Source organism: Rhinolophus ferrumequinum, chromosome 14, assembly GCF_004115265.2.
Source record: "Rhinolophus ferrumequinum isolate MPI-CBG mRhiFer1 chromosome 14, mRhiFer1_v1.p, whole genome shotgun sequence".
Lineage (NCBI taxonomy): Eukaryota > Metazoa > Chordata > Mammalia > Chiroptera > Rhinolophidae > Rhinolophus > Rhinolophus ferrumequinum.
The window spans coordinates 23,204,712-23,781,427 of NC_046297.1; the positions used below are offsets into that span (position 1 = coordinate 23,204,712).

Here is a 576,716-nt window from a genome sequence, read left to right on the forward strand (position 1 = left end):
GCACATAAGCAGATATCAACAGGATGGAAAAATAATAAATTTAATGTTCTGTTGATGTGTTTTTAAAGCCTAGTTGACACTGCTTGTCTTCACCATTATTTTTACCTGATGAAATGTGTTGGTCCTTTCTCTCTACAGAGAATTCTTTGACCAGGTCCCTGTGTGTCTGATAAGATAGAACCCACAGCTACAGTCAAAGTTCATTCATGTTTTATATGTTCTTTTTCTATGTAAAAAGACTCTAAGACCTGGTAAGGCCTCCCAGCTGATATCAAATGTACTTGTCTCCCACATGCAGGATACAATCTACAACAGAGCATGGAAAAAAGTGGACACATTAACAGACTGTGGAGACTTAATTCTATTAACAGATTCAATTATTGGAATATCATACTATGTAACACATTTAATAACTTGTTACAACTAGACCTCATTTGATCCTCAAAATTGCCCTGGAAACAAATATTATTAAGCCCATCTTCCAAATGAGGAAAGTGGGGCTCAGTTATCAATAGGATAATTAATATTTACACCCTGACCAGTCTGACATCCCTATCTTACCAGCAGTCACCCTGTATGTCTGTTGTAGCTTGTATAAAGTTACAGTTCACATCAGTAGTTGATTGTATCTGATTAGAATTACTTTAATGTAATTATTGATTTAGTGATTGGCTAGCCTTTAAAAACATATATTAAACTAGCAAGAGAAGAGAAAAAGAAGGTTCATAGTTTGCCATGTACTTTTGTGACCAGAATGCTCTAGAATCATGCAACTTGCAGTTGGGTGTGGTATTGAATATTTGTGGGGAAGAATAACTAACCAGCGTGCTACTATTAACTATTATTAGAAAACTGCTTCTAGTTTCAAACTAGAGGACTTAGGTTGGTTAATATTTGCAAAGCTGAGTATAACTACATAATATTATTTTGAGCTGTTTGAATTAAATTCTACTAAATTTTTTTCATAAAATTGAGACATAAAATGTGACTCACCAAAAAATGTCACCTGCTCCAGGACACAAGCAATGAAAACATAAAGGGGATGAAATAAGTGAATCATTGAACTCAAAAAAAAAAGATTGCTGTGTCCATTATCCATGGAGTCAAACACCAGGAGTTCAGCCCAAGGCCTCTGGCTGTCTGCATGATGCTGACGGATAATACATCTATTTGCTGCTTTTTTTTTGTACTTGTACCATTAAACATTATTGGTTTATGTGATATTTTAAAAGAAGCTGAGGAGAGTACGGTGGTTGTTATTGTTGCTATAGTTGTTGTTGCTTATAGACAGATTGTAGAAACTTGTTGAGGAGATATATTTAACTATTTTATCCAATTAAGGCCTTTTTTTAAAAATTAAAAGCTCCGAGAAAGCTAATTTGTTAGACATTAAGCGGTTCACAAGATTTAAGTTTCTTACCAATGCAACAAGCCATCTGGACACTTTGAATCTTATATTGCAGGAAAGAATCCAAGGCAAAGCTGAACTGTTATTACAGACAGTCCAGGTCTTCAGACATAAACTGCATACACATGTTGAGCAGAAAACCACTCGAGGCCGCCTTTGTTTCCCCTTTACAAGAATGCTCTGATGCAATCCTGGATTTTGAAAAATTGCAGAGCTGGTTAGCAGAGATGACATCACAACTTCCAGGAAGATTCATTGATTTTTGTAAATGGTTCAACTGCTTTTGCTACCTCTAGAGCACAAGACTCCAAATGTCTCTGAACTATCATTCTTCACCCTGCTAGAGGCTCAATGTCAACATGTCTATCTAGAAAGAAAGGGTTTCCAGGAGAGTATGGGTCCATTAATTCTAGATGTTTCCTAAATGATCTGGCAATGTGGCAAAGACTGGATAAATTTGAGTGACAATTAACTCCAATAAAGTATTCTCCTTTTAGTAAGTCTTTGGTGATATAAATTTGGAGTCACATATGAAATATATTTAAAACCCTCCCTAACACTGCAATTTCAAGACCAGGAATTCTAATAGTGTCACTTAAGTTTCAATGACTACTTTTAGGATTATACTGTTCACTTTTGTGCAAAAATTATCAAACACTTTAGAGTCTGCTTTTATAATTTTTCTAATAATCCATATATTGAATAACAGGCTACTCTTAATTATACAATTATGATTAAAAAAACATTTATATGTATTATATACAGTTGGGTCTCTCTCCTTTTTAGCCCATTATTAAAAAAAAAAAAAAAAAAAAAAAAGCTTGAGCATCTCTAGGATACAGAAAGCTTCATCTTGCTCCATCTTGCCTACGGTAATCCCACTGTGGTTAAAACTAACAGTGATGTAAATGATGTTGGATCTGTTGACAGTTTCTGGGTATGGGCTGGGATCATGTCTCATGAAGCCGAAGAATGGAAACACAGATCCACGAGAGGCAGAGTCTTAAAAAGAGGATAGTTTTTCTGGAAGCAAAGGGTCAGAGCTCCCGAGCAGGAGGGGGTCCCGAATGGGACTGTCCAGTTACTGAGGCAAAAGTTCTTACTTTTACACTGTCATGTGGGGTGACAGTCAGGGTCTCTTCTGAGGTCTCTGGTCCCACTCCCCGCAAAAGAAAGCAGGATATGGTGAAGCCAAAAAGGAAACCCCGCGGAGCCATAGGTAGGGGAGTCATACCACTATAGTCTCACTGGTGGCTGGGTTGGAGACACAGGAGGTAGGAGCCACGTGATCCACAACCCACCGTCTACTTGTCTCTGCCAATAAGCCTCACTTGCTAACTGCAATCTGCCTGTGCAATATGCAACTCACACTCTGCCATGCAACGCCACGCCACGCCAGGACTCCACACCACCACGCTACACCACTACACCACTCCGCCACACCTTGCTAGTTTAGCCACGGCAGTTATATCAGTAGCTAATGGCTAACCGGTAACAGCCGATGGCCAACTAGTCACAGCTGATGACCATCTACTACCCGAGCCAGCACCTTTCTATGTGAGGCCGAGAGCCTGGGAACTGCTCTCTGGGACTCTGTCCCCACATATACCTTCCCTTGCCTGCTTGGGGAAGAGGGCTGGAGACTTCTGATTGAATTCATCTATCAGGTTTGTCCTGTTTGCCATCCTGAAGGGATTAACGAAATAACCCATTCCTATCTATCAGATCTGCTCCTTTGTCCAAGTCAAAAGGGATTTGAGATTATCTCTCAAACTTAAGGCGTATTCTCATGTCTCTGTCCTGGAGTGAAGAAGACATTCCAGGACCTGGAGTTTCAGGATATGGCTGCTTTTTGTTTATTCCATCAGGGACCTCCCTATTTCCCTAGTAATCATACTAACTAACCTGTCTCAGTAATATACTAACCTGTCTCAACATTGATCATAAGTCTTTAGAAAATATGTCCTCAGAATTCCCATCCTCAATAAACCAGTTTAATTTAGGCTACCCAGTATGTATCTTTGCACTTTGAGTTACAAAAGTGTTTGCAATCAAGAGTAAAGCTGAAAGTAAAACAAATGCAAACCGTCTGCACTCAAAAGGGGAAAAGTTATTGAAGCCTCTGATTGTCAGCCAACAGTGTCATTAGCTATGCCCAAAGAGAGATGTACCTGTTCTTATGACAAGATCAAGAATTCAAAAATGAACTATGTTATGGATACTACAATTATCACTATTGTTTTCAAATTTAAGAGCAATTTTACATACACTATCTCATTTCGGTCTTGCCATATATCCAGAGAGGTGGACCATATTATTCACATTTTATAGAGGAAAATATCAGACTTGGAGAGAAAATATGATATACCTAAGGCCAACAAGTTATAGAGATGAAATCAAAATATCATTCTTCTTACCATTATTTTGGCGAGTTTGAGGAACAATACATAACTTCCTAAGAAAGAATGAGGTGGCTGTTTGTTCATTGCTTCACTCTTCTTAGCCGTTCTACTCTGGTTATAGAGGAGACTGGACCAGTACATACTGAGAGAGGATTTCTGGAGCTCATGTAGTATCAGGAAAATCCTAACTAAAGAACAGATAGCTTTATTTCTGATTGGAAATTATATGCTTTGTGACTAGGAGTTTCATCACTGAAAAGCCTTAAAACTGTTTTGGAAATTTAAGGAGAAAATATAAAAATAACAAAGTAGCTTTTATAATAGAGACTGAGAATAGAAAAAGTGACTTTGCAAACATGTTCATGGATATAAATGGTGTAATGAAGACTGGAAAGATTTTCAAAGACTGGATGCTTTTCATTCTGTCCCATGAATGTGATGTTTATTTAAATGCAAACATGGCTTCATGGGAGCCATACATTCTTCTCCCGGTTAATTAGCATGCCTTCAACAGAACCATTAAGCTCCATGTTTTTCACAGCATTAGACTCAACTCTCAACCTATGTCACAATATCACAGCGGATCTTTCAGAAAAAAAGATATTTGAAATGTCTTGGTTTAGGAAGATAATGAATCTTGTAAATCATACTACTCATCATGGAGAACATCTTGCACCCTAACAATCATCTCTGGGCTTGCAGTTCTTATTAATAAAAATTATTTTGAATAACCATTTCTTCACAGATGTAGTTTCCCCTCTTTCACAAAAGGACCTTGTCACACATATTGCATACAAACATTGACAAATACCTGGAAGCCATTTAAAAGAATGTGTTGTAATCAATTGCTTGAATTGCTGTCAAAATGACTTTTTATTTAACTGGTCTTCCCAAAATTATGGTTTTCACTTACATTGTAATTTTCATGGCACAGATGTACAACAAAGGAATATTTGCAGCCAAACTTCCCACCTACTCACTAAATAAGATCTTCTTAAACAGATTTTTAATGCTTTACTATTTTAGTTAAATTCATTAGAGTTTTAGCCTCTAGCTAGTTGTTATTTCATTACTTTTCTACATTTTTCCTCCTTACTATTCAGAATACTTCAAACTTTTATTTCATAATTGAGCTTCCAAAAATTTTTATCCAATTTACCCCTTCTACTAATCTCTACTGTTTTAGGGCTGTATTCTATTTTATCATGCCAGCGATTTACTCTCCATTTGAGTTGACACTGTTGTGTTCTTCGTGACATAATTATCATCCTCCAGTGAAAAGCCATGGTATGCTGACTGCTTCCAGTTTTCTTCAGAAAGGATTGGTTTAATTGCCATAAAATCTTTATTGATAAAGGCCACAAAAAAGACTAGTGACAATGCAGCATATGTAGTCAATTCTTTCTAACTAGGATGTTTTCCATGAAACATCAACTTCTCAATGTTGCACCCTACTGTTCTGATTATTGCATAGTATTTAAAAATTGATAAAATTTTGCAAGTCATTCAGGAAGTAAAACTTCAAATTAAAAAACATGATCACTTTGAGAATACTAATGTTTTGGCAAGATCATGTATAAACAAGTATGAAATGTATCTCTTTTCCTCATAAATCTTTACCAAAGAGAAGAATGGAATTATATTTCTAAGTGGCCAGTAAGTTACCTATCAAAATACAAATGCGAAGTAAATACAACACCAGGAAGCCAAAAGTAAATTAAGTGATCAGGGTTGGCTGAACTCTTTCCCTCTAAAGGAGGATTCAGGGGTACAGAACTGGAGTAGGCACTTCTGACCAGACAGGTATGAGGCTGGAGAAATCAAATCATGTTTTCTGTCCATTCTGTTTCGTGAAATTCTCAGGCTTCATACTTTTTATATGACAAAGAGACCATGAAATGACCTACAGCCATTTATGAGAGTCTTAGCACCCTGTAGGAGAAACTTATTTTATTCCCAATTACTCTCTGGCGTCTGAATGGGCATGGGTGTGGGACATAACTGAGAAAGCAAGTTTTGCAGTAACAACTGGACAAGAGAAGCTTCTATCTGATACACCACTCTGGGTCTCAGTTTTTTCTAAAATATTAGACTTAGTTTAAAGATATCCACAATTCAAAGATGAAGATAGTTGGAAAAGGGGCACCTATCTGTTCTGATTAGTTCTAATTGCTAGTCACCTAGTATTGACATATTTATGGGATCCTACTGTGTTCCAGACACTTGTGTAGACTCTGAGGATTCTGTTGAAAACAGAACTATATTACTGCTCTTCTGGAGTCCATGTCATAGTGGCTGAGAGAGCCAATAAACAAATAAAAAAGTAAATATGTATGATCTCCGAGGATGTTAAGTTCTACAAAGAATATATAGCAGGGTAATGGGATAAGAAGTGAACTTGAGTGGAGGACGGGAGGAACAGGATAAAGTGGCCAGTGGATCCCTCTGTGTGTAGGCAGCATAGAAATTATATCAGATGGATGAGAAGGCAGCAGCCATGGGAAGATCTTGGGGTACAGTTCCAAATGGATGATGCGAAGATCCTGAAGCAGGGCCAAATAAATGTTATGGTGCCAACCATCTGCTCTATAAAATAGTCCATCAAATGTGTTTCAAGTTAACACACACACACAATCCTGTTAAGTTTTAATTTTAAAATCCACAGAAGACACAGAAACTGCCTGAATCCAAAGTACACCAATTCCCTTCTTACTAACAGCTTCTTACTTTCTGTTGGATTTCTGCAGTTTAATATGCAAAGAACAATTCTTTGTGAATTCCAAGAAGCACCTTGTCTTAAGCTGACTGATGAAAGGGGGAGGATATTGTTTCTTCCTCTTAAACCATAAACAACCTGTGTTCTCTTACAATCTTGAGCTTCTGCAGAATCTTCAGCTGTCTTAATTTGTACAATCCATCTCTGCTTGATAGGTATAAATGTTGTTGCATGTCAAGAGCTTCCAGACATAATAATTTATTATCCTTCTAATTTAAAAGGACTTACACACTTGAAAAAATTTTGAAGATGAGATATGTCACATCAAAAATTTAAATGGACTCCATGTTAAGTTTTCAAGTTAAAAATGTAATTTATAAAAATTTAAGTATTTAATATGAAAGCTTTTAAATTTCTAATTGTGCAAAATCATTCAAAGCTCAATTTTTTTACAAAGCATGCATAACAAGAGTGCCAAAAATGAGCTAGCTACTGTATACTAAACAGAAAAGGCTTCTATAAGACCTAAAAATCTAATGGTAATAATGTTTGCAAATATGAACCTATATCACTGGTAAAATATTCTGGATAAAATTATCCTTACATTCAATAGTTTTGGTTGCTTTTTGTGAAGGGTACACTTTGAGAAATAGCATAGATTAAGCATTAAGTAGATGAAAGTTTGAATAAAATATTCTATTTTTACTCAAAGGCAGAGAAAAGGATACAGATGTGACACAGATAAAGAAAGATGCTCTAAGGAAACTATGTAATATAGATTTTTCCTCGCTTTTTCTCATGTGAGTATATTTCAATCATCTAGGTAAGGCACATAAGTGCAAAAACCTCTAGTGCTTCCATGTCTGTCATATGGTAAGTACTTGGGAAATATTTACAGAATTAGTGGAGGGTGGGAGGAAGATGTTCCATATATAGTGCATGGATTTGAAACTATATATTGAGATTAAAAAGATCCAGTAACACTCTTTACCCTCATAGATTCCAAATAAATTGAGAAAAAGACAGGTATCTTATGGGAATCAAAATATGAACTTTTTACTTGGTAAGATTGAAAGTACAACAAGCCTTAGCTCTGTTGCCAGCATGAGATATAAACCTGCGACCCACCCATGGGCCCCTGGTCCACAATACAGATCTTCTTGAGCCAGCTGGGTAGATAAATGATTACTGCCTGGCTCTCATTGCTGAGCCATGAGAGCAGGTACTGATGGAGTTAAGACTAGAGTTGTTTCTACAAGGCATGTTCTAGGCAAGGTCCTTATATTCCACCCTAGATGGAAGGCAGCAAAAGAATTTAGCCAATGTGTGAGCTGAAAGGTAAGCCAGACCTGCCTAGCAGGGAGCAGGGAATGTCATTCTCTTACTATATTACCCCAACTGGGTATATCCATCCTACTCACATAGGAAAGACTAAGTAAAGAATAAATAATTGAAACGTGGTCTCACGGACACTCTAAGCCTAGGGATATGTTTACTCACACTACTAACTATGTTACCAAGGAGTCCTTTTTATCTTATCTTCATTAAAAAAAAAAAAAAAAAATTGAGGGTGGAGGAAGAGAAGAGTATTTTCCCTTTTAAGCTCACAAGAAACCCAGAAGTAGAGAGATAAGTACTTTGGGAAAATTACTCCTATATAAAATATACTTTAAAATGACTTAATCTACTGAAAACAACAACAAGAACAACAACAACAACGCAGGAATGTTTGAATAGACACACCACCAAAGAAAAGATATAGATGAGAAAAAAAAAAAAAACACCTGAAAAGATGTTTAATATCATTAATCATTAAAGAAATGAAAATTAAAACCTGATTAGATAGCACTATGCACACAAGAATGACTAAAATTTAAACATTGACAGTGAGGGGAAGGGATCCAAGATGGCAGAGTAGATAAACACTGTACTTGCTCCTCCCATGACCACGTTAAAATTACAACTAAATTATAGAACAAGCAACCAGGAGAACCATCTGCAGTCTAGCTGAACAGAAGTCCTATAATTAAAGATATAAAGAAGAAACATCAAAACTTATTGGAGGGTCAGAGATAGAGAATGGGCCTGCCACCCACCTGTGTGGTGGTTAAGAAGTGTGAGGGATATCTCAGCTGTGAAGGTCCCCCCAAAATGAGTGAGGGACCGCAGCCCCACACTGGGCTCCCCAGCTAAGAGTACTGGTGCTGAGAAGAAAAGCCCCCACAATATCTGGCTGTAAAAAGTTGGGGGAGTCCAGCAGTCCAGATGAGACGAAAGGCTGTGGAAAACCCGGATATTCTCCTAAAGGGCCCACACAGATTCACTCATTCACAGGCACTCATGTTGGCCTCTGGAGGTGTCAGAGACATACAGGAAGAGAATGAATTGTGTGGCTCTAGGGAGAGGACTAGAGGGACAGCTGCCATTTTCCCTGTAGGATCTTCCTCCCATGCAGCCAGCAGGTGGGGTCATCTTTCCTGTGTAGAGCCCTCCCCCAAGTGGCCAAATTTGAGTCTTCATTGGCCTGATGAGCTCCACTCAATCCATCCTGGTGACTCCCTGGGACCTCACCTTCCCAACTCACACAACACTAGAGGCACTTTCTCAGCAATCAGCCAGGCCCACTCACAGTGCAATCTTTCTTGCATAACTCTTAGGGGTTTGTGGGCCCCAGTGGGCAGCAGCTGGCCTTGGTATGCTCTGAGACTTATGCTGAGTAACTCTAGGCTCAGCTCTGGCACCAAACTAGAATCTACACAACCCATCCCACCCTGGTGATGCCCTGAGACCTCCACCTCACCCAACTCAGGTATCACATGAGGCTCTATTAGCACCTGAGTCTTATAGGAGATAGAAGGCGGCAACAGGCCTTGGGGTACCCTGGGTTTTTGTGGAGATACCCCAGGCTCAGTACTGGTGGCAACTGTCCTTGGTTTGCAGCATGACTTTCCTACAAGCCTCCAAGTCCAGCACATAGAGCAATCACCTGTGAATTGCTTTGTATCTCCTACCAGGGAGTCCCTGGCTGGTCACAGGCAGTGGGTGACCACAGCCTGCACCAGAGCCCTCCCAGGAGGCCACAGAACCAATATATCTGGAGGTCAGCTTCAGATTACTGCAGAGCAGGATGGACCTAATTAGCCCCACAAATGGCACACCCAAAAGGCAGTCTTAGCACGGACCAGAGCCCATTAGGTTGAATCCTGATCAATGCGGTAATCGCACTGCACTGCAGCCTTTAAATGTGGATGTGGCCAAACCACAAAGCCAGTTAGACTGAGGGTCAATCCCATCCACTGACGTGCTAACAGCAATCAAGGCTAAACCACAACAGGAAGGCACACAAAACACACACAAGGGACACTCCTGGAGCACTGAGCACAGGTGACTAAAAAGACTGCTCCACTGGGATCCACAGGGCATGTACTGCATAAGGCCATCTGGCCAAGTCTGTGAGACTTAGCAGATCTACCTAATACATGGGAAAAAACAGAGAGGCGGGTAAAAATGAGGAAACAAAGAAATATGTCCCAAAAGAAAGAACAGGAGAAACCTCCTGAAAAAGAACTAAATGAAATGGAGGCAAGCAACTTACCAAACACAGAGTTCAAAACAATGTTTATAAAAATGCTCAAGGAACTTAGTGAGAACTTCAACAAAGTGACACAAGCATAAAAAATCAACAACACAGAAATCATTAAAAAGAACCAGTCAGAAATGAAGAATAACTGAAATGAAGAATACACTAGAAAAAAACACTAGTAGACTGGATGAAGCAAAAGAATGAATTAGCGATTTGGAAGACAAGGTAGCAGAAAACACACAATCAGGACTGTGAAAAGAAAAAAGAATCAAATAAAATCGAGGATAGTTTAAGAGACCTTGGGGATAACATCAAGAATAAAATCATTTGCATCATAGAGGTACCAGAAGGATAAGAGAGAATGCAAAGGATTGAAAAATGACTTTAAGAAATAATGAATGAAAACTTTCCTAACCTGGTGAAGGCAATAGACATATAAGTCTAGGAAGGGCAGAGACTTCCAAACAAGATAAATCCAAACAGGCCCACACCAAAATATGTTATAATTATAATGGCAAAGGTAAAAGACAAAGAGATTCTAAAAGCTGCAATACAAAGGCAACTAGTTACTTACAAGGGAGCTCCCTTAAGATTGCCAACTGATTTCTCAGCAGAAACTTTGTAGGCCACAGTGGATTGGCATGAAATATTTAAAGTGATGAAAAGCCAGCACCTACAACCAAGATTACTCTACCCGACAAGGCTATCATTTAATATTGAAGGAGAGATACAAAACTCCCAGACAAGAAAAAAACTAAAGGAGTTTATCACCACCAAATCAATATTACAAGAAATGTTAAAAGGACTTCTTTAAGAAGAAGAAGGGGGGAAATGTACAAACAAACAAAAGGAGATAAAAAATGTGAATAATAAAATGGCAAGAACTATGTAATGATGAATAATCAGTTTAAATGTAAATGATTTAAATGCTCCAATCAAAAGACATAAGGTAGCTGCATGGATAAGAAAGTAAGATCTTTACATATGCTGTCTACAAGAGACCCAATTCTGATCAAAAGACACATATAGACAGAAAGTAAAGGAATGGAAAAAGATATTTCATGTGAACTAAAATGAAAAAAAAAAGCTGGGGTAACAATATTTCTATCAGAAAAATAGACTTTAAAACATAGGCTATAAAAAGAGACAAAAAGGGACATCATATAACTTAAGGGATCAATCCAACAAGAGAATATAACCCTTGTAAACATTCATGCACCCAACATGGGAGGACCTAAATATATGTTGTCTGAAAATTAAGTTTTCAAACTAATCCTAGAAAAAGTGCTACATACCTCATTGCTGAACATCACTGCAGTCACCTTCGGAGTAATCCCCTTGGGAAGCTGTGCACTGATGCCAGTGCCTAGTCCAACCTTCAAAGGAATTTTGGAACTCTAATTGTCCAACCTTCATATAAAGCAAATATTGACCGACATAAAAGGAGACATCAACAGTAGTACAAGAATAGTAGGGGACTTTAACATGCCACTGACATCAATGGACAGATCTTCCAGACAGAAAGTCAATAAGAAAACAGTGGCCTTAAATGACACACTAGACTGGATGGACTTATTTGATATTTTTAGAGCATTTTATCCTAAAGCAGTAGATATACATTCTTTTCAAGTGCACATAGAACATTTTCCAAGATAGACACATGTTAGTCCACAAAACAAGTCTCAATAAATTTAAGAAGATTGAAATCATATCAAGCTCTTCTCTGACCACAGTGAAATCAATGAAATCAATGACAAGAAAACAAAACACACACACAAACAGATGGAGGCTAAATAACATGTTACTAAATATTGAATGCGTTAAGAATGAGATCAGGGAAGAAATCAAAAGATACCTTGAGACAAACAGAATTGAAAACACTGTGACCCAAAATCTATGGGACATAGTAAACGCAGTCCTAAGAGGGAAATTCATAGCAATACAAGCATACCTCAAGAAAAAAAGAAAAATTTCAAATAAACAATGTAAACTTACACTTAAAGGAACTAGAAAAAGAATAGCAAACAAAGCCCAGAGTGAGTAGAAGAAAGGAAATACTAAAGATAAGAGTAGACATAAGTGGAATGGAGTCTGAAAACAATACAAAAGCTCAATGTAACCAAGAGTTATTTCTTTGAAAAGATAAACAAAATTGATAAAACTTTAGGCTCATCAAGAAAAAAAGAGGGGATGAACCAGATTAAAAAAAAAAAAATCAGAAATGAAAGAAGAGTAGTAACTACTGACATCAGAAAAATTCAAAGGATTATAAGAAAATGTTATGAATAATTATATGCCAACAAATTGGACAGTTTGGAAGAAATGGATAAATTCCTAGAGGCATACAATCTTCCAGGCTGAGTCAAGAAGAAACAGAAAATATGAACCGACTGACTACTATAATGAAATCAAATCAGTTATCAAAAAAGTCTCAACAAACTAAAGTCCAGTACTGGTTGTCTTCATGGTAAATTTTATCAAAAATTCAAAGAATGTTTATCCTTCTCAAACTATTCCAAAAATTTCAAGAGGAGGGAAAGTTTCCAAGCTCATTTTACATGGCTACCATTACCCTGATTCCAAAGCCAGGCAAAGACATTACAAAAAAAGAAAATTTAGGCCTGATGAACATAGATGCAACAACCCTCAATAAAATGTTACAAAACCGAATTTAATTATATATTAAAAATATCATACACTATGATCAAATGGGATTTATTCCTGGGAAGCATGGTTGGTTCAATTAATGTGATACACCACATAAACAACATGAAAGATAAAAATCTTATGATCATATCAATAGATGAATAAAAAACATTTTACAAATTCCAGCCTCCTTTATAATAAAAACTCTCAGCAAACTGGGAATAGAACATAACATAATAATTGCCATATATGATAAATCCACAGCTAACATCATACTCAGTGGGGAAGCTAAAAGCATTCCCCTTAAGATCAGGAACAAGACAAGGATGCCCACTTTCACTACTTTTATTCAGCATACCATTGCAAGTCCTAGCCATAGCAATCAGAAAGAAAAAAAAATTAAGGCATCCAAACTGGAAGAGAATTAAAACTGTCATTATATGCGGATGACATGATACTATATACAGAGAACCCTAAAGATTCCACCAAAAAACTTTAGAACTGATAAATTAATTCAATAAAATATCAGGATATAAAATTAATATTCAGAAATTAGTTGCATTTTTATACACCAAAAATGAATTGTGAGAGAAATAAATTAAGAAAACAATTCTATTTACAATTGCGTTAAAAAAAAATATCTAGCAATAATTTTAACCAAGGAGGTAAAACACCTGTACTTGGAAAACTGTGACACTGAAAAATGAAATTAAAGAAGATACAAATAAATGGAAGCATATACCATGCCCATGGAAAGGAAGAGTTAACATAATTAAAATGCCCATATCTACCCAAAGCAATATATAGAATCAGTGCAATTCCTACAAAAACTACAATGGCATTTTTCACAGAACTAGAATAAATAATACTAAAATTTATAAGGAGCCATTAAAAACCCCGAACAGTTGCTTCAGTCTTGAGAAAGAAGAAAAAAGTTGGAGATATCACACTACCTGATATCAAACTATACTACAAGGCTATAGTAATCAAAGCAGCATGGTGCCAGCATAAAAACAGACACATAGATCAATGGAATTGAATAGAGAGCCCAGAAATAAAGCCACATCTGTATGATCATTTAATCTATAACAAAGAAGGCAAGAACATACAGTGGGGTAAAGAGAGTCTATTCAATAAATGGTGTTGGGAAAACTGGACAGACATTTGCAAAAAAAAATAAAATCGGACCACCTTCTTACACCATATACAATAATAAACTCACAATGGATTAAGAACTTAAATGTAAGACCCGAAACTATAAAACTCATAGAAGAAACTGTAGGCACTAAACTTTCAGACATTATCCTTAGTAATATTTTTACTGATTTATCTCCTCTGGTAAGGGAAACTGAAAAAAAGTAAACAATGGGACTACATCAAACTAAAAAGCGTTCACACAGCAAAGGAAACCATTAACAAAATGAAAAGACATCCTACTGCATGGGAGAAGATATTCACCAATAATTCATCTGATAAGGATTTAATATCCAAAAATCTATAAAAAACTCATACAACTCAACAACAAAAAAATAAACAATCCAATTAACAAATGGGCAGAAGACCTGAATAGACATTTTTCTAAAAAGGACATACAGCTGGCCAATAGACATTTGAAAAGATGCTTAATGTCACTAATCAGAGAAATACAAATTAAAACCACAATGAGATGCTACTTCACATCTGTCAGAATGGCTATCACCAATAAATCAACAAACAAGTATTGTCCAGGATGTGGAGAAAAGGGAACCCTCATACACTGTTGGTGGAATTGCAAATTGGTGCAGCCACTATGGAAAACGGTTTGGAGATTCCTCAAAAAATTAAAATTATAACTACCTTAGACCCGGCAATTCCACTTCTAGGTATTTATCTGAAGAAATGAAAAACACCAATTTAAAAGGATGTAGGCACCTTTATATTCATTGCAGCACTATTTACAATAGCCAAGATATGGAAGCAACCTAGGTGCCCATCAATAGACGACTGGATAAAGATGTGGTACATATATGCAATGGAATATTACTCAGCCATAAAAAAAGAATCAAATCTTAACATTTATGACAACATGGATAGACCTAGAGGGTATTGTGCTAAGTGAAGTAAGTCAGACTGAGAAAAACAAATACCATATGATCTCACATATATGTGGAATCTAAAGAACAAAATAAGCAAACAAACAAAACAGAAAGAGTCATAGACACAGAGAACAAAATGATGCTTGCCAGAGGGGATATGGTTGGGGAGCCAGGTGAAAAAGGTGAAGGGATTACAAACTATAAATTGGTAGTTAGAAAATAGTCATGGGGATGTGAAATACATCATAGAGAATATAGTCAATAATGCTGCAGCAAATATTATAGTACCAGGGAAGTACTAGACTAATTGGAGTCATCATGAATAAAGTATATAAGTGTCTAACCACTATGCTGTACAATTGAAACTAATATAAAATAATATTGAATGTCAACTGTAACTGAACAAATAATTAAAATAAAGTAAAAATGCTAAATAAAATGCCAAAAAAAAAATCCACACACAAATAACAAAAAGCCTATCTGTACCACGTGTTGGTGAGAAGGTGGAGTAGCTTGAACTCTCATACTCCAGTGGGAAATGGGACAGCCAGATTTGAAAACAGTTTAGCAGTTTCTTGTTATATATTCATTGTCATATGAGCAAGCAATCCCTCCCCTAGACATATACCCAAAAGAAATGAGAACAGATGCCATACAAAGACTTATGCATGGATGTTTATAGCAGCTTTATAAATAATAGTCTCAAACTGAAAACAACTCAAATGCCCATCAACTGGTAGATGGATAAACAAACAAATTATGATACATCTATATAACGGAATAACATTTAACAATAAAAATAAAAAACTATGATACATGCAACAATCTGAATGAAATTCAAAAGCATTATGCTAGGTAAGAGAAACCAAGTACAAAAGACTTTATATGGTATGATTTCATTTGTAAGATGTCCACATAATGGAAAAAATATAGGGACAGAAACACGCATAGATCAGTGTTTGTCAGGAGTTTGAAGTTAGGAGAGGAAAGTGACTCTAAAGTGACATAAGGAACTTTGGAGATAATAGAGTATTCTATATATCAGTTGTGGTGGTATTTACATGACTAGATACATTTGTCAAAATCCATCAAATTGTACACCCAAAAAGGGTAAATTTAGAAAAGATAGTCTTTTCAACAAATGGTACATAAAATTAATCTAAATACAAACCTTACACCCTATACAAAAACTAACTCAAAATGGAGCATAGACCTAAATTTAAGTGCAAAACTATAAAACTCCTAGATGGTAACATAAGAGGAAAGCTAGACGCTTTGGGCTTGATAATGACTTTTTAAATACAACACCATAGGTATGACCCATGAAAGAATTTAATTTTGTTAAAATTAAAAATTTCTGCTCTATGAAAGACAATGTCAACAGTATGACAAGAAAAGACACAGACTGTGAGAAAAAAATTGCAAAATTCATATCTGAAATTGGGATTGTTATCCATACTATACAAGAAAACAGACAAACAAACAAACAAACAAAATACAACAACGAGAAAACAAGCAACCCAATTAAAAACTGACCTAACAGACACCTCACCAGAGAAAATATACAGATGGTAAATGAGTGTATTGAAAGATGTTATACATCATCTGTCATTAAGGAAATGTAGAGAAAAACAACAAGATACCACTACACAACTATTGGAATGAACAAAATCCAAAACACTGATAACATCAAAGCTGGTGAGGATGTGGAGCAACAGGAGCTCTCATTCACTGATGATGGGAATGCAAAATGGCACAGCCACTTTGGAAGACAGGTTAGCAGTTTTTTGGTTTTTTTACAAAATGAAACATACTCTTACCATATGATCCAGCAACTGTGCTCCTTGGTATTTACCAAATGAGTTTTAACTTTTGTCCGTGCAGAACTCTGCACACAGATTTATTCATAATTGCCAAAATTTGGAAACAATCAAGATTTCTTTCAGCAGATGAATGGATAAATAAACTGTGGTACATCTAGATAATAGAATAGTACTCAGTCCTAAAAAGAAGTGAACTATCGAGTCATGAAAAGATATGAAAGAATCTTAAATACCTGTCAGTAAGTAAAGAAGCCCATCTGAAAAGGCTACATATTGTGTGATTCCAACTATCTGACATTCTGGAAAAGATGAAACTATGGAGACAGTAAAAAGCTCCAGTGTTTGCCAGAGGCTGGTTAGGGAGTAAAAAGGAAAAAAGTAGATGGAGCTCAGAGGATTTTCAAGACAGTAAAACTATTTTGTATGATACCATAATGAGGGATATATGTTATTATATATTTGTCCAAATCCACAGAATTTACAAAACTGAGAGTGAACCCTAATGTAAACTATGGACTTTGGGTGATAATGACGTGTCAATATGGATTTGATTGTAACAAATGTACCACTCTGGCTGGGGATGGTGATAATGGAGGAGGCTGTGGGGAAGATGGGATATTGGGGTACATGCTCTGTACTGCTCTAAAAAATAAAGTCTATTTTTTAAATGTGAATTTTATGTAATTAATGAAATTAATTACACCTTAATAAGTCTGACTTTAAAAAATTACATTTTAATAAATCTGACGTTTAAAAAAATGAGTCTTCACTGTCTGAGACAGCATTGTTAAAACCAACCAAGCCATATTTTAAAATGGACTGGAATTTTTTCAAGCTGACTGAAAAGAATACGTCATCCTCATCAGATGAGACACTAGAGCTTGTTGGTTATAAGGACAGAAGACACAGTACAGTAAGTCAGAAGTGAGTTTACAAAAACAAACAAGCAAACAGACATTATCATTTTATATCTCAAGTCTTAGCTAAAACCAGAGTACTTATTTTGATAAATTCAGGGAAAATAGTCTACATATTACTACAAATAGTAAAATGATTTGGAGTTCATAAGTTTTGAAGTAATTTTTTGTGTGATATTTAAAATATAATTTGTATTCCTTAATTTTAATTGTCCTCTTACTATAGATTTTGTTCATTAATTCACAGTTTAGTTCCTTATTATTTATTTATTATTCTCTCTGCAGATTTTTTGATATCCGTTCAATATTCCCTGGTCCTTCTGTAAATATCCAACAGCCGGTAGCAGTATGGCCAGAATCTGTGTGGTTTGATGAATCTGTCCCTGTTTGTCACAGAATGAGGTTCTTGTCATTAGAATTCATTTGTAGTGCAAAGTATAGAAACAAGTTTTGTGTGAAATGGAAATCTTTGAAAAGAAATGACTTCAGGAATATGAACGGAGAAGGTATTTCCCTATTTTTTTCTTGGCATCCAATTAATTTGATGCCATTCTAATTAAATTTATTTAACAAAACTTGGAAACTTTGTATAATTTGGAATGTTTAAAGAACAGGATACAATTTGGTTGCTGATCTGTCTTATAGGTGATTTCCAGAAAACATTTGTTTATTCTCAAAAGTCATAGACTTTTTGTTTATTCTCAAAAGTCACAGAGTTTCCTCCCCAGTGGAAAAATGTTCATAAATGGGTCAAAATCAATTTCATTAATGGACTATTTTCATTGTTTTGTTTCTAGGTGAATGTAGCAGTGAGTGATTACACATTTCAGAAAACGAGGGGCAAAGGAGGTTAGATGAAACTCAGGAAACTAAAAAGGAATTAAGAACAATGAGTGTGTTTACATTTCAAAATAGATTGGTTTTGATGCCATGCTGTCCTTGTCTTCACTATAGGCATCAGTATATCTCTCTTGGATTATGTACTAAATAATATGATTCAGACAAATCTTTTAGAATAGGGCCACGTGTATAATAACCTACATGTCAATAAGTGACTGGGTCCATTCCAATTTATAAAGAACAAGTAACAATTTTCACAACTTGTTATCTGAGTCTATGGTTAGTAAAATGTCCTTGGGGCGCATATCAGAGCCTCAGGTGATGGACCAGATGTCACACTGTGATTGAGAATCCTGGCCCCTTCTAGAGAGAGCTGCTTAACCTGACAACCTTTGCTATCACAGGCACAGGACTGAGCCAGGTCTATTGCCGTGTTTCCCCAAAAATAAGACCTAGCTGAACCATCAGCACTAATGTGTCTTTTGGAGCAAAAATTAATATAAGACCCAGTCTTATATTAATATAATATAATACCGGGTATAATATAATATAATATAATATAATATAATATAATATAATATAATATAATATAATATAATATTGGGTCTTATATTACTTTTGCTCCAAATAACACATAAGAGCTGATGGTCCGGCTAGGTCTTAATTTCAGGGAAACATGGTAAATGAGAGTCTCTGCATGCCTGAATGTCACCTCTGCCAATGTAAGAATATCCAAATCTATAGAAAAAATTTATAAGAATTTATTTGAGCCAAATTTTGAGAACATGTCCGGAAGCAGTGTCTCAACTGGTTGAGAAAATTCTCCAGAGAATAGCAGTTTTACAGTTTATTTTACACACTTAGAATCAAAGAAGGAGACATGGCAAGGTTACATTTAATGCATTGGTGGTAAATTAAGAAGGTGGGAGAAAGCAAAGTGAGGAAACGTCTAGAATTTGATAAGAAGTACAGGATAGTTAATAATTAACTTTTACATTTCAGGTCCAGATGGCAGAGTAGGTAAATGCTTGTGCTTATCTCCTTTCCTGACTACATCAAAATTATAACTAAACTACAGAACAACCACCACTGAGAATCACCTGAGGTCTAGCTGAATCAAAGTCTTACCTCTAAGGACATAAAGAAGTCACCTTGAGACTGTTAGGAGGGGTGGTAGGGCAGAACAAGCTGGTCCCTCACCCACGCATGGCAGTTCAAACCTGTCAGGGCAATCTCAGCTGCAGAGGTGCCCCAGCAGAGCAAGGGGTCCCAGCCCCACACCAGATTTCCCCAGGCTAGCATCCTCGTGCTGGGAAGAGATGTCCCTAAAACTTCTGGATACGAAAACCAGCAGAGATGTGGCTGAGTGAGTCAAGGGATGTTGGAGCCCTAGGCAATCCTCTTAAAGGGCCTGCAAATGGACTCACTAGCTGAAAAACTCACTCACTCTGAGCTCCAGAACTGGGGCAGCAGTTCAAAAGGTGCCAGGGACATATGGGGTGAGACTGAGTTGTCTGGCATCAGGGAAAAGGCTGGAGGAACAGGATTTTCCCAGACGGAGGCGCTGGCAACAGCCAGATGCAGACAGATTGCTTTTTGGCTCGTTCCGTGGCACTGGGCAGAGCACAGGTTACAGCTAAACTTGGCCTGCAGTGGGGCCCCTCCCAGGAGTCTGCAGGTCTGAATGCCCAGTGGGCAGCTTCAGACCAGCCGGAGCATCATCCAGCCACCTCCAAGGTTGACACATCAAAAGGGCAGACTGGGGTGGCACCAGAGACCTACTAAAGCAATTCCTGTTCTGTTGCCATGCAGCAGCCTACCCATGTGTCTCCTTGTACCTGTCCCTAAAGAAAGGAGAGTCTGTGAGATGGATCCTTTCAGGGACGTTGTTTCACCTTTGTACCTGCACATATGTCTCCCTGTTTGGTCACAGAAAGATGGCTGGTCAGCCAATGACGAGTAAGATTCCCCACGGGGGTGGGGTGGGGGGGGCAACTCAAGCCAGGCGCAGTCGAGTGGGGACCAACAGGAGAACCAACGGGGTTCATAGAGGTGGGCACAGCCCCCCACCTTCCCCCGGCTAAGGAGAGCCTCTGCCTCTGTGGCTGCATTCCTTCGCACAACCTGCAAGGGAAGTGATTCAATGATGAGCTCTCCATCTATTCATATGCATATAGGTTTTGTCCCTTGGGGAAATACATACATCCTGAGACTTACAGTTCTGCTGCCTGCAGACAAGGGTGATTGGCTTGAATCAGTTTCCTATTATGGTGTGTGGGATTCACAGATCTTGAGATTGACAAGCTTTATCTCCTTCACTTCCCCACCTAAGTAATAAAAACTATGAGTAGGCCCGATTTGGAGCTCACTCCTTGAGAGTGGGACCCCTTGGCCCCACTTATACTATTATTGGCTACTGTCTTTTCTTAACCCTGCACTGCCCTCCTCACTCCCCACAACTCTTGTTGCATGGGACGTGGCATCTGGCGTGGGGCCCGATTCTGAGGCTCGCTTTTGGGACTCACTTGTGGGGCTCGAGAAGGAAGGTCAACTTCGATTCAGAATACAAAAAGATTTCAAAGAGGTTTCACAGCACAAGGCCCAGGAGAGGTCGCAACAACTACTGGAAGAAAGTAGGGTAACTCCTGGAGAATTTAACCAAGGTAAAAAGGGGGAATTTTCTCTTTCTGTGTGCAAGGGTGTGAATGTGTGAGTGTGTGTTTATAGTTCCACAGCCTTGGCTATGGAGCTTGTGTGGGCCCTACTCTGCAGTTCCGTGGTCTAAGTCATAAGGCAAAACGGTGACTTAGCGCCTAACGGCGTTAACCTGGCCTAGGGTTTATACAGGTGCACCTTAGCTGATACAGGACCTGAAAGTCCCACGAGGGATGCGGCCAGACAGTCATCTGAATCCGTTCAGAGTGAAAGTCTCCTTCCTTTCTATCCTTTTCTCTATACATAATGGGGCATGTTAATAGCCGAAATAGGCCTTATATTTGTTTGCTCAAGCACCTTCTTGAGGCTGGAAGAGCTCGAGTGTCAGATCAGAAATTAGGGGAGCTCCTCCAAGTAATTGAAATTCATTGTCCTTGGTTCCCGAATTTAGGGATGTTAGATTTAAAAACATGGGAAAAAGTTGGTACAGAACTTCACGAATTATATCATATAGGAGTTTCTCTCCCAGTAACCATCTGGGATACGTGGAGATTAATCCAGTCGTTTTAAAACCTTTACAAACTGATGAGAAAGATAAAGGAAAAAAGGAAGTACAGAAATCTGAGGAAAAGGAGGAAGGGTCTCTGAAAACTCCGCAGTATATACCCCATCGGAGCCCTCAGCTCACTTCCCTGATCTGCCGCCGCCAGCTTTTACAGCGTGTGAATGCCATTCACCCTCGCAGCAGGAAAAGAAACAGGCTAATCCTTTTCTTTCTGCCGCACATGCACATCCCCCCGCCCCCTTCAGGAGGCTCTCCCGCAGTTCTCTCTGCAGTGGAGAAGGGTATAAGGCAGTCGAGATTGGAAGGAGACATCGAGGCATTTGCCTTCCCTGTTGTCATTCGTGAGCGCGTTACACCTGACGTGAATCCAGACCACTCTAACATTGTTCAGAAATTTTCACATGAGCCATTTTCATTCAAGCTTTTAAAGGAGCTTAAACAAACTGTAACACAGTACGGCCCTACTTTTCCTTACACCATGGGTCTTATATGGAGTGCAGCTGATAGCAATCGATTAATTCCCACAGATTGGAACACCCTAGCCAAAACTTGTCTTTCCTCATGCCAGTTTTTGCAATTTAAAACTTGGTGGATTGATGGTGCAGAAACCCAAACTAGACTTAATGAGGCTCACAATATAGCTATTGTCAAAGATTAATTGCTAGGGAGTGGCCATTGGGAAAACCCCCAAGATCAAATAGGAATGAATGAACAGGCTATTGAACAATTACAAAGAATTTGCCTAATGGCATGGAAAAAATAGAAACTGATGGTAAAGCCCCGATGTCATTTCAAAAAGTCTTACAAGGTCCTGGAGAACCATGCTCTGAATTTGTTGCCAGGTTACAGGATGCTATTAACAAACAGGTAGCCAATTTACAGGCAGCTGAGATAGTTTTACAAATAGTGGCATATGAGAATGCCAGTGATGACTGCAAGAAGGCCATCGGGACCATGAGAGGAAAAACTGACACTAAGGGCTACATCTGTTTGTGTCAAGGAGTAGGGACTGAACTATTTAAAACTAATATGTTAGCCCACACCATGACTGGATTAAAAATAGGTCAAAATAAATTTCCTGCTAGTTGCTACAATTGTGGAAAGCCAGGCCATATCAGAAAAGAATGTAGAAAGAAAAATAAAAATAGTTCCCATTTGCCTAATACTAATACTGTTACCGGACCTAGACCCCCTGGATTATGCCCTAAATGCCAAAAAGGAAATCATTGGGCTTTTGAATGCAAATCAGTTTTTCATAAAAATGGGATCCTTATTCTGGGAAATGAGAGGTGGGGCCAGCCCTAGGCCCCATAACAAAAACCATGGCATATGCAAATCAGACTGCCTTTCAGAATTATCAGGCAGTACCTCCCCCCGACTTTCAATTCAACAATTAAGTCCTACTATGGAAGGCAGTCCCACTACAGATCTCTGTGCAGCACAAAATATTTTATTACTTGCTGGAGAATCTCCTTTACATGTGCCCACTGGACTTTTTGGACCAATTCCCCCAGGTACTGTTGGACTTCTCCTTGGTCATTCTAGTTTAACATCCAAGGGAGTTACAGTTCATACAGGTATTATTGATTCTGGCTATAAAGGAGAAATTCAAATTATAATGACCTCAACTGTTCCTTGGACAGCTAAAAAGGGAGAATGGATTGCACAATTACTTTTGCTCCCATACAGTCTCCCACGAAAAGAGAGAACTCAAAAAAAGGGAACTGGAAGGTTTAAAAACACAGGACAGACAGGAATTTTTCTAGCAGAAAAGATATCAGAAATTCGCCCAGTGTGTCAAATTGAAATCCAGGGCAAAAGATTTATTGGAATCATTGATACAGGAGCAAATGTGTCCATAATCAGCTCTCAGGAATGGCCAAAGAATTGGAGAGTACAAGAGCCAAACATTAACATAGTAGGGGTGGGCCAAGCTTCAGGTTTGTGCCAAAGTGTCTGCATTCTTCCCTGCCTTGGGCCAGAGGGACAAAAAGGATTTTTACAGCCCTATGTTGCAGACATTGCAGTTAATTTCTGGAGTCGAGATCTACTTACACAATGGAAAACAGAAATTTGGATACCACCCGGACAATATAGTCCTCAGAGTCAACAGATTATGAGTCAAATGGGATATCAAACAGGAGAAGGTTTAGGAAGATTTAATGAGGGAATTACTCAACCTATACAGCCCTCATCTCAACAAGGACATAAGGGACTAGGATTTAAATCAGAAAATCAGGAGCTTTTTATGTAGGGGCCACTGTTGAACAGCTATGGACTCTGGTAGCCCTAAAATAGATAAACAATAAACCTCTATGGATAGAACAGTGGCCCCTCTCTAAAGAAAAATTAGAGGCATTAACAGAATTAATACAAACTCAATTAGAACAAGACCATATAGAATCTTCTTCTAACCCTTGGAATTCTCCTGTATTTGTTATTAAGAAAAAAATCAGGAAAATGGTGAACGCTCACAGATCTACGAGCTATCAATGCTATAATTGAGCCCATGGGTGCTTTACAGCCTGGACGCCCACAACCTTCATTGATTCCAAAAAAATTGGCCTTTAATAGTTATAGATTTACAGGATTGTTTCTATACAATCCCTTTACATCCTCAAGATTGTCCTCGATTTGCATTTTCTGTTCTTTCAATTAACAATAAGGAACCTATAAAGAGATTTCAATGGAAAGTCCTCCCACAAGGAATGCTTAATAGCCCTACAATTTGTCAGTTTTTTGTAGCTAGAACATTACAACCTGTAAGAAGTAATTTCCCAGATTTTTATATTATTCATTATATGGATGATATTCTATGTGCTGCACCCTCAATAGAGTTTTTAATGGCATGCTTTGAATTACTTAAAAAACAGCTTGATTGTGCTGGACTTTACATTGCTCCAAATAAAATTCAAACTACAACACCGGTCCAATATTTAGGGACAGTAGTGGACTACCAGTGTATCAAGCCCCAGAAAGTCCAAAATAGAAGATATCAAATTTCTACTTTAAATGATTTACAAAAATAATTGGTAGATATTAATTGGCTATGCCCAACTCTGGGTATCCCCACCTATGCTCTAAGTAATTTATTTGGTCTTTTGTGGGGCCCTCCTCAACTGGATAGCCCCCCACCCCCAACTCCTCAGGACAACAAAGAGTTAGAATTAGTTGAAAAGAAAATTCAGGATACTCAAGTTCAACATGTTGATCCTTCTTTGTCTTTACAAATGCTAATTTTCCCTATTCCACATTCACCAAGGAGTAATTGTTCAACAAAATGACCTGGTGGAGTGGCTTTTTCTGAAGTACTACTTCAGCACAAAAGGCCAAGTTGGTTGCAGTTTTAACCACATTACAAACTTTCTCAGATCCCTTAAATATTGTTTCTGATTCTGCTTATGTTGTTCATACAGTACAAAGTATTGAAACAGCATCTCTCCAATAATCCTAATCAATCTCTTCAGCTTTTGTTTACCCAACTCCAACAGATTGTGAGAAATCGTCAACACCCTTTCTTTATCACTCACATTCGGGCTCACACTACATTACCTGGCCCTATGACTCAAGGTAATTTTATTGCAGACTCATTAGTAGGAAGTGCCCATGTTCCTGAGGCAACATATTTCCATTCCTTGACCTGTACCAATGCTGGTGGTCTTTGCTCTTGGTTTCCTATCACTAAAATACAAGCTCGACAGATTGTTCAAATCTGTCCAATTTGTCAGATTTTTTAATTCTCCACAAGAATGCCCTGAAGTAGTAAATCCTAGAGATCTTGTACCCAATGCTCTTTGGCAGATGGGTGTAACTCATATTCCTTCTTTTGGATGTTTATCCTTTGTGCATGTCACCATAGATACAGCCCCTGGCTTCCTGCTCAAAGTGGTGAGACAACTGCCCATGCAATACGCCACGTTTGTCTGTTTTTCAATTATGGGGCTTCCTCTAGCAATCAAAACAGACAATGTCCCTGCAGATACCAGTGCCAAGTTTGCAAAATTCTGTGCTGAATGGCACATTACTCAGACCACTGGTATTCCTTACAACCCACAGGGTCAAGCCATTGTCGAACGTGTTAATGCCACATTGAAAAAACAATTACAAAAACAAAAAGGGGGAGAGAAAGTGACCCCCCACAGATACAATTAGCAAGAGCCATGTTTATTTTAAATTTTTAAAATTCATCTGGCTCAGATACCAAGGCTCACTTTGGACACACAGCAGCTGAGAGATATTTCAATAGTCTCCAGAGTCCAAATCCTTTGGAAAATGTGCGTATTTGGTGGAAGGACATTCAAACTAATCAATGGCATCTAGAAACTTTATTAACCTGGGGACGAGGCTTTGCTTGTATTTCTCCAGGTCCTGAAGAACGACCTTTGTGGATACCCGGTCGGTGTGTCAAACCATACCATGAGCGACAGCCCACGGAAGAGAAGACATCTATAGATACCCATCCACACCCCTAGGGTGTGGGAAGGCTCTCACTCCTCACAGGAGAGGAGACACTTTCCACAGCTGCGGAAGAACTATCTCATTTGAATCCACTCACATGGGTGAAAACCCTAGGTGGAGGATTTGCTGGTGCTATTGCTATTCTGTTTATTGTTTTATGTTTATTTTGTTTAGTCCTCAGGTGTGGAAAACAAGCCCTCTGATGGGCCATAAGTGGAAGAAAAATCTACAGGGTCTGTGTTTCTCATACTTCAAGAACAAAAAGGGGGAGATGTTGCCACGCAGCAGCCTACCCATGTGTCTCCTTGTACCTGCCCCTAAAGAAAGGAGAATCTGTGAGACAGGTCCTTTCAGGGACATTGCTTCACCTTTGTACTTGCTCCTTATGTCTCCCTGTTTGGCCCCAGAAAAATGGCTGGTCAGCCAATGATGAGTATGATTCCCCTCGGGGGGTGGGCAACTCAAGCCATGTGCAGTCGAGTGGGGACCAACAGGAGAATCCACGGGGTTCATAGATGTGGGCACAGTTAAGGAGAGCCTCTGCCTCTGTGGCTGCATTCCTTCCCACAACCTGCAAGGGAAGTGATTCAATGATGTGCTCTCCATCTATTCATATGCATAAAGGTTTTGTCTCTTGGGGAAGTACATACATCCTGAGACTTACAGTTCTGCTGCCTGCAGGCAAGGGTGATTGGCTTGAATCAGATTCCTATTATGATATGTGGGACCCTTATACAAGATTGAAAATAAAAGGATGGAAAAAGATTTTTCATGAAAATGGAAACAAGCAAACAACAACGAAAAAACTCGAGTAACAATACTTATAGCAGACAAAATAGACTTTAAAACAAAGATTATACCAAGAGACAAAGAAAAACCCAGTAATTCCACTTCTGGGTATTTATCTAAAGAAACCCAAAATGCTACTTCAAGGGGATGTGTGCATCCATATAGTCATTGCAGCATTGTTTACAATGGCCAAGATGTGGAGGCAGCCTGGTGCCTATACATGGATGAATGGATAAATAGGAGGTGGTGCTTATATACAATGGGATATTGCTCGGCCATGGAAAGGAATGGGTTTTTGCCAGATGTGGTGGCATGGATGGACCTGGAAAGTGCTCTGAGTGGAATGTGTCAAACAGAAAGACAGATGCAATGTGATTTTGCTTATGTGAGGAATTTAAAGAACAAAATAAATAAACAAAACAAAAACAAACTAATAGATACAGAGAACATTTTAATGGTTGCCAGATAGGAGCGGGTGGGTGAGGCAGGTGAAAACGGGAAAGGGATTAAGAAGTACAAATTTGTTGTTACAGAATAGTCATGGGGATGTAGGGTATAGCATAAGGAATATAGTCAATAATAATGTAATAATTATGTGTAGTGTCAAATGGGTACTAAATTTATCAGTGACAGATAGGACAGGGATTGGGGGAAAGAGTGAAAAAGGTGAAGGGATTAAGAAGTACAAATTGGTAATTATAAAATAGTCATGGGGATGTAAAGTAAAGCATAGAGAATATAGTCAATAATATGCAATAACTATTAATAGGTATAGTACCATGTACTTGATTAATCAGGGGGATTACTTCCTAAAATATATAAATATCTCACCACTATGCTGTACACTTGAAATTAATATAAATTAATAGTTAATGTCAACTGTAATGGGAAATTTTTTAAAGGGGGAAAAAATAGTGAAGGGGAATAAGAGATTCAAATTTCCAGGTATGAAACAAATAAGTCATGGGGATGTAATGTACAGGATAGAGAATATAGTCAATAATGTGATAGCACAATACGGTGTCAGATGGTTGCTGGACTTATCATGGTGATCACTCCTTTAGGTATATAAACGTTGAATAACTATGGTGTACACCTGAAACTAATGTGATATCGTATGTTAGCTATATTTTAATAAAATCTCTTAAAAATTAACTTTCACAGAGATTGTATGTGGGGAACAAGACAACAATGAGGGTTTCTGTGGTCTTGTGTTCAGGTGCCAAGTGGTTGTGCTTTTGAGGGGTCTAGAAAAGAAAATCACTGACATTTTAAAGGTATGTTATCCTAGATGCATAAGAACAATAGACAGAACTCACTTAAGATAAAGATTGACCTTTGCTAAAGAAGTTATAGGCCTGGGAGATGACTGCCCATCATGGCCTGCCCAGTTAGGAATTTGTGATGAGACCATCCCATGTGGTTACTTTCAGTCACTGAGTTTGTCAGTCCTGTTATGTGGCCCCCTAATATTGCCAGGTCTACTATGTAGCCCTTTTTTCATTCATACCTCCTATCAGAGCATGTACATCATGGCACCAGTGTATTTCCCACTACACTCTAAGCTCCCTGAGGTAGATCTAGGCCTCATTTGTATTTCCAGATCTAGCCCAGAAGCAAGCTCCTGGGACATAATTTGTGGTACTTATTGCATGAATGAATGATTAAATGAATTCACGAAGCCACACCAAATGTGCATCCACTGGCTGGAAGGCTGAGGAGTGTCCTTGATTGATGTTTTTCCTCGGGGCCCTAGTGGGTGAGCTTTAGGATGCTGTAAGTTCAGTGTGGCTGTCCTGGGAAGACTTAAGATGTTTCCAGGAATCTGTGAGAGCCAGGGAGGCTATGGAAGAGCTAAAACTCGTGGGAGGTATATTTCTTTATTGATGACAATCCTTTAAAAGGTCCATGTGATCCAAGAGTAGACAGTGCTGGCAGTAAATCCACCCCAGTTACAGAGACCCTGCCTGACTGGGTTTCATTCTGTTGTGTGTGTGTGTAGCTATGTCAGGAGTATCAGGAAGGGAATTCTAATTAGTCAAGAACAACTCTGGAAGAAGTGGGTGCCTTATTGTCTGATAGAGTATGGAATTTTTTCTGTCTCTCTGTGATGCCAGGATTCAGAAAATTTACAACAAATGCTATTTTAGGCACTATGGTTAAAACGATAGAGAGTCTCCTTTCATTATCAACTGTGAAATGTTACATATACTCATGCTTAAACATTCTGCAATGCTGCTCTTTTTTTTTTTTAAAGATTTTATTGGGGAACGGGAACAAAACTTTATTGGGGAACAGTGTGTCAATCTTAGTTGTGGAGGGTGCCGTTCAGCTTCAAGTTGTTGTCCTTTCAGTCTTAATTGTGGAAGGCACAGCTCAGCTCCAGTTGCCATTGCTAGTTGCAGGGGGCGCAGCCCACCATCCTTTGGGGGGATCGAACCAGCAACTTTGTAGTTGAGAGGACGCGCTCCAACAAACTGAGCCATCCGGGATCTTACTGGCAGCTCAGCTCAAGGTGCTGTGTTCAATCTTAGTTGCAGGGGGCGCAGCCCACCATCCCTTGCAGGAATTGAGGAATCGAACTGGCAACCTTGTGGGTGAGAGCCCACTGGCCCATGTGGGAATCGAACCGGCAGCCTTCAGAGTTAGGAGCATGGAGCTCTAACCTCCTGAGCCACTGGGCCAGCCCCAATGCTGTTCTTTCTTGAACTTGGTAACATTGGAAAGACTTGTTCTTCACATTTGTTGTGGGTTCAGGAAATTTGACAAAGGGTTTAAGGCCAAAAGTAACAGTCTGACTGACATGGCCTCCTTAAGCTGTCTCCCCTTCCACATGTAGTGAAAAAGTAACAGTATCAATGTAACAGTATCATTCAGAAAACCCCCAGGCTGCACAATTTCCAAACTTCTAGAAATACAAATGTAAATGTGGGCATGCTGTTAAAGGCAACATTTGTAAAATAAATAAATGAATAAAACAAAGAAGGATAAGTGATGTGATAGCTCTAGTCTCACCAACATGTAGCAGTGGAATTCCTCACTCAGTGGTGGCCAAATGCCAGCCCACAGACCAGTACCTGCCAGATGGCATAAGAATCACTCTTGGCACTTCCTGTACACAAACAAGCGAACCAACAAAATAGCTCTGGAGAACCCTCTCAACAGTCTGGGGCATGAAGTCTGTGGTGGGCCTGGGGTCAGCATTTTAAACAATTTTCCCAACTTGTTTTGATGAACAATGACACTTGGGAATAATATCTTGATCAGAAATCCAGAGAAGACTACTCTTATCCGGGCATTCTTGCAGACCCTTTTAAAAATGTATTCAGAAGTAGAAGCCGTGATTCAAAAGGAATTTAAAATTACCTGACCACCTGCATTTAGAAACTACAAAGAGAAACTAAAAGATAAACTTTATGTATGAAATCAAAACAAAAAATACCATGAGATTAAAAACTAGAACTCCTAAATGTCAACAGGTGTCTTTTGGTAAAAATTTTATTTCTTAGTATTTTCTTTCCTTTGCATTGGAATAGAAATAAAAGCTTAGAGAATAAAAGTAAAGAGCAAGTGTCTTAAATACAAGTAAAACCTAAACCACAAATTCCAGTGTTAAATTGAGAGAATGAACAAACAAGCAGACAGTAGGCTCTACAGAGGGTGCCAAACAAATATATACACATTTTAAGAAAGGAAAACTGTATTAAAATTGTAATACTCAATATATACCGATAACAAAAGATGAATACAAGTCACGTTTGACTTCTGCAATGACAGTAGGTACTCAAAGTGGTTACCATCAGTGTCCAGACACTTCTGATTATGGCGAACTACTGCTTGAGCAACGCTAACCAAAGTGTCCACTTGTATACATTTTTTTGGCACCCCCAGTATATGATGATGAACTCTGACCCACAACCTTGGCAGCAACCAGTTCAGAAGTCAAACCACAACTTCAGTAGCAATGGCCCCTAATGGCCAGGACTTGATCAACAACTGCCAGTTTCTCTAATTTTTGTCCCTTCTTGCAAATTAGAATCAACTAGAAAAAACCGAATATACCAATCCCATAGAATGCCAGCTTCTAGTCAGCCTGCCTATCATTCCCCAGGCCAACAGCCTCCAATCAGGGCACACCTGAAGTTTCCCTTTTCTCCACTATAAAGCTTCCCCCTTCTCTGCCTGCCTTGAGTTTCTACCAAATGGTGGCTAATTCTCTTGCTACAGCAAGCTCTCAATAAATAGCCTTTGTTTTTCTCATTTGGATGATCTATGTTTATGTCCACATAATCATCAAACACGTAATATGAAATAACAACCAAAAAACCATTACCCCTATTGTTTAAGGGCATCCATTCTAAAACAATGTCTCTGTCAGCATGCCCAGGCTGAAGTTAAAGGAGTGGGGGTGGGGGTGCGAGTGGGAGAGGGTGTCAGCAACTGGAATGCAGGAAGGATCTCAAGGCATACAATCCTTTAGTCATATTACTAAACTCCAAAAAGGAAAAAAAAAAGGAATTTGTAAGTGCTGGGCAATTAAGTGTTAGGTTGCGGGTCAGAATTCCATCATAATTACCTGAAATTTTAAATGTATATGGAATATTCAAATCATTGTGTCATGCTTAAATTTGACTGCCCCTGAAAAACCAATTTTATTGCTAAATTTTAAGAGGACAAAGAGGGTAAAGGGCGTGTCATGCGGGAGACCCTGCTTGCTGCCCCATTTGTCATGCGGCCTGTGGGGTGTCAGCTCCTGCTCCCCACATAAGAACGCAGGATATGGCTAGGCCAAAAAGGAACACCCACGGAGCCGTAGATAGGGGAGTCATACCACTATAGTCTCACTGGAGGCCGGATCCACATGACCTGCAACTTGCTGTCCACTTCTCTGCCTGCCAACCCACCAACTAACTGACCAATGCAGCCCCGGCAGTTATATCAGTGGCTAATTGGCTAACTGGTTACAGCTGATGGTCAATTAGCCGCAGCTGATGGCCATCTACTACACGAGCCGGCACCTTTCCACGTGAGGCCGAGAGCCTGGAAACTGCTTTCTGGGGCTCTGTCCCCACAGGGCGTCAAATACATGGTGACAGAAGGAGATTAGACTTCAGGTGGTAAGCACACAATAGAGTATACAGAAGCTGTATTATAAAGTTTTATGCCTGACATTTATATATGTTATTAACTAATGTCCAAATAAATTTAGTTTAAAAAAAATAAAAAATTTAAAAAGAAACCAGTAATCATAAATTCTGACAGGGAGATTACTAGTAAAATAAATGACAGTCACAAAAGTTATGACAATAGGGAGATGAGTGGTAAAATAATTTTGAAAGCCAGGAAGTTTACAAAAATGGACACTTTATGAGCTCACTCTGGGTCTATGAGCTCACTCTGAGTCATCTTTTCACAATAGGTTAATCAGTGTAATATTACTAACAGGTGCATAGTTTCAAGGAGTTGTATTGGATTATCATGGATTGTATTAGCCAAATGCCTCAGGAAATATATTACATTAAGCTTCACCAAGCAATTTTAAAGTTTCCAAGAATTGTGAAGAAATCCTTGAGTGTTGTCAATGCACTCTGACCCACAACTTCTGGGATTATCACTTTCCGACACATTTTTAACTTCCAAAATCTTTCTGAGGAATCTGTCCCTTTCTATTAACTGACAATGATACTTGGCTGAAAAAGAGACTTTTCAAATCTCTCTTCTAAGAATATTTCAGTGGCTTAAAACAGAATCACAAAAACTGTTCAAAAACAAGAAAAAAGATGAATTTCCTAAAATATTTCCATTTTTTCAGCCTTCCTGTTAATCCCCATTATTTCTAAATATATTTAATTTCTAACAGGGAAATTTTGTGCATGTGTGTGCCTGCACTGACCAGGCACTGTGCTTGTAGATATGAAGATGAATAAGATAAAAATTCCTGTTCTCAAGGAATTTATTGTCAAGTGAGAAACAGACCAATATGACAGGAATATTTTTGAGCTATTAATCCCTGACTTCTTTTGTTTGCTCCTTCTCCCTTTGCACCTTTCAAGAAATAGGTCAGGGAAGGTACATTTCTGCACCAGAATTTTGGTAGGGAGGAAGATTGAAGTTCCCCAAGAATCTCCCTCTTCTGTATGTTGTTAGTTAAGATTCTCTCCACTCATTTTCAATCTTTGATTCAACTATTCATTCATTATTAATTTTTTAAATAGATGATAAATTTAGTGATTCAAAATTAACAATCAAATGGCATGAAAAAACTTATTCCTACCCTTATCGTCCATCAATTACCAAGAGAAGTATATGTTAAAATCTCCCAATATTATTATGTATCTATTTTTACTTGTGCTTATGTTTATTTTTGTTTCATATGATTTGAGCCTGTATTATTAGTGATGTTTTAATTTAAAATTATAACACCTTCCTGGTTGATTAAACCTTTTAATTTCACTTATACTTGTTTGAATATTTTTTTTTTACTTTCAGTGGTTACACTAGGAATTCAAACACGCATACTTAATCTAACACCTTTATCGCCCTTCTAAATGCTGTAATGCATTAAAATACAGTGTTCCACTTTCCCCCTCCCAACTCATAGATGTACATATATTTATTGCTTCCTATTTTAATTCCATCTCATTTTATTTTTAGCCAAGTATTATTATATATATGCAGTCAATGTTATTTTAGATTTGCTTACATATTTGCCACTTTCTCTGATCGTTATTCCTTTGTGCATCTCAGTTCTTCCACCTGGAATCATTTTCTTCTGCCTTAAGTACCTACTTTAGAATTTCCTTTAGTGAGGAATTAATGACAAACTTTTAGAGTGTGAGTGTGTGTGTGTGTGTGTGTGTGTGTGTGTGTGTGTGTGTTTTGTTTGAAATATCTTCATTTCAGCCTTACTCTGAAAATATATTTTCCCTGGCTGGAGAATTCTGGATTATCGTTACATTTTCAGCATTGTGATGCTATCTCTCCATTCTCTGGTTTGCTTTGTTGCCCTTGAGACACTATCTGCGAGTTTATAGTCTGTTTCTTTGAGGGCAAGCTAACTTTTTTCTAGGCTGCTTGTCAAATATTCTGTATGTTTTTGGTATTAGGCCGTTTTTACTATGTTGGTTCAAAGACATTGATTTCTTTTAAAATATCATGTTTAAGATTTATTGATCTCCTGGAAATTGAGGTATCTGTGAAATGGTATCTTTCAACATTTCTGGAAACCTCTCAATCATTATGTTTTTGACCATTGCCTCCCTATCATTCTTTGTGTTCTCTCTAGAAATTTGATTAGACAATATTAGAACTTACCATGTTATTCTCAGAGTCTCTTAACCTCTCATTCATATATATCATCTCTTTGTCTTTCTCTGCCCCATTCTAGAAAATTCCTTCTGGCCTGTATTCCAGTTAACAAATTCACTTGTCAGCTGAACGGAATTTGCTGTAAACTCACACACCTAGATTTACATTTTAAGCATTGCATTTTAAAATTTCTACAAGTCCTATTTGGTGTTTTTATTTAATATGCTAGATTAATTTTATAGTTTTCACTAGAGAAGATATTTTCAAATCTGTTGCTAATTTTTTGAATATAGGATTATAGATTTTTTTTTTTTATAATCCTCATTGACAATTCCTATATCCAAGGCTTTGTAGCCCTGTGTCTGCTATCTATTATTTCTGATTAGACTCATTAATGACCCTTTACTTTTATTTAGGTTTACCTTTCATTTTACTGTGCACTGTTCATTTTCCTTGGTGAATTATTTGTGGGAATGCTTTGAGGTTCAACTAAAGGACATTTCCTACTCAGCCTTCCTCTGCACAGCTTCTGTCTGATCTCAGCCCTCTTCTTTACCCACCAGGCTCCATATAGTTGTCTGCTCCAGCTGTGGTAAATAAAACATATGTAGCTTTTGTACTTCCTGGAGGGCTGTGCATCCTTTGGAAGTAGATTTTCGTTCGCACTTTCTAAAATTTGACACTGCTTGGCCCTGCCAATTTCTGTTTCCACTGCTTTTAGCAGACCATGGGTATATTTGGGAGTCTGCAGACTTTCACTGCTTCCTACTGTCACTGAAATTGGAGGTTGTATATTTCATTCTCTATTATTTTGAGTAAGAAGAGAGGGGAAAGATTCTTTTCTCTGCTATTATTATGTCCATATTGGGAACAAAGTCCTATCTTCTACGAAAGACAAAATGTATAAAAGAGCTTATGTTGGTTGTGCTGATGTAGGAGAAGAAAGGGAGAGGGTTTTTGGGAAGCAACAGAGTAAAAAGAAGAGGTTTTCCTTTATCAGAAAGAGGTCTGTGGGATGTAGAGCAGTGGGGTCCTATGAGATTTGTCATCTTCATGTAAAGAGAGACTCCAAAGAGGTGCAAACTTCCCAGGACAGGGCTGCACAGCAGCCTAGAAATGAGGGACCCAAGGCACTCAGGCCAAAAGTTTCAGCACTTCCTCAGTGGCTCAGAAGCTGAGAGAGAACATAGTTCGGTAGGGACAATGATAGACTGGGGAGGAGAAGCATTTCTCTCCCTTTCCAAGAGACCATAAGCCCGTAGGAGTCTATTGCCCCTTGGGAAGAAGAACTTGCCACAGTTACACTTGAGAAGGAATTTTCACACCTGTCTGTGTGATGAAGACTTAGAGCCAGACATTAAGCTGGTATTTAGAAAAATAAAAAGAGTAATATTTGTAACACTTCTGAGTTTGTAAACTAAGACACAAGTCCACTATGGAAATGATCATTATAATCAGAGAGGAAAGACAAGATGATGTGGAGGCATAGAGGATGGGATGACCTAATTCTGACCTAATTCTGAGCTTCAAGCTTGGTCTCAGAAAATGAATAGAAGTTTTTCAAGGAGGAAAGGATCTTTCAAGCAAACAGAACAATATGCATAAAGATCTAGAGAATGATTTGTTTGCAGTGTTTCAATCAATTGATATGGCTAAGCTTACAGATATTAACATTGACTTTAGACTCATGTTTTTATGTATTTATAAACTTAGTAATCAGTTTAATTGATACTTTCCAGTTGCTGTCACAGAGGCTTTGAAATAGCCCAAGAAAGTTGATGTTACATTCTGAGGATTTCATGCCCCTTGTAATAGAGAATCAAGATTAATTCCGAACTTGAAGGCCTTTGTTTACTCCACTGCCTGAAATAATTAAAATGAACTTTCATTTACAAAAAACATCAGCTTGAAGGAGGGCCTACTTTGCAGTGTTTCTTTGCATCTGAAAGTAATTTAAAATGTAACTATTCAAAAGTAACTGTAGGATAAACCTAACTCTTATGGGCTTTCAGGGCTCTCCTTATTAAAGAACAATTAGTTTAGCTCTACAAAATACCATATTACCTACATTCCCTACTCAACTTTCCTCTATACAAAGAAGTTGCATCATACTTTGACTTTGATATAACAAATGTATCACTTAAGCATTTACCTAGATCTGCTTGAGAGGTTTATATGAAAATACATTAGAACCTGAAGGCCATCCACATCATGGTTGCACCATTACTACAATTTCCTGGTTATACTAGAGCATTTATCCCATCAGATGAAAGTGCTCTTCACTCCCTCTTGGCCTTACCCAAGATACAAGAAAACACAAGAAGATGCCAGGATTGTTGTGATTGCTAGACAATTGTGGTGAGCTATGAAATGAGCCACATTCTTTTTTTGACCCTTGTTTTTGCCCTTGTCTCCCATTCCCCACCACTTTTAAGGGATTCACATGGCTGGTTTCTGGATTAGAAGTTTACGTTGTTCTCTCCACAAGACAAAGGAAATTCCCTGAAAACCTCACTTTAAGAATCTATTTAGCTTCTTTGTACTATATACTCTTAATTGTTTGCCTTCTCAGCACACCCAGAAATAAATATGGCTGCTGGGTCATTTTTGCCCCTGTTTTCAGAAAATTAGCCATTATATAAGGGGTTAGACTGAGATACTCCCAGAATCAGAACAGTGCTATGATGATAAAATAAACAAGAATCAACACAAAATGGATCAAGTCAGTATTTACACCTCCTCCCCCATCAGGAGAAAGACTGTTAATATGCCACTGGATAGAATTGGGAATCACCCATCTCCAACCTGTGTGGTGAGGGGGATTATGTTCAGAATTGAAATATATTGTTGTAGCAAAGTTTGTAAAAATAGAAAAACAGAATGTAATTATTTATGAGCACTTATTCCATACAACTATGAGCTGAATCAGGTATAAATTAATATTTTAATTGCTGAAAAGGTGTATTGTAAGGCATGGATGATTCATACATTTAATAGACATGGAGTGCTTACTATGAGTCAGGCAGCATGCCAAGAACTAAATAGACAAAGCGGGGCACAAAATAATCTCTGCCTCCAGAGGGTTTGCGATTTAGCAGCAAGTGGTACTGATCTGTGTTGAATCGTGATTTGGTCACTCAGCTCCCCACTAGGACAGAAGCCCCTCTGAAGGCAGGAAATAACTGTGCCGTTTGCCAGTTTATCTCTGGTTTCTGATTTTGTGTCTGGCACGAAGACAATGCTTAACAAGCTTCTACTTAATAAGTGAACGTGTTTATTCCATATCTGCTTTGTGCCGAGCACCATGCAGTAAGCATCATCACAGACTAATGGGGGTTCGCCAAGCCTTCGCACAGCATGCATGAAATATATCGCTTAGTCTTACCCTTAATGTAGTCCATTGACCACTTAAAAAACAAACCAAAGAAAACCTGTTTTTAACTTCAAATCTTTAAAGCTTCATTCTTGATGTGTTTTTAAACTCAGATATAAAATGTACCATATCTGAGGACTGGTTTAGGCCTTAGTCATGGTTTGGGAAAAGTAAACCATGATAGCAACAGCTTCTACTTATTGAAGCATTATTTACCGATCCTATATGCCAGGCCCACAGGATGTTTGTAAGATAATTTCAGGTAGCATGTAGACAAGCATAAATTTTTTGTTAGATGTAGACTCATTTTAATGTGTTTTTTTTTTAAAGTAACGACATATTAAATCAGTGATTTCATGGATACTATGAATATGGTTTTGGACAAGACTAAGCTCCCTCCCAAATAACCTGATTTAAAGATAATTCAAAGAAAAATATGTTAATAATGGTACAGGTGTTTCCCACATATGACAAAAACCAGGAAGGTGGTATACAAGAGTTGATTATTTGGGACCATCTGCATGATTTCATAGGCTAGCTAACACATGTGGAGAAAACCAGTATGTGTGTAAGAAAGGGTCACCTTATGGTTGAGTATAGGGTCTGGAGTCACATCATTGGGTTAAATATTGCTCTGCTATTTATTTCACTCAATATGTGTGGGCAAGCCTCTCCAATTCTCAGTTTCTTCCTCTCGATGATGATGGTATCTACCTCACTGTGGCAGGATCAAGATTCAAACATAGGTCTCTGATGTCAAAGCCATGACATGGTTGCTCCTAAGCTGGCAAATAAGTTTTATCTCATGTGCTAGTTTGAAGGAACTGTCTGCTGTACTTAGTTGACAAGTATTTGAGGCTAATTGGGGAAAGTGGCTAATGGATAGAAGATGTCTGCTTCGAAATGTGTCCCCTGAATGATGATCTGCTGCTGTCCACTCCAGTGTTCAGCTCCCAAAAGACCGAGTCAATGAGGACCAGCATGAAGTGCAGTGGGAATGCAATTTAATGCAATCAATTGCTTTCATTTTACCTTTTCTTCTTGATATTACCACCAATACTAAGAAAGTCATACCATTATCTAAGAATAAAACTGCCACTTTAAAATTAATATATGTTATATAAAAGTATTTTACAGTAATCAAATGTTATGAACCTGAGTTACTCTCTATGAAGGCTACCTAAACATTTCAGTATACTTAGCAGGTGTCAGAGTTTCTGAAAGGAAGAAGGAGCAGGAGAAGAGAAGGAGAAGGGGAAGGAGAAGGAGAAGAAAAGAAAAAGGAGGAGAAGAAGAAGAAATACCATGCGCACTGCAGGTATCATAGGCTGATCTCATTCGGTTGTTGTCTAACGGTTCTCCCAACTTTTGAAGCTCTCCAAGGCAATGATTGTGTCTAACTCAAACTCACCCTCCCCAGGGGTTTGCTCCAGCACAAGGAAAAGGCAAACAAACTATCACAATAGGATCAACAGCCCTTTGAAGCCAGAGTAGAGTGATAGACCCAAGGTAGCCCTTTCACAAGGCCAAATAACCAGTCTCTCCTACTGGACTCTCACTACTTTCTGCAAGCAGTTCATGTTCCATCTTGCCTTCATCTTGGTACTCATCTAGCCATCTGCCAGCGAAAGAGGAAAAACAATTAATGTGAGAGCGTGTTTAAAGAAGGTACATTACTTAGAATGAAATATAAAATATGGAAAGGATTTAAAGAGGCCTTCAGGGAGAGGCTCAGAAACTTTAAAAAGCATTTATGAATTCAAGCCACATCAAATGACTGTTAGGAGTGCAACTTCAGCAAACCTTTGTCCTATTCTCAAGTTGCATTGATTCATCCGAAAATGTCAGTTTTTAGAAATGTCTTATGATGATACTACAAATATTCTAATATATCTTAAAATCAATAAAAATTCCTCATTTAGAATTTTCTTAGTGGAAGCCTTTATTTCTCTCCTTCCATGTGACTGGTAGGTATACTCAGTGGCTAAAACTTCAGACACTAGAACAGCATTCTTCAAGAAAAATATAATGTGAGCTGTATATGTAAAAAGAAAAGAAAAGGTTAAATTAATATTAATATTTTTATTTTAATAAATTCAAATGATGACCATTTCAACATATAATCATTATAAACAATTATCAAGATATGTTACTGTAATTGTCTGAAAGTCTGTGTCACTCGCCCACCTCAATTCACATATTGAAATCCTTTAGGAGGTGCTTAAGTCATGAGGGTGGAGCCCTTGTGAATGGAATTAGTGCCTTTATAAAAGAGGCTCCAGAGAGATCCCTTGCCCCTTTTCCCTTGTAAGGACACAGCAAGAAGTCAACAGTCTGCAACTCAGTCTTCCCCAAAACCTGACCATGTTAGCACTGTGATCTTGGACTTCCAGCTTCCAGAACTGTGGGAAATAAATTTTTGTTGTTTATAAGTTACCCGGTCTACGGTATTTTGTTATAGCAGCCTGGATGAACTAAGACTATTACATTCTTTTTTATTCTATATTTTTGAAATCTGGTCTGTACCTTATACCTACAGCACATCTCAATTCAGAACAGAACCAGTTCAAGAGTTCAATAGATACATGGCTAGTGGCCCCCATGTAGGACAGCACAGTTCTAGAGTTAGGACCACCTTGACCTGAATCCTGACTATACCAATTATATTTAGCTAAGAAACTTAATCTCTGTGTGCCTCATTTCTTCATCAGTAAAATAGAAGTACCACAGAGCCCACCTAGAGGTCTGCTATGAGGAACCAATGTGCTCATGTGTGAAATTCCAGCTTCATGTAAAGCCCCTTCCATGGTAAGAATGCAGTAAGTGCTAGCTGTGGACGCTTCTCTGATTTTTCTCCCCAGCCATACAGAAGACAGGTTGTGTACACCTTAGAGGACCCTACAACAGAATAGACCACTCTATGTTTGATTTTTACTCCACAATAAAGTCTTAAATATTTTCTTTTTCAGAGACCTTTTCTCATAATTAGAAGGAGACTTGAGTTTAAATGACTGACAAGTTATGCTATGAAAACTAGTAAACTGTGTCTTCTAAACTCTCCAAAAAAAATCTCAGTAGAATTTTCTGACAAATCAAATTTATAGCAAACTCACTAATTTGTGCAGGGATCTCTTTCTTAGCAGATTGTTCACAAAATCTTGGTGATATAATAGAAATTATACATTGATAGACACTAAATGAAAATTCCCCAGTGTACCCAAGGGACCAAGAGACCCTGCTCTCTTACTGTCTCATCTACCTCATCTACAATTTCTGCAAGTCATTTAATCTTTTTAGGTGTCAGTTTCCTTTTCTGTCAAATGAGGCATGAGACTAGGTGTTACGTACGGTTTCTTCCACCTCTAATGGAATAGCAAGAATATTTCCCTCTTTTCTTACACAGGTAACCCTGAGTGCTCAGAGAGAATGAGCAAGGGAGACACTGTTAATATGGCTATAATTCAGTAATGATAATTTTGCAATGATATGCTTGTGTGTAGTATCTAATGATGTAGCATAATACAGTAAAACATTTAAATATTTTAATTTGTATCATTCTGTTTCTTACAAATCCAAATTCCAAGGTTTGCAGTTATTCTAAAATGTTGGCAAACTCTGAAGAAATAAGTCACCTCCATCTTAACTTCTATCTTTGCATTGCCAGTAAAATTAATTTTAGCTCTAATAAGAATATTAACTGTTATCTCTTCCTCTGGATGATTCTTGATTTTGTAAATATGACACATTTACACAAATACTAATCGCTTTTATTTACTCCTCATGTTACTCCATAACTATCATCTTATTCAGAACAATAAAACTATGTTGTGTAACATTAAACATAGCTTCCTATGATACCAAATATCTACATGTAATATAGAACCAAATGTATAGATGCTGGCCAACAGAGTACCAACTAACCATCTGTGGCTATTGAGCACTTGAAATGTAACTAGTACAACCAGGACCTGAATTTTTTATTGGATTTTATTTTAATTAATATACATTTATTAGCCATAAAGCTACCATATCAAACTGTGTAAATCTAGATTTTTAAAATAAAAATTGGTCACTTATTTTGGAGTGCTAAATACTTGAAATATGATCTTGAAATAAAAGTGAGTTTTCTACTTCATTTGTGTGTATGGCATCATATCTAAAGATTTCTTTAACCTAAACTTGCTTCTATTACAATAACACTATCATCATGGAGCTTCTAATAATTGTAAGACATGTTCACAGGTAGTTTATAAACATTGTGTGACATCCTCAAACAATCCTGCAAAATAGGTGTCATTATCGTTATTTTGCATAAAACAAACTAAGGTCCCCAGAACTACTCAGTGAAGGAGTTATAATTCAAATTTGGTTCTGAAAAACTTAAATCTTTGCTCTTTTCATGTCCCATGAATAAATAAAAATATTTCCTGCAAAAAATAAAAAAAAAATATATATGGTCTCTTCCGAGAGCTTGAATGTTATAAAATGGCAATAACTATCATGCACATGCATTTTATATGGATGTATGTTAAGGAAAAAAACAGCAGATCAGAGAAGTGTTATACATTTTGTTTATAAAGAAAACAATTCCTCATTAACTTTCAAAGAATGGATATTTCCTCGAATCAAAACTATTGTAAGGAAAAAATCTACTCAGTCCACCAATGTACTTCTTTATGTGTCTGAAAAAGTGTACGATGCTTTAACAGACAGTGATGCCAAAACACCTGCGAAAGCCAGAGCACAATAGCTCTTGGTTTCATTTAATACCACATCCCACCTCCCTTATCTTCAAGTAGCAACGTCTTGAAGACAGGAGCACTTCATCTTTTACGTCTATATATCAAGGAGTTGGTATAGTGCTTGACACCTTGGAAGCACGTGATGTTGCTCATGAATAAATGGATGAACAAAGGAACAAGTGCAATGCATGAGTTCTCTAGATGCAAGGAACTTGCAAACACATAGACATTCATCTTGGGCTCTCACATCAGTCTTAATTTATCATGGCCCTTAAGACATTAATGTCTGTTTTCAAGTGGGTAAGTGGGTGTTCACTGACTCCTTGCTGACAGGGACTGTATTGTCTTATCACTGGATCTCCTTTTATATTCCACTTTTTGATTTGGTAGGTAGTTGATCAAGTACTATTTGTACCATGACTGAATACATCAATCAACATATTCTGTAGATTAATTCATAATAGAGGAAAATTAGTTTTACAATTTCTATTTGTAGTGCATTTTGTTTTAAGATGTATTGATATTCAATTCATAACAACCCTATAAAGTAAGTAGGTTGATTTAATCATTCTCATCATAAAATTTTGAAAACTGAGGATCAAAGAGTTTAAGTGATTCACCTATAAGTGGCCAATGAATTATAGAGCTGCCCTTGCAACATGATTCTCCTCATTTATATTATACCTACACCATATTAGAATAATGCTTTAGAGTTCATACACATAGCTTCATTTGATTTTGATTCAAATGAACTGGAAAGAACAGGTATTATTCCCATTTTACACATGAGGAAATTGAACTCCAAAGAAGATGAGAGTAGTACCCATATTCACATAATTAACAGGGAGCAGAGTAAGTGTTTGAGAGGCAGAATCAAGAACCTGTTTTCTAAATCCTAATCCACTTTTCTTTCCATTTCACCATGCTTATTCCAGAAAAGAAAATTACAAATAAGGAGAGAACTATGAGTGCCAATAAGGAACAGCTTCCTGAGGAAAAAAGGCCTTCAGTTCTGGTTTGAAAGGAGGGAATAATGTAGCCAGCCCGGATGGCAGGAGGCGTGCTGATGACACAGCTGGAATGCACTGGACAACGGGGAGCATGATTTTGCATAACGAAGTACTACGTTACAGCACATCTGTTGCATGGAAACAGCACCTCTTGATTGCCATCTTACTCTTCAGATTTAACAACAATCTCTCAAGAAACAATCCACTATCTGTGTAAATTGACAAAGGAGATCTTTGTCAAATTAGCATAAAAAATACTAGTGTAAAATATACTAGTATTGTGATTTTACTCATAGACTCTACAAATGTTCTTTTATAAGTACACTTGTCATGCAATTTGGATACAAAAATATGCACAGCCAAATTTTACCAGTAAAGAAATGAAAGCATGAGTGATGATCTAATTACTCAGAGTAGTAGAAACAGAGGAAAAAACAAAATTCCCTACCAGGGACATAAATTATTACATTCTTTAAAATAAGGGGTGGGAATTTTAAAGGGGTGGAAATAAGCAGCCAAGAATAAAGAGAGAAGTAAATTCACATAAAAGCATTTCAGTATATTATTGATAGAAGATTGATATGTTTAAATAATAATGTAAAGTCACAATCAATTACCATGCTTAATGGTGAAAATTTAGAAGTTATCACTAATTGATGCACCTGTCAATGCATTTAAATAAAGAAAAAGAAAGGAAGGAAGGAAGGAAGGAAGGAAGGAAGGAAGGAAGAAAGAAAGGAGAATAAAATGTAACGTGTTGGAAACGAGGAAAAGGAACTGTCATTATTCACAGCAATATGACTTTCTAAATTAAAAACCCAAAGAAGTTATAAAAAATAATAGAATTAAAAGAGATGAGAAAATGTTAGATATATAATAAATATATAAAAATCAACTACATTTCTGTTGACCAAAAAATTACAGTTAAGAAGCATAATTCAATGAAAGTTACAATCCTAAATTGTTATAAAAATTTAAGAAGGTAGTGGTAAACCTGAAAACAGATGTAGCATAGTTCATAGAAAAATTATCTAAATTTAAGGAATGACAGCAAAGAAGTCATAAACAAATTGAGAGCTGTCCCATATTCGTGAGTACAAAGAAATTATAGAGATGTCAGTTTCTCTCAAATTAATCTAAAACTTCAATGTAATTAAATCAAATTCACCAGAATTTTACAAGAAAATTGACAAGCCGATAATAAACTGTATGGAGTAAAGCCCAAGAATATCAGAGGCACTTCTGATTAGAGTAATTTGGGGGGCTTATCTTACCAGTTTTCAAAATTTATTATAAATCTATACTAATTAAAACAGTATCAAATTGGTACTGGCATAGATAAGTTGGCTGATGAAACAGAAAAAAGGGTTCAGAATTGACCTGGACATTTTACACACACTTGATACAGACAGTCATTGCTTTGTGCAGTAGTGCAGAACCATTTAAGGAATGCACGCTTAAAGCGTGCCAAGCAATCTTAATAATCAATGGGGAAAATTACGATTGCTCATTGTGAACTATTTTTGCCAAAACATCAAAAACTCTATTACTACTATAGAAATGAATAAGAAAATGAAAAACATATCAGCACTAATATTTAATACATTACTTTAAAACATTCGAAACACTGGGAATTAAAAGGTCTATTTCTTTGTTTAAAAAAAAAGAAACTTATGAGTATTTTGAATGGTACTTGCCTTCTTTTTCTTGTCATATAACACAGTAAAGAGCAAGCATCTTTCCTATGCCCTAGCAAATTGTTAAACTCCTTTCTAAGTTTCAATCAGCTTCCAACATTTTATCCTCTGTGTTTTTAATGTCATAAAATATCTTTAAGAGTTCTTGTGAGGTGAAGTTTTTACCAATATCACTTCCTCTGGGACATGTTCATCGCTTTTATCACAACCACTTTTCTTATTTATCATAAGTTCCCTTTCCTAAATTCCTCTGGCTGCTTATCTAAAGTCTGTCAAATGGTGGCAGTGTCAACATTCCCATGGTTGAATTTTTCTTCTATAATTCCATTTACGTTTGATTTGAACTTCACTTTCCAGCATTATCACTTTTCATATCTTTGACATGCTTTCATCTTTGAAATACACATTTTTCTAAAATGTCACATGGGTTTTTCACTGGGAGTAAAGGAGTCAATACAATGACATGCTTTGCTGTCTGTGCATGAACTTGTAACACATAGGCAGTGAGGCATCACCAACAGATTTTGAAATAAGTAAAGTGATTGGTCACGGGTCAGAATGTGTATGTCATTTATGTAGTGATCTGTGGACTGAAGAACTAGCAGTGAAGTTTGTACTTTATGCAATAACAACATAACATGGTAACTGACATTTGAATCATGTTGTTTGGGGACTTATATTATTTAACTAAATAATTGTAACTGAAATTTGTGTGCACAGAAACCATGCAAAGCAAGGACTACCTGTATCTGTAAAGATGACTTTGTAGAGCACTTGGGAAAAAATTGAATAGATGATAAATAGTGGCGGTACAGTTGAATATCAACATCAAAAAAAGTGAAAGTGGATTCCATCTTCATGTTATACACAAATATCAATTACAGATAGAGTAAATATCTAAATCTTAAAGATAAGACTTAATATACATGTATATATATGTGTATAAGCATATATATATATGTGTGTGTGTGTATATATATATATATTTAACATCTGTCTTCCTATCTGTCTGTCTGTCTGTCCATCTATCTATCTATCTACCTACCAATCTATAGAATATTCTGGAGATAGACTTGAGAAAATTTGCTGATGATTAGGAAAAAATAGTACATTGTTAAATTTACATTAAAATTAATTTTAGCTCATTAAAATGTACCACAAACTGGACAAAATATTTTGGTACTAACTGCAGTTCTAGAGCCCACATATCCCAGGTGTTTTTGCAGCCATAGATAGTATATAAGTAATGTCTCAGTAATGAAATAAACGGTCTGACAATTAAGTTGCAAACTTGTTGCAACGATGTTTCTAACTTTTTTTGATATCAGAGGGATTATTCATTATGAATTTGTACCAACTGGGCAAACAGTTAACCATATTTACTATTTGGAAGTGCTGACAAGGCTGCATGAAAAAGTTAGATGAAAATGACCTGAACTTTTCGCCAACAATTCATGGCTTTTGCATCACGACAATGCACCAGGCACTGTCTGTGAGGGAGCTTTTAGCCAGTAAACAAATAACTGTATTGGGACACCCTCCCTACTCACCTGATCTGGCCTCCCGTGACTTCTTTCTTTACCTTAAGATAAAGGAAATATTGAAAGGGAGACATTTTGATGACATTCAGGACATTAAGGGTAATACAACAACAGCTCTGATGGCCATTCCAGGAAAAGAGTTCCAAAATTGCTTTGAAGGGTGGACTAGACACTGGCATCAGTGCATAGCTTCCCAAGGGGAGTGCTTCGAAGGTGACCATAGTGATATTCAGCAATGAGGTATGTAGCACTTTCTCTAGGATGAGTTCGCAAACTTTATTGTCTGACCTCATTTAACCAGAAGTAGTGTATGTGCAGTTTCTGCTTCACTTGCTTTAACACGACCTTTGCCTTTACCCTAAATATTATAGACAAGAACATGTACTTCCACAGAAGAGTAAATTTGATAGACAATAAAAAAACAAAAGAATGTTCACTCTTCTTAGATATCAGAAAAATGAAAATTAAGACCACCATGGGATACCATTTGATACCCATTTAATAAAGGCAAAAATTAAGTGTACCAGGTGTTTGTGAGAATATGATACGATAGATACTCTTATACACAGTAGGTAAGAGTAAAACTTAACACAATCACTTTTGAAAAAAGTGCTTTATCTTATAAAGCTGAGTATAATCATGTTCTTTGACCCAGCAATTTAATTCTATGCATTTACCCTAAAACAGGGTTTGTCAGCCGCAGTATTATTGACATTGGACTTAGCAATTCTTTGCTGTGGGTATTGTCCTATGCATTGTAAGATGTTTTGCAGCATCACACTAGATGCTGATAGCACCCCACTGCAGTGTAATAACTAAAATAAATAATAATAATAATAATAATAATAATAATAAAAATTAAAATCTTCAGACATTGCCAAATGTCCCTGGGGAGGCAAAATCACCTCCATCTGGGAACCACCAGCCTAGAGGAACTCTCGCCTCTATGTATTTGGAGACATACACAAGCATGTTCATTTCAGTTTGTTTGTGACAATTGAACTGGAAAAAAACACAATTATCCATTAACAAGAGATGAATAAATTAATTACGTAGGATCGTGCAATAGAATATTATGTAGTCATAAAAATAATCTATAACACCACACAAGAAAATGAATGAAACTTAGAAGCACAATCTTGAGTGGGGAAAAAAAAATCAAGTAACAAAAGACTTCATATAACACTTTACAATTTTCACAATACACAAAAACTATCAAAAGTATTTTCAGGGATACCTGCATAATTAGTAAAACCTTTTTATTTTTATAGCAAGGATAAAAAAATCAAAAAACGATAAACAAAATATTCAGGATGGCTATTTGGGGTGAGAAGATAGGAGCAGCAAATTAAGCACTGGTATTGGTAATGTGTGAGGCTCAAATTAGGTGGTGGGTTATCAGACTTTATATAACATAAATTTTGACAAATAAAATAGAGAAAACCATAGTCTAGATACTCTATTATGGTAATTTTTTTCTTTTAATGAAAAATGTACAGAATGTCAGTTTTATTTTTTTGTATCAACAAACCTGGTAATAACATCTTATCCTTCGAATATTCAGCCTGCTCTTTCAAATAAGCCCCTAACTCTCCTTCTTTTTACCTGCAGGAGTCCCTGGTTATCGCCCTCTAGCTGCCGATGATATTGTTGCCACAGTCACTCAGTGTTGGCTCTTTCAGTATTTGGGATCTTCAGATCTTCTAACATTGTCTCCTTCTCTCACAACCAAGAGGAATCTTAAAATAATTTTTGAAAACTAGAACCTGGTTAAGCTAGGGATTTTTATTAGCTGTTCTGTTCTGATCCATGCCAAAGTCTACAGTCTAGCTGCCGATGATATTGTTGCCACAGTCACTCAGTGTTGGCTCTTTCAGTATTTGGGATCTTCAGATCTTCTAACATTGTCTCCTTCTCTCACAACCAAGAGGAATCTTAAAATAATTTTTGAAAACTAGAACCTGGTTAAGCTAGGGATTTCTATTAGCTGTTCTGTTCTGATCCATGCCAAAGTCTACAGTCTTGATTCTCATCAGCTATTCTGCACATCCATCCACTGTTGGCAGGGGAGACTTGGAATAAATGCAAAAAAATAAAAAATATAAAAAATTTCAGTATAAGTCTCCATCCTTTAGGGAAAAAAATGCAAAGCTCATACCACTGTACAGTGGTACCATGTATAGAAGGCAGCATATTATATCTTTCCTTCCTCCATTCAATTTCTTATTTCTGCCTCTTTCTAATAATTTCCTCTATATGGTCCTCAACTCATTTTATCATCTATTTTCTTCCTGTACACTACTACCTTCCTTTTCTTCTTCCTTTCTCTTTGGTTTGTATCCAAAAATACACATACTTCTTTCTTGCAAAAGCCATTTTAAGCTCTTTTCATTCCCTTTAGAGAATTTTACTCAAAGTAATTTCACAGATTTAAATCCACTCATTCAATATATGGTCAGTAATTAAACTTCTATACTATTAAGCACTATACTAGGTACTGGGAGAACGAAGTTGGACAATGTATAATACTGGACTTCAAATCACTCAAAATCTAGTAGAAGGGAAAAAGGAGTATAGAAATAAATGTAATAAATGATTTGCTTTCAGTACTGTAAGTTAAAATATATAGTTGCATTTTAGCAGTTAAGACTACAGGTTTTAGAGTTAAACAAACTTATTTTTGAATTTAATAGGTCTAAGGGAGATATTAAAGAAGATATTAATGAAGTAGAATTGACAGGACTTAGTTAACAGGTGTGGCGGGAGTAGAAGATGGGGAGAGAAAAGGAGAATTGAGGGTGATTTCCACATTACTGGTTTTCTGAAGGGTGTGGGGTAGGGAACCCAGGAGAAACACATCTGTAGAGAAACATGATAGATGTAATTTTGAATACTACCTACTAGGTCTGGGGGTTTTACACACACGCACACACACACACACACACACACACACACATACACACACACAAGTTTTTGTTTTCCTAGGAAATTTCCTTTATAATAATGTTAGCAGTGTACCTTTTAAGTCATAATAAACCTAACCTGACAAAACTTCATTTAACTATAATTTCTTAAAAGAAAATTATTTTCTTATCTCAATTCTACATGATCTGTGCAGTCATCTTTTCTTTCACCTGCCTTTTATGTTACTTTTAATAAATTTGCAAAAAAAGCCACTTCTTATCAAGAAAGCAAAACTTACCTGGAAAGCAAAACTTACCTTGCTTTCCAGGTAATGGAAAGCCTTTTATGTTACTTTTAATAAATTTGCAAAAAAAGCCACTTCTTATCAAGAAAGCAAAACTTACCTGGAAAGCAAAACTTACCTTGCTTTCCAGGTATTGGGAAACTTTAATGGGTAATGCTTTCCAGGTAACTGTATGGACCAAGAAAGCAAAACAAACCAGGTAAGTTTTGAAATTTTCTTCTATTGAACTTTCTTAAATTTTCCAAGAGACACTGCAATGATGGAAAAAATATCAACCTGTACAGTAAAAAAGAAACTGAATGACTGTGAGGACAATTCCTTTCTCTAGAAAAAAATAGTGTTGCTATTAGTACATTATTAGCAATTATAGTACTATATTACTACATTAATATGTTGCTATATATTACTACTACATCATTATTACTATTACTATAAAAAATCACCACTTACTATTTTATATGCAAAGTCCTATAATATGCTTTATGGAATATACACAAACATATAACATATAATTCTTGCTCTCATCAATCATATAGTCTAGTAAAAATATTTTTAAAATTTAATTACAACAATTATTTTAAGTCTACTAATAATAATTTGTTACTCGTTTTCTTATTTTACAGTTGAAGAGACTGAGACATACAGAGTTAAATTACTTGCCCAAGGCCAACATCTTGTGAGTGACTAAGCCAGGACTGAGACCCAGGCAGTCTACCTCCAGAATGCATGCTTTTCACCATTGTTGTTTGCTTCATGTAGCTTTTGTTTCTAAATAATAAATTGAAACATGTGTGTGTGTGTGTGTGTGTGTGTGTATGCAAAGTTTTTAAATAAACTATTTATTAACTAGAGATAAAGTATACAAGTTACAAATGCACAACACACTCAATGCACACATCCATGCAAGTAATAAAACGTTAACAGCACACCAAGAGCCTTCCATGACCCACCCCAGTCATTATTTCCCCTAATGGTAATCACTACTATCTTATTAACACTTTTAATTAGTATTTCCTGGTCTGGGACCATAGAAAGAATCATACAGTGTATTGTCTCTCTGCCTGACTTATTTCACTCAACTTTCATGAAATTTACCCATATTGCTTTGTTTAACAGCATTTTGTTCATTTTCATTACTGAATATTATCCCAAATTATTTATCTATTCTACTACTTCTGGATAATAGTTGTTTCTAGGTTTTGAGTATAAAAAATAACACTGCTTAAATGTTCCTGCATGTTTTTTTGTATATATTTGTGTACATATCTATTGGGGAACTGCTGGATTACACAGCTTTAGTATATAGTCCTGAGGCAGGTCTGGGGGTTTTATACACACGCGCACACACACACACACACACACACACACATACACACATAGGAGATTGACAACTCCCTCCAGAATATGAAGTGAGGTGCCTCACTGGTAACAAAGTGAATGTATCCAGCACCTGCAGCTGGAGTAAGGCAAGAACCAGTTTCTTCCAACTAGGCTGATCCATATGACCAGGACCCGACCTTTAGCTAATTATAATGTCATTATAATCTCATTTACATTATAGTTTCTACAATGGGATGTTGCTAAAACCTGCCTCCAGGAGGTATAAATATCCTGGGGTCAGGACTTCCTCAGAGCAGACTCTTCTCTGAATTCACCCACATTTTCCTCTCAAGTGTGTAGTTTCCATTCAAATAAATTTCCTATGCTTTGCTGCATGTCTCGCTCTTGAATTCTTTCTTCACATTACTCCGGGTTGAGCACTCTCTTGGACATCACTATGAGCCTCTGGCAACAGTTTAAATCTTTGAAAATGCTTCGACAGATGTACACTCTGAATTCTCAGTGATGAGAGGTCAAGGTACACCACAGGCTAATTAATACTTGGTATTGTCATTTTTATTAAACTAAAGTTTATTGGGGTGACAATAGTTAGTAAAGTTACATCGATTTCAGGTATACAATTCTGCATACATCATCTATAAATCCCATTGTGTGTTCACCACCCAAAGTCAGTTCTCCTTCCATCACCATATATTGGATCCCCTTTACCCTCATCTACCACCCCCCTCACAACTTCCCTCTGGTAACCACTAAACTATTGTCTGTGTCTATGAGTTTTTGTTTCTCATTTGTTTGTCTTCTCCTTTTGTTGTTTTTGGTTTATATAACACATATCAGTGAAATCATATGGTTCTCTGCTTTTTCTGTCTGACTTATTTCGCTTAGCATTATACTCTCAAGATCCATCCATGTTGTCACAAATGGTCCTATTTCATTTTTTCTTACCGCCAAATAGTATTCCATTGTGTATATATACCACAACTTCTTTATCCATTCATCTATCGAAGGACATTTTGGTTGTTTCCTTGTCTTGGCCACCGTAAATAAAGCTGCAGTGAACATTGGAGCACATAAGTCTTTATGGATAAATGTTTTCAGATTTTTTGGGTAGATACCCAGGAGAGGGATTGCTGGGTCATACGGCAATTCTATTCGTAATTTTTTGAGGAACCTTCACACTGCCTTCCATAGCGGCTGCACCAGTCTGCATTTCCACCAACAGTGTATGAGGGTTCCTTTTTCTCCACAGCCTCTCCAACACTTGTTATTATTTGTCTTGTTGATGATGGCCATTCTAACTGGGGTGAGGTGATATCTCATTGTAGTTTTTATTTGCATTTCTCTGATGATTAGTGATGTTGAGCATTTTTTCATATGTCTATTTGCCACTTGTATGTCCTCTTTGGAGAAATGTCTCTTCAGATCCTCTGCCCATTTTTCAATTGGGTTGTTTGTTTTTTTGTTGTTGAGTTGCGTGAGTTCCTTGTGTATTTTGGATATTAGCCCCTCATCGGAGGTACTGTTTGCAAATATCTTCTCCCATTCAGTTGGTTGCCTCTTTATTTTGTCGATGGTTTCTTTTGCTGTGCAGAAGCTTTTAAGTTTGATATAGTCCCATTCATTTATTTTGCTTTTACTTCCCTTGCCTTTGGAGTCAAATTCATAAAATCCTCTTTGAACCCAAGGTCCATAAGTTTAGTACCTATGTTTTCTTCTATGCAGTTTATTGTTTCAGGCCTTATGCTTAAGTCTTTGATCCATTTTGAATTAATTTTGGTACATGGTGACAGATAGCAGTCCAGCTCATTTCTTTTGCACGAGGCTTTCCAATTCTCCCAGCACCATGTATTGAAGAGGCTGTCTTTTCTCCATTGTATGTTTTTTGCTTCTTTATCAAAAATTATCTGTCCATATTTATGTGGTTTTATTTCTGAGTTCTCAATTCTATTCCATTGGCCTACGTGTCTGTTTTTTTGCCAATACCATGCTGTTTTGATTATTGTTGCCCTGTGGTACACGCTAAAGTCAGGGAGTGTGATACTTCCAGCACTGTTCTTTTTTCTTAAGATTGCTTTGGCTATTCGGGGTCTTTTGTGGTTCCAAAGAAATCTGATGATTTTTTGTTCTATTTTTTTAAAAAATGCCATTGGGATTTTGATGGGGATTGCATTAAATCTGTATATTGCTTTGGGTAATATGGCTATTTTGACTATGTTGATTCTTCCAATCCATGAGCACGGAATGCCTTTCCATTTCTTTGTGTCTTCAATTTCTTTTAAAAATGTCTTATAGTTTTCAGCATATAGGTCTTTCACATCCTTGGTTAAGTTTATTCCTAGGTATTTTATTCTTTTTGCTGCAATTGCAAAAGGAATTGTTTTTTTTGTTTGTTTTTTGTAATTCTTTTTCGAGATTTCATTGTTAGCATACAGGAATGCAATGGACTTTTGTACGTTGATTTTGTAGCCGGCAACTTTACTGTATTCGTTGACTGTTTCTAATAGCTTTTTGGTGGAGTCTTCAGTGTTTTCTATATATAGCATCATGTCATCCACAAAGAGAGACAATTTAACTTCTTCATTCCCAATTTGGATGCCTTTTATATATTTCTTTTTTCTGATTGCTCTGGCGAGGACTTCCAACACTATGTTGAAAAGCAGAGGTGATAGGGGACAGCCCTGTTCTTGAACGTAGAGCAAAGGACTTCAATTGTTCACCATTAATTATGAGATTAGCTGATGGTTTGTTATATATGGCCTTTATTATGTTAGGGTATTTTCATTCTATACGTATTTTATTAAGTGTTTTAATCATAAATGGATGTTACATCTTGTCAAATGCTTTTTCTGCATCAATTGATATAATCATATGATTTTTGTCCTTTATTTTGTTTACGTGCTGTATCACATTGATGGATTTGCGTATGTTGAACCATCCTTGTGCCCTGGGATGAACCTCACTTGGTCGTGGTGAATAATCTTTTTAATGCATTGATGCATTCGTTTTGCTAGAATTGCGTTTAGGATTTTTGCATCTGTATTCATCAGACATATTGGTCTGTAATTCTCTTTTTTTGTGTTGTCCTTACCAGGTTTAGGTATCAGGGTAATGTTGGCCTCACAAAATGAGTTAGGGAGTACTGTCTCTTCTTCAATTTTTTGGAAGAGTTATAGCAGGATTGGTATTAGATCCTTTTTGAAGGTTTGGTAGAATTCACTATTTAAGCCATCTGGTCCCAGATTTTTGCTTCTGGGAAGGTTTTGGATGACTCATTCAATTTCATTACTGGTGATCAGTCTGTTTAGATTTTCCAGTTCTTCATGGTTCAGCCTAGGAAGGCTATAAGTTTCTAAGAACTTGTCCATTTCTTCTAGGTTATTGAATTTGGTGGCATATAGTCCTTCATAGTATTCTTGGATGATCCTTTGTATTTCTGTGGCATCTGTGATAACTTCCCCTTTTTCATTTCTGATTTTGTTGATTAGTGTCTTCTCTCTTTTTATCTTAGTGAGCCTAGCCAAGGGTTTCTCAATTTCGTTAATCTTTTCAAAGAACCAGCTCTTTGTCACATTAATTTTTTCTATTGTCTTTTTGTTCTCTATTTCATTTAGTTCTGCTCTGATTTTTGTTATTTCCTTTCTTCTGCTGACCTTGGGTTTCATTTGTTCTTCTTTTTCTAGTTCTTTAAGGTGTAACGTAAGGTTATTTATTTGAGATATTTCTTATTTCTTGAGATAGTCCTGTAATGATATAAATTTCCCTCTTAAAACTGCTTTCACTGCATCCCAAAAATTTTGGTAGGATATATTTTCATTCTATGTATCGTTTGATCTCTCCTCTAATTTCTTCTTTGACCCATTCCTTCAGTAAAGTATGTTGTTTATTCTCCACGTATTTGTGGTTTTCCCTGCTTTCTTTTTGCAGTTGACATCCAATTTCAAAGCCTTGTAATCAGAGAATATGCTTGGTATGATTTCAATCTTCTTAAATTTGCTGAGGTTAGTTTTATGTCCCAATATAGTCTATCTTTGAGAATGTTCCATGTACACTAGAAAAAAATGTATAGTCTGATGTTTTAGGATGAAGTGCTCTATAAATGTCATTTATGTCCATTTCATCTAATGTGTCATTTAGGGCTGCTATTTCATTACTTATTTTCTGTTTGGCTGATCCTTCCATAGCTGTCAATGATGTATTTAGGTCCCTTAGTATTACTGTGTTTTGGTCAATTTCTCCCTTTAGTTCTGTTAGAAGTTGGTTGGTATCATTCGGTGCTCCCTGATTGGGGGCATAAATATTGATGACTGTTATGTGTTCTTGTTGTATAGTCCCCTATACCATTATGAAATGTCCATCTTTCTCTCTTGTTACCTGATTCACCCTGAGTCTGTTTCATCTAATATCAGTAAAACTACCCCTGATTTTCTCTGGATACCATTTGCTGGAATGCCACTTTCCACCCTTTCACTTTGAGTCTATGCTTGTCCTTGTAGCTGAGATGCGTCTCTTGGAGACAGCATATGGTTGGGTTTAGTTTTTTGATCCAATCTGCTACTCTGTGCCTTTTTATTGGTGAGTTCAGTCCATTTAAATTTAGGGTGATTATTGATATGTGAGGATTTCCTATCATTCTATCTTCAATTTTCTGGTAGGACTGTGTCTCCATTGTTTTTTTGCCTTTTTGTTGTTGTCTATTATTTCTGTGTGGTGGTATTCTATTATGTTTCCCTCTGTTTCTTGTTTTATTGCAGTATATATTTCAGTTCTGGATTTTTTTTTTTTTTTGAGTGGTTACCCTTAAGTTTATGTAAAAGAAAGTTTGATATTTAGAGTATTCCATTTTCTTCAGCATGCCTACTTTCTTCATTCCCATATTCCGGTTCAAGCCTTTACTCTCCCCCTTTTTATGTTTTGGTTGCCACAAATTGTTCCTGCTGATGGTGGTCAAATAGCCTCCTCTAGTATTTCTTGTAGTGCAGGTCGTGTATTAGAAAATTCCCTCAGCTTCTATATGTCTGGAAAGGTCTTTATTCCTCCTTCATATCTAAAGGATATCTTTGCTGGGTATATTATTCTTGGCTCATAATTTCTCAGTTTCAATAGTTTGAATATTTGGTTCCACTCCCTCCTGGCTTGTAGAGTTTCTGCTGAAAAATCTGATGATAATCTAATGGGCTTTCCTTTGTAGGTTACCATCTTCTTTCCCCTGGCTGCCTTGAGGATTCTTTCTTTGTCATTGATTTTTGACAGCTTCAATACAATGTGCTTTGGAGAAGGCCTGTTGTGATTGAGATAATTAGGTGTTCTATTTGCTTCTTGGACTCGAGGATCCAGTTCTTTCCACAAGTTTGGGAAGTTCTCATCGACTTACGTTTGAATATACTCTCTTTTCCCTTCTCTCTTTCTTCTCCTTCTGGTATGCCCATTATTCTTATATTGCTCTTTCTGATGGAGTCAGAAATTTCTTGTAGAGTGCTTTCATTTCTTTTAAGTCCCAAGTCTCTTTCTTCTTCCATCCGTGTAATTTCCAGGTTTCTATCTTCGATGTCACTGATTCTTTCCTCCATCTGGTCAACTCTGCTACCTAAGCTGGCTATTTCATTCTTAGTTTCTTCTATTGAGTTCTTAATCTCCCGAAATTCTATTTGGTTCTTTTTCAAAATTTCAATCTGTTTGGTAAAATGTTCATGTTGTTCTTTGATTGTGTTTCTGAGTTCATTAAACTGCCTTTCTGTGTTTTCTTACATCTTGTTGAATTTTTTCAGAACTGCAATCTTTTTTTATTTTATTTTATTTTATTTTATTTTATTTTATTTTATTTTATTTAATTAATTAATTTATTTTTGGAGGGCAGGACTTTATTGGGGAACAGTGTGTACTTCCAGGACTATTTTCCAATTCAAGTCGTTGTCTTTTCAATCTTAGTTGTGGAGGGCGCAGCTCAGCTCCAGGTCCAGTTGCCATTGCTAGTTGCAGGGGTCACAGCCTACCATCCATTGCGGGAGTCGAACCGGCAACCTTGTGGTTGAGAACCCTCACTGCAACCAACTGAGCCATCTGGGAGCTCAGCGGCAGCTCAGCTCAAGGTGCCATGTTCAATCTTAGTTGCAGGGGGCAGAGCCCACTATGCCTTGCTGGACTTGAGGAGTTGAACCGGCAACCTTGTGGTTGAGAGCCCACTGGCCCATGTGGGAATCGAACCGGCATCCTTCGGAGTTAGCAGCACGTAACTCCAACCGCCTGAGCCACCAGGCCAGCCCCAGATCTGCAATCTTGAATTCCCTGTCATTTAAGTCACATATTTCCGTATCTTTAAGTTCATTTTCTGGAGACTTTTCATTTTCTTTCTGAGCTGTCTTGTTACCTTGGTTATTCATGGCAATTAATGATTTGTTATTTCTCTTCCTAGACATCTACAGGAGTGGGTTCTGCCACAGGTTGGTAGGAAGAGGTCTTTCTTTTGTTTTCCAGTACTTGTTGGTAGAATGTTTTATTTTCTTTCCGACGGCAGCCATTTTTTCTCTCTCACACTGTGTTATGTTTTCTCTGCACTATTCCAGCTTCTCACACAATGGGGGGATTCCCTGGAAGGTGGGCTTCTCCTCTGTTAACAGTTCGTCTGGGTCATAGGGTGCCACATCCCTGTGGGGACACGGAGAGCTTTTGAAGTTCCAAAGCTGTTCCTTCACCAGATTCAGATCCCGTGTATTTCAGTTCTGTTTACTCCTGCAGGGTTCTGCCCAGATTGGTGGGGACAGGGGTGGGGTGAGTTGTGAGAATTGGCCCAGAGCAATGGTAGCAGCCACCACCACAACCGGTCTTGTTTCCACAGCTCCCTCCCCTTTGCCGGAACTAGTTGGGCTGTGAATCTATGTCTGCGGACCACAGTTCTCAGAGCTGCAAATATTCTGTTCTTTTGATCTGACACTGCTACTGTTCCGCTTCTCGCACTGGGCATGTGGGGGCAGGGCGAGCTCTGGGAGGGTAAGGAGAGGGCGGCTAGTCTCAGTGCCCAAGGCTTCCATTCTCTGCTTGGCAGTGAGGGCTTAAACCACCATTTTCAGCCTTCTTTCCTCAGTCTTTACTCCGAGGTCTCTGCTGTGAGCTTTGGGTTCAGCCGTGTTATATGCTGTCCTGTCGGCCCTGTGGGCCATAAGTGGAGCCCTAGCAGTCGAGTTCTTCCCTCTTCTGCAGCTGTGGTAGCTCCGGGATGCAGCGAGCTCAGAGCACTGAGCTAAGTCTGTGTCCTGCACCCGCGGGGCTCCGTCTCTGTACCTCTCCCTTTCCTCCTCCCCGCTTGCGCAATTTACCCACCTTTAGGTGAATTCAGTAGTGAGACTCTTTGTCTTGCCTGTGTGCTGTGCAGGGAATCTTGTGGAGTTATAGTTTTTCAATTTGTTTTAAATTCCAGGGGAGATTTCCAGAGGCTCAACTCATGCCTCCATTTTGATGACGTCCATACTGTCATTATTTTTAAGCTTAAGCCATCTGTGCACAGTGACACTTCTCTATGTTTTTTATTATATTTTCATGATTACTAATAAAGTTGGATAGATTTTTCACATTTATTGGATATTTAGATATCTTCTTTTCTATTCAAGTGTCATGCTCATGTTTTAAATTGGGTTATCTGTCTTTTTCTTGTTGATTTGTGGGCATTGTGTATATATAGTCTGGAAACAAGTCCTTTGCCAGTACATATTTTGCCATAGTTTCTCCCATTTTGTGACGTGCTTTTTTACTCTCTTAATGGTGTCTTAAGGAACAGAAATCTTTAATATTAAAATTGTGTGATTTATCTTTTCTTTCCTTTATGCTTAATGTTTCTCTGTTTTATTTTTAAAATCTTAGTCTATATGTGTTCACCAACGTTCACAACAGCATTATGCACAGTAGCCAAAAGCTGGAAGCAACCCAAGTTGCATTACTCCATTGATGGATGAATGGGTAACAAAATGTGATACATACATACTATGAAATATTATTCAGCCTTAAAAATGGAAATTCTGACACATGCTACAACATGAAGAAATCTTGAAGACATTATGCTAACTGAAATAAGCCAGTCACAAAAAGACAAATACTCTATGATACCACTTAGATGAGGTACCTAAGGGAGTCAAATTCTTAGTGACAGAAAGTAGAATGGTGGTTGCCAGGGACTGGGGTGGGGGAAAGTGAGAGTGGAGAGATATTGTTTAATGGGCATAAAATTTTAGTTCTGCAAGATGACAAGAGTTCTAGAGATGGATGGTGGGAATAGTTGCACAACAATGTGAATGTACTCAATGCCACTGAATTGTATACTTAAAAATAATTAAAACGGTAAATTTCATGTTATGTGTATTTTACCACAATTTTTAAAAATCCTAGTCTTCCCCCAAAGTCATGCAAATTTTCTCTTATGTTATCTTCTAGATATTTTATTGTTTTTCCTTTCACATTTAGACCTAAATTTGTATGGAATGTATTTATGGGTTCAATATAAAATAGGGCTCATAATTTCTGTTTTTCTATAATAATATCCAATTTGTTCTCAGAATTTATTGAAAAGACTATTTTTTCTCTTATACTGAACATCAGGATATATGGATCTTTTTCTGGCTCTATTCTGTTTCTTTGCTCTATTTGTCTTATATCAGTTAATGACCTTACTTTTATAAGAAATCCTGATATTTGATAAGTTGAGCCCTCCAGTTTTTTCCCTCAAAATTAATGATTCTTAGGATTATTTTGGGTGTAACTGACTCTGCATTTCTACATAAATTTTAGAATTAGATTGCCAAGAAACTGCAGATCAATTGGGAGAGACGTAAGAACTTTATGATATGGAATCTTCCAATACAGGAACATAGTATATCTTATTAATTTGTATCTTTTAAAATATTTTAATAATATTCTGTAATTTTCTATATAGAGATCTTGCCTTGGTCACCACAGTGCCTGTTGTACAATGGGACCATGGACAGAGTAAGAATGATGGCAAGGATGGACGTGTGCATGGTGCTAGGACATGAGCTCCCTCCTCCTATGGCCACTTTAGTCGTCCTTGCCTGTCAGCTGAGGTCCTAGAGGGATCCAGTCACTGCTACCAACAGCAATGACCTCTAGAATGCACACTTATGTTATACTGGCTCTACATCTTTCTTTTTCTCTTTCTCTATGTTTCTTCACTATGCTTCCTGAGTCAGCTTCCCTACTAACAACCTGCAGGACCTGCCCTACATTCTGCTTTGAGAGAACTCAAATGAAGGTCCTACTTTTCAGGTGGGAGTTTATGAAGATCTATCTTTACCGCTGGGCCTAGATTGAATCCCAGCCCCATGAAACCTCCTAAATCTCTGCAAAGCACCTCAGGCTCTTCACTCTCATTTGCTGATTGGCTTCTTACTTCTACAATTCCACTTGCAAATGGCAGAAAGCTATGCTGAATATCAGGTTCTCCTTTGCACTTCTTTTCTCTCCAGAATTTTGAAACCTCAAGCCCTAACTTTCTTCCAGTGCCTTTAAAACCTGTTTTAAAAGATGTTTATCAAATATTTCTAGTCATCAGCAGGAGGGTCATTTTGTTACAAGCTAGACTGCCATAGCTGGAAGTAGAATCATAACTGTTTTTCACTTTTTGTGTTTTGTTGTTTTTAACAGAAGAAGAAATTGGGACTTACTTATGGTTACACTGTTTTGGTTAAGTCCCACCTTGACTAAACTCCTGAAGAGTAAGATGTACACCAAGAAGTGACTGTACCTCCCTGTGCTTCCTAATTGCTACCAAATGAGCATCTCCAGAATTTTCTGTTTTGTCTTTTTTAGTTAAAGAAATTAGAGGAAATATGGTGGGTAAGAACTGATAAGAATCTTTCTATGACCTGTCCACACTGAAACTCGACTTTGTTATTTTTGGATTGATGAAGCCCTCTGATTCCCTGAATCTCCTCTGGTGCCGATGAGATTGATAAATACATTAGACTCTGTCTGGGCACCTGGCTTCCTGTCAGTGTATATATAGATCTCATAAACCACCATGAAACATCATGGAAATCTGATATTATCTTTCTCATTTTTATTTTCTCTTTGGATGTATTAGATACCCTAGAAAGGAATTAGAATGTTCTTTAATCTAGTTGACATGAGTTTCTCTGTGGTACTTGGCCCCACTCTTTTTCATATATGTACCCCTATTCAAACATAATCTTGGCCATTTCACGTTTACCTCATTCATACAGACTATCAGCTATTCCCAGAACTACTGTTTCAAAACAGTTATTGTTAGCAATTATGCATGTCTGTCACGCGGGGCGTCCAGCAGGGTCTCTGGTCCCACTCCCCACATAAGAATGCAGGACATGGTGAGGCCAAAAAGGAACACCCATGGAGCCATAAGTAGGGGAGTCATATCTCTATACTCTCGCTGGCGGCTGGGTTGGAGAAACAGGAACCGGGAGCAACACAATTCTCAACCCTCACTGTGCCGCTTGCAGACTCAGCCACCATCTTCTTGCTAGCTCCCCCTTTCTTCTTTTTGCTACTAGCCTAGCCACGGCAGTTATATTCATGGCTAATGGCTCACTGGTTACAGCTGACGGCCAACTAGCCACAGCTGCTGGCCATTTGATCACAGTCGATGGCCATTTACTACCTGAGCCAGCACCTTTCCATGTGAGGCCGAGAGCCTGGAAACTGCTTTTTGGGGCTCTGTCCCCACAATGTCCATTAACCACTACATTTTAACAGTTGTTATGAAAAGTTGTATAAAAAACAAAACAAAACAAAAAAACTCTTCTCTCTCTTAATTAGATAAAAGTGGCAATTTCCCCCCCTGAAGTTTGGCTGTTCTAAATCACAGCTGGTCACTAATGCTGCCCCTTCATGTAGATTACTATTCTAATAATGGCGATTTTTAATAGCCCTCTTGAGAGAGAAAAAATACAAAGATCCTAGAGAAATGTAAATTTAAATATGATTTTTAAGAAAGAGCTCAGTGAGGAACCAGCAAATTATAATCCACTACATTTGACCTTAGAATTAAGGCAATTTCTGAGACACAGGTGAAAAAATCACTAATTAGAAAAGAGATTATTCTTGCTGATACTACTAATATGAATAATATCTTGGATAAAATGAGTAATTTTTATTCCAAGTTCTAGAACTCTTTATAAATCACACTCTGTGCAGTTGAACTATTGCATTTATAGAAATCCACATTAACATTTTCCAAAGAACTCAGACATGAAAATCCAACAAGTAAGAAAACAAGATAAGTGAGAAACATTGCCTATTTACATCATGCCTGACCTTTGAAAAGACAAATGTGGTATATCGGGAAATGGTGTAAGGAGAGAGGATAAATCAGCCTCTTTGTGTAGTCTTACATATTCTAAAACACCCCGGAGTGAAACCCAGCTGAGCTTAAGCAGAAAATTAGAACACTTCTCATGACTTTAGGATAACCAAAAACATCTTTTAAACTACCTTTAAAGAAGATCTGGTCTTACAACTTGTGCAACTGCCTAAACTGAAGTAAGCCAAAACTCACACTAGAATTTTCATGAAAACAAGTATGTGGGCAAGCATGATTGGAAGTCTTCATAGGGAAATCATGTTTCTGTTTGCTGGGAATTTTTTCTTCAATTCAGATGCAGAGTGAATATGTTTAAAACATTTTTTTTTAAATAAGGATATTTAAAATATTAAAACACGTATAAAGTTAAAAAGTAAATTAGTAGTGAAAGGTTTAAAAAGTATATATCAAAAGTTATTTAGAACAGAGACCATATATTTACAGCACAAATAACAGCACTCAGCCCTCCCTCAACCACTGTACATGCCCTGTGCTCAAATCATGCCCCTTGCCTGCTACCTGCACACACTTCAGATACTTCTCAACACTGTGTTCCCGGAAGCTGCTACAGATTAAGTTTAATACACATTAACAAAAACAAAACAAAACAAAAAAACTACTTGCCATTTAAAATTCAAAGAGTAGTAAATGTACACAGATTTAGAACAAAGAGGTTATCATAGTTGAGCACTAAATTTTATTCTCAAATCACATCAAAAAGAGTCACAAAGTTTGAATTGGAAGATAAAAGAAACCATGATCCGACCCAGAGCAAAAGACATTTTTCTGGAATCTTTAACACTGACTTCCCTTTAATTGTATTCGATAACATAATTCACTAAGGATTTGCTGTGGTTCTGCAACAAAAGCATGTAGATTCTTTTTTTAAAAGCTAAATTCATAATATATTCTAACTCCAAGTTTTTTCATGATCCTTAAGGCAACATCAAATCTTCTAAGTTAAATCAAAGGGAGAATTTAAAGAATGCTTAGTTAATATATGGTTTAGAGACACCCTAAAATCGCATGTGTTTTAAACAAGTCTTAGCAAGTGAAGATTGCAGCAAATCCTTTGCTCAATCCCTCTCCGTGGCCTGAAAGTCAGAGGTCAGACTTGCTTTAAAGGCAAGGCCACATATTCTAGCTAACAGATATGCATTCTGTTGTAAAACTGCACGAGATTCTTAAATTATCTTTAAGAGAGGAAACCCTCACACCTAGTGTGGGGACAGAGCCAGGAGTGCAGTTTCCAGGCTCTTGGCCTCACATGGAAAGGCTCAGGTAGTAAATGGCCATCAACTGTGTTTGGATGGCCATCAGCTGTGGCTAGTTGGCTGTCAGCGGTAACCAGTGAGCCATTGGCCACTAATATAACTGCCACGGCTACGCTAGCAGCAAATGGGGGCTAGCAAGAAGATGGTGGCGGAGCTAGCAAGAGCGGATTACAGCTAGCAAGTGAGGTTGGTTGGCAGAGAAGCAGGCGGCAGGTTGCAGATAGTGTGGCTCCTGCTTCCTGTGTCTCCAACCCAGCCACCAGCGAGACTATAGTGGTATGAATCCCCTATCTATGGCTCCATGGGTGTTCCTTTTTGGCTTCACCATGTCCTGCGTTTTTATGTGGGGAGCAGGACCAGAGTCTCCGCATGACACCCTGCATGACACCAAGGGAGGTGAGTTCATGAGGGAGCCCAACAGTAAGTCTAAAATATGAGTTAGAAGAGAACTTACATTAACTCGATCGCTTGAAAAATACAAGGCTGGGTTTCTAGAAATGGATGTTATACAGAATGGAAGAGATTTTACTTGAATGTATTCAAACACAAGTATTATGAATCAATCATTCTGACTACAAATAATCATTCTTAAAGCAGCAGATTTTAAGTAATTTTTGATGTATCTATCACCGTGATTTAGCTAGAAGTATCTGAAAGTGTTAACTTGTTGGTTTAGATTATCTGTATATATTTGATGGTTTTGCCAAAGTTTTCAAATATTCTTTTTACCATAGTTAATCCTAAGTTTTTATTTCTGAGACTTGGTCAGTAGCTTCAGCTGCTTACGAAAGCCGTACGCCACTCTGACAAAGTCTGGAAGTTTAGGAGAGGGAAACCAAAGCCATAAGTAGGACATATGTTTCCTTCAGCAGAAGTTAAGAGGGAGGAGGCAATATCTAAAGATGAAGTGGAATGAGACACCTCAGGGATGACGAAAGAAAATAGAGGATGGCCCTCACACCAGGGCTCCTGTCCACACCCCCAAGAACTAAGGTAACTACATGGAGTAGGAAAGGGAGCAGAATGAGAACGCTTGATCAATTTTTGACCAAAGGAAGCTAAGCTTTATATTGGAAGTGACTGAACTTGTTTTGAGTTAAATGATCAAGAATTCCATGATCGGTGAAAACAGAGGTTTGGATTATTTTTAAGTCAAGTTTGTAGAAATATGATTTACATGTAGTAAAATTCACTCTTTTAAGATGTACTCATGTGGTTTGATGAGTTTGGTGAATGTTTATAACTTCTGTAACTACCACCACAATTAAGATGGAGAATATTTCCATCACCCCAAAAAGTTTCCTCATGAGGAGTATGATTTTAATCAGTTATCGAGAATAAAAATGTTATATTTTTGCATCCCTCAAAGTTATAATTGTGAAGATTAGAATCTATCACATGATGATTAAAACAATGCAGATGTAGTAATAACCTGAATGATATCTAGAAAGATTCTCATACATGATACCAGCCTGATTTTTGAATGCACGTATAAGGAATTGAATTCAATTAACTGGTTATTTTATATATATATATATACACATGTATATATATGTGTATATGTATGTGTGTATATATATATATGGCATTTAAAAAAGAAATTGAAGAAGACACAAAAAAATGGAAAGACATTCCATGTTCATAGATTGGAATAATCAACATAGTTGATGCCCAATAGCATATTTTAAAGAAATAGAGCAAACGATCATCAGATTTGTATGGAACCACAAATGACCCTGAAAGCCAAAACAATCCTAAGGAAAAAGAACAACGCTGGAGGTATGACACTCCCTGATTTCAGCTTGTACTACAGGGCAACAATAATCAAAACAGCATGGTATTGGCAGAAAAACAGACACACAGACCAATGGAATAGAATTGAGGACCCAGAAATAAAACCACATAAATATGGACAGATAATTTTCAACAAAGGAGCCAAAAACATACAATGGAGAAAAGACAGCCTCTTCAATAAATGGTGCTGGGGGAATTGGAAAGCCACACGCAAAAGAATGAAACTAGACTGCTATGTGTCACCATGTACCAATTATTAACTCAAAATGGATCAAAGACCTAAACATAAAACCTGAAACAATAAACCACATAAAAGAAAACATAGGTACTAAACTTACGGACCTTGTGTTCAAAGAGCATTTTATGAATTTGACTCCAAAGGCAAGGGAAGTAAAAGCTAAAATAAATGAATGGGACTATATCAAACTTAAAAGCTTCTGCACAGTAAAAGAAACCATCGACAAAATAAAGAGGCAACCAACTGAATGGGAGAAGATTTTTGCAAACAACGCCTCCAATAAGGGGTTAATATCCAAAATATATTAGGAACTTGTATAACTCAACAACAAAAAAACCAAACCATTCAATTAAAAATAGGCAGACAACCTGAATAGACATTTCTCCAAAGAGGACATACAAATGGCCAACAGACATATGAAAAAATGCTCACCATCACTAATCATCAGAGAAATGCAAATAAAAACCACAGTGAGATATCACCTCACCCCCGTTAGAATGGCTATTATCAACAAGACAAATAGTAGCAAGTGTTGAAGAGGCTGTGGAGAAAAAGGAAACCTCATATGCTGTTGGTGGGAATGCAGACTGGTGCAGCTGCTATGGAAGGCAGTGTGGAGGTTCCTCCAAAAATTACAAATAGAATTACCGTATGACCCAGCAATCCCTCTCCTGGGTATCTACCCAAAAAAATCTGAAAACATTTATCCATAAAGACTTATGTGCTCCAATGTTCATTGCAGCTTTATTTACAGTATCTAAGATATGGAAACAACCAAAGTACTCTTCGATAGATGAATGGATAAAGAAGTTGTGGTATATATACACAATGGAATACTATTCGGCGGTAAGAAAAGATGAAATAGTACCATTTGTGACAATACGGATGGATCTTGAGATTATAATGCTAAGAGAAATAAGTCAGACAGAAAAAGTCGAGAACCACATGATTTCACTGGTATGTGGTACATAAAACTGAAAACAGCAAAAGAACAAGACAAACAAATGAAGAAACAAAAACTCATAGACACAGACAATAGTTTAGTGGTTACCAAAGGGTAAGGCAGCATGGGGGAGGTAGATGAGGGTAAAGGTGATCAAATACATGGTGATAGAAAGAGAACTGACTCTGGGTGGTGAACACACAATGTGATACATAGATGATGTAATACAGAATTGTACACCTGAAATCTATGTAACTTTACTAACAATTGTCACCCCAATAAACTTTAATTAAAAAAATATATATTTTTATATTTAGTACAGTGCTGTAATTTTGATCTGAAATCCAACTGAAGAATCACTTTTTAAAATCCTGTCATGTCAAAAGTTTCTGATTCCCTTGGTGGCTCATTTCTTGACTACCCAAGGTATCAGATATGTGGTGATGACAGCAGCTTTTGACAAAGCTAGCTAGATAAAGTGTTTTAAATACTTAGACATTAGAAGTTTATTTGTAGAACAAAATTGAGTCTTTCACCATAAGGAGGAAAGGATCACCACTGTCCCAGTCTAAGATTCAATTTAAGAAATACTGATGGCCAAATAAAGTCAGCCCAGAAGTAAATGTGGAAAAAAGCAGGTGTCTAATCTCACAGTCTGCCATTTACAAGTATTAGGATCTCATAATAAATTTGTTCGACCAGAAATTTTTACTCCTAGATTTAGGCAGCTATTGTCAGAGAAATGTCCGAAAGAGAAGACATCTTCTCAATTTAGAATAATTTTGAATAAATCATAAAAGAATATTTGTCAGTTCTGTGATTAATGTCACTGAAATTGTCGATGATATGTCAAAAAGCAGTGGCTGTGTTCACAGGCTGGTCTATAGTCCGAGTCAATGTCCTCTTACGCTGAGCACACTTCTGCAACAGTGCACTGATCCATACATTGAGCCTCTTGTTCTCCCTCGCCGAAATCTCATGTGTCTTGGGGCTCACATCTTTTTCACTTTTGAGCTCCTAGCTCCTAGCACACGTAAATGTTTACTGAATAATACTGAACAAGTGAATGCCTATTAATCCATCCATCAAAAATGTTGTGTACTGCTCTCTGCTGGTTGCCTAAAGAAGTGCTCAAGTTTGAATTATCTAAAATGAGCTGTGGCTGCTCTTCACCCAGAGTGTGACTGAAACCAACCCTACTTTCCCAGGCTCTTTTGCTACCAACTTTGTTTTCATTCCCAAGTTTATTTCAAGGGCCTCTGGCCCTTTGGCTTTGTGTCCTAGTCTTAGATCTGTATGTGCTTATGGAAATGGACAATAGAATTTGGCTTCTCAGACTGACCCTCCCTAACTAGCGCTATCCACACCACTCCCTGGAGGTGACTGAGGAAAGCAAGGGGTGGGCAGGACACTAGCATTGTTAAGTGCTTCATGCCACATATGTGCTAGAAGCCTCTATTAAGTGAGTTCATTTAAAATACATCTCCACCTTCTTTATGCAGTATGGCCCTATTTTGGATCAAACCGTACAAGAATTCTCAATTGGCTGCAAAAAATGTTTCCATTTTTTACATAAACAGTAGAGTCACATAAAAAATATCATTCTTCCATCTGTATCCCTAATGTTGCAGACTTCCATTCTCCTCCCAGGGTACATTATTTAAATTTTAATTGGGAAGTGACATATGGGACTTACCCTAGAGAGATGTACTTCTGTGCACATGTGTTTAGGTACACACACACACACACACACACACAATGCTCTGAGTTCGGGGCAAACATATTAATGCTCTAGTGAAACTCATGGGTGCTTAAATCTGAAGTAGGGCCCTAACTGCAAAATTCTCCACCCAAGGCCTTCCAAATATTTAGCTCCCAATTTAGAGATGGTGGTACCAAAGGGTCTCTGTTCTAGCCAGTCCCCCAAATCTCTCCAATTGGCAAATGACCCAGGGGCCATGATCTCTCAGTCTCCTTTTCTTCATCCTGGGAGACAAAAAACATTTCAGGTCCTACGAACCTTGGATGACACTAAACAAATAATCAGAGTCTAAGGAAATGTCTAGTAGGCCATGAACTTTGTCTTGTGTCCCCACCCCTGTCAAAATACACATAAGTACTTTTAATGAATGTAAATTATTTTTTATTTTTATTTTTTCTGAACATTTTCCTAATCAGAAAAAAAGAAATGTAATTGTTTATGTTTGGGGAACTTCCCTAGTGCCATCATGATGTCCAAATGTCCCTGGGTAATACTGAATGACTTTGCCCTGCTGAGTCCCTATGTCGCATCGGGGGGTGAGCCAGCCCCTCTCTGCACATGAGTGCCTGTGATACTGCTCACACCACCTCCAGAACATTAGCACCAGGTGCTGAAACCTGGGGAACTCTATAGGCAGCACAACTGAACTTCCCCAAGACAAACCCCTGGACTGAATGTTTAATTTGATGTAATTAATGGACTGTTTTAGTGCTTTCTTTCAGGTCACCAAGAATTAAGCTTTCTTGGCACCTATTGTGGTGTGATCATGTTGATACAAACTGCCCAAAGAAATCAGATCTCAGAAACAGATGGTTAATGAGACTCAGTGTTAAACATGTGCCAGCACTTCAGTCTGTACTGAAGATTTGTAGTCCAAGACGGTATGCATTGGTGGTTTAGGACTGAAACTTCATGTGCCTCTTGGTTGAAAATATTTGTCTTACTGCTGAAAAAGAAGTACCTTTGAGCTGTAGAAAGAAGTGCCAGGTGGGGAGGGAAGTAACATTTCTTGCTATTTTATAGAAGGTCACCAGGAATGCCTCACCAAGAAGGTCCTTTGGACCAGAGACCTGACCAAAGGTGAAGATACTGGCCATGCAGAGGCCTGGGGGAGGCATAGGAGAGCAGATAGGACAGAAGGGAAGACACCTGAGAGCTAAAGGGACAGCTTGGCTGGTGCCATCAGGGAGCACTGAGACTGGAGTGGTGGGGAGGGAGTAGGTGTTGTAGGAAGTTATGACTTTGGCTTTTACTCTTAGTGAGTTGGGAAACCTTTTCAGTGTTATAAGCCAAGGAGTGACATAATCTGGCTGACAGTTTCCAAACGTCACTCTGGCTATGGGGCTGAGAATAGCCTGTCCTAATCCCAAGGTTTGTGTTTGCCCTCTCATCATGATACCAACTAAGTGCTATGGAGGAAGCAGGAGAGAAAGACAAGTTAAAGGGAGAACACAGAGAAATAAATTGTGTGTTGAGTGCTTGCGATGTGACAAATACTATATCCATACCCTGATAGAAACATCATGGGGTGGCCATATTTCTGATTTGCCTGGAATGGTCCTGATTGACACCTGTTGTTCTCATATACTTATTAACAGAAACTTTCTTGTCTCTCAAAAATGTTCTGGTTTGGATCGTGAATTACATGTTGATCACTAATAATAGGTATTATATGCCCCATTTTATAGGCAAACTAACTAAAATTGAGAAAAACTGTGCAACTTGCCCTAATTCCCAAAGCCAGTGATTGAGACCAAAATTTGAAGCTAGTCTCTGCTTCTCTGAGCTTCAAGCAATGAAAGGGTCTGTCTCTTTCTGAAGCCCACATTTTCCCCTCCAACATAAGTATTGTGATAAAGTCTAAAGTTTTAAAAGAACCTTGCTTGTTTTTTTTTTTTTTAAACTTACCTTAGCTCAGCTATTATCTTCCAAAACTTGCTGTAGGTTGTCAGAAAGTATTTTAGAAACATTTATTTTCTCATTATTTAAGATCTGATAAATACAAATATTTCGAAGTAGACACATTTTTTACTATGATGATTCTTTCTTACATTCACAGACTTGATTTCTTGATTTAGAAGGAAACCGCTAAGCACACCTGTGTGCTTGTGGAAACCTACCATCAAACACTTCTTTACCCACAGATGTGGCCCCAAACTTTACCTCACATTATCATCTGCCTTTCCTGAAGAAAGCCTAAAGCCAGAACTTGTGAAGCAGCCACTGTGAGCTCAGTCAGCTTTCTTATCAGCTCTGGGCCATCCCCATCAGCCATTAACTAAAGATGTTTAAGGACAACCAACCAAGGGTGATCAGCAACTCCTGACGCATTTCCCTAAGAACATGGCAGACAGTGGACAAATCAGAGCTTGTGTGGACAAGCCCAGCTTGGCAGTGCTAGCGTCTGGGAGATCACTCTGATCCTACCAACAATGCAGCTCAGGCCCCAAAGAATGATGATTTATAGACAAACAGTCTCAAAAACCCTTTTCTTTTGAAAACATTCCAGTAATCGTTTGAAGAGACAAAGTCACAAAGTTAATTGGTTCAGAGTATAAGTGCCAACTGCAAGGAAAAGCACCCTTTTTGTGCTACTAAACTGAAAAATAAATAAAACCCTCAAGTATATCCCTAGGACTCTATCCAGCCTGGCAAGCCTAAGCATTAATAGCTTCATTAAAAAATTAATAAATAAATAAAATTTAAAAAGTTCTACATCACACTTTGTGTTGTGTCTCCCCTGGGCCAGCTTCAGAATGTTTTGACAGATGCACAGAAAATCCTAAAGTATTAAACATCAGCCCTTCCTTATTCATTTGAAACCCAAACCAGAGAAACATCAATTCAGTGGTTTGATTCTGCTCTGTCTTCCCTTGATGTTACAGAAATAGTAAAATGAACCTGTTGGTGGCACCAAGAATGACTTTCCAAAAGCAATATTCATCAGGCCCAGACTACTCCTTGCTCACCAGTAGGTTTTGATCCCTAGTTAATTCCTGAACATTGGTGTGTCATTATTTTTTCATTTTCTTATTTTAATGATTTTCCCCTGAATGAGCAAATATTCAGTCTGAGAAAGGTACAGCTAGATTGATTTCTCCGAACTAGAATAAAATGAGAAGATTGGATCAGATTATCTCTAAGTATCATGTATTACATTATATTATTTTGTAGGAGACATTGCTATAAGAAATGGTTGCTATGCTTCAGCTAAGAAATTACCACTTTATATGGGAGATGATGCTAATGGATAAAGTTTCATTAGCTACTTTGGGACAAGATGAACAGAAAGATGCAGGGGAGACATGCTGAGCCTTTATTGCTGCTCAAGTTAAATTAACCCAAAAATCAATAGTTCATTTAAAGTACAATGGAGTTTTGTTCATATCTTGAATTTTTTTTTTAATGCATATGACTGCCTTCCACATTTTTTTTTTTGGCATGTAATTGTGCAAATATCAAATAGGAGACAATGGGAAGAAATAAAAAAAAAAGTTGTCGAACAGAGTTTAAATAAAGTTCACTTTAAAATAATGTAGCTTTTAAAAACACTATAAATTGAGTAATTTATTAGGCAATAAGATTTCTTCTGTTTCATATTGGCACCATGGATTTAAAAATTCTTTTCCACACCATTTTTAAAAAGCATAATGGATTCTCAACAGATGTGAGCAACTGGTCAAATAGTATAGATAAGACCTAGGATTCTAAATTTCTTTTTTTTTTAACTGCTGGATATCAGCTCTAATTTTTCATATATATGCTCTGTAATTTCTCACATGCCTATATCACTTAAGAATGATTCATATTGCTGCAGTAAACAAAGAGGTGTTTATATTTTTTCAAATTAGTGTCTTTGGATTTCTTTGGATAAATACCCAGGAAATGCTGGGTCACAAGGTAGTTCCACCTGCAATTTTTTGAGGAACCTCCGTACTGTTTTTCATACTGGCTGCACCAATCTGCAATCTCACCAACAGTGCACGATGGTTCCCTTTTTCCCACATCCTCGCCAACACTTATTGTTTATTGATTTATTAATAATAGCCATTCTGAAAGGAGTGAAGTGCCATCTTATTGTGGTTCTTATTTGCATTTCTCTAATGATTAATGACACTGGGTATCTTTTCAGATGTCTGTTGGCCATCTGTATGTCCTCTTTAGAGAAATGTCTCTTCAGGTCCTCTGCCCATTTTTTAATAGGGTTGTTTGTTTTTTTGCTGTTGAGTTGTATGAGTTTTTTAAATAAATTTTGGATATTAACCCCTTATCAGATGTATCATTGACAAATATCTTCTCCCACTCAGTAGGATACCTTTTTGTTTTATTGATAGTTTCCTTTGTTGTGAAAACTCTTTTTAGTTTTATGTGGTTGAGGCTGAATTAGACTAGTATTGAATGTCAAATATATACACATATATTCATGGGCTGTAAAGTACAGCATAGAGAATATAGTCAATGGTATTTTTACAGCCATATATGATATTAGGGGTGTAATAGACTAGGGGAGAGGCTACCTTTGTGAGGGGTGTAAATGTCTAATTATTACATTGCTTTGCACACCTGAAACTGATTAAAAAATGTAGACAATATATAGGGTATTAAAATATATGGGATGGTGAAATAATATTTTGAGATGTAAAATATTTTTATAAAAAAAAGAATGATTCATGTAACAGAACATATAATTTGTTGAGTTTTTAAAAACTTTTAATTCAATTTATTTAAGCCCCCCTAAAAAAACAAAAAACAATTCACCCATTTCTCCCACCCCCCCATTCCCCACCACTTGCAACCACCAACCTGGTCTCTGCATCTATGAATTTGTTTTGTTTTGTTTTGTTTTTGGAGGGGAGTGAGTGTTTTTATTTTTTTGTTGTTTATTTTTAGATTCCACATAAAAGAGAGATCATACGGGATTTGTCTTTCTTTGTCTGGCTTACTTTACTTAGCAGAATGCCCAAGAGGTACATCCATGTTGTCATTGTAAAAGGCAAGGTTTTGTTCTTTTTTATGGTTGAACAATATTCCGTTTTGTATACTTACCACAATTTCTTTATCCATTCATCCATCCATATCTTGGCTATTGTAAATACTGCTACAGTGAACATGGTAGCGCTTATATCTTTCTGAATTAGTGTTTTCATTTTCTTTGGATAAACATGCAGAAGTAGAATTGCTGGATCATATGATAATTTTATTTTTAACTTTTTAAAGACTCCATACTGTTTTCCATTGTTGTTGTACCAATTACATTCCCACCAACAGTGCACAGGATTCTTATTTCTCCACATCATCAACAACACTTGTTCTAGTTTTTTTTATAATAGCTATTCTTACAGGTTAAAGTGATATCTCATTATGGTTTTGATGAGCATTTCCCTGATGATTAATAATGTTCAGCAACTTTTCATGTACCTGTCGGCCATGTGTATGTCTTCTTTGAAATATATTCAGATCTTCTGCCCATATTTTTTTTTTAATTTTATTTTTTTTAAATTTATTGGGGTGACAATTGTTAGTAAAATTACATAGATTTCAGGTGTGCAATTCTGTATCACATCATCCATAAATTACACTGTGTGTTCACCACCCAGAGTCAGTTCCCCTTCCATCACCATATATTTGATCCCCCTTACCCTCATCTCCCACCCCCCAACCCCCTTACCCTCTGGTAACCACTAAATTACGTTCCCCAGAATAATTTTCAAACCCGTGGCCATCCTGTGGTCACCGACTGCCCTCCAATCCCCTCACCCTCCCCCCCACCCCCTACTCCTCCCGCCCATCTAGCAACCCACAGTTTTTCCTCTTTGTCTCCAAAACTGTTTCTGATTAGTTCATTCACTTATTCTTTTCTTTAGATTCCGCAAATAAGTGAGATCATATGGTACTTATCTTTCTCTGTCTGACTTATTTCACTTAACATAATGTTCTCTAGATCCATCCATGTTGTTGCAAATGGTAAGATTTCTTTCTTCTTTATGGCTGCGTAATACTCCATTGTATAAATGTACCACAGTTTCTTAATCCAGTCATCTACCGATGGGCATTTTGGTTGTTTCCATGTCTTAGCTATTGTATATAGTGCTGCAATAAACATAGGAGTGCATAAAGATTTTTGAATTGGAGTTTTGGATTTCTCCGGATAGATACCTAGGAGTGGAATTACTGGATCATAGGGTAGTTCCATTTTCAGATTTTTGAGATACCTCCATACTGTTTTCCATAGTGGCTGCACCAGTCTGCAATCCCACCAACAGTGCACAAGCGTTCCCTTTTCTCCACATCCGCGCCAGCACTTGTTGTTTGTTGATTTATTGATGATAGCCATTTTGACTGGGGTGAGGTGGTATCTCATTGTGGTTTTTATTTGCATTTCTCTGATGGTTAGTGAGGTTGAGCATTTCTTCATATGTCTGTTTGCCATCTGTATGTCCTTTTTAGAAAAATGTCTCTTCAAGTCCTCTGCCCATTTTTTAATTGGATTGTTTGTTTTTTTGGAGTTGAGTTGAGTGAGTTTTTCATAGATTTGTGATATTAATCCCTTATCAGATATATCATTGACAAATATCTTTTCCCATTCAGTCGGATCCCTTCTTGTTTTATTGATGGTTTCCTTTGCTGTGAAAAAACTTTTTAGTTTGATATAATCCCACATGTTTATTTTTTCTCTTACTTCCCTCGAGCGAGGGTATATATCAGTAAAAATCTTACTCCGGGTAATGTCTGAGAAGTTTCTTCCTATATTTTCTTCTAGGTATTTTATGGTTTCAGATCTTACATTTAAGTCTTTAAGCCATTTTGAATTTATTTTTGTATATGGTGTAAGGAGGTGGTCCAGCTTCATTTTTTTGCATGTGTCTGTCCAGGTTTCCAGCACCATTTATTGAATAGACTGTCTTTCCATTGTACATTCTTGCTTCCATTGTCGTAGATTAAATGGCCATATAGGCGTGGGTTTATTTCTGGACTTCCTATTCTGTTCCATTGATCTATGTGTCTGTTTTTATGCCAGTACCATGCTGTTTTGATTACTGTAGCCTTGTAGTATAATTTGAAGTCAGGTATTGTTATATCTCCCACTTTGTTCTTATTTCTCAAGATTGCCTTTGCTATTCGGGGTCTTTTATGGTCCCATATAAATTTTAGGATTATATGTTCTATTTCTGTGAAAAATGATGTTGGCAGTTTGATAGGAATTGCATTGAATATGTATATTGCCTTAGGCAGTATGGACATTTTAACTATATTAATTCTGCCTATCCATGAACATGATATGTGTTTCCATCTATTTATATCTTCCTTCATTCCTTTCTTCAGTGTCTTATAATTTTCTGAGTACAGATTTTTTACTTCTTTGGTTAAATTTATTCCCAGGTATTTTATAGTCTTTGGAGCGATTGTAAATGGGATTGTTTTTTTAATTTCTCCTTCTGATGATTTATTATTGGTATATACAAATGCAACTGATTTCTGAATATTAATTTTGTATCCTGCTACTTTACTAAATTCATCTATCAGCTCTAATAGCTTCTTGGTGGAGTCTTTACGGTTCTCTATATGTAGTATCATATCATCTGCATACAATGATAACTTTACTTCCTCCTTACCAATTTGGATGCCTTTTATTTCTTTTTCTTGTCTGATTGCTGTGGCTAGAACTTCCAGCACTATGTTGAATAGAAGCGGAGATAGTGGGCAACCTTGCCTTGTTCCTGATCTTAGGGGAATGGTTTGAGCTTTTCCCCATTGAGTATGATGTTAGCTGTGGGTTTGTCATATACGGCCTTTATTATGTTGAGATATGATCCCTCTAGTCCCACTTTCTTAAGAGTTTTTATCATAAATGGCTGTTGGATTTTATCAAATGCTTTTTCTGCATCTATTGATATGATCATGTGATTTTTATTTTTCATTTTGTTAATGTGGTGTATCACATTAATTGATTTGCGGATGTTGAACCACCCTTGCATACCAGGGATGAATCCCACTTGATCATGGTGAATGATCTTTTTAATGTATTGCTGAATTCTGTTCGCTAATATTTTGTTGAGGATTTTTGCATCTATGTTCATTAGAGATATCGGCCTGTAGTTTTCTTTTTTTGTGGTGTCTTTGTCTGATTTTGGGATCAGGGTGATAGTGGCTTCGTAAAAAGTGTTTGGGAGTCTTCCCTCCTTCTGGATTTTTTGGAAGAGCTTGAGGAGAATTGGTGATAATTCTTTTTTGAACGCTTTGTAAAATTCACCTGTAAAGCCATCTGGTCCAGGGCATTTGTTTGTTGGGAGACTGTTGATTACTGATTCAATTTCCGTGGTGGTAATCAGTCTATTCAGGTTTTCTGTTTCTTCTTGAGTTAGCCTTGGAAGGTTGTACGCCTCTAGAAACTTGTCCATTTCTTCTAAATTGTCAAATTTTTTGGCATATAGTTGCTCATAGTAACTTCTTAAAACTTTTTGTATTTCTGCAGTGTCCATTGTCACTTCTCCTCTTTCATTTCTGATTTTATTAATTTGGGTCCTCTCTCTCTTTTTTTTTAATGAGTCTGGCTAAAGGTTTGTCGATTTTGTTTATCTTCTCTAAGAACCAACTCTTGGATTCATTGATCTTTTGTATTGTTTTTCTGGTTTCTATTTCATTTATTTCTGCTCTGATCTTTATTATCTCCTTCCTTGTACACCCTTTGGGCTTATTTTGCTGTTTTTTTCCAAATCCCTTAAATGTGAAGATAAACTGTTGATTAGTGATGTTTCTTGTTTCTTTAGGTAGGCCTGCAAAGCTATGAATTTCCCTCTTAAGACTGCTTTCGCAGCATCCCATAAATTTTAGGTCATCGTGTTTTCATTTTCGTTTGTCTCGAGATATCTTTTGATTTCTTCCTTGGTCTCCTGCTTGACCCATTCATTATTTAGTAATAAGTTATTCAGCCTCCATGAATTGGTGTGCCTTCCAGTTTTTTTCCTGTAGTTCATTTCTAATTTCATAGCATTGTGATCAGAGAAGACAATTGGTATGATTTCAATTTTCTTAAATTTATCAAGACTTGTTTTGTGGCCTAACATATGGTCTATCTTGGAAAATGTACCATGTGTGCTTGAAAAAAACGTGTATTTTGCAGCATTGGGGTGAAATGTTCTGAAAATATCGATTAAATCCAAGTGGCCCAATGTGTCATATAAGGCTGTTGTTTCCATATTGATTTTCTGTCTGGAAGACCTGTCCCTTGTTGTCAGAGGTGTGTTGAAGTCCCCTACTATAATAGTGTTACTGTTGATCTCTGTCTTTATGTCAGTAAGTACCTGTTTTATATATTTAGGTGCTCCTATGTTGGGTGCATAGATGTTTACTAGGGTTATGTCCTCTTGTCGGATCGATCCCTTTATGATTATATAGTGCCCATCTTTATCTTTTAGTATGTTCTTCATTTTAAAGTCTATTTTGTCAGATATAAGTATTGCAACTCCAGCTTTTTTCTCGTTTCCATTTGCATGAAATATCTTACTCCAACCCTTCACTTTCAGCCTGTGTGTGTCTTTTGTTCTGAGGTGAGTCTCTTGTATACAGCATATACAAGGGTCTTGCTTTCTTATCCAGTCAGCCACCCTATGTCTCTTGATTGGAGCATTTAATCCATTTACATTTAAAGTGATTATTGATAGGTACATAGTTATTGCCATTTTTAGATTTGTAGTTAGGTTGTTTTCATCTTTCTTCTATTTACAGAAGTCCTTTTAGTATTTCTTGCAATGCTGGCTTGGTTGTAATAAATTCCTTTAGCTTATTTTTTTCTGGAAAGCTCTTTATCTCTCCATCAACTTTAAATGATAGCCTTGCTGGATAAAGCAATCTAGGTTGTAGGCCTTTGTTTTCCATCACTTTGAGTACCTCCTGCCACTCCCTCTTGGCCTTCAATATTTCTGTAGAAAAATCATTTGGTAGTCTTATGGGAGTTCCCTTGTATGTAACCCTCCGTCTTTCTCTTGCTGCTTTTAGGATTCTCTCTTTGTCTTTAAGCTTTGCCATTTTAACTATAATGTGTCTTGGTGTGGACCTGTTTGGGTTTATCCTGGTTGGAACTCTCTGCACTTCCTGGGCTTGTATGTTGGTTTCCTTCATAAAGTTGGGGAAGTTTTCGGACATTATTACTTCAAATATATTCTCAATCCCTTGCTTCCTCTCTTCACCTTCTGGTATTCCTATGATGCGCATGTTGTTGTGCTTGATGTTATTCCTTAGGTCTCTTAAGCCATCCTCATTGTTTTTTATTCTTTTTTCTTTCTGTTGTTCCGTTTGGATGATCTCTGCTACCTTATCTTCTAAGCCGCTGATTCGATCCTCTGCTTCATCTAGCCTGCTGGTAATTCCTTCAAGTGAGTTCTTAATTTCAGTAATTGTGTTCTTTAGTTCTAACTGGTTGTTCGTTATGATTTCTACATCCTTCTTTATGTTTTCTCTAAGATCATTCGTTATGATTTCTACAACCTTCTTTATGTCTTCTCTACGCTCCTTAAACATTCTTATCACCAGTGTTCTGAACTCTGTCTCTGAAAGTTTGGTTACGTCTGCTTCATTTGGTTCCAGTTGTGGAGGCTTCTTCTGTTCTTTTATTTGGGACGTGTATCTTTGTTTCCCCATTCTGGCTGACTGTGTTTATTTTGATATATTAGGTAGATCCCCTAGAGTTCTTAGTTCTTGCTAGGTTATCTTATGTAGTATGTGTCCTTTATATTTGACTCGCACCACGTCGTCCTCCTCTGCGTGTGCTCCAAAGGTGACTCTTGTGTTGTGTACACTGTCCCGTTCAAGAAGATCTTTAATTGCTTTTTGCTTGTGAGTAGGTGGGGTTAACTCCTAGGCTGACCCGTTGTGAGACTTGGCTCTGCCCCCTGCGGGGCGCTCTGCTGCGTGAGGGTTGACCACCCAAATGTGGTTTGGCCTCTATGGGCTCCAGTGCCTGCAGAGAACCCCCTCTGGGTGTGTGACCTGCAGGTCAAACCCGGCAGCACTCCGGTTGGTCTGGAGTTGGCCCCTGGATATGCTGAATCCCGTGCCTCTCAAGCTGGGCCCCGGCAGGGCAGTTTCAGAACAAAGCAAATCACCAAGCACAACAGCAACGACAACAGCAAAGAAAAAAATCAAGTACATTCACATGCAAAAAACAGCCGATAACCCCCACTCGACACAGGCAAAGTTATCAAAGATATGAAGACAAAGCAAACAAAACAAAGCAAAGCAAAACAAAAAGCAGCGACAGTCTCGGCCTGAGCCCACCAAGCAATATCCAGGTTGTCCTCTGCTGTACCAAAGAGCCCCCTGCTTATTATTGCACAGGCAGAGCAGGTCACCTGGTGCCCAGAGAGACTTTGGGACTGCAGACTTAAATGCGTGAGCCTGAGGGGTCTGGATGATTTTTTGAGTTTTTACAAAGTCAGTGCATTTTCTGCCCTTGTCTGCACGTATGCACCCTGAGAGTAGCACCACCAGCCCCTTGTCCAGTACTCCTGAGTCTTAGGGCACTTCTTCAGTGTGTGTGTGTATGGGTGCGGGCGGGAGATTTCTGATCTGCTGAAAGCCCAGAGCTGCGCCTGCCTCACTGCTGATCTCTGGGTGTGTCTCTGCAGCTGCACCTGCCCCTCCCTAGGCAGGCCAGAAAGGGTGGGGGCTGGGGATGGAGGGGTCTTCACTCTCCCAGCCCAGCCGCGCGTCACCCTCTTCCCGCAGGCCAGAAAAGGTGGTGGCTGGGGGTGGAGGAGTCTCTTCTCTCCTAGCGCAGCCAAAATCTCACACACTTCCCAGTCTCCCTGGGTCAGGGCTGCCCGTCAGGCTTCCCAGAGCCTAAGGACTACGGCTCCTCTGTAATCTGACACCACTCCTCAGTTCAGGGGCCAGTTCAAGTCTCTGGAAGGGCGGGGTAGGATTGGAAGAGTGGGGCGGGGGAGGGGCCCAGGTATGGAGACTCTGTTCTTTGTCTGCCCTACGGCCCACTGGCCGCCCTCCCGGAGGGAGAAATCAGCCGTGGGACGCAGGGAAAGAGTCCACCTCCTGGTCTCTGTGCTCTCCGCTCCGCCCTGGGATCCCATGCGTGCCCGGAACTGCGGGTACCACCATGGTTTTTGGTTTTCGCCCCCGCCAGCTGAGGCTCCGTTGCGGGCTGGGATCTCCCGCCGCTGCCGGCCGGGCGTTTTCACTCCGCTCCTCTTTTTCCTTCCCCTGCTCGCCCAATTAGCGCACCTTCAAGTACTCCTTAGCTTCAAGTAATCCACGAATCTCCCCGCTATTCTGTGTGATGAGCAAAAAGTTCTTTGATAGGTTATAGATCTTGTTTGCAACAAGATCCGGAGGAGAACTCAGAAAGTGCGCCCTGCTGCCGCCATTCCTATCCTCCTCCCCTCTGCCCATATTTCAATTGGATTTTTTTGTTGTTGTTCTTGTTGCTATTGAACTGTACAAGTTCTTTATATATTTTGGATATTAACCCATTATCAGATATATAATTTACAATTATTTTCTCCCATTCTTTAGTTTGTATTTTCATTTTGTTAATTGTTTCCTTTGCTGTGCTTAGTTTGATGTAATCCCACTTGTTTGTTTTTGCTTTTGGTCTTTTGCTTTTGGTGTCAGATGCAAAAAAAAAAAAAAAAAAAATCACCAAATCTATGTCAAGGAATTATTATCTATGTTTCTTCTGGAATTTTATGGTTTCAGGTTTTATGTTTAAGTGTTTAATCCATTTTGAGTTAATTTTTGTGTATAGCGTAGCATAGTGGTCCAGTTTCATTGTTTTGCATGTGGTTACCCAATTTTCCCAGCACCATTTATTGAAGAGGCTGTCATTTTCCCATTGTATAATCTCCACTCTTTGGTTGTAAATTGCCCATGTATGGGCGGATTTATTTCTGGACTCTCTATTCTGCTCCATTGATTTATGGGTCTGTTTTGGTGCTGATATCATACTGTTTTGACTACATTGCTTTGTAATACAGTTTGAAATCAGGGACCATATTGCCTTCAGCTTTGTTGTTCTTTCTCAAAATTGCTTTGACTATTCTGTGGTTCTATACAAATTTTAGGAGTATTCTATTTCTATGAAAAATACAATTAGAATTTTGACAGTGGTTGCACTGAATCAGTAGATTGCTTTGGCTAGTGTGGACATTTTAATAATATTAACTCTTCCAATCTATGAGCATGGAATATCTTTCCACTTATTTGTAACTTCTCCAATCTCTTTCATTAATATTATATAGTTTTCGATATCCAGGTGTTTCACCTCCTTGGTTAAATTTATTTCTAGAGATTTTATCCTTTCTGATGCAATTATAAGTGGAATTATGTTCTTAATTTCTCTTTCTAATATTTCATTATTAGTGTAAAAAATGCAATAGATTTTTGGGTATTGATTTTGTATTCTGCAATTTCACTGAATTTGTTCACTAGTTCTAACAATTTTTTTATGGAATATTTAGGGTCTTCTATAGATAATATGTCATCTGAAAATAGTGAAAGATTTATTCTTCTTTTTGAATTTACATGCCTTTTATATCTTTCTGTTCTGGCTATGACATCTAATATTATGTTGAATAAAAGTGGTAAGAATGGATATCCTTGTCTTGTTCCTGATCTTAGAGGAAAGATTTTGAGCTTTTCTCCGTTAAGTACGTATAATGTTAGCTGTTGGCTTGTCACATATAGCCTTTATTATGTTGAGGTATGTTCCCTCTATACCTACTTTGTTGAGAGTTTTTATCATAAAGAGATGTTGAATTTTGTCAAATGCTTTTTCTGCATCTATTGAGGTAACCATAAAACTTTATCCTTTATTTTTTTTAATGTGGTGTATCAAGTTGAGTGTTATAAATGTTGAACCATTTTTGCATCTCTGGAATAAATCCCACTTGATTTTGGTGTAGAGCCTTTTAATATATTGTTGAATTTGGTTTGCTAGTATTTTGTTAAGGATTTTTTCATCTATGTTAAACATGGATATTGGTCTGTAATTCTAAGTTTCTTAGAAATCTTATTTGCCATATCTGAATTAATCTACAAATATTTCTATGGCACACAGCCCATTGTTCTGTGACATTCTAATAGGGATTGATAATATGTAAAATGGAGCCACATTTGGGAGATAAGCCTAATCAATATGAAGCCAGTAAAGAAAGACTAGATTTTCCATGTAAATTTAGAGGAAACAAGCTGAAGTGGAGGGGCATATGATGACTTCAGTTTGGAATGTGGTGGATTCACAGAATCAGTGAGCTGTGAAGTGAAGCCTTCTGAGGAAAGCTGAACAGAAGAAACTGGTGAAAGGACAGAAAAAGAGGAGTCATTAGATTGAATATAATAACTGAAGCCATGAAAACTGAAAAACTTATGGGGAACAGGAGTCCTATATAAATCATCTTCATGTTCTCTGGTTCTCATTATTAATGGCAAACACTAGGCACCCAATACCCATTTGTATATGTATGTTTTCCTTTATTTTGTGTGGAATGGATGAATAGACCATGAATGGGTATGAAAGAGGATGAGGTGGTGAATTGCCTAACAGAATACTGGGGGTCTAAGCAATAAAGAGGACAGGGATGAAGATGAAGAAGTGTTATTCCTCTGTGTACAGTTAGTAACAGAAGTTAGGGTGAGGCGCAAAAGGGCAGTGAAAAATCAAGCATTTAAATTCATATGTTCAAGAAAAGAGGAACAAGTAGAGGTAGTGATAGAAGTACAAAAAGAAAAAAAAAGAGGAAACAGTGAGGAGCTAAGTTGGTATCATGTGATGGAGATTAGAGTTCGAAAGATATTTAATGATAATGATGGTATTAGCCAGGATTTATTGCATTATTACTATGTGCTAAGAACAAAGTACTGTAAGTACATTATCCTAAAGACTAAGTGCATTATCTCATGTACTCAAAACAATCCTGACACAGGTACTATTTTTATCCCTATTTCATAGATGAGGTATTTTTGTCTAAGGGAAGCTAAGCAGCTTGCTCGGGGTAACATAACTAAAAACATGACCAATCCAAGATAAAATCAGTGTGTCTAGTTCCAGTCTCTAGAAATCTCTGCCTTTTCCAATGAGAGATTAACAGTATCAAATACGCTGGAGAGGTCTAGGATATAGAGAAAAGACACTCACATTTAATTTGGGACAAAATGGCCATCAGTATCCATTGAGAGAGAATATTTTTACTACAACAGTGAAGGCAAAAATAAGGTGGTTATCAGAGGTACATGGAATGGGTGGAGAGAAAATTATGGTAGTGTGTGAGTTCACTTTTAATCAAAATAAAAAACAAATAAACAAACGAAAAATTGAGTGAGGGAATTCAGGTGCTCCTGACATTTGTTAGTATAGTCAAGAAGAAAGCCACACTTAAATGGGTAGCAAACCATTTGCAGAAAGATGAATTGACGACACACATACATCCTTGTATATATAATACAGTTTTTACTTTTGAAGAGCCATGCAAGTGTTAGTCGGAAAGCCTGATGTTGTAAATCAGGAGTAAGAAAACTATGAACTATAAGCCAAATCTGCCAGCACCTGTTTTTATACAGTCCAGGAGCTAAGAATGCTTTTTACTTTTCTTTTTTCTTTTTTTTAAGATTTTTTTGGGGAAAGGGAACAGGACTTTTATTGGGGAATAGTGTGTACTTCCAGATTCAGTTGCTGTTGCTAGTTGCATGGGGCGCAGCCCACCATCCCTTGAGGGAATTGAACTGGTAACCTTGTGGTTGAAAGTACGTGCTCCAACCAGCTGAGCCATCTGGGAGGCAGCTTAACTCAAGGTGCCGTGTTCAATCTTAGTTGCATGGGGAGGAGCCCACCATCCCTTGTGGGACTCGAGGAATTGAACTGGCAACCTTGTGGTTGAGAGCCCACTGGCCCATGTGGGAATCCAACCGGCAGCCTTTGGAGTTAGGAGCATGGAGCTCTAATCGCCTGAGCCACCGGGCCAGCCCTGCTTTACTTTTCTTAATGATGAAAAAAAAATTAAAAGCATAATACTATTATTTGATAAACGGAATTTATATAAAATTCCAATTTTAGTGTTCACAAATAAAGGTTTTTTCGGAATGCAGCCATACCATTAGTTTACATATTATCTTAGCAGCTGTCACACAATACTGGGAAAGTTGAAAAATTTTGAGAGATTTTATGGTCCAGAAAGTATAAGATATTTAGTGTCTGACCCTTTACTGAAAAAAGTTTCTATTCTCTGTTCTAAATCATCTCAATTACTTAAAATTTTTAATACACTGCACAAAGGAAATTGAATTAAATACCTGCCAAATTAAATACCTGATTAAATACCTGATTTATTATTTCTCACAATGGGCATTTCTTTCCACCTATTGCTATTATTTCCATTCTCAACTATCCAGGAATCAACAGTTAGACAAAAAACTCACATGTGTTTACGTTTTCAAGTCTGATTTCTTCCAGATACCACCTGGGATTCTTTCCAATGTTGTTATGTCCAATATGTATTTTTATAGGTTTCACCAATATCTTTAAGATTAATCTGCAACACAATGGAAAAAAGGAAATAAAATTTCCTACATCTCTGATTTGATTTTTCAAATAGAAAATTCATATTTAATTTTGAACTCTACATCTACATTTTGCTCTATGTAATCCTTACTAATTTCCCTTAAAAATAGTTACTTGTAGCACCACGAAATGATGTTATTTATGGCAAAGTATGAATCCATTGACCATTGACAAACTAATAAATTAAATCCAGCTAGTTTTCACTACATATTTTTAGCAATTCACTATTATTATCTTGCAAAATGTTTTATTGTAATTATTGACATATACTATTTATTCAATGATTAGACCTGAAGAAGATAGTCTAATTTTCTGGTGTCTATAATAGATTAGATTTTCCAATTAAACTGGGATCCTGAGGAAAAGAAACCATAAGACACATTGCCATTAATACCCCTCAAAATATTCCCCCTCATTCCAAACACACTTATCCCATCATTCTTGCCACTTTCTGAAGCACTTCTGGAAGTCCTCTTTTGTGAATGTCTTTAGTTGTTCCGCTGTGGCTGCCTTGATGTCCTGAATCATTTTGACTTTGGGGAAGAGCCAGAAGTTGCATGGTGCCAGATATGGTGAATAAGGTGGATGAAGACATACCATAATATTTTTATTTGACAGAAATTGCCATACAGCAGAAGCAATGTGTGATGCGGTGCATTGTCATGATGGAGGATGATTTATGGCACACTTTAAAACACACTTTCTCTCAGCTGTAGCTCACACCTGACTGACTGCACTGAACAAGTTGAAACTTGTCACACACTGTTACTAAGGTTCGACATGTTGCTTCTTGTGTTAAAGATCCCTGCCTTTCTATTGTATGGCACTTGACAGCAGTATTCACTGTATTTTGTAATCACAACAGAAAGGCTCTGTGTCACACATCGCTTCTGGTATGGAAATTTCTGTCAAATAAAAACATTATGGAGTGACATAGGAATGGCGGCAGCAGGGCGCATTTTTTGAGTTCTCCTCCGGATCTTATCACAAACGGGACATCTATAACCCATCAAAGGCTCTCTGCTCATCACACAGAACAGCTAAGAGACTCATGCAAGGATTACTTGAAGGTGGGCAAATTGGGCGAGCAGGGGAAGAGGGAAGGGAGTGGAGTGGAGAACTCGGTCCGCACCTGTGGCTGCGGGGATGCGGCCCGCATCTGCGGCGATGGAAACACAACTGGCATCTGCAGCTGCAGAGAGGCAGGGGATCCCAGGACGGAACAGAGAACACAAAAGCCAAGAGGTGGGCTCTTTCCCTGTATCTCACAGCTGATCTCTCCCACAGAGGGGGCAGCATATCCAGCATTTGAGGCAATAACCTCAGCTGATATCTCCAGTTGGGCCCTAGGCCAGACAAAGGACACAAACTCCATACCTCGACCCCCCCACCCCCGCTCTTGAATCCTACCTCTGCCCTTCCAGAGACTTAAACTGGCCCCTGAACTGAGGAGTAGTGTCAGATTACAGAGGAGCCTTAGTACTCAGGCTCTGGGAAGACTGGCATGCAGCTCTGACCCAGGGAAGAGGCGGGGAAGAGTGTGATTTTTGCTGGGCTAGGAGAGAAGAGACTCCTCCACCCCCAGCCACCACTTTTTCTGGCCTGCGGAAAGAGTGTGACACGGCTGGGCTATTAGAGAGAAGACCCCTCCATCCCCAACCCCCACCCTTTCTGGCCTGCCTAGGGCAGGGCAATTACAACTGCAGAGGCACTCCCAGGGATCAGCAGTAAGCAGCAGACATAGCTCCAGGCTTTCTGCAGCTCACAAATCTCCCGCCCGCCACACACACGCACACACACACTCACACACAAAACACACACACAGAAGAAGTGCCCTAAGACTCAGGAGAACTGGACACAGGGTTGGTGGTACTACTCTCAGTGCACATATGTGCAGGCAAGGGCAGAAACTGCACTGACTTTGTAGAAACTACCATCGAGACCCCTCAGTCCCATGCATCGAAATCTGCAGTCCCAACATCACTCTGGCACCAGGTGACCGGCTCTGCCTGCACAATATGCAGAGGACTCTTTGGTACAGCAGAGGACAACCTGGAGATTACTTGGTGGGCTTAAGCCAAGACTGGCGCTGCGTTTTGTTTTGTTTTGTTTTGTTTTGTCTTTATATCTTTGATATTTTTACCTGTGTTGAGTGGGGGTTGTCGATTGTTTTTACATGTGAAAGTATTTGATTTTTTCTTTGTTGTTGTTGTTGTTGTTGTGCTTGGTGATTTGCTTTGTTCTGAAATTGCCCTACCAGGGCCCAGCTTAAGAGGCACAAGATTCAACATACCCAGAGGCCAACTCCAGACCAAACCAGAGCACTACCGGGTTTGTCCTACAAGTGACACACTGAGAGGGAATTCTCTACAGGCACAAGAGCCCATAGAGGCCAAACCTCATTTAAGTGGTCATCCCTCATGCAGCAGAGCACCCTGCTGTGGGCAGAGCCAAGTCTCACAACGAGTCAGCCTAGGAGTTAACCCCACCTACTCACAAGCAAAAAGCAATTAAAGATCTTCTTTAACAGGACAATATACACAACACAAGAGTCACCTTTGGAGCTAGCGCAGAGGAGAAGACCGAACTAGTGCAAGTCAAATATAAAGGATACATACTACATAAGATAACCCAGTAAGAACTAAGAACTCTAGGGAATCTACCTAATACATTGAAGCAAACACAGAAAGTCAGCCAGAATGGAGAAATAAAGAAACACATCCCAAATAAAAGAAGAGAAGAAACCTCCAGAAATGGAACCAAATGAAACAGAGGTAACCAACCTATCAGAGGCAGAGTTCAGAACACTGATGATAAGAATGTTTAAGGAGCTTATAGATGACATAAAGAAGGATGTAGAAATCATAATGAAAAACCAGTTACAACTAAAGACACAATTACTGAAATAAAGAACTCACTTGAAGGAATTAACAGCAGGTTAGATGAAGCAGAGGATCGAATCAGCGACTTAGAAGACAAGGTAGCAGAGATCACCCAAACAGAAAAACAGAAAGAAAAAAGAATAAAAACCAATGAAGATGGTTTAAGAGACGTCTGGGATAACATCAAGTGCAACAACATGTGCATCATAGGAACACCAGAAGGTGAAGAGAGGAAGCAAGGGATGGAGAACATATTTGAAGTAATAATGTCCGAAAACTTCCCTAACCTGATGAAGGAAACCAACATACAAGCCCAGGAAGTGCAGAGAGTTCCAACCAGGATAAACCCAAACAGGTCCACACCAAGACACATTATAGTTAAAATGGCAAAGCTTAAAGACAAAGAGAGAATCCTAAAAGCAGCAAGAGAAAGACGGAGGGTTACATACAAGGGAACTCCCATAAGACTACCAAATGACTTTTCTACAGAAACATTGAAGGCCAAGAGGGAGTGGCAGGAGATATTCAAAGTGATGGAAAACAAAGGCCTACAACCTAGATTGCTTTATCCAGCAAGGCTATCATTTAAAGTTGATGGAGAGATAAAGAGCTTTCCAGAAAAGAATAAGCTAAAGGAATTTATTACCACCAAGCCAGCATTGCAAGAAATACTAAAAGGGCTTCTGTAAATAGAAGAAAAATGAAAACAATCTAACTACAAATTTAAAAATGGCAATAACTATGTACCTATCAATAATCACTTTAAATGTAAATGGATTAAATGCTCCAATCAAGAGGCATAGGGTGGCTGACTGGATAAGAAAGCAAGACCCTTGTATATGTTGTATACAAGAGACTCACCTCAGATCAAAAGAGACACACAGGCTGAAAGTAAAGGGTTGGAGTAAGATATTTCATGCAAATGGAAATGAGAAAAAAGCTGGAGTTGCAATACTTATATCTGACAAAATAGACTTTAAAATGAAGAACATATTAAAAGACAAAGATGGGCACTATATAATAATAAAGGGATCGATCCGACAAGAGGACATAACCCTAGTAAATATCTATACACCCAATATAGGAGCACCTAAATATATAAAACAGATATTGACTGACATAAAGACAGAGATCAACAGTAACACTATCATAGTAGGGAACTTCAACACACCTCTGACAACAAGGGACAGGTCTTCCAGACAGAAAATCAATATGGAAACAACAGCCTTATATGACACATTGGACCACTTGGATTTAATTGATATTTTTAGAGCATTTCACCCCAAAGTTGCAGAATATACGTTCTTCTCAAGCACACATGGAACATTTTCCAAGATAAACCATATGTTAGGCCACAAAACAAGTCTTGATAAATTTAAGAAAATTGAAATCATTCGAATTGTCTTCTCTGACCACAGTGCTATGAAATTAGAAATGAACTACAGAAAAAAAACTAGAAGACACACCAATTCATGGAGGCTGAATAACATGTTACTAAATAATGAATCTGTCAACCATGCGATCAAGGAAGAAATCAAAAGATATCTGAAGACAAACGAAAATGAAAACACGATGACCTAAAATTTATGGGATGCAACGAAGCAATCCTAAGAGGGAAATTCATAGCATTGCAGACCTACCTAAAGAAATAAGAAATATCACTAATCAACAGTTTATCTTCACACTTAAGTGATCTGGAAAAAGAACAGCAAAATAAGCCCAAAGGGTGTACAAGGAAGGAGATAATAAAGATCAGAGCGGAAATAAATGAAATAGAAACCAGAAAAATAATATAAAAGATCAACTAATCCCAGAGTTGGTTGTTAGAGAAGACAAACAAAATTGACAAACCTTTAACCAGACTCATTTAAAAAAAGAGAGAGAGGACCCAAATTAATAAAATTAGAAATGAAAGAGGAGAAGTGACAACAGACACTGCAGAAATACAAAAATATTTAAGAAATTACTATGAGCAACTATATGCCAACAAATTTGACAATCTGGAAGAAATGGACAATTTTCTAGAGGCGTACAACCTTCCAAGGCTAACTCAAGAAGAAACAGAAAACCTGAATAGACTAATTACCATCAGGGAAATTGAATCAGTAATCAACAATCTCCCAACAAACAAAAGTCCTAGACCAGATAACTTTATAGGTGAATTTTACAAAACGCTCAAAAAAGAATTATCACCTATTCTCCTCAAGCTCTTCCAAAAAATCCAGAAGGAGGGAAGACTCCCAAACACTTTTTACGAAGCTACTATCACCCTGATCCCAACATCAGACAAAGACACCACAAAAAAAGAAAACTACAGGCAGATATCTCTAATGAACATAAATGCAAAAATCCTTAACAAAATATTAGCGAACAGAATTCAGCAATACATTAAAAAGATCATACACCATGATCAAGTGGGATTCATCCCTGGTATGCAAGGGTGGTTCAACATCCGCAAATCAATTAATGTGATACACCACATTAACAAAATGAAAAATAAAAATCACATGATCATATCAATAGATGCAGAAAAAGCATTTGATAAAATCCAGCAGCCATTTATGATGAAAACCCTTAAGAAAGTGGGAGTAGAGGGATCATATCTCAACATAATAAAGGCCATATATGATAAACCCACATCTAACATTATACTCAATGGGGAAAAGCTAAAACCATTCCCCTTTTGATCAGGAACAAGGCAGGGTTGCCTACTTTCTCCACTTCTATTCAACATAGTGCTGGAAGTTCTAGCCATAGCAATCAGACCAGAAAAAGAAATAAAAGGCATCCAAATCGGTAAGGAGGAAGTAAAATTGTCATTATATGCAGATGACATGATACTATATATAGAGAACTATAAAGACTCCACTAAGAAACTATTAGAGCTAATAGATGAATTCAGTAAAGTAGCAGGATACAAAATTAATATTCAGAAACCAGTTGGATTTGTATATACCAATAATAAAACATCAGAAGGAGAAATTAAAAAAAAACAATCCCATTTACAATTTCTCCAAAGATTATAAAGTACCTGGGAATAAATTTAACCAGAGAAGTAAAAGATCTGTACTCAGAAAATTATAAGACACTGAAGAAAGAAATGAAAGAAGATACAAATAGATGGAAACACATGCCATATTCCTGGATAGGAAGAATTAATATAGTTAAAATGTCCATACTGCCTAAGGCAATATACATATTCAACGCAATTCCTATTAAACTACCAACAACGTTTTTCACAGAAATAGAACATATAATCCTAAAATTTATATGGGGCCATAAAAGACTCCGGATAGCCTTAGCAATCTTGAGAAATAAGAACAAAGTGGGAGGTATAACAATACCTGACATCAAATTATACTACAAGGCTACAGTAATCAAAACAGCATGGTACTGGCATAAAAACAGACACATAGATCAATGGAACAGAATAGAGAGCCCAGAAATAAATCCACGCCAATATGGCCATTTAATCTACGACAATGGAAGCAAGAATGTACAATGGAAAGACAGTCTATTCAATAAATGGTGCTGGGAAACCTGGACAGACACATGCAAAAAAATGAAGCTGGACCACCTCCTTACACCATATACAAAAATAAATTCAAAATGGCTTAAAGACTTAAATGTAAGGTCTCAAACCATAAAATTCCTAGAAGAAAATATAGGAAGAAACTTTATAGACATTACCTGGAGTAAGATTTTTACTGATATGTCCCCTCAGGCAAGGGAAGTAAGGGAAAAAATAAACATGTGGTATTACATCAAACTAAAAGGTTTTTTCACAGCAAAGGAAACTATCAATGAAACAAAAAGGGATCCTACTGAATGGGAAAAGATATTTGCCAATGATATATCTGATAAGGGGTTAATATCCCAAATTTATAAAAAACTCACTTAACTCCAAAAAAACAAACAACCCAATTAAAAAATGGGCAGAGGACATGAAGAGACATTTTTCTCAAAAGGACATACAGATGGCAAACAGACATATGAAAAAATGCTCAACCTCATTAACCATCAGAGAAATGACAATAAAAACCACAATGAGATACCACCTCACCCCAGTCAAAATGGCTATCATCAATAAATCAACAAACAACAAGTGCTGGCGAGGATGTGGAGAAAAGGGAACACTTGTGCACTGTCGGTGGGATTGCAGATTGTTGCAGCTACTATGGAAACAGTATGGACGTATCTCAAAAAGCTGAAAATGGAACTACTTTATTATCCAGCAATTCCACTCCTAGGTATCTATCCGGAGAAATCCAAAACTCTAATTCAAAAAAGTTTATGCACCCCTATGTTTATTGCAGTAATGTACACAATAGCCAAGACATGGAAACAACCGAAATGTCCATAGGTAGACGACTGGATTAAGAAACTGTGGTACATATATACAATGGAGTATTACGCAGAAATAAGTTGGACATAGAAAGACAAATACCATATGATCTCACATATATGTGGAATCTAAAGAAAAGAATAAATGAATGAATTAATCAGAAACAGTTTCAGAGACATAGAGGAAAAACTGAGGGTTGCTAGATGGGAGGGCAGGTGAAGATAAGGGGGATGGTGGGGAAACTGGAAAGCACAGTCAGAAACCACAAGATTGCCAAAGGGTTATGAAAGTCAATTTGGGGAACGTAATCAATAATGTTGTAAAGATTTTGTAGGGTATCCAATGGACACTTGTCTTGTTAGAGAGACCACCTCAGGGAAGATGTAGATGCCTGATCACTGCACTGTACACCTGAAGCTGAAGCTGAACAATAATGAATGTCAACTACAAGTTTATATATTATGTATATAGTTACAAGAAGTGGAATACAGCATTAGGAAGTAGACAGTGGAAATGCAATGACTGTGTGCGATGTCAGAGGTATAGTGAATGGGGGGAAGGGGGTTGACACAGTGTGAGGGATATAAATGATAAATGTCTAACTATTACATTTTTTTGTGCACCTGAAACTAATAAAAAAGAAAGAAAAAAGAAAATGGGATATCACTATGGAATAGTCCTGTAGACATCAAAAGGATAATAAGTGAACACAACAAACAATTCTACACATAAATTTACCACTTAGATGAAGTAGACCACTTCATTAAATAAACACAAACTAACACAACTTACCCAATATTCAGTTGATCACTTGAATAGCATTACAACTAGTAACTTTATTTTAAAACTCCCACAAAGGAATCTCCAGGTCCAGAGATGGTTTCACTGGAGAGTTCTGCTAAATGTTTAAGGAATTATATCAATTCTATGCACTTTTTTCCAGAAAATAAAAAATGATAGAATACTCCCTAACTCTTTCTATGAAGCCATTGTTACCCCGGTAACAAAAGTCAGATAAAAGACATCACAAAAAGAAAACTACAGACTAAAATCACTTATGAATATAGATATAAAAATCCATAACAAAAAGATCAGCAAATAGAATTTAGCAACATAGAAAAAAGTTACAACATGACCAAAATTGATTTATCCAGACATGAAATCTGGTTAATTATTTGAAAATCAATCAATGTAACCATGTTGACAGGCTGAAGAAAAAAGAAGTTCCATGGATTTATTAATTGATGCAGAAATAGCATTTGACAAAATTCAACACCCATTCATAATAAGAACTCCCATAAAAATAGGAATATTAACTTGATAAAGAATATTTACAAAAAAAAAAAAAAACAACAACAACAAAAAAATTGCGGCTAACACTATACTTAATGAGAAAAGACTGAATGCTTTTCTCCTAAGATGGGAACAAGGCAAAGATGTCTGTTTTCAGTACTCTTATACAGCATAGTGCAGAAAGTTCTAACTAGTGCAATGGCACAAGAAAAAAATAAAAGACATATAGGTCATAATTCTTAGCCATGACACAAAAAGCATGATCCATAAAAAAAAAATAATAATAAATTGAATTTCATAAAAATTAAAAACTTTTGCTCCGTATAAACCCCTATTAAATGGATGAAAAGACAAGCTACAGAATGAGAGAAAATACTTTTAAATCACATATCTGAAGGAAGACTTACATCTAGTATATATAAATCTATACTATATATACAGAGGGTGCCAAAAAATGTATACATATTTTAAGAAAGGAAAACTGTATTAAAATTGCAATACTCAAAATATATGCTGATAATAAAAGATGAATATATATATACTGGTAACAAAAGATGAATACAAGTCACGTTTGACTTCTGAAATTACAAGAGGTACTCAGAGTGGTTACCATCAGCATCCAGACACTTCTGATTATGGCGAACTACTGCTTGAGGAACGTTGGCCAAAGTGTCCACTTATATACATTTTCTGGCACCCCCAGTATGTGTATAGATATATGCATATATGTATATATAAAACAAATTTCTCAAAAGTCAATATTTTAAAACAATGAAATGGCCAAATGATATAAAGAAACCTGTTACCAAAGATAATATGAAGGGCCGGCCCGGTGGCTCAGGTGGTTGGAGCTCCGTGCTCCTAACTCTGAAGGCTGCCGGTTGGATTCCCACATGGGCCAGTGGGCTCTCAATCGCAAGGTTGCTGGTTCAACTCCTCAAGTCTTGCAAGGGATGGTGGGCTCCGCCCCCTGCAACTAAGATTGAACACAGCACCTTCAGCTGAGCTGCCGCTGAGCTCCCAGATGGCTCAGTTGGTTGGAGTGCATCCTTTCAACCAGAAGGTTGCCGGTTGGACTCCCGCAAGGTATGGTGGGCTGCACCCCCTGCAACTAGCAAGGCAACTGGACCTGGAGCTGAGCTGCGCCCTCCACAACTAAGATTGAAAGGACAACTTGACTTGGAAAAAAGTCCTGGAAGTACACACTGTTCCCCAATAGCACATGAAAAGATGTTTTGCATTAGGGAAGTTCATATTAAGACCACAACGAGATATCACACCTATTAATTAGGACAATGAAAATAAAAAAATAATGATAACACCAAATCTTTTAACAATGCCAAAAAAAAACACCCCAAATCTCTTATAATCTTATAAATTGCTGGTGAGAGTGTAAAATAGTAGTCAGCCTGAAAAATAGTTTGGCAGTTTCTTTAAAAAACAAAAACAAAAAAACCTAAACATACACTACCATACCACTCAGCAGTTAAACAGCTGGCCTTTATCCCAGAGAAATGAAAACTTACATCCACACAAAAGCCTGTACACAATTGTTCTAACATCTTTATTCATACTAATTCTAAACTAGGAAGAACAAAACTGTCCCTCTGTGGGTGAATGGTTAAGCAAACTGTGGTACAGTCATACCATGGAGGACTACTCAGCTACAAAAAGAAATAAACTATTGACACATACAATAACTTGAATGGTTCTCAAGGTCATTGTGCTAAATGAAGGGGATAAAGTGAGTCTCAAAATGTCACATACTGTATGATTCCAATTATATAACCTTCTCAAAATGACAAAATTATAGATATTAAAAACAGAATAGTGTTTTCCAGGGATAGTGGTGGTACCTGGCTGTGTTAAAGGTGGGAAAGGGTTGGTGAACGGTGTGACTATGAAGCAATAGCACAGGGAAATCTTTGGGGGAATATAACAGCTCTACCTGAATCTTGATTGTGAAGGCGGTTACAAGAATCTATATACTTGAGATAAAGTGACTGTATATACAGATTGTACCAATGTCAAAGTCTTGATTTGATATTGAACTATATGTAAAATGAAATCATAAACTGGTAATGAGTCCATGGGATCTCTCTTTAATATCTTTGAAACTTCCTGTGACTCTGTAATTATTTAAAAATAAAACGTTTTTAAAAATCATGTACTTAACCAGAATTTTATTATAATTAGCAACACCATGTAGAGTTCTTGTCTCCTAGGAGATGAGAGATTTTGCCTGCATTGTGCTCTCCTCTAGGCATTTGGTTAATTCACCATTTTGGAGCACACGGTGAACCCCTCTTCATGCTATTGTGGATGGCCACGGAGCCCAGGCAGTCCTTCCTTGCCTTGATGTGATACCTACTTCTTCCTGGATTACTTGAATTACTCACAATTCTCCGCACTTTTTCCTGCCTTCCCACACAGATAGAAATAAATACATTTTTGTACTTATAAACAGACACATAATTAAAATAAGAACTAGCTGTGTTTCCCCAAAAATAAGAACTAGCCGGACCATCAGCTCTAATGCATCTTTTGGAGCAAAAAATTAATATAAAACCTGATATTATATCATATTATATTATATTATATTATTATATTATGATATATATTATATTATATTATATTATATTATATTATATTATATTATATTATATAAGACCCTGTCTTATATTATATTAAAATAAGACCGGGTCTTATATTAATTTTTGCTACTAAAGACGCATTAGAGCTGATGGTCAGGCTAGGTCTTATTCTCGGAAAAACAAGGTATTATAAAATACTTATATATTCAAGATATCCATAAAGAAAATTTGCAGTCCTTAATTTTAATACATTTGCATCTATAGAAAATAAGAACAATATTTCAAAATGTAGAGATAGAATTTCCTCATCATTTAAATTAAATTGTTGATTATTCACTTTTTCTCATTTCTTTCTTTTATATTCCAGGTAATAAAAACTATGCTAACTGAATGACATCAAAATTATCCAAAATCATCGTGGATACATCAAAAGCTAAGATTCCTACAATTAAATATGCTACTCTCTGGGTACTTTTTTCTGTTGCATTTTGCAGATTGTTTATGTCCTTTATAGAAATTAATTTTAAAGTTTCAAATTACATATAGCTTTACAGGAATTTATTAACACTCCTTTACTTATTAAAATCAATAAATAATTAAACATATACTATTATATATACCTTTCTTTGTATTGCAACTACATTTTGAACATTTTATATTCACTTTTCTCTTTTGAATATAATTACTAATTCATGGCTTTTCACAGTCTCCACTTGTTTCAATTAACCGTTATGGTTATTATCATTATTATGAAGATGGTACATCCAGCTTAGCCAGGACAAGCCCCTTTAAATTTGCTTTTCTCTCTTTCTCAGCATTGCCCTTAATATTGTTGACGCTATTATTGATTCCAGACAACAAAGGGATATTCCAGTTCTATTTTTTTCCTGCTCAAAGACATGGAATCAATATATGCTGGTTCTCTTTAGTGGTGTGCATTGTTAGAGACAAAAAACTGGCACTAGGAGACACATGAGAGTTGTGGGTGAGTGAAAGTGCTGTTGCTGTTGGGACAATTAGTGGTGACACATTAGAAAAAGCCATTTCCAGTTTTCCCCTCATCTTGTTGCTTCTTCTTAAGACATTCTCTCCTTACAGATCTTACGGATTCCTGGGGACCACGACTTCTTTCACTCTTGCAAGGATACCCATCTCCTTCCTAAACGTGTTCTAGGCCTTGCAGCAGTGGGTTACAACTCTCAGGAATTCTCCTGCCCTCCCTGCCCTGCCCCTTTCTCTGTCACATGCACTGATGTGATGTAAGCACTGATCTCCTGTGAGTTCTCTCTGCCTCATCTCCAGGGCTCCACCTCACATATTGCACTCCATCACTGCCAATTTCCTCCTACTTTTGGTGCCATGGTTTCTGGGATTTGCAGTATATTGTTGTTCTGAGACCCTGGCATATATATCCTCATGCTGCAAGAAAAAGCAGCGCAAATAGTCATTCGCCTCTCAAAGTAGTTCCATGAGGGTGAAGATAGGTAGCTGGCTTTTTCCAGTGGGCATGCATCCTGAGCCTCGAGTTCAGAGAACCAATGCCGTGGTGCTACCATACGTCTTCCATCTTTGCTTAGATGGGTGTTCTCCTTGAAGAAAGCTGGACATGAAGTTCTGACTCAGCTCCACTAAATGTCCTTCTGCATCAGAGGTCTGTTGTTAGTCTTAGTTTTCATGTTATTTTTCAGTGTTACTGAATCTTAATATATTTGTTGTGAGATAGATGCTATTCTGAACACAAAGTCTCAACCTAAATAAACCTGATGGCTATTTATAAAATAGCATTTCTTAGGGTTGATAGAAGTGAGAGGACAGCAAATCTCCCTGTCAGAACAGGCCATCATTAGCATAAGGCTTATTTCAGCTACAATTTGCATTTTTTTGCAAAGACACTGTTTATTGAATCCATTTCACAGTTGAGGAAATTGAGCTTAAGTAAGTAGTCCAAGGTTGCATAGAAAGCATGCAAATTAAGAATGCAGACTTCCAGTACACATTTGGTTCAAAACTGTCAGTCAAACCAAGGCAGCTTAAGATGACCTTCACATGAGAAAATGACGTAAGCAATTTTTCACATACTGCATCTTTGCAATGTTAAAAATGATTGAGAGTTTTTATTTGTATGTTTTGTTTTTTCTTATTTTATAGAAAAACTCTCGTTTTGAGCATTTAATTTGGTCAAGCTTTATGATAGGAAATACAAGTTCTATAAGGAATGCTTATATTTTCCAACTATGAAATGGCTTTCATGGTTGAGTTTTTTTTGTGTGTGTGTGTGTGAAAATAAAATGAAATAGGCCACATATTAGATATGACTTTCTCTGTAAGTGGAATTTTGTAATACCCAAGTCTAATAAATTCAAATGAAGAGCTCATATTCTTTTCAGAAAGAAAAATATTTTATGTCTGGGTGAACATCAACAGAATTAACAGATGGAATAATGAAGTGTTCTAGAGTCATTTAACAAAAACATTTTCCTATATAAGTGAGGAAATTGTTTAGAAAATTAATTGTGACAGTTCCCTCTGTATTAAACATAGTTTTATTTTGGACACCCAAAAATCATATAATGTGTCTTTTGGAGCAAACCATTTCCTCAGAGTCACAACCCTTTTCTGTGTAGTTTTCAAAAGCTCCTGCCAGTACTGGAAACCCACTCTGCTTAGTCTCACCCCCCACCACTCCCTGCCATGCAAGTTCCCTTCTGGGCTGCCTCATTCCTCACCAGCTCCCAATGGCTATGGGTTTTCCCCATCAACATCTTCCCTCCTACCAACCTCCTGGCCCACACTGTATGCTCAGGTCTTTCCTCCATCTTTCCAAGCCCTAGACAAAGGCCCAGCCGAATCCCATCTTTTCAAAATCATCCCTAAGATACCAACCATAACTTGCATTGATTTCCTTTGTCTTTGAATTCACTCCGCTCTTAATCATTCAGTTAGTCAGTTAGTCAATCATGAAAAAAACTTTCATTGAGAGCCTAATTATATACCAGATACTGTTCTAGGCACTGTGAAGAGACAGCAATGAATAAAATAGGGTACCTACTCTTGTGAAGCATACCTTTTAATGGAGTGAGACAATAAATACAAATAAGAAAAAAAAAAAAGCAATGGCATGCTTATGCTCAGTTTTCTACAGAGGCTGAATGGGGGCCATTCTAGATAGGATCTGCAGGGAAGACCTCTCAGAGGTGATGTTCAAGCTGGGATCTGAATGAACAAAAGATATTCAGCTGGTGGCTATTAAGAGAAAAAACATTGCAAGCAGACAGAATAGCTACTATAATCTTTCAAAGGCCTTAAAGTGGGAAAGAGTTTGCATTATTCAAGCTTGGAGCAAAAATAAGTTCCCTGGCTTTTTGTGGCCGGAAGAGGCACAGAATGGGAGAAGGACAAAGAGGAAGACAAGTACCATGCATTAAGTGTGAAATCGCAAGCAGAAGATAACATGATCTGGTCTATATATTTAAGATTTCCCTGACTGCTCGGCAAGAGGATTCCAAGGAAGTAAAAGTGAAAGCAAGGGACTGTTTAAGAGGCCATTGTTAATCTGGGTGACAGAACATTGTGACGTTGACTAGAGTGTTAGTAATGGAAATGGAGGAAAGAAGAAGGACGCTGAATATATTTGGAGGTACATTCTATGTCACTTATTTTATCTGACTACATCCTCAACTTGGGCTGAAATTCCACCTTATTCGCTGTATATTTCCAGGTTACAGATTATTCTCATTGAAATGCAGTCAGAGCTTAGTGGTTCTACCTTTTTGCTTGTTTTTGTTCACATAATCCATTTGAAAGCCAATGCTATTTGTTTTTATGTGTTCTTAATTTTGCCCCTTCAGGCATTTAGAACAAATCTTTCAAAATTTTAGTTAATCATAGAAAACTCTACTGTGTTTCCCAAAAATAAAACCTAACCTGAAAACAAGCCCTAGCATGATTTTTCAGGATGATATCCCCTGAACATAAGCCCTAATGTGTCTTTTGGAGCAAACCTTAATATAAGACCTGGTCTTATTTTCGGGAAAACACAGTATGTAGTCACAGTGCCTTTATTAAGTATTTTTCCCCTTTCTGTCATTGGTATTATTTATAATCGAAGAGTCAAGGCTTATTTTTAAGAATCTACCTTTCCTTGTAAGCCAGATTCTCCTGGGTTTCACAGTTACACCTGTGAAATACAGAGTTAAGACTCAGCAGTCATCACAAGGCTAGTAGACAAGACCTCTATAACACAGCGTCATAGCCAAATTGGGATATATTAGTATGCTACAGGTTCATATTCATGCTGTATTAAAATTTCTGAAGTAATAATACCACTAGAAGCAAAGACAAAATGTTCATGCCTAGATATAAGTTAATCCCCATTATAATAATCAGCTACAATTGAGCTAAATATAAACTGTTATTCTGAAAAATACTACCATTAGCAAATTGAACTTCAAGGCAGCCATCTATTTTTTAAAATTTAAAACATTAGAATTGGTATTATCATTCTCTCTCTCTCTCTCTCTCTCTCTCTCTCTCTCTCTCTCTCTCTCTCGCGCACACACACACACACACACACACACACACACACACACACACAGAGTTTTGTTGTAAAAATGCTTCAAGAATTAAAGGGCTGGCACACAGCTTGTAATGCTATCTAGTCTGTCTCCCATTGAGGGGTCTACAAATGGACCATCCCACACCACAAAGAAAATTTCAGACTTTCATTGTAATCTACTTCAATATTCATATCTTATGTTAGGAATGTTATCAAACTACATTGTCTGGAATATGATAAGTCAATATTGGGCATACTCATAGGCTAAAATATTAAAAGTGACACTTTCCTTCAGTTGGTGCAAATATTAAGTAACAGTTAATAGGCCATTTATTTATTTCATTTAATAAAAGTACAAAAAGAGAGTTTCTAATTTATTTTTAATGGCTTCATTGTGATATAATTGATATACAAGAAGCTGTACATGTTTAATGTACACAATTTGATGAGTGGACACATGCATGCATCTCTGGAACCATCACCAAAATCAAGATAATAAACATGTCTACCACCTCTGAAAATTTCCTCCTGTCCCTTCGAAGAAGAGAATTTTACAGCTTGATGTTACCTTGAGAACTAGAAAATAAGCTTATCGAAGCTTAGAGCCATTCAACGAACATGTCATAAAATATTTTGAAAATAGGTCTTCCATAAACCACCTTACTTACAAAAGAACAATTTAGTCACTATGGTTAGAACTCTATGGTGGTGGGGTCAGAGTTTGGGAGAAGTGTGTGATGGTCAAATTACCTAAACTACAAAAAAAAGGCTAGACCATATGCTGAGTTTCTTTCATAGGCAGAATTTCCACTGTTTTCAATGGACCCACAGGCATTATTATTTTGCGATCAACGGCAAACCTCTCCAAAGAGAGGAAAAAAAATAGCTGAAGCATTTTGAGCAGCATCAAATATCAGCTTAACAAAGTTAAAATTTTACCAAACGAAAAAGTGTTAAATAACCAGCACCTCTGAAAACTTTAAAAACACAATAACCAGAGCCCTCACTTCATGGGGCAAATTGGGAAACTAAATTCTATGTCTAGTACCTCCCACCAAGCAAAGTCCCATTTCAGAGGAGTCAAAAAAGTCCCTAAATTTGCTACAGAATTTACTTGGCCAATTCTTAGAAAATACACCAGGTTCTACATGTTCTCATAATCATCCATCAAGCACCTTGTTCTCCATAGATAGGGAAACCACCCACACCACCCTACCTGGTACAAAGTCTGAAATGCTTCCAAGGGACAGTACAGTTGCTTTGAGTTATTTTCAATTTTGTTTCTTTGGATTTGGATTTTCCCTTTAACTTTTGAGTTATTTTGAGTGCTTATTTATTCTAAGTGGATGTCACTTCAAGGTTCTCTTCATTCTTAGTATTCTGGGATTCTTTCCCGGACTTTCATAAGTCCATTCATTTTCAAAATCACAATAAGAAGAATTTGGGGATTTTCACTTAAAACTAACACAGTCTTATAATCAAAACCAAGTCAAGATTCAAGATGTTTGTCTGGTATAACAACAGTGAGAGAACAGGGACTGATGCTGGTGAGGGAAGGAGATTCTCTGCCAAACACTTTAGATGTTTAGATCCTTATAGCAACACTATGAAGATATACACAATTCATCCATTTTGCAAAAGCAGGAACTAAGCTGAGCTTTAGAGAGGTAATGTCATTTGTGCAAAGCCCTATGTCCTCTATGTTTCAGAGCAGGGATATTAACTCAAGATGACTAGATTTCACAGTGCAGGTCCTTTCCATCCCTCAGCACACTGAAACAGCTGGACAATTCTATCCTGAGAGGTGAATGTGGTCCACATAGGAAAACAAAACAAAACACAACAGAAACAGCAAACAACTATGTGTTAAAGTGTAAATCAAATAGTTCCTCATTTCTTCCTTCCCACCCTTTCACTTTCAACATAATCACTCCCTGTGCTTATCAAGTGAATGTGTGTGAATGATGTGTACATGAGTATGTATGCATGACTGTACCTATGAGGTCCAGCTCTCACATGTTCTACACTATTTTCTAGGGACTTAAATAATTTTTTTTTAAAAGATTTTATTGGGGAAGGGGAACAGGACTTTATTGGGGAACAGTGTGTACTTCCAGGACTTTTCCAAGTCAAGTTGTTGTCCTTTCAATCTTAGTTGTGGAGGGCACAGCTCAGCTCCAGGTCCAGTTGCCGTTTTTAGTTGCAGGGGGTACAGCCCACCATCCCTTGTGGGGGGAAGAGGAATTGAACCGGCAACCTTGTGGTTGAGAGCCCACGATCCAACCAACTGAGCCATCTGGCCACCCGGGAGCTGAGGGGCAGCTCATTGACTTCATTCTAGTTGCGGAGGGCGCAGCTCGCTGGCCCATGTGGGAATCCAACCAGCAGCCCCGTTGCCCAGAGCTCACACTCTATCCAACTTACCCATCTGCCAAGTATTTTGTTTTTAAGAGCAGATTAAGCAGTGTTAAAAGTCTATAAATTAAAATGTCCTTTAGATCATTTGAGTGGGAAACTTTTTCCCATTTTGCTCTAAGATTAAGTGGATTGAGCGTTTATTCAAATACTCCTGTGCTCTCCTGGCAGTGGCCTAGTTTTACCATGGCACTGAATTTCTATTTGCATTTGGGGCAAAGATTAACCATTTGTAAATGCTGACAGTATCCTATGGCACACTTAAATAATAAAGCACAGGCGTGGTGACAAAAAAAAAAATAGACTAAATGAGTGAAGTAGAGGCTACTCTGTCTTTGAGCTAAAGGCAGAGAAGACTACAGAGAAAAGGGTGCAATGAAGCACTGAGCAGGTGCATCCTCAGTGTGTCCAGGAAGGCTGTTTACCAAATTCAGTCCCCCAAACAGTGTGACAAACCTGTGGTCTGGAGTTCTTTTCTTAGCATGCTAGATTGCTGTCAATTAACTCAGTCTCTGAGTCCAGCTAAAAGAGAGTGAAAGATATTCCATGGGAACCATGATATTGATTTCATTGCCTACTGTTATTAGACTTAGGAAACTGCTAGAGATAATTTAGGTGTTAATTAGAGTTCAATGTCAAAGGCTTCACTTTTATTCTTGAACTGTGACTTATTTTTCTGGCCTTCAAGCTATGAAAGTTGAACTGGGTTTCTCCTTAATACCTTCTCACCATTACCCACAATAAGATTATAACAGAAAATGAGAGCTAAAACTAAATTTTGACTTGTGGTGCAGAAGTGTTGATCCCAATAAAATCCATTGGCCAGAGAATTAGTAAGAATGAGTTACCACAGTCATTTAAGAAACTGGAATAAGTGTCGCTTGAATCTTTGGAAGGTTATTGAGAATATCATTGCTACACTCAACTTTCTAATTTAATAGATAAATGATGATAGACAATAGATAAATAGATAGATATATAGATAGATGATAGAAAGATAGCTAGCTAGCTAGCTAGATAGATAGATAGATAGATAGATAGATAGATAGATAGATGATAGATAGATAGATGTAGATAGATGTAAAAAGTGATGGAGGGATGGAGGGAGAGGGAGTTGATTATTGTAAAAAATAATCAACTCATTCTTGAGACATAAAATTAACATATACTTATAAGACAAAGGAAAAAATGAATAGAAGCAAAGACCTAAAATAAAATTACCTTATAGATGTTTCTAAAGTTGATTATTGAGAAGCTATGCACAAAGGTGAGATATTTGAACATTATTCTGTGTATTATCATATGATTGGAGCCAATATAGCTGGCAGAAAATATGTATATTTTATAAGGAAAAAAAATTGGCAAATGTACACATTTCTCATGGAATTGACATCTGCAAGTTTTTCTCTTGGTCTTGATATAACATAGTTGTGCCCATTCTGTAATTTACACACTGGTTTCAGAGAAGAGGATACAAACTGTTCTTGAAACTGACTCCACAAGCATTGTTTTATAACTTTTTAAAATTTAATTATAACTTAGATTTCTCTAATTCAGGTTTTTGGTGAGGAACAAACAGAAGTTGTCACTTGCAGAATACTGTGAAGAGATGAAATATGTTTTGAGTTTTCCATTTGGATTTATGCATGCAATCCTGAGTTCAATGAAAGATGTCAATATCAAGCCATAAACCTGAACTGATTAAAATCTGGAAACTTTAGAGAGTGTTCCCCACCCCCAACATTTCAAATCCCTCTATTCTACCATTAAAAAAATGGCTCAGGATATCTAACCTCTGATATATATATATATATATATGTAGAATTCACTGTCATTCTAGAGTTTACCCACTTCATAGATATTTGAGGGCCTGTGTCTGGCCACTACTGAGTACTGAGAAAGCAACAATATGTATGACATATATGATCCCTTCCCTCAGGGAGCATACAACTCAGATATGGACTCAGATCTTCAAATATTACTTAGAAATGCAATGACTGCTGCAAGAGGGGCTGGTGGAGATATAGAAAATGTTGACTTAAACCAGTCTAGGTGTCAAGGAATGTCACATTTCATTATTAAAATTACAAATAGTGTTGATGAGGATTTCCAGTCAAAATGGTGGAGTAGGTAAATGGGATGTTCACCTCCTCCTATGACCACATCAAAATTACAACTAAACTACAGAACAACCATTATTGACAATCACCTGAATTCTAGCTGAACAAAAGTCCTACAATAAAGGACATAGAGAAGAAGCCACCTCAAGACAGGTAGGCAGATAAAAACCTGCCTTAGCTGCAGAGACCCACCTGGAGGAGCAAGGGATCCCAGCTCCACACCAGGATTCCCAGTCCAGGGTCCCAGTGCTGGAGAGAGAAGTCCCTACAACTTCTGGTGTGAAAACCAGCTGAGATTCTGACTGAATGAGATAGAAGGCTGCTAAAGTCCCAGGCATTCCTCTTAAATGACCCACATACAGACTTACTCACTGACTCACTCACTCACTCTGGGCTGCAGCACTGGGGCAGTAGCTCTAAAGGTGCCAGTGACACATGGAGAGGAACTGAGTTGTCTGGCTTCAGGGCAAGGGCTGGATGGGCAGCTTTTTCCCAGACAGAAGTGCTGGTAGAATTCATTGTTTCTTTGTTGAGTCTTACCCCCTCCTGGCATGCAGATGCAGGCAGCTACCATATCTGAGTCTTCATCAACCTGGTTAACAATATTAGACCTGCCCTGTTGATTCCTTGAGACCCCAGCCTACCCAAGTCACTTCCAGTGGCTTTTCCATTCAAATAGCCTGTCTTGGCTCATGCTGTGGACTTACCTAAAATCTCTCAAAGGTTCACAAATCCCAAATAAGCAGTATCTGGCCCCGATGTTCCCTATATTGCTGAGCAAACCCATGCCTGGCATTGGCAGCAGCAGCCCTTGGTTCGAGGCTTGATCTCGTGATGCACTGCCAAGCCCAGTGCACGTGACAGCCATCTGTGGCTTGCTTTGTGGCTCATGCCAGGTGGCTTCTGGCAGGGCACAGGATGCGACTGAACTTGGCCTGCAGCAGGGACCCTCCCAGGAGGTCTCTGATCCAGCATGCCCAGTGGTCAGTTTCAGAAGTGCTGAAGCACCAGCCAGCTGCCTCCAAGGATGACACACCCAAAGGTAGACGGGGTCCAGCTAAAGCAAATCCTGTTCCATAGTGTCAGTTCTTGCACAACAGCTCCTTCACTGTAGTCATGGCCAGTCCTCAAAACCAATCAGCCCAAGGGTCAGTCCCTACTGTTGATCTGAAAATAGCAACTAAGGCTCAACTACAACAAGAGAGCACACACAATCCACAAAAGGGACCAGGGAGACTGAGCCACTGGGCCCCACAGCACACTTACTACATAATGTCACCCTACTAAGACCAAGAGACATAGTAGCCCTAACTAATATATAAAAAGAAACACTGGGAGGCAGCCAAAATGGGGAGACAAAGAAACATGTCCCAAATAAAAGAACAGAACAGAGTTCCAGAAAAAAGAACTAAACAAAATAGAGACAAGCATTCTACCAGATGTAGAGTTTAAAACAATGGTTGTAAGGATGCTGAGTGATCTCAAAGAGAACTTCAACAAAGAGATAGGAAATATAAAAATGGAGATAGAAAACATAAAAAAGAACCAGTCAGACATAAAGACTACAATAACAGAAATGAAGAATACATTACAGGGAATCAACAGTAGATTATATGAAGCAGAGGATTAAATTAGTGATTTAAAAAATAAGGTAGCATAAAACACCTAATCAGAACAGCCAAAAGAAAAAAGGATACAAAAAAATGAGGAGAATTTAAGGGGCCTCTGGGACAACTTCAAGCACACCAACATTCACATCAAAGGGGTACCAGAAGGAGAAGAGAGAGAGCAAGGAATTGAAAATGTATTTGAAAAAATAATAACAGAAAACTTTCTTAACCTGGCAAATAAAATAGATATACAAGCCCAGGAAGTGCAAAGAGTCCCAAACAAGATGAACCAAAAAAGGCCCACACTTAGACACCTTATAATTAAAAATGCCAAATGTTGAAGACAAACAGAGAATCTTAAAAGCAGCAAGATAAAAGCAGTTAGTCACTTACAAGGGAGCTCCCATTAGATTAAGTTAATCTCTCAACAGAAACTTTGCAGGCCAGAAGGGATTGACAAGAACTATTCAAAGTGATGAAAAGCAAAGACATACAACCACGATTACTCTACCCAGCAAAGCTGTCATTTAGAATTGAAGGACAGATAAAGAGATTACCAGACAATAAAATGCTAATGGAGTTCATCACCACCAAACCCATATTACAAGGAATCTTAGAGGGACTTCTTTAAGAAAAAAATAAAAAAATAAAACATATGAATAATAAAATGGCAATAACTCCATAACTGTCAACAATTACTTTCAACATAAATGGATTAAATGCTCCAATCAAAAGATAGGGGAGCTGAATGGATAAGAAAACAAGACCATTGCATATGCTGCCTACAGGAGATTCACATCAAATTTAAAGACACACACAGACTGAAAGTAAAGGGATGGAAAAAGATATTTCATGAAAATGGAAACAAACAAACAAACAAAAAGCTGGGGAAACAATACTTACACCAGACAAAACAGACTTTAAAACAAAGATTATAACAAGAGACAAAGAAGGACCTAGTAACCCCACTTCTGGATATTTATCCAAAGAAACTCAAAATGCTACTTTGAGGGAATGTATTCACCCATATGTTCATTGCAGCATTGGTTACATAAGCCAAGATATGAAGGCAACCTGGGTGTCCCTGAATGGATGAATGGATGAAGAAGAGGTAATATATATATATATATATATATATATATATATATATATATATACACACACACACACACACACACATACACACACACACACACACAATGGAATATTACTCAGCTGTAAAAAAAAACAAAAACAAAAACAAAATCTTGTCATTTATGAAAACATGGATGGATCTAGAGGGTATTGTGCTGAGTGTAGTAAGTCAGACAGCGAATGACAAATATCATATGATTTCACTTATAAGTGGAATCTAGAGAAAAAATTAAACAAACAAATGAAACAAAAAACAAACTCATAGATACAGAGAGCATTTTGATTAAGAAGTACAAATTGGTTGTTACACAGTAGTCATGGGGATGTAGGGCATAGCATAAGTAATATAGACAATAATATTGTAATAACTATGTAAGGTGTCAGATGGGACTAGATCTATCGGGGTGATAGATGGGAAGGGGTTGGGGAACAGGTGTAAAAGGTGAAGGTATTAAGAAATACAAACCGGTAGTTACAAAATAGTTGTGGGGATGTAAAGTATAGGGAATATAATCAATAATATGGTAATAACTATATATAGTGCCAGGTGGGTACTAGTTAGGGGAATCACTTCCTAAATTATATAAATGTCTAACCACTAGGCTGTACACTTGAAACTAATATTGAATGTCAACTCTAATTGAAAAATTGAAAAAGGGGGAAAAAGATAAAAAAGAATAAGAGGTTCAAAGTTCCAGATCTAATATAAAAAGTCTTGGGGATGCAATATATAGCATAGGAAATATAGTTAATAACATTGTGATTGCATGCTACAGTGTCAGATGGCTGCTGGACTTATCATAGTGATCACTTCTTTAGGTATATAAATGTTGAACAACTATGATGTACACCTGATACTACTATAATATTGTATGTTAGCTATATTTTAATAAAATCTTTTGAAAAACTCAAAACAATACACACATATACTAAAAAGTGAAATCTTGCCATCTGCAACAACATGGATGGACCTAGAGGGTATTGTGCTAGCGGAGTAAGTCAGACAGAGAAAGACAAATGCCATAAACAAACAAACAAAAAATAAAACAGAAACAAATAGATACAGAGAACATTTTGAGAGTTGCAAGATGGAAGAGCATGAGAGCATGAAAAAGAGGAAAGGACTAAGAAGTACAACTTGGTAATTACAAATAATCATGCAATGTAAAGTATAGCATAAAGAATGTAGTCAATAATATTGTATCAACTATGCATGGTGTCAGATGGGTATTACATTTATTGGGCTGATCACTTTGTAAATTACATAAACGTCTAATCACTATACTGTACACCAGAAACAAATCTAATATTGTATGTCAACTGTAATTGAAAAATAAAAAAATAGTTATTAAAAAAATAGTGTTGATTATAATATGTTGAAGATGGATGTGAGGACAATTGGTTATAGGGAAATGCCTGGCCAGAGAGTCCTATAATAAAGAAGCCGCAGAAATACAAACATGAGAAGATAAGGTCTGGCTTAAGTTGAAAGCAGTAAGTTGCAAGAAAAGCTGCACATCTGCACAACAAAGCAAAATGGATAGAACCTTCCACTATGTGCTTGTCAAAGTCAGGGGATTTCTACCTTCTCTAAGCTAGACTTCATTTTGGTTGTTTTATAATAAAAGAAGGAGGGCGTATCATAAAAAAAAGGAGGGGAGCAAGAGACCTACAGACCATTGAACAAGAGTTTATTCTACTCTCCTTTCATTCTCTGTACAAAATTACATTTCATAACATTCAAAGATTCCCATTGTTGTGTCCCCCAAAATTCACATGTTGAAATCCTAACCTTCCAATGTGATGGTACTCGGTTGGTGCAAAAGTAATTGCGATTTAAAAGGTTAAAAAAAATTGCAAAAACCGCAATTACTTTTGGACTAACCTAATACTAGGAGGTGGGACCTTTGGGAGGTCATAAGATCCGCAGAGTGGAGCCCCCAAAGTGGAATTAGTGTCCTAAAAAAGAGACCTCAGAGAGTTCTCGCATTCTCTTTCTGCCATATGAGGACAAAGAGAATTTGGCTGTTTATAACCTGGAAGAGGGCTCTTACCAGAACTGGACCATGCTGGAACCCTGATCGCAGACTTCCAGCCTCCGGAACTGTAACAAGTACATATCTGTTGTTTATATGCCACACAGTCTGTGGCACTTTGTTATAGCAGCCCAAAGTGACTAAGACAACCACTCTGGGTTGGCCCTTTGCAAGTGTGTTTTATCCTTTTTTTAATGCATTTGCACAAGTTTGAACCTCTTACCATTTGGAGGTGGCAGAAACAAAGATTTGGCCTGCTAACAGATTCTGCTTCAAAGCCAGAGGGATGAGACGGTACCACATTTCATATCCTTTTCTATGATTGGCAGTGGTGACACACGATTGTGAATCTTCAGAATTAGATCCTTCTTTTCTCTATTACCAATATTAAGCAATAAGACAGCACAGTGTTTGTACAGGCATTTTCCACAGGAACACTGCAAGCATTTCATGTTCCAGTTGTTGCAATAATGTGAAATTTATCTTTCTGTAACCGGAACACACAGATTTTGGTGGAACTTACTTGGGAACAATGTTAACAGTTGACTTATTTCCAACTGTTTTCCAATAGAAGAAGAAAATAATTCAACATATGGTGAGTTTTAAGAGGCTTCATGCCTATAAAGGGTAAAAACACTTTGACAATAAAATTCAATAATAATGATGATAATAATAATAATAATAATAATAATAATAATAGCGAAAAGCAAAAGATAAAATAGTGAAACTTTAAAAAATCTATTTAACGCGTGATTAGCTACTATGTGTAAGAAATAATTGTCCAAAGAAAAGGACTAAGTATTACAAATGTTCAGAAAATGCCCTTTCTAAAATCTTTGTGCTAAGATCAAAAGAATCATCTTAGTTCCCATCCCTTTTACTGATTGCCTTTTGAGAAGGAGAGCACTTCAGCATACAAATCATTTTTCCCAAGATAATTATAAGTTCATGTTGGTGCCAAATCAAATTATGTTTATTTCTCTCTGAAAACCATGGCAGGGATTTTAATGGCATTCACCAGAACATATGGTCAGATGTGTGCATTATTTTGAAAGATTACTCATATATAAGCTCCAAACATGCATGTAACACTCTATTTAGAATGGTTCTAGTGTTCACTGGTCTGAGCTTCCATCAGTTGATTGCACTTTTAGATGAGCTTTTACATTGAACTCTCAGCGGTACCGACTGATTAAAATGCTACCGTTTGCCAACTGGAATACTGTCAAATGTTTTTCAGCTTTCTCTTTCACACTGCAATTCAGAAGAAAATGCTCTCACTATCACACTGCATCACAAATGACTTTCTTATTCCCACCTTAAGCAATATAGCTGAAGTTGCTACTTAATTTTCAGCATTGACTTAACCATTGCTAATGCCATGCGTGCGGTGCTCAGTGTTATGGTATGTTGCACAATTTTTTCTAGGAGATGGTCCTATTTTTCCCCCCTAGCAAAGCCACCAAGCAAAACAGATTTTTATTTCTTTTATAGTACAATGGCTGTGAAAAAAACAGTCATCTTTATGTTCAGCACGTCTTTCTGGCATAAGGTTGAAATAAATACAGAGAATATGTTTGAATTTAAGGCTCTTACGAACAACACAGTTGTTTACTATTTGTATCCTGCGTGAATCTGTCTTTTACATAATTCAATGCCAGCAGTAGACTCTTCCATTGAACCCCTATTGCTGACACTATCTTACTAGGCTATTTTGATGTCCTTGGAGAATTGTGCCTCCTCTGGAAGCATGTACATAACTTCCATTGATCTTATCCAAGTTTTGCATTGCAGAATGCAGAAAGAGAATATTTGAGTAAGAATATGAGTTGCTTATTTATGATAGCATAAGGTGTTACCAAGCTGTTTGTACTTCTAAACTTCAGAAAGATCTCCAAGTTAATAAAAGCAAAGTTGATCTCAAATAGACCCACATTCCTTTCCAGGTAAAGGCAATGCAGGAAGCATATATGATTGCCCAGAATTTAGAAATAAAGACAGGAAGATGTAGGTAAACTCTAATGTAATGAAGGTTGAAATGCCAACTAAAATAATTTGGATAAATAAAAAACTATTCAAATATTTGTTGGAACCAGAGCTTTTAGCTTTATGAATAGCTTGTCTTCTTCATTAGTATTATAAAATGATACTTATTAATTATTTATACTATAGGACAAATAATATTGGCAGAAAAAAAGAACTTGTAAACTTTAGTAGACTCTGTGAAGCTGATTTAGGTTGAACTGGATGTAGCCATTAAGTACTATTCTAATAACACAACAGACAGAGTTTTCATGTAGAATAGAAGGACAAACAGGAAAGCAAGTGTACACCAGTGTATCAGACCCACTCACATTCTTGTGGCTGATACCCATGCAGGAGTAAGATTTTTAAAAAACAAATGGTTAAAAAATGAATCCAAGGGGCCGGCTCGGTGACTCAGGCGGTTAGAGCTCCATGCTCCTAACTCTGAAGGCTGCCGGTTCGATTCCCACATGGGCCAGTGGGTTCTCAACCACAAGGTTGCCAGTTCGATTCCTTGACTCCCTCAAGGGATGGTGGGCTCCGCCCCCTGCAACTAAGATTGAACACGGCACCTTGAGCTGAGCTGCCTCCCAGATGGCTCAGTTGGTTGGAGCACGGGCTCTCAACCACAAGGTTGCCAGTTCGATTCCTCGACTCCCTCAAGGGATGGTGGGCTGTGCCCCCTGCAACTAGCAACAGCAACTGGACCTGGAGCTGAGCTGTGCCCGACACAACTAAGACTGAAAGGACAACAACTTGAAGCTGAACGGCCCCCTCCACAACTAAGATTGAAAGGACAACAACTTGACTTGGAAAAACAGGCCTGGAAGTACACACTGTTCCCCAATAAAGTCCTGTTCCCCTTCCCCAATAAAAACAAAAAAAAAAAAAAAAAACACAAACAAACAAACAAACAAAAAAAAAACAAAAAAAAGTTGCATTAGTGAATTTATCCAAAGTAGTTAAAAAAAAAAAAATGAATCCAAGTGAAAAATAAGGAAAAGGAGGGAAAGCTTTGCTCACATCTTCTTGATTGATTAAGAATCCTAATGATGGAAACATGATCTGCAATGACCAACTAGGTGTCTTAATCCATGATATAATCAAGCGGCCTCAGAAGATAAGGTTAATGACCTTCACACAAGAGATGGCAAATCTGTGAAGGATGTGAGGGGATGTAAATATGTCCATCTTCACACTCTTGGCAGCTGAGATGCTGGATAAAGAACTAAAGCAATGACATTTTCTTCCATTCACACCAAGCATCCTAAGAGAACTTTATGGAGAGCTGTGGGCAAGTCAGGCTAGTTAGTGGAATGGAGTAAACCTCCATGCAGTAGACTGCAGTTTACTGACTACAAGGGCATCTTGAAATATCATCAACATTTCACTAGTCTTGATTCTGGGAGGAGAGAGAGATTTATAGTACCTCAGTGAACTCACATCCTATATACTTCTCTTCATTCACTTGTTAAAGAAGTTTCCGAGCTATGATGGTTAATTTTATGCTTCAACTTGGTCAGCCATGGTACCCAGATACTTGGACAAACATTATTCTGAATGTATCCATAAAGGTGTTTCATGGATGAGATTAAAATTTAAATCAGTGGACTTTGAGTAAGGCCTACCCTACTCATAATATGGGTGGGACTCATCCAATCAGTTGAAGGCCTGAATAGAAGAAAGACTGACCTCCCCAGAGTAAGAAGGAATTCTGTCGGCAGACTGCCTAGGACTTGAACTGCAACATCAGCTGCAATATCTTACCTAGGTCTCTAGTTTGCTGGTTCACCCTGCAGATTTTGTCCCACTACAACTGCATGAGCCAATTCCTTAAAATAAGTCTCTCTCTCTCTCTCTCTCTCTCTCTCTCTCTCTCTCTCTCTCTCTCTCTGTGTGTGTGTGTCTGTCTCTGCTTCTAATGAATGCACATCATGTTGATTTCTCTGGAGACACTTAGTTCAAGTGCACGACACCTAGGTACCTCCCTAATTTAAGGGGTAAGCTCAAATCCAAATGAATGAATAGACAAGTATCAAAAATACACATCCAATACTTCATACAGTTATGCAGTCAAAGGAATAAATGTTTTTAGTGAGATGATGGCCTAGGTTATGGCACATTTTAGCAAGGTAAGTCTCTAGCTATGTCACTACCATGATTACTTCTGACTAAAAAGAAAAAAAGTATTATTCCCAGTTCAAAAGAGTCTGCTCTTTGAAAGACAGGCAATATCCTTCTGTCCTGTTTTTCGAGATTTGTTAGGGTACCACAGTCTCTAACCCAATGGATAGCATGATATAATGAAAGACTGATGGGGTTTGACATACCTAGACCCCCAGAGGTGTGTGCCCACTGCTCTTCTCAAGTTATTTGTTCTTTTATAGCCTACATGATAGCAGGTGGAGAAAATTTAATTAGAGGACATATGCAGAATACCTCAAACAAACTGGGCCTTTTGCAGGTGGTCAAGAAATATCATTTTAATACTCTATCATGCAAATAAGAACAAGATCTCTCTACCACTAAAAACCTGCTTATTTTGTTCATTTTTCTGTCAGAAACCCAATTCTCTGGCAAATCAGACTTTAAAGACAAAATTAATTTAAATTGATGCACTCCAGCATATTTTGGGAACCATACAGTCAGCATTTGTTAACCTTGATAACAGTATTGTCTCAGGGTGAGGAGAACTATCCATCTCCCCTCCCATCCAGGTACTAAATGTTCTTCTTCACCCCTTATTGGCAACAATGTTTTTTTAAAAAAGACAACAAAAACGAAAGACTATTTTTAGTAAAATTACAGAGAAGGAAATGGAAGGGAAATACAAGCCATTCCTTAAGTTTATATAATAGCTAATATTCCAAATCTATCTTCAAAACTATCCCCAAATAAATTGTAAATCTGATTATATAAGTAATGAGCTCTTAAGGCACATATGTTCACATATAGGAAGATGTAGAACTTTAAGAATTGTCTTTCTGAAACACATGTGGGGGTGAAAACATGAAAACTCTATTTTTAATTTTAATCTAGTGTCGTAACTTCTTGCCAAAAAAATAGTTACAATTCTTTGCTAAGATGTAGCCAAGGAAACCTGTGACGAGAGAGAAATTTTGTTATTTTTTATTCAGCCTAACCTACGATAAATGTCTATGATTTTACATTGAGAGGATGTCCATCTTTAAGCTCTGCAACTGACACTGTTAGAAAGAAACAAAACAAAGACAGTGTACTTATTGCCTTCTTCCATTTTTGTATTATGCACAAACATTTTGCACAAGAGCAGTATGGTCTCCACTCAGAGAAATCAGTGTCTGTCATTTAACACTTAACATATATTCTGGAGGTGGCTGAGAAACAACACTTGATAGTTACCCATGAAGAACCACCATTCACAAAGTTTCAGATGCCTATGTAACGACTGGATTCTCTAACAGCCTGAAAATCACTGACAACATTCATCTACTTCTGTGGCACCTGCAGACATGAAAGAAAATCTAGGCATTATTTTTTACACTATATGAGCCTGCAGCTGATGTCATTGCCAGAGATGTTATAACTAATGTACTGACAAAACACTAATGGTCTGACCAGGTTGCTTGTATTTTCCAGTTGCATAAACTCATTTGTTATTTTGAACAAAGTTCAATTAACTTGGCACAGTGTCACAGGGCATAATATACAACAGGTAAAGCCATTCAGCATAAGAAGATTTAAGTCATGAGTGTAAAACATGCTTTCAGTTTTTTTCTTATTTCTTTTTTTTCATGAACTTTTGTTGTTGTTGTTGTTCACCACCCAGTTAGTTCTCCTTCCATCACCATATATTTGATCCTGTTTACCCTCATCTACCACTTCCCTCCCCTCTTACACTCTAGTAACCGCTAAACTATTGTCTGAGGTTTTGTTTCTTTGTTTGTCTTGTTCCTTTTTTTGCTTTCAGTTTTATATCCCACATATCAGTGAAATCATATGGTTCTTGACTTTTTCTGTCTGACTTATTTCATTTAGCATTATAATCTTGAGATCCATCCATGTTGCAAACGGCACTATTTCATCTTTTCTTATGGCAGAATAGTACTCCAATGTGTATACATACCACAACTTCTTTACCCAATCATCAATCGTAGGACACTTTGGTTGTTTCCATGTTTTGGCCACTGTAAATAAAGCTGCAATGAACATCTGTGTACATAAATGTTTTCAGATTTTTTTGGATAGATACCCAAGAGAGGGATTGCTGGATCGTATGGTAATTCTATTCTTAATTGTTTGAGGAACTTCCCCACTGCCTTCCGGAGTGGCTGCACCAATCTGCATTCACACCAACAGTGTATGACAGTTCCTTTTTCTCCACAGCCTCTCCAACACTTGTTATTATTTGTCTTGTTGATGATAGCCATTCTAACTAGTGTGAGGTGATATCTCATTGTGGTTTTTATTTGCACTTCTCTGATGATTAGTTATGTTGAGCATCTTTCATATGTCTATTGGCCTTCTGTATGTCCTCTTTGGAGAAATGTCTCTTCAGGTCCTCTGCCCATTTTTAATTGGATTTCTTGTTTTTTTGTTGTTGAGTTGTATGAGTTCCTTATATATTTTACATATTAGCCCCTTATTGGAGGTATTGTTTGCAAATATCTTCTTGCAATTGGTTGGTTGTCTCTTTATTTTGTCAATGGTTTCTTTTGCTGTGCAGAAGCTTTTTAGTTTGATAGAGTCCTTTTCATTTATTTTAGCTTTTATTTCCCTTGCCTTTGAGGTCAAATTCATAAAATCCTCTTTGAACCCAAGGTCCATAAGCTTAGTACCTATGTTTTCTTCTATGCATTGTATTGTTTCAGGTCTCATGTTTAGGTCTTTGATCCATTTTAAGTTAATTTTGGTACACAGTGATAGATAGCAATCCAATGCCCATCTGGCACCTTACATGCTCTTTACAACATTGTTGATTATATTCCCCATACTGTATTAACTATCAATTTATATTTTTTAATGCCTTCACCTTTCTCACCCTGACCCCAAACCCATTCCCATCTATCACCCTGATAGACCTAGTATCTATTTGGTATCATACCTAGTTATTAAAATATTGTTGACTATATTCCTTATGCTATAACCCACATCCCTATGACTAGTGAATAACAACCAATTTTTTCTTCTTAATCTCTTCCCTTTTCACCTGTCCTTAACACCCCTCCCATCTTAAAGAAGTCCCTGTAATATTTATTTGGTAGTGATGAACTCCTTCCACTTTTTCTTGTCTGGGGCTTTCTTATCTGTCCTTCAATTGTAAATGACAGCTTTGCTGGGTAGAATAGTCTTGGTTGCATGCCATTGCTTTTCATCACTTTGAATATTTCCTTCTACTCCCTTCTTGCCTGCATAGTGTCTGTTGAGAAATCAGTTGACAGTCTTATAGGGGCTCCCTTGTAGGTAACGAACTGCTTTTCTCTTGCTGCTTTTAAGATTCTCTCTTTGTATTTAACCTTTGGCATTTTAATTATGATGTGTCTTGGTGTTGGCCTCTTTGGGTTCATCTTGTTTGGGATTCTCTGTGCTTCCTGGACTTGTATGCTATTTCCTTCACCAGGTTAGGGAAGTTTTCTGTCATTATTTTTTCAAATAGGTTTTCAATTCCTTTCTCTCTCTCTTCTCCTTCTGGTACCCGTACAATGCGAATGTTGGTATAGTTGTTATTGTCCTGGAGGCCCCTTAAACTCTCCTCAATTTTTTGGATTCTTTTTTCTTTTTGCTGTTTTGGTTGGGTGTTTTCTGTTACCTCATCTTCTACATTGCTGGTTGGAGCCTCTGTTTCATCTAATCTCCTGTTGAGTCCCTATGATATATTCTTCATTTCCGTTATTGTATCCTTTATTTCTGACTCTTTTTTTTTATGGTTTCCATCTCCATTTTTATGAGATCATTGTGCATTCTTATAACCAGTGTTTGAAACTCTGTGTCTGATAGATTGCTTATCTCCATTTTGTTTAGTTCTTTTCCTGGAGCTTTGTTCTGTTCTTTCATTTGGGTTATGTTTCTTTGTCTCCCCATTTTCACTGTCTCACTGTGGGTTTATATATATATATATATAAAGTAGGACTTGCTATGTCTTCTGGTATTAGTAGAGTGGTCTTGTGTAGTAGGTGTGCTGTGGGGTTCAGTGGTGCAGTCTTTCTGGTCACCTGAGCCATGCATTCCGGGTGCATCCCTTGTATGGGTTGTGTGTGCCCTCCTCTTGTAGTTGAGCCTGGGTTGATAATTGCACATCAATGAGAAGGACTGACCCTTGCGCTCACTAGTTTTGAGGTCTGGCCTTGACTACAGTGGAAGAGTTGTTGTGCAGGGGCTGATCCTACAGACAGGATCTGCCTCAGCAGGACTCTGGTGCCTGCCCAATCCACCTCTTGGGTGCTTTGCACTTGAAGATGGCTAGGTGATGCTCCATCTCATTTTTAAGCTGGCCACTGGGGGCATCAGCCCCAGGACCACCTTGGAGGGGATCCTCTGTAGGTCTACTTCAGCCACAGCCTGTGCCCCACCCAGGGCCACCCAGTGGGAGCCAGAAAGAAATATGCAGATGTCTGCCACCCATGCTGTGCTTGGAAGCGCCTTGAGAGGCCAAGCCATGAACCAAGGCCAGTTGCCACTAGTGCCAGCATAGGGCTGCTCAGCCACAGGTACAGGACATGCTCAACTCAGATGCTGCTTGTCTGAGTTCCACAAACCTTTGAGAGATGGTAGGAAAGTGTGGCTTGCGCCAGGGCAAGCAGTCTGCATGAAAAAGCCACTGAAAATAGCTTGGGTGTGCCCAAAAGTTGGGCGGGGCCAGATCTCAAATCACCAGGGCAGGGCAAATGAATGGCAGAGACTCAGAAATGGTGGCTGCCTGTGTTCTCACGCTGGGAAGGGGGAGGGTTCAGCATAGAAACAATGGCTTCTGCCAGCTCCCCCATCCAGGAGAAAGCCACCTCTCCAGCCCCCGTCCCAAGTCAGACAACTCAGTTTCCCATCATTTGTCCCTGCTGCCTTTCCAGCTGCTGTCTCAGCGCTGGAGCACAGAGTGATTCCACTGGTTGGGTAAGTCTGTGTTCATTCCCTTAAAGAGGACTGCCTGTGAGTGCAGCCACACTGTCTCACTCAGTCACAATCTCCACTGTTTTTCACAACCAAAAATTATGGAGACTTCTCTCCCTGGCACTGTTACTCTGGGCTGGGGTAGAGCTGGTATCTCTCGCTCCTTTAGGGTTTGGGAGAACCCTCACAGCTGAAATAACCCTCCTAATCTTTAGTGGTCACAGGCAGTTGTGGGATCAGCCCGTGCCACGTCTCTGATCTTCCTACCAGTCTGGAGGCTGCAAGTCCTTAGTTGAAAGGCTTCAATTCAGCTTGATTTTAGGTGATTCTCAATAATGATTGTTTTGTAGTTTAGTTGTAATTTTGATGTGGTTGTGAAAGAAGGTAAACACAATGTTTACCTACTGCACCATCTTGGTTGTCTCTTGATAACTCATTTCTTTTTGTGCTGAATACTATCCATTGTCTGGATATGTCACCATTTGTTTTTTCATTTACCTACTGAAGGACATCTTCGTTGCTTCCAAGTTTTGGCAATTATGAATAAAGCTGCTATAAACATCCAAGTGCAGGTTTTTGTGTGGACATAAGTTTTCAGCTCCTTTGGGTAAATACCAAAGAGTGTGATTACTGGATTTTGTGGTAAGAGTATGCTTAGTTTTGTAAAAAACTGCCAAACTGTCTTGTAAAGTGGCTATAAAGTTTCTTTTATTTCCACTAGCAATGAGTAAGAGCTCCTGTTGCTCCACATCCTCATTAGCATTTGGTGTTGTTAGTGTTCCAGATTTTTGCCATTCTAATAGGGGTGTAGTGATGTCATTTCTGTTTTAATTTGTATTTCCCTGATGACATATGATGTGGAGCATCTTTTCATATCCTTATTTTCCTTTCTTGATGAGCTCTCTGTTAAGATCTGTGACCCATTTTTAATCAGTTCTTTGATTTCATTCATCAGTTTTGTAGTTTTCCTCATATAGATCTTGTACATATTTTATTAGATTTATACCTAATTATTTCATTTTTGAGTGGTATTAATTTTTTTATTATTATTATCAAATTTTAAGAGTTCTTTGTACATTTTGGATATCAGTCCTTTACCAGATGTGTCTTTTGCAAATATTTTCTCTCAGTCTGTGGCTATTCTCATTCTCTTAACATTGTGTTTTGCAGAAGTTTTTAATTTTACTGAATCACTTACCCATTATTTTTTTCATGTCCTATGCCTTTAATGTTGTATCTAAAAAGTCATCACCATACCTCTAATCATCTAGGTTTTCTTCTATGTTATCTTCTATGAGTTTTACAGTTTTGTGTTTTACCTGTAGGGCTATGATCTTTTCTGAGTTAATTTTTGTGAAGTGTGTAAGATGTGTGTCTAGTTTCATTTTTTGCATGTGGATGTCTAGCTGTCCCAGCACCATTTATTGAAAACACTATCTTTGTTCCATTGTATTGCTTTTGCTCCTTTGTCAAAGATCAATTGATTATATTTATGTGTATCTATTTCTGGGTTCTCTATTCTGTTCCATTGATCTATTTGTCTGTTGTTGTTTTTTTCAATAGTATCACACTATCTTGATTACCATAACGTCACAATAAGTCTTGAAATCAGTAGTGTCAGTTTTCTAATTTTGTTCTTCTCTAATACTGTGTTGCCTATTCTGTGTCCTTTGCTTTTGCGTATAAACTTTAGAATCAGTTTGTTAATATCTACAAAATAACTTGCTGGAATTTTTATTGGGATTACACTGAATAAAGTTCAAGTTGGGAAGAACTGACAGTTTGACAATATTCAGTCTTTCTACCCATGGACATTGAATATTGTTCCATTTATTTAGTTCTTTGACTTTATCAGTTTTGTAGTTTTCCTCATATAGATTTTATACATATTTTGTTAAATTTATACCTAATTATTTCATTTTTCAGTGGTGCTAATGTAAATGGTACTGTGTTTTTATTTCAAATTTCACTTTTTCGTTGTTGATACATAGCAATTAACTTTTGTATATCCTGTAACCTTGCTATAATCGCTTTTCAGTTCCAGGAGGTTTTTACTGATTGTTTCTAATTTTTTACACAGATGATTGTGTTATATGCAAACAGAGAGTTTTGTTTCTTCCTTCACAAACTGTATACTTTTTTAAAATTTAATTTTCTTGTCTATTTTCATTAGCTAGGATTTCCAGTATGATGTTGAAAAGCAGTGGTGAGAGGGGACTTGTACCTGAGTTTAGTGGGAAAGTTTCAAGTTTCTTACCATTAAGTATAGTGTTACTGCATGGTTTTGCAGATTTTTTTTTTTTAACAAGTTGAGGGAATTCACTTCTATTCATAGTTTATAATAGTTTACTGAAAGTGTTTATTACAAATCTGTGTTGGGTTTTGTTCAAGGCTTTTTCTGCGTCTATTGATATGATCATGTGGTATTTCTTTTTAGTCTATTGATGTGATGAATTACATTAATTGATTTTTGAAAACCTAGGATAAACTCCACTTGGCTGTGATATATAAATCCTTTTATAGATTGTTGGGTTTAATTTACTAATACTTTATTGAGGATTTTTATATCATCAGAGATATTGGTCTGTAGTCTTTTTTTTTTTTTTTTCTTGTGATGCCGCTCTCTGTTTTTGGTACTGTTGTATTATTGATCTCATAGAATGAGTTAGGAAGTATTCCTTCTGTTTCTATTCTCTGAAAGAAATTGTAAAGAATTAGTATCATTTCTTCCTTAAATGTTTGGTAGACCTCACCAGCGAACCCAACTGGGCCTGTTGCTTTCCATTTTGAAGGTTATTCATCATTAAATTTCATTAATACCTAGGTATTTTGTTCTTGTTGCTCCAGTTGAAAAAGGAATTGGATTTTTTTTTAATTTATTTTTCTGAAATTTCATTGTTAGTACATAGGAATGCAATGGATTTTTATACATTGATTTTGTAGCCAGCAACTTTCCTGTATTCATTTATTGTTTCTAATAGCATTTTTCAGGAATAAACTTAACAAAGGATGTGAAGGACCTATACATTGAAAACTATAAGACATTTTTAAAAGAAATTGAAGAAGACACAAACAAATGGAAAGACATTCCATGTTCATGTTCATGGATTAGAAGAATCAACATAGTTAGAATGGCCATATTACCCAAAGCAATATATAGATATAATGCGATCCCCATCAAAATCCCAATGGCATTTTTTAAAGAAATAGAACAAAAAAATCATCAGATTTGTATGGAATAACAAAAGACCCCAAATAGCCAAAGCAATCCTAAGAAAAAGGAACAATGCTAGAGGTATTACACCTCCTGACTTCAGCTTGTACTACAAAGCAACAATAATCAAAACAGTATGGTATGGGCAGAAAAACAGGCATACACACCAATGAATAGAATTGAAATCCCAGAAATAAACCCACATAAATATGAACAGATCACTTTTCTTTTAATTTATTGGGGTGACAATTGTTAGTAAAATTACATAGATTTCAGGTGTACAATTCTGTATTATATCATCTATAAATCCCATTGTGTGTTCACCATCCAGAGACAGTTCTCCTTCCATCACCATATATTTGATCCCCCTTACCCTCATCTCCCACCCCCTAACCCCCTTACCCTCTGGTAACCACTAAACTATTGTCTGTGTCTATGAGTTTTTGTTTCTCATTTGTTTGTCTTGTTCTTTTGTTGTTTTTGGTTTGTATACCGCATATCAGTGAAATCATATGGTTCTCTGCTTTTTCTGTCTGACTTATTTCGCTTAGCATTATAATCTCAAGATCCATCCATGTTGTCACAAATGGTCCTATTTCATCTTTTCTTACTGCCAAATAGTAATCCATTGTGTATATATACCACAATTTCTTCATCCATTCATCTATCGAAGGACATTTTGGTTGTTTCCATGTCTTGGCCACTGTAAATAAAGCTGCAATGAACATTGGAGCACATGTATCTTTATGTATAAATGTTTTCAGATTTTTTTGGTAGATACCCAGGAGAGGGAATTCTGGGTCATATGGTAATTCTATTCGTAATTTTTTGAGGAAGCTCTACACTGCATTCCATAATGGCTGCACCAGTCTGCATTCCCACCAACAGTGTATGAGGGTTCCTTTTTCTCCATAGCCTCTCCAACACTTGTTACTATTTGTCTTGTTGATGATAGCCATTCTGACTGGGGTGAGGTGATATCTCATTGTGGTTTTTATTTGCATTTCTCTGATGATTAGTGATGTTGAGCATTTTTTCATGTCTATTTGCCATTTGTATGTCCTCTTTGGAGAAATGTCTCTTCAGGTCCTCTGCCCATTTTTCAATTGGGTTGTTTGTTTTTTTGTTGTTCAGTTGCATGAGTTCCTTGTATATTTTGGATATTAGCCCCTTATCAGAGGCACTATTTGCAAATATCTTCTCCCATTCAGTTGGTTGCCTCTTTATTTTGTTGATGGTTTCTTTTGCTGTGCAGAAGCTTTTAAGTTTCATATAGTCCCATTCGTTTATTTTAGCTTTTACTTCCATTGTCTTTGGAGTCAAATTCATAAGACGCTCTTTGAACCCAAGGTCCATAAGTTTAGTACCTGTGTTTTCTTCTATGCAGTTTATTGTGTCATGTCTTATGCTTAAGTCTTCGATACATTTTGAATTAATTTTGGTGCATGGTGACAGATAGCAGTCCAGTTTCATTCTTTTGCATGTGGCTATCCAATTCTCCCAGCACCATTTATTGAAGAGGCTGTCTTTCCTCCATTGTATGTTTTTAGCTTCGTCAAAAATTATCTGTCCATATTTATGTGGTTTTATTTCTGGGTTCTCAATTCTATTCCATTGGTCTATGTGTCTGTTTTTCTGCCAATACCATGCTGTTTTGATTACTGTAGCCCTGTAGTACAAGCTAAAGTCAGGGAGTGTGATACCTCCAGTATTGATCTTTTTTTCTCAAGATTGCTTTGGCTATTCGGTGAACAGATCATTTTCAACAAAGGAGCCAAGAACATACAATGGAGAAAGACAGCCTCTTCAATAAATGGTGCTGGGAGAATTGGAAAGCCACATGCAAAAGAATGAAACTAGACTGCTATCTGTCACCGTGTACCAAAAATAACTCATGATGGATCAAAGACCTAAACATAAGACCTGAAACAATAAACTGCACAAAAGAAAGCATAGGTACTAAACTTTGAACCTTGGGTTCAAAGAGGGTTCTATGAATTTGACCTCAAAGGCAAAGGAAGTAATGTTAAAATAAATGAATGGAACTATATCAAACTAAAAAGCTTCTGCATAGCAAAAGGACCCATCAACAAAATAAAGAGGCAACCAAACATATGAGAGAAGATATTTGCAAACAACACCTCCAATAAGGGGCTAATATGTAAAATATATAAGGAACTCATACAACTCAACATCAAAAAGACAAACAATCCAATTTAAAAAATGGCAGAGCACATGAACAGAAACTTCTCCCAAGAAGTCATGCAAACGGCCAACAGATATATGAAAAATTGTTCAACTTCACTAGATGACTATTGTCAACAAGGAATATATATATATATATTTTCCTAGTCTGAGCTTAGAGATTAGAAGAGTTGGAAAGAATGTCACTCTCATCTTTACAACAACAAAAGGCCTGTACAAGTAGTAAATTCATGATTTTTCTTGAGAGCTAGTTTCCAAAATAAAAATCTAACCTAAAATCTAGAGACAGGTTTCTGCAGGGAGAAACAGGACACAAATATTTGCTTATCTGTGGCAGATGCCAATAGATCTCATGTAACTCAGTAAAATAATTCACCTAGAAATTTTCAACAAATTGCGAAAGGCTAAGTGTGAACTATCATAAGAGTCTGCAACTATTTGAAGACTTTTCCTCCAGGAGCCCCACCAGACATTTGCAGGGAAGATTAGGGAGAACACTAAGATTCCTTTCTGGTGCTGGCTGGGAGAATAAACAGTTGTTGCTGCTGAAACTCTACCCAGACCTATTTCCCCATCTATCCTTTGAAACAGAAGGTTTAATCTGCAGAGAGAAGAGCAGCAAAAACAGTCACCTGGGAGAACTGATAGAAACTCCCTGTTTCTATCATGCAGAGAAACATGTGGGAATTATTTTTGTTTTTTATTTCACCTAGGGGAGAAGTAGAAATATGTGCTAGATCCAGTGAGGGGCAGGAACACTTGTGAAGACCATACCCTCAGACCCAGGTTCACAGTGCCTGGGCAAGGCTGAGGCTTAATCAGAACATCAGAGAACCAAATCTGTACGCCACCCTCTCATTGCCACATTAACAAATGTTCAGTAAAAATAATAGTGGAATTCAGATGGGAGAGCTGCAACAGTCAGAAGAACTGACTCCAGGTAGGGAGACTCAGGTCTTTTGGAAAGCAAACATTGAGAAAAACTCTCTGGCAAATTAGGCTACATCCTAAACATAGGTATTATTAAAGAAATACGAAGACTATGATACATTAAAGATAACCATAGCAACAACAAACTTTAATTCCAGCCCATCTATGGATTACATTAGTACAAACTCCTACACCAAATGCTAAATAGAGGAAGGTGTGCTTATCTCCAAGCATAAACAATACAAACCTCAGCATCTACTTTCTATACAACATATGCAGCCAGCTTCCAACAAAACAAAATTACAAGCCATGGAAAAATACAAGAAAACCATAATCTGAAAAGACAGAAATAATCAAAACCAGACTTAGATGTGACACAGGTATTGAAACTATCAGACAAGAAATTTAATAGAACTATAACTCACATGTTAAAGTCTCTAGTGGAATATGTAAACAACATATAATGTTAGCTAGAACAACTAGAAACTATAAGAATAAAGAAAATTCTAGAAATCAAGAACACAATAACAGAGATAGAAAATTCCTTTAATCATTTTTCAGTAGATTTAACATGGTCAAGGAAAGAATCAATGAATTTTTAGATAGGATAATAGAGACACAAAGAGAAAAAAATGGGAAAAAAAAAGAAAAAGGGCATCTAACAGCTTTAAGACAGTATCACACAAATGGTCTTTTAGATGCACAATTGGAATCCTAGAAAGAGAATGGGGCCTAATAAATATTTGGAAAAGATAATAGACAATTCTTTTCAAAATTAGATGCAGAAACAAAATCACACATCCAAGAAACTCACCAAGCATAATACATACTAACACCCCCCCCCCCACACACACACACACATGTATAAACACCACCACCGTCATACCATACTACATCTAGGCACATAATATTCGAAATGCTATAAACAAAAGACAAAATCTTGAAGGAAGCCAGAGCAAAAAAGACACATTATGAATAGTGGAAAGGATAAGTATTATAGTAGACTTCTTGTCAGTATATGTGGGAGGTACAAATTAGGACTATTCCGTTAGAAGATGTGAATTATATATGAAGTTGTATAATATTATTTCAAGGCACATTCATAGTATTTTTAAATGGATAGTGTAAGTTCCGGGGCAAACAGTAAGAAATTTTTAAAAAAACTTAACTAATGTAGGTTTGAATTTCCCTTTTATTTCTTGAATTTTCTGTTAAAATTTTCTTGTTTTTTTTTCTTTTTGTTGTTCTCTTCTATCTCCTTACATTGACTATTATAATAGTTATGTAACAGAATATGTAATAATTCTGTAATATACTATGGAGAGACAGAATGGTTTCCTATGGACAAAAGTGCCAGAAAAGGGTGCATTTTTATCTCCCGACTTGTTTAATCAACACACAGAACATATCATATGAAAAACTTCTATAGACTCAAAGGAAGGAGGAGTAGAAATTGGTGGAAGAAATATCAATAATTTAAGACATGAAGATGATATCATTTTACTGGCAGAAAGTGACTTCTGATGAAAGAGAAAAAATAAAGTGCCAAAGCAGGACTTCATTTGAATATTAGGAAGAGAAATCATGATTGCAGAGAAAATATACAACTTTAACATCAACAATGAAGACATTGAAATTGTTAAAGATTTTGCTTACCTTGGTTTAGTCACAAATTCAAATAGACAGCAGCCAAAAAAAAAAAAAAAAAAAAAAATCAAGAGAAGTCTAAGACTCAGAAGGGCAGCCCTGGAAAAATTAGGACAGATCACCAAAAGCACAGATGTATCATTAGAGAACAAGGCTAAGATTATCCACACCCTCATATTCCAAATTACTACGTACAGATGCAAAAGTTGGACAGTAATGAAAGCTGATAGGGAAAAAAAAAAGTATTCACTTGAAAAATGTTGGAGGAGAGTTCTATGGATACCCTGGACTGCCAGAAAGATGAACACGTAGCTTTCTAGAGCAAATTAAGCCTGAAGCTTTGCTGGAGGCAAAAATGACAAAACTGAAGCTATCCTCCTTGGATACATCATGAGATGGCAGGGTTCTTTGTAAAAGATGATAATGATGGGAAAAATAGAAGGCAGCAGGAAAAGAGCAAGACCAAATATGAGATGGACTGACTCCATAAAAGAAGCCATAGGAATGAGTCTGCAGGAACTGAGCAAGGCTGTGGATGTCACTCATTCACAGGGTCACCAGGAGTTGGAGCCAACTCAGTGGCACATAACACACAATCTTTCTCAGTAGGATCAGCAAAAGAGCTCTCATGAAATACACTAATATCTTCCTTGTTGGCAAATTTATGTATTTTCTTTCTATTTTCATTCTATTTTCCTTAAAGCATCTGACTGTTGATGACTTTTATTTTCCTAGCAAAGTACCACAAACTGGGTGGCTTAAAACAACAGAAATGTCACTGCAGTACATTGAGCTCCACAGAGACAGCGCAGGGCAAGTGCAGCCGGATGGGCACTTGGCGACTCTATGCTCACTAAGGAAAAATAATTAAATATGGGCAAAGGAGACCCTAAGAAGCCCAGCTGGTGCTTGTGGAGGGGATCAGTAAATGCTCTGCCACTGACCGGTGTGGCCTGAATGATGGAAACCTTAAGGTGATATTCCCTGATGTAGAGATGGAGGCTGTCACTAACTCTGGGCTCAGGGTCAGAGCTCAGCCTGGGGACTGCATGCTGGTGAAGATCACCTCCGCCAGCTCTCAGACACTTAAAGGACATGTGCTCTGCAGGACCACTCTGAAGGACTCTTCAGCATATTTCTGATCTGAGTGACAGCCTCAGAGCTGACGTGGGCAGTCCTTCCCAAGAGGAAAGACTGGTCACTAATGAAAGAGGTAATGAAGCTTTGAAGACAAACCAGAAGTGGTGAAGCAACTTTATGTCAAATGGAAAATGCATGTCTTTGCTGCTACATGAACAAGCTTTATAATCATTACATTTATCTAAACTAAAAAAAAAAAAAACCCATCATATGTGTTCTTTGTGTAAACTTGCCGGGAGGAACACAAGAAGAAGCACCCAAATGCTTCAGTCAACTTCTGAGAAGTTTTCTGAGAAGTGCTCAGAGAGGTGGAAGTCCATGTCTGCTAAAGAGAAGAGAAAATCTGAAGACCTGGCAAAGGCGGACAAGGCCTGTTGTGAAAGAGAAATGGAAACTTATATTTCCCTGATAAAGGGAAAACAAAAAAGACATTCAAGGTTCTCAATGCACCCAAGAGGCCTCCTTCAGCCTTTTTCTTGTTTTGTTCTGAGTATCACCCCCAAATCAAAGGAGAGTGTCCTGGACTATCCATTGGTGATGTTGCAAAGAATCTGGGAGAGATGTGGAATAACACTGCTGCAGATGACAAGCAGCCTTATGAGAAGAAGTCTGCTAAACTGAAGGAAAAATACGAAAAGGATATTGCTGCATACCACGCTAAAGGAAAGCCTGATGCGGCAAAAAAAAAAAAAAAAAAAAAAAAAAAAGGAGTTGTCAAGGCTGAAAAGAGCAAGAAAAAGAAGGAAGAGGAGGAGGACGAGGAAGATGAAGAGGATGAGGGAGATGAAGAAGATGAAGATGAAGAAAAAGATGATGATGATGAATAAGTTGGTTTTAGCACAGTTTTTTGCCTTGTCTATAAAGCATTTAACCCCCTTGTACACAACTCACCCTTTTTAAAGAAAAAAAATTGAAATGTGTAAGGTTGTATAAGATTTGTTTTGAAACTGTACAGTGTCTTTTTTTGTATAGTTAACACACTACTGAATGTACCTTTACATAGCCCTGTCCTGGTGGTATTTTCGATAGCCACTTACCTTGCCTGGTGTAGGATGGGGGTTGTCAATTGGCATGGAAATTTAAAGCTGGTCTTTGTTTGTGCACAACACAAATGAGTTATAAATGAGGATGGTAGTTTTTCATCTTCAGTTGTCTCTGATGCAGTTTATACAAAATAATTGTTGTTCTGTTAACTGAGTACCACTCTGTAATTGCAAAAATAAACAAATAAATAAATAAATTGCAGCTGTTTTGTTGACATTCTGAATGCTTCTAAGTAAATACAATTCTTTTTTTAGTAGTAAAAAGAAAACAGAAATGTGTTCTTTCACCTTCGTGGAGGCTAAAATTCTGAAATCAGAGTGTCAGCAAGGCCATCCTCCCTCTGAGACTAGATAAAATTCTTCCCTGCCTCTTTCTAGCTTCTGGTAGTATCCATTGATCCTTGGCATCCCCTGGCTTACAGCTGCATGACTCCATTCTCTGCCTTTGTCTTCATGTGGTATTCTCCCTATGTGTCTCTCTTCTCTCTTACTAGTACACCACTCATATAGGAATCAGGGCTTGCTGTATCCAGTGTGATCTCATATTAATTTGCATCTTAAATCATCTACAAAGACCCTATTTCAAAATACGCATAAGTTCACAGGTACCAAGAGTTAGGATTTCAATATCTTTTGGGGGAACACATCCATAACAGTCAGCTATTCTTTCTTGAAACCGTTTTGTCCATTTGCTTTCCAAATACAGTAAAAATATTTAAACATTCCTGAGTCTTTACTATGTGTGCTCCTCTGCTGAACATTTTACATTGATTTTATGTAATGCCATATAATCCCCACAACTCTCTTAGATAAGTGCAATTATTTTTGCCCATTTTAAAGAACATAAAAGTTTTCAAAACCTTCCCACAAATACACAGCTGGTTAAGAGGCTAGAATTTGAACCTAGGAGATCTGATGCCAGCACACACACCTATCACTATACTATCCACCTGCCCAGCAATTCCTTGACCAGCAACCCAGGATAACAACTCATGGGACAATTAGGACTTCACTGCTGATACTAGAAAACATGGCTTAAATAGAGTGATGGGAGAAATCCCAAACGGCAAAAGATTTAGGAGAAAATGGGAAGAGAAAGAGGTGAAGCAACAATGGTAAATTAATATTTCAAAAGGTTTGTAAATAAGAGAAGGAGAAAGGTCAGTAATTTAAGAGCAGAGTAAGGGTCATTTTTAGAATAGAGAAGACATAAGCATGTTGGTAGATTGAAGCAAGGGTAAAAGGGAATCATCCTGAAGATGCAAGAAAGAATAAGGATGCTGTTGGAACAAAATCTTGAAAGGTGGAAGAGGATGTGGTCAAGACCACAAATAAAGGTATTGGTTTTTGAAAAGAAGAGATACCATTTCACCAGGTGAAGGAAAAGGAGTTAGAGAAAGGTATTTTTTTCTTTCCTGTTTCAGCTTTACTAAATATCTAACATCAGCAAACACATTTTTCCTTTCTCATAAAAGTTTTTGGCTTCTTAAGGAGTGGGTCATGCCAAACTCTTTTGGTAATCTTCCAATAAGTGAAAAACAATTGCTATCTGAGGACAATATTTTTTTTTGTTTTAATATTTAACACTTCTGAGAAAATTTAGTCCTTCTGAAAAGTGGTTATCGGTTTTCTGTAATTTATTCTGTATTACGTTTTTGGTAGTTTATTCTATATTGAAGCATAGAAACTTTACTGGCTTTTCTTGATAAGAATTCATATGTGAAAACTTGGTGGTCCAAATTTGTATGTCATTAAAAGTTACTTCAACTTTTGTGACTAAGGAAAAAGATTAAGTTAAATTGTCCCTAAGATCTGCCACCCACAGGAGAGTCAATTTTGTCAGCAGAACACGGCTTAGTGTTGCAATTCCTAAACTGCCAAATGAAGTCAATGTGAAATATTAAACTCCAAATGTCAAGTTCACAAAAAAGAAAAAGAAAGGAGATAAAGAAGGAGGATGGAGAGGAGGAGGAGAGAAAATAAAAATATAAAGAAGAAATTCATACAGAGTTGTGCTAAAATCAAAATGACATTAACAGCATCTACTTAGCTAACAGCTAATAATTTATAGATCCACATGGACATCTAACCTTTAAATACTGAAGTGGCCCAACATAAATGTTCTTGCTATTACTTATGCACTCACTGCCTTAACTCTAGCCCAGCCAACCTAGTCTTGGCTCCCTCTGTTCCTTCCTCCTACTCCAGCCTCCAGACATGTTCTACACAGACCCCCATGCTAGCAATAGCCACCTACCAACCATCTGCTATGCTGCCTTCCTGCCCTCATTCATCTGAAAAATGAACTTAAATTCCACCGCATCAGGAAGCCTACTCCATAAGAGTCAGCCTCAGGAGTATAAAAACAAGCATAGTTTATCTTTTATATGAAATGTTTTAATTTTTACCTCTTTCAATCTGTACAATAATATTATAAGGTGTTATTGTATCCTTTTTACAAAAGAGGAAATTAAAGCTTAGAAATGTTAAATGGTTTATCCATATTTTTTTAGATAGCAAAGATCAGAGTTGGTACTCAAATATAGGTCTTCTAATTCATGCTGATATAAATTGTATTTAAAAAGGCAAAAAAAGTATTATGCATATTATTCTTTGAACATAAGGGATATTCAAATGATTGTGCAAGTGCCCTATGAGCTCGTAATAAATATTAAACCTATTCATCTACAAAATTAATTGACTTCATACAATAGTAAACCAGAAACAGGAAACTATTTTCTAGGAGTGAATGCCTCAGCTACTAACTTTTCCCAAGCAACAGAGAATACTATTTAGTGCTTCAATTTGCAAAAATGCAATAAAAAGCTCAGCTAAATCTCTGGATAGGCTTATAAGTAAAGAACAACCATACAAGATACATGGGATGCCTTTATGATGCCCTCAAGGTGAGAATGATCACAAGGAAAATTCAACAATGAATGCCTCAGGAGAAAGCAGCAGATATTAAACAAGTTCCAGAAAAGTCATTTTCATTAAATCGCCATGTTTTCCAGATATTCATACCTGTCTAGTCTATGTTAGTCAATGGATAAGATTTGAGATTTAGCAATGAATGAAGTCCAGCCCTGCAGTCTAGGAATTCCCCTCTGCCTACACTCTTCAAACTTTCTGCTTATAATGGACTCTGCTCTGATTTTTCTGTCTTGGTCAGTTTTCTGAGGATATCTCATTTCCTTCAGGCCAGTTCTTGGTGACATTTCAAGTGCTCCTATATGGCTGTGGAGGGCAGCCACAAAAATTACTATAAAGTCTGACATCATTTTGCAAGCCCTTTTATGCAGCTACAATCCTCTTTTACTCTCTATACCACCCTATAAGCAACTTCCCCCTTAAGACCTATGCTACAATGTGATATATAGATGATGTATGACAGAATTGAATATTGAAACTGATGTAATTTTACTAACAATTGTCATCCCAATAAATTAAAAAAAAAAATTTTAAAGACCTATGATTGGGTCAGGAGAACATTACAATTGCCCCACATTGCTACATGTAACATGAGCCAGCTATATAAAAGGAAATATTTCACTGTCCTCACAGTAATGAGATAGTCAATGTTTCAACTCCTAGCTGGTGGTCCTTAAATTTCATGGATTTGGTCACACTCTATGTTATAGGCTCAAAGTCACATTTACATTGGGCCAGTTCTTACTTATCTTCAGCAGATTATAGAAATCACAGCTACAAATAGAAAATTTAATAGAGGAATGGAAATTTCATTAAAATAAAAAAAATAATAAAGATAAAAAGAGGTAGAGAAGGACTTCTGGAATGGTGTATTGAGACCCTCCATAAATCCATTCCTTCATAGAAACAATGGCAAAAATTATGGAATCAAATTTTCAAGAACTCTGGAAATTAATTAAAGGCTTGCAACAACCTGAGGATCACTTTTATTCAATGACAACTATGAATCTTGGTAGAAACAGAAGGTTTTGTGCATTGTAACTTGATCTACTCCCATTTTTCTCTACCCAGCTTCACAACATCCTTAAAAACCAGCAACTCTGCAATAATGGTACTGTAAAAAGCAGCAGGAGAGCAGTCTACAGCCAGACACAATATAGCCTAACTATTGAAAGCCAAAAATAAGGAGAGAATTCTTGTAAGCAGCAAAAGAAAACAATTCATCACATAAAAGTGATTCTCAATAAAATTAATAGCTGACTTTTCATTAGAAGTCATAAAGGCCAGAAAGCAGAAGGATGTCATCTTCAAAGAGCTGAAAGAAAAAATTGACACCTAAGAATCCTATATGCAAATGAAGACATTTCCGGATAAAGACAAAAAACAGAGAATTCATCATTAGCAGAACTTCCCTACAAGAAATACTAAAGGGAATACTTCAGGCTGAATTGAAAGGACACCAGATGTGATTCATTTTCATTCAGATATACCATAAAGAAAATTAAAAGACAACCCACAAAGTGGTAGAAAACATTTGTAAGTCATATATGTGATAAGAGACTCACATCCAAAATATTTAAAGAACTCTTAAACTCATTAATAAAAAGAGAAATAACCCAATTAAAAATGAACAAAGGATTCGAATAGACATTTCCCCAATGAAGATATACAAATGCCCAACAAGCATATTCACGGATGCTCAACACGATGATGTCATAAAATGGAGGCCTGAGGTGAGCCTCTTGAAATCTCCCCTGGAATTTATAACAAATTGAACTATAACTTCACAAAGGACTCACTGCCCAGCAGACAGGCAAGACTAAGAGGCGCACTACTGAAATCATCTAAAGGTGGGCAAATTGCACAAGTCGGCGAGGAGAGAAGCTGGAAGTGAGGAGACAGGGCCGCATGGGCACAGGACGCAGATCTAGCTCGGTGCTCCGAGCTCGCAGCATTCCGGAACTACCCCAACTGTGGGGGAGGGAAGAACTCGGACTGCTAGGGCTCTGCTTATGGCCCACAGGGCTGATGGGACAGCATGTAACATGGCTGATTCCAACGCTCATGACAGAGACCTCAGAGCAAAGACTGAGGGAAGAAGGCTGAAAACAGTGGTTTAAGCATTTATTGCTAAGTAGAGAACGGAAGACATAGGCAATGAGCCTAGCTGTCCCATCACTACCCTCCCAGAGCTCATCCCACCCCCACATGCCCAGTGCTAGAACCGGAACAGTAGCAGTGTCAGATCAAAAGAACAGAATATTTGCAGTTCTGAGTACTGTGGGCCACAGGCACGGACTCCCAGCCCAGCTAGTCTGGCAAAGGGGAGGGAGCCATGCAAGCGGGACTGGCTGTGGTGGCAGTCATCGCCATTGCTCTCAGCTACCTCTCACAACCTACCCCACCCCTGTCCCCACCTATCTGGGCGGACCCCTGCAGAAGTAAACAGAGCTGCTGAAACACATGGGATTTGAATCTGGTGCAGCAAGAGTTTTGGAACTTCAGAAGCTCTCCACATCCCCCCATGGAGGTGATGCCCTATGACCCAGGTGAACTGTTCAAAGAGGAGAAGCCTGCATTTCAGGGAAACCCCCCACCCCTCTGCCCCATTGTGTGAGAACCTGGTATAGTGCAGAGAAAATATAACACTATAGTGTGAGACAGAATAAAAGATTGCACTTGGAGACAAACAAAACATTCTACCAACACCTACTGGAAAATGAAAGAAAGACCTCTTTCTATCATCCTGTGGCAGAACCCACTCCTGTAGATGTCTAGGGAAAGAAATAATAAATCATTAATTGCCATGAATAACCAAGGTAACAAGACAGCTCAGGAAGAAAATGAAAAGTCTCCAGAATGAACATTAAGACATGGACATATATGACTTAAACGACAGAGAATTCAAGATTGCAGTTCTTAAAAAACTCAACGAGATACAAGAACACACAGACAGACAGTTTAATGAACTCAGAAAGGCAATCAAAGAACAAAATGAACATTTTACCAAAGAGATTGAAATTTAAAAAAAAGAACCAAATAGAATTTCTGGAGATTAAGAACTCAGGAAAAGAAATAAAGAATGAAATTGCAATCTTAGGTAATACAGTTGACCAGATGGAGGAAAGAATCAGTGACACAAAATAGAAATCTGGAAATGACATGGATGGAAGAAGAAAGAGACTTGAGACTTAAAAGAAATGAAAGAACTCTACAAGAACTTTCTGACTCCATCAGAAAGAGCAATATAGGAATAATGAGAATACCAGAAGGAGAAGAAGGAAAGAAGGGAACAGAGAGTATATTCAAACAAGTAGTCAACTAGAACTTTCCAAACCTGTGGAAAGAACTGGATCCTCGAATCCAAAAAGCAAATAGAACACCTAATTACCTCAACCCCAGAGGCCTTCTCTAAGGCAGATTGTACTGAAGCTGTCAAAAATTAACAACAAAGAAAGAATCCTCAAGGTAGCCAGGGAAAAGAAGATGGTAACTTACAAAGGAAAGCCATTAGATTACCATCAGATTTTTCAGCAGAAACTCTACAAGCCAGGAGGGAGTGGAACCAAATATTCAAACTATTGAAAGAGAGAAATTATGAGCCAAGAATAATATACCCAGCAAAGAGATCCTTTAGATATGAGGGAGGAATAAAGACCTTTCCACATATACAGAAGTTGAGGGAATTTTCTAACACATGACCTGCACTATAAGAAATACTGAAGGAGGCATTCGACCAGCATAAATAGAGATAATTTGTGACAACCAAAACATACAAGGGGAAAGAGTAAAGGCCTAAACCAGAATATGGCAATGGAGAAAACAAGCATGCTGAAGAAAATGGAATACTCTAAATATCAAACTTTCTTTTACATAAACGTAATGGTAACAACCACCCTCAAAAAAAATCCAGAACTGAAATATATAACATAATAAAAGAAGAAGGAGAGGGAAAAATCATAGAATACCACCACATAGAAATAATATACAACAACAAAAAGTCAAAGAAACAATGGAGACACAGTCCTACCAGAAAACCAAAGATAGAATGATAGGAAATCCTCACATATCAGTAATCACCCTAAATGTAAATGGACTGAACTCACCAATAAAAAGGCACAGAGTAGAAGATTGGATGAGAAAACTAAAGCCAACCATATGCTGCCTCCAAGAGACGCATCTCAGCTACAAGGACAAGCATAGACTCAAAGTGAAAGGGTGGAAATTGACACTCCAAGCAAATGGTATCTGGAACAAAGCAGGTGTAGCCATACTGATATCAGATGAAACAGACTTCAGAGTGAAAAAGGTAACAAGAGACAAAGATGGACATTTCATAATGGTATAGGGGACTATACAACAAGAAGACATAACAGTCATCAATATTTATGTCCCTAATCAGAGAATAATGAAATATACCAAGCAACTATTAACAGAACTACATGGAGAAATTGACCAAAACACAATTATAGTAGAGGACCTAAATGCATCATTGACAGCTATGGATAGATCATCCAAACAGAAAATAAATAATGAAATAGCAGCCCTAAATGACACATTAGATGAAATGGACATAATTGACATTTATAGAGCACTTCATCCTAGACTATATCAATTTTTTCTAGTATATATATGGAATATTCTCAAGAATAGACCATATATTGGGACATAAAACTAGCCTCAGCAAATTTAAGAATATTGAAATCATACCAAACATTTTCTCTGATCACAGGGCTTTGAAATTGGATATCAACTGAAAAAGAAAGCAGGAAAAACCACAATTATGTGGATATTAAGCAACATAATTTTAAAGAATGACTGGATCAGAGAAAAAATAAGAGATCAAAAGATACATAGAAACAAATGAGAATGAAAATACATCCTACAAAAATTTTTGGATGCAGCGAAAGCAGTTTAAAGAGGAAAATTTATGTCATTACAGGCCTATCTTAAGAAAGAAGAAAAATCCCAAATAAATAACCACACAGTACACCTTAAAGAACTAGAAAAAGAAGAACAAATGAAACCCAAGTTCAGCAGAGGAAAGGAAATAATAAAAATCAGAGCAGAACCAAATGATATAGAGAACAAAAAGACAACAGAAAAAAATTAATGTGACAGAGGGGGACGTCATAGGAATGGCGGCAGCAGGGCGCACTTTCTGAGTTCTCCTCCGGATCTTGTTGCAAACGGGACCTATAACCCATCAAAGAAATTTTCGCTCACCACACAGAATAGTGGGGAGATTCGTGGATTACTTGAAGCTAAGAAATTCTTGAAGGTATGCTAATTGGACGAGCAAGGAAAGGAAAAAGAGGAGCTGCGTGAGAGCGCCCGGCCGGCAGCGGCGGGAGAGCCCAGCCCCCAACGGAGCCTCAGCTGGCGGGGGCGAAAACCGAAAACCGCTGAGCCGGGCACGCACGGGATCCCAGGCGGAGCGGAGAGCGCGGGGACCAGGAGGTGGGCTCTTTCCCTGCGTCCCACGGCTGATTTCTCCCGCCGGGAGAGCCCTAGCGCAGACAAAGAACATAGCCTCCATACCTGGGCCCCTCCCCCGCCCCGCTCTTCCAATCTTACTCTGCCCTTCCAGAGACTTAAACCGGCCCCTGAACCGAGGAGTGGTATCTGAGGCTCAGGCTTTGGGATGCCTGACGGGCAGCCCTGACCCAGGCAGACTGGGTAGTGTGCGTGATTTTGGCTGCGCTAGGAGAGAAGAGATGCCTCCACCCCCAGCCACCACCTTTTCTGGCCTGCGGGAAGAGGGCGACGCACGGCTGGGCTGGGAGAGTGAAGACCCCTCCATCCCCAACCCCCACCCTTCCTGGCTTGCCTAGGGTGGGGTGGGTGCAGCTGCCGAGACACACCCCGAGATCAGCAGTGAGGCAGGCGCAGCTCTGGGCTTTCAGCAGATCAGAAATCTCCTGCCCGCACTCACACACACACACTGAAGAGGTGCCTTAAGACTCAAGAGTTTTGGTCACGTATCTGGTGGTGCCACTCTCAGTGTGCATTTGTGCAGGCAAGGGCAGAAACTGCACTGACATTGTTAAAACTATCATCCAGACCCCTCAGGCCCACGCATTTAAGTCTTCAGTCCCAAAGTCTCTCTGGGCACCAGGTGACCGGCTCTGCCTGCGCAATAAGCAGGGGGTTCCTCGGTACAGCAGAGAACAACCTGGACATTGCTTGGTGGGCTTAGGCCGAGACTGTCGCTGCTTTTTGTATTGCTTTGTTTTGTCTTGTTTTGCTTTGTCTTTATATCTTTGATATCTTTGCCTCTGTCGAGTGGGGGTTATCAGGTGGTTTTGCATGTGAACGTATTTGATATTTTTCTTTGTTGTTGTTGTTGCTGTTGTGCTTGGTGATTTGCTTTGTTCTTAAACTGCCCTGCCGGGGCCCAGCTTGTGAGGCACAGTCAGCAGATCAGAAATCTCCCGCCCGCACCCATACACACACACTGAAGAAGTGCCCTAGGACTCTGGAGCTCTGGACAAAGGACTGGTAGTGCTACTCTCGATGTGCATACGTGCGGACAAGGGCAGAAGCTGCACTGACTTTGTGGATACTATCATCCAGACCCCTCAGGCCCACGCTTTTAAGTCTGCAGTCCCAAAGTCTCTCTGAGCACCAGGTGACCGGCTCTGCCTGCGCAATAAGCAGGGGGCTCTTTGGTACAGCAGAGGACAACCTGGTCATTGCTTGGTGGGCTCAGGCCGAGACGGTCGCTGCTTTTTGTTTTGCTTTGTTTTGCTTTGCTTGGTTTTGTTTTGCTTTGTCTTGTATCTTTGATATCTTTGCCTGTGTCGAGCGGGGGTTATCGGCTGTTTTTTTTTTTTTTTTTCTTTGCTGTTGTCGTTGCTGCTGTGCTTGGTGATTTGCCTTGTTCTGGGACTTCCCTGCCGGGGCCCAGCTTGGGTGGCACGGGACTCGGCATATCCGGGGGCCAACTCCAGACCAAATCGGAGTGCAGCCGGGTTTGACCTGCAGGTCACACACCTAGAGAGGGTTCTCGGCAGGCTCTGGAGCCCATAGAGGCCAAATCACATTGGGGTGGTCAACCCTCACGCAGCAGAGTGCCCTGCGGGGGGCAGAGCCAAGTCTCACGGCAGGTCAGCCCAGGAGTTGACCCCACCTGCTCACTAGCGGGAAGCAATTAAAGATCTTCTTGAACGGGACAGTGTACACAACACAAGAGTCACCTTTGGAGCACACGCAGAGGAGGACGACGTGGTGCGAGTCAAATATAAAGGACACATACTACATAAGATAACCTAGCAAGAACTAAGAACTCTAGGGGATCTACCTAATATATCAAAATAAACACAGTCAGCCAGAATGGGGAAACAAAAATACACGTCCCAAATAAAAGAACAGAAGAAGCTTCCACAACTGGAACCAAATGAAGCAGACGTAACCAACCTCTCAGAGACAGAGTTCAGAACACTGGTGATAAGAATGTTTAAGGAGCTTAGAGAAGACATAAAGAAGGATGTAGAAATCATAACAAATAAGCTTAGAGAAAACATAAAGAAGGATGTAGAAATCATAACGAAAAACCAGTTGGAACTAAAGAACACAATTACCGAAATGAAGAACTCACTTGAAGGAATTACCAGCAGGCTAGATGAAGCAGAGGATCGAATCAGCGACTTAGAAGACAAGGTAGCAGAGATCACCCAAACGGAACAACAGAAAGAAAAAAGAATAAAAAACAATGAGGATGGCCTAAGAGACCTCTGGGATAACATCAAGCGCAACAACATGCGCATCATAGGAATACCAGAAGGTGAAGAGAGCAAGCAAGAATTGAGAAAATATTTGAAGTAATAATGTCTGAAAACTTCCCCAACCTGATGAAGGAAACCAACATACAAGTCCAGGAAGTGCAGAGAGTTCCAACCAGGATTAACCCAAACAGGTCCACACCAAGACACATTATAGTTAAAATGGCAAAGCTTAAAGACAAAGAGAGAATCCTAAAAGCAGCAAGAGAAAGACGGAGGGTTACATACAAGGGAACTCCCATAAGACTATCAAATGATTTTTCTACAGAAACATTGAAGGCCAGGAGGGAGTGGCAGGAGATACTTAAAGTGAGGGAAAACAAAGGCCTACAACCTAGATTGCTTTATCCAGCAAGGCTATCATTTAAAGTTGATGGAGAGATAAAGAGCTTCCCAGAAAAAAATAAGCTAAAGGAATTTATTACCACCAAGCCAGCATTGCAAGAAATACTAAAAGGACTTCTGTAAATAGAAGAAAGATCAAAACAACCTAACTACAAATTTAAAAATGGCAACATCTATGTACCTATCTATAATCACTTTAAATGTAAATGGATTAAATGCTCCAATCAAAAGACATAGGGTGGCTGACTGGATAAGACAGCAAGACCCTTGTATATGCTGTATACAAGAGACTCACCTCAGAACAAAAGACACACACAGGCTGAAAGTGAAGGGTTGGAGTAAGATATTTCATGCAAATGGAAACGAGAAAAAAGCTGGAGTTGCAATACTTGTTTCTGACAAAATAGACTTTAAAATGAAGAACATACTAAAAGATAAAGATGGGCACTATATAATAATAAAAGGATCGATCCGACAAGAGGACATAACCCTAGTAAACATCTATGCACCCAACATAGGAGCACCTAAATATATAAAACAGGTACTGACTGACATAAAGGCAGAGATCAACAGTAACACTATTATAGTCGGGGACTTCAACACACCTCTGACCACAAGGGACAGGTCTTCCAGACAGAAAATCAATATGGAAACAACAGCCTTAAATGATACATTGGACCACTTGGATTTAATCGATATTTTCAGAACATTTCACCCCAATGCTGCAAAATACACCTTTTTCTCAAGCGCACATGGAACATTTTCCAAGATAGATCATATGTTAGGCCACAAAACAAGTCTTGATAAATTTAAGAAAATTGAAATCATACCAATTGTCTTCTCTGATCACAATGCTATGAAATTAGAAATGAACTACAGGAAAAAAACTGGAAGACACACCAATTCATGGAGGCTGAATAACTTATTACTAAATAATGAATGGGTCAAGCAGGAGATCAAGGAAGAAATCAAAAGATATCTCGAGATAAACGAAAATGAAAACACGACGACCCAAAATCTATGGGATGCCGCGAAAGCTGTCCTAAGAGGGAAATTCATAGCTTTGCAGGCCTACCTAAAGAAACAAGAAACATCACTAATCAACAGTTTATCTTCACATTTAAGGGATTTGGAAAAAGAACAGCAAAATAAGCCCAAAGGGAACACAAGGAAGAAGATAATAAAGATCAGAGCAGAAATAAATGAAATAGAAACCAGAAAAACAATACAAAAGATCAATGAATCCAAGAGTTGGTTCTTAGAGAAGATAAACAAAATCGACAAACCTTTAGCCAGACTCATTAAAAAAAAGAGAGAGAGGACCCAAATTAATAAAATCAGAAATGAAAGAGGAGAAGTGACAACGGACACTGCAGAAATACAAAGAGTTTTAAGAAGTTACTATGAGCAACTATATGCCAACAAATTTGACAATTTGGAAGAAATGGACAATTTTCTAGAGGCGTACAACCTTCCAAGGCTAACTCAAGAAGAAACAGAAAACCTGAATAGACTGATTACCACCACGGAAATTGAATCAGTAATCAACAGTCTCCCAACAAACAAAAGCCCTGGACCAGATGGCTTTACAGGTGAATTTTACAAAGCGTTCAAAAAAGAATTATCACCAATTCTCCTCAAGCTCTTCCAAAAAATCCAGAATGAGGGAAGACTCCCAAACACTTTTTACGAAGCCACTATCACCCTGATCCCAAAATCAGACAAAGACACCACAAAAAAAGAAAACTACAGGCCGATATCTTTAATGAACATAGATGCAAAAATACTCAACAAAATATTAGCGAACAGAATTCAGCAATACATTAAAAAGATCATTCACCACGATCAAGTGGGATTCATTCCTGGTATGCAGGGGTGGTTCAACATCCGCAAATCTATTAATATGATACACCACATTAACAAAATGAAAAATAAAAATCACATGATCATATCAATAGATGCAGAAAAAGCATTTGATAAAATCCAACAGCCATTTATGATAAAAACCCTTAAGAAAGTGGGAATAGAGGGATCTTATCTCAACATAATAAAGGCCATATATGACAAACCCACAGCTAACATCATACTCAATGGGGAAAAGCTAAAACCATTCCCCCTAAGATCAGGAACAAGGCAAGGATGCCCACTATCTCCGCTTCTATTCAACATAGTTCTGGAAGTTCTTGCCACAGCAATCAGACAAGAAAAAGAAATAAAAGGCATCCAGATTGGTAAGGAGGAAGTAAAGTTATCATTGTATGCAGATGATATGATACTATATATAGAGAACCCTAAAGACTCCACCAAGAAGCTATTAGAGCTGATAGATGAATTTAGTAAAGTAGCAGGATACAAAATTAATATTCAGAAATCAGTTGCATTTGTATATACCAATAATAAAACATCAGAAGGAGAAATTAAAAAAAACAATCCCATTTACAATCGCTCCAAAGACTATAAAATACCTGGGAATAAATTTAACCAAAGAAGTAAAAGATCTGTACTCAGAAAATTATAAGACACTGAAGAAAGGAATGAAGGAAGATATAAATAGATGGAAACACATATCATGTTCATGGATAGGAAGAATTAATATAGTTAAAATGTCCATACTGCCTAAGGCAATATACATATTCAATGCAATTCCTATCAAACTGCCAACGTCGTTTTTCACAGAAATAGAACATATAATCCTAAAATTTATATGGGACCATAAAAGACCCCGAATAGCAAAGGCAATCTTGAGAAATAAGAACAAAGTGGGAGGTATAACAATACCTGACTTCAAATTATACTACAAGGCTACAGTAATCAAAATAGCATGGTACTGGCATAAAAACAGACACATAGATCAATGGAACAGAATAGAGAGTCCAGAAATAAATCCACGCCTATATGGCCATTTAATCTACGACAATGGAAGCAAGAATGTACGATGGAGTAATGACAGTCTATTCAATAAATGGTGCTGGGAAACCTGGACAGACACGTGCAAAAAAATGAAGTTGGACCACCTCCTTACACCATATACAAAAATAAATTCAAAATGGCTGAAAGACTTAAATGTAAGGTCTGAAACCATAAAATACCTAGAAGAAAATATAGGAAGAAACTTCTCAGACATTACCCGGAGTAAGATTTTTACTGATATACACCCTCGCTCGAGGGAACTAAGAGAAAAAATAAACATGTGGGATTATATCAAACTAAAAAGTTTTTTCACAGCAAAGGAAACCATCAATAAAACAAGAAGGGATCCTACTGAATGGGAAAAGATATTTGCCAATGATATATCTGATAAGGGATTAATATCACAAATCTATGGAAAACTTACTCAACCCAACTCCAAAAAAACAAACGATCCAATTAAAAAATGGGCAGAGGACTTGAAGAGACATTTTTCTGAAAAGGACATACAGATGGCAAACAGACATATGAAGAAATGCTCAACCTCACTAACCATCAGAGAAATGCAAATAAAAACCACAATGAGATACCACCTCACCCCAGTCAAAATGGCTATCATCAATAAATCAACAAACAACAAGTGCTGGCGCGGATGTGGAGAAAAGGGAACGCTTGTGCACTGTTGGTGGGATTGCAGACTGGTGCAGCCGCTATGGAAAACAGTATGGAGGTATCTCAAAATTCTGAAAATGGAACTACCTTATGATCCAGTAATTCCACTCCTAGGTATCTATCCGGAGAAATCCAGAACTTCAATTCAAAAATCTTTATGCACTCCTATGTTTATTGCAGCACTATACACAATAGCTAAGACATGGAAACAACCAAAATGCCCATCGGTAGATGACTGGATTAAGAAACTGTGGTACATTTATACAATGGAGTATTATGCAGCCATAAAGAAGAAAGAAATCTTACCATTTGCAACAACATGGATGGATCTAGAGAACATTATGTTAAGTGAAATAAGTCAGACAGAGAAAGATAAGTACCATATGATCTCACTTATTTGTGGATTCTAAAGAAAAGAATAAGTGAATGAACTAATCAGAAACAGTTTGGGAGTCAATGAGGAAAAACTGAGGGTTGCCTGATGGGCGGGAGGGGTGGGGGGTGGGGGGGAGGGTGAGGGGATTGGAGGGCAGTCGGTGACCACAGGATGGCCACGGGGTTTGAAAATTTTTCTGGGGAACGTAATTTGGTGGTTACCAGAGCGTAAGGGGGTTGGGGGGGGGGGAGATGAGGGTGAGGGGGATCAAATGTATGGTGATGGAAGGGGAACTGACTCTGGGTGGTGAACACACAGTGTGACTTATGGATGATGTGATACAGAATTGCACACCTGAAATCTATGTAATTATACTAACAATTGTCACCCCAATAAATTAAAAATAAATAAAAAAAAAAAGCTGTATTTGATATAAGTGAAATAATGACTATAGAGTGATAAGATCAATTTTCTATTGTCTCAGAAGTTAAGACTGCTAAATAAGAGTCCCTGGAAGATTTTGAATAATGGTGGGCCTCCAAAACAATATTTGTAGTCAAGGTGACTTTTTTTCCCTCTTGCAAAAAAAGCAGCATTTATTTGTTTTCTGATACTGCAAAGGCCATTTATCTTTATTGTATAAAGTAGAAAATAGAAAAAATCAAAAACAAAAACATAAATTACTTGTAATCTTCTGTTATTGTTTTTGGTTCCAATTTTGTTGCCATTAAACTCACGATGCAATAAAAAAAAATTAATGTGACAAAGAGCTGGTTCTTTGAAAAGATTAATAAAATTGACAAATCCTTAGCTAGACTCACCAAGATAAAAAGAGAAAAGACACTAATAAATAAAATCAGAAAAGAAAGAGGGGACTTTATCACGGATGCCACAAAAATACAAAGGATCATCCAAGAATACTATGAAGGAGTATATGCCACCAAATTCAATAACCTAGAAGAAATAGACAAGTTCTTAGAAACATATAGCCTTCCTAGGCTAACCATAATTGGAAAATCTAAATACACCGATCACCAGTAACGAAATTGAATCAGTCATCCAAAGCCTTCCCAAAAGCAAAAGTCTGGGGCCAGATGGCCTCAAGAGTGAATTCTACTAAACCTTCAAAGAGGATCTAATACGAATCCTGCTCAAAGTCTTCCAAAAAATTGAAGAAGAGACAGTACTCCCTAACTCATTTTATGAAGCCTACATTACCCTGATACCAAAACCTGGTAAGGATAACACACAAAAAAAGAAAACTACATACCAATATCTCTGAGGAATACAGATGCAAAAAATACTAAACAAAATTCTAGCAAATAGAATGCAACAATGCATTAAAAAGATTATTCATCACAACCAAGTGAGGTTCTTCCCCGGAGTACAAGGACGGTTCAACATCCGGAAATCCATCAATGTGATACATCACATAAACAAAATAAAGGACAAAAATCATATGATTATATCAATTGATGCAGGAAAAGCATTTGACAAGATACAATATCCATTTATGATTAAAGCACTTAATAAAATAGGTATAGAAGGGAAATATCTTAACATAATAAAGGCCATATATGACAAACCCTCAGCTAATATCATAATGAACAGTTTAAAACTGAATCCCTTTGCTCTATGTTCAGGAACATGACAGTGTTGTCCCCTATCACCTCTGCTTTTCAACATAGTGTTGGAAGTCCTTGCCAGAGCAATCAGCCAAGAGCTAGAAATAAAAGGCATCCAAATGGGGAATGAAGAAGTTAAATTGTCACTCTTTGCAGATGACATGATGCTATACATAGAAAACCCTAAGAACTCCACCAAAAAGCTATTAGAAATAATAAACGGATACAGTAAATTTACTGGCTACAAAATCAATGTAAAAAAGTCTATTATATTCCTATATACTAACAATGAAATCTCAGAAAATGAAATTAAAAAAAAATTCCTTTTGCAATTACAACAAAAAGAATAAAATACCTAGGAATAAACTTAACCAAGGATGTGAAAGACCTATATGCTGAAAACTATAAGACATTTTTAAAAGAAATTGAAGAAGACACAAAGAAATGGACATTCTGTGCTCATCGATTGGAAGAATCAACATAGTTAAAGTGGCAGTATTACCCAAAGTAATATACAGATTTAATGCAATCCACATCAATATCCTAATAGCATTTTTCTAAAAAATAGAACACAAAAATCATCACATTTGTATAGAAAATAAAAGACCCTGAATAGCCAAAGCAATCCTAAGAGAAAAGATCAATGCTGGAGATATCACACTCCCTGACTTTAGCTTGTACTACAGGGCAACAACAATAAAAAACAAACAAACATGGTATTGCCAGAAAAAGAGACACACAGACCAATGGAATAGAATTGAGAACCCAGAAATAAACCCATGTAAATATGGACAGATAATTATTGACAAAGAAGCAAAAAACATACAATGGAGAAAAGACAGTCTCTTCAATAAATGGTGTTGGGAAAATTGAAAAGCCATGTGCAAAAGAATGAAACTGGATTGCTATCTGTCACCTTGTACCAAAATTAATTCAAAATGGATCAAAGACCTAAGCATAAGACCTGAAATAATAAACTGCATAGAAGAAAACATATGTACTAAACTTATGGACCTTGGGTTCAAAGAGCCTTTTATGAATTTGACTCCAAAGGCAAGGGGAGCAAAAGCTAAAATAAACGAATGGGACTATATCAAACTTAAAAGCTTTTACACAGCAAAAGAAGCCATCGACAAAATAAAGAGGCAACCAACTGAATGGGAGAAGATTTTTGTAAAGAGTGCCTCTGATGAGGGGCTAATATGCAAAATACATAAGGAACTCATACAACTCAACAAAAAATAAACAAACAACCCAATTGAAAAATGGGCAGAGGACCTGAAGAGACATTTCTCCAAAGAGGACATACAAGTGGCAAATAGATATACGAAAAAATGCTCAACATCACTAATCATCAGTGAAATGCAAATAAAAACCGCACAGAAGTATCACCTCACCCCAGTTAGAATGGCTATCATCAACAAGACAAATAATAACAAGTGTTGGAGAGCCTGTGGCAAAAAAAGGAAACCTCATAAACTGTTGGTGGGAATGCAGATTGGTGCAGCCGCTATGGAAGTCAGTGTGGAGGTTCCTCAAAAAATTAAGAATAGAATTACCATATGACCCTGCAATCCCTCTCCTGGGTATCTACCCAAAAATCTGAAAACATATATCCATAAAGATGTGCGCTCCAGTTTACAGTGGCCAAGACAGGGAAACAACCAAAATGCCCTTCGATAGATGAATGGATAAAGAAGTTGTGGTATATATACACAATGGAATAATATTCGGCAGTAAGAAAAGATGAAGTAGTACCATTTGTGACAACATGGATGGATCTTGAGATTATAATGCTAAGCGAAATAAGTCAGACAGAAAAAGTAAAGAACAATATGATTTCATTGATATGTGGCATATAAAACTGAAAACAACAAAAGAACAAGTCAAACAAATGAAGAAACAAAATCTCATAGACACAGACAATAGTTTAGTGGTTACCAGAGGGTAAGGGAAGAGGGGGCCTTAGAATAGGGTAAACAGGGTTTAATATATGGTGATGGAAAGAGAACTGACTCTGGGTGGTGAACACACAACGTGAGATATATATAATGTATTATATAATTGTACACCTGTAATCTATGTAACTTTACTAACAATTGTCACCCCAATAAAGTTTAATTTAAAAAAAAGATGCTCAACATAATTAGTCATTAGGAAAATACATACTGAAATCACAATGAGACATCACTTCATGTCCACAGGATTGCTAGAATCAGAAGATAGATAAAAACAAATTTCTGTGAGAAAGTAGAGAGATGGGAATCTCATACATTGCTGGTGAGAATGTAAAAATGGTTCAGGTATATTGAAAAGAGTTTGGCTGTTCTTCAAAATGTTAAACATAGAGCTACCATATGATACAGTAATTCTACTCCTAGGTAACTACCCAAGAGAAATAATAACATATGTCCACACAAAAAACTTGTACATGAATGTTCATAGCAGTATTATTCATAATAATTATTCATATTCATAGCTGAAAAGTAGAAATAATCCAAATGTCTATTAACTGACAAATGGATAAATAAAATGTGATATATGCATACAATGCAATATTATAAACAATGAAATACTGATACATGCTACCACTTGGATGAACCTTAAAACACTATGTGAGGTAAAAATTCACCACACACAAAAGACTGCATGTTGTATGATTCCATTTATATGAAATATTTAGAACAGGAAAATCTATGGAGATAGAAAGACAATTTCTGGTTTCCTAAGACTGGAGAATAGGGGGTTGGAAATTTACTGCTAATCAATATGTGCTTTTTATTGGGATGATGAAAATGTTCTAAAATTAGGGTGTGGTGATGGTTGTACAACTTTATGAATATACTAAATATCATTAATTGTATTTAAATGGGTGAATGTTATGGTATGTCCATTATATTTCAATAAAGCTCTTTCAATAAAAAGTTAAGAAGTAACAATATCTTACATAGATCCACAGTTACATATTGTAACTTACAAAGAGGTACTGAGAAATTTTAATTAAAAGATATTAAACACTATGCATGACAGAAATAGATACCATGATTTAGGGTGTGTAGTAATGAGTCAATAACAGTTGAAATTTACCAATTGCTTACTATGTCCTGCGAGGCACTGTGCTATAAATTAGACACGTTCACAAAGTACCTTGTCAGAATGCATCAAAATAATTTCCATTTCTCAGAATTTGTCATAGGAAATAAGATAGCTTTGGTTAGAAAAAAGAAGAAACTAAGGTCATGAACATATTTTGTTCATCATAGCATTATTTATAATAGTAAAAACCTAGAAGCCATTTAAATGTCCAACAACAGCAAAGTGTTTCATTAACCTATGGCAAGAGAAATGGTAAATTTCATACACTCAATATTTAATTAAGAACATTTATAATTAGGAAGATTATATAGTTCCTGGCATAAATAAAAGGCTACACATTGTTTATGTTCTACAACCTTCATAGCAAATATTTATTGAGCATTTCAGGTACTGCACTAAACATTTTACATGTATTAATTCATTTAATTCTCATGATAATCCTTTGAGGTACGAGTTATTGAGGCACATAGCAGTTCAGTAATGTATTGAGGTTACTATGCTAGTATGTAAAGTCAGCATTCAAATCTTGCCCATCTGTCCTCTCAGACCCCACGGATATGAATTGTCTTAGCAATTAGGTTGCACCACTTTTCCATCACAGAATCATACCCCATGGATATGAATAAGGACAAGAAAAGATATTCAAAAATGGAAATATTTGACTTGATGGCAGGATTATAAGTAATTTCTCTACTCTAATGTTTAAATTTTCTAAAGTTCAGACACTTTGCTACCTTTATGCAAATAAAATATAGGGAAGAAACAAAAATCTAAAATCCTGTTATTGCTCTTGTTTCCTACCTCCCTTAGGATAAAAGATTCCATGTGTACAAAAAAAAAAAAAAAAAGGCAATAACAGGGCTGGCCCAGTGGCTCAGGCGGTTAGAGCTCCATGCTCCTAACTCCGAAGGCTGCCGGTTCGATTCCCACATGGGCCAGTGGGCTCTCAACCACAAGGTTGCCAGTTCAATTCCTCGAGTCCCACAAGGGATGGTGGGCTCCGCCCCCTGCAACTAAGATTGAACACAGCACCTTGAGCTGAGCTGCAACCTGGATGGCTCAGTTTGTTGGAGCTCAGGCTCTCAACCACAAGTTCAATTCCTTGACTCCCGCAAGGGATGGTGGGCTGTGCCCCCTGCAACTAGTAATGGCAACTGGACCTGGAGCTGAGCTGCGCCCTCCACAACTAAGATTGAAAGGACAACAACTTGACTTGGAAAAAAGTCCTGGAAGTACACACTGTTCCCCAATAAATTCCTGTTCCCCTTCCCCAATAAAATCTTTAAAATAAATGCAATAACAAAACAAACAAAAACCTCTACTCCATCTTAGGGAAAGTATATCATAATATATCTCAGCAAGCAAGTTATAACGTATCGATTTTACCTTGAATATATCTGCACTGCCGGCGTTAAACAGCTGGTGTTTCCCAGATTCCAAAATAATCAAACCTGATGGTCTTCCTTCTCCACCCCAGACATAAAGGAATACTGTTGCCGTGGTACCGGCATTGTCAAGATCCCCAGTGACAACAGTCACCTTCCAATCTCCTTCTGCAAATGAAAAGAGGATCAATATGAAATGGTGGAGGAAAACCACATTAATGGCGGAGGAAAACCACGTTAGGAAATGAGGAATTCTACTTAAGCTACTTAGTTGTGTAATGAATAATTTTTAAAATCAAGAAGTATTAAAATAATTTCTAATCATGGACTCCGTTTGAAGCTAGCATGTACAAAAGTTCTAGAAATCTTACAGCATTTTAATTAGAAAACAAATAAGCAGTCGGCTTTTCAGGACAGCAGATATTTTGGGCAAAAATGCTGTTGGGTTCCTTTAGTATTATGTGTTTGGCTGGGAAATTTAGGAGTTTATTTAAGCATCATTGTTAAATCTTTGGGTGGGAATGGATGACGGACATACTGATAACTTGACATATTAAGGCATTATCTGTACTAGGAAATGCCCTTTCAAGCTGGGGCTAGTAACACAGTCCTAGCAGAATGGCAGTGAGGATGCAGAAGACCTTAAAATGAAGCAAAAAGAGCTAAATTTTTTTTCAAGAAAAATTGCTGGAGTCCCCTGTGGGTTGGCATGAATCAATAAGCAAGAAGTAAAATGTTGCATATAGGACTTAGCTAAAGGAATCGGGTTTGGGGGTAGGAGGATGTAGAGAAGTTGTATCTGAAATAAAGAAAGACAACATGTCATATATAAGCAGAATTGATCACCGAACTTCCTGCCGTGGTGATGCTGGGAGCACAGGAAGGTTGAGACAAGCAAAACATGCCAGAAAACATCTTTTTAAAAAAGATCTAGGACTTTTTCTATGATTGGTGTAGTTGGAAAGATAAATTGATATAGTATTTATTTTATTATTGTGTTTACTTTGGAAAACTATACAATCAACCCCGTTGCAGTGAAATCTCCTACTGAGCTCACACCACGTAGTCAAACATAACAGAGGACAAAGTCCTCTCCTAGAACTCTATGTAGGGCATTAAACTACTCGTCACAGGTCATCCCTGGATTGCAGGGACAATTAAAAGATGTCTTTATTATCTTTTTCAAGAGTTCCAAAAACACATACTGCCCTGTGAGTTTTTTTTACATTTGCAAATGTAAGACCTACCACCGTTCTGTACACATGCATTCTCCATAACTCTTCCACTAAGACATTATCTTTCATTTGAATATGTAATATTACTCTCTCCTCCCCTAATATATCCACAAAGATCATTTGAATATCTCTAATTGGTTTAATAAAACTTGCAGCAAGTAAATTTTACACAATGTCATGCCAAAGAGTGGGACGACTCAAAGGGGTGCACTGTACACTCTACCTTGTAGCAACTTTGCTCTGAGGAATTTCAATTTCAAAAGGAAACATGCAAATTTCAAATTATTATCCCACTGAGAATCCTACCACAATATTAAAACTTACAGAAATCCTTTCACTTGTATTTCGATGCATAATTCAAGAAGTTAAAGAATGTCTTTCCTTTTTTTAGATCTTCCCTGCCTCATCCTTGTCTCCTTCCTCTGCCCTCTGAGTTTTCCCTGGGATTTTCATATCATGTTATCATGGGGAGAGGAACAGCTTTACCTATCAGCTTCTATATCTCGTTTACTAAAATAGAGGCAAATAGTGATGAGCTATTGATCTATATAATACTCCTGTGTTCTTCCCTTTTGGAATTATCATGTCATCACAACATGGGCTCTAAAAGTATGGTGCCTAATGAAATGTCTTCTGTGGTGATTTGTGTTGATTTTCACATTTTCCTGGGTATAATTTTCTTTTCAATTTCTGGAAAATAAATAGACATTTTCCAATATTTTCTATAGTATACTTTTAAAGAATGATCATTTGCCTTCTCTAAGAATGGCTCACTATCTAAAATACAAAATAGTTGGGAACATTTATAGAAAATAACATAGAGGAACATGCTGAGTATATATTTAAATTCAAAGTTTCACTATCCTGAGGAACAGTTTATTTTTATCAGAGATAAAAATTTTTATAGTTTTTGTATTACTCAATTACAAGTGTTTTGTTTTTTTTTTTGCAATTTTCTTACTGTGAAACTTTCTTCATCAAAAAATCAAAAGAACAAGAAGTCATGTAGTCTATCTATACAAGTTTCCCTTTTTCTTTCTTTCCTTATAGCTGCTGACTGTTCACCCCCTAAGGAGTTATACCAAAAAATACTGTCATCTGTTAACCTCTTTAGAAAATCACTTCTATTAACTCGAAGCTCTGAAAGGAAGAAAGAGAATTTCATGTTATTGAAGTTTAAATATCTATCATATATTTACCAGTGTTTTGAAAGGTTAAAAAAATGTTGATTATGCAATAAGCCATTGCTTATGATCTACCTCACACTGTCCCATTTTATTCTCTTTTTGTTGGCTCTCAAACTCAAATTTGGGAAGATACTATACCAGTGGCCTCCATTTGAAGAATTCCTGCTATAGAAAAAAAGAAAAGTTTTCTTGGAGACTACACCCTAGAAGGCTTGTTTTTCTTTTGTGTTAAAAGTGTTTTAAAAATAGTCTAGATATAGTCTATGATCTCTAAATAGCCATAATAAATTTAGATTTCTTGTCTATAATGAAGTGAGACTTAACAGAACTTTCATGTTAGCAATAAAAAGCATGTGCTTCACAGGATACAAAATTAATATACAAAAATCTGTAGTCATTTCTATACTAATATTGAACAATCAGGAGAAAATCAGAAATAGTCCCATTTATAGTTGCATCAAAAAGTATAAAACGCCTAGGAATAAATTTAACTGAGGAGGTGAAAGACATATATTATGAAAACTATAAGATATTGAATAAAGAAATTGAAAGGGACAAAAATAAATGGAAGGATATACAGTGCTCATGGGTTTGAAAGATTAATATCATAAAAATGACCATACTGCCCAAAGCAATCTACAGACTCAATATTTTCCGTATCAAAATACCAATGACATTCTTCTCAGAGCTAGAACAAATTATCCTAAAATTAATATGGAATTACAAAAGACCACGAATAGCCGAAGCAATCTTGAGAAGGAAGAACTAAGTTAGCGGTATCGTGCTCCCTGATTTCAAACTATACTACAAAGTTATAACAATCAAAACAGTACAGTACTAGCACAAAAACAGACATATATATATATATATATATATATATATATATATATATATATATATATATATCAATGGAACAGAATAGAAAGCCAAGAAATAAACCCTCACTTACATGGTCAATTAATCTATGACAAAGAAGGCAAGAATTTACAACAGAGAAATGACAGTGTCTTCAACAAGTGGTGTTGTGAAAACTGACAGATACATGCAAAAAAAAAAAAGAAACAAAAAACCCACAAATGAAATGCACCACTCTCTTAAACCAAATAAAATAAACTCAAAATGGATGTAAGACTAAAATGTAAGACCTAAAACCATAACACTCCTAGAAAAAAACATAGGTAGTAAACTATTTGACATCAATCTTATGCATATGCCCCATTGAGCAAGGGAAACAAATGCAGAAGTAAACAAAAAGGACTTCATCAAACCAAAAATCTTCTGCACAGCAAAGGAAACCATCAAAAAAACGAACAGGCAACCTACTGAATGGGGGAATATATTTGCAAATTATGCATCTGATAAGGGGTTTACATCCAAAATATATTAGGAACCTACATAACTCAATTACAAAATAATAAACAATCTGATCAAAAAAATGGGTAGAGGACATGAAGAGACATTTCTCCAAAGAAGACATACAAATAGCCAACAGTCATATGAAAAGATGCTAAACATTAATAATTATCAGGGAATTGTCAATCAAAACCACAGTGAGATATTACCTCATACCAGTTAGAATGGCTATTATCAAAAAGTCAACAAATAACATGTGTTGGTAAGGATATGGAAAAAAGAGAACCCTTGAGCACTGCTGGAGGGACTGCAAATTGGTGCAGCTACTATGGAAAACAATATGAAGATTCCTGAAAAAACTAAAAATAGATTTACCATACACCCAACAATTTCACTTCTGGGTATTTATATGAAGAAGATGAACACTAATTTGAAAAGAGTATTCACTCCTATGTTCATTGCAGAGTTATTTATAATGGCCAAGATATGGAAGCAACTTAGGTATCCACCCATAGATGAATAGATAAAGAAGATGTGGTGTATAAGTATACAATGGAATATTACTCAGCAGTAAAAAAGAATGAAATGTTGCCATTTGCAACAACATAAATGGCCCGGGAGAGTATTATGCCAAGCGAAATAAGTCAGACAGACAGAGAAAGACAAATACCGTGTGGTTTCACCTACATGTAGAATCTAAAAAAAAAGAACAAACAAAACAAAACAAAAACAGATTTCATAGAATTTCATAGAAACAGAGATCAATCTGTTGATTGCTAGTAGAGGGAAGAGAAATGGGGGATGGGTGAAAAAGGTGAAGGGGAATATAATCAATAATAACATGATACCTTTGCATGGTGACAGATAATTACTAGAGTTAGTGTGGTGATCACATTGTAAGGTAAATAAATGTCATTAAATTGTGCACCTGAAACTAGTATAATGTTGTGTACCAACTATACTTAAATTAAAAAAATAAAAATAAATAAAAATTAAGAAATACATGTGCTCTGTTATTTGCTATTCTTATGTAGCTAAGTGCAATCAATGTAGATACAATTGAACTAGGAAATCCTTAACTTCATGATACAATGCTAAGCCATCAATTGCAATTTAATTAATATTTGTTGACAAACTGATGTATAGACATTTAGTGTCCATATTATGTACAACAATTGTGATAGACATTCAAGAGGCTCTTTAAGGGATCATGCAAGTTGAATTATTAAATCAGACTCAACAGAGTTTATAGACATTACCAAATATCAAGTTTACTGATGATTCACTAGCATGATTCACATTCTCCTTTGGTGAGATCATAGACCAGGGGTTGGCAGAAGATGGCCCACTGGCCAAATCCAGACTGCCACCTGTTTGTGTAATTAAAGTTTCGCTGGAACACAGCCATGCTCATTTGTTTATATTTTGTCCATGAGTACTCCTGTGCTGCAGTTGCCACAGAGTAGTTGCCACAGAGACCATATGATTTGCAAAGTCTAAGATGCATGTTATCTGGCCCTTTATCATAACAGTTTGGTGACTCTTGTCCTAGACAACCAATATAACTTAAAAATGCTCTCTCCCGTCTGCATTAGAACATGTGCTGGTTGAAAGTTAACATGGGAGATTAAAACAATGTATGCAGAGCTATTAAACACCATTGATTTCCCAGGTTATGTAACCGTTCCTTGTCCTGCCCCCACCAATCCATAAATACAGGTTTATTTACACTAGGCAACCTAGACAAACCAGGCATATCCGGCTATGTTAGATTGTATTATTTAAAGATGTCCTCACTGATATTTCCCAACCCACTTGCTCTTTTGCTATGCTACCATTTTACTGCTCTAGTAAAAGGTGGATTCTGTTTTCCCTCCCTTTGAGTCTGGGTTGCCCTTGTCCAGTACAAAGCAGCACAAGTGACATTTTGGAACTTCAGAGTCTAAATTGACCTAGGTCTGTTAGAACATTCCCTCTTGGAACCCAGGAGCTGTGCTGTGAAAACCCAAGGCATATGGAGAGGCCTCATGTAACTGAGTAACTCCCCCTGAGCCTCTAGTCTCATCAGCTGGCAGCCTGGGTGAGCCAGTTTCGAGTCCAGCCAGTCGTATCTTCATATGTCTCCAACTGCAGTACTATCTGACTAAAATCACATGACAGTTTCCAAACAAAAATCACCTAGCTGTGCCATGTCGACCCACTGAAAGGTGAAAGATAGTAACAAATTATTGTTTTGAGCCATTTATTTTGAGGGTGGCTTCTTACACAGCAGTAGAAAACTAAAGCAGCTGCTGAAAGCACTTCACAGATAAGAGCTCCTCTTATTTTTTTTTTTAACTTAAAAATACCATTAGTGTGTTTACCAGGAGGTCTGATTATTAGCATGTATGCTAGGGGTTTTGACTGAGGTATCTGTTTCATTTCCAAGGTAAAGGAAAAAAACAGATTGTAGGCCTGCTGTTAACCTTTTCCTTTCCAAAGTTTTCTTAATAATGGGAAGTTTATTTTCAGGAAGGTACAAGTGACTTATTTTGGTGAACAAAGTCCCAGTAGCTAGTGAAGTTGAATAGCCCTTCCTTAGATCTTAACATTTTACCATTACTTTATTCTGCGCAGAATTCTGTTACAGGGGTTGCATGCATTTCATTTTGTAGCTCAGAAAATTGACCGTGGTTGAATATAGGAATATCTGTGTCTAGACACATTTTCAGTTACTTGGCAACTGCCCAGTGAACACAGTACTCAAAAAAATGTAGGCAGACTGCATGTAAATTAAGCTCTTACCATGTATTTGTTAGTTCAGCATAATGAGGGAAAAACTCCTCAAAGCTTCCTGCCTTAAGTCACTGCAATGCACAGTAAAAACTATGGAACAGGCACGCTTTGCCTGATGACACACCAGACAGCAAGCATATTCTCGTGACACTTACCTTAACAGAGCAGGGCATACTAGGCACAGTAAGTGCCTGGTACAATACTTGAAACATAGTAGTCTTTCCAAAAAGGAATGAGTGATTTATCAGACATTTTGTGATCTGTGAAAAAGTATTTGAAAAGTAAAGACTGCATGTGTGAGGAAAGATATTCAAGGTATTATTAAGAATGTTTCAGCACAATATATCACTATCTCTTAAATTAAAAAAGTTCTGATGATGATGTGTCATTAGTGTCATTTTTTTGTACAAAGGACAAAGATATTGTTATTTGCCTCATAATTGGTCTTGTTGTTAGCACAACAATAACAGAAACAATATTGACCTTGCGTTACCCAAATTTTGAAGGGCATGTAAATATATTTCAATGAGATTTGTCAAAGATACTATAAAGAGAAAAATTATTAGTTTATTCTAGTTTTTGATAATTTTATCTCCAAACAATTCTATGTATATAAACTCGTAAGTCCTTCAAAATACAACTCTATAAGAGGATCATAAGATCTTTTTTGAATTTTTAAGTACTTTACAAATATTTCTATTCTTCTAAGAGACAAATATTATTAATCCTAATATGTATATATGTGTATATATATGGCAATAGAGAAATCATGTGCTGATTACAACAGGAGTTAGGATTAATTGATACAGAATTAGAAACAGTTATGCTGCCTGGAATAAAATGGTTTCAAATAATGCTTAATTTTCTCCACTTTAATTTTGGAAAACAACCATAAAACACTATCAGAAATTAATCCATTATATATTTTACATTGATATTGGGTTAAGGTAAATCTTTTGCCATTTCTATGATTCTGATTATTATTTATTGTTGTCTGACATGGTAAAGGACATCCCAATTTACATGTATGAATGGAGAAGAACCAGCAATAGAGACAACTGTGGCAGTAGGATGTGTTTCCTGCTCCAGCCCAATTGCTTGTACAAGGGACTGCTGCCAAATGCTCAGGACACACAAACTCACCTCATTAGTATCCACACAACTACAAAAAAAATTCACCATAAATGATCACAGCAAAGGGCAATCCAAAGCCATTTACATTAGATTCGGAATGCATGATGATGTTATAGAATAGTTTATGTTCTTAATTATGTTTAGATGAGACTAATAATTAAATTTCAGTTTCTTTCCTAGAGCAGACACTATTTGGGTAGTGAGGCTAGTAAGCATGTATGGAAAATAGAATCAGGAGAAGACAGAAAATATTTTAATATTTACCACAGATAATCCACCAAGTTACTCATCATCATGCTACAAATAGTTAGTATTGCCTATAAATAAATGAGTAAGTGCTCCAAGGATTTTACAGTCTCTCAAAGTCAGAAACCCTTGAGAACATAGAGGAAGCTGAGTCATTTAAAGTGAAGCAGTTTTGTATAATTGTTAAGAACTGAATTTTAATATCAGTTCTTTCATTTACTAACTGGTTGACAAGACAAGTTTCTCATACTTCTGAGCCAGTTTCCCAGGATTATATTTTTAAATCCCTCTCACTATAACACCATTAAATTCTGGATAAATTGCAATAAAAAAAAATCCCAGACATTTTTTGGTATATTATTTCATTTCCAGGAAAGTAAAAATAAATCCCCCACTGTCTAATAATAATAATAATAATAATAATAATAATAATAACAATAATAATAATAGAGGGGCCATCAGCAGAACTGAGTGGTGAGTACTGAGTAATCAGGAAGGCTGTGGTAAATGTCAGTGTCCCAAGCCAGGAGAATGGGAGGCGAGGGTTCACACAAGGGTGGGAGCTGGACCTGAAACTTTTGAAATGAGCCAAAGCGGACTAGACCCTTTGTGAAAGGTTGAGTTCCAAATAACTGTCAGTAAAGGAAGTTTAGCAGAAAACTAATTTGCTTCCACAGAGGTTCTGGGTGAAGAAAAGGAAAAAGGATTAATAAGAATAATAAAAATAATCTCCCAATAGTTAAAAACATTCTTTGACTTGGGTCTGGGATAAGGTTGAAGACTAAAGGCCTGACAATATAGTTTAATAAGTAAGAAAAGATAACACAACAAAATAAATTCGAAGACATAAACAATATACACACATACAAATACATGAATTTTTAATGATAGGGCAGTTAGAAAAAGTTCCTTTAAAGCAAGAACAGACTCTGGAGTTAAACCATTAGGATTCAAACTCTTAATCTGCTGATTGCCACCTCTGTGACTTTAGGCAAGTTAAAAAAACTTCTGTGTTCTTTAGTTTCATCACCTGTAAAATGGAACAATGATGCCATCTTCTTCATCGGTTATTTTGAGGATTAAATAAATTAACATATATAAATCACTTAGACTCTACATAGCAAATATTATATATGTTCACTATTAATGTTACCGTAACTGCTTCTTTTTCATGTTGTACCAGGGACCCAGATAGTATTTTAGGACAAGAAAAGGTGTGTCGTTATTCACATATAAAATGCCTGCCTTCACAGATACATACATACTCATACATGCAGGGACATAATTGTATTCATTGTTAATCACCTCAAAATAAAATTAAATTAACTCAGGCAATTCCTTCCTTTTCCTTTCTACAATTAAACTGAAATAGCATCTTGGTCTACTTTCTTCCTACTGCAGCTACATAGAAAGGCATGAGTTACATGAACATATGTCATAAACTTTCAAAATCTAAGACTCATGTTTGCTCTTCAACACCCCTAACCGCAATGCAACAGTGCCTCATCAGATAAGACACTTAACTTCTCAAGTTTTTTTCCACCCCATAAATTAGCTTATACATATAACTATAAGACTACTAATGTCCCTAGAATTGTATCCCAAGAAATATTAAAGATCACACACTTCAGAATTTAAAAATGAAATGAAAGAGGACTATTCACAGACAAATAATGATAGTGTCACATGAACTAAGGTCTATGATTAATCCACATTACTATACTGATTAATCCAAAGTACTATAAAAAAATAAAGACATTTTTAACAAGGCCATAAAAATAAACTAAAACCACAGAAATAATAAGAAAACATTTTATAACAGTTTATTCTAATCAAATTTACATTGGTAAAGTATATCTAACAAACTCCTAAGTAAACACCTCTGCTGCATAATCCAACTCCATTATATTCCTATCACTGATGTTTATTACATGGTTAATATTATTAACAAAAGATTTTCAAAATTTTCATCCTTACTTAGAATTTTCAGTTTAAAACTATTAGCCTATATTATTCATATATACCCCACCAAGTTCTGGAATGAATGGATAATTTTTCTACTTAGAATGTCATTTCAAGCTTTACTGCTTAAGGGCTTATTGTAAAACACAGACCATTTGAAATTCCTAACAGGTCCTGGAACATTAGTACAATTATGTTCATATTAACAATCTGACACATGTGCAGCCTTCCCACTATAAATAACTAAAAAAAAATTAAAATACAATTTCTAATATTATTAAATACAAATGCTAGTTATCAGAGTGGGCATGCTGTTTGCATCTCAGTGGTCCTCCTAATCAACATAGGAGTTTATGAACATAATAGTATTAGCATTAACCCTTGTCTAGTTTCAAATTACTCCTCACAATACAAATATCTTTGAAAACACAGAGGTTTATTAACTTGGTATGCAGATTAGTAATCTGTATTTAACCATCTCATTCAGATCAGCTTTAAAATATAAACATATTGATAACACAATCGCAGGTTAATTTGAAGTGAACTCAACAGAAGAAGCTAATCTCCAAAGAAGTAAAAAGAAAACTGAGAAACCAAGATGCAAATTTAGTAAAGCACAATTCATAGACATTAATCATTTGAAAAATTATTATTTCCCCTGTATATTTAAATTATTGAAGGGAAAAAGCATTTGGGGCTAAAGTTATTTATGTTAGTTTCTTTATCAGTCACACCGTAATTTAATGCCTGCTCCTGTATTTACTTTAAATATTTTTCAATCAATATTTAAACTCAATAAGAATATACTAAAAATCGTACAGGGCAGGTAATCTTGAAAGAAAAATAGATTATTCCAGATGATTATGAAACGTGGCAACAACATTTACCATTTGTTTCCTCTTGTATTTTAGGCTGATGATTTATTTGCATTTCTGCAAAAATAAAAGTGAAGTGCAGTTAATAATAGATTTGTCTAATGACATTATAAGTGGAAGAAAAAGAAGTGTGAGTTTAACTTTTTAACAGTAACAAATCCTTAGGCCTATTTTTAACGTACAGTTGGGCATATAACATTGCCAAGACACATCTTTACATAGTTATTTTCAATATGAGAAAAAACTATAAATCTGATGCAAAGGGTAAACTATCAAAGGTGATATTCTGTGAGCAACTGGGGATTGTTTCATGATGTCCAGTTTATCAAAATCATCTTGTGCTTTCTTGTACTGAAGCTTTCATTAATCCTCACCTTGAAGATGAAGTTCAATTTCTGAATGAATTATGCCCTAAAACATAAAGGGAAGCCATCTGAGGGAAAGAAAGAATAAAAAAAGAGAAAATTAATTTTTGTTTTTCTCGATTCTTACAGTAAGCTTGACTGCACTGATTTTGAACATTAAAAGGTAACTATAAAAATAGCTTCAAGTCAAACACAATCCAATCTACAATATACTGACCATTGTAGTAATAATGATATCACAACTGTGGCTTGAAGAATAAAATATACAAATTGCTAAACCTGCTAACCATCTGCCTCTCTGGGTTTATCAGTCCTCAATAACTAACACTTGTAAATGCAACTGGGGCTTCAGCAGAGCACTCCCTAAACCAAGTTGTAACAAAGGCAAAGGCAGGTCTAAGACTTTGAACCTGATACTGTGTTTCCCTGAAAATAACACCTGGTCTTATAGTAATTTTTGCTCCAAAAGACACATTAGGGTGTATTTTCAGGGTATGTCTTATTTTTTCATGTACAACAATCTACATTTATTCAAATATAGTCATGTCATCTTCTTCTGGAACATTGTCATAATGTACTAAATGCGTCCATCTGGCTGATGATCTTAACTGGGGCTTATTTTCAGGGTAGATCTTATTTTCAGGGAAACATGGTAACTGGGCTAGGCCCATTGGATTGAGGAAAATTTGGCACAGAAAAATAAGTTCCACCATTTTAATACATCCTCTATCTTTAATACGTCCTCTATCTTGTTTGCATGTAGCTTCCTGTCATGCAGGGTATCATGCGGGGTCTCTGGTCCCGCTCCCCACATAAGAATGCAGGACATAGTGAGGCCAAAAAGGAACACCCACTGAGCCATAGGTAGGGGAGTCACACCACTATATTCTCACTGGCGGCTGGGTTGGAGACACAGGAACCAGGAGCAACACAATTCTCAACCCTCACTGTGCCGCTTGCAGACTCAGCCACCATCTTCTTGCTAGCTCCCCCTTTTTTTCTGCTAGCCTAGCCACGGCAGTTATATTAGTGCCCAATGGCTCAATGGTTACAGCTGACGGCCAACGAGCCACAGCTGATGGCCATTTGATCACAGTCGATGGCCATTTACTACCTGAGCCAGCACCTTTGTATGTGAGGCCGAGAGCCTGGAAACTGCTTTCTGGGGCTCTGTCCCCACACTTCCTTTAATATATTTTCCTCAGTGTCTCCAAAATGAATCACAATACGTTAAATATATGGTGAAAATACTACCTCTTTGGAAAATGTAACTAGGGTGAGTAATAGCTCTTCCTGGCAGCTTCCCTCTTAACCAGCCAAACTTCTGTGTTAGAAGCTCCTTGTTGCAGAAAAAGCCAAGGTTGGGCTGGCCAGATGGATCAGGTGGTTGGAGCGCCGTACTCCTAACACAGAGGTCCCCCTTTCGATTCCCACATGGGCCAGTGAGCTGCGCCCTCTACAGCTAAGATTGTGGACAACAGCTCTCCCTGGAGCTGGGCTGCCATTAGCAGCCAAAGGTTGGCGTGGGCTGCAGTGTCCTGCCATGAGCCGCAGGCGGCCAGCGTGAGTAGCCAGCAGCCATCGTGAGGGGCTAACCGAGGACTGGCAACCCACTGCCTCAACCAGGGGGAACACAAGGTTCATAATACCATCATGGGCCAGAAAAAGAAAAAAGAAAAGAAAAAGAAAGAGAAGAAAAAGTCAAGGCTGAGAAAACGACCTTTACCACTTACTGACTTTGTGGTATTACCCTCTTGAAGTTTAGTTTCCTTGCTTAGGTTACCTGTCTCACAAGAGCTGTTGTGAGTCTGAAATTAATAGCTATGTAAAAATATGTGTACTGTTAAGTGGTACATAAATGTTACTATTATACCACAATAACCACAATTATTGTTATTCAAATTATCCCACATTCAAACATACTTCCATTTATTCCACCTATCCATCTATTCATTAAACATTTAAAAAGTTTCTTCTGTATGCCAAGCACTTCACTAAGTGCTGGGGATACAAGAACAGGAGAGACAAGGAACCTGAGCTGAAGGGGCTGTCAGTGCAAAAGAAAAAAATCAATGTGTAAAGGTATAAATGTACAAAGTGTGTTAAGTGATGTGAGAAATACTTACAGATATTATAGGAGAAAGAGACTGACCAACTCCAAATGGCATGAATGAAGAAATACAAAGGAATCAAGAACAAACAAATTTCAACAAAGAGATGATATTTGAGCTGAAGTTTGGACGATAAGTAGATGTTTGACAGGCAAACAAGAGGTCAGGAAGGGCACCATATGGAGAGAAAAATAGCGTTGGCAAGTGTACAGAAATGAGAGTCCATGTGGCTGAAGCACAGGAGGCTTCTGGAAAGGACACGGGAGGTGAGGAGTAGGCCCATGTGGTGGTTACTGAAAGGGAGGTCATTGGATCTGAGAATGTCAACGAATTTAGAGGCTGTGGGACTTCTTCCATCACACTGGCCTTGGGATCACCAGATGATGCCAACAGGTGGGGTATAAAGGTGAACTGTGAGCTCAGACAGCTCTACTCAGCTGTCAGGAATACTCATCTCTCCAAAAACAATGAGAGACTCCTCTTTCTTTCTAAGCACTTCAGCATGCAGTGTTCTTCCTCTTCCTCCTCTGGATTCTAATAACATACAGAATTTATTTTATGCATTTACTTAGCTCCGAATTATGTAAACTTGCTTTGTTTTGGGTTTATGTATTCTCTCTCTCCAGCTAGATTGTTACCCCCATAGTTTCCTTTATATGCCAGAACAAAAAAGGTCAGCTTTAGATTTAAGAACATTGGCTCTGGATTTGAGGTGGAGTCAGACTGCCTGGCTCCAACACCGAATAGTGTCCCATGTTCTTGATCTCTCTAAGCCTGGATGTCCTCATTTGTTAATTATAGATAACATTAGTACCAATGTAATAAGGATACAGGATTAAATATATATAAATTTATCATGGTATCTGACATATGATAAATGGTCAAGAAATACCAGTTACTACTGTATTATCTCATTGCCAACTATTGTACATAGTTGGTGCTGTAGCAAATATCTTTGGGGTGATTGCCATCCCCACCCCCCTTTTCAGCTGTGCCATAAAGTGGTAGGCTTTGGACAGTAAGGTTTGTACCAGAGGACCTGCCGTCACCCCAGCAGATTGGAGCAAAAATGGACAGGCTTAGCCAATCAGACGTTCTCTCTTAATATTTAGACCTGAGAGATATAGAAACTGTGATCAGATGGCACTGCACATGGAGGTTTCAGAGTTGTTAAGGCCAGTTGGTACTTTGGAACTCAAAGCTAGATGCAAGCCAAAGATATGGGAGAGAAGAAGCCTTCCAGAAGAAGCTGGTCTACAGAGAAAAGAATTGACATTTTCAATGAAGAAACACCTTGAAAATCCAGAGAGTTACTGGCTTTCTGATGACTTTCTAGTTTCTAATGTCTAGCTTTATTTCTTACAGCTGGGTTCCATGAGAGTCACCTTCAAATTTGCTCTTCCTGAAATCAGCTTTAGTGAATTGCTTATCCTTGCAACGAAACTAGTGTTCATTGACTAACCAGTTGAAATTAAAACAAAACAAAACTCTAGTCTTGTCTTCTGTTTAGTCTATTTATGGAAAGTATCTTCCATGATTTTTCTTTTTTTCCAGAAGATATTGGACTAAAGAAATGCTATGGCCCACAGAGACTTTTGAGTACTGATACCTATTAACAATAATTCCCTCTATATTGCTCTAGGTTCAGATTCCTTAAACACTTGAAATCATCAAGACTGTGAAGTCTCAATTCCCTCTAGTGGCCATAATTTCTATGGAATTTTAAAATACAGTTTTATATTGCCATCAAATCTTTACTCATGAACCATTTCTAATGGATAGAACAGGACATATTTTAGTTGCTTTAGCTGTAAGTTATTTGCAGCACACACATATTGTCTTCTATATGTGCCTCTGTCTACCTGCCTAAGCATGTATCCATACCCATCCTTTAATTTCTATCCCAGAATGTGCTGCAAGAGAAACTGAAAGAACTAGCCACGGCTAGTGTTGAGGATTGTGAACCGTGTTTCTGCTTAGGACATGAAAATTCCCCCAAAGCCAGTGAACAGATGGGAGTATTAGAATAGTATGACTTAAGAGGAGCATGATGATATTAAAGAAATGGAATAAAAAGCAGGCAGGAGGAGCTTGCTTGCTCAAGAATACATATTCTGCAGCCACCAGCAAAAGCATGCTTAAATACCCCCAGATCACTCCAAATTTCCTAAGGTAACGAGGAAACACAAATACAGAAACAAACAAAAATTTTTTTTCAAGTCTTTTAGGATTAAAGTAGACAACCATGGAATGTATTTGAATGATCTTGCCCTAAAATATGTCAGTTATTTTCGGAGGGGAAGGAACATAAAAATGTGGTATATGTTAGATTTTGTCTGAGATAATACATTTTAGATATGGCAACCACTCATTCACATTAAAAATGGCAGAATACTAAGTGTCTGTAAGAAGGTTCTATGTCTCTACCGCCATCCCAAAAATCAAGCAAGACTCATCCTTGTGCCTCATTCTGTCAGTTTCCAACCATCACTGCTTGTCACTTTCATATCAAGGAATGGCTCAAGCTGACAAAGAAGAGCTCAGAAATCTGCAGCGGCAAAAATACATGCTCAGAATAGAAAGAAATGATTAATAGTGGCCTCTTTCAGGAAAAAAACAAAATCAGTAAAGTCAAATGATTACTCAGTGTCTCATAATAATTTTTATTATTCTCTTCTCCCTATAAAAATAGCATTTTACATTTCCGTATTTTATCAAAATTTCAGTATCCTTTCGTATCTATGTTATTCATCATTTCTCCCTATTTCCCAGAAAGGGAAAATAAAACCATTTGTACATAGGCTGAATTTTTTAAAAAAATAAACAAATACAAAAATAACTTTTAATGACACATCTGAGGATGTTATAGAGAGAACTCATGTAAAGATTTGGTGACCCTTAAGGTTTTTTTTCATCTAGGGATTTTATTGTGTTTTTTATTAGTCCCTCCCTCCCTAACCCTTCTTTCCTTTCCTTTCTTCCTTCCTTCTTTCCTTCCTTCCTTCCTTCCTTCCTTCCTTCCTTCCTTCCTTCCTTCCTTCCTTCCTTCCTTTAAATATTGGCCAAGTCCCTACTTGGTGCAAGAAACCATATTGGACAAACATAAATAAATAAATAAAATGTATGAGACCCTCCTCTTAAGCAGCTTATCATCTAGCTCATAAGACAAACAAGTTAACAAAAAATAAAAGTGGTTGATATTATGTGGTAAATATTGCATAGAGGTCTAAGGAAAACACTGGGAAATTTTAAAAAGAGTGAAGATGAGCTCACTTCTGGTGGGGCAAGCAGAGGAAGCTTCATAGCATGAATAACATTTTATCCAGGGCCTTGACAAAACAAAAACAGACTCACAGATTTAGAGAACAAACTGATGGTTGCCAGATGAGAGGGGGTTTGGGGACTGGGTATAAAGGGCGAAGGATAAGGATTTCAATAAGCAGGAAAAAGAATAAAATGAGCCAAGTAAGACATGGTAGGTAAGAGAGAATTCAAGTCCCTGGAGAACGTCTAGCGAAAGGAGTAAAACGTACTTTATTGGGGAGGACTAGAAAAGAAGTCCAGAAAGGTTGATGGGAAGGCAGAAGGGGTAAATTCATTTTAAACCTGGCGCCACAAATTAACACTTTCATGAATAGCTGGCCCAGGTGTAACAGTTCCTTTGCCAACTGTTATATAAAGGAAGGGTGCAATTTAAACAGGGTTGGGTTTTTTCCTGATCCACAAATGATATATTCATCCCTGCTCTATATATGACTTAGTTTATGGATTACTCATGAATCCACCGATTTAGCACATACTTCCTGAGCACCTATTACATTTGATGGCAACCTTCTAAGAGCATAGACCTTCGTGTCTTATTTTCTTGGGATAACCACCAGAGCTGTAACAAAGCAGTTAGGCAAAGAAAGTTCTGTGTGCAGAATAATGATGGAAATGTGGAGAGGTGATTATGAGCCTTGCTTCTGTTTAAGAATATCTCGCATCAAAATGCAGTCCTGTCGGTGCTTGAAGCTGCGGAGATGGAGCCCGAGAAAATGCACCGCTCCCTGCCACACAGTGAAGGCAGAGAAGTCTCTGTGGTGGCTGACCAACCAGTCACTTCAGTTTTTCAAGACTGAGCGATCCTGAGACATGTAAACCATGTTTTGCTTAACCATCTATGCCAGTGGGACATTAGACTTAAAAAAACTCTTGTGCTAATTCTAAGAAAGAATCACTCTTTAATATTGGATCAATACTTAAAAATACTTTAAAAAGTGACAATTTTGTTTATACATGTCGTAGTGAGATTAAGACAGTTTAAATTTTAGATTCCATGTTCTCGTTACAAATTCCTCATTTAATGTGATTTCCCTTAAGGGCTTATGATATCTCGATTAATACATGCCCTTTGTTTCAGTTGAATCCACATGTAACTTAATCCTATTCTATTCCAGGAAACATGGTAGGGGTTAAAAGTAAAAATATAAAACATCAGCTTGACCTTGAAGAAAGTCTTCTGAGAGTTGGAAGAGGTAGCATAGACATGAACATGAACACATAACTGAATATAGTAAGTGCTGAGTTAATGTTACTTATGTGTTTTGGTAAAGGTATACAGGGAGATGACAGCTGGCCCAACCTGAGGCTTCAGGAAAGATTCCCTGGCAGAGGTGACATACCCTGTGTTAATTTACCACTAAAAAAACCAGTGGGAGCTACTCGACTCCAAGCACTACTAGATTCCAAGAACCAGGGAGGGTCAGGAGTTAGACAAAGTCAGATTGGACAGCACCAGCTAAGAACCGTGCTGAAGGCCAACCAGGGGCAGAGAAGAACTGTGTCTGCCAGACTCCTGGTCTGGCATGGCCCCAGTGTATGGCCAAAGCTGGTTTCAGCTGCAATGGTTTCTAGAGTGTGATCCCAAGGTGTGAAGAAGTCCCTCTTACCCTCTTCTGCTCAAATGTTTGCCTCACTGCCTGTTATTTTAATGAAGCAAGAAATCCTCTTTTCATCCTCAGCAGTATGACTATGCTGAGGATTATAAAAGAGTGAGTGTGGACCCAGAGCGGAGGTGGCATTCCACCTACAAAAAGTATCCAGGATTTGCTGATAGTCTATTTTATCCATAGTGGAGACCTTTTAAAGTCTTCTTTTCTTCCATTTTTACACAAAGAAAATTATCTCAACCTTTCTAAAAAAAAAAAAAAAAGTAAAGAATTCTCAATAGAAATGAGGCTGGAACACTTTAAACGTGTTAGCTGCAATAGCAGCTCTAAGGGATGCTGTGAAGCATTTTGCGCTTACTCCTTAAGGTAACATACCTCGGGGTCACTCCACCTATCTGACCATGATTTCGTTTTGAGAGGACAAAGGTGCTCATGATGCTCTGCTTGACAAATCAAGCTGGATCATTTTTTAAAATATCATTAATTTGTATTTAATTTTTCAATTCCTGCATCCATAAATCTTTTCTATTTGGAATTTCCCCGAGTAGGCCTTTATTTCAAATAATCTGCTCCCACCAGTTCATGTCAATGTCTTTTCCCACACTAGTCAGGAATAATGGAAGGCGACACTGAGAGGTTCCTCATCTTCAGGCTGAGGAACTTTGCTACAACTTCTGCAAATCTAAATCCTCCTAGGTCAAATGGGTTAACAAATATATTCGCAAATGACATGGTTTCTATTAAAAAAATATATTCTAACTTTTTTTTAATGATTTCATTATAAAAGATCTACACAGACACACACACACATACACAATACTACAAGTTTAGTGATATACAGAAAAATCTAGAAATCTCTAATTTAATGTTAATAAAACCTTGCAGTGGATAGCACACTGTGATATCCACTCAAATATTATGCTGTATTAAGCAGTGTCCCCCGCAATATTCATGTCCACACAGAACCTCAGAATATGACCTTATTTGGAAACGGGCTCTTGGCAGATGTAATTAATTGAGGTCATATTGGAGCAGGGTGAGCTCTAGCCTAATGGCTAGTGTGCTTGCAAGAAGAGGACAAGTGACACAGTAATACATACTTAAGGAAAAATAGCCATGTGACAACAGAGGCAGAGACTGAACTGATGCAGCTGCAAACCAAGGATCACCAAGGACTGCGGGCAACCACCCAACCCCAGAAGCGCTAGGAGAGGCAAGGGAAGATGGTTCCCCAGAGACTTCATGGGGAGCATGGCCCTGATGACACCTGGATTTCAGTTCTGGCCTCCAGAACTGTGAGAGAATGCAATTCTGTTGTTTTTAGCCACCCAGTTTGTGGTAATTTGTTACAGCTGTCATAGGAAATTAATACAAATAATAAGAATATTTACTTTAATTCATAGTTAGTTGAATGTTTGTCTAATTCAAATACAAATTGTGCTTGCTCCAAACCTCAAATAGCCAAACCTTATATGTAAATGACAGAAATTCAGTGGTGTATACTCTGTCTACATTAAATGTACAAAAAGCAGAAAAATAAAATCTTCAGATATAGAAATAAAATAAAACCATAATGATGTGGGTGTTCAATTGAAGAGGGGAAGAAAAGAAAAGGAGATGTGAATCCTTGCAGGAAGCATCTGTGATGCACTAAAGCATTCTCTTCCCGTAGCTACACTTTGTATTTCAGCTAAGCATTTCTTCCCCCTTTAACTTAGAAAAGAAACAAATACTCGGTGGTCTTTCTCTCTGCCTTAATTCAGCTGTGCTCTAACTTCTTGTCCCATGAGGAAGCGTCAAAGAGCATGGCTGACATTTTCTTTCCTTTTGCTCTCTGACCTGAGCACTGCTGCTGCCTGCACCCCAGAACTCATTACCCCATAATGAGAATGCCACCTCCCCCACCAGGTCTGAGAGGAGACTAGGAAGTCCAGAAAGAGGTCCACCCAGCTCCTGCGGGCAGTTGTGCATCCCCTTTCCTTTAGAGCAGTCTTCTAGGCTGGCTGGCACCTGCTTTAGAGAATAAGTTCTCCATGACCCTTCACATTGCACAGAGAAGGCTCTAACAGCACAGAAGCAACCAGGAGTGGCTTCAGTATAGTCATTTTCAGTTGCAGAAAGGAACCTGCCATGCTTGAGTTCTATTCCTGCTGTCAATACTCTTAATGCTTCTTTAAGAACCCGGATAAGGCAGGTCCAGCCCCAGGGCTCAGGAGCAGAGGGTGGACACAGTGTGGTGGGCTCACTGTGGGGACCTGGGGCAGAGCTGGGGCAGGCGTTCCTTGGGGATAGGTGCCTGATGGCCACCGGGGAATAACTTTAAAGAGGGGCAAGGGGTTCTTGTTTTGGTTTTGTTATTTTTATTTGTAAATGATTATGTAAATGTTTAATATTTTTATATTACATACATATATCACATGTAACTATTGCAATTACATGTAATTATTACATATATAATGTGCATATGATGAATACATATAATTACATAATAATGTAAGTATTAAAAAAAAGAATTAAGGAAGCAGGGTTTGCCTCTCTCTTATATCTTATATCTTTAGATAGAAAGAAGGATTTTTGCAACTTACTCTCTTCATGGATAGGATATGACACAGACAGTAGACTATGGAAGGTTATTCCTAGTGAAGAATACAACACTCCAAGGGCAAAAGCAAAATAGAACAGACTTGTTCAGGTAATGATAAGAGGTTTAATTTCACTAAGATCTTGCAAAAAGAACAATTATAAAAATAAATTAGAGGGGGAAAACTGGAATCAGATGGTATAAATCCTTGAATAGAAGGATCATGACGTTTTATTTATTTATTTATATTTTTGTAGGCAATGGAGATTAAAGAAGACTTTTGAATAGGGGTGGGGGTGACGTAATTAACATACTGTTTTGAAAACAATATTTTCCCTCACATTTTTTCTTGAAAATTTTTAGGGCAGGACTGCAAAATAAAATACTAAAAAAAATTTAAAATAGAGAGGAAAAATGAAAGAAGAAAAGATAAGCTAAAGTCAGAATGATGGTAGTAAGTTTCAGACAGAATGGGGAGCAGGTAGACTGGGAAAGTAAGAATCAAGACAATTAGAAGACTATTGCAATAATCTAGGCTTGATAAAACAAGGACACTGATTAGAGGAAGTGATAAGAAAAGAAAGGATGAATTAAACAGGCACTCAGAAAAAGGAATTGACTGAAAGCAATGACTAAAAAGGCAAAAAAGAGGGAGAGCCTACTCTGGTTCTCATTACTCCTTTCCAATTATGGTCATCTTCAATCATCTTTGATGTTTGCAGTTTTTAGTGGCATATGTTTAGTACTTTTAGTTGAATTGATTCATTTTTTGCTCCACTTTTTCTTAGCAATGAAAGTTGCAATTGTTTTGGAATCTCCAAATCTGTACCTTAGAATTTTTGAATGCCCCTGTTTTTTGCCTATATATTTTTGTCTCGTTTCGTGTTGATTGTCTATTTGGCAAAAAAGGCTACAGGGCAGTCCCCAACATTGAAGATTCAAAATTTCAAAGGAGAACCTAAGGTTTCTCACTCCATGTCCACAATAGATTGGGTTTTCATGTAGAGACCTGTACTTATTCAATCACATTCATTGGTCTGGGGCCCGATGATTGTGATTGAATAAGTACAGGTCTCTTCCTTGTGACTGAGAGACCAAGTGACAATAAATATCAGTGCATAGCTAGCAAGCTGGGAGTTTTCTTGAGAAACTCAACAAGAATCTAGAAAGCAAACTTAAATCTAAAGGCAGTAGGGCCAGGTCAGAAATGGGGATAGGTGCTTCCTGGACTTATCCTTATGGGCTCAAGGGACAACTCAAATGATTTAGATTTTAATCTTTGTCTTTTGTCTTTCATATGTTCTGCTCTAAGAGTTCTCTCTAAAATTCTCATTGCTTAATTCCCTTACAAAATTGTCATGTCACTACAATTTTAGTAATGTAAAGAAAACCAACATTTAAATAAATATTTTCATGATGTATGTAATAATTTCCAGTATTAATTCTTTGGTCTTTTTGTGACATATAGCACACTGAAATAAGAAATTACAAGATCGATTGTAAGCATCCTTATGATGCTTAGCAATGGGTTATTTATTTGAACAATCAATGAGTGATTACGATGTGGAATACTGAGTGACACACATCCATGCACCTAAAACAAACAACTACATTCACACGCACACACAGCATTATTCACATTGCCACATACTCTTTTGGAGTATCATGGAGACCTGCCCTACCCTTCACAGATGAAGATGGACTTTGACTTAGTGCCAGGTTCTCTGATGATGACCTTTTCACAATACCAGTACTGTGACTTGTCACTGGCCTCACAGCACAACAGCACCTTCTGCAGTTTTCCAAGTGACACTGCTTCTAGTTGAAATGTATCAATCTGGTGTAGAAGACAGAGAAAAACCTCACAGAAGTAATTTGAGCCCAGCATATGACAAATGTGGGTAATAATAGACCAAGGACCGCAAGAAGTGGCACAGTACTTTACAAGAGATAATTTTACTACTGTTAGCATCAAAAAGGGTAATAAGGAAAGAAAAATAAGCAAATTACTTTTTTACCTATTAAAAATATATTTCTGGCTGTGCTTTTTTCTCTCTGGCAGATTTATTTTCTGCATTTGTAGTAGTACCCAGTGTAACAAATAAATAAACCCTAATACATAAGCTTCCAGTTCATTACTTTTCTCTTGCTTAGATTCCTGCCTTTGTGACACAGTGTATTAGGTGGTCAGGTTGACAACCATGTGGCCTATATGCAGCCCATTTAGTTTCCATGAATGCTGATATACTCTGAGGTATGTAAGAACAAATTTTCTCCTCTCTCTCCTTCCTTCTTTTCTTTCCTTTCTTCTTTCCTTTCTTCCTTCCTTCCTTCCTTCTTTCCTCCCTTCCTTCCTTCCTTCCTTCCTTCCTTCCTTCCTTCCTTCCTTCCTTCCTTCCTCCTTCCTTCCTTCCCCCTTTCCTCCTTTTCTCCCTCTCTCCCTTCCTCCTTTCCTCTCTCCTTCCCTTCCTTCCTTTCTTTAATAAACTCTCCCCTGTACCTCCCTATGTAAATACTATAGAGCACATTCTTGGGTTGTTATGAAAAAACAAGCCTGTAATTTTCATTTCTAAATAGAGTCACTTTGTCATGTCAAAAACTCACTGATATTTCCAGAGAAATGTACAACCTAAGTCAATGTTACACTGGTTGCAATAAAAAGAACTCCTTCACACATTACTTCCTCATAGATTGTTGTTTGAGAATAACCATCCTAAAATCATCTGAGAAAAGGATCATGATTTTATTTAAGTCTGAGACATTCCCAGAAACCAACAGTTGACTATAAGCCACTGTGACCCCCCCTTTGTGCTAACAATGCAAATTCAGTATTGCTTATATTTCCTATGTGGAATAGATGTCGTAATAGCTGCCTAAACGGTTACCAGGTTAAATTTTAATTTGGTATTTCAAGATATACTACATGTTGCTGATGGAAACTGCTTGTTTAGGCCAAACCAAAACCATTACTAGTCCAATGATGATATTTCTGTCAATCAGATGATGATTACGCATGTTCTCAGGTGTGCCTTTACAAGGGATATTTAACGATACATGTCACCTATTGTGGCAGATACAACTGATGCCCCTGTCCTCTAGCTCCCTTACTGAGTTCATCTACTGTTTTGGTAGATAGTTTAGGCATGCTGACAGCTTTCTTCCTCAATCTCCTACGTTTCGCTGCTTCTTTGCCTGAGGGCTTTCCTTTGTAGGACAATTTCAGGGGTGTTCAGCAGGGTTTCTCTGATGGTCCCTAGCAAAAAAACGTTCCTTCAGCTCATTAATGTCCCTCTATTGGCTTCTCTCCCTTTCTTGCCTTACTTTACCCACTCCTTCACTTCAAAGGTTCTCACTGGGATCACCTCCCAGGTAAATTACCTGATCCCCAATCTTTGTCTTATGGTCTACTTTGGATCAAATCCAAACTAGTAATATGATACATTAAGGTCCAGTAAGTTTGCCTCAATCAGCTTTCTGGTTTCTTCATGTTTCATAAAGTAACTTTAGTTTTGAAGATAGAATTAAACTAGATCTATTATGCATGTTGTTTGTCTTTTGATTACATTGCTGGACATTTTGTTGGGAAAATGACAACAACCAGCCCAACTAGTGGGTAATGATGTGAGTTGTAGCTATTTTGAAATCATTCTGGTAATAAATGAAAAGATTGTTGCCACAGCTTCTTGAATGCAAAGCTCTTGAACTCATTCAGCATTTCCATTACATTCTATGCACTGAGGAAAATAAGAGAAAAATGTAAAATCAAAATGAACCAGGGAAGAAAAAACACTTTCATATCTCTGATTCTAAATTTAAAACACACCACTAAACCTACATTTGTACTCTTATTTATACACTGATGGCAATTATACCTCCTACCTAATTTTAATTTCAACCTGTAATGCACCCTCCCCACTCTCTGGTAAATGTTATACACAATGATTAACTGAAGACTATTTATCATGAAGATGACTCGTGAAATCTTAGCGTGTAACTTCACACAGTGAAGTTGGTGTACACACTGGCGACCAGCTAGCAGGCAGCTGGGAGAGACGGAACCTTTACCATTTACCATGGGTGTAAAAGTCTACGACTGATGGAAAGCTAGAAGGTTTCTTCAGTGGATAACTTCTGGTCACTTAGTGTAATGTTAATAATATCATGGTATCTAAAATTGTTTTGGCTCACAATTAATAATACATTTGTGACAGTATTCCTAAATGTAGGCATAGTTTTATTTTTCCCTCATCCAGAGCAGATCTAGCGTTCCTATTCATTCTGATGAAAGCTTCTGTGTAATCTGAAGTAACAAATAAAAGCCTTAGGTGAGCTTTAAGACCTCTGATGTTTCAAAGTATTTCATGAACTACAACTACAAAAAAGTCTGAGAAATAACACTCTCAAACTGGTTTGGGAGGCTTCTTTTTAAAAAATATACCCTTGGGTTATATAGTCCCTACTCTTAATTTCAGACCCCCAAATAGTACTTTCTCTATATATACAACAAAATAACATTAAAAATTAATTGGATTGATTATATATTTCACCATAACTGCTTGGACATCTAATATACAGAAAGATTCATGTTTGCATATAAAGGACAAAAGGGAATAGTAAAGGACTTTAATGTATGAAAATGATATATTTGGCTCCATTCAGGGGGTTTTAAAGAAAGGCTATTCTGTTATTATGTGAAATATACTTTAAGGGCCTTTCTATAACCCAACCTTTTAGAATTGAGCTTTGTACCTTTCAGTTCCAAAACAGTATGTTCGTATATATTTTTCCCTGATATCATCTCAACTCATTCTTTTTTCTTTTTCTCATATCATCACTAATTTTTAGTGTCTTTTTCTTTGCCCTGCTATTCACTGCTAGTATAACGTGTCCCATTTTTCTTTCAAGAATAACTTCTTAAAGAAGAACATTAGGGAGTCTAGTCAGGAAACTATTAAAGATGTCCTAAAATGAAAATGTGAAGACTGTCAAGCACCTTTCAATTTCAGTCATCTATGGCCACCTTCAGAGAGACTGCTAAGAACATGGGAGAGTTATTTGTGCAGACTCACCTGTTCTCTTTGAAATTTTACTGGCATGTTGGATTTGCACAAACGTCTAAGACCAGAGTATCTTCTCTCCCCATAGAGACCCAGGGGAAACTTCGGACTCTGTTTCTGCTTGTTTCAATTGCCCGGTGTAGACAATATGGTACTAGTAAAACAAAGGGAAGAGAAACAAAAGGAAATCTATTATATGGGAATTTATACAAACAGAACCCATATTAATGGGTCATGCTACAGTAAAATACATCACATGTGAATTCCTTTAATCTGGCCTTTCAGTACATATTGAGAGATTTTTGATCTGTCAACTATTAATTTTAACTATAAATGGGCATTTTTACACCATAAACACATGCTCAGGGGGTTTATACCTTTTTCAGAAAGGGAAATAAAAGATTTTGTTTTAAAAGCTATTCTTCTATGTATGACATAGGTAAAGGTTTCATGCTTAGTATTCAGCAGCAAAGGTGACTGTTACTGTACATGATGCTTAAAGTTTAAAATGATGTGAGATTTGATAAGGAACTATGTCATAAGTGAGGTGATGACATGAAGTGACCAACTGGCCCCAGGCAAAGCCAGATGAGGTACAGATGTGACATTTTTTTCTCTCATAGCCTCTGTCCCTGTGCTTATGGCTGGACAACAAGAATCCTTTTGAAATGACATTTAATCCCAGATCCACAAGTGACTCATGTTGAAAAAGTTACTTCTCAATGGGTAAAACAACTCTCTCTGAAAAATAAAACAAAAATATTCTATAACTAAATAGTTCATATACGCAATATATACTACTGAAGATTAATAACACACATGGGAAAATAGCTTGTCTGCCCTTTAGTACAGGAAGCTCACAGATAATATCTCCATCTGGTTGGATTTGAGATTACCACGCATATGCTGCAAAATCTACGGTTTTCTTGCTCTTCATGTGTTGCATGGTCACCTGGAATTAGAAGAAACGATTACCAAATTGTGTGATTTCCAGTTTCTCACTGAACTCAGAATTTAAAATGTACCCCAGAGATTCCTAAAATACACTGCACACTCTGATGGTGGTTGTTATTAGGAGTAATAGTAGTGGCTGTTGCTTATTAGGCAATGATTATTTGCTAGGTATTATGCTAAGTGATGTGCTTTAATTATCTCTTGTAACCATTACCAATTACATTTGTAAAATTCTTATAATTTTACAGATAAGAAAATGAAGGCCCTGAGATTTGAAATGGACTTTCTGATTCAAAGCTCTCAATTTCACCTACAGGAGTTGCTGAAAAACAATGTCTAGGAGGAACTCCAAAAGAGATTTTGTGTTCATATTAAAATTAATCACCAAAGCAGGCATTCAGCAGAATTTCACAACCTGGCCATGTTCCTTCTCACCTCAGAGTTTTCACACGTTCTGTGTCTCTGCCTAGAACAGCTTTTATCTGACTCATTACCATGCTAAATATGCCCATCCTTCATCTGTAGCTCAGACATAACCTCTTCTAAGAAGCTTTTTGTGAGCCCCTGATCTGGGCTAGGTGACCCTACTTTGTGATCCATGGCAACCTACTCATTCATGACTATGACTTAACACCTAATATTTGACTGACTTGATGGAAGCCACATGTCCTACTCATCTTGGTACTTCCACAAGCTATCACAAGGCAGTCGTTAGGTTGTTTGTTGAATAAATGATTTAAAAAATAAGTGAAATAGCACAGGTAATTAAACCAAATCAGTACACCTCATCACTAATGCCTGATTATGTCCTTACTTGCTCCAGGCAATAGGCCATGAAAAGAATTCTGGACAGAGAGTCAGAAAAACTGGGATCGTTATCCAGATCTTTTATTTTACAAATGTTTGATGATGAGAAATCCACATAACCACTTTAAGTACCAGTTTTTTCACCCTTAAAAATAAGATTAATGACTGTCTCACATAATTGTGAAGATTAGATGAGAAATATGCAAAATTTTATACAAACTGTGTAAACAATTCATATTAATCTTCACCAAATTTATTTATGAATATATTCATAAATATAAAAGAGATTAATATAATACATTCTACTACATTTGGAAATGTTCCTCTCTCTGGACTATATCATGCTTTACTTTTTAATAGAAATTAGACGGAATACTGAGAGATAGAGACCAGTCATAAAGATTCATATGCTTTTTAATCTCAACCAGATACAATGCTCAAATAAAATTATTTTCAGCCCTTGACATAAAAATTTTGAAACTTCAATTGCCACAATGGTCCTGAGATTCAGAGCCTAGGTTGTTTACTTGGCAATTGGAGAGACAGAAGTGGTGGATGAATAAAAGACAGGTGATCTACATCCTACAGCTGAGATTGTATATATCATGGACCATCTTGCAGCAAAAGTTTCAGTAGTGAGAGAGGGTGTTCAATCTTTTTATTTCCCTTCTTGGAACCCATTATGACATCTATTATTTTGCTTTATTCGGAACAGAAAAAGGTAAGTTACTTTCTAAGCTATATAGAGGCACATACTCCTCAAAAGAACAAGTAAACAGAATTCCTGGACAAAAAAAGCTAACCTAGGATAATGGGGAGTTTCCAGCTCCCCCAAGTGCTTGCATGCAGATGACCCCAAGAAGTGGCTCACAGACCCTTGGCCTCCTCACAGTGACATTTTTTACAGTGGATGTTCACAGCACTGTACTGGGCATGGTCAGGAGTTTAACAAGAAGAAACTGTCTCTACCATCAAGGAGATTTTACAGATTATCTGTGAAGTAAAGACCCAAAATATTTTAAATACACAAGACTATTACTCAGCCACAAGAAAAAAGGAAATACTGACATTTGTGACAACATGAATGGATCTTGAAATTATCATGCTAAGCAAAATAAGATAGAAAAAGACAGGAACCATATGATTTCACTCATATGTGGGATGTAAAACTGAAAGCAACAAATGAACAAGACAAACAAATAAACAAAAACTCATAGACACAGACAACAGGTTAATGGTTACCAGAAGGAAAAGGGGGAATGGGGAAGTAGAAAAGGGTAAAGGGGGTCAAATATATGGTGACAGAAGGAGATTTGATTTGGATGGTGAACACACAATGCAATATATAGATGACGTATTATAGAATTGTACACTTCAAATTGATATAATTTTATTAACCAATGTCACTCCAATAAGTTTAATGAAAAAGAAAAATGAAGAAAGAAAGAAAGAAAGAAAGAAAGAAGAAAGAAGAAAGAAAGAAAGAAAGAAAGAAAAGAAAGAAAGAAGAAGAAGGAAGGAAGGAAGGAAGGAAGGAAGGAAGGAAGGAAGGAAGGAAGGAAGGAAGGAAGGAAGGAAGGAAGAAAGAGAAAGGAAGACATTAATATGGACTAAGTCGTGTGTGGGAATAATGGAAAGATTAGGATACAATAAGAATAATTTCAGATGGAACCTAGTTAATGTTTCAGATAAACAAAAGTCATAAACAGGTGAATGCAAATTTTCTGGATTCTGGACTTAAAGCCTTCCCCATGAAGTATGTGGTTTTTACAAGGTCATCCTACCTAAATCTCCAACAGGCTCTTCCTCTAAACTAAAATCTTTGTGGAAATTAACAAGAATCCTCTGGTTTCTGAGGCACCATCATTCACTCTTCCTTTGAAATACCCACTGAGGACAGAGTCTTATCATTTTACCTAAATGAGCAAAATCATATTAACTCGACTGAAATGCCTTTGAGATTAGGGCTCTAAATGAGTTCCATTTACCTTTAAATTCATAATGCCTCAAAATAAAATCAAATAAAATTAAACATGAATCTTAAGTTATTTTTTTTAAACAATAAACAGTTACAGTAGTGGTTCTCAACTGGATGAGATTTCATTCCCCTCCCCCAAGAGATGTGTGGCAATGTCTGGAGACATGTTTGGTAGTCATAATTCGGGAAGGAAGCAAGGGTGCTACTGGTATCTAGTGGGTAGTGGCCAGGGATGTTGCTAAACACTCTACAATAGACAGTGCATACCTCCTACAACAAAGACTTATTCAGCCCCAAGTGTCAATAGTGCTAAGGTTGAAAAATCCTGGGATAGAAAGATAAATCGTTGGTTAGTGGATAACTCAATAATTAAATAGAGTGATGTAGGTAGATAAAGAGACACATATATCCATTGATCTTATCTTCAGTTGTGTTTAATTCTGTTACTATTTTCACAATTTTTTTTCAATTATTAAAGTAATAAAGGGGGTCAAAATTCCTGGAACAGCACAATGCATAAGCCCAGTCATATAGCAGCTAATGGCAGGACTCAATGAAGGACCTGTGAGAAGTGGAATAAACCTGGACTTGGATCAAAAGACCTTGACTTATGTCCTGGCCCTGCTACTTCCTATGTATATGGCCTTGGGTAAAAGTTCTATATGATGACCTGTGATCTTCAAAACCTCATTTGCAAAATTGGCATCATACCTGTCTCACCAGGTTTAAGATCGAATATTTTAGAATAAGAGTGCTTGATGTAATAAAACAAGATAAAGACACATTATAGAAAAGACAAACAGGAAGTTATTTCCCACAGCAGAGCTATCTCAAGTGTGGGTTAGAATACCTAGGAATATTGAGAGAGAGATTTATTTTAGAAACCCAGTTTTCCCAGTTGGCAGTAAGAGTGCATGTGCCAGGAGTCAGACCACTTTTCTTTAAATCTATGTGCTAGCTATGTGGTATTGAATAAAAATTGCTTATTTTAAATTTTAAAACTGCAATATCCTCAATTGGGACAATAACATCATCTACCTTGTTGTGGTATAAACATTACAAGTGATTATCTACATACCTGAGTGCTCAGTAAATGTTTGGTGGTAGTGATGGTGGTGGTGGTGTTAATAGTGGTAATAGTAGTAATAGTAGTATAGTAGTATCACAATTAATCACAGCAATTAGAGACCGGAATTCATAACTGTTAGTTGGGGTTGCTTGTGGTACCTCATTTGTTAACATCTTCCTAGAGACTGCACAAGGATACATACTTCAGCCAAACACTCAGTTTTTTATTATCAGAAAGATAATTTTTATTTTAAATCCCTGACCCCTACTCTACTTGAATGAGCTGACCTGGACAATTTGGGAAGACAGAGAAAGGCCTCCTTTGCCTCTCCTCTCCTAAGCCAACCTGAAGGAGCTTCTCCTGCCACCTCTCTTTGGACCCCATCCTGAATTCTCTAGATCATCAGTCAAGAGGTTCACAAACAAAAGGCAAAACCCCTAATTTAAGAAGAAAGAGAACTCTAACCCCCCTCTTTCACTTGTACCATCCACCCAATAAAGCTCTCTGGCACTTCTGGTCTCCTAGATCCTTAGTTATATAATCCTTGTATGCTTTCCCTGAGGTGGTTCCCATTCTGATCCTTTGTTACATCCAGCAGGAACACATAAGAAAAAGGATGTTCATTTCTCTAAACTGCAGGGACTGGCACTGTCCTAATTCCTCTCCGTGGGTTTACCTCTTCTAATGTCCTCCCTAGTTAGCCCTTCAAAGTTGGCCCTGTAGCCTTTTCCCCACCTGTCCTTAGTGCCTATCTTTAATGCCAACCAGGACACTCAATGGAGCAAGGATCAGATCCCAGCAGGTCAGAGGAAGGGCCATGATTGTGGCTGGGGCACACCAACCAGATCACGAGGGCACAGTGAGCACACCACCCTCCTCCCTGACCCAAGCTCATATCTTTCTTTCCTGCCTGTTAGGATTGACACTAAAAGAACAACCAAAAAGAATTGTCACCATATGTACTTATATTTTCCTTTGTATCATGAAACACTCTTCACATATATTATTTAATCCCAAATTTAATCTTATTTTTCCTAGAAGGAGAAATGATATGCAACCAAAGTCAACAAACACTTTCTGAGAACTAAACTTGTGGCTAGTTGTCTTCTGGACACTGGATATAACATAAAGAATGTGTTAGGATGAGAAAAGTTGAGAAAAATGTGTTTAGAAATCCTACTCTGAAATGTCATAAACCTTTGTTCTATAAAACAAAACAAAAAGTTTACTACTTCTACTCTTATTATATATTCAATTTATCCAATGCTTCTTTAAAAAATATAATAAAGGCAAATAATCAGCAACACATTTATTGGGCACTTAAAGTGTTTACAGTATTATACTAGATCTGGTACTGGGGTCGGGAAAACAAGTACTAATGTCAGTCATTAGTATTTTCTTTTTGGAGTTGGAAATTTGAAAATAAAATAAGGTTTAAATGTGTTCTCAGATAACACTCTAAACATTCTTACAAGTCAGATACAAAGTCAAAGCTTGACTCTGAGTCTCCTTATTTCTGATACTGTTCCTTGTGATAACTCCCTATTTGTGTTATAAAGACTGTACAAAGAGGATCAACTATGATATTTAAATTGACTGAAGGACTATCAAATGCAAGAATTTATCTTTGGTTCACATAAGGTGACACAACTTTTAAAATGTTTCTATAAACTGCTGGAGTCTTTTGAGATTAAACATTTGACTGGAGATTTTGTGAGAAGAGGAAGCTGGTGCTTCCTGCTGTTCATTGAAGCAGAAAATCCTCAAAACAAACTATTTTTCTTACTGAATGTAAAAACTTGCTCTTTTTTCCCCATGGTTCTTTCTGGAACCATGAAGTAAAAAAGTAACTGAAAATTAAAAGAAACTGGAAATATTTTTTAAATGCTTTAAAACTTCAAAAATAAATAATTTCTTATCTAATTTAGTTCATTTCAAGCCTGCCTGGAGGTCATGTTAATAGGGATCATATCATATCATATCAAGAAATAGTTTAAAAATAACAAACGTACCAAAACTGATGTCTCATTTTAATTCAAAGGCTCGGAAGAATCAAAAAGATTTTTGAAGAGTTCCTATTCTATTTGAGTCAATTTACCTAAGTCACGTGTAGCCCTTCTCTCCAGACACCTGGAAAGAAGACTGGGCAGAGTCAGGAGGAGGTGTTCTGGCTTTAAATGGAATAACAATGTATGAATTGGCCATGCCTCCAAAGTTTTCCAGGCTTTGTTTCTTCATCTGCCCTTCATACACACCACGGCTCTCTCATTCCCTGAACACCAAGCAAGACTATGATTTCCATTGATTTTGCACTTATACTTTAAAAGGTATTTCACATATATTACAAATATTTGTTAAGTAAACAAAATGCGCTTTATTAATTCATTCTACAAATATTTATCCAACATTTCTTACACAGTAGGTACCAATCTAGGAGTTGGGGTTATAACATTGAATAACAGAAAATCCTTATCTTCCAATTCCTCAGCTTCTAGTGGACAGACAGTAAACAAGTGAAAAATATCAGATAAGTGATATGTTATAAAGAAAATAAACAAGGCCAATGTGATCAAGAGCAACTAGGGGCTAATGCAGAGAAAAAAAAAAAAAAAGAGCAAGTGGGGCCTTACTTTAGATTGTGGCAAAGGTCATTTTGAGGCAGGAGAAGACCAGTGTTGCTTGAGCATAATGAGCAATGACAGAGTGGTTTGAAAAGAGGTCAAAAAGGTGGGCAAGGGACAGATTAAACCGGGGGAAAATATGATCTGATTGGTGTTTTAAAAGATCACTCTGGCTGCTCTTTGGAGACTGGATATTAAAGGAAAAAGAGAAGAGGCTGGAAAGTTATTTTAGGATACATTTTTAGTAAAGAGGAGAGAAAATACAGCTGTGTAGCCTAAAATGATGGTAATAAGATGGGGTAAAAGAGACAAACTCAAGACATGTTTCAGTGATAGAGTCAACAGGGGATTTCTGAGGGATTGGATTTTGGAAGCTAAGGAAATAAAACAATTCAGGAAAACTTGTAGAGTTCTGGCTTGGATAACTAAGTGGATGTGACACCATTTACTCAGACAATTGAGATTGAGGGAGAAGCAGGTTTGGTGGGGGAATCAGGAGTTCTGATTAAGCTTTATTTTTTAACTTGATATCCACAGCTTGTGAGATAGTCAGAGCAAGTACTGCTGAGCTGTATTTTACAATAAAGGAAAACTTAGAGAAAATGATTAAGTGACTTTTAGAAATTAAATATCTTTCAAGTCTGAAGTTTCTAACTTCAATTTGTAATAGGAAAGTTACAGGGAAGAAAAAATATGGAAACCCTAAGATTCAAAAAAAATTTTTAGTTTTACATGACAATATTTGCCAAAATATATTCCTATCTTTCCTTTTTTCAACATTCAGTGTTCATTGCTATATAACTATGTTCAGCTATAGCCATGTTATTTTGGGTCCAAGCTATCTTTTACTTGGAATCAATTCAGTGACTTGGATTAATAATTTATGTCAGTGTTTTGGAAGCTAGATAGCATGCTTGGTTAATGTGTATTAAAGTGGCTGAGATAGCAAGTCAGACCTCCAAAGAGGTACCTAATGTGTAATCAAGGAAATACTTTCAAACTCTGAGTAATATTAAACCAGCAGCCCAAACTGCCAGAGAATCATGAAATGGGGTGACTATTCTCTGCTGAAAATCTAAATGTTAAAATAAAAAACATGTTTTCACACATTTTAACTTGGGACACCAGGAATAATTTCAACAAACACTTGTTAAAAGCACTGGCTTCCCCCAAACAATAATGTCCCATAGGTCTATCATGGTTCATCTCAACAAACTATTTGGCTATAAATAGTGCATCATTACTGATGGGGGAGAAATCCTCACGGTTTACATCCTAACAATGGCAGACCTTCTTTCAGATTTTCTGTTCACAAAAGGTAGCCTTTGATCATTACAGAACCAACCATTCTCTTTTTGAATTTTTTTTTTCTTTTTGGCTTTCAGATTGGGACATCATCTAGTATAATTCTATACTAAACCTAAAGCCCTGAGTTTTGCTTTAGCTCGGATACACAGCTGCCAAATGTGAGTAATACAAAAAAGTCAATATGGCTGAGGAAAAATTGCACTGATATTAAGCTTCAAAGCCAAACCACATGTGGGGATAATGTGGGAAAAGAAAAAAAGGTGAGTTTCCAAAAATATTTTTTCATTGAAACATACACTCATTTTTCTTCTAAAACAAATAAATAAAAGTTTAATAAGCAGCAGTGGCTTTATCTTACAAAATCTTCATCATTTGTTTTAATTTCCTAAATGAATAGAAACAATTTTAGGCTGGCCTCAATAGAAACTAAAGTTCATTTGCTGAGCCCCACCCTGCTGATTTACAGCAGCAAATATTAGTTGTTTCACAAGAACACATTACCTTAAAAACTCACTCTGGGTTTCTTAGAAACCTAAAATTTCTAGATTATTTTAAGAAATTTCAACCAAGTAGTTAAGTACATGGCCTAAAAACAGCTGACTGAAACAGAAATAGACTGGTACTTACAATGTCTGAATTAACACACCTGAATTCAACAGTGAGATTGTAACACCTCAGTTAGGTTACCCAATCTTTCTACTCAGAACCTGAGAGAATAAGAGAAATCAATTTAACTCCTGCAATAAATCTTTTGGAAGACAGATGTCATGAGAGAGGCATTTTCACTGAGATATTACAAAATTAAAACTCAAAGGAGAACTAAACTACAACCTGGTTTGTAGTTGGGTTAATTGTAGAATGAACTCTTTGAATACAAGAAGTACATCTTAGTCATGTTAGAATACTGAAACTTCCAGCAAGACCACTTCCACATAGTGGGTGCTGTAGCAGTACTTGATGAAGTACCTTAAATATAAATACAATTATGTATGCCTTTATTCATCTGCGCTATTATTTATTTTAACACCAAAGTGCAAAAAGACGAGAACTATTGCTCTCTTTCTCCCACCCAGACACATTGAAATATAAAAGGAAAGTTATCTTAGTTATCCTGACCTGTCCTAAAATATAGAGTTAATTTGACTAGGACCATGCTAGTCCTAGTAAGAAAAGGGAAAGTCCTATAAGAAAAGGGAAATATTGATTAGGATAAATATATGAGATATAAAGATTACTGAATTGTTCCACTGAGAAATACATATAGATAAATAAAACTTGATATTGCATAGGGTTAAACTTCCAGTGCAATTGTGAAATATTAAAAAAATAAATAATGACTGAAGTTTAATTATCAGACAGAAGGTGGTAATCATGTACACAGAATTCTTTCTACACACCTAAAAAGACATGGTGATGAAAAATCTGTAAGTCAATGTATTTATCAACTGACTTCACCTAAACAAGTTCAAGCAACTTATATCTGACAAATTCCAGGCTATTCAAACACAAGGAAAGTATTTCAGCTTCACAAATAGACATTTTCCCTCTCATTAGGGAACAAATCATTTAACCTCTGTAGTTACACAATATGTCATGATAATCCATGTGCAGCACTAAAAAACTGAAATAGGCAATCTCTAAATAACTTTCCACTCACATCTCTCTCTACTCTGCCTTTACTCAGACCTCTCCACTCTTCAGGGTCGTCCTTGTCCACAAAGCCTTCCCAGTTCCTCTAGGGTATAAACGTATGTTTCTTATTAGAAACCTACTATGATTAGGGTCTGAACATGCAGCTCGGCCTTTCACTGCCTTCTAATTATTGTATGTTGGCTACTTGATGTTGTTTCTCCACCCAGATTGAAAGCAGAAACCATGGTTCATTCTAATTTTGTAGCTTTGTAATGGATAAGTCCAGACCTATGGTGAATTCATCATTTTATCTTAGATATATCATCCTAACCCAATAATTCACCCATCTTTTTCTAGGTTAAAAATGGTTCCTTGAAATCTCATGTTGATCACCTCTCCCAGAACTCTCTGTAGGCGTGTAGAGGTCAAAAGAGTGGATTAACACATTAGCCAGTTATTTTCTAAATCCTATAAATTGTAAACCCTTATATATTGTTAACTATTTTTGGATTCATGCAAACATAAGTCATATTTCCTGATATAGAACAACAGGAAATGAGTCAAAAATGGCCTCTGAATATTGGCCCCTATGCTATGTTGATTATTTCTTCCCTTCAAGCTGAGACCCATTAGCTCAAAAGTCCACTAACAGCAAACTCAAATTCAAAACTTTAAAAATAGCCTATACAACAGATTATGAAAAGATATTTTAGTGGTTACCTGATGGTTAGGGGGAGGGGAAGTAGTAGAAGAGGGTAAAGGGGGTCAAATATAAGGTGATGGAAGGAGAACTGACTCTGGGTGGTGAACACACAATGTAATGTATAGATGATGTATTATAGAATTGTACACTTGAAACATATAATTTTACTAGGCAATGTCACCCTAATAAATTTAATAAAATTAATAATTTTTTTAATTAAAAAATGATGTTCAAGTTCACTAGCTATAAGGAAAATGCAAATCAAAACCCCAATGAGACACCACTTGACACCTGTTTGAATGGCTATTATCAGTAAGACAAAAAAAAAGAAAACTGTTGGAGAGTGTGTGGAGAAAAGGAACCCTTATACATGGCTGGTGGGAATGTAAATTGGTAAAGCCACTAAGGAAAAGAGTATGGCAGTTCCTTAAAAAATTAAGAATAGAGCTACCATATGACCCAGCAATCCATTTTCTGGGCATCTACCTGAAAAATTTGAAAACATTAGTAAAAATATATGTACCCCCATGTTCACTGCAGCATTACATATGGTAGCCAAGACACAGAAACAAGCTAAGTGTCCTTCCATGGATGATTGAACAAAGATGTGGTACATATATACAATGGAATACTACTCAATCATAAGAAAAGATGAGACGACCCAAAATCTATGGGATGCCGCGAAAGCAGTCCTAAGAGGGAAATTCATAGCTTTGCAGGCCTACCTAAAGAAACAAGAAACATCACTAATCAACAGTTTATCTTCACATTTAAGGGATTTGGAAAAAGAACAGCAAAATAAGCCCAAAGGGAACACAAGGAAGGAGATAATAAAGATCAGAGCAGAAATAAATGAAATAGAAACCAGAAAAACAATACAAAAGATCAATGAATCCAAGAGTTGGTTCTTAGAGAAGATAAACAAAATCGACAAACCTTTAGCCAGACTCATTAAAAAAAGAGAGAGAGGACCCAAATTAATAAAATCAGAAATGAAAGAGGAGAAGTGACAACGGACACTGCAGAAATACAAAGAGTTTTAAGAAGTTACTATGAGCAACTATATGCCAACAAATTTGACAATTTGGAAGAAATGGACAATTTTCTAGAGGCGTACAACCTTCCAAGGCTAACTCAAGAAGAAACAGAAAACCTGAATAGATTGATTACCACCACGGAAATTGAATCAGTAATCAACAGTCTCCCAACAAACAAAAGCCCTGGACCAGATGGCTTTACAGGTGAATTTTACAAAGCGTTCAAAAAAGAATTATCACCAATTCTCCTCAAGCTCTTCCAAAAAATCCAGAATGAGGGAAGACTCCCAAACACTTTTTACGAAGCCACTATCACCCTGATCCCAAAATCAGACAAAGACACCACAAAAAAAAGAAAACTACAGGCTGATATCTTTAATGAACATAGATGCAAAAATCCTCAACAAAATATTAGCAAACAGAATCCAGCAATACATTAAAAAGATCATTCACCACGATCAAGTGGGATTCATTCCTGGTATGCAGGGGTGGTTCAACATCCGCAAATCTATTAATGTGATACACCACATTAACAAAATGAAAAATAAAAATCACATGATCATATCAATAGATGCAGAAAAAGCATTTGATAAAATCCAACAGCCATTTATGATAAAAACCCTTAAGAAAGTGGGAATAGAGAGATCTTATCTCAACATAATAAAGGCCATATATGACAAACCCACAGCTAACATCATACTCAATGGGGAAAAGCTAAAACCATTCCCCCTAAGATCAGGAACAAGGCAAGGATGCCCACTATCTCCGCTTCTATTCAACATAGTTCTGGAAGTTCTTGCCACAGCAATCGGACAAGAAAAAGAAATAAAAGGCATCCAGATTGGTAAGGAGGAAGTAAAGTTATCATTGTATGCAGATGATATGATACTATATATAGAGAACCCTAAAGACTCCACCAAGAAGCTATTAGAGCTGATAGATGAATTTAGTAAAGTGGCAGGATACAAAATTAATATTCAGAAATCAGTTGCATTTGTATATACCAATAATAAAACATCAGAAGGAGAAATTAAAAAAACAATCCCATTTACAATCGCTCCAAAGACTATAAAATACCTGGGAATAAATTTAACCAAAGAAGTAAAAGATCTATACTCAGAAAATTATAAGACACTGAAGAAAGGAATGAAGGAAGATATAAATAGATGGAAACACATATCATGTTCATGGATAGGAAGAATTAATATAGTTAAAATGTCCATACTGCCTAAGGCAATATACATATTCAATGCAATTCCTATCAAACTGCCAACGTCGTTTTTCACAGAAATAGAACATATAATCCTAAAATTTATATGGGACCATAAAAGACCCCGAATAGCAAAGGCAATCTTGAGAAATAAGAACAAAGTGGGAGGTATAACAATACCTGACTTCAAATTATACTACAAGGCTACAGTAATCAAAATAGCATGGTACTGGCATAAAAACAGACACATAGATCAATGGAACAGAATAGAGAGTCCAGAAATAAATCCACGCCTATATGGCCATTTAATCTACGACAATGGAAGCAAGAATGTACGATGGAGTAATGACAGTCTATTCAATAAATGGTGCTGGGAAACCTGGACAGACACGTGCAAAAAAATGAAGTTGGACCACCTCCTTACACCATATACAAAAATAAATTCAAAATGGCTGAAAGACTTAAATGTAAGGTCTGAAACCATAAAATACCTAGAAGAAAATATAGGAAGAAACTTCTCAGACATTACCCGGAGTAAGATTTTTACTGATATACACCCTCGCTCGAGGGAACTAAGAGAAAAAATAAACATGTGGGATTATATCAAACTAAAAAGTTTTTTCACAGCAAAGGAAACCATCAATAAAACAAGAAGGGATCCTACTGAATGGGAAAAGATATTTGCCAATGATATATCTGATAAGGGATTAATATCACAAATCTATGGAAAACTTACTCAACCCAACTCCAAAAAAACAAACGATCCAATTAAAAAATGGGCAGAGGACTTGAAGAGACATTTTTCTGAAAAGGACATACAGATGGCAAACAGACATATGAAGAAATGCTCAACCTCACTAACCATCAGAGAAATGCAAATAAAAACCACAATGAGATACCACCTCACCCCAGTCAAAATGGCTATCATCAATAAATCAACAAACAACAAGTGCTGGCGCGGATGTGGAGAAAAGGGAACGCTTGTGCACTGTTGGTGGGATTGCAGACTGGTGCAGCCGCTATGGAAAACAGTATGGAGGTATCTCAAAATTCTGAAAATGGAACTACCTTATGATCCAGTAATTCCACTCCTAGGTATCTATCCGGAGAAATCCAGAACTTCAATTCAAAAATCTCTATGCACTCCTATGTTTATTGCAGCACTATACACAATAGCTAAGACATGGAAACAACCGAAATGCCCATCGGTAGATGACTGGATTAAGAAACTGTGGTACATTTATACAATGGAGTATTATGCAGCCATAAAGAAGAAAGAAATCTTACCATTTGCAACAACATGGATGGATCTAGAGAACATTATGTTAAGTGAAATAAGTCAGACAGAGAAAGATAAGTACCATATGATCTCACTTATTTGTGGATTCTAAAGAAAAGAATAAGTGAATGAACTAATCAGAAACAGTTTGGGAGTCAATGAGGAAAAACTGAGGGTTGCTAGATGGGCGGGAGGGGTGGGGGGTGGGGGGGAGGGTGAGGGGATTGGAGGGCAGTCGGTGACCACAGGATGGCCACGGGGTTTGAAAATTAATCTGGGGAACGTAATTTGGTGGTTACCAGAGCGTAAGGGGGTTGGGGGGGGGGATGAGGGTGAGGGGGATCAAATGTATGGTGATGGAAGGGGAGCTGACTCTGGGTGGTGAACACACAGTGTGACTTATGGATGATGTGATACAGAAGTGCACACCTGAAATCTATGTAATTATACTAACAATTGTCACCCCAATAAATTAAAAATAAATTAAAAAAAATAAATAAATAAATAAATAAAAAAAGAAAAGATGAAATACTGCAATTTGTGACAACATGGATGGATTTTGAGAGTATTATGCTAAGCAAAATAAGTCAGAAAAGGACAAGAACCATATGATTTCACTCATACATATGTGGAATATAAAACAGAAAGCAACAAATGAAGAAATAAAACAAAAAAACTCACAGACACAAACAATAGAAGGATTGTTACCAGAGGGGAAGTGGGTTGAGGGGAGGATAAAGAGGGTAAAGAGGGTCAAATATGTGGCAATGAAGGGAGATTAGACTTTGGGTAGTGAGCTCTCAATGGAATATATACCGTGTTTCCCCGAAAATAAGACCTAACTGGAAAATAAGCCCTAGCATGATTTTTCAGGATGACATCCCCTGAACATAAGCCCTAATGCGTCTTTTGGAACAAAAATTAATATAAGACCCGGTCTTATTTTGGGGGAAACATCGTAGATGATGTATTATAGAATTGTACACTTGAAACTTATATAATGTTATTAACCAATGTCAGCCCAATGAATTTAATACAAATTTTTAAAATACCCCAAATGAATTTTTACCGAAATAAAAACTAGTCCAAAGCAGCAAATGTTTCCCCATTTAGAGCCTGCCTGCTTTGTATCCCCCACAAAAATCTCTCCCAATAGCTGGTACCTTTTGATAACACAGGGCCTTGTAGTTATAAGGCCTCAAGATGCTGTTGCTGTCATTTGAAGCTCTGTGACACAGACACTCCCCACTGTGCTGCTGAAAGACATCACCTAAACACATAAGCCCCTCTTCTCAGATCTTTCTCTCCTCTGGGAGTTCCTTTGCCCTCCTCCCCTTTTGAGCAGCAACACACGCCTTAGCCTCTGGACAGACTCCTGTAATGAGGGACTCCCCCCACATGCAAACCTGTCAAAGCCTCATACAATAAAATGTGTGTGTGCTACTGCTGCTATTTCCTGGTCATATCTTTTCCTTGACTGGCCCTCAAATGCCTCAAACCTCTATAGTAATTACAATATTCATTTCAAGAAATGTTAACAGATTTTACCTGAAAATTTTGGTTCCATGGTGATTTTACTTTGGAAATGCTATTAAACAGATTTGTTTATCACAGGGCTTCTCAAAGGCTTACATGTATTAACACGAATGGCAAATATATAAAAAAGGAATAACAAACTCAATGTTTTACAAACACCATGAGATTATTTATCAGGAGCATCTTGTGAAAACAGAGGCATGGCCAGATTCTCACAATAGGAGAAGTGACCTCCGATCTGAGGGAGGTGGGCATTAATGGGGAAAGTAACTTCTCTGTCTGTCTCACACAAATGGTAGTTTCTAAATGCTGCTCTCCACTAAAAAGAAGCTATGGATTCTTGTGAAATAGCTAATTCTAGAACTGGGGAAAAGAAAGTATTAGATGAGCCTAAAACATCTTTTTGTGCCAGATAGTAAAGAAGTACACAAAGTATGGGTGGTAACGTCAAAAGGCAATAGGGGCTTGAAGCGCCTCTCCTGGGCAAATCTAGGATGATAGCATCAAAATAAACAATGATAAAAACAGATTAAGTCCATCAAATAAAACGAGTCCATTAAGTCCATGCTGATATAAAGAAATAAAAATTTAAGTGGTCGAGAAAGGAAAGTTCTACCTTGTAGTAGAATGCCAATTAATAAATGGAGAAATAATGACAGAACCAGAAAATCACCATTTGGCAACCATCATAGTAAAAACAATTCAGGTAAGAATCATCAATGAATGCCAAAATTAGCGGGTGAAAATCTTATAGAACAAAGTGTCTACTCACAGAATACTACTAATTAATCATTAATTAATAAGTACAAAATACATATGATTTTACATTGAAGAATCATGATAGACACCATTCTAACCAACTGCTCAAAGGGAGAAGTAATAGGACAAAATGCCATGTGTGCCTCCTGATATAATTCATTAAAAAGAATACACCATCCCTTCTGTGGAATTTCTGCCTAAAATGCAAATTTTGAATCTAATCATGACAAACAGATGGTTTTAAAAATTGAAATGCATTTAAAAAAGTAATAGGCGTGTAGTCTTCAAGTAAAGCAAGGTTATGACAGATAAGGAAAGACAAAAGAATTCTTCCAGATTGAGGAAGACTAAGGAAATATGACAATTAAATGCAACTCACTATCCTGAATTGAATCTTTCCTTTTAAGAAAGAAACATTGAAAAATTAGCGGGCAACAGGCATCAGGTCTGTAACTATCTCTCAAATGATTAAAAAATATATACATGCACACACAAACACTTATAGACATATACAGAGGGTGCCAAAAAACAATGTACACAAATTTTAAGACAGGAAAAACTATTAAAATTGTAATACTCGAAATATTCCAATAACAAAAGATGAATACCAGTCACGTTTGATGCTGGCAATTACAAGAGGTGCTCAAAGTGGTTACCATCAGCATGCATATACTTCTGATTATGGTGAACTACTGTTTGAGCAACGTTGACCAAAGTATCCATCCACTGGTAAACATTTTTTTGGCATCCCTGGTAGTTAAGCAGAAACATTTTTTTGGCATCCCTGGTAGTTAAGCAGAGAATGATAAAGCAAATGGGATACAATGTTAACTGGAGATATGGGTGAAATCAGAAATTTTTATTCCATTCTTGTAATTTTTTTTATAAATTTGAAATTACATTAAAATAAAAAGTGAAAAAAATAGTCTGTAGGAAAAGTCCCTTATGCCACATCACTTTGGTGGTTTAACTACTTGCTCAATCCATTTGTTGAGTTAACTAATTAACTTTCTATTCACTTTACTTTTCACAGAAAACTTTACCACCAACCACAGGACAGAGATGCCTCCCTTGGTTCTGAGGACTGAGTACTTGCTTCCCTGAGTGCCTGTGCTTGGGGATGTTTGTCCATCCAGTTGGGGAATCACTACACATGACATTGCTATACCCCTGCACACGCTTCTCACTCTAATGCCCCAGAGAAAGCACAAGTCATGCTATGACTACAGGCCAACTTGACTCATGGGTAGGTCTTTTCTAAATTGTTCTGACTCATCTTTCTCAGTAATTCACAAGTAAAGACTTTGTAATTTTGGAGATTCCTTGGGTTTTGCATCATCTCCTTAAAAGATCATTTTCTGTTACTCTTTTGAAACTTTTCAATACTTCTGAATAGAAAAACTTTAAAACCTACCTATGGTTTCCTCTATTCTTAACAGCAGTTAGCACAATGCAGGGCATATATTAAGTGCTCAGAAGACATTTCTTGCCAAACTGACTGGAGCATATTTACCTGTTCCTGTACTTTAAAAATACCGGTTTTCATTTATATTGGTTATATACAAAGAAATGCTGCAATAAACAATTCAGCAAATTTAACATTTTCTCATTTATTTTCATTATACAATCAAAGCTACAATAATAAAAATCACAGATAAGATTAAGAAACATTTTAAAGGGAAAATAATAAACCTGCTAGATTCTATCAGTGGTATTCAAAATTTTCAAACCTCAAACATTTTAAAATAACATATTGTACACTATAAAGAAATCAGTGACAGACACAGTATTTCCAACTAGAAAGCAGAGATGTCCTGTCATTTAACCATGTCACCTGACTCCACAATAATTACTGCTTCTACACAGAAATCTCATGGCTTCTAAGAGTTTAACTGCCATCTATTTTTGAAAATAAATTTAAGTCCCAATGATAGTGCTTAAGCTCTCAGTCCCTGGCTTCCAACATACAATAACCATTTACTAAGTGACCTCAGTCAAATTATTTAACTTTATTGAGCCTCAGTTTTCTCATCTATAAAATAAGGATATCAATGGTACCTAAATCAAAGAGTCGCTGTTAGGCAACAGAAATATGATAGCACAGTTCACCCTTGAACAACACAGGTTGGAACTATGCAGGTCCACTTATATGCAGATTTTTTCAATAAATATATAGTCAATACTGTAAATGCATTTTCCTTATGATTTTCTTAATAACATTTTCTTTTCTCTAGCTTCTTTTATTATAGGAATACAGTATATTATATATATATATATATAACATACAAAATATGTGTTAATTGACTTTATGTTATCAGTAAGACTTCTGGTCAACAGTACAATATTAGCAGTTCAGTTTGGGGGGAGTCAAAAGTTATACATAGATTTTCGACTGTGCAGGGGAATTGGCGTCCCTAATCCGCATGTTGTTCAGGGTCAGCTGTATTTGTAAAGGCAGTTGGCATACAGTAACCACTCAGCAAATACTTATTATTGTTGTGATTGTTGTTATTGCCATGATTAAGTAAAAAAGGGGGGAGGGGGACAGATCCCAAAGTGCATATGTACATAATTCAATTTCATTATATATGTATAAATGTGTGTGTGTATGGAGGGAAGGAGAGAGAGAAAGAGAGGGGGTGGAGAGAGAGAGAGATAATGAGAGAGATTCACAGAAAAAAAGATTTAAAGAAAATGGACCACCCCAGTGGTCATCTAATGATCGATGAATAACAACTCATTTTTCATTCTTATACTTTACTGTATTCTTCAGATTTTCCATGAACACAGATTGCCTTTGTAAATACAACTATAAAAATGCTATTTTAAAATAACTCACAAGGATGAACCATATTTGTTTAGAGTGTTATATTCACAAAAATTTTTTTCACATTAATTACAATTAGAAAAATATGTTATCTTTCTCATTGCTTTAAGAACTCTGTTTATTTCTCTTAAAATAGAATAGCTATGAAGCACAAAATATAAAACATTACCTTCTGTACGCTTCACTCAGGTTGTTCACAAGTTCTATCATGTCCTAACCTTATCTTGTATATCTCTCCAATGTTTCTTATTTTGACCTGAATGAAATGCAAAGAAGAAAATTGTAGCAGAATAGTTTAAATTAAGCACATTAAGTTTTTTTCTTCTTCCTGCCAAATGCATTTTTTTTATTCCTAATTGTTGAAAGCTCTCAGAGCCGCTTTCAGAATCGTGAAGTTAAGCCCTCTGAAGAAGCTATCAAGGGACTCCACAGACACAGAATATGAGACTTAACTAAATATCATGAGACTTGACTAAAAATATGCAGAAAGATTCAGATCAAAGAATAGTGTAAAGAACATACATATGCTCAGTCCTCTGACTACCACAAATTTCTCACTGGAAACCAATGTTTTCTGAGCTGAGTTTCAATGACAGAAAGATGGGTTCTTATTTTAAGAAAAAAATAAGCAATTTTCATCAAAGCGAAATGCAGTGATTTTTGCAAGCTTCAGGAAAAGTACCAATGAGTCTAGAACTTCCTTCTACTCTTAAAATCCTCTGTTGTTTGATTCACAAGCGAAGACACAGATGTTCAAAGCTCAAAGAAAAGAAACAAACTTGCCCACAGAGTATGTATATTTGATTAGTTTTGACATGGTCCAAGAGTTTGTTAATCAAGGTAGCATTGTGGAAAACTGATTTTGGAATTACTTTGAGCTCAGTTGGTATTGTAACTATTGGAATCTGAGTAAAATATGGTGTTTTACATCTCTGATCCTCAGTTTCTTTATCTGTTCAATGGACTGTATTGCACACAGTTTTCTGTTCCACTAAATAAATGTTTATTTAACACAATCATGTAGTAATTATGCAAGGCCACAGTATACAAAAATGAAAACAGCACAGTCCTTAACTTAGAGAAATTCATAGCCTAGTGAAGAGACATATTTATAAGCAGATATTTTCAGTATAATAAGACATGTCTAGGACACTGAACCATGAGGATTACAAAAGGTAAAACACCATCTTATTATGTAATAGCTTAAATAATAGCCATTATCATTATTTCCATCACAAGTATTCACCTACCTCCACAGACTAGAGATATGAATAAGTATGCACTTGCACATTATGTTTGATGCACATCATTGTCTACCTATGAACTAGACCCTGAAAAAGCTGGGACAGTCAGGTGACCCAGAAGCCATCAGAATTCCTCTTTTCATACCACTTCCCATACTTAGAAATTCTCTTTTTCAAGTGCCCATCACCACTACCATCACTTTCCCTTACAGACTATAGGGCTAGACCAGCCCTGGGGCTATTACAACACCAGGTCAAAAAGGACTATGCTGGCTTTGGCGGGGAAGAAGGAAAAGAGGGCTCAGTCCCCCATAGTCAACTTCTCCCTACCAACTCTCTTAAACCTAGAGCTGGTCTAAGTGGCGGAACTCAGAACTAGCTCTTCTATCAGAGGAAGTGAAAAGTTATCCCATAGTCTGGGACTGGTTTTTCTCTGATAGGTAAGCCAACTTTTAGATATCCTATTGCTGTCCCAAGAATCTATTGGCACTTAAGTGTAAACTTTCTCTTTTTACATATTCCAAGTGAAAAAAAAAAAAAGGATAACTGAACAGTCATATGTGACTTCATGTCTGTCTGCTTGTTACTTCTGGAGAATGCAACCACCATGCAATGAGCTCAGCTAGGTGCCAGCCAGGGGGCAAGTGCTTGACATGCATGGTCTCTTCCAATCTGCACAGTAGCCCTGTGAAGAGCAAAGCTTTTTAAAGAGTCTATTTTAAAGGATGAAGAAACTCAAAAAGTTAAGTAATTTGTCTAAGGATACATAGCTAGTAAGTTCCAAAGGTAAAATTTAAACCCAAACCTGTTTGATCAGGAATGCCACAATGTCCTCAAAAATGGCTATGTGTTCACTTCAGGATTGAAAGGAAGGAAAAGAAATGAAAAAATAATTCAGAAGTGGCAAATGATGCCAGTGAAAATGAGCAAGGGAGTCAATGCCCAGAGAAGAGAGAGCAGATAGGAAGGAACTACTAGCTAATCTGAATTTAGGGTTCTCAGATTATCAAGAGATCCAACTCATATTGCTCCTTAAACCCCAGACCAGTGCTTCTTATACATTAGTGTGTATACAAATTACCTGGGGATCTTGTTAAAATGTAGATTCTGATTCAATAGATCTGGTGAGGCACCTAAGATTCTGCATGTCTGACAAGCTCCCAGTTGACGCCCGTGCTGCTGGCCTGGGATCCGCAAGGCCCTAGGTTCCTAGGTGAGCTTTCATACACATCCCTGATCTCTACCACTGAGATAGCAGATTAGAGCTGGATAAGCCCCTGCTCTCTCACAGTAAATAGGAAAAGGAAGAAGAAAACATAGGTTGATGCCATTGACCAGGAGAAAGAGCATCCTCAGTAACTGTAATATCTTTATTTGAAGAGCACTTCACATCTATCAGGGACATTCCCAAATATTCTTTAAATCTCACAACAAGCTTTCTTAGTATTATTACCAACCCCCCTCCCCCCTTTACTAGAAGGAAACTGAAGATTAGTGAGGATCAGCAACCTTTTCAAGGTCACAGAGCTAATGAAATAATGAGTGGTCAATCTGACTTTGAACCTGGTCTCCGTGACCCCAAGACCTCTGTTCTTAACCAATTTATTATTTATTCCTATATGACAATATGAATTTTAAATGTATATAGTTTTTCCTTTTTTATCATCAGATCACTCTGAAATTTATTAAAAAAAGAAGAAGACATTACTGCCTCTATTCTATATGTAAAAATAATGCTGGCCTGGAGAAAATAAGTGATATAGTCAAGGTCAGACAGTGAATATAGGAAAAGCTAGGACTCCGATCCAGCTCACTTGATTTGCAGTCTAGTGCTGTAACTGGGATTCTCAACCTTGGCTGCACTTTAGAATCACTTAGAGAGCTTCTAAAAACTTCAGTGCGCAGGATGCACCCTAAACAAAATAAACCAGGATCTCTGAAGGTGGGATCAGGCACCAGTAGTTTTTACAGCTTCCCAGGTAATTCCAGTATGCAATCAAGACTGAAAATCTATACCATCTGTTTCAAGATTGGACCCTGGGTAAATTTTTAAAACATTGACAGGATTTACCAGCACACCAATACATATACAACAAGGTGTAGTATGGGTAATCATAGACTTTTGTGGGGTGGTCCAGGGATATAACCACAGCATATGTATAGTGAGTTCTAAACAATCATCTTCAAATAATCTTTTGAAATGCATATGTGCATTGAGTAAAAGCGCTCCTTCATGACTACATGACAGCTTTTTTTCACTAAAAATTTAATGATTGCAAAAGTAGAATGCCAGGCTCTGTCTGAAGATCTAGAAACCATCTGGGTATTAGTGATTGGTAGGTACTGCATCCTCAAACAGCACTGGCTTCCTAGTGACTTTAGTTGGCCTCAATCATTCTCTATTCTCTATCTAGACTTATGATACAAAAGGAATATTCTCCAGGAAGAACAACTGCTGTTTAACAGTGCACCAAAGAACCATAGAGCTTTCACCCTGTGGGGGTGGGAGTGAATTAGTGAAGTAGAATGTAATTGTCCTAATTAAAATCTGTCCAAAGCCCTGAGGAACTAGGAGAGGCCACCAACGATACTCAAAACAATGCAGCCCAGCGTTCTCTGACGCTAATAGATAGAATGGGCATGAACAGAGCTTCAAAATATGGGCTCTGATGCCAAGAAAATGATTTCATATCATACAGCTCAGCTGAGCAACATGTAAAAGTATATGCACGTATACAAAAAAGGGTTTTTATTATCAGGAGACTCTTTAAATCTGGTTATAATTTAGTTGAGGTTGATGGTTTATGGAGCCAGTTTCAAACCAATGGCCTAAAGCAAATTATCTTTAAAGAAAACAATTTTCTCCTATTACTTTCCTTGCTTGTATAAGATATGTGAGGAAAAAAAAACGTTTTCTTTGATGATTGCAACAGGCATCAGAATAACGTATGGGGATTCTAATAGACCGGAGATTTATTTTACACAGGTGACACACACACACACACACACACACACACACACACACAATGACATCCTTCTGTATTACAGAAATACCTTTGAAATGTTCAAAAACCAATATTACTGCCAATGTTGCTTTTTCCTGAAACTCATCCTCCTGTCTTGGAAGGAGTAACGGCTCTTGGCTGTCCTTGCTAACACTTATTGGTCCAGTGACTCCTTCATCTCCATACACCTAGAGTGTGACGTTGGCTTGAGTCCCTGTATTTCCTGTCAGCACTAACACCTTCCATTTGTCTTCTGACAGAAGAGTCTTACTGCTCTTGGAAGGTTTGATTTCTAGAGAGGAAAAAAAAGCATTAGTGGAAGATCAGATGCAACGTGGAGCTGACAGAATCCTTTGTCAGAAGAAGCCCAAAGACATCAAAACAGAGCAGGGCAGGGGTAGGATGGGTAGGGAGGCACTGAACTGCTACCACTCTGGAGCTGATTTGTGCTTGTCTCCTCACAGTAAGGTCCTGGTCAACTGAAACTAAACCACTGATGTAAATTCAATTAGGACAATAAACATCTGAAATGACTGGCAATCTTTCACTTGCCTTCAGCACTTCAACATGGACGCATTCTGAAATTTCCAGTCCCGTGTCCATAGATTTTTCAAAAGCTGCCTGCCTGGCTTACAGGTTTTTAGACAGAATTACTACATATAAAGTAACAAAAGAAAGTGGAATTAAAATACATTTTCAAATGAGATCTAAAGATGGCGATTTGAGGAGAGAGAATATTTCTGAAACAGTTCCCCCCCCCCAAAAAAAAAAAAATACCCTACTGGAGAAAGCCATGAAAGGATTTGGAACCAAAGATAGAATTTTCACAAGTGCAAATGGTTTATGAGATGCTTAGAGCAGGATAGCCTGTGGGAACAGGGATCGCACAGCAGACTCCATCAGCCAGGAGGTGCCAAACAGCCACTCCTTGTTTGTAAGGAATGCTTAGAAGGTGAAATTCCCAACTAAAATTGCTGTCTTCTTTGCACCCTCTTTAGCCTATATCCTCCTTTAAGGAGACACTGGAGCATTCAGTGCTGAGAGCATCTCCCAAGCTAGTCTGTATTGGTTATCTAAATTGCCCCAACAACTGCATGTTAATTCTTAACTGATATTTCCAAGCAGAAATATATTACAGACTTAGGTAATGAGATAAATTTCCTCATTTCAAATGGTTCAAAGGAAGCCAAGACTCTTCTTACCTTTAATTCCGTGGATTGAAACTACGGGCAACTCTAGGCAGCATCTGGGATTTTATCAGCACAGTATCAATAACAATGACAACAAATCCAGCAAATAACTAGTTATTTCCTGCTATAACAAACAAATTTTAAAATAAAAACTATACAAAAAATTGTAAATGCTAAGAGAAAACTGATTTTTTAAAGTTGTCTCCTCCTTGCTGTCCTAGATCTCTATCATTATAACAGCAACCATTTCTACTTCAGTTATAATAATAATCACTATTTATTAAGCTTCTACTACATGCTAGGCTCTGTGTTGGATGCTTCATATTAATTTTTAATCCCATGAAGTAAGTCAAATTATGATGTCCATTTTAAAATGAGGAAAAGGGGCAGAAGCTAAATAATATGTCCAAATCATACAATAAGTAAATGATGAAAATATCTAATTCTGAAGCCCCTGTATTTACACAAGCTAAATGAGTGTCCTGGGTTGACTTAAACACAGTCCAACAGGACACAAGATTGTATTCTGTGCTAAACACTATCCTAAAAACTTAACATTCCATCCATGTCAACCTTACTCAATCCTCACACTAATCCTATGAGGTACTGTCACTTATTAAATGAGTGGACTAACCAAGACTCAGAGATTAAGTAATTCCCCAACAGTTATACAGGCAGTAACAAAGAAGAACTAAACTTCAAACTCAGGCAGAGCAAGTTTAAATATCATGCCACTCTGAATATAATACCAAAGGTAGATGACCAGGAAAAGATCACAAAAACTGGTGCAACAAAATTCTATGACACAATCTAATTTTTAAAACTCAAATATTGTATGTGAACACCTGCCTGCCATTTCTAGTCAAACACAATCAGGAACCTAGCAAACATACTTAGAATTTCTCTAGACCCCAGACAACAATGCAATCAGTTCTCTGCTGATGAAAATGCCATAGCATATCCATGAGCCCTGGAGAGTAATTAGAATCTAGTTCAGTAGGATACTATTTAGGATGGATGCTAACCATTTAATTAACTTCTTATGAATATCTTAGTCATCAAAAGGATCATTTTTACTCAATTCAAGAAAACTTTATTTAGTTCTATTATTTGTTGGGCACTGTGTTAAGTTCATTTTTCTCTAAATATTAATGGCAGAGATTAAAAGTTTGAAAGATAATTAATGAGAGCTTCACTTTGGACATACATATATCTAGTGGGAAAAATGGACATATAAATATTTGGATTTCAAACATGCAGACACATTCATAGAAAACAAAAGAAATAATCCAAAGTTCAGATGTAGAAGATAGCAAGGCATGATTAACTGTGGAGGGGCAGGCAAGAAAGGCTCAAAGAGAGAACCTCAGTGCTGGATGTAGAAGAATGAACCAGAATTGTTCAGAAAGTGAAAGGGAAGAGCATTTCAGCTAGAGGGAACAGCATGCCCAGCATGTACAAACCCTTGAAGTGGCAGGCATAATGCAAGAACGGCATAAGGTGATATATGGTTGAACATGACATTACAGGAGATGAAGAGAGACAGTGAGATCATAAAAGGCATTGGTCAAGTTGAGAGTTGGCATACCTTTGTGCAGACAACAGAAAACAAGTCAAGATTCTAAAATGGTAATATGATCTGAGTACAGTAGTACGTCAGTTTTCGAATGTCTCCGCTGACGAACATTTCAGTCTATGAACGCCATAAATTTTATGGATCTATGGTATCATTAGATAGTAAAATTCATGCTAAATTTACAGTTTTAGGGGTTGACTTTAAAGGTCTGGGATGGATTAATCCATTTTACATTACTTTCTATGGGGAAACTGTGCCTCGGTTTTCGAACGTTTCAGAATTTAAAACATCTTCCGGAATGGATTACGGTTCGAAAACTGAAGTACCACTGTATTAGAAAGATCAATCTGAAATAAAGGAGCTATATATAGCAGGGAGAGACTGAGGAAGAAAGGCCAATGAACATTGAACACTGAACAAACAAACCCTGGAATGGGGTCAAGACACCATGGTTACTTGGTTTTAGTATTTTGGGTATCAGTGTGTATGCCTATTAATGCTTGTTTGTCAAGACACCATGGTTACTTGGTTTTGGTAGTTTGGATATCCATGTGTGCATATTAGTTTGTTTCTTTGACTTAATCTGCAAAAAAGTTGATGGACTCTAAAGCCTCTTCTTCCTGCTCTAATATTTTCACAAACATAACACATTTGCACAAGCATAACAAATCAAGGTGCACTCATGTTACAAAAATTGATTATTTAATATGGTATAATATAGAACAATGTATTAATGTTTGTGCTGTTATCAATTAAATATGAATTCCAGCTAATAATGCCTTGATCTTTTGGAAATGAATCAAAATCTATTAGTTTCAGATAATAAATTTATCCATTTGAGAACCATAAAAGCTGGTAATTTTGTTGACTAGAGGTTTAAAATATTCTAAGGTGGGATAATATTTGATTACTTCAGGACTCTGAAGTAATCAACAGACTCCTCAGGGTCTCCCTAAATAAAAACTATAGTATCTAAAATTTATTCAGATGACTCAAAAATGTTCTTTGTGAGGGTGACATAACATTTTAATTAAGCACCAATCAGGTTGACTCATCCAAAAATAAAATAAAATTAAATTAAATTAAGCTACCTTTGTGCTGTTGATCTCTTAAAGCTCTGGTGAAATGGAAAATTACAGAAATAAATAACCAATTAGCTGGTTCTAACAGTTCATGGGTTGATCAAAGTTGAGGTCAACTAAAGGTTATCAATCACCATCAGAGAGTGTCGGCAAAAAAAGACACGTTGTATAAACCTTTGTGTGCTTTTTCAAGACAGTATTTGAAAAAGTTGATTTATATTAAAATCTAAAGCAGAAACTGAAAGCAAACATCCTTAATATTTGATGGCATGGTATCATAAAAATGATTATTATTTAACCTTAATTTTTTAAAATGTAAAATCATCTGGAAAAAAATAAGAATTAAAGCATTCTCTCTATAGGCATCATGCAATGTAAAAAATATCTATTTCTATAAAATTAACATGAACAGTCTTGTTTTATTTATGAATCTGTCAGTTTCTGGATATAATGTATAGTAGGCATTTATACAGGGCACAGGAAGCACAAAGCTGATAAGGATAGCTAACAAATAGAAAATAAAATAATCAAGGCTATATCAACATGCTATAATGTTGGACTGATACCAAAAAGATAGAAGCTAACTAATATGAAGTCTGTATTTTGATTAAAAAAAAAATCAGTTATATATTTTTCAGTGAAAGTGTATTATGAATACAATATCCTAATGATCTTAATACATATTAAGAGTGCAATAAAGATGCCCATAACATGTATTCCAAGCAAGACTATATTAAAAGATATATGGCGTCCACATTAAAGGAATACCATTGTTCTAACTGTTAGATTATATGAGCAGACTGGCTCCTACTTAGAATCACAGTTTAAAAGAAATATTCATAAAGGAGAAGAATTTAGAAAACATACATTAGGTGGAACTATAAGAGATACATTTGATATAAGAGAATATTCTAAAAAGACACACTAATAGTGCACTTTTTAGTATATTTATATATAAGAATAATATACTAAGAACAAATGAGAATATACTAAGAAAAAACAACAAGGTTTATTATATAAAAAAGGAGATTGACTTTTTATGGGTTAAAAGAATTTATAAGGAGTAGGTTTTTTGCTCAATATTGAAAGGTATTTTCAAGTGTTTAGGGTTGTTTGAAATGGAATGGCTTATTTCTACAGGCTCCATGTGAACTTCTACATTGCTTTTGCCAAGCCAAAACTTGCTTAAAATCCTCATTCTACGAAAAATGAAAACTTACACAACCTTCACATTGTAACTTACCACAATAGCACAACACACATACAAAAATAAACCTATACTTCATTCTGGATGCTGAGTGCTATTTTTTCAATATTAAAAAGGAAAAAACACTAATATAACATCAAGAAAACAATCAATATAATCCATTATCAGGAAATTCCATTTATAAGAATTATTCCAAAGAAATAATACAAAAGCCTGACTGCGGCCACCCCCTTCTGTGGGCGTCTGTACTCTTTTGCTCTCACTGGCCCCGCCCAGGTGGCCGCCCATGACCTACCTGGGTGTGGGGAACACAGAGCCGGAAGGTGTAAGACAAGTTCAGTAAGCCATGGGTCTTTTTGGAAAAACCCAGGAGAAGCCTCTCAAAGAGCTGGTCAATAAATGGTCATTGAAAATAAAGGAAATGACAGTTGTTGACAGGCCAATAAGAGATATTCAAAGAGAAGAAGAAAAAGTGAAACAATTTGTGAAAGATGCTACCAAGAAGGGTCAGAAAGATGTCTTTGTAGTTCTGGCCAAGGAGATGATCACAAGCTCTATGCTTCCAAAGCTCACATGAACTCTGTGCTTATGGATATGAAGAACCAGCTGGCGGTTTTGTGAATGACTGGTTCCCTGCAGAAGAGCACATAAGTGATGAAGGCTATGCAGAGTCTTGTGAAGATCCCAGAAATCCAGGCCACCATGCGAGAGCTATCCAAAGAGATGATAAGGGCTGGGATCATAGAAGAGACATTAGAGGACACTTTTGAAAGCATGGATGACCAGGAAAAAAAATGGAAGAAGTGGCAGAAATGGAAATTGACAAAATTCTGTTTGAAATTACAGCAGGGCAAAGCACCTAGTAAAGTGACTCATGCCCTTCCAGAACCTGATCCTCCAGGAGCCATGGCTGCCTCAGAAGATGAGGAGGAGGAGGAGGAGGCCCTGGAGGCCTTGCAGTCCCGGTTGGCCACGCTCACAGCTAGGGGCCGCCCAGCTGGGCCCTCACATTCTTCTCATGGCCTGTCCACCAGGTGTGCACACACTACTCTGAAGTGGCAGCCATTTCATGTATCTCTTGCAGTACACCTCTGTGATGAGGCTTTGCATTCTGGAGGAGGTTCTCTGCTAATATCTTTTCACACTCGGCAGAGGTTTGGGGATCTCAGAAGGATTGTTCGTGAGTGGTGTAATAAATGCATCTTTTTCAGGAGTATATACAGATATATCTTTTTTGGAGGGAGGGCAAAGAATTTGCTCTTCTTGCAAAACACTCCTGAGAATAGACTTCATTGCCTGAATGTTTAGAACTCTGTACATTTTTTTTTGTCTATAAAACACTATATAAATGGATTTTAATAAATTTCTGCTTTAACAACAAACAAATTACAGATGATTATCCTTTGCAAGTTACATTTGAAAAAAAAAATTGAAAAAGAATATACCCAATAGTATTTAATGTTATGAAAAATGCTTATAATGCTTACTGTCTTCTATTAACTAAAAAGCAGATTACAATAAAAATTGAAGGGAGAGGACATCAGAAGCATGGCAGCATGAAGCGTCCCTTTGATCTCTCCTCTTGAAGTTACAACAAGTTGAACTGCTATAATTCAACAAAGGAGTCCCTGCACAATACACAAAGAAAGACATTTGAGATGTCTGCTCATGGAAACATCTGAAGGTGTGTGAATCGGGGCAAACAGGAAAGGAGGGACAGCAGAAGAGCATACGAGTTCATGCGAGTGCTGCGGTCACAGCCCAGAGTTCACTGCTGTGGATGCAGCCCGGAGCTCACAACAGTCCTGGGAGAGGGGAGGACTGAGACTTCAGGTGTACTCTCCCACCTAAGTGATCAGCATATAATACAGCTGAACCCAGCAATCAGGGCAGAGACCTCAGGACAGAGACCAAATATAGAAGTGGCACAGCTGTGGTCTCGCAGCCACCACTGCCAGGAAGAAAACAAAGCCACATAGTCTGGTTGCCTCCCCCCATCCTTCCAGAGCTCACCTCCCGTACCCTCTGAGAGCTAGCAGCAAGCCTCCAAATGAACTGCAACAGTGAGTGTCAGGTTAAGGAGCAGCATATCTAAATCACTGAGAAATGGAGAGAAAGTTCCTGAGTGTCAGATACTGTGGCTAACCCCAGTGACAAGGGTGGAGATACAGAGGTGAGGCCGCTGAGAGCTGGCAGTCACCAGTATTGGGAAAAGAAAAAGGCCACAAACATACTAGTGACCTCTCCTAGCCCATTCCACTACCAACCTTCACCTTTGCAGCTGATCCCAGCTGGGGTACCTCAGGCAACACTGAATCTGGCTTCAGGGACAGCACTGGGATTTCAAGAGGTCAGAACCCCAACCCCCCACATTCCTGATCAGGGGTGGTGCTCTGAGACTGAAGTGACCTGGTCACAGAGAAAACACCCACTTCCCCAGGGAATACATGGCATTTTTCACTGCCCAGCAGGGATCTCAGAAGCCAGCCAGAGCAGTGCAAAAGAAAACACTCCAGCACAAGAGAAAGACCTCTTCTTATTAACTTGCTGCAGAATTCACTCCCATAGATGCCTAGGCAGAGAAATAATCCATCAAATATCATATACAACCAAGGTAGCAAGACAGCTCAGAAAGAAAATGAAAAATCTCCAGAAAATAAACTTAAAGACATGGAAATACGTGATTTAAGTGACACAGAATTCAAGATTGCACTTCTGAATAAAACCAATGAGATGCAAGAAAACTCAGACAGGCAGGTTTAATGAATGTAGAAATAAAATCAATGAACAAATGGAACACATTACCAAAGAGATTGAGACTTTAAAAGAGAACCAAGTAGAAATTCTGGTGCTAAAGAATGCAGTAAGACATAAAGAATGCAGTAAGACATAATGCAGTAAGACTCAGAAATGAACTCACAGCATAAATGTGAGCTTAGGAAATAATAGCTGACCAGATGGAGGAAAGAACTAGTAATATCAAAGATAGAAATCTGGAAATGATGCCAATGGAAGAAGAGAGGAGATTTGCAAGTTAAAAAAAATGAAAGAATTCTACAAGAACTATCTGACTCCATCAGAAAGAGCAACATAAGAATATTGGGCATACCAGAACAAGAAGAAAGGGAGAAGGTAACAGGGAGCCTATTCAAATAAATAGTCAACGAGAACTTCCCAAACCTATGGAAAGAACTGGATCCTCGAATCCAAGAAGCAAACAGAATACCCAATTATCTCAATCCAAAAAGGCCTTCTCCAAGGCACATTATATTAAAATACCTTAAATTAATGACAAAGAAAGAATACTCAAAGAAGCCAGGAAAAAGAAGAAGGTAAGCTATAAAGGGAAGCCCGTTAGATTATCATCAGTTTTTTCAGCAGAAACTCTACAAGCCAGAAGAGAGTGGAATCAAATATTCAAACCATTGAAAGAGAGAAATTACCATCCAAGAATAATATAGCCACAAAGTTATTCTTTAAATATGAAGGAGTAAAAAAAATCTTTCTAGATATAAGAAATTAAGGGTATTTCCACACAAGTCCTGCATTACAGGAAACATTGAAGAAGGTTATTCTACCTGAAACAAAAAGGTAAAAGGATACAAAACTATGAGTAAGGTGACTAGCAGACAGACAGAAGCAGGAAATTGCAACCCTTATTTAGAATAGGGCACTATACACTTAAATATAATATAATGGTTAAAGGAGGTAAAAATATAAAAAAGAAAAAGAGAAGAATACAATAGCTACCACAACTCAGAAATGAACTCACAGCATAAATAGAGATAATTTGTGACAACAAAAAAATATAAAAGAGAAAGGGGTAAGATCTAAATTTGCAAAGGGGAAAGGAGATAAGATGCATGCAGAAGAAAAAAGACTATTGTATATATGAGACTTTCTTCTACATATACTTAATGGTAACCACACACAAAACTCTACAACTGAAGCACATAACATAAAAAACAGGAAAAAAATCATAGAATGCCATCAAACTAAAATAACAGGTAGAAAGACAAAGGAAAATAAGCAATGGAGACACTGAGCTACCAGAAATAGAGATAAAATGGCTATAGGAAATCTTCATATATCAATAATCACCCTAAATGTAAGACTGAACTCACCAATAAAAAGGCCCAAGAGTATCAGACTGGATCGAAAAACAAAACCCAACCATACGCTACCTCCAAGAGACACATCTCAGCTACAAGGACAAATATAGACTCAAAGTGAAAGGGTTGAAAAGGTAATCCAAGCAAATGCTATCTAGAGAAAAGTGGGTGTAGTCATACTTATATCTGACGAAACATACCTCAGGACAAAAAGGTAACAAGAAACAAAGATAGACATTTTATAATGATAAAGGGGACAATACATCAAGAAGATGTAATATTTATCAATCTCAGTCAGGAAGCACCAAAATATATAAAGCAACTATGAACAGAACTAAAGGGAGAAGTTGACCAGAACACAATCATAGTAGGGAATCTAAATACCCCATTGACAGCTATGGATAGATCATTAGAACAGAAAATCAATAAGAAAATATCAGCCTTAAAAGACATATTAGACAAAATGGACACAATCAGCATTTATATAGCCTTTAATCTGAGAACACCAGATTATACATTCTTCTGCAGTGCATATGAAGCAGTCTCAAGGATAGACCCTCAACAAATTTAAGAAGATTGAAATCAAGCATATTCTCTAGCCACAATGCATTGAAATTGGAGACCAATTGCAAAAAGAAAATGGGAAAAAAAACACAAATATATGGAGATTAAACAGCATGCTACTAAAGAATGACTGGGTTAAAGAAGAAATAAAAAGAAAGATCAAGAGATACATAGAAATTAATGAGAATGAAAATACAACATATCAAAACTTTTGGGGTGGTGCAAAGACAGTAATAAGAGGAAATTTTAAATCATTAACAGGCCTATCTCAAGAAACAAGAAAAATCCCAAATAAGCTTAACATTACATCTTAAAGAACAAGAAAAAGAAGAACAAATGAAACCCAAAGTCAGCAGAAGAAAGGAAATAATAAAAATTAGAGCAGAATTAAATGAGATAGAGAACAAAAAGACAATAGGAAAATGTAATGCAACAAAGAGCTGGTTTTTTGAAAAAATTAATAAAATTGACAAACCCCTGGCTAGACTCACCAAGGAAAAAAGAGAAAAGACACAAACAAAATCAGAAATGAAAGAGGGGAAGTTATGATGGGTACCACAGAATACAAAGAATTATATAAGAATACTATGAAGGACTATATGCTACCAAATTCAATAACCTGGAAGAAATGGACAAGTTCTTAGAAACATATAGCCCTCCTAGACTGAATCAAGAAGAACTGGAAAATCTAAATAGACTGATCAACAGTAAGAAAATTGACACAATCATCCAAAACCTACCCAAAAGCAAAAGTCCAGGACCAGATGGCTTCACTAGTGAATTCTACCAAACATTCAAAGATGATTAATACTGTCCTCCTCAAACTCTTCCAAAAAATTAAAGAAGAGGGAATATTTTCTAATGCATTTGATGAGACCAACATTATCCTGATACTATAACCTGGTGAAGATAACACAATAAAGAAACTTACAGACCAATATCTGATGAATACAGATGCAAAAATCTTAAACAAAACACTAGCAAATCAAATACAATGATACATTAAAAAGATTATACATCACAATCAAGTGTGGTTCATTCCAGCGGAGCAAGGATGGTTCAACATATGCAAATTGATCAATGTGATACACCAGATAAACCAAATAAAGACTGAAAATCATATGATCATATCAATAGATGCAGAAAAAGCATTTGACAACATACAACATGACTAAAACACATAATAAAATGGGTAGAGAAGGAAAGTACCTCAACATAATAAGACCATATATGAAAAACCCTCAGTGAATATCATACTTAATGGTGAAAAACTGAAGCTTTTCCTCTAAGATCAAGAAGAAAACAAGGATACTACCTCTTCCCACTGTTAATCAACATAGTATTGAAAGTCCTAGACAGAGCAATCAGGCAATAGAAAGAAATAAAAGGCATCCAAATTGGGATTGAAGAAGTTAAATTGTCACTTTTTGCAGAAGACATGATTGTTTATATAGAAAACCCTAAAGACTCCACCAAAAACTATTAGAAACAACAAATACAGTAAATTTGCCAGCTACAAAATTAATGCACAGAAATCCACTGCTTTCCTATATACTAACGAAGAAATTTCAGAAAAAGACAATGCCTTTTGCAATTGCATCAAACAGAATAAAATACCTAAAAATAAACTTAACAAAGGCTATGAAGGATCTATATACTGAAAACTGCAAGAATTATTAAAAGAAATTGAAAAAGACACACACAAAAAAGGAAGATATTCCGTGTTCATAGAATGAAAAAATCAACATAGTTAAAATGGCCATATTACCCAAAGCAATATACAAATTTAATACAATCTCCATCAAAATCCCAGTGGCATTTTTTAAAGAAATAGAACAAAAAATGATCAGATTGGTACAAAATCACAAAAGACCCCAAATAGCCAAAGCAATCCTGAGAAAAAAAGAACAAGGCTGGAAGTATCACACTCCCTTACTTCAAATTATATATACAGTGACAATAATTAAAACAGCATGGTATTAGCAGAAAAACAGACACACAGACCAATAGAAGCGAATTGAGAACCCAGAAGTAAACCCACATATATATGGCCCAATAATTTTCGACAAAGGAGCCAGAAATATACAATGGAGAAAAGAAAGCCTCTTCACTAAATAGTGCTGGGAAAATTGGAAAGCCACATGAAAAGAATGAAACAAGACTGCTATCTATCACCATACACCAAAATTTACTCAAAATGGATCAAAGACCTAAATATAAGACTTAAACAATATATTACATAGGAAAAAACATAGGTACTAAAATTATGGACCTTGGGTTCAGAAAGGATTTTATGAATTTGACCTAAAGGCAAGGTAAGTAAAAGCAAAAATAAATGAATGAGACTATATCAAACTAAAAAGCTTGTGTACAGCAAAAGAAACCATCAACAAAACAAAGAGGCAACCAACTGAATGGAGAATATATTTGCAAACAACACCTGCAATAAGGGGCTAATATCCAAAATATATAAAGAACTCATACAACCAAAAAAAAAAATCCCATTAAAAAATGGGCAGTGCACCCAAATAGACATTTCTCGCAAGAAGACACACAAACAGGCAACAGATATAGGAAAAGATGCTCAACATCACTAACTATTAGGGAAATGCAAATCAAAACCACAATGAGACACCACCTCACATCTGTTAGAATGGCTATCAACAAGACAAATTATAACAAGTGTTGAAGAGGTTGTGGGGGAAAAGAGATATTTATACACTGCTGGTGGGAATGTAAATTGGTACAGACATCATGGAAAACAGTATGAAGGGTCCTCAAAAAATTAAGAATAGAATTACCATATGATCCAGCAATCCCTCTCCTGGGTATCTACCAAAAAAAATATGAAAACATTTATCCATAAAGATATATGTATCCCTGTGCTCATTGCAGCATTATTCATGGTGGCCAAGATGATTGGATAAAGAAGATGTACATATACACAGTGGAATATTAGTCGGTCGTAAGAAAAGATTTAATACTGCCATTTGTGACATGGATGGATCTTGAGATTATTGTGCTAAGCGAAATATGTGAGACAGAAAAAGTCAAGAACCATATGATTTCACTCATATGTGGGATGTGAAACTGAAAGCAACAAACAAACAGGACAAACAAGCAAAAAATAATAGACACAGACAACAGTTTAGTGGTTATTGGCGGTTAAGGGATGAGGGGGAGAAAAAGAGGGTAAAGGAAGTCAAATATATTGTGTCAGAAGAATTGTATTTGGGTGGTGAACACACAATACAATATATAGATGATGTATTATAGAAATGTACACTTGAAACCTATATAATTTAATTAACCAATGTCACCCCAATAAAGTCAATAAAAAATAAACTAAATCAAAAAATAAAAAGCAGATTACAAATTGTATACCCAACATAACCTATATATGCATGTATTTATATATATGTAAATATATATGAATATTTAAAGTACTTTTTGAAGGGTAACAAGACAATATAATTTTAAGCTTTTCCTTTATAATTCATGTGTTTTACTTTTTTTCTGAATAAACATAATTTACTGTGGCTGCTTTTAAGGAAAACTTAATCTTGATGACAGATTTTATATTATTTTGCCCAAGTATTATATCTTTTTTCTTAAAGTACTGGCATCTAAAAGTTTTAGAGAATATGCTATGACTAAGATTTTGGCACAGATTAGGACTTGCCCAGTAACAACGAGACACCAGTACAGACAGATTAAGGACAAATATGGATGCCACACTGCACTGCTCAAATTTCCATGCACAGAGCTGGATCACCTTGATATAGAGGTAACACTTCAACCACTTTCATTTTCCTGGGCCTGAGTTTTCTCATTAGTAAAAATAAGAGGTTACAGAGAAAATTTCAGTTTAGGGCATCAAATTATGTCTTCTCTTTTTGTATTTGGTTTCAAAGTTTTTAGATGCAATGTTTCCAAACTTAAAATTATATTCCCAAATGTTTTAATAATTTTTAAAATATGAGTTTCCAAAGTTTTTATGAGTTCAATGACATGGTGCCGTGGATTTGCTTTAATTTAATGGGAGTGGTGTGAAGGGCCATAATGGGAACAAGACTAGGCATATTTTGGTAATTTTTGAAGCTGGGCAATGGGTACGTGGGGATTCATTAGTTCATTCTCTCTATTTTTGCACATGTTTGTAATTTTTCATAATTAAAATTTTTCTTTAACAAAAATCAGATTCCTTCCTCAAAATCTCCCTAACAAAATTAGTATCAAAATTCAACCTGGCGCAAAAGGAAAACCCTGCAAATTTAATGACATATGCCTATATTTACTACAACAAAAGCACTATTTATTGTATACATGGTATTATAAATTTTAAATCTTTGTCTCCCTTTGATGTAGATGGGGAAAGTTCCATCTTTTTTTCCTAATAAATGAGCATTTTGAATACAGAGGACAGGTTTATTTTATCTGTAATACCGAATCCCCCAAACTACATACATCTTGCCTTATCCTGAAAGTTGGCTGACAAACATAATCTCAATTTCAGGAGCTGATAGTTGTTTTTGATGTCTTTAAAGTATAAAACAAGTTTTCTAAAGTATTTTCAAGTAATTTTAACTTATTTTAATATGAAGGGTTAATATCATAATTTTAACTTATTTTAATATGAAGGGTTTAGCATGACAGCTAAATTGCAAAACCAAGAGGAAAGTATTTCTCTCAAGAAACAACTTATAACCACAGCAGATGTTTGATAGAGATACTACAGAAGACAACTAAAGAGAGTCGTAATCTAATTAATCAGTAATGAATCAGAATCTTCTAGGTAATATTAATATGTGAAGACATTTTTTTCCTACCTAAAGGATGCTTATAAAAACCATTTGTACTGCAATCACAGAAGGCAAATTTTAAACAAATCATGGGCATTTTGTAGATGACATTTGCATTAGGAGAGCTTTATCATCTAGAATCCAGGATTTCACATCCAAGCCCAAAGTCTGTGCTATATCAATGTTTTAAATAGATTAATTAATAAATTAAACAGCTTAATTAATAAATTCAGTCTCCTTTTTCTTTGTTTTTTGCCAACTCTCTACTTCTACTGTATTGCCATTGAGTATAATAAAGAACATACAAGTATTTTTAAAACGAATTAATGACTTAAATTTTATTTTGAATCTAGAATGTCCTGAGGGTCTCCTTCATCTAATTTACCTATTTTTGACCTTATATTTTTGTGGGAATGTTTAATGTTTACCTGGCTCATGATACTGTAAACTTCAAGAGGACAAAGATGAAGTCTGTTTTGCCCATCATTGTATTTCCTTACATCTAACATTTAGCAGGCACAAAATGCATATTTGATGATTTATTAAATGTAAGAATAATTTGAAAGGGTCTATATTTACCATTAGGGCCAATTTTTTTTTATCATTTTTGAAAATTACTCAACCTGCCTTGCTTTAATCTAAAACTTATACCTTTTAATCCTTCAAAGTTTAACAATGGTATTGGATAAGGGGTTAATATCTGAAACATATAAAGAAGTTAAACAACTCAGTAACAAAAAACAATCTGATTTTAAAGTGGACAGAGGAACTAAATAGACATTTTCCCAAAGAAGATTTCCATTGGCTAACAAGTACATAAAAAGATTCTCAGCATCACTAATCATCAGGGAAGTGCAAATCAAAATAATGAGATATCACCTCACACCTATTAAAATGGCTTATAAAAAGACAAGTAATAACATGTATTGGCAAGATATGGAGAAAAGGGAACCCTTATACACTGTTGGTGGGAATGTAAATTGATTCACCCACTATGGAAAACACTATGGAATTTCCTCAAAAAATTAAAAATAGAACTACCATATCATCCAGCAATTCTAGTTTTGGGTATATACACAAAGGAAATGAAAACAGGATATCAAAGAGATATATGCATTCCCATATTTATTGCAGCATTATTCAAAATAGCCAACATGTGAAAACAATCTAAGTGTCCCTAAACAAATACAAATAAAGATGTGGTGTTTATGTGTGTATATGTAGGTATATAATGAAATATTTAGCCATAAGAAAAAAGAAATTCCTATCATTTGCAACAACATGGATTGAACTTGAGGACATTTTGCTAAGTGAGATACAAAGACAAATTCTGTATAATATCACTTACATGTGGAATTTTTAAAAAGCCAAACTCATATAAACAGAAAGTAAAATGGTGATTACCAAGGGTGGGGGTTGAGGTGGATGGGAGTAGGGGAAATAGGAGAGATGTTTAAAAGTACAAACTTGCAACTAGTAGAGAAATAAGACCTGGAGATCTCATGTATATTATAGTGATTATAGACAACAGTATTTTATTATAAACACCAAACTTACTAAGAGACTAGATCTTAATTATTCCCATCACAAAAAAGAAATGATAATTATGTGATATGATAGAGGTGCTAGCTAACCTTACAATGGAATCATAGTGCAATATTTAAATATATCACATCAAAATCTTGTACAACTTAAATTAAAAAAAAATTAACAATGGTAACATTTTTAAAATGTTTTTGCCAGAACAAATTTTTATAAGATATATAAAAGATTTTCTCTTAAGCATTTTGCTACTCAGAAAATAGTATCTATTCCTAGAGATTTCAGCTAGCATGCTATTTCAGCCAAGTCAAATTTTACTAGCGGTGGCCATTCCAGACTTATAAGTGCTATTACTTCCTGATACAAGATTGAATTCTCCTTCTGTGAAAAATGTTAACTAAGCACATGTTTCTCATGCAGTGTGATTTGTCACACTGCTCCATGGATTTATGACATGAAATGGAAAAACAAAACTGTGCCTAACCCAATGCAGCAAAAATCAAAAGGCTAATTTCTCTTCCTTCTGGTTGATGCAATATAGTATCATAGGGATGTCAGCAAGAGACATCTATTTTCTGTTGCTATCTGAAAGAAAAGAGAACACACTCAATAACTGATTTTCAAAAAGCACTTTTTGAAAGGAACATCATTTATCTATTTCTTAAGAGAGGTGTTTTAAAAACAATGGGTGAGAGACAGTGGTCACTATTTCATTTTACCCAAAGATGTCTAGATTCTGATGCACAGAATTTGTCAGATACCATTCATTTTACTTTCCAGTCAGATAGAAGTAATACATTTAAGAGCAAGAGAAATGAGCAAATAAATGAAGAGATAGAAACTAAAAATTCATAACCTCTGAAGCCTAGAGTACTTTATTGATATCTCAGTTTCTATATCAGAGAAATGCAGAGTATTTTGTTGTTGTTTAGACTTTGGTGAGATTTTGCCATTATTTATAAAACATATTCATAAGATGTTTTGTAGGTGAGAGTTCAATACGATGTCATAATTTAATACTACCTTCTTTTCAAGTAATTTCAGGAGAAAACAATAAATTCAAAGTAAAGAAATAAACACATTTTAAAATATATGCTTTGCAATGTGAAATCAAAGAATAAAACAAGCAAGCTAGCAGCTTAAAAGCAAGTTCGTGTGGTATCATGTGACCTTATCATCAAAATAATTTGGTGTTCTTTTTCAGGTGTTCACAAAGAAGCAGTACAAAAAAAAAAAAAGGAGGAGGGGGAGGAAGAGGAGGAGAGGAAGAAGAAGAAAAAGTAAAAACAAAAAAGCTGTTTCTTACTTGCCATTGAAGAAAGCAAGGAATCTCTGGCCTCAGATTCTGGTGGTATTTCTTGTTGGTTTTTTGACTCCTGGACTTTTCCTCCTTGGCTGGGTGTTGCAGACATACCCATTGGGTTTTTTCTGCCAACTGAAATTAAAATTTTAAAAGATGCCATCCCTCATAATTGCTTCTTTCTCCTCAGAAAGCTTACCATATGTACAACTATGCAAGCTTTAGTTTTGCTATTATTTCCATTTCGATGCCTGATCAAATCTTTTTACTCTGTATTACATGGCTACCAGAAAATGACTTTTTATTCTTAGCAGCAGGCTGTACATGAGTGGTATTCCTATAAAATCTATTTGCTGCTCTGTAAATCAAAGTAATAATTTAACACTAACGTATGAATCAAATGAGTTATTCAAGATGTTTTTCTTATAGATTCTAAATGGAAACTCCTTTGATAATCTGATACGCTGCCTTCATAAAAGGGAAAACTGACTAAAATGTCATGTAAACAATACTTAATGTGACTTTATTAAAATATGAGAATCAAAGAAATATAACTATAAATGAAAAAAACATTAGCTCTTTTCTCTGTCTTTTATTTAGAAGCAAGTTGTTTCGGTGTCTTCTTCAGGAATAACTATCTCCAAACTAGCTGAATAATGACTCCAATTTTATAGTATCTGCTCATGAGCGCTGTTTGTATTTAGGATTTCAAAGTTTAAGTTGTTTGTGTTTTATTCTTAGGGATCAGGCATACTATAGCCATTTTTAAATGGTAGTAATTCATACTATGATTGTCAAATTTTAGATACCACATCTGCAACAAAAAATTTTATAGATGTCTGATTCTACAAAATAAATAATAGCAGCTATTTCTTAATACCACAATTGTAGTCAATAATTTAAGATGATTCATAAAATATATGTTAGCATGAGAAGGTGTAACAAACTCATAGGATGGCTAACAGGAATTAGGAAAACTTAATCATATGGAGCAATGGCACAGACTATAAAATATTGGCTTCTGAAGAACTGCCTGTGACCATATTGTCATTTATATCCTTCAAGGATTATAAGAGAGTTTCAGACAATTATAAGCTTTTAAACACCAAACCCTGTAAAGTTTTTAAACACCAAACCCTGTAAACCATAAGTTTTTCCATATGTTTTATTTACAATGCAATGCTTAGACATTGGAGATTGATTGATACTAATAAATAAACCTTAAAATATTGAAAAGAAAGCTCAGAAATAACTAGAAATATGTCTGCTTAGGGTAAATGAACAGTTGGAGAGGAAAAAAAATCAAAAGATTCCTAAGTATAATTTAGGATCTATTTTATCATGATTTAATCACAAGACCCATAATTAAGGAGCAGCATTATTTACAAATAATGCAGAAATCCAGGATTTACAAAAACAAGATAAACTCTCTTTCAGTCACTTTCATAAGCATAAAAGTATATCGATGTATAAGACATGGCATTAACATTAATGAGGTTTACAGCCCAGAAGGAGAACATGTAAATAATGGCATATACCCATGAGGGCTATAACACACACACACACACACACACACACACACACACACACACACACACACACACACACACACACAGTGCCTAGGGAGCACAGAGGAGAAACCAATTAATTGCCAATCTAGAAATTAGAAACAAGCACAGAGAGGGTTGCATAACAGGGTCAGCCTAAGCAGACTGTGAAATGCTAATAAGCTGCTCTCTTCTCTCTATCCTCCCTGCACTGGCTTCTCAAGATTCTACATCATCCTCAAAAACAACATCAATATTTTTTATAAATGCATAGTTGCTTTAATAGTAGGAAATAGTAGGCCCTAATAGTAGGGCCTGAACGATATTTTCTGGAAAGGTCATCTAGCACGTTCCTTAACACTTTCCGAGTAATTGATCCCTTTGAAAAATCTAATGAAGGTCGTGAGCTTCTTCCCACCTCAAATGCACACTTATGCATATTTTCTTTACTAAACATACGCTTACCCACAATTTCAAAAGGTTCACAGATTCAGATTAAAAGTTCTTACTGTAATGCAATGTTATTATTCTCATTTACAGATGACAAAACAGAGGTTCAGTCATGTTAATTAACTTAATTAGGGACGTACTACTGCCTTTGAAAATAAAACCCAGATATTCCTGACACAAACTCTCATTCACTTTATGCTACATCATTCATTCGTTCAACAACCTATGCTGAGGCAAGACACTTCGCTGTGCCTGGGGATAGGATTGGGAGCAAACTCTATAGTCAGAGTAGTTCCAACAAGTGCCCCGAGGTAACTTCTGATTTAGTAAACAGAAAAGACTTCACGGGAGCATTTAAATTCCGTGCTAGTCATTATGAGGTTAGTATTATCAGACTGAGTTTAAAAAGGGGTTGGGTTACATTTTATCAACAGAACATCATATATATTCTCCAAACTTACAGAAAATCTATTTTGGTGGCTTGCTCTTCACTGCTATGAGAAATAACTGGATGCAGTAATCTGTTAATTTTCTGCCCAGTATCTGGTTCAAGAGTTTCACCTCCCTTGCAATGAGAAGTTTATAAGGGAATTGGCAGCAAGTTGAGATAGCTGAAAAGTAAGGCCCATTTTACCAAGATATTTTTATGTGTTTAAATGTTGTTTTTTTAAAAAAACTAGTCTTTCCTCCTATATGTCTCCTCTGCTTTCATATAGAACACTTCCACTTGACACATCTAGTCACCAAATGTGTGGGGGTTTCCCCTCACAACAAACAATCCTGCAACACCAGCTGGTTGTCCTATAATTTAACTTAGTTCTAATATTGTCTTCCTGGAAATAGCATCAAATCCCATAGATTAAGGGCTTAGTCCCTCAAGATTGTCCTCACTTTAGGTACCAATCCTATGTTCAGTTTGTTAACTGTTCTAACTGATCAGCTATAGATCCAAGGTTCCCACATGCCCCTTTGTGAGTTCCATTAATATGCTAGAGCAGCTCACAGAATTCAGGGTAACACATTTACCACTTTATTAAAAGAAGTGATAAAAGATATAGATGAACAATTAGATGAAGAGATACACAGGGTGAGGCCTGGGAGGGTCTGGACCTCAGGAGCTTCTATGCCTGTGGAATTGGGGTGTTTTACCCTCCTGGTATGTGGATGTGATCATCAACCTGAAAGCTCCCCAAACCAAAAACTGTTAGGATTTCATGGAGACTTCTCACATAAGCATGGTCAATCATTAACTCCATTTCTAGCCCCTCTCTCCTCTCTGGAGAGTTGGGGGACGGGACTGAATATTCCAAGTTTCTAATCATAGCTTGGTCTTTCTGGTGACCAGCTCCCATTCAGAGTCACCTCAAAAGAATACAAAGACTCTCCTAATGCTCTTATCACTTAGGAAATGACACGGGTTTTAGGAGCCCTGTTTCAGGGACGGAGTCAAAGACCAAATATTAGAACAAGAGATGCTCCTAGTTTCCTTACCTCTTAGGAATTTATAAGGGTTTCAGAAGCTCTGTGGCAGGAACCAGTGGACAGAGACCAATATACATTTTCTATTACTTCACACTGTTCTCTACATTTTTTGATAACACATTTGTTTTCCTGATCTGGCAGAAAATTCAACATTACCTAGAAAATTAAGGGAAAACAGGGATAAAAGTAAGGACAAATATGTTCACAAAACAGAATTTCCAAAGGTGCACACCAAACAGGAGCCTTTGTGCAAGTCATTCTTTGTGGTTTCTTTTGTTGACGTGTGCAGTGTCTAATGATTAATTAGAGTCAAAATAAATCCCTTAGAGGAGTTGTAGCAACTGATTCTGCAAGTACACTTTCATTATAGTCCTAGCTGGAGAAATCACAAACTAGATGTAGAAGCCAAAGGGCTCATGGTGCAACATGGATTTAACTTTGTGGTTGTCATCTAGTGAAAATGGGAAAGTATTACAAAAAACTATATTCTGAAGAAATGTTGGCGCTTCCACACCCTTCCTCAGAATTCCTAGAATTCACGATGCTCCAATAAAATTTCCATAGCAATGTCTCCAGCATCCTTGCCCTTATTAAAACATAAAGTTTCTTCGCCATATTTAGAAATGACATCTTTAGGGTTAACATTTCTTGGAACAGTCTATTTCTATACAAATGTTGACATTTATGATACTGGTGGTGAGATTCCTTGGATCAATAAGAACTTCTTGGCCAAGCTGTGTGTCTACAATAGTGGGATGGAGCGGGGGAAGTATGTTGAAACTTTCGGTATCAGTTTTTTCGAAGATTCTGAGAATATTAATAGGTACCATACTATTAATAGGTACATAATATTAATATAGGTACCTATTAATATAGGTACCTATATTAATATAGGTACCTATATTAATATAGGAACATAATATTAATAGGTACCATACCAGAGCACACATACTACCTCAAGACAGCCCACACCTTGAAAAGGTCAGCCAAGGCCACAAAAGGTCAGCTGACTTGCAGTAATATTCCAAGGATTCTTGCTTGAAGGTCATGTCAATAGATGTCTCCATATATATTTACACCACTTCCTATAAAATGGACTCTCTGCCTTCAATTCTATTAATAGCTTTTTCCCACTGAATCCACGAGAGAGAGAATCTTACCCCTAACTTGTCCATAACTCTATCCAGGCTCTTGACTTCTCATGTAGTGACGAGATGTATAATGAGCCATACATAATGTATCAGGTAAAACATCAAATCAATGTAAAATGATCTTGTAGTTATTTTTACAGATTGAAAATAATCAGTGAGAAGGCTAGGAATTTAAAGTTTCCTTTTAATTAGAAAGTCTAAACTCCTTTGGAATACAGTAGTTCCCCCTAATTTGCAGTTTTGCTTTTCACGGTTTCAGTTACTCATGGTCAATTGCAGTTGGAAAATATTAAATGGAACATTCCAGAAATAAACACTGCATACATTTTAAAATTGTGTGTGCCATTCTGAGTAGCATGATGAATTCTCAGACCATCCTACTCTGTGCTACCTAGGATGTGAATCATCCCTTTGTCCAGTGTCTCCACGCTGTATATGCTATATGCCCATCAGTCACTTAGGAGCCAGAACAACTGTGGCAGCATCACAGTGCTTGTGTTCAAATAATCCTTATTTTACTTAACAATGCCACATTCACATATGTTTTATTACAGAACATTGTTATAATTGTTCTATTTTATTATGTTATTGTTGTTGATCTTTTACTGCTCCTAATTCTAAATTAAACTTTATCATAGGAATCTGTATATAGGAACAAACATAGTATATGTAGGGTTCGGTACTATCCATGGTTTCAGGCTTCCACTGGAGGACTTGGAATGTATTCCCCACACTTAAGGGGGGGGGCTACTGAGGAGGAGCAATCTTACAGTGCTGAGGTCAATAGCTTTAAAATATGTTTGATAAACCTCCCATTTATTGTTTTCAAGTGAAAAGGGATACCTATAATGAATGTCTAGTATTTACTAGAACTTTCATAAATGTTAATCTAACTGACAAAATTCCATGATTATCTTCATGGGTTACTCCAGATAGGAACAGCTTTTTAGTCACAGGAATTTACATCTACCAGGGGGCTGTATGAAACTGCTTCCACTTAAAGAATCTACTGTGACTGAGGTTACAGCAACTCTATGAGAATAGAGCAGCCTATGGAAACAATCCCATGTGCACAGATGATGGAGTAGAGTGGAGTGCAAGGCTGAGGCACCTATGAAGATGAGGAATAGTGCGAGCCTGAGCCAGATGATGGCAGACGATACAGAGGTTGCATACAAGGAAAAAGCTAGATATAGAATGAGATCCAGCAACTTACTATATATGGATATTAAGGGGAAAGGAGAAGGCAAACAATATATAATAAAATATTTCACATGTGAATTTTTTTAAAAAGTCATAAAGATAGCTTGTGAGATCTAAGCATGATACCTGATAGTGCAAAGTCAGGACAACAGGAAGCTCTCCGTACAGCAAGGACAAATAGGAACCTCTAGGCCATTCTCCACAAGATTGAAAACTTGTGCCAAAACATACTATGTGTATCGATGAAAATCATTTGAGTTTTTAATAAAAAGTATATTAAATTGTTTTATGTGTAAATGACTGCAGCTCCATTTTTTGTTTAAAAATATAATTTTAGTATATTTAGAGAAGGCAAATAAATATATACAGCAAACACTTTCATAGAAAAAAATCAAATACATATATATCAAAATATAAATAGTTTTCATTTCTGTATAGATTACATGGGTATATCTTCAAAATTACCACAATTACATGTATTTTTATAATAAAAATAATAAAAGGAAAAGAAGAAATTAATATAAACAGATTATAGATGCCTATCAACCAGTTTAATCAATATAAATCAGCCACAGCCCTAATAGCTATAAGCTTCTAAAGTTAATTCATAATCACTGGGGGATAGTCATTTTTTTTTTTTTTTCGAAAACATTATCAAATACAAAGAGTGCAGTCTTAAAAGACAATAAAAAATAGTATATCTATTTTTCAAGGTGACATTAAATGATATAACCTGTGCTTTGCTGTGTCTGGCACAAAATAACTGCCCACAAATATTGGCTGTTATGAATGAAACAAGAACTTTCATGCAAATACTTTTACTCACTTGATCCCCAACAACTCTACTGGGTAAACAGTGAAGGTGTTACTATTGCTCTGGTTACACAGAGAAGCCAAAGCTCTTCGATATTAACTTAACTAGGACCAGACAGCTGGTAAGTAAAGAAGAAAACTCAAATCATCCATGCTCTAGTAATAGAACTAAATTGTAGAGCCTATAAAAAAGGATGACTTCATTTCTATTGGTTCTAAAATTATTTTTTCTTCTACTCTTCTTCTTTTCTAATTAGTGCTATCTCTTATTTCTCATCTTTTCTTCACTACCCCTTCCTTTGTATTAGTTCTCCTTTCTTTCTGTGCTCTTCCAGCATGGTTGCTGTCCCCTGCTAGCTATTTCTCACTGGTTTTTCTTCTACTCCATTTGTATCTTTCTGCTTTCTCTCAAGTCATCTGTTTCCCTTTAGAGCTCCAGAAACAGATGGCATACCCATTTTGTTGAGTAGGAGTGCCACTTTGTGCCAGCCTGTGGAAAAACAGAGGGTGGAAGGAGTGGTGGTATGGATGGCAGTAAGTTAAGGTGCACTAGCCCAACAATTTATAAAATTTTACATATGGCAACTAAAGGCTAAAAAGGAATTGATGCAGATAGAATGAAGAACAGGGCCAAATATACTATCATGTTACATCAAGCTCTTTTTATTCTTATTTTGAACTATCTTCTGTAGGCTATTTCATATAAATATGTATATACAATACCCTACAGAATTTATATAAATATATGGATCTATGAAACACCCTGCAGACAGGAGATATATAAACATATGTATGCATGTATTGTGTGTGTGTGTATATATGTATATGTATACATATGTATATATATATTTATACATATACAGAGGATGCCAAAAATGCATACATTTTAAGAAAGGAAAAAAACTGTAATACTCAATATATACCAATAACAATAGATGACTACAAGTTATGTTTGACTTCCGCAATTACAAGGGATGCTCAAAGTGGTTACCATCAGTATAATTTTAATAGTTGTTTTTCCTTTTTAAATGTGTATATACTTTTTTGACACCCCGTGTGTGTGTGTGTGTGTGTGTGTGTGTGTGTGTTTGTGTGTGTATCCAAAAACATGTGTACACATTTTAAGAGATGTTATCTATGTACTACATTTCAAAGTTGAATTGAATTATGATAGCAATGTGTAGTATGACATTTGCTTAAAAGATGGCATTAATCATTTGAATGCTACCATGTTTCCCTCCAAAAAAGACCTAGCCCGACCATCAGCTCTAATGCGTCTTTTGAAGCAAAAATAATATAAGACCCAGTCTTATATCACATATTTATATTACAGTAAAATAAGATCGGGTCTTATATTAATATTTGCTCCAAAAGATGCATTAGAGCTGATGGTCCGGCTAGGTCTTATTTTCAGGGAAACAGGGTAGCTAGCATCACCACGCAATAGGCAGGACAGTCAAAGAAAATGGTGGAAGCACAGTTGTCATTCAAGGATTGCAAGACCATTTTGAAGTGGTATTTGCAATTTGAGAACATTCTTCTGACTTAACACCCCTTGACTTCTACCTATGGGGACCCTAAAGGATGTGGGGAACTGTAGAAAACTGGCTACACTGGCAGTACTTTGGAAAGAAATTGAAATGGTATGCGCAGTAATACAAGTGGACACTTTAGTTAATGTTGCTCAAGCAGTAGTTCGCTGTAATCAGAAGTGTCTGGTCACTGATGGTTACCATTTTGAGCACCTCTTGTAATTGCAGAAGTCAAATGTGACTTGTAGTCATCTTTTGTTATTGGTATATAGTGAGTATTACAATTAATACAGTTTTTTTTTCCTTTTTTAAAATGTGTATACATATTTTTGGCACCCTGTCTATATCCATATAAAGAATACGTAGACTTTGATAAGAAAAGAGAAGTTAAATAAGAGTCAGACTAACTAAGAAAACCATCTAGATTTTGATTAAGCCAAAATCCATGGCACTACATCAGGGAAAAATTAAACAGCAAACAAAATTTTGAGATAATTTAAGAACAAAACAGAGTTACTTCATTAACCTTTGTGTTCAAGCAAATACATTCTAAGTTTAAATTGTTCAAATAAAATCTTCAGATCCTTATTTCAATTTGCCAGATAACTTGAACTTAGATATGAGAGAAACCAGTTTCAAAATATTCACATTTCTGTCCTATTGTTAAACAGTTTTTTCAAATCCTATTTTCAATTCAAAACCATTTTTGTTGATCTTTTTCCCATCTCTTTTTATACTGTCAGCATTAAAAATTAATAGCAATGAAGCTGAGAATGTTTCCAACAGCACATTAGTGTATATGGAGGCATTTTTAAATAAAATACACACACACACACACACACACACACACACACACACACACAGAGACATAAATGCACTCACCTAATTAAAAAAACTATAAAGGAGCTTCATGTAGCAAAAACTCTATGCCTAACATTACATATCTGAGAATGTGAGGTAAGTGATCTTCATTATGTTTGTTTTTCACTGCTTCTACTATAACAACAATAAAAAGCCTAACAGCAGAAATTTGCTTAGTGAAAAATCTGGTGAAATTATCAGACACTGTACACAAACCATCACAAAGCAAAACTAAGTATTTTAGAGTAAACGTACATTTGATGACTTGTGGGTAGAAGAAAGCATTCCCATCCTTGGTATAAATAACTGGTTTTGCCTTTCCGTCTGACTGAATTCCAACAAACAACCCTGGGTTCTTTGCAGATTCCAAGCTGATAGATGCGTTTTCCAAATTCTTCTTGATTTTAAAATGACAGTCAATATCTCCTGTACCCTGAGATCAATATAACATGATTTTGTAAGTATGAGCGAACACTGAAGGACACAATTTAAAACCAGTCACTTCACAAAAATATAATTTTGCTTCATTTTCAAATCCTCATGACAAATCTAGAACATTTTACATAAATTGCACTATGTGCTTCACCTTGTTCCATAAGATCCCGAAACACACACCATGTGATTGTCTGAGGCAAGGGAACAAACCTTGGACAAAAGGGCTCTGAATCACAGAGAAACTTCAACTAAGGAGAGTGCAATGTATGCTGTATTTCATTTCAGACTTTCCCACCTCTGTAGGTTAACAGAGAATACGAAAATGTGAATTTTCCTTTTGGCAAATAATATAATAAAAGAAAAGAGGGAAATTCTTACCTTAAGTCCACGTACATTTAAACATAAGTCACATTTCTGTACTAGTCCACAATTTTTGGATTGAATTTTCACCGGTATATAGAGCTCACATAAACTCCTCAAAGACTGTGTAGCAAAACATTCAAGAATTGGAAGCCTAAGAGTATCAAAATTGCCTCCCTCTTTTTTTATGGCATTTATAATCTAATATTAAAAAACGTTTTACCTTTTTCACCTTTTATTGCTTTAAAAATTTTTTCTTACAAGATTTAGAAGTTCTAGAAAATAAATTTTGTGAGAATGAATTAACATGTCCAGTAGAAACTATTATTTTATTTGTAAACGATAATTACATTCTGATCTCTGCCCTCAAATGTGAGCTTCTTGTGGGTAAGAACCAAGTCTGTTGTCTGTCTCTCTCTCTCATAATATAAATATGAATTAAGCAACTTCTATCTTCTGTTCTTGTTATGGATACAATAAATTCTGATTTTGATTTGTTCATGGCCAAGTAGAGGACACACCCACATAAACAAATAATAATAATAGTATGTAAGGCCAATAGGACAGAGATGGACTCCTTGGATGTGGGGATGAAAAAAAGGCACTAAACTCAGGAGAATCAGGAAAGACTTCCTGGAGAAGGTAAAGCTAAGTAAAGTGTTAAATAACAAGTAAGCTAAATAGAGGAAAGTGGGGGTTTGGGGTCGGAGGTAGGGAATTTCAGACAGAGGGACAGCATGAACAAAGGCTGAGAGGCAACAGGCAGCATGGCGTATGAACAAGCTTCCTGATACTGCTACACAACAGAGAAGAAGCTGAGTACAGAAAGGTCAGATCAATTTGTATGCAACAAAGGGAGTCTAGGCCTTATCTTACACCATGGGAGCTATTGAAGGATTTTAATCAGAGGAGTGATATGAACAGATCTCAAATTGTCTTCAGGAAATTTCTTGAATGTCCCTCTAATGCAGGGGTGTTCAAACTTTTTCCAACGTTTTTTACCAAGGGCCATATGCGGTAAAATACACAGCCGGGCCACTCACTCGAGGTGAAGTACGTATTGCTTCACCTGGTTTATTTAAGTAAACTAAATATATTTTTGGAATTTGCTGTGGGCCAATATAAAATGGACTGTGGGCCACAGTTGGCCCGTGAGCCGCAGTTTGGACACCTCTGCTCTAATGCCTCTATGAAAGAAAAAGCTCATTATCTACTTATCAATTATGCATTCCTTTGCAGTTTTCTATTAATGGTCAACATCATCTCATTTCTCTCCTGTTCTTCAAGTATGTAGCCTTGGAGTTCCCTTTTATTATTATTCTTTAAGTAGACTTATTTTTTAGAATTTTTAAGAATTTTTTACATAAAAATTGAGAAGACAGCACAGAGTTCCCATATACCCACAACCACTTTTTCCTATTATTAACATATTACATTAGTATGATACATTTGTTACAGTTAATAAACCAATGCTGACATGTAATTATTAACTAATACTTTAATAATACTTTAATACTTTAATAAACCAACGTTGACACATAATTATTAACTAATACTTTATTGAGATTTCCTTAATTTTTACCTATCATGTATTTTTCTGTCCAGGATCCTATTCAGGATATATTATATTTAGTGACCAGGTCTCTTTGGGCTCTTCTTGACTGTGGCAGTTTCTCAGACTTTCCTTGTTTTTAATGACCTTGACAGTTTTGACTACTGTTCAGGTATTCCACTACTAGAATATGTCTGATGTCTTCCTCATGATTAGACTGGGGTTATGAGATACTGGAAGGAAGACTGCAAAGGTAGAGTACCATTTTTATCACATCATATCAAGGGGGTATATTACCAACATGACTTATCTCTGTTGATGTTGACCTTGATCACATGGCTAGGGCAGTGTTTGTAGGATTTCTCTACTATAAAGTCACTATTTTTACCCCCCTTTCCATACTGTACTCTTTGGAAGGAAGTCACTACGTGCAGCCCATACTAAAGAAACAAGAGTTATGCCTCCTTGAAGGCAGAGCTTTTTACACAGTTTATCTGGAATTCTTCTATACATATTTGTCTCTTATTCTCCATTTATTTATTTATTCAATCATTTATGTACATCATTATGGACTCATGAATATTTTATTCTTTGGGTTATAATCTACTATTACTTTATTTATTTTGTTGGTCAAATTGTTCCAGCTTTGGTCATTGGGAGATCTTCCAGTTGGCACCTGTATCCTTTTGACATACTCTCATAAGTGATGTGTGTGTTGGGGGACACTTTCTTACTTTCTGGGACTACCAGGTTCTCCAGGTTCACCTTTCACATTTCCTGCCCTCGTTCTAGAACCAGCCATTTCCCCAAGAAGCCCTGGTTCTTTTTATTGGAGAATGTTATTAGAAACCAAGATCTGAGCACTTGGTCTGCTGGTTGCCACTGGGGTGTTGTTACTTCCAGGCATTCATCTAACAGAGCAAAAATGTATATGTGTTTATACTAACTCGTGTATATACACATATTTGTAAATATTTCTATATGCAACCATCTACATTATAGTAAGCTAAACATAAACTCATACTGATGTCTCCAACTCCAATGGATTAATTACCACATGGATCATTCTAGGTTTCTCTAATTGCTTATCTCTAAACTTGTATTCCATCTATAAGAAATTTGGCTCCTACTATCCGCCACCCATTTATGCAATTGTTTTATTCTAATATACATTTATAGTAATATCAAAATTTTTAACCCATGGGAAACAACGTTATCAATTAGAGTAGATTTCTTTTATGCAGTTCCCTTTTGTTTTTAGTCTTACTGACCCCATTCATTTCGAAAGATACTTAGGTTAGGACCTTTTCCTTCTATCCCTTTCACAGAGGTTGTTTCACACACTTTTAAATAGTTAGATTCTCTTGTCATAGTTTGTATTCTCTCCTGGGATTCCAAACCTCCCAAATGATATTTTTTTAGTTTTAGTTTTTTTATTTTTTTAATTGAGCTATAATTGGCATACAACATTATATGAATTTCAGGTTTATAACACAATGATTTGATATTTATATATACAGCAAAATGATCACCACAATAAATCTACTTAATAATATCCATCACCATACATTGTTATATAATTTTTTCTTGCGATGAGATCTTTTAAGATCTACTGTATTAGCAATTTTCAAATATGATTTTTTTTAAATTTTGCATACATTAAGGTTCCCTTATTGTACTGTACAGTTCTGTGTTATGACAAAAGCATGTTTCATATCCACCATTATAGTATCATAAAGAATAATTTTACTAACCTGAAGATAACCTAATGTTTCACCTATTTATCCCTTCCACTCTCCCCACAAGTCCCTAGCAACCACTGATCCTTTTACTGTCTCTACATTTATACATTCTTCAGAATGTCACATAATTGGAATCATAAAATGTGTAGTCTTTTCATGCTGGTATGTTACACTTCGCAATATTCATTAAAGTTTTCTCAATGTATTTTCAAGGTTTGGTAGTACTTTTTTGCTGAATAATATTTCATTGTACAGTTGTGCCACAGTTTACCCATTCACCTATTGAAGGATATCTTGGTTGCTTCCAGTCTCTGATGCTTATGAATAAAACTTCTATAATCATTCATGTGCAGTTTCAATGTTGAGAAAGATGAAACGCCTGTGTCTAATACATTTTTTTTTTGCCTATGAACATCCAGTTGTTCCAGCAGTATTTGTTGAAAAAGCCTATCCTTTCTCCATTGAATTGCCTTTATTCCTTTATCAAAAAAAAAAAAGATGACTGTATTATTTATATGGGCCAATTTTTGACTTCTCTATTCTGTTCCATTAATCTGTCTATTCTTTCACCAGTACCACACTGTCTTGATTAATGTAGCTTTATAGTACGTCTTGAAGTTGGGTAGTGTCAGTCTTCCAACTTTGTTCTTCAGTATTATTCTGGATCTTTTGTGTCACCATATAAACTTTATGGTGTGTCAGTATCCATTAAATAGCTCACTGAGATTCTGATTGAGATTGTGTTGAATGTATAGAGCAAGTTGAGAAGGACTGCCAAGAACATTTAGTCTTCCTATCCATGAACATGGGATATTTGTCTATTTGTTTAGATTTTCTTTGATTTCTTTCATCAGAGTTTTACAGTCTTCTACATATAGAAACTGTTATACCTAAGTATTTCTCTATTTGTGCTAATGTGGTATTAAGTTATTAATTTAAAACTTCTTGCTCATTGGTAGGATATAAGAAAGCAATTGAATTTTGTATATAACCTTGTATACTGCAAACTTGCTATATTCACTTTTTATTTCTAGGGGGTTTTTGTTGATTCTTTGAGATTTGTTACAAAAACCATCATCTCATCTGAGAACAAAGGCAGTTTTATTTATTCCTTCCCAACCCGTATAAAATTTATTTCTTTTTTTTTGTCTTATTTCATTAGTTAGGACTTCTCATACAGTGTTCAATAGGAGTGGTGAGGGTGGGCATCTTTGCCTTGTACCTGATCTTAGGGGAAAAGAATCCAGTCTCTCACTGTTAAGTATGATATTAGTTGTAAGATTTTGTAGATATTCCTTATCAAATTGAAAAAGATTTCCTCTATCCCTACTTTGCTGAGTTTTTCTTCTTATTTCACCAACAATATTCAATCAATCATTAAGACCCACTTACTACTTCACAACAATAGCTATCAAACTTGACTCAAACTCTTCAGTTTTGCTGTTACTTCCCAAACTTTACGCCCATATCACCTCAGGCCTCAAATACTACAACCATTACGTGAAGTGATAATAATGTTTTTGGATTATTAAACCAATATATTTCCATTGCTAATTGTAACCAGGCTCTCCCACATACTGGATCAATAATGCTCATTGTGTCATGGTAAGCAGAATGCAGCCTTGAACAAACAAATCAATGTTCAATTTTGAGTTTCCAAAGAGAAGGGTTTTAAGAAATCTATATTAAATAAGAAATCAGGAGAAAGGAGTTTTTAATTTTCAAAACCAAGCTTTTTTGAGAGATAAAATAGTTGCCAAAAGAAATTCCAGAATTGGACTTTATTTAGAACCAAGCCTGAAAGAGTAAATACCATAGAGTTTAAATGACAAAGCCACTGAAAAGGTAAATACCATATATGATGTAGAGGAAATTTCCACCGCACAGGAAGGAAAAAAGCCCATCTAGTGCACGAAGGAAGGAGCCTGAGGTAAAATGAGCTTCAAAAGAGACTAGATGTCCTTATTCAAACACCAGTTGGGGTTGATTCTTGGTATAAGAAAGAAATACGGAGCAGTAAAACGTTCCTATTTTCAGGGGAGAATTTCAAGAACTAAGGGTCTATCCTAGGAAATTTATAAATTTCACTTAGAGCATCAAAATATTTAGCATAGTACCAGAGCAACATGGCACCATCCAGAAGAATTAGAAATATCTGAGGGTAAGGTCTAGGCAAAGGACATTGATATAACTTCCCAGCTTCTTCAGAGCCCACATGGAGAAATCAGGGGATTCAGAAGTTAGCCCATGCTGCAAAGGCAGTCTCAAGTACTGAGAAGATTAATGACATGGAAGAGGGCTTGGCTTTCTACAAGTTGCCACAGAGTTGGCCACAGAGTTGGAACCCTAGACCAAAGCCTAGGTAGGTGTCTCAAGCTCCAGGATATTGTTCAATATGTTCAGGCTACAATATCAGCCTCATTTGAAATTATACAGTATCTAGATATCCTAGAACAAACCAAATAAGTCACACTGCAGCAGAGACCAGTGTAGGCCTGAAGAAGAGTATATGTCCAGTGGCCCTTCCCCATGACTGTTTTGTTTGGTTCTGTTTTGTTTTTTAAGGCTTTCCATCTAGGTACTATCCAAGGGTAAAGGAAAAGAGAAAGCAAAATTAAATAAAAGAAACTCTGGTATTATTGATCTGTAAGAAATTGACCTTTGAACTACATAGAAACCAAGGTATCTATAAGCATTATTTTGGCTGGAAAAAACAATCAACTGAACTAAGCATACTGTAACATGCTAAAACTACTAGGCAAACTGTGGGCTTCTGAATCAAATTGGGTCTCGTTATAGCAAACTGATAGTTATTCTTGCAAACTTTAGGTTCTCCATAAACTAGCCCATCTTCCACATTGAAGCCAGATTTATAAACTCTAACATCATTACCAGCCCATCATCTCCCCAAACTTAAAACAGATAATCTTGTTAAAAATACATGTAATTTTATATTAAAGAATCTTAGGCAACTGTCCATGACTCAAACAATTAAAAACCCTCTCCCAAATAGATCTCTTTCCTTATCAACACTGAACTTGATACTAACCTCTGTTATGGCAATTTCATACAGTAGTGTGATTATTGCTTACATTTTTATTTTTTCCCTTCCAGATTGCAAGTTGCCTGAGGGTAGGGGCCATATATTACCACATCTACTGTAGCATTACAAGTGGGCACAGTTTCTGCCTTTCAGTAGAAACTTAGTAAATGTTTATTAGCTCCAAAAAAGGTCTCTTTTTGCCAATTTTTAACCTCATAATTTGCTCATGTAATGTGTTTCCTTTTTTTTTTTCATAATGAAAATGGGATTATTCCCTCTAAAATTCATCATTCTGGGTGATGGGGTTCAGGACACACGGCTCCAAAATATGCCACCTTGCCATATTGATTATTTTAAGCTAAAGGAATTTATAAACTCGCAGGTGCAGGAAGGATTTTCTGACCTTCCCATGAAGGAGGTCATAAGAACCTCATGTGAGAAGTACCCTCTCTATACCAGGAGGAAAGGAGCAACTTATTTCGGAAGACAGAGGGACACTGAGAGGAATCTGAATAAATAGGCGTAGTTGTTTCTTCCAGTGTACTACACTTAGCTCATACCCTTTTCTGTCCTTACATTTTTCTACAATTATCCACACTTCATCAAACCTAGCATAAAAATATTCAGATTTAAACACTCATTCAAGTCTTTATTTCCTTAATAAGGCTCCTGTGTCACATAAAACTTATATTATATAAAGCTGTATGCTTTTCTCTTGAGAATCTGTCCTTTGTTACAGGAGCCCAGTCAAGAACTTAGAAAAGAGAGAGATTTTTCCTCTTCTACACAGGAAATTTCTCCTGACTCCTATTCTGATCAACTCAATCTGCCTCTCCTGAGCCCTCACATAGGCAGTTAAACTTTAACTTGAATTGGATTACTAATTTGTTATTGTTATCTAGATCACTGGTGTGTGCATATTTGTTCCCTCCAACAGACTGTAAGAACCTGAGGAACGATATCATTTTTAACACTCCACTAAATATAATAGTGAAAAAAATACACATAAAAATAAAATTAATACAACTGAATTTCAAAACAATAAGCCTTGAGAGGTTTATTTTATTCCCTCTTTCCTTCTTTTATTTAAAATTCCCTGCTTCATCCCTAACCCAAATACAAACTGATTCATGAGATGGAGATGGGAAGTCTAAGAAGAAAAAAAAGGTGGGTTCTGGATGCAAACCACATGTTGTGCATAGTGTGTCTTCCTACACATTAATAACAAATACCAACTGGCAAAGCCATGTTGAAATATCTGATGCATGTTCACACCACTGCAAACTAAAATAACATCTAATGCCCATTTTTCTCTACTGGGCTCCTCTGAAGAAGGATATATCCTAGTTACCATCACCAAGTGATATTTTAACTTCTCATTCATTCATATTTGTTGAGCACCTACCAAATGTCAGGCCTTATTGAAAAGTTTCAGATATTTTAATAAACAGAGCAAATAAGAATCTCTCCTCTAATGTACCCACATCTTAGTAATTCTATATACTACAGTATTACTAATGCTACTCATCAGCTTTTGCTTTTCCAGAATGAATCACTTGACAATTTATTCCTGTCTTAAAGCCTGTTTGCTCCTGAGGTGGGGAAAATATTTGTTGTTATCCTCAAGCCCTTGTGTATATTCTTCAAATCATGCTATAAAGATAAAAACTAATGCATAGACTGCAGTACGATAACAGTGAAATGTGAGATTGTTTTCTAGATAATTCAAACAAAATAATTTGTCTTACAATTTTATTAAAATCAGTTTCTTTAAAAATTTTTGATTAAGTACAACATGATTTAGACTCCCAGTTTCTAGTTCTGCACATAAGAAGCTTAGAAGTCAACACTTCATCTTAACAAGTAAAAAAATAAACAGACTGAAAAATCAACAACTCTTTTTGGATCTGTAAGAAAAGTGAGAACATGGGGCTAATTGCAGCCTCTAAGACTGAAGAGACAGACAGGCAAACTCAGGAAGTCACAGCTTACTGTAGCAGAGACTCACCAGCAGAAACCAATGAGGGAACCAGGGTCCAGTACAAAATCTGAACCGTAATTGACAAATTGCTGGAGGCTTAGTGTGGACAAGTCTGAGATTTAAAACTTCAGGGGGACCCACTCATAGATGGGGCCCCTCACTTTTGTGAGTTTTACTTCCAGGAGCTCAGCCAGTTCCCTGTCAGATTTTTCTCTGATATTCAATGTCTCTCTTGTCTCTGGCAAGGGAGAGGAAAAGGAACCATTTCGAAATACAGCAGAGCACTCTGGTCTTAACAAAGCCTGTCCATAGGAAAAACTAGTTAATCAGAGCTTAACTGACCTGGGGGAAGGGAAATCCCCAACTCCAGCCCACTCTAGCAATCCCAGAACTGAGAAACACTTGTGAAGTTCACTGTCCAGAGGCATAGGCTCACTAAAAACATGATTTATCATTATTTACATAAAACTAAGTAAGTCTTTCATTGAATTTTATACTTTTCAACCCACTGGTCTAGCATTGTGTACACCTACCCCACCTGTATGTTTCATATACACTTCTTAAAAATATGAATTATCTTTAATTTTTCAGTTATTTGTATGTAGAAATACACAAGTATGAGGTGTGATCACAAAATTTGATGATGTTTAAATTAAAAAAAATATTGAGGTAAAAGACACCTTGCAATTAATCCCCCTCAAAATACTCCCCCTCACTTCAAACACACTTATCCCATCTGTCATGCAGGGCAGCCTGCGGGGTCTCAGCTCCCGCTCCCCACATAAGAATGAAGGACATGGTGAGGCCAAACAGGAACACCCATGGAGCCATAGATGGGGGAGTCATACCATTATATTCTTGCTGGCGGCATCCGCCTCTCTGCAATCCACTCTTGCTAGCTCAGCCACCATCTTCTTGCTAGCCCCCATTTTCTGCTAGCATAGCCACAGCAGTTATATTAGTGGCCAGTGGCTCACTTGTTACAGCTGACGGCCAACTAGCCACAGCTGATGGCCATCCAATCACAGTTGATGGCCGTTTACTACCTGAGCCAGCATTTTTCCACGTGAGGCCGAGAGCCTGGAAACTGCCCTCCTGGCTCTATCCCCACACCAACATTCTTGCCATTTTCTGAAGCAGTTCTGGAAGTCCTCTTTCATGAGTATCTTTAGTTGCACTGTCGTGGCTACCTTGATGTTCTGAATCGATTCAAAAACTTTACTTTTCATGGTGATTTGGCTTTGGGGAAGAGCCAGAAGTCATATGGTGCTAGATCCAGTGAATAAGGTTGATAAGGAGGACAGACCGTAATGTTTTTATTTGACAGAAATTGCCATACCAGAAGCAATGAGTGACACAGAGCCTTTCTGTTGTGATCACAAAATACAGTGAACACTGCTGCCGAGTGCCATCCAACGGAAAGGTAGGGATCTTCAATAGAGGAAGGGGCGCATTGAACCTTAGTAGTAGTGTGTGACAAGTTTCGACTCATTCAGTGCAATCAGTCAGGTGTGAGCTACGTTTGAGAGAAGTCATGTTTTAAAGTGTGCCATAAATCATCCTCCATCATGACAATGCTTTGAAGGATGGACTAGGCACTGGTGTCAGTGCATAGCTTCCCAAGGGGAGTACTTCGAAGGTGAGCCTAGTGATATTCAGCAATGAGGTATATAGCACTTTTTCTAGGATGAGTTTGGGAACCTAATTGTCAGACCTCGTATTGTTTGATCACACCTCATATTTTGAGTGAAGACACAAAATAAGATAAATCTGTGATGAGAGAATCTTTCCAAGTTTCTACAAACTAAACTCTTACCCATAAACAAGAATCCTGCTAGTGTGAGTTGTCTATGTTTGCGTGTGTCTTTGGTACACTGAACACTCTTTAGCTTGTTTTTCCTACAACTCCTACATCTTTTTTTCCTTTGCATTCATGTTTAATGACAAGTTCCACCCACGTTATTTTGACGCTCGTTTTTCTTTTTTAAATTAACAAACTTACAATTGTCCCTAGTGGATTGCGTGCTGTTTGTTGCTCACTTGAAAGTCTACTACATCAACTCTATTAAAGTGATTTACTCCTACAGTATAACAATTTTATGGTAATAGAAATAGAAACTTTTGTTAGAGGATCAGCATCATTTGATTTGAACATATAAGTGTGTTTGATGTTTTCAAACATACAATGGCAGACACATTGGAAACATTAATGCTGTTATCCAATTCAATTTCCACAAAAATGTTGAGCAGTTACAGGATTGAGGTACTTTTAGGTGTTTAAGGTAAAGCAATTACATGAGCATACATTACCATTTACTTTTGAATGCAACTTAAATTCCTTTGGAGATTCGCCTCTAAACACATACAAATGAGGGCAATTAAGATGATTGTTATCATTCTGTTTTTCAAGAGTAATGCCATTACAGCCTAGTGATTTCTGGTCAGATACAGTGAATTTGAGAAATAATATGCCTGATTGTTATACATCAATATAATTTCTAAAGAGCAAAAAAGCATATGCATTTTAACTAAAAAGACCCACTACCAAAATTTCAGATGGAGAATTTCAGTCAGACAATCATATCAATATAAGTCACTAAACAAGTTATAATATAAAGAATGTCATGTCATTACAAAAATAAAAAAGCTAGTTCAGCTTTTGCCACACAATAGTCAGAAATATAAGTCCATCCATTTTCCTTACTTTTATAGCTGATATTATTACAATATCAAAAAATTCACCTTTTGTCAGAAGAGTGATACATTTTCCTATGATTTGAAGAGTATGCAGAACCTCTGGCTTCATTGAAAGGCTCTTTAAAATTTCAAATCTTTTAGAAATGACTTTCCAATGAAATAACTTTTCTAAGAACAGTCTTGGAATTTTTAACAGAAACACCAGGAAGCTTGAAACCTCTACAGAATGTTTTAGTCCCCAATTTTAGGAGGCATATGGACACAACTAACTGATCTATAAGTATGTCATAAACCAGGAAGACCTCCAAAACCTTACTTTAAGATGAAGATTTTTACCAACGTTTGTTTTTAAAAAAATACTAACAAGATTTCCTCTGCAGCTATCTGAGATTACACACACCTCACCCTATATGGTGGCATTAATACTGAACTGATACACATTGGTAGAACCATTTTTTTAAGTACTGAAATATTGCTATTTTAGATAGTAAATAGCTGTACTTTGACCCTCCTAGTTCCTCCCTGATAGCCTAGCTGCTGCAATGTAGTCACAGCGCACTGCTGGGGTTGTGGGGTAGGTCCCAGCAGGAGAAATTGTATCCTAATAACGTGGCTAGCCAAAGTCTCATTCCCATCTTGGACCCCCAAGCCTCCTTTGCTCCTTGCTCTTTCGTAAAGCTGCACACGTAGGAGTTGCTGTGTACTGAACTGGTTGTTAAATGCAGTATTTTGACTTGTGTGGACTTTTATTTCTGGTTTGCCCTTTTAGACAACCCTCCCCCATTACCACCCTCTTTTCCTTTCAGTTCCTGCTTCTGTTAACCAAAGAAGATGTTTAGGCTGTAATAAAGAACAAAACGCATTTATTTGAGCAAAAAGGACTGTAATCTGGAGGTTAAGAGTCAGGTAACAACTAAATTGTGCTCCAAAGAGAGCAAAGACAGGGTTATATATAGGTGAAATCTCGCAGTGTGATTTCACCTATATATAGGTGAAATTTCCCATTTAGGTCTTCTATGTGAATGAAAGATTCTGGCTAGGTTAACAGGGATTGGTTAGTTCATATGCAAACGGGGAGGTGAAAACTACAAGGCGGAAGTAAAACCATATATGCTCCTCCAGCAGCTATTGTTCCAGGGTGTTTATGGCTCAGCCTTGAGCTGAGTTTAGCAACAGGTCAGCAACTTAATAGCAGTCTAAGAACTGAGGCCCAAGACCTGCATAGGCCCCACTTTCATGGTGGCCTCCTGACTCTATTGTTAAGTGACTTTCTTAGCAATGCTTATTCCATTTTATTTTCTCTATTACCACTTCATATATGTGTGTTGTCTTACAAGGCCTTAAAGGAATGACCTTAGCCCTCTGGGCGGATTACATACAATCAAGATGTAGCATACTCATTTCCAAAAGGCCCAGAGAATCGCTTCACTGTGCTCTGAAATGGCCTGAATTCCTTATTTAAATGTCCTAAATATCAAGTTCCATGTAATCAAACAGTTTATGCTCCTTCATCTTTATCAATAGATCTCACTGGTTTTCTGTTTTAGCTATCTCTATCCAAAAGCAAACAGAACAGATGTCTCTGCCTTTTTCAAGTTATTTAAATACCTTCAAGAAGTGATACTTGGGTTTAAAACTCCAATGCATCATTGCCCACCTCAGTTCCAAAGTGCACAGGAAATCCTGAACCTAGCTTTCATCCTGAGTCAGGAAGGGAAAAGAAAGGGAGGTTCCTAGTGTTGATACAAAGAACAGCACAAGCTGAAAGGACACAATTTCAGACTCAATCATTCACCTGGCAAGCTGTCAACAAGACTGGTTCCAGCAAAATTGCTGAAGAAGAAAACCTTGTGTTCATGTTTTGAATCCCCTCACTCCAGGGTATCCTCACTCTGGTCTCTTCTCATTGGGGTCACCCCAGTTTCTCCATCCTGTTACCACAAATCCTCCACAACAGGAGGTTGGAGGTAGACTGACCTGGGTTGACTCTCAGCTCTGACACTGACTTGGGGGGTTTAGGGCAACTTACTTAAGCAGCCTCTTCATCTGCTAAACGAGCATACCAACAGTTCCTATGTGGCAGGATAACATTTCTAAGTATTAATCTATAAATTTAATCTTCCTGCGCTCACCAAATTTTTTCAATTGAACACCAAGGACTTCTTCCATTCTCTAAGCCTAATCAGACAGAGCCGAATCATACACAGCACAAACAGGAAGAAGAAGAAAAAAGCATGAGTGTTTAGTGCCGGGCAGAAAGATTCAACATTCTTCTATATACTTACAGAGGAAATGTACTCATTTGAAGGGACAAGATAAACATCACACTGAGCTAGAAATGGAAGAGTCAGAGAGGGCCCACACAGACTGGAAAGGGAGGAATGACAGAACCAGGAAAATTACCATCTAATTGAGTATGAGGCAGCTAAATGGAAGGTGACCAAGCCCTGAGATGTCCCTTTGGTTTTCATCTCGGGAAGTTACAAATTTCCAATTTTCCAATGTTGGCCCATTCTCACTTTGGAGTGACAATTATCTGTGCCCCTACAAACTCTCCCTAGAAACTTCAAAACACACATATCCCAAAACATGTCATATAGTAACACACTATCAGTCTCATGGTTCTGAACACTCCTACAAGTCCCAGAAGATAAAGGTTTGTATGTTTTGTGGGTGTTGGTGATAAGAAGGAAGAGCTACTTCCTGATATTCCTCCTATAAAGTGACTGAGCATTATGAAATCATACTCTCAACTAGCCTGGCCATAGTAGAAATGTTATCTGTTTTTAATCTCAATCAGTCCACCTAACAGCTTAAAGACCATAAGTATGATACTCTGTCTCTTATGCATGGCTTCCTCTGCTGTAAAGTCGGATATAGCTCATTGCACAATGTTTTTGTGAGTCAATCAAGGGTGCTAATTAAATGTGTGTGTGTGCATGAGCTTTTCTTTTCTGCACTGTGAACATCAGACTCAACAGTCTGTAGCAAAAATAGGGACACAAAGAACCATGAATGGTCTAAGCCTTCCTTCTTCCCAACACCAGAAGCTTGTAAAAATTCTCCTAAATACCCAGATGCCACATTAGTAAGGAAATAGAGGAGTGGGAACACCTCCAGTTTTATCCAAAAGATACAGTTTAAACTAAACTGTTTCAAACAAGAACAGGTGAACAGAGCATTAATGGATAAACTAAATGTGTAATCTTATATGCTCATCAACCTATAGGAAAATTGTGACTATATTAAAGTTGTTATGATAATTGTCTCCCAAATCCCCTCCTAAGTCTTAAGGTGTTAAAGAGAAACCCCTAATATTTGGAATTTAAAATTACTTCCTTACTCAAAGTACAGCGTTTCCATTGGTGGAAATTCAGGCACCAAAAGAAGCAGCAAGGAAATATTGTTGAGCCTAGGTTCTCAAAGCATGGTTTGAAGACCAACTCATCAACAACAGCTAGTAGAATTATAAATGCAGGCACGCAGGTCCCACAGTCTACCTGAATTAGAATCTGCTTTCTAACACAATTCTCAGAAGCAGTGTCTAAAGGGTCAGGATCCCTCTCTAATCATACCAAGCATTCAGCTTCCCTCCCCACTCATTAAAAACACCAGCCAAGGGAGACCAACATATATAACATCCAATTTGCAGAATGATCATAGGTTAAAACTAAAAAACGAAATACTCAGAAAATGCCATTCTCATATGTTATTGGCAAATGTCTTTAACATGTGCTGAGAAAAATAAGAGCAGATGCTTACTGTTCCATCACACTGGCCATCCTTAATCCTCAGATACATCTGTGCATTTTTCACACTTTCAAACATGCAAATCCCAGAGCTGATTTTATGCACTTTCCAGTAGGATTTTTCAGACTGGTTTCCCACTCCACTGCAGGTCCCATCAGGCTGGAGACACAGGGCCTGGCATAGGCTCGTAGCAAGTAGAACCACAGCACTGTCGAGGAGCATGCCCTTCAAAGTAACAGAATAGAAAAGCAATAAATAACAAGTTCACATTATGCTAGAGGAAGATGGCTAGAGGAAGAGTCTATTCTCTTAGAAAAGTTGCAGTGATCAGGATCTCACCAGAAGTTTTGCAGCTAAAAACAAGCAAAAAAAGGAAGTAAATAATTTAACTGCTATGCCATGCTAAACAAAACTAAAGAAGGCTATCTGGTGAACTCATAATTTACAACAATCATTATTTATTGAGAGGGAAAGGGTAAGCATCAGGTGCTAGAGAGATTTTAAAAAGATACAAAACACAAACTCTTAAGAAATTTGCCATAACTGATAAAAAATAGTTTTAATACTAATACAAAGCGAATAAAAATAGTGTGCTAGAAGAATTATGAAATGCACTCTATGGATATTAGTTAAATGTATGCATGAAGGAGTCAATAAATAAATACATAAATACATAAGTAAATAAAAAGAGATATCAAACACAAATAAGGCATATTTAAGTAAATCCTATGTAATCAATAGCTTAAGAGGAAGACATAAAAAATCCTCTAAAGTTGATTAGAAATACATTAACAATGTAGAGAAATGGATAAAAAATATATATATACAAGTCACAAAAGACAAAATACAAATGGTGAATAAACATAAGAAAAGGTACTCCACACTAGTAATTAAAAACATAAATAAAGCTAAAATTAGATGTTTATTTCTCTAGGAAAATGTCAGGTTTTTTTTCGTTTGGTTGGCTGGTTGGGTTTTCTTTAAGGACCGTACTTAACACTGAGATCAATGAAAATAAATAGTTTCTACACTGCTAAAGGGAGTTATGCAGTAAAGAGTTTAATTTTATCCAGAGATGTCTGGCCTTTCCCCTGATCTTCTGAGAGTAAATCTCTAAATGTAGTGCCTGATAGGAGTGCCTTTGTTTGCCTGAGGGCCTTGGGCCAACCATATAGTAAAAATGTGATTTAGGATGGGACTTTGAGTCACAAGGTGTCAATTGACCTCCGGAGAAGCTGGAGACTGAGATCAGCCACATATACTCCCTACATAATGGAACCCCAGTAAATACTCTGGGCACCAAGCCTCAGGTGATCTTGATCCCTGGGTGGCAATATTCCATGCATCTTGTCATATATTAATGCTGAGAAAGTAACTGTTTGACTCCATAGGAAGAAGAAAATGTTCGGTACCTTTCCTAGATGCTACCCTACGTGTCTCTTTCCTTAACTGATTTTTTTTATTATTATTAAAGTTTATTGGAGTGACAATTGTTAGTAAAGTGACATAGATTTCAGGAGTACAATTCTGTAATACATCATCTATATATATCACATTGTGTGTTCACCACCCAGTCAGTTCTCTTTCCATCACCTTATGTTCGATCCCCTTTACCCTCATCTGTATCTCCCTCCCCCTTACCCTCTGGTAACCACTAAACTATTGTCTGTGTCTATACGTTTTTGTTTCTTCATTTGATTATCTTGTTCTTTTGTTGTTTTCAGTTTTATACCACAGATCAGTGAAATCATATGGTTCTCTACTTTTTCTGTCTGACATATCGCTTAGCATTATAATATAAGATCCATCCATGCTGTCACAAATGGCACTATTTCATCTTTTTTTATGGCAGACTAGTGTTCCATTGTGTATATATACCACAACTTCTTTATCCAATCATTTATTGAAGGACACTTAGCTGATTTTAATCAGCATTCTTTCTCCATAATTAAACGTAACCATGAGTACAACAGAGTTCAATGAGTGCTGAGTTATTCTAATGGTCTCAAGGACCCCTAAACTCTAAAGTTTGTGTCAGCATGGAGAGTGGTCATGTGAACTGTTTCCTCTGATTTCACAGTTGACTTAATTTTCCCAGGATTAAAAATTGGTATGTTTTTCTGGAAAAAATTTGACAGCATGTTTCTATAGTCTTAAAGACTTTATATTATGACCTTAAATTCAATTTCAAATTATCCAAGCTAAACAAATAATAAAATATGTGGTCAAATACATGTTGAGGTATATGTTTCAGTAACATATGTTGAAATAATAAAATGAAGAGATTAAGATTAAATGTGCAATGATAAATATATATATGTATGTGTATATATATGTGTATATATACGTGTGTGTGTATACGTGTGTGTGTATATGTGTATATATATGTGTGTGTATACCGGCGTTGCCAAAAAAAAATGTATACACATTTTTAAGAGATGTTAACACTTTGGTCAACATTGTTCAAGCAGTAGTTCACTGTAATTAGAAGCGTCTGGACGCTTTGAGCACCTCTTGTAATTGCAGAAGTTTAACGTGACTTGTATTCATCTTTTCTTATTGGTATATATTAATACAGTTTTTTCCTGTCTTAAAATGTGTATACATTTTTTTGGCTCTCTCTCTCTCTCTCTCTCTCTCTCTCTCTCTCTCTATATATATATATATATATATATATGTGTGTGTGTGTGTGTGTATATATATATATTTAAACATAAGGAATATATATATATATATATATATATACACACATATATATTCCTTATGTTTAAATATTATGCAACCATTAAAAATTATGTTGTTTGGGGAAAAATAATAATGTGATAAGTATTTATTTTATAATAAGTATAAAAAGTTTTGAAGACAAATTGACTTTGATTTGATTCATGAACCATCATTGACTAGTTATGCTATACTAATCAAGATTCTTAACGTCTCTGAAAAATTTTCTTCATATTTAAAATACGAATGACAAAAATAAATAAATAAATAAATAAATAAATAAATAAATAAAATACAAGTAACAATATTGGTCAGTATTTTTATGATTAAATTTAGGCTTGTATGTGGTGAAGCTATTAGTAAATTGCCAGGTACAAAATAGGCAGTCTAATAAATGATAGATATTATATTAATATGGTAATGCTATTATTTTTAGGCTAAGTTTACAAATACATACTAAAAAGAAAGAAGCATAAGCATTATGAAATGATCACATGAATATTACTCATAGGTTATAAATATTTTAATTGTTAGAACAATTAAATATATACATTTGTTTGATTCCTAAATGTAAGATTTTCTAACTTTTTATTAAGAATCTCCACATCTATAATTTAACTTCCAACTTCAGTTGGATATAGGACGTTATTCCCATCAGTTTCATTGCTGCTCATATTATGATCCCTATTGCCTTTCAGTCTGGGTAAATAAAATGGCAATAGGCACCAATGCCACCAATGGGAAGAGATCTGATTACTCCAGTATGACTTAATTAGAGAGTTTTCCTTAACAGAGCAAAAGAAAGTAGTATTTAGCAATTGAACTTTAACGACTTTCTTCCATTTTACCTTGACAAAAACCACAAATTCTTTTGAAAGATCTGCATAGCCTGCTGATGATCCATCAGCTATTTTACCATGACGATCAAAAATAACTGTGTGACCAGGAGCCAGTGCTGACTCAAGAAGTGTGCAGCGGTTGGGCTGATAAAGCACCCGTAGCTCAGTGGAGGCTCCACCACTAGCCTAAAAGAAAGAGGGGAAAAAACCCTCTAAATCAGCAATAGAAAATAATTAAATTAAAAATGTTTTAACATTACATACATAGACAGGTATACTCCACTCTATAGCACCCTTGAACTATCTCTATAATCTCATGTAATTCAATTGTTTTGATTCCCCAGCCTAATTTCCAGTGTCTTGCCCTAAGAACTTTCTTCATCTCCTGATTTCCCAAAACCCATGGTAGTGTTGGGTAACAATAAAAATAACTCCAGTGGTAGGATAATTTAATGAGGTGTTAATATGGATTTTATCATTGTTTATTTTTTATTTCTTCATTTATGTCTTCCTAACTCAAGACTATTTGAGACCAAAAGCTGAAATGTGCATTACTAGGTTTTCCTTTCCAAAAACTAAACAAGTCTCGGAATTTATGCTACAGGGAGACATTCCTGGTTCGGGGCACTATTTGAGGTCATAACCTATCTTCCCTCAGTGGGCCTGAAAAGGAAGAATTCTTTGGTGCCCCTAGAATGGCTTGACCTATGACACTTGTGTAACTATGGTAGACAAGCAACAGAGTTATTCATGTTCAAGAAACCATCTGATATTTGATGACTACATCAGCAGTAACCAGTGTGGACTGAAGCTAAGAGGCTTGTCACCAGATATTCTGAGACCACCAGACCTGATGAAATCTTGTGTATAACAAGATGAGTCTCATAGTAATAACTAACATGGAATCTCTCACCAATCGAGGAGAACAGGGACTTGGGATAAATTTGATTTTAGAAAAATAAAACCATGGGACATTTCTTAAACTCTTAATTTAATTGAGTATATTCTGTATCCACTACATTCATATTTATTTAACACATACTATGACCAGGACCTGTGCTGAGCAGAATGTGCTCTAAAGTATAATATAGGGTACCTTGCAAAATCCAGAGCAGAGGAGAAAAGGCTTCATGGAGGAAGTTTGACTTAATTAATTACTTAGCCTGAATTATAGTCTTACAAATTACATAAGTTTTTTTAATGATTATTTTCCCTTATGTTAAATAACATGTTCTGGGCTAAAATCATTGTGCAATATTATATAACATTATATGAGGAAGCTGTAGCTTGAGAGCTAGTCAGATTGCCTGTGTTCAATTCCTACCTTCACACTTACTATTAGGTTGATGCAAAAGTAACTGGAGTTTTTGCAATTATTTTTAACCTTTCAAACTGCAATTACTTTTGCACCAACCTAATAGCTATGTGACCTTGGGCAGCTCACTTAATCCTTCCATACTTCAGGTTCTTGTGTTAAATAGGGACAATAATGGATTCTCTTATAAGGTAGATGTAAAGAGTAAATGTTTTAACATATATTAAGTCCTTAGGACAGTGCATGACAGTTATCCTATGCAGTCTCACTTTTCAAAATACATAATATGCATGGATTTAAACCTATGTTATTTTACTAATTATTGTCACCCCGATAAATTTTAATTTTTTAAAAAAAGACAGCTTTATATATTAAGAGCTACTTTTCAAACCTAAACTGAGAGATACAAAGCATAATTAGGTGAATTTACAGTGGTTTTTTTCCCCCTAATAATATGGTCCCTGAAGGGGCCTTTGGGAAGTCAGATTGTCTCCTTTGGGAGGCTCCTTAAACTTTTGAATGTTATCAGAGAAGTGGTCTACTTTTTCTTGTCTAAATTCTAATTGTGGAATTTTAGGACCGTTTATGTATCAGAATCTCAGAAAATTAGTGAGACAAAACAGAAACATGAAAAAAGTGAAAGTAAAAGCCAAAGGAAAATACAATTTGATAATCTTGTAAAAGTACCTTATGAAAAAATATATTATATATGGATACAATACTATTGATATGTGACAGAAAATTTTCTACCTACCATTCCAGTGACAGAGCCATTGCTAAGAGCAAGAGAAAGATGTCTCATTTCATGACTTTGGAATATACATATATTTTCTTTGTTGAAAATAACATCAAAGAGACCTGGAAAACATTTTAAGTATTAGCAATTAATCCATGCTTTTAAAGATGCTTTTTTTCTTATTCAACAATTCATCGAAACCTTCTAATAATACATTTTATGATGTCTCTCAGTTAAATGTTCCTGATTAGTCAAAGGTAGAATGACAGAAGCCTTCGATTATTTACATGTTGCTTGGCAATTTGGTGGAATTTCTAAGGAAAATCTTTAACGCCTTCCCATATTAATCAGTAAGCCCTTGAGACAACCCCAAAATAATTACACCTAATAGAACTATTTCCAGGAAGATAAATTATGCTATTGTAAAAACTCATTTCATTTTCCTTTTATAAATCGCAGAAGTTTTATATTGGGGTAAACTAATTTATTACAAAAGTAAATACATATGATTTGTTCATTAATGGACTTGGTATGATTATGATGATGAAGATTCTGTCATCATATATTTGATTGTTTTTAGTTTTCAGTATTCTTTTACATACCTTTGTATTTTAAAATGTAAGCTTTTTATGCACCTAAATTTTTGTGTACTCTGTGTACAGTTATATATCAGCACTTAGAAGAATGCCTAGAACATAGTGGGTGCTCAAGAAATATTATTTAGATAAGTTAGTTAAATTCATTCCCTATAGTCTATAAAATAGGTACGGTGCACACACACACACACACACACACACACACACACACATACATCCTGATCTTGCAAATGAGGCAACTGAGACTCAGCGAGGTAAGGGACTTCCCTAAGTCCCCCACCTAGTCATAGAATGGAAATAGAACATAGGACTTCCGATCTTAGCCAATGTTCTTTGCATTACCAATAATCCTTCCTTTAGTACTTACAACCAAAAAAGTTTTAGAAATCCACTCTTGTAACAACAATAAATGAAGACCATTTTTCCTTTTATAAATAGGTAATTCTCAATGATGAGTCAAAGAAGTCAGGAATAAATGAATACATATTGTATGTTTTATTATATAAAGCACAACAACATCAAAGTTAGGGTGTTAGGAGTCAAGGTACTGGTTACTTTTCAGGGAGAATGATGGGAAGGGAGCATGAGACTGGAGTGCTGGTTATGTTCTATTTCTCTATCTGGGTTCTAGTTACATGGCCATGTTCAGGTTGGGAAAATTCATAACAAATTATGCATATTTTTTCTGCATATGGATAATATAGAAGGAGTTCATACTATGCCACCCCAAAATATACCACTATGGGATGAAGATTATTTAGAGCTGAAGGCAACTGAGAAAAAATACACAGTATGAACTCTCTGCCCTCTATCTGCCTGAAAGCAGAACATAAATTTATTTTGTGAAAATATCTCCCAACCCCACATCCTCAACAAGAAGGGGATAATAATCTTACGACAAAAGACAAGATGGCACTGAGAAAGAGACTACACAAACAAATCTCACTAATTAGCCCTTACCTAGCATTAGTTTCCCCATATATATATATATATATATGCCATCCTTAGAAGCTCAAAGTCCTTTTCCTTTGTCATGTCACTTCTCTAGCAAATCATTGTTATTTGTTAAAATGCTATATAGGCCCCAAGTTTTAGCATCCCCTTGAGTTCATCACTAAATTCTCTCCCACGTGTATGTACAATGCACGTATTAATAAACTTCTGTTTGTTTTTCTATTGTTGATCTGTTTTATGTCAGTCTAATTCACAGAACCCAAGCCAGAGAATCTAAAAGGGTAGAGGATACAGGTTTTTTGTTACTCTCCTATAATATATTTAAATAAAATGATTTTTGAAAAAGGTGATTCCTTGAGCCATGACTTAATTCATTTCCTAATGAGTTGCTGAGGTTTGTCTGTATGTGTGTGTGCATATAAATGTGTGTGTGTGTGTGTGTGTGTATATATATATATATACACACACACATATATACATATATACATATACATAATATAAAATAACTAATATAAAATATGTAATGTACATTATATAATGTCTATAAGATGATTTCATGGTAACAAAGTTAGATTTTCTAAAATGAACCAATCTTTCCTTTCTCACCATTGTCAACAGAGCCCATCATGTATTAACTCAAAACTCTGAGCCTCGTCAATACCTACCAAGTGAAGGAGGATTGTGGTATTAATAGCTATTGGGTAATTTAAGTTCCTTAAATCCCAATTTTTAACATGGAACTATTCATATATTTAGTTTAATTATCCACCTTATTGTATGTGTATATTCATCTAGAGTTAACAAACACAATTAATGAATTCTACCTTTATATTTTTATTACAAGTAACTAAATGGGCAAATGCTTTTAGTTAAGAACAAGGTCTCATGCAGAGGTTAACTCTACTACTCCTAATTTTAAAAGGATTTCACTGTATATTGAAATGATCTTATATTCATTTAAAGTCATATTTCCTAAAGTACACGACTTGTATATTAGTTCAACAGACTACTCTAGATGGAAAGCTTTCTGCCTAATTAAGCTCTATTTCTTTTTGTCTACCTAAGGTGAATTCACCTTAATGGGTAAAAATTAAGAACCTTCATAAAATTAAACGATGTTGATGAGTATTCACAGATAATCCTGGAGATTATGAGATGGTAGGAATTATTGAAATGAGAAAAGAACCAAGAAGCAGGAATTCTGACTTTGATCTGACATTGACTCTTTAGGTACCCATGGGAAAATCATTTCGAATCAATCTATCTCGATTTCCTCATCAATAAAATCAGCACAAGAACTCTTAAAGGACAATTTTCAGATGATTCATTAATTGAATGAACTAATGAGTTAACAACAAAAGAATTTGAAAACTAGAGAAGTATTACTAAAATCATAAAATTATATAAATTTTGTTATAAAAATTTCTTTTTTAAAATTTTACCAAGAAATCAAATATAAGTTTTTTGAAGAGATGGAAATTTATCTATTTGTTCATTGCTGTTAGTACCATGCCTAAGGCATTGTCTCATCCACAGTAAGCATTTTATAAATATTTGTTGACTAAATGAACGCCTACTGCTGAGAAAAAATTTAAGGGTTCTTATTTTGAGAAATTTAACACAATACACAATGTCCTTGGATTTGCAGCTTAATATAGTGAGTTTTAATTAAAATATATATATTAGGAATAGAATCTTTTCTAGTAAAATTATAATCAATTAAATTATGATAAATGAGATCTTCAGGAAATCAAAATCTTTTTAATAAAGGAAAAATACACTATTGTAGAGTGACTTTAAAATATTTTCATGGGCTTCTAGAGTTCCACAGATCATAGTTTGGAGAAAAAAAAAGTGGTAAGGGGAAAAACGCTACCATGAGAATGAAGGGAATAAAATTGCTTTAAACTGAGAACAAGTGAACAATTAGTAGCCACAGAAACATTATCTAAACTTAAGCAGATATTTCCCAAAATACAGCAATCATTGAACCCCCCTCCCTTTTTGGAAGCCCAATAGAACCTTCCATACTTTCCATGGAAAGTCTAAAATCCCTTTCCTCTCCCTACCCCCTATTTTTTTGTTAGGTTGGTATATGAAACTTTACCTCTGGCTATTCATTGTGTTACTCACAATGAATACTCCTGCTTGTATGTGTGGCATACTCATGTAAATAAACCTTGTCTTTCCCTTGTTAATCTTTCTATTGTCAGTTAATTCACAGGCTCTCAACCATTAGAATATGATATGGTAGAGAAAAGGTTTTCCTCCCAACATGAACCTAGATTATGACTTCTAGTTCTGGCTCTGTCAGTAATGAGTTTAATAATTCATTCAACCACTGTTTATTGAACACCTACTATATGCAAGGAATATTTTCATTTGTAACCTAGATTAAAAACTCAATGTTCTTATCTCTAAAATAGTCTTAACTTTAAAATTTAGAGGCAAATCTACATGATCTTAAAGTTCTTGGCCAACGCGAAGATCTATTGGATCTAGTCACACTAATTTCACAAAAAGAAACCCAAATTTTCCAATTCCAACAGAAGAATTTCAGTCCTCATTTCACTGGTCTTCCCTACTACATTTGAACCTGCAGTCACCTTTTGAAACTCCATGATCTCCCATCTCACTAACTTCCTTCTCAATTTCCTACTACAGTCTCTGTTGTCCTCTTCACACATCAGGCCTAGGATTCTGCCCTCAGGTGATTAACCTCCTCAACTATTCATAGGCTCACTGGGAAGTTTATTTTAATAATCTATAAATTGAGAAATCCCAAATCAAAATCTCTACCACTCATGTCTCCTTCAACATCAGCTCACATATATAATTTATTGTTAAATACAAATAACTGGATATCTCTTAGGTACTTCAAACTCAATATAGACAGCCTAGAGCTCATAATTCTCCATGTAGTCCTCGCTTCCAAATCTAGTCCTTCTAAATCTTTCTTCATTCCCTATCTCAGTTGGTTACCCCGTCAACAATTTAATCACCCAAACCAGGAACTTGAGAGTAAACTTTCCCTTAATACTTCTTGCCAATTTTATTTCCTAGAAATTCTTCAAATCATTTTCTCTTCTCTATCAATACTCCCACTAAAGTACTATAGGTCTCCATCATCTTCTGTTTGACATATTACAAGAGCCTCCTAAATAGTCTCTCTTCCTCTAATCTTCCTACATATCCCTCAAATCTGGCCTCCATGTAGCTGTCAAAGTACTTCTATTCTACTTCAAATCCATTAAAGACTACTTCCCACCCACAAGAGGAAATAAAATAAGTTGCCTTAAGACATACAGTGTACCTTCTCTCCCAGGACCGTAGTGTAGTCAAGGAAAACTTAAGGTTTAACATATCAAATGAAATAGATAGCTTTTGGTTATTAGCAGAATACTTTTAACACAAGATGATATGGTTGTAGTGGTGGTGATGATATGTTTATGGTCGCTAGAGTAAAACATTAGACTAAATACTCCATGTTGCAACCACATACATGACAATACTTAAAACTAATGCTGGATCTATTGCTAGATTCTGAGTTGAGAAATTCAGCAATTCACAATATGAAACAATCCTGATTTGCTGCAAATTGGTAAAGGTGTTGATCTTCCCATTATATACCAACTCAGAAGAAGTTAAATGGTGTCATAGAGAAAAGTAGCATAGTGGTGGAAATAGCCCTACAACGAAGGTGTATTTCTAAGACATCCAGAATCTTTCTCTTTCTTTATATTTTCTTTTCCCAATCTTTCAGAATTTAAAGACTGCAGATCACTATAAAGGGGGCTGAATAAGGAAACATCCAATCTACAGCACATTCTTTTCCAATCTAAAATCAAGGAAGTTATTCAAAGTACTCTCATGAAATAGAAAGGCAAGGCCAATGGCTCCTTCAATTTAGAGTAGTGTAGTTAGGATGTGGGAAGAGTTGGAGCAGAAAATGAAGTGGTCATTGTATAGCCAGCCATTGCTAAACACTCTAAATAATGAACTTTTTTCCAGATCCTTTATTAGGACCTAGTACGAGAAAACCAGACAGAGAAAATAATTGCAGCTAAAAACTATCAGATATTCACCAGAAATAGGGCTTAAAATTGTGTGGATGAACTGCTCACAATGATCTAAGAAAGGAATTCTATTAATACCCAAGAAGATAGGTAAAGAGACCAAGGATAATCCAGAGGTGGCAAGTTCTGGGAATGGTTATAGTTTTTCTTATTCAAAGGAAAATAGAGAATAATTAAAATGAGAACTTTTTGTTTTAAAGTTGCAGCACAGGGAAAGGGGGTATTACCATGTAGATTATTTTGAAAAGAAACAATGAAAAAAATGATAAAATTTTGTTTTGAAAGTCTTAAGGATATTCAAGAAACTATATCCCATATGAAACAATTCTTAAATTTTCACTTCCCATTTAACTGAAACTAGAAATTATCAAAGACACATTAGAGGAATAGTGACTACACAATTGATTGTCCAACCAAGATACTTTTGAGAGTAAAAAGCGGTGCCAACCTGATGGAAAACTAACACACAAACAAAACAGGCAAACCAGGGTGTATGGTCCCTTTAACTTAAGTTATGCTTTATACACGAGAAAGAACTTAGCCTTAGATTTTAAAATTGGAGAATCAGTGTGTGTGTATGTATGAAGTCTGAAAATTAAGTTTGCAAACTAATCCTAGAAAAAGTGCTATATACCTCATTCCTGAATATCACTATGGTCACCTTCAAAGTAATCCCCTTGGGAAGCTATTCACTGATACCAGTGCCTAGTCCACCCTTGAAAGCAATTTTGGAACTCTGGAATGGACATCAGAGCTGTTGTCATATTACCTTTGATGTCCTGAAGATCATCAAAATGCCTTCCTTTCAATATTTCCTTTATCTTTGGGTAAAGAAAGAAGTCATTGGGTGCTGGATCCGGTGAGTAGGGAGGGTGTTCCAATACAGTTATTTGTTTACTGACTAAAAGATCCCTCACAGACAGTGCCATGTGAGCTGGTGCATTGTTCTGAGCAAGAGCCATGAATTGTTAGTGAAAAGTTCAGGTTGTTTATATCTAACTTTTTCATGCAGCCCTTTCAGCACTTCCAGATAGTAAACTTGGTTAACTGTTTGTCCAGTTGGTACAAATTCATAATGAATAATCCCTCTGATATCAAAAAAGGTTAGCAACATCGTTCCAACAAGTTCGCAAACTTGACTGTCACACCTCGTATTTCAGGTTTATAAAAGATTAAACTGTGTATTTGTTATTATTATTACTTCTAACTTAATGAAAAAATTGTCATGAGTCTAAGATACTTATGTACCACTGATGAGAGTGTAAATTTATATAACTTCTGGAAAGAGATGGGACAATATGCATAAAGGGCCTCAAAATACTCTTTATATTTAACTTAATAATTCTACTTTTCAGGAATCCTTATTAAGAAAATAATCAGACATGAAAGAAACATCAGACATAAAAGAACATCTAGGTATGTTTATCAAAATATTCATGTGGCAAATTTAAACAGTGGAGAATATATGATTTTATTGCCTTTGAGAATATTTGATGCTATGGAAAAGTACTCCTGAAATAATACTAAGTAGCAAAAATAAAGTTTTATTTGAATATTCTGCTTAGTCAGTTGTGTATTTAAAATTACATCTGTATATTATATTTCATGATATCTATTATATTTCACATAGTACTAGATAGATAGATAGCTAGATATAGATACATATATATATGTATCTTCATTTTGTATACAAGGTCTGACAATTAAGTTCGTGAACTTGCTGCAATACTATTGCTAACATTTTTTTTATGTTAGAGGGATTATTCCTTATGAATTTGTACTAACTGGACAAACAGCTAATCAAATTTACTATTTGGAAGTACTGAAAAGGCTGCATGAAAAAGTTAGACAACCTGAACTTTTCGCCAACAATTCATGGATCTTGCATCATGACAATGCACCAACTCACATGGCACTGTCTGTGAGGGAGTTTTTAGCTAGTAAATAAATAACTGTATTGAAACACCCTACTCACCTGATCTGGTCCTCAATGACTTCTTTCTTTACCTGAAGATAAAGGAAATATTGAAAGAAAGACATTTTGAATATTGAAAGATGACATTCAGGACATCAAGAGTAATGTGACAACAGCTCCGATGTCCATTCCAGAAAAAGAGTTCCAAAATTGCTTTGAAGGGTAGACTAGGTGCTGGTGTCAGTGAATAGCTTCCCAAGGGGAGTACTTCAAAGGAGACTGTAGTGATATTCAGATGAGGTATGTAGCACTTTTTCTATGACGAGTTCAGGAACTTAATTGTCTGAACTTGTGCGTGGAACACTACAAGGAAATGCACTAAATTCACTGGTTATTGCTACATAATAGATTTACAGGTAATTTAAATTTTCATATTTAAATGTATATGCCAAATTTTTAGCAATGAGTATTAGTAATTTCTTATAATTAGAAAAAAAGTTATACCAAGTACCAAATAAATAAATAAAATTTTCTAGAAGACTTTTAAAAGAGATGCATAATTTCAATCTGTGAAGAAGAGAAATAAAAGCTCATATAGGAAAAGAAAGGGAATACATCCTCATAGTAGAAGACAAAAAGCAAAAGTAATAAAAACATAATCTAAAATGTCAGAAGTAAGATCAAACACATGATCTTTAATTGTAAGTGAATATAAACCCTACTAAAGCAAAAGATATACAGAATTATCTTATTAGCTTTTTAAATAATCTAATCATACTACACTTTTTTTAAAAAAAACAAGAACACTCAGAATTAGTAATGCATATAGATTTGCCAGACTCATGGAAATAACCAACAGGAAAACAAGACTGGCAATGTTAATATTGGTTATGTAGACTTGAAGGAACAATGTAAAAAAGAGATGCTGAAAGTCTTTACAGTGAGAAAATAAATGAAGTAATAATATTTATGAAGCTTTATGCACCCCAATTACAACATCAAATATATAAAGTAAAACCATTATCACAGACATACATAAAATAGTAATAAAATTTTTTAACTCAGAACTCTATTCAGGCAGAATAAAAATGAATGAGGACACAGATAATATTCTACAAAGGAGCCAAAACATACAACAGGAAAAAGAAAGACTCTTTAATAAATAGTGCTGGGAAAATTGGAAAGCCACGTGCAAAAGAATGAAACAGGACTATCTGTCACTATATACCAAAATTAACTCAGAATGGATCAAAGACCTAAATATAAAACCTGAAATAATTACATAGAAGAAGCATAGGTACTAAACTTATGGACTTTGGATTCAGAGAGGACTTTATGTATTTGACCTCAAAGTCAAGGGAAATGCAAGCAAAAGTAAATGAATTGGAATATATCAAACTAAAGAGCTTCTATGTTGTAAAAGAAACCATCAACAAACCAAAGAGGCAATCAATCAACTGAATGGGAGAAGATATTTGCAAATAACACCTCTGATAAATGGCTAATATCAAAAATATATAAAGAATTCATACAACTCAATAACAACAAAAACAAATAATCCAATTAAAAAGTGAGCAGAGGACCTGAACAGACACTTCTCCCAAGAACAGAAACAAACAGATATATGAAAAAATGCTCAACTTTACTAGCTATTAGGGAAATGAAAATCAAAACCATGAGATACCACCTCACACCTGTTAGCATGGCTATCATCAACAACACAAATAATAACAAGTGTTGGAGAGGTTGTGGAGAAAAAGGAAGCCTTATACACTGTTGGTGGGAATGCAGATTGGTGTAGCCACTATGGAAAATAGTATGGAGGATTCTCAAAAAATTAAGAATAGAATTACCATACAGCCCAGCAATCCCTCTTCTGGGTATCTACCCCAAAAATCTGAAAACATTAATCCATAAAGATATATGTACTCTTATGTTCATTGAAGCATTATTCACAGTGGCCAAGACATGGAAACAACTAATGTGTCCTTCGATAGATGATTGGCTAAAGAAGATGTGGTACATAGATATAATGGAATATTACTCGGCCATAAGAAAAGATGAAATACTGCCATTTACAACAACATGGATTGATCTTGAGATTATCATGCTAAGTGAAGTAAGTCACACAGAAAAAGTCGATAACCATATGACTTCAGTCATATGTGGATATAAAACTGAAAGCAACAAATAAACAAGACAAACAAACAAATGAACAAAAATTCATAGACACAGACATAGTTCAGCAGTTACCAGAGGGTAAAGGGGTAGGGGGACTGAAGAGGAATAAGGGGGTCAACTATATAGGGATGGAAGGAAAACTGGCTGGGTGGTGAACACACAGTGCAATACATAGATGACGTATTATAGAAATGTACACTTGAAACATACAATTTTACTAACAAATGTCACCCCAATAAATTTAGTAAAAATTAAAAAATAATGAATGAGAACAGAGTGGTTAAGCTAAGACACAGTTGTTAAGGTTGTATACTTTGGAGCTAGGCCACTGGCATTTGAGTCCTGGTGCCACCACTTAAAAATTGGAAGAATTAATCTCTTTGTGCCTCAGTTTCCTCACAAATAAATTAAGGATCATGGTATCTAGCTCACTAGTATTGTTGTAAATATTAAATCAATTAATATTACTAACTTACTCAGAACACTGCCTATTACATAGAAAGTGATTCATATGTTTGTTATAGCTAAATAAAAGTGTGAAACTAAAATTCTATATATATGATTTTAGAAATATTTATGATTCTATACTCCTTAAATAGAACCTAGGGAACAGTTACAAAAATATAGATTACAAATGCCATATAACTAAATTCAAACAAAGAAGGTTTTACAGTATAGGCAAAACTTTTTGAATATAGTGCAAATAAAGATATAACACAACAAAGATTTAAAAGAAAAACTCAATACAGGGAACAAAAGAATGAGATTAAAAATAATCTCACAAATAACTTTTAGTCAAATAAGATAGTAACCTAAATTGTAATTAGAAGTAAACACACAGTTTAAAATGAGTCCTTTTCAACTGAAAGGAGCACTCTTGATGAGCATATCAGGATAAATAAGCAAATTATTTTTCCAAACTACACATATCCGCAACACCATGGATTGATATTTACCATCTTAGTGGATTGTCAGTAAAAGGCTATTTTTGCAGTAAAACTATTAATGGTAGTATTCTATTGTATCCTTCACAGGCATTTGAATTTTTCTTTTTAAAAAAAGGCTGAGACTTTGTGTCTCAATTGTTTTCAACTGAAGTTCCAGGTTCAAATTGTTTTATGGGAGAGTTCTTCTAACTTTGAAGGACAAAACACTTCTTGTGCTCAATAAACTTTGAAAGAAAGCAGAAAATGGTAGAAAGATTCTTGATGTGTTTCCTAAAATTAAAATAAGTATATTTGTAATGCAATCAAAATTAAGTTTTCAGCTTAAAATAGACTTTCACACCTATAAGAAGTTTTATATAAGCCTAGCGTAACCACAAAGCAAATACCTTCTGCAGATACACACAAGATAAAGAAGGGAATCAAAGCATAGCGCTATGCAAAATCATTAACTAACAAAGGAAGACAACAAAAGGAAAAAATGAACAAAAAACTATAAAACATTAAAAAAAATAAGGTGGCATGAGTAAGTCCTTATCTCCCAACAATTACTTTAAATATAAATGGATTAAATTATTCCATCAAAAAGCATACAGCGTCTGAATAAAAGAAAATTAAAAAAAGCAAGAACCAACTGTATGCTGCCGATAAGAGAATTACTTCAACTTTAAGGACACACATAAGCTCAAAATGAAGGGTTGAAGAAAGATATTCCATGCAAATGAAAACCAAAAGGGAGCAGGGTTGGCTATACTGATACCAAATAAAATGGACTTGAAATAAAAAAAATATAAAAGAAAAATAAGATCATTATATAAAGATAAAGGGATCAGTTAATCATGAGGATTTAGCAATTGTAATTATATACATACCTAACATCAAAACAACAAAGTATATCAAGCAAGTACTAAAATCTGAAAGGAGAAATAGACAATAGTAGTGAGGGAGTTCAGTATCACACCTTGAACAATGGATAGATCATCCAGACAAAACTCAATGAGGAAATATTATACTTGAACTATATATAAGACCCAATGGACTTAGACATATTCAGAAAATTCTATCCATTAGCAACAGAATACACATTCTTCTCAAGCACACATGGAGCATTCTCCAGGATAAATCATATCTTAGGTCACAAAACAAGTCGTAGTGAATTTAAAAGGACTGAAATCTTGCCAAGTATCCTTTCCGACCACAATGGAATGAAGCAAGAAATCAATAACAGGAGTAAAATTGAAAAAAATCACAAATATGTGGGAATTTAATAACACACTCCTTAGCAACCAATGGGTAAAAGAAGAAATCAAAAGGAAAATCAAAATATATCTTGAAACAACTGAAAACAGAAATACAGCATACCAAAACTTATGAGACGCAGCAAAAGCAGTTCTAACAAGGAAGTTTATAGTGATAAATGCCTATGTTAAGGAAAAAGAAAGATCTCAAATGAACAACATAACTTTGTACGTCAAGAAACTAGAAAAACAAGAACTAAGTCCAAAGTTATCAGAAGGAAAGAGATGACAAAGATCAGAGAAGAAATAAATTAAATAGAGAATTTATTAAAAAAATAGAAAAGATGAACAGTACTAAGAATTAATTTTTGAAAAAAATCAACAAAATTAATAAATCTTTGGCTAGCGTAATCAAGGAAAAGAAAGAGGATTCAAATAAAATTATAAATGAAAGAGGAGACATTACAACTGAAACCACAGAAATACAAAGGACCATAAGAGGCTATTATAAACAATAATACACCAACAAATTGGAACACCTAAAAAAATGGATAAAGTCCTAGAAACATAGATTCTATCAAGACTGAATCATGAAGAAATAGAAAATCTGAACAGACAATAAAAAATAAGGAGACTTAATCAATCAATAATCAAGAACCTCCAACAAGAAGAAGAAGAAGGGGGAAAAAAAGGACCAAATGGCTTCAGAGGTAAAATCTCCCAAACATTTAAAGAAGAATTAATCCCAATCCTTCTCAAATTCTTCCAAAAATATTGAAGAGGAGGAAACAAAAAAACTCCCAAACTCATTTTACTAGGCCAGGATTATTCTGATACCAAAGCCAGATAGGGACACAACAAAAAAGAAAACTACAGGCCAATATCCCTATGAATATACATACAAAAATTCTCAAAAAAAGCAAACCAAATTCAAAAGCACATTAAGAGGTTCATATACCATGATCAAGTGGAATTTATCCCTAAGATGAAAGGATGACTCAAAATATGCAAATCAATAAATGTGATATACCACATTAATACAGTGAATGACAAAAATCATGATCATTTGAATAGATCCAGAAAAGCACTTGACAAAAGTCAACATTATTTCATGATAAAAACTCTCAACAAAGTGGGTATAGAACGAACATACCTCAACATAAAAAAGGCCATATATGACAAGACTTCAGCTAACATCATACTCAATGCTGAAAGATTGAAAGATTTCCATCTAAAATCAGAAAGAAGGCAACGGTGCCCACTATCACCTCTTCTATTCAACGTGGTACTGGCAGTCCTTGCCTAAGCTATTTGGCAAGAAAAAGAAATGAGACATCTAAATTGAAAAGGAAAAACTGAAATTGTATCTGTTTGCTGATGATATTATATTACACACAGAAAACTCTATATGAAAGTCAATTTGGGGAATGTAATCAACAATATTGTAAAGATTTTGTAGGGTATCCAATGGACACTTGTCTCATTAGGGAGATCACCTCAGGGATGATGTAGATGCCTGATCACTGCACTGTACACCTGAAGCTGAACTGAACAATAATGAATGTCAACTATAATTATATATATATATATATATATATATATATATATATATATATATATATATATATATATACAATAAGTGGAGTACAGCATTAGGAATAGAGACAGTGGAAATGTAATGGCAGTATGCGATGTCGGAGGGGTAGTAGATTGGGGGTGGGGGGTTATTACTGTGTGACGGATATAAATGATAAATGTCTAACTATTACATTGTTTTGTAAAAAAATAAAATAAAATAAAGTAAAAACAATTTTCTGATTGGCAACACATCCAAACAAACAAATAAATAAATAAATAAAAAGAAAAACAAAACTCTAAATTTTCTACCAAAATTTGTTAGAACAAATAAAGAAATTCAGTAAAGTTACAGGATATAAATTCAACATAGAAAAATTACTTGAGCTTCTATACACTAACAGTGAAGTATCTAAAGAAAAATAAAGAAAACAATCCCATTTACAATAGCATCAAAAATAATAAAATACTTAGGAATAAATTTACCAAGAAAGTGAAAGATCTAAACACCCAAAACTATAAGACATGGATGAAGAAAATTAAAGAAGACACAAATAATTGGAAAGATATTCCATGTACATGGATCAGAACAGTTAATATTGTTAAAATGTCCCTACTACCCAAAGCCATCATAGATTCAATGCAATCCCTATCAAAATTTGAAAAGCGTTTTTCACATAAATGAAAAAATTCCTAAAATTGTATGGAAGCACAAAAGACCCTGCACAGCCAAAATAATCTTGAGAAAGACAACTACACTTCCTGATTTTAAACTCTATTACAAACCTAGAGTAATCAAAACAGTATGGTACTATCATAGTAACAGATACATAAACCCATGGAATAAAACAGAGAGCCAATACATACACAGTCAACTAATACTTGACAAGAGAGTCAAGAATACTGAATGGAGAGAGGATAGTCTCTTCAAAAATTATGCTGGGATACCAGATATACACACACATACAAAAGAATGAAATTGGACTCTTATCTTATACCATTTACAAAAATTAACTTGAAATGGTTTAAGGAATTAAAATTAAATGTATGATCTGAAACCATTAAAAGCCACAAAAAACACTAGTGAAATAGCTCCTTGGCAATGATTTTCTGGATATGACACCAAAAGAATAAGCAACAAAAAGCAAAATTAAGAAGTGAGACTACATCAAACTGAAAAGCTTCTGCACAGCAAAGGAAACAACAAAATGAAGAGAACCACCTATCAAGTGGGAGAAAATACTTGCAAACCATGTATCTGATAAGGGGTTTATCTCCAAAATATATAAGGAACTGATACAACTCAATAGCAAAAAAATAATTCAAGTAAGAAATGGGCAGAGTTCTTCAATAAATATTTTTTCCAAAGAAGACATACAAATAGCCAACAGTTATTTAAAAGGTGTTCAACATCACTAATCATTAGGGAAATGCAAATCAAAACCAGAATGAGATATCACTTCACAACTGTTAGAATGACTATTATCAAAGGGAACCCTGGTGCACTGTTGGTGGGAAGGTAAACTGGTACAATCATTATGGCAAACACTGTGGAAGTTCTTTGAAAAATCAAAAATAGAACTACCATATGATCCAGCAATCCCACATCTGGGTATAGATCCAAAGGATATGAAATCGTTATCTTGAAGAGATACTGAAGTGATGGATGTTTATTGCAGCATTATTCACAAAAGCCAGGAAATGGAAACAACCTAGTGTCCATCCATGAATGAATGAATAAAGAAATGTAATATAGATATAGATGATATAGATATATAGATACATAGAGATAGAGATAATAGAGATGCTGGAAATAGAGGGAGAAAGAGAGAGCGAGAGCGAGAGTGAGAGCGAGAGCGAGAGAGAGAGAGATGAATATTATTCACCACAAAAAAAAGAAAAAAATCCTGCCATTTATGACAACATGGATGGACTTTGGGGGAATTAGGCTAAATGAAGTAAGTCAGAGAATGTTAAATACTGTACATCTCTATATGTGGGGGTGAGGGGGGGAAAGCCAAACTCATGGAAACAGATAATAGAATGGTTGTTGCTAGGACTCAGTGGTGGGGGAGAATAGGAGATGCTGGTCAAAGTGTTGACTTCCAATTGAAACACAGACTTTCAGTTATAAGATGAATGAGTTCTGAGAATCCAATATACATCACAGTGACTATAATAAAGAATACTACATTATGTACTTGAAAGTTGCTAAGAGAGTAGGTCTTAAATGTTCTCACAAAAAATTGTAATTGTATGAAGTGATGGATGTTTAACTAACCTTATTGTGGTAATTATTTTGCAATATATACATTTATCAAATGATCATATTGTATACCTAAACTTACACAATGTTATACGTTAATTATTTCTCAATAAATCTAAGGGTAAAAGAATAAAATCAAACGTTGAATAGGCTCCCCACTGCCCCCCAAATAGATTAACCTCATCAGAATGTAAGCTCTAAGCAGGTACATATTTTATCTTTTTTGATTGATGTAATATCTCCAACATCTAGACCAGCATCTGGCACACATTAAGTACTGAAATGTGTGTGTGTGTGTGTGTGTGTGTGTGTGTGTGTGTAGACACATTTAATGAACCTCTCATATGAATAGGATTTATAATTTCTAAAAAAGGAAAAAAATGGAAATCTCATTTAAATTACAGAGTTGAAAGAGCTATCCACCATAAGTAAGCAGAGTTGAATACAAGAATGCAAAGATTATTTAAGTTTTTTAATTATATTAAATTTATTGGATGACATTGGTTAATAAAATTATATAGATTTTAAGTATATAATTCTATAATATATCATCTGTATATTTTAAGAAAATATATTTATTTGAGTAACATAAATTAACTCTAAGTCCAAAATGAATCCAGTCGAAGTCAAAGAGAAATGTAATAACATTTAACATTGATATTTTATTTTTAAATCATTTTAATAGGGTTTTTGGTAAAATTAGAAATAGTTTTACTTTCTTATCACTCTAAAGGAAAAGTATTTAAAAATTAATAATCACCTCATATATAACATGAGTAGAAACCTACTTTCTCTGTACTGATTCTCATACTCCCTTTTACTGCATACGAGGGAATAGAGTACATCCATTTGTTTGGTGACTTTGAAAGGAGCTATGTATTCCAACTTAGACCCTTTTGTCCCCAGAGGGAAGAATTTCTCAGAAAGTCCTTTCTGTTGTGCTCTCTGTGACTGTACGGGACAGCTGCCACAGGGGAGCCTGTGTTTAGCCAACACTGCCTATGCTTGGGTAGATAATCTTGTCTCATTCTGGGAAGAGTTAGCCAGTCTTATGAGCTCAGTTATAGAGTTAGTATACCCACTTGATTCCATCCATAATAAAGCTGAGATTTTGATTTCCACTTATTTGTGTTCTGTATCTTATTTCTGAATTGATTCTGTACAGGACTCTTCTTCAAATACCCAACTCTTAATAAATAATAAATACATCCTATTAAAATTAATTACATGAGAATGCCAGTATTACCAATATTCCACTTTCTTAAGGATGTTCTTGCCAGTGGAAAAGTGCTTGAAATGAAAACAATAGATATAACTATTAGAAATTAATAGATAAATTTATTATATTCGTAAAACCTGAAAAAAACTCCTTAAATTAGTGAAGTGATAAGATTCAGAATAAATGTGTGTCTAGATCAGTGCCTGACATATAGTAGGCAATTAATAAATATTGAATAAATTTTAAAAATATTAAAACTATGGATGTCTATATATTTATGTATGTTAGATTTATAACGGAAAACGGGTTTCTTTACAATAGCAACCAAAAACCTTGAAATAATACTAACAAGACAAGGTAGTACCTACATGAAGAGAGAAAAATTTATATAAATTTATATAAAAAGTCCTGAATGAACAGGTAGAACAAATTCCTAAAGGAAAAGACTGAATACTGTGAAAACATCAATTCTTTCCAAGTTAATATTTAGATTTAATGTAATTTTAACAAAATTTCCCTCAGGATTTCTTTTGGAACAGTAAAATTATTTGAAGTCAACTTGAAAGAAAAACTATAAATATTACATCTCTGATAAATACTTTGTGCTGTAGTTTGAGTATTAAAATCTTGTCATTGTCTCAAATCTCAAAGTTCCTCTCACCCTCCACTCATGTGAAACTGCTAGAAGCTACTCAGAAGGGACAGGAACATGGTCAGCTTTCTCTCTTCTAGTTTCCCTGTCTCTTTCACTTTCATCAACCAGGTAAGGTTAGTAGGTGATTTATTGCTCATGTGAGTTACCATGGAGGCAAGACTGCAGGCCCTCCTCTGTCAGCCATTGTCATTCCTCCATCCAACAATGTAGAAGTAAAAACAGTGGCTCAGGCATGTGTCACACTAAATTAGCATTCTTGTAATACCATCAAGAGCCTCCTCCCATTGGGGAATCCTATCAGGACAAGGCCTTTTTGCATTGGGCAGCCATTTGGGTTGCTTACATATGCTTACATATTCTAGCTGTTTCTGGTCCAAAATCACTGGAAACCCCGGAATCCATGCCTCAGATTCAATATAAATTAGGGCCTCAAGTCAATCTCTCACCACCCCTATTCTATTATGCCTTCCTATAGTCCTGCACTATAATCCAGTGGCTCTAGAGATCCAATCTTTTCTCCAGTCATTCAACAAATGGCTAGCCTGGAAAAAGACATCAGACATCAGTCCCTAAGCACCAGGCAGCTGTTATGTCAACTAGCCATACTTCCATAAATTGAGTCAGTAAGGACACAGCAAGCAAGCCCAACTGGATTTAGATAGTTTATTAGATCCAGCACATCAGGTAGCAGGAGCTGCAGGTTTACATCAGTTCCCCTGACCCTCAAGTCCCAAGGGACAATGAAGAGTGGGACTATGTAAACGCTACACTCACAGTGGCTCTGGGTCACAGCTGAGGAACTCTAAATTTTGGAAACCCTCAATCTTTTTAAGGGCTGCTAACAAGCCTGCCCAATCTTTGCTCACAGGGAGATATTATCTTTATTACCTGAATTAAAGAACAAATATTCTTTTGGGGAGAGGAGGGAGATTTCACTATCCCTGAAGGGAGGAAGCTCTTTATCTTCCAACATTGCCTTATACAGACATTCTTAAAGTGGCTGTAGATAGCTTTCCACAGGAGATCCAGATGGTGTAGCTATGTGAGAGACACAGGAAGAACTGTCTCTTTGTGTTCTGTTCATGTAAACAACTCAGAACTCCATAGGGAATGCCATATCTTCTGCTCCAGTAGGGAAAAGGGAAAGGACAAAGTGCTAGGACAAGGTGCTAGAGCTCTACTCTCCCTAAAACTTACTCCAGTCTTAATTCCCTTTATATAAAACTAGTTCAAGTCATGATGTGAATTGTGGGTTCCTGGCAGGAAGGCCTTAGTTTATTACCACTTCACATCTTCCTGTTATATATGTATGTTGGTTGATTGCTGATTTCTTGGTTGGTTTGTAATAAGCTCCATTTACCCTGATTGCTAAGTGAAATAATGCCTTTGTGAGAATTGTAAAGAATTGTCTTTGAGGAAAAGCAAATTAAGTCAGACAGAAAAAGTTGAGAACCATGTAATTTCACTGATATGTGGGATATAAAACTGAAAACAAAAAAGGAACAAGACAAACAAATAAAGAAACAAAAACTCATAGACACAGACAATAGTTTATTGGTTACCAGAGGGAAAGGGGGGAGGGGGGTGGTAGATGAGGGTAAAAGGGATCAAATATATGGTGATGGAAGGAGAACTGACTCTGGGTGGTAAAGACACAGTTTGATATACAGATGATGTATTATAGAACTGCACACCTGAAACTGATGTAATTTTTCTAACCATTGTCATCCCAATAAACTTTAATTTTTAAAAAAATGGTTAATATAGTATAAACCCATAACACTTACAAATGTGAATTGTACCCCTATTGTTGTACAATGACCCATTACTTTTTTTAAATCATGGCACAATAACATAAAATAACATAAAATTCAACATTTTAACCATTTTAAAGTGTACAATTCAGTGGCATGTAGTGCATTCACAATGTTGTGCAACCATTACCAATACCAAGTTTCAAAACATTTTAATCATTCCAAAAGAAACCCTGTACCCATTATGCAGTCGATACTTATTCCCTGCTCCCCTCTGCTCCAGCAACTACTAATCTACTTTCTGTCTCTATGAATTTGCACATTCTGGATATTTCATATAAATTAAATCATACAATATGTGGTCTTTTATGTCTGACTTCTTTCACTTATCTCAATGTTTTCACAGTCCATCCATGTTAGAGCATGTATCAATACTTCAATCCTTTTTATGGCTGAATTATATTCTATTGTATGAATATATTACATTTGTTTATCCATTCAATTGATGTACATTTGGGTTGTTTCCATCTTTTGGCTATTATGAATAGTGCCATAAATTCATGTACAAGTTTTTATTTTAATTATCTTTGCTATATACGTAGGAATGGAATTGCTAGGTCACATGGGAATTCTATGTTTAACTTACTAATGAATAATCAAATGGTTTTCCAAAGTAATTGAACAATTTTACATTTCCACTAGCAATGCATGTAGACTCCAATTTCTCCACATCCTCACCAAAACTTATTTCCTGTTATTTTTATTACAGCCATCTTAGTGGGTATGAAGTAATATTTTGTGTTGTTGGTTGTTTTTTTTTAAGTAACTATCTTGTTTTCTATTTTCTTTTTATTTTATTTTACTGCGGAATATTGCGGAACAGTGTGTTTCTCCAGGGCCCATAAGCTCCAAGTTATTGTCCCTCAATCTAGTTGTGGAGGGCACAGCTCAGCTCCAAGTCCAGTCATCGTTTTCAATCTTTAGCTGCAGGGGACACAGCCCACCATTCCATGCGGGAATTGAACCAGCACCATTGTTGAGAGCTCACGTGCTAACCAACTGAGCCATCTGGCCGCTTCTTGTTGTGGTTTTGATTTGTGTTTTTCTAATATTAAAGACACTGAACATCTTTTCATGTATTTGTTGACCATTTATATATCTTCTTTGAATAAGAGTCTATTCAAGTTTTTTGCCCATTTTTAAATTGGGTTGTTTGTCTTTTTTATGAGTTTTAGGAACTTTTAATATATTCTAGATACTAAGTTCTTATCAGATATATAATTTGCAAATATTTTCTACCATTTCGTGGGTTACTCTCTCATCCCTTGATCATATTCTTTGATGCAAAGTTTTTAATTTGATGATGTCTAATTTATCTGTTTTTTCTCTGTTGCTTATACTTTTGATGTTATATCTAAGAAATCACTGACTATTTCAAAGATGTGCAGATTTACACATACGTTTTCTACAAGAGTTTTATAGTTTTATATCTTACACTTAGGCCTTTTGTCCATTTTGAGTTAAATTTTGTATATAGTGTAAAGTAAGGGTCCAGCTTTATTATTTTGCATTTGGATATCCAGTTTCTCCAGCACCATTTGTTGAAGAGACTGTTCTTTCCCCAACTGAATCGTCAAAAATCAATTGATATTAGATGTACAGGTTTATCGCTAGACTTTTCATTTTATTTACATTGTATATAATTTAAATTTTCTGTATGTTATGATGATTTGACATCTTAAAAACCTTTCTGACTGGAAGAGAAAGTGCCCCTCCCTGGACTAGTTAATTCTTAGAGATAGCAAAAGGCCCAGACTACAGCATACCTTTGATATACACACTAACCAATCCAGAGCCATACCTCCTCCTTTTGGCCCTTGCACTCCAGGCAGGGATATTCCTCTGCCTTAATCATTGCAAGGCCGGTACCAGGCAACTAGAGATCACCACTATAGCCCAAAACTTGCTGAAATTATTCAAATTATCCAGTCTTAAACTGCTTATCCCACCCTGCCTTACCTTTCTTATGGAAACCACAATAAAGTCCGTGGTCTAAGTGTTCCTTCCCTCCTGTCTTCTGTGTCATAACCACCTTGGTGTTTTGTTTTTTTTTTTTATTTGGTCCTGTGTGGCATGCTATGCCTCCAACTCTAAGACCTGTGAGTATAATAAACTGTTTTTCTGAGCCTCACCTGTGTCTCCTCTTGTGGCTTTACCTGACTAACCATCTCAAAAAATACAAAATACCATTCCATTGATCTCTATGTCTATATTTATGTCACTACCATACTGTTTTAATTACTATAGCTTTGTAGTAATTTTAAATCAGAAAACATAAATCTTCTAACTGTGTTCTTCTTTTTCACTATTGTTTTGGCTATTCAGAGTCCCTTGCAATTCATATAAAATTTACGGTTAGTTTTTTTTTTCATTTCTACAGAAAATGTTATGGGGTTTTGACAGGGATTGCATTGAATCTGTAGATCATTTGGGGTAATATTGTCATCTTAATAATATTAAGCCTTCCAATCCATGAACACAGGATGTCTTTCCATTTATTTAGGTATTCTTAATTTCTTTCAAAAATGTTTTATAGTTTCCAGGTAGAAAAATGACACTGAATATACAGAATTACCCAGTGCACTTCTGCAGAATATGGAAGTGAATCAGCAACACAAGAAAGAAGACAAGAGATTAGAGATAGGAGAGATACAGCCCTTTCCATTCCTGACCACAACTTAGTATGAAGGGAGAGTGGAGTCCATCATAGTGCCCAGACGAAGAAAATCCTGAGCAGCTATCTTATAGAACAGTGTCTGAAATGGTATATCAGTGGTCTGTTGTTATGTAAATATTACTCTGCAACTTTTGCAGCTTAAAATAAATATTTATCACGTTATCATTTCTGTTGGTCAGAAATTTGGGAGCAACTTATCTGGGTGGCTCTGTGTCAGAGTCTCTCATGAGGCTGCATTCAGTTGTTGGTTGGTGCTGTTGTCATTTAAGAGACAAGACTTGCCTGTGATTGTCATTGTCAATGTTGGTACAGTATTGTTTTTGATACATAAGAACTTATGATGAAGCTCCCTGTGGTATTTCAAAGACCTTCTCATGCTGTGTGTTTGTTTTAGGTGCAGTATTACCAAGAAATGGTTCAGTAGCTCTCAGAGAAATAAGCATTCAAATTCTCTGGGTATGGAAATAGCTAAATTCACAACCAGCTTGATAACTAAATAGAAGGATTAGAGCATGGTGATAAAAACAATATTGTTTTATAGAGTGAAAATTATAAGTCAATATATCTCAGAGACATGTTCTTAAAATATTTTCCTGAATAAATGTCCATAGGTCAGCATTGTTTATCACAACACTTTCCAGGCAGGCAAACATTGATTCATGAGTTTGAATTTATGTACTAACATCAGGAAATAATGCTGTAAGTAATTATCACACATAAAAGACCTCCTGTCGCAAAAATATCAGTTACATGAAGGAAAATTATTCATACTATCCTGCACCTGCCTTTTTTAAGGACTGCTCATTTTACTTTATGTGTTAAAAGACTGAAAATAACTTAAGATGCTTAAGATAAATTAAGATGTTGATAAATTAAGATGCTTACGCTTAAGGGTAAAAAGTTTCTCTATTTTCATCATCTGCTAGTTAATTTGGTCTACACAGGGACTCACATGCCTGGCAGTTAGTGCTGGCTGCAGGTCGGGAACAACTCTCTCTCCCTCTTGCTCTCTCTTCTCTCTCTCTTTCTCTCTCACACACACATTTCTGGAGATGGTTATCTCTGTCTTGCTCTCTTTCTCTGGAAGGAAGGATGGGCAACCCTATATAAGATCAGAGTTTCCTAATTTCTCTCCTTTAATACACCCACTCACACATGTAGGTACCATCAAGCACTCATATCCTGATACTGTGGGATTGGGACCTGGGGAATTAACACCTGTGACAAAAAAAAAAAAAAAATGATCTTGGTCTTAGACTCAGTGCTCTCGTGTTTTCTGAAAGTAAAGTAAAACTTAGATCCTTCGCAGTTTCTGATTTAACAATGGGAGATATTTGTGTTACCACATTTGGAAATACAATCTACTATACTGAATAAGGAAAAAGAGCATCCGCAGTGTCAACAGAAACCTTGGGAAACAGGTTATGAAGGGCCATTTTGACTTATCAAAGTAGATGAGTGATCCCAAGTAGAAACCAATAGGTAAGGAAAATGTCTAAGGAATACATTAATTTTGGAAAGAGAAGCTATAATGAATAATTCTAGACTCCCACATATTTTCATAGAGAAGAAAGTTAGATTATTCCCTGGGATCTCTAATATGAGATGAAGGAGGCTACATTTTGAGGAAATGCTCTATAGGTTAGCATCTCCATCCAACACATCCTGGATGCTATTTGAATAGCACTGTTTCTAACAAAGTACAAAGGTCCCTCCTTCATTATCCATGGGGATACACTCCAACACCCCCAGTGGATACCTGAAACCACAGATAGTATAGAAATCTACATATTCTAGGGTTTTTTTTTTATACTTACATATATATGATAATCTTTAGTCTGCAAATTCGGCACAATAAAAGATTAATAACAATAACTAATAATAAAATGAAACAATTATAACAGTACACTGTAATAAAAGTTATGTGAAGAAGATCCAGTCAAGATGGAGGAGTAGGTAAACACTGTGCTTACCTCCTGTCACTAACATATCAAAATTACAAATAAACTACAGAACAACCATCACCTGAAGTCTAGCTGAACCAAAGCACTATAACTAAGGACATATAGAAGAAACCACCTCAAGACTTGTAGGAGGGGCAGAGACGTGGAATAGGCTGGTACCACAACCATGTGAGACCATTAAAAATTGGGAGGGACATCTTGGGGGTGTAGGTTCCCCCCGGAGAAGCAAGGGGTCCTATCCCACACCAGTATTCACAGCCCAAGGTTTCAGTGCCTTGGAAAGAAGCCTCCATAACTTCTGGCTGTAAAAACCAGTGGAGATTGTGTCTGAATGAGATGGAGGGTAGCTATAATGCCAGGTGTTCGTCATATAGGGCCTGCACACAGACTTACTCGCTGACAGACACTTGCATCTGATTCCAGTGTGGGGCAGCAGCTCAAAATGCATTAGGGACATACAGGGGGGAATTAAATTGTCTGGCTTCAGGATGAGAACTGGAGGGGCAGATTTTTCCTGGATGGAGTAGCTGGAGAAACCATTGTTCCATTGTTGAGCCCTCCCCCATCCCTGCATGCCAACGCAGGTGGCCACCATATCCGAGTCTCCATCAACCTTGCTAACACTGTTCGATTGCCCTGATTCCATGAGACTTTACTGCACACAACTATCGCAAACCTAAGCTGCTTCCAGTGGCTTTTCCATGTAAACAGCCTGCCTTGAATCATGCTACAGACTTTCCTACAATCTCTGAAAGTTTTACAAAACCCAAACAAGCAGCATCTGGCTTCAGTGTGCCCTGTACATCTGGCTGAGCAGCCCTAAGTCTAGCACCAGTGATTGCCAGCCTCCGTTCTTGGCATGGACTTTGAGGTACCTCCAAGCCCAGCTCAGGTAGCAGCCATCTGCAGATTGCTTTGATGCTCATGCCAGGTGTCCCTGAAAAGGACAGAGGCAGTGGCTGAACTTGGTCTGCAGTGAGGTCCCTGCCTGGAGATCCTGGGGCCAGCGTGCCTGGTAGCCAGTTTTGTACTCAGCTGATGCACCACCCAGCTGCCTCCAGGGATGACACATCCAAAGGGCTTACTGGGCAGGCACCAGGCCCTGCTAAAGTGAACCTTGCTTTTAGGGACACCCCTGTACAACAGCTTCTCCACTGCAGTCACAGCCAGGCCTCACAACCAATCAGCCTGAAGATCAATCCCTCCCATTGATGTGCAAATAGCAACCAAGGCACAACTACAACAGGAGGCCAAACACAACCCACACAAGGGACACACCTGGAGAACTTCGTTCAGTGACAAGGAAGACTGCGCCACTGAACCCCACAGCACACCAACTATATAAGGCCACTCTACTAAGACGAGGAGACATAGCAGACTTACCTAATACAAAGAAACAAACACAGGGAGGCAGCTAAAATTGGGAGACAAAGAAACATGACCAAAATAAGAGAACAGAACAAAGCTCCAGAAAAAGAACTAACCAAAATGGAAACAAGCACTCTACCAGATGCAGAGATCCAAACACTGGTTATAAGAATGCTCAGTGATCTCAGGGAGAATTTCAACAAAGAGACAGGAAACAGAAAAATGGAAGTAGAAAACATAAAAAAAAAAAAAAAAGAACCAGTCAGAAATAAAGAATACCATAACTGAAATGAAGAATACGAGGTCTACCAATTAAGGTCAGGAACTTGCCACTGTGCACTTATACTGGAAGCACTGTACAAACAGTTCAGTATGGTTTCATAATCTTGGTATATCAGTGTCTCACAGCTGTGTTCATGTCCACGTATGGTGGTGTCTTGCTGAGTGGTGTTCATTATTGTTGTTGCATGTTTTTGTGTGCCATCGCAAGAATGTCAGAGCTTGAAGTAAGAGCAACAAACAAACATTAAATTTCTTGTTAAACTTGGCAAAAGTGGAGGTGAAATGAGGGACATGTTTGTCCAAGTTTATGGGGATAATGCCATGAAGAAAATGGCAGTGTACAAATGGATTAAACATTTTTCTGAGGGGAGAGAACATGTCACTGATGAAGAGAGGTCAGGGCGGCCAGTGATAAGTAGAACTGATGAAAACATTGCAAAAATTCGTCGAATTATGCATCAAAATTGTCAGGTGACTGTGAGAAGTACAGTAGACCAAGCAAACATCAACTGATTGAGAAACAGTAAGGAAAATCTTAACTGAAAATCTTGTCATGAGAAAGGTGTGTGCAAAAATGGTCTCAAAGAAGCCCACCAGTGAACAAAAGCAAAGGAGAGTCGAAGTATGCCAAGACATTTGGAGAGGCAAGAAGACATTTTGGGCCATGTTATCACTGGTGATAAAACATGGGTGTACGAACATGACCCTGAAGCAAAGCATCAAAGTGCACAATGGAAGTCAGCCAATTCTCCACAATCAAAAAGTTCTGTCAGTCCAAATCAAGACTCAAAATTATGTTTCTACCTTTTTTGATATCAGAGGAATTATTCATTATGAATCTGTACCAACTGGACAAACAGTTAACCAAGTTTATTATTTAGAAATTCTGAAAAGGCTGCATGAATAAGTTTTGCCAACAATCCATGTATCTTGCATCACGACAATGCACCAGCTCACACGGTACTGTCTGGGAGGGAGATTTTAGCCAGTAACCAAATAACTGTATTGAAATACCCTCCCTACTCACCTGATCTGGCCCCCAATAACTTCTTTCTTTACCCAAAGATAAAGGAAATATTGAAAGGAAGACATTTTGATGACATTCAGGACATCAAGGGTAACACAAGGACAGCTCTGATGGCCATTCCAGCAAAATAGTTGCAAAATTGCTTTGAAGGGTGGACTAGGCTCGGGCATCAGTGCACAGCTTTCCAATGGGAGTACTCAAAAGGTGACTCTAGTGATATTCAGTAATGAGGTATGTAGCACTTTTTTTAGGATGAGTTCGTAAATTTATTTGTTACAGCTTTGTACAGTACAGGGAATCAGCAGTAGATTAGATGAAGCAGAGGATAGTGATAAAGAATCAGCGATAACAAAAACAAAGTAGCAGAAAACATCCAAACAGAACGGCAAAAAGAAAAAAGAATCCAAACAAATGAGAATAGTTTAAGGGGTCTCTGGGATGTCATCAAGCATACCAATATTTGCATCATAGGAATACCAGAAAGAGAAGAGAGAAAGCAAGAAATTGAAAACAGATTTGAAGAAATAATTACAGAAAACTTCTCTAACCTGGTGGAGGAAATAGATATATAAGCTCAGGAAGTGCAAACAGTTCCAAACAAGATGAACCCAAGAGGCTCACATGAAGACACATCATAATTAAAATGCCAAAAGTTAAAGACAAAGAAATAATCTTGATCCATTGGGGGTGACATCATAAAAATGTCGGCGTGAGGTGAGCCTCTGGAACTTTCCCCTGGAATTTAAAACAAATTGAACAACTATAACACCACAAAGGACTCCCTGCACAGCAGACAGGCAAGACTGGGAGGCTCACTACTGAAATCACCTAAAGGTGGCAAATTGCATGAGCCGGGGAGGAGGGAAGGGAGAGGTGCAGAGAGGGGACCCTGCAGGAGCAGGATGCAGACCTAATTCGGTGCTCCGAGCCCACTGCATCCGGGAACTACCGCAGCTGCGGGACAGGGAAGAACTCCAACTGCTAGGGCTCCACTTATGGCCCACAAGGCTGAGAGGACAGCATATAACATGGCTGAACCCAACACTCACAGCAGAGACCTCGGAGCAAAGACTGAGGGAGGAAGGCAGAAAACGATGGTTTAAACCCTCGTTGCTGAGCAGAGAATGGAAGCCTTGGGTACTGAGACTAGCCTCCATCCAGTCCCTACCCTCCCAGTGCTAGTCCCGTCCCCACATGCCCAGTGCTACAAGCAGAACAGTAGCAGTGTCAGATCAAAATAACAGAATATTTGCAGTTCTGAGAACTATGGTCCACAGACATGGACTTGCAGCCCAATTAGTTCTGGCAAAGTGGAGGGAACTGTGGAAGCAGGACTGGCTGTGGTAGTGGTCGCCGCCATTGCTCTGGCCACCTCTCACAACCCACCCCACGCCTGTCCCCACCTATCTGGGCAGATCTCTTCAGGAGCAAACAGAGCTGCTAAAGCACGCAGGCTCTGAATCTGGGGCAGGAAGAGCTTTAGAACCTCAGAAGCTCTCCACATTCCCCCACGGAGGTGGTGCTGTATGATCAAGGCCGACTGATCACAGAGGAGGAGCCCGCTTTCCAGGGAATCTCCCCCATTGTGTGAGAAGCTGGAATCGTGCAGAGAAAACATAACAGTACAGTGTGTGAGAGAATAAAAGGCTGCATTCAGAAAGAAAATACAACATTCTATCAACACCTACTAGAAAACAAAAGAAATACTTCTTTCTAACAAGCCGTTGCAGAACCCACTCCTGTGGATGTCTAGGAAGAGAAATAGTAAATCATTAATGGCCATGAATAACCAAGGCAACAAGACAGCTCAGAAAGAAAATGAAAAGTCTCCAGAAAATGAACTTAAAGAAATGGAAATATGTGACTTAAATAACAGGGAATTCAAGATTGCAGTTCTTGAAAAACTCAACGAGATGCAACAAAACAAAGAAAGGCAGTTTAATGAACTCAGAAACACAATCAAAGAACAAAATGAACTTAAAGATATGGAAATATTTTACCTAAGAGATTGAAGTTAAAAGAAAAACAAATAGAATTCCTGGAGATTAATAACTCAATAAAAGAAATGAAGAATGAAATAGCCAGCTTAGGTAGTAGAGTTGAACAGATGGAGGAAAGAATCAGTGACATCGAAAATAGAAACCTGGACATGACATAGATGGAAGAAGAAAGAGACTTGAGACTTCAAAGAAATGAAAGAACTCTACAAGAACTTTCTGACTCCATCAAATAGAGCAATAAAAGAATAATGGACACACCAGAAGGAGAAGAAAGAGACAAGGAAACAGAGAGTACATTCAAACAAATAGTCGATGAGAACTTCCCAAACTTGTGAAAAGAACTGGATCCTCGAATCCAAGTAGCAAATAGAACACCTAATTACCTCAACCCCAGCAGGCCTTCTCCAAGGCACATTGTATTGAAGCTGTCAAAAATCAATGACAAAGAAAGAATCTTCAAGGCAGCCAGGGAAAGGAAGATGGTAACCTACAAAGGAAAGCCCATTAGAATGTTATCAGATTTTTCACCAGAAACTCTAAAAGCCAGGAGGGAGTAGAACCAAATATTCAAACTATTGAAAGAGAGAAATTATGAGCCAAGAATAGTATATCCAGCAAAGATATCCTTTAGATATGAAGGAGGAAGACCTTTCCAGACATACAGAAGCTGAGGGAACTTTCTAACACACGACCTGCACTACAAGAAATACTAAAGGAAGGCTATTCGACCACCATCAACAGGGTCAATTTGTGGAAACCAAAACATAAAATGTAGGAGCGTAAAGGCCTGAACTGGAATGTGGGAATGGAGAAAGTAAGCATATTCAAGAAATTGGAATGCTCTAAATATCAAATTTCTTTTACATATACTTAATGGTAAACAGTCAAAAAAATCCAGAACTGCATTATATACTGTAATAAAAGAAGAAACGGAGGGAAAAATCATAGAATACCACCACACAGAAATAACAGACAACAACAATAAGGCAACGAAGCAATGGAGACAGAGTCTTGCCAGAAAACTAAAGATAGAATGATAGGAAATCCTCATATATCAACAATCACCCTAAATGTAAATGGGCTGAACTCACCAATAAAAAGGCACAGAGTAGCAGATTGGATAAAAAAACTAAACCCAACCATATGTTGTCTCCAAGAGACACATCTCAGCTACAAGGACAAACACAGACTCACAGTGAAAGGGTGGACTCTCAAAGCAAATGGTATCCGGAGAAAATCAGGTGTAGCCATACTGATTAAACAGACTTCAGGTTAAAAAAGTAACAAGAGACAAAGATGAACATTTCATAATGGTAAAGGGGACTATACAACAAGAAGACATAACAGTCATCAATATTTATGCCCACAGTCAGGGAGCACCGAATGATACCAACCAACTTCTAACAAAACTAAAGGGAGAAAATGACCAAAACACAATTATACTAGAGGACCTAAATACATCATTGACAGCTATGGATAGATCATCCATACAGAAAATAAATAAAGAAATAGCAGCCCTAAATGACACATTAGATGAAATGGACATAATTGACATTTATAGAGCTCTTAACCCTAAAACATCAGACTATACATTTTTTCTAGTGTACACAGAACATTCTCAAGGATAGACCATATATTGGTACATAAACAAGCCTCCGCAAATTTAAGAAGATTGAAATCATAACAAGCATATTCTCTGATCACAAGGCTTTGAAATTGGATATGAACTGCAAAAAGAAAGCAGGAAAATCCACAAATATGTGGAGATTAAACAATATACTTTTAAAGAAGGACAGGGTCAAAGAAGAAATAAGAGAAGAGATGAAAAGATACACAGAGATCTATAAACCATCAAAGGACTCTCTGCTCATCACGCAGAACAGCTAAGAGACTCGTGCAAAGATTACTTGAAGGGCCCAGCTTAAGAGGCACAAGATTCAACACACCCAGAGACTAACTCCAGACTGAACCAGAGTACTACTGGGTTTGACCTACAAGTGACACACCTAGAGGGAATTCTCTACAGGCACAAAAGCCCATAGAGGCCAAACCACATTTAAGTGGTCAAACTTCACACAGCAGAACATCCTGCTGTGGGCAGAGCCAAGTCTCACAACTATTCAGCCTAGCAGTCAATCCCACCTACTCACAAGCTAAAAGCAATTAAAGATCAACATTAACAGGACAATATACACAATGCAAGAGTCACCTTTGGAGCACATGCAGAGGAGAAGGAAGTGGTGCAAGTCAAATATAAAGGACACATAATACATAAGATAATCCAGCAAAAACTAAGAACCCTAGGGAATCTACCCAATACACTGAAGCAAACAGAGAGTCAGCCAGAATGGGGAAATAAAGAATCATGTCCCAAATAAAAGAACAGAAGAAAACTCATGAATTGGAACCAAATGAAATAGAGGTAACCAACTTATCAGAGACAGAGTTCAGAACACTGATGATAAGAATGTTTAAGGACCTTAGTGATGACATAAGGACAGAGAAATCATAATGAACAACCAGTTAGAACTAAAGAACACAATAAATGACATAAAGAACACACTTGAAGGAATTACCAGCAGGTTAGATGAAGCAGAGAATTGAATCAGCGACTTAGAAGACAAGTTAGCAGAGATCACACAAACGGAACAACAGAAAGAAAAAAGAACAAAAAACAATAAAAATGGTTTAAGAAACCTCTGGGATAACATCAAGCACAACAACATGTGCATCATAGGAATACCAGAAGGTGAAGAGAGGAAGCAAGGGATTGAGAACATATTTAAAGTAATAATGTCTGAAAACTTCCCTAACCTGATGAGGGAAACCGACATACAAGCCCAGGAAGTGCAGAGAATTCCAACCAAAATAAACCCAAAGAGGTCCACACCAAGACACATTATAGATAAAATGGCAAAGGTTAAAGACAAAGAGAGAATCCTAAAAGCAGCAAGAGAAAGACAGAGGGTTACATACAAGGGAACTATCAAATGACTTTTCTACAGAAACATTGCAGGCCAGGAGGGAGTGGCAGGAGATACTCAAAGCGATGGAAAACAAAGGCCTACAACCTAGATTGCTTTATCCAGCAAGGCTATCATTTAAATTTGAAGGAGAGATAAAGAGCTTCTCAAAAAAGAATAAGCTAAAGGAATTTATTACCACCACGCCAGCATTGCAGGAAATAATAAAAGGGCTTCTGTAAACAGAAGAAAGATGAAAACAATCGAACTACAAATTTAAAAAATGGCAATAACTATGTACCTATCAATAATCTCTTTAAATGTAAATGGACTAAATGCTCCAATCAAAAGACATAGGGTGGCTGAGTGGATAAGAAAGCAAGACCCTCGTATATGCTGTATACAAGAGACTCACCTGAGATCAAAAGACACACAAAAGCTGAAAGTGAAGGGTTGGAGTAAGATATTTCATGCAAATGGAAATGAGAAAAAATCTGGAGTTGCAATACTAATATCTGACAAAATAGACTTTAAAATGAAGAATATATTAAAAGACAAAGATGAGCACTATATAATAATAAAGGGATTGATCTGACAAGAGGACATGACCCTAGTAAACATCTATGCACCCAACGTAGGAGCACCTAAATATGTAAAAACAGATATTGACTGACATAAAGACAGAGAGCAACAGTAACTATCATAGTAGGGGACTTCAACACACCTCTGAAAACAAGGGATCGGTCTTCCGACAGAAAATCGATATGGAAACAACGGCCTTAAATGACACATTGGAACACTTGGATTTAATCAATATTTTCAGAGCATTTCACCCCAAAGCTGCAGAATACATGTTCTTCTCAAGCGCACATGGAACATTTTCCAAGATAGACCACTTATTAGGCCACAAAACAAGTCTTGATAAATTTAAGAAAATTGAAATCATACCAATTGTCTTCTCTGACTACAGTGCTATGAAATTAGAAATGAACCACAGGAAAATAACTGGAAGACACACCAATTCATGGAGGCTGAATAACATGTTACTAAATAATGAATCCATCAACCATGAGATCAAGGAAGAAATCAAAAGATATCTCAAGACAAACGAAAATGAAAACACGATGACCCAAAATTTACGGGATGCAACGAAAGCAGTCCTAAGAGGGAAATTCATAGCATTGCAGGCCTACCTAAAGACACAAGAAACATCACTAATCAACAGTTTATCTTCCACTTAAGGGATCTGGAAAAAGAACAGCAAAATAAGTCCAAAGGGTGTACAAGGAAGGAGATAATAAAGATCATAGCGGAAATAAATGAAATAGAAACCAGAAAAACAATACAAAAGATCAACGAATCCGAGAGTTGGTTTTTAGAGAAGAGAAAGAATATTGACAAACCTTTAGCAAGACTCATCAAAAAAGAGAGAGAGAGGACCCAAATTCATAAAATCAGAAATGAAAGAAGAGAAGTGACAACAGACACCGCAGAAACACAAAAGTTTTTTAGAAATTACTATCAGAAACTATATGGCAACAAATTTGACAATCTGGAAGAAACAGAAATTTTCTAGAAGCATACAACCTTCCAAGGCTAATTCAAGAAGAAACGGAAAACCTGAATAGACTCATTACAACCAGGGAAATTCGATCAGTAATCAACAAGCTCCTAAGAAACAAAAGCCCTGGACGAGATGGCTTTACAGGTGAATTTTACAAAACATTCAAAAAACAATTAACACCAATTCTCCTCAACTCTTCCAAAAAATCCAGAAGGATGGAAGGCAGCCAAACACTTTTTATGAGGCAACTATCACCCTGATCCCTAAATCAGACAAAGACACTACAAAAAAGGAAAACTACAGGCCGATATCTCTAATGAACATAGATGGAAAAATCACCAACAAAATATTAGTGAACAGAATTCCGCAATACATTAAAAAGATCATACACCATGATCAAGTGGGATTCATCCCTGGTATGCAAGGGTGGTTCAACATCTGCAAATCAATTAATGTGATACACCACATTAACAAAATGAAAGATAAAAATCATATGATCATATCAATAGATGCAGAAAAAGCATTTGACAAAATCCAGCAACGATTTATGATAAAAACACTTAAGAAAGTGGGACTAGAGGGATCATATCTCAACATAATAAAGCCCATATGTGATAAACCCACATCTAACATCATACTCAATGGGGGAAAGCTAAAACCATTCCCCTTAAGATCAGGAACAAGGAAAGGTTGTCTATTTTCTCCACTTCTATTCAACATAGTGCTGGAAGTTCTAGTCATAGCAATCAGACAAGAAAAAGGAATAAATGACATCCAAATTGGTAAGGAGGAAGTAAAATTGTTGTTATATGCAGATGACATAATACTATATATAGAGAACCCTAAAGACTCCACCAAGAAACTATTAGAGCTGATAGATGAATTCAGTAAAGTAGCAGGATACAAAATTAATATTCAGAAATCAGTTGCATTTGTATATACCAATAATAAAACATCAGAAGGAGAAATTAAAAAAAAAAAATCCCATTTACAATCGCTTCAAAGACTATAAAATACCTGGGAATAAATTTAACCAAAGAAGTAAAAGATCTGTACTCAGAAAATTATAAGACACTGAAGAAAGGAATGAAAGAAGATACAAATAGATGGAAACACATACCATGTTCATGGATAGGAAGAATTAATATAGTTAAAATGTGCATACTGCCTAAGGCAATATACATATTCAACGCAATTCCTATCAAACTACCAACGACGTTTTTCACAGAAATAGAACATATAATCCTAAAATTTATATACAACCATAAAACACCCCGGATAGCCTCAGCAATCTTGAGAAATAAGAACAAAGTGGGAGGTATAACGATACCTGACATCAAATTGTACTACAAGGCTACAGTAATCAAAACATCATAGTACTGGCATAAAAACAGACGCATAGATCAACGGAACAGAATAGAGAGTCCAGAAATAAATCCATGCCTATATGGCCATTTAATCTACGACAATGGAAGCAAGAATGTACAGTGGGGTAAAGATAGTCTATTCAATAAATGGTGCTGGGAAACCTGGACAGACACATGCAAAAAAATGAAGCTGGACCACCTCCTTACACCACATACAAAAATAAATTCAAAATGACTTAAAGAATTAAATGTAAGATCTGAAAACATAAAATTCCTATAAGAAAATGAAGGAAGAAACTTCACAGACATTACCTGGAGTAAGATTTTTACTGATATATCCCCTCACGCAAAGGAAGAAAGAGAAAAAATAAACATGTGGGATTATATCAAACTAAAAAGTTTTTTCACAGCAAAGGAAACCATCAATAAAACAAAAAGGGATCCTACTGAATGGGAAAAGATATTTGCCAATGATATAACTGATAAACGGTTAATATCACAAATTTATGAAAAACTCACTCAACTCAACTCCAAAAAGCAAACAACCCTATTAAAAAATGGACAGAGGACCTGAAGAGACATTTTTCCAAAGAGGACATACAAATGGCAAATAGACATATGAAAAAATGCTCAACATCACTAATCATCAGAAAAATGCAAATAAAAACCACAATGAGATATCACCTCATCCCAGTCAGAATGGCTATCATCAAGAAAACAAATAGTAACAAGTGTTGGAGAGGCTGTGGAGAAAAAGGAATCCTCACACACTGTTGGTGGGGATGCAGACTGGTGCAGCTGCTATGAAGGCAGTGTGGAGGTTCCCCAAAAAATTGTGAATAGAATTACCATATGACCCAGCAATCCCCCTCCGGGGTATTTACCCAAAAAATCTGAAAACATTTATCCATAAAGACAAGTGTGCTCCATAGTTCATTCCAGCTCATTTACAGTGGCCAAGACATGGAAACAACCAAAATGTTCTTGAATAGATGAATGAATAAAGAAGTTGTGGTATATATACACAATTGAATACTATTCGGTGGTAAGAAAAGATGAATAAGGACCATTTTTGACAACATGGATGGATATTGAGATTATAATTCTAAGCGAAATAAGTCAGACAGAAAAAGCAGAGAACCATATGATTTCACAGATATGTGGTATATAAACCAAAAACAACAAAAGAACAAGACAAGCATATGAGAAAGAAAAACTCATAAACACAGACAATAGTGTAGTGGTTACCAGAGGGTAAGGGGTGTGGGGGTAAGAGATGAGGGTAAAGGGGGATCAAATATATGGTGATGGAAGGAGAACTGACTCTGGGTGGTGAACACACAATGTGATTTATAGAGGATGTAATACAGAATTGTATACCTGAAATTTATGTAACTTTACTAACAATTGTCATCCCAATAATCTTTAATTAAAAAAAGATAAATAATCTTAAAAGCAGCAAGAGAAAAGCAGTTAATTGCCTATAACAGAGCTTCCATAAGAGTATCAGCTGATTTCTCAACAGAAATTTTGGAGGCCAGAAGGGATTGGTAAGCAATATTGAAAGTGATGAAAAGCAAGGACCCTACAACCAAGATTACGCTACTCAGCAAAGCTGAGATCATTTGGCATTGAAGGACAGAAAAAGAGCTTCCCAGTCAAGAATAAGCTAAAGGAGTTCATCACTACCAAATCAGTGTTACAAAGAAATCTTAGAGAGACTTCTTTATGACAGGAAGGAAAAAAAAGGTCTAAAATATGAATAATAAAATGGCAATAACTACATATCTATCAACAATTTAAATGTAAATGAAATAAATGCTCCAATCAAAAGATAGGGTGGCTGAATGGAAAATAAGATCCTTACGTAAGCTGCCTACAAGAAACTCACTTGAGATTGAAAGACACACAGACTGAAAGTAAAGGGATAGAAAAAGACATTTCATGAAATGGAAACAAAAAAAAAAAAATCTGTGGCAGCAATACTTATACCAGACAAAATGGACTTTAAAACAAAGGCTATAAGAAGAAATAAGGAAGGACATAGTAATCCCACTTCGGGGTATTTATCCAAAGAAACTCAAAACACTACTTTGAGGAGATGTTTGCATTCATATGATCATTGCAGCATTGTTTACAATGGCCAAGATGTGGAGGCAACGTTGGTGTCCATCGATGGAAGACTGGATAAAGACTAGGTGGTATATATCTACAATGGAATATTGCTCAGTCCTAGAAGGGAATGTATTCTTGCCATCTGCAGTGGTATGGATGGACCTGGAGAGTATTGTGCTGAGTGGAGTATATCAGACAGAGAAAGACAAATGCAATGTGATTTCACTTGTATGTGGAATCTAAAGAACAAAATGAACAAACAAACAAAGCAGAAACAAACTCATAGATATAGAAAACATTTTGATGGTTGCCAGATGGGAGTGGGTTGGGGGTGTGGGCGACAAAGAGGAAGGGATTAAGTAGAAATTGGTTGTTACACAGTAGTCATGGGAATGTAGGGCATAGCATAAGGAATATAGTCAATAATATTTTAATAACTATGGCGTTAGATGGGTACTAGATTTATTGGGGTGATAGATGACAGGGAGATTGAAGGCAAGGTAAAAAGGTGAAGGTACTAAGAAGTACAAATTGGGGTGGGGGGGTGGCTGGTTAGCTCAATTGGTTAGAGCATGGTGCTGATGGCACCAAAATTGCTAGTTCAATCCCCACATGGGCCACTGAGAGCAGCGCCCTCCTTAAAAAAGAAGGAGGAGGAGGAGGAGGAGGAGGAGGAGGAGGAGGAGGAGGAGGAGGAGGAGGAGAAGGAGAAGGAGAAGGAGAAGAAGAAGAAGAAGAAGAAGAAGAAGAAGAAGAAGAAGAAGAAGAAGAAGAAGAAGAAGAAGAAGAGGAAGAAGAAGAAGAAGAAGTACAAGCATAGGGAATATAGTCGCTTTTTAAATTGTCTAACCACTATACTGTACACCTGAAATTAATGTAAAATAATATTGAATGTCAACTGTAATGGAAAAATTTTAAAGGGAGGGAAAACGTTAAGGGGATAAAGAGGTTCAAATTTCCAGGTGTAACACAAACAAGTCATGAGTATGTAATGTACAGAATAAGGAATATAGTCAATAATATTATAATAGTATGGTACAGTGTCAGAGCGTTGCTGGACTCATCATGTGATCACTTTAGTTATATAAATGTTGAATAACTATGGTGTATACCTGAAACTAATATAATATTGTATGTTAGCTATATTTTAATAAAAATCTTGGAAAAAAAATATGTGAATGGTTTTGGAGTCATTATTAAGTAAAATAAGGGTGACTTGAACACCAGCACTGAGATACCACAACAATCAATCTGATAACTTAGATGGCTACTAAGTGACTAATGGGGAGCGGGGGTTCGTCTACAACAGGAAAACATTGGACAAAGAGATAACTCACATCCTGGGCAGGACAGATTTGGACAGCAGGAGATTTCATCTCACGACTCAGAATGCACACAATTTAAAACTTATGAATTGTTTATTTCTGGAATGTTTTATTTAATATTTTTAAACTACAGTTGACCACAGGTAACTGAAATCAAGGAAAGCAAAACCATGTAAAGGGGGACTACCATACAGCAAAGATATATTCATAGACGCAGCAGACAAATTTTGTTTAAATACTGAAAGTCTAAATTTCAAGATGATTTGGAGGTCTAGGTTTATAGTCAAAAGCCTAGTATTATCAATTTACTCCTTGTTCATTAACTCTTATGGTCATGCCTTCATGACATGCTAATTTTTTTAATTAAAATTTATTGGGGTGACAGTGGTCAACAAAGCTACATAGGTTTCAAGTGCACAATTCTATACTACATCAATTATATGTTGCATTATGTGTTCACCATCCAGAGTCAGTTCTCTTTCCATCACCAAATATTTAACTCCCTTTACCCTCTTCTACCATCCCCCATCCAAATTTTGAAAACATTTATCTGTAAAGATATATGTACTCCAATGTTCATTGCAGCATTATTTACAGTGGCCAAGACATGGAAACAACCAAAGTGTCCTTTGATGGATGGTTGGATAAAGAAGATATGGTGTATATACACAATGGACTACTACTCAGCCATAAGAAAAGATGGCAACATGGATGGATCTTGACACTACTACGCTAAGTAAAATAAGTCAGACGGAAAAAGTTGAAAACCACATGACACACTGATTTTAAACATCAAATCTAGTTTTTCTTTGCCTAGTTTTCCTCTGTACCTTTATTATGACAATTCTAACCATTATTAGCATTGTTTTCTTCATTACATTATGAATCACTGGAATTCATAACAATGTCTCAATTATTTTGGTGGCCCTCAAATTATTTAACATGGTGTTTGGACAGAACAGGCACTCAATATTTAGTGGAACCAACTTAATTCCTTAAATGGCTGTACCATGTAAGAGCTACAACTGTTACATTTTATGAACAGTTAATATTAATTTCCTACATTTTATTCTTCAATTAAGTAATACCAAATATGGTGTAATGTTCTGCATAATGACATTGTCTGCCCGGATTTAAAGCCTATCATCTATTGATCATTTATATTAATGCAGATAATGAATTATTTAAATGGTCAAATATTGGTGTAAAGCCATCTGAAAAATAAGAAGCAAAACTGAACACCAAACTGGGTCTAAAAATTTGCCTTCCTCCAGCTCCCACATGTTTTTTCCACTGATTTTACCATATTTGTCTGTCTTCTCTCCAATTGCATCAACTGTGCCATCTGGATGCAGCCGGACAAACCCTCTTGTAAGTTTGTTGTAGAATTGAAGAGTATTTCCTTTCATAAATTTCCAGCTTTCTGCAGCCCACTAAATAGAAACACAAAAGAAACAAAAAAACATCAACATGAGAAGACAAAGAGAAGAAAATTACTAAGAAACACCCCTTACTAAACATTTTACACTGTTTTAACACATCAAATAGCTATTTAAACACTGTTTGTACTAAATAATTTAAAGCCAAAAGTAAAATCTTACTGTTTCTTTTCTGTTACATTCTAGCTTCTGCCCTGAGGATATAAAAGAAAGAGAGGACTATTACTTTCAGCAGTGTCATGCTTTCCTCCATCATGATATTAGTAGAGTTTTTCAAGAAATGTGTGTACATGACACTCACTTGCAGAGATGATACTGTTATCCCTGGCATACAGTTCTCTGACAATTTTACCATCATCTTCCCCTTGATCCAGCCATCTGTGGAAAGAAAAGTGTACTGAGTATATTCTGCCTTTATATTTACACTAACTACAGGGCAATTATCTAGCCAAGCCAGAAATAATGGGTAATGGGAATTGAAAAAAAAACCATAGGTATCCAGTTGGTAAAAGCAGAATAATAAATATAAAATGAAATGCTTAAAATGACTATGAGAGTGTAGGGAAGGTAGGAGGAGCTGCTAGCCGATAAGGATGAAATATGTTTTTCCCTAACCCACAGGTGAATTATTCAATCAGCCTGCCTAGGTCATAGATTTTACATCCACTGGACCAATTATTTTATCCTGTTCTTTGGCCACCAATTAGTGTTTAAACTATAATCAGTTATTTCATAAATGGCTATTACTGGTTCCATGGTGAAAGAGGTAGGAGAATGTTGAAAAAAATAGCAAATCTATCACCACTATTGGGAAAATAATCCCCAAATCAAGGCCTGATGACAGTGAGTCAGAAATGTCATTGTTGTATAAAAAGACATATGCAACATATATTTTGTACATTTATTAGTTTTTAACTTAATTTGGGACCTAGTCCAATGGGAATAAGTTCTATTAAAAGAGACTTTCATTCTCCTTACTAATATGTAAAGTGAAATTATATTTTTAAAATATTTCTTAATTTCCCAAGAAAGATTTAAATTTGTCACATCAGGAATAATGATAATCATATTTGTATTTTTCTGTATAGAAGGAACAGCCTCTAAAATTAATGTTCAAAAAAGTTACCCAACAAAGCACTAATAACCAGGAATATTTGAATAAACTATCCATTTCTTCAGAATACATGAACTTGAAACTGACTATTATGAAAACACACTTACAAACCTGTGACAGAAGAAGGCATATTCATGGTTTGTTGTGGGATCCCTGATAACAACATCATCAAGAAACCAGCCATTTCCTAACACAGATTAAATAAAGAAAAATGTGCTGTGAATATGTATGCTTCAGGTATTAACTTGAAGTTTTGAGAAAGCTTCCAAACATATGTAAAGGCCTTGTGTAACTTCAAGCTTTAATACTTCAAATAAAGCAAGATATAAGAGAAGCTGTAAGAAGAATTTAAAAATATTTCTTATACATGTAACAAGAGCACACTATATTTCAAGGCCTCATTGGTTTATGATATCTGTTTCATTTTGATTTTCCAAACAGGTCGAAAAAGAACAATTCTTCAACTGTTCTCGATTTCATAAAATGCCTTTAGAATCTTGTCCTAATATCTTCCAAAGAACATATCTGATGAGTTACAATACTTTCTATTCCCAAAACATATACATAGAGTGTTATACACTTCATATTCATGTCTTAATAAGCTAGAAAACGAACAGTCATTCAGAAATTCTTTCCAAACATACACACTGAGCTGGTACACATGCAGATAATAATCTATTTTTAAATCTTTAATTGTACCTTAATTTTCTAACTGAAATTGATTAAAATATAATTTACCTTTATTTATAGATAAAATGGATTATTTTAAGTAGTTATAGCAGTTTTATCTATACAAAAAGCCAGCTCAATATACATCCTCATCCTTGACTTGATGAGATAATACTTATCAGCTGTAGGATAAAACAATTTTTTTGATATTCAATATTATTTTATGTTACTTTCAGGAGTTAACATAATGATTAGACATTTATATAATTTAAGAAGTGATCCTCCTGACAATGAGGTCTGACAATTAAGTTCACAAACTTGTTGCAATGATGTTGCTAACCTTTTTTTGATATCAGAGGGATTATTCATTATTAATTTGTACTAACTGGACAAACAGTTAACATTAAGTTTACTATCTGGAAGTGCTGAAAAGGCTGTGTGAAAAAGATGACCTGAACATTGTGCCAACAATTCATGGCTCTTGCATCACGACAATGTACCAGCTCACACGGCACTGTCTGTGAGGGAGTTTTTAACCAGTAAACAAATAACTGTATTGGAACACCCTCCCTACTCACCTGATCTGGCCCCCAATGACTTCTTTCTTTACCCAAAGATAAAGGCAATATTGAAAGTAAGACATTTTGATGACATTCAAGACATCAAAGGTAATACAAGGACAGCTCTGACGGCCATTCCAGAAAAATAGTTTCAAAATTGTTTTGAAGGGTGGACTAGGCACTGGCATCAGTACATAGCTTCCCAAGGGGAGTACTTCAAAGGTGATCCTGGTGATATTCAGCAATGAGGTATGTAGCACTTTTTCTAGGATGAGTTCGCGAACTTAATTGACATACCTTCATATATATGTATCACATCTTCTCTACCTAATCATCTGTCAAAGGACACATTGGTTGTTTCCATGTCTTGGCCACTGTGAATAATGCTGCAATGAGTATAGGGGTACATATATCTTTACAGATAAATGTTTTCGATTTTTGGGGTAGACACCCAGAAGAGGAATTCTGGGTTGTATGGTAATTCTATTTTTAACTTTTTTAGGAAACTCCACACTGTTTTCCATAGTGGCTATACCAATTTATATTCCCAACAGCAGTGTATGAGGGTTCCTTTTTCTCCACAACCTCTCCAACCTTTGTTATTACTTGTGTTGTTGATTCTAACAGGTATGAGGTGGTATCTCATTATGGTTTTGATTTACATCTCCCTTATAGCTAGTGAAGTTGAGAATTTTTTCATATATCTGTTGGCCATTTGTAAGTCTTCATGGGAAAAATGTCTGCTCAGGTCCTCTGCCTATTTTTCAATTGGATCATTTGGGTTTTTATTTGTTATTTGTTGTGTGAGTTCTTTATATATTTTGTATATTAGCCCCTTCTCAGAGGTGATATTGCAAATATTTTCTCCCTTTTGATTGGTTGCCTCTTTCTTTTGTTGATGGTTTATTTTACTGTGCAGAAGATTTTTGGTTTGCTATAGTCTCATTCATTTATTTTAGCTTTTAGTTCCCTTGCCTTTGAGGTCAAATTCATAAAATCCTCTCTGAACCCGAGTTCCATAAGTTTCATATCTCTGCTTTCTTTTAGTACCTGTGCAATTTATTGTTTCAGGTCGTGTGTTTGGGTCTTTGATCCATTTTGAGTTAATTTTGGTGAGATAGTAGTCTTGTTTCATACTTTTGCAAGTGGCTTCCAAATTTTCCCAGCACCATTTATTGAAGAGGTTTTCTTTTCTCCATTGTTTGTTTTTGCCTCCTTTGTCAAAAATTAAGTGCCCATATATATATATGTGGGTTTATTTCTTGGCTCTCAATTCTATTCCATTGGTCTGTGTGTCTTTTATTCTGACCATGCCGTTTTGATTATTGCCACTTTGTAGTATAAAGTCAGGAAGTGTGGTACCTTCAGCCTTGTTCTTTCTTCTTAGGATTGTTTGGCTATTCACGGTCTTTTGTGATTACCTACAAATCTCACGATTTTTTATTCTATTTTGTTTTTAATGTCATTGAAATGTTGATGGGGATTGCATTAAATCTGCATATTGCTTTGTGTATTATGGCCATTTTAACTACGTTGATTCTTTCAATCCATGAACACAGAATATGTCCATTTCATATTTTTTATTATAAGAAAAACAACCTCCAGTTATATTTTATTGATTTAATTTTAGTCACTTTATAAATTCTCTCATTGCTTTTATAATTGTCACTTGATCCTCCTTGCATCTTAATAAACATTTCTATTACCTATAAGCAATACTGTATCTTTTTTCCAAAATTATAGCTGTTTTAAAAAACAAATTATATTGTTTTCCAAAGAATGACTAAATTATAATGACAAAAATCCTTGTTCTATTTCTAATTTTAATGGACTTCACTTTAAGTGGTTGTCTTGAGTTAAATCATTCTAAAATATATTTTCGGTTCCACATTTTGAAAGGATTTTTAATAACAATATTATTTGACTCTTAAATAATTTTTCTGCTTCAACCTTCTAAGGCAATGAACTTTATTAATAGATTTCCTAATACTGAATTACCCTTCCATTTCTTGGCATGAACCCTACTTAGTTGTTATCTATTATTCCTTAATTATATTTCTGGCTTCACTCTGCACACATATAACTCAGGATATGTGCACCTACATTTATCAGTCAGGCTGCCCTACAACTGTTTATCTGGAGAACACACTCTATGGAATACACGACATTGTCCCAGCAACTGGGAAAATCCTCACAAGTAACACAACATCAATTTTATTTGAATATTTGGGGTGGGGAAAATAAGAAATTTAACTGTTAAATTATAATGTTGACTTAGCCCTCTTGGGCTGCTATAAAAAATACCACAGAGTGGGTAGCTTATAGAGAATAGAAATTTTTTTTTCTTTATAGTTCTGGAGGATAGGTAGTCCATGATCAAGGCACTCGCATGGTCACTTTGTGGTATGGTTATCTTTCTGGATCATAGCCAGAGCCTTCTCACTGTGTCCTCACAATGTGGAAGGGGCCAGAGATGTTTCCGGAGCCCTTTTTATCTGAACACTAATGCCAATAAACACTTTCTGAAGGCTCCACTAATATCATTGCATACAGGGAATTAGGATTTCAAGATGTAAATTTAGGGACAAACATTCAGACCATAAAAAATATTGTTAAACAAATGTGAAAAAAATATCAAATAATATTGTTTGCTTTAATTTTCAGTATAAACCATGAATCTGCTAAACAAAATGATACCTCCTTTAGAATAGGTGTTCTGAGTTCCACAGGGCTATTGTTCACACTAGGAACATATTGCATCCCAAAGTAGCAGAATATACAGTCTTTTCAAGCACACATGGAACATTTTCCAAGATAGACCACATATTAGGCCACAAAACAAGTCTCAGTAAACTCAAGAAGACTGAAATTATATCAAATGTCCTCTCTATTCATAATGGTGTGAAACTAGAAATCAATTAAACATACAGACACACACACACACACACACACACACACACACACACACATATGGAGGCTATATAGCACGCTACTAAACAATGAATAGGTCAACAATGAAATCAAGGAAAAAATCAAAGATATCCTGAAACAAATGACAATGATAACACAAAAACCCAAAATCTATGGGATACAGCAAAAGCAGTCCTTAGAGAGAATTTCATAGCCATACAGGCCTACCTGAAGAAACAAGAAAAATCTCAAATAAGCAAATTGACCTTACACTTAAATGAACTAGAAAAAGAAAAGCAAAAAAATAAATGAATGAATAAATAAATAAATAAATAAATAAATAAATAAATAAATAAATAAAAGCCCAACATGAGTTCAAGAAAGGAAATAGTAAAGATAAGAGCGGAAATAAATGAAATAGAGTGAAAAAAATACAAAATATCAATGAAAGCAAGAGCTGGTTCTTTGAAAAGATAAACAAAATTGATAAACTTTAACAAGACTCATCAAGAATAAAAGAGAGAAGACCCAAATATATAAGATCAGAAATGAAAGAGAAGTGACAACTGACACCACAGAAATACAAAGAATTACAAGAACATACTACAAACAATTATATGCCAACAAATTGTACAATCTGGAAGAAATGGATACATTTATAGAAACATACAATCTTCCAAGACTAAATCAAAAAGAAACAGAAAATCTGAAACAACCAATTACTATTAATGAAATCAAATCAGTAATCAACAACCTCCCAACAAACCAAAGTCCTGGACCACATGGCTTCACAGGTGAATTTTACCAAACATTCAAAGAATAATTAACACCTTTTCTTTTCAAACTATTCCAAAAATTTCAAAAGGAGGGACAGCTCCCAAGCTCATTCTACAAGGCCAATATTGCCCTTATTTATAAAACACACAGCAACATTACAAAACAAACAAATAAACAAAAAATATGGGCTGATATCCCTGATGAGCAGAAGCCAAAATCCTCAACAAAATATTAGCAAACAGAATTCAGCAATACATTAAAAGGATCATCAAGTAGTATTTATTCCTGGGATGCAACGATGGATCAATATCCGCAAATCAATTAACATGATACACCACATAAAAAAAATGAAAGATAAAAATCATGTGATTATATCAATAGATGCAGAAAAAGCATTTGACAAAATCCAGCATCCATTTATGATAAAAATTCTCAGCAAAGTGAGATTGGAGGGAATATAGCTCAGCAAACTAAAGCCCATATATATAACAAACTCACAGCTAACTTCGTACTCAATGGGAAAAAGCTAAAACTGTTCTCCTTAAGATCAGCAACAAGGCAAGGATGCCCACTTTCACCACTTTTATTCAATATAGTATTGGAAGTCCTAGAAACAGCAATCAGACAAAAAAAAAAAAAAAAGAAAAGAAAAAAAAAGAAATAAAATCCATCCAAATTGGAAAGGAAGAAGCACAACTGTCATTATTTGCAGATGACATGATGCTACATATAGAGAACACTAAAGAGTCCACTGGAAAACTATTAGAACTGATCATCGAGTGGCAGTATACAAAATTAGCAGGATACAAAATTAATATTCAGAAATTGGTTGCATTCTCATACCCAATAACTTTTTTAATTTTTATTTTATTTATTTTTATTAGTTTCAGATGTACAAAACAATGTAATAGTTAGACATTAACACCCCTCACAAAGTGATAACCCCTTCCCCCAATCTGTTATGCCTCTGACATCATATATAGCTGTTACAATTCTGTTGACTCCATTCTCTATGCTATATTCCATATCCCATGACTATATACATATTAAATTATAGTTGACATTCAATATTATTCAGTTTTAGGAGTACAACACAAATCCAAAACTCTAATTCAAAAAAATATATGCACCCCTGTTTACTGCAGCACTATTCACAATAGCCAAGACATGGAAACAACCAAAATGTCCATCAGTAGATGACTGGATTAAGAAACTATAGTTTATAGTCCATTTATACAATGGAGTATTACTTGGCCATAAAGAAGAAGGAAATCTTACTATTTGCAATAATATGGATGGACCTAGAAAACATTATGCTAAGTGAAATAAGTCAGCAGAAGCAATACAAATACAGTATGATTTCACTTATACGTGGAACCTTAAGAACTGAATAAATGAGCAAACTCTCATGTTATCTCTGAAACAGAAATAGTCTCAGAGATACAGAGGAAAAACTGATGGTTGCTAGTTGGAAGGGGCAGGGATGAGGGAGCAGGTGAGGGAATTAGGAAGCACAAATCGGTAGATGCCTGACCACCAATAACTTCTTGAAGAAGTTGCTTTAACAATTCTTGTAATACTGTTTTGGTGGTGCTGAACTCCTTTAGCTTTTTCTTCCCTGGGAAGCTCTTTATTTTCCTTCCATTTTAAATGATAACCTTTCTGGGTAGAGTAATTTTGGTTGTAGGTCCTTATTTTTTTAAGATTTTTATTTAAAAATATAGCTAATATACAACATTATATCAGTTTCAGGTGTACAACATAGTTGTTCAACATTTATATACCAAAAGACATGATCACGATAAATCCAGCAACCATGTGACACCATAGTATGCTATCACAATATTATTGACTATATTCCCCATTCTGTATATTAAATCCCCATGACTTATTTGTTTCATACCTGGAAATTTGAACCTCTTACTTCCCTTCACCTTTTTCCCTCCCTTTTGAATTTTTTCAATTATAGTTAACATTTAATATTATTTTATATTACTTTCAGGTGTACAGCATAGTGGTTAGACATTATATATCAATAATTTAAGAATTGGTCCCCCTGATTAGTCTAGTACTCATGTAGGTCCTTGTTTTTCATCACTTTGAATATTTTGTGCCCATCCTTTCTTTCCTTCAAAGTTTCTGTTGAGAAATCAACTCACAGTCTTATGGAAGCTCCCTTGAAAGTAACTAGTTGCCTTTCTCTTGCTGCTTTTAGGATTTTCTCTTTGTATTTAATGTTTGCCATTTTAATTATCATGTGTCTTGGTGTGGGCCTCTTCAGGTTCATCTTGTTTGAGACTCTTTGAACTTCCTGAGCTTGTATGTCTATTTCCTTTTCCAGGTCAGGAATGTTTTCAGTCATTATTTCTTCAAATAGATTCTCAATCCCTTGCTTTCTCTCTTCTCCTTTTGGTATTCTTATGAAGAAATGTTGTTATGCTTGATGTAGTCCCAGAGATCTCTTAAGCTATCATCATTTTTTTCTGTTTTTTGTTTTGTTTTGTTTTGTTTTGTTTTTGTTCCAAATGGGTGTTTTATGCTACTTTGTCTTTTAAATTGCTGATTCTGTCCTCTGCTTCATCTAGTCTGCTTGTGGTTCCTTCTACTTTGTGCATTCTTCACTTATGTTATTGTATTCTTTATTTCTGACTCTTCCCTTTTTTATTGTTTCTATATCCTTTTTTATGCTTGCTATCTTTTTTTTTTTTTTGAGGTTTTCACTAAGTTCCTTGAGCAACGTTATAACCATTGTTTTGAACTCTGTATTTCATAGGTTGTTTGCCTCCATTTCATTTAGTTCTTTTTCTGGAGTTTTCTCATGTTCTTTCATTTGGGATATATTTCTTTGTTTTCCAATTTTGACTGCCTCTCTGAGTTCCTTTCTATGTATTAGATAGACCTCCTACATCTCCAAGTCTTGGCTAAATGGCCTTATTTAGTAAGTGCCCTGTGTGTAACAGTGGTACAGTCTCCCTTGTCACCTGCACTGGGTGTACCAGGAGTGTCCCTTGTGTGGGCTGTGCATACCCAAGAGTTGTTCAGGAAAGAGTACAATGTAGGTAGGGCCGGATGTTCACAGAGAAAGTTCCTTAGGCACTTGCCAGCTGCAGGGGAATAGGGTCCTACACAGGGAAAATGGCGACTGTCTCTCCAGTCTTCATGCTGAGGCCACACACTGAGTCTCCCTCTATGTTTGTGATGCCTCCTGAGTCACTGTTCCTCCACCAGAGCCCAGAATGAGTACCTGAAAATGAGTGAGTTGTGAACCCAGATGGTCGAAATCTCCACTCTTTTTCTCAGCCAGATATGGTGGGTGCTCCTCTCCCCAGCACTGGTACTCGGAGCTGGAGGGCCCAGTATGAGACTGTTGTCTCTCGCTCTTCAGGGGAAGACCTCCACAGCTAAGATACCCCTCTAGATTCTCAACCACCACACACAAGTGTTGGGCTGCCCATTCTGCATCATGTTTCCTCCTACTAGTCTCAATGTGGCTTCCTCTCTATATCCTTAGTTATACAACTTCTGTTCAGCTATACTTCAGATGGTTCTCCAGGTTGATTGTTCTATAATTTAGTTGTAATTTTAATGTGGTCTCAGGAGGAGGAAAGCACATTTATCTACTTGGCTATCTTGGATCCTTCCTCTGGGAAACTCTTCATCTGTCCTTCAATTTTAAATGACAGCTTTGCTGGGTAGTAAAATCTTGATTGTAGGTCCTTGCTTTACATCACTTTGAATATTTCATGACAATCACTTCTGGCCAGCAAAATTTCTGTTGAGAAATAAGCTGACAGTCTTATGGGAGCTCCATTGCAGGTAACTAACTGCTTTCCTGATGCTGCTTTTAAGATTCTTTCTTTGTCTTTAACCTTTGGCATTTTAACTATGATGTATCTTGATGTGGGCCTCTTTGGGTTCATCTTGTTTGGTACTCATTGAACTTCCTGGGCTTGTATGCCTATGTTCTTTACCAGGTTAAGGAAGTTTTTCATCATTATTTCTTCAAGTAGGTTTTCAATTCCTTGCTCTCTTCTCCTTCTGCTATCTCTATGACATGAATGTTGGAACGTTTGATGTTGTCCCAGAGTATCCTTCAACTATCCTCATTTTTTGGATTCTTTTTTCTTTTTGGTGTTCTTTTTGGATGTTTTCTGTTACCTTATCTTCTAAATCAGACTCAGTCCTCTGCTTCATCTAATCTACTCCTGATTCCCTATAATGTGTTCTTTATTTAAGTTATTCTATTCTTCATTTCTGACTGGTTCTTTTTTATGTTTTCTATCTCTATTTTTATATTTTCTATCTCTTTGTTGAAGTTCTCCCTGAGCTCACTGAGCATACTTATAAACAGTATTGAACTCTGCATCTGGTAAATTGCTTGTCTCCATTTGGTTTAGTTTGTTTTCTGAAGCTTTGTTCTGTTCTTTCATTTGGGACATGTCCTTTTGTCTCCCCATTTTGGCTGCCTCTCTGTGTTTGTTTCTATGTATTAGGTAAGGCTGTTAAGTATACTGGTCTTATTAGAGTGGCCTTATGTAGTAGGTGTCTTGTGAGGTCCAGTGATGCTGTTGCCCTGGTCACCTGAGCTATGTGCTCCAGGTGTATCCCTTGTGTGGGTTGTGTGTGCCCTCTGTTTTAGTTGAGCCTTGGTTGCTGTTTTCAGGTAAATGAGAGAGATTGAACCTCTGGCTAATTGGTTGTGATGACTTGCCCTGACTGCAGAGGCAAAGCTCTTGTGCAGTGGCTGACCCTACGGAGTAGGATTCGTTTTGTAGGGTTCTGGGGCTTGCCCAGTCTGCTCTTTTGGCATGTTTTGTGGAGATGATTAGGTGGTAGTCAGGAGTGGTCTGAAGTTGGCCACGGGGTGTGTTGTTCTGAGGCCTTTAAGAAGGGTCTCTGTTGTAGGCCAAGGTCAGCTACTGACTTAGCCTTGTCCAGAACGATATGATCTGAGCTACAACGTGATTTGCAGATGGCTACCACTTTTGCTGAGCTTGAAGGTGCCTGGGTGAGGCTGAGCTGTTAAATGAGGCCAGCTGCTGTTAGTGCCAGGCTTGATGCTGCTTAGCAAGAGGTATGGGTCAAGCCAAGGCCAGATGCTGCTTGTTTGGGGATTGTAAACATTTGAGAGACTTTAGGGAAGTCCACTACATGAGCCACGACAGGCTGTTTATATGGAAAAGCCACTGAAAGCAGATTGGGTGGCCCCCACAAGTTTGGTGGGGTGGGGTCTCAGAGAATCATCAGGGTGGTGCCAATGTATTCGCTAAGTTGATCGAGACTTCAAAATTGTGCCCACCTGCATGTGCAGGCTAGGTGGTGTGAGGGCTCAACAAAGGGACAATGGCTTCTGCTAATACTTCTGTCTGGGGAAAGCTGCCCCTCCAGCCCTCACTATGAAGCCAGACAATTCAATTCCTCCCCATATGTCCTTGGCACTTTTTGTGCTGCTGCCCCAGTGGTGGAGCTCAGAACAAGTGAGTTCATCAGCAAGTTAGTCTGTGCATGGGCCCTTTAAGAGGAATGCCTGTGACTTCAGCTGCCCTCTGTTTCACTCAGCAACAATCTTGGCTGGTTTTCACAGCCAGAAGTTAAGGGGACTTGGCTTCCCAGCACTGGAGCCTGGTGTGGGTCTGGGACCTCTCTCTCCTTGGGGGGAGGACCTCTGCAGCCCTCTCGATTTTTACCCACCACATGTGAGTGTGGGACCAGTACACTCTGCATCTCTGCCCCTCCTATAAGTCTCAAGGTGGTTTCTTCTATATGTGCTTAGTTATAGGACTTCTGCTCAGCTAAACTTCAGGTGATTCCCAATGATGGTTGTTTTGTAGTTTACTTGTAATTTTGATGTGGTCATGAGAGGACGCAAGTACAGCATGTACCTATTCTGCCATCATGACGAACTCAGTGACATTATTTTCTTAATTTCTCTTTCTGAAAGTTTGCTATTAGTGTATATAAATACAACCTATTTTTGTATATTAATTTTATATCCTGTAACTTTACTGAATTTGTTTATTAGGTTTTTGGTGAAGTGTTTAGTATTTTGTATACATAATACTGTTATCTGCAACTAGTTTCAGATGTACCTCTTCCTTTCCATTTTGGATGCATTTTACTTCTTTTTCTTGCCTAATTGCTCTGGCTAGGACTTCCAATACTATGTTGAATAAAAGTGACAAGATGGGCATTTTGGGGCAGTCTTTTTACTAATTTTATAAAGCTTTAACTGATGCATCTCCATGTTTACTGAAAATACTTTCCATATTAAGGATTACTTCCTCCAGGAAAATTTACTGATGTATTTTTAAATAATCTATTCAGCAATCTCCTTAAAAACATTGTATTACTTATACTGAAGAAAAATCCTATCACCAAAGAGACAGCCTATCACCACACACACACACACACACACACACACACACACACACTTAAACAATTTCAAAATGTTTTGTGGTAACTTAAATCTTACATATGAAGAAGCATAGCAATTTGTAAACATGCACTGTATATACTCACACAGTGTAGTTTAATGTCTTAACAGAAGGTGGGAAATTATGTTCACATAATATAGGGTACTTCACCAAATTGCTCTGTTTTAGTGCACTACTCCTCTATCGTTTCCTCCTGTCTTTAAACTTTGCTCTGCTATAAAATGCTAACACATGTTTGAAAAATGTTACTTTTCTTAATCAAATAATGTCCTTTTCATCCTGGAAAGTCTCCCTCTGAGATTATATTAAAAGGAGTGGAAATTATGAAACTGATTGATTACTAATCTATTGTAATCACTGAGAGTCTCACCCTTGATTATTAAAAGAAACGGTAATTTACCCAGTTACCCAACAAGTGTTACCAAACTTTTCTGCAATCTAAGTGTGCTAGAATTTCTTCGATAACTTTCGATGCTGTTCATGTCATAAAAAAAAAAAAATAATGACTCTTTGAAGAGATTCTGATTAAGACTGAGAGAAAAATTTGTAATAGCAAGAGTGAAGTACTTCAAGACTATTTCAGAAAGTATTCTTAGCATCTTGTCATTAATTATAAAATGGATGCAAATTAAAATTAGCAGTATTTTTTAAATTAAAAAACAAATAAACAACAATAAGTACGGCTTAAGTGCCTTTGGTCCATGGAAGAAAGGACTTGGTAGACATTAAAGCCCAGTTCTATTTTCCTGCAGAATTGTCACTACACTATGGAACCAAGGTGGTGGAAAAAAGGTGGACATATGGAGGAGACACTTTTCCAATCCTAAAACAAGGATAGTAAGTTACATATAGTAGAGATCCAATCAATATTGGTTGGATGAATCCAAGCAAAGTAGCAGGAAAAGGTAAAGGAATGAATGCTAGCTACCTCTACCCCTTTCCTATTTTAACCAGTAGTAAACACAACCTGAAATTTATTTCTGCTTGCTCTGGCCATTTCTACCACCAACAACTCCCAAAAGTGTTCTTAAATAAATATCCGCTGATTTTATAAATAAAGAGATAGAGAGGGGGTAAAGAAAACATGCTTATAAAAGAATTTTTTTTAAGTTTCCGTCTTAAAACATTTGTAAAGAAAATGTGGAAATGGAAGAAAATAGGTGAGTTTTACAAAACAACATATTCAATTGGTATTGAAAAATATAATTAAAAAATTATAATGACTCTCTATTGAAAACTTACTGTCACATGTACACTGCTTTTCCATTTATAAACAATCTCATGTAATCCTCACAATAACTACATGAGTTATTACTCTCACTTTACAGAGTATGTACTGAAACTCAGAGAGGTTATGTGATTTGCTCCAGATCAAAAATTCAACAAGTGACAAGGCCTGGATTCAAATCTATGTAGTTGGCTTCTATTCTAAAATTCCTTTACTATGCTACTGCAATGATGTCTCAGTTTCTGAAATTCCATTTAATGGATAAACTGAGAAAATCAGAATTTGGAGGAACAAAAATAGGACTTGAACTCTCAACCAAAATCAGGAACAAAACACTGTACCAAACTTTTTAGGATTTAAATTCATATTGCTAGCTCTTAGTAAACTCAAGGGCAGGCATTCCATCTTGGTCATCTTTATATTTATTACAGAAAATACTTGGTACAGCACTTTATACATAGTAGATCCACCAAATTGGTGTGTAAGTGTTAGTTTGGACACATTGGCATGTCCTTTTAATGTTGTACTAGACTCTAGTAACTAGAGCATTTCTAACATGCCTGCTGAGAATCATCAGACTCCCTGCAGAGTGTAATGCTATTTGACTTAATACTTACCATGGATTAGGGCCTAGACTCTGTAAAATTAGCTGTCAACTGACACAAAAATAAGATGCAAAAGATTTCAGTCTGGTCAAAATATAAATGAATTTTTTTCAAGAGAGAAGAAAACCTCAAAGTTATGTTTTATTATCTTAAGACATTAGCCATATTTGAAATTTAATTTATCAATCTTATTCATCATTCGTTTTGTTTTCACTGATTGTAAATATATATTTTTCAGTATCATGCAACCACTTTGAACCACTTTGTCACCCTGCTAATTCCCTCATTACTTATTTAAATACATGTTCATTATATATTGGTAGGAAAACTTTGTTCCTGACATTTTGAAAATTATACATTGATTCTTTTTAGTAAAAGAGTTCACCATTTTATTTGATGCTTTTTGGGTTTTTATCCTTTTGTAGTACATGCACTTCAGTACTCTTGTGTTGTATTACAGGATTTTGTTTACCTTATGGCTATTTCATACACTAGCAGAAAATTAACTTATAGGGAAAATGTGGGTCACCTCACAGAACTGATGGGAACACTGAGGAAGAAGCATGAACAAAATGGCAGCAGATAATAGAGCTGGGACCTTGCTGCCAGGACAGTCTCCTTAACATGCCGCTCTTGGCACTATTGCTAGTACTTCAGACTATCACTACTACTAGACACTGCTGCTATATCCACCAGTAGCATGCTAGAATGTTGCCACAAGCCCCAGCATGTAAATCCCAAATTTCTTCAATATTTATATATCAATTTTTCTAGCATTATAAGTATAGCATTCACTTGGGCAAGCCTATGTCATTTTAAAGAAAAATAATACATGTACTTAAAATTTAAAGAATATTTGGAGACAATATTTTAATTTCAGATGGTCAATACTTAAAGATCAGTTAATTACAAGTTTTCCACAATTATTTTCTAGATCTGTACAGGGTTTCACATGAGTAGAATGCAATCAGACCTTGACTGTCTACCTATGGAGGCTCTTACCTGGACCAAGCCCATCATGTCCTATGACAATCTTGTACAAAACCCCAAGGTGTACCGCTTCCAGAGAGAAGGTGTTGGTCTGTAACAGGTCAAAAAAGTATAGTTCAATCCAGACTCTGAGTCTGATTTCTAACCAGAGTATAAATTAAGACACAGTAAAAATTGATTATAAAAAGAATTAGGTTCATTCAGTAAATATTCAAATCTGTCTAAATTAAGAAAGTAAAGGTAGAACAATATTAATTTATAGAACATAATAACAAGTTTTCTAATATATCCCACTCATCTTTGTTGCCAATTTTTCATTATAAAAGCATAAATTTGGGGATTCTCTACAAATATATTTTTCAAATAATGACAATATAAATGAAATAATTATAAACTATACTAAAAGTGTCATTATTTTTCAAATATATATCCGTTCTACAGATAAGAGAGAACAAACCCAGGATTAGAGCTCAGTTTCTCTGATATGTAATAATACTATATTTCTTTACAACCACTCTGCCTCAGCATAAGTGGAATATAAAGAATATAAACAGATAAAACTATTAGCATTCATGTACAAAAAAAAACAATGTCTGTGCCTGCTACAAGTTAATGAGTAACATTGTTATCCCTTTATCCATGAAACAAATCTGCTAAAAAAAAAAAAAAAAAAAAAAAAGAGGAATTTCTATGTAATAACAGAAATACTAGCAAGGAAAATTATGAGTTATAATATTTGTGATAACTGATGTAGAGAATGCTAAAGAAAAGAAAGGAAACATAATGAAAATATCTTAACATACTCACTTAACTTCTAATCTGAGTCATCAAAAAAAACAGATATAGCTAAAATATAATGGACCCTCTATGTTGTACTTAGTTAAAAAAATAAGTATTACTTGCATATTAATATTAGTAATACCAAAAATAATATAATATATTCAGTTTCTACATTTGACAATGGAAATTGTTATATATAATAATCATTTAGCAATATAAAGGTAGGTTTAAAACTTAGACCACAGGGAATGACTTCAGCAACACAGTGGACTAGGCAGATGCAAGCCCTCACTCCCCCATGGAGACACCATTTTAACAACAATAAATGGACTAGTATACTTTGAAAATTTTGGACACCAGATGGGAAGCTGCAGCACCCAATCCAATGCATAATAAAGAAGGGACTCCATTGAAATCAGTAGGGAAGTTTGTAACTTTTGGGGTGCAATCTTCCATAATCCTCACCCTACTTGGTATAATGTATCACAACTGGGAGGAAAATTTCCATACCCCAAATCCTCTCTTGGGACAGAGAAAGAAGAATAGACCACGCATACTAATTCTGGCTTCTTTGGTGGTTACCCTCATTTAACTTGGAATACTAACAGTAATGGCAGCTTAGTTTGGAAGATAATGAAAACAGAGGGGAGTACTGTTTCATGTGAAAACTACAGAGATTCTACAATATAGCAGGCAGACACAGCAGCAGAGTGGGGGAGTGTGCCACAGATTCTCAGCACTGGAGAAGAAACAGCAGCAAGCAGCTCAGGAAAATTAAAACAGTTAAAGGCATGTATACAAGTCCAGAGAAGACATATAGCCAGAAAATTTTTCAGAGGTCCTAGAAACTCTAACCATGTTCATTAATTAAGGTCCTCCCCAGCACAGTCATTCCTTCAAAACTGAATGAGATGGTTGTTTTTTCAAATGCTCAAATCTCAACAAAAGATCACAAGGCATATAAATAAAGAGGTAGACCTGGTCCAATCAAAGAAAAAAATAAAATTCCAGAAACCAACCCTCAATAAATGCAGATCTATGAGCTTTCTGAGAAAAAAATTAAAACAACGTTCTTAAATATATTCAATAAGTTAAAAGATAACACAGAAAATCAACTAAACAAAATCAGGATACTGATGCATGAATAAAATGAGAATATCAACAACAACAACAAAAAGAAACAAGAAGGAAGCATCAAAGAGAAATTCTGGAGCTGATAAATACAGTGAATTGAAAAATTCATTAGGTGGTTTCAATAGCAGACTTCATAAGGCAGAATAAATAAAGTAAACTTGAAGACAGGTAATTTGAAATAATTGAAAAGAGGAAAAAAAGAATGAAGAAAAGTGAAGAACGCCTAAGGGACTTGTAAAAGAAATAATGGATGAGGATTTTTGCAAATCTGGGGAGAGATGTAGACTTTTAAGTTCATGAAGTTCATAAGTCCCCAAACAGATTCAACTCAAAGAGATCTTCTCAAAGACACATTATAACTTATTTTTCAAGGCCAGCATGACCCCGATACCAAAGCCAGAAAGGAATACTACAAGAAACAAACCAAAACACATTATAATGAAATTGTCAAAAATTAAAGACAAATAGGGAATCTTGAAAGCAACAAGAGGAAATTGATTCATCATGTACTAGAGAGCTTCTATAAGTTTATGAGTAGATTCCTGAGCAGAATCATAAAGGCTAGAAGGCAATGGGGTAATATATTAAAACTTCTGAAAGAGAAACCTGTCAACCAAGAATTCTATATCATATATAATTGTCCTTCAAAAATGAAGGAAAAATTTAGACATCCCCAGATAAAACAAAAGCTAAAGGAATACATTACCACTATTTGCCCTATCAGAAATGTTAAAGACAGTCCTCTAAGTTGAGAAAAAGGAGAGTAGATAGCAACACAAAATGATATGAAAATAAAATCTCCCAGTGAAGGTAAATACATGGACAAATACAGTAACTTACATTATTATATTTTTAGTGCATAAGTCCATGTTTAAAGCTTGTATAGAGCTAAAAGCCAAAGTACAATAAATATAAATCTATGTAAATAGGTATATAATATATAAAAGATATGCATTGTGACATTGATAACATAAAGTAGGAAAGTGAAGCTGTTGAGGAGTAGTTTTCGTACTGAAGTTTGATCGAAGTTATCAGTTTAAAATTAACTGTTATAATTTTGAGATGTTTTATATAATCACAATAGTAACAGCAAAAAAAATCTATAAGTATAAGCAAAAGGAAAGGACCTCTGAAATATATGAAGCAAATACTAACAGGACTCAAGAGAGAAATAAACAGTAACACAATAATAGTATGATATGTCAATGCTCCACTTTCAATAAGGAATACAAGAACTATTCAGAGCATTTATAAAGAAACAGAGGACTTGGGCAACATTATAGAACAATTGAAACTAATCGACACATATAGGACTTTCCACTCAACAACAGCAAATATACAGTTTCTCAAGCACACATGGGATGTTCTCCAGATTGATCACAGATTATATCACAAAACAAATCAACAAATTAACAAATATTGAAATCACCCAAGTATCTTTTATAACAACAGTGGAATAAAACTAGAAATAGCAGAAGGAAAACTGGAAAATTCCCAAATATGTGGAAATTAAACAACACACTCAAACAAATGATGGGTTAAAAAACAACCATAAGAGAAACTAGAAAGAATCTGGAGACAAATGAAATCACAACATACCAAAACTTATGGGATGCAGCACAAGCCGTACTAAAAGGGAAGATTATATCTATGAACGCTTGCATTAAAAAAGAAGAAAGACTAACTAAATTCAAAAATCAAGGAACTAGAAAAAGAACAAACTAAACCAAAAATTGGCAGAAGAAAGGATGTATAAAGATTAAACAGAGAAAACAAAATATAAAACAAGATTAAAAATGAAGAAAACTAAAAGTTTAATTTTTGAAAAGATCAACAAAATTGACAAATCTTTATCTAGATTAACTAAGAAAAAAGAGAGAAGACTCAAATAACTAAAATCAGAAATGAAACAGAAAACTTTACAATCGATGTCACAAAAATAAAAAAGATTATAAGAGAATTCTATGAATAATTGTATGTCCTAAAATTGAACAACCAAGAAGGAAAAAATTAAGAACAGAATTACCATATGACTCAACAATTCCTCTCCAAGGTATATACCTTCAAAATCTGAAAATATTTATCCATAAAAATATATGTGCTCCAATGTTCATTGCAGGTTTATTTTCGGTGGCCAAGACATGGAAACAACTAAAATGTCTTTCAATAGATGACTGGATAAAAAATATGTGGTATATATACACAATGGAATACTACTCTGCTATAAGAAAAGATGAAATAGCGCCATTTGCAACAATGTGGATAGATCTTGAGACTACTATGCTAAGCGAAATAAGTCAGACAGAAAAAGTGGAGAACCATATGACTTCACTGATATGTGGGATATAAAACTGAAAGCAACAAAGGAACAAGACAAACAAATGAAACAAAAACTCATAAACACAGACAATAGTTCAGTGGTTACCTTACCTTATAGGGTAAGGAGGGAGGGGGGATAGAAGAGAGTAAAGGTGGTCAAATATATGGTGATGGAAGGAAAACTGACTCTGGTTGGTGAACACACAATGTGATATATAGATGATGTATTAAAGACTTGTACACTTGAAACCTATGTAATTTTACTGTCCACTGTCACCCCAATAAATTTTAATTAAAAAGAAAAAGAAAACAACCATGAAAAATAGAAAATCTAAAGAGACTTATTAATAGTTAGGAAACTGGAGCAGTAATCAAAAACTTCTCAACAAATAAATGTCCATTACCAGATAACTTCACTGGAGATTTACACCAAACATCTAAGAAAGAATTAATACCAATGCTCCTCAAACTCATCCAAAATATAGAAGAAAAGGGAACACTTCCAAACTCATTCTATGAAGCCAGCATTGCTGTGATACCAAAGCCAGACAGACATGACAAGAAAACTGGAGACCAATATCCTTGATAAACATTGATGCAAATATCTTCAACAAAATACTGGCAAACCAAAGTCAACTGAACATTAAAAGGATTATGCACTATGACCAAGCACAATTAATTCCTGAAATGAAAGGATGGTTTGACATGAAAAATCAATGTAATAAACCATTATAATGAATAAAATACAAAATGCAGATGATTGTCTCAATTGATGCAGAAAAATCATTTCACAAGTTTCAGCACTCTTTTGTGAAAAACACACTCAAAAAACTGGGATGAGAAGTAAAATACTTTAATATAATAAAGGTCAATTATGAAAAGTCCAGAGCTGACATTATACTCAATGGTGAAAGACTGGAAGCTTTCCTTTAAGATCAGAAAAAAGACAAACATGCTCACCCTCTTCCTTTCTATTCAAAACAGTACTAGAAGTTCCAGCCAGAGGAATTAGGCAAGAGAGAAATAGCAGTCTTTCAAAGTGGAAAGGATGAAGTAAAATTATCTTTGTTCACAAATAACATGATTTTCTCTGTAGAAAACCCTTATGATATCACCAAAAAATCTACTAAAACTAATAAATAAATTCAGTAAAATTACAGGATACAAAATCAATGCACAATAAACAGGTGTTCTCCCTTCAATTACAGACTATCAACAATATGAGTTTGGGCCTCTAAATTGATGCTGTGGCTAGGAGAACACCTCAGTAAACATGCTGGGTTTTCCAGAGTATATAACACTAGAGACTAAAAAGAATCCCGCTGGAATGTGCAGCCAGATGGAAAGTGCACATTTGCTGTGGTCTGGGAAGTCAAAACTCAAAATAAAGTGTGTTGCTTTATTTACTTAAAAAAAAAAGTTGTGTTTCTATACATTAAAAATGACCAATGTCAAAAGGAAATTAAGAAATTAATTCCATTTATAATAGCATCCAACATAATAAGAAACTTAGGAATAAACATAACCAAGGACTTAAAAGACTTGCACATTAATAACTTCAAAACATTGCTGAAAGAAATGAAAGCAGACAAAAATAAATAGAAAGACATCCTGTTTTCATGGGTTGTAGATTTAATATTATTAAGAAGTCAATACTAACAAAGCAATCTACAGATTCAATACAATCCCTATTAAAATTGCAAAGGCATTCTTGCATAAATAGAAAAATCCATCCTAAAATCCATGTGGAATCTTAAGGGATGATGAACAGTCAAAATGACCTTAAAACAAGGAAGACCAAATTTGGAGGGTTCACACTTCCTGATTTCCAAACATACTACAAAGCTACAGTAATCAAAACAGTGTGGTACTTACATAAAGACAAAGATACAGTCCAATAGTATAGAATAGGAAACCCCAAAATAAGCCCTCAGATATATGGTCAACTAATCTTCAACAAGGCTCCAAGACCACTTAATGGGGAAAGGACAGTCTCTTCAAAATAGCATTGGAAAAACTAGATATCCACATGCAAAATAATAAGTTGGACTTTATAGCAGAAACAAAAATTAACTCAAAATGGATTAAAGATCTAAACATAATTAGCAAAACTAAAAACTCCTAGAAGAAAACATAGGGGAAATGAATGAGAACTTTGGATTTGGATGTGATTTCTTAGGTATGAAACCAAAAGTATGGGAGGAAAAAAAAGCAAAATAGACAAATGGGACTATATCAAACTTTAAAAGAAGCTTAGAAAAACTTCTGAACTTAAAAAATGAACTTCTGTGTATTACAGGATACAATTTAAAAAGTAAAAAGGCAACTTACAGAATTAGAAAAATTTACAAATCATATATGTGATAGAATAAATATCCAAAATATATAAAAAAACACCTATAAATCAACAGCAAATAAATAAATAACTTGATTTTAAAGTGGCAAATGACTTAAGAAACATTTCTCAAAAGATTATATACAAATTGCCAACAAGCATATGAAAAGAGGTTAACATCATTTAACATTAGAGAACTGCAAATTAAAACCACAATGCGGTATCACCTCACGACCATTAGGGTAGTTACTTCAGAACATGGAAAATAACAAGTGTTGGTGAGGATGTGAATAAACTGGAACCTTTGCGTATTTTTGCTGGAATTGTAACATGGTGCAATTACTATGGAAAACAATACGATGGTTCCTCAAAAAGTTAAAAATCAAAATTCCATGTGATCAAGCAGTTCCACTTCTGAATATATATCCAAAAGAATTGAATGGTAGGTACAAAAAAGATATTTGCACACCCACTGCATTATTCACAATAGCCAAGAGTTGAAACACCCAAACTGGCCATCAATGAATGGATGGATAAAAAAATGTGATATATACTTACAGTGGAATATTATTCAGCCTTACAAAGGGAGGAAATGCTGTCACATTCTAAAACATGAATGAAATTTGAGGACATTATGCTAAGTGAAATAAACCAGTCAGAAAAACACAATTGCTGTATGATTCCAATTATATGAGGTATCTAAAGTAGTCAAATTCAGAGAAACAGAAAGTAGAATGGTGGTTACCAAGGTTCTGGGGGAGAGGGAAATGAGTTGTTTAATTATTATAGAGTCTCAGTTTTGCAAGATGAAAAATGTCTGTATATCTGTTGCACACAATGCAAATGTACTTAAAACTAATGAACTGTGCACTTAAAAATAGTTAAGATGGTAAATTCTATTTTATGTATTTTTGTCACAATTTTTGAAAAACAGACAAAGGATATTTTCATCACTTACTTGTCCTCTTAAAAAACTGAAGGAGCTCTTCAACTGGAATAGTTGTCTGGATCCTGTATCTCCCTTTTCCCCAAAGATAGAAATGTAGACATTTGCTATTGTTCCAGCATTCCAAAGCTTACCCGTTGCCACATGCACTTCATATATTGTCACTGACAATAAAAGAAATAGAAGCTTTATATGCTAAGCATTATTTATATGACAAAAAAATTATGTGTGTATATATTTTATACACACACACACACACACACATATATATATATATGGATATATATATATATATATATATATATATATATATATATATATATATGGTGTGATAAAATGACACAGGGAATGTTAAAAAATTTATTACAGTAAAAGATACCTTGCCATTAATCCCCCTCAAAATTCTCCCCTTGCTTGAAACACACTTATCCCATCATTATTGCCATTTTCTGAAGTAGTTCTGGAAGTCCTCTTTCATGAATGTCAGTGTGTTTACTTCATCCTCCATCATGACAACACTCCATGTCACATTGCTTCTGGTACGGCAATTTCTGTCAAATAAAAAATACTATGGTGTGTCTTCATTCACCTTATTCACTGGATCTGTCACTGTGCAACTTCTAGCTCTTCCCCAAAGTCAAAATGACCATGGAAGCAAAACGTTTTGAATCGATTCAGGACATCAAGGCAGCCACAACAACGCAACTAAAGACATTCACGAAAGAAGACTTCCAGCACTGCTTCAGAAAGTTGCAAGAATGATGAGATAAGTGTATTCCAAACAAGGGGGAGTATTTTGAGGGGGATTAATGGCAATGTGTCTTTTACTGTAACAAAAATTTTTTTTATTTAAACATTCACTGTATTTGTTGATCACTATATACTGCGGGTGCCAAAAAAATGTATACACATGACTTGTATTCATCTTTTGTTATCAGTATATATTAAGTATTATAGTTTTAATACTGTACTTTCAGCAGCTCAGAAATCTCACACCTTCCACATACCCCAGCCAACAGAAGAAGTGCCCTAAGACTCAGAAGACCTGGGCACAGGGCTGACTGTGGTACTCTCAGGACGCATATGTGCAGGCAAGAACAGAAACTGCACTGAATTTGTAAAAACTACCATCCATACCCTATAGCCCCACATATCTAGAACTGCAGTGCCAGGGTCACTCTGGGTGCCAAGAGGCCTGCTCTGCCTGCACAAGATGCAGAGGACTCTTTGTACAGCAGAGGACAACCTGGAGATTACTTGGAGGGCTTAACCCAAGACTGGTGCTTTTTCATTTCATTTTATTTTATTTTTGATATTTTGACCTGTGTTGAGTGTGGGTTATCAGCTGTTTTTCCATTTGGTTTTTTCTTTGTTGTTGTTGTTGTTGTGCTTGGTGATTTGCTTTGCTCTGAAATTGCCCTATACCAGGGCCCAGCCCAAGAGGCACAGGATTCAACACATCCAGAGGCCAACTCCAGACCAAACCAGAGTATTACTAGGTTTCACCTACAAGTGACACACCCAGAGAGAATTCTCTACAGGCACAAGAGTGCACAGGGGCCAAGCCTCATTTCAGCGGTCAACTCTCATGCAGCTGATCATCCACTGTGGGCATAACCAAGTCTCACAACTAGTCAGCCTAGAAGTCAATCCCACCTACTGACAAGCCAAAGCAATTACAGCTCAGCTTCAACAGGACAATATACACAACACAAGGGTCACCTTTGGAGCACATGCACAGAAGAATAGGGAAGTAGTGCAAGTCAAATATAAAGGACACATACTACATAACATCACCCAGCAAAGACCAAGAACCCTAAGGTATCTACCTAATACATCGAAGCAAACACAGAGAGTCAGCCAGAAGGGGGAAACAGAGAAACATGTCCCAAATAAAAGAACAGGAGAAACCTCCAGAATTGGAATCAAATGAAATAGAGGTAACCAGTCTACCAGAGACAGAGCTCAAAACACTGATAAGACTGTTTAAGGACCTTCGTGATGACATAGAGAAGGATAGAGAAATCATAAGGAACAACCAGCCAGAACTAAAGAATAAAATAACTGAAATAAAGAACACACTTGAAGGAATTACCAGTAGATTAAATGAGGCAGAGAATTGAATCAGCAACTAGGAAGACAAGTTAGCAGAGATCACCCAAGCAGAAGAACAAAAAGAAAACAATGAAAATGGTTTAAGAGACCTCTGGGATAACATCAAGCACAACAATATGCACATCATAGAAATACCAGAAGGTGAAGAGAGGGAGCAAGGGATCGAGAACATATTTGAAGTAATAATGACTGAAAATTTCTGAAACTTGATGAAGGAAACCGACATACAAGCCCAGGAAGTGAAAAGAGTTCCAACCAGGATAAACCCAAACAGGTCCACACCAAGACACGTTGTAGTTAAAATGACAAAGGTTAAAGACAGAGAATCCTAAAAGCAGCAAGAGAAAGACAGTGAGTTATATACAAGGGAACTCCTATAAGACTATGGAATGACTTTTCTACAGAAACTTTGCAGGCCAGAGGGAGTGGTAGGAGGTATTCCAAGTGATGAAAAACAAAGGCGTACAACCTAGATTCCTTCATCCAGCAAGGCTAACATTTAAAAATTGAAGAAGAGATAAAGAGCTTCCCAGAGAAGAATAAGCTGAAGGAATTCATTACCACCAAGCCAGCAATGCAGGAAATGTTAAAAGAACTTCTGTAAACAGAAGCAAGATGTAAACAATCTAACTACAAATTTAAAAAATGGCAATAACTATGTACCTATCAACAGTCACTTTAAATGTCAATGGATTAAATGCTCCAATCAAAAGACATAGGATGGCTGAGTGGATAAGAAAACAAGACCCTTGCATATCCTGTATACAAGAGATTAACTGCAGATCAAAAGACACACACAGGCTGAAAGTGAAGGGTTGGAGTAAGATATTTCATGCAAATTGAAATGAGAAAAAAGGGATCAATCCAACAAGAGGACATAACCCTAGTAAAATCTATGCATGCAGTATAGGAGCACCTAAATATATAAAACAGGTACTGACTGACATAAAGACAGAAAGCAACAGTAACACTATCATAGTAGGGGGCTTCAACATACCTCTGACAACAAGGGACAGGTCTTCCAGACAGAAAGTCAATATAGAAACAACGGCCTTAAATGACACATTGGACCACTTGGATTTAATCGATATTGTCAGAGCATTTCACCCCAACGTTTCAGGATACACATTCTTCTCAAGCGCACATGGAACATTTTCCAAGATAGACCATATATTAGGCCACAAAACAAGTCTTGATAAATTTAAGAAAATTGAAATCATACCAATTGTCTTCTCTGACCACAGTGCTATGAAATTAGAAATGAACTACAGGAAAAAAACTGGAAGACACACCAATTCGTGGAGGCTGAATAACATGTTACTAAATAATGAATGGGTCAACTATAAGATCAAGGAAGAAATGAAAAGATATCTCGAGACAAACGAAAATGAAAACATGGTGACCCAAAATCTATGGGATGCAGCAAAAGCAGTCCAAAGAGGGAAATTCATAGCATTGCAGGCCTACCTAAAGAAACAAGAAAAATCACTCATCAACAGTTTACCTTCACACTTAAGGGATCTGGAAAAAGAACATCAAAATAAGCCCAAAGGGTGTACAAGGAAGGAGATATTAAAGATCAGAGTGGAAATAAATAAAATAGAAACCAGAAAAACAATATAAAAGATCAATGAATCCCAGAGCTGGTATTTCTAGAAAATAAACAAAACCAACAAACATTTAGCCAGACACATCAAAAAAAAAAAAAAAAAAAGAGAGAGAGGAACCAAATTAATAAAAGCAGAAATGAAACAGGAGAAGTGACACCACAGAAATACAAAACATTTTAAGAAATTACTATTTTGAGCAACTATATGCCAAAAAATTAGACAATCTGGAAGAAATGGACAATTTTTTAGAAGCATACAACCTTCCAAGGCTAACTCAAGAAGAAACGGAAAACCTGACTAGACTGATTACTACAAGGGAAATTGAATCAGTAATCAAAGAGCTCCCAACTAACAAAAACCCTGGACCAGATGCTTTACAGGTGAATTTTACAAAACATTCAAAAAAGAATTATCAACTATTCTCCTCAAACTATTCCAAAAAATCCAGAAGGAAGGAAGGCTCCCAAAGACTTTTTACGAGGCCACTATCACCCTGATCCCCAAATCAGACAAAGACATTACAAAAGAAAGAAAACTACAGGCCGATGACCCTAATGAACATAGATGCAAAAATTCTCAACAAAATATTAGCGATCAGAATTCAGCAATACATTAAAAAGAGCATACACCATGATCAAGTGGGATTCATTCCTGGTATTCAAGGCTGGTTCAACATCCGCAAATTAATTAATGTGATACACCACATTAACAAAATGAAAAATAAAAATCACATGATCATATCAATACAAGCAGAAAAAGCATTTGACAAAATCCAGCAGCCATTTATGGTAAAAAAACTCTTAAGGAAGTGGGAATAGAGGAACCATATCTCAACATAATAAAGGCTATTTATGATAAACCCACAGCTAACATCATACTCAATGGGGAAAAGCTAAAACCATTCCCCTTAACATCAGGAACAAGGCAAGGTTGCCCACTTTCTCCACTTCTATTCAACATAGTTCTGGAAGTTCTAGCCACAGCAATCAGACCAAAAAAGAAATAAAAGGCATCCAAACTGGTAAGGAGGAAGTAAAATTGTCATTATATGCAGATGACATGATACTATATAAAGAGAACCCTAAAGACTCCACCAAAAAACTATTAGAACTAATAGATAAATTTAGTAAAGTAGCAGGATACAAATTTAATATTCAGAAATCAGTTGCATTTGTATATATCGATGATAAAATATGAGAAGGAGAAATTAAGAAAACAATCCCATTTACAATTGCTTCAAAGACTGTAAAATACCTAGGAATAAATTTAACCAAAGAAGTAAGACCTGTACTCAGAAAGTCATAAGACATTGAAGAGAGTAATTAAAGAAGATACAAATAGATGGAAACACATACTATGCTCATGGATAGGAAGAATTAATATCGTTAAAATGTTCATACTGCCTAAGGCAATATACAAATTCAACACAATTCCTATCAAACTACCAAGGACATTTTTCACAGAAATAGAACATATAATCCTAAAATTTATATGGAACAATAAAAGACCCTGTATAGCCTCAGAAATCTTGAGAAATAAGAACAAAGTGAGAGATATCACGATTCCTGACATCAAATTATACTACAAGTCTACAGTAATCAAAACAGCATGGTACTGGCATAAAAACAGACACATAGATCAATGGAACAGAATAAAGAGCCCAGAAATAAATCCATACCTATATGGTCATTTAATCTACGACAATGGAAGCAAGAATTTACGGTGGGGTAATGACAGTCTATTCAATCAATGGTTTTGGGAAACCTGGACAGACACATGGAAAAAAATGAAGATGGACCACCTCCTTACACCATATACAAGAATAAATTAAAAATGAATTAAAGACTTAAATGTAAGGTCTGAAACCATACAACTCCTAGAAGAAAATATAGGAAGAAACTTTACAGACATTACCCAGAGTAAGATTTTTACTGATATATCCCCTCAGGCAAGGGAAGTAAGAGAAAAAATAAACATATGGGATTACATCAACCTAAAAAGTTTTTCACAGCAAAGGCGACCGTCAATAAAACAAAAAGGGATCTTACTGAATGTTCAGGAGAAGATATTTGTCAATGATATATCTGATAAGGGGTTAATATCCAAAATTTATAAAAAACTCACTCAATTCTAATCCAAAAAACAAACAACCCAATTAAAAAATGGGCAGAGGACATGAAGAGACATTTTTTTAAAGAAGACATACAGATGGCTAACACACATATGAAAAAATGCTCAACCTCACTAACCGTCAGAGAAATGCAAATAAAAACCATAATGAGATACCACCTCACCCCAGTCAAAATGGCTATCATCAATAAATCAACAAACAACAAATACTGGCACGGATGTGGAGAAAAAGGAACCCTTGTGCACTGTTGGTGGGATTGCAGATTGGTGCAGCCACTATGGAAATCAGTATGGAGGTATCTCAAAAATCTGAAAATGGAACTACCTTATGATCCAAATATTCTACTCCTAGGTATCTATCCAGAGAAATCCAAAACTCTAATTAGAAATAATTTATGCACCCCTATGTTTATTGCAGCACTATAAACAATAGTCAAGACATGGAAACAACCAAAATGCCCATCGGTAGACGACTGGATTAAGAAACTGTGGTACATTTATACAGTGAAGTATTACGCAGCCATAAAGAATGAAATCTTACCATTTGCAACAATATGGATGGACCTAGAGAACATTATGCTAAGGGAAATAAGTCAGACAGAGAAAGACAAATACCATATGATCTCACTCATATGTGGAATCTAAAGAAAAGAATAAATGAATGAACTAAGCAGAAACAGTCTCAGAGATATAGAGAAAAATTGAGAGTTTCTAGATGGGAGGTTGGTGGGGATGAGGGAGAAGGTGAGGGGATTAGAAAGCACAATCGGTAACCACAAGATGGCCACAGGGATACGAAAGTCAATTTGGGGAATATAATCAATAATGTTGTAAAGATTTTGTAGGGTATCCGATGGACACTTGTCTTATTAGGGAGACCACTTCAGGGATGGTTTAGATGCCTGATCACTGCACTGTACACCTGAAGCTGAAGCTGAATAATAGTGAATGTCAACTATAACGTTATATATATATATAAGCAGAGTACAGCATTAGGAATAGAGACATTCCTAATGAGACATTCCTAATGACATTCCTAATAGAGACATTCCTAATAGTGGAAATGTAACAGCTGTATGCAATGTCAAGGGGTAGTAGATTGGGGGAGGGGGGTTATCACTTTGTCGGGGTATCAATGATAAATGTCTAACTATTACATTATTTTGTACAAAACACTGTACGAAATTAATTTTTTTTAAAAAAGAGCAACACAAAGCTTTTAAAACTGAACTGACATTGGAACCACAGCCCACAGATGAGAGGTTAGAATTTGTGACCTGAAACTAACCAGTGGTTTGTTTAAACAAAAATATAAACATTCTCTATAGGATTTAAATAACATCCAGTATCTCAAAAAATGTTATGCCAAATATCCAGGATACATTCCAAAATTATTCAGCATATGAAAGGAATTCTCAACTTCCATGGGAAAAGACAATGCAGAAACACCAAATTCAAGATAACACCAGTACTGGAATTATTTGAAAAAAAAAAAAAAACTTTAGAGAAACTATGATACAAATGCTACTGTAACCCATCATGATCAGTTTTGAAACCAATGGAAAAAAAGAAAGTCTCAGGAAAAGAACAAAAAAAATAAATGAAAAACTTAAAGCAGAAACAATGAAAATTTTAAACCTGAAAAAGCACTATAAACAAATTTTAAAACTCACAGAATAAAGAGGACAGAAGACAGCATCAGTTACTTGAAGACAAATAGAAATTATGCAGTCTAATGACAGAGATTTTTTAAAAAATGAATAGAACCTCAGGGACCTGTGGAATAACAATTTTCGTGTTATGCAATATCTGAAAAAGAGGAAAAGTGTGAACTTCAAAAAATATTTGAAGAAATAATGGCTAAAATTCCCCCAAATTTGGCAAAAGACATATACCTGCAGATGCAAGAAGCTCAGTAAATCCTAAGCACAATGAATCCAAATCAATCCCTGTCCAGAGACATCATAATCAAACTGCTGAAAACAGAAAACAAAGAAAAAAAATTGAAAACAGACAAAGAAAATGATTCTAAAGGAATAATGATTCTAATGACTGTTGATTTCTCATCACAAACCATAGAGGCCCAAAACAAATGGCATGAGATTTTTAAAGGGCTGAAAGCACACAACTGTCAACTCAGATTTCTATATCCATCAAAAACATCCTTCAGGAGAAAAAACATATATACTTCAGGAATGAAGGTGACATAAAGACATTCTCAGATAAATGAAAACTAAGAGAATTCCTTGCCAAAAGACCTGCTCTAAAAGAATCGTTAAAGGAAATTCTTCAGAGACAGGGTAAATGATACCAGAAGGAAACTTAGAACATCAAGTATGAAGAGCAAAAAAATGAACATGCAGAAAAACAAATGGAATAAACATGAAGCTGAGATTATGAGGTTAGCCATTTCATGGGACATGGATATGTTCAAGAAGGAAAAAAATGATGTCATCAAACTATCCTTAGGTCCCCTAAGTTTAGTCAAAACTCAATTTGTAACATTCTACAGCCACCTATGTACAAAAAATTGAAAGATTCCTTATTTTTAAACTCTAATACAAATTCTCCACAAAGCCAATTATTAATATTAAAACTGGTGTTAACATCACGAATCTCTATTTCCCTCAACTTTCCAGGGAGTATCAGCAAGACCACCTTACTAAATCCTGGCAATCTTTTGAAATCAAAAAAGCAGCCTCAAAGTTTCACCAAAGAATACTTATGTTCTGGGATGATTCCACATTAGACTGGTACAACAGAACCTCAGGGCCCAACAAGGCCAACATAAGAAGTTAAATCTGTGGAATGGGAATTCCTCACATTTCATTAGACTCTAAGGAGTGTGAGGTGAGGAAACTTAGGCTAGATATACCGACATAAAAGGAACTTGAACTAGCCACAAAACACCTATCAACTGCTAGATGGAAGCTGCCTCTCCCCAAAACACTACAATTCTAAGAGCTCACCATCCATCATCCCACTTGCTTTGATCCTATCTCCATCAATGCCACCTATTTTCAGAGACCACACCTTATCAACACCTCTATTTTCAAGAACAGACTGTGAAAAAATAGTCTACTTCATAATGGTCACAAATTCCTTAAACACCACTTTTTTAGTTTTTAAGATTATTAAGGAACACTATAAGGAAAAGTGGGAGGATAGAGGAAAGCTCAGCTGTGGAACTTTAAGCATATTACAGAATCACCCTTTGCCTCAGTTTCCTCATTTGCAAAAGGAAGTAATAATAGTGCCCACTCTCAGAATGTTGTGGTTCTGATTAAATAAGATAAAATATTTAAAGAACTTCCTCCAGCATCTGTTTCAAGAGTGGTTAGTAAAGCCGGTACAAAAGTAATAATTAGATTAACCCATCACTGGGGCTACCAAACATGCCCAACTGACTGTGCAGAAAAAAGAAACTGACCCTCATTTGCCCTGAGAAACTTCTCAATTCTCAGGAAATATTCCACCCACCCTCTGCTTCTAACCACTGCTGTACTCTTCCTCCACGAAGCCTTACTCTTCCAAAATAACTCCCGTTGCTCAGTCTACCCTACATCCTATGGCACCTAATGCTTACATCCCATAATGTTCTAAAATGGGTTCCTGAAACATTCTCAGCGGTTATATATAATGTGCAACACGTGAGAGCAAGACTGGATCTCCTGGTCCCTGAGTCCCTTCAATTTGCTCTTTGGTGTCCAATAAAGCACAGGGCAGAATAAAATGCAGAGAATGGATGACAAGTGTATGACTCACTGCAATATTGGGCACACAACATTTCCTTTCCAACCCATACAAACGCCCATGCAAGACAGAACTTGGAAAATTAGATATGTTCAATCAAACAAGCTACAGTATCTTTGGGGGAAAATTCCATCACTGTTGAAACAACGTCCAAAGTTCAAACAAATTTTAACATAATATGATTACTGCAGATGCTTCATGTGACGAAAGGCTGTAAGAATAAACATAGTAGATGTCTCAAAAATAATTCTAACAATAATCAACATTCCTCAGTTACAATGAAACTACCTCATAGTTTGCCATTCGTATATAGTTATTTAGCATAGATGATAGAAAACATGTGAAGCTTTGCTTTGATTACTTGAGTATTTTCCTGTAGGTTATCACAATAAGGCATGACAATTAAAAACATCAGATTGAATTAATCACATTTTAGTGCTTCAGCACCAGTTTTAGTTATTTTTAAGTAAAATATCTCAATTTAAATTTATAATTCCAAAAATAATCTATCATATTTCTGTGTATTAGAGGTTATAAAGAGGTTGTAAAGTAAATGGACAGAGACACACAGTTAATTAACTAGCAATATTTGCACTAATATATGTTTTTAGTAGTTATTGGGTACTTTATATACATTATTGTTTTAATTGTCTTTTAACTTTAACCCATTATTTATATGTCTTTTAATAGGATAATATGCTCCTATTATTATGCTCAACTCACAGATTAGTAAAGCAGAAAAATCTCTAAAATTGGGTGTATACATCCTAGAAGGAGAGCAAAATGATCCACTGATGTGGGAACGTTAAACCTTTTAAAATATATCTTTTATATGTGTTTTATACTAACCAAGATCAGCATCTAGGCAATCTGATTCCAGAGCTATGCATACTCTTAAATATGACTCTCTTGCACCAGCTCTATTCATTTGGATTTTTACATCAGTACTCCACTCTCTCTCGGTTCATACAGAAACAGGGATTATAAGTACTAATAATTGAAAAAAATTTGACTGAGTTTCTAGTATTGTTAAATTGGCAATCACCCATTGACAATTAATAATATTTCCTATTATGCTTTTGCCCAAAATTTAAATGGCCAATTTTGCTAAAGTTGGAATGGAATAGCAGGAGGAGAGGAGTCTGAGTAACAATCCTCTATCATGTTGTATTTTGCCAATCAGAGGACCTTTTTAAAATTTTTCTCTATAAGAATTTAGAAGGCAAATATATAAGAAAAGTGAACTATAATCTATAGATAGATATATAGCTAGCTAGCTGGATAGATAGATAGATATAGATATATAGATATAGCTATATAGTGCCAAAAATGTATACATATTTTAAGAAAGGAAAAAAACTATTAAAATTGTAATATTCAATATATACCAATAACAAAAGATAAATACAAGTCACGTTTGACTTCTGCACTTACAAGAGGTGCTCAAAGTGGTTACTATCAGCATGCAGATACTTCTGATTATGGCGAACTACTGTTTGAGCAACGTTGACCAAAGTATCCACTTGTATACATTTTTTGGCACATTTATACACACACACACACACACAGTGCCAAAAAAAAGTATGCATATTTTAAGAGAGGAAAAAATTGTATTAAAATTAAACTGATGGTAACTACTTTGAGCACCTCTTGTAACTGCAGAAGTCAAACGTGACTTGTATTCATCTTTTGTTATTGGTATACATTGAGTATTACAATTTTAATACAGTTTTCCTTTCTTAAAATAAGTATATTATATATATATATAACTTATATATATAAGTATATTATAACATATATATTATATATATGTGTATATATAATATATATATATATCTCCATATATATATAACAGCCATTTAAAAAAAAGAAATTCTGCCATTTGTGACAACATGGATGATGGGCCCTGAATACATTATGCTAAGTTAAACAAATCAGACAGAGAAAGACAAATACTGTGTGATTTCACTTATATGTAGAATCTTTAAAAAAAAAATAAAGTCAAACTCATAGAAAAAGATCAGATTTGTGGTTATCAGAGAGTTGGGGGAATTGGATGAAGGTGGTCAAAAGGTACGAATTTCTAGTTACAAGATAAATAAGAAATGGGGGTATAATGAACAACGTGAGGACTATAGTTAATACCATTATATGGTATAATTGAAAGTTGCTGACAGAGTAAATCCTAAAAGTTCTCATTGTAAGGAAAAACACTTTTTTTTTCTTATTTTATATCTATATGAGATGATGGATGTTAACCAAACTTGTGGTAACCATTCTGCTATAAGTCATCATGCTGTAGACCTTAAACTTATACAGTACTGTATTTCAATTATGTCTCAATAAAACTGAAAGAAAATAAGTGAATTGGAGTCTTCCTAATTGACTGACATAGTCACCCAGGGGTCAACTGTGCAAATTGAAACACAAAATAGTTGTTTCATTAAAACAGCTTGCATGGGACATCAGCAAGAAGACACTGAAACAGGAAGCTCCAGTCCTGTTTTCTCCGACATCAGCTTAGCAATACACAGACCAATTGCCTTTGTGAAAACTCCAGAAACCATAAGAGGTTCCCATACTCAGGCAAGCCCAAAGCCAAGAAAACCTGCATCAAGGCCACTAGAAAAATTCATGGCATTATACACCCCTAAAACCTTCCTGCTCAGAACAGCACAATACACGGGAGAAAATGCCCCACACCTGGCTTCTCCTTGAGGAATTAAAGAGAAGAGTGGGACATACGTCCAACCCTCTGGCTTTTTAAGAGTCTACCTAAAGGGCTGGCTTGCCTGAATCAAAACATTTACAAGAATGAGCAAAGGGTGTGGGCTGCTGAAAACAAAGGCGAGCACCACAGCTCTGTCCAGAACCAGAGACTACAGAACTGCAGATATACACCAGGGGGAGCACATGAGTAAAAACACACAAACGTTTTCAACTAGGAGAGTATATGAACAAAGAAGCAAAGCTAGAAAAGGACAGATTGGTCTCCAGAATCCCTAGTAGTGCTAATTAGTGAAGGTCTTCCTGTATATGAAGCCAGTCCACAAAGACTAGACAGGTGACTGTTTTTTCAAACGCCCAAATTGCAATACAGGATCACAGGTATAACAAGTAAAGCAGAAATATGCCCCAAAGGAACAAATTAAATCTTAAGAAACCAACCATAAAGCAATGGAGATCTATGAATACCTGACAATGTGTTCAAATAACAATCTTAAAGATGAACAATGAGCTAAAAAAGAACATAAACAACTAAACAACATCAGGAACACTAGCACAAACAAAATGAGAATATCAAAAAGATATAGAAACTATTAAGAAGAACCAAAGGAAATTCTAGAGCTTAAGAATACAATAATTGAATTAAAAAATTCATTAGGCAAAATTTTATTCATTAAAGGTAGACTTGACCAGCAGAAGAATCAGTGTGAACTTAAGGACAGACGGGTGATTTGAAATTACCAAGTCAGAGGATCAAAAGGAATACAATCTAGTCTTTAAAAAGAAGTAAATTCTGTTACATATTACAACATGAATGAACCTCAAAGGTATTATGCTAAGCCAATTACAAAAAGACAGATATTGTATGATTTTACTCATATGACTCTAAAGTAGTTAAAATCACACAAACAAAGTAAATTGTTGGTTGCTAAGTACTGAGGAATTGGAGGAAAGGGAATTAGTGTTCAATGCGTATAGAGTTTCAGCTTTGGTTCCAGTTCTACATGTAAGGATCTTGAAATGTACCACTCCATCCCAACAAGTAAAAAGCTGAACACAATGAAAAATCAACAACTCCTTTTGGTTCTGTAAACAAAGTAAGGACATAGGGCAAACTACAGCCCCCAAGATTAGAGGGACAGACAGGTGAACAGAGGGAGGCACACCTTCTCAAAGCACAGACTTATTAGCAGAAACTGCCACAGGAAGCAGTGCCGGGGTAGGAAAATCTGAACTGTAATTAACAACTGTTGGAGGCTCATTGCAGATAAGTCTGAGTGTTAAAATCTCCAGCGGGACCCAGTCTTAGATGGGTGACCAGTCATATGGGCCCCCATACTTTTGTGAGTTTTACTGTGAGCAGTAAATATCGAAGAAAAATTTCCTCCTGCTTCTGGAAGAGAGAAAGGAAAGGGAAGCATTTTGAAATACGACAGAACACTCTGTTCTTCTCAACATAAAGGCCTGCGCTCAGGAGAAATGAGTTACCCAGATCCTAACCTGCTAAGGTATTTTTGGAGCCTAAGTGACCAAAGGGAAAGAAAATACCCAACTCTAGCCTTCGACTTGTGAGATGGGAAATATCCAACTCCAGCCCATTCTAGCCTCCCACATAGAAAAAAGAAAATACCCAACTGGAGCCCACTTAAGTTATTCTGTCCCACCGAAGAGGGGAGGAAAAAACTGAGAAACACTTGGAAATTCACAATCCAGAGGCTTAGGCTCACTGAAGGACTGAAAGCTAATCACAGCAATATAAATCCCACCTCCCCCACCCCTCAGTTCTCCACTACAAAGGCCTATTAAGCACAGTTCCTTTTACTGTTACATCATGTACAGCTGTCAAGAAAAAATTACAATGCATACTAAAATACAAAACCACAATTTGAAGAGACAGAGAAAGCATCAGAATTAGACATGACAAGACGGTTGGAATTATCAGAATGGAAATTTAAAAGAACTGTGATTAATATGCTAAGGGCTCTAATATAATACATAGACAACATGCAAGAACAAATGGGCGATGTAAGCAGGGATGGAAATCCTAAGAAAGAACCAAAAAAAAATGATAGATATCCAAAATATTGTATCAAGGAAAGAATACCTCTGATGGGCTTATTAGTACACACTACACTGCTGAGGAATGTCTGAGCTTTGAAGATATATCAATTGAATCCTCCAAAACTGAAAAGCAAAAAGACCATAGACTGAAAACCAAAGACTGTGGATCTACAAAATGTATAACATGCATGTAATGGGAATACTAGGAGAAAAAAAAAGAGAAAGAAACAAAAGAAATGTTTGAAATAATAACGGCTGAAAATTTTCCAAAATTAATGTCTGACACCAAACCACAGATCCAGGAAGCTCAAAGAACATCAAGCAGGATGAATGCCCAAAAAGGCGGGGGGGCGGGAGGGGAATAACATTAGGCATATCATTTTCAAACTATAAAAAATTAAACATAAAGAAAATAAGGCTGGGGAAATTACATCACAAAAATAGTGGCATGAGGATTGCTTCTTGAAATCTCCCCTGCAAGTTACAGCAAATTGAACAGTTATAATTTTTAAAAAAATAGCTTAAGCAACACACAAGCATGTCTGAGATCCATGCATCGAATCATCAGAAGGTGTGCAAAATGGGCCAGCAAGGGAGGGGGAAAGGGTAAATGCAGAGACACGGGGCGCAGGTTCACAGAACGAACACCACAGCTCACTGCAATCCAGAGCTCATTACAATCTTGGGAGAGGGAAGAATTCAGGCTGTGCTTACACTCCCTGTAGCCCACAGTCCTGCCTGAGGGATCAGCATGTAATATGGCTGAACTCAGTATTCAGGGAAGAGACCTCAGAGCAAAGAACTGTGGTTTAAGCCCTCATGGCCAGGCAGAAAGTAGAAAACAAACACACGGAGCGTGGCCGACTACCCCAAACCTAACTACCGCGACACTCCCAGAGCTTGCCCCCACACCCCCACTCTCCCAGAGTTAGAAGCAGACTCTAGAAGAAACTGTAGCAGTGTCACATTAAAGAACAGAATATCTACAGTCCTGAGAACTGGAGAGACAGTCCCACATCCACAGACACAGTGTGACTAATCCCGGTGATGGGGAAGGAACTATAGGGGTAAGTCAGCTGTGGGCTAGAAGTTGCCATTGCTAGAAGCCACAAACATACCAGTCACCTCTCACAGCACACACCACCCCTACATTTCTGGGAGAATCCCTGTGGGGTCAACCAGAGCCACTGAGACACACAGGCTCTACATCAGGCTGCAGGGCAGCATTGGGGTTTCAAAAGCTCAGAACTCTATTGACCCTTGAGAACCTGCTCACAGTGGAGAAGCCCACCTTCCAGGAAACCTCCAATTGCATGGGAAGCCAGAACCCCACAAGAGAAAATAAAAAGCTACAGCATGAGAGAAAATAAAACATTCCAGCAATACCTACTGGAAAGCAAAAGGAAGAAAGACCTCTTTCTATCAACCTGTTAGAGAACCCACTCCTGTAGATGCCAAGGACAAGAAATAATAATTCATTAATTGCCATGGATAACCAAGATAACAAGGCAGCTCAGAAAGAAAATGAAGTCTCCAGAAAACAAAGACATGAAAATATGTGACATAAATCCAGAGAATTCAAGATTGCAGTTCTGAAAAAACTTGAGATGCAAGAAAACATGGATATGCAGTTTAATAAACTCAGAAACAAAATCAATGAACAAAATGAATATTTTACCAAAGAGATTGAAATTTTAAAAAACAACCAAATAGAATTTCTGAAGATTAAGAACTTAATAAAACAAATGAAGAATGAAATAGCCAGTTTAGGAAATAGACCTGATCAGATGGAGGAAAGAATTCGTGACACAGAAGACAGAAATCTGGAAATGATAAAGGTGGAAGAAGAGAGAGATCTAAGAGTTAAAAGAAATGAAAGAATTCCACAAGAACTTTCTGACTCTATCAGAAAGAGTGACATAAGAATAATGGGTATAAGAGACAGAGAAGGGAACAGAGAGTCTATTCAAACAAATAATCGATGAGAACTTCCCAAACCTGTGGAAAGAACTGGGTCCTTGAATCCAAGAAGCAAACGGAACACCTAATTACCTCAATCCCACCAGGCCTTTGATAAGGCACATTGTATTGAAGCTGTCAAAAATTAATAACAAAAAAGTATTTCTCAAGGCACCAGGGGGAAAAATAGCAGTAACCTATAAGGGAAATCCCATTAGATTATCATCATATTTTTCAGCAGAAACTCTACATGCCAATAAACCAGGAGGGAGTCAAATGAAATATTCAAACTATTGAAAGAAAGAAATTATCAGACAAGAATTATATATCCACCAAGTTATCCTTTAGATGTGTAGGAGGAATAAAGATCTGTCCACACATACAGAAGCTGAGAAAATTTTCCATCACATGACCTGCATTACATGAAATACTGAAGGAGGTTATTTGACCTAAAACAAAAAATCTAAAGAATACAAAACCATAAGCAAAATCACTAACTAACAGAAAGAATGAGTAAATGGCAACCCCTAAACAAATTAGGGGACTATACACTTAAACATAACATAAAGGGTAAAAAAGATAAAAACATTTTTTAAAAAAGGAGAAAGAGAAGAAAAAGATAACTTGCTACTGCAACTCAGAAATCAACTTACAGCATAAGTAGGGATAACTTAACATAAAAGGGGAGAGAATAAAGGTCTGAATCTGTAAACTAAAATGGAGATAAAAAGAATGCTGAAGAAAAAGGACTACTGTATATATAAAACTTTCTTTTACATAGACTTAATGGTAACCACTCAGGAAAAAAAAAAAAAAAAAAAAACCTGAACTGAGACCTATAACATAAAAAGGAGAGGAAACAGAAAAATCATAGAATACCACCTCACTAAAACAGCAGACAGCAATAAAAAGGCAAAGAAACAATGGAATACCAAGATACCATAAAATAAAAGACAAGATGGATATAGGAAAGACTCATATATCAATAATCACCCTAAATGTTAATGGACTGGACACACCAATAAAAATGAACAGGGTAGCAGATTGGGTCAAAAAACTAAACCCAACATACGCTGCTTCCAAGAAACACATCTCAGCTATAAGGACAAATATAGACTGAAAGTGAAAGGGCAAAACCGATACTCCAAGCAAATGGTATCAGGAGAAAAGCCATTGTAATTATATCAGATGAAACGGACTTCAGAATAGAAAAGGTAACAAGAGACAAAGATGGACATTTCATAATGATAAAGGGGGTAATACAACTAAAAGACATAATATTTATCAATATATATGGCGCCAATCAGAAAGCACCAAAATACACAAAGCAACTACTAACAGAACTAAAGGGAGAAATTGACCAAAACACAAGTATAATAGGGGACCTAAATAAATCTTTGACAACCATAGATAAACCATCCAAACAAAAAATAATTAAGGAAATATGAGCCCTAAATGAGACATTAGACTAAATAGACATAATTCACATTTATAAAACACTTCATCCTAGAACATCAGACTATACATTCTTTTCTAGTGTACATGGAACATTCTCAAGGATAGACCATATATTCGGACATAAAAATAGCCTCAGTAAATTTAAGGAGATTAAAATCATACCAAGCATATTCTCTGATCAAAAGGCTTTGAAATTGGATATCAATTGCAAAAAGAAAGCAGGAAAAATCACAAATGTGTGCAGGTTAAAAAATATGCTTTTAAAGAATGACTGGGTTAAAGAAGAAATAAGACGAGGGATCAAACAATACATAGAAACAAATCAGAATAAAATACATCTTATCAAAATTATTGGGATAAAATGAAAGCAGTAATATGATGGAATTTTTTATCATTATAGGCCTATCTCAACAACAACAACAACAAAATCCCAAATGAAAAACCTAAAGTTATACCTTAAAGAACTAGGAAAAAAAAAGAACAAATGAAACCCAAACTCAGCAGAAGGAAGGAAATAACAAAATTGGAGCAGAATTAAATGATATAGAGATTAGAAGAACAATAAAAAAAAGAAATACAACAAAGAGCTGGTTCTTAGAAAAGATTTAAAAAATTAACAAAACTCTGGCTAGAATTCATAAGACAAAAAGAGAAAAGACACAAATAAACAAAATGAGAAATAAAAGAGGAGAAGTTGCCACAGGCATTACAGAAATACAAAGGATATCCAAGAATACTATGAGGGACTATATGCTACCAAATTCAATAACCTAGAAGAAATGGACAATTTCTTAGAAACATACAGCCTTCCTAGACTGAATCACAAAGAACTGGAAAATCTAAAGAGACCGATCAACAGTAAGGAAATTGAATCAGTCATCCAAAACCTTCCCAAAAACATAAGTAAAGGAACACACAACTTTATTAGTTAATTCTACCAAACATTCAAAAAGGATCTAACACCTCTCCTGCTCAAACTCTTCCAAAAAATTGAAGAAGAGGCAATACTTCCTAAGTCATTTTATGAGGGCAACATTGCCCTGATACCAAAACCTGGTAAGGATAACACAAGAAAAGAAAATTACAGACCAATATCTCTGATGAATACAGATGCAAAAATCCTAAACAAAATTCTAGCCAATCAAATAAAACAATGCATTAAAGAGATTATACATCCCAATCAAGTAGGGGGGAGGTTCATCCCAGGGGCACTAGGATGGTTCAACATACGTAATTCAATCAATGTGATACATCACATAAACAAAATAAATGACAAAAATCATATGATTATATCAATAGATGTAGAAAAATCAATTGACAAGATACAACATCCATTTATGATTAAAACACTTAATTAACTGGGTATGGAAGGAAAATACCTTAACGTAATAAAGGCCATGTATGACAAACCCTCAATTAACATCAAATTAACAATAAAAAACTGAAGCCTTTTTCTCTACATTCAGGAACAAGAAAGGGTTGCCCCCATTGCCACTGATATCAACATAGTATTGAAAATCCTAGCCAGAGCAATCAGGCAAGAGAAAGAAATAAAAGGCATCCAAATTGGGAATGTAAAAGTTAAATTGTCACTTTTTGCAGATGACATGATTCTTTATATAGAAAACCCTAAAGACTCTACCAAAAAAGATATTAGAAACAATAAACAAATACAGTAAAGTTGCTGGCTAAAATACCAATGTACAAAAATCCATAGCTTATCTATACACTAATAATGAAGTTTCATAAAAAGAAATGAAGTTCTCTTGCAATTACAAAAAAAAAAAAAAACGTCTAGGAATAAACTTAACAAATGATGTGTAGGACATATACCCTGAAAACTATAAGACACTTTTAAAGAAATAGAAAAAGACACAGAAATGGAAAGACATTCCATGTTCATAGAATGGAACACACAATAGTTAAAAAGGTTATATTACCCAAAACAATATATAAATTTAATGCAGTCCCCATCAAAATCTCATGGCATTTAAAAATAAATAGAACAAAAAATCGTCAGATTTGTATGGAATCACAAAAGACCCCGAACAGCTAAAACAACACTAAGGAAAAACAACAACAAAAAAAAGAGGCTGGAGGTGTCACACTCCTTGACTTCAGCTCATACTATAGAGCAACAATAATCAAAACAGTATGGTAGTGGCAAAAAAACAAACAAACAAACAAAAAAACACACACACACAGAAAACAGTGGAATAGAATTTAAAACCCAGAAATAAACCCACATAAACATGGGGAGATAATTTTCAAAAAAGGAGCTAAAACATACAATGGAGAAAAGAAATCCTCTTTAATAAATGGTGCCGGGAAAATTGAAAAGTCGTGTGCAAAAGAATGAAACTCGATTTCTATCTGTCACCACATACCAAAGTTAACTCAAAATGGATAAAAACTTAAACATAACACCTGAAACAATAAACTGTATAGAAGAAAACATAGGTACTAAACTCATGGACCTTGGGTTCCAAGAGGATTTTATGAATTTGACCTCAAAGGCAAGGGAAGAAAAAGCTAAAATAAATGAAAGGGACTATATCAAAGGAAAAAGATTCTGCACAGGAAAAGAAACCATCAACCAAACAAAGAAGCAGAAAACAATTTCTACGTCATAAAAATGGTGGCACGAGGTGAGTCTCTTGAAATCTCCCCTAGAATTTACAACAAATTGAACAACTATAATTCCACAAAAAACTCCCAGCACAACAGACAGGCAAGACTAAGAGGCGTGCAACTGAAATCATCTAAAGGTGGGTAAACTGAGTAAGCAGGAAAGGAGAGAAGGGGTAAGTGCAGAGACGCGAGCTGCGGGGACGCAGGAGCACACCAAAGCTCTGAGCTCTGAGGTCCCTGCATTCCAGAGCTACCACAGTCATGGGAGAATAAAGAATTCGGACTGCTAGTGCTCCACTTATGGCCCACAGTCCCACCTGAGGGATCAGCATATAACATAGCTGAATCCAATGCTCATGGCAGAGACCTCAGAGCAAAGACTGGGGTGAAAATGGCGGTTTAAGCCCTCACTGCCAAGCAGACGATGGAAGGCACAGGCATGGAGCCTAGCGGGCCCCTCTCCACCCTCCCAGAACTTGTGCCACCCCCTCCCTCCCAGTGCTAGAAGTGGAAAGGTAGCAGTGTCAGATCAAAAGAACACAATATGTACAGTTCTGAGAACTGTGAACCACAGCCATGGACTCGCAGACCAACTAGTTCCAGCAAAGGGCAGAGAGTTTGGGTACAGGACTGGCTGTGCTGGTGGTCACCACCATTGCTCTGAGACAGCTCTCACAACCCAACCCACCCCTGTCCCCACCTATCTGAGCGGATCCCTGCAGGAGTAAACAGAGCCACTGAAACACACAAGCTCTCAATCTTGTGCAAAAAGAGCTTTGGAACTTCAGAAGCTCTCCACATCCCTCCACAGAGGTGGTGCAGTGTGACCCAGGTGAACTGTTCACAGAGGAGAAGCCCACTTTACAGGGAATCCCTGATTGTGTGAGAAGCTGAAACATTGCCGAGAAAATATAACACTACAGTGTGAGAGAGAATAAAAGGCTGCACTGAGACAGAAAATAAAACATTCTACCAGCATCTACAAAAAAACAACAGAAAGACCTGTTTCTATCAACCTGTTGCAGAACCCACTCCTATAGATGTCTAGGAAGAGAAATAGTAATTTATTAATTGCCATGGATAACCAAGGTAACAGGACAGCTCAGAAATAAAATGAAAAGTCTCCAGAAAATGAACTTAAAGACATGAAAATATGTGACTTAAATGACAGAATTCAAGATTGCAGTTCTTAAAAAACTCAATGAGATGCAAGAAAATACACACAAGCAGTTTAATAAATTCAGACAAAAAAAACAAAATGAACATTTTACCAAAGAGATTGAAATTTTAAACAAGAACCAAATAGAATTTCTGGAGATTAAGAATTCAGTAAAAGAAATGAAGAATGAAATAACCAGCTGAGGTAATAGTGTTGACCAGATAGAGGAAAGAATCAGTGACATCAAAGATAGAAATCTGGAAATGACAGAGATGGAAGAGAGAGACTTGATAGTTAAAAGATATGAAAGAAGTCTACAAGAACTTTCTGACTCCACCAGAAAGAGCAATATCAGAATAATGGGCATATCAGAAGGAGAAAAAAGGAAGAAGGGAACACAGAGAGTATAGTCAAACAAATAGTCAATGAGAACTTCCCAAACTAGTGGAAGAAATGGATCCTCAAATCCAAAAACCAAATAGAACATCTAATTACCTCAATCCCAACATTCCTTCTGCAAGGGATATTGTATTGAAGCTGTCAAAAATTAAGAACAAAGAAAGAATCATCAAGGCAGCCAAGGAAAAGAAGACAGCAACCTACAAAGGAAAGCTCATTAGATTATCAACAGATTTTTAAGTAGAAACTCTACAAGCCAGGAGGGAATGGAATCAAATATTCAAACTATTGAAAGAGAGAAATTATGAGCCAAGAATAATATATCCAACAAAGATATCCTTTAGATATGAAGGAGGAATAAAGACTTTCCCAGACATACAGAAGCTAAGGAAATTTTCTAACACATGACCTGCACTACAAGAAATATCCAAGGAGGCTATTTGACCTGAAACAAAAACCCAAAAGAATATAAAACCATGAGTAGTATTACGAATGGGCAAAAGCAGGAAATGGCCACCTCTACACCAAATAGGACATTATACTTAAAAATAACATACAGTGTAAAGAAGAAGAGATTCACCAAAATAGATCAAAGTCTGAACCATAAAATCCACCTTAACGAATTTTAAGAATAGAAATCATACAATGACTGCTCTGAGACCACAGTGGAAATAACTAGAAAATAATAACAGAATTATAATTGGAAAATCCCATAATATGTGGAGATTAAATAACAAACTTCTAAATAGCACATGGGTCAAAGGATAAATCTCAAGAGAAATTTAAAAATATTTGAGCTAAACAAAAATGATAACACAACCTATCAAATTTTGTGGGATGTAGCAAAACCAATGCTTAGAAGTACTTATATTATTGAATGCATACGTTAGAAAGGAAGAAAAATGTAAAGTTAATAATCTAAGTTTCTACCTTAGGAAATTAGAAAGGTAGAACAAAATAAATATAAAGTAAGCAAGATGAAAAGAAACAAGATTTAGAGCAAAAACCAATGAAATTGAAAACAAGAAATCAGTAATGAAAATCAATAAAACCAAAAGCTGATTCTTTGAAAATATCGATAAGCCACTAGTAAGGCTAACTAAGTAAAAAAGAGAAAGGACACAAATTACTACTATCAGAAATGAAAGAGAGAATATCATTAAAGATCCCATGGAAAATTAAAATGACAACAAAGGAATACCATCCACAATGCTATGCCCACAAATCTGATAACCTAGATGAAGTAAACTGATTCCTTGAAAACCACAATCTGCCAAAACTCAAACAAGAAGAAATAGAATTTCAGCTTTTAAAATGATAAAAATTCAATGACCAAAAACTTCCCCAACCTGGTGAAGGAAAATTACATAAAAGCCCAGGAAGTGCAAAGAATTCCAAACAAGATAAACCCAAAGAGGCCCACACCAAGACAAATCATAGTTAAAATGGCCAAGGTTAAAGACAAAGAAAGAATCCTATAAACAGCAAGAGAAAGACAGCTAGCTACTTACAAGGGAGCTCCCATAAATTTTCTACAGAAAGTTTACAGGCCAAAAGGGAGTGGCAGGAAATATTCAAAGTGATGGAAACCAACGTTCTATAACCAAGATTGCTTTACCCAGCAATGCTCTCATTCAAAAATGAATGAGAGATAAAGAGCTTCCCAGAAAAAAAAATAAACTAAAGGAATTCATTACCACCATGCCAGTGTTGCAGGAAATGTTAAAAGGGCTTCTCTAAGCAGAAGAAAGGTGAAAATAAACTAATGAAGACCAGAAATACAAATAAAGATGGCAATAATTATGTACCTATTAATAATCACTTTAATTGTAAATGGATTAAATGCTCCAATCAAAAGACATATGGTAACTGAGTGTATGAGAAAACAAGACCCATGCATATGCTATTTACAAGAGACCCACCTCAGTTCAAAAGACACAGACAGACTGAAAGTAAAGGGGTGGAATAAGATATTTCACACAAATGGAAATGAAAAAATCTGAAGTATTAATACTTATATTGGACAAAATAGACTTTAAATAAAGACCATAATAAAATACAAAGATGTGCACTACATAATAATAAAGGAATCAATTCAACAAGAAGATATTATCCTAGTAAACATCTATGCACCCAACATAGGAGCACATAAACATATAAAACAGATATTGAGTGATATAAAGAGAAATTAACAGTAACACTATCATAGTAGGAGACTTCAACACCACACTAAAAGCAATGTACAGATCCTCCAGACAGAAAATTAATATGGAAACAGTGGCCTTAAATAACACATTAGACCAGTTGGATTTAATCAATAGTTTTAGAGCATTTCACCCCAAAACAGCAGAATATACATTCTGCTCAAGTGCACATGGAACATGTTCCAAGATAAACCACATGCTACGCCACAAAACAAGTCTCAATAAATTTAAGAAGATGGAAATCATATCAAGAATCTTCTCTGACCACAGTGCTATGAAACTAGAAATCAATTAGAAGAAGAAAAGCAGAAAACACACAAACACGTGGAGGTTGAATAACATGTTACTAAATAATGAATGAGTCAACAATGAGATCAAGGAAGAAATCAAAAGATATCTCGAGACACTTGAAAATGAAAACAACACGATCCAAAATCTATGGGATGCAGCAAAAGCAGTCCTAAGAGGGAAATTCATAGCAATGCAGGCCTACCTAAGAAGCAAAAAAATAATCTCAAATCAAGTATCTTTCTTTACAACTAAGGGAACTGAAAAAAGAACAGTTAAATAAGCCCAACAGGAGTACAATGAAGGAAATAATAAAGATCAGAGAAGAAATAAATGAAATAGAGACCTAAAAAATCAATACAAAAGATCAATGAAACCAAGAGCTGATTCTTTGAAAAGATAAACAAAATTGACAAACCTTTAGCCAGACTCATCAAGAAAAAGAGAGAGAGGACCCAAATTAATAAAATCAGAAATAAAAGAGGGGAGATGACAGCAGACACCACACCACAGGAATACAAAAAAAATAAATAAATAAATAAGAAAATACTATGAGCAACAATACACAACGAATTAGACAATCTGGAAGACATAGATAAATTTTTGGATGCATACAATCTTCCAAAGCTGAATCAAGAAGAAACAGAAATCTGAACAGACCAATTACTACCAATGAAATTGAATCACCAATCAACAAATTCCCAACTGAAAAAAGCCCATGACCAGATGGCTTCACAGGTGAATTTTACCAAACATTCAAAAGAGAATTATCACCTATTCTCCTCAAACTACTCCAAAAAACTCCAGAAAGAGGAAAGGCTCCCAAGCTCATTTTATGAAGCCACTATCATCCTGAACCCCAAACCAGACAAAAACATTGCAAAAAAAAGAAAACTATAGGCCAATATCCCTAATAAGCATAGACGCAAAAATCCTCAACAAAATATTAGCAAACTGAATGTAGCAATACATTAAAAAGATCACACATCACGACCTAGTGAGATTCATTCCTAGTATGCAAGGTTGGTTCAATATCTGCAAATCAATAAAGTGATAAACCACATTAACAAAATGAAAAATGAAAATTATATAGTCGTATCACTAGATGCAGAAAAAGCATTTGACAAAATCCAGCATCTACTTATGATCAAAACTCTGAGCAAAGTGGAAATAGAAGGATTATATCACAACATAATAAAGGCCATTTATGATAAACCCACAGCTAACATCATACTCAATGGGAAAAAGCTAAAACATTCCCTTTAAGATCAGGAACAAGACAAATTTGTCCACTTTCACCACTTTTATTCAACATAGTGCTGGAAGTTCTAGCCACAGCAGTCTAACAAGAAAAAGAAATACAAGGCATCCAAATTGGAAAGGAGGAAGTAAATTGTCATTACATGCAGATGACATGATACTATACACAGAGGGTGCCAAAACAATGTGTACACATTTGAATGAAAAAAACTGTATTAAAATTGTAATACTTAATATATACCAATAACAAAAGATGAATACAAGTCATGTTTGACTTCTGCAATTACAAGAGGTGCTCAAAGTAGTTACCATCAGTGTCCAGACACTTCTGATTATGGCAAACTACTCCTTGAGTAACATTGACCAAAGTGTCTGTTTGTATTGCTGTGCATGCTGTTTCAATTTCTTCCTGAAGAACTGCCAGTGTAGACAGTTTTCTATGGTACACCTCATCCTTTAACATTCCTCATAGGCAGAAGTCAAGGGGTGTTAAGTCAGGAGAACACTCTCGAATTTCAAATACCACTTCAAAATGGTCTTGTGCTCCTCAATCAACAACCGTGCTGCTACCATTTTCGTTGACTGTCCTGCCTGTCACATGGTGACGTTAGCATTCATTTGATTAAAGTCATCTTTTGAGCGAACATCATACTACATTTTGCTACTGTAATTCAATTCAACTTAGAAAAGTAATACACAGATAACATCTCTTAAAATGTGTATACATTATTTTGGCACCCTCAGGATGGAGAATTCCAAAGATTCCATGAAAAACTATTAGAACTGATAGATGAATTTAGTCAAGCAGCAGGATACAAAGTTAATATTCAGAAATCAGTTGCATTTGTATACACCAATAACAAACTATCAGAAGGAGAAATTAATAAAACAATTTACAATTGCTTCAAAAACAAGAAAATAGGAATAAATTTAACCAAGGGAGTAAAAGACCTATACTTAGAAAATTATAAGACATTGAAGAGAGAAATTAAGGAGCTACAAATAAATGGAAACATATACATGGATACATCTGATAAGGTGTTAATACCCAAAATTTATTTAAAAATCTCGTATAACTTAACACCAAAAAAAACCACAAAAACCCAATTAAGAAATGGGCAGAGGATATGAAGAGACATTTCTCTAAAGAGGACATACCGATGGCCAACAGACATATGAAAAGATGCTTAATGTCAATAACCATTAGGAAAATGCAAACAAAAATGAAAATGAGATAGCATCTCATTCCTTTCAGAATGGCTATCATCAATAAATCAACCAACAACAAGTGCTGGTGAGAATTGGGAGAAAAGAGAACCCTTGTACACTGTTGATGGGATTGCAGATTTCTGCAGCGACTATGGAAAACCATATGGAGATACTTCAAAAAATTGAAAATGGAATTACCTTATGACCCAGCAATTCCACTCCTGGATATCTATCCAAAGAAATTGAAAACACTAACTTGAAAAAATATATGCACCTTTATGTTTACTGCAGCAGTATTCACAATAGCCAAGATATGGAATGCCCATCGATACACGATTGTATAAAGAAACTGTGGTATATCTCTACAATGGAGTATTACTTGGCCATAAAGAAGAATGAAATATTGCCATTTGCAACGACATGGATGGACCTAGAAAATATTATGCTAAGTGAAGTAAATCAGATGGAGAAAGACAAATACCATATAATCTCACTTATATGTGGAATCTAAACAACAGAATAAATGAACAAACAAAACACAAATGAACTCAGAGATGTAGGGGAAAAAAATTGAGGGTTGCTCGATGGGAGGGGCTTGGGGATGGGGGAGAAGGTAAACAGATTAGAAAGTACAAATCAGTAGTCTCAATATAGCCACAGGGATATGAAATACTTTGGGGAATATAATCAATAATGTTTTAAAGATTTTGTAGGGGGTCAGATGGACACTTGTCTTATTAGGGAGACCACTTCATGGACTGTGTAGATGTCTGAGCACTGTGCTACACACCTGATGCTGAGGCTGAATAATATTGAATGTCAACTATAATAAAAAAAAAAAAAAAAAAAAAAAAAAAAAATATATATATATATATATATATATATATATATATATATATATATATATATATATATATATATATATGCCGTGTTTCCCCGAAAATAAGAGCTAGCAGGACAATCAGCTCTAATGCATCTTTCGGAGCAAAAATTAATATAAGACCCGGTCTTATTTTACTATAATATAAGACCGAGTCTTATCATATAATATAATACAATATAATATAATATAATACCAGGTCATATTTTACTATTAGACTGGGTTATAATATAATATAATATAATACCACGTCTTATATTAATTTTTGCTCCAAAAGACACAATGAGAGCTGATTGAATGGCTAGGTCTTATTTTCAGGGAAACACGATATATATATACATATACAAAAATGTATATATATGTGTGTGTGTGTGTGTGTGTATATACACACACACACACACACACACACATATATATACATGGTCATGGGGTACAGCATAGGGAATAGAGTCAATGGAATTGTAACAGATTTATACGATATCAGAGGGTTAGTACATTGGGGGAGGGGGTTATCACTTTGTGAGGGGTGTAAATGTCTAACTATTACATTGTTTTGTACACCTGAAACTAATTTTAAAAAAGATGAAAAAAGTTCTAAAGATCTGTTGCATAACAATGTGAATGTACTTAATACTCCCAAAATGAATACTTAAATATGTATAAGACATTAAATCTAATGTTATGTGTTCATTACCACAATTAAAAAAAAATTAAAAAAAAAATTCCTCGCACAACTTGAGAAAGCCCATTTTAAACTGGTTTTCTTAGAAACCACTATGCTATCCAGGAAAATAATTCCATAATTACAAAACATAATTTTCAGGTACACACAATAGTATACTTGTAAACCAGGCAAACACTTTTGTTTATTGTTTTGAATGATCTTGTCTATGGAAGAATTCATAATAATATACTTATGCTCACTTAGGTTGAGTTAACATTTTTTTTACAGCATAGGGATTAGACATTTATATAATTTACAAATTGATCCCCCAGATAAATCTAGTACCCATACATAGTTATTACAATATTATTGACCATATTACCAATACTGTACTTCACATTCCCATAACTATTTTGTAACTACCAATTTGTATTTCTTAATCCCTTCACCTTTATCACCCAGACGCCAAAGTCCCCTCCCATCTGGCAAACATCAGTTTTCACTCTGTATCTATGACTCTGTTTATATATATTTTGTTTGCTCGTTTATTTTTATTTTTTTTCAGATTCCACATGAATATAATTATATGCTATTTGTCTTCCTGTATCTGACTGATTTCACTTAGCATAGTACACTCTAGGTCTGACTATGTTATCACAAATGGTAAGATTTTGTTTTTTCATGACCAAGTATATTCCGTTGTATATATGCACCACATCTTCTTTATCCAGTTTTCTATTGATGGACACTTAGGTTGCTTCCACAGTTTGGCTATTGTTAGTAATGATGCAATAAACAGAGAGATGCATATGTCTTTTTGAATTGATGTTTTGAATTTCTTCAGTTACATACCCAGAAGTGAAATTCCTGGGTCATAAGGGAGTTCTATTATTAATTTTTTGAGGAACCTCCAAACTGTTTTCCATAGTGGCTACACCAATTTGCAATCCTACCAACAGTGCACAATGGTTCCCTTTTGTCCATATCCTTGCCAATTATTTGTGTGTTGATTTTTTGATCATGACATACTGACAGATGTGAGGTGATATACATCATTGAGGTTTTCATTTGAATTTCTCTGATAATTAATGATGTTGAGCATCTTTTCGTATGTCCATTGGCTATCTGTAGGTTCTCTTCAGAGAAATATCTATTCAGGTCCCTTGCCCATTTTTTAAATTAAATTGTTCTCTTTGGTTTTAAATTGTATGAGTACTATATATATTTTGGATATTAACCCTTTATTGGATGGATCATCGGTGAATATCTTCTCCCATTAAGTAGGTTGTCTTTTTGTTTTGTTTATGGTTTCCTCTGCTGTGCAAAAACTCTTTAGTTTAAGGTAGTCCCAATTTTTTATTTTGTTTCCCTTGCCCTAGAAGATACATCTACATATATATATATATATATATATATATATATATATATATATGTAGATGTATCTTGTACACCCGAAACTAATTTTAAAAATGATGAAAAAAGTTCTAAAGATCTGTTGCATAACAATGTGATATATATATATATATATATATATATATATATATATATATATATTACAATGTGTAATATATATATATATATATATATATATTACTAGGAGCAATGTCAAAGAATTTACTGCCTATGTTTTCTTCTAGGAGTTTTATGGTTACAGTTCTTAAATGTAAGACATTAATCCATTTTGAATTGATTCTTGTATATGAAAGAAACTGGTCTGGTTTTATTTTTTTGCATGTATATGTCCAGTTTTCACAACAGCATTTCTTGAAGAGATTGTCTTTAACCAATTGTACATTCTTGCCAACTTTGTCATAGATTAATTGCTCATATAGGTGTGGGTTTATTTCTGGGCTCTCTATCCTAGTCCATTAATTTATATGTCTGTTTTTATTCCAGTAACATGCTATTTTGATTATTATAGCCTTGTAGTATAGTTTGATATCTGGTAGACGGTAACATCCAACTTTGTTCTTCTTTCTCAAGATTGCTTTGGCTATTTGAGATTTTTTTGGGATTCCACATAAATTTTAGCATTATTCATTCTAGTCCTGTGAAAAATGACTTTGGTATTTTGATAGAGATTGCATTGAGTCTATAGATTGCTTTGGGTAGTATGGACATTCTAACGATGTTAATTCTATCCATGAGCACGGTATATACCTCTATTTATTTGTAACTTCTGCAATTTCTTTCTTTAATGTCTTGTAGATTTCCAAGTACAGGTCTTTTACCTACTTGGTTAAATTTATTGATATATATATATATATATATATATATATATATATATATGTATATGTATATATATATATATGTATTTCATATATATGTATTTCATATATATGTGTATATATACATATATATCATATTTCCCCGAAAATAAGACCTAACCAGAAAATAAGCCTTAGCATGATTTTTCAGGATGCTCATAATATAAGCCTTACCCCCAAAATAAGCTCTAGTTAAGATCATCAGACAGACAGACACATTTAGCACATCCTTTGCAACACTAAACAGATGTATTGAATTAGAAAATAATAATATTAATATATAATTAAATATAAATAAATAATATTATTGACATTAACACTTAAAATAAATGATAATATAAATTATAACTAAGTATTTGTAAATACCCAAGTGGGCACCTTTGGACAAGAGGTAAATGCCTATATAAACACATGTACTCAAGACTTATTGCCAAATGACCAATCGGAGTACAGACACAATGCACGAATAATGTATGCACTTGATAACAAACAGACGTGGTTGTGTCTGATATGAATCTTCATAACTAAATACATCGTGTGTTGTAATGGACATACTTAATGCACTTGTGTGAAATAAAGAAATGTTTTCTGAATTTTGGTGCCTGCAATTTTTCGTTTGGTGCCTGCTTTTGTGTGGACCATCATTCTTAACTGTCATCATTTTTGTTGCCACTCCTGTCTTGTAATGTAAATCTTCAATTAACACTTGATTTAATGGTAGATATAAAGGGAATAATATTTTGACCCCCAGACAAGACAAATGCAAAAAGAAAGAGCTATTCCATTGAGTACAAGAAAGGATTGTGGAGGACTTCTTCTGGGCAAGAATCTTACGGCTTTCTGAAAAAAGAAGAAGTTGGATCTCCGAATGGTCCGAAAAGGGGAAGCAGAGTACAATAACCTCAGTCAACAGGTGGACAAGAGAAATGCTAAGAAGCACAAGTGTGGATCAGGTCGGCAACCATTATTTCCTGAGCTGGAAGACATCATCTGTGAATGGATTGCTGACAGGAGAGCAAAGGCTTTGGTTGTGTGCAGGCTGATATTCAAGCATTTGCCCTTGCAATGGCACCACAGTTAGAAATATCCCCAGAAGAATTCAAAGCATCACAACACTGGCTGGATGGCTTCCTTCAGCTATCTGAACTGTCTCTAAGATCGACAACACTGTTTAAGCTGGAAGATACTGAAGTTATTAAATGTGCACTTGCATTCAAGTCCTTTGTTGATGGCATCGACTTTTCTAAATACCAACTCTCCAACATGATTGCTACGGATGAAACTGCAGTGTTTATGGGCCAAGGATCTCAAATGACAATTGATCAGAGGGGCACCTCGTCAATCCATATTCCCTCCACTGGTTATGAAAGTGCACGTGTTACCTGTATTTTAGCAATTTGTCTGGAGGGAAAGAAAGCCCTACCTCTAATCATCACTAAGGGCAAGAAAGAAAAGGTTGAACATGTTTCAGGCATTTATGTTCTTCAAACCAAAAAAGCCTGGTGCACACAAGCAGTTATAAGGAAGTGGGTCGATTTAATGCTGCCACTTGTTTTGCAAGATGGCCAAAGAGGTCTGCTAATCTGGGATTCTGCCAGCATTCACCGCGCTAAAGACATGAAGAACTTCCTTGCAGAGAGAAGAATAGATAAAATAATGATTCCCGCAGGAATGATTGCCTATCTCCAGACTCTTGATATTGCAATAAACAAGCCATTTAAAGACCATTAGCGCATGGAAATCAATGATTACACTGAAAATAGAATGAAGAGAAATCAGCGTGGAAACTTTGTGAAGCCTAGCCTGCAAGAGGTCATGACTTGGGTGAAGAATTCATGGGATAAAATCACTGACAGCTGTGTTGCCACAGCACTATGAGTAGGTTACATGGACAAGAAGTGCTCATTTTTAAGGAGAGCTCTATTGCTGGACAGGAGAGATTGGGGCCAATGATTCCACAGAAAATGGAGTCACAAGAAATTCAAGCCAGAATTCGGGATTTGGAGAGTTATGACAATGTTCCAGAAGAAGATGACATGATTGTATTTGAATAAATGTATATTTTTGTACATGAATAAATGAATAAATGTAGATTGTTGTACATGAATAAATGTAGATTGTTGTACATGAAAAAAATAATAAAACATCCCCTAAAAGTAAGCCCTAATGTGTGTTTTGGAGCAAAAATTAATAAAAGACATGGGGAAATATGGTATATATACATAGATAGATAGATAGATAGATAGATAGATAGATAGATAGATAGACAGACAAACAGATAGATAGATAGATAGATAGATAGATATAGATAGATACAGATATATACGAGGTCTGACAATTAAGTTCATGAATTTGCCATCGTGTGCTTACATTGCCAGAACTGTACAAACAGCTTGGTAAGTTTTCATAACCTTGGTATATCAGTATCTGACAGCTGTGTTTGTATTGACGTGTTGCGGTTTCTTGTTGAGTGGCGTTCCTTATTGTTGTTGGGTGCTTTTATGTGCCATTGTGATAATGTCTGACCTTGAATTAGAGCAACGAACAAACATTAAATTTCTTGTTAAACTCGGCAAGAGTGGAAGTGAAATCAGGGGCATGTTAGTCCAAGTTTATGGGAATAATGTCATTAAGAAAATGGCACTGTACAAATGGATTAAACATTTTTTTGAGGGGAGAGAACACATCACTGATGAAGACAGATGAGGGTGGCCAGTAACAAGCAGAACTGAGGAAAACACTGCAAACATTTTTCGATTTGTGCATCAAAATTGTCGGCTGTCTGTGAGAAGCATAGCAGACCAAGTAAACATAGATAGAGAAACAGGAAAATCTTAACTGAAAATCTTGGCATGAGAAAGATGTGTGCAAAAATGGTCCCAAAGTAGCTCACCCATGAACAAAAGCAAAGAGAGTTTTTAGCTAGTAAACAAATACCTGTATTGGAACACCCTCCCTACTCACCTGATCTGGCCCCCCAATGACTTCTTTCTTTACCTTAAGACAAAGGAAATATTGAAAGGAAGACATTTTGATGACATTCAGGACATCAAGGGTAATACTACAACAGCTCTGATGGTCATTCCAAAAAAAGAGTTCCAAAATTGCTTTAAGTGTGGACTAGCCGATGACATCGGTGCATACCTTCCCAAGGCGAGTACTTTGAAGGTGACCATAGTGATATTTCGCAATGAGGTATGTAGCACTTCTTCTACGATGAGTTCACGGACATAATCATCAGACCTCCTATCTATATCTAGAGGTTGGACAAATGAGTTCCTGAACTCATCCTAGAAAAAGTGCTACATACCTCATTGCAGAATATCACTACGGTCACCTTTGAAGTGATGCGCAGTGCCTTGTCCACCCTTGAAAGCAACATTGGAACTCTTTTTCTGGAATGGCCATCAGAGCTGTTGTCATATTACCCTTGATGTCCTGAATGTCATCAAAATGTCTTCCTTTCAATATTTCCTTTATATTTGAGTAAAGAAAGAAGTCATTGGGAGCCAGATCAGGTGAGTAGGGAGGGTGTTCCAATACAGTTGTTTGTTTACTGGCTAAAAACTTCCTCACAGACAGTGCCCTGTGAGCTGATGCATTGTCATGATGCAAGAGCCATGAATTGTTGGCGAAAAGTTCAGGTCATTTTTTATCTTTTTCACACAGCCTTTGCAGCACTTCCAAATAGTAAACTTGTCCAGTTGGTACAAAATTGTAATGAATAATCCCTGTAATATCCAAAAAGGTTAGCAACATCATTGCAACATGTTCGTGAATTTAATTGTCAAACCTTGTATATCTATATATAGGTATAGTATCATGTCACCTGCAAATAATGACAGTTTTACTATTTCTTGCCAATTTCCATGCCTTTTATTTGTTTTTCTTGTCCCATTACTGTGTTCTGGACTTCCAATACAATGTCGAATAAAAGTGGTGAAAGTAGACATTCTTTTCTTGCTTCTGATCTTAAGGAAAACATTTTTAGCTTTTCACGATTGAGTATGATGTTAGTTATGGGTTTGTCATGTATGACCTTTATTATGTTGAAGTATGTTCCCTCTATTCCCACTTTACTGAGTTTTTATCATAAATGGATGTTGAATTTTGTCAGATGTTTTTTCTGCATCTATTGATATGACATATGACTTTTATCCTTCATTTTGTTTATGTGGTGTGGTAGCAGAGTCCCAGAGAGCAGTTTCCAGGCTCTTGGCCTCATGTGGAAAGGTGCTGGCTCGGATAGTAGATGGCCATCAGCTGTGGCTAGTTGCCCGTCAGCTGTAACCAGTAAGCCATTACCCACTGATATAACTGCCGTGGTTGCGCTAGTGAGTGGAGTCGAGTTGAGTGAGTCTGTTGGTTGGCAGGCAGAAAAAAGCGGACAGCAGGTTGCAGGTCGTGTGAATCCAGCCTCCAGTGAGAATATAGTGGTATGACTCCCCTACCTATGGCTCCGTGGGTGTTCCTTTTTGGCCTAGCCACATCCTGAGTTCTTATGTGGGGAGCGGGAGCTGAGACCCCACAGGCCGTCCCACACGACAGAGGTGTATCACATTAATTGATTTGTGGGTGTTGAAGCAACATTGCGTCCCAGGAATAATATGCACTTGATCGGGGTGTATGATCTTTTTAAGTATTGATGAATTCAGTTTGCTAATATTTTGTTGAGGATTTTTTCATCTATGTTCATCAGTGATATCAGCCTTTTCTTATTTTTTTTGTAATGTCTTTTTCTGGCTTTGGAATCAAAGTAATGCTGGCCTCATAAAATGGGCTTGGGAGACTTCCCTTTTCTTGAATTTTTTTGGAATAGTTTGAGGATAGGTGCTAATTCTTCTTTGAATATTTGTTAATATATATCTATGAAGCCATCCAGTCCATGACTTTTGTTTGTTGAGTTTTTTGATTACTGATTTGATTTGTTAGTAGTATTGGTCAGTTCAGATTTTATCTAAATATAGCTATATCTACCACTGACCTAAATAACCAAAGGCTTACCAAGTTTATAAACAGCACATAATATGATATAACTAGCACATGAGAGATAACACGAGAGGTTTCTACAAGCCATATAGAGAAACTGAAAATATAAATGTTTATTAATAAACCACTAGTACCGAGTACTACAGGGAAGACAAGTGAAATCAATATGCATTTGCAGAATATGCCTTCTTTGAGCAGAATTATACAATTAAATTGAGAGACAAAGAAGCAAAACGTGACCTCTGCCTCATTGCTAAGAGTGGGTAGGAACAGGGAACCTGGCAAATGTCTCCTGGATTAAGAGAATGGACCGATGAGGAAGAAAATTTAGGATTGGTGAGAACAATGCTCATACAAGCCTTCACCTTTCAGCAAATGGAACTATTCATATTGCTTCAAAAGTATTTTAACTTTAGAAACTTAACAAAGAGTTGATTATATCTTACTTAAAAACCACAAAGGAATCATCAGTCCCTGAAAATATTTTACCAACTATGTTCCCTAAAAAAGTTACCCAAGGTAGGTACCTAAGCCTAATGTTAGATTATATTACATGTGTAGCTCTTCCTTATTGTCACATAATATTTATTATCATTTATTTCTTTAGAAAGCTAAGCTATCACATTTTTGTAGAAAATATTCTGGATTGGAGAAAAATCTATTTTTATCAATTGCCTATTTAATCATTCTCATATGCCCTTTTCCCATTCTCTTCCAAAACAGAAGCCGGCAGACACAAGAGCAAACAGCTCCTATGGACAGTCACCCTGAATCCTTGTGGCAGTGAGCAGTGATAGTCTAATCCTGAGCAGAACCTATTTCTCAGCCATATTTACACAAGGGTTGAATACACCTCTGCTTTTGGCCAAATGCTTAGAAATTCATTGAGCAGAGGTGTTTTCATTTCTTGATCAAATAGATAAATTTTCAAAAAATAAGAAAGAGCCTGTGGGGAAAGCATACATTGACTTGCATTTCTTAGCCCTGGAGTAAGTTTGTCAGACATTCAATTTTCTCACGACCTTCTAAGAATTAATTTTCTTGTTTTGATTAAGAGGCACTTCAACTGACATTCCTACAGTGTTAATGGTTGACAAGAACATATTCCTGAATGGCAGTACATGAAACAACTATAAAATATATAAATGTAGCTATAACACCAGCAGAGGTAATGGGTACAAAATGAGTATTTCCTCAATCATTCATTCATTCATTCATTTATTCATTTACTCATATTTATCAAGTTCCCTATTCTTCAGCATTTAGGCAATTTTATTTGTACTACCTACAGTTGGATTTTTCCTACCTGGTAGAATGGGTTGTCCTTTGTTTAAAACTGGAAATTCTCGAGAGATTTGCCCATCCTCTTGATCTCGTGCCAACCATCGTTGTACAGGTATATAAAAATGTTTTCCAGAATTCATGTTCCACAATTGTATCTACAACAGCAACAATATTACTTTTCAAAAAATATAAAAATACTTTAATAAAAAGTCAAATAAAAATTTTTGTCCAAACCTAGGTACTTAGCTCAGAAAAGATCATTTTACTTTTTTTAATAAAAGTTGTTGAATACTTGACAAGAAAAGTGCTACTTTCTTTTATTGCTATCTCAAACACAATGGCATTTCTTTTCTATTTTGAAATGTTTCTATTTCTAATTTATCTCTATTGAAATGTTCAACATGCCAATTTCCTACAAAATTTTCTAAGTGTTATCAATATTTTCTTATTTAGAGACAGAGAGATTTACATTTTTTTTTTTTAATTGGGGAACAGTGTGTTTTTCCAGGACCTATCAGCTCCATGTCAAGTCGTTGTTTTTTCAGTCTAGTTGTGGGGGGCGCAGCTCTGGTTCAAGTCAAGTCGTTGTTTTTCCAATCTAGTTGTGGAGGGCACAGTTCACTGGCCCATGTGGGAATCAAACTGGCAACCTTGTTGTTAAGAGCTCACACTCTAACCAACTGAGCCATCCAGCCACCCCAGATTTACAATTTTTTAAAATCTATTACTTCTCTGTTCTAAATCTGTAGTAATGATTTTTTTAAGTGATCTTATATTAGCACAAACTTAGATTTCATGCACTAAAGATTCAAACTGATAGAGTTCCTTCTTTGGGTCCTTAGCAATAAATGAAATTCAAGAAATAATTATTTATTTGAGTACCTATTATACCATATCATGTCTAGTCAATTTATTTTTGAGTTAAACAAAGATGTTAATAAACTCTGGTAGGATCAGATGAATGTCAAAAATCATCAAAAAGTAGAAATTATGTTTTCTATTTCTAAAATCTAGGCTTTCATGAATAGGGTACTATTATTCTGTTTTTTAAAACTTCAGTGAGGTGTCATTTGTATCTGTGAAATTAATCTTACTATCTTTAAAATGCCTTAAGTCAGACATTTTCAACTTAATGTGTTTAAGAATTCACATTGCTATAAAGGTAGGTTTTCAATACCTAAATTTCATAATTCTGTGGGTCTTGGTAAGCCCCAGAAATTTGCATTCATAAATTTACATCAGGGGTGATTCTGGTGTAAGCTCACTTTTAGAAGAGCTCCCTGAAAACTACACAGAATTACTACTGGTTTGCAAGTCTGCTACTGTTGCCACCAGTATTTGATCTGGCTATTTTAATTAAGGCTCAAGGCAGATTATTTCAGAAATACAAAATAAATTACCATTTGAAATTTATTATTTTGTAACCTTCCTTAACTAAACTTGAAATAATCAAGTTTAAGGTCATAAAAGCAATGTGAATACTTCATGGGTTGTGAAAATGTTATATCATTATTGCTGTACTAAACTGTATTTTAATTCGAATTCCTTCAAGTTATAGGCACAAGTTGGCTTACTTCAAATTTTAAATTTCAAACTCTAAACTGTATAAGAATTGAAGAGAAAAATCCCCAACCCACAATGTAGCACGTTAATTGGCCAAATGAGTAAATTATATACAGGCTTTATATACTCAGAATAAAATCAAATCAAGAATATGTATCTCTTTTTCACTGGTACTCAAGGACAGGTGAGGTTAACATCAGGCAAACAAGTTACCTTGCAATGAGAAAATTACTTGCCATAGAGAAAACGACAATAGGAATTTTCAGCCTGATTTTTTGTCTTTCCAATATTATATAAACTTTTCAGATCACTTAACCACTGTCTCAGCATTCCAGTTTCATAATGAATATAATATTGCTTATTTGTTATCAATCAAATGAGATGGTAGGAGGATTAATGATAATTTTCATAAATGTGTTTACTTAAATAGGAGAAAAAATGTAAAAGATATTATTATTATATATGATCACTTAAGTATCAATTTGAATATCATACTTTAAAAAGCTCTATATAGTATAAAAGAGAGAATTATTTCATATTGAAGCCAGGCAGTAATTTTGAATTCTGAAACTTCTACCTTCTGTATTTTCACAAAGTAAATTTTATTTTCCCATTCTGCCTCAAGATCTCTTGTGACTTTAATGCAAACAAGATGGCATTAACAGCTATATGTTTCTGCTAATAGAATAAAAACTGTGTTCATCATCCACAAATCTTTTAACAATTTTCTCACATATTATAAAACTATTGAACAAGCTTGCCAAGCAAATCAGGAGTTTGACTAGATGTCCCTTGCATTTTGAAAACTCGTTTAAAGATCATTTGTTGTGAAATGACAAAAGATGGAAATATATCATATATTAAAATGAATGACAAACTGTATTGTTTCCAATTTTAAATATCTGCATTTATTAGCAATCATGGTAATAAGTAAAATTTTTAATTCTAAACAATGTAGAAAATTTAAGCATTTCTTTTACTCCTGAAAATATTCAGGGGGCATTATCTTGGTTACCTTGAGCAGACTAAATTTGAGATCTGGCATTCAAGGTCTAGTAGATTATTATTTCACCAACACAATGGTCTGTTTTTACAATCAACCAGATAACATTATCTTCTGAAGCAGATAACATCCACATAGTTACAGTTTTCTCACTAATGAAACCATTTCAAGAAGCAATGTGAATTAATCCAGAGTCCCAAGTGTTATATTTTCTTTGCAAAGAGGTGAAAGAATTGTTTGGTTAAGGTGTTTCCTTCAATTAATTAGGGATTAATACAGGCATATGGTATTACTGCCTTAAGGAATACACTGGCTAAAAAGGTTCAGGTTTGCCTCTATCACCTCACAATAGGCATGCAATGGCCCCTTGAGGTTTGATTCCTAAATAGAATTTGCAGAGGATTTGCAAAGGATGGGAGTGTTGATACGTCTTTACCTCTTTACAGTGCCAAGAAGGAGAGAGTCCAGAGTTGGTATGACCAATACGAATCTTAAAGAGTATTCCAATGTCTCCAACTGTGATCTATAAAGGAACCAAGAGAATATCTTGCAATGTAACTTCACAAAATCCATTTAAAAATAGCTAATCTTAGGACATTATACATTGATAAAGGGGTCAATCCATCAAGAAGAGATAAGAATTATTAAAATGTATGCACTTAATGACAAAGCATCAAAATATATGAAGCAAAAAAAATGGTCAGAAATGAATGGAGAAATACTTTATAATAATAGTTGGAAACTTCAATACTCCACCTTGAATAATGGATATAACAGACAGAAGATCAATAAGGTAAAAAAGGACTTGAACAACATTGTACACCAACTAAGTCCAACAGACATTAATTAATAGAATGTTCCACTCAAAAACAGCAGAATATAGAGTTTTCTCAAGTGCACATGGAACATTCTCCAGGATAGACTGTACGATATGTCACAAAACAAGTTTTGAAAATTAAATAAGATGGAAATATACAATCTTTTCTAACTATAATGGAATGAAACTAAAAATCAATACAAGAAGTAAAATTGGAAAATACATACATATAACTTAAACAACATACTCTTGAGCAACCAATGAGTCAAATAAATTACAAGTGGAATTTTTAAATACTTTGAGATAAATTTTAAAAAATAACATACAAAAACTAGGAAATGCAATGAAAGCAAAACTCAGAGGGAAACATTAGATGTAATTCCATAAAATTTTAATGAACTTAAAGGATGAAATTTCACATGGGTGCCCATCAACTAGATTGGCAAACTTACTTAAGAGCTAACTTCTTTGGAGATTCTTATCTAATAAATCCAGAGACTGTAAGCCGAAGAAGGGGTGGGGTGGTGAAGGAGGAGAAAGGAGAAGAAGGGAAGGAGTGTCAGTGGGACTTTAGAATAAACAACCTACCTTTACAAATTAAGTAACTAGAAAAAGAAGAGCAAACTAAATGCAAAGCTAGCAAAAGAAAGGAAATAATAAAGATTAGAATGGAGATAAAATAGACAACCGAAAAAAGTGAAACAATTAAACCAAAAGTTGGTTTTTCAAAAAGAACAACAAAATGGTCAAACATTTGTTAGCCTAAGGAAAAAAAGAAAGAAAACTCAAATTACTAAAATCAAAAATAAAAATAGGGACATTACTACTGGCATTTCAAACTCTTTCAAAAAATAGAAGAGGTGAGAACACTTCTTAACTCACTGTACAAGGTCATTATGACCCTGATGACAGGAAAACTACAGACAAATACCCCTTATATTTATAAAGGCAAAAATTTTCTACAAACAATAGCAAACTGAATCCAGAAGCATAGTAAAAGGATTATAAACCATGACCAACTGTGATTTATCCCAGGAATAGAGACTGGTTCAGCATGCAAATATCAGTGTAACATACCACATAAATAGAATGAAGGGGGTAAAAAACACTGTCATCTCAACTGATGCAAAAAACAAAAAGAAAAGACTTCATAGAAATGGCGGTGTGAGGTGACTCTCTTGAAATCTTCCCTGGAATTTACAACACATGGAACAGCTATAATTCCACAAATGACTCCCGGAGCAGCAGACAAGCAAGACCAAGAGACGGGAAATTGAAATCATCTAAAGATGGTCAAATTAAGTGAGCAGAGAAGGAGGGAAGGGGAAACTGCAGAGACGTGAGCCAAGCAGGCCACAGGATGGTCTCAGATCGGAGCTCGAAGCTCCTAGCGCCGTGCATTCTGCAGCTACCCCAGCCACAGGAGAGGAAAGAATTCAGACTGCTAGCGCTCCCCTAATGGCCCACAGTCCCACATACGGAATCAACATGTAACATGGCTGAACCCAATGCTCATGGCAGAGACCTTGGAGCAAACACTGAGGGAGGAAGGGGGAAAACAGTGGTTTAAGTCCTCACTGCCAAGGAGAGCCCAGAAGACAGGCATAGAGCCTAGACACCCCCTTCCTACTCTCCCAGAGCTCACCCCACCACCATCTGCCCAGTGCTAGAAGCAGAATGGAAGCAGTGTCACACCAAAAGAACAGAATATTTGCAGTTCTGAGAACTGGAGCCCCACAGCCACAGACTCTCTGCCCAACTAGTTCCGGTGAAGGGAGGGAGCCTTGGGTGCAGGACTGGCTGTGCTGGTGGTCAATATCATTGCTCATTGCCACCTCTCAAAGCCCACTCTGCTCCTGCCCCCACCTATCTGGGCAGGTCCTTGTAGGGATAAACAGAGCCACTGAAACCCACAGGCTTTGAAACTGGTACAGGAAGAGCTTTGGAATTTCAGAAGCTCTCCACATCCACCCATGGAGGCGGTGTCCTGACACCCAGGCCACCTGCTCACAGAGAAGAAGCACAACTTTCCCCCAAATGCGTAAGAAGTTGGAACAGTGCAGAGAAAATGTAACACTGCAGTGAGAGAGATTTTAAGGCTGCAGTGGAAGAGAAAATAAAACATTCCACCAACACCTATTGGAAAGCAAAACAAAGAACTCTTCCTATCAACCTGTTGCAGAATCCACTTCTGTCAATGCCTAGGAAGAAAAATAATAATTCATTAACTGCCGTGAAACTAAGGTAACAAGGCAGCTCTGAAAGAAAATGAAATGTCTCCAGAAAATGAACTTAAAGACATGGAGATATGTGACTTAAATGACTGAGATTTCAAGAATGCAATTCTTAAAAAACTCAATGAGATGCAAGAAAACACAGACAGGCAGTTTAATGAACTCAGAAACACAATCAAAGAACAAAATGAACATTATACCAAAAAGATTGACGTTCTACAAAAGAACCAAATAGAATTTCTGGAGATCAAGAACTCAATAAAAGAAATGAAGAATGAAATAGCCACCTGAGGTAATAGAGCTGACTAGATAGAGGGAAGAATCAGTGACATCCAAGGTAGAAATCTAGAAATGACACAAATGGAAGAAGAGAGAGCCTTGAGAGTTTAAGAAAATGAAAGAACTCTACAAAAACTTTCTGACTCCATCAGAAAGAGCAATATCAGAATGATGGGCATACCAGAAGGAGAAGTAAGGGAGAAGGGAACAGAGAGTATATTCAAACAAATAGTTGGTGACAACTTCCCAAACTTGTGGAAAGAACTGGATCCCCGAATCCAAGAAGCAAATAGAACACCTAATTATCTCAATCCCAAGAGGCTGTCTCCAGGGCATATTTTATTGAAGCTGTCAAAAATTAAGAACAAAGAAAGAATCCTCAAGGCATCCAGGGAAAAGAAGATGGTAAACTAAAAAGAAAAGCCCATTTGGTTATCATCAGATTTTTCAATAGAAACTATACAGGAGGGAGTGGGATCAAATATTCAAACTATTAAAAGAGAGAAACTATGAGTCAAGAATAATATATCCAGCAATGATATCCTTTAGACATGAAGGACTAATAAAGACCTTTCCAGTCAGACAGAAGGTGAGATTATTTTCTAACACATGACTTTCACTACAAGAAATATTGAAGGAGGCTATTCGAACTGAAACAAAAAAGCAAAAGAATACAAAACCATGAGTAGTATTACAAACAGACAGACAGAAGCAGGAAAGAGCAAGCCCTACACCAAATGGGACACTCTGTACTTAAAGATAACGTGCAAGGTAAAGAAGAAAAAAAAACACTTAAAAAACAGACGAAAAAGACAACTAGCTGGTATAGCAAAGAAATCAACTCACGGCATAAATAGGAACAATTTCTGACAACAAAAACATAAAAGGGGAGAGAGTACAGGTATGAACTGGCAAAGAGGAATGAGGAAAGGTAGCATGCTGAACAAAATGGAATACTCTAAATATGAAACTTTCTTTTACATAAAATAATGGTAACCACTCAAAAAAAAAATCCAGAACTGAAATTTATAAGAAAAATTAAAACAAAGAAGAATGGGAGGCAAACATCATAGAATACAACCACACTGAAATAGCAGACAGCGCAAAAAGGCAAAGAAACAATGGAGACTCCATCCCCCAGAAAACCAAAGATAAAATAATAGGAAATCCTCATATATTAATAATCACCCTAGATATAAATGGACTGAACTTATTAATAAAAAGGCAAAGAGTAGCAGATTGGATCAAAAAACTAAATCCAACCATTCGCTGTCTCCAAGAGATACATCTCAGCTAAAGGACAAGCATAGACTCAAAGTGAAAGGGTGAAAATTGATACTTCAAGCAAATGGTATCCAGAAAAAAGCAAGTGTAGCCATACTGATATCAGATGAAAGAGACTTCAGGATAAAAAAGGTAACAAGAGATAAACATGGACATTTCATAATGGTAGAGGGCACTATACAATAAGAAGACATACAGTCATCAATATTTATGCCCCCAATCAGGGAGCACCAAAATATACCAAGCAACAACTAACAGAACTAAAGGGAGAAATTGACCAAAACACAATTATAGTAGGGGACATAAATACATCATTGACAGTTATGGATAGATCATCCAAACAGAAAATAAATAAAGAAATATCAGTCTTAAATGACACCTTAGATGAAATAAACATAATTGACATTTATGGAGTACTTCATCCTAGAACATCAGACTATACATTCTTTTCTAGTGTACGTGGGACATTCTCAAGGATAGATCATATATTGTGACATAAAATTAGCCTCAGCAAATTGAAGAAGATTGAAATCATACCAAGCATATTCTCTGATCACAAGTCTTTGAAATTGGGTATGAACATCAAAAAGAAAGCAGGAAAATCCACAATTATGTGGAGACTAAACAACATAATTTTAAAGATTGACTAGGTCAAAGAATAAATAAGAGGAGAGATTGAGAGATACATAGAAACAAATGACATTGAAAATACATCCTACCAAAATTTTAGGGATGCAGTTAAAGCAATTCTCAGAGAGAAATTTATATAATTTAAAGCCTACCTCAAGAAAGAAGAAAAATCTCAGATAAATAACCTCACATTATACATTAAAGGACTAGAAAATGAAACAAATAAAATCCAAAGTCAGCAGAAGGAGGGAAATAATAAAAATCAGAGCAGAACTAAATGAAATAGAGAACAAAAACACAACAGAAAAAATTAATGCAACAAAGAGCTGGTTCTTTAAAGAGATTAATAAAATTGACAAACCCGTGGCTAGACTCACCAAGATAAAAAGAGAAAAGACACAAATAAAATCAGAAATGAAAGAGGGGAAATTACCATGGATGCCACAGAAATACAAAAGATTATCCAAGAACACTAAAAAGGATTACATGCCACGAAATTCAATAACCTGGAGGAAATGGACATGTTCTTAGAAACATGTAGCCTTCCTAATCTGAATCATGAAGATCGAAAAATCTAAATCCACTGATCAACAGTAAGGAAATTGAACCAGTCATCCAAAACCTGCACAAAAGCAAAAAGTCCAGGATCAGATTCCATCACTAGTACACTCTACCAAACATTCAAAGAGGGTCTAATATCTGTCCTACTCAAACTCTTCCAAAATATTGAAAAAGAGACAATACTCCCTAATTCATTTTATGAGGCCAACATTATCCTGATACCAAAACCTGGTAAGGATAACACAAACACACACACAAAATTACAGACCAATATCTCTGATAAATACAGATAAGAAAACCCTAAACAAAATTCTAGCAAATTGAATGCAGCAATGCATTAAAAACATTATACATCATGACCAAGTGGAGTTCATCCCAGGGGCACAATGATGGTTCAACATACTCAAATCCATCAATGTGATACATCACATAAACAAAAGAAAGAACAACAATCACATGATTATATCAATAGATGCAGAAAAAGTGTTTGACAAGATACAACATCCATTTATGATTAAAACACTTAATAAAATAGGTATAAAAAGAAAATACCTTAACATAATAAAGGCCATATATGACACTCAGCTAATATCATAATTAATGGTGAAAAACTGAAGTCCTTTGCTCTACATTCAGGAACATGACAGGGTTGTCCCCTATCACCTCTACTTTTCCACATAGTATTAGAATTCTTAGCCAGAGTAATCAGGTAAGAGAAAGAAATAAAAGACCTCTGAATTGGGAATGAAGAAGTTAAATTGTCATTTTTTGCAGATGACATGATGGTATATGTAGAAAACCCTAAAGACTCCACCACAAAGCTATTAGAAACAATAAACGAATATAGTAAAGTTACAGCTACAAAATCAATGTACAAAAGTCCATTGCATTCCTATATACTAACAGTGAAATCTCAGAAAATGAAACAAAAACAATTCCTTTTGTAATTGCAACAAAAAGAATACAATACCTAGAAATAAACTTAACCAAGGATGTGAAAGACCTATACACTGAAAACTGTAAGACATTTTTAAAAGAATTTGAAGAAGATACAAAGAAATGGAAAGACGTTTCATGATCATGGATTGGAAGAATCAACATAGTTAAAATGGCCATATTACCCAAAGCAATATACAGATTTAATGCAATCCCCATCAAAATCCCAATGGCATTTTTTAAAGAAATAGAACAAAAAAATCATCAGATTTGTATGGAATCACAAAACACTCCAAATAGCCAAAGAAATCCTAAGAAAACAGAACAATGCTGGAGGTATCACACTCCCTGACTTCAGCTTGTACTACAGGGTAACAATAATCAAAATAGCATGGTATTGGGAGAAAAACAGACACACAGACCAATGGAATAGAATTGAGTACCCAGAAAGAAACCACCATAAATATGGACAGATAATTTTTGACAAAGAAGCCAAAAACATAAGATGGAGAAAAGACAGCCTCTTCAATAAACGGTGCGGGGAGAACTGGAAAGCCACCAGCCAAAGAATGAAACTAGACTGCTATCTGTCATCGTGTATCAAAATTAACTCAAAATGGATCCAATACCTAAACATAAGACCAGAAACAATAAACTTCATAAAAGAAAACATATGTACTAAACTTATGGACTTTGGGTTCAAAGAGGATTTTATGAATTTGACTTCAAAGGCAAGGGAAGTAAAAGCTAAAATAAATGAATTGACTGTGTGAGAGACATAAATGATAAGAATTTAAATATTACATTGTTTTGTACACCTGAAACAAATAAAAAATGTTTAAAAAAATAAAATAAATGAAAAAGATAAATTAAAAAATAATAAAAAAAGTTTAAAAAATAAAAATAAAATAAATGAAGTGGACTATATCAAACTAAAAAGCTTCTGCACAACAAAGAAACCATCAACAAAACAAAGGCAACCAACCCAATGGGAGAACATTTTTGCAAACAATGCCTCTGATACGGAGCTAATATCCAACATAATAAGGAACTCATACAACTCAACAAAAAAAAAAAAACACCAAATAATCCAATTAAGAAATGGGCAGAGGACCTGAAGAGACATTTCTCCAAAGAGCACATACAAATGGCTGATAGACATATGAAAAAATGTTCAACATCACTAATCATCAGAGAAATGCAAATAAAAACCACAAAGAGATTTCAAGTCACACCAGTTAGAATGGCTATCATCAACAAGATAATAAGTGTTGGAGAGGCTGTGGAGAAAAAGGAACCCTCATACACTTGGTGGGAATGCAGATTGGTGCAACCTCTATGGAAGGCAGTGTGTAGGGTCCTCAAACAATTAAGAATAGAATGAGCATATGATCCAGCAATCCCTCTCCTGGGTATGTACCCCAAAAATCTGAAAACATTTATTCATAAAGATATATGTGCTCCAATGTTCATTGCAGCTTTATTTACGGTGGCCAAAACATGGAAACAACCAAAGTGTCCACCGATAGATGATTGGATAAAGAAAATGTGGTATAAATACACAATGGAATACTATTCTGCCATAAGAAAAGAAGAAATAGTACCATTTGTGACAACTTTAATTTAGAAAAAGAAATAAAGCATTTGAAATCATACACAGTTTCATGATAAAAACACTCAACAAACTAGGAATAGAAAACAACTTCCTGAACATAATAAAGGGCATTTGTGAAAAAGCTACAGGTAATATCATCAAAGGTAAAACAATGAAAATTTCCTCCTAAATCAGGAAGTCAAGGAAACTCGTTTTCATGACTTCTATTCAATGTTATACTGGAAGTTTTTGGTAGCGCAATTAGCCAAGAAAATGAAGTTTTAAAACATCCAAATTGGAATGGGAGAAATAAAATGATCTCTGTTCACAGATAATATGATCTGATATATAGAAAATCCTAAAGATTCTACAAAAAAAAAAAAACACAACAAAACTGTTAGAGTTAAATGATCTCAGCAAAGTTACAGAATACTAGCTCAACACACAAAAATCTGTTGCATTTCTATACATTAGTATTGAGCAATATGAAAAAGAAATTAAGACAATAATTTTATTTACAATAGCATCAAAATAATAAAATTCTCAAAAATAAACTTTACCAAGGAGGTTTAACACCTATACAAGGAATACTTCAAAACATTGCTGAAAGAAATTAAAGAAAACCTTAATAAATGTAAAGACATCATATTCATGGATTGGAAGACTTAATATTGATAAGATGTCAGTATTAACCAAAGTAATCCATAGATTCAATGTAATTCCTATCAAAACCCCAATGGCCCATTTTGCAGAAATGGAAAAGCTGATCCTAAAAATCATATGGAATTGCAAGGGGACACAAAAACCCAAAGCCACCTTGCAAAAGAGGAACAAGGTTGGAGGACTCACACTTTATGATTTTTAAACTTACTACAAAGCTACAGTAATGAAAACTGCGTCATACAGGCATAAAGATAGACATATAGATCAATAGAACAAAATTAAGAGTCCAGAAATAAACCCTATACGTCTGTGGTCAATTGGTTTTTGACAAGAGTATAAGACTAATGAGAAATGAATAGTCTTCTCAACAAACAGTGATAGGACAAGTAGATATGTACATGCAAAAGGGAGCTGGAGTTTTATCTCACACAATACACAAAATTTACCTCAAAATGGATCAATGAACTAATATAAAGAAAATGTAGGGGTCTTTATGATCTTGGGTTTGGCAATGGTTTCTTACATATAACACCAAAAATACAAACAACAAAAGAAAAAATAGATAAATTGGACTCAATTAAAATTCAAATTTCTTGTGCATCAAAATATACTATCAGAAAGACAATACATGACATGGGAGAAAACATTTGCAAATCATATATCTGATAAGGGTCTAGTATTCAAAATATATAAAGAACTCTTACAAAGCAACAAGAAGAAAAGCAACCCAAATGAAAAATAGACCAAGGATTTAAATACCTAATTCTCCACAAAAGATAAAGAAATAGCAAACAAGCACATAAAAAAGATACTCAGTATCATTAATAATTAGTGAAATGTAAATCAAAATGACAATGAGATCTCACTATACACCCATGAAGTTTGGCTAGGATTTTATTTTTAATTGACAATAGCAAGTGTTGGTGAGAATGTGGAGAAACTGGAAGCTTCAAACATTGCTGGCACAGCCACTATGGCAAACAGTTTGTAAATGGTACAAACTGTAAAATGGTACAGCCACTATGGAAAACAGTTTGGCAGTTACTCAATAGATAAACATAGAATTACCATATGGCCCAGAAATTCCACTCCTAGGTATATACTCAAAAAAAGTCAAAACAGTGTTAAAAAAAAAAAATACTTGTACATGAATATTCATAACAGCACTATTCACAATAGCCAAAGAGTGGAAATAACCCAAATGTCCATTAATACCATGTGTCCCTGAAAAAGAAATTAAGACATATATGACTGGGTCTTATATTAATTTTTGCTCCAAAAGACGCATTAGGACTTATGTTCAGGGGATGTCATCCTGAAAAGTCATGCTAGGGCTTATTTTCCAGTTAGGTCTTAAATTCAGGGAAACATGGTAGATGAACAAAATGTGGTATTTCCATACAATGAAATGTTATTCAGCCATAAAAAAGAATAAAATAGTGATACATGCTACAGCATGGATGAACCTTGAAAACATGCTAAGTGTAAGAAGTCAGACACAAAAAGTCCACATATGATTCTATTTATAAAAAAAAAAAAATATTCAGAATTGCAAATCCTTGAAAGGCAGAAAGCCGACTAGAGACTGCTAGCGATTGGGGAAAGAGAATGGGGAGTAACTGCATAATGAGGTTTCTTTTTGGGGTGACTAAAATGTTCTGGAAATAGTTATGATGGCTGAACAAAACTGTGAATACACTGCATGCATGCCACTGAATTGTCCATTTCAAAATGGTTAAAATGGTAAATTTTTTGTGTGTATTTTACCACAATAATAAAGAAAAGATTTATAAAAAGAAACTGTAGGGAGAAAGGAAATGAAAGAAGAAAACAAAAGTTTACCAAAGAACCCTAACAAGAAAACAATTCATGAGAACAAATGAAAACTATGATCAAAATCAGCAAAACATTACTAAACCTAAATGAACCTCTGCAAATAAGATATAAATGTAGCATTCCAGGGCTCAAACAAGAGAGAACAAGACAACAGAAAGAAATGAAATGTAGGTAACAGTGCTCAGATAAAAAGAAGCATCAAACTATGGATGTGATTTCTTGTGGAAGAAGGATATAAGACTAAGGAGTGAAAGGTGCTCCTTTCATAATCCAGAATTCAGAATGATTTAACTCTATCCATACGTGAAGGTATAGTTTGATTTAAAAGTAAATTTGAAACAATAAAATAGCAAAACAACACCAAAAACAGCTCAGATTCTTTCAATAAAGTCATTTCTGAAACTATTTCTTACGCATGCAAAATAATGACAGTCTTCTTTTTTTAGTTTTATTTCTAGTGACCATCAACACAGAATTTTTTAAAATGTTGACATATATAGAAAGTATGGGAAGGACAGTTCAAACCAAATTATTAGTTTGGTTCCAAATGGTTCAGCCTCTCCTGTGACATATATGGGCTGAGTATATAGGTTGTCGTAAGATAAACACTCAGGATCACGTGGAAGTGGGTACCCAGTAAGGATTAAAGATACTTAAGGACACCTTTTTCTGATGTTGATTTTATTCTCTATCTCTACCCACCCAATTCAAAACAATCCCTCTATGCATCCAGTCATTCATTCAACAGACATTATTAAGGTATGTATAAAGTGCAAGGTGCTTCACTCATTTCAAGTTTTGCCTTTGATTGCTAATCTTTCTGATCTTAGTCTAACAACACAATACTGGTCTCCCCGCCTCATCTTTGCTACCTGCTTCTCCCTGGATCTTGATCTCAATATGTCTAGCTATGACCTAATAACTTTGTGACAACTTCTTTGCCCTTTTTTATTTGATAACTTTGTTTTTCCCAGTTTGATCTTGACTTTGAGCCTTATCTATTAGAGCCTCAGCCAGAAAGGTATAAGCCCTTGCTCCTAACAGCCTCAAGTATAAAAGCAACAAATGTTCATCTAGTATTTCTCTCTAGCTATTGTCACTTATCATATTGCAGTTTTGTTTGTGTTTAATCTGCTTGAGCATGATTGAGCAAAATTGCTATGAATTATTTTTTATTGATATTCAATAAAACACATGTACGTAAAATAGGAAGCAGGTTTTACTACTTACAGTAAATATGTCCTTTTGGCCATCCTGAAATTGAGCTCCATCTGTCCCATAAAGGTATATGGGGGCTGAACTTCTACGCAGTCCATATAGTATAATATAAATCTGTGAGCTGGTCCCTGCATTTGGCAAGTCACTGGTGATTATGAAAACTTTCCAGTTACCACCTATAGAAGCACAAATAACACCTAGCATTACGACTTATAAAAATGGCAGACAGAATAACAGGTCATCATAAAGCTGGGAGAGTTCAAAATAGACATAACTTACTATTCTCCACCTCCTCTGGAAAATTCTACAACACAGGACTTAAACTAGGTTTTTAAAATACTCGATAAAATTGCTATGTCCTACAATACAACTGTGGGAATACTTCCTAGAATATCTTTAATAATAAGGTTAGAGAGATATTTGTATCCTGTCGTAGTTGGTCATCCTAGATTCCAAGAGAGTCAGACAATTAAGCTTGCGAACTCATCCTAGAAAAAGTAGGATGAGAAAAAGTAGAGTGAACTCATACCTCATTGCTGAACGTCACTATGACCACCTTCAAAGTACTCCCCTTGGGAAGCTATGCACCAATGCCAGTGCCTAGTCCATCCTTCAAAGCAATTTTGGAACTCTTTTCCTGGAATAGCTATCAGAGCTGTCGTTGTATTACCCTTGATGTCCTGAATGTCATCAAAATGTCTTCCTTTCAATACTTCCTTTATCTTTGAGTAAAGGAAAAAGTAATTGGAGGCCAGATCAGGTGAGTAGGGAGGGTGTTTCAATACAGTTATTTGTTTACTAGCTAAAAACTCCCTCACAGACAGTTCTGTGTGAGCTGGTGCATTGTCGTGATGCAAGATCCATGACTTGTTGGTGAAAAGTTCAGTTAATTTTTGTCTAACTTTGTCACGCAGCCTTTTCAGCTTGGTTACACTTGGTACAAATAGTACACTTGGTTAACTGTCCAGTTGGTACAAATTCATAATGAATAATCCCTCTGATATCAAAAAGGTTAGCAACATCATTTTGACTCTTGGTTTGGACTGATGGAACTTTTTTGGTCATGGAGAATTGACTGACTTCCACTGCGCACTTTGACACTTTGTTTCAGGGTCATGTTGGTACACCCATGTTTCATCACCAGTGATAACACAGCCCAAAACGTCATCTTGCCTCTCCAAAAATTCTTGGCAAACTTCGACTCTCCTTTGTTTTTGTTCATGGGTGAGCTCCTTCAGAACCATTTTTGCACACACCTTTCTCATGCCAAGATTCTCAGTTAAGATTTTCCTAACTGTTTCTCTATCTATGTTTACTTGGTCTGCTATGCTTCTCACAGTCAGCTGACGATTTTGACACATGATTTGATGAATTTTTGCAATGTTTTCATCAGTTCTTCTCGTTACTGCTGTCCTCACCTCTCTTCATCAGCGACGCATTCTCTCCCCTCAGATAAACGTTTAATCCATTTGTATACTGCCATTTTCTTCCTGGCATTATCTCCATAAACTTGGACTAACATGTCCCTGATTTCACTTCCACTCTTGCCAAGTTTAACAGCAAATTTTATGTTTGTTCATTGCTCTAATCCAAGCTCAGACATTCTCGCGATGGCACACAAAAACATGCAACAACAATAATGAACGCCACTCAGCAAGACACAATAACACCAACACAGCTGTGAGACATTGATATACGAAGGTTACGAAACCTTACCAAGCTGGTTGTACCGTGCTGGCAATGTAAGCGCATGATGGCATGTTCAAGAACTTAATTGTTAGATCTCATAACTTCTCTTAAATTCCCAGCATTTTGATAAAATATCACCAATATTCTTAGGTCCGACATGTAATATGTGCATTCAGAATTATACTTTTCAAGATCCTTTGAGCTTAGATATTTATTTTCCAAAATAAAATAAAATATGTAATAATTTATATAAGCATAAAAATTGGAATCAGATAAGTTATAAGAAATTTGAGGAGTTATCTGGTGTAATTTCTTCACTTATTGTTTAAAGCATCCTTAATTAATACATGAAGAAACTGAGTTCAAAAAATGGTAAGTTTTGTATCACCCAACAACAAATAAAAACAGTACTAGAAAATATATGTTGCATGGTGAATATAACTGAGATTTATAACTGAGATTAAACATTATAGCACATTGAAAGTGCATTATTACTTTCAAGGATTTCAATTTAATTTTGCTAATTTTCTTTAGAGTAAACATCAATAGTTGATCAGTAAGAAAATTGAAGAAATGAAAAATTAGGGAACATACACAAGATTATAGAATTAAGAATATGAGGCAATAAAATTCAGAGCTATGGACTTTTTTTTTTTAATTTTTTAATTTATTGGGGTGACAATTGTTAGTAAAATTACATAGATTTCAGGTGTGCAATTCTGTATCACATCATCCATAAATCACACTGTGTGTTCACCACCCAGAGTCAGCTCCCCTTCCATCACCATACATTTGATCCCCCTCACCCTCATCCCCCGCCCCCCAACCCCTTTACCTTCTGGTAACCACCAAATTACGTTCCCCAGATTAATTTTCAAACCCGTGGACTTTTTAACATTCTACTCTTTAGACTGTAATTTCCTCTCTCCCACGTTTAAACTCGAATATTTCCCATCTTGTTCACTCAAGTAGCAATCAAGTTCTACAATCAAATTTTATTTATACTACAATAAATAAATGATAAATTAATGTATGTTTTTAAAAATCCACTTTAAAACAGGAAACTCTACTTCATTTTTCCAACACATGGTAAAAAGTCATATTAGGCCACCAAATCATCTTGTTTATTTATTAACAATCAGTTAGTAAATAAAAATGTCCTTTCCCTGTTGGCTTTGAGCCTGGCTGTGGCTGAGTTCCTTTGCCCACAGCCACAAGTCTTGTTGGGCAGTCATTTGTATACCAACAGCATTCTCCAGCTTCTGACCCTGATGGAACAAGGACCCACCTAGTCAAAGCTACCCCTGGAGGTACTAGACTGGTTGCTGAGTGTAGACCACTGATGGATGAGAAAGAACAGCTAAGAGACTCGTGGAAGGATTACTTGAAGGTGCGCTAATTGGGCGAGCAGGGGAAGGAAGGAAGGGAGCGGAGTGAAAACGTGCCGGCCCATGGCGGGGACCTGGCCGGTGGCAGCGGCGGCAGCAGTGAAAACCGCAGTGACACCCGCAGTTCCAGGCACGCACGGGCTCCCAGGGCGGAACGGAGAGCACAGAGACCAGGAGGTGGGCTCTTTCCCTGCATCCCATGGCTGATTTCTCCCGCTGGGAGGGCAGCTAGTGGGCCCTAGTGCGGACAAAGAACACAGACGCCATACCTGGGACCCTACCCCCCCTCCCAGCTCTTCCAATCCTACCCCCTCCCTTCCAGAGACTTAAACTGGCCCCTGAACTGAGGAGTAGTGTCAGATTACAGAGGAGCAGTAGTAGCGCTCAGGCTCTGGGAAGACTGACAGGCAGGCAGCCCTGACACAGGGAAGGGGCTGGGAAGAGTGTGATTTTGGCTGGGCTAGGAGAGAAGAGACTCCTCCACCCCCAGCCACCACCTTTTCTGGACTGTGGGAAGAGGGTGACACGCGGCTGGGCTGGGAGAGAGAAGACCCTTCCATCCCCAGCCCCCACCCTTTCTGGGCTGCCTAGGGCGGGACAAGTGCAATTGCAGAGACACTCCCAGGGATCAGCAGTAAACGGCAGATGCAGCTCTGGGCTTTCAGCGGCTCAGAAATCTCCCACCCGCACCCCCCCCCCCATACACACACACACTGAAGAAGTGCACTAAGACTCAGGAGTACTGGACACGGGGCTGGTGGTGCTACTCTCAGTGCGCATATGTGCAGGCAAGGGCAGAAACTGCATTGACTTTGTAAAAACTATCATCCAGACCCCTCAGGCCCACACATTTAAATCTACAGTCCCAAAGTCACTCCGGGCACCAGGTGACCAGCTCTGCCTGCGCAATAAGCAGGGGGCTCTTTGGTACAGCAGAGGACAACTTGGACATTACTTGGTGGGCTTAAGCCAAGACTGGCGCTGCTTTTTGTTTTGCTTTGTTTGTTTTACTTTGCTTTATCTTTATATCTTTGATATCTTTGCCTGTGTCGAGTTGGGGTCATCGGGTGTTATTACATGTGAATATATTTGATTTTTTTCTTTGTTGTTGTTGTTGTTGTTGTTGTTGTGCTTCGTGATTTGCTTTGTTCTGAAACTGCCCTACCAGGGCCCAGCTTAAGAGGCACAAGATTCAACATATCCAGAGGCCAACTCCAGACCAAACCAGAGTACTACCGGGTTTGACCTACAAGTCACACACCCAGAGGGAATTCTCTGCAGGCACTAGAGCCAATAGAGGCCAAACCATATTTAAGTGGTCAACCCCACGCAGCAGAACACCCTGCGGTGGGCAGAGCCAAGTCTCACAACGAGTCAGCCTAGGAGTTAACCCCACCTACTCACAAGCAAAAAGCAATTAAAGATCTTGAACAGGACAATATACACAACACAAGAGTCACCTCTAGAGCACACGCAGAGGAGAAGAACGAAGTAGTGCAAGTCAAATATAAAGGACACATACTACACAAGATAACCTAGCAAGAACTAAGAACTCTAGGGGATCTACCTAATACATCAAAGCAAACACAGAGAGTCAGCCAGAATGGGGAAACAAAGATACACGTCCCAAATGAAAGAACAGAAGAAACCTCCACAACTGGAACCAAATGAAGCAGAGATAACCAACCTTTCAGAGACAGAGTTCAGAACACTGGTGATAAGAATGTTTAAGGAGCTTAGAGAAGACATAAAGAAGGATGCAGAAATCATAACGAACAACCAGAACAACCAGTAAAACAAGTTAGAACAAAAAAACACTATTACCGAAATTAAGAACTCACTTGAAGGAATTACCAGCAGGTTATATCGAATCAGCGACTTAGAAGACAAGGTAGCACAGATCACACAAACAGAACAATAGAAAAAAAAAAGAATAAAAAACAATGAGGATGGCTTAAGAGACCTCTGGGATAACATCAAGCACAACAACATGCGCATCATAGGAATACCAGAAGGTGAAGAGAGGAAGCAAGGGTTTGAGAACATATTTGAAGTAATAATGTCTGAAAACTTCCCCAACCTGATGAAGGAAACCAACGTACAAGCCCAGGAAGTGCAGAGAGTTCCAACCAGGATAAACCCAAACAGGTCCACACCAAGACACGTTGTAGTTAAAATGGCAAAGCTTAAAGACAAAGAGAAAATCCTAAAAGCAGCAAGAGAAAGACAGAGGGTTACATACAAGGGAACTCCCATAAGACTATCAAATGATTTTTCTACAGAAACATTGAAGGCCAGGAGGGAGTGGCAGGAGATACTCAAAGTGATGGGAAACAAAGGCCGACAACCTAGATTGCTTTATCCAGCAAGGCTATCATTTAAAGTTGATGGAGAGATAAAGAGCTTTCCAGAAAAAAATAAGCTAAAGGAATTTATTACCACCCAGCCAGCATTGCAAGAAATACTAAAAGGACTTCTGTAAATAGAAGAAAGATCAAAACAACCTAACTACAAATTTAAAAATGGCAATATCTATGTACCTATCAATATTCACTTTAAATGTAAACGGATTAAATGCTCCAATCAAGAGACATAGGGTGGCTGACTGGATAAGAAAGCAAGACCCTTGTATATGCTTTATACAAGAGACTCACCTCAGAACAAAAGACACACACAGGCTGAAATTGAAGGGTTGGAGTAAGATATTTCATGCAAATGGAAACGAGAAAAAAGCTGGAGTTGCAGTACTTCTATCTGACAAAATAGACTTTAAAATGAACAACATATTAAAAGATAAAGATGGGCACTATATAATAATAAAGGGATTGATCCGACAAGAGGACATAACCCTAGTAAACATCTATGCACCCAACATAGGAGCACCTAAATATATAAAACAGGTACTGACTGACATAAAGACAGAGATCAACAGTAACACTATCATAGTAGGGGACTTCAACACACGTCTGACAACAAGGGACAGGTCTTCCAGACAGAAAATCAATATGGAAACAACAGCCTTAAATGATACATTGGACAAGTTGGATTTAATCGATATTTTCAGAACATTTCACCCCAATGCTGCAAAATAAACGTTTTTCTCAAGCACACATGGAACATTTTCCAAGATAGACCATATGTTAGGCCACAAAACAAGTCTTGATAAATTTAAGAAAATTGAAATCATACCAATTGTGTTCTCTGATCACAATGCTATGAAATTAGAAATGAGCTACAGAGAAAAAACTGGAACACACACCAATTCATGGAGGCTGAATAACTTATTACTAAATAATGAATGGGTCAAGCAGGAGATCAAGGGAGAAATCAAAAGATATCTCAAGACAAACGAAAATGAAAACAAAACGACCCAAAATCTATGGGATGCCGCGAAAGCAGCCCTAAGAGGGAAATTCATAGCATTGCAGGCCTACCTAAAGAAACAAGAAACATCACTAATCAACAGTTTATCTTCACACTTAAGGGATCTGGAAAAAGAAGAGCAAAATAAGCCCAAAGGGAGCACAAGGAAGGAGATAATAAAGATCAGAACAGAAATAAATGAAATAGAAAGCAGAAAAGCAATACAAGAGATCAATGAATCCAAGAGTTGGTTGTTAGAGAAGATAAACAAAACTGACAAACCTTTAGCCAGACTCAGTAAAAAAAAAAACAGAGAGGACCCAAATTAATAAAATCAGAAATGAAAGAGGAGAAGTGACAACGGACACCGCAGAAATACAAAAAGTTTTAAGAAACTACTATGAGCAACTATATGCCAACAAATTTGACAATCTGGAAGAAATGGACAATTTTCTAGAGGCGTACAACCTTCCAAGGCTAACTCAAGAAGAAATAAAAAACCTGAATAGACTGATTACCACCAGGGAAATTGAATCAGTAATCAACAATCTCCCAACAAACAAAAGCCCTGGACCAGATGGCTTTACAGGTGAATTTTACAAAACGTTCAAAAAAGAATTATCACCTTTTCTCCTCAAGCTCTTCCAAAAAATCCAGAAGGAGGGAATACTCCCAAACACTGTTTACGAAGCCACTAACACCCTGATCCCCAAATCAGACAAAGACACCACAAAGAAAGAAAACTACAGGCTGATATCTCTAATGAACATAGATGCAAAAATCCTCAACAAAATATTAGCGAACAGAATTCAGCAATACGTTAAAAAGATCATACACCATGATCAAGTGGGATTCATCCCTGGTAAGCAAGGGTGGTTCAACATCCACAAATCAATTAATGTGATACACCACATTAACAAAATGAAAAATAAAAATCACATGATCATATCAATAGATACAGAAAAAGCATTTGATAAAATCCAACAGCCATTTATGATAAAAACCCTTAAGAAAGTGGCAATAGAGTGATCATATCTCAACATAATAAAGGCCATATATGACAAACCCACAGCTAACATCATACTCAATGGGGAAAAGCTAAAACCATTCCCCCTAAGATCAGGAACAAGGCAAGGTTGCCCAATATCTCCGCTTCTATTCAACATAGTGCTGGAAGTTCTAGCCACAGCAATCAGACAAGAAAAAGAAATAAAAGGCATCCAAATTGGTAAGGAGGAAGTAAAATTATCATTATATGCAGATGATATGATACTATATATAGAGAACCCTAATGACTCCACCAAGAAGCTATTAGAGCTGATAGATGAATTTAGTAAAGTAGCAGGATACAAAATTAATATTCAGAAATCAGTTGCATTTGTATATACCAATAATAAAACATCAGAAGGAGAAATTTAAAAAAAATCCCATTTACAATTGCTCCAAAGATTATAAAATACCTGGGAATAAATTTAACCAAAGAAGTAAAAGATCTGTACTCAGAAAATTATAAAACACTGAAGAAAGGAATGAAAGAAGATATAAATAGATGGAAACACATATCATGTTCATGGATAGGAAGAATTAATATAGTTAAAATGTGCATACTGCCTAAGGCAATATACATATTCAACGCAATTCCTATCAAACTACCAACGACGTTTTTCACAAAAATAGAACATATAATCCTAAAATTTATATGGGACCGTAAAAGACCCCGTATACCTCAGCAATCTTGAGAAATAAGAACAAAGTGGGAGGTATAACAATACCTGACTTCAAATTATACTACAAGGCTACAGTAATCAAAATAGCATGGTACTGGCATAAAAACAGACACATAGATCAATGGAAAAGAATAGAGAGTCCAGAAATAAATCCATGCCTATATGGCCATTTAATCTACGACAATGGAAGCAAGAATATATGATGGGGTAAAGACAGTCTCTTCAATAAATGGTGCTGGGAAACCTGGACAGACACATGCAAAAAAATGAAGCTGGACCACCTCCTTACACCATATACAAAAATAAATTCAAAATGGCTGAAAGACTTAAATGTAAGATCTGAAACCATAAAATACCTAGAAGAAAATATAGGAAGAAACTTCACAGACATTACCCGGAGTAAGATTGTTACTGATATATCCCTTCGCGCGAGGGAAGTAAGAGAAAAAATAAATATGTGGGATTATATCAAACTAAAAAGTTTTTTCACAGCAAAGGAAACCATCAATAAAACAAAAAGGGATCCTACTGAATGGGAAAAGATATTTATTTGCCAATGATATATCTGATAAGGGATTAATATCACAAATCTATAAAAACTCATTCAACTCAACTCCAAAAAAACAAACGACCCAATTAAAAAATGGGCAGAGGACTTGAAGAGACATTTTTCTAAAAAGGACATACAGATGGCAAACAGACATATGAAGAAATGCTCAGCCTCACTAACCATCAGAGAAATGCAAATAAAAACCACAATGAGATACCACCTCACCCCAGTCAAAATGGCTATCATCAATAAATCAACAAACAACAAGTGCTGGCATGGATGTGGAGAAAAGGGAACGCTTGTGTACTGTTGGTGGGATTGCAGATTGGTGCAGCCACTATGGAAAACAGTATGGAGGTATCTCAAAAATCTGAAAATGGAACTACCCTATGATCCAGTAATTCCACTCCTAGGTATCTATCCGGAGAAATCCAAAACTCCAATTCAAAAATCTTTATGCACTCCTATGTTTATTGCAGCACTATACACAATAGCTAAGACATGGAAACAACTGAAATGCCCATTGGTAGATGACTGGATTAAGAAACTGTGGTACATTTATACAATGGAGTATTACGCAGCCATAAAGACGAAAGAAATCTTACCATTTGCAACAACATGGATGGACCTAGAGAACATTATGTTAAGTGAAATAAGTCAGACAGAGAAAGATAAGTACCATATGATCTCACTTTTATGCGGAATCTAAAGAAAGGAATAAGTGAATGAACTAATCAGAAACAGTTTTGGAGACAAAGAGGAAAAACTCAGTGTTGCTAGATGGGTGGGGGGGTGGGGGTAAGGGGGAAGTTGAGGGGATTAGAAAACAATCAGTAACCACAAGATGGCCACGGGGTTTTGAAAATTAATCTGGGGAACGTAATTTAGTGGTTACCAGAGGGTAAGGGGTTGGGGGGTGGGAGATGAGGGTAAGGGGGATCAAATATATGGTGATGGAAGGAGAACTGACTCTGGGTGGTGAACACACAATGTAATTTATAGATGATGTGATACAGAATTGTACACCTGAAATCTATGTAATTTTACTAACAATTGTCACCCCAATACATTAAGAAAAATAATTAATTAATTAATTTAATTTAATTTAAAAAAAAGAATACACTAGAAGGAATCAACAGCAGATTAGATGAAGCAGAGGATCAATCAGTGATTCAGAAAACAAGGTAGCAGAAGACACCCAATCAGGACAACAAAACGAAAAAAGAACAAAAACAATGAAGATGGTTTTATGGACCCGTGGGAAATATCATACCTACAACATTCACATCATAGGAGTACCAGAAGTACGAGAAAAGAAGTGAGAACCTGTTTGGAGAAATAATGACCGAAAACTTCCCCAACCTGGTGAAGGAAATAGACATACAAGCCCAGGAATGCAGGTCCCAAACAAGATGAACCCAAACAGCAACACCAAGACACATCATAGTTAAAATGGCAAAGATTAAAGACAAAGAAACAATCCTAAAAGCAATAAGGGAAGAAAATTAATTACTCACAAGGGATCTCCCATAAGACTATCAGCTGATTTTTCTACAGAAACTTTGCAGGCCAAAAGGGAGTAGTAGGAAATATTAAAAGTGATGAAAAACAAGGGCCTACAACCAAGACTGCACTACTCAGCAAGGCTATCATTTAAAATTGTAGGAGAAATAAAGAGCTTCCCAGATAAGAAAAAGCTAAAAGAATTCATTACCACCAAGCCAATATTACAGGAAATGTTAAAAAGGACCTCTTTAAGCACAAGAAAGGAGAAAACAAACAAAGACCAAAAATACAATAATAAAATTGCAATAACTATGTACCTATCAATAATCACTTTAAATGTAAATTGATTAAATGCTCCAAGAAAGACATAGGGTAGCTGAGCAAATGCGAAAAGAAGGCCCTGTCTACATATCCTGTCTACAAGAAACCCACCTCAGATGGAAAGACACACACAAACTGAAAGTAAAGAGATAGAAAAATATATTTCATACAAACAAAAACAAGAAAAAAACTGGTGTAGCAATATTCATATCAGACAAAATAGACTTTAAAACAAAGACAATAATAAAAGACAAAGAAGGACATTACATAATAATAAAGGGATCAGTCCAACAAGAAGAAATAACCTTAGTAAACATCTGTGCACACAACATAGAAGCAACTGAATATATAAAACAAATATTGACAAAGATAAAGGCAGAGAACAACAGTAACACACTCAAAGGAGAGTTTAACACCCCACTGACACCAATGGACATATCCTCCAGACAGAAACTCAACACGGAAACAAAGGCCTTAAAATGACACATTAAACCAGATGGATTTAATTGATAATTTTAGAGCACTTCACCCCCAAGCAGCAGAATATACATTCTTTTCAGTGCACATGGAACATTTTCCAAGACAGACCACATGTTAGGCCACAAAGCAAGATTCAATAAATTTAAGAAGATTGAAATCATATCAAGCATGTTCTCTGGCCCGAGTGGTATTAACTAGAAATCAATTACAAGAAAAAAACTAAAAAACACACGAACACCTGGAGACTAAATAACATGCTACTACATAATGAATGGGTCAACCATGAGATCAAGGAAGAAATCAAAAGATTCCTTGAGACAAACAAAAATAAAAACAAATGACCCAAAATCTATGGGACATAGTGAAACCAGTCCTAAGAGGAAAATTCATAGCAATGTAGGCTTACCTAAAGAAACAGGAAAAATCTCAAATCAACAGTCTATCTTTACACTTATGGGAACTGGAAAAGCAAGAGCAAAATAAGCCCAAAGTGACTATAAGGAAGGAAATAATAAAATCAGAGAGGAAATAAACAAAATAGAGACCAAAAAAAAAAAAAATCAATGAAATCAAGAGCTGGTTTTTTGAAAAGAGAAACTAAATTGACAAACCTTTAACCAGACTCATCAAGAAAAAAAGAAAGAGGACCCAAATAAATGAAATCAGAAATGAAAGAGAAGTGACAACCAACACTACAGAAATACAAAAAACAAATTTAAGAAAATATTAGAAGCAACTATAAGCCAACAAATGTGACAATTTGGAAGACATGCATAAATTCCTAGAAGCATACAATCTTCCAAGGCTGAACCCAGAAGAAACAGAAAATCTGAGTAGACATATTACTACCAACAAAATTGAATCAGTAATTAACAAACAAAAGTCCAGGACTAGATGGCTTCACAAATAAATTTAACCAAACTTTCAAAAAAAAAAAAAAATTAACACCTGTTCTCCTCAAACTATCCCCAAAAAAGCAGGAGGAGGGACGACTCCTAAGCTCATTTTACGAGGCCACCATTACCCTGTTCCCAAAATCAGACGAAGACATTACAAAAATAAAAACTATCTGTCAATAACCCTAATGGACTTAGATGCAAAAATTCTCAACAAAATATTAGCAAACTGAATTCAGCAATACATTATAGACTCAAAGTGAAACGGTGGAAATTGACAATCCAAGCAAATGGTATCCAGAGAAAATCAGTTGTAGCTATACTGATATCAGATGAAACAGACTTCAGGGTGAAAAGGGTAACAAGAGACAAAGATGGACATTTCATAATGGTAAAGGGGACTATACAACAACAAGACGTAACAGTCATCAATATTTATGCCCCCAATCAGGGAGCCCCGAAATATACCAAGCAACTACTAACAGAACTAAAGGGAGAAATTGACCAAAACACAATTATACTAGGGGACCTGAATAAATCGTTGACAGCTATGGATAGATCATCCAAACAGAAAATAAAAAATGAAATAGCAGCCCAAAATAACACATTAGATGAAATGGACATCATTGACATTTATAGAGCACTTCGTCCTAAAACATCAGCCTATACATTTTTTTCTAGTGTACATGGACATTCTCAAGGATTGAACATATAATGGGACATAAAACAAACCAAAGCAAATTTAAGAAGATTGAAATTATACCAAGCATATTCTCTGATCAAAAGGCTTTAAAATTGGATATCAACTGCAAAAAGAAACAAGGAAAAATCACAAATTCATGGAGATTAAACAACATACTTTTAAAGAACGACCAGGTCAAAGAAGAAATTAGAGGAGAGATCAAAAAATACATAGAAATAAATGAAAATAAAAATACATCCTACCAAAACTTTTGGGATGCAGCAAAAGCAGTTTTAAGAGGGAAATTTATGTCATTATAGGCCTATCTCAAAAAACAAGAAAAATCCCAAATAAATAAACTCACATTGCACCTTAAAGAACTAGAAAAAGAAGAACAAATGAAATGCAAGGTGAGCGGAAGAAAGGAAATAATAAAAATCAGAGAAGAACTAAATGAAATAGAGAACCAAAAAATAGAAAAAATTAATGTGACAAAGAGCTGGTTCTTTGAAAAAATTAACAAAATTGACAAACCCTTGGCTAGGCTCACTAATATATAAGGAAAGAAGACACTAATTAACAAAATCAGAAATGAAAAAGGGGAAGTTATCACGGATGCCACAGAAATACAAAGGACCATCCAAGAATACTATAAAGGACTATATACCACCAAATTCAATAACCTAGAAGAAATGGACAAGTTCTTAGAAACATATAGCCTTCCAAGGCTGAACCATGAAGAACTGGAAAATCTAAACAGACCGATCACCAGTAACGAAATTGAATCAGTCATTCAAAACCTTCCCAAAAGCAAAAGTACGGGACCAGACAGCTTCACTACTAAATTCTACCAAACCTTCAAAGAGGATCTAATACCAATCCTGCTCAAACTCTTCCAAAAAAATTGAAGAAGAGACAGTACTCCCTAACTCATTTTATGAGGCCAACATTACCCTGATACTAAAACCTGGTAAGGACAACACAAAAAAAGAAAACTACAGACCAATATCTCTGATGAATACAGATGCAAAAATCCTAAACAAAATTCCAACAAATCGAATACAACAATGCATTAAAGAGATTATTCATCACGACCAAGTGGGGGTCATCCCAAGGGCACAAGGATGGTTCAACATCCGCAAATCCATCAATGTGATACATCACATAAACAAAATAAAGGACATAAATCATATGATTATATCAATTGATGCAGAAAAAGCATTTGACAAGATACAACATCCATTTATGATTAAAACACTTAATAAAATCGGTATAGAAGCAAAATACCTGAACATAATAAAGACTATATATGACAAGCCCTCAGCTAATCTCATAATTAATGGTGAAAAACTGAAGCCCTTTGCTCTACGTTCAGGAACAGGACAGGGCTGTCCCCTATCACCTCTGCTTTTCAACATAGTGTTGGAAGTCCTTGCCAGAGCAATCAGGCAAGAGAAAGAAATAAAAGGCATCCAAATTGGGAATGAAGAAATTAAATTATCACTCTTTGCAGATGACATGATGCTATATATAGAAAACCCTAAAGACTCCACCAAAAAGCTATTAGAAACAATCAACGAATACAGTAAAGTTGCTGGCTACAAAATCAACGTACAAAAGTCCATTGCATTGCTAAATACTAACAATGAAATCTCAGAAAAAGAAATACAAAAAACAATTCCTTTTGCAATTGCAGCAAAAAGAATAAAATATCTAGGAATAAACTTAACCAAAGATGTGAAACACCTATATGCTGAAAACTACAAGACATTTTAAAAAGTAATTGAAGAAGACACAAAGAAATGGAAAGACATTCCGTGCTCATGGATTGGAAGAATCAACATAGTTAAAATGGCCATATTACCCAAAGCAATATACAAATTTAATGCAATCCCCTTCAAAATCCCAATGGCATTTTTTAAAGAAACAGAACAAAAAATCATCAGATTTGCTTGGAACCACAAAAGACCCCGAATAGCCAAAACAATCTTAAGAAAAAAGAACAATGTTGGAGGTATCACACTCCCTGACTTTAGCTTGTACTACAGGGCTACAAAAATCAAAACAGCATGGAATTGGCAGAAAAACAGACACGTAGACCAATGGAATAGAATTGAGAACTCAGAAATAACCACATAAATATGGACAGATAATTTTTGACAAAGAAGCAAAAAACATACAATGGAGAAAAGACAGCCTCTTCAATACATGGTGCTGGGAGAATCGGAAAACCACGTGCAAAAGAATAAAACTGCACTGCTATCTATCCCCGTGTACCAAAATTAATTCAAAATGGATCAAAGATTAAGCATAAGACCTGAAACAATAAACTGCATAGTAGAAAACATAGGTACTAAACTTATGGACCTTGCTTCAAAGAGTGTTTTATGAATTTGACTCCAAAGGCAAGGGAAGTGAAAGCTAAAATAAATTAACGGGACTATATGAAACTTAAGAACTTCTGCACAGCAAAAGAAACCATCGACAAAATAAAGAGGCAACCAACTGAATGGGAGAAGATTTTTGCAAACAGTGCCTCCGATAAGGGGCTAATATGCAAAATATACAAGGAACTCGTACAACTCAACAACAAAAAAACAACCCAATTGAAAAATGGGCAGAGGACCTGAAGAGACATTTCTCCAAAGAGGACATACAAATGGCAAATAGACATATGAAAAAATGCTCGATATCACTACTCATCAGAGAAATGAAAATAAAAACCACAATGAGATCTCACCTCACCCCAGTCAGAATGGCTATCATCAAGAAGACAAATAGTAACAAGTGTTGGAGAGGCTGTGGAGAAAAATGAACCCTCATACACTGTTGGTGGGAATGCAGACTGGTGCAGCCGTTATGGAAGGCAGTGTGGAGGTTCCTCAAAAAATTACGAAGAGAATTACCACATGACTCAGCAATCCCTCTCCTGGGTATCTACCCAAAAAATCTGAAAACATTTATCCATAAAGACACGTGTGCTCCAATGTTCATTGCATCTTTGTTTACGGTGGCCAAGACATGGAAACAACCAAAATGTCCTTCGATAGATAAATGGATAAAGAACTTGTCGTATATATACACAATGGAATACTGTTCGGCGGTAAGAAAAGATGATATAGGAACATTTGTGACAACATGGATGGATCTTGAGATTATAATGCAAAGCAAAATAAGTCAGACAGGAAAAGCAAAGAACCATATGATTTCACTGATATGTGGTATATAAACCAAAAACAACAAAAGAACAAGACAAACAAATGAGAAATAAAAACTCATAGACACAGACAATAGTTTAGTGGTTACCAGGGGGTCAGGGGGGAGAGGGTCGTAGATGAGGGTAAAGGGGATCAAATATATGGTGATAGAAGGAGAACTGACTCTGGATGGTGAACACACAATGGGATTTATAGATGATGTAATACAGAATTGTACACCTGAAATCTATGTAACTTTACTAACAATTGTCACCCCAATAAACTTTAATAAAAAAAAATCATATGGTCATATCAGTAGATGCAGAAAAAGCATTTGACAAGAATCCACATCCATGTATGATAAAAAAAGAAATCTCTGCAAAATGGGAATAGAGGGAACATATCTCAGCATAATGAAGGCCACATATGACAAAACCACAACTAACATCATACTCAATGGGGTTAAGCTAAAAGCATTCCCCTTAAGATCAGAAACAAGACAAGGATGCCCACTTTCACCACTTTTATTCAACATACTACTGGAAAGTCTAGCCACAGTAATCAGACAAGTAAAAGAAATAAAAGGCACCCAAATTCAAAAGTAGGAAGTAAAATTGTCATTATATGCCGATGACATGATACTATATAGAGAGAACCACAAAGATTCCAACAAATATCTATTAGCACTGATAATTTAGTACAGTAGCAGGATATAAAATTAATATTCAGAATTTGATTGCATTTTTATACACCAATTAATGGACTATCAGAAATAGAAATTAAGAAAACAATCCCATTTACAATTGCATAAAAAATAATACTTAGGAATAAATTTAAACAAGGAAGTAAAAGACCTGTACTCAGAAAATTATAAGACACTAAAGAGAGAAATTAAAAAAGACACAAATAAATGAAAACATATACCATGCTCATGAATAGGAAGAATTAATATAGTTAAACTGTCTATACTACCAAAAACAATATGTAGATTCAATGCAATTCCTATCAAAATGCCAATGAAATTTTTCACAGAACTAGAACCAACAATCCTAAAGTTTATACAGGACCATGAAAGACCCTGAATAGCTATGGCAATCCTGAGAAATAAGAACAAAGTGGGAGGTATCACACTACCTGATATCAAATTATACTACAAGGCTACAGTAATCAAAATAGCATGTTATTGACATGTAAACAGACACATCACAAAGCTCAATGGAACACCACAGATAGCCCAGAAATAAATCCATGCCTATATCATCATATAGTCTATAACAAAGGAAGCAGGAATTTGCATTGGGGTAATGACCATGTATTTAATAAATGACGCTGGGAAAACTGGACAAACACAAGCAAAAAAAAGAATGATACGGGACCACCTTCTTATACCATATACAAAAATAAACTCAAATGAATTCAAGATTTAAATGTAAGACTCAAAAGCATAAAACTCCTAGAAGAAAATATAGGAAATAAATTCACAGACATTATACTTAGTAATATTTTTACTGTGATATCCTCTCAGGCAAGGGAAACAAACAAACAAACAAAAAAGCAAATGGGACTACATCAAACTAAAGAGTTTTTTCACCTCTAAAGAAACCATCAACAACACAAAAACACATCCTACTGAATGGGAAAAGACATTGCTAATAATACATCTAATAAGAGGTTGATATCCAGAATTTATATAAAAAAAAAACCTCATAGAACTCAATGTCAAAATAACAAACAACCCAATTAAAAAATGGGCAGAGAACATGAAGAGACATTTCTCCAAAGAGGACATACAAATAGCCAATAGACATACGATAAGATGCTTAACATCACTAATCATCAGAGAAATGCAAATAAAAACCATAATGAGATACCACCTCACTCCTGTCAGTATGGCTATATCAATAAATCAACAAACAACAAGTGTTAGCAAGGATGTAGATAAAAGGAAACCCTTGTGCACTATTGCTGGGATTGCAAATTGGTGCAGCCACTATGGAAAACAGTTTGGAAGTTCCTCAAAAAATTAAAAATAGAACTACCTTATGACCCAGCAATTCCACTCCTGGGTATTTATTCAAAGAAAGCTAAAACACGAATTCAAAAAAGTATATGCATCCCTATATAGGTTTACTGCAGCGTTATTCTCAATAGCCAAGATATGGAAACAACCAAAATGCCCATCAATAGATGATTGGATAAAGAAATTGTTGTACATTTATACAATGGACTATTACTCTGCCATAAAAAAAGAATGAAATCTTACCATTTGCAAAACATGGATGAACCTAGAGGATATTATGCTAAGTATAACAAGTCAAACTGAGAAGTACAAATACCATATGATGTCACTTATATGTGGAATCTAAAGAACAGAATAAATGAGCAAACAAAACAGAAATAGACTCATAGTTACAGAGAAAAAACTGATATTGCTAGATGAGAAGGGTGTTGAGGGATGGGGGGAAAAGATGAAGGGATTAGAAAGTACAAATTTGTAGTCACAAAATAGTCTCAGGGATGAGAAATACAGTATGGGTAATATAATCAATTATGTTGTAAAGATTATGTAGGTTATCTTATAGGTACTGGACTTATTGAGGGATCACTTCATAGATTATATAAATGCCTAACCACTGCATTGTACACCTGAAATTAATATAAAACAATACTGAATGTCAACTATAATTAAATACATATTTATATAGTCACAGGATGTAAACTACAGCATAGGGAATATAGTCAATGGTATTATAATAGCTATGTACGATGTCAGAGGGGTAGTAGACATGTGGGGGTTATCACTTTGTGAGATGTGTAAATGTCTAATCCTTATGTTGTTTTGTACACCTGAAACAAATAAAAACAAAATAAAATAAAAGTCGAGACAAAGTAGTTTATTATATGATTAAGGACTGGGTCAATTCACCAAGAGAATGTAACAATTGTAAATCTATATGCAACCAACACTGAAGCACCTAATTATAATAAGCAAATATTAACAGATCTGATGGGAGAAATAAACAACACTACAATAATAATATGGAACTTCAATACCCTACTTTCTACAAAAGATATATCATCCAAACAGAAAATCAATAAGGAAACATTGACTTGAACTATACTTCAGATCACATAAACCTAACAAACATATATATATACATATATATATATATGATATATATATATATATATCATATATATATATATACATATATATATATATGTATATATATATATCATTCCATCCAACAGCAGCAGAATGCATATTCTTCTCAAGAGCACAGGGAAATTCTCCAGAATCGATCATATGTTGGGTCACTAAACAAGACTCAGAAAATTCTAAAATATTGAAATCATACCAAGTATCTTTTCCAATCACATGGAATGAAACTGCAAATCAATAAAAGGAGTAAAACTGGGAAATTCAAAAATATATGAAAATAAAACAACACATTTCTTAACAACCAGTAAATCAAGGATAAAATCAAAAGGCAAATCAAAAATTATCTTGAAACAAATGGTAATGAAAAAGCAATATACCAAAACTTATGGGATGGAGCAAATGCAATTCTAAGAGTAAAGTTTACAGAGATAAATGCCTACATTAAATAAAAAAGCTAGATCTCAAAAGAACAACCTAAATTTTCACCTCAATGGAAACTGACTCTGGATGGTGAACACACAATGTCATAGATAGATGATGTATTACAGAATTGTACATCTGAAACCTACGTAACTTTACTAACAATTGTCATCCCAATAAACTGTAAATTAAAAAAAAAAAAGAAAAGAAAGTAAACTAAGCCCAAAGTTAGCATAAGGAAAGGGAGAAGAAATAAATGATATAGAGACTAAATAGACAATAGAAAAGATCGATGAAACTAAGATTTGGTTTTTTGAAAAGATAAACAAAATTAACAAATCTTTAGCTAGACTTACCAAAAGAGACACAGAGACAGAGAAAGAAGACTCAAATGAATACAATTATAAATGAAAGAGCAGATATTAAAACTGATAACAGAGAAATATAAAGTATCATAGGGACTACTATGAATAATTATATGCCAAAAAATTGGACAACCTAAGAAAATAAATAAAAGTCCTAGAAACTTACCACTTACCAAGTATGAATCATGAAGAAATAGGAATTCTGAACAGACCAATAACAAGTACGGAGATTGAATCAGTAATCAAAAACCTCTCAACAAAGAAAAACCCAGGATATATGGCTTCACAGGTGAATCTGCCAAACATTTAAAGAATTAACATCAATCCTTCTCAAATTTTCCCAAGAAATCGAAGAGAAAACAAACAAAAAACTCCCAAACTAATTTTACTAGGTCAGCATTACCTTCATACCACAGATAGTTAAGGACATGACAAGAAAAGAAAACTATAGGCCAATATACCTGATGAATATAGATGCAAAAATTCTAAACAAAATACTACCACACCAAGTTCAAAAGCACGATAAAAGGATTATGCACCATGATCAAATGGGATTTATCCCTGAGATGCAAGTATGGTTTAACATACACAAATCAGTAAATGTGATACACCATATTAATAGAATGAAAGGCAAAAATTACATGACCTTCTCCATAGATGCAGAAAAAAGCATTTGATGAAATTCAACATATTTGCATGATAAAAACTCTCAACAAAATGGGTCTGAAAGAACATCCCTCAACATAGTAATGGCCATCTATGACAAACCCAGTTAATGTCATACTTAACGGTGAAATATTGATAGCTTTCCCTGTAAGATCAGAGACAAGACAAGAGTGACCACTATCACCACCCGTATTCAACACAGTACTGGAAGTCCTAGCCTGAGCAATTAGGCCAGAAAAAGAAAAAAAAGTCATCCAAAGCAGAAAGGAAAAAGTAAAATCATCTTGTGTTTGAAAATGATATGATTGTATAAAAAGAAAATGCTAATGTCTCCATCAAAAATGTCAAAACTAGTAAAGGAATTCAGTAAAGTTGCAGGACACAAAATCAACATGCAAAAATCAGTTAAATTTCGAGGCTCTAACAGTTAAATATTTGAAAAAAAATAAAGAATACAATCCCATTTACAACAGCATCAGAAATAATAAAATACTTAGGAATAAGTTTAATCAAGGACATGAAAGATCCATATACCAGAAACAACAATACACTGATGAAAGAAATTGAAGAAAACACAATTAAATGAAAAGATACCCCATGTACATGGATCAAAAAAGTTAATATTGTTAAAATGTCTGCGCTACCCAAACTCATCTATAGATTCAATGCAATTCCTATCAAAATTCCAATGTTATTTTTGACATAAATAGAATAAGTAATCCTAAAATTCATATGGAAACACAAAAGACCCAGCATAGCCAAAGCAATCTTGAGAAACAACAAAGCTGAAGGCATCACACTTCCTGATTCTATGGGGTGTGTGTGTGTGTGTGTGTGTGTGTGTGTCTGTGTGTGTGTACATACATACAAATACTAAATTACAAAGCTGTAATAATCAAAACAACATGGTACTGGCATAAAAACATAGACTAATGAGACAGAATCAAGAGCACAGAAATCAACCCACACATATATGGTCAATTAATATTTGACAAGAGTACTCAATGAAGATAGGGTAGTCTACTTAATAAATGGGGCTGAGAAACTGGATATCAAAATGCAAAAGAATGGAAATAGACCCCAATCTTAAAACATTCACAAAAATTAACTTGAAATGTATTAAGGACTTAAACATAAGACCTGAAACCACAAAACTCCTCAATGAAAACATAGGGGAAAAGCTCCTTGACATGGTCTTTGCAATGATTTTATATATATATATATATATATATATATATATATATATATATATATATATATATATATATATATATAAAACACTAAAAGTGCAAGCAACAAAAGCAAAAATCAACAAGTGGGACCTCATCAAACTAAAAAGCGTTTGCACAGCAAAAAAAAAAAAAATCAACAAAATGAAAAGCCAACCTATAGAATGGGAGAAAATATTTGCAAACCATATATTTGATAAGGGGGCTATTTCCAAGAACTCGCACAACTCAGTAGCAAAAACAATCTAATTTAAAAATGGGCAGAGCACTTAGACATTTTTTTCCAAAGAAGACATACAAATGAATAGCTAGTACATGAGAAAGTGCTCAATCACTACTTGTCAGGGAAATGCAAATGAAAATCACAATGAGATAACACTTCACACCTGTTAGATTGGCTATAATAAAAAAGACAAGAGATATCAAATGCTGGCAAGGATGTGGAGAAAATGGAGCCCAGAAGCACTGCTGATAGGAATGTAAATTCGTAGTGCCACTATGGCAAACAGTATGGAAGTTCCTCAAAAAATTAAAATTCGAACTACCATATATGCAGCAAGCCCATTTGGGGGTACATATACAAAAGAGATAAAATCATTGTCTCGAAGAGATATCTGTACTCCCATGTTCATTCCAGCATTGTTCACAATAGCCAAGACATGGAAATGACCTCAGTTTTCATCAACAAAGAAAACATGTATACATGTGTGTATAAATATAATGAAGTATTATTTAGCCATAAAAAAAGAAGGAATCCTGCCATTTGTGACAACTTGAATGGACTTTAAGAGCATCACGCTAAGTAAAATAAGCCAGACAAAGGGTCTCACTCTGAGGTGGAATCTAAAATCATCAAACTCATAGAGAGAGAGCCGAATGGTGTTGCCAAGGGCTGAGAAATGGGTGAAATAGGGAGATTTTGGTCAAAGGGTAAAATTTTCAGTTATAAGATAAATAAGTTCTGGAAATCTTATGTACAGCATGGTTGACTATACTTAATAATACTTATTGTACATTTGAAAGCTGCTATTGGAGTATGTTATGTTCTAACCATAACAATAACAAAACATTGATTATGTAAAGTGAAGAATGCGTTAACTAATGTTATTGTGGTGAATATTTCCTATTATGTATATGTATCAAATGACCACCTTGTACATCTTAAATTTACAAAATCTTTTATGTCATTTATATCCCAATAAAGCTGGGAGGAGGGGGAGGAAATTACTCTTGCAAAAGATAAGAACTACTCTCAAGAGGGAAAGCAGTTAAATGATACATACTCCATTAACTTTCATTGTTTTTGTTGTTGATGTTATTGTTATGGTAATCTCTGTGCATGAAGCAGAATGTAAAAAGAGATAAGGTATTGAAAATATGTATGCACAGAGAAAAGGCTAATGTGCATATCCTTTAGGAAGATTTCCGGTTGTTAAAATATGTCACTATATAGTGCATTTAAAATCTATGCTAAGTATTGTTTACTGCTTAGTTTCAGAATTACACGATGAACAGATCTGCCTTAAACCGTCAAGTATACAAAGGCATCCCTCTTAGAGGGCTTGTTTAACTTTGAAAGGTTTTGCTACTTGGTAATATTTCCTTAATAACTTAACATTTAAATCATTGGAATATGAGGCCTATGTATGGAAAAATTATGAAACACCTAAAATGGACAAAAATAAATAAATAATGAATGCCTTCTCAAGCAGTCTCAAGCACCATTATCTCTGCTTTTCATTATCTTAATTATCTTACAATCCTGTAAATTGTAATAATAATAATAATAATAGTAATATACAAATTATTCTTCTCCATAGAAACATAAATTAGTTGTGTCCAATAGAATGCAATTATTTTCCTGACAGATTCATATTCATTTCAGCATTATTTTTCTCACAATTTTTGTGTGATACTTTAGTTTTTAAGTTACTTTTTTTTAGTTATAGTTAAACGTTATTTTTTATTAGTTTCAGGTGTACAGCATAATGGTTAGACATTTATATAATTTATGCAGTGATTCCCCCGATTCATCTAGTACCTCGCACTATATGTAGTTGTTACAACATTATTCACTATATTCTCTATACTGTACTTTATATCCCTGCTACTATTTTGTAACTACAATTTGTATTTCTTAATTCCTTCACCTTTCTCACCCAGCTCCCCAACCCCCCAGCCCCACCCTTCTGGCAACCATCAGTTTTTTCTCTATATCTATGTCTCTGTTTCTGTTTTGTTTGTTTATTTTGTTCTTCAGATTCCATATGTAAGTGAAATCGTACAGTATTTATATTTCTCAGTCTGACTTATTTCACCTAGTATAATACCCTCTATGTCCATCCATGTTTTTGCAAATGGTAAGATTTCATTCTTTTTATGGCATTGTAATATTTCATTGTATATGTGTACCACCTGTTTTTTATTCAATCGTCTATTGATGGGCACTTGGGTTGTTTCCATATCTTGGCTACTGTAAATAGTGCTGCAATGCACATACACGTGCATACATCTTTCAAATTAGTGTTTTGGATTTCTCTGAATAGGTACCCAAGAGTGGAATTACTGGGTCATAAGGTAGTTCTATTTTTAATTTTCAAGCAGCCTCCAAACTTTTCTATAGAGGCTGCACCAATTTGGAATCCCACCCACATTGAATGAAGGATCCCTTTTTTCCAGATCCTCACCAACACTTGTTGTTTTTTGATTTATTGATGGTAGCCATTTTGACAGGTATGAGGTGGCATCTCACTGTGGTTTTTATTTGCATTTCTCTGATGATTAGTGATGTTGAACATCTTTTCATGTGTCTACTGGGCATCTGTATGTCCTCTTTGGAGAAATGTCTATCAGGTCCTCTGCATATTTTTTAATTGGGTTGTTTTACTGGTATTGAGTTGTATGAGTTCTTTATAAATTTTTAAAATTAATCCCTTATTAGATGTGTCATTTTTGGTGACTACTATGATTTCCTTTTAGTTTCATGTTAATGCCATTTGTTTGTTTTTTTCTTGTTTCCCTTGCCCAAGGAGATAGACTAGAAAAAATATTACTAAGAGTAATGTCAGTGAGTTTATTGACTATGTTTTCTTCTAGGAGTTTTATGGTTTCGGCTCTTACATTTATGTCTTTAATCCATTTTGAGTTTATTATTACTTATGGCGTAATAAAGTGGTCCAGTTTCTTTTTTTTTTTTTTTTTGCATGTATCTGTCCAGTTTTCCCACACCCATTAACTGAATAGACTGTCTTTACCCCACTGTATATTCCTGCCTCTTTTATCATAGATTAAATGACCATATAGAAGGGTTTATTTCTGGGCTCTCTATTCTGTTCCATTGATCTATGTGTCTGTGTTTATGCCAGTACTATGCTGTTTAGATTACTATAGCCTTTCAGTACAGATTGATATCAGGTAGCGTGATACCTCCAATTTTGTTCTTCTTTCTCAAGATTGCTGTGGCTATTTGGGTTCTTTTGTGATTCCATATAAATTTTAAGATTATTTGTTCTAGTTCTGTGAAAAATGCCATTGGTGTTTCGATAGAGATTTCAGTGAATCAATAGATTGCTTTGGGCAGTATGGACATTTTAACGATGTTAATTATTCCTATCCATGAGCACTGTATATGTTTCCACTTACTTTATATTCTTTAGTTTCATTCTGCAGTGTCTCATAGATTTCCTAGTACAGCTCTTTTACTTCCTTGGTTAAGTTTATTCCTAGATTTTGTTTTTATGCAATTGTAAGCGGGATTTTTTTCTTAATTTCTAGTTCTGACAGTTCATTATTGGTGTATAAAAATGTAATTGATATCTGAATATTAATTTTGCATCCTGATACATTACTGAATTCATTTATCAGTTCTAATAGATTTTGGTGGCATCTTTCAATTTCTCTATATATACTATCAGGTCATTTGTAAATAATGACAGTTTTACTTCTTTCTTTCCCATTTGCATGCCTTTTATTTCTTTTTCTTGTCTGATTGCTGTGGCAATCAATGTTGAATAAAATTGGTGAACGTCAGCATTTTTGTCTTGTTACTGATCTTCAGAAAAACGCTTTTAGATTTTCCCAATTGAGTATGATGGTAGTTTGGATTTGTTGTATATAGCCTTTATTATGTTGAGGTATGTTCCCTCTATTCCCACTTTGCAGAGATTTTTTTTATCATAAATGGATGCTGGATTTTCGTCAAATGCTTTTTTTGTATCTATGAATACAATCCTATAATTTTTACCTTTCATTTTGCTTATGTGGTATATCATCTTAATTGATTTGTAGATATTGAAACAACCTTGTATCCCAGGAATAAATCCCACTTGATCATGATGCATGACCTTTTTAATGTATTGCTAAATTCTGTTTGCTAATATTTCCTTGAGTAGTTTTGCATCTATGTTCATCAGCGATATCAGCCTATGATTTTCCTTTTTCTAATGTCTTTGTCTGGTTTTCAAATCAGGGTAATGGTGGCTTCATAAAATGAGCTTGGTAGCTTTCTGTCCTCTTGAATTTTTGGAATAGTTTGAGAATAGGTGTTAATTCTTCTTTTAGTGTTTGTTAAAATTCACCTCTGGAGCCATCCTGTCTAGGACTTTTGTTTGTTGGGAGTTTGTTGGTTACTGAATTGATATTGTTAGTAATTTGTAGTTATCCATCATGTCAGATTTTCTGTTTCTTCTTGCTTCATTCTTGAAAGATTGTATGTTTCTATGAATTTATCCATTTTTGTCAGATACTATTAGTTGGCATATAATTGTTTGTAGTACATTTCTATAATCCTTTGTATTTCTGTAGTGTCAGTTGTCACTTCTCTTTCATTTGTTTTATTTATCTGGGTTCTCTCTTTTTTTCTTATTGAGTCTGGTTAAAGGTTTGTCATTTTTGTTTATCTTTTCAAAGAACCATCTCTTGTTTTCACTGATCTTTCGTATTTCTTTCAACACTCTATTTGATTATTTCTGCTCTGATCTTTATTATTTCCTTCCTTGTACTTACTTTGGGCTTTGTTTGCTGTTCTTTAAGTGTAAGACTAGATTGTTTATTTAACACTTTTCTTGTTTTTTGAGGTAGGCCTGTGTTACTGTGAAATTCCCTCTAAGGACTGCTTTCACAGTGTCCTATAAATTTTGAGTCACTGTGTTTTTACTTTCATTTGTCTCAGGGTAACTTTTGATTTCTTAATTCATCTCATTGTTGACCCATTCATGATGTAATAATATGCTATTCATCCTCCATGTGTTTGTGTATTTTTCAGGGTTTTTTTGCCTTGTAATTGAGTTCTAGTTTCATACCATTGGGGTCAGAGAAGACGCTTGATATGATTTCAATCTTTTTAAATTTGTTCAGACTTGTTTTGTGGCCTAACATAGGGTCTATCTTGGAAAATGTTCCATGTGCATTTGAAAAGAATTTATATTCTGCTGCTTTTGGGGTGCAATGTTCTAAAAGCATCAATTAAATCCATATGGTCAAGTGCGTCACTTAAAATCTCTGTTTCCTTGCTGATTTTCTGTTTGGAAGATCTGTCCATGGTGTTAATGGAGCGTCAAAGTCCCTTACTATGATTGTATTACTGTTGATCTCTCGCTATATGTCAGTCATTAGTTTCTTTATATATTTAGATGCTCTTACGTTGGGTGTATAAATGTTTACAATGGTTAAATCCTCTTTATTGGTTTGATCCCTTTATCATTATGTAATGTCCCTCTTTGTCTTTTATTATAGCCTTTGTTTTAAAGTCTATTTTGTCTGATGTAAGTATTGCTACCCGAGCTTTTTCTCATTTCCATTGGAATGAAATATCTTTCTCCATCCATTTACTTTCAGTCTATGTACCTTTCAGTCTGAAGTAGGTCTCCTGTAGAAAGCAATGTAGGGGACTTGTTTTCTTATCCATTCAGCTACCCTATGTCTTTTGATTGGAGCATTTAATCCATTTGCATTTAAAGTGATTATTGATAGATACATAAATATTTCCATTTTATTATTCATATTTATGTTCTCTTTTCCCTCCCTTCTTCTTAAAGAAGTCCCATTAACATTTTTTGTAATACTGGGTTTGGTGGTGATGAACTCCTTTAGCTTTTTCTTGTCTGGGGAGCACTTTATCTGTCCTTTGAATTTAAATGATAGCACTGCTGGATAGAGTAGTCTTGGTTGTAGGTCCATGTTTTCATCACTATGAATACTTCATGCCAATCCCTTCTTGTCTGCAAATTTTCTTTTGAGAAATCAGCTGACCATCTTATGGGAGCTCCCAAGTAAGTAACAAGTTGCCTTTCTCTTGCTGCTTTTAGGATTCTCTCTTTGTCTTTAACCTTTGCCATTTTGATTATACTGTGCTGATGTGGACCTGTTTGCATTCATCTTGTTTGGAATTCTCTGCATTTACTGGGCTTGTATGTCTATTTCCTTCACCAGGTTAGAAAAATTTTCAGTCATTATTTCTTCAAATAGATTTTCAATCCCTTACTTTCTTTCTTCTCCTTCCCTATGATGTGAATGCTGTTAAGTATGTTGCTGTCCCAGAGGTTTCTTGAATTATCCTCAATTTTTTTTTAATTCTTTTTTTTTCCTGCTGCCTTTTCTTCGATATTGCTGATTCTGTCTTCTGCTTCATCAGTCTGTTGGTGATTCCTTTTACTGTATTCTTCATTTCAGTTATTGTATTCTTCATTTCTGACTGGTTTTTTATAGTCTCTATGTCTTTTTTATGCTTACAATCTCTATGTTGAAGATTTTACTGAGTTCATCTATTCTTCCCCTAAGTTCATTGAGCATCCTTATAACCAGCATTTTGAACTCTGTGTCTGGTAGGTTGCTTGCCTCCATTTCATTTAGTTCTTTTTCTGGAGTTTACTCATGTTCTTTCTCTTGGGGCATAGTTCTATCTTTCCTCATTTTGGCTGCCTCTCTGTGGTTTTTTTGTTTGTTTGTTTTAATGTGTTAGGTAGATCTGCTATGTCTCCCAGTCTTGGCCAAGTAGCCTTATGTAGTACATGCCCTGTTGGGCCCCGTGATGCAGTCTCCCTGGTCACCTGCACCAGGTACTCCTGGAGTATCCTTTGCGTGGTTTGTGTGTTCCTTCTGGTTATAGTTGAGCCTTGATTGCTATTGGAACATCAGTGGGTGGGACAGACCCTCAGGCTGACTGGCTGTGGGATTTTTGCCACATCCACAGCTTATCGACGGCTGTGAGGGGGTCTTACCCTACATTGTAGGATTTGCCCAAGCAGGCTGGTGCCTGCTGAGACTGTCCTTTGGGTATGCTGCTTGTGCAGCTAATTGGGTGCTGCTCTATTGTGGTCTGAAGCCAACCTCTAAGTATGTTGGTGCTGGGGCCTCTTTGGAAGAGCTCTGGTGCAGGCCCAGGGCTGCCACTGCCTGTGTCAGGCCTGGGACTATCTGGTAGGAGCTATAAAGCAATCTTTGGTTGGTCATTCCCTGTGCTGGACTTGGAGGCATATGGCAGAAGTCACGCTGTGAACTGATGACAACCACCACCAGTACCAAGCCTTAGTTAGTTCCACAAAAAGCCCAAGGCACCCCAAGGCTTGCTGCCAACTGCCAGCTCCTGTAATGCTCAGTCATTGATACAGCCTCATGCAATAAGCAAGTTGGGTGAGGCGGGTCTCAGGGAGTCACCAGGGTGGGACGAGTGATGTTCACCAGGTTAATGTAGATTCTGGTTTGGTGCCAGTGCTTAGCTAGCCTGGAGCTACTCAGCAAAACGCAGAGTACACCGAGGCCAGCTGTTACCTCACTGGGGCCTACAGACCCCCAAGATTTGTGCAAGAAAGAGTGAAACATGGGCAGGGCCGGCTACTGTCTGAGAAAGTGCCTCCAGCATTGCACGAGTTGGATGGGGCAAGGTCCCTGGGAGTCACTAGGGTGGAGTGAGCAGAGTTCATCAGGCCAATGCAGATTTAAATTTGGCTATGTGGGGGAGTGCTCTACACAGGAAAGATGGTACCAGCCTGCTAGCTACACAGGAGTGGGATTCTACACAGAGAAAATGGTGACTGTCCCTCCAGTCATTGTCCTGGAGTCACACAATTCAGTCTGTCCCTGTATGTCTCTGACTCCTCCCGAGTAACCATTTCTCTGCCAGAGCCCACGATGAGTGCCTGGAAGTAAGTCTGTGGGGCAGGCCCTTTAAGAGGATGCATGGATTTCCCTAAGTATTTCATCTCACCTCCATAGTCAAAATCCTCAGTTTTTCACAGACAGATGTTTCCCTTTCCGAGCACTGGTCCTCCAGGCTGGGGAGGCCAGTGTGGAACATGGGTCCCTGGATCCTTGGGAAGGGAACTCCATGGCCAAGATATCTCTCTCAATTCTCAACTACCATACATGGGTGTGGGGCAGCCTGTCTTGAGTCTCCACCTCTCCTACCAGTATCAACATGGCTTCTTCTTTATATTCTTAGTTATAAAAGTTGTGTTCAGCTAGGCTTCAGATAGTTCTCTGGGTTTGGTTTTCTATAATTTAGTTATAATTTTAATGTAGTCATGGGAGGAGGAAAGCACAGAGTTTATCTACTCTGCCATCTTGAATCCTCTCTGTGATACTTTACAGTCTCCTTTGAAACCACTGTAATATGTTACTGGTTCCCTAGTTAATAAGTTAAATAAAATATTTGGCATGTTTTAATATTATATCTGTATGGAAAAAGTATTGTACTTTGGATGAAAATAATTTTTATTTACTATGCTAACTTGAGCAGTTACAGAACCCCAGGTAGCCTCAATAAACAGGGAATACAAAATCCTTTTATGTTTTCAAGGTAGATCTGTATACAGCATATCCACAAAACTCAGGGATATCTGTAAGGATGAAATACAGGGATAGTTGGAGATATTGCAGATTTCCTTCCAGACTACCGCAATAAAGTAAATTATAATACAGTGATTCACACAATTTTTCCCCAGTGCACATAACAGTTATTTTCACACTACATTGTAATCTAGTAAGTGTGATATAACATTATGACTCAAAAAACAATGCACACACCTTCATTAAAAAATATCTTATTGCTAAAAAATGCTAACAATTATCTGAGCCTATTGAAAATATGGCACTGATAGATTTGCTCAATACAGGGTTGCCACAATCTTTCAATTGGTGTAAAATGCAGTATCTGTGAAGCACAATAAAACAAATCACAATGAAATGAGGTATGCCTGCATAGACATGGAAGTAAAAGTGCTTCTTTCCTGACTCCCATGAGCCTCAGTCTCCTGCAAATATATGAAAGATACTATTACCCATCTGAGGGGTTTATCATGAGGACTATTTTAAAATATAGCTAAAATGTATTCAGCAAGATACAAATAGATGGAAACACATACCATGTTCATGGATAGGAAGAATTAATATAGTTCAAATGTCCATACTGCTTAAGGTGATATACATATTCAACGCAATTCCTATCCAACTACCAACGACGTTTTTCATAGAAATAGAACATATAATCCTAAAATTTACCTAGAACCATAAAAGACCCCAGATTGCCTCAGCAATCTTGATAAATAAGAACAAAGTGGGAGGTATAATGATACCTAACATCAAATTATACTACAAGGCTACGGTAATCAAAACAGCATGGTACTGGCATAAAAACACACACATAGATCAATGGAACAGAATAGAGAGCCCAGAAATACATCCATGCCTGTATGGCCATTTAATCTACGACAATGGAAGCAAGAGTGTATGGTGGGGTAAAGACAGTCTATTCAATAAATAGACACATGCAAAAAAATGAAGCTGGACCACCTCCTTACACCATATACAAAAATAAATTCAAAATGGCTTAAAAATTTAAATGTAAGATCGGAAACCATAAAATTCCTAGAAGAAAATATAGGAAGAAACTTCACAGACATTACCCGGAGTAAGATTTTTATTGATATATCCCCTCGTGCAAAGGAAGTAAGAAAAAACATAAACATTAAAATAAACATTAAAAAAAATAAATAAATAAATAAACATTGGGATTACATCAAACTAAAAAGTTTTTCACAGCAAAGGAAACCAACAATAAAACAAAAGGGATCCTACTGAATGGGAAAAGATATTTGCCAATGATATATCTGATAAGGGGTTAATATCACAAATTTATAAAAAACTCACTCAACTCAACTCCAAAAAAACAAACAACCGAATTAAAAAATGGGCAGAGGACATGAAGAAACATTTTTCTAAAAAGGACATACAGATGGCAAACAGACATATGAAGAAATGCCCAACCTCAGTAACCATGAGAGAAATTCAAATAAAAACCACAATGAGATACCATCTCACCCCAGTCAAAATGGCTATCATCAATAAATCAACAAACAACAAGTCCTGGCAAGGATGTGGAGAAAAGGGAACCCTTGTGCACTGTTGGTGGGATTGCAGATTGGTGCAGCCACTATGGAAAACAGTATGGAGGTACCTCAAAAATCTGAAAATGGAACTACCTTATGGCCCAGCAATTCCACTACTAGGTATCTATTCAGAGAAATCCAAAACGCTAATTTGATAAAAATGCATGCACCCCTATGTTCATTGCAGCCCGGTGCTAGAAGCGGAACAATAACAGTGTCAGATCAAAAGAACAGACTATTTGCTGTTCTGAGAACTGTGGACCACAGACACAGATTTGCAGCCCAACTAGTTCCAGCAAAGGGAAGGGAGCTGTGGAAGCAGGACCGGCTGTGGTGGTGGTCCCTGCCATTGCTTTGGGCCACCTCTCATAACTCACCCCACCCTTGTCCCCACCTATCTGGGCAGATCCCTGCAGCAGTAAACAGAACTGCTGAAACATACGGGCTCTGAATCTGGTGCAGGAAGAGCTTTAGAACTTCAAAAGCTCTCCGCATACCCACACAGACACTGCGCCCTGTGACCCAGGCGAACTATTATCAGAGGAGAAGCCTGTCTCCCAGAGAATCCGCCCATTGTGTGAGAAGCTAGAATAGTGCAGAGAAAACATAGCACTACCATGCGAGAGAGGGAAAAAAGGCTGTAGTCGGAGAGAAAATAAAACATTCTACAAACACGTACTGGAAAACAAAAGAAAGACCTCTTCATCTCAACCTGTTGCAGAAGCCACTCCTGTAGATGTCTAGGAAGAAAAATAATAAATCAGTAATTGCCATGAATAAACAAGGCAACAAGACAGCTCAGAAAGAAAGTGAAAAGTCTCCAGAAAAGGAACTTAAAGATATGGAAATATGCGACTTAAATGACAGAGAATTCAAGATTGCAGTTCTGAAAAACTCAATGACGTGCAAGAAAACCCAGAAAGGCAGTTTAATGAACTCAGAAACACAATCAAAGAATAACATGAGCATTTTAGGAAAGAGGTTGAGTCTTTAGAAAAGAACCAAATAGAATTTCTAGAGATTAAGAACTCAATAGCAGAAATTAAGAATGAAATAACCAGCTTAGGTAGTAGAGTTGACCAGATGGAGGAAAGAATCAGTGACATCGAAGATAGAAACCTGGAGATTACATGGATGGAAGAAGAAAGAGACTTGAGACTTCAAAGAAATGAAAGAACTCTACAAGAAATTTCTGACTCCATCAGAAAGAACAATATAAGAATAATGGGCATACCAGAAAGAGAAGAAAGAGAGAAGGAAACAGAGAATATATTCAAACAAATTGTTGATGAGAACTTCACAAACTTGTGGACAGAACTGGATCCTCAAATCAAAGAACCAAATAGAACACCTAATTACCTCCATCCCAAGAGGCTGTCTCCACGGCACATTGTATTGAAGCTGTCAAAAATCAACGACAAAGAAAGAATCCTCAAGGCAGCCAGGGAAAAGAAGACAGTAACCTACAAAGGAAAGCCCATTAGATTATCATCAGATTTTTCAGCAGAAACTCTATAAGCCAGGAGGGAGTGGAACCAAATATTCAAACTATTGAAAGAGAGAAATTATGAGCCAAGAATAATATATCCAACAAAGATATCCTTTAAATATGAAGGAGGAAAAAAGACCTTTCCAGACATACAGAAGCTGAGGGAATTTTCTAATACACGACCTGCACTATAAGAAATACTAAAGGAGGCTATTTGACCACCATCGACAGGGACAATTTGTGGTAACCAAAACATAAAAAGGGGGAGAGTAAAGGCCTGAACCAGAATATGGGAATGGAGAAACTAAGTGTGCTGAAGAAAATGGAATACTCTAAATATCAAACTTTCTTTACATAAACGTAAGGGTAACCACTCAAAAAAAAATCCAGAACTGAAATATATACTGTAATAAAAGAAGAAACAGAGGGACACATCATAGAATACCACCACACAGAAATAATAGACAACAACAAAAAGGCAAAAAAACAATGGAGACACAGCCTTACCAGAAAACAAAAGATAGAATGACAGGAAATCCTCACATATCAATAATCACCATAAATGTAAATGGACTGAACTCACCAATAAAAAGGCACAGAGTAGCAGATTGGATCAAAAAACTAAACCCAACCATATGCTGTCTCCAAGAGACACATCTCAGCTACAAGGACAAGCATACACTCAAAGTGAAAGCGTGGAAATTGACACTCCAAGCAAACGGTACACAGTGAAAATCAGGTGTAGCCATAATGATATCAGATGAAACAGACTTAAGGGTGAAAAAGATAACAAGAGACAAAGATGGACATTTCATAATGTTAAAGGGGACTACACAACAAGAAGTCATAACAGTCATCAATATTTATGCCCTCAATCAGGGAGCACCGAAATATACCAAGCAACTACTAACAGAACTAAAGGGAGAAATTGACCAAAACACAATTATACTAGGGGACTTAAACACATTATTGACAGCTATGGATAGATCATCCAAACAGAAAATAAATAATGAAATAGGAGCCCTAAATAACACATTAGATGAAATGGACATCATTGACATATATAGAGCCCTTCATCCTAAAACATCAGACTATACATTCTTTTCTAGTGTACATGGAACATTCTCAAGGATAGACCATATATTGGGAAATAAAATCAGCTTCAGCAAATTTAAGAAGATTGAAATAATACCAAGCACATTCTCTGATCACAAGTCTTTGAAATTGGATATCAACTGCAAAAAGAAAGCAGGAAAAAACACAAATACGTGGAAATTAAATCACATACTTTTAAAGAATGACCAGGTCAAAGAAGAAATTAGAGAAGAGATCAAAAGATACATAGAAACAAATGACAATGTAAATACATCCTACCAAAATTTTTGGGATACAGTGAAAGGAGTTTTAAGAGGGAAATTTATATCATTACAGGCCTATCTCAGGAAACAGGAAAAATCTCAAATAAATAACCTCATGTTACACATTAAAGAACTAGAAAAAGAAGAACAAGTGAAACCCAACGTCAGCAGAAGAAAGGAAATCACAAAAATCAGAGCATAACTAAATGAAATAGAGAACAAAAAGACAATAGAAAAAATTAATGTGACAGCTGGTTCTTTTAAGAGATTAACAAAATTGACAAACCCTTGGCTAGACTCACTAAGATAGAAAAACATAAGACACTAATAAACAAAATCAGGAATGAAAAAGGGGAAGTTATCACAGACACTACAGAAATACAAAGGATCATCCAAGAATACTATGACGGACTATATGCCACCAAATTCAATAACCTAGAAGAAATGGACAAGTTCTTAGAAACATATAGCCTTCCAAGGCTGAACCATGAAGAACTGGAAAATCTAAACAGACCGATCACCAGTAACGAAATTGAATCAGTCATCCAAAATCTTCCCAAAACCAAATGTCTGGGACCAGATGGCTTCACTAGTGAATTCTACTAAATCTTCAAAGAGGATCTAATACCGATTCTGCTCAAACTCTTCCAAAAAATTGAAGAAGAGACAGTACTCCCTAACTCATTTTATGAGGCCAACATTACCCTGATACCAAAACCTGGTAAGGACAACACAAAAAAAGAGAACTAACAGACCAATATCTCTGATAAATGCAGATGCAAAAATCCTAAACAAAATTCTAGCAAATTGAATACAACAATGCATTAAAAAGAGATTATTCATCACGACCAAGTAGGGGTCATCCCCAGGGTACAAGGATGGTTCAACATCCTCAAATCCATCAATGTGATACATCACATAAACAAAATAAAGGACAAAAATCATATGATTATATCAATTGATGCAGAAAAAGCAATTGACATGATACAACATCCATTTATGATTAAAACTCTTAATAAAATAGGTATAGAAGGAAAATGCCTTAACATAATAAAGACCATATATGACAAGCCCTCAGCTAATCTCATAATTAATGGTGAAAAACTGAAGCTCTTTGCTCTACGTTCAGGAACACGACAGGGCTGTCGCCTATCACCTCTGCTTTTCAACATAGTGTTGGAAGTCCTTGCCAGAGCAATCAGGAAAGAGAAAGAAATAAAAGGCATCCACATTGGGAATGAAGAAGTTAAATTATCATTCTTTGCAGATGACATGATGCTATATATAGAAAACCCTAAAGACTCCACCAAAAAGCTATTAGAAACAATCAACGAATACAGTAAAGTGGCTGACTACAAAATCAATGTACAAAAGTCCATTGCATTCCTATATACTAACAATGAAGTCTCAGAAAAAAAAAAATACAAAAAACAATTCCTTTTGCAATTGCAGCAAAAAGAATAAAATACCTAGAAATAAACTTAACCAAGGATGTGAAGGAACTATATGCTGAAAATTATAAGACATTTTTGAAAGAAATTGAAGAAGACACAAAGAAATGGAAAGACATTCCATGCTCATGGATTGGAAGAATCAACATCGTTAAAATGGCCATATTACCCAAAGCAATATACAGATTTAATGTAATCCCCATGAAAATCCCAATGGCATTTTTTAAAGAAATAGAGCATAAAATCATCAGATTTGTTTGGAGCCACAAAAGACCCCGAATAGCCAAAGCAATCTTAAGAAAAAAGAACAATACTGGAGGTATCACACTCCCTGACTTTAGCTTGTACAACAGGGCAACAATAGTAAAATAAACATGGTATTGCCAGAAAAAGAGATACACAGACCAATGGAATAGAATTGAGAACTCAGAAATAAAACCACATAAATATGGACAGATAATTTTTGACAAAGAAGCTAAAAACATACAATGAAGGAAAGACAGCCTCTTCAATAAATGGTGCTGGGAGAATTGGATAGCCACATGCAAAAGAATGAAACTGGACTGCTATCTGTCACCATGTACCAAAATTCATTCAAAATGGATCAAAGACTTAAGCATAAGACCTGACGCAATAAACTGCATAGAAGAAAACATAGGTACTAAACTTATGGACCTTGGGTTCAAAGAGATTTTATGAATTTGACTCCAAAGGCAATGGAAGTAAAAGCTAAAATAAACAAATGGGACTATATGAAACTTAAAAGCTTCTGCACAGCAAAAGAAACCATCGACAAAATAAACAGGCAACCAACTGAATGGGAGAAGATTTTTGAAAAGAGTGCCTCCGATAAGGGGCTAATATCTAAAATATACAAGGAACTCATGAAACTCAACGACAAAAAAACAAACAACCCAATTGAAAAATGGGCAGAGGACCTGAAAAGACATTTCTCCAAAGAAGGCATACAAATGGCAAATTTACATACGAAAAAATGCTCAACATCATTAATCATCAGAGAAATGCAAATAAAAACCACAATGAGATATCACCTCACCCCAGTCAGAGTGGCTATTATCAACAAGACAAATAGTAACAAGTGTTGGAGAGGATGTGGAGAAAAAGGAACCCTCGTACACTGTTGGTGGGAATGCAGACTGGTACAGCCATTATGGAGGGCAGTGTGGAGGTTCCTCAAAAAATTACGAATAGAATTACTGTATGACCCAGGAATGCCTCTCCTGGGTATCTACTCAAAAAATCTGAAAACATTTATCCATAAAGACACATGTGCTCCAATGTTCATTGCAGCTTTGTTTATGGTGGCCAAGACATGGAAACAACCAAAATGTCTTTCAATAGATGAATGGATAAAGAAGTTGTCGTATATATACACAATGGAATACTGTTCGGCAGTAAGAAAAGATGATATAGAACCATTTGTGAGAACATGGATGGATCTTGAGATTATAATGCTAAGCGAAATATGTCAGACAGAAAAAGCAGAGAACCATATGATTTCACTGATATGTGGTATATAAACCAAAAACAACAAAAGAACAAGACAAACAAATGAGAAACAAAAACTCATAGACACAGACAATAGTTTAGTGGTTACCAGAGGGTAAGGGGGGTGGGGGGGTGGGATATGAGGGTAAAGGGGGATCAAATATACGGTGATGGAAGGAGAACTGACTCTGGGTGGTGAACACACAATGGGATTTATAGATGATGTAATACAGAATTGTACACCTGAAATCTATGTAATTTTACTAACAATTGTCACCCCAACAAATTTAAAAAAAAACCAAGAATGCTATACAAATGGGGAAAAAAGAAGAAAAAAAAGAAAAGGGAACCCTTGTGCACTGTTGGTGGGATTGCAGATTCATGCAGCCATTATGGAAATCAGTATGAAGGTATCTCAAAAATCTGAAAATGGAACTACCTTATGATTCAGCAATTCCACTCCTAGGTATCTATCCATAGAAATCCAAAACTCTAATTCAAAAAAATGTATGCACTCCTATGTTTATTGCAGCACTATACTCAATAGCCAAGACATGGAACCAACCGAAATGCCCATCAGTAGACGACTGGATTAAGAAACTGTGGTACATTTATACAATGGAGTATTACGCAGCCATAAAGAAGAAAGAAATCTTACCATTGGCAACAACATGGATGGACCTAGAGAACATTATGTTAAGTGAAATAAGTCAGACAGAGAAAGACAAATACCATATGATCTCACTTATATGTGGAATCTAAAGAAGAGAATAAGTGAATGAACTAATCAGAAACAGTTTCAGAGACATAGAGGAAAAACTGAGGGTTGCTTAGATGGGGGGTTGGGGATAGGGGAGAAGGTGAGGGGATTAGAAAGCAGTCAGTAACCACAAGATGGCCACAGGGTTACAAAAGTTAATTTGGGGAATGTAATCAATAATGTAAAGATGTTGTAGGGTATCCAATGAGATTTTGTAGGGTATCCTCCTTGTCTCATTAGGGAGACCACCTCAGGGATGATGTAGATGCCTGATCACGGCACTGTACACCTGAAGCTGAAGCTGAACAATTCTGAATGTCAACTACATATATATATATATATATATATATATATATATATATATATATATATATATATATATGCATACACTTACAAGAAGTGGAGTACAGCATTAGGAATAGAGACAGTGGAAATGTAATGGCTAGGTGCGATATCAGAGGGATAGTGGATGGCGGAGGGGTGTTGACACAGTGTGAGGGATATAAATGATAAATGTCTAAGTATTACTTTGTTTTGTACACATGAAACTAATAATAAATAAATAAAATAAATATAAAAAAGCCAATCTCTATAAGTCAAAAAATAATAATAAAATATATTCAGCACTATGTGACAAGCTCTGTGTTAAGAGCTTTATAATCTTCTGTCAAGTGAACCTCTCACAACAATCTTATAATGGTAGCTTCTCATAAGAACTTTAAAGTGGTGACCCTATTTTACAGATGAGGAAACTACCAAAGTTAGTACTACAAACATGGAAAGTAGCTGCAATATCTCAATTTAAATCTTGAAAATGGGACATGTGTTTTGTGTCACTGAAAAGTTAAGTGGTACAATACCTGAAAGTTTCATTTAAAAATTATTCCTACCCACTGAGCCAATAATTCATTAATTTTATTTCAACATAAGTTAGGATTTGGGTTTCTCCCACTCTTCCCAAATTCGGCTTCCCTTGAGATCATCAATGATGATTTTAACAGCACATTTTTCTTCATATTCCCTTTACTTTTGAACTTCAGCTCCTTGCTGCTAACATTATAGCTCCTTTAATTCTTAACACTGCTATACCTTCTGGGTTGAAGACTTGGGTAGTGCCTCCACAACTGAGTCCTCAGCTTTCTTTGAATCAGAAGCAAGCAACCCAGATACTGTCCCAATGCTTGAGGCACTCCCTTCAGTCATTCAACCCTCCTTCTGAGGATGCCTGCACTTCTGGCAACGCATAGCACAGCTGACATCTGGTGGGCATAAGTGATAATTGCACCTTGGGATTGAAGATACCTGAACACAGGAATATGTCCCTGAACACAATAGGATAGAATCCCTTCCTCAGCCCTCAGGCACTTCATCTCTAAATCAAAAGCCAAATCTGTGTAATAGTAAAAAAATTTCTCTAATATTTTAGTCTTCTAAATTTCACAGTGTTATAAGATTTTTTAATGCAATCATTGTGAAAATAAAAACAGCCTTTGAATATTTAAAAGAAAAAAAGCACACATCATTTTCAAATTTTCAAAAGTGATTGAGGCTTTTGAGATGGCAGAGTAGGTAAACTCTGTGCTCAACTCCTCTCAGGGCCACATCGATTGCAACTAAAATGCAGAACAACCATCATTGAGGATTGCCTAAAGTCTAGCTAAACCAAAGCCCTACAAAACTACAGACTTACAGAAGCCACTTTGAGACTGGTGGAAGAAGCAGAGACATGGAACGGCTAGTTCCACACCAACGTGTGACCATTAGAAATCTGGAGGGATATCTCAGCTGCAGAGGTACGCCCTGGAGAAACGAGCAATCCCAGCCCCATACCAGGCTCTCCAGCCCAGGGTTCCAGTGCTGGGAAGAGAAGTCCCCAAAACTTCTGGCTGTGAAACCAGAGATTGTGGTTGAATGAGGTGGGGGTGGCTCAAGTCCCAGACACTCTTAAAAAGACAGCACATGGACTTAATCACTGATGGACTCATTCACTCTGAGCTCCAGCACTGGGGCAATGGCTCAAGAGGTTCCAGGGACATACAGGGAGAAACTAATTTGTCTGGCTTCCAGGTGAGGGCTGGAAGGCTAGTTCTGGGAAGATGGAGGAGCTGGTGAAAGACACTGTTTCTTTGTTGAGCCCTCCTTCATCCCAGCATGCAGATGCAGGCAGATACCATAGCTGAGTCTCCATCAAACTAGCTATCACCTATCATTTGCCCCACCTTAGTGATTCCTGGGAAACCCCATCCACCCAACTTTTGGGCACACCCAAGCTACTTCCGGTGGCTTTTCAGTACCAATAAATAAATAAATAAATAAATAAATAAATAAATAAATAAATAATAAGGCTTAGCTCATGCTCCAGACCTTTATAAAAATCTGTCAAAGGTTCACAAAACCCAAACAAGCAGCATCTGGCTTTGGCATATCCCGTAACTCTGGCTGAATAGCACTAACCCAGGCACTAGAGACAGCCAGCCTCAGTTCACAGATTGGCCTCTTGAGGCACCACAAACCCCAATGCAGGCAGTGGCCATCTGTGTATTGTTTTGTGGCTCATACCAGGTGGCCCAGGGCAGAGCACAGGCTGCAACTAAACTTGGCCTACAGCAGGTCCCCACCCATGAGGTCCCAACACTGGCACACATGGTGGCCAGCTTGAGACTAAACCGGAGCATCACCCAGCTGTCACCAGAAAAGACACATCCAAAGGGAAGACTGGGCAGGCACCAGAGCCCCGTGAGAGCAAACCCTACTCTGTAGAGCCAGCACTTGCACCACAATGCCTACACCATAGTCAAGACCAGTACTCAAAACCAATCAGCCTGACGATCCATCCCTCCATTGACATGCAAACAGCAATCAAAGCTCAACTACAAAAGGAGGGCAAACACAACCCATACAAGGGACACACCTAGAGTATCCAGCTCTGATGACCGGAGATACTACACCACTGGGCCCCACAGGACACCTCCTACATGAGGCCACTCTACTAAGACAAGTAGGTATAGCAGCCTTACCTAATATATAGAAAGAAACACAGAGAGGCAGCAAATATGGGTAACCAAAGAAACGTCCTAAATATTAATAAAAGACCAGAGCAAAATATTTTTAAAAGACCAGAAAAGGAACTAAACAAAAGGGAGACAAGCAATCAACTAGATGCAGAGTTCAAAACACTGCTTATAAGGATGCTCAATGACCTCAGGGAGAACTTCAAAAATGGAGATAGAAAACATAAAAAAGAACCAGTCAGAAATGAAGAAAACCATAACTGAAAGGAAGAATACATTAGAGGGAATCAACGATAGATTAAATGAAGCAAATAATCTAGTCAGTGATTTAGAAGACAAGGTAGCAGAAAACACCCAATCAGAACAGAAAAAAAGAATCCAAAAAAGTGAGGAGAGTTTAGAGTGCTTCTGGGACAAGATCAAACTTACCTACATTAGCATTATAGGGGTACCAGAAGGAGAAGAGAGAGAGCAAGGAATTGAAAACCTATTTGAAGAAATAATGGTGGAAAACTTCCCTAACCTGATGAAGGAAATAGATATACAAGCCCAGGAAGCACAGAGAGTACCAAACAAGATAAACCCAAGGAGGCCCACACCAAGACACATCGTAATTAAAATACCAAAGATTAAAGACAGTGACAGAATCTTAAAGGCAGCAAAAGAAAAGCAGTTAGTTACCTACAAAGCAGTTCCCATAAATCTGTCAGCTGATTTCTCAACGTAAACTTTGCAGGCCAGAAGGGGATTGGCAGGACATATTCAAATGATGAAAAGCAAGGACCTACAACCAACATTACTCTACCCAGGAAAACTAGAATTTAGAATCAAAGGACAGATTAAGAGCTTCCCAGACAAGAAAAAGCTAAAGGAGTTCATCACCACCGAACTGGTATTACAAAGTGTCTTAGAGGAAATGTTGAAGAAGAAGAAGGAGGAGGGGAAGGAGATAAAGAAAACAAAGATCAAAAATGTGAATAATAAAATCGTTATAAACATATCTATTAATAATTACTTTGAGTAAAAATTAATTATATGCTTAAAACGAAAAGATAGGGTGGCAGAATGGATAAGAAAACAAGACCTGCGCATACACTGTCTACAAGAGACTCACTTCAGATCGAAAGGCTCACACAGACTGAGAGTAAAAAAATGGGGAAAAGATATTTCATGAAAATAGAAACAACAATAACCAAAAAAACCCAAAGTGGAGATAGCAATACTTATACTAGAAAAAATAAACTTTAAAACAAGAGACAAAAAAAATGGCCCATTAATCCCACTTCTGGGTATTTCTTCAGAGAAACCTAAAAAGCTACTTCGAGGGAATGTGTGCATCCATAGGATCACTGCAGCATTATTTACAGTGGCCAAGATGTGGATGCAACCTGGGTGTCTGTCGATGGATGAATGAATAAAGAGTAGGTAGTACATATATACAATGAAATATTGCTAAGCCATGGAAGTGAATGGGTTATTGCCATCTGCAGTGGTATGGATGGACTTGAAGGGTATTGTGCTGAATGGAGCATGTCAGACAGAGAAAGATAGATACAATGTGATTTTACTTACAAGTGAAATCTAAAGAACAAAATAAACAAGTAAAACAGGAAGAACTTGAGTGATGTCACAGAAATGGTGGCCTGAGGACTGCTTCTTGAAATCTCCCCTGCAAGTTACAATAAATTGAAGAGCTATAATCAAACAAAGGATTCCCTGTGCAACACACAAGCACCTCTGAGAGATCCATGCATCGAATCTCCTGAACGTGGGAAAATCGGGTGAGCAGGGGAGGAGGGAAGAAGGGAATGCAGAGACATGGCCACAGGACACAGACTGGAGCTCACTGCAGTCCCGGGAGAGGGAAGAATTCAGGTGCAGGTGCAACCCCTGTGGCCCACAGACCTGCCTGAGGAATCATCATATAATACAGCTGAACCAACTGTCGCAGTAGAGACCTTGGAGCAGACTGAATACAGAAGGGTGAGAATGGTGGTTTAAGTTCTCACTGCCAGGCAGAAAACAAAGACACGGAATTTGGCTGCTTCCCTGCCACTGTCTCAGAGCTCGCGCCACCCCCACTATCCAAGTGCTAGAAGTAGGCTCCAGAAGAAACCGTAGATTTAAAGAACAGAAATCTACAGCCCTGAGAACTGAAGCCACAGTCCCCACAGCCGCAGACGCACAGCATTACTGACTAGTTCCAGCAATAGGGAAAGAACTGTAGGGGCAAGACAGCTGTGGGCTGGTAGTTGGCATTGTTCAGAGTCACAAATGCACCAGCTACCTCTCACAGCCCACCCCACTGTCACCTTTCTGGGCAGATTCCTGCGGGGACAACCAGAACTGCTGAGACACACAGGTTCTGCATCAGGCTGCAGGGGCAGCATTGGGATTTCAGAAGCTCAGAACTCTATTGCTCTCCACATCTTCCCATGGAAGCCATGCCCTGAGACCCAGGTGACAGGTTCACAGAGGAGAAGCCCACCTTCTAGGGAGCACTCCGTCATGTGAGAAGCTGGAACAGTGCAAGAGAAAAACAAAACAAAACACTACAGCATGAGAGAAAATAAAAGGCTGCAGTACTAGAGAAAATAAAACAGTCCAGAAACACCTGCTATAAACTAAAGAAAGACCTCTTCATATCAACCTGCTGCAGAATCCACTCCTGTAGATGCCCAGGAAGAGAAATAATAATTCATTAATTGCCATAAATAACCAAGGTAACAAAGCAGCTCAAAAAGAAAATGAACTTAAAGACATGAAAATATGTGACTTAAATGACAGAATTCAAGACTGCAGTTCTGAAAAAACTCGAGATGCAAGAAAACACAGATAGGCAGTTTAATGAACTCAGAAACATAATCAAAGAACAAAATAAACATTTTACCAAAGAAATTGAAATTAAAAAAAAAAACCAAATAGAAATTCTGGAGATTAAGAACTCAATAAAAGAAATAAGTGAAATACCCAGCTTAGATAATAGAGCTGACAGATGGAGGAAAGAATTAGTGATATCAAAGATAGAAATCTGGAAATGACACAGATGGAAGAAGAGAGAGACTTGAGAGTTAAAATAAATGAAAGAACTCTACAACTTCTTGACTACATCAGAAAGAGCAACATAAGTATAATGGGTATACCAGAAGGAGAAGAGAGGTAGAAAGGAACAGAGTATATTTAAATAGCCAACTAGAACTTCCAAAATGTGGAAAGAACTGCATCCTCAAATCCAAGAAGCAAACAGAAAACCTAATTACCTCAATTCCAGCAGGTCTTCTCCAAGGCCTGCTGTCAAATTAATGATGGGATGGCCAGTTGGCTGTTGTTTAGAGCACGTGCTCTTAACAACAGGGTTTACAGTTTGATTTCCACATGGGCCAGTGAGTTGCACCCTCCACAACTAGACTGAAGACAATGACTTGAACTGGGCTGCTGCTGAGCTGTTGGTGATCGGCCAGATGGCTCAGTTGGCAAGAGCGCATGCTCTTAACAACAATGTTGCCAGTTCAATTCCCGCATGGGATGGTGGGCTGTACCCCCTGCAACTAGGTTGAAAACGGCGACTGGATTTGGAGCTGAGGGGTCCTGGAAAAAGAACACCTAATAAAATTTACCCAATAAAATTTTAAAAATTTAAAAAATATTTCAGTCTTTAAAAAAAAATTTAATGACAAAGATTTCATTCTTCTTTATGGCCAAGTAATACACCATTGTATAAATGTACCACAGTTTCTTAATCCAGTTGTCTACCGATGGGCATTTTGGTTGTTTCCATGTCTTGGCTATTGTCAATAATGCTGCAATAAACATGGGGGTGCATATATTTTTTTGAAATTAACCTTCTGATTTCTCTGGATAGATACCTAAAAGTGGAATTGCTGGATCATAAGGTAGTTCCATTTCCAGTTTTTTGAGATACCTCAATTATTTCCATAGTGGCTGCATCACGAAATTTTACCATTTGCAACGATAGGGATGGACCTGAGAACATTATGCTAAATGAAACAAGTCAGATGGAGAAAGACAAATACCATATGATCTCACTTATATGTGGAACCTAAAGAATAGAATAAATGAGCAAACTAATCAGAAACAGTCTCAGAGATATAGAGAAAAAACTGAGGGTTGTTAGATGGGAGAGGTGTAAGGATGAGGGAAAAGGTAAGGGATTAGAAAGTACAAATTGGTAAACACAAGATTGCCATGGGGATACAAAAGACAGTTGGGGAACATAATAATGTTGTAAAGATTTGGTAGGGTATCCAATGGACACTTGTCTTATTAGGGAAGCCACTTCATGGACAGTGTACATGTTTGACCACTGCAGTGTACACCTGAAACTGAAGCTGAATCATACTGAATGTCAACTATAATTTAATATATATAGTCACAGGATGTGGAGCACAGCATAAGGAATAGAGTCAATGGAATTGTAACAGCTATATACGATGTTAGAGGGGTAGTAGATTGGGGGAGGCAGGTTATCACTTTGTGAAGGGTGTAATTGTCTAACTATTACATTGTTTTGTACACCTGAAACTAATAAAAATAAATAAATAAATAAACAAATATAAAAAGTTACAAAAAAAAAATTATATACCCTACAAAAAGAGGATTAGGGGATAAGAAGTGAAAATAATTTTCAAGGCTTTTATATATTATTATATATTTACTATATGTGTATACATATTATTATATATTTACTATATGCATATGTGCATACATATAAGCAATATACGCATATATATACATAATACTTGTAAAATACATAAACATAACATGCATATACACTATATACATTATATATATTACATAATATGTAAAATATGTAATGTTTTAGTACCTGTAATGTATCTATGTAATATTAAAGCATCTGTCAAAAGCCAAAAAAAAAAAATTAATGACAAAGAAAGAATTCATTATTTATGCTGGCCAAGACATGGAAAAAAACAGTGTCCTTCAATAGATGATTGGATAAAGAAGAAGTGGTATATATACACTATGGAATACTACTCTGCCATAAAAAAAAAATAGTGCCATTTGCAACAATCTGGATGGATCTTGAGATTATTATGCTAAGCGAAATAAGTCAGACAGAAAAAGTCGAGACCCATATGACTTCACTCATAGGTGGGATATAAAACTGAAGGCAACAAAGGAACAAGACAAACAAAAAAACAAAAACTCATAGACACGGACAACAGTTTACGGGTTACCAGAGGAAAAGGGTGGAGCAGATATGGTAGAACAGGATAAAGGGGGTCAAATCTATGGTGATGGAAGGAGAACAGACACTGGGTAGTGAACACATAATGCAATATATAGATGATGTATTATAGTCTTGTACATTTGAAACCTGTGTAGTTTTGTTGACCATTGTCACCCCAATAAATTTTAATTAAAAAAAAAAAAAAACAGAAAGAAACTCATAGATGCAGAGAACACTTTGATGGTTGCCATATGGGAGGGAGTTTGGAGGTGAGTGAAAAGAGGAAGAAATTAAGTACAAATTGGTTGTTACACAGTAGTCACAGTGATGTAGGGTATAGCAAAAGGAATATAGTTAATCATATTGGAATAAGTATGTATGGTGTCAGATGGGTACTAGATTTATCAGGGTGATAGATGGGAGGGGGTTGGGGGCAGACTGAAAACGGTGAAGGGATTAAGAAGTACAAATTGGTAGTTACAAAATAGTTGTGGGAATGTAAAGTAAAGCCTAGAGAATATAGTCTATAATATGGTAATAACTACGCATGGTGCCAGGTGGGTACTAGACTAGTCAGGAGGATCACTTTTTAAATTATGCAAATGTCTAACCACTATGCTGTATACCTGAAATTAACATAAAATAATACTGAATGTGAAAATAAATAAAGTCAAATAAATAAATAAATAAAGTGATTGAAATATTGCTTCACAAAACACAAGAAATTTAGTTCTATCCTTCATTACCTTTGCATATACTTCTACATGTATGGATCCAAAGTTAATAAGACATAAAGAAAAAGCATTCAAAAGCATTTCTTATCTATTCAACACACTTTTACTAGGTGTTTACCATGTCCCAAGAAATATGCTAGATCTGGGATCTAACCATGAGTAAGATGCGGTTGGAATTCAATGCAGATGAACACGTGTATTTTAAGTAAAAAGTACGTACAGGGTCATCACTCTCAATTTCTTGTTTCCCAATATCATTTAGGCCACCTAGGACATTGTTTGATATAACATTACTAAAAATTATGTGCTGCCGTACCATGTTTTCTAAAAACTCCTAGTTGTTATGAGTGATTTCCCCAATCTCCTTGATATAATTATATATCACACTCTTCCCAAATTGAAAAGAAAAATAATTTCCTTGTCTCTCTGCTCTAGGGAGAGTGCTACATAATGTTTTAAGCATTTTATCCCTCCTTCCTCATATGAAAAAAAATAAAGATATAGTAAAAATAGCATTGATTTTCAAGCATGAATGACTAGGTTCTGATCCTGACAGACACCTATTTTGCACCACTTACAAAACTACTCTGGCTCCCTGCTTCTAGGTTGTCTCATCTGCAAAAAGGTAGTAACAAAGTCAAATATTGTCTTCATAAGGAAAGATTACATATAATAAATCTAAGACTACTATAGTCCCTGGTATACGAGTACAGTAGACACAAAATTAACATTAACTCTTCTCCCTTTTCTATTATTTCTCCATAATTTTAGGTCTTTTATTTCACCAAAAATACTCATTGCTCATTACAGGAGCTTATATAACATTTCAATTTCCATATTTCAATTAGAGGAGTATCTCATTTAATGTAGAAAAAGCATACTCTATGTAGAGGTAGTCTTAATCTGGTGAAATAAATACCAATTCATATTTTATGGATTTGACTCATAATGAACTAAAACCAAAGGTATTATTTATGTAATCATCTTTTAGTTCCTCAATACAACTTTGTTATTTTGGCACAAGTAAATGTAAGTTAATTTACAGATGTTCTGAGGAAAACCAGATTGAACACAGTTGGCACAAAAAACTTATAAGATTGTTGTGGAGATCTTACAATCATACCTTTATCAAATCAGTAAAGTTAATAAATAAAGTATTTTGAGGTTATGTCTATTCTATTTATTCAACAACGCATTCAATATACATTTTGCACTGAGCTGAGAACATAAAAAAGAAGAAAAAGGATATCATTCCTGTCCTTAGGGCATTTATAATGTCCTAGGAGAAAAGTCACAGATACAAGAAATTATATACTCGTATTATCAGGAAAAAAACAAATAGAGACTTCCAAAATATTAGAATAGAAAAAAAAGTCTGTAATTGTTGGAAAAATGAAGAACTGGGGAATGATGAAAGTCAAATCAGATTATCAAAGGGCAAGTTTTCTAGAGTGAGATCATTTTGAAGTGGGAAATTCTTAGAGGTAATCTCTAGTCCATCTCTATCCCATTTGCTTAATCTTATGAGGGGGGAAAATGCATGAGGTGGAAAAAATGCATGATAAAGAAAGACTGTGCTGATATTGAAATTATAAATCTTCTTGTTCATCACTGCTTTCAAAGTCAGTTAAATTTAATTGGTTTTTCTCTTCCCAAATCAAGAGATTCTCATCTTCAAAAACATAAAATATTTTTAATAAATTTCTGTTACTATTTAAGGATGTCGCAACTTGGCAAAATAGACCGGCTTGACCAACCATTTCAAAGGAGAAATAATAGTTGATATTTTCTCTTAATACTTCATTGAGATTTGTCCTTGAGTTCTGGAATCTGTTGTTTAATAAGTTGTTATTTTCATCAACTACTTCAAAGATTTCATTTGTTTGATTGCTGGGGTCTTGTGTATTTGAGTTTATATCACCCACAATTAACAATGATTTGTGCAAAAAATTCACACAAAATCTTTTCTTTAAATATAATTGAAATTTCTTTAAATTATTTTCTTCCTCTGAGTCCAAGAAGTTAACTTTTTTAAATTTTCTTCTTTTATCTATCAAGTCAAACGTGTTATTGAAGTATAGTTGATCAAATGTATTGCCGATGGCATTATCATTAAATGCCTTTCTACTACTTGCTTTATTGTTTTCATCTCTGAACATGGTTTTATTTGGCTGTAGTAAATATGGGTGAATTTTCATCCATAAATGGAGGCCCAAAGAATTTTCAATATCAGAATCTGTGCAATATGCAAATCCTCGGTTTTCCTCATTTATGGGTTGGATAATAACAGTTAGTATTGGGCAATATTGACCACAAATAGCATAGAGTTTATCCAAAGAGTCATTTTCCTGAAGTTCACCATGAATATTATTTCCAGGCAATGGCTGGTTTTTAATCGTATCATCAGAAACAGGATGGATTTTATTGGTAGCAGTTGTAAAGACATGAGTGACAGATGTGCATACTCTTTCTGACCTATGGTTACCTTTCTCCTCTGCATAGTGATGTGGCATTCTCTCCTTGGCATATATTTCATTTTGAACATCTAGCAAATCCTCCTGAAAAGGCTCAGAGTCACTACAGTGAGGCATGTTAAAATAACAGCATTTCATTTCAAGAGGTTGAGTCAGTTCCTCCAATTCTGAAGAGGACAGGTCAGCCATGTTTGGGCCTGAGGCCAAATTTCCAAACTGTGAATATAGTACCTCACTGCTGTTATTATCATGTAGAGTATCCACTGATGTGGTGTCTGCATTCCCACATATGCCATAATTTTCAGGAGATGATACTCTTAGCAAATGATTTTCTTTCAGGCGCCACTTGCCTTTATCAATCAGTACTCCTTCCTCTATGTCTCTGAAGATCCTGTTATGATTATTTTGTTTTGTATTATGTTCTACAATGTCTCTCCAATGATAATTGGCCCTCATGTCATTAAAGTCATATTTATCTTGTCTTTCCTCCTGAAATTTCTGCAACATAGATGAACCACTAGATACCTGTTCAGAAGAGCTAAATGAATGACCTTCAGAATCATAAAGACCTACATTTCTAGTACACCGAACTTCCATTGAATTATAAGGACAAACCTGAGATCTGTGTATAGACCCAGAGAAAAAAGATGGCTTAACAATCTCCATTTTACCATAAAGTTTTTCTATTGTCCTTTCAATAAATCCTTTATTGCATTCTTTCTCTTGGGCAAGCTCCTCATCACTGTTTTTGGGGCCATCACTGGATGTCTTATATGGCTGATCATTCTCACTGTCTTGTCTATAGTCTGACCAATCAGAAGTCACTGGTCTTTTGAAGCAGTTTTTGAAATCAAGAGGGGACTCTGAACAACTTCCAATTTCCATGCTTTTCCCCATCATTTTTATTCTCATTTTAGTTTCTCCTTCATTGAGCTCCTTTTCAGTGTTTTGCTTAGAACCATAGCAAAACACTAAAGATGGTGGTGTTGCCAACCTCCCACTGATTGTCTCACAAATTACACTATTCTTCCTTTCTTCTTCTGTCATGTTCCTCCTAGAGATTTCTATCAATTCCAAATTTTTACTAGCCTCTAATTCTTTTTTGATCAATCCTTTAGTGACTTGCTTTCCTGTATTTACCTTTGTATTAAAGAAATCAATGTCCTGCTTTTCTAATTCTTCACAAGATTCCAACACGGAAATGTTTCTTTCACTAGATGTCATGCTGTTGGTTATTGAGCTTGTTTCTTCAGAAGCCTTTGATTCTTCCTTATCAAAGGATATATATACATTTTTTCCCTGAAATTTCTTTAATGAACAATTTTCAAATTCATCTAGAGAACTGTGTTCCTTATCAAATTTTGGTTGAGTTGCATTTAGGAAAAGGCCATGGTGGGTTAAATTTCTATTTTGGTGTGACAGCAATATATTAAAGCCATGTTTACACTCAAGGTCTGCCAAAATATGTAGGTCTTTCTGAACTTTATCAACTCTTTCTAACTCTTCAGTCAATTCCAAATTATCAGTATATGTGTTTCCGCTGGAATTTAAAAAGTCATTGGTATTGCAGACTTTGATGGGAATGCAGGCCTCGTGAACTGAGCAAGCTGTATTAAAGGTATGGCTTTCCTCATGAGCACAAGCCTTATGGGAAGACATAGCATCAATAAATGAACAGACCTCTCCTAGGAAACAAGCTTTATTCATAGAGGTCTGATCTGTGGTACAGCCATCACTAGGGGAAAAAATGTCACTGAGGTTACAAGTCGCTTTTGGAGGATAAATCTTACTCACAGCGCACATCTCACATGGAGAGCAAGTCATCTCTGAAACACAGACTTCAGGAGCACAGTCCTCACTGGCAAAGTAGCCTCCACTTAAAGAGATGATTTTCTGTGTTTTTTCATTTTCAGTGCACTTAGGAACTCTCCGAATGTTGGGTGTGGAACAATTTGCAGAAAGACCTACAGGAACCACGTCTTGTTCTTTCTCAGTGAGTCCAAAGTGATTTGTAGTTGACTCCACTAACTGGGCAACAGCGGCCTTCAAGTCATCAGCTTCCTCTGTGATAGCAATGTGCCTTAGAACCTCCAACAATGCAAGTATTTCTGAAGTTCTCTTGGCAGTCTTGTGAGCATCCCCTTGACAGGAGCTATTCATACTTCCCTTTAGGTTTAGCACCTGGAGCCAAGCTCGAAGAACATTAATGGACGAATTACATATTGGGGAAGGGAAGGGAACATCTACAAGTGAACCTGGCGTTTGAACACCATCATTCTGAGTCTTGTGAATACTGGAAACTAAAGCTTGCAGATGGCGAAGCAATAGGACTGGTAACAGGTCTTTTGGAGTGGCCTCTTCCATTGGATCTACTTGAATGGCAGCATCTACACTTTGCCCCTTTGTAGCTAGGTTTATTTCTTGGTAAACAGGGCTTACCTCTGGTCCTAATTTTTCAACAGATACCTGACTTTTAGTATTATGATTATCAATCACTGACTGTGACAAAGTACAACATTCCTGCAGGGAAAGCAAGTAAGCATCATTCCGAGATTCAATCTGGCTCTTATAGAGATCTCCATTAAGTTCCTCAGTGTTGTTTTTGTCAAAAGATTTACCTAAATCTTTACCTAGATTATCTCCTGTCAAACTGGCATTTTTAGTAATGTGCTTATTACTTTCCATGACAAAATTATTTCCTATTTCAGAACTTGTGTGGGAATCATTTCCTGGAAAACTACTGTTACAATTTACCACATTCCCTTCCTTTTTGCATATTGGAGCTGATTTTCTAGGTTGCAAAGTTGAATGTGGATTTATATTCTGCAACCATCTCTGTGTATAATTTTGAACTGAATGATGGGTAATATCCTCAGGAAAAACAGCTTTTTTCAAAGAAGGTAAGGAATTTGCTCTGGTTGTATGCTTTTTACTTACGATAGTACCTGATTTCAACTTAACCCCTTTTTGTTTTTTCTGGCTTTTTAAAGTTATGTATGAATTATTAACTTTTGAAACTAAACTCTTCTTTACCATTCCTCTCAAATACCAACATGCTATTTCTGCCTGTGATCCACAAAAAGCACTAGGTTTTTGCTCAAGAAAGTTAAGCATATGAAATAAATTTTGATTTTCAAAAGTATTTGTGCAATATCTGAATTCATTACGGGAAAATACTTTATCTCCTTGACCAGTTTCTCTTTTTGTAGGTCCTCCTAAGCTTACTTTGTTTAGTGGTCTGGATTTCCTTTTGGTTAAAAGTTGTTGAACCTTAGGATTCTGCATATCATTTAATGTATTTCTATGGAAATTTTTTGAATTCACAGATTTGAGATTACTTTTGGAACAAAAATAATTTGCTTCAATTACCATATCACTTGTATGGAGTTTTTCCCCACAAAGTAACACTCCTTTAAAGGGACTGTGTGAATCTTGCAATATGGTTTTCTGTGCCACTGTACCCCTTGTGTTTATTCTCTTAGTCTTACTGGGGATTCCTTTAGTTGCAATCTCCCCATCATGAGGACTATAATTTATCACTTGCTGCTGAGATTTCATCTTCTTTTTGCTGGCAACAGATGATGAAATCTGCTTTTCATTTTCTGTAAGTTCTGTTAAACTACACTGAGCAAATTCATTCATCAGTCTGTCAATTCTTGTGGTGACAGTAGAGCATAGTACTGAAGCTGGGGTCTCAGAAATAGTTTTGCCAGTTACAGAGCTGTTAGTTAAAGAATGAGTTGCATCTGCTAAACTAGGACAGAACCTATCATTAGTGTTGCTGTAAGTTCTTAAGTTCTTGATACTAGTTTTGTTTTCTGGTGTTACACTATCAACTATACCTTCCTCCACAATTATGTTTTCTGATATAGTGTTTGGCAAGCCATTATTATGGGACATCTCTAACATCCTCTGACTTGTAATTTCTACAACACCAGCACTTATTGAACTTGACTTGAGTTGTCTGCTTTCCTTTTTTCTTTCTAAAGATGACTCCATCTGTTCATTGCTATCTATCTGAACAAGTACTGGATTATTAGATACTGATGACATTTTACTGCAAGAATCTGTAAACATGCGGTACTCAGATTTGTTTTCCCCATCTTTCCTTTCCTCACTATAGGAAAACTGTCCTATCATTTTCTCTTGAACTTCAGTTTCAGATACTAAGGTCACACACCCTATCACAGATTTCTTTTGTCTTACTCTCTTTGGTCCAGGTGTAGGGGGCCTATAAAAATGGTGCTTCACTTGATCCTGAGTTTCCTGGATAGCATTTACGTCCATAGCAGCATTCTCCCAACCAGAAGCACTGAAAGTTTCAAGCTCTCGATCTGTCATTTGAGTGTTTATCTCCTCTGCCAAACTGCCCTCTTGAATACTGCCTTTCTCCAGAGGTAAGACATCCGCAGACAATGAACACGCTGCAATCTTTAAACCAGATGACAGACCATCTGGTCTTCCTGGAAAACTGCTGAGCTCACTTTTTTCATCATTATTAGAAAGACTAGCTCTGCTGACACTGGTTGTCCATTTTATGGTTTCCTCTTCTTTTATCTTGAATCGAACTTTCATCTCAACTGTCATAGTGCCATCTTGATTAAAAATAATTGATTTCTCAATATCATCTTCGGAAGGATATATCAATAAATTCTGAGAATCCTTTTTTTCTAAGGTCAAGTAATTTTCAGGAACAAAAGAATGATCTGAGTTGCAATCATTATTATGCTTTTTGTCAGAAGAAGCAGAATAAACCTGGGACCTTGGGCTTGAAGGCACATGTGCACTCACTTTCAAGATTTTAAGAGTAAAAGATGACCCACATTAAAATATAATGTGAAAAATAAAGAAGTTTTATATACATATATCCAATGGAAGAGGCAGCCAAAAAAGGAAGAAAAGAAAAAAGTAAATAATTAGCATGAAAAGTACTTTAGTTTCTAAATTTCATACCTCTATGTATTCATCAGTTATTTGAGTTTATTATAATATCTCGTATATTTCTACAAACTATTCTTTAAAAAGGAACTTATAAGTCTAGTTCAATGAGGAGATTCATAGAATTTTAATTTTTAGTTTAATAAGGCAATTTTAATAAGTATAAAGCAGAATTGCTAAGAATTCTAGCAAAAATTGACTTCTGTGGTATTTAGTTTTGTTGTTTTATTTTGTTTACCAGTACTGAAATTGGAGTTTAACCAAGTGCTGCTCACCTATTCAAGAAAGCAAGTAATAATTACGGTGGTATTTATTTTTCCATCTGTGCATATCCAAGAGACACATTTATAACATGATGAAAGCTAAAACATTTTTATAATTTATTTAAAATGCTATACTAACCAAATAAAACCATTAATTTAGCATTAATTTGTATAATCAGTACACTTGATTTAATATAGGGCACAAAAGAGAACAGGGCTAGATGTAAGACCCAGATATCTAGTTGTCTTTATAATGTGTGTCTGTAGAAATAATTTTGGTACTCATGCTTCTTACACTCAACCTAATTCCAATTAGTGATTTGTATAGATTTTCACATGTTTGCTATAAATTAAATATGTTTAACTTTTTAAAATATAAACCTAGAAATATTTTACCTTAATCTCTGCACTTTTACCAAAACTATAAATGAAAATGTCTCACTAATAATTTTTTAAAAACTAAAGGAAACCCTCATATTCCCTGAAGCTATCAAAAATCATACTCAGAAACCCATATCAAACACAAAATAATAAAATGATTTTAGTAAAATGACTAAGGTATTAATAAAAGAATACAAACATATGCATAAGATATTCAGCCACTAATGCCTTTGAAATAGAGACATTAATAATTATCTATTGAGTATATCTATACAACTATATGACAAAATAAATAATAGGTGAATTTCACCCACTTTAGTAATAAGTAGAGGAATTATACTACTTAAAATGCTTATTATCCCATGTCTAAATAAAATAAAAACCAAAATTTAAGTATAAATGGCAATCAATACTTTAGCATAGAGCTAAAATACTGAGCACAATGAATCATGACATTTTTTCCATGCCTGCATAGGGAATTTACAGCCTATCCCACACTGCTGGGCATCAAGATGCCCTCCTCCCCCCTATCCAAAAGATAATGCCACATTGCGCAGCCTTTCCTAAGAAATTATCAACATAGATTATTGTTAATCAGCATGAATTGTCTACATGAATCTTTTTTTAAAAAAATGAAAACTGGATCTAAAGGCCTGTGGTTTTTACTGGATTAACTTCAATAAGTAGACATGTATGTAGCTAGAAATTTTTTAAAATACGGTCACTCGACTAACCTACTGAGTCAACTATAATGCTGCATGGTACTATTTAGAGAAAACTCTACAATTACCAGAGATGCCACTTCCATATTCCATAGAATTCCTCTACAAATCAAGAAATGATTCTTTATCTTGGTATTATATGAGGGGGGAAAACATACCTTATCAATTCAATTTAAACAGATATCAGTAATTGATTTGGAAATATCTAAAAAAATTGAGACAATCTCTGTGACTCTTTCCAACTACAAATATAACCAATTTTAATTTAGAATACTTTGATCCCTTTGTTTTCTCTTCTGTGATGAAGAAAATTAGTCATTTAAGCATGGATTTTTTCGTTGCTGACAAAAAAAATCTTGGGGCAAAATATAAAGACTATATATTTAAGTGACTTACTCTTTCTGTTTTCTGATCTGGTATTTCCCTTGGGGTACACACGATGAGAGATCCCTGGTAATCTAGCAGGAAGCAAGTATTTTTGGGTGTCATAATTTCCTGGTATAAATGGTTCCCTTCCTGCTGCCACCACAGCTCCAGAGCTCAGAATCACTGCCTGGAGACTGGGTACCTAGGAAAAAAACAAGGAGTTATGGTCCTTACATAAACAACATTAAGTTTTGTTCTTTCCATATAGTAATTTTTTAACTGATTGAATCAATTCAACAACCTCCTGGGCTAGAAAGAGATAATCACCAAGTATTTGCTAAGCATCAACGATGTATACAAAATAATGAAATACCAAAGCATAAGGAGGTCAGGGTTAGACCAACACCTTTATTGAGCCTACATACGGTATTAGCTGGGAAGAGACAGACCAGTCTTTTATCAAACTAAAGAAATCTTTAAAAGGTATGCAGTACTGTTTCTGCCTTCCCCACTAAAGTACCCAGCTGTAGCCAAATGTCTATCCTGAGGCAGCTGACAAAGGGCCTGGTGGACACACCAGGACCAGGACGGTGAGCTCTTGTGGACACACTGGCAGCTGCAGGGGAAACTCTCCCCTGCAGCCCTCAGTGGGGATCCCAGGAACACGGTTTCTTTATCTAACAGAATATCACTCTTGGCTACTCCTTTTCAAGAAATATTGTTGAGATCAGAATCTCTTGCCGACATATTATGTAACTCGGTGCTGATGGAAGGCAGAGGGAGGCGGGGGGGTGAGGGGGGGCAGAGAGCGTGGGAGAAAAAAAAGAGCTCCTCTTGGCCAACGCCTCATCAGATTGTGACTTGAGAACAAATGAACCATCCACCCAGATGAGCCAGCGATCTCCCACGAGGGTAGTAACACACAGGTACACACAGGCATGTGCACGCAAAGCCTTCCTTCCCCAGCGGCGCTGTCCCACAGGACCGGAGCTCAGACAAGAGGAGCTTCCAGAGTGCTTACCTTCCTTCCGTCTGTGGCATACAGCTTGGTCACGCGGCACTGCATGACCTCTGTCAGGTGCTGCAGAAAGGCCTCGAAGGTCTGGGTGACCTTCTTGCTCAGAAGGACCACGCGTTTTGCCTTCGGGTCACCATTCTTGAAAACCACAAGCCGCCGCGGGGTGTGCCGCACGCCAGGAGCAGGGGCGGCGGGGAAGTGGTGCGCGTGCGTGCTGATGGCCCGGCTGCTGTGCCAGGGCCGTGGGCACCGGCTGGCCTTATCCAGGTCCAGCGGCTGCACCTTCCTGCCATGGGAGCACAGGTACGACTCACCGTCCTTCAGTTCCTCCAGGCGTGTGATGCTGTGCCTTCCCCGTGGGGTGCTGATATTCCTCACCCCGAAAGGTAGAGGAACCTTCCTTGACAAGTTATCCAGCAAAGTGTCAAATGTCTTAAAGGAACGAGGATTGACCACCACCCTGACCCTGCCAAATTGTGGGTCTCCGCTCTTGTAGAAACTGATCCTTTTGGCCACAACAGGATGTGTGATGCTTGTGTGATGAGGGGAAAGAACTTGACCTTTGGAAGAAGTTGGATGAATCACGGAAAAACTAGTGGAAGGAGTTTCGCTCATTCTGGAGGAGACCTAGAAAGGGAAGACAATTATTCATTTCCAGAATAACAATACCATAAAGAATACATGATAATGCTAATGCAAGCTATTCCTAAGATTTCATTCATTCATTATGCCTGCTATTTTGAAAGATAATTTTTAGGGGCTGACAATAAAAAGACATAAATGAAAAAGTTAAATAAGGGTATATCTAATTTAAAGATAAAACAACCTAAAGATACTAATAAATGACTACATAAGTAAATTATGATATATACATCCATGTAATGGAAAGCTATGAAACCATTAAACATGGCCTTATAGATGTGCACTTATTGGCATAGAAAAATGACCATGACCTATTACTAACTGAAAAGTAGTCTGTAAAATACATATGCTATGCCATTGCCAATGTATTCAATTGGCCTTCTGTATCTATAGATTCAATCTAGTGCGAATAGAAAATATTCGGGGGAAAAAAAAATTACGGGTACTATGTAATTAGGCCTACAGTGGTTACATCTATAATGAACGTGTACAGACATTTTTCCTTGTCATTATTCTGTAAACAATACAGTAGAACAGTTTATATAGCATTTACATTACAGATATAATCATCTAGAGATGTTTAAAGTATATGGGAGGATGTGCATAGGTTTTATGCAAATATTATGATATTTAATATAAGGGACTTGAGCATCTACGAAGAATTTTAGTATCTGCGGGGTTCCTGGAACCAGTGTCCTCATGGATACTGAGGTTCAACTTGTACATATGTATTATACTAGCAGAAAAAGTCCCAAAGTATATACAACCCAGCGTTGATGGTGGTTTCTCTGGATGGCAGAACTATGGATAATTGTGTTTTTTATACACTGCTAAATTTTATGAATCTTTAAACTTAACAGGTATTATTAAACAATTAAAAAATAATCCAAGACAAATCAGAAAACATCCAATGACAAAAGAGAATTTTGCAATTAGTTCTGCATGTCCTGACAGTCAAGGAAAAGGAGGGAAATAGGAAAAGTTTATAAAGTTCAAATTGTCTGTTGGATGGAACCAAATGAGTTCATCTGGAAGAAAATGTTTCCTGACATTAAATTCTAGAAGGAATGTATCTTATAGATTCTTAAATAATGGCCATATTAAGATCGTGTAAGATGTTTCCATTATAGATTTTAGAAAATGCAGGTTAATTACTTAACACACTATTAATATTGCTTTGGGAAACTGCAATAAACAAATATTTTTTGAATGAATGACAGCATTGTTATGGGCTGCTAAAAATGATACATCTGGAGTACTGCTCCCACTAGTGGTTATAAAATGAAAATGTCAGGAGGCAATTTCTGAGCCATTTTCAGCCAATCACTGAGGTTTTCCTCTTCCACTGCGAGTAAAGCCAGTCTGACTGACAAATAGTCATCTTATGGAAGGTTTTGTCTCATTCTGGGCTCGTTTTTCATTTGTAGCATATTGTAGCTATTTTCTATTGTTTTAAATCAATGTAATTATTAGTATCTTTTGACATAATAAGAATGCCCTGCAGGCTTGAAGACAAATTGAACTAAATAAACATGATTAGTATTAAAGAGATGAAAAAGGCATGTTTGTCATTATAAATTAGCTGTAAGTCTGGCCCAAATCACCTACCTAAATGTTTTCAGGCTGTTATCTAAGATTCTTCATATATCTCCAATATAATTTGTAAATTGTACTTATATGTGGGGCAGCCTGGTGGCTCAGGTGGTTGGAGTGCTGTGTTCCTAACGCCAAGGTCACTGTTTCGATTCCCACATGGGCCAGTGAGCTGAGCACTCTACAGCTAAGACTGTGAACAATGGACTCGACCTGGAGCTGGGCTGTGGTGGGTGAGCTGCCGGCAACCACCATAGAGTGGTGGGCAGCCGTCATGAGCAGCTGACCAATGACTGGTGACCGACTGCCTCAGCTGGGTAGAGCGCAGTGTTCATAATACCAACATGGGCCAGGGAGCTGCGTCCTCCACAACTAGACTGAAAACAACTGCTTGAATTGGAGTTGGTGGGGGAAGAGGGAAAAAATAAAAATAAGAAAAAAAATTGTACTTATATGTAACTTAGGAAAATGAATTCAAAGATCAGCCTAGAAATTAGATGTGTCTTGCCTTCTCTTTCCCCAAGGGATTTAAATAATTGTAGTTCCTAAGACAGTAAAGGCAGCTGTAGCAGGCATGCACATCAGGAGCTGGGGAATTCAGTTTTGCAATGGAGTCAGCAAAACTGCAACCTCTTCTCATCTTTGGCTGTAAACTGTGATCTGACCTTGTGCATGGTGCTTAATCTCTGTGCCCTCACCAACTATAAGACAGATGAATTCCTTCAGTATTTAAATGAAAGACTTCAGAACTCTTTGCCTCCAATTACTTTTTAGGTTGGTTTACTTACATATTTGTTTGAAAATATTTTACATGAATAGTGTTTGAGATACATTTTTCACCTAATTTTGGTAAATTATCTTTATTTATATGTAAGTGCATAGTGGAGCTTTTAATTTCTATAGTTTTCTGCCTGGATCTCTTTATTGACCTAGTGATCATGTTGGGAAACAGTTATGTGAGCTGGCAGGCTAAGGGTTTGGGTTTGTTTGTTTGGGTGTGGGAGGGTGACTAAAATAGAATAGGAAGATTTGGTGCTGGGACTAGGAAGGAGAATATGTAAGATAGGATAATTGGAAGGAAGAGGTGGCCCCCCATTTTCTCTATCCCACTGCTGCCCAGTACCGAGCACTGTTTTCGAGCCTGATGCATGAAAGAAGCTGAAATACCATTCCCTGGGAAGACGCCAGATGCCCAGCAGTGAAGGAACATTTGCAGAGAAAGTAACCAGCAGTAAGGTGGTTGCCAGAACCTTGATGAGGATGCACATGGTAGCAAAAACAATAAAAATACAAATTTGTATGGTCCTCATTGCATGTAACAGGATCTCCAGGAACTGCTAGAAGTCACAGGGAAGTTTTAAAGAATGCTAAGATTTTTGCATACATGGAAGTGAGGTTTAAGAGCCTCTGTTAAGGTGAGTATTGTGTGTATACCATAGAATATGATGAAGATTCATTATTATCATTGAATAAAAGGATCTATGTGCATATAGTGCCCAATATCATCACTGGGAAGAGAATGCAAGCAAGATTCTTTCCAGAGGAAGTGTTTCAGCCTTTGCCTTTACATAATGATATGTGTCCTTTATAGTGACTGTGGGAAATTCACCGATTAATTCAATAGTACAATTGAGGAAGAGTCAAGGAAACATGAGAATATCAAGAAGGGATGTGTAGCCCAATTTAAGGGATTGGGGCTGAGGGTGGGAAGACATGGCAGTATCCACAGGAAAGCCTATGTAAAGCTGAGATGCCAGAGGCAAAGAGTGGAGGAGATGCCCTCCAGGAAGAAGACAAGAATTAGTAGAGCATCTGCCAGTGCACAGGAGCAACACCAATGACCTGATACATCTTGACAGTAGAGTGTCCCTTTTCATGAAATAGATCTACCAGTTCTCCATAACTTTTAGTTACGCTGACTCAACTATAAAAACTAATCAGAATTTGGATGGAAATTTTTAAATGTTACTTTCATACATTTAAATAATGTTTATTCTATCTGCTGAAGTTGGGATAAGGCAGTAATATGCTTAGGGTCTGTCTACAGAACAAAGTATCCTAAAGCAATCTAATTCTCCAGCAGGTTAGGGTGAAATAAGAGAAGTGGAGGTGGAAAGAGGTAACAAGAGAAACTATAGAATCTTAAGGCCCATTACTTTCCTCACCACTGACTTCCCTAGAAGTAGCAAAGGACCTGCTTAACAAAATCTCTTGCCTCCAGCCTAAATTATATTGAAATCTGCTTCTAATGACTTCACAGCTTGCTACCAATATCTTCTACTCTTCTCTGCAATCTCTTCTTCGCCTAAAGTCAGACCATGGAAACATCATGAATACTTGTATTGCTTTTTAAGATTCAGCAAATTTGTTAATACTCTTTGGTTCTCTAGGTTGAGCCATGGTTATGCTTATCATTCTCATCATTGGTCTCAGTCATCTGTGCTGTTCAGAGCTAAATACAGTAGTTGCCTCTACCAAGAGAACTGCACATTCTCTCTACCACTCACTTGGCAAAACAGATGAAAGACTTACAAAATGAACATGCATCATTTCAATAATTATATTTTAAATTTAATTTCTGCCATGAAGTAAGAATTCAGGCAATTCAGAAAAAAGAATGACGTAGAAAACAAAATAAGAAAAATTATGTATTTATAATGTTAGTTCTGTGGCAATTCAGAGATTTAATGTTGCAAGAGAAATTAGTTCATTTCACAGATTATCATAACTCTATGCAGTAAAACTGGGGGAGGTGGGCGGGCGGGGTTCAGAAAAGGAATTCAGCAATTATCCCCTGTCGTAGTCACAGCATTGTTGAATTACAAGCAGCTTCCTCATTCTTTAATGTACTGCATAGATTTTTCTAATCAGTAAATAGTGCTTTCATAATCAGAAAAGAACTTCACTCATATTTTAATACACTAGAATTTCTTGCTTTCCTGACACTGAATTTCCCTACTACATCAATATCAGCATATTGTGAAGGTTTCTGGCATATTTGGGTAAAAAGTAATAATTATTAGCAATATTTCTGCATTTCTAATGGTTAAAGATAGAACACAAATAAGTAATCTAGATATAAAATGGAAAATAAAGTACAACTAGATAAATAGAGTATTTTCAAAATAAAGACTTCAAATAATTTTGTACTTACCAGAACTTGAAACTTCCTTATTAAAAAAAAAAGTTTTAAGTTGTTTGGATAATTCACATAAAGATTACTGGATATGTAACTTGCTCATTTCATGTGAAGAAACTAATGTCTTTGGATTTATTGTTAGCATATCCACTCAGGGATTGAGTACAGTCAATTTATTTAATCCAAGGTGATGCTAATCACCAGAAGATTCAACTTAAAGGGGACCACAGCCCGAAACAAACCAGTTCCTAGAATGTTCCACAGTTCTGAAATTTCCTAAGTAGTGTTTCCCTTGCATTATCTTGCCTACCTAGTATCATTCTGAGGAGAAAACACTTCGCCAATTCATAAACATTTCTCTCCCAGACAACCTTAACTTCTCATTTATTTATGTTAAAGAGAAAAAAAATCTTATCCTGCCAAAAATGAAATAATTTTACATTTTGTCATTCTTTGATAAGTAATTTTGAGCCAATATTTGCTCATGGTAGTCATTAAAGAAGAAAAGGACTTAAGCCTTTTTGTTAATTTAAGCACTCCTTAGTACCTTCTCGGTGTAGTTGTAATGAAAATGGCTGGAAGTGTAAACAATTTGGCTACCCACCATAACACAAGAGAGAGGCAGCCCGAGATGAAGTGAAGCAATTTTATGCTTTGGCATACACAGCGCTCTTCCACTACTATGCTTAATCATGATGGGATTTGAACATGTTTCAGGACGTTGTCACACTTGAAGTCCCCTGATGACACCTGCTGCCTCTAATGTCTATCTGTAATCTAGTCTGATTTGAAGATACCTCACCTAATTGGATTTTTTACTAGGCTTCCTGCCTCAGCTCTAACCACAAAGACAACGTAAGGGGTCCTTCAGGAAGAAAGGATCAGGTTCAAACATATGTTCCCAAGAGTCTCCAAACAGATCACAAAAGGAAACAGATTATGAAATTGCATATTTTGCCTTTTAAATACTGACTTTATAACATGTTACCTATTAAAAAGTGAAAAAAGAGTAAGAAAGGAAGGGAGGGAGGAAAGAAAGGAAGGAGAGGAGAAAGAGACACTGAAGGAAGGAAGGAAAGATGGAGGGAAGGAAGAAGAAGGGATAGATAAGAGAAACAATAATGTTTAACTTTGATACAAACCTCCATTTACAATCATCAGTATCTACATAAACACAAGGCTATTTAATCGATAAAGAAATTTATGTTTACTGGGTAGCAGTAGGCATCAATGACATCATTAACCAGCGCCAAACTGAGTGCAAATTTTAAAAGTTTGGAGGCTATTGTGGCTGGAGTGGCAGGGCACCAAATTATATAGGGCTTTGTACCCCTTGGTAAACACTTTGACTTTAAGTGCGATGAGAAACCAAAGGAAGGTTTTGAGAAGAAGAGTAATGAACTGATTTACGAAACTGTCTGAAGTGACTATTTTTGGAACTCTGGAGTCTATTTGAATGCTGCAGCTTCCAGGGGAAGGCTTGGCTAATAAATTGTAGTTAAGGTTATTTTATTTCTGCCATTAAAAAATCATCCTGCCAAAAATGAAATAATTTTACATTTTGTCATTCTTTGATAAGTAATTTTGAGCCAATATTTGCACATGGTAGTCATTAAAGAAGAAAAGGACTTAAGCCTTTTTGTTAATTTAAGCACTACACATTAGTGGCAAGCCATCTCTTTTCCCCCAGCCCTGTGGCAGTCAGCTGTAGGGACAATAGCTTGCATTCCAGGAGCCAGGGTGGGCAATAATGACCTTACTCTCCAAATATTGTGGTTCTGTGTTCTGATTACTGATTACTGCTTCTGATCATGGAGGTGCATATAGATGTAGAAAGCCACTGTTGCAAACCCCACTGGCTGCAGTGGCTAACAGGATTTAAAGGGACAGCACTTGGATGTTTTTCTCCTTCCTTTCTCACCTTTTTTCCTCTCTCAGTAGCAGGCATTTAAAGACTAGGATATTCTAAAGTGACTGTACATATGGGAGACTATAGACAGTCACCTTGCAAGCCCCGGGAAACACACAGGCTCAGAAAAATCTAAGAAGAGCTTAAGCTTTCACCCCAGTGTAATCTTTGGCAAAGAGACACTATAGAACAATTTGAAAGAAAACCCACAAACACTGGATAAGAGGGAGGATTTGATTTCCAGAGTTGTAACATTATAAGAGCTAAATGTCCAGTTTCCATCAACAACAACAAAAACAATCACGAGGCACACAAAGAAACAGGAAAGTATTGCCCATTCAAAGGAACAAAATAAATCACAGAAACTGTCCCTGAGAAAGCCCAGATACTAGACAACAACTTCAAAACAGCTATCTCAAAGATGCTCAAAGAGCAAAGGAAGACATAAAGACATAAATTGATGTACGAACAAATTGAGAATACCAATAAAAAGATAGGACATATTAAAAGGAGCTAAAAAGAAATTTTGGAGCTGAAAAACAAAATAACTGACATGGAAAATTCACTGAAGTGGTTCAAAAACAGATATGAGCAGGTGAAAAAAAAGAATAAGTAAAACTTGAAGATAGGACAGTTGAAATTATTGGGTCTAAGAACAGAAACAAAAAAAAAAAATGAAGAAAAGTGAACAGAGCCTAAGGGATCTGTGGGACATCAAGCAGATAAATATATGCATTGTTGGTGATCCGAGAGAGAGAGAGAGAGAGAGAGAGAGAGAGAGAGAGAGAGAGAGAGAATTATTTGAAGAAATAATGCTGAAAACTTTTCAAATTAGATTAAATACATGAATCTATAAATTCAAGAACCTCAATGAGTTTCATGTAAGATAAACTCAGAGATCTAAAGCAAGACACATTATGATCAAATTGTCAAAAGCCAAAAACAAAGAGAGAATCTTGAAAGCAACAAGAGAGAGGCAGTTTTTCAAATCCTCAAGCTTCAATAAGATTTTCAGCTGATTTCTCATCAGAAAGCTTGGAGTCCAGAAGGCAGTGGTGATATATTCAAGGTGCTGAAAGAAAGAAAAAAAAAAAAAACTCAATCAAGACTTCTATATACAGCAAAATTCTCCTTAAGAAATGAGGGAGAAATTAAGACATTCCCAGATAAACAAAAATTCAGGCAGTTTGTTACCACTAGACCTGCTCTGGAAGAAATGCTAAAAGGAGTCTTTAGAGTGGAAATGAAAGGACAATAGACACCACACGATGAAGTGAAGTAATCAGTATGAAGAAATAAAAGTCTCTGGTAAGGGCAAATAGCTTTAGGTAAAGGTAAGTGGTCGATTTATAAAAGATAGTATTATAATTTTTGTTTGTAACTTCAGTTTTTATTTTCTACATGACTTAAATTTTAAATCCACAAAAACAATTATTAATGTCACTGGGCACACAATGTATAAAACCTTAATTTTGATATCAATAACAGAAAGGAAAAAACAGAACTGTGTAGGAAAAGAGATTTTGTATGCTATTGAAATTAAGTTGGTATAAATTCAAATTATGTTGTTAAAAAGAAATATAGATAGAACAATTAGGAGCGTACTATAATAATCCAAGCAAGAGGCGAGGATGACTCAGGCCAAAATGGTTGCTGTGGAGGTAGTGGAAATGGTTAGATTTTGGACATTTCCACAGCAGTGCCAATAGCATTTGCCGATAGATTAGATGTGCATTAGATATAGCTGAAGCATACATTTGGAAGTCATTGAACTACTGATGGTATTTAAAGCCTGGATAAGTCTGAATGAGAAGTTTTAAGAAGTGAGTTTAATAGAGAAGAGAAAGTTCCAAGATAAGAGCCTAAGGCATTCCAAAGTATAATAGACACAGAGATGGGGAGGAACCTGCAAAGGAGTATGTGAGGAAAAGGTGCATCAAGATAGGGGTGTCCTGGAAGCCAAGGGAAGCAAGTGCTTCAAAAAGGAGGTAGTGATGAGCTGTGTCAAATGGTACTTATGTGTCAAGTCAGAGGAGTACTTAGAATTAGGCATGGGCTTTAGCAAAGTGAAGTTTACCAGTAACCTTGACAAAAACTGTTTTGGGGGAAGAGTATGGGTGAAAACCTCACCAGCGTAGGAGAAAGAGAAAACTGGAAGGAGAGAGATTGGAGCCAGAAAGTGGAGATAATTTTTTTTTGCCAGTTTTGCTTTGTTTGGTTTTCCTGTGTACTATCAGATAGAGTACAGTGTGTGTGTGTGTGTGTGTGTGTGTGTGTGTGTGTGTGTGTGTGTGTGCATACTTATAAGAATGATCCAGTCAAAAGGGAAGATTTGACGCTGTAAGAGACGAAAGAATTGCTAGAGCAGTGTCCTTGAGGGGATAACAGGGACATCAGATCTAATGCACAATGGAGGTATAGTTCTTAGAAGGGATTACAGAGAAGGTCATTCTGTAACAGGATGGGATGTAGAGAGGAAGGTGGAGGTGAACTTCCCTTCTGAGCACTTTTCTGTTTTCAGCAACTTCAGATGAGAGGCCATCCACTGATGGTGCAAGTGAGGAGGAGGAAGTTTTGTGAATCTGGCGAGAGTAAAAGGTGTGGAACAGTCACCCAGTGGAGTGAAAGAGTGACTGGATAAAGAGGTGTTGTGGGCTTGCAGTCTGCACCGAGGAACTGCTGCAAGTTTGGGGTCACAAATGTAAAATGACAGCAAGCAACTCACAATATAGGCTGGCCACAGCATGCATTACAGGCTGACTCACAGTACACTGCACTGAGCTGCTTTGTGCACTGAGCTGCTATGATCTGATAGGATGGGACTATTCCTTGGTCTACAACCTTGATTTTCTGACATATCCATCATAGCTTACTGCCTGTACCCAAAACTACTGAACCCAGATGTTCCGAGTCCCAACTTCAGAGCCTTCTCCACACCTCGGTATGCCTGGCTGCAATGTAGGGTCTTGTGAAATAAAAGAGCCTGCTCTCTACCCTGCTAGATCCTACAAATGTGATAACAAGACAGGCCCAGCTTCTGTCCTCATGGTGCTTAGGGCCTAACAGGCAGGTAAACTCATCCCAAATACACTTTATTAACCAGAATGTTGTAGCACGGAATGATGCTTGGAAGGAAGAGAGAACTCGCAACCATTTGAATGTACACAGATTGTTGTAGTAACAATATTTGTTATTAGGATACTATTAGGTTGGTGCAAAAGTAATTGCGGTTTTTGCAATTATTTTTTAACCATTTAAACCGCAATTACTTTTGCACCAACCTAATATATTTAAGACATTCTAATTTTCACTAGATTCCCATTTTGCAAACATTTTTAGGATTTGCCTGTTCTGAACATTTGATATAAATGAAATCATGGTCAGTGTATATACAAAACCATCCTGTGCTATTCTTTTAGCCAAGTCATTTAACCTTTAGTTGGCCAGGCATAAATGGCTGCCTAGAATGAAAACAGAAGGCACGAACTGTTCCTATGTACTTCTGTACATTTAGTATCCGACCACAATCACATTTTTAGACAGCTTTTATTAATGTATAATTTACATGTCATGAAATTAACCCATTTAAAGTGGATGATTCAACAAAATATTCAGAGTGCTACAATCATCATCATAATATAATTTTAGAACATTTAGAGCATTCTAATGTTAGAATACCCCAGAAACTTTGTAGCTATCCAACCACCCACACACTAGCCCTAGACAACAAAGAATTTGCTTTGTATCTCTATGATTTGCCTGTTCTAGATATTTCATATAAATTAAATCATACAATATGTGGTCTTTTGTGACTAGTTTCTTTCACTTAGCATAATTTTGGAGATTCATCTATGTTGTAACATGTATCAGTATTTCATTCCTTTTTATTGCCAAATACTAATCCATGTTATAGACTTTTAAATTTTGTTTTGTTTTATTTTAATTATTTATTCACCAGTTAAAGGGCATTTGATTTCTTTCCAGTTTGGGGTTCTTATGGATAATACTTCTATGAACATTCATGTACAAGTCTTGGGTGATATCATTTCTTTTTAAAAGAAAAAAAAGTTACACATATCCACATGCTGAAAATAATTTTGGTTTTCTTTCTATTTACCTTGCTTACTGATAGTAGAATTTCAAAACAATTTTTTTATTGTGAAGATGATGTATTTTTAATAAACTCTATTACTTGTCTGTTTTGTCATTATACAAGTTACTTATAGGTCATGCAAATCAATACTCTTACATTATAAAGCAGAATGGCAAAGAATGGTCAGATTAGTTGATAAGAATTTATATTCCAGATCAAGATGGAGTACACAACTTCTTATTTCCCTTGCTAAGTACAACTAAAACCTTAAACATTGTAGATAAAACAAGTACTCTGAAAGACACAGAAAAGGAGACAGACGGGCTAGGTATCTCAGACCACAAGGACTGATATAGTAATGCATTCTTTGGGTTGTCTTTTTGCCTACTGCATCCCAAACTGGGTACTGGAGAAGCCAGCAACCCAGAAACATCAATGGGAGCAGATTTAAAAATGCCCTCACAGAAGCCAGTTCTTTCTAGCCAAACGTCCAGAAAGGGGCAATCTAGCAAAGCAAAAACAATAATTGCCTACCAAAGCCAAACAGCACAGGGGAAAAAACAAACAACAACAAAAAAACAGCCCTAACCCACCCCTATCTGCTCTGCAAAGCCTTGACTTCTACACTTTCCTAGCTGCAATGTGGCATCTATCCCTTTCCTATGATGGGATGATATCAGTGAAAAACAAGTAGGGAACCAGCCCTTCCTTCCCCAACTGACAGTAATGAAGTCATTGTTCCCCTCCCTGCTGATATCAGAGTAGGCTCAAACAAAAGCTAGAGCTTTCACCACCATTCAGCAGTAATGAGGCCAACCCTGCCCCATGGGTAGGTAACACCAAAATTACACCACACACAGAAGTAATGAGGTCCTCATTCCCCAGGGTGTCGAATGAGACAACATGGGAAAACATGGACTTCCTTCCACACCTGCCAGTAAAAAAAGGGTGTTCCACTTCCCCTGGCAGCACATCGTCAAAGGAGATCTGCTAAAACACAAGTTTAAAACAAGATCCAGAGTCTCATAACATAGTACCCCAAATGTCCAAGATACAACTTTTAAAAACATCATTCATCATACACAAAAACAGGAAAATCTCAACTTGACTGGCAAAAGACAATTAATAAATGCCAACACCAAAATGACACAGAAGTTGGATTTATCTGACAATTATTTTGAAGAAGCCATCATAAAAACACTTCAACAAGCAATTACAAACACACTTGAAACAAATTAACATAGAAAGCAAAGAAATAAGAAGCTATAAAGAAGAACCAAATGGAAATCTTAGAACTGAAAATATATAACTGAAATTTAAAAATCTAATAGATGTTCTCAACAGCATAATAGGGAAGATAGGAGAAAGAAAGAATTAACTTGAAGACAAAATAATAGAAACTACTCAATCTATACAACAGAGAGTGTGGGGACAGAGCCCCAAAAAGCAGTTTCCAGGCTCTCGGCCTCACATAGAAAGGTGCTGGCTCAGGTAGTAAATGGCCATCGACTGTGATCAAATGGCCAGCAGCTGTGGCTAGTTGGCCGTCAGCTGTAACCAGTGAGCCATTAGCCATGAATATAACTGCCATGGCTAGGCTAGCAGAAAAAAGAAAAGAAGGGGGAGCTAGCAAGAAGATGGTGGCTGAGTCTGCAAGCGGCACAGTGAGGGTTGAGAATTGTGTTGCTCCTGGTTCCTGTGTCTCCAACCCAGCCGCCAGTGAGAGTATAGTGGTATGACTCCCCTACCTATGGCTCCGTGGGTGTTCCTGTTTGGCCTCACCATGTCCTGCGTTCTTATGTGGGGAGCGGGAACAGAGACCCCGCCTGACACCCCGCACGACACATGGCGTAGTCGGCAGGATACCCCACCTGACACCCCGCAGGCCGCCCCGCACGACACCCGCATGACAGAGAGAAAACAGACTTTTTTAGAAATGAACAGAACCTCAGAGACTTCTAGGACTATAACAAAAAAGCAAACATTTGGGTCATCAGAGTTGCAGAAGGAAAAGAGAAAGCAGGTGGGGCTTTAAAAAAATATTCCAGAAATAACGGGTGAAAATTTCCCAAATTTTACAAAAGAGAAAGTACAGATTCAAGAAGCTGATTGAATCCAAAGACAGTAAACTCAAAGAAATTTATATGAAGACACACTATAATCAAACTTCAGAAAAATAAAGACAAAGAAAATTTTTTTGAAAGTAGTTAGAGAAAAATGACACAATACTTACATTAAAAAAAAAAAATTCCATCACATATATTTGAAGATCTAGTTGGTTTTATTAAATGATTTATAAAGCAGGCAGCATCCCATCTAGCAACTAGAAGGGCAGTCCGAGTAATTGTGTAAAATGGAAGGTATTTATAGAAAGGAGGGTGGAGCAAGGAAGTTATTTAGGAAAAAAAAGGATTCTTTTAGTCTAAGACATCTTCCTTTGGGGGAAAGGGAAAGCCGAGGTGGGGGAGGGGGTTAGTTATCATGCAGATTGCTTCTCCTTCCTCTAGGAGACAGAGAGGGTCCATATGATGCATTACCTCATTAGTTCTGACCAGAAACTTTTAGACTGGCTGATTAAGATTACTGGGAGGGGTTGAAACTGCAAATTAGGTTTGGTATTAAATTTAGGTTTGATATTATGGCTTTAGCAGGAGTAATGCCATTTTGGGCCAGTGGTTTTCTCTTTAACACCTAAAAGGGAAAAATAATTCAAGTGACAGCAGATTTCTCATCAGAAACCACAGAGGCCAGGAGATAGTTGCAACAATTTTTCAAGTGCTAAAATAAAAGTGTTGTCAACTAGAATTCTATATCCAGTGAAAATATACTTGACGAATGAGGAATAACCAAAACATGCCCAGATGAAGAAAAGCCAAGAGAATTTGTCACCAAACAGACTTACTCTAAAAGAATTGATAAAAGAAGTTATCTAACAGAAAGTAAATGATAAATGAAGGAATCTTGGAATATCAGGAGAAAAGAAAGACAAAAATAAATAAACAAATAAATAAATAAACAAAAAGTGTGCTGTAAATCATCCTCCATCATGATAACTTTCCCTGTCATACATCACTTCTCATATACAGCAATTTCTGTCAAATAAAAACATTATAGTGTGTCCTCATCCACCTTATTCACCGGATCTGGTACCGTGTGACTTCTGACTCTTCCCCAAAGTCAAAATGACCATGAAAGGTAAACATTTTGAATTTGTTCAGGACATCGAGGCAGCCACCATGGTGCATCTAAAGACACTCATGAAAGAGGACTTCCAGAACTGCTTCAGAAGGTGGCAAGAACAATGGGGTAAGTGTGTTCAAAGCAAAGGGGAGTATTTTGAGGGGCATTGGAGGCAATGTGTCTTTTACTGTAATAAATTTTTTTTATTTAAACATTCACCGTATTGTTTGATTATACCTCATATGTAACCAAGCCAAGGTTAAAATACAGCTATCCTCAAAATTATTCCTATTTATCTTGGCAGAAAAAAAACAAAGTTTCTACTCAAAGTAATCAGATAAGTAGACCCTAGACTTATACTCTTATCTCTCAACTGATAAGCAGTTTTTGGGATTTCAAGTCAATTTTTGGATGCAGCTAGTAAAAAGAGTGATTTGGTGTAAATCTCACCTGGAACATTTTTAGCACACTGCCACAGGGAAATATTTAGATGTTCAAAGATTCCAATTTGCTATGAAAAGATGACACTGGATAGTTTATCCACATGATTAGATTAAGTTGTTAGTTTAAAATGTTTGAAGGATCCTTATTGCTTAGAGGAACTAGGTATTCTTGAATAAAAGTGCACTATGCAGAAAGACTTATTTTAAGATAGATGTAGGTTATTTTTTAAAAATGAGAAAAACACCTCAAAATTCCTTTAGACTGATGACATTTTTACCCTTAAAAAGAAGACATTTGGATATTCTTTGCAAACAGCTATTTCATTCTTATTTTTACTACTAAATGCTATAATCAGGAACTTTCATTTACTATTTAAAAAAATTATTTTTTAATTTCCAATATGGTCTTTTTAATTCATTCTAAAAAAATGGAAATTTCTGAATTATAGTTTAAATTCTTAGTACATGTGCCTTTAATGAACAACTTCCATAATAATTACAGTGTTTCTAGTGCCCATTTATTTGTCTTAGAAGTCTGTATTTCTCAATTCTTTTCATCGTAGTATCCCTAATGAAAGAAGAGAATGAATACATAATCATAGACAGAAGATTTAATCAAGGATTGAAATTTAAGTTTTAGTTTTGCCTGAAAAACAGTATGCCAATTTTATCTATGCCTATTCTGTTTTATTTTTTTAACTGATTCAAATTATTTTTCATCAAATAAATGGAGAAGTAACACAATTGTCCCCTGTGGTTTTTCAAAATTTCCCTCTAAGCACACCAGCAAGAATATGTTTCTTAAAAAAAAAAAAAAAAAGAAAGAAAAAAAGAAAAGAAAAAAATGGTGGGACACTTATAAAGGTAGAGGAAAGAAGACAAGCAGATATCAGCCAGTTCCTGCCTGATACAACATGGTCTGGCTATCAACATCGAGGTCCTACAATTTATAGACTCAGCCTCTCCAGTCTCAGACTATTGAGAGTCAAGGCTGATTGTTCATGGTCCCATCCTCTCTAGGGATTTAGGTATGGCTTAGTTCCTACTCAGCGGGGCAGTGAGCCCCAGCACACATACCCCTGAACTTCAGCCTTCCCCTATATTCTCTGCCCTGTGGGCCAGTCTGTGTTTCAATCTGCCGTTTTTCATCCTGGTTCATGCTCCACTTCTATAGGGCAAAAATACCTGCTATGAGCACTCCACTGATGGGACTGAGCTAGCCCACTATTGCTTCAACCCAATCAGATGCCCTGCGTGATGTGGGTTCTACTGATGAGACTGCAGACTATATATACATAAGTTCAAAGTGAATACTGACTGCCCCTACCCCTTTCAACAGAGCAGCATGGCAGCCAGTCCTACATTGATGGTCTTCCTTATATCAAGTCTCACTTACTCCCTTCACGTTACAGCCTTCTGCCTTTGTCCCAGTGAGCCCTGTCACATATGCAGCCTGTCACTCTGCATGTACTGAATATAGCAGTGTATACCAGATGGCCATGAGATTAGCTGGATTTGTGAGAGATTACCAATCAAGTTGCTGATGGGGAGGTAAGAGACAGTTAATGCAAGGAGTTGAATCCCAGGTTGACAGATTGAGATTTACCACAATAGAACTAATACAGACTTTTGAGAAAGAAAAGGACAAGGCAAAATGGTATTTAAGATGATGTTCTAGTAGCAGTATGTAATGTAGACTGGGAATGGAAAAGACTGGGGAGAGAAATATAGCATGAAAACAAATCTTTAATAAACAAATCTTTACTAATTGTCCTGGAATAAAATGGTTGTTCTGGAACGAAAGCAAAAGTTAACACATATTTTGAAGAAAGACTCTCCAGATGTTGATAGTAGATTAAAATCAGTCAGTCAATGAATTTTGAGGCCACATATAGTGTTTCCCTGAAAATAAGACCTAGCCAGAAAATCAGCTCTAATGCATCTTTTGGGGCAAAAATTAATACAAGACCCAGTCTTATTTTACTATATATAAGACCGGGTCTTATAATATAATATAATATGACATAATATAATATAATGTAATGTAAAATAATATAATATAATAAAATATAATACCGAGTCTTATATTAATTTTTGCTTCAAAAGACGCTGATTGTCTGGCTGGGTCTTATTTTCGGGGAAACACGGCATTTGCCAAACACTGCTCTAGGCACCAGAGAACTAGGTTCCCTCCAGGATCCAATAAAGGAAAAACTAATAATGTGATAAGCACTGGTCATCACCTTATTTGACACATATTCTCAAGTTTTCTTCCTTCATATCTTCCTCATAGAGGTTAGAAAGCCAGATACTCACCTCCCAATTGCTTGTGCCAGTAGTCCAGGTGATCTTGTTTAGGCCAAGACAATGTAAGGGCAGATCTAAAGGAGCATTTCTAGAAACTTTTGCTCCCTTTATAAAAGAAACAGACACACCTGGAGCCACTCCATTTTCCTTTTCCTGCCTAGAACATAGAAGTAATATATGGAACGACTAGAAGGCAACCAGTGTGAAGATAAAATATTAACACACTAAGGATGGCCAAGTAGGAAAATATAAGGAGAGTCATAATAGCTGTGTGAACAGCTGGATTAATCTGGCAATCACTTAACTTTTTTTGTTATATGAGAAAAATTAACCCCATTCCTGATACCAGTCGCTGAAACAGAACTCTTTGTGGCAAGCAACCAAATCTGAGCCTGGGAGATTATACAGAAAAGGCGTAGTCTATTAAAAGACTATTGAGTAGCTCACAGGATCTTTGAGAAGCCTAAAGAATAAGGCTGAAACTTAAGATTCCAGGAATAGCATACAAAACCTTTCATAGATCTGGCCTGATAAAGACTCAATCACCTGCATGCCACAGAGCCGAAGGTGCTAAGGTTTGCACTCTTGCCACTTTTACACCAGGAACACAATTGTACTTCAGATATGACCAATCTAGCATAGTCACCTTTGCTGTCACCCTATAGAGATGGAGTCCCAGAGAGCAGTTTCCAGGCTCTAGACCTCATGTGGAAAGGTGCTGGCTCGGGCAGTAGATGGCCATCAATTGTGATCAGATGGCCATCAGCTGTAACCAGTTAGCCATTAGCCACTAATATAACTGCCATGGCTACGCTGGCAAGCTGGTTGGCAGAGAAGTGGACACAGATTGCGGATCGTGTAGATCCTGCTTCCTGTATCTCCAACCCAGCCTCCAGCAAGAATATAGTGGTGTGAACCCCCTATCCATGGCTCTGTTGGTGTTCCTTTTCAGCCTCACCATATTTTGTGTCCACCCGCTGAGAATGGGAGCTGAGACCCAGCATTACACATGGTGCAACGAGCAGGGTATGGTGTCGGCCAAAGCTCTCCAAAGAGTGGTGGATCAATTTGTGTGTATGAACACTCAGTCGTAGGAAGCCTGGGAGGAGCAGTACCAGGAGCAGGAAACGCGATCTGCCTGGGAGAGACGTGACCCCTTGGTGAATTGGTGGTCCTCTCAAGCCTCCAGATGGCACACCACCCTATTAACCATAGCAGGAGTTGCCTGCTTTTTGGTGGTCCACTGATGCTGTGGGCTCCTACAGTTATGGATGTCTTGCACCGGGATCACCACCCACTCAGATACCTGGCACAGCAAGCAGGATTCCAGGCAGGTAAGAATGGTGTCTGACTCTGGACAGAAGGACATTGGCCCCCACACAGTGTGTGGTTCCTGGTGGCCATTGTTCTCAGGAGTTGGACCCCCATGGAAGGGTGGGAAGACGTGGATGGCTCTCCGACCAGCATAGGCCAGAGAAAGCAAAGGTCGTTGAAGCTGTGTGAGCTGGGAAGTGCTCTCTGAGGCAGCCCAGATGTAGGACTTGTAGTCCCAGGAGGAAATGCTTGCTGAGTCCTCAGTGGAGGATGTGGGTGAGGTCAAGGTCGTACAGAGGTTTCAAGTACAGAAGTGATTTGGAAAAAATAAAATAGGGAAATTTAGTAGAAAGAGGTGAGGGTTACTCAATTTCTCAGGCAAGTCTTCTCTAAGAAGGGGACATTTAAGGTGAAACTTAAATCAGAAGGAGAGAAAAGCTATTCAAAGATATAAAAGAAAAATATTCCAAACAGAAGGGACAGCAGGTGCAAAGGCTCTGAGACAGGAAGGCGGCCAGGTGGCTGAAAATATGAACAACGTGACGAGTGAAGAAAGATAACATCAGAGAAATGGGAAGAGACCAGACTGTTTATGGCTCTCTAGGCCATGGGAAGGAATTTGGATTTTATTCTGGTGAGGTAATCTGACTTATATTTTAAAGAGATCACTCTGGTTGCTATGAGGAAGATGGATATTAGAACAGCAGGAGGAGAGGCTGGACCCTGGATAGGTAGTTACTGTAGTGATAATGGGAAATATCTGTAACTTCGGCTTAATTTTGCTGTGAACATAAAACTTCTCTAAAAAAAAAGTTTAGTTGTAAAAATTGGAGAAAAAATGAAACAGTGGCTTTTTAAGAGACTAGTAGGAGAAAGAGAAAGAGCTGCAGGGAGGGAGGCAGTCAACAGCACCAAATACAACTCACTGAAAGCTGCTATATGCCGGGCCCAGTCACTCAAGTTACACGGGAAACAGTACGGTAGAGTGGAAAGAGTGGGGACTTAAGCACTATGCAGACCTGGAAATGAATCTAAAGGCCACTTCTTACTAACGGTGTGTACTAGGGTGAGTTACTTATCTATCTGCGCCTCTACATCTTCTGTAAAATAGAGATAAAAATAACTATCTCACAGGCTGCTGTACCAGTTCAATGAATAGCATATGCAAAGTGCCTAGCCAAGTACTTTTTAAATGGTAGATATTCTAGAAGTGTTTGTTTAATTCCCTTTCATTTTACTTCCCTGACAGAAGATTCAGTATCTGAATAAAAGCTGAAAATCACGGGATATTGAAATCTGGAGATGTTGTCAAGTCAACAACAATCTTTCAGTAAATCTCACTCAATAACATTTCCCCCCCAATATTCTTACTTACCTACACCTGCACCATCAGGCTACCAACACTAGCTTCTGACCTAACATGGCAATTATAAAACTCCAGGCTAAACGAAATGTCACTTTAGTGTCCAAAGCCTTTTCCATCGCAAACGCCTGTGATCCAGTTCTGTCTTGGGCCCTGCTTCCTACTGTGGTGAAATCCTAACACTGCAGCTACTTTTCTCAGTCCCACCCCAAATGCTTGCTCTAATCTTCAAAGCATGCTTCCTGCACCAGTCCAGATTCTGAGCCTAACTGGGAACCCCAGTGCCATGATTAACTTTCTCTGGGTCCTTCAATCCTATATTGGTCTCTCCTATCCAGTATCGCTTCTTCAATCTCACTTTTTCTCTTTCACACCCAGCTGTCTTCCATATGTTCAAAACCAATTGCACTTTCCCATGACATTCCATCCTGAAAGCATTATCACCATGGAAGCATTGTTTCTGTAAGCTTGCTTCTTTACTCTTTATAGCACCAAGTATTATTGTAGGGTCGGAGTCCCAGAGAGCAGTTTGCAGGCTCTCGGCCTCACGTGGAAAGGTGCTGGCTCAGTTATTAGATGGCCATTATCTGTAACCAGTTGGCCAAAAGCTGTAACCATTTGGCCATTAGCCACTTTATGTTTGTATATAAGTGCCGTAGCTATGCTAGCAAGTGCAGAGTACGGATGGCGCGGATCGTATGGATCCTACTTCCTGTGTCTCACCTAGCCACCAGCGAGACTGGTGCAGGAAACCCCTTGTTGTGGTACTGGTGGATGTTTGCTTCTTGTGTCTTGACCAGCCGTCATAGAGAATATAGTGGTATGAACCCCCTACCTGTGGCTCCGTTGTTCTTCCTTTTTGGCCTCAATATCTCCTGCATTCACCTACCGGGAACTGAGACCCTGCATTACAATTCTTCTGCATTTGGATGGCTTTCTATCCAAGAGAATAACTTAAATTGAAAGATGCTCCATAACTTGCAGCTATATTTCACACCATAAAATCACAAGTTGACCAGCCAATGGATATTAAATTCCTTATCAAAGGTGGATTAACTCTACTGTAAATGTAATTTTAAAATAGCAACAGACATAAGGCAACGTGATTGGACAGCTTTGCTTTCTAGGAGAAATTTGTAGGACAGTGTAATGCAGGGACTCAGTGCCTGATCCCTGCACAAGAACGTAGAATATGGTGAGGCCAAAAAGGAACAACAGAGTCATAGATAGGGGAGACATACCACTATATTCTCAATGGCAGTTGGTCGAGACACAAAATCAAACATCTGCCAGTACCCCAACGAGAGGTCTTCCTGTACCCCAGTCTTGTAGACAGCCGGGCGAGACACAGGAAGTAGGATCAACATGATCTACAACCCACAATCCATTTGCTAACTGCACTTGCTAGCTGCAATCCACGCTTGCCAACGTAGCCACAGCAGTTATTCTAGTGGCTAATGGCCAATTAGTTACAACTGATGGCCATCTACTACCCGAGCCAGCACCTTTCCACGTGAGGTCGAGAGCCTGGAAACTGTTCTCTGGGACTCCGTCTCTAAAGACAAGATTTAAAATGAACTAAACAGTTTATGAAATAACATTTTTGTTGTAATTTTAAGCTTTGTAAGTGGAATCTATAAACATATCTGAAAAAAATGTCAGGAAAACTAAAGAAAAAAATACATTAGAAAATACAAGAAAGAAAGAGACCTCTTATAGGGACAGAGCCAGGAGAGCAGTTTCCAAGCTCTCGACCTCATGTGGAAAGTGCTGGCTTGTTTATTAGATGGCCATCAGCTGTAACCAGTTGGCCATCAGCTGTAACCAGTTGGCCATCAGCTGTAACAAGTTGGCCATCAGCTGTAACCAGTTGACCATTAGCCACTATTGTTTTGTATGTAATTGCCATAGCTACGTTAGGAAGCGTGGTTAGCAAGCGCTGTTAGCAAGCACGGATTGCAGAGGGTGCGGATCCTATGGATCCTACTTCCTGTGTCTCATCCGGCCACCAGCGAGAATATAGTGGTATGAACCCCCATCCATGGCTCTGTTGTTATTCCTTTTCGGCTTCACCATAGCCTGCATTCACCTTCTGGGAGCGAGAGCAGAAGACCCTGCATTATTACACCTCTCCACAGACTCACAGAAATTAGAAATGGAAAAAGTCCTCAGGCCAGCTTGTACATTTCCCTGCCAGCATAGCTCATTCTCAAGTGTTTGTCCAGTCTAATTTTAGATGACCCAAGATCACTGAGCTGGTACAGGAAATCTCGAGTCCTGATTAGTTTTCAGTATTACAAAATAGCCAGGGGCTTAAGAAAGTCTAAGTTACATTTTTCTTCCCACTGTTTAAATAGTTCATTGAAAGACATAATAAATACCACCAGCAATGAAATGGCTAATACCTGCCAGGTATGACACCAGGTGCTTTACATAATTGACTCTGACCTTACAACAACCCTGCACAGCAGTTACTCACCTCATTCTACAAGAGGAAATTGAGATTTGTCTAGAGTCCCATGCCAGTTAAATATCTGTTAGAGCCAATATTTCAGTCAAGTCTATCTGGCTGGAACCTTTGCTTTTTCTACTGTAAAGTAGGGAGTCAGCTCCCGCTCCCCACACAAGAACGCAGGATATGGTGAGGCAAAAAGGTACACCATTGGAGCCATAGATAGGGGAGTTCATACACTATATTCTCAATGGTGGCTGGTTGAGACACAAAAGCAAACATCTGCCAGTACTCCAACGAGGGGTCTTCCTGCACCCCAGTCTCACTAGGGGTTGGGCGAGACACAGGACATAGGAGCAACACAATCTGCAATCCACAATCCGCTTGCTAACCGCACTTGCTAGCTGCAATCGCTGCTTAGTAGCATAGCCACGGCAGTTATATTAGTGGCTAATGGCTAACTGGTTACAGCTGATGGCCAACTAGTTACAGCTGATGGCCATCTATTGTCTGCTCCAGCAGCTTTCCACATGAGGTCTAGAGCCTGGAAACTGCTCTCTTGGACTCCGTCCCTACATCTACCCTGTGCCATTTCTACAACATTTTTGTCAGAGAGTGTGTGAACCTGGGTTGGGGCTCTCCAAGTTCAAAGAGAAGGTACCTCCTGACCCAGGCAGAGTGTGAGGAGAAGGGTAAAGGAGAGCACGACACTTCCCTGAAGAGTTCTGACAAACTCGAAGAGAAGTGGGTGAATATTGCAGGTGCGTGTATGCAGCTTGATTTTGAGAAAGGGATTGATGAATGGAGTTAACTCACAGGAATGAGGAAACTAGACTCAGTGGCTAGGGAATACCAGGGTATGGAGTGGGGTACAAAGAGCCCAGCTTCTCTAACCAGAGTGAGCTGGACAAAGGAGCAGCCGCTCCTTATACTTGTCAACCACCTTCAGATTGCTCACCATTCCACGGTGCCTTCAAGGATCCTGGCCCCATCCAAGGCTTTGAATCAGGGTCTGAATAGATCTATGGGACTGGGTGTTCTAAGGAAGCTGACCCAGAACTCCCTGACCAAGACCCCAAGTGGACTATCAGGACTCATTCCTGCCACTGACTCAGTCATCCCAAATGTCCCAGACTAACAAAGGGTACCGAAATGCTACCAGATACCAACACCTTCCTTAACCAGGTGACAAGAGAGGAGCAGATCTGCCCAGGAAGGTGACTAATAACCTCCCTGCTTTTCAGCCTTCAAAATAGATCCTGCATTTCAGCTTCTTCCATCTTTATGAGTAAAATGTGCGGACTAGATTCAATGTCAGTTTGCCTAGCTTTCTCTCTCATTTGGAGGGAAATATTGAGAATCATCAAGGGAGCCTGTCTATAACTACAGATTCGCAGGTGTCTGTCTACTGAGATAACACAAATTGGAAATCTGGACACTTCAGACCCTGGATTTCAGTTTCCTAGACAAAAAGCATTGTTGATTAGATTGGCAGTTCTTAAAACAACACACCAACACAGCTTTTCAAACTTGCAGCAGATTTTGAATTGAAACTCATTATTGACTATATATCCAACCTTAGCTAGGATCATTGGAACAAAGAGAATTGGAAGGTTAATTAAGAATCTGCTTATTTTTGCAAATGATTTTATTTCCCTCACTTTTCAAGGGACAATAAATCTATTTCTGAGAGGGGCATGAGGCAAACATGAGTTGGAATGCCAGCCCTGAATGGCTTAACGGAAGCATGTACAGCTTTTGTTAAAACACTTCGCTTTCCTGAAACTGTTCCTTCAGCTGGAAAATGACTACAATAATACCCAGCTGACACAGTGCTTGTGAGAGTTAAATCAAGTAACTTGCTTAGCACAGTGTCCTGTGCTTAACAAATGCTGAAGTCCTTCCTTTGATTAACTGCACAAAAGAACACAGCAGCTCGTTTCGTGAAGTCATAATATATTGTTTTTATATTAAAGGTACAACATCATCCTGGGACCATTGTTAAAAATAAAATATTTCACTTCCAGAGCAAAAATCAGAGTAAAATAAATGAAATATGAAATTGCTTTTCGTAAAATTTCAACCAATTTTGTCAACTAATATTCTTGAAGAAATTGATTCCTCTGAGTTATTTCTCATTCTGTAACTAGAAAATATTTATATTTCCATCTTCTCCTTTCTGAAAATGTTTATCAAATTTACCAAATTCCAAGTTTACCAAATGTTTACTTCAAATTTATCCAAGTCTGAGGTTATCAAGGCACCATATGAAACACCAGTGGAATACACTAATTAAAGGTGAGTTTTAACAATGGGCACACCTGGATTTGAACCCCACCTATACACTGTCCACCTGTGTTACCTGGGTAATTACAGTCTAAATCTTCATTTCCTCATCTATAATATAGGGAGATTATCATGGTATATTTCTTAAGGCATTATTTTCAGGATTAAATGGGATAAAGTAGTATAACACCTAGTAAATCATGTTAGCCATAATTATTATTAATAAGCAATTCATAACACGTGACTACTCCAAACATGCTTACTACATAAGAAGGGAATGTGAACTTAATAAAACATCTTTCTCAAAATTGCATACACAAAATGAATTTATTCATATGAGGAAAACCACACAAAACATAAAATCTGAATGAAGACTCATTATTTCTAGCATTTATCTTTTGTTTCATTTTTACTAAATTTACTGGGGTGACACTCGTTAGTAAAATTTTATAGGCTCACATGTACAATTCTATAATACATCATCTATGTGTTGCATTGTGTGTTCACCACCCAGAGTCAGCTCTCCTTCCATCACCATGTATTTGACCCCCTTTTCTCTCTTCTGCCACCATCCTTACCCGCTTACACTCTGGTAACCACTAAACTGTTGTCTGTGTCTATGAGTTTTTGTTTCTATGTTTGTCAATCTCAGTTTTTTTGTATGTCACATATGAGTGAACTCATATGGTTCTTGACTTTTTTCTGTAAGACTTATTTCACTTAGCATGATAATCTCAAGATTCAGCCATGTTGTCACAAATGGCAGCATTTCATCTTTACTTATGGACGAGTAATATTTCATTGTATATATGTACATCTTCTTTATCCAATTTTCTATTGAAGGACACATTGGTTGTTTCCATGTCTTGGCCACTGTGAATAATTCTGCAATGAATATAGGGATACATATATCTTTATGGATAAATGTTTTCAGATTTTTGGGGTACATACCCAAAAAAGGGATTGCTGGGTCATATGGTAATTCTAGTTAATTTTTTGGGGAGCCTCCATACTGTTTTCCATAGTCACCATACCAATTTGCCATGTTTCCCTGAAAATAAGACCTAGCTGGACAATCAGCTCTACTGCGTCTTTTGGAGCAAAAATTAATATAAGACCCAGTCTTATTTTACTATAATATATTTTACTATAATATAAGACCGGGTCTAATATAATATAATATAATGCCCAGTCTTATTTTACTATAAGACCAGTCTTATATAATGTAACATATAATATAATGTAATGTAATATTATATTATATTATATAATACCGGGTCTTATATTAATTTTTAATATACACAAAAGACGCATTAGAGCTGATTGTCCATCTAGGTCTTATTTTCGGGGAAACACAGTATATTCCCACCAACAGTGTTTGAGGGTTTCTTTTTCTCCACAACCTCTCCAACTCTTGCCATTACTTGTCTTGTTGATAACAGCCATTCTAACAGGAGTAAGGTGGTATCTCATTGTGGTTTTGATTTGCATTTCCCTAATAGCTAGTGAAATTGAGCATTTTTTCATACATCTATTGGCCGGTTGTTTGTCTCCTTGGGAGAAGTGTCTGTTCAGGTCCTCTGCCCATTTTTTAATGGGATTGTTTGTTTTTTTATTGTTGAATTGTATGAGTTCTTTATATTTTTTTGGATAATAGCCACTTTTCAGAGGTGTTGTTTGCAAATATCTTCTCCCATTTGGTTGGTTCCCTCTTTGTTTTGTTGATGATTTCTCTTGCTGTGCAGAAGCTTTTTAGTTTGATATAGTCCCATTCATTTATTTTTGATTTTACTTCCCTTGTCTTTAAGGTCAAATTCATGAAATCCTCTCTGAACCCAAGGTCCATAAGTTTAGTACGTATGTTTTCTTTTAGTATCCATGCAATTTATTATTTCCGGTCGTGTGTTTAGGTCTTTGATCTATTTTGAGTTAATATTGACATGTGGTGAGATAGCATCTAGTTTCATTCTTTTGCATGTGGCTTTCCAATTTTTCCAGCACCATTTATTGAAGAGGCTTTTGTTTCTCCATTGTATGTTTTTGGCTTGTTGGTCAAAAACTAAGTGCCTGTATTTATGTGGGTTTATTTCTGGGTTTTCAATTCTGTTCTATTGGTTTGTGTGTCTGTTTTTCTGCCAATACCATGCTGTTTTGATTATTGTTACTTTGTTCTATAAGTTGAAGTCTCGAAGTATGATACTTCTGGCCTTGTTCTTTATTCTTAGGATTGCTTTGTCTTTTTGGGGTCTTTTGTGATTCCATACAAATCTGATGATACTTTTTTCTATTTAAAAAAAAAATGCCATTGGGATTTTGATGGAGATTTCATTAAATTTGTATATGGCTTTGGATAATATGGCCATTTTAACTATGTTGATGCTTCCAATCCATAAACACAGAACGTCTTTCCATTTCTTTATGTCTTTTTCAATTTCTTTCAATTTCTTTTCAATTTCTCTTAAAGTTTTCAGTGTATAGGTCCTTCACATCCTTGGTTAAGTTTATTCCTAGGTATTTTAGTCATTTTGTTACAATTTCAAAAGGAATTTTTTTTCATCTCTTTGTCTAAAATTTCATTGTTAGTATGTAAGAATGCAATGGATTTTTGTACATTGATTTTTTTTTTTTTTTTTTTTTTTTTTTTATCCTGCCACTTTACTCTGTTTTTTGTTTCTAAAAGGTTTTTTTGGTCTGTTTGTTTTTGGGTTTTTTTCTGTTTTTTTGTTTTTGTTTTTGTTTTTGGTGGAGTTTTTAGGGTTTTATATGTATAGAGTCATGTCTTCTGCAGAAAGTGACAATTCAGCTTCTTCATTCCCAATTTGGGTGCCTTTTATTTCGTTCTCTTGCCTGATTGCTCTAGCTAGGACCTCCATACTATGCTGAATAACAGTGATGAGAGGGGATATCCCTGTCTTGTTCCTGATTGTGGAGGAAAAAGTTTTAGTTATTCACCATTAAGTATGATATTAACTGAGTGTTTGTCATATATGGCCTTTATTATGTTAAGGTATTTTCCTTCTATACCCATTTTATTAAGTGTTTTAATCATAAATGGATGTTGTATCTTGTCAAATGCTTTTTATGCATCTATTGATAAGATCGTGTGATTTTTTTATCCTTTATTTTGTTTATGTGTTGTATCACATTGATCGATTTACACACATTGAACCATACTTGTGCCCCTGAAATGAACCCCATTTGATTGTGATATATAATCTTTTTAATGTATTCTTGTACTCGATTTGGTAATATTCTGTTTAGGATTTTTGCATCTATATTCATCAGAGGTACTGGTCTGTAGTTTTCTTTTTTGTGTGTTGTCCTTACCAGGTTTTGGTATCAGGGTAATGTTGGCCTCATAAAATGAGTTAGTGAGTACTGTCTCTTCAATTTCAATTTCGTTACTGGTGATCGGTCTATTTAGATTTTCCAGTTCTTTGTGATTCAGCCTAGGAAGGCTATACGTTTCTAAGAACTTGTCCATTTCTTCTAGGTTATTGAATTTGGTGGCATATAGTCCTTCATTGTATTCTTGGATGATCCTTTGTATTTCTGTGGTACCCATGGTAACTTCTCCTCTTTCATTTCTGATTTAGTTTGTGTCTTTTCTCCTTAGTGAGTCTAGCCAAGGGTCTGTCAATTTTGTTAAACTTTTCAAAGAACCAGCTCTGTTTCTATTGTCTTTTTATTCTCTATTTCATTTAGTGCTGTTCTGGTTTTTATTATTTCCTTTCTTGTGCTGACTTTGGGTTTCATTTTTTCTTCTTTTTCTAATTCTTGATAATGTAATGTTAGCTTGTTTATTTGAGATTTTTTCTTGTCTCTTGAGATAGCCTTGTAATGATATAAATTTCCCTCTTATAACTGCTTTTGCAGCATCCCAGTAATTTTCATACAATGTATTTTCATTCTCATTTGTTTCTATGCACTTTTTGATCTCTCCTTTTATTTCTTCTTTGATCCAGTCATTCTTTAGTAGCATGTTGTTTCATCTTCATGTATTTTTGGTTTTTCTGACTTTCTTTTTGCAGTTGATCTCCAGTTCAAAGCATTGTGATCAGAGAATACGCTGATATGATTTCAGTCTTCTTAAATTTGCTGAGGCTAGTTTTGTGTGCCAACAAATGGTCAATCCTTGAGAATATTTCACGTGCAGAAGAAAAGAATGTATAGTCTGATGTTCTAGGATGAAAGGCACTGTGAATGTCAGTTATGTCCATATGGTCTAAGGCTGATATTTTCTTATATTTTTTCTGTTTGGATTTTCTATCCATAGCTGTCTATGTGGTATTTATGTCCCCTACTATAATTTTATTTTGTCAGTTTCTCCCTTTAGTTCTGTTAGTAGTTGATCTATATATTTTGGTGCTCTGTGATTGGAAGCACATATTTGTATATTGATAAGTGTTATGTCTTCTTGTTTTATTGTCCCCTTTATCATTATGAAATGTCCATCTTTGTCTCTTGTTACTTTTTTATCCTGAAGTCCGTTTTGTCAGATATAAGTAGGCCTATACCCACTTTTCTCTAGATGCCATTTGCTTGGAGTATCATTTTCCACCTTTTCACTTTGAGTCTATACTTGCCCTTGCAGCTGAGATGTGTCTCTTTAAGGCAGCTTATGGTTGGATTATGTTTTTTGATCCAATCTGCTACTCTGTGGCTATTTATTGGTGAGTTCAGTCCATTTACATTTAGGGTGATTATTGATATGTGAGGATTTCCTACAGCCATTTTATCTTTTTTTCCCCCTGGTACCTCAGTGTCTTCATTGTTTCTTTGCCTTTGTTTTTCTGTCTGTTATTTTTGTTTGGTGGTATTCTATGGTGTATTTTTTCCGTCTGTTTCCTCTTTTGTGTATTATGTTTCTCAGTTGTGGATTTTTTTTTTTTGAGTGGTTACCATTAAGTTTATGTAAAAGAAAGTTTCACATACACAGTCGTCCTTTTTTTTTTCAGCATGCATTCTATCTCCATTACCCTTTGCAAATTCAGACCTTTATCTTTTCCACTTTTATGTTTCAGTTGTCACAAATTATCACTACTTATGTTATGAGTTCATTTCTGAGTTTCAGAAGAAAATTGTCTTCTTCTCTTTTTCTTTTTTTATGTTTTTATTTCCTTTACTGTGTTATATTTAAGTGTATATTGTCCTATTCTGTGTAGGGGTTGCCATGTCCTACTTCTGTCTAACTGCTAGTAATCTTACTCATAGTTTTGTATCCTTTTGTCTTTTTGTTTCAGGTAGAATAACCCTCTTCAGTATTTCCTGTAATGCAGGACTTGTGCTGGAAAATTCCCTCAGCTTCTGTATATCTGGAAAGGTCTTTGTTACTCCTTCATATCTAAAGGATAACTTTGCTGGATATATTATTCTTGGCTGGTAATTTCTCTGTCAATAGTTTGAATATTTGATTCCACTCCCTCCTAACTTATAGTGTTCTTGCTGAAAACTCTTGTGAAAATCTGGTGATTTCCTTTGTAGGTTATTGTTTTCTGTTCCCTGGCTTCCTTGAGAATTCTTTGTTATTAATTTTTGACAGTTTCTAAATACTGTTCCTTAGAAAAGACCTTTTAGGATTGAGGGAATTAGGTGTTCCGTTTGCTTCTTGGATTTGAGGATTCAGTTCCTTCCATAGATTTGGGAAGTTCTTGTCAACTATTTGTTTGAATAGGCTCTCTGTGCCCATCTCCCTCTCTTCTTCTGGTATGACTATTCTTATATTACATTTTCTGATGGAATTAGATAGTTCTTGTAGAGTTCTCTCATTTATTTTAACTCTCAAGTCTCGCATTTCTTCCACCTGCATCATTTCTAGATTTCTATCTTCAATATCACTAATTCTTTTCTCCATCTGGTCAGCTCTATTTCCTAAGCTTGCTATTTCATTCTTCATCTCTTTTATTGAGTTCTTCAACTCCAGAATTTCTATTGGTTCTTTTTCTGTCTCTTTGTGTCTCTTTGGTAAAGTATTCATTTTGTGTGTTAATTTTATTTCTGAGTTCATTATACTGGTGATATAAGTTTTCTTGCTTCTTGTTTAGTTTCTTCAGAACTGCAATCTTGAATTCTCTGTCATTTGAGTCACATATTTCCATGTTTTTAAGTTTATTTTCTGGAGATTTTCACTTTCTTTCTTAGTGCCTTGTTACCTTGTTACTGTTACCTGTCTTGTTATTCATGGTAATTATTGGATTATTTCTCTTCATAGGCATCTACAGGAGTGATTTCTACAGCAGATTGATATGAAGAGGTTTTTCTTTTGTTTTCCAGTAGGTAGCGCTGGAGCATTTTATTTTCTCTTGTCTTATTTCAGCTTCTTGCAGTGTAAGATTTCCTGGGGAGGTGGGTGTTTCCTCTGTGACCAGGTCACCTAGGTCTCAGGGCACTAGCCCTGTGGAAGGATGTGGTAGATGATGGGGTTCTGAGCCCATGAAATCCCAGTGCTTCTCCTACAGCCAGATGCTGAGCTGTGTACCTCAGCTGTTCTGGGTGCCCCCACTGAGATCAGCGATGAAAGGTCGTGTGGGGTGGGGGATGGCTGTGCTGGGAGAGGGACTGGTACGTTTGTGTCTTTGATTTCCTCCAAGTAATGGTGACTCCCAGACTACAGATGCCTCACCTCCTTTGTCACTGGAATTAGCTGCAGTATGCATCTGTGGCTAAGGAACTGTCATTCCAGATTTTAGGACTGTAGATATTCTGCTCTTTAACCTGACATTGCTACAGTTTCTTCTAGTGTCTGCTGCTAACACTGGAAGGGTCTGGGTGAAGTAGACCCTTGGAGGCTGAGGAGAGGCAGCCAGGTTCCGTGGCTTTGTTTTCTGCATAGCAGTGAAGACTATTAGACTACAGCTGTCAAATTTCTGCATTTGGTCTTTGCCCGGAAGTCTCTGCTCTGATCTCTGGGTTCAACCATATTACATGCTGATCATGCAAGCAAGAATGCTCGGGGCCACAGAAATTGCACCTGCAGTCTCAATCTTCCACTCTCCAGGAACCACAGTGAGCTGCAGACCAAGTCCACAGATCCCATCTCTGCTCTTCTCCTTTCCCTCCTCCCGTGTTCACCCTGATTCACCCACCATCAGGTGTTTCAACGCATGGATCTCTCAGATGTGTTTGTGTGTCATGCAGGGAATCCTTTGTTGAATTACAGCTGTTCAACTTGTTGTAAGTTCAAAGGCAGAGATCAAAGGGGATCCCTCATGCCACCATGTTTCTGACATCCCTTGCATTTATCTTTCAAGTAATACAATGACAGTGACATTTCACCCTTACACAGAAGTCACATACAAATGATTGAAATTTTTTCCAGATGTAAGCAGATTATCTTTTGTCTTAGATAGCTTTCTCTTAGTTAAAGAAGTTTTTACTTTATTTTTAAACTTGTAGAAAATAGACAAAGCAACTAGAAATAAAAACGTTACAAAGAAATTAAAACATATTCTGATCAATCAATGTAATCAAGCCAAGTTTTCAGAAATGTCTAGCAAAATTAACCTTGGGCTATTGATAACAACATCCACACCTAGGATTGCCTTACCACCACTTCCCTGTTAGCCAGTGCTGTAGGGAATCTTATCTAGGAAACAAAGCCCGTGAATTTCCAGATTCAAAGTGGAAAGACAGTAACTCATGCCCTGAAATAAATCACTTCCCATGTTGTCACTTCTAAACTTCTAACACTTCCCCTGAGGTTTTGGATATGAATAACTGTTAGATGTCTGTAACGAAGACGATCAATTACACTCTGATCCCAAATTAAAATCAGAAGCTGTAGGTTAGAATCTCTTCATTGTGATGTATGTGGCATCATTTTTCTAAACATAGCTGCAATGACTTTTCTTTTTTCTTTTTTTTTCAGTTTTTCTCTTTTTCTTTAAATTAAAGTTTATTGGGGCGACAATTGTTAGTAAAGTTACATAGATTTCAGGTATACAATTCTGTAATACATTATCTATATCTCACATTGTGTGTTCACCACCCAGAGTCAGTTCTCTTTTCATCACCATATATTAGACCCCGTTTACCCTCTTCTAGAGCTCTGCTGCCCCCTTCCCCCTTACCCTCTGGTAACACCTAAACTACTATCTACGTCTATGAGTTTTTGTTCTTTCAGTTGTTTGTCTTACTATTTTGTTGTTTTTGGTTTATATATCACATATCAGTGAAACCATATGGTTCCCTACTTTTTCTGTCTGACTTATTTCACTTAGCATTAGAATCTCAAGATCCATCCATGTTGTCATAAATGATCATATTTCATCTTTTCTTACCACTGAATAATATTCCATCGTGTATATATACCACAACTTCATGTCCTTCTTTAAGGACATTTTGGTTGTTTCCATGTCTTGGCCACCGTAAATAAAGCTGCAATGAACATTGGGGCACACGTGTCTTTGCGGATAAATGTTTCCAGATTTCTTGGGTAGATACCCAGGAGAGGGATTGCTGGGTCATATGGTAATTCTATTCATAATTTTTTTTTAATTTATTTTTAATTTATTGGGGTGACAATTGTTAGTAGAATTACATAGATTTCAGTTGTGCAATTCTGTATCACATCATCCATAAATCACACTGTGTGTTCACCACCCAGAGTCAGCTCCCCTTCCATCACCATACATATTCATAATTTTTTGAGGAACCTCCACACTGCCTTCCATAGCGGCTGCACCAATCTGCATTCCCACAACCGGTGTATGAAGGTGTCTTTTTCTCCACAGCCTCTCCAACACTTGTTACTATTTGTCTTGTTGATGATAGACATCCTAACTGGGGTGAGGTGATAGCTCATTGTGGTTTTCATTTGCATTTCTCTGATGATTAGTGATGTTGAGCATTTTTTCTTATGTCTATTTGCCATTTGTATGTCCTCTTTGGAGAAATGTCTCTTCAGGTCCTCTGCCCATTTTCTAATTGAGTTATTTGTTTTTTTGTTGTTGAGTTGTATGAGTTCTTTTTTATATTTTGGATATTAGTCCCTTATCAGAGGTACTATTTGCAAAAATCTTCTCCCATTCAGTTTGTTGCCTCTTTATTTTGTCCATGGTTTCTTTTGCAGTGCAGAAGCTTTTTAGTTTATTATAGTCCCATTCATTTATTTCAGGTTTTACATCCCTTGCTTTTGGAGTCAAATTCATAAAATGCTCTTTGAACCCAAGGTCCATAAGTTTAGTACCTATGTTTTCTTCTATGCAGTTTATTGTTTCAGATCTTATTTGATCCATTTTGAATTAATTTTGGTACATGGTGACAGATAATAATCCAATTTCATTCTTTTGCATGCAGCTTTCCAATTCTCCCAGCACCATTTATTAAAGAAGCTGTCTTTTCTTCATTGTTTTTTTGCTTCTTTGTCAAAAATTATCTGTCCATATTTATGTGGGTTTATTTCTGGTTTCTCAATTGTATTCCATTGGTCTATGTGTCTGTTTTTCTGCCAATACCATGCTGTTTTGATTATTCTTGCCCTGTAGTACAAGCTAAAGTCAGGGAGTATAATACCTTCAGCATTGTTCTTTTATATTAGCATTGCTTTGGCTATTCAGGGTCTTTTGTGGTTCCATACAAATCTGATGATTTTTTTGTTGTATTTCTTTAAAAAATGTCATTGGGATTTTGATGGGGATTGCATTAAATTTGTATATTGCTTTGAGTAATACGGCCATTTTCACTATGTAGATTCTTCCAATCCATGAGCACGGAATGTCTTTCCATTTCTTTGTGCCTTCTTCAATTTCTTTTAAAAAATATAGTTTTCAGCATATGGGTCTTTCACATCCTTGGTTAAGTTTATTCCTAAGTATTTTATTCTTTTTGGGCAATGACTTTTCTGATATCTAACATACCTTTAAAGAGCATCTTTAAAGCATGAGAAGAGGACCAATGTAAATTAGGTTACCAATAAGTAATGCAAGAGAAGTAGAAACATACCTTTCATGTCTGCTAATGAAGTTGTTAAGCGAGCAGCTGTTGCAAGACTGATTATCAACATTAATCAGTGGTAAGAGTCAGACATATTCATTCATTCTTTTTCTCCTTAGGACATGTAAGTAGCATATAAGCTGAGAACCAGCTAAAGCAGTAAAGAGGGATTGAAGAAGTGCTGTCTTCCTTCTGTCTGCTCACAGCCTTGGGTGAGCAAGAACTCTCATGAGTTAATCATGGTGCTATGGAAATGGACATTTTTCATGCTACCAGTTATCAAGTACACTGCTTTTCCAGACACCTCATTGGCTTTTCTCCATCTTAATGGCTTTTTTACATTAGGAAACAACTAATTCAGGACCCTTAAGTTCCAAGTCATCATAAGACCATCATCTAGTGTAATAATCTTGCAATAAAGGAATTGCTTCAGCAGAATCTGAGTCACGGTTATGGTATCCGCTACTTCAGTTCATCTAAAAGTGGAGGACTCACTGGTTTACCACAAAGCTCATAGTTAGACAGTTCCAGATATAAGAAAGTTCTTCTGTTGAGTCAAACTGGTCCTCAAGATGTGTACTCTTTTATATAAGTTCTATACTGGACAGCAACAGGAGTTTCAATGTAAATTATGGAAATATCCCCAAAGCTAGGCTTTGATGGGGAACCCGTTAGTAGTGTTAGCTGTTACTTTAAACTCTCAGCACTCAACATGAAGGAGGCCTGAAAATAGGTGATACCCAAACACCCAGGTGGGTTTCTGGACAAATTTGTAGTTCCTGGCTGAGCCATCCTAGATTGTAAGATCACGAGATGTGATAATATTTTTTAAGTCAGTTAGTTTTTAAATTAGCTTTGGCGTGGTTTGTTCTACAACAATAGATAACTGAAACATTGACATATACTTAAATTTTCAAATAAAACTTCATAGACTAACTCTAGCCCATTCATAGGCTTCTTAGAGAGTCTGAAATCCCTGGACTGGAATACTCTGTGACCCCAATCTTACAAACTTAGAGCTGCATTTCCCAATATTTATTCCAAGTGATGCCACTTTCATCAGTCCCTCTTCTTGGAATGCCAGATCCCATTCAAATTTCTCTTTATGAAAACTCTAACCATCTTTCTGGCCCATCTCATGTGCCCCTTCCTCTAATAGGTCTTTCCTATCCTCTCACCCAGTGATGTAGCCCAGCACCACCAATAGCCACATGTGAATCTGAGTTCAGAGAAGCTTTTTCGTACCAGGATCTCTCCTTCCTTAGGCTCCTAATAGCATTATTTCATAGTTTTTTCACGGTATTTTTATTCTCCCTTTGAGCATAATGATGGTGTGCACTTTCAGGATCTTCCTAAAAGTACTCGAAGGAACTGTGTTTCTTTCATGTCTGCATGCCCTTTGGTTCCTATTTTAAATCATTCTTCTAACTCCAGTACTGGCCTGGATTGGATTGATGATGCCATAGGAATCAGTGTCTGAACGAGGCCTTTGTATTCACCTGAATCTCACACCTGGAAAGCTGTGTGACAGCAGCATTTGCACAAATCAGGCACCTGTTAATAGAACACAAGAGCTTTTGGAGAGAGCTCAGGGCTTAAGTCAAATGGTCCTGCTCCATGCTGGAATCCCAAGTATACAGTTTCCTAATTGGATAAATTTGAGCAGACTATTTAACCGCCTCTATGTTACATAATTTTCATCTATAAATTGGAGTTATTCCCATCTAATAAGGTTATTTTGCTTTAAGCGATATCATGTATGCTCAATACTTAACCTAGTGACTGATACATAGCACTGATATTTATATAAAATGTTGGGATAAAATACTTTGATGATTGACCGTGATGTTGCTGCAAATCCACTCCTTGACTCATTATAACATTGTTCAGTGATACTTTTTTTTTTTTTTTTTTTTGGAAAAAGCAAAGTTCTGGAATCACATACTATTTAAATGTAAATCTAAGCATTCTTAAATTTGAGGGAAAGGCTATTATACTGAGAGCTTGCCTCCCTAGCTTCATATCAAATCTATATTCCTCGCAAACATTAAACTAAAACTGAATGTATTAATCAATTTTCTTTCTCCTGAGGTTATTTTTGGTCTCAATATTGAATGAGATAAAACACTGACAGTTTTACCTCCATCTCATGTCAAAATAATGATGGCTGTGTCCTTAAAACTAAATGCCACACAACTGACACAGCACAGTTAACAAGCATTTACATCTTTTTTTCTGTTTGCTTTGGAAAAACTGAATGGAAAGTAGAATCTACGCCTCACTCAAGCCACCATGCCTCATTTTTCTTGGAAAAAAGAAGGTGATGACTGATTTATCCAAACATGGTTAAGACATCTGGCCTATTTTCTATCCTCCCTACAATCAAGGGTCATAGTTTTATGGCAAAATAAAGAAAAGGGATTAAGATACACTAAGCATTGTAAGCAGCAGTACAATAGTAGGAGAAGGCATCTAAAAATCTCTATAGTAAAGATGCTATTATTAGCAGAACTTTTTATGCCAAGATTTTAAAGAGTGAGCATGTACACACCAAAGGCTCAGCTGTACAAGTAACAAGTAACTAAAACTCTGATTTGGTTCCTAAATATGTTATCAGACACTCATAGAAATAACTCTTTGGAAAATTAGTTATTTGAGAATGAAAATGACACATTCAACCTATGTGAAATCTAACACCACAAACCCACCAGAGTGTGATCACTGGGATGAGCCAGGGGAATAGTGCCCTGTTAACAGAGGATGTCCTGTATGCTGTTCCAATTCTTGCAAGGAGTAGACATTGAGCACATAAAAGTCAATGAAGGCAGGGACCAAGCCTCCCTCTTCTGTGCCGAGGCTAGAACCACCTCATATCTACTGATGAGAATGAATAGGAACAGTGCTTCAATAATTGATTCCTTTTTTTACTTGCACAGCCCAATTCCTTAGAGGGCTTTTTTGCTTTCAATGCTAAATGAACCACATAATCCAAAAAAGTTTATATCCAGAAGGGTCCTTAGAAGTTACCTAATCCAGTGCCAGAACTTTACAGATAGTGTACTGATATCCAGATAATAAAGTGACTTTCCTAGGGCCACATAGCTAATATGTGGCAAAACTTGAATTACTTCTAATTTCAAAGGTTGGGTAACTTTAACTAAATTGTTGACAAAGTCACTTTCTCTAAATAATTGTTTGGTTCATGAGAATAAATGAACTTTTGTGAGCATGCTTCTTGGTGGATATGCAGCCAAGTGGGTCTAATGTCAGTCAGTGGAAAACACCATGTGAAGATAATTTTCCAAAATAAGCAAACAAGCTCCATTACCTGAGCAAATCAACCTCTTATTTAGTGGCCCAGGTTTTCCTCTGTCTTGTGATTCTTACAAAAGATAACAAAAAAAGATTAGACCTGGGAAAATAGCACAACCCCTATGTTCCGAAATTAGTAGGTAAGTAGCATCATCTTTCAGTAGAGAGGACAATGTGTTATGAACTTAGTCATTGTTATGAGCTAAATTCTGCCCCCCACAAAAGATGTTGAAGTCCTAACCCCCAGTACCCATAAACGTTACTGTCATGCAGGGTGTCATGCAGGGTTTCTGGTCCTGCTCCTCCCATAAGAACACAGGATATGGTGAGGCCAAAAACGAACACCCACGGAGCCATAGATAGGGGAGTCATACCACTATATTCTCGCTGGCGGCTGGGTTGGAGACACAGGAAGCAGGAGCCACACTATCCGCAACCTGCCATCCACTTCTCTCTGCCAATCAACCTCACTTGCTAGCTGCAATCCGCTCTTGCTAGCTCCCACTTACTGCCAGCATAGCCACGGCAGTTATATTAGTGGCCAATGGCTCACTGGTTACAGCTGATGGCCAACTAGCCACAGCTGATGGACATCCAATCACAGTTGATGGCCATTTACTACCTAAACCAGCACCTTTCCACATGAGGCCAAGAGCTCGGAAACTGCACTCGTGGCTCTGTCCCCACAGTGACCTTACTTGGAAGCAGGGTCTTTGCAGATGATCAAGTTAAAATGAAGTCCTTTTGGTGGGCCTTAACCCAATACAACTGGTGTACTTATAAAAAGAGGAAATTTGGACACTGACATACCCTTAAGGAGAATATCCTTGAAGATGAAGGCAGATACTGAGGTGCTGCTTCTACAAGCCACAGAATGCCAAAGACTGCAAGCAAACTCCAGGAACTGGGGAAAAGGCAAGGAACAGAACATTCCCTCACAGACTTCAGAAGGAACCAGCCCTACTGACACCTTGATCTTGGACGTCTAGTGTAGGGAGAGAGTCCCAGAGAGTAGTTTCCAGGCTCTCGGCCTCACGTGGAAAGATGCTGGCTCAGTTATTAGATGGCGATCAGCTGTTACTGGTTAGCCATTAGCCACTAATATAACTGCTGTGGCTATGCTAGGGGGTTGGTTGGTTGGCAGAGAAGCAAATGACAGATTGCAGATTGTGTGGTTCCTGTTTCCTGTGTCTCCAACCCAGCTGCCAGCAAGAATATAGTGGTATGACTCCCCTATCTATGGTTCTTTTGGTGTTCCTTTTTGGCCTCACTATGTCCTGCATTCTTGTGCGAAGAGTGGGACCAGAGTCCCTGCATGACATCTAGTCTCCAGAACTGTAAGACAATAAATTTCTGTTGTCTAAACCACCCAGTTTGTGGTATGTGGGCACACCTAGAAAACTACTATTGTTGCTCGTTTGAAAAAGAACGGAGTGAAATAATTGATCTCACTGGCCCCTCAGGCCTAACACCTGTGGTTTCATAAAGGCTTCGGCTATCCAGAGGCTCTGAGTCCACATTTGGCCCTAGGAACCTATCTATAGTAATGGGAGGGGAGGGGCTGCATCTCTCAGACAACGAACAAATATTCATTAAGAAACTATTATGTGTCCAGCACCAGGCTGGGCATGGGACAGTCAGGAACAGAAAGACAAAATCTCTGTGACCCAGTATTCAAGTCTCCCAGGAAAGAGCCGGTGTAAACAACTAATTACAAATGTGACGTGCGCTGTGGAAATGCCGAGCCTACCCTGGGAAATTAGACTGGTCTGTGGGCCAGGGGAGACTTCCATGAGCAAACAAGCTTTAAAGAGAGACAGGAATGGGAGTGAGGAATTAGCACCCCAACAAATAAAGGTGGGGTGGGAGGGGCGGTGTGCATGTTCCAAGCAGGACCAGCGCAAAGCTCTCACAGTCCGACCATAATCTAAGGAAAGGGAAGCCTAGGCAGCCATGAAGGGGAGAATAGAGGGCTGGCAAACAAGAACAAACATGTCCTCTGTAGTACAGAGACAGCCGCCAGTCACAGCCCATTAAGGCCACACAAGACTGAGGAGGTAATGTTCACAGCAGCTGCAGTAGCACAAATTTCAAAGGAATTCTATCCTTCAAGACTCACATCATGAGTTACTTCCAAACTTCAGTTATATTTAGATTTCTGTTGGACCTAGTGGCATTATTTCTGTTTTCTATTTAAAAAATGGAGTCTAGCAGGCTGAAAACAGAATTTATAAATCAGTATTTATTATTTAACCTACATCGTAAAACCCATTTTCCTTTTCAACATGTTTTGATCATTAGGTTCCTGTAAGAAGGTGTGTTCTGTTTATTTGTTTGAAAATAATTAAGAACAGTTCGACAAATACTCCTATCTATACAAAAGGAAAGATACACAGAACACTAAATACTTATTAAATTGGTTTCTGAAAAATTATGACAACATTCTGCAAGGATTAATATTGTGATGTGTACCAGCTTTCTCCTTACCTCCCTCAAGACAACGCAGGAATGAAGGCATTTGGAATGTTGTATTTTCCACATAACTTTTAAGATTTTGGTTCTGCTCTTTGCATTATTAATAGTTACTGTTAATATTTATTGAGTACTTAGTATGTTCCAGGCACTGAGCAAAGCTCTTTACATTCATTTCTTAAGCCTCACAACAGCCCAGGAAAGTAGGGACTTTTATTGTCCCCACTTTAAAGGTGAGGAAACTGAAGCTTGATGTTGTTAAATAACTTATTCTCCGTCACACAGAAACTAAGTGGTGGGAGCCACTTATAATGTCAATGATTCCTGAATTCATAAGGAAACTGGAGTCTTCCCTAGGTTTCATTCTATGTATTAACTATATTGAGGAAACTGGAGAGTTCTTCAGATGGTTCATTCATCATCAGAGCACTTGATTTTCACCTTATGGAACTTGAAAATATTTGTCTCATACTATTCATAGCCACACCCAACTCCCTGAAGGATAGAAGAGCACCAGGATTTTAATGTCCTTGGCCACAGTAAATCAAGTTCAGCCCAAGTTGTATTCAGGACCAGCGTTCTCTCTCCCAAGTCCCCATGTGAATCACATTGTGATGTATGAAATCTTCCTACCCAGTTTATCATGAGACGATCAATCAACAAAATATCTCATGAACACCAGCTCTGCCAATTGATACAATTCAATTCAACAAGTATTGTTTGAACCATATAGAAAGGATTCCTAGCTGTATCTTAATATCTATTCTTTCCTTCTTTTTAATAAGAGCATTTTTATTTTTTTGTAAGCCAAGCACATTTCCCAGTCTTTGTTGCAGCCACCTGCGATGATGTCACTGTTCTAACCACTGAGCTGGAGGCAGTAGTGCCGTATAGTCCTTTCAAAAAGACACCTGAATAGTGAGGGCTCCTTTTTTTTTTCTCTTCTTCCTCCTTTCTGTTCTAAAATATAGCTCAAAGGCTAGAGCTCCTACAACCATTTGGACCCTGAAGTGACTTTGGGAATGGTAGCCATTCGTAGCAGAGTAAAAAGATCAAAGAATCATGGGTCTTAGAGTTGTAGATGCACCTTACCAGCCTTGGACTGTATCTTCATATTTTTTAATAAGAAAGAAATATAGTTGTCTATATTTCATGTTTCAGTTGTGTTCAGCCAAAATTATCTGAGAGTAGCACCTACTATGTGCTGGGCATTAGGCTAGAAATAAATCTCCCTCCTCCTCCCCCACCTCCAATACACACATACAGACAAGAAAATAAATAGTTTGGGTATTTGGACAATATCTGATCTAATGAAGTAATTACAAATAGGTCATACCAACCACAAACATTTCTTCTAAAGATTTTACAGAAATCCTTTAGAGGACCTGAAATGTTATGAAACATTCTCAAATCCACTTTGTATTAATTCTTCTCCCACACAGAGTAGTACATTTTTTTCTGAATCTACAAAGTGAGGTCTAGCTTCCCATTGCTTATTACATTCAAAGACCATTACACTGAAAATGATGACCTCAAAACCAGTAGGAACACTTTTCCTTCTCAATCCCACTTGTTAAAAAGTAAAGCCTACATGCCTATATTTTTATTTTACTTTTCCTGAGGAAATATCTTGATAATAAGTGAAATGACTGTAACTTTGATAAGCTTTGAATTATGCTGTAAAAATAAAGACTTAGTAGTTTCCCGAAAGGTATTTGGATCTGAGGCTATAAAAAAATTGCTGATATTGATGCTTATATTAATTTGGAAGTGTAGGCATCCCTCTGTATGTCTAAAGACCTTAAGTGATAAATAACAATAGTTTTTTCATCACGTTTTGTGACTAAAGGAAAGTTTGGCAAAATATGTCAAATAGGCATTTAGATGTAAGGAGATAAAATAATTGCCTATATTAAAGAGTTTTTCCTTTAAGATTTGTATTTGGAGAAGCAAAAGTCAGATTGCCTTTTGAGCTACTGGTATTCAAATCAAGAATATCCAGGGCTAAGAGTGAGTCCAAAGCTACAGTCAGGACAAGCAGGCAAATTGGTCATTTCCTGACCTGGCACTGGGGTTGGGCCAGTGTGAGCATCTGAGCATTTTGTGTTCACCACTTACTTCAGCTAGCACTCCCCACAGTGAGCATCAGATCCCAAAACCCTTCCTTCTACTGTTATATCTAATTCAGCACACATTGCCTGGTGCTGTAAGGTGTTTTGTCTCTGTGGCTTGTAGTAGTTGTTGGTTTGAGCTTTTTGTAAATAATTTATCAACATTAAACCTCTTATATGTTCCTTTATTTCACTTTCAGACAAATACCATGTTTCCCCAAAAATAAGACCTAACTGGAAAATAAGCCCTAGCATGACTTTTCAAGATGACATCCCCTAAACATAAGCCCTAATGCATCTTTTGGAGCAAAACTTAATAAGACCAGGTCTTATTTTTGGGGAAACACGGTAGAATGGAAGCCCTGGGGATGGAAGTGGCTCTGAGATCAGCTATGGCTCTTTGTAAGGCTCACCTCATGTTAGAAAACCACAGCTCAAACAGGAGAAAAGTAACCGAGTTAAGACAACTCATAAAAAGAAAGGCTGGAATAAAGCAACTACCAGGTGGAGATACTAAATTAAATGGCTTTGATCTTGCTAGCACTCATTCTGGCCAGTCTTTCCCTCAGGTAGAGAAGGAAATGGGTGGGGTGGAGCACAGCCAGAAGAAATGTGATGTGTCCTTTGAGTGATTTAGAAAGAGGAATACAGAGGACCTATTAATAAACTTTAGCATCCTGACCTACCTCTAGAATAGCCTGGGGTAGTAAGCTCAGTGTCTTCTGAAGCAGGCATTTAAGTTTCCCTGTCTCCCTCTCATATCCGCAGAACAACATTGATTAAGTTGGTGTTGAGAGGAGTTAAAGATTATTGTTAGGAAAAGAGAATGTGTATTTGGTTGAATACTGTCTGTGCCACAAAATTATATGTTGAAGGCCTAACTCACAGTGCCTCAAAAGGTGACCTTATTTGGAAATAGAGTCGTTGCAGATGTAATTAGTCAAGATAAGTTCATACTGGAATAGTGTGGACCTCTAATCCAATATGACTTGTATCCTTATAAAAAGGGGAAATTTGGATACATACACACACACACAACGAATGCCATGCAAGATGATGGCAAAGATTGGGGTTATGCTTCTACAATCCGAGAAACACCACATATTGCCAGTAAACACCAGGCATGGAACAGATTTTCTCTCATAGCTCTCAGAAGGAACCAATCCTGCTGACACCTTGATCTTGGACTCCTAGCCTCCAGAACTGTGAGAGAACAAATTTCTGTTGCTTAAACCACCCAGTCTGTGGTGCTCTGTTAGGGCAGACTTAGGACACTAATATAGAAGGTATACACCCGACAAGACGCAAGACTCTAAACAACTCTGAGCAATCAGGTCAGTCTAGAGCCCAGAGCCCTCCACATCAGGCTCCCCAGAGAGTAACAGTGAAGGACAGTGTTTCTCTCGAACCCTTAAGTACATGTCTTCAGTTGATGAACTTTGTGAAGTCTCTCCTATCATGCACATGTAGGGAAGAATACGCAACCCTGATGTTTGGGTAGAATCCCTACAAAGTTAATGGACCAGTACGATAAGTTCTCACGTAACATCATCGATAAGACCTGCGACTTTAAGCAAAATGACGTATAACAAAACCAATTTTACTATAAGCTAATTGATATAAACAAGTCAAGTTCCTACATATTTCAACATTTTAATGAAATGACATCGAGGACCTACTCTATGGGGGCTTTGGGCCTGCTAAGATTTTAGCTGCTTGCAGGCCAGCTCCATGAGTGGGCCCATCTGTTTGGTACACTGCAATCTTCCTAGGACCTCACATACTGAGTGGATCACAGTAAGCACTCTTCTTTCCAAGATAAATCTAAGAGCTCATACTCCACAGAAATTCTCTGCAACCTGTAAATCCAATTGACACACTCATATCTGTTAACACCTCCCACCTGAGAAAGTGGAGATTTCCTCATGTCCCCTTCCTGCTGATCCCTCAGATGATCACTCACATGTTAGAGGAATGAACAAGTTTACAAGCACTGCTGGCTGCTCAGAGCTCTTCCTATCTTCAAGGAGACTGGACTAGAAGATGCACAGGAGTTCCCATCACAAGGAAGTGGTTAGCCATGCTGGGCTTCCAGTCAAATAAAGTCTTCTTCAAAACAGATAATGTTCATAACTTGGGAAAAACAGACTTCTGTGGTTTATAGTAAAAGTGGCTACCATCTTCTTTTAACTCTGAAGCACAGCCCCTCCACTTATTCAGTGAGTGTATTGAGTTCAGCTAAATCTCTGAGCCTGTTTCTTGGTCTGTGAAGTGGGGCTAACACAATAATCACTAAGATTTCATGAGATGGTGGTGATAGCTACTGCTTATTGAGCACTCCTTTCTTCTGAGGTCAATACTACTACTCTCCCTGTTTTACCAAGAAGTAAACAACAGCTTAGCGAGCTTGGGTAACTTGCCCATGTTTGTACTATGAAGTAGATCTATGTTTCCAACCCAAGCCAGGCCCTGGCTCCAGAGCCATGCCCCACCCCTTGATCATAAAATGTGTCAGGTGTCTGGTGTCCCATAAATGATGGTATTTATTTTAATGTCACCATCAGACCCTGTAATGACAAAGTGGGAGAGATCCTTCTAGCAAAAAAGTCTGCATTAAAAAAACAGGCCTCCAGAGGTTGAGGAGCACTGCTGTATGTCTCTCGAAGGATATCAGTTCCCTGAGTTGACCAGTCCTGACTGTCCTGGCATCACAAATATGAGCACGAGGATGAAAGCTTCAAGCCCCACCCACCAGAGACCTGGCCTAGAATGCTCTAGGGAGAGTCATCATTTCTGTGAGGAACACCATAGACCACCATATCTGTCACATCAACACATAACTTGAGGTAGATCTTCATGGGATGAGTTTACTCACATTTCTACTGGAATAACCAGCATTACTGCTTATAGATTTGTCCTTTCCTGCTATTTCCATTTGTTAGACAAATGTATGGATCTTGGAGCCAAGGTGTGAAGATTTAGATATTAATAATAATAATAGTAATAATAATAACATTTGTAGGACATTTAAAATGTGCTGGGCTTTTAAATATCTAACAACCGTGCATCACATTTATGGAAATGGAGACTCAGGGAGGTGAATGACACCTCTCCATTGACATTCACTTAAGCAGACCAGGAGCCTCCATATGACCAGCCTAGGTGACCAGCATCTGCATTACCGATTCAGGGCAAAGTCTGTAGAATTAGAAGGCATTTGTCTGGCCTTGTGTCTTTGAACAGAACTCTCTTAGAGACTTGCAAAGACCTTTGGAAAACTGCGTTTCTCTTCAATGCTGAAGAAGATGCCATCTGAAAAAGCATCAACAACAATGCTTTTTAGATCAATCAATATTGAAAGCTTAGATAATAATTATAAATTTATAGTAATACTTCACCAAACCTAATATTACTAAAAAGTGTTTCTTTTCACTTATTCTAGAGACTGGTTTATAGATCATGAACAAATGTTAACATTTTGATATGCTCTTCAGGGATACCTTCTCTGAGACATCAGGTAACTTCAGAGGTGAATTATGCAATTTTTAAAAAAAAACAATCATGGGCAAATGTTATCATTTCAATATGCTCTTCAGGGATGCCTTTTCTGAGACATCAGATAACTTCAGATGTGAAGCATGCAATTAAAAAAAAATCAATCATCAATCAGTCTTCATTTTTTTAATGAAAAATGTTGTATCCATATTTACTAGTTTCACATATGAACATAACTAAGACAAGAAATTTGAAATTCTGAGTTTTGAATCATTTGAGTAATAGAAAAGCTGCTGAATTTTTTAAGAAGATTCATTTTTAATTACTTAATATTAACTACTACCATATCATATTTCCCTAGACAAATTAGAAGAACATCCATTCATTCAATAGCCAATCTCAGATACCTTCTGTAACTATACTACTTTGTTGTAATAAGTGATATTTATATTAATGTCCCTGAAATGCTACAAAAAATTTGAAATACCTTCTCAAAGAATAACCAACATTTATTTCATTTATTTGAGTAGATTTCCATTATTTGAGTATAATTATTGTATGTATGACATTGTGGTATTAATTCATAAATTATCACGATATATAATTAATTAAAATATGATATTCATCATCCATGCATAGCAAGTAGAAATTTATTTGTAGAATGTCTTAGCAACATTTATTATTGATCTTTTTTCTGTTTGATAGTTACTAAAATTCGTTTGTGACTAAGTAATTCAACCTGAAACAAATTCAATGGCCAGTGTTTACACACTCTACCAATTAATCACTTGAAAAGCCACAACTTATTTTTTTAAAAGCCAGCTGTGCTTTCTGTATGACTTGCCCAGGGAAGTCATGCCTGCCAAACTTCTAAAGTATTTTCTTATACTGAAGGAATCCTTCAGCTGTGGTAGTGCCCAAGTCTTCATTGTGTTCACAAGTTTCCAAGGGTGCTGTCTGGTTTTTATGGTATGTTGCTATTAAATGATTCTAAGATATTAAATAAAGTAAATACAAGCAGAAACTTAAACACCTATTGCTATGGTGACAATGGCAAGTAATTTAACAAATCACTTTGAGTTTACTCAGAATCTATACTAAAAAATTTAAATATATAAATTCTGGTTGGCCAAAAAGAAGAAAAAATGTGGTTTCATAGTATATTCTTGTGAAAGTATTATGCCATGAATTTCAAATATACCAAATGAATAAGTAGGTTGAGGCCTTAAGGAGCTTTAAGTAGTAGAAGCTTTTGTTCAATTTGGTTTTCAGTCTGTGGGGCCAGGCTGACAGACCCTCTTCTGAGGAGTCAGGTCTCCCAGGGAATTATGGTTCATCCCAGTGATGCCACCCACCGCTCAAGTCTGGCTGAATGTCCCTCCCCATAATCATCATGGTCTCTCTGGCATCCAAATAGTGTATCACACCTCCTGAGGCTGAAAAGTGGCCTTGTCTTTGATGCTGAGGGGTCTATGACAGCTAGCCACATGCTTATACCTCCACGTGGAAGCTCCAGTTCTAGTCCCACATAATACGGCCACCCACATAGATATGACACCAAATGTGCCACAGGCTGTGGGGTCTCCCGGCATGGACAATGATGGACAGCATGCCACACCCAGAACAAATAATATCTATTTCTTTATATATTGAGTACTCACAAAATGCTAAGCACAGTATGTGGTAGCTTTACACAGCCCTGCTATTATTATTCCCAGTAAACAGGTTTTGGAAACAGGAGAGAGAGGTGAAAGAACTCGCACAGCATGGAGTTGGAGCAGGTGTTCTGAACCACTACACAATATGGCCTCCATGTAGAAACCTTAGGGACCCGTGCCGTTCCTAGGGTTGGGGAGTGTGTCCAGTGAACACAGTGAGTTAGGTGAGTTAGGAAAGGAGTTTCTCACCAGCACTGCCCCGGCATCTACTCTAAGACTTCTGGCCTGTCTCACATCTGAAATGAGCCAGGACTTGGTGGATCTAGTACTAATGCTCCATCCAGCTCCACAGCAATCAGAACAGCTAGTAACTTACTGGAAATGAAAACAAACTTCGCTCTGAGGCATCCACACCCGGGAGGAGCTGGGTTCCAGCTCAGACCTACACCTTCTGACTCCACATCCTGTGTTCTTGCCATGATGCCCCCAAAGCTTCTCCTTTCAACTTACTTGTTCTGCAGACTAGGAATATGTTTGCAGCTTGAATGTTAATAATTGAACATGAAAAATTGAAAATGAAAGTATATGAGAAATTAATGTTATCCAAGTTAGAAACCACAGAGCCACATTAAACTCCTGCTTCTCCCATTTGGGAACTAAGTCCCTTAATGTATCCCCACTCCATCTCATGTTTTGAACATTCTTTGATCTGGCCTTTCTCATCCCCAATAGTCATCTCACATCAGACTGTCTCGGTAGCCTCCTAACTGGTCTTCAGGCATCCATCTGGTCCTGTCCCACTGGGAGCCTCTTTCCCGTTTGCTTCCACAGTTAATAAATGTCAGTTATTATATCTAAAACTTAAGAGTGGTCATATTATTCCTCTGCCTAACACCCTCCAGTGGTCCCCCAGGGCTTTAGGGATCAAATCCCAAGTCTGATGTGTGGCCCTCAGGCTATTGAACTTGAGGGCAATTGTCCAAACCTCTCAAAGCTAGAATACCTTAGAAACCTCTGCAAAAATGCCCCTGCAAGAAAAATAAGTTCACTCACATTTCACACAGCAACCAAGACTAAAAATTATTTAGCTCAGGGCTTTCCTGCTTTCTTTACCATCTTTGGCATATTTTCTACACCATTAAACAATCTTCCACATTTAAATAAAAGTTAGATATCCTCCCTTTTAAAAACCTAATTATAAAACTTAAAATTTTAATTACCATTCCCTACCAAAAACAAAAGACAAGGAGAAAAAAAAGTATATAGTTTACCTGTAATTTCTAAAACATATGTAGAACTACTTCTGTTGCTCCCAGAATGGCTTAATCAAGAGGGCTAAAGTCTGGACTAATCAGAGTGAAGGGCTTGGCATCACTGGGAGCCTGTTCCTCAGATGAGGCTTAGGAGTGAACCTGGCTTCTGTTTGTGCTGGTCAAAGGGAATAGCGATGTTTGAAGTTTGCGTTGTCACCTGTAACAACAGCAAACACTTCCCATAAGTCCCAAACCACACACTGACAAAGAATAGAGCTAGTCTGAGGTCATGACTGTTATTATGTATCAGTGAGTGGATTCTTCTCTTTTGATAAAGAAATACACAAACTACAGCACATATAGCTGCTTTCCCTTGTCTGTCCAGTTGCCTATAATATCCAACAAAATAACCTATTCTAAATAAAATTGAATTTTGTTAAATGGTTAACAAAATAACGTATTTTGTTGTTATTCTAATTAACAGATCTTTAGTGAGATAGATATGCTGTGACATATGAACAGATGAGCATTTTACTTTATTTGAAGTTGATATTTTGAATATTTATCTAGAAAAGTATGTTTCAAGTCCCCATGACAAGTAAATTGGTTAAATTCAACAGGCATCTTTTTAGAGTCTGCTACATTTAAGACATGTGCCTGCCAAAACAACAACAAAAACCCTCTGACTTCCAAGAGTTCACAAGCCAATTATCTTCTGTACTAGATGACTATCAATATTCACATATTATTTTTACTCCTCTCTCATTCTCTCAACAATCATATAAGTACATATTCAGAACAGACAGACATAAGCTCTGAGCAATGCCAGCAGCCCGGGGAGGTAGGGGCCCCAGAAGGTGGTAAATTTATTAAATCATTTGTCATCATCATTACCTTCATTTTGGTCACCAGAACCCCAGGTTGAAGGTCTCGTGGTGTTTTGTCGTGGGTTTTGAACAGCTTTATTGAGGTATAATTAAGACACAAGAACCTACATCTATTTAATATGTACAAGTTGATGAATTTGACATATGAAAGCTCCCGTATACCATCACCACACTCAAGGAAACAGACATATCCATCACCTCCCAGAGTTTCTTTGTGTCCTTTCTTGGGGGGAGGGGAGGAAGGATAGTTTATTTCTTTGTGGCAAGAACACTTAACATGACATCTATCCTTTTAACAAATTCTGAAGTACACAATATTGTTAATTATAAGCACTATCTTGTACAGCAGATCTCTAGAATTTACTCATCTAGCATAACTCAAACTTATACCCATTGAACTACAACTCTCCATTTCTCCCACCTCTAGTCTCTGGCAACTCGTATTCTCTGCTTCTATGAGTTTGACTATTTTAGATACCTCATAGAAGTAGAATCAAGCATTATTTGTCCTCCTATGATTAGCTTAACATAACATCTTCCAGGTTCATCCATGTTGTAACATATGGCAAGATTTCCTTCTTTCTTAAGGCTGAATATTCCATTGTATCCATGTGCGTCATTTTCTTCATCCATTCATCTGTCAATGAGCATTTGAGATGTTTCCATATCTTGGCTATTTAATAATGCTACAGTGTACAAAACAGAAGAGTGCAGATATCTCTTCAAGGTCCTAATTTCAATTACTTTGGATATATACCCAGGAGTGGGATTTCTGGATCATATGGTAGTTGTATTTTAATTTTTTTAGGAATCTCCATATCATTTTTTCCACTGCTGTTGCACTATTTTACATTCATGTCAATAGGGTACAAGGGTTGCAATTTCTCCACAACCTCACCAACACTTATCTTCTTTTTAAAATAATAGCCATCCTAACAGGTATGAGTTGATGTCTCACTGTAGTTTTGATTTGCATGTCCCTGATAGTTAACGGTGTTGAACATTTTTTTTATATACTATTGGCCATTTGTATGTTTTCTTTGGAGAAATGAATGTTCAAGTCCTTTGCCCATTTTTAAATCAGGTTTTAGAGTTTTGTTCTGTTTTGTTTTCCTACTGAGTTGTAATCTTATAATGGTTTTAATGCTTAAAGAAAAGGCAAAATCTGTTTGGTTTTCTCTTCAATAAAGAAACTATCTTTTTTTTTTTTTTTTAAGTTGGAAAACACAAGAAACAAAGATCTTTCAAATGTAACCTTAGAATGTGAAATCCAGAAAGCAAGAAATTCTATCTGGAAGAAACTGTGCCTTCTGAAACACTTACATATTCTTGACAAGTTAAGCAGCAGGGGGCAGGATGGTGCACAGTAAAAAACAAAGGCCCACCATCCAGAAACCTTGGGCTGGTGCCATTCCTGCTACAAGTCTCTTCACCTCTGCTGTGTGTCTTTTAACTCATCTGCAAAGTCAGGAGCTGGGTTGGATAGACTTTCCTACACCTAGCATATTTTATCTTTTATTCAATAATATTACTGCTATCTACTATGTGTTAGACACTGTGTTAGGTACTGGAATAGAGTAGTAAACAGGGATAAACAAAGTCCCTGGCAATTTGGAGTTTACATTCTTGTAGAGGTGGTAGACAATTCACAGTAATTTCACAAGTAACATTGTTTCAGACAGTGCCAAGTGCTACAAATAAATAACCAATTGCCTATTTTCTGACCTCTTGTTTAGTAGTCCTGACCCCTTCCAGGACTTTGCACACCTTGGATTGCTTTTTCCCTAGATATGCACATGGCGCTCCCTTCCTCCTCATTCAGATGTCAGCTCTGATGTCAGTCATAAGAGGCCTTCTGAGGCTACTCTGGCTACTGTGGGTTCACCCTACCCGAGTCGCTATATAGCATGTCACGCTGTTTTATGTTATTTGGAGCATTTTGCTATGTCTGAAACAATATCACTACTTTACTTAGAAGAATGTAATCTCCAAATGGCCAGTTTTTCTATTGATATGCAGGTAGGCAAACAATTTCATATCTACCTTGTCTAAAATATCCCGTGTACTATGGAATGAAGAAATTATTTCTGACCTATCTTCTAGAAATCCTAAAGAATATTTTAATATGTATTAAGTACTGAACATACTTTTATTTACATATTTTTTTATTAATTTTTAATCTATTTTAGATCTTGTTAAAGATATCACATATGTGTACATGCACCAGGAATTTATCTCTTTCAATATAGGAATTTAGACAATGCCTTTAATTTCTCTAAACCTCAGTTTTTAAATGGGACTAATAATCTGCTCCCTGCAGGACGTTTCTCCCCTGATTCTTAAATAATATAATTGAAAGCTCCCAACATAGTATTGATATATAAGGAGGGTACACCTACTAAATTGTCAATGAATTAGAGTTAATAGTTTAGTGATTATTTGAAAAAGTTTCCACTAAAATGCTTCAGTGTTCTCTTAAATAAAGCATAACTTCTGACTTTTAAAAATAGCAACATCACCAGACAATAAAATCAGATTCTTAATGGTGAGTCACAACAAAGAAGAATGCAATGTGCATACAGAAAATATTCTGGTCTATACTTGAACTCCATCAAGCAAAGAAACCACACAGATACAGAAAATGTGCCTCTCTTTCCACCCTTCTCAGAGTCCAGTCACACAATAGCACTGACACTGAGGGTACTGAGGCCCTGCACAGCTACAGGTAGTGGGCAGTATCAGTGATGAACTGGCAAGCTGAAGAATAACAAGAGACAGCGGTCAGAGCAAAAGGGAACTTGGTCTCAGGGATACAGCCGTTGACCCATAGAAGTAGAGCTTTTTCCTGAGATCAAACGCCGCTTTGGTAGCAGAGTCTGAACTCAAATTCGGCCTCTTGACTATTTAATCCACTGGAAGGCAGTTGCTATATCCACATGGTCAGGTTTAAGTTCAAGGCCTAAGTAAACAACAGAGCAAAGGGAATTATTTTCATTCCGTCAGTCAACACACATTTATCAAAGACCTGTTTGACTAGATACAAACATTTTAAGGATTACAAATTCGATGAGCCCCTACACAGATCTATAGATGTCTGAAAAAATTCTGTCAGCCTCGTCCTGTTCTCTGCATAGTCACTATACACCAGCCTGGCCTCAGTCTTCACCAGGGGAAGAGTCCTGATGTTTTCACAAGATGCAAAATTACAATATTTAGGGGGAGATACTCAGTAGAAATAAATCAATACTCAGAATATGCTTTGTACTGAAGTTCAAATAAAAAGCATGCACAATATTATCATATTAAGTACCTCAAAATTTGTGTAACAATTTGCTTGGGATATATTTATAGAAGGGAAGGGAGAGAAAAAAAGAAGAGCATCTGTGAAAGCAGGAAAAAAAGAAGAGCATCTGTGAAAGCAGGGAAGCAAGAAAAAGCCTGATCCACTGAGACAATTAAATGCAATATATCAATGTAGTCAATGGTGACATTAGGTTGACCTATATAAATTGTCATTTTTTTAATCAAAAATTGTCAATTATCAGTAATTTCATCATTTAACTTAACATATATTCTGAGGTAGTAGAAGAGGCTGCTGGAGAAGTGGGCAGGGGTGTTTGGATTTATTCTACAGCCTATGAAGAGCCACTAACGAATTTTAAACAGAGGAATGACATGACATTTATAATTACCATTCTGATAATATGGTTGAGCTTGAAAATAATGAAATTGGATTTAAAGAAACCAGTTAAATGATTGCACTAACAGTGATTGCAGTATTTATTGTAGTATCTATTGATTGGGAGCAGAACATGTCACATTCTAATTCCTGGGGCCTTCGACTATGTTACATTGCATGGCAAAAGGGACTTTGCACATGTGATTAAAAATCTTGAAATAGGTCAATTAGGTGAGCCCAATGTAGTCACAAGGATTCTTACAAAAGGAAGGCAAGAGGGTCAGAGTCAGAGGGAAATTGGAAGATGCCATGCTTTGAAGATGGAGGATGGGGCCACAATCCATGGGATGCAGGCAGCCCCTAGAAGCTAAAAGAGGCAAGGAACAGATTCCCCCCCCCCAGAACCTCCAGAAGGAATGAGGTCCTAGGACATTTTGATTTTAACCCACTGGGACCCATTTTTGACTATTGACCTCTAGTACTGTAAGATTTGCATTGTTTTGAGCCACTAAGTTTTGGTAATTTGTTGCATCAGCAACAGAAAACTAATACAGAAAACTAAATTATGGGCCATGTCATCGAACTCAATCTCCAGCCCCTCTTCCCTTCGCAGAGGTTGGATACACCATGAGTCACCATTAGCATAACAAAAACATCCCTATCAATCAGAAACCCAGGACAAAGTCCAGACCAACTCATTATTATACCACAATTCTTTCCAGAGGAAATGTTGCATTTGCACTACCAGTGTACTCCCTTACCCTTAGGGGCTTTGGTTGATTTTGAATGGCTCTTAGTAAAGGTCTTCTTGAGACTTTTTAGAAGTCTTCCTTCATCTGTAAGTGCGCAGGCTTAAAATGGATCTGAACACATTTGTTCCAAACATGACAACCATATCTATGAAAATGGGTACATTTCATATTGCTATATTCCTATCTCACTAGAAATTTGTGAGCAACAAGAAACAAAAGTTTGTTTAAAAGGAAAACATTTAAGAAATAGTAGGACCAATCTCCCTTGGACAGTTTCAGTTTTGCACAGTTCTGGACATGGATGGTGGTGATGGTGGCACAACAATGTGAATGTACTTAATGCCACTGTACACTTAAAAATTATTAAGATGGTAAATTTTACACTATGTATATTTTACTACAGTTTTAAAAAAGATCCTTTGGGTTACTTTTGGACTAATTTAGTCTGAGCTCAAGGAGAGAATCTTTTCCAGTTAGTTAAAACAATGGTGTCCCTTTTCCATTCCCTTGAATGGGGCCATGGAAAGCTGCCAATGATGGGGAGAGGAGTGAATTTGCTGGGCCATCTCCCCTGGGTCAACTGCACAATAGGAACCCTCAGACCGGAGGGGCCTCCTCACCCAGTGCAACCTTCTGAAGATTCTGCTGTATTTATGGGAAAGTCAAGGTTTCAGAAGTGAAACCACTTAGGCTCAGAAGGTGAGTAGGACTTGGCAGACAGAAGTTCCATGAAAATATTAACTGGGCACCTGTCCTATAACAAAACCTTAGAAATTTAGCTGATGGTTGGCATAATTAGATCCTGGTTCATTGATTATTTTTCCCTATAGATTGTGATTGAAATTTTTGGTGGAAACTTTAAAACCTAAATTATCTCTCCAAGACATTTCTCTGCAGAATTTGAATGTGTTGTTGCTATCTCTTCCTCTTCTCGTGGCTTTAAATTTTGTGTCTCCTCATCTCTATTTGCTATCTTATTGCAGGGACTGAATTTTTCTGCTTGTTATGTTATTGTCCAGATGTTTCATGATTGCATTTCCTCATGTAACATGTAAAAAGCTTCAGGGAAGAACTCTACCTTTATCCTTTAAAACCTACATTTCATGTTCCACTTGTCTGTGAAATGTTCAGGTTGATAGACATTTGTTGAGCACCTATTATATGCTATTGACAGTGGCATATTAGGCTCTGGAGATACAAACATGGTAGGGAAACAGACTATAAAGAGTTCCTGCCCTTCTAAAAACACTCAATATCTAAGGTGAGCTTATTTTTCTGATAAAAAATGTCCCTTCATGTGATCTTTTGAACAGGTTTTGGGAACTTATAATAATAAAGTAAATAAAGACTTACTTTTACAATTGACAGTCTTTATTTCTTCAGCAAATCTCCATACCTCACCTGCCTACAGGCACAATTAAATTGTGTTTTCCTGAGTTTGCAAGGGTGTGAGGCCTCATTTGAGTTGCTGCAGAGCCTTAATCCTTGGCAAGTTTCTAAGTGCCCTCCTCAGCAGCCTCTCGAGTTTATGGAGCCAGGTCCAAACTAAGGAGACATATGCCTGAATGCACCCATCCCACTTCGTCCTGGGAATCCACTGCACATGTGCACTTGAGGAAGGGTCCTCTTGACTGCTGGGCTGCTGGCACTCTGTGGGTGTGGAGCTTCTCAAAGGGGTAAGGGTTCCCTGAGGAAGCCATCCAAAGCCCACAACTTCCCTATGGTTTTAAAAATGAAAGGAGAATGGCTCTTTCCCCAGTGTTGGACCACACGTTAGCACCTGGGCACTCAAAGAAACACTATCTATTAGAAAACAGTTTCTTCAGCTTCTGATTCTACTGCTTGGATTTCCAGTTGCCTTGTGCCAGTTTATCAAGCCAGGCAAGGACAATACCTCCTTAGGAAGTATTCATGGTGCGGCTCAATGATCAGACCATCCCAGCTCTGCAGCCTTTGGCAAATCGACTAGCCTCTCTGTGCTTTAGTTTCTTTAATTATAAAAGGAGCATATTAGCAGTAATTATTAAATTGGCTTGTTGAAGATCAAATTAAATAATTACATATAGTGCTTAAAATACCGTTCAGTGAATAGTGGGCACCCGATACATGTTAACTGCTGCTTTTTTCATCATCACGTTTATCAGTCCATCTGTCTCCCCTCCATCCTCTGAGGCACACATACACAAAACTTTCCCTGCTTCAGCAGCGTCTCCTTCCATATCACCCCAAGCAACTAGATATCTAGAGTAACCAGGGCGCCATTGGACCTATCCGAGACATCAGGAAGAAAATGTAGATAGTCATGTTCAGAAAGCACCTCATTAACCTGTTTATTTTACATCTATTGAAAGAATCACCATTGTTGTCACACAACAGCCTAGCCAATTGTCCCGCTGTGTCTTTCCTTAAGGAAAGAAGAGTCTGTGAGATTGTGCATCTCTGGGACTATATATTTTTCTCTATTTAGTCTTCAAAAGAGGGTTTGCAGCCAATGACGAGTAAGATTGCCCCCGGGGGGTGGGGGGACGCAGACAACTCAAGCCAGGCGGAACCCCGTGGAGACCCCCGATGAACTGCCTTAGAAAGATTTGGGAAGGGGCCTTGTCTCCCCTTCCCCCTGCCTGGGAAAAACCACTGCTGACTCTGGTTTTTCCCCTCTCACTTAATTGTGAGAAAAGTCTTCAGAGAGTTAAGGTCAAGCTCTCTCTGCTCAGCTCTATAAAACAGTCTCAACATGTGATATATGTCCTTTAGGGAGTCACATACCTCACCTCAGTCATCATAGGACTTTTTGCTTTGGCTCTTTAGGGACCAACATAATTGGTTTGGGTTGTTTCTATAATGTGATGGATGAGTCTCACAGACTGTGTCAAAAACAATAACACTCCTATGTATGCTTATCAATAAAAGCCACCAGTCGGCTTTATTCTGGGCTCCAGTCTTTCAAGACTGAAGGCCCCCTGGCCTTCTGAGATTTATTTACATTAAGTCTGTTTGTTTCTTTCTTAAAACTTAACCCAAAGCCGCCCCTTCTCGCACCCTCACTGCCCGCGTTGCGCTGGACGCGACACACCAAAAATAAATGTGTTTATTATATTGTAAAAGTTAAACTCAATCTGAGATGCCAACAGATAATGAATGAATTAATGTGTTATCCAGAACTTCAATATCCTTAAGACCTACTTTACTCTCAAAATAGAATCAAATTTTGCTGCAAGTATCTGGTTTTAACAATAATACACAGTTGAGCAGCAAGATCAGAGTATTTTAACCACTCCACTTCATTTCAAACTTTCATAACACAGCTCTGACTCTAAGTCAAAAACAAATGCAGTACCATCAAAAGTATCCATCCTTTCTCCCCACAATTTATACATCTTCAGTTTTGGCACTTTGTTTTGGTGGCCCTGTTTTGCACTCAGATTTTCCAAACATGTAACCTTTGAGTCATTCTTGGCTCCTCTCTCCCTTTTCCTTCCTGAATTTAATAAACTATCAACAAATCTGCTGCTACTTGTTCCAATATAATGCTATACCTCAGCAACAATAGTGTAAACGTCTGTTGTTGTAACCACCTTTCAGGGGGAATTCCAGCTACAAGCATTCGAAGGCCCCAGTGGAAACCTGGAGAGGGGTTGCTCCAGGCTTTCATTGCCCTCTTGTCCTGACTCACATGAAGAACTGGCTTCTCACCTGGAACAGACAAGGAAGGGAAACAACTGAGCAAGTGCTTCCTAGCTGTCCAGAGTATCAGGAACAGGGGCTTTCCCACAAAGCCGGGCCAACTCTAGGCAAAGGAATGTTCATGTTTCAAGGCATAGCCTAGGCTGGAGAAATCCCTTTGAGGCTGTGCAAAAGCCTTGATTTTGAACAGCAAAAGGCCATTCAAAATCCCTTTGAGGCTGTGCAAAAATCTTGCCAATACCAAGATTGAGAGCTCCTCCACTTACCTTGGGAGGGGCTGTTTCCTGCCTGCTTTTCACATGAGGGAAGTGGAGTAGCAGTCATTTTGCATGATTTTCCCTTCAGACAACAAAATCTAAAAATTTAACAGAAATAAGCTTTATGTAAGATAAGGCATCAGATGTGCCAAGATATTCAGTCCTGAAGGATAACTTTACTACTTTAGAGACCTGCTATCATAATGTACTTATTTTTAAAAAACTGTTTAGAGATTCTTTTCCTTCAAAATCAGATTAAACATTCCTGGCTTCTTAAGTAATTTCAAACCTCTCCTCACCTTGACTATCCATCTCTGAATGTGTTTCTGATTGTAATTTCTCTTAAATATAGCATCCAGGAGGAAATGCAGGGTCCCTAGGGAGCCTTCAAGATCAGCTTTTTGCCCCCACGCTGCAGTGTTTCCACATATTGACCTTGGCTAAAATTCTTACTCCTTTTTCACATGAACTTCTCCCAAGTCCAGGTCTTTTATCCTGACCTAAGGAAATTGGGTTTGAAGGCTTTTTTGTGTGTTTTTGCTTTTTAGGAGAATCAGAAAACATCAGAACTGAAGAGTCCATAGAAATTGCTGGTACAGTGTTTTCAAGTTGTGGGTTATAGCTCATTTGTTGGCCGTGAAATCAATTCAATAGATCACCATTAGCTTTTTCTTTAAAAATGAAATCAAATAAAGAAAAAATCAGAATGCATTACACTCATGAAGGGCAAGTACTGAGCTCAGTTCCTCATCTCTAAAACAGAGATAACAACAGTATTTTCCTCAAAGAGGAATTAAGGAGAAACACATTAATACTTGTGCCAGGAATCATGAATTGAACTTTACCTGCATTATCCTTCTAACCTTAACCACAACAACCTTTTATGTTAGATATTGTTGTTATCATCCATCAGACGAGGAAATTGAAGCAGTTTGGTCCAGGCTTCCTGCCTGCTTTTCACATGAGGGAAATGGAATAACAATCATTTTGCATGATTTTCCCTTCACACAATGAAATAAAAAAACTTAATAGAAATAAGCTTTATGGAAGATAAGGTGTCAGATGGGCCAAGACGTTCAGTCCTGAAGGATAATTTTACTGCTTTACTACTTACACATTCCACTACACAGGCCCTAAGTATACTATGCCTCTATACAAATGTGATTATGCATTCAAAGTACTTAGCACAATTAACACTGAGTTCTTGCTATTGAAACCAAGGAACATTTAAAATTCAGTGACACTCAAAGGGCAAATCCTGCAAGACATGAAAAGTTCATGTTGGAATGTAGGTCGATGCCCTGCTTCCTTCATCAGGAGAGTTTTGTTTGTTTAGCTATACTAAATAATGTGCTTTCTGATGAAGTTCATTCACACTTGGCAGGAGGATGGGCAACAAGCGGTTTGCTGACTGGTGGCCCATGGACCACACCCTGAGTAGCACTGTGTTAGATGACATTGCTTTAATCATCACAGTCATCACGATCATCACTAGTATTATCTAGGACACAGATTCAGATCTCCTTTTTCACCATCCAAAACTCTTTTACTACTCCATCAAAGATAAACTTGTACATTTATCCCTGTTCGTTTTTGTCTTGTAGATTTCAGCCCATTGAAACCTTTTATAATCTTTAAGATACCAGCCAAGTACACCAATTATCCTCCCTGGCTTTGTGTCACCCACACACCTTGCTAAGCATGTCTTTTAAGTCTGTGGAAAATGCTGATAACAAGGTTAATCAGGATAGGGCCAAGGACAGATTGGCTTTCAGTATAACAATGACTAGAGCAATGCTCTAGATCCCCACGTTAATGTGTTTGCTTCCCTTTCCCAAACACTCACAAACCCAGACCTTCACTTTCCAAAGGGCAAAGGAAATGAAGAGAAAGCGCTAGGAAATAAACTGCTTTGATGGCTCCATCTTGTGGTGCACAAGCATCAGTGCACCTCAGTGACAAAAAATGGAGGAGGCATTTATGAGAAGTAGGTCATGATAGCACGTGGGAACTTAGAGAGTATTTGCATCACTCTCTTGATCTGCAGAGCAAATCCTTTTCTTCATAATGTCTGAAAATGAAATCAGACTGGCTCTTGTCCTTTTGTTTACCATTGTGAATTAAATAACTGTAATACCACACCTATTTGATTAATGACCCATAAAAAAATTTTGAGCTACATAGAGAGAACATTTTTAAAATACTTTCTTCAATCCCTAGTTGTAAATTCGTAATGAAAAGTCCCTTTACTTTTGCTCATGATTTGGAAATAATCTTTAAGGAATTCTGGATTTAATGTGGGCATCTATAAAGAGGGAAGCAATGCTATGTTAGCCAAGCAGCTTTCTCATAATTTTAAAGGACTGATGTTATCATGACACCCCAGTCCCTCTGGCCTGTCTTGCCCACACACACATCCTACCTCCTCTGTATGTGAGGTGATGCTGCTTTTGCCAAGCTACTCAGATTTTTGTTTCCTTCTAGGCTACTGGACAGGGCCAAGGAGTCTCCAATATGAGTTTAAGTGATCATGACTTAATAATCTGAGTTGGAAGGTCAGGATCAGGCAGGTGTGCACATATAGGGCCTGTCGGAGTTGCGTATAGTAAGAGAGAGCTGAAAATTGCAATAAAAAATGTGAGGAGAAGTAGTCACCTGGGATAACAATACCAGGAATTCACAAACCAAACACAGACCTCATGATCTGAAAGAGCAAGTATGAGAAAAAGAGCATCATTATTTATTCGGTCAAAAAATGTGCATCGTGGTAAGTTTGGAAAATCAAGAGAACAGTGAGACCTGAATCCTGCACAGAAGTTCACTGTCCAGGAGAGCTGATAATATGTAAATAAGTAATTATATGTGTTCCTAAAGCTCTTGCTATGGACTCTGAAAGAAGAACAGACACAAGTGGGATCTGGCAAGTTCCACCTCTCTGGAAGTGATCAAGTTACATCCTCCCTGGAACCAAACAGAGATATTTTATCTAACAATCCTATTTGGTATCAATTTAGTTTATCAACTCCAAAATTATAGCACTTCAACCCCATATTGCCTCTGGAATTTTGATTTATGATTATTGTTTTCTATTTAACCTTGAAACAACCTTAGAGCTAATTTAGTATAGAACCTTAGTGTTACAAATGAGAAAAAAAATGGCCAGTAAAACAGTGTCTTCATACAAAGCTTTTCCACTCTTACACCAGCTGGCTATGATGCTCATCTCCAAGCTTATTTCTAGATTAGATTGTTTTGAGAGGTCAGAGAAATACAATATGAAATCCTAATAAACCACATCTTACAGATTAAACACAGCTTGCTTTACTCAGTCAAGTTCCTTTTGGAGGTCTGCCCTTTACTGGGGGAAAGTCATTAAAGTAAAAAGTATATAGTCAATATGTTAATAATTAGTGAAATACCAAATATTCAATCCCTTATCAAGAAGAAAGTTTTCACTTCGCATTTCTCTTTTTACTTCACCGGAATAAGTTTAGGATTTAGTGATCTATGATTACCTTAAGTCTCTCCTCCATTTCATCTTCCATTTGCCTCATCCCTACCAAGGACATGACTGAAGGGGAGAAGCGTGCCTGAAATCCTGCAAACCAACTTCTTCATGAAACCTAGACAAAATGCAGAAATTTGAGATGCTTAATTCAGAATGATCCTCTACTGGTGATTATTTGGGAATTTGAGAAAGCATCACCAAAGAATTGCTGATGATCTTGGGAAAATAACATTTTTTTCATACATTCCTCTTAATGTAAGTAACAAACTAGCTGACTTCAGTAATCACAAGTAGTGCTTCAATGTGCATTCAAATAAGCTAAGGATCTACTCTAAACTCCCTAGATATAAAGCAAAGAGCCTTGACTTCATTGTCATACGGACAATTAAAATCAAGTGTAGCCATAGTGTTTACAAATCATTCAAGTAGTCAAAAAGAGAAATAAAATGCCACTTAACTCTGTATTTTTAATTTAAGTAACTAAGGAGGGTAAGGCTTCAAATTGACTTTGAACTGAACTCTCCTTCTTATAGAAATGGGGGAGAAGCATTCTGCATTTTGGCCGCCACCAAAATTCTGGTCACATGAAGGTAGTGCTTATTCCACTTCAAGCAACAGGACCAATTAAGCTGACAGAAGGAGTAAATAGGGGTAATGGGTGGAGGAACCCTCTAGAAACCAAGCAATAGAATTGTAAGCTATAATATCACTTTTTGTTAACCATACACTTACGGAATGGAAATCCATAGGTTCCAAAAATTAAGAAGACTCAAAACAATGTACAGAAGCTTTTGCCTTAGAACTCCACAAGAATTTTAGATTTCACAAAAGCTGGGATTTTAAAGCCCAGAGGAGGTCTCACCAAAGAAGAAAGAAGAAGGGAGCTGGGACTCAGCCACCTGACTAATGCCCACGTGTGTTGAAGAGCTGAAGAACAGACAATAAATTTCTGTGCACTAGTCCTAGGGTACAGCAAGGAAACTTTTAGTCTACAATTGTCTTGTATCAAAAAAAAAAAAATTACTTGGAAGAAATCACTGCCTCAGACTATACCACATGCAGATGTGAATTTATACCACCTAGAAGGAACAGGAACCACAACTCAAGAATGAAACATGAAAACTGGTTCAAGATAGTTGAGACCCAAACATAAAACTACTCCATAAGAACCCGTGCAGAACCCTGGGCATATAGATACCCCATAGAAAGCATAGCCCTTGCCAATGATAAATCAAAATTCAAAGAGACATAATCAAAATTCCCCATGAAAACACCATCAAAACTACATGAGGAACCACCATGAAAGCTAAATAGGCAGAATCAACACAGGAAGAATTAGCACTTAAAAATGAGAGGAAACAGAAAAATCTGAAAGACACCATTAAAAAGATACATTTAAACTCATTATAGATGAAAAAAGTGATGTAAGCAAATATGAGGGGCATGACAGCATTTTAAAAGATCAAGAATATTTGAGAAAAACAAATATGAAATGTAGGAATTTAAAGTACAGATTCTTTGACTTTCCAGATTTAGCAAGGAGATGTAGAGAGCTAGAAAGTGTCAACTCACACTTACAAAAAGAAAAATGCTGGATAACCTGCATATTAATGATTTTTCTTAAACCCCTTAGTGAACTAAGTTCATAAGATCAAACAGTTAACAAGATATCTTCAAAGAGACAAGTGCCAGCAGAAAGAATCAGGACCTAAGATTTTCTTTACCTGTGGCAGATGTCATCAGATGCCACATAAGTTAATAAGAAAATTCAGCTAGAAATATTTAATGAATTGCTAAAGGCCAAGTGTGGAGACAGAATGAGTTTGAAACCCTGTGTGCTGCAGAAAGAGGGAATGTGGGGTTGGCAGAAGTCCACCCTCATTACCAGGAGTTCAAATCTATTAAAATGTGAAAAGAAGCTCTTCAGTCAGAAGGAATATAGTATAGGTCAGAAAGTTAGATCTACATGAAGAAATGAAGAGTATTAGAAATGGCAAATGTGAGTTAAAATGAAATATTTTTTCTTATTGTAATTGTTCTAAAAGTAATAGTAATTGTTTAAGTAATAGTAATAATATATTCTGTATTGATAGCCTACATACAAGTAAAATAAGACAACAATAGCACAAAGGATAGTAAACAAGAATTGAGAATGCAGTATTATAACTTCCTTACACAGCATGTAAATGATATACCACTATTTGAGGGAAGACTTAGATTATTTTAAAATGTATATTATAAACCCTAGGGCAACAACTAAATGAAATTTTGAGATATACGTAACTTCAATATAAAAAAGATAAAATGCAATAACAAAACATGCTCAAAAGAAAAAGAGAAGGCATTGAAAAAAAATAAAGAAGAAATGGAACAAATAGAAAACAGCAAGATTGTAAATGCTAAATTTAATCCAACATTATTAATAATCACTTTAAGTGTGACTGATCTAAACAAATCATTTTAAAGAAACACATTGTCATAAAATAATCAAGACCCAACTATATGTAGTCTATAAGAATCGTACTTTATTCCCATTTTTAGACCTGTAACTACCACCCAGATGCACGATACCTTCAAATGGTTCCAGAACAATCCATCATGTCTATAGTTGGCATGATTCACTAACCACTATTGGATTTTCATGTTACGTTTAACAATGGAAAGGTGAGATTTTAAACGTTCTGATTTTTTTTTTTTTTTAGAATAATGCCAACTAGTGATACTAGGCCCATGTTACCTAGATTTAATTTGATTGGTTTTTGAGTCAGCCCTTGAATAACTTTTTCATCAGTTGCATAACTACAGTGGTACCTCGGTTTTCGAATGTAATCCATTCCGGAAGACCATAGGAGTTCTGAAATATTCAAAAACAGCTGACAGGTAGGCCTCAGGATCTTGCACTCAGCAGAAGCTGAGTGACATGCTTGACTTCCGAGATGTCATGCAGGGTGTCTTGCGAGGTGGCATGCGGGGTCACTGGTCCCGCTCCCCACGTAAGAATGCAGGACATGGTGAGGCCAAAAAGGAACACCCACGGAGCCATAGGTAGGGGAGTCATACCACTATGGTCTCACAGGCGGCTGGGCCGGAAACACAGGAAGCAGGAGCCACACCATCCGCAACCTTCCATCTACCACTCCCTGCCAACCAACTCCACCCGCCAGCTGCAATCCACCGCACCAACCGCAATCCGCACCCACCAGCCCAGCCACCATCTTCTTGCTAGCTCCCATTCTTTGCTATCTTAGCCACGGCAGTTATATTAGTGGCCAATGGCTCACTGGTTACAGCTGACGGCCAACTAGCCACAGCTGATGGCCATCCAATCATAGTTGATGGCCATTTACTACCTGAGCCAGCACCTTTCCACGTGTGGCCGAGAGCCTGGAAACTGCACTCCTGGTTCTGTCCCCACACGAGTAGTATTCGAAAACCGAAGGATTTACTTCCGGGTTTACAGCATTCGTAAACCAAAATGTTCATCAACGGAGATGTTCGAAAACCAAGGTACTACTGTATACCTAATCATGATACTTTGTAATTCACAAGTCCAAATAGGCATCTGTGTACTTTATTGTTTGTATTTATTGAAAGTAAATTCAGAAGTTAGACATCTGTGATTTGGGGTAAATCGAGAGTGGTATCAATCTTCCCATTTGTAAGATTTGGTTAACAGTAGTTGTAATTTACCTAGCAGAGATTAAATATTTAAAGTTTAAGAAAACAAAGAATTGTACTTTGAACATTAAGATATAGATAGGTTAGAAGTAAAAGTATGGAAAAATATATATCATGTGAACACTAAACAAAAGATAGCTGGAATAGCTACATAATTTCAGACAAAGTAGACTTCAGACAAGAAATATTATTAGTAGTAAGTGGAAAATTAGCTAATGATAAAAGTGTTAATTTTTCGGGTGGCTGGATGGCTCAGTTGGTTATAGCGCAAGCTCTGAACAGTGGGGTTGCCAGTTTGATTCCCTCATGGGCCAGTGAGCTGCACCTCCACAACTAGATTAAAGATAACGAGCTGCCGCTGAGCTTCTGGAGGGGTGGCCAGATGGCTCAGTTGTTTAGAGTGTGAGCTCTCAAAAACAAGGTTGCCAGTTCAATTCCCACATGGGCTGGTCGTCTGTGCCCCCTGAAACTAAAGATTGAAAGCGGTAACTGGACTTGGATTGAGCTGTGCCCTCCACAACTAGATTAAAGGACAATGACTTGGAGCTGATGGGCCCTGGAGAAACACACTGTTCCCCAGTATTACCCAATAAAAACAATTTTTTTTTAAATTGTGAATTTTTCAAGAAAAATTTCCAAAACGAATAACAATCCTAAATTAGTATGTATCTAACAACAGATCTTCAATATAAAAGAAGTAAAACCTTATATGGTAGGTTTGAAAGAAGTAGATGATTCCACTTTATAGCTGGAGAAATCAAGACTTCACTCTCAATAACTGATTAAATGAATGGACAGAAAATCACTGCAAGTATAGCTGACTTGAACAATCTATCAATCAACCTGACCTAATTGATATTTAGGAAACTCTTAACCAAACAACAACAAAATACACATTCTTCACAATAGCGTATAGAATATTCACCAAGATTGACCATATTCTGGGCCATAAAATAACCCCCCTGACAAACTTAAAAGAATGGAAATCCTAAAATGTATGTTCTCAGACCATAACAGAATTAAATTAAAAATCAATAACAAACAAATTGGGGTGGAGGAACCTCAAATATTTCGATATTAAATAACACGGGTCTAAGAGGAACTCTCAACCAAATTGAAAAGTTATTTAAATTGAAAAAAATTAAAACACAACATATCAAAATTTGTGATATGCAGCTAAAACAGTGCTCAGAGAAAATTTATACCATTAAATGTTTATATTAGGAAAGAAAACAAATCTAACCTAAGTTGTCACCTTATCAAATTAGAAAAAGAAAAGTAAATTAAACCCAAAGCAAACAGAATGAATGAAATAATAATGATACCAGAGATCAATGAATTTAAAAACAAAAACAGTAGAGAAAACCAATAAGATTCTTTGAAAAAATCAATGAAATTGGTAAACCTCTAGTGAATCTAACCAAGAAAAAAAAGACAAAGGGTATAACAATACCAGGAATGAAAAGGAGGAATTTCATTTTAACCTCACTGACATTCATAGGAGAATAAAATAAACAATGGTCTACCCATAAATTCAGCAACTTAGGTGAAATAAGGCAATTCCCTGAAAGGCATAAATTACTAAAATTCACTGAAGAACAAATAGAGAACCTGAATAGTACTATATTTATTAAAGAAATTTAATTTGTAGTTGAAAGCCTTTCTACACAGAAAACTCCTGGCACAGATGGTTTCCTTGGTGAATTCTACCAATGTTTAGGGGAAAAAAATAACATCAAATCTATACAACATCCTCCAGAAAATAAAAGGAGCAAAAACTTCCTAAGTCATTTATGACACCAGAATCGACCTAAAATGAAAACCAAAGAAGAATGTTACAAGAAAAGAAACTTGCAAACCAATATTTTTTGTGAACATAGAAATTTTGTAAATTTCTTCAACAAAACATTAGCAATTTGAATCCAGCAATATAGGGAAAAGATTATACATCTTGATCAAGTGGCATTCATCCCAGGAGTACAAGGCTGGTTTCACATTCAAAAATCAATTAATGTAGAATGTAAATTAGTACAGCCACTATGGAAAACAGTATGGAGGTTCCTTAAAAAGTTAAAGCTAGAACTACCATGTGATCCAGCTATTCTGCTTCTGGGTATTTACATGGAGAGAGACAGAGAGAGGGAGAGAGAGAGAGAGAGAGAGAGAGAGAGAGAGAGAGAGAGAGAGAGAGAGAGAGAGACTATCAAGCCATAAAAAATAAGAAAATCTAGTCATTTGCAACAACATGGATGGACCTAGGGGGTATTACGTTAAGTGAAATAAGTCAGACAGAGAAAGAACAATACCATATTATTTCACTTATATGTGAAATCTAAAATTAAAACAAAAGAATACAATAAGAGATAACATCATAGAAATGGCAGGGTGAGGTGAGCCGCTTGAAATCTCCCCTGGAAATTAAAACAAATTGAACAACTATAATTCCAGAAAGGACTCCCTGTGCTGAAGACAGACAAGACTAAGAGACACAGAACTGAAATCATCTAAAAGGGTAAACAGAGCCACTGAAACACAAAGGCCCTGACCTATTGCAGGAAGAGCTTCAGAACTTCAGAAGCTTTCCATATCCCCCAACAGAAGTGGTGCCCTGAGACCTACGCAACCTGCTCACAGAGGAGAAGCCTGCTTTCCAGGGAATCCCCCCATTTTGTGAGAAACTGGAACAGTGAAGAGAAAATATAATGCTACAGCATGGGAGAGAATTAAAGACTGCAATTGAAAAGAAAATAAGAATTCTACCGACACCTACTGAAAGGCAAAGGAAAGACCTCTTCCTAACAACTTGTTGCAAAACACACTCTTGTATATGCCTAGGATGAGAAATAATAATTTACTAATTGCCATGAATAACCAAAGTAAAAAGGCAGCTCAGAAAGAAAATGAAAAGTCTCCAGAAAATAAACTAAAAGACATGGAAATATGTGACTTAAATGACAGAGAATTCAAGATTGCAGTTCTGAAAAAACTTAAGATGCAAACAAAAGAAAAACCACAAACAGGCAATTTAATGAACTCAGAAACACAATCAAAGAACAAAATGAACTTTTTACCAAAGAGGTTAAATTTTAAAAAAGAACCAAATAGAATTTCTGGAGATGAAAAACTCAATAGAAGAAATAAAGAATGAAATAGCCAGCTTAGGTAGTAGAGTTGACCAGATGGAGGAAAGAATAAGTGACATCGAAGATAGAAATCTGAAAATGACACAGATCGAAGAAGAGAGAGACTTGAAAGTTAAAAGCAATGAAAGAACTCTACTAGAACTTCCTGACTCCATCAGAAAGACCAATATAAAAAATAATGGGCATACCAGCAGGAAAAGGAAGGGAGAAGGGAACAGAGAGTATATTCAAACAAATAGTCAATGAGAACTTCCCAAACTTGTAGAAAGAACTGGATCCTCAAATCCAAGAAGCAAATAGAACACCTAATTAGCTCAACCCCAACAGGCCTTCTCCAAGGAAGATTATATTGAAGTTGTCAAAAATTAACAAAAAATAAAGAATCCTCAAGGTATACAGGGAAAAAAGATGGTAACCTACAAAGGAAAGCCCATTAGGTTATCATCAGATTTTTCAGCAGAAACTCTACAAGCCAGAAGGGAGTGGACTCAAATATTCAAACTACTGAAAGAGAGAAATGATGAGCCGAAAATAATATTTCCAACAAAGATATCCTTTAGAGATAAAGGAGGAATGAAGACCTTTCCAGACATACAGAAACTTAGGTAATTTTCTAACACACGACCTGCACTACAAGAAACACTGAAGGACTGACTCTATTCAAACTGAAACAAAAAAGCAAAAGGATACAAAACTATAAGTAGTGTTATGAACAGACAGAAGCAGGAAATTGCAACCCTTACACCAAATAAGACACTATACACGTAAACATAACATGCAGGGTAAAGTAGAAAAAAAAACACTTAAAGAAAAAAAGGAAAAAGACAACTTGCTATGGCAGCACAGAAACCAACTTGCAGCATAAATAGGGATAATTTGTGACACAAAAACATAAAAGGGGGAAGAGCAAATGTCTGAACTGGCATAAAGGAATGGAGAAAGTAAGCATGCTGAAGAAAATGGAATATTCTTAATATGAAACTTTCTTTTACATAATCTCAATGGTAGCCATTCAAAAAAAGAAAAATCCAGAAATGAAATATATAATATAATAAAAGAAGAAACAGGGGGGAAAAAATCAAGAATACCACCACCCTGAAATAATAGACAACAACAAAAAGGCAAAAAAACAATGGAGACATAGTCCTACCAGAAAACCAAAGATAGAATGATAGGAAATCCTCATATATCAACAATCACCCTAAATGTAAATGGGCTGAACTCAACAATAAAAAGGCACAAAGTAGCAGACTGGATCAAAAAACTAAACCCAACCACATGCTGCCTCCAAGAGACATATCTCAGCTACAAGGATAAATATAGACTCAAAGTGAAAGGGTGGAAATTGACACTCCATGCAAATGGTATCCAGGAAAAGCAGGTATAGCCACACTGATATAAGATGAAACAGATTTCAGAATAAATAAAGGTAACAAGAGACAAAGGTGGACATTTCATAATGATAATGGGGACTATACAACAAAAGACATAATAGTCATCAATATTTATGCCTCCAATCAGGGGGCACTGAAATATACCAAGTAACTACTAACAGAATTTAAAGGAGAAATTGACCAAATCATAATTATAGTAGGAGACATAAATACATCATTGACAGCTATGGATAGATCATCCAAACAGAAAATAAATAAAGATATATCAGTCCTAAATGACACATTAGATAAAATGGACATAATTGACATTTATAGAGCACTTCATCCTAGAATATCAGACTATACATTCTTTTCTAGTGTACATGGAACATTCTCAGGATAGACCATTGTAGGGACAGAGTCGCAGAGAGCAGTTTCTAGGCTCTCAGCCTCACATCAGGAGATGCTGGCTTGGGTAGTGGATGGTCGTAGGCTATGATTGGTTGGCTGTCAGCTGTAACTGGTTGGTCAATTGGCCACTGATGTAACTGCCGTGACTGCATTGGTTGGTTGGTTTGTTGGCAGGCAAAAAAGCGAACGGTGGATTGCAGATCACGTGGATCCTACTTCGTGTGTCTCGCCCGGTCGCCAGCGAGAATATAGTGGTATGACTCCCCTATCTGTGGCTCTGTGGGTGTTCTTTTTTTGGCCTCACCATATCCTGCGTTCTTATGTGGGGAGCGGGAGCTGAGACCCCGCGTGACACCCTGCATGACAACAATACATTGGGACATAAAAAGAGCCTCAGCAAATTTAAGAAGATTGAAATTATACCAAGTATATTATCTGATCACAAGGCTTTGAAGTGGGATATCAACTGCCAAAATGAAGCAGGAAAAAACACAAATATGTGGAGATCAAAGAACATACTTTTAAAGAACAACTGGGTCAAAGAAGAAATAAGAGGAGAGATCAAAAGATACATAGAACAAATGACAATAAAAATACATCCTACCAAAATTTTTGGGATGCAGCGAAAGCAGTTTTAAGAGGGAAATTTATATCATTACAGGCTTATCTCAAGAAAGAAGAAAAATCCCAGATAAATAACCTCACATAACACATAGCAAAAAAAGAACAAATGAAACCCAAACTCAGCAGAAGGAATGAAATAATAAAAATCAGAGCAGAACTCAATGAAATAGAGAACAAAAAGACAATATAAAATATTAATGTTACAGAGTGCTGGTTTTTTGAGAACATTAATAAAATTGACAAACCCTTGGCTAGACTCACTAAGGTAAAAATAAATAGAAAAGACACAAATAAACAAAATCAGAAATGAAAGAGGGGGTATTTACCACAAATGCCACAGAAATACAAAGGATCATCCAAGAATACTATGAAGAATTATATGCCACCAAATTCAATAACTTAGAAGAAATGGACAAGTTCTTAAAAACATATAGCCTTCATAGGCTGAATCACAAAGAACTGGAAAATCTAAATAGACCGATCACCAGTAAGGAAACTGAATCGTTCATCCAAAACCTTCCCAAAAGCAAAAGTCCTGGACCAGATGGCTTCACTAGTGATTTCTATCAAACATTCAAAGAGGATCTAATACCTGTCCTACTCAAACTCTTCCAAAAAATTGAAGAAGAGACAATACTCCCTAACTCATTTTATGAGGCCAACATTACCCTGATACCAAAATCTAATAAGGATAACACAAAAAAAGAAAATGACAGACCAATATCTCTAATATTAGTGAATACACATGCAAATATTCTAAACAAAATCTAGCAAATCGAATGCAACAATGCATTAAAAAGATTATACATCACGACCAAGTGGGGTTCATCCCGGGGCACAAGGATGATTCAACATATGCAAATCGATCAATGTGATCCACCACATAAACAAAATAAAGGACAAAATCATACAATTTTATCAATAGATGCAGAAAAAACACTTGACAAGAAACAACATCCATTTATGATTAACATACTAATTAACTAGGAATAGACGGAAAATACCTTAACATAATAAAGGCCATATATGACAAACCCTCAGTTAATATCATAATTAATGGTGAAAAACTGAAGCCCTTTGTTCTATATGTCACCTATCACTTCTACTTTTTAACATAGTATTGGAAGTCCTAGCCAGAACAATCAGGCAAGAGAAAGGAATAAAAACCATCCATATAGGGAATGAAGAAGTTAAATTGTTACATTTTGCAGACGATATTATATATATATAAAAACCCTAAAGACTCCACCGCAAAGCTATTAGAAACAATAAACAAATACAATAAAGTTGCTGACTACAAAATCAATGTACAAAAGTCCATTGCATTTTTATATACTAACAATGAAATCTCAGAAAAATAAATAAAAATCCATTCCTTTTGCAGTTGCAACAAAAAGAATAAAATACCTAGGAATAAACTTAATCAAGGATGTGAAAGACTTATATACTGAAAACTATAAAACGTTTTTAAAAGAAATTGAAGAACACACAAAGAAATGGAAAGACATTCCATGCTCATGGATTGGAAGAATCAACATAGTTAAAATGGCCATATTACCCAAAGCAATATACACATTTAATGCAATCCTTGTCAAAATGCCAATGACATTTTTTTTAATCTAAAGAGGGTTAATTTTATAAATGTGAATACACCAGTGTAGGTAGCCTACGGATAACAAACACAGTATAATGTCAGCATTCAGAAGTCCCTTGGGCTTCATTTCAGGTATTCCTTCCCTAAGGCATAACCATTATCCTGATTTCTAACAGCTAAGTTTTGCCTACATTTTCTTTTATTATTATTATTATTATTATTAGTTTCAGGTGTACAAAACATTGTAATGGTTAGACATTTACACCCCTTACAAAGTGATAACCTCCCTACCCCAATCTACTACCCCTCTGACATCGCACACAGCTGTTACATTTCCACTGTTTCTATTCCTTATGCTGTACTCCACTTGTGAATCTATATATATGTGTATATATACATACATGTATATATACACATATATATGTGTATATACATACACACACACACACACACATATATATATAAAATTATAGTTGACGTTCATTTCTGTTCAGCTTCAGCTTCAGGTGTACAGCACAGTGATAAAGCATCTACACATTCCCTGATGTGGTCTCCCTAATAAGACAACTGTCCATTGGATACCAAACAAAATCTTTACATTATTGATTATGTTCCCCAAACTGTCTTTCATATCCTTGTGCCAATCTTGTGGTTACCGACTGTGCTTTCTAATCCCTTACCTACTCCCTCGCCCCCACCCCCTTCCCATTTAGCAACCTTCAGTTTTCCCTCTATATCTGAGACTGTTCTGACTACTTTGTTCATTTACTTTGTTCTTTAGATTCCACATGTAAGTGAGATCATATGGTATTTGTCTTTCTACGTCTGATTTATTTCACTTTAGCGTAATGTTCTCTAGGTCCATCCATATCATTGCAAATGGTAAGATTTCCTTCTTCTTTATGGCCAAGTAATACTCCACTGTATAAATGTACCACAGTTTCTTGATCCAGTCATCTATGGATGGGCATTTCAGTTGTTTCCATGTCTTAACTATTGTGAACACTGCTGTAATCAACATAGGCGTGCAAACATTTTTTTCAAATTACTGTTTTGGATTTCTCTGGATAAATACTTAGGAGTAGAATTGCTGGGTCATAAATAAGGTAATTCCATTTCCAGTTTTTTGAGATACCTCCATACTGATTTCCATAGTGGCTGCACCAATCTGCAATCCCACCAGCAGTGCATGAGGGATCCCTTTTCTCCACATTCTCACCAGCACTTGCTTGTTGAGTTATTGATAACAGCCATTTTGACTGGGGTGAGGTGGTATCTCATTGTGGTTTTTATTTGCATTTCTCTGATGGTTAGTGAGGTTGAGCATTTTTTCGTATGTCTGTTTGCCATCTGTATGTCCTCTTTAGAAAAATGTCTCTTCATGTCCTCTGCCCATTTTTTAATTAGGTTGTTTGTTTGTTTTTTGGTGTTGAGTTGAATGAGTTTTTTATGAATTTTGGATATTAACCCCTTATCACATATATCATTCACAATTATCTTCTCCCATTCACTAGGATGCCTTTTTGTTTTATTAATGGTTTCCTTTGCTGTGAAAAAATTTTCATTTATGTAATCCTGTATGTTTATTTTTTTCTTTTACTTCCCTGTGCGAGGGGATATATCAGCAAAAATATTACTAAGGGTAATGTCTACAAACTTTCTTCCTATATTTTCTTCTAGGAGCTTTATGGTTTCAGATCTTACATTTAAGTCTTTAATCCATGTTGAATTTATTCTTGTATATGATGTAAGGAGGTGGTCCGGCTTCATTGTTTTGCATGTGTCTGTCCAGGTTTCCCAGCACCATTTATTGAATAGACTGTCTTTATCCCAATGTAAATTCTTGCTTCCACTGTCATAGATTAAATGATCATATAGGCATAATCATGGTGTATGATCTTTTTAATGTATTGCTGAATTCTTTTCGCTAATATTTTGTTGAGGATTTTTGTATCTGTGTTCTTTAGGGATACCGGCCTGTAGTTTTCCATTTTTGTAATGTCTTTGATTTTGTGATCAGTATGATAGTGGCCTCGTAAAAACTGTTTGGGAGCCTTTCCTCCTGGATTTTTTGGAATAATTTGAGAATAGGTGATAATTATTTTTTGAATGGTTTGTAATATTCACCTATAAAGCCATCTGGTCCAGGGCTTTTGTTTGTTGGGAGCTTGTTGATTACTGATTCAATTTCCCTGGTAGTAATCAGTCTTCAGATTTTCTGTTATTCTTCAGTTAGCCTTGGAATGTTGTATGCTTCTAGACAATTATCCACTTCTTCCAGATTGTCTAATTTGTTGGCATATAGTTGCTCATAGTAGTAATTTCTTAATTTTTTTTGTATTTCTGTAGTGTCTGTTGTCACTTCTCCTCTTTTGTTTCTGATTTTATTAATTTGGGTCCTCTCTATCTTTGTTTTGATGAATCTGGCTAAATGTTTATCAATTTTGTTTATCTTCTGGAAATACCAGCTCTTAGTTCAATTGATCTTTTGTATTTTTTTTTTTTTTTGGTCTTTATTTCATTTATTTCCACTATGATTTTATTATCTCCTTCCTTGTACTCTCTTTGGGCTTACTTTGCTGTTCTTTTTCCAGATTGCTAAGTGTAAGGATAAACTGTTGATTTGTGAGTTCTCTTGTTTCTTTAGGTAGGCCTGCATTGTTATGAATTTCCCTCTTAGGACTGCTTTCACTGCATCCCATAAATTTGGGGTCATTGTGTTTTCATTTTCGTTTGTCTTGATATCTTTTGATTTCTTCCTTGATCTCATTGTTGACCTATTCATTATTTAGTAATATGTTATTCAGCTTCCATGTATTTGTGTGTCTTCCAGTTTTTTTCTTGTAATTGATTGCTAATTTCATAGCACTGTGGTCAGAGAAGACACTAGATATGATTTCAATTTTCTTAAATTTATTGAGACTTGTTTTGTGTCCTAACATGTGGTCTATCTTGGAAAATGTTCCAGGTGCACTTGAGAAGAATGTGTATTCTGCAGCTTTGGGGTGAAATGCTCTAAAAAAATGATCAGATACAACTGATCCAATGTGTCACTTAAGGACACTGTTTCCATATTTATTTCTGTCTGGAGCACCTGTCCCTTGTTGTCAGTGTTGTGTGGAAGTTCCCTACTGTGATAGTGTTACTGTTGATCTCTGTCTTTATGTCAGTCAATATCTGTTTTATATATTTAGGTTCTCCTATGTTGGGTACATAGATGTTTACTAGGGTTATGTGTGCTCCAGAGGTGACCATTGCGTTGTGTGTTTTCTCCTGTTAAAGTTGAGCTTTAATTGCTTTTGGCTTGTCAGTAAATGGGATTGACTCCTAGTTGTGAGAATTTGCTATGCCCACAGTAGATGAGCTGCTGTGTGAGGGTTGACCCCTCAGATGAGGCTTGGCCCCTATGGACTCTTGAGCATATGGAAAATTGCCTCTGGTAATACTCTGGTTTGGTCTGGAGTTGGCCTCTAGGTGTTTTGAGTCTTCAGCCTCTTGGGCGGGGCCCTGGTGTAGGGCAATTTCAGAAGAAAACAAATCAACAAGCAACAACAACAACAACAACAACAGCAAAGAAAAAACCAATATACTCACCTGTGAAAACAAACAATAACCAACACTCAACACAGGGAAAAATATCAAAAAAAAAAAAAAAAAAACTAAAGAAACAAAAAATAGCAACACCAAAATATATATATATATATATATATATATATATATATATATATATATATATATATATATATCAATACAGAAAAATGGAAAGAGCAAGGAAAAGTAAATCAAAGGGGAAAAAAAAAAGAAGAGAGATAGAAAGGGGGAATATATATATATATATACATATATAATATATATGTATATATATATTATATATAACATATATATAATATATATGTGTGTGTGTGTGTGTGTGTGTGTGTGTGTGTATGTATATGATAAAAACGATAGTAATATTAAAAAAAAAAAAAGCAGTGCCAGTCTTGGCTTAAGCCCACCAAGTAATCTCCAGGTTGTCCTCTGTTGTTCAAAGACTCCTCTGTGTCTTGTAAAGGCAGAACCAGCTACCTGGTGTCTAGAGTGACCCTGGCACTGCAGTTCTAAGATGAGTGGGGCTATGTGGTGTGGTTGGTAGTTTTTACAAAGTCAGTGCAGTTTCTGCTCTCGCTTGCACATATGCTCTCGGCTGTTCTGAGAGCACCACAGCCAGCCACTGGGAGGTGGGCTTATTCCCTGTGCCCAGGTCTTCTGAGTCTTAGGCCACTTCTTCAATGAGGGGGGTCATTTCATGATATTTCTGAGCTGCTGAAAGCCCTGAGCTGCCTCTGCCACCTGGTGTTTTCCCGTGTGTGTGTCTCCGCAGCTGTAATTGCCCTGCTGCAAGCAGCCAGAAAAGGTGAGGGCTAGGAAGGGAGGTGCCTTCCATTTCCTAGCCCGGCTTCTTCCCTAGGTCACAGCTGCAAACTGGCTTTTTCCAGGTCCTGAGCACTACAGCTCCTCTGTAATCTAACACTACTTTACAGTTTAGGGACCAGCTTGAGACTCTGGAAGGGCAGGGTAGGAGAGCTGTGGGAGAGTGGGGGCAGGGGTCCAGGTATGGCGTTTGCTTTTTGTCTAACATTTGGCCCAACTGGAGATCTCAGCTGAAGTTACTGCCTCAAACGCTGGATATATGGCTCTTTCAGCAGGAGAGATCAGCTGTGAGACACAGGGAAAGAGCCCAACACCTGGCTTTGTGATCTCCAGTCTGTGTCCTGGGCCCCCCCCCCACATCTCCACAGTTGTAAATGAGAGCTGCACATCTCCACACCGCTCCCTTCCCTCTTCCCTGCTCGCCCAGTTTGCCCACCTTGAAGTAATCCTTGTGCGAGTCTCTTAGATGTTCTGTGTGATGAGCAAATAGTCCTTTGATGGATTATAGATGTTCAATTTGTGGTAAGTTCCAGAGGAGAACTCAAGAAGCCCACCTTGCTGCTGTCTTTCCTATGATGTCACTCCCAACGATATTTTTTAAAGAAATAGAACAAAAAAATCATCAGATTTGTATGGAACCACAAAAGACCCCGAATAGCCAAAGCAATCCTAAGAAAAAAGAACAACACAGGTATCACAACCCTGACTTCAGCATGTACTACAGGGTAACAATAATCAAAACAGTATGGTATTGGCAGAAAAACAGACACACAGACCAATGGAACAGAACTGAAAGCCCAGAAATAAACCCACATAAATATGGACAGATAATTTTCGACTAAAAAGCCGAAGCATAAAATGGAGAAAAGAGAACCTCTTCAATAAATGGTGCTGGAAGAATTGGAAAGCCACGTGCAAAAGAATGAAACTAGACTGCTATCTGTCACCATGTACCAAAATTAACTCAAAATAAATCAATGACCTAAACATATGACCTCAACTGCATAGAAGAAAAGATAGGTACTAAACTTATGGACCTTAAGTTCAAAAAGCCTTTTATGAATTTGACTCCAAAGGCCAGGGAAGTAAAAGCTAAAATAAATTAATGGGACTATATGAATTAAAAAGCTTCTGCACAGCAAAAGAAACCATTAACAAAATAAAGAGGCAACCAACAGAACGGGAGAAGATTTTATATCCATAATATATCCATATCCATAATATATCCATATCCATAATATATCCAATATCCATAATATACAAGGAACTTATACAACTCAACAGCAAAAAGCAAACAATCCAATTAAGAAATGGACAGAGGACCTGAAGAGACATTTCTCCAAAGAGGACATACAAATGGCAAATAGACATGTGAAAAAATGCTCAACATCACTAATCATCAGAGAAATGTAAATTAAAGCCACAATGAGATATCACCTCACACCAGTTAGAAAGGCTATCATCAACAAGACAAATAATAACAAGTGTTGGAGAGTCTGTGTATAAAAAGGAACCCTCATACACTGTTGCTGGGAATACAGATTGGTGCAGCTACTCTGGAAAGCAGTGTAGATGTTCCTCAAAAAATTACGAATACGGGCCGGCCCGGTGGCTCAGGCGGTTGGAGCTCCGTGCTCCTAACTCCAGAGGCTGCCGGTTCGATTCCCACATGGGCCAGTGGGCTCTCAACCACAGGGTTGCCAGTTTGATTCCTCGAGTCCCGCAAGGGATGGTCAGCTGCGCCCCCTGCAACTAACAACAGGCAACTGGACCTGGAGCTGAGCTGCGCCCTCCACAACTAAGACTGAAAAGACAAAATTTTGACTTGGAGGAGAGCCCTGGAAGTACACACTGTTCCCCAATAGAGTCCTGTTCCCCTTCCCCAATAAAACCTTTAAAAAAAAAAAAATTACGAATACAATTACCATATGTCCCAGCAATCCCTCTCCTGGGTATCTACCCAAAAAATCAGAAAACATTTATCCATAAAGACAAGTGTGCTCCAATGTTCATTGCAGCTTTATTTACTGTGACCAAGATATGGAAACAATCAAAGTGTCCTTCAATAGATGAATAGATGAAGATGTGGTATATATAAACAATGAATACTATTCTGCCATAAGAAAAGATGAAATAGTATTGTTTGTGACAACATGGATGGATCTTGAGATTATAATGCTAAGCAAAATAAGTCATACAGAAAAAGTAGAGAACCATATGATTTCACTGATATGTGGTATAAAACTGAAAATGACAAAAGAACAAGATAAACAAATGAAGAAACGAAAACTCATAGACACAGACAATAGTTTAGTGGTTACCAGAGGGTAAGGGGGGAGAGGGATGGTAGTTGAGGGTAAACGGGATCCAATATATGGTGATGGAAAGTGAACTGACTCTGCGTGATGAACACATAATGTGATATATACATGATGTATTACTGTATTATAAACCTGAAACCTATGTAACTATACTAACAATTGTCACCCCAATAAACTTTCATTAAACATAAATAAATAAATAAATAAATAAATAAATAAATAAATAAATAAACAAAATTTATAGATACGGAGAAGAGATTGGTGGTTATTAGAGGGGAAAACAGTTTAGGTGGACAAAATGGGTGAAGGGAGTCAATGTATGATGGATGTAACTAGACTTATGATGGTGATCACTTTTGTAGTGTATACAAAAATTGAATTCTTACATTTTACACCTGAAACTAATATAATGTTATTTACTAATTTACCTCAATAAAATAAATTTTTATACTTTAAAAATATATATACATATTAAAAAACAATTTAAAAAACTCAAGTAATTCATGATGTTAACAGATGAAAAAAGAAAAATCTTATGAATATCTCAATAAATTCCAAAAATAGCACTTGGCAAAATCCAATATCCATTCATTCTGAAAACTCTCAACAAACTAGGACTAGAAAGAAACTTTCATGATTTCATCAAGGACATCTACATATCCACACAAAATCCACAACCAACCTCAATGGTAAAAAGCTAAATACTTTCCCCCTAAGATAGGAACAAAGACAAGATATCTTCTCTTACGGTACCAGTTGTGTTCAATATTGTACTTAATGTCAATGTCTTTACAGTGGTCAAGAAAAGGTACTAAAAGGCATAGAGATAGGAAAGAAAGAAATCTGTCTCTATTCTTAGATGAAATGATTGTCGATGGAGAAAATCCCAAATAATCTATACAACCATATCTTAGAACTAAAATGTGAGTTTAAAAAGGTTGCAGGATATATGGGCAATATATAAAAGTTAATTATCTTTGTAAATATGGCAGTGAACAACTGGGATTTGAAATTCAAAAAGCAACAGTATTAAAATATTAAAATATTAAAAATGAAATATCTAGGTATAAATCTAACAAAATATTTGCAGGGTCTGTATGCTGAGAAGTATAAAACATTAATGAAAGATATTAGAGACATCATCAAAATGGCAGCGTGAGGTGAGCCTCTGTAAATCTCCCCTGGAATTTACAACTAATCGAACAACTATAACTCCACAAAGGACTCCCTGCACAACAGAAAGGCAACACAAAGAGGCCCACTACTGAATTCAACTAAAGGTAGGCGAATCGCTCGAGCGGGGGAGGAGGGAAGGGACAAGTGCGGAGACGGAGCCGTGCGGGCGTAGGACACAGACCTAGCTCAGTGCTCTGAACCTGCTGGATCCCAGAACTACCGCAGCTGCGGGAAAGGGAAGAACTCGGACTGCTAGGGCTTCACTTATGGCCCACAGGGCTGAGAGGACAGCATATAACACGGCTGAACCCAACGCTCACAGCAGAGACCTCGGAGAAAAGACTTGAGGAAGAAGGCTGAAAACGGTGGTTGAAGCCCTCACTGCCAAGCAGAGAATGGAAGCCTTAGGCACTGAGACAAGCCGCCACCTCCCTACCCTCCCAGAGCTTGCCCCACCCCCACCTGCCCAGTGCTAGGAACGGAACAGTAGCAGTGTCAGATCAAAAGAACAAAATATTTGCAGTTCTGAGAACTGTGGCCTGCAGACACAGATTCGAGCCCAACAAGTTCCAGCAAAGGGGAGGGAGCTGAGGAAGCAGGACCGGCTGTGGTGGTGGTCACCGCCATTGCTTTGGGCGACCTCTTACAACTCAACCTACCCCTGGCCCCACCTATCTGGGTGGATCCTTGCAGGAGTAAACAGAACTGCTGAAACATGCGGGCTCTGAATCTGGTGCAGGAAGAGCTTTGGAACTTCAAAAGCTCTCCGCATACCCACACGAACACTGCGCCCTGTGACCCAGATGAACTATTAACAGAGAAGAAGCCCATCTCCCAGGGAATCCCCCCATTGTGTGAGAAGCACTACCATGTGAGAGAGAAAAAAGGGCTAAGTCTCACAGAAAATAAAACATTCTACCAACAAGTACTGGAAAACAAAAGAAAGTCCTCTTCCTATCAACCTGTTGCAGAAGCCACTTTTGTACATGTCTACGAAGAGACATAATAAATCAGTAATTTCCATGAATAACCAAGGCAACAAGACAGCTCAGAAAGAAAGTGAAAAGTCTCAAGAAAACGAACTTAAAGATATGGAAATATGTGACTTAAATGACAGAGAATTCAAGATTGCAGTTCTGAAAAAATTCAATGAGATGCAAGAAAACACAAAAAGGCAGTTTCATGAACTCAGAAACACAATCAAACAACAACATGAATATTTTACCAAAAAGATTGAAATTTTAAAAAAAGAACCAAATAGAATTTCTGGAGATTAAGAACTCAATAGAAGAAATTAAGAATGAAATAACCAGCTTAGCTAGTAGAGTTGACCAGATGGAGGAAAGAATCAGTGACATCGAAGATAGAAACCTGGGTGCTCGCTTCGGCAGCACATATACTAAAATTGGAATGATACAGAGAAGATTAGCATGGCCCCTGCGCAAGGATGACACGCAAATTCGTGAAGCGTTCCATATTTTTTACTGATATACACCCTTGCTCGAGGGAACTAAGAGAAAAAATAAACATGTGGGATTATATCAAACTAAAAAGTTTTTTCACAGCAAAGGAAACCATCAATAAAACAAGAAGGGATCCTACTGAATGGGAAAAGATATTTGCCAATGATATATCTGATAAGGGATTAATATCACAAATCTATGGAAAACTTACTCAACCCAACTCCAAAAAAACAAACGATCAAATTAAAAAATGGGCAGAGGACTTGAAGAGACATTTTTCTGAAAAGGACATACAGATGGCAAACAGACATATGAAGAAATGCTCAACCTCACTAACCATCAGAGAAATGCAAATAAAAACCACAATGAGATACCACCTCACCCCAGTCAAAATGGCTATCATCAATAAATCAACAAACAACAAGTGCTGGCGCGGATGTGGAGAAAAGGGAACGCTTGTGCACTGTTGGTGGGATTGCAGACTGGTGCAGCCGCTATGGAAAACAGTATGGAGGTATCTCAAAATTCTGAAAATGGAACTACCTTATGATCCAGTAATTCCACTCCTAGGTATCTATCCGGAGAAATCCAAAACTTCAATTCAAAAATCTTTATGCACTCCTATGTTTATTGCAGCACTATACACAATAGCTAAGACATGGAAACAACCAAAATGCCCATCGGTAGATGACTGGATTAAGAAACTGTGGTACATTTATACAACGGAGTATTATGCAGCCATAAAGAAGAAAGAAATCTTACCATTTGCAACAACATGGATAGATCTAGAGAACATTATGTTAAGTGAAATAAGTCAGACAGAGAAAGATAAGTACCATATGATCTCACTTATTTGCGGATTCTAAAGAAAAGAATAAGTGAATGAACTAATCAGAAACAGTTTGGGAGACAATGAGGAAAAACTGAGGGTTGCTAGATGGGCGGGAGGGGTGGGGGGTGGGGGGGAGGGTGAGGGGATTGGAGGGCAGTCGGTGACCACAGGATGGCCACGGGGTTTGAAAATTAATCTGGGGAACGTAATTTGGTGGTTACCAGAGGGTAAGGGGGTTGGGGGGTGGGGGATGAGGGTGAGGGGGATCAAATGTATGGTGATGGAGGGGGAGCTGACTCTGGGTGGTGAACACACGGTGTGACTTATGGATGATGTGATACAGAATTGCGCACCTGAAATCTGTGTGATTATGCTGGCAATTGTCACCCCAATAAATTAAAAATAAATTAAAAAAAATAAAATAAAAAAATAAAAAAATAAAAAAAAAAAAGAATACAAATCTTCCTAAATTCCAGGAGAAAGATATTTTTTACATAAAGAAGACCTGCCAAATGGAGAAATAGTTAATACAATACCATGATTATGACATAAAATAATATGACAATGTTGGGACCAAATATATGTTATATCTATACATGTTAACCTTCCTATTAAATGGATTTTCTTACTGGCTCGAAAAGGAAAACCCAATTCTATGCTGTATACAATAAAACACGATAATTGAAAAATGCTAAAAATTAAGGGCTGGACAAATATTTGCCAAGAAAATGGAAGCCTGAAGGAAAACAGCGTTATGATTCTGTTACCAGAGAGTGGAATTCAAGCCCAAACCACTGAAACAAGACCAAAGAGGACACTTTATCACGCAAACCCAATGATGGTGCACTTGTTGCAACTATCCATGTACCATATAACAGAAACTATGTATATAAAGCAGAGACTACAGAAGATAGAAGGAGAAATAGATAGAAACCCATTAGTAGTAGAACACTTTAACACGTCTGTGAAAATAGGTCACGTGGACAGAAAACTAAGGCTACAGAATTGTGCTGTACAATATGGTAGCCACATGTGGCTAGTTAGCATTTAAAATGTAGCTAAGCAGAATTAGATGTGCTTTAAGTATACAATACACACTAGATTTTGAAGATAGTACCAAAAAAGGTAAAATGTTAATTTTATATTAATTGTATTTTGAAATGAAAATATTCTGGAGATACTGGGTTAAATAAAATACATTATTAAAATTTAAAAAAAAATTACTACAAGACAATTAAGCAAATAAACTCACTTAATGCTAGGTTAAACACAAGGTGTACAAACAGTTTTGGAAAGCAATTTGATAAGAGCATTTGCGAGGCCTGTGCAATGGTCAATAATATTCCCTGGGAATCTATCCTAAGACTGAGCAGGAACAAAATATCGACACATATGTCTGTGCCACACGGTATAGTGGGAAAACTGAAACTAGCCTTTTCACTACTCTGAGAAGGGTAGGTTAAAGTAACCACAGACATGGACACAAACAATTGTAACTTGTGATCATAAATATTTTCAAGCAAACACGCATTGAAAAAACTAGAAGTATAACATTTGTATTTAAGTAATTTTCTTCTTTATATGTATAGGCAAGGTTTTATGTTAACAGTTTTTTTAAATAATGTAAGCAATAATTAATAAAAATAAAAGTGTTCAAAAAAAAAAAAGATAGAAACCTGGAAATTGCATGGATGGAAGAAGAAAGAGACTGGAGACTTAAAAGGAATGAAAGAACTCTACAAGAACTTTCTGACTCCATCAGAAAGAGCAATATAAGAATAATGGGCATACCAGAAGGAGAAGAAAGAGAGAAGGGAACAGAGAATATATTCAAATAAATTGTCAATGAGAACTTCCCAAACTTGTGGACGGAACTGGATCCTCGAATACAAAAAGCAAATAGAACACCTAATTACCTCAACCCCAACAGGCCTTCTCCAAGGCACATTGTATTAAAGCTGTCAAAAATCAACGACAACGAATCCTCAAGGTAGCCAGGGAAAAGAAGACGGTAACCTACAAAGGAAAGCCCATTAGATTATCATCAGATTTCTCAGCAGAAACTCTACAAGCCAGGAGGAAGTGGAACCAAATATTCAAACTACTGAAAGAGAGAAATTATGATCCAAGAATAATATATCCAGCAAAGATATCCTTTAGATATGAAGGAAGAAAAAAGACCTTTCCAGACATACAGAAGCTGAGGGAATTTTCTAATACACGACCTGCACTATAAGAAATACTAAAGGAGGCAATCCGACTACCATCAACAGGGATAATTTGTGACAACCAAAACATAAAAGGGGGGAGAGTAAAGGCCTGAACCGGAATATGGGAATGGAGAAAGCGTGCTGAAGAAAACGGAATACTCTAAATATGAAAGTTTCTTTTACATAAACTTAAGGGTAACCACTCAAAAAAAATCCAGAACTGAAATATGTACTGTCATAAAAGAAGAATCAGGGGGAAAATTTCAGAATACCACCACACAGAAATAATAGACAACAACAAAAAGGCAAGGAAACAATGGAGACACAGCCTTACTAGAAAACTAAAGATAGAATGACAGGAAATCCTCACATATCAATACTCACCTTAAATGTAAATGGACTGAACTCACGAATAAAAAGGCACAGAGTAGCAGATTGGATCAGAAAACTAAACCCAACCATATGTTGTCTCGAAGAGACACACCTCAGCTACAAGGACAAGCATAGACTCAAAGTTAAAGTGTGGAAATTGACACTCCAAGTAAGTGGTATCCAGAGAAAATCAGGTATAGCCATGCTGATATCAGATGAAACAGACTTCAGGGTGAAAAAGTTAACAAGAGACAAAGAAAAGACATTTCATAATGGTAAAGGGGACTATACAACAGGAAGATATAACAGTCATCAATATTTATGCCCCCAATCAGGGAGCACCGAAATATACCAAGCAACTACTAACAGAACTAAAGGGAGGAATTGACCAAAACACAATTATACTAGAGGACTTAAATACAACATTGACAGATATGGATAAATCATCCAAACAGAAAATAAATAACAAAATAGCAGCCCTAAATGACACATTAGATGAAATTGACATAATTGACATATATAGAGCTCTTCATCCTAAAACATCAGACTATACATTTTTTTCTAGTGTACATGAAACATTCTCAAGGATAGATAATATATTGGGACATAAAATCAGCATCAGCAAATTTAAGACTGAAATCACACCAAACATATTCTCTTATCAGAAGGTTTTGAAATTGGATATCAACTGCAAAAAGAAAGCAGGAAAAAACACAAATACATGGAGATTAAACAACATACTTTTAAAGAACAACTGGGTCAAAGAAGAAATTAAAGGAGAGATCAAAAGATACATAGAAACAAATGACAATGAAAATACATCCTACCAAAATTTTTGGGATGCAGCGAAAGCAGTTTTAAGAGGAAAATTTATATCATTACAGGCCTATCTCAAGAAACAAGAAAAATCCCAAATAAATAACCTCATGTTACATCTTAAAGAACTAGAAAAAGAAGAACAAATGAAACCCAAAGTCAGCAGAAGAAACCAAATAACAAAAATCAAAGCAGAACTAAATGAAATAGAGAACAAAATGACAATAGAAAAATTAATGTGACAAAGAGCTAGTTCTTTGAAAAGAGTAACAAAATTGAAAAACCCTTGGCTAGACTCACTAAGATAAAGAGAGAAGACACTAATTAACAAAATCAGAAATGAAAAAGGGGAAGTTATCATGGATGCCTCAGAAATACAAAAGATGATCCTAGAATACTATGAAGGACTATATATGCAACCAAATTCAATAACTTAGAAGAAATGGACAAGTTCTTAGAAACATATAGTCTTCCTAGGCTGAACCATGAAGAACAGGAAAATCTAAAGAGACCGATCACCAGTAACCAAATTGAATCAGTCATCCAAAACCTTCCCAAAAGCAAAAGTCCGGACCAGATGGCTTCACTAGTGAATTCTACCAAACCTTCAAAGAGGATCTAATACCAATCTTGCTCAAACTCTTCCAAAAAATTGAAGAAGAGACAGTACTCCCTAACTCATTTTATGAGGCCAACATTACCCTGATACCAAAACCTAGTAAGGACAACACAAAAAAAGAAAACTACAGACCAATATCTCTGATGAATACAGATGCAAAAATCCTAAACAAAATTCTAGCAAATCGAATACAACAATGCATTAAAAAGATTATTCATCATGACCAAGTGGGGTTCATACCCGGGGCACAAGAATGGTTCAACATCTGCAAATCCATCAATGTGATACATCACATAAACAAAATAAAGGACAAAAATCATATGGTTATATCAATTGAAACAGAAAAAGCATTCGACAAGATACAACATCCATTTATGATTAAAACACTTAATAAAATAAGTATAGAAGGAAAATACCTTAACATAATAAAGGCCATATGACAAACCCTCAGCTAATCTCATAATTAATGGTGAAAAACTGAAGCCCTTTGCTCTACATTCAGGAACATGACAGGGCTGTCCCCTATCACCTCTGCTTTTCAACATAGTGTTGGAAGTCCTCGCCAAGCAATCAGGCAAGAGAAAGAAATAAAAGGCATCCAAATTGGGAATGAAGAAGTTAAATTGTCACTCTTTGCAGATGACATGATGCTATATATAGAAAACCCTAAAGACTCCACCAAAAAGCTATTAGAAACAATCAACGAATACAGTAAAGTGGCTGACTACAAAATCAATGTACAAAAAGTCCATTGCATTCCTATATACTAACAATGAAATCTCAGAAAAAGAAATACAAAAACAATTCCTTTTGCAATTGCATCAAAAAGAATAAAATACCTAGGAATAAACTTAACCAAGGATGTGAAAGACTGATACATTGAAAAGTATAAGACATTTTAAAAGAAATTGAAGAAGACACAAACAAATGGAAAGACATTCCATGCTCATGAATTGGAAGAATCAACATAGTTAAAATGGCCATATTACCCAAAGCAATATACAGATGTAATGCGATCCCCATCAAAATCCCAATGGCATTTTTTAAAGAAATAGAACAAAAAATCATCAGATTTGTTTGGAACCACAAAAGACCCCGAACAGCCAAAGCAATCTTAAGAAAAAAGAATAATCTTAAGAAAAAGAACAATCACACTCCCTGACTTTAGCTTGTACTACAGGGCTACAATAATCAACACAGCATGGTATTGGCAGAAAAACAGACACATAGAACAATGGAATAGAATTGAGAATTCAGAAATAAAACCACATAAATACGGACAGATAATTTTTGACAAAGAAGCAAAAAACATACAATGGAGAAAAGACAGCCTCTTCAATAAATGGTGCTGGCAGAATTGGAAAGCCACATACAAAATAATGAAACTGGACTGCGATCTGTCACCATGTACCAAAATTAATTCAAAATGGGTCAAAGACTTAAGCATAAGACCTGACACAATAAACTGCATAGAAGATAACATAGGTATTAAACTTATGGACCTTGGGTTCAAAGAGCATTTTATGAATTTGACTCCAAAGGCAAGGGAAGTAAAAGCTAAAATAAACAAATGGGACTATATGAAACTTAAAAGCTCCTGCACAGCAAAAGAAACCATCGACAAAATAAAGAGGCAACCAACTGAATGGGAGAATATTTGTGCGAAGAGTGCCTCTGATGAGGGGCTAATATGCAAAATACATAAGGAACTCATACAACTCAACAAAAAATAAACAAACAACCCAATTGAAAAATGGACAGAGGACCTGAAGAGACATTTCTCCAAAAAGGACATACAAATGGCAACTAGACATTTGAAAAAATGCTCAACATCACTAATCATCAGAGAAATGCAAATAAAAACCACAATGAGATATCACCTCACCCCAGTCAGAATGGTTATCATCAACAAGACAAACAGTAACAAGTGTTGGAGAGGCTGTGGAGAAAAAGGAACCCTCATACACTGTTGGTGGGAATGCAGACTGGTGCAGCTGCTATGGAAGGCAGTGTGGATGTTCCTCAAAAAATTACGAATAGAATTACCGTATGACCCAGGAATGCCTCTCCTGGGTATCTACCCAAAAAATCTGAAAACATTTATCCATAAAGACACGTGTGCTCCAATGTTCATTGCAGCTTTGTTTACGGTGGCCAAGACATGGAAACAACCAAAATGTCCTTCGATAGATGAATGGATAAAGAAGTTGTGGTATATATACACAATGGAATACTGTTCGGCGGTAAGAAAAGATGAAATAGAACCATTTGTGAGAACATGGATGGATCTTGAAATTATAATGCTAAGCTAAATAAGTCAGACAGAAAAAGCAGAGAACCATATGATTTCACTGATGTGTGTTATATAAACCCAAATCAAAAAGAGAACAAGACAAAAAAATGAGAAACAAAAACTGTGTTAGACAGACAATAGTTTAGTGGTTACCAGAGGGTAAGGGGGTTGGGGGTGGGAGATGAGGGTAAGGGGAATCAAATATATGGTGATGGAGGGAGAACTGACTCTGGGTGGTGAACACACAATGGGATTTATAGATGATGTAATACAGAATTGTATACCTGAAATCTATGTAATTTTACTAACAATTGTCACCCCAATAAATTAAAATAAGTAAATAAATAATAAAAAAATAAAAAATAATAATAGTCCTTACTACAAATTAATCAGTAATAAAATAAAATAGAAAAAAAAAAGAAATTAAAGCAGATCTAAATAAACAAGAAAACATACCTTGATCATAGATTGGAGGACTCAACATTTTAAGATATCCATCTTGTCAGTTGATACATAGATTCAGTGCAATCCTAATCAAAATTCCAGCAAGAGTTAACCCTAAAATTTATATTTTATATTTAATTTATAAATTAAACATAAATTAAAATTTATATTTGCCTTTGCAAGGCAAAGGAACAAGAAAAACCAAAACAATTCTGAAAATAAAAAAAGTTGGAAGACTCACTCTACTTGATTTCAAATTTTATTACAAAGCTACAGTTATCTAGACAGTATAATATTCCTTAAAGGGTATATATACATATAATAATGAAACCAAAAGAAGAATCCAGAAATAGACCCTTGCCAATATAGTCAGTTGTACCTTTGGCAAAGGTACAAAGGCTATTCAATGAAGAAAATTTTATCTTTTCAACAAATATTGCTGAAACAATTGAGTATTCATGTGCAAAAAATGCAAAAATACCTCATACGTTAAAGAAAAATTAAAATTAATCAACTTAATTCTAAATCTAAAACTTTAAAACTTCTAAAAGAAACAGAGAAGAAAATCTGTATGACCTTAAGTGTGGAACAAATTTTTGGATGTGATACTAAAAGTGAGCCATTAAAAGAACTGATAAATTATTTTTTTAATTAAAGTGTATTGGGGTGACAATGGTTAGTAAAGTTACATAGGTTTCAAGTGTACAGTTCTGTAGTACATCATCTATATATCACATTGTGTGTTCACCACCCAGAATCAGTTCTACTTCCATCACCATATATTTGATCCCGTTTACCTTCATCTACCACCTCCCTCACCCCTTACCTTCTGGTAACCACTAAACTAGTGTATATTTTAAAAATTTTTGCTCTGTAAAAAACAATGTTTCAAGAGTGAAAAGACAAGCCTAACCTTAGAGAAAAATATTTATATACCTGTCATCTGATAAATAATTTATATCCTTGTAGTATATATTAAAAAACTCAAAATAAGAAGCAAACAAACCCCCTTTAAAAATTAGCAAAATACATGAAAAGATAATTCTCCAAAGAAAATATAAAGATGGGAAATAAGCATATGAAAAGATGTTCAACATCATAGTCATTAAGAAAGGTAAATTAAAACCACAAAGAAGTACCAACACCTACCTAGAATGGCTAAAATTTTAAAACTAGCAATGCCAAGACTGGTGAGGATACAGAGCAACAGGAATGCCCATTCATTGTTAGTGGGGATGCAAATGATACAGCCATTTTGGAAAATAGTTTAACATTTTCTTATAACATTAAATATATACTTCACATATGATCAGAAAACCCACTCCTAAGTATTTACCTAAATGAATTAAAGACCATGTACACATAAAAACCTTTATGTAAATTTTTGTAGCAGCATTATTCATATCTCCGAACTGGAAACAATACAGAAGTGCTTCAACAGGTGCCAGATAAGCAAATTATAGTACATCCCCATGATAGAATACTATCACTAAGCAATAAAAAGGAACGAACAATTGATTCATGCAATAACATGAAATTTGAATGCTTTTTCTAAATGAAAGAAGCCAGATCCAAAAGACTTCTTGTTGTAAGATTCCATTCATATGAAGATTCCATTCATATAAAGATTGCATTCTGGAAAAGGCAGCATTTTACAGACAGGAAACAGATCAGGAGTTAAGGGTAGAAGAGTGATTGACTAAAACCAGCCTGCACAAGACAATATTAGGATGGTATAATTAAACACAACTCTCCCAAAAACCAATAGATCAAGATGACAAAATATTAGCAAAGTGATTTTTCCAATTAATAGTCTTGATATAATGGAAGTATATATAAAACACTGCACCCAACAAATAGAAAATATTTCTCTGCTTTAAATATGCATGAGATATTAGGAAATTTAAACACACATTAGGGCAAAAGGAAATTCGATAAATGTTTAAAAATTGTATACTGCTACATTATCTGATCAAAATGCAATAATATTAAAAATCAATAACAAAAAATTGTCAATACCCCCCAAACACACACACACGCACACTTTAGAAACTACAAAGCATACTGATAAATAATTCATGAATCAAAGGACAAATCATAAGAAAAGTAATTAAATATATATATTTAAATCAGGTTGCAAGTGAAATATATTTCTTTCATCATCCCATTTGTATATGCATACACAAATACATATATAAAATTATACATATATACACATAAATACATATTTATATACACATATAGAATAATGGAAAATGAAAGAGAAAGGATAGCAAAAGTAGAAAAAACAGGATAGTTCAGGAGCTCTAACATCTGATTAATAGTTTTTTCATAAAGACATGAATGGAGAAAATAAAAGTGACAGTTTATGATAGAAATTTCCCTACTACTGAACAACAGGAGTTTCCAAACTGAATGGGCTTACTAAGTTCCCAGAACAATAATAATAAAAAAAAAAAAATCCACACCAATGTACATTATGGTGAATACCTAGAATAATAGAGACAGATAAAAATTACAAATATTTCAGAAACTTTTAAGAGTTACATAAATTGATCAGAAATAATATGCACCCATTGTCAGGAAGCTGTTGAAGAATATGTTTCACCAACATAAAGCAGAAATGGGAAAAATAAAGGATGCAGGAAACCAATGATTGAATACTGGATAAAGTTCCTTTTGCCTTTTTCCAGTATTCAAGCCAGTGGTCCATAGCATGATAGTGAAGAGAAATCCTTGGAAAAGAACCACAGAGCAGACCTAGAGCATAAGAAGTCTAGATTGGAAGGAACAGAGAGAATTCTAGCAAGGTTATCTCTGAGAAGGAGATAAAAAAAATCAATCAAATACCTGATATATATGACCATGGTGAAAAGAGGTTTAGCTTTTGGAGCAGACCTTAAAAATGAAAGACTAATAAGAAAATAGAAAACTAAGGAAAACAGAAACCAAAAGACTGTTGTTAACTTTAGGACAGAAAAAGATTGCAAAACAGGAAATGTAATCACAGTCTACTACATTGCTCTTCTGTGAATAATACTTATATGTCCATTAACAATGCAAACACTGAATATCAATTTAATGCAAAATAGTGACATTGTCTCTATGAAGATGATGAAGAGGAAGGATGTGGGAGCAAATCTTATCTTCCATAGTAAGAAGTGAGTAGATGACAATTAAACGGAAATGTCAAGAAATGAAAATATATCATGTTAATTAGAAATAAAGAGATAAACACCAAAAGAAACTATTTAAAAAGTAAAATAATAATAATAACTAGCTGCCTTCATGGAGTGTGAATTAGGGATGGGGATGTTGGGAAGTGGATGCTTCTCTTGTTATAATCCTTGGTGACTCTTTAAGCTAAATACATGTAGTAAGCTGTGTGATGCCGTAAAATTAATATTTAGAGAGAATGCATATGCTTAAGAGTATATATTAGAGAAAAAATGGAAATTAATTAGCTAAGCACACAACTCTAGAATTTAGTAGAAAAACAGTTAACCCAAAGAAAGTAAAAGGAAATAAATAATGAAAAATGATGAAATAAGAGAAAATTAAAGAAATAAAAGAGGGATAGATAATAGCAAAAGCTAAATCTGTGAAATAAGCAAATGAAACAGATTTTACTCTTTCCATGAAAAAAAAATAGGTGATAAAAGATACAGTAAAACTTTAAGACATCATAAAATAATGCTCTGGACAACTTTATGCCAATAAACGTGACAATTTAAATAGTGTGAAAAATATGAATTATCAAAATTGACTGGAAAAGAAATTGAAAATATGAATAGACATAAACATTACAGAAATTGAATCAGTCATCAATATCAGATAATCCCCAGGCCTGAAGAGTTTTAAAGGTGAGTTTTGCCAAAATTTTAAGATTTTTTTTTCAATAGTCCACTCAAAAAAATAGAAAGAGAATGGAAAGTAAACAGCTCAATATTTGAAGTTTGTACATCTTGATACCAAGTCATAACAGTATATCTATTGAGTCCTTTATACTTGTCAGGCACTACTGTAGGGTTTTTTTGCTGTTATTCTTTTCTAACAGCTTTACTGAGATATAATTGATGTATAATGAACTGCATGTATTTAATGTATAAAATTTGATGAGTTTGGACATATACAAATACCCATGATACCATCACCACAATCAAAGTAACAGACATACGCAAGACATATCCAACACCTCCCAGTTTTCTTGTGTTCCTTTGTTTTTTCAGTGTGTTATGTGTGTGTGTGTGTGTGTGTGTGTGTGTATGTGTTAAGAACACTTAACGTGAGATCTGCCTTCTTCACCAATTTTGAAGTAACCAACACCATATTTTTAATTATAAGCGCCATGTTGTACAGCAGATCCCTAGAACTATTCATCTAGCATAATTGAAACTGTGCTCAAGAATAACAACTCCCACAGCATAGGGAATAGAATCAACGGAATTATAACAGCTATGTACGATATCAGAGGGGTAGTAGATTTGGGGAGGGAGTTATCACTTTGTGAGGGGTATAAATGTCTAACTACTATATTGTTTTGTACACCTGAAACAAACAAAAAAGAATAACAACTCCCCATTTCTTCCACTATAATAGTATAAGTACTAACTTATTTAGTCTTCAAAATAGTTTTATCAAGAGAATACTATCAGTATGCCTATTTTATCAGTCAGGATTTAAAATTACTTAACAGGGAGTTGAATAATTTGCCCATGACATGAACCCAGGCAGTCCTCCAGAGTTCTATAATAATGAGGTCAATGCAGACTATGAATGGAGGAGAAACCTGGTTCCAATTGGTCATTTGAAGACACAGAGCTGATACAGCACAGATGCACAGCTGCATCAAGGTGAAAATACTAGCAACATAATAAAATAAGAAAAAGAAATAATTTTTAGTACTGAAAAGAAGAAACAAAATTATTTTTATTATTAGGTGATATAGAGAAAAACGAAGATGGCAGATTAGGTAAACGAAGATGGCAGATTCTGCCTACTGCATCCCAGGATCACACCAAAATTACAAATAAATTATAGAACAATTAACCTCAAGATTCATCTGAACTCTAGCTGCACAGAACCACTATAACTAAGGATATAAAGAAGAGGCCACGATAAGACTGGTAGGAGGGGCAGAGAAACACAAAGGGCTGACCCCAAACCCATAGAGAGAGGTTAAACACCGGGAAGAAACTTTGGTGGCAAAAATCCCCCCTGAAGAGGGAAGGCCTCCCACAGCTCCATCCTGGACTCCCTAAGCCAGGGGTCCTGTGCTGGGAAGAAGAGTTCCCACAGCATCTGGCAGTGAAAATCAGGGAGGACTCTGTCTGCCCTTCTCGGTGGGGCAGAAGGTAGCTGGAAATCCAGATGCCCTCTTGTAGAGATGGCACATGGACTTTCTCACTGGCAGGCACTCACCTGGTCGCTGGTAGAAGGGCTGGCAGCTCAAGAAGCCCAGGGACATGGTCAGGGTGGGGGATAGAAGGACTGAACTGAGTGCCTTTGGTGCAGAAACCAAAGGGACAGGAGCCATTGTTTTCCCTGTGTGGAGCTTGCACATGTGTGGCTTACAGGGGGTGCCACCTTTTCAGGGTTAAGCCCTCCCCCAAAGGGCCAAGTCTGGGACCACATTGGTCTAATGGAAGCTGCATATGTGCACTGCCTTGGTGATGCCCTGGGTCCCCACCGTCTGCACAGTTGGTGCTAGGTCGCCCAGGAAACTCTTGACTGCTGGTCTGCTGGCCCACCCCCCACAAGCTGCAGATTAAAGTGGACGGAGGGCCTGTGGCAGCTCTGGAAAGGTTTGCTGGAGGGCAATAAGCCAAGATCTGCTGCAGCTTAGACAGGTGGTGGCTGACCATAGTGATCTCAGGATGTTTTTGCAGGGTGGTTGCGGGCCAGCTCTGGTCCGGGAACCGAGGCTGCACTGAATTTGTAGAAACCACTGACCACAAGTTTCCAGCTCCCTGGAAACCCTAGCCACCCATGTACAGCTGCATTGCCAAGGGCATTCTGGGCACCTGAGCGGCCAGCTCTGCCCCCACAAGCCACAGAGGAGGTTTCTTACAGAAGCGGATAATCCACAAAGGCCAGGGGAGATTTTGTTGGTGAACAGAGACCTTAAAACTGCACCTCAGCCGCTCAAGGGCAGTTCTCAGGAGCCTGAGGTGGTGGCTGGCTGCAGTGTTCTCAGGGCGCTAGGCAAGGTGGTCACAGGCTGGGCACTAACATAAGATCTGAATCTCCATTAACATTGTAAAAACCAGTGGTCACGTGACTTAACTGAACTCCACCCAGCCCAGCTAGTGCTGCATCGCCAAGGGCACTCGCAACAGCGGGTCAGCCAGAGCAGCACATGCACCTAAGGAGCCTCATTTAACAGCTGGGCCTTACAGACAGCTGGCAGGTGGCAATAGGCCTAGGGGACCCTAGGCCTTTTGCTAAGGTGCCTCAGGCCCACTACTGGTGGCAGCAGGCCTCAGTCCACAGTAAGGCTACTCCTACATACGTCCATGTCCAGCACAGCCACAGCCAACTACATATAGCTTTGAGGCAACTACCAGGTAGCCGAGGGCTGGTAAGAAGCAAGACTGAAATTGGCCTGCACAGAAGACCCTCCCAAGAGACACCAGAAACAACACACCCAAAGGCCAGCTTCAGACCACAACAGAGTACTACCTGGTTAGCCCCACAAGTGGCACACACAAAGGGGGTTCTCAACAGGCACAAGAGCCCACAGGAGCAAAGCCATTCTGAGGGGTCATCCCTTACACAGCAGCTCATACACAGGGAGCATAGCCAATCCTCATGTTCAGCCTGGGAGGCAATCCCATCCACTGATAAGCCAAAAGCAACTAAGATTTAAACAGGAGAACACACACAACACAAGGGACACCTCTGAACACACGTGCAGGCAATTAGAGACACTGTGCAATTGGACTACAACTACACAGAACCCATACTCCATAAGCCCACCCAGCAAAGACTTAGAGACATAGGAGATCTACATAATACATAGAAGTCAACACAGAGTGGCAGCCAGAATGAGAAAACAAAGAAACATGTCCCAAATAAAAGAACAGAAGAAACCTGAAGAAATGGAACTAAATGAAATGGAGGCAATCAACCTACCAGAGACGGAGTTTAAAACACGGATTATAAGAATGCTTAAGGAACTCAGTGAGAATTTCAATAATGAGATAGCAATATAAAGGACATGAAAACCATGAAAAATAACCAGTCAGAAATAAAGAATACAATAACTGAAATGAAAAATATACTAGAAGGAATCACCAGCAGACTGGATGAAGCAGAGGATGGATCAGCAATTTAGAAGACAAGATAGCAGAATATATCCAATCAGAATAACAAAAGGAAAGAAGAACAAAAACAATGAAATAGTTTGAGACCTGGGGGACAACGTCAAGCACAACAGCACTCACATCATAGGAGTACCAGAAGGAGAAGAGAGGGAGCAAGGGATCGAGAGCCTGTTTGAAGAAATAATGACCGAAAACTTCCCTAACATGGTGAAGGAAATATATATATACAAGCCCAGGAAATGCAGAGAGTCCCAAACAAGATGAACCCAAACAAGTGCACATGATAGCTAAATTGCCACAAGTTAAAGACAAAGAGAGAATCCTAAAAGCAGCAAGAGAAAGACAGCTAGTTTCTTCAATAAATTGTGCTGGAAAAATTGAAAAGCCATGTGCAAAAGAATGAAACTAGACTGCTATCTATCACCATGTATCAAAATTAACTCTAAATAAATCAAAGATCTAAACATAAGACCTGAAACAATAACCTGCATAGACTTAAAAATAGGTACTAAATTTATGGATCTTGGGTTCAAAGAGGATTTTATGAATTTGACCTCAAAAGTAAGGGAAGTAAATGCTAAAATAAATTAATGGGACTATATCAAACTAAAAAGCTTCAGCACAACAAAAGAAACCACGAGCAAAGTAAAGAGGCAACCTACCGAATGGGAGAAAATATTTGCAAACAACACATTTGATAAGAAGCTAATGTCCAAAATATATAAGGAACCCATACAACTCAACACCACAAAAACAAACAACTCGATTAAAAAAATGGGCAGAGGACATGAAGAGACACTTCTCTAAAGAGGACATACAGGAGCGGCTTGATGGCTCAGTTTGTTAGAGTACAAGCTCTTAACAACAAGGTTGCCAGTTCAATTCCCGAATGGGACGGTGGGCTGCACCCCCTGCAACTAAAGATTGAAAATGGCAACTGGACTTGGAGCTGAGCTGCGCCCTCCACAACTAGATTGAAGGACAACCACTTGACTTTGAGGTAATGGACCCTGGAAAAACACACTGTTCCCCAACATTCTCCACTTAAAAAATAAAAAATTTAAAAAAATTTAAAAAGAGGACATACAGATGGCCCATAGACATGTGAAAAGATGCTCAAGGTCACTGATCATCAGAGAAATACAAATAAAAACCATAATGAGATACACCTTACTCCTGTCAGAATGGCTATCATCAATAAATTAGCAAACAACAAGTGTTAGCAAGGATGTGGAGAAACGGGAACCCTCGTGCACTGTTGATGGGATTGCAAATTATTGCAGCCACTATGGAAAACAGTATGGAGGTTCCTCAAAAAATTAAAAATAGAACTACCTTATGACCCAGCAATTCCACTCCTGGGTATTTATACAAAGAAATCCAAAACATTAATTCAAAAAAAATATATGCACCCCTATGTTTATTCCACCAATATTCACAATAGCCAAGATATGGAAACAACCGAAATGCCCAAATAAAGAAATTGTGGTACATTTATACAATGAAGTATTACCCTGCTGTAAAAAAAGAAAGAAATCTTACCATTTGCAACAACATGCATGGACCTAGAGGACATTATGCTAAGTGAAATAAGTCAGACTGAGATAGACAACTACCATATGATCTCACTTATATGTGAAATCTAAAGAACAGAATAATCAAGCAAACAAAACAGAAATAGACTCAGAGATACGGAGAAAAAAAACTGATGGTTGCTAGATGAGGTGGGGGAAGTGGGGGAAGGGAAAGAAAGCAAGGGGATTAGAAAGTACAAATTGGTAGTCACAAAATAGTCATGGGGATGTAAAAAAAAGTATGGGGAATATAATCAATAATGTTGTAAAGATCATGTAGGGTGCCAAATGGATACTGGACTTATCAGGGGATCACTTCATACATGGTGTAGATGCCTGACCACTGTGCTGTACACCTGAAACTCAAGTAGATAATATTGAATGTCAACCATAATTATAAATATGTGTATATATGTGTGTGTGTGTGTGTGTGTGTGTGTGTGTGTGTGTATGTGAGTGTGTGTGTATGATGTAAAGTACAGCATAGGGAATACATTCAGTGGTATTGTAACAGATATATATGATGTCAGAGGGGTGGTAGACTTGGTGGGGTTTTTCATTTTGTAAGGGGTGTAAATGTCTAATCATTATATTGTTTTGTACACCTGAAACTAAAATAGTAAAATAAATAAATAAATAAATAAATAAATAAATAAATAAATAAATAAATAATAAAAAGATTTTATATTAAAAACAACAACAACTTATGGCTTGGGAGTAAATTCAGCATCAAATAACTGCTAATAAAAGTAAAAAAATAATAATAATAATTGCAGGTGCAATTTAATTTTAAATGCACCAAAAATAAGATAAATGAAGGGATGAATAGAGGGATGGATAGATAAATAGTTATATGACACAGCAAGTATAGAAAAATGTTAACGGTAGCATCTATGTGGAGGGTATAAGAGTGTATGCTATAAAATTCTTTCAACTTTGCTGTATGTTTTATTTATTTAATCTGTATGTAAAGATTTATTATTAAATCTTAATATTTTTTAAATATTTAAATAATATTTTTTTAAAATACTAAAAGAAAAAATTCTGATACATGCTACAATCTGGAAGAAGCTTAACGATGTTATGCAAAGTGAAATAAGCCTGTCACAAAAGAACAAATGCCATGATTCCACTTAGATGTGGTACCTAAAGTAGTCAAATTCAGAGACTTGTGTTCTCCACTTTCTCCTTTCTAGTGGATGAGAACTCAGACTTCACAAAAAGGGGAGATGAGATGAATCTGAATGGCTGAAACCTAAACTTCAATTAATGCTTGCCTTGTAAAATTTCCAGTGACAGCATTATCCACAGATTCAAAAAGTGCTATCATACAAACAACTTAGATACAGGTAAAAATGATGTGCTCTGGGATACTGTCAGATGACCCCAAAATGGTGTTAGTGAAGACAATGATACTAGTGATAAAAATGCATGCAAAAATGATTAAATAAAATTGTTTTATGAAATGTAGGAGCGCAAAAGGTAATATTCAGTTACACAATATAAAGTTAGTGTATTTTCTGCAACTTGAGATTTTTAAATAAGTATAACAAAAGTAACAAAATAAATATTAAAATACAACAAAAAATAGATAATATAAATTATCTACATAAATCCAAGAAAATATATAGACAGATTATTAGAACAACTGAGTTCTTCAGCAAGATTGCTGGACAAAAGTTAATGACCTACTATATACCCCAAGTTATGTATGTAGTAGCAAAGGCTCACAGGAACTTAATTCTGTATTTCCCCTAGAAGCAATAGTTCAGTATTCACTAATTCAGTGTGCACAGTGACTTCATAGAACAAAACTACTGACAATAATGAGAATCAACAAATTTCATGACTTTATAAAAATCTACAAATCAAAAGGAAAAGACAAACAACTTAATACAAAAATGACAAATTATACAAAGAGGCAAGATACAGAAGAAACCTGAAGGGCCAGTATGCACAGCTGCCCTATTCATAGGGAAAATTCAAAATAAAACCACAAGATATCTTTTCACACCTACCAAATTAGCAAAATCACAATATTAACGTTGATAAAAAGGTGGAGAGAATAGAATTCTCTTACATGCATTGTTGCAATTGTAACTTTCTTTGCGTAAATTGGATAGAGATGTAGCAATATCTATTATGGTGAAAATGCGCAATGCCTATGACCCAACAAATCCACTTCGACATAAACACCTTAGAGACCTCAAAGAAAAACGTATAGGATAATCATTGGTCTACTGTTCAAGTTTAAAAAAATGCAGGGTCTAAATACATCAATATGACAATGAGTACATAAATTCCACATTATACAGCAGTGAAAATCAATAAATTAGATACATATGTATCAAAGTAAATAAATCTCAAAAAAATTTTGCAGACTAGATACAAGTTATAAAAGAAAATGTATAACAACTATATAAATTTTTAAAGCACATACAGTTGCAAAAACCTGCAAAAGAATAATGCACTGATTGATACACATTACTTTGGAAAGGAAGGAAATAGTATTCAGGAAAGATCTGTAATGATAAAATTAATACTAAATTTCACCTATAGTATAAGTATCTTATACTATATCTTATACTTAATCTTCAAAATAGCCTTCTGAAGTAGGTACCTTTATTATATTTCCAGATGAGAAAATTGAGACATAATTAAGCAACATACAAAGAAATCCTAATTACAATGTTAAGACGGGGTAATATAAGTATGTGCCTTCCTCATGTTTTGAGTCTGTAAAATTTATTTTTTAACAATTTTTTTTCATTACAGTTGGCATATAGTATTATATTAATTTCAGGTGCACAACATAATGATTAGACATTTATATAACTTATGAAGCAATTACCTCAATAATCTAGTACCCATCTGACACCATACATATTTATTACAATATTATTGACTATATTACTTATGCTATACTTTACATCTCCATGACTATTTTGTTACTACCAATTTATACTTCTTACTGCCTTCACCTTTTTCACCCACCTCTCCAGCCTCCCTTCTAGCTGGTAACCATCAAAATGTTCTCTGTATCTATGAGTTCGTTTCTGTTTTGTTTATTTTGTTCTTTAGATTCCACATATAAGTGAAATCATATAGGATTTGTCTTTTTCTGTCTAACTTATTCTACTCAGCAAAATACCCTCTAGGTCCATCCATGCTGTTGCAGATGGCAAGATTTTATCCTTTTTTATGGCTGAGTAATACCCATTGTTTACATACACCACCTCTTCTTTTTTTTTTTAACTTTTATTTTATTTTTCACATGTGTTTTTCCAGGACCCATCAGCTCCAAGTCAAGTAGTTGTTTCAATCGGGCTGTGGAAGGCACAGCTCACACTGGCCCATGTGGGAATCAAACTGGCAACCCTAGTGTTAAGAGCATCACGCTCTAACCAACTGAGTTAACCAATTGCCAAGTATCACTTCTTCTTTATCCATTCATCCATTCATGGACACCAAGTTTGCCTCCATATCTTGGCTATTGTGAATAATGCTGCAATGAACATACGCATGCTCATATCCCTTCAAAGTAGTATTTTGGCTATCCTCAGATAAATTACACAGGAGTGGGATCACTGGGTCCTTCCTTATCTCTTATTTTATAGCCTTTTTTTTATTGTTTTGTTTTGTTTTTGTTTTTTTAAATTAAAGTTTATTGGGGTGACAATTGTTAGTAAAGTTACATAAATTTCAGGTGTACAATTCTGTATTACATCGTCTATAAATCCCACTGTGTGTTCACCACCCAGAGTCAGTTCCCCTTCCATCACTATATATTTGATCCCCTTTACCCTCATCTACCATCCTCCTCTCCCCTTACCCTCTGGTAACCACTGAACTATTATTGTCTGTGTCTATGAGTTTTTGTTTCTCATTTGTTTGTCTTGTTCTTTTGATGTTTTTGGTGTATATAACACATATCAGTGAATCATATGGTTCTCTGCTTTTTCTGTCTGACTTATTTCACTTAGCATTATAATCTCAAGATCCATCCATGTTCTCACAAATGGTTCTATTTCATCTTTTCTTACCGCCGAACAGTATTCCATTGTGTATATATACCACAACTTCTTTATCCATTCATCTATCGAAGGACATTTTGGTTGTTTCCATGTCTTGGCCACCATAAACAAAGCTGCAATGAACATTGGAGCACACGTGTCTTTATGGATAAATGTTTTCAGATTTTTTGGGTAGATACCCAGGAGAGGCATTCCTGGGTCATACGGTAATTCTATTCGTAATTTTTTGAGGAACATCCACACTGCCTTCCATAGCAGCTGCACCAGTCTGCATTCCCATCAACAGTGTATGAGGGTTCCTTTTTCTCCACAGCCTCTCCAACACTTGTTACTGTTTGTCTTGTTGATGATAACCATTCTGACTGGGGTGAGGTGATATCTCATTGTGGTTTTTATTTGCATTTCTCTGATGATTAGTGATGTTGAGCATTTTTTCATATGTCTAGTTGCCATTTGTATGTCCTCTTTGGAGGAATGTCTCTTCAGGTCCTCTGCCCATTTTTTAATTGGGTTGTTGGGTTTTTTTAATATTGAGTAGCATGAGTTCCTTGTATATTTTGGATATTAGCCCCTTATCAGAGGCACTGTTTGCAAAAATCTTCTACCATTCACTTGGTTGCCTTTTTATTTTGTCGATGGGTTTTTTTGCTGTGCAGAAGCTTTTAAGTTTGATATAGTCACATTCATTTATTTTAGCTTTTACTTCCTTTGCCTTTGGAGTCAAATTCATAAAATGCTCTTTGAACCCAAGGTCCATAAGTTTAGTACCTATGTTATCTTCTATGCAGTTTATTGTGTCAGGTCTTATGCTTAAGTCTTTGATTCATTTTGAATTAATTTTGGTACATGGTGACAGAAAGCAGTCCAGTTTCATTCTTTTGCACGTGGCTTTCCAATTCTGCTGGCACCATTTATTGAAGAGACTGTTTTTTCCCCATTGAATGTTTTTTTGCTTCTTTGTCAAAAATTATCTGTCCATATTTATGTAGTTTTATTTCTGGATTCTCAATTCTATTCCATTGGTCTACATGTCTGTTTTTCTGCCAGTATTATGGTGTTTTGATTATTGTTGCCCTGTAGTACAAGCTAAAGTCAGGGAGTGTGATATCTCCAACATTGTTCTTTTTTCTTGAGATTGCTTTGGCTATTCGGGGTCTTTTGTGGTTCCAAACATATCTGCTGATTTTTTATTCTATTTCTTTAAAAAATGCCATTGGGATTTTGATGGTGATCGCCTTAAATCTGTATACTGCTTTGGGAAATATGGCCATTTTAACTATGTTGATTCTTCCAATCCATGAGCACAGAATGTGTTTCCATTTCTTTGTCTTCTGCAATTTCTTTTAAAATGTCTTATAGTTTTCAGCACATATGTCTTTCACATCCTTGGTTAAGTTTATTCCTAGGTATTTTATTCTTTTTGCTGCAATTGCAAAAGGAATTGTTTTTTTTTTTATTTCTTTTTCTGAGTTTTCATTGTTAGTATATAGGAATGCAATGGACTTTTTTTTTTAATTTATTGGGGTGACAATTGTTAGTAAAATTACATAGATTTCAGGTGTACAATTCTGTATCACATCATCTATAAATTACATTGTATGTTCACCACCCAGAGTCAGTTCTCCTTCCATCACCATATATTTGATCCCCCTTACCCTCATCTCCCACCCCCCCAACCCCCTTACCCTCTGGTAACCACTAAATTACTTTCCCGAGATTAATTTTCAAAACCCCGTGGCCATCTTGTGGTTACTGGTTGTTTTCTAATCCCCTCACCTTCCCCCTTAACCTCACTTCCCCCCGCCACACATCGAGCAACCCTCAGTTTTTCCTCTTTGTCTCCAAAACTGTTTCTGATTAGTTCATTCACTTATTCTTTTCTTTAGATTCCACATACAAGTGAGATCATATGGTACTTATCTTTCTCTGTCTGACTTATTTCACTTAATATAATGTTCTCTAGGTCCATCCATGTTGTTGCAAATGGTAAGATTTCTTTTTTCTTTATGACTGCGTAATACTCCATTGTATAAATGTACCACAGTTTCTTAATCCAGTCATCTACCGATGGGCATTTTGGTTGTCTCCATGTCTTAGCTATTGTGTATAGTGCTGCAATAAACATAGGAGTGCATAAAGATTTTTGAATTGGAGTTTTGGATTTCTCCGGATAGATACCTAGGAGTGGAATTACTGGATCATAGGGTAGTTCCATTTTCAGATTTTTGAGATAGCTCCGTACTGTTTTCCATAGTGGCTGCACCAATCTGCAATCCCACCAACAGTGCACAAGCGTTCCCTTTTCTCCACATCCACGCCAGCACTTGTTGTTTGTTGATTTATTGATGATAGCCATTTTGACTGGGGTGAGGTGGTATCTCATTGTGGTTTTTATTTGCATTTCTCTGATGGTTAGTGAGGTTGAGCATTTCTTCATATGTCTGTTTGCCATCTTTAAGTCCTTTTTAGAAAAATGTCTCTTCAAGTCCTCTGCCCATTTTTTAATTGGGTCGTTTGTTTTTTTGGAGTTGAGTTGAGTGAGTTTTTTATAGATTTGTGATATTAATCCCTTATCAGATATATCACTGGCAAATATCTTTTCCCATTCAGTAGGATCCTTTTTTGTTTTATTGATGGTTTCCTTTGCTGTGAAAAAACTTTTTAGTTTGATATAATCCCACATGTTTATTTTTTCTCTTACCTCTCTCGCGCGAAGGGATATATCAGTAACAATCTTACTCCGGGTAATGTCTGTGAAGTTTCTTCCTATATTTTCTTCTAGGTATTTTATGGTTTCAGCTCTTACACTTAAGTCTTTAAGCCATTTTTATTTATTTTTGTATATGGTGTAAGGAGGTGGTCCAGCTTCATTGTTTTGCATGTGTCTGTCCAGGTTTCCCAGCACCATTTATTAAATAGAGTGTCTTTACTCCATCGTACATTCTTGCTTCCGTTGTCGTAAATTAAATGGCCATATAGGCGTGGATTTATTTCTGAACTCTCTATTCTGTTCCATTGATCTATATGTCTGTTTTTATGCCAGTACCATGCTGTTTTGATTACTGTAGCCTTGTAGTATAATTTGAAGTCAGGTATTGTTATACCTCCCACTTTGTTCTTATTTCTCAAGATTGCTGAGGCTATACGGGGTTTTTATGGTCCCATATAAATTTTAGGATTATAGTTCTATTTCTGTGAAAAACGTCGTTGGTAGTTTGATAGGAAATGCATTGAATATGTATATTGCCTTAGGCAGTATGGACATTTTAACTATATTAATTCTGCCTATCCATGAACATGATATGTGTTTCCATCTATCTATATCTTCTTTCATTCCTTTCTTCAGTGCCTTATAATTTTCTGAGTACAGATCTCTTACTTCTTTGGTTAAATTTATTCCCAGGTATTTTATAGTTTTTGGAGCAATTGTAAATGGGATTGTTTTTTTAATTTCTCCTTCTGATGTTTTTATTATTGGTATATACAAATGCAACTGATTTCTGAATATTAATTTTGTATCCTGCTACTTTACTAAATTCATCTATCAGCTCTAATAGCTTCTTGGTGGAGTCTTTAGAGTTCTCTATATATAGTATCATATCATCTGCATATAATGATAATTTTACTTCCTCCTTGCCAATTTGGATGCCCTTTATTTCTTTTTCTTGTCTGATTGCTGTGGCTAGAACTTCCAGCACTATGTTGAATAGAAGCGGCGATAGTGGGCAAACTTGCCTTGTTCCTGATCACAGGGGGAATGGTTTGAGCTTTTGTGATGTTATCTGTGGGTTTGTCATATATGGCCTTATTATGGTGAGCTATGATCCCTCTATTCCCACTTTCTTAAGGGTTTTTATCATAAATGGCTGTTGGATTTTATCAAATGCTTTTTCGCATCTGTTGATATGATCATGTGATTTTTATTTTTCATTCTGTTAATGTGGTGTATCACATTAATTGATTTGCGGATGTTAAACCACCCTTGCATACCAGGGATGAATCCCACTTGATCATGGTGTATGATCTTTTTAATGAATTGCTGAATTCTGTTCGCTAATATTTTGTTGAGGATTTTTGAATCTATGTTCATTAGAGATATCGGCCTGTAGTTTTCTTTCTTTGTGGTGTCTTTTGGGATCAGGGTGATAGTGGCTTCATAAAAAGTGTTTGGGAGTCTTCCCTCCTTCTGGATTTTTTGGAAGAGCTTGAGGAGAATAGGTGATAATTCTTTTTCAAACGTTTTGTAAAATTCACCTGTAAAGCCATCTGGTCCAGGGCTTTTGTTTGTTGGAGATTGTTGATTACTGATTCAATTTCCCTGGTGGTAATCAGTCTATTCAGGTTTTCTGTTTCTTCTTAAGTTAGCGTTGGAAGGTTGTACGCCTCTAGAAAATTGTCCATTTCTTCCACATTGTCAAATTTGTTGGCATATTGTTGCTCATAGTAATTTCTTAAAATTTTTTGTATTTCTGTGGTGTCCGTTGTCACTTCTCCTCTTTCATTTCTGATTTTATTAATTTGGGTCCTCTCTCTCTTTTTCTTAATGAGTCTGGCTAAAGGTTTGTCAACTTTGTTTATCTTCTCTAAGAACCAACTCTTGGATTCATTGATCTTTTGTATTGTTTTTCTGGTTTCTATTTCATTTATTTCTGCTCTGATCTTTATTATCTCCTTCCTTGTGCACCCTTTGGGCTTATTTTGCTGTTCTTTTTCCAGATCCCTTAAGTGTGAAGATAAACTGTTGATTAGTGATGTTTCTTGTTTCTTTAGGTAGGCCTGCAATGCTATGAATTTCCCTCTTAGGACTGCTTTCGCGGCATCCCATAGATTTTGGGTCGTTGCGTTTTCATTTTCGTTTGTCTCGAGATATCTTTTGATTTCTTCCTTGATCTCCTGCTTGACCCATTCATTATTTAGTAATAAGTTATTCAGCCTCCATGAATTGGTGTGTCTTCGTTTTTTTTCTGTAGTTCATTTCTAATTTCATAGCATTGTGATCAGAGAACACAATTGGTATGATTTCAATTTTCTTAAATTTATCAAGACTTGTTTTGTGGCCTAACATATGGTCTGTCTTGGAAAACGTTCCATGTGTGCTTGAGAAAAATGTGTATTTTGCAGCATTGGGGTGAAATGTTCTGAAAATATTGATTAGATCCAAGTGGTCCAATGTATCATTTAAGGCTGTTGTTTCCATATTGATTTTCTGTCTGGAAGACCTGTCCCTTGTTGTCAGAGGTGTGTTGAAGTCCCCTACTATGATAGTGTTACTGGTGATCTCTGTCTTTATGTCAGTCAGTACCTGTTTTATATATTTAGGTGCTCCTATGTTGGGTGCATAGATGTTTACTAGGGTTATGTCCTCTTGTCGGATCGATCCCTTTATTATTATATAGTGCCCATCTTTATCTTTTAATATGTTCTTCATTTTAAAGTCTATTTTGTCAGATATAAGTATTGCAACTCCAGCTTTTTTCTCATTTCCATTTGCATGAAATATCTTACTCCAACCCTTCACTTTCAGCCTGTGTGTGTCTTTTGTTCTGAGGTGAGTCTCTTGTATACAGCATATACAAGGGTCTTGCTTTCTTATCCACTCAGCCACCCTATGTCTCTTGATTGGAGCATTTAATCTGTTTACATTTAAAGTGATTATTGATAGGTACATAGTTATTGCCATTTTTGAATTTGTAGTTAGGTTGTTTTCATCTGTCTTCTATTTACAGAAGTCCTTTTAGTATTTCTTGCATTGCTGGCTTGGTGGTAATAAATTCCTTTAGCTTATTCTTTTCTGGAAAGCTCTTTATCTCTCCATCAACTTTAAATGATAGCCTTGCTGGATAAAGCAATCTAGGTTATAGGCCTTTGTTTTCCATCGCTTTGAGTATCTCCTGCCACTCCCTCCTGGCCTTCAATGTTTCTGTAGAAAAGTCATTCGATAGTCTTATGGGAGTTCCCTTGTATGTAACCCTCTGTCTTTCTCTTGCTGCTTTTAGGATTCTCTCTTTGTCTTTAAGCTTTGCCATTTTAACAATAACGTGTCTTGGTGTGGACCTGTTTGGGTTTATCCTGGTTGGAACTCTCTGCACTTCCTGGGCTTGTATGTTGGTTTCCTTCATCAGGTTGGGGAAGTTTTCGGACACTATTACTTCAAATAGGTTCTCAATCTCTTGCTTCCTCTCTTCACCTTCTGGTATTCCTATGATGCGCATGTTGTTGCGCTTGATGTTATCCCAGAGGTCTCTTAAGCCATCCTTATTGTTTTTTATTCTTTTTTCTTTCTGTTGTTCCGTTTGTGTGATCTCTGCTACCTTGTCTTCTAAGTCGCTGATTCGATCTAAACTGCTGGTAATTCCTTCAAGTGAGTTCTTAATTTCGGTAATTGTGTTCTTGTGGGGACAGAGCCCCAAAAAGCAGTTTCCAGGCTCTCGGCCTCACATAGAAAGGTGCTGGCTCAGGTAGTAAATGGCCATCGACTGTGATCAAATGGCCAGCAGCTGTGGCTAGTTGGCTGTCAGCTGTAACCAGTGAGCCATTAGCCATGAATATAACTGCCGTGGCTAGGCTAGCAAAAAAAAAAAAAAGGGGGAGCTAGCAAGAAGATGGTGGCTGAGTCTACAAGCGGCACAGTGAGGGTTGAGAATTGTGTTGCTCCTGGTTCCTGTTTCTCCAACCCAGCCACCAGTGAGAGTATAGTGGTATGACTCCCCTACCTATGGCTCCGTGGGTGTTCCTTTTTGGCCTCACCATGTCCTGCGTTCTTGTGTGGGGAGTGGAACCAGAGACCCCGCCTGACACCCCGCACGACACTTGGCGTAGTCCGCAGGATCCCTTGCACTACACATGACGCAGCGAGCAGGGTATGGTGCCGGCCAAAGCTCTCCGAAGGACGGTGGAGCAGTTTGTGCGTATGAACACTCATTTGCAGGAAGACCAGGAGGAGCAGCTGCCTGAGAGCTGGACCCCCGTGGAGGGGTGGGAAGACGTGGATGGTTCCCCAACCAGCAGAGGCCGGAGAAAGCGAAGGTCATTGCGGCCCTGTGGGCTGGGAAGTGCTTGCTGAGGCAGCCCGGATGCAGGACTTGTAGTCCCAGGAGGAAAGGCTTGCTGAGTCCTCCGTGGGATCTGAGGGTGAGGTCAAAGTCATCCCTCACTCCCAGGACAACCCTGGCGAATGACTATGGACTATGGGGAATTGCCTTCCATCCCTAATTTAATGGACAGCTTGATTATTTGTTTGGGAACATACCACCATGTAGTGGAATTAGTGGATGTTTGCTTTTGTGTCTCGACCGGCCACCATTGAGAATATGTAAGCACCTTGACTGTGAGCCGCTGTTGTTCCAGCACGGTACCCTGAGAGGCCCAGAGAGAGTGGCACTGCCCTGAGAGCCCTGGCTAAGTCCAGGAAGTCTGGCTGTGTCCAGAGAGACTGGCAGTGCCCTGAGAGGCCCTCGTGTGCCCGGGGAGACTAGTGGTACCCTAAGAAGTCCAGGAAGTCTGGCTGTGCCCAGAAGTACTGGTGGTGCCCTGAGAAACCCTGGCTGTGCCCGGGGAGACTAGTGGTACCCTAAGAAGTCCAGGAAGTCTGGCTGAGCCCAGAAGTACTGGTGGTGCCCTGAGAAACCCTGGCTGTGCCCGGGGAGACTAGTGGTACCCTAAGAAGTCCAGGAAGTCTGGCTGTGCCCAGAAGTACTGGTGGTGCCCTGAGAAACCTTGGCTGTGCCCGGGGAGACTAGTGGTACCCTAAGAAGTCCAGGAAGTCTGGCTGTGCCCAGAAGTACTGGTGGTGCCCTGAGAAACCCTGGCTGTGACCAGAGAGCTTGGCTGCGTCCAGGAAATAGCATTCACCTCCAGGCTCCTTGCACAGGGCCCCTCGCGGAAGACGCTTGTCGCGTAGATTGTGAGGCGAGACCCTGTAGGGGTGGAGTGTGGGGACAGAGCCCCAAAAAGCAGTTTCCAGGCTCTCGGCCTCACATAGAAAGGTGCTGGCTCAGGTAGTAAATGGCCATCGACTGTGATCAAATGGCCAGCAGCTGTGGCTAGTTGGCCGTCAGCGTAACCAGTGAGCCATTAGCCATGAATATAACTGCCGTGGCTAGGCTAGCAAAAAAAAAAAAAAAAATGGGGTAGCTAGCAAGAAGATGGTGGCTGAGTCTGCAAGCGGCACAGTGAGGGTTGAGAATTGTGTTGCTCCTGGTTCCTGTTTCTCCAACCCAGCCACCAGTGAGAGTATAGTGGTATGACTCCCCTACCTATGGTTCCGTGGGTGTTCCTTTTTGGCCTCACCATGTCCTGCGTTCTTGTGTAGGGAGTGGGACCAGAGACCCCGCCTGACACCCCGCACGACACTTGGCGTAGTCCGCAGTATCCCTTGCACTACAGTTCTTTAGTTCTAACTGGTTGTTCGTTATGATTTCTGCATCCTTCTTTATGTCTTCTCTAAGCTCCTTAAACATTCTTTTCACCAGTGTTCTGAACTCTGTCTCTGAAAGGTTGGTTACCTCTGCTTCATTTGGTTCCAGTTGTGGAGGTTTCTTCTGTTCTTTTATTTGTGACGTGTATCTTTGTTTCCCCATTCTGGCTGACTCTCTGTGTTTGCTTTGATGTATTAGGTAGATCCCCTAGAGTTCTTAGTTCTTGCTAGGTTATCTTGTGTAGTATGTGTCCTTTATATTTGACTTGTACTACTTCGTTCTTCTCCTCTGCGTGTGCTCCAAAGATGACTCTTGTGTTGTGTATATTGTCCTGTTCAAGAAGATCTTTAATTGCTTTTTGCTTGTGAGTAGGTGGGGTTAACTCCTAGGCTGACTCGTTGTGAGACTTGGCTCTGCCCACCGCAGGGTGTTCTGCTGCGTGAGGGTTGACCACTTAAATGTGGTTTGGCCTCTATTGGCTCTAGTGCCTGCAGAGAATTCCCTCTGGGTGTGTGACTTGTAGGTCAATCCCAGTAGTACTCTGGTTTGGTCTGGAGTTGGCCTCTGGATATGTTGAATCTTGTGCCTCTTAAGCTGGGCCCTGGTAGGGCAGTTTCAGAACAAAGCAAATCACCAAGCACAACAACAACAACAACAACAAAGAAAAAAATCAAATACATTCACATGTAAAAACACCCGATAACCCCCACTCGACACAGGCAAAGATATCAAAGATATAAAGATAAAGCAAAACAAAACAAAACAAAGCAAAACAAAAAGCAGCGCCAGTCTTAGCTTAAGCCCACCAAGTAATGTCCAGGTTGTCCTCTGCTGTACCAAAGAGCCCCCTGCTTATTGCCCAGGCAGAGCCAGTCACCTGGTGCCCAGAGTGACTTTGGGACTGTAGATTGAAATGCGTGGGCCTGAGGGATCTGGATGATAGTTTTTACAAAGTCAATGCAGTTTCTGCCCTTGCCTGCACATATGCACACTGAGAGTAGCACCACCAGCCCTGTGTCCAGTACTCCTGAGTCTTAGGGCACTTCTTCAGTGTGTGTGTGTGTGTGTATGGGGGGGTGCGGGCGGGAGATTTCTGAGATGCTGAAAGCCCAGAGCTGCATCTGCCGTTTACTGCTGATCCCTGGGAGTGTCTCTGCAATTGCACTTGCCCTGCCCTAGGCAGGCCAGAAAGGGTGGGGGCTGGGGATGGAGGGTTCTTCTCTCTCCCAGCCCAGCCGCGCGTCACCCTCTTCCCGCAGGCCAGAAAAGGTGGTGGCTGGGGGTGGAGGAGTCTCTTCTCTCCTAGCCCAGCCAAAATCACACTCTTCCCAGCCTCTTCCTGGGTCAGGGCTGCCTGTCTTCCCAGAGCCTGAGCTCTACTACGGCTCCTCTGTAATCTGACACTACTCCTCAGTTCAGGGGCCAGTTTAAGTCTCTGGAAGGCAAGGGTAGGATTGGAAGAGCTGGGGGTGGGAAGAGGCCCAGGTATGGAGTCTGTGTTCTTTGTCCTCCCTAGGGCCCACTAGCCTTTCTCCCGGTGGGAGAAATCAGCCGTGGGACGCAGGGAAAGAGCCCACCTCCTGGTCTCTGTGCTCTCCGTTCTGCCCTGGGATCCCATGCGTGCCCGGAACTGCGGGTGCCACTGCGGTTTTTGCTGCTGCCGCCGCGGGCCCACGCGTTTTCACTCCGCTGCCTTCCTTCCTTCCCCTGCTCACCCAATTAGCACACCTTCAATAATCCTTCCACGAGTCTCTTAGCTGTTTTGTGTGATGAGCAGAGTTCTTTGATGGGTTATAGGTCCCGTTTGTAATAAGATCCGGAGGAGAACTCAGAAAGTGCGCCCCGCTTCCGCCATTCCTCGCAATGGACTTTTGTACATTGATTTTGTAGCCAGTAACTTTACTGTATTCGTTGATTGTTTCTAATAGCTTTTTGGTGGAGTCTTTAGGGTTTTCTATATATAGCATCATGTCATCTGCAAAGAGTGACAATTTAACTTCTTCATTCCCAATTTGGATGCCTTTTATTTCTTTCTCTTGCCTGATTGCTCTGGCGAGGACTTCCAACACTATGTTGAAAAGCAGAGGTGATAGGGGGCAGCCCTGTCATGTTCCTGAATGTAGAGCAAAGGGCTTCAGTTTTTCATCGTTAATTATGACATTAGCTGAATGTTTGTCATATATGGCCTTTATTATATTAAGATATTTTCCTTCTATGCCTATTTTATTGTTTTAATCATAAATGGATGTTGTATCTTGTCAAATTCTATTTCTGCATCAATTGATACAATCATATGGTTTTTGTCCTTTATTTAGTTTATGTGACATATCACATTGATGGATTTGAGTATGTTGAACTATCCTTGAGGCCCTGGGATGAACCCGACTTGGTCGTGATGAATAATCTTTTTTAATGCATTTTTGCATTTGATTTGCTAGAATTTTGTTTAAGATTTTTGCATCTGTATTCATCAGAGATATTGGTCCGTAGTTCTCTTTTTTGTGTGTTGTCCTTACCAGACTTTGGTATCAGGGTAATGTTGGCCTAATAAGATGAGTTAGGGAGTACTGTCTCTTCTTCAAGTTTTTGAAGAGTTTGAGCAGGATTGGTATTAGATCCTCTTTGAAGGTTCGGTAGAATTCACTAGTGAAGCCATCTGGTCCAGGACTTTTGCTTTTGGGAAGGTTTTGGACGACTGATTCAATTTCATTACTGGTGATCGGTCTGTTTTGATTTTCTAGTTCTTCATGGTTCAGCCCAGGAAGGCTATATGTTTCTAAGAACTTGTCCATTTCTTCTAGGTTATTGAATTTGGTCCTTCATAGTATTCTTGGATGATCCTTTGTATTTCAGAGGCATCCGTGATAACTTCCCCTTTTTCATTTCTGATTTTATTAATTAGTGTCTTGTCTCTTTTTATCTTAGTGAATCTAGCCAAGGGTTACTCTTTTCAAAGAACTAGCTCTTTGTCACATTAATTTTTCTATTGTCTTTTTGTTCTCTATTTCACTGAGTTCTGCTCTGATTTTTATTATTTTCTTTCTTCTGTTGACCTTGGGTTTCATTTGTTCTTCTTTTTCTAGTTTTTTAAGGTGTAACATGAGGTTATGTATTTGGGATTTTTCTTCTTTCTTGAAATAGGCCTGTAATGATATAAATTTCCCTCTTAAAACTTCTTTCGGTGCATCCCAAAAATTATGATAGGATGTATTTTCATTCTCATTCGTTTCTATGTATCTTTCGACCTCTCCTCTAATTTCTTCTTTGACCCGGTCATTCTTTAAAAGTATGTTGTTTAATCTCCATGTATTTGTGTTTTTTCCTGCTTTCTTTTTGCAGTTGATATCCAATTTCAAAGCCTTGTGATCAGAGAATATGCCTGATATGATTTCGATCTTCTTAAATTTGCTGTGGTTACTTTTACATCCCAATTTCTGGTCTATCCTTGAGAATGTTCCAAGTACACAGAAAAAAAAAAATGTATATAGTCAGTTTTATGTATATAGTTTTAGGATGAAGTGCTCTATAAATGTCAATTATGTCCATTTCATCTAATGTGTCATTTAGGCTGCTATTTTGTTATCTATTTTCTGTTTGGATGATCTATCCATAGCTGTCAATGATGCATTTATGTCCCCTAGTATAATTGTGTTTTCGTCAATTTCTCCCTTTAGTTCTGTTAGTAGTTGCTTGGTATATTTCATTGCTCCCTGATTGGGGACATAAACATTGATGACTGCTGTGTTTTCTTGTTGTATAGTCCCCTTTAACATTATGAAATGTCCATCTTAGTCTCTTGTTACTCTTTTCACCCTGAAGTCTGTTTCATCTGATATCAGTATAGCTACACCTGATTTCTCTGGATATCATTTGCTTGGAGTGTCAATTTCCAACCTTTCACTTTGAGTCTATGCTTGTCCTTGTAGCTGAGATACGTCTCTTGGAGACAGCATATGGTTGGGTTTAGTTTTTTGATCCAATCTGCTACTCTGCCTTTATATTGATGAGTTCAGGCCATTTACATTTAGGGTGATTATTGATATGTGAGTATTTCCTATCATTCTATCTTTAGTTTTCTGGTAAAACTGTGTCTCCATTGTTTCTTTGCCTTTTTTTGTTGTTGTTGTTGTTGTCTATTATTTCTGTGTAGTGGTATTCTATGATGTTTCCCTCTGTTTCCTCTTTTATTACAGTACATATTTGAGTTCTGGATTTTTTTTTGAGTGGTTACCCTTAAGTTTATGTAAAAGAAAGTTTGATGTTTAGAGTATTGCATTTTCTTCAGCATGCTTACTTTCTCCATTCACATATTCCAGTTCAGGCCTTTACTCTCCCCCTTTTTATGTTTTGGTTGCCACAAATTGTCCCTGTTGATAGTGGTCGAATAGCCTCCTTTAGTATTTCTTGTAGTGTAGGTTGTGTATTAGAAAATTCCCTCAGCTTCTGTTGTCTGGAAAGGTCATTATTCCTCCTTCATATCTAAAGGATATCTTTGCTGGGTATATTATTCTTGGCTCATAATTTCTCTCTTTCAACAGTTTGAATGTTTGGTTCCACTCCCTCCTGGCTTGTAGAGTTTCTGCTGAAAAATCTGATGATAATCTAATGGGCTTTCCTTTGTAGGTTACCATCTTCTTTTCCCTGGCTACCTTGAGGATTCTTCCTTTGTCGTTGATTTTTTACAGCTTCAATACAATGTGCCTTGGAGAAGGCCTGTTGCGATTGAGGTAATTAGGTGTTCTATTTGCTTCTTGGATTCGAGGATCCAGTTCTTTCCAGAAGTTTGAGAAGTTCTCATTGACTATTTGTTTGAATATACTGTCTGCTCCTTTCTCTCTTTCTTCTCCTTTTGGTATGTGCATTATTCTTATACTGGTCTTCCTGATGGAGTCAGAAAGTTCTTGTACTGTTCTTTCATTTCTTTTACGTCTCCAGTCTCTTTCTTCTTCCATCCATGCAATTTCCAGGTTTCTATCTTCGATGTCACTGATTCTTTCCTCCATCTGGTCAACTCTACTACCTAAGCTGGCTATTTCATTCTTAATTTCTTCTATTGAGTTTTTAATCTCCAGAAATTCTATTTGGTTCTTTTTTAAAATTTCAATCTTTTTGGTAAAATGTTCATGTTGTTGTTTGATTGTGTTTCTGAGTTCATTAAACTGCCTTTCTGTGTTTTCTTGCATCTGATTGAGTTTTTTCAGAACTGCAGTCTTGAATTCTCTGTCATTTAAGTCACATATTTCCATAGCTTTACATTCGTTTTCTGGAGACTTTTCACTTTCTTTCTGAGCTGTCTTGTTGCCTTGGTTATTCATGGCAATTAATGATTTATTATTTCTCTTCCTAGACAGCTACAGGAGTGTGTTCTGCTACAGGATGATAGGAAGAAGTCTTTCTTTTGTTTTCCAGTAGATGTTGGTAGAATGTTTTAATTTCTCTCCAGTTGCAGCCCTTTTTTGTCTCTCAACTGTAGTGTTATGTTTTCTCTGTACTATTCTAGCTTCTCACACAATGGGGGGATTCCCTGGAAGGCAGGTTCCTCCTCTGTTAACAGTTCGCCTTGTCATAGGGCACTGCTTCCCTGTGGGGATGGGGAGAGCTTTTGAAGTTCCAAAGCTTTTCCTGCACAAGATTCATAGCCCGTGTGTTTCAGTAGTTCTGTTTACTCCTACAGGGATCTGCCCAGATAGGTGGAGACAGGGGCGGGGTGAGTTGTGAGAATTGGCCCAAAGCAATGGCGGCAACCACCACCAGAGCCGGTCCTGCTTCCACAGCTCTCTCACCTTTGCCAGAACTAGTTGGGCTGCGAATCTCTGTCTGCAGACCACAGTTCTCAGAACTGCAAATATTCTGTTCTTTTGATCTGACACAGCTACTGTTCCGCTGATCATATCCAGCACTGGGCAGTTGGGAGCAGGGCGAGCTCTGGGAAGGTAGGGAGGGGGCGGTTATTCTCAGTGCCTAAGTCTTCGGTTCTGTGGGGCAGTGAGCACTTAAACCACCATTTTAGCCTTCTTCCCTCAGTCTTTTCTCCAAGGTCTCTGCTGTGAGCGTTGGGTTCAGCCGTGTTATATGCTGTCCCCTCAGCCCTGTGGGCCATAAGTGGAGCCCTGGCAGTCAAGTTCTTCCCTCTCCCATAGCTGTTGTAGTTCTGGGATATAGCGAGCTTGGAGCACTGAGCTAGGTCTCCGTCCTGCGCCCGCGCGACTCCGTCTCTGCACTTCTCCCTTCCCTCCTCCCCTGCTTGTGCAATTTGCCCACCTTTAGGTGAATTCAGTAGTGAGACTCTTCATCTTGCCTGTCTGCTGTGCAAGGAATCCTTTGGGGAGTTATAATTTTTCGATTTGTTGTAAATTCCAGGGGAGGATTCCACAGGCTCACCTTATGCCGCCATTTTGTTGATGTCCCAGCCTGTGTTTTAAAGTCTGTTGTCTGGTATAAGTATTGCTACCCAGTTTTATTTGTTTGTTCCTATTTTCATGAAATATCTTTTTCCATCCCTTTACTTTTAGTCTCTTTGTGTCTTTAGATCTGACATGAGTCTCTTGTAGAAAGCATATGTAAGATTCTTATTTTCTTATCCACTCAGCCACCCTATCTTTTGATTGGAGAGTATAATGCAATTATATTAAAAGTGGTTATTGATAGATGTGTAGTTATTGCCATTTTCTTATTCATATTTCTTATCTTTTTTATTTCTTCTTAAAGAAGTCCCTCTAATATTTTTTGTAATATTGGTAATATTACAAAAGCTTTTCCTTACTTGGGAAACTCTTTATCTGTCCTTTGATTCTAAATGATAACTTTATTGGGTAATCTCCGTTATAGGTCCTTGTTTTTCATGACTTTGTATACTGCATGTATCATGCAGGGTGGCATGGGGAGTCTCTAGTCCCGCTCCCCACATAAGAATGCAGGACATGGTGAGGCCAAAAAGGAACACCCACAGAGCCATAGATAGGGGAATCATACCACTATATTCTCTCTGGAGGGAGGATCCACACGATCTGCAATCCGCCATGCTAACTGCAATCCGCACTTACTAGCTCAGCCACCGTTTTCTTGCTAGCCCCCATTTTCTGCTAGCGTAGCCACAGTAGTTATATTAGTGGCCAATGGCTCACTGGTTACAGCTGACGGCCAACTAGCCACAGCTGATGGCCATCCAATCACAGTTGATGGCCATTTACTATGAGCCAGCACCTTTCCACATGAGGCTGAGAACGTAGAAACTGCACTCCTGGCTCTGTCCCCACAGCATGCCAATCCCTTCTGGCCTGCAAACTTTCTGTTGAGAAATCAGCTGACAGTCTTATGGGAGCTCCCTTGTAGGTAACTAACTGCTTTTCTCTTGTTGTTTTTAATATTTTTCTCTTAGTCTTTAATCTTTGGGATTTTAATTATAATATGTGTTGGTGTGGGCCTCTTTGGGGTCATCTTGTTTGGAACTCACTGTGCTACCTGTACTTGTATGTTTATTTCCTTTGCCAGGTTAGGGAAGTTTTTCATCATTATTTCTTGAAATAGGTTTTCCATTCCTGGCTCTTTCTCTTCTCTTTCTGGTACCCCGATAATGTGAATGTTGGTATGCTTGATGTTGTCCCAGAGCATTATTATTATTATTATTAATTTTTTTTTTTACTGTTCTGATTGGGCGTTTTATGTTACCTTAACTTCTAAATTGCTGATTCAGTCCTCTGCTTCATCTAACCTACTGTTGATTCCCTGTAATGTATTCTTTATTTCAGTTATTGTATTCTATTTCTGACTGGTTCTTTTTTATATTTTCTATCTCCACTTTTATGTTTCCTATCTCTTTTGTTGAAGTTATCACTGAGATCATTGAGCATCCTCATAACCACTCTTTTGAACTCCGCAAGTGGTAGGTTGCTTAACTCCATTTTATTTAGTTCTTTTTCTGGAGCTTTGTTCTGCTCTTTCATTTGGAAAATATTTCCTTGTCTCCCCATTTTGACTGCCTCTCTGTGTTTGTTTCTATGTATTAGGTAGGGCTGCTGTGTCTCCAGGCCTTAGTAGAGTGGTCTTATGTGTGTCCTGTGAGGTCCAGTGATTTTACTTGGTCATCTGAGCTGAGTGCTTCAGTTGTGTCCCTTTTGTGAGTTATATGTGCTCTTCTGTTGTATTTAAGTCTTGGTTGCTGTTTGCGCATCAGTGGAAAGGATTGACCCTTGGGCTTATTGGTTGTGAAGATTGACCGTGATTACAGTGAAGGAGCTGTTGTGCAGGGGCTGACCCTATGGATCAGGATTCGCTTTAGCAGGGCTCTGGTGCCTGCCAAAGCTGCCCTTTAGGTGTGTCATTCATGGAAATGGTTGGGTTGTGCTCTGGTGTGGTATGAAGCTGGCCACCAGGGAGGCAAGCCCCAGGGCCTCCTGAGAGAGGCCCCACTGCAGGCCAACTTCAGCTGCAGTCTGTGCCTTGCCTGGGGCCACCTGGCATGAGCCACAAAGCAATCTGTATATTGCAGCCATCAAGCTGGACTTGTTGGTTCCTCAAGAGGCCAAGCCATGAACAGAGGCCAGCTGCTGCTAATGCCAGGCTTTGGGCTGCTAAGCAAGAAGTCTGGGCATGCCAAGGCCAGATGCTGCTTGTTTCAGGTTTGTGAACCTTTGAGAGATTTTGGGAAAGTCCACAGCATGAGCCAAGACAGGTCATTTGTATGGAAAAGCCACTGGATCAGCAAGTTGGATAGGGCAGGGTCTCAGAGAATCACCAGGGCAAGGTGAACAGTGTTAGATAGGATGATGGAGACTCAGGTATGGTGTCCACCTAAGTCTGCATGCTGTACTTGGAAGGGCTCAACAAGGAAATGATGAATTCTTCCAGCACTTCTGTCTGGAAGAAAGCTTCCCCTCAAGTCTTTGCCCTAAAGCCAGACAATTCAGTACCTCCTCTTATGTCCCTGGAAATTTTCAAGCTGCTGCCCCAGCTCTAGAGGTCAGAGAGAGTGAGTCTGTCAGTGAGTAAGTTCATGAACAGGTCCTTTAAGAGGAATGCCTGGGACTCCAGCTGCTCTCCTTCTCACTCAGCCAAAATTCCCACTGGTTTTCACAGCCAGAATTTATGGGTTCTTCTCTTCCCAGCACTGGGATGCTAAGCTTGGGAGTCTGGTTGGGCCTGGGACCCCTCTCTCCACAACCAAGATATCTCTCCAGATTTTTAACCACTCATAGGTGTGGGACCACTACGTTCAGCATTTCTGCCCCACCTGCCAGTCTCTCCTTAGTTATAGGACTTCTGTTCAGCTACGTAGATTTCAGGCAATTCTCAATGATAGTTATTCTGTAGTTTAGTTGTAATTTTGATGTGGTCATGAAAGGAAGCAAGGATAGTGTTTACTTCCTCCTCCATCTTGATTGGAAATCCTTGAGTCTGTAAATTTTAAATTCTGAACAACTGACTCATGTGTCTGGTAAGAACTGGGCTTTTATGGCCATTGCTCCTCTCAAAGAGAAAGCTTATCATGGAAACAACTAAAATGTCCTTCGATAGATGAATGGATAAAGAAGTTGTGGTATATATACACAATGGAATATTATTCAGCAGTAAGAAAAGATGATATAGGAACATTTATGACAACATGGATGGATCTTGAGAGTATACTGCTAAGCGAAATAAGTCAGACAGAAAAAGCAGAGAACCCTATGATTTCACTGATATGTAGTATATAAACCAAAAACAACAAAAGAACAAGACAAACAAATGAGAAACAAGAACTCATAGACACAGACAATACTTTAGTGGTTACCAGAGGGCAAGGGGGGTGGGGGGTGGGAGATGAGGGTAAGGGGGATCAAATATAGGGTGATGGAAGGAGGACTGACTCTCTGGGTGGTGAACACACAATGGGATTTATAGATGATGTAATACAGAATTGTACACCTCAAATCTATGTAATTTTACTAACAATTGTCACCCCAATAAATTAAAAAAGAAAAAAAAAGAGAGAAAACTTATTAGATACCGCGTTTGGGCACACAGACTCTCAGACACAAAGGGTCTTTCTTTGATTTGCTAATTCAAAATAACATGAAAGAATATCACTGAGACACCATTTTATACCCTTTTATCCCCTACACGGATGGAACACTAGGGCTACCTTAATGAGACTTGTCAAGATATCTTTTCCATTCATTCCAAGTGTGTCTTTTTTATTTCAAATACTTTATTAATTCAACAATTTTTGGTTTTTAATATTTTACTGTGACTTTTTAAAGTCAGATTGGCAATTGCAGAATAACTTTAGCAGTTCACTCTTGCATTTGGGTGATATACAAAATTTAACTTACACAGGATTGGAATCACAGAACTGAAAGAGATATAAGAAATTAGTTCTGCCCCCTCATTTTACAAAGTGGCTTAGCAATATCGCATACAGAGTCACTAGAACCCTACCCAATTTCCCAAAAAATATTAACTCTAGAGAAAAAAAGCATTAAAACATTTTGAACTTCTAGCAGTAAAAAACATTCAGAACACTTATGTTCAATCTGATTTCTTCAGACCCCCTCTATGTGGATATCCCTAAAGGAATAATAACAGCAGGAGGCTCACTGGGGTCAGTCTCCAGGCTAAGAAACAGCTGCAGCCCTTCACTGAACAGCACATTTGGTGACCATAACTGTAGAATTGCAGACAGAAAACTCTCACTCATTATGACTACTCATCGAAATCTAAAACTGATTTGTTCTGTTTTTCATCTTTCCAAAATAAGGTATGTTAAATTCCTCATCACTATTAATAAACTTACCTTTTAAAAAAAATTACAAGGACATAAATGTATTCTGTTTCATGAATATTTCCTTACCATGACACTTTTATACTCTGACCAATTTTTACAAGTGATCAAACAAAACTCAACATCTCATATCCCACAAAACATGAGAAAACAACACTCTTAAGACATATTTAATGGCCTATGGCATATTGTAGCTCACTCAGCAGTGGCAGTCCAACACGTGATTTTTTAAAAAAAATCCTGATAACCCATAACTATTTCCTTTACATATTTCAAACATGTCCATAAACAAGTATGGACACCATTTTGGCTTTCATGAAAATCTCATTCTAAAACCCACTAAAATAGATTTCACTTCTCTTTCAAAAACGAAGAGTAGTAGAGACTAGGATTTTAGATACTAAACATAAATGTCAAGCACTTCCATGTGATGATTTTTAAATAAACTACATTTTTAAATTAATAATACTATAATTTGAACTGTATTTTCATGTTTTTCATTGAACTGTTTTTCATTCAATTTTCATAAAAAATTGGGGAAAAATGAGTCTTAAAAATAGAAAAGTAAATTATAAAGTGTAGCTTACTGGAATTGTAAGAGAAAACTATTTCACCTCTGGTTCAAAATTCTAATATTTTTGCTTGATATAAATATGATCAGTAAAATTTTATGAGCCTGAGTCACATAACGAAAATAAAATGGGGGAGGGATTAGGGTTTTTCTTCCTTTTATTTGTTCCTCTTGGCTTAAACTTATTAAAATATTCACTGCTTTCTCCATCAGATGTTAACATTGCCTCATGGAGAAAATAGGAACCATCAGATTGGAAGGCCTTCATCTTCCATCTACCAAAGAACAATCCATTTGCTTCTGTACCCATGCTATGTACTCCACTGTATTGCTATCAATTAAATACTCCATCAAAGACCTTATGCTATTTCCCTTCCGAATTCCATTTACAACCTATACCATCTATTTCTCCTTCTCTATTGTATCAAACATGCTGTAGAATTTCCTATCTTTAAAAAACAGAAAACAAAACAAAGGACCTCCTTTGTCCCCAAATCCAGCTTCAGTTCTCACCCCATTTGTTGGTTTCCTTCACAGAAAAGTTTCTTGAGAGAATTTCCATAGTTATTATCTTTACATGCTTACCTCTCATCTCTCCTCATTCTACTCCTCTCAGGTCCCCACTAGTCCATTGAAATTGCTCTGGTCAACAACCTCGTAGTCACCATATTTTGCCAGTTATCTATTTCTGAGCAACAAAATACCCCAAAACTTCATGGCTTAAATAACAATTTAATATGATCTGCCAGTTCCATGGGTTGACTGGGCTCATCCAGGTGGCTCTCATGTGAGATGTCACACAAGTTGCAGTTTCAGTTGCAATCATCTGAAAACTTGACAGGGTTGGATAACCAAAATGGCTTACTCACCAAAATGGGCTTTCCAAATCTGAAGCTGCAAGGCTTCTTATGACCTGGCTTCCGATATTTTCTTATTTTCGTGCATTCTTTTGTTAAGGTGAGTCAATAAGTTTAGCCCTGATTCAAAGGGAGGGAAATTAAATTCCACCTATTGACATAAGGAGCAGCATGTATATATAGGGCAGAAGAAATTGATGGGGGCCATCTTTGAAGCTATCTACCATAATGGCTAGTTCACAATTCTTACTTTACTTGATTTCGCAGCAGCAAAAATACATTAATTAGACCTCCCCTTTCTTGAAACACTTTTTTCTTTTGCATTCCTTGACACTGCACCTGCATTTCTCACCTCCCTGCTTGGTCTCTCCATTATAGTTAGGCTTGGGGCACATCCTTTGAGATGCCCCACATTTCTCTTGGAGGCTTTGTTCTTTTCTTGGCCTCTGCACACTCTCTAGGAGACCCCATCTTGCCCCATAGTTTCAATACCTGCTATGTGCCAACAGCTCCTAAAACTGTCCAGCTTGGACCCCACTCTGCCAACCAGATGTGTATGTCAAGATGCCTACTGAATCTCAGCATAGTTGCCGAAGGAGCATTTCAAACCTGGCATGACTTCTTTTCATCCCAGACTTTTGTCAAATATCTTTAGTACTCCCCTGAGCACTTTCACACTATCATTCCCATGATTTATTTCTTTTTCTTAGCAGTTATCAACTGATGTACTATAAATTTACTTATCATCAATTTATTATCTGTCTCTTCAAACTTTATCTACTTTGTTAGCTATGTATCCCCAGCATCTAAAATAGTGCTTAATATATTTCAGGTTTCTTATTTGCTGCTTAACTTGAGGGCTAAGGCACAGTATCCCAAAGATTTAGAAAAAGCCTCCTTTAGTACTCTACTTCCTCCCCTACCCTTAGCTTGCAGGTAAAATTGATGGATTCCACCACTTTGAACTCTACCTATTATTCTTCTGGTTCATAATCTGCCTCATAACTTGAGGATAGGATCAGTTGTGGGTTTGGTTTTTCTGAAACTTTTGCTGTATAAGTCTAGTTCTTATACTGCTACTTCTGTTATTGACATCATCTAAATCACTCCAAACTTTTTACAACATTTTTCACCAAGGGCCATATACGGTAAAATACACAAACAGCCAGGCCACTCACTCGAGGTGAAGTACGTATTGCCTCACCTGGTTTATTTAAGTAAACTAAATATATTTTTGGAATTTGCTGCGGGCCAATAAAAAATGCATTGTGGGCTGCAGTTGGCCCGGGGTCCGCAGTTTGGACACCCCTGATCTAAAGCATAATTTAAAAATCAGCCATTAATTGTTCTCTGACAATACTTTAGGTCTCATCATTATGGTAGTGGTGAGGTACATGGATCAAAAGACAAAATCTTTCATGTAATTCACTTTTCTGTTGATTTATGTATTTATGTCTATTTTAAACTTGAAAAATAACAAATGCATGTAGATATAAGAGCACTTCAAGGACAATAGCCTGAGACATCCAAAATTTAGAAGTTTGGAAATGGCAACAAGACTGGGAAAGGGCAAAAGAGAGGTCCCAGAAGTTGGAGAATATTTTAAAGTTGGAGTGATCAACCATGCCAAGTGCTGCTGTTGCTCTGCACAAAAGGAGGGCATACAGGGAACATCACTGACGGCCTCCAAAAGCTGCTCCAGTAGAGACGAGGGAGCCAAATCAGTAAGCCATGGTCTGTGCCAGCTAAGTAGCAGGTCCCAGTGGACCAAGCCAAGTGCTCATGCCAGGGCCTTTACATCAAGACCCTGGCCCCAGTCCCACAAGGTCAATGGACTCAGAGCAAATCACTTAAAACCACTGCACTTTAGTCTCAATTGCAAATTCATGAGAGTAACAATATGTGCCTACTGACCCCACAGAGTCCAAGGGCAAGAATGTGTGCAAGAGAACTTTCAAAAGAGTGAAACTCCATGTAAATATTAATACCTATTTCAAACATGTCTAGGGGCAAACAACCATATGATGGGCTCAGACTCAAGAATTGTGGATTCCTTTCTTCCCTCCAGTATAAAGAAATTTTTTTTATAAAGTTCATAAAACGTAATCTCATTAAACTAAAATTTTTAAGAGTAGCAAAATGGGTTTGTCTTTTTAAAAAAGAATAAATAGCTGATTTTTAAATTAAGAATAATTGTACTGAGTATTTGACCTTCAATGATAGGGAATTGTATCTTTATTAATGTATTATACTTCAAATATAAGTTTAAAAATGTAGTGGTCACACAACTACTCTATGTGCTAATACTGATATTCTGTGCTAGAATTATTTTAAAGATTTTAAAATTAAATCACAAAATTTAAAAGAGTATTTGGCAAAAAACAATAATTTCCCCTAAATTAGGTCATCATAATTGGATTGAACATGACAGTACATCCAGAAAAATTTCCTCTTTCAAATATGGAGATGATAGTTTAAAATTAAGGATGCACCGGAGTAAGAAGATGCAGAGCTTAAATGCTCAGGTACCTGGGCCAGATGCTGGAGTATAATCCAAGCTCTGTTGTTCTCTGGATGTTGCTACAGGGGCAATTATTCAACTTCTTCACCTTGTGTGACCTTCCCCAATCTCATTTCTGAGAACCTTTCTCCTCTGAGAACCAATCATCTGAACTTTATTTTTAGTGTTCCCAAGCGTGCATTTGTTTATTTTAAAGTAATAATGCATATAACCAAATAAAATATAACACTGTATTTTTTACACTTTAGTTTGTTTAAATAAACAATTTAAACCCGCATACTTCTGTAACTTACCATTTCTCTCAACAATCAACTTTGATATTTTTCTGTTAATACTTAGAGCTCCAGTTTATTTTCATAAAAATACACAATATTCTATTATATAAAAAGGAGCACAATTTATTAATCCATTCCCCTATTGATGGAACTTTCAGATATTTTCAAATTTTTACTTTTGGAAAGAGTGCTGCAATGATCATCTTTGTGCAACATCCTTACTGCAATGGTACATCTTTGTATATATCCCATATAAGAAAGGAATATAAGAAAGTATATTCTTATATGTATATAAGAAAGGAATTATGGTGTTATAGGTTATTGGGCATTTTAAATTTTATTAAATATTATAAAATTGCTCAGAAAGTAGTGTACTAATTTATACCCCCACCAGCAGTATGAGTTTCTTTTGCCTTACAATTTCAGTAAATGTTTGCCTATCTGATGAGAGAAATGGTACACACTGCAGCTCCAATTGGGTTTTATTTACCTGATAACTGGGGAGATTGAGCATTTTGTATTATGTTTATTGACTATTCCAACTCCCCTTCTGTGGCTTGCCTATTTATATCTTCTGCCTATTTCCTCTTGGATTGTTTGTCTGTCTCTTCCTGAGTTTTAGGAGTTTATTGCATAATTTTTGCACTAAACTTTGTTAATCTATGCAATGCAAATATTTTTTTCTAGTTTGTTTTTTAACTTTGCCAATGGTGCTTTTTGATGTACTTAACTTTTAATTTACTTGAATTTATCAATTACGATTTGTGCTTTTTGTGTGTTCCCCCCCAAACCACTCCTTGCCCTGATATTATAAAATGTTCTGCTTTTCCAAAACTTTCAAATATGGTTTTCAAAATAAAATTCTGAAGATTTACTTCTAGCTGAGTGTGTGTGTGTGTGTGTGTGTGTGTGTGTCTGTGTGTGTGTATAAAATATTGTGAGATGGCTTTTACTTTCTTCCACATCCATTAAAGAAATTTACCTTTTCACTCTTAAGATACATATTATCAGGGCTGACAGATGTGAAAAATAAAAACCCAGAAATATATTTGATTGGCCCAAGGACACACAGCTTGTCAGTGACCAAGAAAATCAAAGTGAGCATCACCATCTAAATGACCCCAGGCATATCAAGTTCATCAACATTTAAATCTGAATCTCATCGTTATCCTTCCCTCAGCCTCCATACACACACTGCTCCTCCACCTGCAGAGATTCCCACTCAAGGCACAGCTCTGCCACAGGGCCAGGTGGTGCAGCGTCAAACTTGCAGACCTGTCTGCACATCCGGTTTTCTCTGGACCTATCCTCAGTGGCATCTTCCCCACCCCCACCAGGGATTAGAATATAATCAGCCTGGGCAAAGCCAGGAATTGATAGTTTTTAAAGCAGTCCAGATGATTTTAATATTTAGCAAGACTATGAACCACGAGAGCTCCCTACCGCCCCCAGTTTCTCCCCCAACACACATACACCCCATTTGGTGCTCTCTGAAGATATTTCTGGCTGTTCCACGGGGGGAGTGATACTGTCATTTAGTGGCCAGAAGCCTGAGATACTGTTAAATGTCCTGCAATGCACAGGATGTCCTCCACTCCAACAGAAAATTATATAGCCCCAAATGTCAACAACTGAGGTTGAAAAACTTGGACCTTGATATAGTATGTTACCGCCACCCTCGCTACTCAAAATATAGTCCCTAAGCACACCATCACATCACTATCACCAACGAATATGTTCCTGATGTGGGATCTCTGGCTCCTCCCAGACCTACTAGTCAGAATCTACATTTTAACAGGAGCCCCAGGTGATAAATATGCATGTTAAATTTTGAGAAGCCCTCCTAATCCCCCTACAAATCCAATCAGATAATAAATCCTGTCAACACCACCTCTTAATTATCCCTGAAATTGTCCTTGACTTCTATCCCTAGGGTAACTTTCTAAATCTAGGACTTCATTACTTGTTGCAGTAATTGCAATAGCCTTCCATTCTGACAACCCTGTTTTAGCCTAGTAGAGGTCTTTACCTTTTTTTTTTTTTTTAATTGGGGGAGGGGAACAGGACTTTATTGGGGAACAGTGTGTACTTCCAGGACTTTTTCCAAGTCAAGTTGTTATCCTTTCAATCTTAGTTGTGGAGGGCGCAGCTCAGCTCCAGGTCCAGTTGTCATTGTTAGTTGCAGGAGATGCAGCCCACCATCTCTTGGGAGAGTCCAACCAGCAACCTTGTGGTTGAGAGGATGCGCTCCAACCAACTAAGTCATCTGGCCACCCGGAGCTGAGTGGCAGCTCATGGACTTCATTCTAGTTATGGAGGGCGCAGCTCGCTGACCCAAGTGGGAATCAAACCGGCAGCCCCCTTGCCCAGAGCTTACGCTCTAACCAACTGAGCCACCCTTCCGCCCAGGTCTTTACCTTTTTTGAGAGTTATGAAACAATTTAAGACGGAAGGAAAGAGCTGAACCTTCCCAGGGGAAAGCGTGCGCGTGCGCGCGCGCGCGCACACACACACACACACACACACACACACTCCTACCATATTGCTGCATACAATTTCAAAGTGTTCGCAGAACCCTGGAGCCCTCCTCAGACACTTTCAGGTAAGAATCCATGCCTTAGTTTCTGAGCAGATTGTTTGTTCTACAAAGCAGATATGATCATTTGAACCCCCTCCGGAAAGTCCCAGCTCTTAGCACAACCTACTCCAGCCAACCAAAGTTTTAACTGTTGCTCTGTGTGTCAGTGCTCTGCACACCTCAGAATCTTTGTAGATGCTGTTTCCCTTGCCTGATACACCCTTTCTCTCCCAGAGGGCCCAACTCAACCCTCTCCTTCCAGAGGCAGTTCAAGGATCACTTTTTCTGAGAAAACTTTACTGACCACTACCCCTATCCCCATCTTCCTCTCTGAGTTACATTCTCCTTTGTGGTCCCTTAGTTTCCAGAGCTTCTATCTGCCATAGCACCTCCTGGAGTGTATTGTGATGTGTGTTTCTTTTCTTTTTTTCTTGAGTCTTCCATCACATCTGGTTCAGCAAGAATATCTTTCATCTCTCCAACCTCAGTGCCTGGCACAAACAGGAGCTCAATAAAGGTTGCTAATAAGTTTAAAGGAACAATAGAATTATCATCCTTTCCACTCTATCATATATTGCTTTCAGTGTATGTATGCTTTAGTGACTTGGTATTTCCCCCTTACAACTAATGTGTAATGACTTATTTCTTAATTAGGGTGGTGAGTATTTGGGTGTTGATGATATTATTCTGTATACATTTTTATAGTCCTAAAATATTGTATACTTATAAGAAAAAATGAGTGCCTAAGTGTTCCCTGGGTTCTGTGGAAATGCACCCTCACGTCCCTGTTCCCATAGTGTTGCTTCCTGAGACCCAGTTCTGACTTCTCCAAGAATCTTTCTCTGTAGACATGGAGCCATTCTCAGCTGATTGCAGGAGGTGAGAATTTAGAAACATTTTTCCATGTTTGAACATCCAGGTAAAAAAGCTCATCAAGGACAGAAGAAACAGAACTTGAACAAGAATAAGAGAGAAAGATTTGGCACCCAAAATTGTACACAGAAAACATTTTAATACACCTGTAGTGATTATGAACTAGAGTATTCTGTTTGTTTTAAAATGGCAAGAACCTCACTAACACTAGATTACCAAGTTCAAGGTAAAACCAGAATTTACATACTCTTTATCCTCCTCTAGAGGAATATTAGGAATCTTGCTTACTAAGAATAGAGCATACTCATTAAAGAAAGGGCTTTTACAAACAAACAGCGCTAAATTATTTTATGGCAATGTTGTTTTATATCTCCTACCCTTTTACCATTGTAACAATTTATTTCTCTCTACCCTCTAAAACAAACAAAAACATCGTTTGCTTTTAAAATATCACCTCTTTTTCACTTTGATTTACTGCCCTTTGGCTACCAGCCCACTGGTCCCAGGCCAAGTCATCAGACTCCTCTGGCTGCCTTGGCAAGGGAGGGATATAGAATTGCAGCTCAGGAAGCCTGTTCAGGGCCAGCATTCCTACAAAGTGTCCTCTACGTGTCAGCTGCCATCTGTTCTGCTTTCTCTCCTTGGACAAGGCCGGTCCTAAGGGATACGGGTTCCCCTCCCCATCTGGCAAAAACTCGGTTCACAGCCCAAGCGAAACAGGGTGGAAAGGCAGGGCCTTCTCAGGGACCAACTTAAAGGAAACAGTCTCTCTGTATTTGAAAGTCTTGACAAGGGCCTATCCCAGGAAAATAACAACTAACATAACAAAACAAAACAACCCTCTTCTCTTCCGAGGACCCAAGGTCCTCAGTCCTAGAATCATTTCCTTGCTATCTATAGGAGTTTGAGCTTCACTTGAGTCTGTCACTACAGACAGCTAAGATCACAGAGGATAGCAAGCCAACACACTCATAAATAAGCTTTTTGGAGTCGTACATAAAGAGTACAGCTTGCAAGTGTTTGGGTGTTGGTGTTATCTAATTTGAAATCAACTCTGCCACTTACTGGCTTTATCTTGAACAAGTTACAGAATCTCATTGAGCACTACAGTAGTTTCCTCCCCTGTCAAATGGGAATAGAGATAAAAATAAACCTCTCATAGCAGCCTCTCTCATACTTTCCTTTATTTCATTTAAGGAGAAGTTTTGCCTGAATTATTAGAGTATGGATTTAAAATATCCAGTTCTCTTTGCTATTTGAAGAGAATTTTTAAGAGTAACAGTTTTTCTTGGCACTGAGACAAGTTCTCTGAGAGGAAACTGCTCTAGATTGATATTTTCCCTGATTAGCCCTATAAGAAGCATCAGTCGTGTGGAGTATAAGGAAATTTTTTTCTTCTTTTTGAGCCTATACCCTTTGCACATACATTCCCCAACAGTTTGAAAAAAATAGAAAAATACATATATTTCTATAATGAAGCTATTATTTTTTAAGATTATAGCATGAAAAAAATTCGGATTGGTTGAAGATGTCTAATTGCATATAAAATCAATTAAAATTCCTATAGTACAAAATCTTATGCATGAACATATGCATGCACACACTCAAATATGTGTATATGGAAGAACATGTATTAGAATAGAAATTAATGTGTTTCTCTTTCCTATGTAGCAATCTCGGAACATTTTTTCATTCAACATTGTGGATGCTCTATCTCTTCACCTGGTAGGTAAGCCAGTGGATCACCACAAAAGAGTGCGTGGTGTACATTTCAATTCTGATCAATAAAGCACCAATACAGCACTTCACAAATACAAAAGGCTTGGCACCCAAGGATCTATTCATGTCTCAGACTCTCAGATCAATGATTCTCTTCCATTGAACAACTTCCTGTTTTGCTCTGTAGTATCATTTATCACACTGGACTCTTTGACTGCACTATTTTTGTTCTGCATTTTTTCTGCCAGCAAAACCATTGCACCTGAACAAGCTTTTTTTTTTTTTTTTTTTTTTAAATCTGGTTTTCTCACAGAGTCAATGACATAAGAGGATTAATTGTTTGTTTTCAGTCATGACTTTTTTTCCTTCTAGATCTATTTTTGAAACAAATTTTATTTTGGGATGTCCTGACTGGGATGACACTAAATTGGAAAGCCTGGTGCAAATTTTATTGACCTCCACTTCCTACTATAAAGGATGTTCCCACTAATCTGTCATCTACAGGGCAGACAAAGGCCAGAGGCTAGGGAAGCTAAGCCAGATGGTGTGTTCAACAAGCCCAGGACCAGACTCTTTATGTTTTGTTGGTTTGTTTTTAAGTAAATCATCAACTAGAAGAAGGAAAAAATATCTCGTCATCCTTCTTTTTGTTCCAACCTGAGCTAAATTAAATATTAATTGCAATATGCATGGCAAACACGATGTCTGAGAAAAGGTACTTATTAAATGTGCTTGGATATGATAGAATGAATTGATGGAACTTTGGATGGATGGGTGCATAGATGGGTGAGTGGATGAAAGGATGGAAGGATGGATGAATGGATGAATGAATGAATGAAAAAATGAATGAATATTATTAAAAATTTTTTATTTAAACAATGCAGAAAAATTCAAAAAGATAAAAGTTAACAGTTTGAAAACTATATGAATTACAAAGTGAATATCCCCTCTTTTACATTTCAGAGAAAAACAATGTTAACAATTTTGTCCATATCATCCCTATTTTGTCATATTATTTATATTATTTATATAAATATCTATTTATATTATTTGTCAACCATTTATCTATCTTTATCATTAATTTTTAAATTAATTTTATACTTTCCCCAAAGTATAGTCACATTGTCTATAGTGATATACATCTCTTTTTTTTCCCATCTATATATCAAGGGCATCTGTTCATATCAGTGTAGCGATCTATCTTGTTCTCTTTTAATGACTGCATGGTATTCTGTTGTATAAAAACACCATACATAATTCAGACTCTTATTGAAAATTAAATTGTTTTCAATTTTTATTCCACTATCAAAAATACTACAATGTACTTCTTCATATATATGTAACTGATCATCTATCTGTATTTTTTAATTTTTAGTAATCTGCTGTGTATTCTCTCAATCTGTCACTTTTAGGTTTGTTTTTTGATATTTTTCACTGTTTATGTGCTTTAAATTTTTTTGTAGTCAAATCTATTTTTCTTGATTTTTCTTTTATAGACAAGCTTAATAAATCCTCCCCAACCCTGAGTTTATAAAAATAGGTATCTAGATTTGACTACAATGCTTTTTGACAGAGACATTTAATGTTGACTGAATTTCCATGTGCTCTGCCACATTTTTCCAGCCTCTTTTAGAGTTAGAGTATAAGTATATGACTACCATGTTTCCCTGAAAATAAGACTTAGCTGGACAATCAACTCTAATGCATCTTTTGAGCAAAAATTAATATAAGACCCGGTCTTATTTAACTATAATATAAGACCAGATCTATATTATAATATAATATAATATAATATAATATAATATAATATAATATAATATAATATAATATAATATAACATAACATAATATAATATAATACAATATAATACAATACTGGGTCTTATATTAATTTTTGCTCCAAAAGATGCATTAGAGCTGATTGTCCAGGTAGGTCTTATTTTCAGGGAAACAGGGTAATTCTAGCCAATAGGATGTGGGTAGAAGTCAACATTCAGTCTGTCATTTCTACCACTATTTGACACTCCAGCTTTCTCTTCTCCTTCAGTAGCACACCTCAAAACCAAATGTTCCAAATTGCATAGGAACAAGATGGAAGTAGCCTCAATTCCTGAGTTGTCACCTGGAAGAAGCTGCCCTGGGGAATCCCCATACTCACTTTAGACTTGGCATAATCAAGACATTTTCCCAGGTTAAGCCACTGTGATCCTAAGATATTTTTGCTATTGAACATAGTTACCTTAACATAACAATACAATATAGGCTTTTTGTACATTTAGATGCTCAGTTCATCTACAATTTTTATAACAGTGGGTATGATGGGAATGACTTTATATTCTTCAACATACCTTCATTATCATAATATTAAACCCACATATACAAATGTGTCTGTTTCTATATTCTCTGTAATGTACAACTGATCTATTTATTTATTTTTGTACCATTACCCAACTATTTTTATTTAAATAAGTATATATTCACTATCTTAGAGAACAAATTCCCTTTCATGAATCTTCTTTTTCAAACTCTTACTTTATTATTCCAAATAAATTTTTAAATCAACTTGTTTAATTCCCAAAACCATTCATCAGGATATTACTCAGATTTACATTATAGTTGTACATTGATTTGAGAAGAAATAGCATCTATACACTATTTACCCTTTCCATTAGGTATTATGATATGCCTCTCTATTTTATTAGTCCTATTTTATGTCCTTAATGAAAGTATGTAATTCTCTTATTAAGTAATTCTTAGGTGTTTTACAGACTAATCTTGACATTATCTTGAATATGATAATTAGAGACTCTGATTTGAGTCTCTAATTATTCAAAGCTAATTAAAAGGAAAGTAATACTTATTTTTTGTATTTCATCTTACATACAGCCACCTTATTAACTCTCTTAATTGTTCAACAATTTCTGTTGAATTTATTGGATTTTTAGGAATATTGTCATATCATCTGTAACTAATAACTATTTCTTTCTTTCCAAGGTAATTCTCTATGATTCCTATTTTACTTAAAGCTTTTTTAAAAAAGGAATAAGAATTGGCTTCTAAATATAACTATTTGCTTCTTGTCATCTATTGATATAATCATGATTTCCCCTTAAATTATTAATATAATGAATAAGCTTAATATATTTTCCAATGATGAACCATCTCCTATTTTTCCCACAAACCCTACCTAGTTGAGCTCTATTTAAATAGTCACATTTTAACAGGACTAGGATAAAAAAGTTAACTCTGAGCAACTAGAAACCGACTTAAGGATGACTACCACAGTCCCTTTAAACTTGGTACTTTCCAGATGCCTGGCGCTGAGCTAAGCATTTTCCCACATAATATTTAGAACATCACCTTCAGAAGATTCTTCTTCTACGTGACTTCGAAGTTCACACTAGCTTCGTTTTCCACAGTGCCCCCTCAAGACCCCTAGATAGTGATGCTTGAGCTGAGGGGTGACCAAGTTCATTTTTCCACAACACTGAGCCTCATTACAATGGTCACAGCATGGCAATGGGGAACCCAGGAGGAGGCATGGGATCAACTTCTGAACTCCCACCTGAAAATGGAACTGGGCATATCTGCCCACGCGCACATCAGGCCTGTGAGAGCAAGATTTGACATCTAACCCTAGAGCAACAAGCCACAAATTGAAGGTTTGAGGAGCAAATGAGCCTTGCAGACTCATTTTAATTGATCAGTGCCACAAGTTGAGCCAGGAGGTTCCGATTTCCAATTTCTGGTTCCTCACACAAGGAGCTTGGAAGTCACCACTCGGTCCAAAGAACAAGTTTAAAAAAAAAAAAAAAAAGCTGAACAGATTGAAAACTCAACAACTCTTCTTGGAAACTCTATACTCACTAAGCACTAACTTCCCATTGCCCTCATTCCCTAGCTCCTGCCACCATTCTACTTTCTGTCTCTATAATTCTGACTACTCTAGGTACCTCATATAAGTGAAATTATGTAGTATTTTTTTTGTGACTAGCTTATTTCATTTAGCGTAATGCCCTCAAGTTTCATCCATGTTGTGTCAAAATTTCCCTCCTGTTAAAGGCTAAATAATATTCCATTTTATGTTTGTACCATATTTTGTTTATCCACTTATCTGTTGATGGATGCTTGGTCTTCTTCCACCCAGTCTCTCCCCTTCACATACTTCTGACAACACAATTCCTTCTGTGCTCCCTCTGACTGAGTTCTTTTGGAGGTAACTTGTTTAGAATCCTTAGGGGATGAGTCTTCCTCTTAGTCTTATAGGGTCCAGGGAAATGTATGTAACTGGGTAAAGCTAGTGGGGGACGGTCAGCACAGAACAGAGCAGACTTTTCTAAAATGATTTTGCTACTGAGCTCAGCTGATTGTAGCTATGACCTTGGCTGGCCCAGTGTCATCAGGATTTTCCAATTTAGGAAGAGAAACTGAAAACCTGAATCTTTATTTGAAATTCCCTGAGTTTTAAATGGTGACTCAGATTATTTTTCAGACTAAATTCAGACTAAACCTTTAGAGCAGTTTTAGGTTCAAAGCAAAATTGAGGAGAAAGTACAGAAATTTCACATATATACCTGTCTCCACACATGCATAGCCTCCTGCTTTCTTAACATCCCTTTCCAGGAGGAGATCATTTGTCACAATTGATGAGCTTACATTGACAAATCATAATGGCCCAAAGTCCATAGCTTACATTAAGGTTCACACTTGGTATTTTACATTTTGTGGGTTTGGACAAATGTATAATGATATATATCTGTGGGGACAGACCCAGGAGTACAGTTTCTAGGCTCTCACCTTCACATGGAAAGGTGCTCACTCAGGTAGTAAATGGCCATCAACTGTGATTGGATGGCCATCAGCTGTGACTAGTTGGCCGTCAGCTGTAACCAGTGAGCCATTGGCCACTACTATAACTGCAGTGGCTATGCTAGCAACAAATTGGGGGCTAGCAAGGGGATGGTGACTAAGCTAGCAAGAGCGGATTGCAGTTAGCATGGTGGATTGTAGCTAGCAAGTGAGGTTGGTTGGCAGAGAGAAGTGGACGGCAGGTTGCGGATAGTGTGGCTCCTGCTTCCTGTGTCTTCAATCTAGCCACCAGCGAGAATATAGTGGTATGACTCTCCTATCTATGGCTCCGTGGGTATTCCTTTTTGGAACACCATATCCTGCGTTCTTATTCAGGGTGAAAGACTAGAGACCCCGCATAACACCCTGCATGACAATATCCATCATTATGGTATGTACAGAGTAATTTCACTGCCCTAAAAATATTCTGTGCTCTACCTATTCATCCCTCCTCATAATACCCCCTCCCCCACCAAAACCCTTGCAACCAATGACTTTTTTGTTGTCTCCATAGTCTTGCTTTTTCCAGAATGTCATAAAGTTGTAATCATACAGTATGTAGCATTTTCAGACTGGCTTCTCTCACTTAGTAATATTCATTTAAGCTTCCCCCATGTCTTTTCATGGCTTGATAGCTTCCTTCTTTTTAGTGCTCAATAATATCCTATTGTCTGGATGTACCAGAGTTTGTTTATCCATTCACCTATTGAAGGACATCTTGGTTGCTTCCAACTTTGGGCAATTATGAAGAAAACTGCTATAAACAACTGAGTGCAGAATTTTATGTGGGCACATCTTTTCAACTTCTTTGGGTAAATACCAAGGAGATTGATTGCTGGATTGTATGGTAGGAGTATTTTTAGTTTTTTAAAAACAAAAAACTGCCAAACCATCTTCCAAAGTGGCTGCACCATTTTGCATTTCCACCAGCAATGAATGAGAGTTTCTGTTGCTCCACATCCCCTCCAACATTTGATGTTGTCAGTGTTACTGATTTTGGCTATTTTAACATTTTCACTGCGATGTTTGTCTATAGTCAAATATTTCCATGCCACTGACTACGGCGTTCAACTTTACCCCACAATCTCAGTGTTCCAGAAAGAAGTTTTAGGAAAGCAAATGTACATTTTTCTATATTTGTGTGTTTTTCAAGAATGTGTATGTGGGGACAGAGTCCCAGAGAGCAGTTTCCAGGCTCTTGGCCTCACGGGTGGAAGTGCTGGCTCGGGTAGTGAATGACCATCAACTGTGATTGGTTGGCATCAACTGTAACCGGTTAGCCAATTGGCTACTGATGTAACTGCGGGGCTGCATTGATTGGTTGGTTGGTTGGCAGGCAGAGAAGTGAATGGCAGACTGCGGATCGTATGGATCCTGCTTCGTGTTTCTCGCCTGGCCGCCAGAGAAAATATAGTGGTATGACTCCCCTATCTGTGGCTCCGTGGGTGTTCCTTTTTGGCCTCACCATATCCTGTGTTCTTATGTGGGGGGACCAGAGGCGCCACAGGCCACCCAGCAGACAGTATAACAATAGGAAATTTTTAAACTTTAAAGTAATCATTTATTTTAATAAAATGTAACACCTTAACTGTATATACTTAAAAATATAATTACTGTAATTATTTTCTGTGGATTTTTGACACATTTTGGAAAACAAACTTGAAATCAATTAACAAAGTGAAAAGGTTAATAGCTGTGTAGTGGTATCTCATTGTTTTAATTTGCATTTCCTTGATGGTTTATGATACGGAGCATCTTCATCTGTGCTAATTTCCCATCTGTGTATCTTCCTTGATGAAGTGCCTCTTAAGGTCTTTGGCCCATGTTTTAATTGGGTTGTTTTCTTACTGTTGAGTTTTAAGTGCTCTTTGTATATTTAGGATAACAGTGTTTTATGAGATGTGTTTTACAAACATTTTCTCCCAGTCTGTGGTTCACCTTCTATTTCTCTTGATGTCCTCTTTCACAGAGCAGAAGTTTATAATTTTAATGAAGACTAGTTTATCAATTCTTTATAGGTGTTTTACAGTTTTACATTTTACATTTAGGTCTGTGATCCACTTTGAGTTAATTTTTGTAAAAAATATAAGGTGCGTATCGATGTCCAGTTGTTCTAGCATCATTTGTTGAAAAGACTATCTTTGTTTCATTGTTATTGCCTTTGTTCCTTTGCCAAAGATTGGTTGACTATATTTATGGGAATCTATTTCTGGGCTCTCTATTTCTCTTCCATTAATCTCTTTGTTTGCTCTTTCACCAATACCACACTGTCTTGATTATTATAGCTTTATAGTCAATCTTAAAGTCAAGTAGTGTCAGTTCTCTAACTTTGTTCTTCAATATTGTGTTGGCTTTTCTGATTCTTTGGCCCCCTCATATAAACTTTATAATCAGTTGGTTTATATCCACAGAATAACTTGCTGGGATTGCATTAATCTGTTAATTAAGTTGGGGAAAAACTGACATCTTGGCAATATTGAGTCTTCTTGCCCATGAACAAGAAATATTTCTCCATTTATTTAGTTCTTTGATTTTTGTAGTTTTCCTCACATAGATCTTGTACATATGTTAGATTTATACCAATTTTGGTTTGAGGGGATGCTAAAGTATAATAAATATGAAATATGTTTTTAATTTCAAATTCCACTGTCCAATACTAATATGTAGGAAAAACATTAATTTTTGTATCTTAATATTATATCCTGCAACCTTGTTATAATCTCTTAATAGTTCCAGGCAGGGTCTTTTTGTTGATTTCTTTGTTTTTGTTTTGTTTGCTAATTCTTTCAGATTATCTACATAGATGAGCATGTCATTTGTAAACAAAGTTTTATTTGTTCCTTCCAATCTGTATACATTTTATTTCATTTTGTTGCCTTACTGCATTAGCAAAGATTTCTCATATGTTTAAAAGGAGTGGTGAAAGGGGACTTCCTTGCCTTGTTGCTGATCTTAGTGGGAACACTCTGAGTTTTTCATTACTAAGTATGATATTAGGTGTAGGTTAATATAGAGATTCTTTATCAAGTAGAGAAAATTTCCCTCTATTCATAGTTTACTAAGAGTTTTTAATGGGTGTTACATTTTGCCAAATTCTCTTTTTACATCTATTGATATGATCATGTGACTTTTTATTTTTAGCCTATTGATGTGATAGGGTACATTAATTGATTTCTTTTTTTTTTTTTAAGATGTTTTTATTATTATTGGGGAGGGAAAACAGGACTTTATTGGGGAACAGTATGTACTTCCAGGACTTTTTCGAAGTCAAGTTGTTGTCCTTTCAATCTTAGTTGTGGAGGGCGCAGCTCAGCTCCAGGTCTAGTTGCCGTTGTTAGTTGTGGGTGGCGCATCCCATCATCCCTTGCAGAAGTCGAGGAATCAAACCAGCAACCTGGTGGTTGAGAGCCCACTGGCCCATGTGGGAATGGAACCTGCAGCCTTCGGTGTTAGGAGCACGGAGTTCCAACTGCCTGAGCCACCGGACTAGCCACATTAATTGATTTTTGAATGTTGAACCAGACTCACATATCTGAAATAAATCCTACTTGGTCATAGTGTATAAACCTTTTTATAGATTGTTGGATGAGATTTGTTATTATTTTGTTGAAGATTTTTGCATCTATGTTCATCAAAGATACTAGTCTGTAGTTTTCTTGTGATGTATTTTCTAATTTTACTATTAGGGTAATATCAGCCCATAAAATGAGTTAGGAAGTATTTCCTCTAATCTATCCTGTAGATTGGTATAATTTTTTTCCTTAAGAGTTTAGTATGAAATCCACCAGAAAACCCATTTTGGCCTGGTACTTTCTGTTTTGAAAGGTTATTAATTTTGATTAGATTTATTTAATAGATATAGGCCTATTCAGATTGTGTATTTCTTCTTGTACGAGTTTTAGCAGACTTTGTCTTTCAAAAAATCTGCCCATTTCATTTAGATTATCAAATTTGTGGTCATGGAGTTGTTTATAGTGTACCCTATCATCCTTAATTTCCATGGGTTCTGTATTGATGTCCCCTCTTTCATTTGTGATATTAGTAAATTTTGTCCTCTCTTTTATTTCCCTTAGTTAGCTTGGATAAAGGCTTGTCAATTTTATCAATCTTTTCAAAGAGCCAGCTTTTTTAGTTTCATTGCTTTTTCTCTATAATTTTCCTGTTTTCAATTCCTTGAGTTTTGTTCTAAGTCTTATTTCTTTTCTTCTGCTTACTTTGGATTTAATTTGCTCCCCTTTTCTAGTTTCCTAAGGTGAAAGTTTCGATGATTGATTTTTACATCTTTCTTGTTTTCTAGTATTTGCATTTAGTGTCATAAATTTCCTTCTTAGCATTGATTTCACTGCATCCCACAAATTTTGGTAAGTTTTGTTTTTATTTTCACTTCATTCAAAATATTATTAAATTTCTCCTGAGATTTCTTCTTTGATCCACACGTTATTTAAAAGTGTGGGGTTCTTTTTGTTTTTCGTTTTTTGGGTTATTCTTTAGATTCTATCGGGGAAGGGGAATAGGACTTTATTGGGAATAGTGTGTACTTCCAGGGTTTTTTCCAATTCAAGTTGTTGTCCTTTCAGTCTTAGTTGTGGACGGCGCAGCTCAGCTCCAGGTCCAGTTGACGTTGTTAGTTGTAGGGGGCGTAGCCCACCATCCTTTGCAGGAGTGAACTGGAAACCTTGTGGTTGAGAGGACGCGCTCCAACCAACTGAGCCATCTGGGAGCTCTGCGGCAGCTCAGCTCAAGATGCCATGTCCAATCTTAGTTGCAGGGGGTGCAGCCCACCATCCCTTGCGGGAGTGGAGGAGTTGAACCAGAAACCTTGTGGTTGAGAGCCCACTGACCCATGTGGGAATTGAACCAGCAGCCTTCGGCATCAGGAGCACGGAGTTCCAACCACCTGAGCCACTGGTCCAGCCAAAAAGTATGTTTTTTGGGGTGGCCAGGGGGCTCAGTTGTTTGGAGCACAAGCTCTTAACAACAAGGTTGCCAGGTTGATTCCCACATGGGCCAGTGAGCTGCGCCCTCCACAACTAGATTGAAGACAACCAGCCACCGCTGAGCTGCCGGAGGAGCAGCCAGATGGCTCAGTTGTTTGGAGTATGAGCTCTTAACAACAAGGTTGCCAGTTCAGTTCCCGCATGGGATGGACTTGGAGCTGAGTCTAAGTCCAGCTCCAAGTCCACTGGACTTGGAACTGAGCTGCACCCCCCACAACTAGATTGAAGGACAATGACTTGACTTGGAGATGATGGGTGCTGAAAGAACACACTGTTCCCCAATATTCCCCAATTTGAAAAAAAAAAAAAGTGTGTGTTTTAATCTCCACATATTTGGAGACTTTCCAGTTGTCCTTCTGTTGTTATCTTTTAGTATAATTTCATTGTGGTCTTAGAGTCAATATTGTATAATTTCTACTTTTTTAATTTGTTAAGGTGTGTTTTATGGCCCAAAATGTGTTCTATCTTGGTGAATGTTTCACGTGAGCTTAGGAAGAATGTATATTCAGCTGTTGTTGGATGATATAGTCTATAGATGTCAACTATATTTAGCTGAATTCAACTATGTTCTTTTCGATTTTCTGCCTGCTAGATCTGTGCATTTCTGATACAAGGCTGTTGAAGTCTTCAAATATCATAGTGGATTCATCTATTTCTTTTGGCAATTCTGTTGTTTTTATCTCACATAGTTTGGAATTCTGTTGTTAGGTGCATACATATTAAGAATTCTTATGGCTTCCTGGAAAATTAACCCCTTTATCATTATAAATGCCCTTCTTTGTTCCTAATAACTTTCCTTGCTTTAAAGTCTGCTCTGACTAAAATTAATATACCTCTTCTTACTTTCTTTTTATTAGTGTTAGCATGGTAATTTTTTTTTCCATCCATTTAATTTTATTCTATATATGTTTTTTATTTTTAAAGTGGATTTCTTGTAGACAACATATACTTGTAGGTAACATGTAATTGATCTACTCTGAACATCTTTGTCTTTTTCTTGGTACATTTAGACCATTTATGTTCAAAGTGATTATTGATATAGCTGAATTAATATCTACTTTATTTCTTACTGTTGTTTACTTTTTTCCCTTGTTCTTCATTCCTATTTAGGTCTTCTATTCTTTTTCTGCTTTCTGTGATTTTATTTGAGAATTTTACATAATTCTATTTTCTGTGTTTTCTTAGTGTATTATAGTTTTTTATATATACTTTTTTCAGTGGCTGCACTAGAATGTGCAATATACATTTACAGCTAATCCAAGTTCACTTTACAATATACCACTTTACAGATAGTGTGAGTACCTTATAATAACAAAATAATCTTAATTCCTCCCTTCCATCCTCTGTATCATTGCTGTCATTTGTTTCACATATATAAGCACACATAAACCTAGATAATTAAATACATATTTGTGTTGTTATTTTGAACATAATATTTTCTCTTAGATAAATGAAGAAAACGAAAATAAATGTTTTTTTTTTATTTTGCATTCACTTATTCCTATTCTATACTCTTCTTTTCTTTACATAAATTTGAGTTTCTGACCTATATTATTTTTCTTCTCTCTAAAGGACTTCTTTTAATATTTCTTGCAAGCTATATCCACTGGCAAGTAATTTCTTCACTTTCTGTTTGTCTAAAAAAGTCCATTTCTCCTTCATTTATGAAGGATAATTTCACAAGATACAGAGTTCTAAGTTAGTGGGGTTCTTTCTCTCAATGGTTTAAATATTTCACCTCTTCATTCTCTTCTTGCTTGCATGGTTTCAGAGAAGTCTGAAACAATTTTGATCTTTATTCCGGTATAGATGAGGTTTTTTCACCTCTGGAATCTTTCCAAAAAAATTACTTTTGGATCTTTGATTTTCTGTAGTTCAAAAATGATGTGCTTAGCTATAGTTTTCTTTTCTTGTTGTTGTTGGTTGGTATTTATCTTGCTTGATGTTTTTTGAGCTTCCTGGATCTGTGGTTTGGTGTCTGACATAATTTGAGGAAATTCTTAGTCATTATTGTTTCATATATTTCTTTTGTTCCTCTCTGTCTTTCTTCTCTAGTATTCCCATTAAGTATATGTTACACCTTCTGCAATTTTCCCACAATCTTTGGATATTCTGTTCTGTTTTCTTTTTTTTCAGTCTTTGTTTTCTTTCCATTTTGGTTTTTAAGGATTATATTGATATATCTTCTAGCTCAGTTATTCCTCCCTCAGCCTTATCCAATCTACTATTAAGTTCATCAAAGGCATTCTTCATTGCTGTTATACTGTTTTTTGTTGTTGTTGTTTTGTTTTCTTTGTGTGTTTTTTTTTTATTAAAGTTTACTGGGGTGACAATTGTTAGTAAAGTTACATAGATTTCAGGCGTACAATTCTGAATAAAATCATCTATAAATCCCATTGTGTGTTCACCACCCAGAGTCAGTTCTCCTTCCATCACCATATATTTGATCCCCTTTACCCTCATCTACCATCCTCCATCCCCCTTACCCTCTGGTAACCACTAAACTATTGTCTGTGTCTATGAGTTTTTGTTTCTCATTTGTTTGTCTTGTTCTTTTGTTGTTTTTGGTTTGTATACCACATATCAGTGAAATCATATGGTTCTCTGCTTTTTCTGTCTGACTTATTTCTTTTAGCATTATAATCTCAAGATCCATCCATGTTCTCACAAATGGTCCTATTTCATCTTTTCTTACCGTCAAACAGTATTCCATTGTATATATATACCACAACTTCTTTATCCATTCATCTATCGAAGGAAATTTTGGTTGTTTCCATGTCTTGGCCACCGTAAATAAAGCTGCAATGAACATTGGAGCATACATGTCTTTATGGATAAATGTTTTCAGATTTTGGGGGTAGATACCCAGGAGAGGGATTGCTGGGTCGTATGGTAATTCTATTCATAATGTTTTGAGGAACCTCCACACTGCCTTCCTTAGCGGCTGCACCAGTCTGCATTCCCACCAACAGTGTATGAGGGTTCCTTTTTCTTTCTCCACAGCCTCTCCAACACTTGTTACTATTTGTCTTGTTGATGATAGCTATTCTCACTGGCATGAGGTGATAAATCTCATTGTGGTTTTTATTTGCATTTCTCTGATGATTTGTGATATTGAGCATTTTTTTCATATGTCTATTTGCCATTTGTATGTCCTATTTGGAGAAATGTCTCTTCCGGTCCTCTGCCCATTTTTCAATTGGGTTGCTTGTTTTTTTTTTTTTTTTGTTTTTTTTTTGTTTTGTTTTGTTTTTTTGTTTTTTTTTTTTTGAGTTGTATCAGTTCCTTGTATATTTTGGATATTAGCCCCTTATCAGAGGCTCTCTTTGCAAAAATCTTCTCCCATTCAGTTGGTTGCCTCTTTATTTTGTCAATGGTTTCTTTTCCTGTGCAGAAGATTTTAAGTTTGATATAGTCCCATTAGTTTATATTAGCTTTTACTTCCCTTGCCTTTGGAGTCAAATTCATGAAATGCTCTTTGAACCCAAGGTCCATAAGTTTAGTACCTATGTTTTCTTCTATGCAGTTTATTGTTTCAGGTCTTATACTTAAGTCTTTGATCCATTTTGAATTAATTTTGATGACAGATAGCAGTCCAGTTTCATTCTTTTGCACGTGGCTTTCCAATTCTGCCAGCACCATTTATTGAAGAGACTGTCTTTTCCCCATTGTATGTTTTTCACTTCTTTGTCAAAAATTATCTGTCCATATTTATATGGTTTTATTTTTCAGTTCTCAATTCTATTCCATTGGTCTATGTGTCTGTTTCTCTGCCAATACCATGCTGTTTTGATTATTGGTGCCCTGTAGTACAAGCTAAAGTTAAGGAGTGTGATACCTCCAGCACTGTTCTTTTTCTTAGGATTGCTTTGGCTATTTGGGGTCTTTTGTGGTTCCAAACAAATCTGATGATTTTTTGTTCTATTTCTTTAAAAAATGCCTTTGAGATTTTGATGGGGATTGCATTAAATCTGTATATTGTTTTGGATAATATGGCCATTTTAACTATGTTGATTCTTCCAATCCATAAGCACTGAATGTCTTTCCATTTCTATGTGTCTTCTTCAATTTCTTTTAAAAGTATCTTATGGGTTTCAGCATATAGGTCTTTCACATCCTTGGTTAAGTTTATTGCTAGGTATTTTATTCTTTTTGCTGCAATTGCAAAAGTAATTGTTTTTTGTATTTCTTTTTCTGAGATTTCATTGTTAGTATATAGGAATGCAATGGACTTTTGCACGTTGATTTTGTAGCCAGCAATTTTACTGTATTCGTTGATTGTTTCTAATAGCTTTTTGGTGGAGTCTTTCGGGTATTCTATATATAGCATCATGTCATCTTCAAAGAGTGACAATTTAACTTATTCATTCCCAATTTGGATGCCTTTTATTTCTTTCTTTTGCCTGATTGCTCTGGCGAGGACTTCCAAAACTATGTTGAAAAGCAGAAGTGATAGGGGACAGCCCTGACGGGTTCCTGAACCTAGAGCAAAGGGCCTCAGTTTTTCACCGTTAATTATGAGTAGCTGAGAGTTTGTCATATATGGTCTTTATTATGTTAAGGTATTTTCCTTCTATACCTTTTTTATTAAGTGTTTTAATCATAAATGGATGTTGTATCTTGTCAAATTCTATTTCCGCATCAATTGATATAATCATATGGTTTTTGTCCTTTATTTTGTTTATGTGATGGATCACATTGATGGATTTGCATATGTTGAGCCATCCTTGTGCTCCTGGGATAAACCCCACTTAGTCGTGAGAATAATCTTTTTAATGCATCGTTGCATTCAATTTACTAGAATTTTGTTTAGGATTTTTGCATGTGTATTCATCAGAGATACTGGTCTGTAGTTTTCTTTTTTGTGTGTTATCCTTACCAGGTTTTGGTATCAGGGTAATGTTGGCTTCATCAGATGAGTTAGGGAGTATTGTCTCTTCTTCAATTTTTTGGAAGAGTTTGAGCAGGACTGATCCTCTTTGGAGGATCTAACTTCAAAGCTAGATCCTCTTTGAAGGTTTGGTAGAATTCACTAGTGAAGCCATCTGGTCCCGGACTTTTGCTTTTGGGAATGCTTTGGATGACTGATTCAATTTCGTTACTGGTGACTAGTCTGTTTAGATTTTCCAATTCTTCATGGTTCCACCTAGGAAGGCTATATGTTTCTAAGAACTTGTCCATTTCCTCTAGGTTATTGAATTTAGTGGCATATAGTCCTTCGTAGTGTTCTTGGATGATCCTTTGTATTTCTGTGGCATCCGTGATAACTTCCCCTTTTTCATTTCTGATTTTCTTTATTAGTGTCTTGTCTCTTTATCTTAGTGAGTCTAGCCACGGGTTTGTCAATTTTGTTAATCTTTTCAAAGAACCAGCTCTTTGTCACATTAATTTTTTCTATTGTCTTTTTGTTCTCTATTTCATTGAGTTCTGCTCTGATTTTTATTATTTCCTTCTTTCTGCTGACTTTGGCCTTCGATTTGTTCTTCTTTTTCTAGTTCTTTAAGGTGTAACGTGAGGTTATTTATTTGGGATTTTTCTTCTTTCTTGAGATAGGCCTGTAATGATATAAATTTTCCTCTTAAAACTGCTTTTGTTGCATCCCTAAATTTTGGTAGAATGTATTTTCATTCTCATTTGTTTCTATGCATCTTTTGATCTCTCCTCTCATATTTTCTTTGACCTAGTTGTTCTTTAAAAGTATGTTGTTTAATCTGCATGTACTTGTGGTTTTTCCTGCTTTCTTTTTGCAGTTGATATCCAATTTCAAATCTTGTGATCAGAGAATATGCCTGGTATGATTTCAATGTGCTTAAATTTGCTGAGGCTGATTTTATATCCCAATATATGGTCTATCATTGAGAATGTTCCATGTACACTAGAAAAAAATGTATAGTGTGATGTTTTAGGATGAAGTGCTCTATAAATATCAACTATGTCCATATCATCTAATGTGTCATTTAGGGCTGCTATTTCATTATTTATTTTCTGTTTGGATGATCTATCCATAGCTGTCAATGATATATTTAGGTCCCCTAGAGTAATTATATTGTGGACAATTTCTCCTTTAGTTCTGTTGATAGTTGCTTGGTATATTTCGGTGCTCCCTGATTGGGGGCATAAATATTGATGACTGTTATGTCTTCTTGTTGTATAGTTCCCTTTACCATTATGAAATGTCCATCTTTGTCTTTTGTTATCTTTTTCATCTGATATCGGTATGGCTACATCTGATTTTCTCTGGATACCATTTGTTTGGAGTGTCAATTTCACGCTTTCACTTTCAGTCTATGCTTGTCCTTATAGCTGAGATGTGTCTCTTGGAGACAGCATATGGTTGGGTTTAGTTTTTTGATCCAATCTGCTACTCTGTGCCTTTTTATTAGTGAAGTCAGTCCATTTACATTTAGGGTGATTATTGGTATGTGAGGATTTCCTGTCATTCTCTCTTTAGTTTTCTGGTAAGGCTGTGTCTCCATTGTTTCTTTGCCTTTTTGTTGTTGTTTATTATTTCTGTGTGGTGGTATTCTATGATTTTTCCCTTTGATTCTTCTTTAATTACAGTATATATTTCAGTTCTGGATTTTTTTTGAGTGGTTACCCTTAAGTTTATGTAAAAGAAAGTTTGATATTTAGAGTATCCCATTTTCTCCAGCATGCTTACTTTCTCCATTTCCATATTCTGATTCAGGCCTTTACTCACCCCCTTTTTATGTTTTGGTTACCACAAATTGTCCCTGTTGATGGTGGTCGAATAGCCTCCTTTGGTATTTCTTGTAGTGCAGGTCGTGTATTAAAAAATTCCCTCAACTTCTGTATGTCTGGAAAGGTCTTTATTCCTCCTTCATATCTAAAGGATCTGTTTGCTGGGTATATTATTCTTGGCTCATAATTTCTCTCTTTCAATAGTTTGAATATTTGGTTCCACTCCTTCCTGGCTTGTGGAGCTTCTCCTGAAATATCTGATGATAATCTAATGGGCTTTCCTTTGTAGGTTACTGTCTTCTTTTCCCTGGCTGCCTTGAGGATTCTTTCTTTGTCATTGATTTTTGACAGCTTCAATACAATGTGCCTTGGAGAAGGCCTATTGGGGTTGAGGTAATTAGGTGTTCTATTTGCTTCTTGGATTCGAGGATCCACTTCTGTCCACAAGTTTGGGAAGTTCTCATTGACTATTTGTTTGAATATAGTCTCTGTTCCCTTCTCTGTTTCTTCTCCTTTGGGTATGGCCATTATTCTTGTATTGCTCTTTCTGATGGAGTCAGAAAGTTCTTGTAGAGTTCTTTCATTTCTTTTAAGTCTCCAGTCTCTTTCTTCTCCCATCCATGTCATTTCCAGGTTTCTATCTTCGATGTCATTGATTCTTTCCTCCATCTGGTCAACTCTATTACCTAGCTGGTTATTTCATTCTTCATTTCTTCTATTGAGTTTTTAATCTCCAGAAATTCTATTTGGTTCTTTTTTAAAATTTCAATTTTTTTGGTAAAATGCTCATTTTTTTTCTTTGATTGTATGTCTGAGTTCATTAAACTGCCTGTCTGTGTTTTCTTTCATCTCGTTGAGTGTTTTCAGAACTTCAATCTTGAATCCTCTGTCATTTAAGTCACATATTTCCATATCTTTAAGTTCATTTTCTGGAGACTTTTCATTTTCTTTCTGAGCTGTCTTGTTGCCTTGGTTATTCATGGCAATTAATGATTTATTATTTCTCTTCCTAGCCATCTACAGGAGTTGGTTCTGCAAAAGGTTGATAGGAAGAGGTCTTTCTTCTGTTTTCCAGTATGTGTTGGTAAAATGTTGTATTTTCTCTTCGACTGCAGCCTTTTTTCTTTCACACACTGTTTTGTTTTCTCTGCACTATTCCAGTTTCTTACACAATGGGGGGATTCCCTGGAAGGCAAGCTTCTCCTTTGTGAACAGTTCTCCTGGGTCATAGGACACCGCATCTGTGTGGGGATGCGGAGAGCTTTTGAAGTTCCAAAGCTCTTCCTGCACCAGATTCGGAGCCAATGTGTTTCAGCAGTTCTGTTTACTCCTCCAGGGGTCTGCCCAGATAGGTGGGGACAGGGGCCGGATGGGTTGAGAGAGGTGGCCCAGAGCAATGGCAGTGACCACCACCACAGCCAGTTGCTTCCACAGCTCCCTCCCCTTTGGTGGAACTAGTTGGGCTGCGAATCTGTATCTGCAAACCACAGTTCTCAGAACTGCAAATATTCTGTTCTTTTGATCTGACGTTGCTACTGTTCCACTTCTAGTATTGGACAGGAGGTGGCGCGGTTAGCTTTGCAAGGGTAGAGAGCGGGCAGCTAGTCTCAGTGCTTAAGGCTTCCCTTCTCTGCAGCAGTGAGGGCTTAAACCACCATTTTCAGCCTTCTTCCCTCAGTCTTTGCTCTGGGGTCTCTACCATGAGCATTGGGTTCAGCCGTGTTATATGCTGTCCCGTCAGCCCTGTGGGCCATAAGTGGAGCCCCAGCAATCCAAGTTCTTCCCTTTCCCGCAGTGCGGTAGTTCCGGGAAGCATCGAGCTCGGAGCACTGAGCTAGGTCTGCATCCTGCGCTCATGTGGCTCCATCGCCGCACTTCTCCCTTCCCTCCTCCCCCGTTCGCGCAATTTGGCCACCTTTGTTATTTCTGTAGTGTGCCTCTTGTCTTGCCTATCTGCTGCGCAGGGAGTCCTTTGTGGGACTCCTTTATAAATGGAGTCCTTTATAGATGTTCAATTTGTTGTAAATTCCAGAGGAGGTTTCAAGAGGCTCACCTCATGCCACCATTTTTATCCAAAGTGATCTCTTATTATATTTTTCTTTTTTATTCAGATTAAATATTTCCATTTTCTATTTCTATTGTTCTATCTTCAAATTCATATAATCCTTCATCTATATTCCTCATTCTGCTGTTGAACCCATTCATTAAATGTTTTTTGGTTATTATATTTCTCAGTTCCAAAACTTCCACTTGGTTCTTCTTTATATCTTCTATTTCTTTCCAAGATTTTATTTCTTTTTATTTCTATAAAAAGAAAGACTTTTTCCCCCATTTGTTTCAAGTGTGTTTATAATTTCTCACTGAAGCATATTCATTATGGCTGTTTTAACATTTTTATTCAATAATGCAGTTATCTGTATCATCTCATTGATTGCCTTTTTTTATTCTAATTGAGATATTTTGGTTTTTTTCTATGATTGATGATATTCAGTTGAAATCTGAACATTCTGGGTTTTATTAAGTGCAGATCTTATTTAAATCTTATGTGGTTCTTTCTGTTTTTCTTCTTTAAAAAAATTAAAATTTATTGGGGTGACAATGGTTAGTAAAATTACATAGGTTTCAGGTCTCCTCTGATACCATTCTGGTAGAGGAAGGAAGATGCCACTCATTAATACCAGGTTTTCCACTTGAACTCTGTTAACACCGAGGGGGAGGGGCTCTTCATTACTGCTCCTATGTGGTCTGCACTCACACTGTGAAAGCTGGCCTAATTACTACTTAGCAGCAATGAAAGCTCAGCCTCTCACTTGGCTTCCTCTGACACCAGCAGGCAGGGGAGGTGAAAGTTCAGTCATTTCATGTTGTCTCCACTGACACTGCAGAGTGTGGGGGGTGAAAGTCCCAATTCCCCACTCAGCCCTTACTGAAACCACATCAGTGGGAGTGGAAGCACTCTTTTTATTACCTGGCAAGGATGAAAGTCTTAGTCTTTGATGGCAGGACATTGTAGGGAAGATGAGACCACAGTATTTTTCTGTGGAATTCAGCTAGAGTAGAGCAGATATTATGTAAAAGCTGTCTTGCTAAGGTGCCCCATTTTTTCGTCCTTTTGCTAGAGTGCAGTCTTTTCTTGGGGCTTTTTTGTTCTGTGTCCATTGGTATTTCCAAGTTGCCAATTTCTCTAATTCCCAGTCTGGGGTACAGGAGACAAAACAAAACCTAGGACCCAAAGTCCCTAGGCAATCTACCTTCTGTTCTCCATCTTTCAGCATCTTCTAATATTTATTTTATATATAATGTCCAGTGCTTTTTGTTACCAAGAACAATAGGGGAAAGATTGTCTAATACATCTTCCTGGAGACAGAAGACAAGATGGATTTGAAGTCAAGTCTTTTACAATTTTGAAATGACTTTAACCTTACAGTTGATTCTCATTGTCTGATGTAAAATTTTATTCCATTATAACTATAAACATAGTTAGCTCACATCCTTAATAGCACATCATCTAGTGTGTCTTTCCTCCAGTTTCACACACTTTACTTTCAATAGGGGATAATTGAAAATGAATAAAAGAATATGTAACATGAATGCTCATTGTGGCTTTTACTTTTTAATAGTCCAAAAAAATTATTTAAATATCTATCAATACAGGACATATATTTTACTTTCACACAAGGAAATAATATGTAGCCATTTTAAAAATGAGATATAAATTTGTATATAAAAAAGTGTAGGATATATTGCCCTGGGGTAAAAAAAAAAATTAAATTGCATATCACTTTAAAAAATATTTCATGCTTTCTGTTTAAAATTTTTAAAAGATATTTAAAAATAAATAAGTGATGCCTGAGCCAAAGAAATAGGAAATGTTTTAGTTTTTCAATAGCTATGTTCTAAAAGCAATTTCATATGGCTTATCACACTTGATGTTCACAATATATGTATAGGTATATGTATATGTATATTCAGGGCAGGCATTATTTATTCCCAATTACCTTCCAGCTCAACACAATTTCTAGATACCACAAAATTTTCTTTATAAATTTCTTGGGACCCAGATGCAATCATATTTGCCTCTTGAAAAACCATCTATCTGAAAATACTTGAGAAGCAGCCTATAATGTAAGATAAACAAATATGACATTGTAGAGAGTCAAAACTTGCAAACTTCTGCTCCCTAATTCTTCAGAGTCCATTTTCAACAAATGGTGTTTCTTCTTTTCTATGTACTCTACATGCACATCAGAGAAATAGCCTTAAAGTTCTAATCACAAGGAGGTCTATGACATATGACGTTTCTACTTCAAAAGACTCTAATAATAGCACTTGCATAGAAATATAACGCTCTGAGCAGAGTAAACAAATACTTCTCTTTCCTAAGAGGGATCAGATGAATCCGCTTATGTCAGATCTCTCCCAGAATTCCATTGTTGTCTCTTCAAACAGGCATTAAGGAAAACCACTGAATCTGGGATTGGGAGCTTTTCTCAAACGTGTTTCCTTTGAAAACACAGGGAAACAGGATTTTTGGCCACAGGAGGTCAAGGTCAGCAATCTAACAGAATTGGTCCTTTTGAACTTCCTTTCTGAGAAACACATTATGTTATCTCAGGAAAGCTATTACATTGAAAATCTTTGTTGACGCTCAAGTGATGATCAATTAATTTCATTCATCACACAGTTCATTATACATATAAAATCCACAAAGCAGTGTAATGATATTAAAATGTAAATTTCCAAAATAATGAGAACAGTGTAAGTTCAGCAAGGACCAAAACAGGGTTTTATCATTTTTACGTGCCCCACAAAGAACTGTACAGTGCCTAGCACATAGTAAGTAATCAACAATTATCTATTTAATGAATGGTTGTATTTTTAACAATAAAAGAAAAAGAACCTAATGAAAAAACAGAATTAAGAATGCAAAGACATGCAAATAAAACACTCAAACTGGCTTCCTCACGTACTGTATTATTTTCAGAGATCTGAATTTATATGGAATTCTTTGCAAATATGGGTATTATTACAAAATAAAATAGAAATGCATTTTATTAAGATGGTTTTACCATGTTTCCCCAAAACTAAGACTTATTCGACCATCAGCTCAAATATGTCTTTTGGAGGAAAAATTAATATAAGACCTGGTATTATATTATATTATTATATTATATTATTATATTATATTATATTACATTATGTTATGTTAAAGACCCAGTCTTATATTATAGTAAAATAAGACTGGGTCTTATATTAATTTTTGCTCCAAAAGACGCATTAGAGCTGATGGTCCGGCTACGTCTTATTTTCGGGGAAACACGGTAGTAGCACTGTCTTAGATATGTTCAGTATTTTTTGAGAATTTAAGAAAATTTCCAATAAATTAGCTCATTTTAGTGTTACAGAAATTTCAATGCTATTATCTCTGTTATAAAGATGGAAAACTTTTGGGGCTGCTGGTTGGCTCAGTTGGTTAGAGCGCAGTGCTCATAACACCAGCATCGCCATTTCGATTTCCACATGGGCCAGCGAGCTGTGCCCTCCACAACTAGATTGAAAACAACTTGACTTAGAGCTGAGCTCCACCCTCCACAACTAGATTGAAAAAAGAAAAAAAACAACGACTTGGAGCTGATGGATCCTGGAGAAACATACTATTCCCCAATATTCCCCAATAAAAATTAAAAAAAAAAAAAAGATGGAAAAATTCAGATGAGATTTGCCTAAAGACATCCAATGAGTGAGAAACAGAGCTTGACCTTTGTTCCTGTAGATGGGACTGTCTTTCATTCCTGTAAAAGAAGGCAGCTCCTGAAGCTCTTATCTCAGTAAGAAGGGCTTAGGCTAGCTCTACGCACGCAATTCACTCCCTAATCACTTTCAGCTGCAGTTTGACCTGCTTTCTCCCTGATACTGAAGTGTCATTGAGCTTTGATTTAGTTTTAAGTAAGAAGCACCAAAGAAGAAAACACATCAGGTAGGGGAGGTAGAGATTTTGCCACACTGGTAGGTTTCATCCCATCTTACAGCCATTTTTTCAGTTGACACTGTCCACTTCCTGTCCAGGAGGAGAATGTTCAAAGAAAATGTCTGAAATATATTTCCCTTTGCTTTAAACTGAATCATGAAAACCCATAAACATTCCTCATTCTACACCAGAAAATGAGAATTCCTGGATATTGCAAAATTCTAAATTAGAAAATAAGAAATATTAAACAACAGAGTAGTTTGTTTATGAAATACCACAATACTGTTGTTCATCACTTTGCCTTACTTAGGTTTTACTAAGTTGGCATATTTCCATTTAATATAAAGAAGCTTTTAGTTCCTCTTTTTAAAAACTCATTTCAGTAAGGATCAATTTTGGGGCCATCTTTTTTAAATGGTTATATGATATCTGTCATCAACATATATTTGTAAAATAAATTGTAAAAAGATGAGAAATAACACCTGACTGCTATGCTTCCCTTAACTAAATTTTCTTTTTTTTTTTTTTTAAGATTTTTTATTGGGGAAGGGGAACAGGGCTTTATTGGGGAACTGTGTGTACTTCCAGGACTTTTCCAAGTCAAGTTGTTGTCCTTTCGATCTTAGTTGTGGGAGGCACAGCTCAGCTCCCAGTCCAGTTGCCACTGTTAGTTGCAGGGGGCGCAGCCCACCATCCCTTGTGGGAGTCGTACTGGCACTCTTGTGGTTGAGAGTCCGCGCTCCAACCAACGGAGGCATCCAGGAGCTCAGCTGCAGCTCAGTTCAAGGTGCTGTGTTCAGTCTTAGTTGCCGGGGGTGCAGTCCACCATCCCTTGTGGGAGTCAAACCTGCAACCTTGTGGTTGAGAGACCGCGCTCTAACCAACTGAGCCATCCGTCTGCCCCTAAATTTTCTTTTTAATGCTCAAAACATCCAGAAGACCCAATGAATAACCAGATTTTGCTTTATGATATGTTAAGCAGGGACTAATTTAATGTGTTTTCTAGAAAAGTACATTTCTATTCAGTGATGAGCTCAACTGGACCCAAATGCTAAAAGCAGTTACCATTATGTTATAGTGAAACATGCCTGTTAGATAGGTGATGCAAAGTCCCAATGTCGCGGTCATATGTGCCCCACCCTACAATGTGAAAGGTAAAACATCTTATGCACTTTATGATCCTATACCTATCGCCAGTCTTGTCTTGCTACCCAAAGCGGTCCATGAGCCAGACACAGCAAGTAGCCGCAAAGGAAGTTCCTGTCTCTGTCAAGGCTCTTGCTTCCTTTGCTGCCCCAGACTCACAATTCCCATGGGTAGCAGTAGGAGTTGAGTCTCAAAGAAATGTAAAATGAGTTTAAATATATTACTACTCTAGATTATATGTAACCTTTGAAACATGAAAATAAATACAAGTCTTACACCCTCTCCTAGAACAGTAACTTGCACATGGAGACAATTCAATAAAGGCATGTTCAGTTGAACAAATAAAATTATATTGGGCAGCACTCTATTAGCTTTTTGTTATTTCTGATCATCTTATATTTGGAAATTTTGTCTTAATATGAAATTTTGCTTTGAGAAACACCTGTGTTCTCTTAACTTAGATGATATTCTTTATGTCAAAAGAAAAGTGATGGTTTGAATTCTAGAATTTTGCAACTTTTAAGAGACCAAAAAGATCTTGTTGCCCAGTAATTCCCAAAAGTAATCATAAATCACTGCCTAGCTTACAGAGATTCATCCTGGTGGCTTGGTAAAAATGTAGGTTCCTTCCTGGTTACATGGAGAGGTCAAGTGTATGTGTTCTTCATTTTTTGTTTTGTTTTGTTTTGTTTGATTAAAATTTATTGGGGTAACAATGGTTAGTAATATTACATTGGTTTCAGGTGTACAGTTCTGTAATACATCATCTTTATATCACAGTGTGTGTTCACCACCTAGAGTCAATTCTCCTTCCATTACCAAAGTGTAGGTGTTCTTAGCAACAGCCCAGACATGTGAAGGAGGAAGCCTACAGAAGGACTCCAGACTCAGCCTCCTCTTACTGCCTTGCATGAGAGACCTAAAGCAGAAACTGCCTAGTTTGGCTCAGTCCACCCCCAGAACTGTGAGAGATAATAAAACAATAACAATAATAGTAATAGTAATAAGTGATTATTTTATGCCACTAGTATAAATATATGCACACGCATTTACACATAGATATATATTTCCAGTTTTATTCAGGAGCTTGGGACAGCAGGAAGAGGGTGTACTCAAGCATCTGAGATCTGTTAGATCCCAGCAGACACAATTCCCAATGTGGTTCCTAAACCAGAAGAATAAAATCAGAGGGCTGGAATGAATCTATTGACCTACATACTCACCGTTCAATCCCATCTACCCCTTCTCAGTCAGGACTCAAAAGGGATTACCTTTTACATGTGAGTTGTGGAATCAGAATCAGAATGGCAGATGATTTGAACAATAAACCTAGGTTGGCAATTTTCTGCAAGTTTCTCTCATTGATAATAAAATTTTGGCAAGCAGCAGCTTTCAGAATATGTTTTCATTCAAATTCCCTTCTATAACCATCAACCTATTTTAAAAGATACTCACCAGCAGCTATATGAATGTAAGAACGTATGCCTAAAGGAGGCTTGGCTCCAGTCAGGAATAGGCAGGGTGTGCCCTTCTTTCCACCTGCTTCCTCCCTGGCAGCAGGGCAGAGCTGCCAGAACTTCTGGTGATCAACAACAGCAGAACTTTCTCTTTAATCTCCACTTTTGATTTAAGCAGACATCCATCACTCTGTATCATCTGGAAATTCAGAAACCTGAAGGCCTCACTCCTCAAATACATGAAGTCCTAGATGTGGAAAGAAAATGGTTAGGGTATGTATTTCTAGTAATCAAAGTCTATTTAAGACTAGTTAAACAGCACTTCTACTTGAAATCAACAAAGTGCTAAGACAGTGGAGAATTTCAAAGTCAGAAACCAAGCAATTTTGGAGGACCAGGGCCTTGAGTCCTGTATTGGGACACTTCTTACCTAGGGAAAGTTATCAGTTCCAGAGAGAGAGAAACTGAGAAGCTGAAGTGCTGAGCTGAAGTTTTGAAAGGCTCATGGATCAGAGGGAAAAGTATTAGAGTCCAGGCCTCTTCGGGCCCTAGTGAATGCTCCTTCCCCCACTACCACTATGCATTGCGTTTGAACTTCAAAGAACTACACTATGGATAAAGGTAAGCTAAATAGCCAGTAGGCATTGGAAAGGTTAGGTTCAAATTATCTTAAATTTTATGCCTAAAATTAGATTAAATTGGTCTCAAAGCTCTAGTTCCCCAGGGGACTTGAGGAAGCAATATAAACTGCTTCCAAAAGAAAAGAAATTATTTAAACCTGAAATTATTTCTACACACTATTTGCAAATATGGTACAATTTTGTGCACACAATAAAAAATAATTTGTCAAAGAAAGAACCAAGAGTTATAGCTAATAACCAAAAAAGAGGATGAAATAAAATCATAAAAACAAATAGACTTAACCAAAAGAAGGCAGAAAAAAGAATAGATAAGGCAAATAAAATACAAATAACTAGATGATAAACTTGTACCTAACTTGATCAATAATCACATTAAATGTAAATGGTCTAAACACTATAATTAAAAGGCAAAGGTTATCAGACTGAATGTTGCCAATAGGAAACCCACTTTAAATATGAAATGACAAGTAGGTTAAGAATAAATGG

The 576,716-nt window shown here is 36.7% G+C and overlaps 1 protein-coding gene, 1 non-coding gene and 2 pseudogenes across 3 annotated transcripts; 3 read left to right on the forward strand and 1 right to left on the reverse strand.

Annotated features, from left to right (window-relative positions):
- The first annotated feature begins 127,971 nt into the window (after positions 1-127,971).
- Positions 127,972-129,065, forward strand: LOC117033615 (high mobility group protein B1-like; annotated as a pseudogene).
- Positions 129,066-205,584: 76,519 nt separating this feature from the next.
- Positions 205,585-207,063, forward strand: LOC117033696 (charged multivesicular body protein 3-like; annotated as a pseudogene).
- An 8,952-nt stretch (positions 207,064-216,015) lies between these two features.
- Positions 216,016-468,592, reverse strand: RP1 (RP1 axonemal microtubule associated). Of its 2 annotated transcripts, XM_033126402.1 has the most exons (18): positions 468,442-468,592; positions 419,472-420,095; positions 418,481-418,652; positions 361,771-361,934; positions 350,143-350,229; positions 347,163-347,295; positions 310,106-310,257; positions 302,592-302,670; positions 288,518-288,593; positions 287,594-287,670; positions 287,455-287,486; positions 287,157-287,286; positions 247,787-247,890; positions 245,727-245,903; positions 242,170-242,382; positions 226,853-227,030; positions 217,565-217,693; positions 216,016-216,843 (listed from the first exon to the last, which is right to left on the reverse strand). In XM_033126402.1, exons 2-18 carry the CDS (start codon positions 420,081-420,083, stop codon positions 216,827-216,829), a joined length of 2,532 nt encoding a protein of 843 aa, XP_032982293.1. In that variant the 5' UTR covers positions 420,084-420,095; positions 468,442-468,592; the 3' UTR covers positions 216,016-216,826. The 2 variants fall into 2 exon arrangements, with proteins under 2 accessions (XP_032982293.1, XP_032982294.1); XM_033126403.1 differs by lacking the exon at positions 245,727-245,903.
- Positions 468,593-501,295: 32,703 nt separating this feature from the next.
- On the forward strand, positions 501,296-501,402 carry LOC117034214 (U6 spliceosomal RNA). The gene has a single exon (XR_004425031.1). It is a non-coding gene; the product is annotated as a U6 spliceosomal RNA (small nuclear RNA).
- The last annotated feature ends 75,314 nt before the right edge of the window (positions 501,403-576,716 follow it).

Excerpts from the sequence above, each read along its gene's own strand:
- RP1 (XM_033126402.1), bottom strand. The coding sequence starts at position 420,083 with ATGAGCGAAACTCCTTCCACTAGTTTTTCCGTGATTCATCCAACTTCT. Across the intron at positions 287,671-288,517 it reads TATGCCTTCTTCTGTCACAG|ATGGCTGGATCAAGGGGAAG; the intron begins GTTTGTAAGTGT and ends TTCTTTCCACAG. Across the intron at positions 287,487-287,593 it reads TAACAGTATCATCTCTGCAA|GGCAGAAGCTAGAATGTAAC; the intron begins GTGAGTGTCATG and ends TTATATCCTCAG.